Consider the following 576,716-nt stretch of genomic DNA (forward strand, 5'->3'; position numbering starts at 1 on the left):
GCCTAATGAACTCAGTAATTTCCTTCAGCCTTCCTGTCTGCAAAGCTGGTATGCTATGTCAAAAGTCCTGTTGGTTATCCTGACATTAACAATTTTAGAAAGATTTTTTTTTTACTGAATGTTGGATATTCAGTTTTGCTTGCAGACCTGTATAAGGCAATAAGATTATACTGATGCCAGAGATCAGCAGAGTATTTCCACTTTGAGGAGTTCTCATATTTCTAGCAGATGGGTCTGCCTATTTTGGAATTTAATCTGGAAAGCAGTGTGTGGAAAACATGCAAAGGCGACTGCTACCTGACTTGTAAATGAATAACTTGTACGAATTTATGCAATACTGCAAGTTTTGCAAAACTCTATTACAGAATTTCCCGATAAAAGAGTACATTTGCTGAGTACCAAAGCTTTCTGCTTAAGAGGTCCCTCCTGTAATTTCCTCTATCTGTTACCTAAGTGAAAAGACAAAAAACAACATTCGCTGTTAGTTTATTGCTTTGGCTCAGGGATTCTCATATTAGTGTTAACTGCCACTGAGAACAGCAGGTGGTAATTTCCAATGGAAATGAGCAGCTACTAGACCAGACAATCCTCATTCACTTACACCCTGTGCAATGCTTCTCGGGAATATTGTAAACTGTGGGCTCTTTCTCATTTGTCCTTGTTTTAGTTGACATTGTCATTCATGACTATACTGTGAGTGTAAATGATGATCTAATGTCACTTCTATAATTGCTTGGCACCCTGTATAAACTGCAATCCCCCTGGGTCAATAACTGCTCTCAGGTTGACATGCAATAAACAAGGTTTGGAGAATTGCTGTAGTTTTACTTTTTTTTTTTAAGTCCCTCCTGGTGCTTTCAGTGAATGCTATTCAGGAGTAGTTCAGGACCATTAAGAAAAGAATGGAAACAACTGCCCACAGTTCGAGATTGCTGAAGGGGCGCCTCTGATTTTTAACACTTACTAACAAAGACTTCTTACCTGTAGGGTCCAATTTTTGAGAATAACTTCGGGGGGGTGGGTAGTGAGATCCCCCAGTCTGGGAGGCTGCTCTTTGTAGTGTCATGAATCATGGTTTTAAAGGCACATATTACAGGTATTGTGACTGTGTCTGTTGTATCCCTCCTTTATGCCTCAAGATTTTGTCAGAACTTGGTTTTTGTTGTTGTAGCCTTGAATGTAGCTTCACATAATTCAACCCAGGTAGGTGCAACCAAGCCTTTCAGTTATCAAATCAATTGCCTCTGTCATGCACAAGGATGACATGCAACAAGGACAAATCAAGCATTGTTGCAACACTGTCTCTGTTGGTTTCTGCTGTTCCAGCAACTACCTAAAAATTGTTGCTCCATAACTACTCAGGGTCTACTTCTACCCCGACTGCCTACAGGTCACAGTGGTCTTGAGTTTCATTGTCAGTTTTCCTATATCCTTCATTTTCTACAAAATGGAAACAATACCTTGTTTACTTGTACATTATCATGTCCTATCGCATGTACCATTGTCTAAGAAAAACAAACCCAAGTTGTCCTTCTCCTTCTGCCAAACCCAAGAAAGACTTCATTGGGTGGTAGGATTAATCATAAGGCAATTGTAGACAAAGCAGCCACTGCAAGAAATTGCTAATAAACTAAGATTAATAAACAGAAAAGGTAAAGGAATAGGCCAAACCTGTCATAAGGTGAGGGCTGAGAAAAGTAAATCTGGAACTGCTTCGAGGACTTAACCTTTCAAAAGAGCCTTGCAAGACATAGAAATTCAGAGTCATCTGGACTTCTGATCTGTATGTTGTATTTTGAACAAAGAAAAGCAACTCATCTAGAAGGAGTGAAAGGGAGAAAAACTGAAGTGGTCCAGCCATTGTGTACAGAATTGAAAGAAACTGCAAAAAAGTGATCAGAGGAAAGAAGATGGATTTGACAATGGATGGTGCATGATGCCAGAAATTCTTGCAGAGTGGTTTTGTTCAGTCTGAGACCAATATTTTGTGGTTTTGCAAGGGCAGATGGACTCTGAGGACTCTTAAAATAAGCATTTCCTTTTGTAAATCTCTCCTATTTATATTATTTATATTTACTATTTATTATTTTATATAATATTTAGAGGTATGTTTTGCATACAGCTCCAGAAAACTTTGGAGTCACTGTTAAATGTTGATACTGTAAACAGTAAATAGCCAGCTGCATCCCTGCCAGCAAAGCTGTGCCTAACCACTATGAACAAAAACACTACAGCAAATTAATATTTGCCTAATTGAATATATGCGCTTTGATGAGCAATCCTGCACTTCTTGTAAAAAGAAATGTATCAAAATAGTGTATTGGTCCCAGATAGACCATTCATTAATGTGCTGAGAAAGAGGTGAAAGTAATATAGTTGGCACAGAAAGAAGGGCAGGAAAAGAGTGTTGCTTTTCTCGTGTGTGTTCTTAAGTAGCAGAAATACACCCAAGTCTTATGTTGGGGTGTCTGTTGGTCTATAGACAAACATCCTGGACACTTTAGTAGATGCTCTCAGTATTTTTAATAAAAATGCATGTAGATTTTTTCCCAAGATACTTTTCAGTGCCAACATGTGCAATCCACAGAGATTCTTTATATGTGAAATTAGGTAGCGGAGGGACAATAAAAAGTCTTAACACTCTCAGGAATAAAAATTGAAGCCTTAACCACATTATATGCAATAAGTTTCTTAAATTGTTCCCTATAGCTTTAAACTCCTCTTAAACACCATTCCCTGTGGTTGGGAACTAAGATCATCACACAGTAGAAAATCTCTGCACTTAAAAAGTAAAAGGAAGAAAAATACTTTGATCTTCTACGTGTCAGTAAGAGAATCTTTATAGGAGAAAAAGTATGGAGAGGAAATAGAAGTGTAGACATATTTCATCATAATTTTGTCCCCATTGAACAGTCATGTTGCCTTTCTTGATCAGTGTTTTTGTCAGAAACCCTTCACAGCATTCAAAGACTGACTCAGATCAGGGAGTCCAAATGAAAACTTTGAGTGAGCAATGAGGAACAGAGAGAATCCAGCAGTGGAGGGAAAACAGAAGACCTGTGGAAGAAGGAGCGGAGCCTGAAAGAAGCAGAGAGGACAGTCCCCCAGGACACCACAAGTCTTCAAAATTATGCACACAATTGCATAAATTGGCCCAACGTGCCATCCCTTCCAATGCACCACTAGCAGTATTCACTCTTTGTGCTGCTGTACGGGTCATCTAGGACAGTAAACACAACCCATGTAACCCGTATCTTTAACAACTCATTCTGGACATGCAGAGGATAAAATGAAGTATGTCAGTCCTGGGGGCTAGAGCTTCCATAAGTATAAGGATAAAGCCCAGGGAGAATGTCCTGTTTCTTTGTCCATGGAAACATTCAAAGTCAGGTTGGACTCTGAGAAACCTGATCTGGATGCAGGTGTCCCTGCTCATTGCAGGGTGGTTGGACTAACTGGTCCTTAAGTACATTTGAAATGTCGCTTCCAACCCAAACTATTGTGTGATTTTATGATAAACAACTTGCATTCTCTTCACACTGGTTTTATTTTTTTTAATTCCAGGAAAATATTGTTCAGTGTTTTTAAGAATTTTTAACTTTTCAACATACTTTTTTAGCACCATGATAAATCCCTTTTTTGCTTTTCAAAGGTCTTTTATTATGTTAATGAAATGTTTTTCAAATATTTTTTGTTATCTAACAGGTGTGGCACAATTCTATATTTGTTTTTCATAGAATGATTGAGTTTTATGTCTTTTACTTTCCTTTTTGCATGCAATAAAAATGTTAAGGACACAAAATGCATGCAATGTGTTGTATTATGTGTTAAAAAGCTTTCCTCTCAGAGAACTGTCAAAAATACCACATATATGACTAATATTTATCATTCAGGCACAAACAAAAGTATTTTTCTTCATAGCTCACTACTTAGTGATTTTTTAAAGCATATCATAATCTAACAGCTTGACAGCTGACTCTAATAAGTGGTCTTATTAATGATCACTCTGTCTGTGTCCACCTATCATCTCCCTGACAAGGTACCCCTCTAAAGACATTGAAACACAAAGAAATGCCAAGTGTATTGGCCTTCCTGAGATCTAGGCTACCACAAAGTCTTTCCCAAAGAAAGCTCTTTCTGCGTAGGCACCATATTATGGATATCCTGAGAAGAATTTGTTAGAGACTGTGGATTTAAAACCCCCCAAAACCTCAGGATCCAGAAAATGCTTTTTTTATCTGAAGAAAGTAAGCAAGCAAGAATGTAACAGCCAGATTTGCACCATGTAGTGATAAGGTAAGAAGTGTAAGGTGGCAAAACTTGCTGATGTAGATAAAGGCCTAGACAGTAGACACTACCTATGTGTAATTCTTTGGGACACCTACAAAAGCAACAGTTTTTTTGATGTGGAGAGAACAGTCTAAATATCCCTTCTGACAATGTATTTACATCTGATCTACAGCATTGTGTTAGAAGATGCAATGCACTTCTCCCTGGGCTTGTTCTCAGTTTGAGAAGATTCAGTGGGGTCCAGAGAAGCAGGGTCTAATTTTTCATTTTGTCCCTAAAGCTAGTCCCTATAGTCTGATCATGACATACTGCAAATCTGTGTTAGATATCACTGTCTTTGCAACTCTGGAATACCCTGCATGACTTAAACAATCAAAATTATTAAAAATTACTTATGAGTTTTACAATAGCTGTTATTAACAGACAGGACAAAATATGACAGGACAACTTCCTTTGAAAGTGAATAGTGAGACAGCTTGCTTCCTACTTTACATTGAAGGACCCTTGCTCCTTACAACCACATGGTACCATTCTGATGAGCTTATTCCCTAACTGTGCTAACTGCCTTCCTTTCTCATTGTTTTTTCCTAGGATGATACTGCTTTCAGAACAACAAAAAATTCCCTAAACCAAACCAATCCAAACATAAAGTAAACCAAAAACATGACTTTTTTTTTTCTCTAATTGTGTGGCCATTTTATACTGTCCTCTGATTCCTCCATCCTGCTGTGGTACAACCAACTGTTTAGCAAAAAGGTTGCTAAGAGCCTGTGTTTCATATTCCCTAGAGTGCAATCAAAGCTTGAAAAACCAGGGATGTGTTCCCAGCTGCATCACTCATTTTTTGCTCTATGCCTGAAACCAAGGCTGCTCTGAATATCTGTGGTAAGTGCTGAAGCAGCAATGAAGAGAGGCAGAAAACTGAGGTGGGAAAACATCTGTCCAAGTCATGAAATGGTAGAACTTTTCTCCTTTCAGACAATTCACAGACATGGTACCCATATTGGAATAATGAAATAAAGGAGACCAGATATTAAGCATGTTTCCACTGGATTGAAAAGCTCACGCCTAAGCCAGATCTGCTTGGCCCAAAATCTCTCATTGTTTAGCAGTTGTTCAGTGAGTTGTGTAAAGTGAATTGATAAATTAATCTGGTCTTAGGACAAATGTGATTTAAAGATCTTTCTCTGGTTGTCTAAGAAGAGACATTAAAGGTTGGGATAAACCAGGTAACATTTAATTTTATTTTTTAAACAATCAGAAAAATGTCCTTAATTTTTTGCATATAAATTTCCAACTCAATTAAAATTATTAGCACTTCATCTTATTTACTCATTTGCCTGATTTAGATGCAAAATCTCCTTTGGGATATTGGAAATAAATATCTTGCCCATCATTTTCTTAGATGGTCAGTTCTGGGTTATACATTGTTCTCTAATAAAAAAAAAAAAAAAAAAACCCAAAAAAACCCCAAAAAAAATTAAATAAATACACAGACAGGAAGGTGAACAAGGTGCCTGAAACGAGAGATTCTGAGAGTTTGGACAGGATTACATACATTTTTTGTTTCTTTTTTTCTTTTTTCTTTTTTAATTTTTATTTTATTTTATATTATATTTTATGTTGAAGAAAATAAAAAGCTCATGTAATACCCTTGAAAAAAAGGCAGTTCATACTTACCTTCTTTCACTGAACATCTTGAGCCACAGGTTCTATATGTGGGTACCAACACCCTGGTCACAGAGGCACTTACAGACCTCTGTTCAATGGGGAAAGTGGTTCCAAAAATAAAATTCAAAGGGGAAGGTTTATATTTTCCTTGGTATCAAACAAGAAAAGTCACTGTATCCTTTTATTGTAACTTTTATTATATTTTAAAATTTAAGTCATTGGTCACTTTCTCTTCCTTTTCTTGTCAACTTTTTACTGCAGCTAATGACCAATTTCTGCTCCAACATACAGAAAGCTTTGTACCTTTGATAAATTACAGCATTTGTCAAAAGGCTGTCACTGCTTTAATGATGCCCCTGTCTTGAGATGTCTCACTTGTGTTTTGCTTGCCTAGAGAAAACTTATACCATGTGCTTGGAAGTACAGTCCTTTTACATTTCTCTACCTATGAGAGTCTAATGAAACACTTCCAATTACAGTAATTTCAAGCTGCTTTATTTAGACCATATAGAATCAGAATATTGTGTCTTTGCAGGTGCACATTACTGATTTTTCCTTGTGCGCTATCCCTCCATTCCAGTAAGGGAAATACTTTCCTTGCACCATATAATATCAGGTTGCTTATATGACTAAAATCCATAACATATCTTTAAGAAAATAGTACCACTCAATATGCAGCTTTATACAGAAAGAACATGCACTGTTTTTGAAAACCACCAGGCCTTGACTGACAATAAGTGCAGTTTTTAAGAACTTATGGCCAGTTTTTGTCAGAAAAAATCCCCAACTAAACAAAACCAAACAAGACAGCCATCTGCAATAGCACCATCTGCTGGTCCTCAAAATTTGGTACAAATTGTCAGCCTCTGACTGAAAACCATATCGCCCATCATGGACACAGTTTATGAGCACTTACTTGTAGGGAACTGCCAGTGTAAGTGGAAAATTTTGCAGTAAAAAGCCGCTCATTCTAGTCCATAATGATTTTCTTTTTGTAGAGTGGTCAAGAGTTGGCAAGAGTTCTTGTTTCTTTTGATAGTAGTCTGTAGTCTTTAAAATGGAAATTACTGCCTCCTGTTTGCATTTTACCTGAAATTAAGATTAAAAATAAGGAGTGTAAGGAATTGTGATTAATGCATAAAATTTTAATAGGAGAGGAATTTGTACCACCTAACTTCTTTTCAAAATGTTTTTTCTTGAAATGGGAGATACATATCATAAAAATAGAGATGGGTTCACAATTGTGGTTTAGTTTCCATTCATTAAATTAAAAATATTTTTTTAAGACTGGGTAAAGAAAGACAGAATCAGACTAACTGAGTATAAAGCATAATAGAGAAGAAAATTTTATTAATGGAAAGAAAAAGAATGAGGTGAAATCTTAGTGTTACCAACTATCAGCATCCTTTAAAACAATCCAAAAAGGATGCTGGGTTGTCTTCAGATCAATTGCATTTTTTCTCAAGTACTTATAAAGTTAAAAGAGGTTGCTAAACAGAGAATGTCTACATTTCAAAAATAAAAGATAGTATAGAAAGAATTTGTAAAGTAAAATAGTTTGTAAATTCACCTTGGGTTAGCCAATATCAATCACTTCAGTCATCCAAGCAGTCCTTCTTCAGGACTCTATTCACTTCTTTGCAATAAAGAATCAAAAAACAATCAGTTAGCATTGGATATTCTGCCAATACTCAGAGTGCTTGTTTCTAGAATTTTTTAATTTTTTTATCCAATCAAAAGAGTTTATCCTGACAACTTACAGTAGTTCCCAGTCTGTGTCAGATGAACCCCAGAACAGTTTCTTCTTACTGAATTTTGGATTCTTACAGAGAAACAAATCAGAATGGACCTGAGTGATGTATTTCAGACAGTTATTTATTCACCAGAAATGTGTCTGCCAAAGTGGAGGGCTTCAGAGAGCGCCGTGTCTAAAGCTACATCCTACAAGGTTTGCACAAAATATACATAAAAAAAAAAGTGGCAGATATGGTGCAGGATTGTTTCAGAACTTCTGAGGTTTTTGTTTTTCACATACAACTAACAAAATGCAAGGAAATTAAGGATTAAATATGTAAAATTAGTATTATTGATGACAACATGAACATGAAACTCAACAAGGCCAAGTGCAAGGTCCTAAACCTGGGCCAGGACAATCCCAAGCATGGATACAGAATGAGGAAGGGGGTTGGATGTAGAGCAGCCCTGAGGTGAAGGAAGTGTGCTGTGGGTTGATGAGAAGCTGAATAAGACCTGGCAATGTGCATTTGCAGATCAGAAAGCCAGCTGTGTCCTGGTTGCATCAAAAGAAGCATGGCCAGCAGCACTAGGGAGGTGATTCAGCCTTTCTACTCTGCCCTCATCACATCTCAGCTGCACCCAACTCTGGGGCCCCCAACACTGGTGAGGCACTGGCATAGGTGGCACAGAAAAGTTGTCCCATCCCTGGAAATGTTTAAGGAAATGTTGGCTGTAGCTTTGAGCAACCTGATCTAATGGAAGCTACCCATTCTATGGCAGAATATTTTGGAAATAGATCACAGAATAATCAAAGTTGAAAGAGATCTTCTAGGTCATGTAGTAAAACTGTCAACCCAGCAGAACCATAACAGCCCCCAAACCATATCCCCAGGTATCTTATCCTCATATCCAGGTGTCATTCGGACACTTCTAGAGATAGTAACTCCATGCTGCCCACCCCCACCCCGGGCAACTTATTCCAACCACTCATTCAGTGATTTTTTTTTTTCCTAATATCCAACCTTATCTTGTTCTTTCACTTGAGACATGCCAGAAGAGCTGATCATTAAGGTCCCTTTGAACCCAGATAATTCTATGATTCACAAAGAGTGAGGAAGTGACCTGCAGAGGGTCTCCAAGGAAACCAGAGACAGAACCAGAAACTTAGGTTCAACCCACAGCGTCATACTCCACTTGCTATAAGTTAGGCTATAAAAAAGATCACTGAATTTCTTCAAGGCTTAAGTGTTTTTTTAATATGGTCTATAAGAAAAAATGTTTGATTCTTATTCATAGGTGTCAAGCTTGTAAGAAAACCCTAGCAAAAAGCACAGAAATATGCTGACCCATGGGAACAAGATATTATTCAATAAAAAGGTTTCCTTTTTTATTTAAAATGATTTGAACTCAGTTACCAGTTTCTCAGAAATTAGAACACCCAAATACATGGAGGAATTTTCCATGCATAGAGGTCCTGCAATTTTTTACATGATTTCATTTGATAAGAACCATCCTTTATTTACTATTAGAATATGCAGCATACTTCTAGCACTTCACCAAAGTTTTTTAAAGACCACTAACACAAGAGGAATGTTTCTTGCCAAAACAACTTGAAAATAATGTGTTCTATTTAAAAAGTCATACTGGAATTTCATCTTTTCCAAGAACCGTGTAGTTTTGTTCGAAATGCTGAAAGTAAGTATTTTATTTTATCTTTGCCTTCCTTTTGAACATATTCAGGCAGAAATTTTAGCCAAAATGCAGTAAACAAGCTTGAGTAGTCAGAATTGCCCTCAAGATTGTAATTTGTGAGATACATATTCAAGTTTATCCAGTTACTATTAATCAAATATTTTTCTAGCCCAGACAAAACAGAAGTAAATATACCATTTCATTAACATCCTGTTCTTAACCACTGAATAATAGGGCCTAGTGCACTACATGATCATACAGAGTGGAATAGCTGGCATAGTGCAAGTTGAAGAGACAAACTGAAGTCTCATTCTGGAGGTAAGTAGGATGCTCTAGTGCATTCCAGTAAATCTGTAGCATCCATATTCTTCCTCATATTTTTTTCCAGAAAGACATAAGGAAAGTTCACTTAAATGGAAATCAGAATAAAGCCTGTGTCACAAACAAAGCATAATTTAGTACACAATTATTTTTCCCTGCCATCTTGATTTTATGCACTACTTAGAGTAAAATAGTACTTTCATAAACAGAGGGATGCACATGTAAATTTGATAACACTTTTTTGTTCTGTTTTCTCCATTTCTCTCAACAGTCCAAAAAAGATTTCTCTCTTCTTTCCTAAGATCTCTATGTAGATTGGACCTACTGACATCCCTAGTCATTGAACACCAGAAATCCTCTCTGACTTTCTTGAAATTCTGAAGTGATCGCTGTTTAAAACAGAAAGATTCATTGAAATGAAGAGGGTGACTTGTCCCTCCATGATTCATGCTAGGTGTGTTTTGTACTATTTGTGCCATAGATGGATCATTTATAGAGGAAATTATTTAAATAAGTGATGATGCATGTAAGTGGAGCTATCACTCCAAAAACACACACAGACATAGAAATCTTACAAATGCTGAAATAATACACATGTAAGTTTGTTGACTTTTTTGTTCAGTTTTCTACATTTCTCTTAACTTTTAGAAAAGATTTCCTGGTCCATGTTGTTTTTCTTGCAACACAAAACACCTTCGAGAAGAAAAGTATGAATAGCTATATGAAAATTACTCATGGCATAGCCTATATTTTGTGATATGTTTAGACCAGCTTAGAGTAAGCCTTAATAGTTTAAATCATTTAGCTATAACTCAACGTGCTACGCATTGCCAGACAAACAGACAAGAATGTGTTAAATAACACACTGGACAATATAATATCATTTTGATATTTCTGCCATGAGTATAAAGAAACACTTTACTCCTTTATTCAGTGATCCTGCGTGGTTTATTTTTTGTGACACAGATTTCATTTTACGTAAACTAGTTACAACACTGCCTGCAAAAGAAATCAATCTCATCAGTGCAGAGGGGGCAATTTTTTCATCTCCAGTTTGACAGGAAAGGGTACTGCAAAATGAATGACTGGAGAAAAGATGTGAAGATTACTTCTAAGTACTTGCTGACACGTTCCTCCCAGATATCTTTTGGCACAGTTTGACTGAGAACTGACTCAAGCTTTTCAGAAAAATGTGTTTACAGAGGACCCACGGTTAGTATAATAGATTTTTTCAGAGTAACCTGAACCAAATCTGATCTTGCTATATTCACTAGTTTAGTCTGCCTATGGGTGCTTCATGAGTAATGGAGTCAGGAGAGTGTAACCCTTTCTTTCATGAATGAAGTTATTTAAATATGGGATTTCAGTCCTTTTTTGTTTGATTGAAACAAAGGAAGTTTATGACTGTTGTTAGGTGGTTATGATGCTGAGATGAGGATGTGGGGGATAGTTACAAATGCTAATGATCAATCTTCAGAGTGAAAAGAACATTGATCCACAGGGGACTTAAAAAATTTCCAAAATTCATACTCTTCATGTGAAATACATGTCACTCCCTGTAGTATGCCTGTCTCTTTTGCCCATGTTGCAGTTGAAGAAAAAGGTCTATGGTAACTCTCTACTGCTATTTTGTACATTATTTCTTCCTCACTATGTGGATTTCTTCTGTGACTGACATAGGAGACAAAAAAGTCTTCCTTCTTTCACGTATGAATGTACATACATGTGCAAACGTATACATTTCCATTTCTTACATGATTCATCAAAACCTCTGCATTCTATGTGTATGTGAAATGCTCTATTATAATTTATGAGAGCATTAGGGAAAGTCTTTAAGCTTCATATCATTTAATAGAAATTTTTATGTGTTCCGTTTATATTGTTTTATCTAGTTTATTTCACTAATTCATGAGGGAGAGTTCTGTTGTTAGGATTACTAACACAGGGCGTGAGAGAGAAATACCCCTGAGTAAAAAGCTTATTAACAGCTATTCAGTGAATTTAATTCTTCCTGGAATACTGCCACCAATCACTTTTGGCATGCTGACTTACACAAGTTTCACAGTATCTTATACCAGCAGTTGCCATGAGTACACACCATCACAATTACCGCAATTGGCTGAGTATTTTGAAAGTTTCAGTCTGGCATGACCTGAGCTCACATAGACTAGAAAAATGAGAAGGGAAAACAAAAAGAAGCAAAACTTGATGTTGACGTACACTAAGCCTGTCAACTCTTCCTGAACTGTAAAGATTTTGGTTTCCTTCCTTCTCTGCCATGTTTTAACCTAAGAGATTCCCATTTAATTATGAATAAAATTAAATTTCAAGGAAAAGAGGAGGCTCATCATGGGATGTTCTTAATGTTCTTCTATTGAATGATCCAGTGGCCTGGTTTTGGCCAGGACAGAGTTAATTTTTCTCAGTAGCTTTGCAGAGGAGGGGTTGAGAGTCCTGTGAAAATGTCTAGATAGTTATTCATACCACCTCAGATCATCATTGCAGTGAGAAGACGGGTAGGGTGGTGTAGGGAACAGTTGTGCATTGTTGCCAGGAGTCAGTAGTGAGAACTTCTGTACGTGAGTTCTCTTTTTGCATACTTTTGGTGTTAATATTTTTACTGTTCATTTTCTTAACTCACTCCTCTTTCCAGTAAATTGTTTCTTATCTCCATCCATGCTTATCATCTTTTTGTGCTTCCTGTTTTCAAGTCCATCCCCAAAATGAGAAGGGGAAGGGCTAAGGGAGAGGAAGGGAGCAAATAAGTGGCTTCTGATTTAGGATAGTCTTGGTGGGGCATGGGACACTGAACTGGGGAGTTCCCCTAAATCATGATGTTCAGCACAAGCAGAATTCATGTAGAAGGACTGAAAGGCATTTTGCAGATTTTAGACATGAAGTACTCATTTTAGGTGAGTAAGGATTTATTTGGCTGCATCCTGAAGGTAGTGGTCAACAGCTTAGAATCCTGATGGACATCAGATGAGTTGTGTCCCTCAGGAATTTGTACTGGGATTGGTGTTAATTATTATCTTATTTAATGGCATAGATGAAGGGATTGAGTGCACCCTCAGCAAATTGTAGATATCAGCATGCTGAAAAGTGTGGTTGCCACACTTGAAGGGCGGAATGTCATCTAGACATTCTAGAGGCACCTGGACAAGCTCAAGTGGGCCCATGGAAATCTCATGGAATCTGATAAGACCAAGACAAGGTGCTGTACCTGATTTGAAGCAACCCCCAGTAATAATCAGGGCTGGGGGATGAAAAGATCGAAAGTCCCCTGTGAGAGGAACTTGGAGGTGTTGGTGGATAAGAGGCTGGACATGAGCCAGTAATGTGCAGTTGCAGCCAAAAAGCCAATTGTTTCCTGGGCTAAATCGTAAGAAGCATGGTCAGCCATTTGAAAGGCATAATTCTGCCCCTCCATTTTGGTGAGATCCCATCTGGAGTACTGCCTCTACCTCTGGGGTCCCCAGCACATGAAGGACAAGGATCTGTTGGAATGAGTCTAATGAAGGAACGCCAAGATGATTAGTGGGATAGAGCACCTCTCCTATAAGGGAAGGCTGAGAGAATTGCAATCATTCAAGATGGAAAAGAGAAGGCTTGAAGGTGACCTTAGTATTGCCTTTCAGTGCCTGGAGGGAGCCTAAATGAAAGATAAAGAGTGACTTTTCACAAGGGCATCTAGTGATAGGACAAGGGGGTGTAGAAGAGACTAGATTTAGACTAGATACAAGGAAGAAGGGTGATACAAGGAGGTGATACAAGGAGGAGGGTGACAGGTTGGCCAGAAAAGCGGTGGATGCTCCATCCCTGGAAGCATTCAAGGCCAGGTAGGATAGTGCCCTGAGCAGCCTCATTTTAGGAAAGATAAACCTGTCTATGGCATGGGGATTGATACTAAATGATCTTTAAGTTCTTTTTTAATCCAAACCCTTTCATAATTCTGTGATTTCATACATGAATAAGTATTTTCATGACTCTTAATAAAATTAAGAACATTTTCATCTGGAGGGAGAACTTCCGAAATAATTCTTAGTCCAGGCCAGAAGTGAAACTTTTGAGTCCAGTCACCTGAGGTTTTTTCTGACAAGAACACATTTCATATATACGACAAGAACTACGTAATGTGTGATTGTGGACTGACATGGAAGAAGTTTTTCTTTATTCTACATTTCTAATGACAGTTTATAATTTTGTCACATTGACTTTGTGACTTTCCTATTGTAAGCACAGTTATTCTTGTTGTCCATGAATACATAAGGATGATTTGAATCCTATTGAACTTTGACCTAAAATACAAGTTGTTGAATAATTATCTCAAGCTAATTGTGAATTGTGTATATATTTATTTCCTTTCTATTCATTTGGAATGGGTTGCCATCTAGTTCTATGAACTGTCACATGTAGTTAATAGAAGAGATGATTTTATTTGCTGTCCCTAAATCATGCATTATTTTGAACGCTTCTATAATTTCCTTTTTATTGTCTTCTCTCTAATCCTATAAAATAAACTGTTTTTCTTAAATGCTGGGTTTTTTTGTTGTTATATATATATATAGATTCATATATATACATGTATATGTATATGAATGTATATTGTGCACATTCAGGAGTAGACGAAACATTGAGATCCATATGTCACTTAAATGACATAAAAACAAGAAAATTATTTAAAGTCAAAATAGTTTTCTTTCTCATTAAGATTATTGTAATTACTTTTATAACCTCTAATTTCTGAAAAAATGTTTATGTATGTGAGTCTTAGGTTTAAGTATACCAAATGCTCATTGCAAACAGAAATATTAATCATAAATTCTCTCTCAGTTTTCAAGGTCCATTGTTGCTGAGTTGAATTGATTTCAACAATAAAAATTATTTCTGTTGCTTTCCAATGTTAAATTTACCTATCTTCCCCAGGTATGAAGGACATTAAAAAATTAAGACTACACAGTATTTTGTGAAAATATCAATTAACTGCATTTATTTATATCAATGGTCAGTAAATAAAAACGAGAAAATTCCATGCCTTCTCCATTCTGAGTACCAGAGCATGAAGTGAAGGTTTCCAAGTAAATCAGCTGCAGGTATACAACTCTTACACAATTTGCATTTTCTTTATAAAGGTTTCATGTATCGCTTAATATCTAGAATGCCATGGGTCTAAAAAACAATACACTCTCAAGCACTAAATGCAGAGTGAAAAACAACCCTTACTTCAAAATGCTCAGAAACTAAGGGGGTTCACAATTGAAATGTTTTGGTTGAGAAACCAAAGTAAAGATGCTGGTGTACTAATGGAATAAAAAATTTTCTCATTCAATCAGATGAAAGGGAAAGAATTTGAGAGAAAGCCCACTGGAGAAAAAGAAAACCACTACAAAACAATACTGACTAGAAGAAATTTAAAATTCAGACATGCATAAGCTATACCCACTGTTCTCACTGAGAGCTGTCTGCCTATAGCAGAGAGCTGAGTTTATCTTTAGCAGTTTAGGCACAGCTCCTAAGTGATGCTCTGTATGTTCTACAAAGCTTACATTATTCCTAGGTTGACAAAAATAACAGACAAGATTCTCCCCTACGCTCCTTGGTTTTTTGCCATTATACCCATTAGTGAAACAAATTGTCCGGTGCTTGTTATAAGGATGAGGTCATGTCTCATGAGGAGTTTTGGGGCTAATTTCCCGAGTGAATCAGGAATGTATAGCTCATTTAAGACACATTCCAAAATCCAGCAAAATCAGGAGGGCTGTGTATTAAATGTTGGATTGAGCCAGGTATCTTTTACCAGTTAAAAAGAAAGATGTGATCTTTCTGACTCGTTATTAAAAGCAGCATCAAATGTATTACCCATTGAGTTATTGCATGTTGAGAATATAAGATAATACATAAGGACAACAGAAAATACTTGCTAATTTTGTGATAGGGATGACAATATCAATTTTTTAATGAGTCTCTCTGTACTTTGCTAGCATTTAAAATAATGAAACGCATTCATATTGAAGATAAATTAAAAATAAAGCCTCTGGGAAACTAAACTTTTGAATATAAACGAAGGCTTGAAAGCCTTATTAAAATATCCATACTCAGCTGATAATATATTTTTTACTTTCTGTTTCATCAAAAGGAAAAGCTTTCTGTCTTACAGACAATACTAAAGAGACATCAAATATATAAAATTTTATGCAACAGTAAATTCAGTAAAACAACTTGCTAATGGTCAGAAATTTACCTTATGTTCCTAAAAAGGTACAAACAATGGTAAATAACAAACTCAAAGAGGTCGTCTCAGAGAGAGTTATTAAAAAAGATTCTCAGGAAAACTTGTAAGATGATTATTTGAACTGAGAACCCGAGAACTGAGTCAGAAGCTCAAATGTATGGAAATATTTGTATTCCAATTCTGATGTTTTTTATCTATGTTTGCACTGACAAAGATAAAGTTCTTAGTGGAAAAAACATGGCTGGTTTGTTGAGCCTGTGTATTTTCTATTTTCAATGTCTCATCTACAAGACAGCAAATAAACAATACATGACACCTACCTTCAGCGTAGATGTGAGTCCAGCATTTCATAACAAGAACAAATTCAGCTGAAAACTCTGTCAAACACTTTGGTCAAGACTAAAGCTGACTGAAGGTTGAAAACACATTTTTAAGGCAAAAGAAAGGAAACTCAAAGGTTCACTCCACTTTAATAGACAGAAATCATAACTTTTTTCCCCCTAAATTTCAAATATCACAGGAAAAACTTAATTTGAAAGACAGCAAATAATATATTTATAATATTCATATATGTATGTAGGTGCATCCATATACATATCCATGAATATTTATGTGTGAATTTATAGAAATTTATTTTCTTTTTCTTACTCACATCCAATATATGATAGTGAAAGAAATAGCCCTACATATAAATGAGGATGGGAACCTATGTTTTTTCAGAGGCAGAGTGTGTATCGCTACCTCGATGTAACATTTGACACACTGGACAAGTTGAAATGCACAAGAGTGCACAATTAAACTTTTCTTTTAGGAAGAAGGAGTTGTCATGCGAAGAGATTTCCTCAACCCCTAGTGTTTGATTGGTCTGTCAGTGCCCCAGGAAAGGAGATCCTTGTACCTGACCAGTCTGTCAGAGCCCCTTTAGGGGAACCCTTCACCGAGCAATGTTGCTGAACTGGAATGCACTTTGACTTATTCAGGGATGCACACCAACAGCACAGTGGAAGCCCCTCAGCAGGTCTTCCCTCTTTATGACCCCTCAGTGGGTGTTGCACTTTACGGAAGAATGTTACCCACTGCCAGTGACTGCCAGCACCCGTGAAGGATTTACCAACACTTAACTACAGCATAACACTCTTTATTAATATCCTTTTGTGGCAGGTTAAGCTTCGAGGATTACCAGTGACAGTATCTGATTGCAAACACATGTTCAAATCACTATCTTGAATCCCCAACAAAAGTAGTCAGCATGCACAGAGTTTAGTTCTTACCCAACAGGCATCCCTATGAGGGAGAAAGAAGGTTCAGCCTGTTGACTGATCCCAGCAATAATGATGGTGTCTTCTCTAACTCTTCCTCTGTTCTTGACCTATTTTTATATGGTTTCTTTATGTTTAGGTGGAGCTCAGATGTTTCTAGTCCTGCCTCCCATCGTTACTGGTTGGTGTAAAATTCTCTTGTTTCACTTTTAAAGATACTGGTAAAAAAGCATAGCACACGTGCCCAGTGAGGGATGGTTGTACTGTGGAGGTGGGCAAATTTGGGACGGATAAGTGCATTAATCTTAAAATTAGGCTGTAATGAAATGAGTTCGTCCAAAGAGAGAGATTTCATCAGCTTTTGGCTCAACAGCAGGACATCTCCCTCCACTGGTTGACAGGTGCTATGTGGTTTCTCAGCTGCAAAGTACTACTGAGTTCCCTTCCATGAAAGTATTTCCACAGCCTGGACACAACATGGTGTCTCCACTCTGCTCCACCCTCCTTTCTGTCCCCCTTAGCAGGTGCTTACTGTTGGGAAATCGTCATGGAGTATACCAACTGTGCTCCATCCAGGGAGTACCAACTGCATTTTACCCTATAATTACCAGGGCATTTTACCCTATAATTTCTGTACCATTACAACTTATGTTAGGATGTGAATATAACTTCGTTTCATCTGATTTTACGCCCAACCATTTTCCATATGCAGCACAAAGTTCCAATCTCACTTTAGATCAAAATCCCTAGTCTACACGGACAATTAAAGCTCTGCTCTTTCTATGACTCTGTTTTGCACTTGTACTCCAGGCAGAATTTATACGAATATGACAGAGTCCTTCAAAGGTTCTGGCTTGCTTTTAAGGTTTCTATCCTTTGGCATTCTTTCTTAAACAATATAACACTGAAAACAATCTCTCTTCCAGATAAAAAGATGAAATGCTTTTTTGGTGGTTTAAAAACAAAAATAAAATCAATTCCATATAGAAGTAGCAAGTAAAAAGTCTTGAACTTCAGAGGCTTTATTCCACTTCATCATTCTGCTGAAAATATTTACTTATGAATTTTTGCAAGGTACAATGGCATTTGGGTAAAGACCATTACTGACTTCTGGTCTATAAAGTACTGTGTTGGATTTAAGAAAAGACCTAGAGAATCTCATCTGCAAAGTCCTGTAAGATCTTCTAGAATGTCACATTGTGAAATAAAACCTGACTGAGTACTTTCAATTTAAAGTCAATTTAAGCCTCAGGTGCTGTCAAACTGTGCTCAACACAAGAAAACAAAGTCATAGAGCCACAGAAGTGTTGGTGTTGGAAGGGACTTCCATAGGTTACCTAATCCAATCCCTCTGCTGGAGCAGATTGGTGAAGATCAGGTTGCAGAGGTTCACATCTGGGTAGGTTTTGAATATCTCTAGGGAAGAGGACACCCTCACTTATCTGGAAAGCTATTTCAGTGCTCTACCACCTTCACAGTAAGTTAGTTCCTCTGTATATTCTGAAGATATTCAGATCTATTCATGTTTGGATAACTGAAACTCGCATAACAAATTGTATTTCAGTTTGTGCATGTTACCTCTTATCCTGTCAATGAGCACCACTGAAAAGAACATGGTCCAGGCCCCCGCATTTGCCTTTGTTTCATTTCTTTTGGCTCCTCTCTACCAACTCTCTGACCTGTCCAGGTCTCATGGAATGTCAGCACAGGTTGCTGGTATGTCAGACATGATTGTTGTGAGAAGTTAATGATTCTCTTTTGAACTGGAATAGGCATGCCAGGGTGATCTATTTATGCCATACTATTTGCATTACAATGACACTTGAAATTCTCCATGATACACGAGCAACATTTAAAATTCTGATGTGATATGAGAAGATTCCCAATACCACCTTTACTACCTGGAGTGCATTCCAAATAAAGTCTGCCAAATATGTCTACCTAAATAGAATAGAAAAATGATGTATTTTTTTAAGAGAAGCATTTAATGTGAATCTATCCAAGTTCAATAAATTTCAAGGTGTGTGAGTTCAGAACCATCAGTAATAATACCAAAAATTCTTAAGTGATTTAATAGAAACAGTCATATCCAGCAACAATCTTCTGTAATCTTAGGTTTCAGTCACAATGTTAAAAGTAGCACTAGAAATTACTTTCCAAGCTTGAAAGAGAAATTGTTACAACTTTCCTGTGAAGAAACTAAAGAACAGTGTATGCTACTATATATAATTGTGATTAATTCAAAGTGTGATAGTGTCCTGATTTGCTAGTAATAAACTGGTGTGCAAAAAGGTAAAATTTTCTCTTTATTTATAAAACATCACCTTCTGAGTGTACCATCTAATACAAATAAACACATGTTTTCTCAGTTTCAAAGTTTCTTTAAAATTCACTCTCAGGTTAAGTCATCAACCTTTCTAGGCAAAAATCAGGTTTCTGAAGTACTGAGAATATTTAAAGACTAAGTTATTTTTAATTTAAAACATCTTTTCTATCTAACTTACTTTCAATGTCTAGGGAGAGTCTTCATTTTAGACAATATTTTCTAATTGTGAATAATTCAGATGTAGCTTATTGGTAGCTGACTTCAAGTGAGCACTCAAATGTGTGTGCATGTATAGCGTACACATATGTATTCATTATAAACAAATGTTACAAAATGAAAATATGTTCTTATATGTGCTTGATCATTAAAAAAATTAAACTTTTCTTTTTCTCTCCATAAAGAAATCCATATTTTCTCACACATACTGAGCGCCACAATTCTGATATCTAGGAGTGTTGTAACCCAATACCCTACTGTTTTGGGGATGGTATGTCCCTTTAGCCCTGTGACCCCTGCAGGACCGGTGGACTGGCTCCTGCAGTGGGATTGGCCAGAGGCCAAGGCTGACCCCTCCCCTTTCCTGACCCAGAGAAAAACCCTGAGCCCACGTGTGGGCTCTCTCTTTATCCCCATCTCTCGCTCTGACCACATGGAAGCCTAAGAATAAAGCAGAATACCAACCCTGGGAGATAGAGCCTCTAATGTCCTTCTGTTCTACATGAAACAGCATCCAAGGCCAGCTCTGCAAGGTAATTGGGGAGCAGGCAGGCAACAGGGTGCTGTTTCATAGGAGTAGAAACTGACAGAAAATAATTTTCACATTAATTTTCAGAATAATTCAGAAAGAATAATTTCTACTTTGCAATTGTTTGTTAATGTACATTTTGGCATGCCAGCAAAACATTAGATCAGAGAGAGCAGTAGGAAATTTATTGAAATTTAAGATGACTTCATGATCCTTTTCTTTTTATACACTGAAGACACTTGGAAGTAACACTAACGCAACAGTGGGAATTAAACAAAAACAATTTAAAATTCTCTGGAGCTAAACCTATACTTGCATAGGTAATAGTTGGCATAATGACACTATTGAAAAGTTATGTGAGACTTCTGAGGTTATCTTTAAAAAATGCTCTGATCATCTGTCCATGTTTCATCTGAATATAAAGTATTAATTCTGCTATTCACTTAAAAATAAGATCAATTTCTAAAGTCTCAGCAGAAATATACATAGTATATATTACTTGCAAGATACATAAAAGTCCCTTAGAAATTATTTGCTTTCAGTTTGACTTGAATATTTTAGATACAATAAGAAATCCTTATATTTTAATTTTTCTCAGCATGTATTGGTTACTATTTCTAACAGTACTTTAATATTAAGTAGTCTGGATCCATTCTATTTGTGACTGACACATTTTATTGATGAGGATTTTGATAGTGCTTTTAAGTTTACCCCTAAAAAGAAAGATGAAGACTAATTAATGTTCACATTAGTACAATAGAGAAGAAATATCCATCACAAAGTTCTGAGATTCATTGCCAGAAAAATATTTTCCTAATCCCTTATTGTTAAAGTCCTTCTTATATTATGAAACAAGTAGATTTTATCCTTTCTAAAATTCTCTTTTTCAGTCTGGATCTCACACCATTGAAGTTGTAGGAAACCCATTCAATCCAATTGGTGCAGGGTCAAACACTTAATCCTACTGATACGGGTTTGTATATTATTGTTATCTGTATAAATGTCGAATCCTGTTTTCAACCCTGATAAGCTCTTGGCCTTCAGGCAATTTGTTTCCGAAGGTGCTTGTGTGAGAATGTTTTTTCTTTTATCAGCCATAAAGTTGCAGCATTTCGGTTTTTCTGGATGTCTAGTCCTGTGAGAGAAGGTGGACACATCTCTTCTAAGTTTTCTTTATACTATACTAATTTTTCCATTTCTAACTTTGCCAGCCCTGTTTCTTCAGTAAACAGTTCAGCTCTTTTCAGTTATAGGGAGGCAGGATTAGGAGTGTCTTTCTGCTGAAAGTAATGCTGAACAAGTTTGTTCTTGGTTTAATTGAACTTTAACTCTCACGACTGCTACTTCCACATTCTGATCTACAACTTTTTTTATTTTATTTTTTTTTTTATGTCTAATTTAATTTTAAAATAAGTGTTAATTTAACTATTTTGGGAAAGATGTTAAATGATTTTGACATATGGGAAATGTTTTCCAGCAGCTAGGCTTCCTAAAATATATGTGAAAGAAATTATCTTGAAAAAACAATTCAGAATATAGAAGCAGACAAATAAATCAGAAGGAATTTTGGATTTATTTATACATTTAATGTATTTTAATTACACTGGCACTTTCATTTTTCGGTAATTGCACCTTAATTGCATATATTTTTCTAAATTTAAAAAAGTAGTTAAAATGGCATTGTACTAGATGAAATAATTTCAGGCACTTACTGCAGCTGTTTTAAACAATCCATGTGTGGAATAATTTCAAAGTCTTATATAAGGCATTTAAAAACCGCACTTGAGTAATTCTGCCTGCAATCAACAACAGTACTACAATATCATTTTTCAGTCATCAAAAAAGAAAAAAAGCTGAAACCTGTGAAAAGAATTTTCCTTTAGCCTTCTGGAAGGCTTCTTGAGGGTCCAAAGTTTTGAAAATAATTTAACTTAGGTGCCACTGTCTCAGTTTCGGGCACTGTTTTGGTTTAGCCCCAGCTAAGCTCCTTGCAGCTGTTCATTCACACTTCCCTGGTGGGATGGGGGAGCGAATCAGAAGGGTAGAAGTGAGAAAACTTATGGGTTGAGAAAAAGACAGTTTAACAGGGAAAGCAAAAGCCACGAACACAAAGTAAAACAAGGAATTAATTCACTGCTTCCCATAGGCAGACAGGTGTTAAGTCATACCTAGGAAAGCAGGGCTCCATCACATGATGGTCACTTGGGAAGACAAACACCATTGCTCTGGACATCCCCCCTCTTTATTCTCTCCCAGCTTTATGTGCTATGTGTGACACTCTACAGTCTGAAATATCCCTTTGGTCAGTTGGGGTCAACTGTCTCAACTGTGTTTCCTCCCAGCTTACCATGCATCCCCCACTTCCTTGACAGCAGGGCATTGTGAGGTGTTGCAGTTAGTGAGTTAGGGATGTCTCTGAATTTTCCAGAGAGAAATTAAAGTGCACGAATTAAATTAAAAATTTTAGATGAATTAAAGTATGTTAAGTCACTCACACCTAAAGTAAAAATATAAGTTTGAGTTTTAGGATAATTAAGTTTTCATTTAATTCTTGCATTTTAATTTCTCTCTGAAAAATTCGGAGACGCCTCTGACTCACTAACTCCAACAGTGAGGTGCAGAAAAGGCTTTGGCTTTGTGCAAGCACTGCTCGGCAATAACAAAAACATCCCTGTATTATCAGCACTGTTTTCAATACAAATCCAAACACAGTCCCTTACCAGATACTAGGAAGAAATTTTTCCTTTCTGTAACTGAAACTAGAACAAAGACAAATTCAAGGAAGTTTCCTTACAGATATGGCTCTTACTGTTTATTACTTTTTGATGCATTTTTATATTGTGCCTGTCTGAATATTAAGGCTACAAACCCAAAATTTATGCCAGATTTCTGTATGTGGCTGGTGCTTTGGATTTTCTTATGAGAAACACCTTACAACACATACTTCTTGGAAAGGTAGGACTTTATTTGAATACCACTCACGTGTGCAATGTGTGTCCTGTTTGACAGAGACCACAGTCAGTTTGTGGAATCCAAGATCACATTTCAGTTTAGAAGATTTCAGCCTTTGAATTGTAGATAATTGCAATTATCTAGCAGGTTGCTAACACTGCAGCAATTAATATTGCAATTAATATCATTTTAGTGCCCAGGCACCATACTGAAGGTGAAGACTCATTTTGTGCAAGGCATTAACATATTCTACAATTATCTTTGAAGGATTTGTTATTGAATCTAAAACTAAGGGCAAATGTAGCCATGACGGACAATCTGAAAAAAGTAGAGACCAGCAAATAGCACCTTTGCCAGAAATCTGTTGCTATATGTCTACGGATTTCATTACACCTTAAATGTTTATGCTAAAGCTCTCAGCTAATTCCTCGGGAGTTCTGTTTAAAAGTAAGACATTTCATTGTGGCTCTTCATGTTGGATGTTTGCTATTTTTACTGCCATGTATTTTGCTTTTCATAGTCGAGAGTGTGATTAAGAGTATGTAGTCTATTTCCTCTGGTCCTGCGATATTATTTATACAGATTCAGTATTGGTGAACCAATAAACTGTTTATAGGCAATTGCTAATGAGAAAAAATTATTTGTAATTTTAGATTTTGAGATGTTTATAGAGACATCATAATAAAGTTTATGAAACCATTAAGTTTCTCATAACCCAGTGATGTACACCATTAGCAACTGGCACAAAGGTACTGAAAACAAAAAGCAGACAATTACAGCTGGATGAAGTATGAAAACTAGAAAATGAACAGAGAAACTTTCCTGATTCAATACATACATACAACAGTGAAATGAATTTGCCATCTTTGTTCTGTTTCCACCCAGGTAAAACTCTCCCTTGGCTTTAATAATGGAAACAGATGGTAGGGCATAGAGCAAATGTTCCAAATACCTACATTATCAAATATGAGTTATCTATACATTTCCCTTTCCAAGCATAAACATAAAAAAGTAATGTGCAGTTTACTCTAGCTTAATATATAATAAATAATAACAGCAATACCATTTAGGAATTTTATAGCACTTTTCATCTGGAAATCTCAAAGCAGCTTACACAAGGGGGATAGCAGAGTAGCTCTGGCATCAAAGAGCCTTTCAAACTCACACATCATCCTTTTGAGGAGTGCAGAGAACACAAAGTCTGAGTAGTACATTCCTCCCATAGGCAAAGTTACAACTAAATCTTGCATTAGTGTTATGCTTGAGTTTATTTTAGCAACAGTCTAAAAGAGGTAGAATTGCAGCACTAAAGCTGTGAAGCTACACGGAGACCTAAAGCTTGGTATCCAAACTTCCCCCAAAAGATAGAAAGTGCATTCCAGGCCACTAAAATCCATGTCACAATGCTCTGACATCAGCCACAGAGGTATCTCCCCCTCACTGGGGAATGAGAATGGTGCTACAACTTAAATTCTACCAGTTCTAACTCTATGTGAAAGAAGTAGACAAGGAGTAAGTCCACCAAATTATCACAGATCTTTACAGATAACTAGCTTTCATATGGACAACCAAAGAAAGAAGAAAAAAGCTAAAAAAAGTCAGTAGAATTTTTTGCAACAATAAGTCTTAACAAAGTAAGTTACACTTACAGTAAAAATATATTATTTTAACATTTTGGGGGAAGAGACAGTTTTGTTAAAAAGAGCAATTCTCATTTCTACAATTCTCCTTTTTCTTCATTTTTTCTTGCCTCATCTCTTTTCTCAACCTTTTGTACTCAAATAATTGGAAAGAGTGAATTTAAAGGGTAAATGTAGAAGGAAAATAAGGGAAATTCAAAATATTTTGCACCCTTTTTTTCCCATAATATTTATCGAAAATATTACCTGAAAATCAAAATTTTTCACTCTTCTAAGTAAAATTCTTCAGAAATAAGGTCATATAGACCACACTTTGTATCTAGTATATTGTTTTGAATACCAAGGAAGACAAACAATAATTTGATATTTCTGACACAAATGCTTTATAAACTTTGTATTCATGGTGTTTCTTCTTCATGTAATTTAATGCTCTATTTGATACCTACGAAATTGTGTGATAACAGGAAGCAGTCAGGAAAGATCACGAGAAATTTCCTGGTTTCTTTGAAAAGCAAAAGAAAAAAATAAAAGGGGGAGCTACATTCTAGCAACTTTTGGCATGTTTTTCTATAATTTTCAGTTGATTTTTATCTTGAAGTATTGCTAGACAGACAGCAGGTTACATATCACTGATTCTTTGATCTCCTACATTAACTGGGGACACCAACAAGATCTTTCATGTTTAGAGGCCAGAAATGAGTAAAAAGCAATGTTTCATGTAAAGACTGACAAATTGTCTTTCCTACTTTTTCTTTTCCCCCTTTTTTTTCCTCTTTGTTGTCTTAAAATTGTCAAGTTCTGTCTCAGAGATTTAAAAAAAATGAGATTAATATGAAAAGCAGAACTGTCATTCCTAGAGTACGGTGACTAGCCTGAATCTCTACTGCTTTTCCTGATGAAAGCTGGGAGATGTGCTAGTCTGTCTGTGAACTGAACTCACTCCACCTAACGTAAAAGTAATGCATTTCATTGGTATGGTGAAATGATACCTATTTCACAATTCTACCTCCACATAAAATGAAATGCATTTTAAGAAAACTTATTGCTAGGAAGGCACGACTCTTTACACCAAAGATTTATAAAGAACCAATGCAATGGAAAGGAAGGTTTTTCCTGTGCTAATGGCCTGTACACAAGTCTGTACCTAACCATCCTTGGTTTTGTTTAAAGATGAAATCAGAACAGGTTTCTGACATGAATAAAAAAAAAAGGCATTTAAATTAAAATCCACCTGATAAAGTAAGATATTAATAACCTTTTAGGATTATATTGTCTTGTATCCTTTGGACTTTTACTAATGCATAAGAGAAATTAAGGACCTAGTTCTTGTTCTCTGTATTTAGATCTTGGTATTGAATCAGGATGTTTTATACAGTGTTACATCCTAACACCAAATGAATAAACAAGATTGTGTATCTAAAACTTACAGTAGTTTCACGAATACAAGCCACACAGATTATAAGCCGCACCCCCGGTGCCTCGACAATGTTGCTGTCTTTGTCAATAGATAAGCCGCACCCCGAATATTAGCCGCACTTTCGTTCGTCGCGAGAATCCGTGCGCAGCTTTCACAAATTGGCCAATTAGTAACAGGATCGCGGCATAGTGGGCTTTACTGGCTCGGGGCGGGGCCAGGAAGGCTCGGCCCGCTCATGGTTGCTGACGGGGCCGGCCGGGTGGTGCTGCAGCCGCCGCCGGGCTCACTGGCCCCCCTCTCCCGTCAGCACCGCCTCGCCGCTACGTTTACGTAGTCGCCCTGCCGGCGGGCCAGCCACTGCCGCCGCTGGCAGGCATGCCGGCCGCCTCGCCGCTGCGTTGTTTACGTAGTCGCCCTGCCGGCGGACCAGCCGCTGCCGCCGCTGGCAGGCATGCCGGCCGCCTCGCCGCTGCGTTGTTTACGTAGTCGCCCTGCCGGCGGACCAGCCACTGCCGCCGCTGGCAGGCATGCCGACCGCCTTGCCGCTGCGTTGTTTACGTAGTCGCCCTGCCGGCGGACCAGCCACTGCCGCCGCTGGCAGGCATACCGGCCGCCTCGCCGCTGCGCTGTTTACGTAGTCGCCCTGCCGGCGGGCCAGCCACTGCCACCGCCGCCGGGCTCGCTGGCCCCCCTCTCCCGTCAGCACCGCCCCGCTGCCGCGTTCCCTAGCCCTACCAGCGGGCTGCCGCCGCCCGGCTCGCCGGCCGCGCCGCGTTCCCTAGCGCTGCCGGCGGGCCAGGCACTACCGCCGCCGCCGGGCTCGCTGGCCCCCCTCTCCCGTCAGCACCGCCCCGCTGCCGCGTTCCCTAGCCCTGCCGGCGGGCTGCCGCCGCCCGGCTCGCCGGCCGCGCCGCGTTCCCTAGCCCTGCCGGCAGGCTGCCGCCGCCGCCGCCCGGCTCGCCGGCCACGCCGCGCCGCGTTCCCTAGCCCTGCTGGCGGGCTGCCGCCGCCCGGCTCGCCGGCCGGGCCGCGTTCCCCAGCCCTGCCGGCGGGCTGCCGCCGCCCGGCTCGCCGGCCGCGCCGCGCCGTGTTCCCTAGCCCTGCCGGCGGGCTGCCGCCGCCGGGCTCACCGGCCGCCCCCTCCCGTCTGCACCGCCGCCGCGTTTCCTCGCCCTGGCCGGCACTGCAGGCCCCCGCACCGCCGGGCTCCCCCATGCTGCTGGCCCCGATTCTGCTGGGCTTCCCCCGCTGCCAGGCAGCCCCACCCACCGGCCTTCCTGCTTCTGCCATGCTCCCCTGCACTGCTAGCCCCAGTTCTCCCAGGCTCCCCCGCCCTACTGACCCGGCTCTGCCACCCCCCTGCCCCGCCCTGCTGGCTCAGGCTCTGCCGCCCGCCCCCCACACTGCTGGCCCTGCCTCTGCCAGGCTTTCCCACCTCTGCCGGGGCCGGCCGGGCTCCAGCTTGGCTTGGGGCTGCCGCGGGCTCTCACTTCCGTGTTGGCAGCTTTTAGAATTTTGTTAATGTATTAGCCGCCCCGGAATATTAGCCGCACTTCCGGGTTTCCACCAAAATTTTGGTCAAATTGGTGCGGCTTGTATTCGTGAAATTACTGTACATGAATAATCCTCATGTGAAGCAGATGGAACCTTGTTGCATACAGAGGTAATGGTGAAACCTCCCCACCCCAGGATAAATGGTATAGTTGCTTCTTGATTGTGACCTTTTTCACTTGTGCAACAATTCTCGGCATTTTGACAGAGATTCTAAAAGATTTCTAAAGTGAAGGCCATATCTTTTAACGAGGGTCACTGGTTGACTAGGTAATTAGCAATGTCTATTTCTATTTGAGCTCCAAATACTGCTGTGCAATTATTTTGGCTGCATTGGATTGCTCTCCTAGCATTGAAGCACAAACTACAGAATTCATTCTTCAAAACAGCTTTTTAAAACAAGGAACAACAGAAAAAGATCTGTAATCTCCTCCTTTGGTACGAACTATAGTTGAACAAGCACGATGACCACATTCTGTTCAGGCAGAATTTAACTACTGAAGCTAAGTGGTGCTGATTAAGCCATTGTTCCTGCTAAAGCAAAAGGCTTCAGTGGTTAAGTGGGCTTTTTGAAAACTGACCTTTTTTATCATCAAATCTGATTGATGGCTTTTCTTTACAACTTACGTATTGCTAATAGGCTTCTTTGTGTCTGTCTTTTCAGAAAGATTGCATCCTTAAAGCAGGTTAATTTAAAAGGTCACCTTATCAAACATTTTGCTATTGACTAAAATTTGTAGTCAGCCAATTATGCTTCATTTATGTGGCTGCCTACCAGATGTCCTGTGATTGCCCATAAACTTTTTTCTGAAACATCTGATTGCTTTTAGAAAGGTGACAGTATTTAAATATACACAATCTTGAATATCTTTGCTCCTTGACTTCAGTCCATAGGAGTCTGGTGGGGTTTCATTTATTTTCAAATGTAATGGGTGAAATTTTAGTCCGACCACAGTTAAAAAAACTAAAAGGATGAAATTCAGTAAGGCCAAATGTCCACTTGCAAATTCAATTTATAGTAAGAAAACAGTCAAACCATCACTTATAGCTATTTGATCTAGCATTAATGAAGTCAACTAGGAAAACTATCACTGACTTCAAACCAGACATGGATTAGTTCCAAAAGGATTTCATTTGACTGACTGCAGATTCTCCAGCCTTTCGATTTCACTTCAGGAACAGTGAATGCTAAATCTAAATGACTAAAGAAAAAAATTATTGCCATTTCTCTCTTTTTTTTTTTTTGTTTGTTTTTGTTTTGTGGCTGGATGGAGGTCACTGTATGAATATGAAAAATTCATGCTACCATGTCCACACTGTAAGCATTCTCTAACATAAGTGATTCATGTGCACTAGATTGTCTGAGTTTTAACAGCGTATTGGGAGACAAAAGGTGAGATAGAGCCACATGTAATTCAACCCATTGCTGAGACAAGCATGGAAATTCTTCCCCTCTACTCAGCACTGGTGAGGCCACACCTTGAGTGCTGTGTCCAGTTCTGGCCCCTCAGTTTAGAAGGACCTTGAGACGCTTGATGACGTCCAGAGGAGGCAACAAGGCTGAACATAAACCCTGTGAGGAATGGCTGAGGGAGCTGGGGTTGTTTAGCCTGGAGAAAAGGAGACTCAGAGGTGACCTTATCACTCTCTATAACTCCCTGAAAGGTGGCTGTGGTCAGCTGGGGGGTTGGTCTCTTTCACCAGGCAGCAACTAACAGAACAAGAGCACACAGTCTTAAGCTGTACCAAGGGAAGTATAGGTGGGATATAAGGAAAAAGTTTTTTATGGAAAGAGTGATAAAATACTGGAATAGTCTACCCAGGGAGGTGGTGGAGTCACCATCTCTGGATGTGTTTGAAAAAAGACTGGATGTGGCACTCAGTGCCATGGTTTAGCTGAGATGTTAGGGCATGGGCTGGACTTGCTGATCTTGAAGGCGTCTTCTGACGTAGTGGTTCTGTGATAAAACTGTCTGAGAAAGCATTGCAACACTTCATAACAAATTAGCATGAGCTGTAATGTAGGACTTTCTCCGCTATCTAAATATGCAAATTTAATCACCTGAGATTATTTTTTTGTGTGTGTTTGATAACAGAACTGAAATCTGATTTCTCTGACTAACTTCTTTGAAAAACTTTCAAAACTCTGGAAGCAGTTCATCAGGCTTTGGGGAATATAGTCCAGCTTGTTTAATCATAGAAGAAGGCACAGATGCCAGAAATATTCCTCCTCATATACACTACACACATTTTTCCTAAAGCATGATTTATCACCTTGAATGAAATAAGAAGCATTCAATGTATTTTCATGTAACCAAGTAAAGAATTAGAGCTATAGCATGAAATTCAATTGCAATATTAAATTTCCTTATTTTCTATGAGTTTGTCATTGCTAAGAAGATTGATGATGATGATGATGATGATGATGATGATGATGATGATGATGATGACATAACCAACTAAAATTTAGGAAAAAGCCAAGCACAATGTCCTTGGACAAATCTTTCTCGGCTAATGAAAATATCTGGTACAAATTTACTATAGATTATATTGCAGATAAAAAATTTGGAAAGTTGTCAATATCATTAGGTCTTACAGTCAGTTCAAGGAAAGACTGAAAATTGCAAAACCTCACCTCCCAGCCTCCTCAGCTGACATTTTAACAAAAGTTCCCCAGTTTTAAGTGTCTGTCTGTCTTGCCCATTCTTCTAAAAAGAGCACATGCAAAATAAATCAACATGGTTGAAAATTTATCCTTACTAGTCACTGTATTGCTTCACAAAAGTAATTGTCAAAATATTTTTACATACTTTCATGAGAAAAGATTTTTGTTTTAAAATTGTTTGTGTAATTTAGTAGTTCCTAATACCACTGCAATTGTCAAGCTCTTAATTACTTCTGGAGGAAAACAAAATAATTCTAGATTAATTGATCAATCAAAAAATTAGCTGCTGACCACAATTCTCATTCTAACATTAAAAAAAGTGGCAAATTCAGCTTCCAAAATTAGCAAACAATGCGTCTTTTAGAAAGAGTTTGCTTATGTCTCTAAACAGCAATGGAAAAATTGATCTGAAAACTCCTAATTTTCTATAATAATCTGTAAGACTGAGATTATAAGAGAGAAGAAATCCCATTTTTTACTTCTGGAAATATATAACCACTATGTAGTTTACAGGATGAATTTAAAAGCACTTTTCCCAATTGCTACCTTCATGGCACAATTTGTAATTATAAGAAGTAAAGGTTATAAAATTTTAACTGTTGTTAGTGACTGCTGCTAAGAAATGCTATCCAACAATTGAAACAATTTAGACGGCAGAGAAAGTGTATAAAGGAAAAGAAGTAAATTATAACATTTTGTCAGAGAAATTTGACAGAGTAAAAAACTTTAACTGAACACATCAGTAACTGGAGAGAAATTGGTAAGAGAGGTAATTGAGAGTAAATTAGCAATTGCATGAGAAATTCCTTTACTATTCCCAATTTTAAAATTATTAAATAAATAGATAAATATGCACCAAACCCTAAAAGAATAAAATAAATTTCTCTTGACACTTAGAGAATAAAATATTTTCATAGGAGTTCTTTTTTTTCAAAGAAACCTGACAGAAAAAAATATTCCATTTAGTGAGTGTTCTCAAACTGACACTAATGAAGCAAAAAACTATTTCACAAACATTTGAGTCAAAAAGAGGGCACTAAATAATTTTAAACAATGATACAAGTAAATTTGCATTTTATCTTGTTTTAGATGGTACAGTTTTTGTTGATGACACTGCTTCACTTTCTTCATCTCAAAAGAAAACTTTATGTAACCTGAAAATAGTGCTGGGAAAAATACTCAACTCTACATTCCCTGATGAGCCACGCTGCTGTTCTAAGTTTGAAAATACGGACATCCCTTGCACAAATTCGGAATTTATTTCATAGACTAAGAACAAAAAGAGACTTTCTATTTCTGTTTTTGTTCAGCTAATTTGAAAATTTTTTCTCCTGCTACTTAGTAGATTTATGTACTATTGCAAGGTTATGTACAATAATAAAAAAGAAAACACAAAAAAAAAAATCCGAAACCAAACAGGCCAGACTGGGTATGCTGCCCATCTGATCCAGCAGGAAAGCTCTTACACTTCAGGGAATCAGAACTCCTCATGTGGTCAGGCTTTTGAGTTCTCACATTGAATAACATTTATTATTACATCAGAAATCCTTTTTGGGGTATGGTTGGTCAAGTTTTTGCATATGTAGTTTATATCATGCCTTCTTACATGGTTCTCAAGTGTTAAACACGATGAAACACTTTTTGGAGGTAGAATCCAAACGTAATTACCGGAAATAAAGTTGTATTTCTGAGCCTTTTTGCTGTAAAATCTAATAAATTTAAAAAACACATTTTTTTTCTCTGAGTCCTTCTGGTCAGTGTGCTGATGCAGTGTATTTAATGCAGAAAACAGAAATCCCTGAATAGATTAAGCACAAAGAATGAGCCTGTGAGCCATATCGAAGGCTGTATCTTGATGACCTTTTTCAAGACTCTTAGAAAGAAAATTCTTTATCAGCTGTTAGTTAATTGGTAATTTATGTCTCAAACAGCAGGCCATGACACAGAAATTATTCTAGATACTTTTCAGTTATCATTGCTAATAAATACATAAATATATACGCACCCCTATGTTTACATATTTTTTCAAACCTCAAATACGTTGATATGGTGATAGTTGGCTAGAAAGAGAGGATTCAGAGCTGTTAAAATTTATGTGCTTTTTAAAAACCTCCTGAAATTTGAGAGAAATATGGATAAGCAAACTTTTCTCTTTGTTCCTCATGTCTGCAACACACACCAAGGACTGAGCTCTCAGCTGGGATGGTTAGTAGAGATCTGAATTCCTGTCACTCAGACCTTATTACGATAATTTATAGATTGTGATACTAAGAATTTAGGGTGCTTCACCTTTTTACCAGAAAGACTCTCAAGGACTTGACAAAAGTTCATCAAAACAAAAACTTGAGCTTCTCACTGATATCATGATACCTTTTCATATTTAGTGAAGTGCAGGCACTATTACAGGAAGAAACTTGAAAATAATCAATCACACAAATACATTAAAATTTCGACCTAATGTACTATCTGAATGTGCTTCCAAGCAAAAGCTGATATGGCTTGGGGACAGCTAAGAAGAAGATCTAGATGGATGACATTCTGAAACATAAGCAGCAATTAAACCAGATGTTATGAGTTTCATGAGGAAAGCAGTGTGGCTTATCATGATCTGAACTACACAGGAGATCTTAGTGACTTGACTGATTTCATTGTAGGATGCATTATATTGCATGATCATGTGAATTAAAATGTATTGCTCAAATATCTCTGTACTAGAAAAGTCTGTTGGAATAACAATGTAGGTTGCTTACTGACTGGAGCAAAGCTATGACAAAGCTTAATTATGCATTTGATTTGGTGCTATTACTATCTTTATGAGCTCAGGTTCCAAAAGTAACACTTTGAATTTTGTCATAGTGATACTCACTACACACGTTCTCTCCTCTTGGTTGTCACACCTGGACCACCTTAGTTCTTTCTGCTAAAACTATTGGCATGTTTATTAGTTGTATGACATGAGAACTCACATTGATGTTTCTCTCTGCCTTGCTCTGCTTGGTTGTCAGTCTTTTTGGTTGTGTTAAGTCTGAGTCTGGTTCTGCTTCTGCTTCTGATGAGTGTGATTGTTCATTGCATTATATTAAATTCACTGTGGATGGCTGGGTAGCAAGTAGACAAGCCATAAGCTGGAGCCATAGGATTACTGTCAACACTGCAGTAAGCTAGTGTTATATCATCAGAAATCAAAGAGTACTTAAATGATACTGGCTCTAGTTATGGTCATAATTTATTGGCCTCAAATGACTACTTGCTGTATGGTGTCCTGCCTTTCTTCCTCTGAATTTCTGTTTTGCTGTAGTTGGCACTATAAAATCTCAGTTCTATTGGACAAGATCTTTACATCTATAATATAAGAGAAGGCAAGAAAGGATATGCAGCAGAGAGGTGGGGAGGCTAATAATACATTGAGACATTGTGGAGTAACTCCTCGGTCAATGTTGAATGAATATGCCCATCTTTCCTGACATCTCTTCCTTCTTAATGTTTTTTCTAAAAGGTTTTTGCTAAACAAGCCATTTTATTGCATCTGCATTTCAGTCCTACATTTTGAAAGAAACTACATGGTTTTCCTAAGCATTCCTAAAATTGGTCAAAAATTCATTGTTTTTACAAAGTTCAAACTGTCTTAATTTCATTTAGGCTTTCCTTCCCCATTTCTCTTGGTTTGTGAAAAAGCACCAATTTTTAATTTGAAATATTTCTTTCCCTAGAAATTTAATTACTTTTTAAAAAATAAAATCCTTCCCAAAAATTATTATATTTTCTCAAAAATTAACTGTTCTTTGGGCTCAAGTTAATGCCTAGGGATTAAATAATCAGCAAGAGCCTTTGTAAGGCGCTATGAACATGACATGACCTGACATAGTTCTGCCTCCAAAAACATTAGTTTCTAAAAGTAATAGTGGGATAATGTCATGAATGTGTTTTGTTTCTGCTAAATTATTTTCAGTTGCTTTGCCTTGCTCTGCTGTTGACAACATAAACAAGCATCAAAATATTGCAATGATGACCCTTTTCAAATGTCAACTATATGAATGACTGAGATGAAAGGACATCTCTCGGTACTTCACCTGTCATCATTGCCTTCTCAACCTTTCAAGAGAAGTAAGACATCATAACAAAAAGGAGATGATGAAACCCATCTCCATTTAAATTAATGCAGCTAGGAGTTTAGCATAGAAACAGCTTGGGTTTTAGTGCCCGTTGGAGAAGGTCTGAATAGCTTGTTCAGGCTTGTCAATGATTTAGTTGTTATCAATTCTTTATTCTTAAATTTTCTGACCATATTAGCCATGAAGCAGGTTGTTGGTAGGCATCTTTACTCCGTGGGTTCCCAGGGAGCTTTGCTGGAGTAAGTTATCCCATTTCCTCTGAGATGATCCCCAGCATCCTTGCGTCACAGCTGAATTGAGACCAATATCCCACAAGTCCTATTGTATGAGGACCTGCCTGGGGAGCTTTCAGCTTCAGGGTGTCTGTCCTCATGCACCGAGTGGAGAAAACTATTCTTAATTCACCCACACATCTATGTCTAGCCTATCACTTGCCTTGGTACTCCTCTTAGCTTATCATGTCATGTGAACAAAATAATCATGTTAGTCTCACTTTTTCTGCCTTCTCAAATCTATTCATGTTTTGTCATTGCATTTTTCAGCACAGGAAATTACCTTTTCTGGCCCTTTTCCTTCTACTGGCCTTTACTGTCCCTTACTGTCAACAACTGTCAAACAGAAAGGGAAAGAGAAAGTTGTTTTTCAGTTGGTGTAGTTTTCTAAATAATGTTATTTAATTGATTCTTTTGCAGTTGTTTTTATGCCCACACTTGTGTACAGTTTCAGCTACTGCGATTATTGTTTAACTTCAGAATAGAGGTGACCACAGCTTAGTCGGTCCCATAATGACATGCTATTATATTTTCATCACAGATTGCTTATCAGTTTTCCCCCCTCCCCTTTCTTTTCTATTATAGCCTTTTCCTGGAATTAGTTTTTGAGTTTCCGGTTTCCTGGAGAGGGGAATCAAGAGACTTTGCAATTTGACACAATATCATATTTTCCAGGGTGTCTAGATATATTACATACATATATTCTATATGTATCTCTGAAAATCAATTTGATAGATGTTTCCATTTACCAGAAATTTTGGAGGATTACTGTATGTAAAGAAAAATAGCTCTTGAATATGCCTGGAGCCTGCAAGATCAAGTTCTTAGTTTTAATACTCTCTTTTGCATACTGAGAATAAATCTCATGCTTGATCAATTATGCCATTTTTCAAGATTTCTATGGAAATAGCATGATAAAAGTTCTACATGAAATTCTAACCTTGAGAAGTCAGTAGCAGTATTATATTAGTGGTGGTCAGAGAGAGGTTCTAGCCATATCTACAGTTTAAGGCTTCTGTCAGATAATTTCTACTATTCTTCTCAGCTGTCTGGCATAATTCTGTCAGAAGAATGCTAAAGCAGTATACTAATAGTCTAAAACTGGTCCCTAGCAGTGTCACAGATTTAGTGTGTGACATGACAAAAGGCGTGTAAGTTTTTGGGTTTTTTTTCCCTCAAATATAAAGTCTCAATTAATTCTAATACTTGAGGCTAATGGAACATCATTGTTCCTTTAAATTTTGCATTCCCCGGAACACAACCTTCTTATTGCTATATGGATTTAGTTGAGTGTTTCTTAAATATCAATAAATAGTGAAATCCTACTAGCTTTTTCAAGAACCAAAAGAAAATTTATATTTTCTTGTTTAGATAATTCTATAGAATTAGACCTGAGAAAAAAATCCGCTTCCCAACCACCCACAGTGTTCCAAGAACAAAATGAATATTTCTACAGCTGCAGCCTGTAGCAAATACTTCATCAAGAATTACAGTAATCTCATGACTATAAGGTGCACCCTTTTGACTAAAATTTTCCCCCGAACCCAGAAGTGGGCCTTATAGTCTGGTGCGCCTTATATAATGGACAAAGTTCAGAAATTTGTCAACACAGAAGTGCGAGCCCGCAACAGTCCCGAGCCGAGCAGAGCCCGCCTGGCGGTGGCATTGGGGCAGCACCGGCGCGGGGGAAAAGCTGGCGGCGGTGGAGCAGCCCGGGTGTGGGGGGAAAGCCATCAGCATCGGGGCAGCGCCAGCGTGGGGGGAAAGCTGCCGGCATCGGGGCACCCGGAGCGCCTGGGCAGCACAGGGCTCCTGGAGCGCCAGGGGGGCACGGGGCTCCCAGAGTGCCAGGGGGCTGCAGGAGCACCGGGGCAGCGCGGGGAGGAAGGGAGCAGGCTGCTGCAGAAGCCACGAGCTGCGGCAGTGGCCCCAAAGCGCCGTGAGAAGTCGCCGCCCCAAGCCCCGCCTTGCCAGCCGGGGGCGGGCAGGAGTGCCAGGCCCCACGCACAGGGAGGGCACTTGGGGCTGTGTTTAAAGGCTACACCAATCTGTGAAAAATGTTTGCAAATTGAGCACCTGCCAGTAAACTCCACGATCGCGGGATTCCGTTACTAATTAGTTACTTTGTTACGCGCAGCACGGATCTTCACGACAAAAAAAAAAAAAGTGCGCCTTATATAATGTACAAAGTTGTGAAATTTGCCGACTCCCGGAGGTGCGTCTTATAGTCCGGTGTGTCTTATGGTCATGAAATTACTGTATAGAAAATGATACACAACTGATTACTGCAAAAATATTAAATACAGTAATTTCACGAATACAAGCCGCACCAATTTGACCAAAATTTTAGTGGAAACCCGGAAGTGCGGCTAATATTCCGGGGCGGCTAATCTATTAACAAAATTCTAAAAGCTGCCAACACGGAAGTGAGAGCCCGCGGCAGCCCCAAGCCAAGCTGGAGCCCGGCCGGCCCCGGCAGAGGTGGGAAAGCCTGGCAGAGGCGGGGCCAGCAGTGTGGGGGCGGGCGGCAGAGCCTGAGCCAGGAGGGCGGGGCAGGGAGGGCGGCAGAGCCTGAGCCAGCATGGCGGGGGAGCCCGGGAGAACTGGGGCTAGCAGTGCAGGGGAGCATGGCAGAAGCAGGAAGGCCGGCGGGTGGGGCTGCCTGGCAGCGGGGGAAGCCCAGCAGAATCGGGGCCAGCAGCATGGGGGAGCCCGGCGGTGCGGGGGCCTGCAGTGCCGGCCAGGGCGAGGAAACGCGGCGGCGGTGCAGACGGGAGGGGGCGGCCGGCGAGCCTGGTGGCGGCGGCGGCAGCCCTGCCGGCGGGGCGAGCGAAAGCGGCGCTCGCGAAAGCGCCGCTCGGCGAGCGAAAGCGGCGCTCGCGAAAGCGCCTCTCGGCGAGCGAAAGCGCCGCCGCTCGCCGCGAAAGCGTCGCCGCGAAAGCGCCGCCGCTCGCCGCGAAAGCGCCGCTCGGCGAGCGAAAGCGCCGCCGCTCGCCGCGAGAGCGCCGCCGCTCGTCGCGAAAGCGCCGCTCGGCGAGCGAAAGCGCCGCTCGGCGGGGCGGGCGCGGCGCTCGCGAGGCGCGGCGCAGGGCGAGTGAAAGCGGCAGCGGGGCGAGCGAAAGCGGCAGCGGGGCGGGCGGCGAGCCCGGCGGCGGCAGCCCTGCCAGCCGGGCTAGCGAACGCGGCAGCGGGGCGGTGCTGACGGGAGAGGGGGGCCAGCGAGCCCGGCGGCGGCGGCAGCACCACCCGGCCAGCCCTGCCGAGCCGTGGCGCTGAGCTGGGCCACCCGGCCCCGTCGGCAACCATGAGCGGGCCGAGCCTTCCTGGCCCCGCCCCGAGCCAGTAAAGCCCGCTATGCCGCGATCCTGTTACTAATTGGCCAATTTGTGAAAGTTGCGCACGGATTCTCGCGACGAACGAAAGTGCGGCTAATATTCGGGGTGCGGCTTATCTATTGACAAAGACAGCAACATTGTCGAGGCACCGGGGGTGCGGCTTATAATCCGTGCGGCTTGTATTCGTGAAACTACTGTATCTATTGAAAACACTCTTTTTGTCACTTTCTCCACGGCAAGGACACTGTTCCAAGAGCTTAAAAACTGTCTATTTGAGAGTCTTGTGTTCTGTTATTGTGATGTTGCATTTTAAATGAACCCATTAGACTAAGGATTTAAACTTTAAATATTGAAGTTTCAACCAAAGACGAAGTAAAGCTACTGAACTTGTTCAGCACTTTACCCCCACACTAACTGATTTTAAATTAAACATCAGTATGTTTAATTTTAAAAAATTTTTCTTAGATGAATATTCAATCTTTGGGGGGAAAAAAATAAATAAGCAAAAAAAAGAAAACAAAAAGAAGGCATTTGATATTATAAAAAAATCCTAACCAACTACATTTTTTTAGAATTACATTAAAGAACTTGGTTGTTCAACTAATATAAATCTGTTTGCAAAAAGCCCAATAACCTTCAGAACCAGGGCTTGATAATAATAAACCTCCTACATGAGAAGCTCACATATTGTTCTCATGACAACATTTTAATTTGGATAACCTGATGAACCTGAAAAATCATGGATCTTTCTAGAGGAAGGAAGGTTGGAACAGATGTTGTTGGGAAGAGCAGCTACCGAAGACAGGATATCATTACTCTTTAATATAATTAAAGATAAAAAGATAAATGCAGAATTTCTCATCTTCTGCAATAATTGTCAAGACTATATCATATTTGAACAAATATGAAGTTAAAGTAATCGTCTAGGTAGTTTCAGTATAAATGAAGAACTGAGTACTCCCATTTCTAGAACTTCATTAATTTTTTTCTCAGCCTTCCTTACCCATTTGGTTGCCTGGCAGCTTGCCTACTAAAACTTCTCTTTCAAGTCTTTCTCTTTAAAGTTTTATAGAGTGTAAACTAAGTTTTTTGCTAAACTCCATCTAGATAATTGTAGGAGAATATAACATATGAAGACATTGCAAGGAGATTCACAAAATGGGTAAGGTTGGAAAGGATCTCAGCGGATCACAGCTGGTGGAAATCCATCCATTTAAAAGCCAAAGTATGCCTGATTGCTCCTAATTGGTTTTTCATCTTTCAGTGACCTTAACTAGGCAAATATTCCTAATAAGTTCAGCATGGAACAGGACTTAGTATAGGCAAAGACAGCAAAAAAAGGAACACATTCTTGCCTCACCAACTGTTTCCTACCTCCTGAGCTGGCCAAGATAAATCTTAAATTTTACATATACAATTTCCAGTGAAAATAGCTTTCAATTTTCTGCACATTTTCAGCATCTGTCCAACATATACACAGATTTTTTTGCAGTCTTGGAGAATGTGAAGGAAAATAACAGCAAGAAAATTTGTGCCAGCCTTTTCCTGCAGCAGTTCTAGAGCTCAAGCCCAGGGTATATATTCTGATGTGTTCTGCTTGGAGGCTGGTGATTACATGTCCAAGATGAAAAGCTCCTCTGCATTATGAACCTTTTAGTTACAAATGAGCATTTCTTGATGCGTATTAAACTTGACACATCAACTCCTGGATGAATTGCTTACAAAGGGAGCTGCTTAAGACTATTAAGATATATACAGTGAAATCCTAGGTGCTAAGTAGAGTTAACATTATTCCAAAGTGTATTTCTTTTTAAAGTGTCTGGTTTAGCTTAAGTTTCTCTCTTTAATCATGCATAGTGCCCCAGGCTGCCAAAAAGGCAGCCATCAGCATCGCTTAGTGAAGGCAGCTTAGTGCTGTCAGCCATCTTATCTTCCCTGCTGCATGGGCCATAGCTTTTATCTGTGAGTATAAACATTAAAATGGAACTGTAATCCCACCTTAGTCCTACAGAAGATTTCCAACTGTTTCTCAGATATGGAGAAACTCCTCCTGTTACAGACAGGAATGTGTGTCTCCATGCTTTTTTGTGCATATATATGCTTGGACAGTAAAAATCATAATCAACTGGAATTTGGGAAAAATTAAATTCTACTATAGGAACTTTTTTTGGAAAAGCTATCTAAGCCAAGGAAACAGTTTTGTATGACAGTCTCAATCTAACATAAGTAATGCAATTTAAAATATTAAGTGTGACATATATAATGTCATGTTATAATGTGACACCATGGCCAGGAGTTTTAAAACTGCATTCTCTTTAATGAACCATTAATTTTTTTCTTTCAGGGTTTTTCTCAGTTTAATTATGGAAATAAAAGACAGAAAAGCCACCAGTATATGATATCCTAAACATAAGTTTGTTTCAGCATTATTTATGAAACAGAAAACAAATGTACTCAATATCTTAAGATAATTTTTTCATTTCTTCCTTCTCAGTCATCAGTTGAACGCAGTAACATTTTCCAAAGCATGTTAAGTATGCAAATCTAGAAAAAAAACCTTTTTTTGTTGTTGTTGTTGTTTTTTTTAATCAGTAAAAAACATGCAGGATTGTTTAGAGTTATATTGTCTCATCATTCTGTTAATATATTATTCTGTCCTCTTGTCACTGTCCCTGCCTGCAGCCACTTCATTATTAGATCCTTTGTGCTATAGAATTGCCATTTGGAGCAACCTCCCTGCATCGTTTTTACTGCAATAACACTTCTATTTTTTCTGACCATAAATTATTAATTTCTTACTCTTAGTTGCTTTCCTCTCCTGTTAATGTTGTATGAAACTTAACTTCGGGAATACAAGAAATGTTTCTGGTTGAGCTGGGTTGACAGGAAAGAGGAAGAGATGGATGGTATTGGGCTGTCTTTCTTTTGCTTTTACACTGTTTCCTCAAAATGGAGTGTGAATCAGACCAGAGAATACAGAGTGTGAAGATCAAGACAGAAAATTCCCATTTTCCCACCTGACCAGTGATTTCCATTGAAGACTCCTACTTCATTCTGAATTAAACCCCAAATTGGATGCAAATGATGATAAAGGTTATGTTTAACTTAAAGAGTATAAGTAATTGTCATAATGTCAATTCACATGCTTGAAGTAGAATTCTTCTCTAAACATTTATAGGAGTCCTTAAAATATTTGTGTTGGGTTATCAAAGCCATACAAAGGGTTTTGATTCCCAATTATCATTAGAAATTAATTGAAACAGGGTATTGAAATCCCTTACGTACAGTTCTGAATATGCAACTCATATAATGTGGGTAAGTAGAAATTAGTAGGAAATTACTGCCCCCAATGCACTAAAAGCCTTGGTTTTGGTTTCAGTTATATTGAAAATAAATTTTTTTTGTATATTTTTGAGATTCTAACAATTCTCTTAGAATTTTATTCCCTAGCACTAAAATGACAATGAAAAACTCCGCAAAAAATATAGAAATTTAAATTGTCACATTTTAGAATCTCAAATGTATATTTATAGAACAGATAGTTACAAAAAGTATAACCTCTGTTAATTTAACAAGACAGAACCACATTTCTGCGAAAAATGTACACAGAAGAGCATTATTGTGTTTAATAGAATCTCTATGTTCTTTCTTTCTTCTCACTTAATATCTTTCAAGGACTTTTGATTGCAACTGGTTTTAAGCCTCTGTGGAAGCATTTGACATTCTTACCCTGGGATTTGATCCAGGAATGTGTCCTCAAATCAAGACAAGTCTCATCAGACTGGGATTATTACTGTCCTCTCTCACTAAAATCAATAGTTTATACCAGCTAGACTGGAACAGACTGGATATATAAACCGTTCCTTGTCATTGCTAACTGCACAAAAGTAAATGCTTTAAACTAAATGAATTTTAAAAAGCCTTGACCATTTCCATTTGGAATATACCCTCTCGATGAAAAAAAACCCTAAAAAAATCCACTTTATTTTCACTGAATACTTTATATACATGATCACAAAACCAGAATTATAAAAATATTCTTGCTTTTATTAAAATTGGAAGAAAAAAATTCCTTTCTCATTCTGAAGATCAGGATCAAGCCCCTTACAAGCAGCTCCAGTAAAAACAGTGAAATTGCTTACAACAAAATTTGACCAGAACTTAGCAAATTGAATTAGGAAAATAAAAGGTGGAACTTGAAAAAAAAAAAAAAAATCTGTTTTTGATGAAGCTCAGAGGTTTTTTTTTAATGTAAATTTTTATCTTGTGATTATTAAAATGGAACAAATTGGTAAAATACTTCCCAACTTCCTAGTCATACTGAATGAGGGGAAAATTTTTCACTGAATAGATAATTGACATATTTAGTTAATCTTTTATTAATGTAACACAATTGTAACATACATCTTGTCTCAGAAAAGTCAACATGGAAATTTTTATGTCATTATGCTGTGGCTCCACTTTTTAATAATTCTCTGTAGATTCAATTTTTTGCAACAAAAATGAGACTTTTCATTTTTATGTGTACTGTATACTCCACAGTTTTCTTCAGTGAAGAAAGACCAGGTTCTTTTCATTGCCAAATCTTTATACTTCTATTGTGGAAACTATGTAAAAATTTTAGTTATACATTTTAATCTAAGAAAAAATAGTCATTTCTCTTTATGCTTTTGATATCTAGCATTTTATACAAAATCATGCTTTATGGAATGTGTAAAAAAATACATTCTCAATCACAAAATGTCACCTGATTAACAAGAGGTTTGTGACATCTCAAAAAGCTGTGCAGAAAGGTATCAATTATAAATCTTCAGTACATTAATGTGAAATGTTTGACTCCTAATTTTGCAATCAGTATTTCAAATAAAAGACATTTCTCCAAAAGTACAGAAATTCAAGCTATAAATTAATGATAGATATATATACTTGAAAAACTGTCACTAGACATAAAGAATAGGCAAGAATTCCGTATTGATGGAAGGACAAAACTATTGTCATCCACCAAAGTTTAAAGAGAGTGATAGTATTTAATATTCTTGAGTGTCCATTCCAGTGGTGTGGTGAGCTAGAAAGTTCGTTCAGAAGACATCGTTATGCACGAGGAGTTAGGCCCCGCCCTCTCCATGGCGTTAGCCAATCACAGCTGTATCGAAGTTACTTAAGCCCGTGTTTGCCGAGAAATAAACGCATTTCACCGTCGACTGTATCAGTGTAGTGAGTGATTTGTCTGGCGACTGGGATTGTAAAAGTGTGTGTGTGTGTGTTCGCCGTGGCCCGCTCTAACCAGGTCGCCACTTGCCTTCGTTTCCCCCCAACGAAGGCAGCATAGTGGTGCCGAAACCCGGGATCGACCTCAGGTGTTCGGGTGAGGGAATAGCCCCCGATACACGCGGCTGAGGGCGGTCCGGGTGACGGGAGTCGCGCTGGAAGAGGTGGGCGGTCGAGGCAGCTGGATCTGACCCCGACGGTGAGGACGCTCACGTACCGCCAAGAAATGGATGCGCTTGGCAAGGTAGTTCCCCAATTGCATAGGCAATGTGGCATCCAATGCAAATTAAGGGATTTTGATTACGTAATCATGCAGTTGTTAAAATTGAGTGCGATAGACCGTACCACAGACACCCTGCATTCAGGGTGCTGGAGGGAGTGTACTAACGCCTGCGCTAACAACGTGATTGTCTCCAGCTCTGGTAAACGTTTGGAGAGCTGGGGAGCAGTTGTGAGGGCTCTGGAGGGAGCATTGTTGAAACGGGAAACTTGGAGAGCGGCCCGAGACTGTTTAAAAATCACACCGAAAGTGGAGGTGGCCACCACTCAGTCTGCGTCTGGTGATCGTGCTGGGTCGAAAACTGACAACCGCTCGCGGCCCCAGTCCCTTATCTCAACCCCCAATCCAGCTACTAATCGGTCGCCAGACTGTAAGAAAATATGTGAGCCTCAGGGCATTTTTAAAGAGGTAAACCCTGAAGAAGTCTTAAAAAAAAAAAAAAAACAAACCCTGCTCTACGCGTCACAAGATAGCGCCGAGCCTGAGGGCGAGGGGCGGGGCCAACAGCTTTCTCGCGCCTCACACACGGGCAGTGACGAACATGAGGGGCCACGCCGGGGCCGCGGGTGGAGGCTGCGGAAGCGCTGCTGCGGGAGCTGCTGAGGGAAGAGGCGCCGTCCCGCATTGCCGCCTTCGCTGAGGAGCTGTTCCAGGCGGCGGAGGGCATCTCTGAAGAGGATGGGAAGGTGGCGGAGGGAGAGCCCCCCGCTCCCAGCCTGTCGGGAGGAACGGGGGATGTCTCACACCCCACAACCCTGGCCCAGGTTGGTGCCGCAGCTCCGTAAACACGAACTGCTGCTGCTTCCCACCCTTCGCGGTGAAGCCAAACCTGTAGCACTACTGAAACGTAAAGAAAAGAATTAATTTCTTCATCGTTCGCCCCAATAGCGTGGAAGTTGAAAATAAAGTGGGCAATGTTATTTTTAAAAGTCAAAAAAAAAAAAAAAAACCAAAAAAACCAAAAAACACAGGGAAAAGAAGCGGGGAGAAAGACAGGAGATTTACCCCAAGGCATCTGGGCATCGAACCAGCCAGTCACAGAAGAAGAACATCTAGCTCCCATCCACGCAACAGTCCCTCCATCAGCTTCTTCTCGCACCAGGACTGCGGGCGCTCCTCCTGGAGGGGCACCGGGTCCCCATCCAGCAGTCCGGGCAGGAGCGTGCCCACACATGTGAGAATTCCTCTGCCAGTGCCCTGGTGCGAGGGCTCAGCTGCAGGTAACAAGCAAGAGAAGACATGGCAGAAACAGCTGAAGAACATTCTGATATTCCAGCTGTTGTTCCTTTATCGGAGTATGAAGCAGCAGAACAGGAAAAGACGGAAGCCCAATGAGTGAAAGATGTTGAAGCAATGAGAGAACAAACCTCAGAGGAAGAGAGAGCAGAAAAGTTAGAGGAGACCCTGAGGATGGAGTAAGGATCTGAAGGGCTGGTACATGCAGTTGCTGTTACCATTGTGGAAGAAGAAAGGGTGGTGAGCAGCATTGAGGAGAGATCACCATCATGGATATCTGCTGCTTGACAGAGTGCATTGAGCAGGCAAGAGAAGAGAAAGAAATTCAGAAAGCAGCCGAACTGGGTGTTACTGTGGAGGATGCACTGCTAAGACAGTGCCAGAGACTAGAAAGAATGTAAGTGATGACACCACAGCAAGTGAACTGGAGCTAACCTCTGAAGCAGTGACTGCTCTGGAGACAGCAGAAGCTTCCTGCGCTAAAGAAACAATGGAAGCTAGTTGTAACGGGCAGAGAGTACGCGGCAGTAAAAAAAATGATGATGTCATCAAGTGGTGCCCGTTAAAATCCATAAAACCCATGCTGTCTAACAAAACCGATGAAACTAACGAGATCTCTGAGTTTCTTTTGACAGGTTCGCTGCTGTGATCCATCTCATCAGCCTCGTGTTCCATCTTCGTACTTCGGTGTCCTGTTGTTGCCAAACCCGCTTCATCGGCAAAGCAAAGAACTCGAAGACAAGTTCCAACGTCATGGCCAAAAGCTCCGGCAATGAAATCAGTTCAACTCCCCTGTTTACCCAACAGCCCTGTTTACCACCCATGTGTTCACCCTAGTGGGACTAGTTGCAGTTGTTGTACCCGTGTTAATGTTCGGTTCCCTTTTCATTGTTGGACTGGATAAGTTATAACCAAGTTGCGATTGCATTTAGACGTTTAAAATAGTTCACGTGTTGTTACTAATATGTTTCACGAGTTGTTACTAACATCAGTTTAGCACAGCTGCGAAGGCTTAATCGGTCATGGAGAGGGGGGAAATGTGGTGAGCTAGAAAGTTCGTTCAGAAGACATCGTTATGCACGAGGAGTTAGGCCCCGCCCTCTCCATGGCGTTAGCCAATCACAGCTGTATCGAAGTTACTTAAGCCCGTGTTTGCCGAGAAATAAACGCATTTCACTGTTGACTGTATCAGTGTAGCGAGTGATTTGTCCGGCGACTGGGATTGTAAAAGTGTGTGTGTGTGTGTTCGCCGTGGCCCGCTCTAACCAGGTCGCCACTTGCCTTCGTTTCCCCCCAACGAAGGCAGCACAGTGGTTTAGGAGGAATGCAAACAACTGAAAGGGAAATAGTGTTAACAGGATTCATTTCATATTTTAAATGTGGCCACCTAGGACAGAATTTGGTGAATCTTGTTAGTGCTACATGAATACTTACACTAGAAAGATACTATCAATAACATCAATACCATTGCACTTCTGCACTGATTTTTTACTATCTGGATTGTAATACTCGCATTAATTGGGGTACAAATTTTCCAAAGGTTTGAGCACCAGGAAGGATACCTCATCTAGGAACAACAAATGTAATGGTGGATAGCATTGGTCTTAATAATTAGGTATTATGTGAATGAAATTAGGTTTTTAGAATCACAGGAAACTTAAGGCTAGAGGAGGACCCCTGAGGTCATGTAGTCTAAACCTGTACTCCAAGTAGAGTCATAATATTGCAGATGAAGTTGCATGAATGCTGAGTAGAGGGAAAGGATCCCATGGCCTGCTTGCTACTATTCTGCTCATGCAGCCCAGGATGTGAACAGCCTTATTATCTCCAAGGCACATTGCTGACTCTTCTCCAATTTGCTGTTTCCTAATCAGCCAATCCCCATCTTGTGCTGTTGAGCAGGATTATTCTACCCTAGCTGTATGAAATAGAACTTGCTTTGTTCCCTCCTGTTAAATCCCCATCAGCCCATCTTTCCAAGCTTGTCCAGATCATGGTGGCAACCCTGCTCTCCAGCATAATGACCATGAACCGTGACCCAGTATTTACTGAATTTCTACGGGTAGATTCAATTTTATTCCATGTCATTAATAAAGTCATTCAAAAGTTCTGATGCAAGAATCAATTCATAAAGAATATCACTAAATGAGCAGCTGCCAGAAATTCCTCCAAATTTCCATTACTTTGTAGTCCTCTTAATGTGTTCCTATCTCATTGATTTGCCCATAATGACACCATGGTAGATGGGGTCAGGAGCCTTGCTGAAGTCAAGGAAAACCACATCTGCTCTCCTTGTTCACAGAGTTGGCCTCTTCAACACAATTTAACCGAAATATTTGCCCTTAGTAAATTAATGAGAGCTGCTCCGGATCATTGTCTTGTTATCCATACATTTGTAAATGGTTTCTGTTGGATTTCCTCCATAACATTGTCATAGACCAAGGTGAGGCTGAGTAGTTTGCAGATTCCTAGTTCCTCCCTCTTGCTTTTTTGATGATGACTGGAATGTCTGTCTTTTCAAACACCAGCAAGTTCCTTGAGTGGTATGACCTTTCCATTAGGGTAAAGGCCTTGCAGTGGCATTTTCAGTTCCCTCAGTACCTCTGCATGCAATCCCACCACAACCCTTTAATTTCTGTATGTCTAATTGACCCAGGTACTCTCTAATGTATTTTTCTCTAGTGTGGTTACTGTTTCACTTGCAAAGACCGCAAACAGTACAAGGAGCTAAATCATGTAAGAGAAGACTCCAACAATTTTGGAAAAAGAAAAGCAAAAAGGCATAGAGAATATTGGCCTTTTCTGTACCCTGTATCAACAGATTCTTTACCCTACTGAATAGTGAATCCACCTTTTTCTTAGTCTTTTTGCTGCTGCTGTATTTATACTACTCAATATCTACTAAAAGTACACTAGAAGAGCAAATAATTTTCTATTGTTTTTATTTTCTTTACAAGATAGAGGGGAAAACAAATTTCAACCAACTCTATTTGTGATCAGAAACTAGAGGTGAGGGAGAACTACACAAAAAAATTGTACTTTTCTATGTTACTGATGTTAAAATACTAGCAAATAACCAGTCAGCTTTTTTCCACTAAGCTGAAGCCTATATTCAACAAAAATAATACTTATTGAATATCTATAAATAAAAAAGTTGCACAAGATATCACCATGGCTGACATGCATTTTTTTGTTAAGCATTCTAAACTGTTTACTTTTCTTGTGCAACTTGAAATAATTCTAGAGCAGCACAAACAGATTTAAATTGGACTACAGCAGTTTCCCACTTCCTCCCTCTTCTTTTGTAGCAGCTCCAGCTTTCACTTGGCCTACCAATGAATCAATTCAACTTACTGAGCTTGCAGGAATCTATTCTATTTTTTTTTTTGAGTTAGTTTTCTGCTGAGTCTGCAAGTGAACTGACACATCAGAGAGCCAAGATAAGCAAATGTGCCAGAGCAAAGGGTGCACTGACACTTAGACTTCCTTAATCTCTCATGAAACTTCACCCTGAACTAGTATCCAAAATAAAATGCTTGTCTAGATATTTGAAATTCTACGTTTTTCTATACATTTTGTTTGTTCTTTCTATTTATTATTACAGTAGCAGCTAGAAGTAAGTAAAAATTGCCTGTGAGTTATTGTTCAAGTACAGGGTAAGAAAAAATCATCATCTAACGGCCATGGCAAAGGAAAGCCAGAGAAACAGAAGAACAGAATCCTCTCCAAATAGTGTCAGTATCTTAACTGAAAGCAGAGCTGAAGCCTTCTTAATTCAATTTTAATGCCTGTCTGCTAGAGAGAAAACAGGATTATGAGTGCATTTCCCGCTCAGAAAAAGTCTGCTCCCTGCATATGAATATTGGTCTCGTTCTCTTCCCTGGCTGGGAAATATGTTCTAAATACTGATAAGGTTTGACAGTCCTCCACAAAGTCAATGGCAAAACTAGTAATTCACTTTTTTATTTTATTAAAACAATATCTGCTGAAGTTTGGACTGCAAACAGATAGGTCTTCCAGTGAATGACTATCAGTGCAAAGGAAAGGCTAAAAGCCAAGGAATAATAAAACACCCTCCATTTTATAGACATGACTCAATTTACAGAGAATTCTGATGAAAATATTTATTTCATCACAAACAGTAATTATGGCATCTTTCTAGTTTGTGGTTTATTTTTGTTTGTTTGATTGATTTCTTTTCTTTCCATTAGCCTTATTTGTTCAATAAATTACAAAACTTAAGGAAATGCTATTTGGGTATTTTGAAATCCTGGTTGCACAAAACCCTTGTATCAAGAGAACAATGCATTAACAAAGCTATGTGTAGTTAATTTTAATACTGGAACCGTATTTTACTATGTCTCCTGGAGGAGCAATAACGAAAAGCATTGAAATCCATGAAAATGTTCATTATGTGGCAAGATGTGGGTTCTGCCAGGGCTGCAGCCATTGTTACAAATTGGTGTAAGTTAGTTATTAAATAAATTGGCACTATGGAACATATAAGTTCTCCAGCAGATGTTGTAACCTATAGTTTTTTCTCATTCTCTGAAAGATTGAAGATGGTTGGAGAAACAGAAATAATAAATGGCATTAGAAATTTAGAGCTCCTCTTTTGTGTTTGCTTTGCTATTCAAAACTGAATGTAATCAGCTATAAAGTCAATGGGACATAAAACCATTTTTAATTTATTGATTGATAGGAATGCTTTTAAGTATATACTTAAGAGATTAAGCATATACTTAAGAGATTAAACCTTCGCTGCTGAATTACAGCCCTTTTGGGATGTTATGGCAGTAGTAGCACCATTGATCTTTGACAGGGATACACATGGTTAATTAATGTCTTAGAAGAATGGGAAAGATTTTCAAGCCCAAGTGCTTTTTTAGCACTTTCCCTAATTATTTAGATCTGAAATGAGAGTACATTTTATTATATAAGATCTCTGAGAAGTACATCTATAAAGAAGATATCCAATCTAACCACGCGAGCATTAAAAGTGGCTCTCCTTAACAATACCACTGTGATTTTCCAAATCAGCTTGCTAGTGATCTTGAAAAAATTAGAGCTACATCAGTGATGTATCCTCCTACAAACTTCAAAAGTCTTTTTCAGGAGTATGCCCTTGGCCCATTAAGCCAACAGAAAAATGTACAGTAATTTGGAAGTGGTTTAGATTTCAGCTAGAAATCATTGTTATAAATAGAAAATTTCCATCTGAAAAATGAAGATTTTGCTTTAGAAGTCTGTCTTTCTTCTGAGGAAGGAAAGTTGATCTGGATGGCTGCTTTTGGAGAAAGAAACATAGAGACAAGTGCTAGAGAGTGTAGAATCATAGCTGTTGTCTGAAGCTTATTTGAGCATTACAGTAATATAGTGATAAATAGAAAGCAAATACTATCTGAACTTTAAAATTGAGGTCAGATGTCTTTCTTAAGCATATGTTCTAATACCACGGGTTATTTGTTATGGTGCAGGAAGTGGGAAATATAGCTTTTGAGGCTGAACAATGTCCAAAGGTCAGACTGGTTCATTGCATTGTTTTTAACAGCATGTAAAATCTATGAGGGTATGAGCTTTGGAGCTGAACCTTGCATACCAAAGTATTTGTTCTCCTATATATAAAAATGACCTCCTTTATGTGCGAGGCATGACATACTGGAATAAAGTGCATCAACCCACTTTCTGAAATATTATGTATCAGAACCATTGTGAGAAAATTACCCTTTATGTATCTGGGGGTATACACATTACATAAATTGACAGGTTTTGCAAAAATTTCTCTGCTGTTCTTTACTATAATATAGGTTGCTGTTTAAAAGATACTGCGCTATTTCCTCTCTACAGCACTGAATTTTAGTATGTACTAAGATTTGAGTTGCAATGATGTTTAACACTTTTGTATTTTGCAGTTGTTGCTCCTGATTTGTACTTAACATATTTTATTAGCTACTGGTTTTGTTGTTCAGTACTTGCGAGGTACTAGGAACAGTTTCACTGTATTTGATTACACAGTTAGATAGTACAGTTTAGTACAATATAGTGCAATTAGAACTACTCAAAAAATCTACTTAGCCTTCATCTTGTAAAATCACAAGTGGTCTAAATATACAACGTGCCCTTTTCATATAGACCTTTTGCAGGAATCTGCATAAACAGGGTTTTTATTTTATTCTTTCCTGCTGCAAAGAGAGAGTAAACTGAAATAACATGATAAATCCTGTGTGAATATTCCCTCTGTGACTTTCAAGAAACATAAAAAGAAACCTGATTAATTTCTGGTCTAAAGCATAAAGAGTGATAGAAGTCAGAGAAGAAGGACTGGAGCAAAAAATTGAAAAGATTCAAGTAGATCTCTGTTTGGAGGTATTTCAGGGACATTAATTAAAAACTTGTATGCTCTTTGGGATTAGAATAGAACTGGTTTGTTTTGGAATCTGTTTCTTTCTCAGTCCTTACTTTTAGCTAAAGGATCAGAACATGTGATTTTATGTTCTAATGACCACAAAAATCAACAGGTCACCTGAGATGTGAAAAAATACTAAACAATTGTTGATTACAGTAATTTCACGACTATAAGGCACACCCTTTAGACTAAAATTTTGGCCCAAAACAGGAAGTGCACCTTATAGTCCAGTACACCTTATATAATGTACAAAGTTCAGAAATTTGCCAACCTGGAAGTGAGAGCCGCGAGGGGGGTGGGGCCACGGGAGCGCCGAGTAGCAATGGGGGGGCGGCTGCGGGCTGCTCCAGGCGCCGGGAGCAGTGGGGGCAGGGACGTGGGAGGGCAGCCCCAGGCACTGGGAGCAGCGCTGGTAGGGATGCGGGGGGTGGCCCCAGGCACCGGGAGCAGCACTGGCAGGGAGGTAGGGGGTGGATCCGTGTGGCCCCAGGCACCGGGCGCAGTGTGGGCAGGGAGGTGTTACTACTTTGTTAGTTTCTTGCTCGCGGCACGGATCCTTGCTGCAAAAAAAAGGCGCGCCTTATAGTCCGGTGTCCCTTATCTGATCTACAAAGTTGCGAAATTTGCCGATTCCTGGAGGTGCACCTTATAGTCCGGTGCACCTTATGGTCGTGAAATTACTGAACTTGATTAGTTTGAAGAGATAGCTAAAAGGATGAACAAGTCTGATCCATATTAATAAATCACCAGACGGTTAAAATACTTATGGAGAAATAACCAAGTCAAGTGTCCGTCTTCCTAAGTCAAGACTATCCTTAACAGGATTTTTTGGTATTTTCACTTCTGCAGAGTTAATCTCTAAAATCTTCAAAATCTCACTCTTGTCACACTCACAAAGAACTGGAAAAGCATTTTGGCCTTAAAAATGTACAAAGGCACAGGAGACATTTTCAACACAGCTCTAATGACCCGGATAACAGGAAAAAGAACTCATGTAGTGCTGGACTGGAATCCCTGATGCTACCATCACATAAGTCCTAACAAACTTTCAAAGTCACAATGCTTGTCATTATCAACAATTTTTTGCACTGGTGGTCTGAACTTTCTCTTTATATGTTTATCTCAGTTTCTTTAATCTATCTAACAGTTTTTAAAATGTTATTGTCATTTCCTAGTTATTAATAGATCTAAAATATAGGGGGATCATAGTTTTCAAACACTTTATTTCCAGATTTTTGCTCTTGATCTCAGGAAATAAAGGAAATTAAGTGCAAAATGATTGCACCAGTCTTTAAAAACTTCAGCTTAATTTTGAAGATTCAAAACAATTTCAACCTTAGAATATTTTTTGCTCCTTTTACAAGTATTTCAGCATATATTTACACAGCTTTCAGGCTACTGTAAGAGTAACCTACATACTAACTCTGTTGTTAGCACCAAGTAAAACCCTGCTACATTTAAAACCTTTTATTTTTTCATCTCCTTCATGAGAAAGATTATAGTATGGATGAAAAGGTGACTTTTGAAAGGTACATCACAGTATAACTCTTAAAGCTGATGATCACTAATGGTGATATTTGCTACTGTTACTCAAGGTCAGATAATCACTAGATTAAGCAGGTGACAATCCTCAACCTTGTCTCAAACACAAATTCATGTGAAATAAATGTTGTTTGAATTTTAGCTGGTTTGTGTTTTACCAACTCATGAAGGCTCATTCATGAACTCCATGTAACTGAGTCCTTACTGTTTCTCATAATTTTAGAAGAAATTACAGAAAATATTATTGACAGTGCATTTTACATAGAAGTGTTAATGGCCTTTTCAGTCTGTCTCTAACCTAGAGCTATAAGTACAGGCTAACTTGGGAAGCTGTCAGTTTTTCTGTAGTTTCACTGGCATAACTATGTCAGCAGTGCTTCAGAGCAGGCAATGTGTACACAAGCAGAAAGAATTTCTCCCTCAGTAGTTTTACTACCTGCATGCAAAATAAGCTGGCAAACCTATTCTGGTAGAAAAACTGCATTTATATGAGGGAAAAAGAATTATTTCAGCTGGAGTATGGATTTCTCACATTATACTGACAATACTAGCGTAGCAAAACTTGTGGATCAAGCTTAGGTATTTGTCATTGCTTTCTTGGTCCAGTTCCATCCACACGCCATCTTCCTGCCCATCCAATCTCAGCTCAAGTACCCTAATTTAAACAATAAAAAAAGAAATTATACCTAGGTATGGTTAGGCCTTAAGATAGCTGAATGCTATGAATTTCCTTAATTGTATTTCCAGTCAAGGAGTTTCTCTTCTTTCCATACATTAAACTATGCATATTGGTGCTTTCAAATATGCTTCCTAAACAGTATATCATGAAAACAATATTCCCCCATATCTGTAATTCATAGACCAGTAAAGGCTACAATTCACGTGAGGGGAAAAAAATAAACAAAGCAAAACAAAACAAAACAAAACAAAAAGGAGGAAGAAATAATAGAAATAATCTCTTTGCATTTCTTGGAGCACAAAGCTCTGTAACAACAGTAAAGTCAAAACATAGTATAATTGGTGAATGCAGATAATGTGATCCTTAGCTGAATTACAAAAGCACTGAAACACTGAAATATAGTCTTTGCTGTATTTTCTTGACACTAGTATAAAGAGAAAGAGTATTTCACACAAAAAAATAATGAAAATCTTCATGCCTTTCAAGAACCTCTCTGTCTTTATATATCTATATATATTTAAAATATAAAACCAAATGTAGCTAGTTAGTTTGTGTAGCAGACTGATATTGTGTGATTTCCAGTGCCTACTGCAATATTCCAGCTGCGACATGTTGGCATTTTTGTTGGTATTTTTGTTTATGTGCCCATATTTTCAGAAAATTAACTCTCTGGTATAACACTTCTCAGAATGGCCTACTGCACAAAGTCTGAGAAGTTTGGGCAGTTCCAACCTCAAGTGCCTCTTAAGTATCTTGTAATTTGTCTTTGATACATTATTAGAGTTCTCATTTTGTGATATTAAGCCATTTCCTCAGGCACAGGATGCCTTTTTTCCAGACTTGCTCCTTTGAGATCTGGGCAGCAAATTTGGGTTTAATCCACTTCCATCTTCATTGCAGTTTTACTAGAAGCAGCTGTTACCCCTTCTTTAACAGTTTGCTGGCTGTCAGGCAGCCTGAGGGATCCACCATATGACATCCGTCCTGGGTTCTAAATATACACCTGCATGATGTGTTTTCTCAGGGCAAGAGTAGAGCAAAGGGATTATTGCTTCCTTTTGCACAAATGCGTTTTCATCTCTTGACTGAAAAACTTTTATTTATTCCCTGTATTTATACTTAGAAACTTTTCATCTTTTGAATAGAAGGGTTAATTATACTTTTTGTACTGTCTGAAAATGTAGTACAGCTTCATTGCCTGCTTTGCTAGACATAAATATCAACACTACAAAATGTAAATGTGTTGCCCATTAAATCCCATTGCAGCTTTATGTAGAACATTTAGGCAAATTTTGGTTAAGAGAATGAGAGCCCATGGACATATCCCATGAGGTTTGACTTAATGATCATATTATTAGAAGTAGGCTCAGTAAAGATGTGCGTAAAATGGCAATAGTTTTGCTAAACAGAAGATAACAGTAAGATTAAGCATGATAGCCTATGTATCAGCCATAAATATAAAAATGTCAAAAAGTGAAAGGATATTCTCCAGCATGATAGGGACTAAAAAGACGGTAACAATACAGAAAACTTTTATTGCATTTTTCGTTTCCTGGAATGTATGACAGACTGATGGGTCATAGTAATGGAATCAAAAGTGAATGCTAGAGAACAACCCTTCATTGAAAGAAAAAAAGAAAATTAAAGAAAAGTCTAGAATAATAGTACTTGTCAGATAAATGATAATTCTAAATAGATGTGATACATATTACTTCTTGCAAAGTTTAACAGTGAATTTATAACTACAGTAAATTCACGAATACAAGCCAGACTGTGTATAAGCCACATCTACGGGTATTGGCAAATATTTCGTTCTTTGTCCATAAATAAGCCGCACCTGAATATAAACCGCTCTGTGGTTCACAACGAGGACCCACGTGCAACAAAGTTGCCAAATACTAACAGAACCGCGGCATGGCGGGGGGTTTACTGGTTCAACTAAGGCTGTGCAGGCTCAGCTCGCTAGGGGCTGCTGATGGGGCCAGGTGGCCCAGCCTGGCACTGCCACTTGGGGCTGGCCGCTGCCTCTGGGTTCGCTTGCCCCGGCCCCGCTCCCGGCGCAGCGCCGGCCGGGCACGGAGGGAACGACCCGCTCGCGGCGCCGGCCGGGCACGGAGAGAGCGCTCCGCTCGCGGCGCGGCACGGTGCCAGCCGGGCACGGAGCCCCCCCTGCTCCCGCCACGGCGGCGGAGGGCGGGGGCAGAGCCCCCCTTCCCCCTCCCCGGGCCATGGCAATGGCGGCGCGGGCTCCCCCCGTCTCTCACCTGGGCTGCGGCAGAGGAGGGAAGAAGAGAGCTCTCCCGTCTCTCTCCCCGTCCCCCGTGCTGCCTGCAGGGCACCAGGGCAACAGAGTAACACTGTAACAATCGCGGAGTGCCAGCTTTTACTGGCAGGTGCTTGGCTTGGCGCCCTGGCTGGCACGTCTGGGGTTGTAAATGTCAGAAAATTATTCACATATTAGCTACCCCCGAGTATTAGCTGCACTTCTGGGTTTCCACCAAAATTTTTGTCAAATTGCTGCGGCTTGTATTCGTGAAATTACTGTATTTTGTTTTAAATATATAGCTATTTTGTATAAGGTTGTCTCAGTCTTAAAGACACTCAAGTACATAAAGTGCAAAAAAATATATTAAAATAGTATTTTAAAGAGGAGGGGGAAATTTATGCAGTATCTTAATGAAAAAAAAGCAGTAGAAATCTCAAATTAGCTAACTTTGTACTAGTTTATAAATAATGTTCTTGAGTGCTGTTATTGGGGAAATGCATATTTATAAGATGATGATATTAGATATTGGAGATAGAAATGACCAAAATTATTAAACAGACTATTCTGTTCTTCATGCCTGTGTTTTCAATTGTCATATGTAGACAGAATAAAATTTACACATTGAGATTATTTTTTTCAACCTTGTCTTTCATGCTAGAACATGTTAGAACATTTATTACAACCAAGAACCTCTTTTCTCAGATAACAGTAAATAATAATTTGACTCTTATAAACTCATTTTTGGCGAGTATATCCATAAACTATCCTGGTTATTTCTAAAGATTGTATATCAGTAGCAAAACTCTCAAAAATGCTGCCAATATCTTCTATTTATAAGATTGTGGGGAGGAAAGGATTTATATAGCTAACTAGAAATCTCATTTGCATTGTTCCTCTTGTTTACAAATACTGTAATCCAGTCACTGAGCAGCAGCAGTAACAAATGACATATGGCTTAGATGATGCCATGTAAGTAGTCAAAGACAAAGATAAAGATGAGGCAAATAAGTGTGAACTGTTTAAACAAGATACATTAAGCACCAGCATAGGTTAGGCCTGGATCATTGCTCTATTTTCAGGACCAGGCTGAGACACTTACATAGCATAAATAGTATGAGAACTCTCTAAAAAGTAGCTCAAAGCATCTTAAGCTCTGAGAACCTCCATCCACACTTCTTATTTTCTAGTGGAAATCCACTGTGATTTCTGAGATCCTGAAGGCACAGAGCAGGTGTTACCCTCCTTTTGAAAGCTGATCAAGAGCATGTTAGATGCTATAAACAACAATAATGAAACAAAAAGTAAGTTGAGCACACCCAATGCTATCTGGCTGGTATTTTAAATGCTAAATCCCAAACAATACACCCTTCTCAAAAGTAAATTAATGAAACCAAAAGATCCATAAAGGAACTAAATGGATTGCTATAGTCTACAAACAGGTCTAATTAAATGGACAAATTAGCCAGTGAAAACAGCAGTTGCTGCATTGGTGATGCAAAATGAACATAACGATACACTGTTCTGCAGGTGTTTTACATTGGAGGAATGATATAAAAAAATATTTGATGGGGACTAAATGTTTGCATACAGGAAATATTTCCACATATGCTTTGAAATCCTGCTAAGTTGTATCCAAGAAAATCCTGTTTCACTATTCAATAGATTTTCAAGAATATTGAGGAATTCTCTGTTTTTAGCACCTATTTCACTAAAGAGTATGTGGTTTTTAGAAGATTTGAAACTTTTAACTTCCTCTAGAAGTTCAAGTGCGCAATAAAAAGCAGAAGTATCAGTTATCTGCAGTAATTCTTAAAGTGGAGCACAACACAGAAATGAGTGAAAGTAGAAGTGCATGTTGTTGAAATATTTCAGGCCTAGAGTCAGATTTCAAGATGAACAAATGAGAGGAGCAGAACTCTGAGGAGCTGGAGTCACACTTCTAATTTGAATTTGTGAACCTACATGGTGGGCTGAGGCTGTGGTCTGGAATTTTTCCACAGTTCAGTTCATCTTTTCATTTGGGCTGACTGCTAGCAGAAATAGGAATGCTACAACTGGCTAAATTAATCGCCATTTTCTTGTTTGCCAATACTGTTAGCTTTAATGATCTAGTCTATTTTCAAGACCTAGCAACAGTATATTCATGTACTTTTCATCTCCTTACCTCAGTCTAAGACTTTCAGTCAATTTGCCCTACCATACGTCACATACATAGCTACACTATTTATTGATTCCTCACTTCCACCCAAAAATGGCCTATAAAACCTCTCAAAACAAAGGGTATGATTTACAAGACAATCTCAGCAAGGAACAGCAAATGGTCTCATACATTTAAATGCCCCTGTAAGATTAAGTGAACACACTGGGCAAAATATAAGTTGTTCTGCACAAATCTGAAGTGTGCTTCAGGCACTTTTTTTATGTGTTGAGATCATGAGGTGACCTTCTCTTAGATGTAAAGATATTTATTATAAGGGACCAAGCTAACAGTAATGAGTGTTTCTTATTTCCCCATAAAAAGTAATGCAAGGGAAATATATGATTGGTAAACTGAGCTTAGTCTCAGGAAGGGTCTGTTTCCCGCAGAAGTCATCGTGCTCCATATTCCAGGTGCCCAAATTACTTGGCACAAAACACTCTACCACATATAGCATGAAAGAGGCATGTTTAAATTGTGGCATTTCAAGCAACGATTCAGTCCCTATACATTTGGAGACAGATTAGTGGAGTTGATAATGGAGTTGTAACGCACTATAAGAAACAAAAGTACAGTAATTTCACAATTATAAGCCCCACCATTTTGACTAAAATTTTGGTCCGAACCCGAAGTGTGGCTCATAATCAGGTGTGGCTTGTATATGGACAAAGAACGAGAAGTTGCTGTTTTAGTTTGGAGGACAGGTGTCTGCTGAGAAAGGCAGGAGCTTCTCTTTGAAATGGAGAATGTAAACAGGCTCCCATAAAATTATTATAATTTTGAAATCAAGGGCTTTTCAGGCAAAGATATGGGAACTAGGAATAACAGTTCTTTTCTAGGGAAATTAAAATAGAAAAACAATACTACAAAGAAACAAACCCCAAACCCTGACAGAGTCAGAGTACAACCTCCCCGTCAGGCAGGGTGTTGGTAGCAGTTTAATTAAATGGTGGCTGCATCCTCCTGCAGTGACAGATGTGATTCAGTTGGAGCAGTGCTCCTGCAGAAGGTGCAGTTTCCCTCCAGAGGTCCAGTGGTGATGTGGAGAAGTCTGGTTTTCCTCTGGAGTCCAGTGGAGAAATGGCTACCATAGTATCCCAAAACCTCTGTTTTTAACTTGGTAAGAAATGTTGGGCTCTTCCCCCTGGCTGGAAGAACTTCCAATGGGATGCAGTAATTTTATCAGTCACACAGTGGGACTCAATGGGCCATTAGCAGAAAATGACTCGCTGGAGGAAGGATGGGTTGTGAAAAGGTAAAGAACAATGCCCCACCTGGTTTCAATGGATGGCCCATTAGCAGAATATCTGCCGTTGAGATAAGGATCACTGCCCCCACCCTCAACAGATGGTGATAGAATAGATACCTTTTATCACACTCTGTATTGTAACCCAAGACAGTTGCTGACACCCAAACATGCGGCTTATAATCAGCTGTGTCTTATATAGGGACAAAGAATGAAAAGTTGTCGACACCTGGAGGTGCAGCTTATAATCGTGAAATTAGCTTTCTGTTGTGACCCTGGATAGGTGGCAACAATGAATATGAAATGAGAAATCTTCAACAACTCGGCAGTAGTACTCCTAAGGAAAATTTTTCACTGTAATACTTTTCTTGGCCTCATAATATTACTTTCAAGGTCAGCCTATGGCTCCATATAAAAACAGGGAATTATTACACTAAAAACTGTACAATTTTTCTCATTGTGAAAACTTATCCTATCACATCTTTTTCTATAAAATGAGAAAAGTAAGTGAAGCTTGCTGTATTCAACAAGCAATATGTCCTGCATAGTCATATGTAATACAACATTCAGTATTATAAGAAAATGTTAAATGTGCTTGTGATCATGTATCCAGAATTTTAAAGAGCAAGAGCCTGAACTAAAGTTCTTAAATGCATGTTTAAGCATCCAATAAAAGCCTTTTGCTGGTTTTGGCTGGCTTAATGCTCTTTATAGTAAAATATAGCAAGGGGCTATGTTTTGGATCTGTGCTGGAAACAGTATAGAAAACAAAGATATTTTAGATACTGCTGAGCAGGGCTTGGGCAGAGTTGAAATCTTTTCTGCTCGTCACACTGTCCTACCAGAAAGGAAGTTGGGAATATACAAGGAATTGGGGAAAACACATCTGGGACAGCTTATCCCAAAGGGATATTCTGGACCATATGGTATCGTGCTCAACATAGAAAGCTGAGAACAAAGAAGGAGGAAGAGGATGTTCAGTGTGATGGTGCTTGTCTTCTCAAGTCACTGTTAGGCATGATGGAGTCTGGCTTTCCTGGAAGTGGCTGCCTGTGGGAAGTGATGTGTGGAGTCTCCTTGTTTTGCTTTGCTTGTGTATGTGGTTTTCCCTTCCCTCTTAAACTGTCTTTATCTTAACCCATGAGTTCTTTCACTTTTACCTTTCCAATTTTCACTCTCATCCCACCAGGGAAGGAGTGAGTGAGTGGCTGCGTGGGGCTTGGTTGCCAGCTGGGTTTACACTATGACAGGCCTATTGTTTTAAGATGATAAAATATGTAGCTTTCTGTCACTGAACTGGACTTTTGTATTCTTTTGCAAAAAAAATGTTATGTTCCAAAAAGTATTTCAGTGTCAAATCTCTAAAAAGAGATTTAATAACATGCTACAGTGGAATTCTAATTAGCACAATGCAGCTTATTTGAATCAAGATATTAATTCCTACGAATCAAGATATTAAACAATTCAGGCTAGGTGTGTAAATAATGTACTTGCTAGCAATAAGTTTATTTGGTCCTGAGAATAGCTGGTTTAAAGTAGTGGAATAGTGCCAAAAGGTGAAAATAAACTGCAGAGGAAACATAATGAAAAAGGATGTGAAAAAAAAATGAAGAAAAATAGATATATTAATGTATCATTAAAATTTTCAGTGCGGTAAATAAAGCATGTTAAATATCAACCTATAAATGTGTAAAATTACATAGCTTAATTTTACTCAAGGGATTGAAGAATATTTTCAGATTTTCGTTCCTAAATAGCAAATATGTTTGGGGTTTTTTTAATGTCAGGTTTGATCCTGAATGATACCATTCAGGAATCTGACAATACAGCAAGATACATTCAGTCATGACTATGATACCCCAATGTCTAAATGTGGTATATAGACAAACATATGCTGTATTCATTTTTTATTTCTTGTGGGTAGAATTTAGTGCTTTTGCTTTCAACACTAAACAGCAAAATAAATAAAGCAACTGTATACAGGGTTACATGTGGATGAAGAGTTACAATTCCATTTATTTTTGTATTTTAAGGATATAAAGGGATAAAAATCAAAGGAAACTTCTCAATACTGGTATTATCAGATGATGAAATTTTTTTGAGAGAGATTACAAATGATTTATAAAGGTCACACCAAGTAGAATATCAGGGAGGTCTTAACATTAATCAACTTTCTTAAAACTTTTTGGAGGTATAAAAAATATATATTATTTTTACCAGCTATTCCCTCTTGCTGAGTCCATAGTTTACTAACTGTACTATATGATTGCCACTTTGAATTAAACACCTTTTCACACCATTTACTGTGCAGATGGTAAAGTGCTCTGAGAATGACAGAGTTGAAACCCCAGGAGCTCCAAGCAGGGCACTGGAAATACATCACAATAAGCAGATACCTATTATCTACTCTTGACTTGACTGTAATCTCCTCCTCCAAATCCTTGTCTATCTGCTCTTCCCTTTGACTTTTTTCTCAAAATACACTATCTCTGCACTTTTTTTAGAAAGCCTTGGAGAGGAGATTTCTGTCAAAGTCTAGACCACCCTCTGAAGAGTTCAACAGTTTGACAATTTGCACCTCTCACTGCCTGGCAGCAGCAGTGGGTATCATCTCTTCTGTGCTCTTAGCTGTGAACATGTTTGTCAGTGGTGTGAGAGAAAGAGCTGCTTAAAGCAGCTGTGGAGCAAGTCCTGTGGTGTTGCCTATGCCCCTGGGCCATCCAGACTCTGTCAGTTGCTGCTCTGGAAGATGAGTACAAGAGCAGGGACAATGCATCACCTCTCCTTGTATCCTCCTGATTCTGTGGCTTTCACATCTCCTTTACATTTGCACTCATCTCTTTCTTAACTTTCATGTCTTGCTTTCAGCTTAAACTTAAATTTGTACCAGATTTCCAAATGGCCATTTCCTAGCCAGATCTCAAGAATTTTTGTCTATCACCTTGCTCATTCTGCCCATGGAGGATCCTTGACAGTTGACCAGATTTTTCTCCACAAGATATTCTCTGTATTACATTGACTTCAGAGCTTATACCCCTTCCTGTGTCTCCTCCTAGGTTTTTATCAACAACTCTTTACTTAGTGTGTCTTTTAAGGGACTTTTTCTTCTTCAAATTCCTATATTTCTGGAATTCAGTCACATATCTTTATTTTCCATATTTCCTTAGGTTAACTTCAATCATGGATTCATATTTAACTCTTAACATTTTGCAAGTAATGTATTGTTTTAATTCCATACTCCTAAAGAATATCTTAAATTCTAATCTTGTCTCTCTAACGTAAACAACTAATACTTCAGCCTTCCTTCTTTCTCCCAATCCATTTTCTATCCCTCACCTCACTTCATGCTTCAACACTTTGATATCATTGGGTTTTGACATATTTCATCATCCACAAATCAAGGTTAAGTTAGATATGTACAGATTTGCTGTATACTGCTTTCAACTTTAGCTTTTGATAAAATGGCAGCTTGCCATCTCCTTGCAACACCTTTCACAGGTATGAGAACAGAATAATTTTCAACTGTCCTCCTTCAGAATGCCATTTATGAAATTTAATCCCTGCTTCCCTTTTGTCCATTTCTCTACTTGTTTTGTCTTCATTTCTCAAGCATACTATTTGTTTTCATTCTCAGGTCTCTCCAAGTACGTCTCTCTGATTTCTTTAATAGGAAAACTTCTATTTTCCATTTACAGAATAATTTTCTATTATATCTTCTTATTATTGAAATAGTCTATAAACATCTGGTTTTATCATACTTTAAGACCATCTTAAAAGTCCTTCTATTTAAAGATAACTCTAATGAACAAGAGAATTTTTATTAAAAAGATAGAGACAAACTTTTCAGTAGGGCCAAAGGATAATGGTTTTAAAAGACATGGCTTCATATTAGAGATAAGGAAGATATTTTTACAATGAAGGTAGGGGAACAGGTGAGAGTAGTGGAAGTTGGAACAGTTTCCCAGGGGGGTGGAAGATGTTGCATCCCTGCAAACATTCAAGGTCAGGCTGGATGGGGCTCCTAACAACTTGATCTAGGTCATGATGTTCCCGGTCAGTGCAGGGGGTTTGGACTTAGAAGACCTTTAAAGGTCCCTTCCAACCCAAACCATGCTATGATTCTATACTATGTAAATTTTATGCTTCTGTTGTACCAAGACATTTCATTCTCTTGTACTCTTCAAATTGACTGTCTCACACTGTTACTTCTTGTTATATTCTATAGGCCCTTTGCACCTTGGATGACCTTTCAATTTTGTTTTGGGTCAGTACGTTCCCGGTTCATTACAATATTTTTGCCCTGTCATGAATTGGCTCCCAAAATTGCTCTTTTTACTGAGGCATTGTTCCAGAAAAAAAAGCATAAAATGTTTAGATTTATTACTCAGATAAGTTATTATCATGCTATCACAAAGAACAGGAGGTCAACATTTAAATGCATGATGGACCTATTTATGTCTGGATTTCAGAGCAGAACTGGAAGCTGATCTGGCTTACTGGGGAGTTTTCAGAGACAGATCATACAATTAAGTGACTGTTTAGGTGCACTTTATGCAACAGTGGAATACTCTGCTTTGTCCTGCAGAAGAGAAAGAACTCAAACAATGTGCTAAGGGAGAGGGAGAACTGAAGTAAAAAATACCCTGTTACATTTTTTTTGCTAAGAGAGAAAAGAAAATAACAATTAACACTGCTGAAGAAAAAAAAAAATCCTATTTAAAGAGCTCTGAAAAGGAAATCGACCTGAGTCCAACTATATCTATGGACAAAAGCAGTAACTCAAGCTTGTTACTGTGGAATAACTGAACAAAATTATAAAATGAAAAAAAAAAAAATCTTACTATCTGTCCTAGTTTGGAGGACAGGTGTCTGCTAAGAAAGGCAGGAGCCTCTCTTTGAAGTGGAGAATGTAAACCCCCTCCTTCCAAATTATTATAATTTTGAAATCAAGCGACTCTCAGGCAAAGATATGGGAATTAGGAATAACAGTTTTTTACTAGGGAAATTAAAATAGAAATACAGAACTACAAAAGAACAAACCCCATACCCTGACAAAGTCAGAGTACAACCTGACACCCCGTCAGGCAGGGTGTTGGTAGTAGTTTGATTAAATGGTGGTTACAGTCCTCCTGCAGTGACAGATGGGCTACCATAGTATCCCAAAACCTCTGTTTTTATCTTGGTAAGAAATGTTGGGCTCTTCCCCCTGACTGGAGCAACTTCCAATGGGATGAAGTAATTTTATCAGTGAAAAAGATAAAGAACAATGCCCTGCCTGGTTTCAATGGATGGCCCATTAGCAGAGTATCTGCCGTAGAGATAAGGATCACTGCCCCCACCCTCAACAGATGGGGATAGAATAGATACCTTTTATCACATTCTGTATTTTAACCCCAGACACTATCACATCTAAAAATTGACATAAAAAACACTTTCAGAAACAGTCTTTTTTGTAGGCACTTACAATTAATAATGCATTCTACTTTTCCAAGAAATCTTTTTGGCAAACGTGGAATGGGATATGAATATAACATATTGTCCTCTCCTCACCCAGCATAAATACATATTCTAAGAAAATGAATCATTATAAGCACTCTTCTGACCTGGCACCTCATGCCCTGGGAAACACTAGATCTCTTTCTCCAGCAATCAAACAGATAGGCAACCCATAAGTCCTCCTCTCAGAGTCCAGAAATGGTGTAGCAGAGGTTAAATAATGTATGCAGTGTGGGTATGAAATCACACACCAGTCTTAAACTCCTTACTTTAGAATGTTAGCAGTAATCTGAAAAATACTGCAAGTTTTCATGTGAGATGTGCTATTTTTCTTGCTGAAATAAAACCATTTTGATGTCAACGAAGAAAAATAGTATATGATTTATCTGTACCTAGATGTCTACTATAGCATGACATTAATTATTTTCTGGAAGCATTTATTTCTCTTTAATGACTATGGAGAAAGACCCTAGGGTGATTCAAATGTAGAACTGCAGATAATAAATATACAATAATTTCATGACCATAAGGCGCACCAGAATATAAGGCGCACCCCCCAGGAGTCGGCAACTTTCACAACTTTGTAGATCATATAAGGCACACCGGACTATAAGGTGCACTATTTTTTTGCAGTGAGGAGCCGCGCGGCGCGCAACAAAGTAACAAATTACTGGCAGGTGCTCAATTTGCAAACATTTTTCAAAGATCAGTGTAGCCTTTAAACCCAGCCCCAGGTGCCCTCCCCATGCAGCGGGCCCTGGCACTCCCACCCACCCCTAGCACCGGCTGGCACTGCTCATGGCCCCCGGTTCCCACCGCTGCATCCTGGCTTCCCCCCAGCCAGCGGCGGCGGCACTGCTTCTCAGTGCTTTCCCTCGGTGCTTTTTCGTTGTTTTTTTACGGTGCTTTTTTGCCACTTTTTCATGGCTTTTTGCCACTTCCCAGTGCTTTCCTGCAGCACTTTTTTGCGGCTCTTTCCCATGGTACTTTTTCATTGATTTTTCGGCTCTTTTTTGTGGCCCTTTATCACCTCTTTTCAGCGCTTTCCTGCGGCGGTTTTTAGCCACTTTTTGGTGCTTTCCCGCAGCACTTTTTTGCCGCTTTTTGCAATTTTTTCACTGCTTTTCGGCGCCTTCCTGCAGCACTTTTTTGCTGCTTTTCAGTGCTTTCCCACAGCACTTTTTCACCGCTTTTTTGCCCCTTTCCCACTGTACTTTTTTGCTGCTTCTCAGTGCTTTTCTGCGGCGCTTTTTCGCCACTTCTCGGCGCTTTCCCGTGGCGCCTCTTGGCCCTTCCCTGCGGCCATGCTGCTTCCCCCTGCTTCTCCCCGGCTGGTGGCCACGCTGGTTCCCGTTTTCCCCTGCACGGCGGTAGGTCCCGCGAGTCCCGACTCAGCTCGCAGATCGCACTTCCCGGTTTGCAAATTTCCGAACTTTGTACATCAGTCCGGCGCACTGGACTATAAGGTGCATTTCCAGGTTCAGGGCAAAATTTTAGTCAAAAGGGTGCACCTTATAGTAGTGAAATTACTGTACTTGGATTAGTGAATGTCAGATCTGCATGGCACTCAACTCCATGTGTTTAGCTGCAGCTCACCTGAGAAAAGACCCTTAAATCAGATTTACCATAACTCACAAGCTGGTTTAGCACTGCTTTACTTGTGTTCATTCAGCTTTCACACCTGTGGAAGTATCAGTAAGAAAAAAACTAAAAATAAATGCTAGCCCAAAACTGAGTTGTAATCAAGATCTCTGCATTGCAGCTGGACACAATCAAATCCCTTACCTGGATTCTGCATCAAAGAGCAATTGCTTTTCTGTTATGCCCAGCTCTAGAGTGGGATGGCATCCAGCATTAATGGCCAGATATGCAGGAAACCCTCCTCTTTCCTCACATTGGGATGAGCCATTTCAAAGGATGAAAGTATCATAGATCTTCTTCCTATGCAGAACCTAGGTATCTATCTGGGGAGTAGAAGGGTCTCATTGTTAATTTAATCATTAATTTTATCATGAGTGGTGGTAAGTTTATTAGTCAGTGGTTCAGTGTTTAACAGCATGAACTCAAGATCAGCATCCCCATCTGTCAGTACCTTGTATTACTGAGATTGAGCAGATGGCAAAGCTAATGGAGTTGAAATTAGACCCCTCAGCCTAGGTTTACACCTAACTGCATCACCTTTTACTGTCTTATGATTGGCTGCAGAGGGGTAAAAACTTAAGATTCTTTATTTGTAGAATACCTGAATACAGGCAATGGGAAGGAATGCTACTGCATTGCTAAGGCCCAAGAGAAGAACTGTGCTCCTGAGAAGTTGCCCAACATCACTGATGAGTTCTCAGATTTTATTGAAGCATGAGCTTTTTTTTCTCTGAGCATGAATATGCTGAAATACAAAGTTATGTTTCTAACTCAGCTAAGCCAGGCTCAGGTGCAAAAAGGATAGACACTTTCACCCATTCCTACAATTACAGCCCTATCATTTTAAAATGATTGATTTTTCATTAACACTAAACTTGATTGCAGGCAACTTTAAAACAAAATAAATGTCTTTTAAATTGGAATTAAGTTATATAAAAGGAAAATAAAGCTGTTTCTTTACAAAAATTTAATTAGTTACTTAGTATGTTTTACTCCGAAGAAAACACCAGGTGTATGCATTATATTTTCAACTTCCAGCAGCCTGAAGAGACAAAGTTTAGTTAATAACTTCTATCATAAAAACTTAAATGTTATATGCAAAGGATCCCCATCTTTCTAATTCTTAAAAGTGTACATAGATGAAAAACTGAATTGTGCCATAGAGATAAGTTATGTGAATTTTGACTGCGATAGTTCTTACCTTGCAGTGGCACTAGACTTTTCTTTACAGAAACAGAACTCAGCACTGAAGTTCAATGTTTGAAAAGTTTTGGAATATTTTACCTGTAATACAGTCATCTCTTCAATATTTTTAGCACCACATAAACTTAAGCAAATAGCACAATATAATCTTCAATTTTTTACAGATTTTCAATTGTGACAGAACAGGAGGTTTTTTTACAGGTGTAGTTCAGTATAGGGTAGCATTGTGTGACAGAAATGTCACTGCATCTGGTAACTATAAAAATGTACATGATCTTCCTTGAAAATCTACTTTTTGGAAATTAGTTAATGCAGATCTGTATTTTGGTTTAGTTTGTTTGTTTGTTTCTTTAATAGTTTGTTGAGGTTTTTTTGTCTTCCTTGATCACAAGGAATTTATATTAAAATTTTCAGCACATTAAACGTACTAGAAGTACTTGGATTTTTTTACTTCTGTCACTCTTTAAATGAGAAATTACAGTTCCTTCTTTACCTTCTCCTTTCAACGAAATTAAGGAGAGTTGTGAAAAAAAAGAAGCAAGTCAGTAAACTTCAGCATGTGGTTTTATCATTGTTTGTTTGGTTTTTGATAGATAATTCATTCTTACATCATTGGATCATTAATCTATGTAAGTCCATCATTTTTGTAATTACTGCAGTAGCCTCTGAAATAAAATATTCTTCCCCATAAAAATATACTAAGGCTTTTTTCTCATATTTCTTCACTTTACCAAATTGAGTGGTTTAAAAGTTACATTTCTTGCCTGAGTAATTGAGATTCCTCCATTTGTCAAGTCTCAAGATTATTATCTCCAGGCAAAAAGAAGCTTTGAAGACTAAAATGGTATAAACTGCTAATTTTGGAATGCCTAAAGTTGGGGGGCAGGAATCCCATCTGGACTCATAATGTTTTTTAAAATCATAGTTTTATCATGACTTAGAACTTAATGTTTTTCTAACCCAACATCTAAGTACACTCTGGATGCTACACAAGAAGGATTATGCAGTATGGTGGATTTAATTGAAACATATTATGACTTAAAATTTCTAGTGATTATACAAAGGAAAGTATCCAAAATGAATAAAGCATCTTTCCATATTAATCTCTTACACTTCTACACTACTTTTGAGTGCTTTTTGTGTTTCATCTAATTTCTGAATGAAACATGAACAATATTTCACCAAGAAAAATTAAAAAAAAAGAAAAAAAAAAGAAAAAAAAAGAAAAAAAAGGAAAATCTATTGTGATGAGAAGTTAAAATGCATTTTGTGTTGTAAATACTTCAAGATATCTGAAAATATTAATTTATTTTAATTTTATTGTTGTTTTTGTTTTTATCATCTGTTTTGATACATAGTAAAAAAAGAGGTTTTTAATCCTTCTGGAATAGTGGTTCCTCAGACTTTCTAACTGCGTTAAAACTCTTAGGGGGTCCTGTTTGGAATTGCAGTGAGAGGGTGCGTATGGCTTTTCCCTTCCTCCTGATGGAATGGTTAGAAATGGGGAAGCTTCTGATTGCTTTTACCTTTACTGAGACTGAATCACTATACTGTTCCAGGATTATGTTTGTCTTGCTCATATTCCTTACTTTTTAACTACCATAAAATCATTTCCCCTTCCCCCTGATAAAGTTTATCCTGATTTTGTGCCTAATTTTGGAATAAGCTGTTGGTATGCTACCACCTTTTTATAATTTATCTTCCTCACAATTTGTTTATCCATCAGATACTGCAGAAAGGAAAGACAGAAGCTTTTTTCTTTATGAACAGAGGTTTTTTTCTTTATGGGCTTTCTGCTCTCACTTCAGTCTTCTTGCTTAAAGGAAAAAAATAAGTGGTGACTTAGAGGTGACTGTTCTCTCAAGCATTGGGACAACTCTGCTGTCTCACAGCAATGGAGCAGCACCATAGCCGTGACACCTGACCAAATGCTAGAGCCCTAGTTTTTAACTTGGAGGTCAAGTCAGGGGCGAAAGCCACAGTAGCCTGAACCGATTACCAGCTTGGGGAAAAGTAACCTCCAAGAAAACACACACAAGTAAACCCCTTGAAAATGCAGTGATGGTTTTACATAAGTATCCGTCTTACTGATCTCTCTCTACCACAGAGCAGAGAGAGTCGGTGCAGATATGGAAGAGATAACCCAGGGTGAAAGGCCCAGCAAGGGGAATCTCTGGTGCCAAAAAGGCTCAGGTCCCAGCTAAGAATCAACATCTTAGTCTGGGAAGAGATAAAATAAATATCTTTGACTGAGAGACATTGTTTTACAAACTATAAAAAACACATGAGCTATCAAAGAGGAAGAAGCCTCTTACACCCTAACAAGTGTTTGAGCCTTCTTCCCAGAGTTTGGACACAGATTCTGCAGTAACTCTCCTGGTAATTGAGGGAAAGGATCTTGATCTGTCCCAGCAACAATTGAATGGTAAAATACATTTAATCCTAAATTACAGTAATTACAAGCTGTACCTGATTATGAGCCACAGCTCCAGGTGTCGGCAATGTTTAGGTATTTGACCATATATAACCCGCACTGGATTATTAGCCGCACTTTTGTTCACAGCAAGGATCTGTGTGCAACTTTCACAAAGTTGCCAATTAGTAATAGAATCGTGGGGTTTACCGATTCAGCCCCACTCGGGGCGGCCTCCAGGGAGTGGCCCTGGCCCCGCTTGCCGCTGCCACCGGGAAGCAGAGGAGCGGCATGCCCGATCGCTGCCGCCGGGAAGAGGGAGAGCAGCGTGTCCGGCTACTGCCGCCAGGAAGCGGGGGTGCGGCATCCTCGGCCTCTGCCACGAGGAAGAGGGAGAGGGGCATACCTGGCCACTGCTGCCAGGATGAGGGAGAGCAGTGTGCCCGGCTACTGCTGTTGGGAAGAGGGAGAATGGCATGCCCAGCTGCTGCCGCTGGGAAGCGGAGGTGCGGCGTGCCCAGCCGCTGCCACCGCCGTGCTTCCTGGGGCCAGGCAGCTCTGCCGTGCCTCCAGGGTCGGACAGGCTCCGGCTCAGCTTGGGGCTGCTCCGGCTCGGATTTCCGGGTTGGGAAATTTCCAAACTTTGTGCATATATTGGCCACTCCTGAATGTAAACTGCACTTCTGGTTTGGGAGCAAAATTTTAGTCAAAATGGTGTGGCTTATAATCTTGAAATTACTGTATTTCTTTATCAGTTGTAAAATTAGTGGTACCTTTAACCTCAAGTTGAATATACCTACTAGTATATCTTTTTGTCCTTATTCCTGTGTAGTACATCATTCAAGTCTTAAGCTTGTTAGTTTTGAGTCTATAAAATAAATAATTCATTATTTAATAGACCAAATCAGGCATTATTAAGCAGTTTGTGTATCAAAGTGGGTTTTGGGGTGCTGGCCACCTCAGTAAAGCTGCGGCCTGCTGCTGGAGACCTGGGCAAAAGGCAGGGACTTATCTAAACTCTCACATCTATTTGTAATAATTGTGACTGTTCATGATTTGACCTAAAAGCAAAGAGAACGAAGTTAATGCTACCAACATGTAAAGAACTGTTGTATTGGAAACAAAAGTACACACCATAGTAAAACTACAGGAAAGTACTCTGGAGTTTTAGCTCGCTTGATTATACAATAACGTTAAAGTATGTATCTGTATTTGCTATTTATAGTGATGTCCATGTCCCACTCTCAAGAGGACCAGGGAGATTGTAATGATTCCTGTGGAAAAATTAGACACAAATGAGGTCAATGTTACACCCACAAACAGTGTATTAATAAAGAAACTAACCCTAGAAGAAGTGACAGGAAAAATACAGATAAAGAAAGGAGAAGAAACAATATTTCAGAGAGCTGAGAGTTACCACCACGGATCCAACAGTGTCCTGTCGATCTAATTTGATCAGTCAGTGGGTGGCTGGTGCACTAGCAGGGGCAGAAGGCTGATAGGAGATGCACCTCATAATTCCTTATATACAGCATAGCCCTTCCCACTGTCCGATTGTCTGAAGAAATGATTGGTTCTCAAGGGGATTGCCTGAAGAAATAATCCTAACAGCAGAGCCTCCCTCTGCCCTCAAAGGGGCTGTCCAAAGAAATCTTCCTAGGAGCAGAGCCACCCAGCAACAGAACCTCTCGCTGTCCTCTTTCCCCTGCCAACCATGGATCCCAGAACACTCCTTTTCATGTCTGCTGCCATAGGTCAAATGCTGCTTCTTCAGTACTTTTCTGAATACAGAAGTGGAAACTAAACCACTTAATATTACTCCTTGCAGTAAAACAGATTTCTAAGCAACAGTTCAAAATAAAGTTCAAACAATATTGAGATATTTTCATCTTAACATTCATCAGTCCCTCAAAAGTTGCCATAGCAATAAATGTTTATGCTGCTGTATGTTTTTTATGAAGTCTATGGTTATTCTTTTATTTTGCGGTTTTCTGAATATTCAGGTATTCATTGTGCAGCGTCTGAACAGGAACCACAAGTTCACATTGTTAGGCTTTGCTTCAGAGGAGGACTAGTCAGAATCACAACTGCTTCAGAGAAATCTCAGAAAAACTTTTGTCACATAAAATATTACATGCACTAGAACCAAGAGGAACACAGACATCAAGATAGGTCTTGTTCTTCTTCAAGACTGAAATAGAGACGTAACCCCTGCTCTTCATCCACTGTGCAGAGAATGAGACGTGTCCGTCCCTGTATGACAGCTGACTTTTCATACCTGCGGACTGTGCTGGCTCTCTCTTGACTCCCAAGGACCTAGAAGGAGCTAAAACTTCTTTCAATCCTAAATAGATTTACACAAAGAAAATTCAAAAGGATTCATCCAAGAATGATGGCTCACTCGGTCTCCCTCTCTCTGTCTAATACCTCTTTTGCACACTGTAATATTCTGGTGTTATTAGGAACAAAGCTTATAAACTTTCCAGGGGTAGAGAATTGTCAAGTTGCTGTAAACATTCCACCACATTGCATTGACACTCTCTAGGAAACTTCAGTAGTTCTGTTTATTGAAAAAGCCTGGAATAATCAATTAAAATAATAAAAAAAACCAACTCTACCATGTATGTCTATATTTGAATAAAGGAATGTATAATTTATATTTTAAAATTTATGTAGGTTGAATTATATATATCTTATAATTTCCAATAATTGCACAATAAGGTTACAGGTGCAAGAATTATGTGAATTCAATGCTAAATATTTTCAACAGATTTTTTTCCTCTTCATTAGTAGGGTATCAGTTAGACTTGTTTCTGCATAACTACTAAATATATTTGTAGGGTTGGTCCTTACACGTTTTACTTAGCATGAAGTCTTTTTCTCAAAAAATATCATCCTTCCTAATATCCAATCCTACCACTTTGATATATCCATTCCACAGAGTTACCCAGATTACTAAGAATTATTTTCTTACTTATTTTGTAAATGGTTCTGCATTTCCCTAAAAATCAACTTCCTCCTCTGCAAAAAAACCCATGAAAATATCAAAACTCAAACAAACCACCAAACAAACAAATAAAATAGAAACTCAAAACAATTCAACAATATCTTCTTCTGCTTCTGAGTCTCATTCAGGAGAAGGGTGAAAAGATTTTAAAATGGGTTTGGGAATAAAAGTTTTGATATTAGATATGAGAGAATAAACTTAAGACCAAGTTGGATAGAGCTTTGAGCAACCTTGTATAGTGGAAGGCGTCTTTAACCCCGACAGGGAGGGTTAGAACTAGGTGATGTTTAGGGTCACTTTCAACTTAGGTCATTCTACAATTCTCTGAAAAATAGACAGTTTTTCAAGATGGGTAAGGTATTTTATTGCTATATAAGTTTTCAGAATCAAACGTTGCACCCTTTAACTAATAGATTAAAAATCCCTTTGACTTTCAGAAGTCTGGAGTGCTGAAATCTCATTGACTTACCAACAGGAAGAATACTGGTGTTGTGAAAGGTGAAAAAGTGAAAAATTTGGGCTACCTTTCTAAAAGGCCATGTTTTAATACTGATGTGGTTTTCCTGATTTAAAAAAGAAAACCAAAATTTATAATGCTAGTCTACTGTATAAATGGTGCCTATATTTTTTGAACTCTGGATTTTCAGACGTGCCTTGCAATTAAACTACATTTTATTATTCTAGGAAAAACTGAGAGGAGAATGAAAATGCTATCAAAAAACTAAATAGTTCCTGGAATGTGCAGTCTGGTATTGCTATGAATCCTGAAATAAGCATATTTGTTTCCTCTGACTACTCCTTTTTTAGTGGGAAGGAGGGCATCATATATTTAAAATCTGTCGAAAAGTCAGATCAAGCAAACCTGGTTACCTCTGTACACATACACAAACAACTGGAAACAATCCATTTGGAGGAGGAAAACACATGGAAAAGAAAGACTGTAATGATCTTGCATTGAAATAACAATTCTATGCAGCTTAGAGAACTAAAAAGCTTCCTTGGAACAGGTTAATTTCTTGGGCTTGAACTTTATAGTTGGTAGTTTTTTTACAGGGTTAGATAATTTTATTTCATCTTTCTGTGTTGTTTTTTATTCTTGTATTCATTAAACCTAACATTTTGATAAAATGACCCAGAAAATGGGAAAAAGGGTAGAAAAAAATTCCTTGGAACCAGACTACTTCATAAATTTGGGAGAGTACAATTAATTTCTCAAGCAAGTATTTATTTCATATTTCATGAAAGGCGTGAAAAGATACTTTCTCTCATTTTTTTAAATGATGTTTAGTGTACAAATGAAAAATAATTGAAAGAATTAATTTACCTCACATCTAGATCTGAAAGCAGAAAAGGCAGATGCTTCTGTTATTGACTTCTGAACTTGTTTTTGTATCTGTCCATTAGCTCCATGGAGATGTGAGCAACCGATGACCCGTTTTAGCAGGAAATTGAGGTTAAAGGCCACATTTCTGTTCCCAGTCCCCCATCACAAAGTTTAAGTAAAGTTTGTCTTGTTCCAGCCTTGCTTTTGAAGTTCCTCCTGCTTTATTCATGTCTCTGAAGCCAAGCTTGAGGCAATAGCTGATGTTCAGTAAGCAAAGTGGTAAAAAAAGCATCTGTTATTACACTCTACTGTCCTGATTAGCAGAACAGGAGCTGCTTTATTTTCCAAAAGGGGAACTGGATTATTTGAAATATACATCTTTTTTTTTTTTTCCTCCTCTCTGATGAGGATTCAATCATCCAGGAAATTTTGCCGAGAAACTGATTTAACAAAATACAGAAAGTTGCTAACAGAAACTGGGTGGCAGCCAACTGGTTGACATCTAGATATGACAAAAAGTGAAAGCAACATGTAATTCAAATACTAGAAAAGGGCAGAGAAATTTGTTCTATCAGAGGTGGTTGTTCTTCAAGGAGAACTTGTCATGAATGTTCATCTTCTTGTCATGAGCAATCTTCATCTTGAACATCACTGCTGTTCAAAATTTAAAGTTTATAATGGTTTTTCAGACATGTCAGTGTCTTAAAAAATGCTTCTGATCACTAAATATTCATGCTACTAGAGAACAGAATGATTAATGGAAATGCTTAAGAGTAAGAAAAAAGTAGTTCTCATTTGTGATATCCTCTATTATTACCACAGTGGAAAATGAACTCTGAAAAAATCCAAATCCAAACAAAATCAAATTTTCAAATGAGGTTGTGGAAACTGAACATGGTTCTTCAGTTAGCTGTCTATTCAGAGATAAAAATATACACCTAGGAACATTTAATTAATATTTTTAGCTTTGAAACTAAATTTTATTTTTTCGTGCAGTTCTGATAATAAAATATCAATAGCACTGACGTATGGCAAGATGACAAGTAGTAGAACTCAGTAGGTATAGCTCTTCCTAGGAAAATGGTTTCATTTAGAAGAAATTTACCTTCTGCTTTGAGACTTTTGAAACTATCTGCCAACTGTGGAGTCATGTGGAGCTATGACTTCTGAGATGCAGGGTTTAGATATTTTGCTGGATCCTGAGCCATAAGGTTTATATTCAAACTGTGGAACATCAGTGCATGATTTCATGCCAGGGCAAGGTCTGGAAGCATTCCAAATGCCTGCCTCTTGCCTCCCCCAATTGGATTCCCATCAAAAGGCAGAGTAAAGGCCCAGGGCATTAGGAAGCTGGACACGGTTTGGACAGGTCTAGAGGAGTCCGTCATCATGCCAGGGTATCCAATGACCTGCAAACTAGTTGCAGCATAAAAGTCTGCCAGTTTCACCTTATCAAGAAATACTTTACTGATATCAAGGCTATTCAAAAGCAAAGGAGTCATATTCTATACAGAAGGCTGCCCATCTTCTTTGCAATTTGGAAATAATATGAGCAAGCAGGAGAGTTGTTCTAAAATATATTGTCAGGGTTGCCTTGTCCTTACAGGCTGAACCAAAGCATCTATTGCAATCCTTCCTGGTCTTTTCTTCTAGTTCTGGTGTGATATTTATATAAACTGTTTGGAGCTGCCCATAGTTACCCAAAACACATTATTTGCAATTGGAACTGTTACTTGCAACTTTGTGGTAGCTCATGGTCACTATTTTCTGATTGCTTGAGAGTAGAGAAATAGAATCCCCAAATGTATTTTTCACCCACCAGCACAGACTGCTCGCTCAAGTGCAATGACAGTCAAAGCAATTGCATGAAACTGACTCAGCTGGTTGTGTCCTTACCTGCTTATTCTAAAATGTATAAAAGTGTAGACACGGTGAGACACAGCACACATTAAAACAAAATGGTGTTAGATGGCAAGCAAAAACGTAGTAAAGACAGAAAAGGATGAAAACTGTCTAAAATTTTCATTGCTATGTTTTGGTGCCTTTTTTCCCCCTTCAGAGTAATGTCTGCATACATCTCTACATTTACAAAATTATTTTAATTGAGCACAATTTCTTCCTAACCAAAGGATAATGTAATCAGTACAGATAGTGGAATGGATTCTTCTGTATTACTATCTCAGTTGTCCTGCCACAATAATCAAATTTGAATAAGCTATTCCAGCACAAATGTTTTTACACCAGTTCACCTATACACATCCTAGAGCTGGTAGTTTATACGGTGAAAGTCGTGCAAACATCGCATGTAAACAAACCTGTTACATTCCATAGGTGAAATTGTGTTTTACCAACTTCAGGGTGTCCGGGAATACCCAGCTGTGCAGATTTCCCATTAATCAGATTGGATTAACAATGTTTGCTTACCTCATAGCAGTTCAGGGAAGACCATAACAGTTCAGGGAAGATTATTATATTTTCACTCTTTTTGGGATGCAAAGTGCTACACAGATAGTAACCACTGCAAAAAAACCTGTGATGACCTACAGAGCAAGGTACTTCTTAGCTATGCCATGCTTTCCACTGGAACTGCCTCTTCACAGGCATTAATCTCTTCCAGAAATCTAGCAAGTGAATGCTTTCCAGAGTTAGGATTTTCAGGTCTGAGCAAAAGCAACTGCAATGCTTTGCAGTGTGCAGTGAGTGAAAAAATCCAAATTTATGAAATAATTAATTGTGTCTCTTCCAAGCTGAAACAGTAATTTTGTGAAAAGACAAAGTTGCATTTTTGGCCCGAAGCAAATTCCTGGGGCTGCCCCAACCACCTACATTTGTTACCTCACATTGGGCAGGACTTCATCTTTCCATTATGAAGCTATAGGCACTTCCCCTATGATTTACAGCAAGAAATATTAACCTCACAGATGTCCTAGGTTTTACACAGTACTGCCACCATAAAAATGTAAAAAAATTACTCTATAGTATTGTAAATAATCAGTTTCATTTTCTCTGATGTTTTACAATTAACAGCCCTAAGAATTGCATGTGCTGCAGATCTGGCCTTGAAAATGCCATTATACATGAACACGCTTGATGCTATAATAACAAAGTGCAAAGGATACAGATAGAAAAATACTGAATTAGTACCTGTGTCCGAAGAAAAGCAAAGAGCTTATAGCTGTATTTGTTTCTTAATTTTCTGTAATCTTTGAAAAGTGAAGAGGAAAGCAGGAGTGGCAAGATGTGATGTTTTCCATGAAACTAAAGAACTAGATCACTCAAACAACTGTAACATAAAGGGAAAAAATGCTGCTGCAGAACAGTTTACAGAAGAAACAACTTTGTGTTGTTTGACTCTTTCTTTTGCTAAGGAGGAAATTTTTGCTGACACTTAGATTTATAGTTCACTGTTGATTATTTAAATTATACTTCTTTGTCTTCAAGAAAAGACTATTGCTATTTGAGAGATAAAACAAATTTTGAATTTATTCTTATTATTTTATTATGTTACTAATCAGTGGAAAAATATGCAAATATTTTTTGTAGCATGCTTTTAATAACCATTTCATGAAGAAGTAATATTCTTTAAGTTTTCATTTAAAACTACTTTTATTGCTAAGCTCTGCTGCCATTATATTACATAGGGATTTAATCACTATTCTTAGTGTGCACACAATTTCTATTAATGCCAATTAATAAGCACTGATTGAAAAAAGAAATATATAATTGTTTCTAATTTTTATATTTCACAGGAATTGTTTCAGCAAAGTATTTTTTACTTTTATAGTGACATAAATGCATTTCCATTAAAACAGTAGAAGTCAACAGTAGAAGATTTATATATATTTTTTTCCTTTTGCTTACAATTTGAATATATAAAACATATTGTGAATTTAATAATGTGAATTTCTGTGAATTTAATGGAAATTTTAAAAATTCAATGAGGTTGGATCATGTATTTTCCTGACATCAGGGAAGGATGAATTATATCTATTAGATCTGAAATTGTAGAGAAAGGTGTAATATTCATGATTTGTCATTTTCTCACAGAAGCAAGACTAAAGTTCTAGTGGAATTTCAATTCCCTTGAATTTTGTGGGAAAGTTTGGGGAAGACAGACCTGGATTTCAAAATGCCTTTTCAGAAGCATTCTTCTCACATGTGATACTAACTCACTGTGAAAATACGTGTCAAACAAAAAAAAAAAAGGCTTCTAAAAACAGACAGCATAGCCAGTTCTGGTGTATGATTTTTGATACCTGTATAGAGACAGTTAATTTTTGATTCAAATTCAAATAGCCTCTGTTTGGAGTCACCAGAGCAGTAGAAATCAAGAGCTGCTTGCACAGAGAACTTCCTGTACTGCTCTCCTGCATGTGCTTTTAAATATATTTATAAATAAGTGCACTGAAAGATATTAAAAATTTCATCTGTTTCTCACAGTTTTACCTTCATATTGCTACAAAGTTTAAATTTTCTCCTATCTCTGCAAAAATAGATTTTAAGACAATCAAAATTTATCAGAAATTTTTTAATATGTTATAATTTCTTGTCATATACATATACATATATATATATATATAAGAGTTCCAGCAAGGGAACAGTTAAAGATCACCTGAATGTTGATTTTTAGTGTTAAGTCGAAGTTGCAATTTTCTCCTTTGAATGTCATTAGCCACAAGTAATATTAATTACAGTAATTTCATGAGTATAAGCCGTGCTGGAGTATAAGCTGCACTTCCGGTGTCGGCAAGTTTTTGTACTTTATCCATATATAAGGCGCACTGGCATATAAGCAGCACTTTTGTTCGCGGCAAGGATGCTCATGCAACAAAGTAACCAATTTGTAACAATCATGTGATTGCGGGTTTTATTGGCAGGTTCTCAATTCGCGAGCTTTGCTCCCTTGCGGTGCCAGCGGAAGCCCGCTTTCCCCTGCACTGCGGTGCCAGAGAGAGGGAGCCCCCATCTTTCCCCGCACTGCCAGCAGGAGCCCACTCCCCCAGCTGCGCAACAGAGTAACCAATTTGTAACAATTGTGCGATCGTGGGTTTTACTGGTAAGTTCTTAATTCACGAGCTTGGCTCTGCCCGTGGCTGGAACTTCCAGGTTGGCAAATTTCCGAACTTTTTCCATATATTGGACACTTCGGAGTATAAGTCGCACTTCTCGGTTGGGACCAAAATTTTAGTCAAAAGGGTGCGCCTTATACGTGTGAAATTACTGCAATTTTTTTTTTTAGAGGAACTTGCTACTCTCTTCTAAACAAATAGAAACAACTATGTTCTGAATCTGATTATCTTACAATAATTTATTGACATGTGCAGGTATCCACCGTAAATATCACATATTACTTCACAAATGTACACATATGTTCCACCTGTATCCTGAATGTTCCTTCTTGCAATTTTTTACATTTCTACTGATTTTTTAAAATAAGTTTTTATGGGTGGAATAACCCATTTATATTGGAAGAGTATTTGTCTCTAATATATATACATAAGTTTAAAATCTGATGTTTTGGTAGGCAGCATCGGTTTTTTTTCCCACCCCCAAAATAAGAATGTTTGGTGACAAAGAAAATTGGTGTAATTTACTCTTTTGTCAATAAGAAATTAAATAGAAAATGCAAGACTAGTATATTATCAACCTGTGACTGTTTATAATTGTGGACATCAATCCTAGTTTTCAGGATAGGTTGTTTTCCTTTTTTGTTTCAAAAGGCTCGATAAATAATCTATACAGATTTATTGCAAAGTACAAAAAGTTTGGCTACTAAACACTATGGTAGGGGGGCTGATTTATCTTAAAAATGCACAGAATTAAGGATACTGCTGACTCTAATCACACATTTCTCTAAAACTCATTTGAGTGTGTTTTTTCAACAGAGCAGAAGCTGAAAATCTGTCTCAAGTGGAGCGTCAAATGTATCAGTATGCCAGAGTGGCTCAAGGCAGGAGTGACTCAAGTGTTATAGTATCAATACATACATACTTTCACAGCTTTTCTCAAGTTTGCAGCACTATTTGGGTTGAAATATATGTATACACATACTTCATAATGCCATACCAATTATTTTTAATAAATCTACTGAGAAAAAAGTGCATTATTCAACAAGAATTTTTAAATATTATAATGTTAAATAAATTTAATTAAAATAAAAAATTTCAACATATTGCTGTGTTAAAATATAATATAATAATAGATGAATTGTACCATACAGGCATGGTAGACTGTTGTGAAAATTGAAAATCAGTTCTTAACATACTCCACTTCCCTCATCATAATTTCTGCTTTCTAGATGTTCATTGAATTTTACTAAAATGCAATCTTATTAAACTAAAGCTTATACGCAGGGTTTAGTTTGGTTGGGATTTTTTAGTTGGTTGGGGTTTTTTTGTTGTTGTTTTTTATTTGTTGGTTTTGTTGTTATGTTTATACAGTGAAAAAGCATTTGGATTCCTTAAAACACAGTTTTTTAGCTTTCATTATGCTACTGTTTTGGTTTAAAATATGTGTAACAATAAGATAATGTATTAAAAGCACACTGTAAGCTGGATCTCAACCGAAGAAAGAGAGACCAGTGTTCTGTTCCTAACTGATCTGTCTCCCCTCAAAACAAGCTACAAACTACACGACTTTTATCTTTCCATCTGGCTGAAAAACCAAAAACAGTGGGAAGAAACTAAACAAACGGATCTATAACTGTTCATAGAATCCATTAAATTGTCTGGAGTAGGTATTTTTGAACAGAGAATTGCAATGTGTGTACAAAAATGGGGGTTTTGTTTATTCATACCAGCCATAAGATTATACAGGTATGTTTTAATAATTTTCCTCTACCACAGTTTGTTTCTGTAAAAGTATATAGACTACAATTAAGAGTATGTATATTGGTTTCTTTCTGTATTATTTATACTAAGTTTTGTTTTGGAAAATAAAAGAAGTATCTGTAAACAATGTATGAAAATAAAACACCTTTTAAGAGAGGATTTTAAAGAAAAAGGAGATTTCCAATTGTTTTGTGGACCTTAAAATATACATTTTCCAATTAAAAGATGAAATTAAAAACCCTCTTTGTAGTCAACCAAAAAAAAAAAAATTTTTTTAAAGTGACTCTTGCTTTTTAACAACATAATGAAATTTCTATTCATGTTCTCGAATCCATATGTTCCATATACTTATTCAAACATATTTTTACTCAGAATTCACAAAATTTGCTGTTCTAACTCTAACCACTTTCAGAAAATGCAATTATAAATATTTACACCATTTTGGTAACTATTTCACATGCATTTCAAGAGCCAAATTGCATGAATTTCACATCTTCCAATTAACTGAAGAAGTTCAGTAATAGCCAGTTTAAGAGTTTTTTTCCCTTCTTCTTCTCAAGTGAAACCACCTGGCAGCTATTCAGCTATTACTCTTCAATTTTTTTTTTTTTTTTCTTTTCGGTCATTATTTGTAAATCAGTATTTGGAAAGAAGCATGCTAGTAAGGAGAGCAACATGAAAAATATTAGACTGAGGAAGATAATACCTAAATATATTCAGAATAAATCTGTGTCAAAGAAAGCTATCACATTATTAAGAAAATATAGCATATTCAGGAATCATCAATGAGAAACTATTTATATTCCTTAGATTTCATTTTTTCACTTGAAATAATGAGTTTCATTGCCCTGTAGTTATTGGTTGCTTATTTGAAAATCAGAGCAAAAGAAAAGCCAGATTCATGTCAAAAAGATGACTTCCAAAGCATCTCTTCATCTTCATGGATGAAGAAAATACACAAGAGCCCAGGCAAGTGTATTTCTATTGTCTGAAAACCTGAACAGCTGAACAGGATGTTAGGTAAGGCTTTGTGTCTAACAGAAGACCTTTTTGTCTTCTACCTTATTCAACTTATTTCTGATTTCACACTTCATTTCTGCAATAGTTTTGGGAGGCTTTTTGGGATGTTTTTTTTCCTCTTGTTAACTTTCCAAAGTCTTATTTTTGGAGGATTGGAACAGAAAAGAAGTCAGGAAAACCTTTAAGGTTATCTAACCAAGATGGTTGGACAGAAAAAGAGGTGCAAATAATTAAATTAATTTCAAAATGGCATAACCAAATTTTGCATATAAGGTTAACACATAACAGTGCAATATGAATACAAATGTGTGTGTGCAGGGCAGGGTACCAGAAACCTCTCCTTACTATATTTTATCAGAGAATATGAACAAGTCAGGGCTTATGCACAGAGAAGTGCACGTGCCTTGTACATATATGGAGCTGGATCTGCTTTCCCCAAACCCTGAAACCTCCTGCAAATCTCTTGATATTTTTTGCAACAGGTATTACTTCAGTTGCAGCTCTCAGTTTGTTGTCAGCTTTCTGAAAACACCAACCAGAGTAGGCCCAGCCCATGGTGGAACTAAGCTCTGAGATTTGGTTAAGATATTCCTAAATTTAGACTCCTGCTGTTGCAAACTCTCAAAATGAATCATTACAAATGCAGATCTAAAAACCCCTAGCTGGTTTCCTTTATCTGACTGAAAACCATACATAGCTCTGGAATAAACAGAACAGCAATGACTGACTCATCCAGCCCATCAGGTTTCTGTGATTCCTTTCGAAACCCACATTTGGAAACATGGGCAACTTCACCTCTATGACAAAAAAAAAAATTTCCTCTCCTCCCAAATCAATATAGTGAGGCACATATTTTTAAATTTAGAAAATAAACATTGGCCTTCAATTGTAGCATCCCCACGTTTGCAAGTGTCTGATAGAAGATGGAAATTGTGTGACAGATGACTTCAGGGATGCAGCCATAAAAATGACTGAAGTCTTAGAGATGCTGAGATGCTGAAATTAGAAAGGACACACCCTAGAGAGAACTACAGAACCAGGAAACTCATGGTTATAGGACAAATGGTACAACTCTCATTGTTCCTTTTTCCTACCCTCATTCTGTAATGTCCCCCAGAGAAACTGTTTCTTTTTAGCTGTATAGGATTTCAAATCACTAAAAGATGGAAAGCAGAGAAAGATGAAAAAAATGTATTTTCAAGATTCAAATTAAGTATTCTATCTCCAAAGCTAAATTTACTGTAGTCTTTCTTCTGACCAATTATTCATAAAAGGACAAAACCAACAATAAAAGCCCCCACTATCAAACTTTCATTCATGGCCAACTGAGGATATTAACTTTCAGAACCTTTTTAAAGGTTTTTCTAACTTCATGGAAAAGTGCGTGGCATGCACTGCATAGTCCTAGTCTAATCAAAAATTATTTCATTAAAAAATTGCTGCATAGGTGTTTTTTTCCAGTAGACTACACACAGCATTTTAAGTTATCTATTACTTTTTCCCTTTGGAGTTTACCGCTTACAAATGGAGTTTCATGCTTCATGAAACAAAGACTTTCAGGTGCTTAGGCAACCACAAGCAACAGGATAGGAAGATGACATCTGAGTCAGAATCTGAAATGCCAGGCAAAAGCACATCAGACTGGCAGTGGTTTTACAACACCTCTGGTGCCCACCCCACAGGAGAGAGGAATGGCAACTTCTGTGATTTCAGTGAGGTTTTTTACAGTTCTACAAATCACTGTCTCTGTGCATCACGTGACCCAGCTCCTAGAGTAATAATATTTTAGAAAAGATTGTCTGTTTCACACTCGTTTAAGGTACCCTATTATTTTTGGAACAAGTGTTGCTATTCTTGTTTTTGGCAGAACAGTACTCATCTAGCTGTATAGTCCTGTCCCCAGTGATTCCCAGGGATGACTCCCTTTGAGAGGATAACAAAGAGGGCTGCTAAGAATAACATGAATGAAAAAATTATTTCTGCCCCAATGAGCAGAGCATTGCATACCCTGAGGGCAGTGCACAATTGCTGTGTTGACTCACTGAAAAGCAAGAGAATTCATACTGTCTTGAGGGAATGAACCTCTGGTATCCCAACATGCACATAACACATGCTTGTTACTTTCCTATTCAATCCAGTTCACTGCCTCATTTTTTCCTGGAATGAATACTGAGTAGCAACTGGATTCACATGCTTTGTTTCCTGTTAAACAAAAATAATAATAAAAAATCCTGTAAACGTATTCAGATAGAGGAGAAATATAAATTCCTCACACAGAAACAAAAAGTCTTGAGTTAATGTTATTCTTTAAATATGCAACTGTGTTTTACAGTCAAGCATTCTCTATACTACTGAATTGCTTGATGTTGCATTAGAGTGGTGCTATGGAGATAGTTGAATCCATGCACTTTTAAGCTCATGTGGGACCACCCTGGAGCAAACCTAACAGGATAAATCAGAAATTACTTCAAGATGAGGAGTAATTAAATTCATAGGGCTGGATAATATAAGAGAAGGAACTAAGCAATTAAGCAGACAGAGCAAAAAAAATTGTTCATACAAATGCAAAGCATAGCAAATTAACTTGAAGATACTCAAGAAAAACCCTAATATCACACCAAAGTTAGAGATACATGTTTGACATTGCATGGGGTTGTTTTATACATTGCTGTGAAGGTTTCTGTACAAACAATTTACTGTGGGTGTACAGTGGGTCCCACATTTTACAGTGAATAGTCTTGATGGTGGTTTTTTTTTTCTCAGCCAATCTGACCTAATGTGTGGTCTCTGGAAAACAGCTCATAGCTTCACATTGCTGAGGATGAAACAGGGAGCAGGCACTACCTGGACTGTTCTTCACAGTATCTCTATTGGCTGCACCCTGCCAGCACACCCCCCACCAAGTAACCAGATTCTGTTGTAAGCACAGGCATTTTTATATATAGAGACTGCAATGTGAAAAGAACCAGACTAAACTCTTTCCCAAAGGGACACCTTATGTCTGTATTCCTGTAGGAGTTATGCCTGTCCTTAGAGGTCTCACACTCCATTGAACCCATATGATTGAAATTGCTCTCTCCACAAAGATTTTGAGAACCCTTTTTAGCAGTCATATTTACAAGTTTTTACTTCTATCACTGTTTTACAGGTGGCTTAAACTGATCTGTGGACAGCTTCTCCATGACCCTGTATTGTCTCCTCGTCTGTGCTGAAACTTAGGACCACCATAGCAATGGCAGTCACACAATCTGGACCATGTGGCAAAGAAAGCCAAGGCACAGGACTCACAGCAACACTCCCCTCAAGTGACATGATTGACCTTGGTCATAACTGTGACATTTGGGCATGTCACTGCTGGTAGTTTAATAAATTTTAAGGATATAAATAAAATAATCAAATGATAATCACAGTTTTTCTATTTAAATATCCCCGTGTCTATTTCAGCACACTACAAATCCTGGGTATTAGAAGGATTTTCATGCACTTTTTTTCTGAGAAAATAGATATTCTTTCCTGTGCCCAGAAAAAAAAAAAGTTAGACTTTCACAAACTGCAGTTCAAATCTTGCATTAAACGTGACTGATTTTCTGTCTTACTTCAATGGTAGAGATTTCTGGAGATTTCAGTAGGAGTTTGCAGCACACATCAAAACATACGTATCTATTTGTCTGGATTCCCACAGACTCACTTAATTCCCATTGAATGACTAGAAATATTCTGGTTGACTTAAACAGTTTTTTGATCCATACCAGTTTCCTTTGGAGTAGCCAGATTCTGTTGAATGAGAACTAGCCCCCTAAGAGTTATCACAGTATGCATCTATATCCTTGTTTCATTAAACTTTTTCTTCCCCGCTAACACCATTAACTTCTCGAAATTGTACCAAGGGTTCTTTTGCTAATCATAAACCTTAATGCTAAATTCTCTCTACAGTCATCTAATTCCAGATACAAAGAGATTTTGATTAACATGATAAAAGACACTTTGCATCATCAAAATCCATTAGAAAAAATATTACACATTCACAAATTCCTGGTATCCTTTAGTCAACATTATTTTTCTTAATATTAATAGCTTTATTTCCTGTCTTTTTAAAGTATTGACTTTGCCTATATATTTCTCTCAAATGGAACAAAACATTAGATTACAAAGACTAATGGCCACCTGTGTACTACTTCCACGAGCAAATGCAGAATAAATTGACCAAAATCAGTCTGTACACTGCTCTGTGCTTGCAAGATGAAAATTTATAAATTTGGACCCTTTCTACTTACAAGAAGTACTCAAAAAATCTATTGCTGGCACTTGGCTGTAAGAAAGTATTACAATCAGAAATAGGCAAGAAAATTAGTTTCTGTACTGGACACAGTTCCACATTTATATTTAGTTTAGTCTACTTTTTCTGAGCAGAAATTTTCCAAATTTTGGCCATTACATAGTCTTTCATGACATGGAAAGCAATAGACAATTTTCTTCTATCAGATGCTAGCAAAAAAAAAGAACTCTAAAATATTATCATTAGTCTTGTAATCCCTAAACCAATCTTTCACATTTCAAATAATACAATAATCATATTCAATAATGTGTTAATATTTCAGCCTTAAAACTTTTAAGTGCTCAGGATTATCTCCCCTTCTAACAACTCATTTTATAAGTCTAACACAGTTTATTCACTTTCTAAGGTCTTTGACCCTAGAATCCTTTAAATAACAAGATGAATATATTTTAATTTAAAAACTTCAGAAAATTGAAGCATTCTATAATTGTTGATAATCTACTCTGTCTAGGCCACAGTGATGTCACAGTGGTGTCATATTGGATGATATAGCTGTTTTTCATGCAGGATTCTGCATCTCCTCCAAAGATGCACCTTTCATATCATGACAATATGAACTTTGTTACCAGTCCAATTATAATAATTTTGTTATTTTTTTCCTTTTATAAATTCACTATGAATTTGCAGCTTACTGCATGCAGAATTTTTTCATTCTTACTTTTCCTCTGGTTAAACTGTGTTATTCCTCTGTTAAATTGTGGTTTTTAGTACTTGTAAATAACTGCATTGTATTTGGAATTTCAAGGCTCTGCTCACAAAATAGTTGTAAAGGGATGGGAGAAGTTTTCAGCTCTCCCGCAAACATGCAGATGAACATGATGTTCCACCTGCACAAAATGCAGCAACTCCCACCCAAGGAAAATAATTCTTTATTGGAACCTCTAGCAGATCCATGCACCAGCCCATATCCAGACTAGAGGCTTAAATGCTAATCCCTAAGATACGCTGAAGTTTTCCATGTGAAAAAGTCATTTATGAAATTGTATGCATTTCTATTTAGGCTGTTTGAAATGAGCATTTCATTTTCAATAATATTTTTAGAACATAATACAATACTTTTCAATTGCAAATGAAAAAAAAATTCTTTTATTTAGAGTTCAGTTTTATAATTTATCTTCTTTTTCTTCATTTGACTGAGTAAAAAAAACCAAAAATACCCAAGTGTGAAAAAAATTTTGTCATGTAACATTTTTATATTTTTTAAAAAACCCTGCTTTCTGGGTTATCCTAGTTGGAAGCCAAAAAGTATGGAAAGTAGCTCTTTTTAAATTTTCTCCTTTGTCTTGCTTCCTTCAATACACTTAATTAATTGATGGTGGCTGGTTTTTCCAAAAGAATTAAAGTGGCAGGGGGCAAAGGGGCAGGAGAAGGTCATATCTGTAATGTGGATAGTTGTAACAAGGCCCAGGACCTCTTACCACAGCATTTTAGACCGGAAAAGAACAGAAAACCTGATAATGCTCAATATTCGTTGCCATTCCTGCCTGAAAGTAGATTATCTGCCTGAAAGCTAAACACCTGGTAGAAGTTGCCATGCATCATCTATAATCAAGCATATGACTGTGATATTCTGCTAAATTCTATTTATGTGTACTTAATCATATAGAGAAACGCCATTGTTATGAGTACACGAGGTAGCTCCAGGTAGATTAGCACTGCCCTTTTTTTTCTTTTTTTTTGGGAATAAAAAAATATAATGGACATTTTAGGTGAATTTGGTCCATCAAATGAGAAAGATGGGAAAGCTTAAACTTAAACCCTGCTTTCATCTCCCAATTAAAAAAAAAATGTTAAGTGCAAAGTTTTATTTGTTGAGATTATTAAATGTTGATCAAGAATAAGGCAAGGGAAACTACAGGCACAGTTGCTTCCACCAAATCACAAATGTGTGTCTCAATATGCCAAAGTATGATGAGCCATGCTTTCAGAATAAAATATATAATCACAGAACAATTGCAACCTGTGGTACACGGATCAATGCATTGCAGCTGAGCTACCTACTACACCTATGAGCAAATGTGTATCAGTCCCCTGGGCTCTGCCAGAGTATGGAAAAGAAAGCCAAAACCCTGTAGTCTATTAGGACTACAAATTCAATATATTTTTCCTAATTACTTTTTAATTTCCATCTCATTTATGTATAGTAGCTACAGAAGGAAAAAGAGTGCTATTCCTTATTCTGCTGCTGTCTTACATATTTGACCTTAGTCATATTACAATTACTCTGTTGCTTAATTGATTCTTCTGCATCATATGCATAATTAAAACTGCTTGTCTTGTAGGTGTTAAGTGGACCTAAGATTACCTTTTACACTGTGAGAGAAATGTTGTAAAGGAGAAGCTCAAATGAATATTTTTATTTTAAATTCAAATCGTTACTTTAGAGTCCTGAGCTCAAAATTAATTTACTAAATTATTTAGCTTTGTCCATGAGCTACATATTGCTTTAAAATGTTCAATGCTAATGCAATTTAACTGAAACCTTCCTTTTAGAACTAGAAATATCTTTTATTTTTTTGTTCAACTATTGAGCAAAAAGGAACCCGCGGACTAGGAAAAATGTTTTTTTGTCTTTTTTAATACTGATCTGTAGGATATTGTCCTGACTATTGAAAGAAAGGCCTCTTTTCAAAGTTTTATATAAGGCAAGTAGGATTGCAGAGTACAGATCAAAGTGTGTAGATTCTTCCTGGAAATTAAGACAATGGAAATCAATGACCATTATAGGAGTAATTTTTATAGAGAAATAATTGGTTTTTTTCCCCCTAGATTGGATCTTACTTTATTAAATGTACTTATTGACTTGTGTGATCATCTATACACTAAGGAAATAATGCCATGGGATTTTATTGTTCCTTATTGTGCAGTCTCATTCCAAATAGAGGCAACCAAAATATCTAAGACTGCCTGGGATATGAGAAAAAGCAAGCAAATACAATAGGCAAAGAGGTTGAATATAGTATATTATGACTAGATAATAAATATAGAATATAAAAATTTTGGTATATTGTGTGTTCTGTAATGAATGGTAAGACAGATGAGTGATTAGCACAGTTATTGTTACTTCACTCAACACTTGCATTAAATTTTATTTTGAAATGCTGACCCTGCCATTTTTCTTATGGATAAAATATACCTCATTGTCAGTTCTATGCTTGAAGCAGTCTTCAAAAGAAAATATAATTCTAGATGCACTGTATGTAGAACAAGACGTAAATCAAATCTTCTCTCTTGATCCTCTTGTTTTTCTTCCTTGTGGTCCTCTGCAAATCAGCAGTATCTCTTGTCATGATAAGTCACCTCTGTCACTCAGCCTTCGTCTTTGTGATAGCAGTCCAAAATATCCAAAACTGAAATGCAGAAGACGCTTCTGCAGACAGAATACAATATCAGTGCTGTATTTTCCTGTTCCTACTTATCAACTGAATTTACTAAATGCAGAATATGCTGTGTATGAAATAAAATACATCCAGGAAAATAGTGCATGCCAATTGGTAAAAAATGAGAATTAATGCAAGTCTTAATGGGTATTTCACAGATATATGATTAAACCTATGACCACCATGATATTATAAGAAAATTTATACAGAAAGACTAGAATATATCTATTTTTAATAATTTGAAATATTATGTGAGAGGATATTGCTCAAAACTCTCCTATGAAGAATGGACATGGCTCACATGATTTAAAGTTATTCTCTGAGTTGTGCTGGAACATCCATCTGGAACTGGAGGTAAATGCCTTGCACCTTGATAACAAAACAAAGGCATGTGTTCTGCAAATGAGCCACAAATTGAAAATATCATTTCAGCCTATTAGGATAAAAAATCTTCCAACATATAAATTTGCAAAAATTTAGGACGATTTTTAAATACTTATTCTTTCTGCTGAGAGAAGTACTTAACCTACTTTTAATGTATGGCTGTTGTCAAAGCAAATCAACAAATTTCAGTCATAACTGTGTATATTGTGCTTTCTTTAAGATTCAGAGCATTGTAAAGACCAGAATCTCATGCAACAACCTTGTTGGATCTCTCAAATTTTTGAAGTAAAACAGAGTTCTTTTAACTATTGATGCAGAGATCGTAGTTATAGTACTGGTTCTATCTCATTGAAGTGAATGGAAAATATCAGTATAAAACAGGGTAGGTTTGTCGCTATACCACAGGCAGAACACTTACAGCAAACAGTGAGGTGACATAAGAATTCTGAGGGCTTAATTTAAACATGAATTATTTAACACTACAAGCCTTAAATTTGCGTTGCTAGGGACTTTATGGTAAAACTCATGCTCACTCTGATTTGAGCTGCTTGAGCGTGCTAAAGTGATAAAGTTGATCTTGCTTACAAATTAAATTTTTAAAGCTGGTAGATTAGTATGACCATACTTGATCCATACAAAGTACTGAAGCTTTCTAGATTCACATGGGATTAGGAGACAAGCCTCAAGAAAAACCTTTCTCTAACTGAGACTTGTATAGACACTCAAAACCCAATTAGGCTGTGCTGCTTGAAGGTGTGAGTTCTATTGCCAGCATTGCTTCTATCAGATAAGTTTCTTAACCTCACTACATGTCGTTTCTATATTCTATAGAAAAAGGATATAATCGTCTCCCATATTGTTGAAAGGTTTTCAGATAAAAGACTTTATGTAGTCAAAAAGCAGTGGTAAATAATGGTTATCAATACATGAGTTTAATTTAAGCAAAGTGGAATATCACTCTGTGTTCCATTGTATCATTGTATGCCTGCCAAAACTGTTATATGATCTGTTCTCATGATAACTTGAGATGTCTTGTGACACAGGTTGAAAACATGAAAAAACTCACGTTATAATGCATACTGCGGAATTCATTTTCTCATCACTTTTATCTAACATAGCCTCATAAAATACCCTTTATCTAAAATAGCTTATATGTTCAAGAATATGGTCAAGCCTGGATGCAGACAAATCCATCTATTAAATTTTTCTGGTGTTGGAAATCAAAGGGAGTTATTGAATGAGGGAGATAAAAGGATAATAAAAACCCCAAAACTCCAAATTACCATCATCCTTATGCAGTCCATTCTTATGTGGTCCATGCCACTGACTACTTGCTGGATGCATGTCCATGCAAAGTTTGTGGTGCATCCTGAAGGTTGTGAGACAAATTTTCTAAAGCTTTTTACTCTCCTTATCTACAAAAAAAAAAAAAAAAAAAAAAAAGACAGAAACCTAAGATTAGTATTTTCCAACTTTTACAAACTGAAAATTCATTAGGGAGCTGTGATGCAAAAGTTGGTTTGTCTGTGTGGATATCTGAGGCATGACACATGGCTGCCTGTTATACCAGTGCTTACCTGCATTAAAAGTCTTGTGGTGTCTTTCCAGACAACTGCTCCCAGAACATCACATACTCCATCCCTGCATAGAACTAAGTCAGCTTGTCTACCAACAGATTGGGATGGACCCCAACACAGTGTGACAGATGCTTTCAGACATGTCAACAACTGCCTTCTAGGCAAACATTGATCCACAATTTCATTAATAGTTTAACAGTCCTTGTCAAAAAAAAAGAAAAATTGGATCACTAACTTGCAATATGACCATTTGATCCCCTCTTTTTTTTTTCTGCGCCAGTATGGATACTCTGTTAGTTACATGATGCTGATATACTGGAGAGACATAAATTGTCATGCATGTTCATCCTTTTTTTTCTCAAATTATCTGCCCACTTCTCTTCTATATGTCTTCTAAAAACCCACATGATTCCACAATTAAGTGTTGTGGATTCTTGCCCTTAATAGCCATGAAACTGTCTTTAGGGAGAGTCTGTTTTAGCTTGTATCAAACAGTAGAGACTTTATCAACTCTTAGTGTAAGAGTGACCAGGAGAATGACCTGACTTGGGTCAGTCACAGTGACACGGCTTTAGTGGTGAACTGATAGATGCCTTGTGCATATGATCACAAGAGTGGTCCCAAAAACTGTGGCTTCCACACTGGGAAATCTGTCAAATCTTTGTGCCAGCTTCATGAACCTTCTTTTCACTCACCTTGAGTCAAAAAATACGAGCTATGAATGTAGCACCAAAACAGGTGAGGATGCTGAAGGGCTGCGTAGTGATACTGACACAGGCTGCCAGGGACTGCTTTGGCCCACAGCAGAACAAGGTGGGATCCTGGTTATTGGTAGCATTATATTGGCTGAAGTGCAGTATGAATGTTACAGATCCCACAGTTGAAATACAGGGATGTACATGGCAGAATGTGGGTCAGGCAGCCCAGGATTGCTGTCATGAAGACTACTCTCAAAAGCAGCCTGTAGCAATTACACCTCTGTGATAGCCTCCACGCAGAGCCAGAGAGGATCCTTGGCACATGAAAATCTAAAATTATTAATTTGTTCCTCCCTTTTTGTAACAAAGGCAAGTTGTATCACACTGTCAAACTATTTTGGCAAGTGCTGCATAAAAGCTGGTGGAGCGTAACTTGCATGTTTACCTTAACTTTTCTCCTTGTTTTATCCATTTTTAGCAGGTCCCACTGGGATGTCAGAAATGGAATTTAGGCCTGGAGGTAGTAGAAACATCAGCAGAAGATAACGAGAAGGGCTGCACCTTTACTGTTGCTTTCTGCGGACAATGTACAACAACTGCTTTTGTAACCACTGGAAGGAAATAAGTAGCATAATAAAAACATATGTTATAGTGTTGCATCAAAAACTTTTCAGCAAATGAGGCCTTGGTCTTCAAATATCAAGAGGACTAAATATATTGGAAAGGATTCTTTCTAGATGAAATCTAGTTGGCTATAAACAGTGAGATAAATGTCATTTCAGGTAAGCCCCTGACTTCTCTAGTAATTTTGTTACATGCTAGTCACCTCACTTATTCTTTGGCCAGCAGATACTCAGAGTAACAGGAGAAGCAGAGCAAAACACAGAACACAAAGGAGATGCAATTCACTCTCTCTTATTTAGCTGACAATATTCTGTAGTTTCTGATAAGTTTGAGGGATAAGTGAGAAAAGTAGCAAAACTAATTTATTAATATAGGGATTTATTAAATTTATAAATAAAACATACCTATCCTTCAATTTATTGAACCTTGTATTCTTTAATTTTGTCTTTCCCATTAACAGACATCACCAACATAGGATTCTCCTGTTTACTTACTTATAAAAGCTGTGAAAAACTAGAGACATTTTCCTTTTCCCTATTTCCTTATCATAACACTGAATCCCTCTAAAGTAATGTAAAACCCATAATATCCCCAACACAATGGTAAAAATACATTTTCATTTGAAAAGCACCATGCTTGAAATCCTCTTTGTGTTTATAGAATCACAGAATCAGTTAGGATGTAAGAGGTCATTGAGTCTGACCATAAAGTTAACACTGACAATTCTACCATTAAACCATGTCCCTAAGTTCCACATCTACAGTGCCACATCTCTAGTCCCATGTCTTTCTAATTCCTCCAGAGATTGTAACTCAAGCACTTCCCTGGGCAGCCTGTTCCAGTGCTTGACAGCCCTTTGGGTGAAGAAATTTTTCCTAGTATCCAAAATAAAACTTCCCTGGTGCCCCTTTAGGCCACTTCTTATCAAGTGGCTTGTTACTTGGGAGAAGAGACTGGGAGCCACTGCACTGCAGCCTTCTTTCAGGTAGTTGTACAGGGGAGTTTGTCAAAGAAATTAGTCAAAGAAGCTACTTCAAGGATTAACATTTATTTACTCACTAAACCACATTTATAATTTAAATTATGAATTATATCTTTAGTACTATTAGAACATGAAAAGGCATCCACAAATATGACAACAAACATAGGTAGTAGACAGTTTCTAACAGCCAATGTATTTCCCCCTGTCTTCTGATTTTAAATAACTTCAAGTTCAACTAATATTAACAAGAGACACCTTTAAAACCCTGTGCTTAAAATTTCCATATACAAAACTGCCCACTCTCATTAAAATGACTAGAAAAACATTAAAGAGCATTAAATAGCAAATGAGGTCAGGTAATTTGGGATGTTCATTTCAATGCATTAAGCTGTCCTATGTTGTTACAGGCTTTTGGAGATGGAGCTAAATAGTACCAAGTGAAGAATTGCTTTTTGATTTTTTTTTTCTTAAAGGTAGAATGATTGAGCCATCCAGATTATAGTCCAGGATGATTGAACAGTATAAGGAGGAGATGGCAAAACGTGCGTCACAAGTTGGCCTCACAACAATGATGAGTAAGAAGGTCCCTAGAGATCTATCAGCATCAGGGGATGGTTGCAGGATACAGCACCTTTTCATTTCTGTGGCATGGGCTCCACAGAACATCAAGCTGAGCACATGGGGCAGGCCAGGATGGCTGTAGTCATGCTGGACTTTCTCCATCTGCCACCCATACCTACTCATCAGCACCTCCAGATGAATGGGCAGCCACCACCAGGATAAGTCTTACATCTACTTTCTGACTGCCACATCCTCATGCATTCTTGTTCCTATGGAACAATAACCATGTCAAGAAAAACTATTTCAACTTGCTGCCTACTGTCTGCAGAATCCCTATATGGTTTCTTTCCTCAGGGCAAATGAGGTCCTACAAACAGTCACAGACACTGAAAGGAATGACACTAATGATCACAGGAACCTTTGCCAGGGACAAATCATAGCAATTGGTTACTGTCAAATCTTCTCTTCTCCTTGTTTAACTGAACATTAGAGAATTGTCAAATGTTTTTACCTTCAGACTAATGCCAAAGCGAGAGCAATAGGTTGGTAGTTTTGCCTATACATTTCTTCTCAATGTCAATAATTAAATTTAAAAAATAGAATTCTGTATTTTTTTCCTCTGAAATTATCAAATACCATTTAAAATCTATATATATTATCATCTTGAAGTTCTTGACCATGATATATTTTGTTTGGAAAAAAAATATCTCTAAACCACTTCAAAGTTAAAAAGAAAAACGCTTCTGAAAAAGATCACAAATGTAAACATCACATGAAATAAGCAGATAGGTAGGCACAAAAAAATAAAGGAAAAAAAGATTAAAAAATGGCATGCGACAGACAGATATTCCATGCAAATAAGTACTAGTTAATGTCTTTTAGCAAATCTGATTCTATTTCCATCCCAAAATATCCCTGTTCAAGAGAAAATGTAAGAGAGATCAGTCGAAGAAAGCTTTGGATTTTCATAGTATTTGTTCTTATGAAGGTAAAAAAAAGAAAAAAGGTTAAATTTATTCTCTTTGGAAAAGGAAAGACTTTGAGGTGACCTACTTAACTTCAGTGGTCTTTGTTACTTGGCAACATATGAAATAAGATGGCAAACAGAATAAATGTGTTTAAGAGTCAGGAAAGACATTTTTATAGACAAAGGGGCTAAATTATATAGTTACAAACCAGAGAGGTGAGGTTAAAATAAATCTAAAGGATGCAATGTTACCGAGGCATGTGGCCTTTTCCTGACCAACAATCTTTTATGTCCTTATGATAGGTTTATTATTCGAAATAAAATACAAAGTTTTACATGATCTGGCTCCAGTGCAGTAAGTGAAATGGTAGGTGTAAGAAAGAAAAATATGAATTTCATGAAGCATTTTTCTCATTAATGTCTACATTTTGTTTTCAGAAGTGACCACATACTGTTCACTGATAGGAGGTGTTTAGGGAGGCATCTTTAAATCTATTAGGACTGACAAGTATATGACTATTTGAAACAATGCTTTTTTTCCCATTCCAGATCTCCCTTGTCCCCAAATGTCACTATTCTAATCTAAGTACTGTTCTTCAGTGACTGCTCAAGTCATCTAGACACAGAATCATGCTTTGGACTTTTAAAATATCTCAAAAATGTGTTAAAAGACTTTTTAATCCTGTGAGAAAAAAACAAAGAAAATTAAAAGGATTAAACAACAACAAAGACTTTTAAGGTGGAAGACCAGAAGAGGCTACTCCAATCCTGCTTGACATCTATCTCCCACATTTTGGTGGGTTTTACAGTATTTAATTCAATTAATTGCTATCTCTGATTATCTGCATAGCATCACTTTAGTAAACCAGCTCAAGATCAACCTTAGTACATTGTATGAAAACAGCTATTTTGAAACATTTCCAGTGGGAGGGTTGAGGTAAGAAGAAAGGAGTTAATTCTGGAGGCAGGATCTATTAGTGACTGTGGGCAATTCCATAAAATTGGATTTCTGTGTACAGGAACCAGGAAGATACTGCCCTTGGCAAGGTCAGGAGGGCTTTTGGATGCTTTCTTGGGGAATATTCAGCAGAAGGCGACATCAGAGAGCAGATGGTGCAACCCAGAAACTCATGGTTGTTGCCTGCGATTTAGGCACCTCTGACAAGTGTTTGGCTGCTGCCCAATCTCCCTCATTTCCTCATATCTGCTCTGAAAATAATTACCCTGGGCCCCCCCTGGCACAGTTCCTGGGGAAGGCAGGAAGGGCAAGATCCATATAGACAAGATAGGTTCCTCATGAGTTTGGAAGATCCAGACTCATACAGGAGAACAGGAAAGTTTGTGACGAGGTAAATTTGTTCTCTCTATGTACAAAATGGTATATATATCTGTATGCATGTATATGCAATATATTTTGAACTTCTCAGAACTAGTGAAAATTATCTCTTTTTACCTGCAAGGAAGCTTCACCCACTCATAATCTTAAACAACTGTAACTAGATTTTAGGAAAAGATATTCTTATATTGTAACTTCCTAATAGAAGAAGAGATAATTGAAACTACAGTTCATTGTAAGCATTCAGGTTTTTAGATGAAATTTGATCCAATTAAGCAAATTAAAAGCCATCACAACATTTAAATTTAGCAGAAAATTACATTAAAATTGCAGTTACATGATTTGTTAAGTTCTAATGCATTTACAAGTATCTGCTGAGGTGAGCTGTTACCTTGGAAAAATACTACTAGAGAATAATATGAAACAACATGGAGAGATGCTACATCATTGCTATAAAATGCCAGTAGAAAAACTAAATAATCAAATTTTATCAGTCATCCCCTTTTACCTGCAAATCATACCAGATTGGTCTGTGATTTTGTGACTGTTTAATGTTTATTGTCACAGAAGGAAATGTGAGGAGTGTGCAATACTCCGTTGTCCTGTCTCAAGAGAACAGAGAACCAGGAAATCCCAGTCCAAAAGATGAGAGAAATAATGAAGCTCAATGTTTTTCAAACAGGCTCAACACAACTTGGAGATAAATGCTAATCTCAATTGTTTTAGTTTTGATTATCCAATAGTCAACTTGTTGAAAGTTGAACATATTGTTCAACTCCTATTTCAAAACTCAAATAGAAACACATTTTGCTTACAATGAACTTTAATTGCCTGAATTTTTCAAAGTACCCTTGAGTCAGCTAGATAATAAGGTTTTAGCACTATTCAGCAGATATAAGCAGAAAATACATGTCCATAGAGCAGCATGATGCAGTTGTTGCCGACTTGGACAACAGCAATGCTTTCTAAATATGTAAGATTTTACTCCATGAGGGACTTGAACTCAATCTCCTCATTGAAACAGGAGAAATTAGATACTGAGATGAAGAAAATCATCATATTTTCATGGCTTTTAATGAACGCTATATACATTAGTTAAGAATCTCTATTCCTTATAGCAATAATCTGTGCTTCAAGAAAATCTTTCTCCATCAAAGTCCATCTTAATGGTTGATTACCTTTTGTAATATGGTAACAATGTTCACTTACAATCAATTGCATTACGTGCAAATTTTAGGTTGAGTGTTAGTGATTTTTCCCCTGTAATTCATTTTTAGCACACCATTTATGATAAATATATGGACTTTTATCTATTGAAGCAGAGATTGTGTTTGAACCCCAAACATGATAATATTTATGATAATAATGTGAAAAGGACAAAATGCTGAGGTGGATCTTAGGTCCCCTAAAGGGCTATTTCATAGATTAGTAGCAGAAAAATATTGATACTCCTATGAACTGATACAGCTATGCTGAAAATCTGTCAGATTTGACTCATGTTGTGTACTTACTAGCATATCTAAATTTAAATATCAAGAAAGACTTTTATGTTTGCATGATGTATCTTCACCTTAAAACACTAGAAACGCGTCTTCAAGTTTACAGGACTCACGGTTAGAAGTGAGCATAGTTTATGCCTCTCCTGTCATGAATTTATCGACTAAGAGGAATGACATTTTCTTGTGCATTGTAAGTTTGTCTGTTTCCGTTTATGTATAGGTACATAAATGTTTTCCAAAAAACAGTAACAACAGTAATAAAAACCAATACCACAAGAAAAGCACCACCCAATCCCACCCTCCCATGAAAACCCTCTTTGCAACTTGCTAGGAATACTTACCTGTACCTAATCTTGTCTATGAAAAAGGGTAGTGATGTGATTAGTGCAAACTCCTGACCTAAGCAAGACACCATTTCCTTCCTGTTCTCCATTTTCTCCCAACACCTGCCACTGCTCCTTCACATTGCTTCATTTATAATAGTTCCTCCTTACTGCCAAACTGCTCAGTACTTCAGAATCACATCAGCCTTTGGCCCAGAGATCTAGCTCAAGCCAAGAAACATGGCAGAATTTCTCTCCTCCCCAAACTTTTCTTTTTTTGAGCAATTGAACATGTAATAGCAAAATAAATTTTGTAAATAAATTGTCAGCAAAAAGTGTAATTCTAGTAGGATATTTGCATTCCTAATCAACATCACTTCTCTGTAAGGAGTAGTGGGCAAGTAAAGGCAAGGAAAAAGTTGGCTTTATATTGTGATGTTGTCAACCATGCCTTTGCAGGTGCATGGGTTTCTCTTTTCAGATAAAGGGATATATATTGGTGATAGCTACAGGGATCTGTGGGTCATATTCCTTATAGAGACATAAATTTGAAGATTTACCAAATGTATACAGAATATTTCTATCACTGATGGTGGAAACAGTGATTATTTGCAGGAAAAACCTTTTTTAAAAAGCGTGGAAATAAACCTAATGCCCTCACAGATTTATAGTACACGAGACATAAGCTATTCACTTAATACAAGTTTTTTATTTGTAATATGAAAAGAAAGCGTTATTCAATAGAATGCATCTTGAGAAAATCCTAAACCCTGTCGGACAGAGAAGTCTCAAGAAGAATCATAGCTATGAATATTAAAGTCTTCTACAAACCCAAGCAGGAAAACAGAATCCAGAGATTTTTAATAGGAAATGACAAGTGAATTGTCATCTGAAAGGATTAAGTTAAATCTTTAATCTCCCCATTTCTCTATATGGAAAACACCATCCAAACAATTTCTCTCAAAAAATGATGAAACACCATTGCAATGTTTTTCACAGAGGCTAGTCATTTTCATCAAAAGGTTGTTTTTATGGTTCCATCATCTTTATTCCACATGCATTACTTGTTTAAATCTGTTGCAACATGATGGAGGAATGGATAAGGTTTACTTTTTTTAAAGACTTGCTTTTTTACTACATTCTCAGTTCTTGTTGTACTGTCACAATACCAAGAGTAAACAAAGCAAAAATTACCAAAAGCCCTGCACCTCCATCTTTCAGAAGGAACTTGGAGCTGTATCCACTACTAATATAATTCCAATTCTGCTGCAGATAGTGTCTGGCAGGTGCATGCCAGTGGAGTAAAAACATTTGGCCAAGAAACTACACTTCAAAATGAGATGATTTTTCTGTACACTGTTTAGGTCTCTCATGTTAAAAGATATACAAAATCTGTTTTAACCATCATACAAGATTTACATAGAACACATGGTGGGTTGGAAATTTGTGAAATGAAAATCTCATACCTTTGTTCCTACATGTCTTAAACAATTTCTTGTAATTCTTGTCTATTCTTAAAAAATGTCCACTGATGAAAATGTCCAAATACTGATGTATTTGCTCCAAGGCTCTTCTCAATTTTTGGTGACAAGGCAGGAGAGATATTTCTTCCATCTTTGTATCATTCTTGAACATTGAGGATTACTGTATTGACCTTGAATTTGCCCAGTTTCTGAAGGGCTCACTGCTTTGTTTTTTCCAGGTTTGTTACATGTCTAAATTTTCTATGCAGTTCTTCCACATCCAACTTATCCTGATTCAGAGCAATGGCCATAAAATAATTATTAATAAACATCACACATATAAATTGATGCAAATATTTTGCAAACAAATTTAAGAACTCTGCCATGGTTTGCACAAATGCTCATTACAAATTATCTGTACTTTCAGCTGCTTAAGATTCAGTAGTTTATGTGAGGTATTACAGCTAGATCATTAGACCAGGGCATCTGATTTTCTCTCTCTACCAGCAATATTTCAGTAGACACCTTATTTCAGACCTGTACTTTCATATATACATATATATAGGTATTTTCTATTCTCCATTTAAAATTGGATTAAGATCTGTAGCTGAAAATGGATCATTTTCCTAACCAAAAGATGAGGTCATTTTACATGCATGGTTGTTTTTAGAAAGAAGCTATGTGATTATTTGCTTCACTGCAACTGTGATTGTATTATCCTTGGTGGCTTTACTTGACTTCACACTTGAGTTTCCAGAGCCATGTGTTCCAGGAATTTGTATCTACAAAACTTGTGAGGCACAGTTTGAGTGTGAGGCTGCCCTCTTCTTAGCCTGCAGAGCTATCTGGCTTTGGGCAGAGTATTCACTGGAATATGCTATATGAATAGCCAAGTATTATGAAATGATAACTCATGGAAAATTTATTTATGACATTTGGACAACCAAACCTGTTCAGTGTAGTGCTGACTTAGATTAACACCCTCATCAAATTGATAAAGCTTTGGGCAGTTATTCCTTTCCCTCCTTCCCTCCAGTAATTTATGCAGCAGAAGACCTTGATAGGTCACAGTCAGACAGGACTAGACAGGGATGAGTGAAGGAAAAAGAGCGGGTATGTATTTCAACAAAACTATTTCATACAGTTCAGACATTAAATTAATCTCACGAAATGGTAATAGGAAAGATGAAACATTGTTTCTGTTCACTTGTGGAGAGCCAGGACAAATTGCAAATCTTCTTACCTTACTGAGCAGTTCCTGATACTGTCATTACAAGTGAATCCTTCATCTCCTTTACCCTCAAGGACATTTGAACATTTTAGTGATTCCAGTATCCCTTAAACCTGTGAGAATTCTTGCCTAATTTCTAGGCAACACTGGTTCTTATTAGTACAGCTAAAGCTTCAGGTAGACACCTGACTTAAAAACAGCTGAAGCCTTCAAATGTCCTGGAGTACTTAAATGCTACAAGTGTTGCTGCTAGGAGCAGCCACTGTTAACACTTTCAGAAAATCAACAGCTGATAAATATGACATTCACATCCCAAGTCATATGAATTATTCTTGAAGAAACTTTACTATTTATACTTAAAATATGAAGTGTCTATTTGCAGAGTTAAGAAGATTGAGGGGAGAAGAATGAAAAAACAATCCTAAAACTCATGCAATCTACACTTGCTGTGTAAGGGAAAAAATATTAAATTAAATTCTAAGATTTTGAAAACTGTAGTCCAAGTAATACGTCAATGTTACATGAAGACCACAGAATACTGTCTACAAAAATAAAACTATAAAAAGGAGGGGAAATTAAGCAATCTCCAAGTCCTGAAGAGAGCATTTTTAAGTAAACCAATAGCTACTATTCTTATTCTTATTCTTATTCTTATTCTTATTCTTATTCTTATTCTTATTCTTATTCTTATTCTTATTCTTATTCTTATTCTTATTCTTATTCTATTCTTATTCTTATATTGTTGATGTTGCTTTTGTTTTATTTTAGTTTTTATTTCTCTTCCTATTTCTACTATGCCACTAAATCTAGAGTACTTTTCTACAGAAAAACAACAACAAAAAAAAAGGAATCTAATTTTACACTGATATGTTTCTTCTGCAGTAAGCATCATTACAGTTAATTGCAAGCACTAAATGGAACACAAGAGTGAGTCTGTTTTGCAATTTTGACTACTGCATTAGCATTTATATTTGATTCAATGTAAATGATTTTTTATTTTGAATATATGCTCCTCACTTTTTATCTACATGTGTATTGCCAATGAATCAAGATGTGAACTAAGTGCCAAAGGTAAACTGCAATATCTCAAGAGGTTATAGCCTATTTTCATCTCTGATCAAAAGTCTGGGTAGCTTGTTCATGTAATGAGATTTTGTTTCATTCAAGTTCAGAAAATCCTGGCCTACCTGGTTAACTTTTCACTGGCAAAATTCAAATTTAAGTCTCGACTTTAAAGAAAGCAAGCTGAGCACTGAAATCTCAGTCTACCAGGAGCACAAATCCCTGGTGATCACCTGAGCTACTGAGTCTTCTACTTCGTCTTTCTGTGAGAGCCATTTCACTGTTTAAAAGCGATCAATCTTTAGAGCAGGGACAGAAGTAATTAGTGGTTCTTAGGAACAGAATTTTGTCTTACTCATGTCCAGCCACATCCCTTCTTCGCTTCAGAGCTTTGACCTCTCTGGTGTTATATATGAGCCGTCTCCATGGATGTATATATGGAGAAAATTAAATCTCAGGGCTCTTGAATAGTGAGGGTAGCTATAGTGCCTCACAGTATCTGTACTAAGGAGAGGCTGTCACTCTTCCAGTGTGTATTTATAATGCTGCCGGTGGTGGTGTGTATGACCTTTCTCATGTCAAGACAGCATAAGTGACCCGTGGAGGAAATATATACTTTCATAGCCATTTGCAGATGGCTTACTCGAAATACAGAACCTGAGTTCCTCTGATATTTTCAATATGCAGGCTCTGACTTTAGATCTTCAATTTGCTCAGTGGTTTACAAACATTGCTGATTTTGACTTTCAGGATTTGGTTCTGAATAAATGTTCTTAACTCTAAAGCCATAATTTCTTCTTTCAGTACATATCAATTCTTACTAAGCCTGCAGGTCTAAGTTAAATGCAACAATGCCTTACTTGTAGAAGTTATCTTCTGTTTTAAAGAATACTAGATGAGGAGGGCAAACAAGTTCCCATTTCTCTCAGGTGCTTCTGAATCTAGATATCCTTGGTAATAGCTACTAATTATGTGTTACTGCCTAATCCAACAAGCTGCCGTCATAAGCGCTTCTGGCAGTAGCTCTGCTATTAATTTATATGTTAATTTTCCAGTGATGTTGAAAATTGTAGCCAAAATTTCTTACAATACATTTCCTTGAGCAATCTTCTAATTTTAGATACCATGACTTCATTAAACTTGCATTTTACAGTAATCCTGTATAAGGCTTGATCCAAAGCCATGAAAGTCAATGCATACCTTAATTTTAGCATATACAAGCACACACAGACTTTCATATAAGAATTTTGGTGTTGATGCTAAGAGATAAGTATAACAGAAAGTTTTTGCAAGTGTTAGTACTTTTCCTGTAACTAACATTTGTCTCAAATTTGAGATTCCTAACCCTTTTTTTTACTTATTTCTGATATTTCAAGTCCATTCAGAAAAATATTTAATGAGAAATAAATAGAAAAAAAAATAAAATTAACTAAAAGTTCAGTACTGCCAAGCTTGCTATTTAGTTCAATATTGAAGTTTATATTTTGAAGTTTTATTAAATTTATTCAACTTCGCATTTGAACTTTGACTTCTTAATTAAAATGTAGGCGTTCACATGGGAGTTTAGAAAGAAAACAAAAGGCAGGCAAAAACATATAAACACATTAATTATGGTGATGATGTCAAATATAATTGTTTGGGCCGAGTAGACAATTACAGTGCAAATTTAGACAAACTTAAGACTACTTTCTACTTTTTGAATACTAAGACCCGATTAATTTTGTCATGTCAGGCATTTTCTACAGGAAGTTCTTTGATAATATAGAGCCAATCACTAGTAGATGTTTGTTCTTCCACACTAAATCTAGATGTGCTTGATGCAGCATTTTCATTATTTCACTTAAAATGCCATTTCTCTATGTCAGCTCTCGGCATTTATTAAGAAGGTTTATAATTATGAATAACTTTTAAATCCATTTAAATGTAGCATTAAAATATAGTATATGGAATTCAATGACTAACATTTTATTGTGAAATTTCAAAATATCTGTCTAACCACAGTATTTAAAGGCCCATATAGTGATATCAGTGGGCGCAAAAATATCTCAGAATATAAAATACAAGCACCTATTTCTGAGCACACATATAATAGTGCTGTAATATTTTTCCTGTTAAATTATACAGACTTTTTAATATCCATGTGTAATACAAAGATGATTTCAATGTGGCATCAGAAAACAAAATATGAGAATCTAACTTTTAACTGGAAGCTCTGGCTTTGGAGTGCAGAGGTTTTTCCTTTAAGCAATACAGAAGTCAACCACAGACACTTTGAGGAAATGTGATGGTGAACCAACTATCCACTTGGGCCTGCAAAATTTCTAAAATATCACCTGGAAAAAAAATATGAAAACAAATAATTATCATACTCAGATCCAACCCAATGGAAAACTGACAGTCTAGGAAGCTTAAAAAATATTTGTGCTTCCGTCTCTGGCAGAAACTGCCTTTGACCAACATGCTAAGAGGTACCTTTGTGTTATATCCTGACCACAGTAAGCCTTGCCCCACAGAAATTTAGAGCTCTTCTGCTCTGCCTTCTATTCCAGCTTTCAGCACACCTAACTCTCTACAGAAAGAAAAAGAAGAGATTAAAGCTTTCATCCTCAATTCTGAGGAGGTCTCTCTTATATTTGAAAGAGTCTGACGCTTTGGAATTTAATATGTTGAGTCTGTCTCCATCATTTATCTACCTGTCATAGTTGAGGCTTGGGTATTTTCTTTTTTTTTTCTATTTTTTTTCAAGTGCCTTTTCTTTACCCATATTTGATTGTAAGAAAGTATTTAGTAATAAAGTGCATAGACAACCATGAATCAATGTCCCTGGGCAAAAGCTTATTATATTAAATATTAGAAACTGTGCAGAAAAGACAGTTAATAAACAATATCTTGCATAAGATCATAAAAAACAGATATCTGAAAGAACAATACAATACCAAAAGTGTTAACAGAAAAATAGTCATTTATCTGGAAATGAAGTAGTATCTTTTTTTGTGTGGCACCTCCTTCTTTCACTCAGTGCAGCGTGCTCAGTATTTACATTAGGGTTCCATGAGGAGCTAGTATCTGCTGTCAAAGCAGTAGTTACATAATTCTGTTCCCATCTCCACAGAGCCTTCTGCTATAGATTTCTGGTTGTACATGAGAGAAGGAGAGGGAAGAGTAACAGCTGAAAAAAAGGGGTGGTGGGAAATGGCTTAGCATAAAAGCAAAACCGTAAAAACTCCCTCTACAGCGGTTCCCCAAAACAGTGTTCGAAGGGTGAATCAAATTAAGAATATCAGAATATCAGGAACATTAGTTGAACCTGGGCTGAGCAATGGTTAATAGACATCACTTTAGACACAGCTATTTTCATTTTATATGTTTTGTATTCACCTCTTGTCTGCTGGCTCACCAGGAGAGAAGACCTGTACTTATATAAAATAAATATGAAATACGCTGAATATCATGGCTTTCAAAATCACCATCATCATTGTATTTTCTAGCAAGAAGTGAGTAGTGAATGAGCTGTGAAATAGTTTAGCTTGGTTCTTGTTTCCCATGAAGTATTCACCAGTTTCTCTCTCTGCATTACTGCCACAGTTGTAGGGCTGGCTGGCAGCAAGGAAGCTGACAAAGTGACGGGAATCCTCTCTGCTGCTTACCCTGAGGGTGTGTGCAGAGCAAAACAAAAATGAGGGCTTTGACCTCACTGTTTGACTTACTTGTTCGGAGCAGGTTGAAATTACAGGCCACATATCATTTCTCCGTACTCAAAAATACAGAACACAAGTGCAAATGCAGTTAATGAGAGCTTAGAAACAGATTTTGTCTTTTCCCAGCTAAATACAGTGATAGAGGTAACACTAAGAGATCCTTATTTTCATGCTAGGGCTGCATAGCATATTCTTTATGGACTTGTGTTTCTGTCAGAGGTATCCATGCCAGGGAAATTAAAGTATTACAAAGGTTAAATTACAATAAGAAACAGAGGCAGCTCATCTTTCAGGTGATGGCCATAAAAAGTAGTTTCTGATCCAGAATACAGTGACTTATGCTGGACCAACTTTTCTCCTTAGCAGCTTATTACAGGGGTAGATGAGTCTTTCTCAGGTGTGAGTGTCTAGCATGTTACCACTTAATAGATGAAGTCAAGCTTAGCATTCTGTACTACTAATAAGGACTGGGATTGCAGTACCTGGATTGAACAGGGTCAGAAGTAAATGGTCTTTAAGGTCCCTTTCAACCCAAATCATGTTATGATTATCATGCTGTGATTCTATGATTATATGTACTGGTGCACTGGTATAACCAAACTAAAATATACAGTAAATTCACGAATACAAGCCGCACTGATTATAAGCCGCATCTCTGGGTCTTGGCAAATATTTCGGTTTTTGTCCATAGATAAGCCGCACCTGAATATAAGCCACTTTGTCGTTCGCAGCGAGGACCCGCGTGCAATTAGTAACAGAACCGCGGGAGGGCGGGGTTTACTGGCTGAGCTAAGGCTGTGCAGGCTCGGCCCGCTAGGGGCCGCTGACGGGGCCAGGTGGGCCAGCACGGTGCTGCAGCTCGGGGCCGGCCGCCGCTGCCACTGGGCTTGGTCACCCCGGGTCGGCGCTGCCCTGCGGTGGCAGGCAGGGACGGAGCTTCCCCCGCTCCTACGGCAGCGGCGGCGGGCGGGGACAGAGCTTTCCCACGCCCGTGGCGCCGGCGGTGGGCAGGGACGGAGTTTCCCCGCTCCTGCCGCGGTGGCGGCGGGCGGGGACAAAGCACCCCGTCGGCTCCCCGAGCCGCGGCAATGGTTGCGCGGGGCTCCCGTCGGCTCCCCGGGCCACAGCAATGGCGGCGTGGGGCTCCCGTCGGCTCCCCGGGCCACAGCAATGGCTTGCGCAGGGCTCCTGTCGGCTCCCCGAGCCGCAGCAATGGCTGCGCGGGGCTCCCGTCGGCTCCCCGAGCCGCAGCAATGGCTGCGCGGGGCTCCCGTCAGCTCCCCGGGCCACAGCAATGGCTGCGCGGGGCTCCTGTCGGCTCCCCGGGCCACAGCAATGGCTTGCGCGGGGCTCCTGTTGGCTCCCCGAGCCGCACCAATGGCGGCGCGCGCTTCCCCCCCCTCCCTGGGCCGCAGCAATGGCTGCGCGGGGCTCCCGTCGGCTCCCTGGGCCGCAGCAATGGCGGCGCGTGCTTCTCCCCCCCTCCCCGGGCCGCGGTAGGGGCGGTCCGGGTCCCCCCTCTCCTCCCCGGGCCACGGCAATGGCTGCGCGGGCTTCCCCCCACCCCTCCCCGGGCCGCGGTAGGGGCGGCCCGGGTCCCCCCTCCCCTCCCCGGGCCGCAGCAATGGCGGCGCGGGCTTCCCCCCACCTCCCCGGGCCGCGGTAGGGGCGGCCCGTGTCCCCCCTCTCCTCCCCGAGCTGCAGCAATGGCGGCGCCGGGGCCCCCCCGTCTCTCCCCTGGGCTGTGGCAGAGGAGGAAAGAGAGCTCTCCCGCCTCTCTCCCCGCCCCCCGTGCTGCCTGCAGGGAGCCAGGCTCCACCCACGGTGCAACAGAGTAGCGATTTGTAACAATCGCAAAATGCCGACTTTGCAACTGCTCGGCTCAGCACTCTGGCAGGCACTTCTGAGGTTGTATTAGCTGCTTCTGATTATTAGCCGCATTTCCGGTTTAGGAGCAAAATCTTAGTCAAATTGGTGCGGCTTGTATTCGTGAAATTACTGTATTCAGCTTTTACCAAAGAATTTAAGATATTTTTCTATTCATAGAAGGAAAAAAGAATAATATACCAAAATAAAGGACAAACAATTTCAACAGCAATTTTTTTCTCAGAACTGGTATTTAGGCATGCAGACTCATGATAGAGAATTTTCTTTTTCAATTGGCCTTTAAGATATGAAGATAATCCATGTCTGGCTAGAGTCAGATATTCTAGGGTTTCTAGTAAATCAATTTTCCTAATGCATTTGAGGGTTTTTGTTAGACATATTTTCCTTTTTATTGGGGAAATATATATTAAAAATGTATTTTAAAAATAATAAAGTAACGAAGTTTCCAAATTGCAGGAAATTACAAAAGCTAAGTGATCCATGCAATTTTGACATTTTCGATACTCCACATGGCAATCTCTAATTACATGTTGTTATTTCCACGGGACATAATGCCTCCGTGGGGGAACTGAACAAATGGAGACAAATTGAAAAATTGCGTAATTACAGAATTCTGAATTTCAAATAAATTTTGAAAAAACAAGGTCTATGTATCACTATCAATATAAGGTACACTATAGATTTAGAGACAAGGCAGTTTCAGAAATCTCCCTTGTGGAGGGCACATGAGTACATGAGTAACATATTTGATCTTTACATGTAATCCTTTCTCAAATGAGAGCACATTCTGCAGCTGTTGAGAACAGAATTGGTGTTTACACAGAGAGCAAGATACTTACATAAGAATAGATCAGCAACAGAATAAAAGTATGTACAAGCAAAATCCAGCTATAGTGGGGTCCTGGGTACAGTAGACAGCTAGTGGGGGGAAGGAAGGAGGGAAGGAAGGAAGGAAGGAAGGAAGGAAGGAAGGAAGGAAGGAAGGAAGGAAGGAAGGAAGGAAGGAAGGAAGGAAGGAAGGAAGGAAGGAAGGAAGGAAGGAAGGAAGGAAGGAAGGAAGGAAGGAAGGAAGGAAGGAAGGAAGGAAGGAAGGAAGGAAGGAGAAAGAAAGACCATTAAAAGCTGAATTCATCTTTCTGAGCTGCAAAACACAATAATCTTTGCATATTTTCTAAACTGCAGAAATGATAAGTCCAATATCCTTCCCTTTACATGAAAAAAATATTAGCTAACTAGAATTTTCTGGTATATCTCAGGTTCTCAATGGCAATTTTTTGGTGTTCAATTTGATTGCAAGAAAAAATTGTAAAGCAGAAGTAGGAACACTGGTCCACTTCAGAAGGAGCTCTGCTTCCTGAAGAGGGAGTAAACTGTAAGTGGCAAATGCAATCCTCATAGTGTGCTGTTGCTGAGAAACACGCACCAAGGCACTACTGTAGATGTCAGAAAGATGAGGAAAAAAAGCCAAAATATAACCCACACATGTACTCTCCAAAAATAATTCCAGAGAACAAACTACCTTTTGCACATCAGGTGTGAACTATAAGCATCAGTCCAAGGGTATTGCAAGTCTGTAATTTCACCACAAACCAGGATGCAGGAAGGAACTCCCTGATGCTCCCAGTACCTGCTGAAGATGCTTCATTCATTGTGCACAGCACAGTGCAGAAGGTGCTCAGTTTTGGCTGACCCCCTCTCTAGTGCATGCAGGATTCAGTATCTGTGAGTGCAGTTGGGCTTGCTCTCCATGATGCAAGATGTGCCTGTCTGTGTGCAGTGTGTGGGCACTTACCCTGCAAGTACCAGGCACTAGGGCAGAAAAATGTGTGGGCAGGAGGCAGAGGCCAGCTGGGCTCATACTCTGGAGACTGCTCTTCCAGAGCTGTGTACAAAGCTGGCAGACCCTGCCTTATGTGTGTGATTACCATAGCACACCACTAATGTACTTCCTTTTCTTTCTGTCTTCCCATCAGTGACCTTCTTCCTTAATGTCTCCATCTCTCTACTTAAATGTCTTCCACAATCACCTTCCTCTTTCTGATATTTCCCTTTCTTAATATATAAATACAATATAAATATTCACAAATAAAGCAAATGTACTGTCATTATTTTTTGTTTCCAATTTATTCAAAAGACAAATTTATTGGAAGTCAATGTGGTATATTGGAAATAAATCATTCAGGCAACATGGCAAGCTCAGGAAAACAGGTCTCTTGGTAATTGAAAAGCTAACTGAGCAGGTTGCATTGTAATTGATCACATAGGTAGCTTAAACAATAGATTAATTCTATTTTACTGTCTATAGCTTTTTTTCTTCCTAGTCTGGATGCCACAGAAAGTATTTTACATGCATCCCTAAATACATTTCCAATTTTCATTCACAAGATATTATAAAAAAATAAGGTTCTGTTTTCAAAGATTATGCGGAGTTTATTTCTATTCTCCTTCTTCATGCTCTTTTTCGTCATGCAGTAGTTTACATGCAATGCTTGTAACTTTATTACTGTGGTTAGTTTCATCTCCCCTTACATGACCTGTCAAAGCTTAGGTCTACTTAGCAAATGTAAATAAAAATAAAACTGCAAAACAGGAATTGCTGAAGTACACCTTTCTGGTCATGGACAGGAAGATTTCTGTTTTCTGTAACCTTTTTTATTCATTCTGGGCAGATTTTCATTTTCCTCTGCAGTAATGCTTGAGTGGATTGCAACCTTGTTCCTCATTCTGACCAATGTTCTCTTACAATCCCTTCTTGCTTTGAAACATCATCCATGGGTCATCCATCATGCCAGATAGGAGGATTAGTATTTCTTTAATCCTATTAACTTTAATATCAATAGGTTATTTTCACAGAGGCATCTTTTGCTAAGTCCTTTCCTGTGCGATGTTTAAAGTTATTCCTTGGCTGTTTGCTTAGTGTGTTGCCTGATGCGTGGGCAATCTCCTCAGAGGTGGGAGAAGACTGATCAGACATACTTTCAACTTGATTTGAAGCAGTGACAGGAAACTAAATCTCTGACCTTCCAGAAAGGTACTGTCTGCATCCAACTGCAGAATCCAGTCTCTTAAATAAGCCATTCAGCTTTCGAACACTCCTAATCAAATAGAGGTGCATGGGCAGAACTGAGACCAACCTTTGCTCAGCTCAGCAAATAGTCTGGCAATTGAGGCAGGAGGAGTGGAAAGGTTAAAGAGGAATGTGGAGAGTTTCTGTCATCTCAAGCAGAAGAGAAAATCCTCACTGACTCTGTTACATCATGGATAATGTAAAAATAATGGAAAAATTCCTCCTCTTACTGAAATGTTGCATTTTGTTTCATTATCCTTTATTACACTTACTTTCCTGTTTCATCATTTAAAAATGTTATTTGCGTAAAACAGACTTCTGTTTTTAAAAATGTCATTGAAATACAAGAATGTATTTACATTCCATTTAAATTGTTTTTTATTAATATAATACCTATTGAATAAAAATATTAATCAGTTCTTCTGCTTCATTTATAACACCCATATAGAAAATCTCCCCAGAATCCAAAGCTGATAGTACCTGAAGAAAAATACAACTTTTTCACAAGCAGCTTCAGTATGTACCTCATTGGAGATCTGTATGTTACTCATGCCAGGAGCAGATGGTGGCCATTAGTTCTTTCAATAATTCTTTCTTTTGATTTCATTTCAGATGTGATACAGATAATTTCTTTCTCAAAACTGAAAACACCATACAACCATTATATATTTTTCTTTGGCATGCAGTCTAATCTGAGTAATGACTTAGATTTTTAAACCAGAGAGTTTTACTTTACTTGTATTAGCTCTATCATACCTGATACCCTGGAATTTTACTTGTTTCTTGAGATAATTTTATACCTCAGTAAACATTGATTGTAAAACAAGCAAGATATTAGCCAAGATTAACTTATGTGCATTTCTCTAACAGTACAGCCAACACAATTCTTAATCAATTTATATTCTGGCACTAATATGTAAAAAGATAGGACGATGGTATACATTCTGAAATCAGATGTTTAATTCAAAACTAAGATGCTCCATACATAACTCTAATTTAGCATACTTAAGAAATCCATTAGAGATGCAATCTATTATGTGTAAGACAGAGTGCAAGAAAAACAATGCAGAGAAATAAAAAACCCAAACCAGCTCTCCTTGCCTCCCTAATATCTGAGATTATATGAGATGAAGGAAGATTTTGCCATTGACAGGAAAATGAAGTACTATCAATTTCTAAAGTCTAAAGAAAGGCAGAAGGAATATGAAATTTCAAACTGTGAAAAGACACTTTCAGCAGGTTTGGGGTCAGGAATTGTATTCAATTTTGTGTGTCCCATTTGTTTCTAAGTTTTCTATTCTCTTCTCTTTCTGGCTCAGATCTCCTCTCTCTGTGGCTCAGGACATTAATCATTATAGTTCTAAACCAAAGATTTTAGCTAGATCTGCACAAAACTTTTGTAATGAAACTGGAAAACTTCAGACTAACCTGCTTTGGGGTTTTACTCCTGCAAGCAGCAAAGAGAAATTCAGAAAAAAAATTGTCAAAAGAAAAGTGAGCTAGATGTTTAATTTCTGAATTTATGAAAAAAAAATAAAATCAAAAGTTCAATATGTGTTCATTTAAAAAATGACTTGTTAAATTTAATTTAATACTGTTTTTTACCACTTTCTACTGGTAGTCACTGCCCTTATGGCAACAGGGCTGTAGACCTGGAACAGAGGAGCATGTCCTTTCCCAGTCAGCACACTGCCAGCCAATTTGATCTGGAGCCACCTATAGATTGCCATGTGAACCAGTTGAAATGAAGCTGTCTCAGCCTCCAGTTGTGGGACATAACCTCACATTTCTCTGCAGTGTTGTGTTCACCTCTCCAGAGAAAGACATTTTATCACGTCTTCACTCGTGCAGGTTTGGTAACCAAAAACGTGGAAAGGCACAATCCTCTGCTGGGCCTGCTGACACGTGCAGATACTGCATGGAGCTTTCACAATGCAAGAAGCCAAATTTCATGAAGGAAAACCCTAAACAGAGATAAAATGAGGAACAGCTCTGTTGGAAGTAGTGACCAAATGAAAAGTGACAGGTTTTGGCAGAGTCCTGCCTTTCTGCAGCTGGTCACATTGTTTCGAGTCAGAACCATGTTCTTGGAAATTATCTGACATTACAATTACAATGAAGTTTTCATGGTCAACATTGTAAAACATAATTGGAGTGTAAGCTTCATCACTCTGCATTTGTATTGTAGCAGAACATGAGGAAAACAAAAGTTCATTGCAATTCAAATTATAGAGATAATCTTTTAGCTAAACTAGTTCATGAGGCAAATAAACTCTCAAGTAAGGGAACTAAGGGAACAACTCTGCTTTTTTTTTTTTTTTTTTTAAGTTTACATTCCCTCTAGTATATAGTAAAAATACACAAATGTATATATTATATGTATTAGAAATATAACACATACTAATATAATAGATATACAAATATAATTAATATGCTGGTATAATAAAACAAATACCACTGGTATTAAGCAATTAGTGAACTTCAGAAAAAATACTAAGACTAAGAAATTGAAATAAAATCCTGTCAGGTATGGGAAAACAGCTGATGGATTCAACAATTCTCTGTGGTGGGATCCTTGTGGAGTTGGTTGGTTGCGCTGGTCTCTCTTGTCACAGAGGCTACCCCTGCAGGCACATCACATCAACCCCAAACCCCACCACTGTCCCTCCACCAATACCGACAAACAAGTCAGTAGAGACAAACAGGAAGGTTTTAAGGTGAACTTCATTTTATATGTTGTCTGAGATGATCTGCACTGGAGAGGAATGTGTTTCGCGTCCCTGCCTTTACAGAGAGACCAAGCAATTTGATCAGATGTAGATTTTTATATGGAGATTATCTGAAACTAGGCGAGAATGTCATCAAATAAGAACAAAATTAACATCTCCATACAAACATTCTAGAAGATGAAAATCATCAAGACTTATACCTGGGGGCTGATAATACTTATAGACATTATTTGTGACAGAAAATAAAATTATTTGTACCAGAAGTAGATCTATGTTTCAAGAAGAAACTAAAGTGGCTTAATTTTGATTTAATTTTTGTGGCAGTATGCTTCATTCAGATGATAATTTGGTATGCTAAAGGATATGTTCATTTCTCATAATATTCTGAAAAAATACATTATCATTATGAAATAAAATCTAATTATTTCAAATAATTTATAGGTGATAATTTTCACTTCAAGGGAAATTTCAGAAAAATTGATATTCTATTCTGATAAATTTTCTGCTCCCCCAATATCCCCACAAGAACTGGCACACCCAGCTAGCTTAACTCAAAGTAACACAAAAGGAAGCCTGGAGCACCAAGCAAAAAGTATTTGACAGATCTGAAAACTCATTTACTGTTGTTTGCATACATACTAAGACACATTCCAAATTATTTATCTGTATGGAAGAAGACGTTTGAATGCATACAAAAATTTATTTAATCATACTTAAAAAGAATATTTTATCACACATATGTATGCATTGCTGTTTTGCAATCAATATCTTTAAATGTTGCTGTATTGAGATTGCCTCTGCTACATAATTTCACATTCTTCTTTTTAAATTCCCATTTATTAATAACATCTGTTAATGGAACCAGCATTCCTACTTGGAATGTATTGACTGAACTCTCAGCTGTTGTTAGCCAAATTAGGCTACACAGTTGAAAAGTCTTAAATAAATAAATAAATAAATATTTTGCTGTGTTTAAAAAAAAATTACAGTAATTTCACGAATACAAGCCGCACCAATTTGACCAAAATTTTGGTGGAAACCCGGAAGTGCGGCTAATATTCCGGGGCGGCTAATCTATTAACAAAATTCTAAAAGCTGCCAACACGGAAGTGAGAGCCCGCGGCAGCCCCAAGCCAAGCTGGAGCCCGGCCGGCCCCGGCAGAGGTGGGAAAGCCTGGCAGAGGCGGGGCCAGCAGTGTGGGGGCGGGCGGCAGAGCCTGAGCCAGCAGGGCGGGGGAGCCCGGGAGAACTGGGGCTAGCAGTGCAGGGGAGCATGGCAGAAGCAGGAAGGCCGGCGGGTGGGGCTGCCTGGCAGCGGGGGAAGCCCAGCAGAATCAGGGCCAGCAGCATGGGGGAGCCCGGCGGTGCGGGGGCCTGCAGTGCCGGCCAGGGCGAGGAAACGCGGCGGCGGTGCAGACGGGAGGGGGCGACCGGCGAGCCTGGCGGCGGCGGCGGCAGCCCTGCCGGCGGGGCGAGCGAAAGCGGCGCTCGCGAAAGCGCCGCTCGCGAAAGCGCCGCTTGGCGAGCGAAAGCGCCGCCGCTCGCCGCGAAAGCGCCGCTCGGCGAGCGAAAGCGGCAGCGGGGCGAGCGAAAGCGGCAGCCGGGTTGGCGGCGAGCCCGGCGGTGGCAGCCCTGCCAGCCGGGCGAGCGAACGCGGCAGCGGGGCGGTGCTGACGAGAGAGGGGGGCCAGCGAGCCCGGCGGCGGCGGTAGCACCACCCGGCCAGCCCCGCCGAGCCGTGGCGCTGAGCTGGGCCACCCGGCCCCGTCGGCAACCATGAGCGGGCCGAGCCTTCCTGGCCCCGCCCCGAGCCAGTAAAGCCCGCTATGCCGCGATCCTGTTACTAATTGGCCAATTTGTGAAAGCTGCGCACGGATTCTCGCGATGAACGAAAGTGCGGCTAATATTCGGGGTGCGGTTTATCTATTGACAAAGACAGCAACATTGTCGAGGCACCGGGGGTGCAGCTTATAATCCGTGCGGCTTGTATTCGTGAAACTACTGTAAATGGTTTTTCTAATAAAGTTAGGTAATTTATCTGAAATCTAAACAAATTATAATTTTGTGGTGACAAATGTGCCTAAGGAAAAAAGACACAACAATGAGGTATATTCTGTCCAAACTGTCTGTCCTAAGACATAATTCACATTTTATTTTTGTGCAATTCTGAAATTTAAAAGCTTCCTTGTTGACACTCTGACATTAGCAGTGTGTAAAAAATATCCCAGGAATAGGATCCCTCAGCAGTCGCACACACACTTTCCCAGACATGCCAGTTTCTGTACACTTTCCAGGCTGATCAAGCATTATGGAAACTTGATGTCAGCTATGTCAAAGTGCTCTGCTTTAACTGCAAGTGACATTGTCATTTATGCAAAAGGTTAAGGGGGAAAAAGGAAAAAAAAATCCAAACCAACTCAGTGCAAGATTTGAAATAACAGGGAAAATGTTGTTATTCTCCTTTGCAAATCATTTCACATTTCATCCTGTTCCAGCAACATTGATTTGAAGCAGTGTCAAAGCATGGACAGTTACCCTAATGACAACACTAAGAAACAAAAGTCCTAAGACCAGACAAAGAGCTTTAGTATTTATGTGGACATCACTGAACTTCCAGAGGACATCAATATGGCCCAAATAGCCTTCCCTCCATCTGATATTTCTTGTAAGGAGAAAATGGAGAAACGGTCACTAAAGCTTTTAGCTTTAATTAGTGAAAACTCTTCATTTTAATGTATATGCTCCAGAATGGATGATGGTTGCTTCTTTTTTATACATTTTTTCTTTTTTTAAGAAGCAAAGATTTAAGATTTTTGCATAACATATCTAATATACAGATGTGCAAAAGATGTGAGTATGGGTTCTTATCTTCAGCTTCTCCAGTTTTAATAGTCTTATTTCATTCTCTTTTCAACTTCAATGCCCAAAGCTTTTCCCTAAGCAGAAGAAGGACTTTTCAATTTGTGGTTTGGTGCTCCAAGTACTGTATAGGTCTGTCACTTCAGAAGATGCTTACATAAAAGTAAATGCTTGCTTTAACCTTAACTCTGTCCACCCTGTCCCTAATCTTAAGACCCTTTTTCTTACATGTCAGCATTGCTAATGCATTTACTGTTTCCCATATTCATAGCTCTGAAGAGAAGATGTTGTTTCATTTTTTGTCTTTTTCACTGACAACACATTTTACTATTTTAGAAATAATTTCATTAAGAAATCAATTCTGTCATTGAAAACCAAGGAAGTGGATGAAATAACTGTGAAGAAATTCTTCAGCCCAAAATTATTAACTAAAACCTATGTAGAGAGTAGGCTGTTTATGTGGTTAAAACCAGGATCTAATGCTTGCTGTCACTGTTTTCCAAGGTTAAAACAGATGTTATTCATGGACATGCAAAATATTTAATCAATAGTGTCGACAACAGTGACTTTTCATTATTAATTTGCTGCATACACAAATTTACCTTTCCTTTTTGCATTCTTAGCCCGTCAGTTTTCATCAAGACCTTCTTTTAGTAAATTTTTTCATCTTTCCATTTCTGTTACTATATTTTATAAATATATATTTTTTATGTGGTTATTCAAAATGCATATTGATAGGAGTTGAAAATACCTAGTGCATTTATATAAATGTATCTGTAGGCTTCGTGGTTTTGTACTACCTACATGAAGGTGCCTGACAACAAATACACAGAGTACATCCATTCCCTCAACACACCTAAACCTGAATCTGTTTGATGCAATTTCTTTTGGTCATATGTATCATGCAAAACAACAATTTCTTGCAGCCAGTTTAACAGTTATTAGATAAACAAACTGTTCTCTCTAATTTCATATTTTAGACACAGCTAATTAGAGTATTTCATCACTTGTAACAGGTTAACTTATTTTATTTGGTTAAATCTTCATTGTAATGAATTTACTTGTGAGCAGATCGTAAATAATCGTAAATAACCACTACAGAAAACACCTTCATTTTAGTATTTGACATGAACAGGATACTTAAACAGTTCCTGATGCCGGCAAGTGATGCTTTATACAAATACATATATACGCATCAACCACTCTGCTAATGCATGAGGATAAGTGTTTGCTTGTATTTTCCTATTGTTCAATGCCAGGATTCCACTTTCTGGGCCTTCTTGTTAGCTTTTTCCCCATGTGAAGCTCTGGAATTCTCTGTATAAACACTCCTATGCATTTTGGTCAGATGAAGTATGCTGCAGCTCGCTGCAGTTCAATAAAAATTCCATCTAATTTTAAGCATGTATGTAGCTTCTTAGCAACCTACAGCCTACAGAGTACCCTTTTCAACCTTTATTAACAGTAAACCTAAAACATCTAAGATAAAATATGAGATATATAAAGAGAGAAATTAAGTCAGTTTAAAAAGAAAAGAGGGACAAAAACGTTATTTTCTCAGTTATTGCAATGTGTCTTCCCCCGTTTTGGCCAAAACTTTCCCGTGTCTCGGTCGGGCCATTTGACGTCGCAACGGGCAATTTGGCAGCAAAAAAGGCCAATTTAGGACTGCCTCCACTCCAGCCAATGTCATAACAGCATTTTTACACTTTTTAACAACACAGAAATAAGTAAAGATTAGATGACCTTTGTAGAAGTCAGAGAGTTTGACGAAAGATGTAACCTCATGAAGAGTGGAACTTCCAGAAGTCTTATATAGGACTGCAACAAATTAGAAGCCTTTAACCATTTTTTTTTGTACTGACTTGAAATTCAGAAGCCAGAAATACAGCTACAGTATTTTGACATCAGACATCAGATGGTGATTCAAGAATCCATGGAAATAGAGGAGGCTGATGAAACATAGGATCTTGAACTTGGAACTATCAGGATGCATCACATTATAAAAGTACAGTAAATCCACGAATACAAGCTGCACTGAGTATAAGCCACATCCCTGGGTGTTGGCAAATATTTCGTTTTTTGTCCATAAATAAGCTGCACTCGAGTATAAGCCGCTCTGTCGTTCGCAGCGAGGACCCGGGTGCAACAAAGTTGCCAATTAGTAACAGAACCGCAGCATGGCGGGGTTTACTGGTTTGGCTCGGGCTGTGCAGGCTCGGCCCGCTCAGGGCTGCTAACAGGGCGAGGTGGCCCAACCCGGCACTGCCGCTCGGTGGGGTCGCTGGGGGCCAGTCGCCGCTGCCACTAGGCTCGGTCACCACGGCCCGGCACTGCCCCACTGCGGTGGCGGCGGCGGGCGGGGATGGAGCACCCTGCCTCCTCCCCGAGCCACGGCAATGGCGGCGCGGGGCCCTCCCATCTCTCCCCTGGGTTGCGGCAGAGGAGAGAAGGAGAGAGCTCTCCCTCCTCTCTCCCCGCCCCCCGCACTGCCTACAGGGAGCCAGGCTCCACCCGCGGCGCAACAGAGTAACAATTTGTAACAATCGTGAAATGCTGGCTTTGTAGCTGCTCAACTCGGCACTCTGGCTGGCACTTCTGAGGTTGTAAATGTCAGAAAATTATTCACATATTAGCCGTTCCTGAGTATTAGCCACATTTCCAGCTTGGGAGAAAAATCTTAGTCAAAACGGTGCAGCTTGTATTCATGAAATTACTGTAATCAGGACAGAAACCTGGGAAGGTAGATCAGAGGTAGCTATATGTAAGCTGCAGATCAGGAGGTGAAGAAACTGCTAAATAGTCAATACTTAAGTGAACCTTCAGGAAAAGCTTACACAGACCCAGGCAAAGCCCAGAGACTGGAAACATCCATACGCACAAAACAAACTTCTTACCTCATGAATTTAAAGGAATGGTGTGAGACATTAGTGCCAAACATGTTTGGAATATCTCTTTGAAGTTATTTTAAGGATGCGATGAGAAAAGTCAAGAGTTAATCTGAGATTCAAGACAGTGTAGAAAGATCAAAATGAAAGGAAAAAAAAGGTAGGCTAGCTCCATGCAGCAATAAAGCCAAGATACAACAGGAAATGCAGTAGCCATGAGCAACTAGAAAGAAGGTCCAAAAACCTCTGAACAGATTTGCTTTCAAAATATATTTTGGAGAAATGTTGAAATTTCTGAGTTCCAGTCATGTCTGGAGCATTGCCACCATCAAAGCTCATAAATGAAAACTATTTTACAGCAAGCAATCATTGAGTTCTGCAGTTCATAGCCCTGCTGGATATCCAATCCTACCTCTGGCACATATTTTTTTCCCTTTTTGCAGTTTTCGTTTGCTCATCTCTTCACAAGGCCAGAGTTTCAAGGCTTCACTGTTACTGAAATTTCAAGAGAAGAATGAGAATAAACCTCTTGAAAATTTACCTTGCTTTGCTATATAAACTTTAGTGGCAGTGAAAATGTGACAAATAAGGGTAGTCAAAGTCAAGTGTTTTATGATTTTTCTTTAAAATTCTACCAAAATATTTAAGTACTGGCCAATATCACTCTTTTCTGCCTTGCAATATTGCCTGTAGCACTCCCTATGGAACTACTCAGAGATCACAAGAACAAAAGGAAGCTACGTGGAGACTTTCAGTTTTATTTCATGAGAGAACTAGCTGCATGTTGAGTCCTGATGATCTTCGGAAGTGAAAGCTAAAGTATTGAGCCAGTACAGCATTCCAATATGCAGAGCACCAGTTTATGATAATTACTTTTGCATCTGCATTTAGAGAACCACATGTAATTACTGAAGTGTATACTTTTCTCTCAGCAATGGTATGCAATTTCCATTAGTGGTCTTGGCAGTCATGCACATGCATTATAAGACCTCTAAGTAATCTGTAGCCCCTTGTAATTAAATGCAAAAAAATTACAGCCAGTAGAACATGGTGAATAATTCACAAGCAATAACTTGCCTGATGAATTTAACCTATTTTTATGTGACAAAACACAATCACGTATTCCATTTCTTCTTATGCATTAAGTTACTCATTTATTACTTCATTCATCTGTGGTCCTTTTGCAACTTTGTGCAAAATATTTCAAAAATAATATTGGAATGATACTGATTGTTTACATATTTCTTTGCTAAAGTTTTGCACTAGGGATTTGAAAAAAGATACTGAAACTTTGAAATATGAGGCTATTCTCTTTACCTGGTTAAAAATTCTTTCTTCTGTTAAAGAGCAAATGGTTCAAACCCTATATTGAAACAGTTTTCACTAGAATTATTAAAAAGCATATCTTCCACTCAGCAGTAGTCTTATAGTTTGAAATTCAAGCAGTACACAATTGGAAGAAGCCTCCTAGGTTTTTGAATCTTTTCACTCACATTGAGGGTTACCATATTATCTCTTTAAAAACTAAAATTGTACCTTCTTAAACACCAGCTACATTATTTTCCTTACTACAGTTTCCTCATACACTTTTGTACAGGTTCAATATACAAAAGTTTCCCATCTGACAAATCAGTATTTTATGAAGTAGCTCTTCTTATTCTTTTATGAACACAAAGCAGATGCATTTGCAAACACTAGTAATTTTTCTTTCAAAATTTATTTTGCTAGGTTTAAAGAAAAAAAGAAATATACTCTCCTCATTTCATCTGGAAGATTCATCTTTTTATCTAACTAGTTATTTCTGTATGTATGTATCTTCTCTGGACTTCTTATACTCTGCATTCATACTGCTCCTCAAGTAGGAACGACTAGAATATTACATGGTATTTTAAATGATGTTAGACGTGTGTTTAAACCAAAAACACTATAGACTATAAAACACCATGGAAGTAAATATTTCATAAGATCCATTTTGAAATAGAACAACATAGTAACTCCTATGCACACTATAATACTGAATTCTATCAAGAAATTTCATCAACAGAATGGAGCAGATGAGAAGAACATGGATTACAGCACAAGAGAAATTCTGCAACTGCACAGAAAATTTCAGAGCCAAAAAACTTCTTGGTAGACAGCAAAGCATTCTACAGAATTGAACAGTACCTTGAACCCCATTTAAACCAAGTGTTGTAAAGTGAATTACCCTAAGAAAGATAACAGAAAGGCCAGGAATACATATTTTTAAGCCAAACACTGTGTTTTATGCACCATACTATTAATCTCTTTTCTTTTTTTTTTTTTATTATTATGAAAAGTTTTTAGTCAATGTTTTTTACAGAAAATTTCCATTTTTAGGTCTGATTTTCTAATCTAACGTTGTCACTAATAAATAAAGTGTATTACACCTAGATTACACATATTTAATTATTTTTAGAACATACTTAGAGTTCTGTAAAAACCTTGTGCTATGAAATTATTAAAATAATTTATGAAAATTAATAGTGAAACTTTTTAAAAGATGTTTCAATATTACTATAAATAATTATTAGGATTGATAATATTAAATTAGCAGTATATTAAGATAGATTAAATTTATTTGTTTCAATTCCATTGCCCCTGTTGAATAAACAATGACTCATAATAGTGAAAAGGCAAAATAGTAAATCAATGAAAGTTTGCTAAGTTATTTTTCCTTTTCTCTTAACAAAAATATTTATGTGCACCTGTCTACAGATTTTTTTGGGTTCTGTGCTTTGGTTTGACCTCATTGTTTGGGTTTTTTTTTAATGTGAGGCTATTGGTTCTAAGTCTCTTTCCAATTAAAAGGCTTCTGAGTGGAGTCTTGTCTAGAAAGAATCTCTTTCCTAATCATGACCAAATGGGAATTTTAAATTCAAGTTTCATCTCCTATACTATTTACTGTAAATATGCTACAATATATGGAATCAAAATCTGTGTTTGTCTGATATAAATTTTTAAAAAATGCTATTTTAAAACATCAAAACATTCTATTCTCTGTCACTGTTTTGAAAGAAACATCTGTTTAACAGGAATTGAACTGATTTTGTTTGTGCTCTGGGATGAATAAAAAGGAAAATTTGCAAGCCATATACAGCAAGGAATCAATTGGGTGTTCTATGTTCATGGTCTTTCATAAATAATTTTGTTTTCCTTAGACAAAATAAAAAACAAGTTATGAAGTTAAGGAGTTCTTTTCCATCAGCATCAAGGCATTTCAAATATGCCCAGTACAATTGCTAAATGGAGTAGAACTCACAGTTTGTATGATTACACACTAACTCAAGAGAACAGAAGAAATGCTTGTCCTTAACTACAAGTAATTCCTTTAAAAGTCGTATTTTAATTCAAGGGAAAAGAAATCATAAGTGCTTTGTTAGAGCAAGATTTTATCAGACACCCAGAAGGAAGTCATGAGTGCATATCCTCAAACGAGTATTTAAAGTTACACAGAGTGATGCAGATTATGATTTTCAAGGTCTTGTTTCATTTTCCTCTTTTACTTTTTTCTTTTGTTAATTCAGTATGTCTGAAATCAGCCTTGGGAGTCTTTCTAATTTATAATTAATTTCTATTATTAGTAAGTCATTTCAGCTTGTCTCAAAAATGGAATTTGATTCTACACTTGCTGAAACAAACTCCTAGGGTAAGAATTCTCTTCTCATGTCCCTCAAACATCACAGGGAAGGGAACATCAAAAAGACCATTATTACCATCATTTTCCTCATTTTAGGATTCCATTTAGTTCATTTTGGGATTCCATTATTTCATTTTAAGAGGGCACAGACAACTAGATAGGAAAGATGGGAATCCAAATGGAAGGTGGAAACTATACAGAGGCATGGATTGTACTACTTTAAGACTTTAGATGTAAAGCATTAAGTTTAAATCCTAGCAAAGTCTACTGCCTTTTGCAGTAAAAAAGTAATTTCACGATTATAAACCACAGCATTTTGACTAAAATTTTGCTCCCAAACCGGAAATGAGGTTTACACTCAGGAGTGGTTAATATATGAAAAATGTTCTGAAATTTCCAAACCCGAAAGTGGAAGCCGAGGTGCCGAGCTGAGCACCTGCCAGTAAAACCAGGGATTTCGCGATTGTTACAAATTGGTTACTCTGTTGTGCTGTGGGCGGAGGCGGGTTCTGTGCCAACAGCGCTAGGGGGGATACGGGGGGGGGGGGCTCCCTCCTGCCGGCCCTGTGGCCTGCAGGAGAGGTGGGGGTTCCATGCCTCCCGCTGCCACCGCAGGTGAAGGTAGTCTCTGTGCCTCCCTCCCGCTGCTGCCATGGGTGCTAGCGGGCTGTGCCTCCCTCCTCCTCCCACCGACACCACGGAGCAGCACCGGGCCAGGGTAAGCGATCCCGCGATCATTACTAATTTGTTACTTTGTTGCACGCAGGTCCTCCCTGCGAACGAAAATGCAGCTTATATTCCAGTGCAGCTTATATCTGGACAAAGACCTAAATGTTGCTGGCAGCTGGACATGCAGCTTATAATCAGGTGCGGCTTGTAATCGTGAAATTACTGTAAATTAATTGTAAACCTTTTTCTTACTCCGAAGAACAGACAAAGAGCCCATACACTGAAATACCACTCAAATTAGCCTATTCATTTATCCCTCCTTCCATCTTTTCATTCTATGCATCATTTGCACATACACAAATGCACAACCAGAGATTAAATATAGTTGCATGTAATTATGAACAAGAATCTTTTACTTCCATAAAAATAAGTTACAAGTGAAAAAAAAGAAAAAAAAGATAAATCCCTGGGGGTATTCCACTCACTTTTATACTTTCCTGGAAGAAACAACAAAGCATTTGGGTTAGGTATCATCACCTCACTCCACAATATCCCAGGACATTTCAACCACTGAATGCTTAACCATATCTAAATGAATTATGACTTGCCTTTAATTGCTTTCAGAACAGATACAAAAATGTTATGTAAATTTTATATGGACTGAATATGTAAGTGTGTATGCACAAGTATATTATATGCATTCTACCTCTTACACATGATAGTTACCTAGGCCAGGAATGCAACAAACACAGTTGTATACTAAGGTGTTATTTTAAGACAGTAAAATATTGACATATCTATTCTTTAAAAACAAACCACCCAAGTAATTGATAAAAGCATATGTTTAATTGCTCTGCTTAAAAAAAAAAAAGAAAAAGAGATAATAAAAGTCAGCTTCTACTTAAGAAAAATAAAAATCTTATACACACTACTTCGTTTCTTATGACACAAGTGGAAGTAGTTATACTAATTCCTTTAGAACCTCTACAGGAGTCAAATACTCCCACTGGCTGTGCATTGAATTATTATTTTAAAAATAATCGGTTCAACACCCTTGCAAAGTACATGAAATAAGTTTGAAATCAACAAATTATTTGCCTGATCTGCATAGTTATCACAAACTCTGTTTTCGATAAACTTTGTAAACAATATATAGAAATATAATCATCTTTATGGAGCTTCTTGGTGAAATAATATAGAAAAAGCAATTATTTTGAAAGATATATAAAAAATGAATCTATAACAATTTATTAACTTTGGAAAAATGCAATGATTAATCAGTTATTTGATTATGAGACAAACTAATTATATTACTAAGATGTCTAGTGGAAACCCATTAGTAACTGAATAAATCTATTGTCTTTAGGGAATTTATCAATTGCAACTACATACATATGTATAGACTTTCATTTTGGCAGAATGGTTAAAGTAATTAGGATCATGAAAAGATGAACATTTCAGATTTTCCAAATGACGAATTATATGCCAAAAAGATTACCTGTGACAAATAGAGATTGTAATAATATATAAATTTTCAAGGCAAAATCTGCCAGTCTCTATTCAATACATGGTCACAGAACGAAGACTCTGTTCTCAGCAAACTACGATTGAAAAAAAAAAAACCCAAAAAACCCCCAAAAAAACAAAAAAAAAAAGCTGCAGACAGCTGTAGAAATTGTGGGGTTTTTTACTCTCCTGGAATAACTTTTTACTTTCAAAACTAAACTTGACCAAAAACCTGCTGAAGCTAATAGAGCCTTTTCAGCTTTGGAAGAGACTTTGAAGAATATTCTTGTGCTGGTTTTGGTTAAGAATACTCCTTTCCTGGTTTTGACTGGGTAGAGTTCACTTTCTTCCAAGTGACTAGTGTGGGTTTACACTTTGGAATTCTGCTGAAAACAGAGCATGGTTTACACGAAGGCAAGGCTTTTCTGCATTACACGGTGTGGAGACTGGGAGTGCCTGGGATGTTGTCAGGAGACAGAGAAGGTACAGGTGACTCAAAGTGACTAAAGGGATATTCCAGACCATAAGTTATCATGCTCAGTATATAAATTTCAGGGAAGAAGGAGGGGGAGGGGGGAAGTTTGGAATGATGCTCTTTGCCTTTACAAGTCACTGTTACATGTGATGGGGCCCTGCTGTCCTGGTAATGACCAAACTCTTCCCAGCCATGGGAAACATTATTTTGCTTGTTTGCCTGAGTGGCTTTTGCTTACCCTATGAAACTGTCTTTATCTCAACCCATGAGTTTTGTTCCTTTTACCGTTCCAACTCTCTCTCTGACCCCACTGGTGGGGGAGTGAGAGAGTGACTGTGTGGGACTTGGTTGCTGACTGCGGTTTGACCTCGACAGCCCTTTTTGGTACTCAGTGTGGGGCATAAAGGGTTTGAGACAAAAACAAATTTGACTGGGATGTGCAAGATAGAATTAATGGCTGTTAGTGTTCTTGTGCTTGCCATGGGGCTCACTTTCCTCACTGTATATTTGCAGCCAGTGCTCACTATAGTCCTCACAGAGGGGACAGAGCAATTCTGTAAACTTTTCTGAATGAAAAAAATATTTGCCTTGAATTGTTGCTTGAAGTATAATCATGGTGAATACTCCTTTTCAAGCAGACAAAGTCTGGATTAAAAATATTTCCCTAAACATACCTTCCAACTCTATTCAAAGGCAAAACTGTAAAATATGGAGGAAAATTGGGCTAAAATCATCTCAGATGGATGTCACTCAGAACTATTTCTACAACTAAAATGCAAATTAGAAGCGTGATAGAGTTAATACAAGAACTTTATTAACCACAGACATAAAAAGGGTACAAATATAATTTCTACATGCCACAGAGGAGAAAAGCATTTAGCATTGGGCTAAGTCACACTTCTGACAATATGCATTTCCGTGTATTTGAGTGAAATGAAATGCATGCATTATGAAGTTTTCTAAAGTGCCTCTGGTTTAGAGTCAGTAAATACCTTACTGGGTGTCTACATTCCAGATCCATGAAGATATATGATTATCCTTCACTAGTAAACCACAGAATTAAGAGTCAATTTTCTATTATTTTTAATAATACAAAAGGATTGTATTTAGGATTTAGGCTTGAATAATTTTAACCACAAAAAACTGCTCATAAACTTTAATAAAAAATACTAATTTCCTGAGGGGATGATGAGAAATATTTTTAATTTTATTTCTTCTTCCTGTTCTGAAGGGGTTAAATTATTTCTTAGTCTTCTGTTCTTATGAATCCTTGTTGTTTAAAAAAAATGTTTATTTCAGCTGGCAAACTGGAAAGCTTGATTTTATTAAAGAGTATTCACACTGTCTGATACAATGTGTTTGATAGCCAGACCATTTAAATATTTAGGTGGACTGTTAAATAGTGCATGGTAAAAAAAAATGCATCTAATCATATTTGTTTGTCATGTTACTGTGCTACTTTTTCAATTTCCAATAAAAATACTAGTAGGGAGCCCAATGAAATGTGGTTAAGTGCATGAAGAACTAGAGCTTGCCTAAGAATTTGTGGTATTTTGTTTACCCTAGTAAGCATGCCAGAAGAAAAACAGATTTCATGTTTCAATCATTTTAGTTTGTTCAAATGAGTAGACTTACATAAGGTATACTCCTAGGTATAATTATTCTCCACAGATATCAGTTTCTTTTTTGCCTCACAAGAATGAATTGCTAATTTTAAGAAGTAATTCACCCACGTCTTCTTTCTCAGGTAAACATAATTTATGGCTGAAGATCAAACTAAATTTTTAGATTGTGTTAAATTTGTGAACTATTTCTGCAAGTAGTTATATCATCATATACGTATCAAGAAATGTATTTTAATTGCCACATTGATAAGTTTCTGCTCACAAGAATAGAGCTATGGAGAGCTGTGAATAGATCAATATTTTTTTTTTTTAGAATTGAAAATTTATTAAATCTAGATCATTCTGACCTTACTTAAATCTAACAAGCTTTTATATCTCAGAAAAAAAAAATAACAATGTTTACTATTAGGTCTGCCAAATACTGGACTAAGAATTCTTAAGCTCTCAAAAAAAATCTGGAATAAACAAAAAGAATAAATAAGCAATTGGTAAATAATCAGGAAATTTTTCAAAAAGGTATGTTTTGCAGAGTTTCTGCATTGAGTTTCCCTGCTGCTCTTAGTGGCATTTCAGGGGATAAATCCCTATTCTCTGCTTGTGTGTGTACTGCTATGACGAGCATTCATCCCAAGACAGTGTGCATTCTTCTGAAACGTGACCCTCTCTAGGCAGCAGACAGTGTGAAAATGTCAGCATGCAAGTCCATGTTTCCTTCACCCTAAAATAAGTAAGCAAATGCTGCAGAAAAACAGAAATAATATTTTCATGTGAGATTACTGCCCATCATAAATCTATGAATTCCACTCTGTAAATCAAACCATCAATTAGACTAACGCCAGGATGTTTCTATTTCACACCCTTGTGGAGTGACCTCAACAAGCCTTCCTGAACTGATTAATACAGTGGTGTTGAGAGTGAATTTATTTTCCTGGACTTAACTACTCCAGCTGTCTGCCACTGGCGATAGATATGGATGACCATCATTCAACTAATTAACTAAAAGTTTCTAAGTCATTAATGAATCTTGCATTCTAAAAGGAAAGTAAAATTAATCTTCAAGGATTAACTGATTGGATGTTTTTGCTAAGGAATCAAGCTAGCAGTTGGGGATATGTTGTAGGTTACATCATGATTTACTGCAAAATTTCATTTAAAGAATTATAAGAAAGCTCTAGACCTATTACTGAAGAGTGGAAGACGGAAAAGATGAAAAAAAAAATTAAAAGATGTTTGAATCATAGTAAAGTATGAACAGAACCATAGCTGAACAGGCAGGTCAAACTACCTATAGATTTATAGTGCAGTCTTCCCTTAGATCCCAGGCTAGTAGGACCATTCAAGTAAATGCTTAACCCTCTGTTTATAACTAAATAGCACAGATTTCTGGGGTCCTGAGAGCCTTAATTAACTGTTTTTTCACAAGGAAGGGGCTTAAACTAATGTTTAAAAGTTGAACTCATCCTTAAGCCCTTTGCTTAATGCAAGCCTAGGTCAGGGTTTGACAGAAAAGTTAACAATCATTCTGATATTCTTTTTTTTTTGTCTTCAGAAACCCTATCTTGTAGCATTAGGTAACAAATAATGCAATGTCCTGTTTCTGTATTCACTTGCTGTGTCCTAATGCAGGCAGTCAGTGAGCATTGTTTATACAGGGATGTTAACAATTACAATTAGATGATAGATAGAAAATTTGTGTGCAGCACATACATATACCTCACATGTGTCCTTATTGATTTAAAACTTCTTTATCTATAGCCTTCTGGGAAAAGCAGTATGGAAATAATAGAATTAATATTAGCTAAAATAAACGCAATAACTTGATTGCCTTCAAGATGTGAATTAGTCCAATGATGCATTCTTTTCACGTTAATAAATTAATCGCATCTCTTTAGTTGAACTATCTTCCTTTTTAAATTACAATTCTATATTCATGGAGAAATATTTGAGCTTCACAGGCCATTCTTACATATTAGTTAATTTCCAGTGTAAAAGGAACATACTTCAGAGTCCACCAGGGTTACTGAGATCTTATCAGCTATCTATAAACCTAAAGAAGTTCTTTCTAGCAGCAACGAATAGATGTGTAGACAAATTAAAATTGAACTGATGGTAACTGAAAGAAGAAATAGGAAGAAAAATTATCTGAAGTGTGTGACCTAAATTAAGAATTAAAACAAACAGTTCCTCCCTAAAAATTAACACATTTAGCAGGTTTTTAGAGTTTGTACTTGTATTTTTAAAATTAACTGAAAAAGTCTAGTGTAGTTTGACGTCACTAAGTAGATCTCAGAGAACTTAATATAAGTAGATTTTTGGGGTTTTTTAAATGAAAATAAATTATTTTAAAAATAAATGTATGATGCTGATTTCAGTTGAATTATACATTTTACATGGACTTAACAAACCAAGTAGCTTCTGGCTGCCAACACCTCTAGATTTATATATTGCAAAATGATACATGCTACTTCATATCTAACTCATTAAATACTTGCCTTGTAGTATAGTGCATGATTATATTTTCATTAAGTGATTTCTATGATTCTGCATAGAAATAGTTCCTATTAGTTTTGTGGGAGTCATCTGCTTTCACAAGAGGAAAAAATCAGTGCAGTGCAGCGTTGCAGTTGAAATTTAAATAGTGCTACAGGTTTATTTTGCAACTTTATAAACAGGATCATTTTTCAAGGTATATGACAATTCAAGTAAAATGTGCGGACATGTAATGTGAAAATATGGGTCCTCAAGAATAAACAAAATCTCCTAATAGTAAAGAATGTGTACATTTCTTCAGCTTTGGGGAATGTTCTCAACATTGGCCACATTGCTGGTGAGTTATTGAGCCTTTTATATACATGGGAGGAAAAAAAAGAGAGATAATGGGTACAATAATCATCCTAATAATACCACAAGCTGAATTTCAACTTCCAAACCTCTCTTCAAAGGTAAAAGTTAGCTTCCAAAGCTTTTTAAGAGGCTGCTGCCCTTTTCAAACCACATTTCAGGTGCATCATTCTTGCTGATTTATGCATGCTAAATTCTGTGTGACCTATTCTTCCTGCTCAAAACCAAAGAAGACTGTGTAATTTCATTCTGCACCCTGGCAACCTCATTCACTTCAGACTGGTTGAAAAGTTCTAAGGCTAATTACATGAATTTTGGCTATGGACTGAACTGGGGATAGATAGGACCTATATGTCTGACACACACATACGAGTTACAGGCAGACCAGTTCTTCCTCTACAAAACAGTTGCGATTCTTCCCCCTTCAATCAGAAGTACTGAGATAATACAGCAGCGGAAAGTCATAGTAAGGGGAATAATGATAAAAATCTAGGACAGCATTTCAGACAGTGTGAAGTCTCATAAGCAGAAGCATCTTTCTTGTTGGTTTTGTATTTTTCTTTTTAAAGAGCGAATTAAAACCCTTTGATGACTCTGAATTATACATTAGGCATCCAGGCCAGAAGTAATTTTCACTTGACAGAAATATGCATAAAGCCATGTTATTACCTATACATGAACACCATAATAGGATCTATGGCTAAGAGAAAGATGAAATTGCTTATATCATAACAAGAAACTGGGGGAAAAATACTAATAAATTATTAGACTCTTCAGTGGTCAATACTATGGCTATATATCCATCATCAGTTTACAAAGAGTGAGATTGTGAGATTTCTGGGAAATATGAGCTTTGCTTAAACTCTGTTCCTTCTATTATGTGCTCATCAGAATCTGTTATCACATTTGTCAGTGTTATGATCACTTCAGGTTAAAGCCCAACTGAAGATCAAATTGAAAGGAAACAACCCTAGTTCTTTCTGTTCACAGTTGCAATACTGTAATCTGATGATACTGGAAATCTTCTGTGGAATTATTGAAAAAAATGCAGGTAAACTTATCAAGACACTACCCATCAGTTAATCAATATAAGTAGGGATTTAAAAAATAAGTATCGTTAAGGTAGATGCGTGTGATACTGTTTTCCTGATTCAGTCTCAGATTTGCTATGACTTTTTGTACAGCGGTTCTGATATTAAAAAAAAATCCCAAAACAACCCAACACAAACAACAAAAACTGTACTCTCAGTATTTTCTAATGGACAACTTCCAGTCATGTCATAATGGAAGAATTAGCAACAAAGAGAATAGCAGAACACTGGACCTACTGCTGGTCTTTTTACTTAGGAAATTTATGATTTCCTGATTTGTTGCATATTTTTTATCTCTAACTCTCAATCTATAGTCGGTTCTCCTGGTCTAGAAGTCAGACTGGTTAGGGGCATGGAGCTAGATGCTGCTGCTGGTTCTGCTACTAGTCTGCTAGATGATTTTGGACAAGTTAAATTTCTCTCCATTTTCTCTCTGAACTACTGACTCTCTCAAGTGTCTTTGTAATCAATTTTTGCCTGTTTTGGACCATATATGAACAAGTAATGCCTACCTAAAGAGATGGTTGTATTTTTTAAGTTTATTTGTTGGTTTCTGGGTCGGTTTTTAAAATAATTATTTGGTTTGTTTGGCCTTTTTTTGATTTAGTTTTTTGTGTTCTGTTAGTTTTCTTGGGTTTTGTTGTTGTGTCAGGTTTTTTTGTTGTTTTGGTTGGTTGGTTGGTTGGTTGGTTGGTTGATTGGTTGGTTGGTTCATTTTGCATTTGGTTTTGGTCTTAAATGTAATGTAAGAACTTTTTTGTTTGAAATTATCCTAACTACAAACATTTTGATGCCTAGAAAGAGTCTGAGCACTTGGAAGCTCCAAGAGTCATTACTTGCAGTGTCCTAAGAAATCTTTTGATTTTTATATGAAACTGAAGAAGTGACAGCAGTGACTGCAATAAGGCATTAACAGTGTTGCCTAAAGCAAATGTTGCTGTTTGTACAGATGAAGAGGAATCTGCAAGCACTTGATGGACTGAATCATTGCTCTGTGTGTCTGAGGAGAGGATCACTTTAGGTATTTTTGTGCAAAGATATTCAGCTGCAGAGCCAGTAGCTTCTCAGTGCTGAACATTTTTCCTGCAGACACTAATGAAAATCACACTGGAAGTTAAGCCAAAGGGACCCTTTGGAAACAAAGGAAACAAAAACTAGGAAGACAGCTACAAAATGGGAATCTCTGTACAGTGATCTCTGTATATTCTATGAAAATGTCCCAATGTGACACTATCCAGGAGGTTTGAACAAAATGGGACATGTATTACACTCTGCAATCAGCTTCCAGTCTCCTTTCATATACAAGTAAGGGAAGCTTGTAAATGCCAGTATCTAACTGCTCAAAAACTAGAGTTGAAAATTTTTGCATACAAGAAACACAATAGTGTCAATACTCATTAGAGTCTCCAGTCATTTCTAGAAAAACCCTCAGTTCTATTTTGTTTGGCTTGATTGTAATTTTCAAACTCATGGAAAGCAAGTCTAAAAGAGGAAGAAAAAAAGGACTATTTTGGTTGTTTTCTAGTATTAAATTTTTACAAAGCAGCTTCCCTCTAGAAATGATCTAGCTGTTATTTAAACATCACTGGGAGTTCTAATAAACTTGCTCTCAAATATCAATTTAAGCCACCTACACTCTAAGTAAAAGAAATTAATTATGTACAGGAAAGAGAGGAAAAGTTGTTATAAATACACTGTTGCCCCCATCAGAGAAAGAAAGGGTAGATACTTTTCTACTCTGTAGTGCACAGCACTAAGGATTTGGAGAAATGACAAAATGATCCTAACCTAACATACATCCTTAGATACAAAACAAAGTATTAGTAGCATGAACTTCTCTACTTCCATGGGCTCTGGGTCAGGGCATAAGATTTCACAACATGAGCAAAGAACTTTAGAGAAAGGCAGTGAGAGCTGACCTAAAGCACAAGAGGAGAGAAAGTTAAAGTTCCCCCCTCTCCATGCCAGCCCTGTACAATTTTCTTTCATGTATAAATAATAGCCATACTGCATAAAAGGTGCAAGAGAGTTCATCTTTAATGGCTTAAAACGGCAGTAAAAATAGAATCTTGGGAATTTTTTTTTTTTAAGTCCTTTTAGCACATTCTAGGACAAAGCCCTTGTCAGGAGAAATAGACATTTTTGGACAAGCCAGCACATTTGTTCCCATAACCTCAAATGGAAATTCCCAACCATCCGTGAAATCAAAGGGAAGACAGGTTCCTCCTACAAGAAGACATTTGTAATTATACTGTTAGGGATCAGCATTCTCTCTCCCTCTTTTATACTCCTACTCCTCCTATTCTTTCTTGAGATCTCTAACCAGGTCTCATTAGAAGAGAAAATCAGAGCGAGGAAAATAGACACAAAATATGCAACACTTACTTAAACTGACTTAGAATATGAGAAGTCTTTTAGTTGCACAGACAAGAGAGTTAATGCGCACATACTGAAAAAATAATTTTTTAAAACCCCAAAATATAAATACTAAAAACCAATTTCTATATGCACCAATTAATACAGAAACCTTATAACATGAAACAATACATAAGTCCTATATCCTCTAGACAGTTGCAGCCTGTACATATTCTAATTTAAGCAGATCTCTTTTTCAGTTTAACTTCAGGAGATGTATATGAAGGAGTCTTCCCTGCAGTTGAAAACTGAATTTACTGAATGTTGATGAGAGTTTTACTGTTGATTGTGCTTGATACACCAAAGGCCTTTAACCTTACCTGTCAGATTAATTGCACTCTGAAAAGGCAAATTGAAGGGACTTCTATGCTGTGTTTTATATCACCAGGATGGTTTGGGGCAAGCTGTGCTTATCTCTAGTCAGTGACACACAGAAGACATGGCTTCCCTGCATTCACGGAAAAGTGCATTGTGCTACTGCCTACAGGAAGAATAAAATATCACCTGATGAAAGCTGGGTAAAATTCAGAAGTGAAGAGCATCAACAAATTTTATAAAGAACATAAATCACCTGTGCATGAGCTGGCTGAGGAGGAAGTGAGCAACACTGGAAAGAAAAAGCAATGGGAGTACTCAGAATGGAATGAGGACACATTTAGATTAAAGGTAGAAAAGTAGCTATTACCCTGTATTTGCCCTTCCCACCTGTGTGTGTATGGAATTATGCATGCTACCTTGTGAATGCCAGCATCCATGTGATGGAAAATATCTCAGAAAGGCTATAAGCTCTTTCAAGTTTGTGATCCAGTGTATGGCAAAGGCAAGGTAACTGTACCATTAGTGGGATCTGAGTGTCCTTGCAAACCCCTGGATATGTGATAAGGTTTGGAGGGCATGTCTTGTACATTTTTCACAGAAAGTTATGCAGAATTGTCAGGTTCTGCATGATTAGACTCAAGAATTTCCAGAAAGCATCCTAAATTAATAGCTTTGAAAAGAGTAAATGCAGACTCAAGATATTTGTCATCCTGTGAATCATGGGTAAACTACTTCAGACAACTCTGGACACAGGAAAACTTTCTTACCTTTTCAAAGCCACAGCCTACTCAACAGAACATGAAATAAGGGCTACTAGGCATTTCAGAGAGTGTACATGCTCCTTTCTTTTCACTTTTCCCTTCACCTTCCCTCCTGCAGTCCTCCCAGATTTTATTTTTTTCTTTTATCATAAGCACAGCTCTGTCAATCTGTTTCAGCTAATCCCTGGATCAGTACAGCTATACTAGTTCAGTACAGCTGAATCTAACAAGGTGTTTACTTCTGAAGTATTTGCAGATAATTCCCATTGCCTATGGACTGCCCCAGGAAAGACAGATACTCTTTATTTCCTGGCTTTCAGAAATCAGCATCTTGGAAAGCCAGAAAATACACAAGAAAACCTTCCATCTGCTAAAGTTTTTGGCTTTCTTTCATTTGATATGTAAGATGAATAAACAGGCTTAACATGGAATCAAGTTAAAATACTAACATCAAACACAGAAGAGGACGTTACTTGTCCAAATGGGCAAAAAAGACACCAGAAGGTTTGTACAGAGCCAATAGTAAAGTGCATGGTCTAGCAAAGATAGGCAATCAGAACAGACAAACCATGTCTGCTCAGCTGTTTGGAAATTCTTTTTCTCTCCACAGATAAAATGCGGGCATGAGAATGTTTCTTCATATTTTTATGATAGGAATACTAAAAGTTCTGAAGGACATAAGAGCTTTACTGTCCTTCCTTTACACCCGTGTAGCCCAATTAGACAAGAAATAGGTAATTATTATCATTTTATAGATGTAGAACAGTGTACAGTGACAAAATCATTGATTTTTCTGAAAACCTGCAGCAGAGGTAAGGCAAAGAACAGACATGCCTTGAATCACAGAACATAATGCGTTGCTATCTTCCCCTGCTCTTACAGGAAAAAGAGTAGGCGATTCTATTTGATGTTTCATCCTTCTGTTTCTTCATACAACAAAATTAATTCCCACAATGAATTTCTGTGTTGATACGCCTACTTCAGGTCTGATATTGTTTCAGTTTAATAATTTCTCCTCTATGTGTGTTTTATTAGCTGAAGGTGATTGTGAAATATCATCTGATTTTCTAGTGTAAATGCATTCAGGATTCAAAGATCACCCCTTTGTCTTTCCTTTGTCTTTGTGCTATCAACTAACTTCAGGATACAATTTGAATATGGATGCTGTGATTAAATTTTGTGGCATGATGAAGGACTAAGTTTTTTAAATTGTTAAACGACTTCTCTTTGGGGCTCAGATAACTTAAATCTTTCACTGTGTTATGAAAACATATCTTCCTTTGACAGAAAGATTTGTTTAATATACATAAAAGCTTATGGAGTCCTGAAGATTTGGATTCTTACAGCCATACATGCTATTAAGCAGGCTTTATGTGATAAGTAAAAGTATTTGTGAGAGACAGAGTTTTCCAGTTTTATGCAGAACAGACATTCTTATGATTTCCAGTACCTTTATGAACTGGTGGAAAATCAAAGAACAAAGTTCAACGAGATTAAAGTACATGGATTTACTTCCTCTTTCTCAAAGACAGAAAATCTGTAATTCTGGAGCTATTCATCCCCTGGATCAACTTTCTTTGTACCCTCCACAGATACCAGGATTAGATCATCTGTCATGAAGATGGTCCACTTATATCCAGGTTGCTTTGTAGGGTGTGGAAAGAATTATCTTATTTAAGGCAAATACAGAATAATTCCACTGAAGTTAATGTGATTTCTCTGATTTTTCCTTCCACTAGGAATGAAAGAAGAATATATCTCAGTTAAGTAAATTCTGAATCCCAGCCTTCTAAGGAGAGCTGAAATGGAAAATTTAAAGGTGAGAGACTTAATGTATCCATGTCTAATAGTCTGTAATACTATGAGTGCATGTTCTTCTAGCTATTTGTATTAATCTTACATATTTTTAAAATTTCTATCACTTATATGATTTAACCAACTGAAAATGCAGTTGAGCTGAAATCTGGGTGACAACAAAACAATTTGAAGCAGAGCACTCATTTTCTCTGGGGACAGCAGTCCTCTCTTTCCACCCTAAAATTTTTAGTACATCTTAGAGACAGACCTGACTCACCAGTTAACACTGTGTAGCAGGGATAGAGAAGAAATCGCGGTAAGATTGAGTTTTCCAGGTTTTATGAGACAGAGCACTTGCATAAGTAATTCTATTTATTTAATTGTGCTGCTGTGTGTAATATTTTAACCTCTTAAAATGGGTAGGCTGGGTATTGGCAATAATCAACTCAGCTGTATTGCTTTCTACCTGGAACAGGGAAGCATAAACCTTTGTGTCTAATACAAAATTTTATTTAGTTTGTATGGCATGTTATAAAGTGTGTGTACCTCTGACCAGTGGCGCCTTCCTCTCCAAAATGCAAGTGTAGATGACTAGGAGAGGAGCTGTTTCATTGGACTTTTTATTTGCAGAGTACAGTAGTTTCACGAATACAAGCCGCACGGAGTATAAGCCGCACTTCCGGTGCGTCGACAATGTTGATGTCTTTGTCAATAAATAAGCCACACCCGAATATTAGCCGCACTTTCATTCATAGCGAGAATCCATGTGCAGTTTTCACAAATTTGCCAATTAGTAACAGAATCGCGGCATAGCGGGGTTTCCTGGCTCGGGGCGGGGCCAGGCAGGCTCGGCCCACTCATGGTTGCCGACGGGGCCAGGTGGCCGAGCTCGGCGTTACTGCTCGGCGGGGCCGCTCGGGGCCGGCCAGGCGGTGCTGGCACTGCCGCCGCCGCCAGATTTGCTGGCCCCCCGCTCCTGTCTGCACCGCCGCCGCCGCGTTTGCTCGCCCTGGCCGGCACTGCAGGCCCCCGCACCGCCGGGCTCCCCCACGCTGCTGGCCCCGGTTCTCCTGGGCTCCAGTGGACTGCTAGCCCCGGTTCTGCTGGGCTTCCCCCTGCCACCGGGCAGCCCCGCCCGCTGGGTTTTCTGCTTCTGCCATCCTCCCCTGCGCAGCCGGGCTCCCCTGCACTGCTAGCCCCGCTTCTGCTAGGCTCCCTAGCCCTGCTGGCCCGGGCTCTGCCACCCGCCCCCCGCACTGCTGGCCCTGCCTCTGCCAGGCTTTCCCACCTCTGCCGGGGCTGGCCGGGCTCCAGCTTGGCTTGGGGCTGCCGCGGGCTCTCACTTCCGTGTTGGCAGCTTTTAGAATATTGTTCATATATTAACCGCCCCCAAGTATTAGCCGCACTTCCAGGTTTCCACCAAAATTTTGGTCAAATTGCTGCGGCTTGTATTCATGAAATTACTGTAATAATTGTTTTCTCCAACCCAGAAATGAAGATCATAAGGAATTATTCACAATTTTTTCTAGGAATGTTGCCAAAGTATGTGATATAGTATTAAAAAAAATAATATTCTGTCTCTAAGTTTTCTTTTGCCTATGGTTGACTTTCTGAGACTCTAAAAGCAAATTTCTGATATTCCCATGGTAAAAGAATATCCCCCTTATGCAAACTCTTTGTCATTCCAGTAACCCACAGTCATTAATAGTCACCTTGATTTTGATGGGATGCAAAACATTAGCAAGGTAAAAAAAACATCTTCACTTGAATGCAACCGGATTCTTGCTGAGCTGTACTTTAACCCATAAATAGTCCCAGTGAAGTCAAGAGGAACAATTATTGTGTAAAGAACTCCCAATAAGCATAGGTATCAGAGCTGGGCTTACCCAAATAAGTCCCAGCCCTTTAATGAATTTTATGCAATTGCTATTCTACAACCACGTACAGCCCCATTAGCTTCAACCAGGATCCATCAGAGACTCATTGCAAAACTAGGTCTTAAAGGCAGGTTGCCAAGAACGAACGGTTTAACTTCAGGGATGATGTTAAAATGATTTAGATTGACAGTCAAATTAAGTGAAACTACCTGTGTAGACACATACCAGTTTAGTATGCCCCTGTAATTTACAGTTTAAAACCCCAGGAGCACCCACACACCACCTCAAAGGGACTTAATACTGCAACATAACAGACTTTGTTTGCTAACAGCACTCAAGAGGCACATTCTATCTGACAATTTCTCCCTGCTTTGTGAATCAAGAAGTCTGAAGCATGACCTATGCCTAATGATGTGCTTCTTTTCTTTACCAGGATGCTTTACCCTTCTGTCTTGCCCTGCCTGCTCCTTCACTCTCTGATCACCTTGCACATCTATGTAGGGGATGGGCTGTTCATTTCTGACCATGTTTACTCTTTTCATTATCCCATTTGGTCTGTAAGAAATAAGTGAGCCTGTGAGTGCTGTCTCTTTAAAACTCATCAGAGATATTTTAACAGAAAATATACTTTTAAATCTTGCATCAATTAAATAAGAGATCTTTTCCTGGCCTATAAATCTTGTGCTGCATTCAGTAAATAGTCTTCCATCACTTGATACAGTATAATATGAAAACTACATGGAGATACCAGCATTTACTCCAATCCCTGCCCCAGTGATTTTATTGAGCTGTGAGTAAGACCCAATAGCAGATAATTTATTGGAGATGTAATGCAATAAACTATTTTTCAAATATTCCTGTTCTCTGGTTTCTTCTTCTGAATTTGGGAATAAATTGCTGGTCCTCGATCTTGTAGTCCTTTATCCGTCATAAGCCTGTGCCAGCTTTACACAATATCCCTAAAGAAACACTATGGTGTGGCAGGTAGCTAGTAATATTTATAACTTGTAAACTAACTTGGGTCAGGTTTTTTTGTTTGTTTGTTTGGTTGGTTGGCTTTTGTTTGTTTGTTTGTTTGTTTGTTTATTTTATTTGGTTAGGTGTGTTTTTTTTCCACTGCAAAAAAGGTTGGGTATTTTTGTGTTGTACTCTCTATTGAGTAGAAGAAAATAGTGTGGGCTAGACAAGGGGTTTTGTTTGCTTTCTTTTCTTTCACCTCTCCTTACCCCCCAAAAAAACACTTACAAACATTTTATGACATATTTCATGTTGATTAAAATAAATATTTAAAATTATTTCGAAGTGTGAAGATAGGACACAAAAATTCAGTATTTTGTACTGAACTCTGTTCACTCCTTCAGTGGTATGCACCTAAACTGTTTGGACTCACGGTAAGAGTTTGGACTAACTAGAAGTGTCAGCAAACATGTTTTTAGAAAACAAAACAAATTAAATAAACCTCAAAACACAGAGAAATTGATGGATATGTTTTTTATTTTTTTAATGTAGATACACAAGGCCAGGTTGGATGGAGCTCTGAGCAATCTGATCTAATGGAAGGTGCCCCTGTTCATGGCAGTGAGGATGGAACTAGATAGTCTTTAAGGTCCATTTCAACTCAATCCATCTTATGGTTCTATGATGTGATTATTTTCCATTATTTTTATCTCTTACTTCTCAATGTCTCTTGTTTTCTTTGATCTTCCATGTGTACAATACCACCTCCAGAATAATCCTCCCCCAGAAATTCTCAGGTAAACTGTCCTATGCAGAATGTCATAAAAAATCCACTACCTCCAAACTGTACACATCCCTCCATGAAAAACTGAACCCTGACATAAAGGCTGAAACCTGTGGCTAAAGATGAGTTTTTCCCAGAAAAACTCGGTAAAAATTCATTTCAGAATTACAATTGGCTCTAATATGTCTCTAATGGAAGAACATGACTAAGATAAATGAAAACTGTGTTAATTAAATTCTGTTAGTATTCAGTATTCAATTTTCATCCATTTATTTCTCTTAGGAATAGAGATCTGTGATCTTCACATTTGCCATAAACACTTCTCAAGATTTTGTTCTCTCTAGCTGCTCTTGAAAGTCCCAACTTAAGGGACTATTTGCAGGTTCTCTGAGCTATATTAGTAGGCCTGGAATCTAAAATCTATAAATTAAATATATATTTAAGAACTTCCCTGAAAGGGAGTCAAAATTCCTGAACTTGGCAACAGTTTTTAAGTCAACAGTAACTAAACATTGTAGAGTCCATGAAAGTTTTTTAAAACATATATATATATATATATAATAGAAATAGAAGAATAAATATAAAGGAATAGAAATTAATATATATAATAGAAAAAGAAAAAAATTACATGCTAAATTAAGAAACCATACAAAGAAGAAGAAAATATATATACATGTACATATAAAAGCTTCTATACTCCCTATAGGAAGCAAATCTTTTGGGAGTATGAAAATCTGTGCAATCAAGAAAGGAAAGAAAAGCTGTTTTTAATCCAAATGCTTTATGCATTTTTAGTACTTATTGAATCAGCTTAGAAAAGCCCAGCAAATAATTCGTGGTGTATAATTTATAGTAAGGGATCAAAGATCTTATGTTCTAAGCCTGTCTAATTTCAAATTTTTATTGACAGGAAAAGTACACAATGTTTATGTGTTGTATTCTTTCAGGAAAAAAAAAGGAAAGAGAAGCATCACTCTAAACCCACTCACATCTCATCAGATGTAACCTGCATGAATGATAATAGGTATTCCAAGCTCTCTAGTTCTACGTGACAATTCTAATAATGCAGGGCCAGATGTTTAAAATGTCTGCAATACCCAGAGGTTGCAGTGAGGTGACCTCCGTGGTGTTCCATTCAGTGGAACTGGTTGGTAAATCAAAACATAATTGCAGCGCAATCCGTTTCTAACAGGCATGATTGCAACATAGCATAGAAAAAAACAACTTAAAAAGCTAAATATGTTAAATGAAATGTATTGTTTTCTCACTACAATAGATACTCTTTGGGAGTCTATTATTACTACCTCCTATGAAGAGAACAGGGAAGGCACTCTGAGCATGTTTGAGAGATGGAAGAACATCAAGAAATGTAACCTTTGTGCTTTCATTCCCACAAGCTGTGTAAACCACTGAGTTAAAACAAGTATTTCTGAAAAACAAAACCTTTATTTTTTTCTGCTAAGCCTCTTCAACAGCACATTGAGCATGTTCTTACTGTCCAGAGTCCTTGGCAGACAGCTGGAAGAGCAGCATTCTCCTTATCATATTTTACCAGCAAACTTGCTGTAATAATACTATATCCTCGCTTTCAAAATTAATTTATCAAGCATGTAGAATTAATGCACAGCCTTTTTCAAGACCCAAAGACTGACCCAAATCAAAGGAGAAAATCCTCTTTATTCTTGAGGCTAAAAATTTGGGTAAAATAAATAAACAGAGCACTCATTGGCCTGTGTAAGGGGTTATCAAAGTATTTTAAGTTACATTAGTTACACAACCAGTGTCTGTGAAATGACGACGTGAGAGCCGTCTGTTGCAAACTGGAATGGTTTGTAATGACCATCAGGTTGCTGTAGTTAGCTGTTTTGTCTGTGAAAGAGTAAATGCTGTGTCTATTGCTATCACACTGTTGTTATTAGTGGGATATGAAAAGATATTACAGGGCAGAACCGAAGAGGGTCTCTTTGGGTTCAATACTCATCACACAGAAAAGCAAGTGACAGTGCATGATGGCATTTCAGCCACTCCTACAGCCTGAACAAAGCACAGATGAGGGGTCCCTCAGAGGAAGCAATACATTTGTGTAAAACAGAGTAAGCTGGTAGATAAGGAGGTGAGGGCTGGTATTGCCTAAACTGATTCTTCTTATCCTCCCTTTTCTCCAGAGAAATACAGTAGATAATGAGGAGTTCTGACCAAGTCTGCCCTCTCCCGTGTGGAATGCAAAGGGTGAATTTAATCTGGTGAAGTTTTACTTAAATCCTGGTAACAAAGTTCCCATGACCACACTTCTGAAACGCCGCTCTTCCATTTTTTAAGGGCTCATAATGCCTTTCACTCTATGATTTTCATTTCAGTCCTAGCCAAGAACAGTGTTCAGACCTTCCTCTTTCTCCCTAATTTATTTATATTTTAAATATCATGACCAGAGTGGCTCAGGAGAAACCTCTCCCACCTCCACTGTCTGCCTTATTGCACAAAGCAATCACAGATGACCACGAAGCCTCTGTCTTCCAGACCATGATGAGGTTTCACTGAGCTGCCTTCCCCAGCTCACCATCCTTTCTCAGTGACAACTAAGCCAGCCCCAGAGTTCTCAGAGCTGCCTTCACATACAATTTGGCTGGGGTGGGAGAAGCATTTTGCCTCTTTCTGCTGCTCAGAGGTATCTGAAGCGTCCACTCTCTTGAATGCAGAGTCAGTGACTTATCCCTTCTCACTGCAAAGCCATTTGATATTGGGACACTTCTCCAGGCACCAAATTCTGCTGTTTTCACCTAGAAACCTGGCTCTGATTGAGTTTTCTACCACAGGAGAAAATTAAACCCTCATTCTGTAGAAACTTTCCAAAAAGTACAAATGCTTCATGCTTCTCAACCATCCCTTTTAGGGTCAGGGCCTCATTTATCATGTTCTCCTATTTCCAGAGATAATAATTTTGGCATGGATAGCTGCCCACATGGGTTCAGGGACAAGTTCACAAGTTCATAAAAACCCCTAATCATGGAGAAACCAGTTTTGAGACACTTGTTGTGTAGATAAGATATTTTTAACACAATGTGTGACTCACTCTAAAGGCAAATAATTTCACTTTGTGGAGTTACAAATATTCATGTAATAAATTTGAAGCTATAAAATATGAAACAATGTTGTTTTTGCAGCATTGAACTATTTTGGAAAGCTAAAGTTTGATGAAAAAATGTGTTGGCTTGGATTTTTCTGTTTTGTTGTTGTTTTCTTTCCCCGAATACATCAATAATATTCCATTTAATTTATATAGCCACAGCTGTCAGCTACCTCCAAACCCTCTTAGTGCAGTGATATGGAAACATTTTTGCTGAAAACTTCTTAGGAATACCTTAGAGAGCTCACATTCATATCTAAGTCAGCAGATGAATGGAATCTACCTAACCTAATTGGGGCAAAGCAAAAAAATCAATAAAGCAAGTTTTCTTCTTATCAGTTTGTATCCCATTTCTTGTTGGCTACTGTTTGCACTGTGGCTTATTTGGAGGAAATCTTTGTCCAGAGTTTAATTTGTGCTGCTCATTCCATGGTCATATCCCTTGGATATAAAGTTCTCTCTCTTTCTCTCTCTCTTTCCCTCTCTGTCTCTCTAATAACTAAGGAGTAGTACATGGAAATAAAAGTTTATGAAATACATCCACCTGGGAAACATAGCTTCATTAAGTGTTTTTTCATAATGGGAAAAATGTTAACATTTATATTTAGTTAATTAAAGCACATCAGAGAAAATTCAACATACTGTCATACAATAAGTGTTTGGGGTTTTTTTCAATATCAATACTAAATATATCTTCCTTTTTCTTATCCTGCCTAGTGCACCACATCTGCCTAGCGGCATTCAGAGAGTCAATGAAGGCTCACAGAAGCAATTAGGACTCATCATCCCAGGAGGCCACATTTTACACAAGGATACATGACACGAGAAAGTGTCTTAGCTTTGGTTTTGGATAGCAATGGTTCCCTGTGTTATAAAGTTTCTGGAATAATTCGACTAGATACAAGTTACCTCACCCTGCACCAAAAGGCAGGGATTTAGCTCCCTAAAGTTTGCATTGGATCTGAAAGAGACCATCAGCTTCTGTGCTACTACCTAGCTTCTCCAGCTTTCTCCTGACATTATTATTCTGGATCCTGTACAAATCACACTGCTACAGCATCTTCTTTTGACGCATTGCCTTTGTGAGTCTCCCTGAATGAAGGTAGAAGTAATATAAATGGCAATATGAAATAATTGTATGAAGTATCCCAGTTTTGAGTGATCCTGCCATTCTTCAGAGCATGTAACAAGAATCTCATCAGCTTCAACTATAGCAAGGGAAAGGAAAATATTGCACTTGAACTTGCAGATCAAATTCTAAGATAATGACAGAAAAAGTAGAAAGAACAGTATTCATCACCTCTTGCTTCCCAAGCCAATCTGTGATTCAGTGAGGGAAAAAAAAAAAAAATCAGGGGGCTCAAAGAACACAATCTTTGATCATCACAGTCTTACAGTCACAGGTGTTGCAATGTGCAACACAATATAATGTTGTTACTTCGAGGAAATATCTGTTAGATTCAGGAAAGTAGTGTGCCAGTGATGACACAAAATGTGTCTGGTTTGTTATTTTGAGCTAGACTTCTGGGACCAGGCTGGTGTTATGCTTGCTGTTGTAGATACTAGTTCCCAGGAAAACAAGGACAGCAGGATAAATCACAGCAGGTCATTCTCTAAATGCCCTCGGTTTCCTCTCTCACAGTGGAGCGCCCAAGCTTTGGTGCCTTTTTATTGCTGGAGAAAATAAAATTAAATTGTGTAAAAAAACCCCCAAAATAAAATATCTCTGTTCTTGTACGGGGTTGAGGAAAAAAAACTTGGCTAAATGGCTTTTAGGTTGTGGTGCTATCAATTTTATGAATGAAGTTGAACAATCTTTTTCCTTAGACATATTGCACATTTAATTACAAACACATTTATAGGCTTATTTCCATCTTCAACAAAGGGAATATTACATCCATTTAAAGGTTTACAAAAAAAGCTATAAAACTGATATAATAATAATAAAAATAATAATCCCTTGTGTTCCTATTAGGAGAAAGTCTGATGAGTAATTGTCTAATTTATCCCCTAATGTGTTGCCATGATACTGTCCTTATCTCCACCTTTTTTTTTTTTTATAATTTAAATGCATAAGAAATTGTAAAGAATGAGTTACAATTCAGTTTTTACAATGATAGTTCCTACATTTGAAGAAAAGGCCCACTCTGCTTGATTTGTATATGATTTTTTTCTATCTCTTGTTGCTAGGAAAAATCATATAGGCACTTAAGAAAGGAAATCATAGAATAAAATGATCAATACTGTAAATCTTACAGACTTTCTTCCTAATTTAGAAAATGGGTATATTACAAACTGTAATTTATTTCTATGCCTATTGTTAAGAAAGCTCATAGCTCACCATACTTTCCAGGGCAGGAGAGTTAAAAGGACCTAAAGATAATATGACACATGAGATTTCTGATAGAGCTGCACTGAATTCCCATGGGCAGCTGCTTAGAGACTATTTGAAATTACTTGCTTTTATAACAATTTCATTGTTTTTATGCTGGTCTGGATTCTGCACCTTCATGGCATCAGACTTCATGACACTGTTAACACTGCTAATTCTTCTGAAGATTTGTCTGCTTAAAATTACTTGTTCATGCTATCTGTATAACGAATTGTCCTCTTCAAGGTGATAAATTATTTATTAGTCTAATGAACAAATCAATCACTAGAGCTGGATAACTGGGACACACAGCTTTTGGCAAAGTAAGGTCTGCATGTTTACATCTATCACAGAAAAGCCTTGACTTTGATGCAGACCTTTCAGAGGTGTTTATTAATCATGATCTCATTACAGTTTTGGTAGACTAATAGCTTTTAATTTGTCAGAATGGGTTCTGATGATGTAGTGCTGTTATCCTAAAAATACAGATCTATTTACACTATTTAACCTTCTATAAAATTGTTCAAAGGTAGCTTATTTCTAACATTGTGCTTTATATTAAAACAAATCAAGATTAATAACTTAAGTCAGAGGGATTTCAGAGCTGCTGTCTGTGAAATGTCATGGTTCTCAGGTACAGAACTTGGAAGCAGCTCATGGGTCAGCTGAACACACTGTAGTGACTCACAGCAGACTTGAAAGTATTACTCTGGTCTCAGAGTAATATTCTAATACTTTTGGAATATGGTATAACTGCAGAAACATACATATTGAGCACATTAAGCATATTTTAGGGTTTATTAGTGATAGATATGGGATTTAGATCAGAATGTGGTCTGAAACTAACCTAAATGCACACCTTCTGAAGGGTGAAATGGCATGTGCTGTACCTCATCAAAATAAGAAGTGTGAAGTAGTTCCTGAACCACAGCTCTAGAACTTATTCACATCATATTTGGCAGGAACTTGTTAAAAGAGCATATAATGAAATGAGTAAATTCAGACCAATGTAAGAATTTAGCCACAATTGCTATTAAATCACTTAGTGTTTGATAGAAAAACTTCTAGCTGTTTAACTCTGCAACCAATGAGTTCCATGTTTCTTTCTACTTGTTTTTTGGTTTTTTTGAGGTTTTTTTTGTGAAAAAAATTACTGTAAAATGCCAGTTTTTACTGCTATGGCAGAAGGTGATCAGAAAAGCAAAATATATTGGGGGAAATGTTCTAATGTCAAACTTTTAATCTGCTTTAGAGCAAATATTCAGCAAAAAACAGTTGTAGCATGAAATTAAATTATCAGACTGGTTAACTGTGATACCATATATTAGACAAGTGAAACTAGTCATGTTAACAGACACAACTTTTCTAGTGTTTGTATTTAGCAGTAAAATAGCTTGGTTTAGCAAAATTGCCTTAGCAAATAAACTGAGATGCACTTAACTGTACATACAATTAATTGCAAACATTATTATTAGTGATTAGAAACTGCAACCTTCAGCATCAATTCATCTTGGCGGCACATGTTATTGATGATGAAATGCTGTTGATAAATACCTAGTTTTGACCTGTACTTAGATTAATATATGGAGCAGTCTGTTTCCTTCATGGGATCTCACTGCTGGGTGTTGAAATCAAATTGAAGTTTTAAACTGGAATCAGGACATCTAATGAGAGTTCATGGGCGAAGTTCTATCAACATGAGGAATGTGGGCAAAAAGCATTGATCAATGAACTATTCCCTCTTGAAAAACTAAATGCTTTAATCCTGAGGCAGAATATGCACTTTGTGTTGGTCTCATGCATATAAATAGCCACTTTTGAGTCCCAGTTTAATCTGAGTGAAAACGCCTCCACATAACTCTAAATGTGAAAATTTCCCACCACTCCCTTCCCCACTTCAGCGTGATCAATGGGGAATTGACTTGAGCGGCAGAAGGGTCTGACCTACAAATTCAATTAAACACATTCTTGGTTGCTTGGTATCAGGCACAAGATACCATTTTTATATTATTTTTATCTTAACCTAGTGGTCTAACTGAACATGTAAACACATTTCTGCAACCTTTGAGCACTGAAGTAAAAGAGGACTAAATCCTTATATCCGTTGGAAATTTAAGGATAGGGTATAAGTGGGATTTCACTTCTCTCAAGACTTTTACTCTCTCTTTTACCTGATGCTTCTGGGCAAATGTATATCTTTGTCTGACTTCCAGTAAATTCTTCATTTTGGTGCAGCTTCCCTCAAAGTTACAAAGTATGCAACACTTATCATCACTGCTGTGTTGCAAGTGCTGGTGAAGTGAATAATGACTTGTGGATTTTCTTGATTGATGTGCAAAGGTGTTTTAAAAAAATGAAAGGTCTCATTTATAGCACCTTGGATAACCACATAAAATAGTCTTGGACTGGAAGAGCTCACTTTCATGTGGACGTATAGTGGAAGAGAAACAGCAGGGAAATTATTTGTGTGGTTTTGTTTTTTGAGGTTTTTTAACAGGGAATCTGTGTTAACTTGCCTGACTCACAGAGAGTTTTTGTCAGATATGACAAAGTAAACACCTTTACTTGAATCTCTGTGTCATTTTTAAATTGCATGCTTTTGTGTCATTTGGTTTTTCAGCTACTCGTAGTTTCCATTCGCTCTAGCTGAAAGTGGTTGAAGTAGTGATGCCTTCTGAGAATCCAACACCACCAAAAATCAGGTTGACAGTATAGAATTGCAGACTGCAGCATTAGCATTTTATTTTCCAGTACCTGTGCACCACAGTTCATATTCACTTTAGGTAGTGACAGCACCTTTGAAATCCTCACACAAGGCACCATACTGCACTTTAGCCTTTTATCTCATGCTGCAGTCACTTTTTCCATTTAACATGTTTACTCTGTGCAGGGTACATGATCCTTGTGGGTCCCTTCCAACTCAGGATAATCTACAATTTTATGGCTCTATGGGGACAAAAAGAATTAAATAAGGGGACACAGGAAGGGAGGGAAAAGAACCAGCCATATTTTCACACCACCCAAATTTGGGGATTCATAATTCTTGGTTCCAAATAATATAGATGTAATAAATGCTAGTTTATACTATAAAATACAATGCTTCCTGATACTTATTCTGCTTTACTTTTTTTTTCTTTCTACTCTTTCAATAAAACACTCTGATTTTCATACTGCTGAGGCTCTCAATCTGCTTATACAGCAGAAGTGAATAAAATGGGCTTTTAAGGACTTGCTTTCCCCCTCTCAGCCTCCACCATCTTTGCAGTATCATTGTGGGTTTTTCCTGAATAATGAGTAGTTACTTTTTCTCTGGTGCTGATAACTCTCTTAGTAGTTCTCTCATGCTTAAATTTGATGCCTACACAAACACTTTCTCCTGTTCTCCTTTCCCTGAAGCGCTTTGGAATATCGAATATAACCTGATCTGAAGTAGGAGAATATCTACTGAAATATAACTCAAAATAATGGATACTGAAGTGTTCTAAGATACCAGTTAGTTTGAATTTTATTAAAGAACATGTTACATTTTTACATTAATATCTGAGCCCATTTTGGAGAAAGGCAAGTATAGAGTACTCACTTCACAAATGGAGAACCTGAGACAGTGACATCTCTTTTTCAACGTAGCAAAGAAAGCACAGTTCCTCAGTTTCTCCATTCATACCTTAGTGCTCTGGTCACAGAGCAACACTGAAAAGTCAGTTCAGTCCTTCTGGATGTGAACCATCCTGAAGATTTAAAAAAAGTCTTAAAAGTATTTTCTTAAGAAAGAAAAAAATATTATGTCCTCACTAAGAGCCTCATCTATGTAGTGACTTAGCTGAAATTAAATAAACTGGCAACAACTCATCCAATCATGAAATGCAACCAGTGTTTCAATCAAACATGAACTTCCTTTAACCATACAACAAAAACATTTTGACGTGTGGTTACAAAGATGGACAAACAGCTGGTTGACAGGGAAAGGCATGTTATTGAGTTACTGCTTTTTGGAGGTGGAAGAGGAAAGGAGAGTATAGAAGAGAACTGGTCTTTTCTGTGATTCTACTGCATTAGTTGGCTGCAATGTTGCTTCGAAATGCTGACACTATAGAGGTAGGTTCATGACTCCAATGAAAATGTATATGAGGTGCCTGTAATTTAATCAGACATCTGTTAAGCAATGGTATTGAACTACATATAAACCAATATATGCACTGCCATAATTCTGCTTAAGTATTATCCTGTCAAAAGTACTGAGCAATTAAGAAGCTACTAACCTCAAACTGGGAAAAAAACAAAACCAAAAAACAACCAGCATATTTTTTATAAGGTTGTTATTATTAAAGTTGTAAACTGGAAGACTAAAAATTACAAAAGTGCATGAATATTTGTTGGCTCAAATCATAATACATAATGATTTAGATATTCTATGTTGCAATGGAATATCACAGATGCTTATCTATGCACATATTATTATAATCAATATTTTGCTAAAAATTGCATACTGTTAGAATAATCAGAATTAAGCCTAATCTCTGCTGGTCCATTGGGTTATTTCTCCCCAAGTGGAGATCTTGGCAATTTCATTTGAAATTCATGAGGTTCCCGTCGACCCATTTTTCCACCTTACTTGCATTTTCATTTCAGCTCTGCCCTTTGATGATCAACCAGTTTTGTGTCTGGAAACATGTAGAGTGTCATTTATTGCATCATCCAGTTTTTAACTAAAAAAAACATTACACAGAATTGGCCTCAGTATCCTCTGGAAAGAGCACCACTAAGTAACCAGGTGATAGTAGAATTTTCTATGGCTGTTCACCACAGTTTGACCACAGAGATACAGTAAATTTTCAACTCCTTTTTTATCTCACAAACCTGACTCTAAAAAATGTTGGAAGCTATGCTGAAAACATTTCTTAAGCAAGTTGCTTAAGCATACTGGAGAGGGCCAACTCCAATCCAAGATCCAATGAGTGTGATAGAAATGTGGGTGGGAGTCTGAACAACCTGATGTAGCCAATGGTAGCCCTGACCATGGCAGCATGGCTGGAGCTACATGATCTTTAAGGTCTCTTCTAACCCAAACCATTCTCTGATTCTAGGACTGCCTCTGGGTGGAAGATGTCAAAAGACAGGAAAGCACAGATTTACTGGGGTAGATGTCTAACACCAAAGACTAAGCTTCTAAGACCATATAAGAGTAAAAATCTGCAAAACCTGTTGAGAAAAGAAAGAGTAAAATGGCCAGTTTATTTTTGAGGAAAAGGAGAAACAAGGGAATATTGAAAGGTAAATAATTTGACTGGTTAGGTTGTTAGGGAGAAGCAAGGTTGGTTATTCTCCAGGTGGGAAGGAGAACTGGGAGTTGAAACAACAAAACTGTCAGGGCTGTGCCCTCACTAACAATGGCAGTCCCACAGTAACTGAACAAGAATAGTAAAGCAGAACAGAGGATGGTAATCAGGAAAGTGTCCAGAACACTAGGAATTTCTAGGGTGACAAGGGAGATCTGAGGTCAAGCTGTAAAGTCAAGTCTATGGGTCAGGTTCAGAATGAGCAGGGTATATGATCAGGCACAGCTACATCAAAAGTGTAGCTTGGACGAAAAACCTTCAGCACTGCTCCAAACAAAGGGAGGCCAGAACCTTGCTTCATCCAAAACTCTGACATTCACATCTTCCCCGGAAACTGGATCCAAGATTCCACAGCTGCATTAAATTAGAGTTGGCCTTGAGCACTGGAAGCAAAACCCTGGGAAGGAGGGGTGAAGGAAGACCTTGCAGACCGCATTGATGAACCTGACTGGTCTGGCAGCTGTAGGGCAATAATGCTGTACCAACTGTACCCCATGAGTGCAATTTGCTTCCCTGGCTGTGGGACCTAGTGCCAAAAGGGATAGACCAGATACCCCTAACACAAGATAAACAGTAGTCAGTGCTTTCCTCATCTACATAGTCAGCCACATCTAAAAAGAACTAAATCAGAAAAAGTATGCCTCATGTATGTTTAAAAACCCCTATAGAAAAATATCCCAAAATTTCCCACATCAAATAAAATTCGTTTTCCTTTTGCATTCCTCCTCTCTTCCAAAACTCTCATAGATATCCATATACTTCTTCCTCTGTTACGAGGATATTGGTATCTCAAATTTTTTACAAGTGTATGAAGAAACCTGTTATCCAAGGACTTACTTTCAAGTACTGCTTTTTTTTAAGAATCAGCTTTCATACACTTTTTTATGCATAGAAAGCAGGATAATTTTATTCTTAACTCACAGGAAGTGTATTATAATTTTAATATATTGACCTGAGAATGTCAGTGTTGGGAATGTCAATACTACAGATAAGCTGTGAGTCTTCAATAATATTTGCATTATAACCTAATCAGAAGAGATAATGATATTAGAAGAGCACAGTAAGTCTTTCTCTTCACATCAATCCAGTCTACCCAGCAGTTTTAGGTGTAAATACTATTCTACAAGTAAGCTCCACAACATGTCCTTCACACCTGTCAGTCTACAAAAAAGGGACATCAGTAATGTGTTCTCAGGACATCAGTAACAAACTTCCAGAGGAGACTGTTGAATCTATACTTTGATTTAATTTTTCTCTTCCTTTAGTGTGAAGAAAAGCACAGTTTCTGAACTTGAATGTGCATATTCTCTGAAAGCACACTTCCTACAAGCAACACAAATTTTTATTGTCACCCTAAGTATACAGATGACTGCTTCCTTCAAGCACCTTCCTTGAACTACCATCAATTATATGCCAATATCTATGTAGATTAGTATATATTTAGGTATATATCTTTGATACTGGGATTTCTTAAAAGTTAAAGATGTAAGGTACATGTGTTATACAAACCACTACATAATGTCAGTTCTTCCAAACTCCACTATTATAAACTTTATCCCATCACCTCTACTCTTACACCAAAAATAAACACAAAACCTATAAACACAAAGCTTTGAGATTCAAAGTGCCCAAAGAAGTTCAGCTGAAGAGAAGTATGGTCTATGCACAGCCCTATTGGTATTAACATTTTTCCAGAAAAATCCCAGAGAACCATGAAAAATTAGGTCTATTTTTTGGGTTCCAAGTCAATAAGGTTTGCTGGAACTACACAGTTACAGCCATTCCTCAAGCTGTAATTTGTTCACCTGGGCATACATAAGATTTTATGTAAGTATGGCCCATTTTGGAAAGGTTGGTCTCATCACCTAATTTTTTCAGGTGTTAAGCACGATATTCTAGGCAAATGACAGGCCAGTCTCATTTAAGATTACTCTTTCTCAGATCCTGAGCTGCACAAATCAAATAGAAACACAGAATCAAAATGGTTTTGGTTGGAAGGGACCTCAAAAATCTCTAGCTCCAACAGATCCCTCCTCTCACCCCACTCCTCTGTGAGCAGGGACACTTTCATTAGATCAGGTTTCTCAGAGTCCCATCCAGCCTGTCCTTGAACGCCTCCAAAAACAGGGCATCCATCACTTCACTGGACAACCTGTGCCACTGTCTCGTAACCCTCATAGAAAAAGAGCTCTCCCTTACCCCTCACCATAGCCTAGGATACAGAGGTGAATAAACAGGGTTGCAAAGAACTCTGTGGAGAGCCTTCCTATGCTGAGACAGAATTTTGTGTGAATAGGGAAAAAAAAGAGAGCAGAAGGAAGAAACAAGAAGGTGAGTGACACAAGATAATATAACAAGCCCTATTCAATCAGCTCTTAATTGGTCAAGTAATCTTAATGAAAACACTGGAAAGGGTGGCATGAATCAAGGTCATCCGTGTCAGGACTACACTTGGATGATGAAAAGTGATGAAAGCAGTGATTCAGAGCACAAGACCTTTAAAATATACGAAGAAGGGAAATTAAAAGAGACCTTAATCTGCCATAAATTTACTCTTAATTACGTGTGATTTTGAAAAATCATATTGTCTGATTTAAAGGTCTCTGGACTCAAGCCCTGATTTAGACTAAATATCAAAGTATTTGGGATATGGGAAAAATAAATTAAATGAACTATGAATTTTTATTTATCTTTTAATCCAACCAGGAAGCACCATCCCTAGAGAAATTATGTCCTGCAAACAACCTACTTCATTTTAACCTGCAGTGCACAGAAAGCAAACAGTGCTACCCTTCATTAAAGTGTTGAACCAGTATTTGAAGAGCAGACAGCTGTGGTCTTGTAAGCCTCTGGATTTTTTTTCATCTCAGTGTGCTTAAGTAAACAGAAGAAAACTGTTTGCTTTGTATAAGAAATAGAAGGATTGTAAAAATGCTGTAACTAGGCTTGGAATTCATCCAAACTAAAGAAATTAAGTTTCTGTCTGTAGCAAAACTGGCATTCCTCCTTCTTTGACCCATCACCCTCCCTCATGAAATCTTAAAATGTCAGCTTGAGCTGCCCACCCCTACTCTTTGGAATTTTATTAAGTTATTTATCAAAACTGCCTTCATTTATATCTGCTAGATAATTCCTATGAAGAAGGAGAGGAACATATGCAGCAGTCTCCTGAGCTGCCATTCACAAGAGATGATGTGCATTTTATATAAGAAATGATGTTCCTTGCACTCCCACAACTTGAAGTATGGTGCTTTGATTTTTTTTTTCTTATTACAAACATGTTGTTGCTTCTTTTCAAGCTTTTGTTACCCATGGGAACACTATAGGTTTGGGATTTCTTTTTTTTTTTTTTTTTTTTTTTTTTTTTTGCTACAGGGCATTGAAGTAGGAGATCAAACAGAAGCAGCAGGAATAGAACAGTCATTCATTTATCTTCTCTATTTTAAAATACAAAACCCAAAACTAAACAAATAACGTTTCTTAGAGTTTCAAGAATATATTTTTAGAGTAAATAAATAAAAAGGACCACACAAATAAGTTCAGTTTTCAAAATTTCTTTAACTGTAATTCTATTGTGTTTGAAGGGAGCCTACTATGAATCCCAATGCTTTTCAAATTCCTCTGAAGGTGAAGTTAGTTGAATTCTCCTGTAAAATATACAAGAAAATACCACTGATCTGTATAAACAATGCCACTCTTTTTCCTTAATTGTCCATTCATTTCACAAAGCTGATCTTGGAGGAGCCCTGACATGACACCATTAGAGAGAAGAAATCTGCTCTGCACAAGCATATGTACATTAACACAAGTTTCCTTTCAACATGCAAAAGTGTAGGAGGTTGTCAATGTGTAATACTTTACCTGTGCCACCTGGAACAATTGAGATAATAAAATGGAAGATATAACATTTTCTTCCACACTGGATCTTTATATGGTGAAGGACAAGCAAGTGTGCAAAGAAACCAGAGGGAGACATTGATTGATTCAGTCTTAGCCTTTTGAAGCTTAGAGTTTCAAAGTCAGGCTGCTGTGAGCTGTGCTGTACTTCTGAGCTGGTTTCGTGTTCTGTCATCAACAGAGCAGGAACAGTAAGAGACTGTGCTGTACAAAAAAAACAAAACCAAAAACAAACAAACAAATAAAAAAAAAACAAACCAGGAAAACCAAGAAACCTTAAGTAATAACCACTGAAATGCACGTCTCATCCTTTCAAGATGTTATTTTCTTCGTTTTGGTTTAAAACAACTGAATGCTCTCAATCTTCCCTGTCTTTATTCATATCATCATTTACATCCTTTGTACAGCAAAGGTTATATCAGATCTTTCTTTTTTAAACTATTGCTAATGTTTAAATAGTCAGCCTAGAAAATTCATTTTAGGCAAGGTTTTTGCATAAATGATCTTAGCTTAGCTTAGAAGGTTAAAATCAGTTACCTAATTGATGCCTCCTCCTCCTCCCCAGGATATTCAGCCACACGCACTTAGCTGATAGAAAGGTTTACTGCTTTTTCATATTTTACAGATATAAGAGGAGAAAAAATAAAAACAATGTTGAACATAGGAACTGCAACTCTCCCTTCTATATTTTATGTTTAGCTTCTTTTAATCTTTCCAATCAAAATATGGTAGGGACTATTTTTATTTTTTTTTAATGTCTGTTTAATATAACCTCAATCATTCAGCTGAGTATCTGATAACTGCTATACATGCCCCACAGCACTGGCATCTGTTCTTCTCCAGAATTTTTGCACTGCTTTATATTCTGCAGTATATCTTGGTAGCTAAATAATTTCAGCATTTAAACTACTTCAGTGCCTGTGCAACTTTCTTGCTTAAGAGGAAGAAGGACATGTCTGAAAGGAAGTATTAGTAAGTTGTTCCTTTGTCTGAATTCTTCCTCACCTGACACATAGCATAAACAGCAGTGTCAAAACTATTTTTGCCATGATGTTCTAACCATGCTCTGCAGAACGGGTAGTAAACTATTTCTCAGCCTGTTAAATAAGACTGCTCACTCAAGTAATTTGTGTTTGGGTTTCACATGCCTTTCAGAAAGGGTTGCCTGTCTAAGAAAAGGTAAACTGTGCTCATTACATCACTTCGGAGTTTACATTCCAGGAGAAAATAATGAAATACTTTTCTAAATAAGTTCCTGACTACAACAAAATCTGCAACCTGTTAGCAAATTTATTTCTTTATTCTCAGATTGTTATCAGCAGAGTGTTGATAGACACCCCAGGATGGACACAGTGATGCTGCTGAGGAAGACAGGGAAGACAAATGCCCCTCTGGAAGAAAACTTTCTAGTTTTGAGAGGTATTGAACAGGAAGAAAATCTAATCTGGTACCTTTAGACAGGCACCTTGGCAAAGGGATCAGAGCTGCAGCTTGGAGGGAATGAAAAGAGGTTTTTTTCTGCAGGTGGATATCACTCAGAAGGTTTGCTGTAATCTGGGAATTTTTGTGTATTAAGTCTGAAAGTAAGATCAAGACTTGGAAAAAGAAAGCATTAAGAAAAATAGTGGTTTACAAGTTTTCTATTTCAAATTTTCTGCTCTCCCTCACCTACATGTTTTGATTATTCTCAGTGTAAGAATTTAATTATTTTATCTTATATCTTGACGAAACCTTATTTATTTACAGCTCTTTACTGTTCTTTCACAAAATTCTTCTAAGGAGAAAAGTGAGGAGGATAAATTACAAAGTCAAGTAAATCTTCTGAAACAATCTCTGTTCATCAGTACTTATTCTTAAGTTATGTAGAACATATCTTACCATATTTTACCAATCTATACATGTATACATTCAAAATATTTAATTTGCACCCATGGTCTCTAAAACAATTAGGCAAGTTCTGTGTGAACACCCTGGCAGGTCTTGGTCTGGAAAGAAGATCGTAAAATTTTCTATTAGAAACCTTTGCTTTCTCTATTTTAAGTATTCCCTTGTACACATTTGTTCACATTGCACATTTGCTCAGCACTCAATATGACACGTTCCAAATTTGGACTCTTAAACTATTTATATACTGAAGTGACAATAAGTATTTTGTTGAAGTTAAACAAAAATGGAGTTTAATAAATATTCTTATTTGTTTATCATTATTATAACTTATGCTGATGAAAAAACAGACTTCTGCTATATTTGGAAATAAAAGGAAGTCATTGTGGGGTTTCTCAACAGGTCCACACCTAACAAATATTTCATATCTTTTCCAAATTAATAGGATAGAACAGTGTCATAGAACAGAGAAGTATCTTTTAATATTTCCAACCTTACTATCAAACACAGTCTATCCATATTAAAATGCTTTCCTTCCTTCACCACATAAATTCTTTGAACAGGACTAAGGACACTTCATGACAAAATTGTATAAAACCGAATGGATTGATCAATAATTGCAAGTCCCTGAACTTGAGCTTATGAATAGTCGAGGTTACACTGGTACACTGGTAAATATGGGTTAGATTGCCCATAAGTCACTGTGAAAAGGCAGTGGATGTATAGTACTTCATTTTTTTATTCAAATAAGCACAGACATAATCATGTCCTTACGTCTGCTCTTGTTTGACCACTTTGATATTATTCATAGAACAGTAGAAATGCCTGCAAAAGGTCAGGAAATCAGCCAGATTCACCACTACACTAAAAACATCTACAGGACCTGCTCAGTTTGTATGAGCAAAATGTTTCAGGCTCATAGCTTCAATTAAATCATCCTGAGTTTGATATCAGCTTCTGCTTCAAACTGTCCAAAAGCACTATGTAGCAAAATTTTCACTAATTTGAAATACCTAACCTAAATTAGTGAGGAGACAAACATAGGAAAATCTCTTTTTCTTTGCCACTATTTTTCCTGAACGCATTCTGTTCATATGTGATATAAAATTTAGAGGTTAATTTTGGCTCAATCCTTTTGAAGAAGGTACAAGTCTAAAATTACCTGATTAAAAATTATTGTGTCTGGTGAAGAACATGGCAACAACTATCCTTTATTCAATTCTCCTCTGTCCTTTCCCATATTCAAGAACGCAAGCAAAAGTTAGTTCAGATCAAGGAAAAGGGTGGAGGGAAGGGAAAAACACACACTCTAAGCACAAGAACATTAAAAGAAAAAATGTCAGCTGTAACTGTTCTCTGACTTTGGACAGCTTTACACAAAGCTAATTCCTTTATTTATTCAAGGATATGAGTTGATTCCAAGTAAATTAATTGGGCAGTGTGTAGTTCAAAAATTTAACCTATTTTCAGCTTTTCTTTCCTATCCCAAAAGGATTCTAGAAATTCCCTTTCTGCTCTGATGATTTCCAGAAGGAGAGGAATCTTTTGCTCCTTATTTAGCTGGTCTTTTACCTCCTCTCTGTTCCTGACCTTTCTGTGTGCGATGATTTATGGAGCAGAGAGAGGGTAAGAAAAGAATGCCAAGCACTACTCAAACACCAGACACAAACTTCAGCTGACCTTTCCTGTAGTTGGGCGATGTGAGGATGGCTCCCTTCTTTCAATTCACATACAAGAAAATTGGTAAAATCTAATTTTTTAATAATCCGTCATTTCCACCATGAAAAGCCTGAAATTTAGATAGCATTTTAAGACAGTGCAAATAACCTCTCTGTCTCTGCAGGTAACGGATTTCATAGCTACATAAAATGTAGTCATATAATGTAACAGAACTTCCTTACTTTGTCAAATGCAAAAGGCGAACATATTCTCCACTGCCTCAGATCAGTGTATCACCTGAAATGAAAAGCATCACTACGTGTCTTGTCCAGCTATAGCATTCCTATCTGTTGAGGTCTTACCTTTGCATAAGGAAGCTGAAGTCATCAGCATCCATTACTATAGTGAATGAGATGACATTTATCTCCACCAAAACTTTCGGGCTTTAAACCATTGAAGAGATTTGATAGGCTAAGTTATGCTGGGGTTTGACAGTGGCCATGTGTCCTGGTGAAGAAAATGGATCTTTGGGCATAAACTGTCAGGACAGATCCCTAAAGTGGGCTTTAAACTAGACACACTGGGGGAAGGGGATACCAACAGGGCTGCAGCAGGTAACCCAGGGTTGGCAGCACTATGCTTGGATGTGTCAATGCTAGTTGGAACATCTACAATGCTCTTAGGAGCACTGAGGTCTCAGAAGCATTTCTGAAGTGCTTGCACACTGATGCAGGCAGTATGGGGAAAATTAGGATGAACTGTAATTGTCAGTAAGCTCCCAGAGCTACAACACATTAGGTCTAAGTGAGACTTGGTGGAATGAGGATTGGAGAGGTGAGATGGAGGACCATGAACTCTTCAGGAGGGATAGGCAGAGCAGACAAGGTGGAGGTGCCACATTATACTTAAGGGAGAGGTTTGAGTACACTGCCGTTATGGTTAGTGGTGAAATGCTTGAGATGCCCTTGGTGAGGATTAGGAGGATGGAAAACAAAGGAGATACTGCAGTGAGTGTCTACTACTGATTGTCCACGCAGGATGTAAGCAGTTATTAGGTGTATTTTAGGCAACTGAAAACCAAATGCATTTCTGCTGAGGCCTGAATAAATGAAAATGCACCCTCTTTTCCTCCATATTCTTTTAAAAATGAGTTGGCAATGGTAGTAGTTGCTGCAATATGCAAAGGAGTAGATGATCTTTGTAGGTCCTTTTCAATTGAAACTGTCTACTCTATTTTAACTTTTCTGTTGATATTTACCTGAAAATATTTTGCCTGCAGTAGTTATTCCTAACCCCTTCCCTCTAATTCAGTATCCCTCTGACTGTATTCCCCAGTGTTCTTTTAGTGAACACACTGCAGAGTGGATTATAGGCACCACTAACATATTATCAGAGCAATTCATGTTCATCTCTTTCCTCACTTTCACCTTTCCAGCAATAAAGATGGGTTTCATTGCTACAAGTGGATATTGTTCCTACTTTTGCTCTCCTAAACACAGACATTCTAGGAAAATAACCTCAGAAAATACGCAATTTCCAAGCAAGTAACAAAGGAAAATCAAGGAACCAAATGGGGAAATGGAATGAAGACATTGAAAGTTCTCGGAAAAACTTTAACTTAATGATTTGTGTTTACTGTAATAGGCAAGAGAAAGCTATGGAAACAGATGGACTGGTTTTGCTCTGTTTTCTACTGTTACAAAGTAGGAGCAATGTGGGTGGTCATAGGTTTGCAGAAGAATGTTCAGAGTAGCTACAGAATTTATCATTACCTACCAAGATGTAACGAGTCAACCAGTCTTTCTCCCTATCATTGACTCTGATAAGAGCTGTGGGGTATTTTTTCATTTTCAGTTCTCAGATACATCAAGAAATGTATCTGCTACATGTGCTAGGTCATTACTCTGTTAATTTTGTAATGAGGAAACAAGAGAACAGGCGGAATAATTTGCTCAGATCCATTTCTCTTAATTTGCATACCTTGACCAATGCATCTGTTTGGATCCACATTCAATTAGCCAAATTTCTCACACCGAATATTACTATTTGGTCTCCAAACTTTAAAAAAATTATACTTGAAATATACAGTTTGCAACTAATTTTTCCTGTTTCTTATTCTATTATAAAAGATTTAATTCTGCAACAAAACCTTAAAAATAAACTACAGTAATTTCACGACTATAAGGCGCATCCTTTTGACTAAAATTTTGGCCCTAACCCAGAAGTGCACCTTATAGTCCGGTGTGCTTTATATATGGACAAAGTTCGAAAAATTGCCAAACCGGAGTGTGAACCACGAGCCACGGGGGGAGCCGGCAGGGCTATGGCTGCCAGGTGGAGGCGGGGCCGTAGCTGTCGGGTGGAGACGGGGCCGTGGGGCCACTCCTACTGAGTACAGGCAGGCCTGGGGACCCGTGGCTGCCGGATGCAGGCGGGCCCAGGGGCCCGTGGTGCCACTCCTGACGCGTATAGGCGGGCCAGGCGCCCCGCTTGCATGGGGGTCCGGGGGCCCATGGTTGCAAGGTGGGAGCTGGGGGCAGATCCTCACTGCAAAAAAAAAGTACACCTTATAGTCTGGTGCATATTATATATCAGCAAAAGTGCGGAAATTTGCTGACACCCGGATGCACACCTTATAATCCGGTGGGCCTTATGGTCGTGAAATTACTGCAAATATCACTCACTGAAATAATTGGTATTATATTGCACAATACAAAAAATAGTAGAATTTATTCTGGAAAGAAAACCTGGTAATATATTTGTGAGCCATTTGTGAGGTAAATGACAAACACAAATGTGAAAATCTGATTTTAATCAATAGCCATACTTACAATAAACATCGACTTCATATCTGAATTTGCTGAGTGCTATCACAGAAGACTTATTTCCTTGCCTCATATAAAATTTAATGAATTTGTTCTGATGGAAAATTTCAAGCTTAATATCTTAAATAAACACTGGTTCTTTATTTTACAGATGCCATGTGAAGTTTTACATTACGCTTAAAAATTTACAAAGTATGCTTAAAAATTCCAGCAGATTTTAGAAACCATTAGACATTCAAAGAGAACACCCAATTTTAAACTTATAAATGAGAGGGACTATGACTCTGAAACTGCTTGACATTTTCTAGTCACCCCAACTTCTCTCTGGGGGAGGTGCAAGGTATCATGCCTCTCTCATGGATCTGAGAACCTTTCCTGAAGTATCTATCTATCTATATATATATATATATATATATATGCATATATATTCCGCCCTCCCCCCCATATTGTTCCTGTTTAACCTGTCATTTAAGGTGGAGACAATGAATCAGCTCAGAAAGCATGAAGGAGTAGGAAATTCTTTCCCAAAGTTATCATATTATCTTTTTGGCCACCTGGCCCAAAATTCAGACAGAACAGTATTTTAAAGCTAACCCCACTGTTACTTCAAGATAATGTAAGACAGTTCTTGACTTTTGGGAGGAGAAAAAGTGGAAATTCATGATAGTTAAAACTAAAGACAGCCTTACTCTGACCTTGAGTATACATTTCATTAGCCATGAATTATTTTCAGTTCAAATGCATTTTCATATCAAAGTAGCAGTTGATAATGTTTCTTCCTCCCTTCTTTGCCCTGGGGGAGAAAAAAAAAGAAAAAAAAAAGAAAAGAAAAGTTACACTTGTTTTTTCTTGCTAACTGCAACTTTAGGGAATAATTTTTTACATGGAAGTAGATTAAGAGTAAACATTTAGTTTAATAAGTGAAGAAAAAGGACTTAAACTCCTCTAAATTCTTGCTTTGATAAATTGTAGCTTTGCCATGAGAAACATGAAACTATGATTGTTTAATTACACATTACATGGTGTTACTGTAGCTTTAGTTTGGTTGAAAAGACTTCAGTAGCATTCATATTGATTTCCCCACTGTAGAGCAAGGAGAATAGTTCTATAATTATGTTATTTCTTAGTTGGATTTGGGATTTGGGGAGGGGGTTAATTTCTTCCAAATTCAAATTAAGGCAGAATTATATTACCTTCCTCTGTGCCTAGATGAGTAAAATGTTATATTTTAATGTTTTATAAGAGTCTAAGCTGATATCTGTTGTAGTGTAGAAAATGGAAATTAAAGAATGTAAAAAAAAAGGTAGTTTTAATAATCTTGATGACTTTTAAATAAGTCTTCATTAAAATGATATTATCAGAACCATATAGGATAAATGACAATCTATGAATGTTCCTTATTTTCTGAAAAACATAGACCCTCATATTTTCTGTCTTTTGTCATGAAAACTAAAAATGAGCATGCAAGGAATGTAAGTGTCAATTCCTTATGAATTACATATATATGTGCATACGTCTATAGCTCAGTATAGACCTAAAAATATCTGTTTTTCTATTGAAATAATGCATTAAAAAAAAAAATTGGCACTAAAATGTATGGTGATAAAAAGATGTATTGATTCAATACTGTTGTAACTGCACACACAACTTACTGGAAAAGAATTATTCAAAATACTGATGAGGTATATAATGAAAGATGAAAGAAATAAAGAAATATTGGGTTGTGGTATGCTTTTAAGGTACTTAGCAGAATCAGATAGAATATTTGCAGAATCAGATAGATTATTCAGGGTTCAGGTAAAAGTATTAACTATCTTAACAAATGGTTTATTTAATTTGGATTACTTTTGATAAGATAAATGTAACTAGCTAACTGCCAAGAGAGAAATATGGAGTGGGAGATCTGCTTGTTTGCTTCTTGTATATTCAAACACTATTGCTTGTAATTGTGAAAAAAAAGTACTGACCCACTACATTTTTTACCAGTGAAATCCACAAAGAAGCATCAGGATATGAACCCAACTGGAAAATTTTCATTTTGCACCATGAAAGTCAAATAGAAGAAAAAAGGGTATAGGCTAAGCAATACCTCCTTGGCAAGATTAATCAACAATTCTGTACTTTGCTGTCCTTTGATTTGAATATACATTACTTTCTTTTATTTTTAGAACACTAGAGGAGGCTCAGGAGTCAGGATTGTTTCTTTTTTTATCAGAATGAACAAATTAGAAAAGCAATGACTGAATAGTATACTTAAAAGAGTGTGTTTATTGTTTCTTGATGCAACTTTAGGGCCTTCAGCTAAACTACATCAAGATTAATTCTGATCTTAGAGGAATTTGCTTATTTACCTAAAAACAGGCTCTGTAACAAATTTCATTCTTATGAAAAATACACTCCTTGGCTTTTTCTCTTTTTGCCCCAGAAGGCTTAGGACATGTTTGGCATCGGTTTAGGTTTATTTTAATTTATCTTCTATAGTTTAGTTTAAAGCTTTTGGTTATGACAATGTATTTTATATTCTTTCATCACCCTTGTTCCTTGCTATGGCTGCTGCTTGCAATTTTTAATTTTTTTTAGTAAAACATTGCTTAAGACTAGACTGGTATAGGTTTTTTTTGTTTGGTTGGTTTTTTTTCTTCTTTCTTTTCTAATTTTTAAATTTCTTTGTATTCTGTTTATAGTAAAGTCTTATTTAAAAAATCACATAATATATTCTATACAGTCACTAGTTTCTAAATGGTCAGCATTCTGAAAGAGTTTAGCAGAGCTTAATGTCAAAGATTTAATGCCATCTAGGGATCTAAGTTTTAAAATTATGCATTCTGTTCAAGAGAATCATGACATATTTTCTATTATTTCTGTTAAATATAGAGTAGATCAATTCCATAACAGAGTTAAAGTAAATCTACATCTTTGTCACTAAGAGCACAATTCCCAACATGACTGCTTTCCAGAAACATAAAATTTGTCTTAAGCATTTCTGCAGAATCATAGTAAAACGTAAGTTGGAAGGGGTCTCCAGAGACCCCTCAGCTTCTTTTCACCCAAGGCTGATGTGAAAACACTATCAGATTGCTCAGGTTAGTGTTCAGCTGAGTTTAATTATCTCCAAGAAACCCTACTGATTCTTAAGGCTCCTGTTCTGCATGATTGACCACTGTCACATGAAAATATTTTTCTTGTACCTAGTAAGAATTTCCCCATGTTCCAACTTGCGTCCATTGCTTCTCCTGCCTGCACTGTACTCTACTACTTTACTTCCGAGAACAGTCTGGTGTCATCTTTCTATATTGTCCCAGTGGCAACTCTATGTTTTTGTACTGCAAATGCCCAAGCTGTATTCAGTACTTCATATCTGATCTGACAAGAACTGAGTGGGGCACAAAATCCACTGCTTGAACTGTTGGCTATTCCATTGCTAATCCAGCCAAGCATTTGGATGGCCTTCATCGCTGCAAGGGTGCACTGATGACTCCTCCAGTTCAACTGGTTTTCCACACAGAAACCCAAGTCCTGCATTCTGTGAAACTGCATTCTAGCCAGGCAACACCAAGATTGTAGTCCTGCATTAATTTAGTCCATCCCAGGTGCAGAAGTCTGTATTTATCAAAGCTGAACTTCATTCAGTTCTTGTCATTTCCTTTGTCTGTTTGTGGGGTCCCTTGAAGAGCAACCCCATCCTCCAGCCTTTCTTCATGCCACTGTTGTCCAGAAAGGTATGGGAAGTGCACTTTGTAAGCATCCAGTTTGTTACAAAGGATTTCCCAGGAGGTGGGGCTGATAAGCCTGTAGTTTTGTACATCTTCTTCTTTCTCATCTTCAAGATGGTGGTATTGTTTCCTTTTTCTAAATTATCAGCAGCTAACAAAGACAGCAGTTAACTTGCCCAATACCCTTGTCTGCATTCTGTCTGTTCCCTTCATCTTCAGTTTCTCTATGTGGTTTAACTGCATCTTCACTTGATCTTACTTCTATCGTTGCTAATGTTTTCTCCCACCGACTCTGTTAATAAATCCGAAGATCTAGGAGGCACATGGGCGAAGCTAGCCAGTGGAAAAAAAAAAAAAAATAGGTAAACCAATATTGGGTACTTCGGCTCTCTTCATATCATTTGTAACTATCTTTCCATCTCCACTGGGAAGCAATCCCATATTGGTTTAGCCTTCCTTTGGTGTCAGTGTGCTCATAGAAGCCTTTCTGGCTGTCATTCACATCCCTCACAAGTTTCAGTTCCAGTTGAACTTTGGCTGTCCTAGTTACACCTCTGCATGTTTGGGCAGTGCTTCTGTATTGCTACTCTGTCCCTGCTTCCAGTTTCTGTGTTCTTCCTTTATGTGGTTGAGCTCAATCAGGAGTTCCTTGGTGATCCATATTGGCCTTCTGCCATGCTTGCTATGATAGTTCTTGAAATATAAGCTCTCACATTGGACTGGATTCTCTGCAATTTTGTGAAAGTTTAGGTCTAGATATTAGTCCATTTTTTAAAATTTATATTTCAGCTAATTTAATTTAGCTACCACGTTAGCTACAGGGAAACCAATAGTTACACAACTATGAAGCAGGAGTAAAACTGGAACAAGTTGTCTTCGTACCAGTTCTTATAATTGCCTGGCACTTTTCAGGGTCTTCTGCTAGTAAAAGAGAACTTTGCCAAACTGCCAATGTTTCAACTTCTGGTGAAAGTTTTGAATATACTTCACTTGTCTATTTCTAAGAATAAGGCTAAGGAGAGATGCCAAATACCAAAATCAAAACCCCAACTTTTCCTTTAAAGGAAATCAATGCAAACTTCCCTTTGAAAAGCTTAGCACCAGTGTGGTTATATATACAATTGGTTTATCAGATGTCAGTTTTACTGCTTGTCCCAAATCCATTCAGATACTGGGAAGAGTGACAAAAAACAATTGTCAGTCACTGAGAGGTATATACTGGAACTCATCATTCAGGTTGTCCCTTCCTTTGTTAATACCTAGCAAAAGCTAAGAAATAAAGACAAGGGAAAGCTGGAGGGAGGTATGTTTCCAAACATGTGGGTATTAGAATCTAGCACGTTTCACAGAAGCCAGATATAGCTACCCAGCATCACCTTCTGCAAAGAAAGGGCCTATGAAAGAGCAGTTCCCTCTGGCTAATTGCCCTGTGGGTGAGATGTGAGCTACCAAATCTAGCAATGATGCATCAGGATCTGTTTCTCACAGGTTCTGCTTGCCAACTGAATGGGTCATTCTGCAGCGCCTGGTGGATCTCAAGGGAAGAAATTGTTTTCCCCTTTGTGAAGCTGAGGATCTGGTCTTTAAGAGAATTAATAGTTGGGTATAATATTAATATTAAAATACCTGAGGTATTTCATTGCAGCATGCTTGAACCATGGTTCAGCATAAACACACACAGATGCCTGACTTGAACACATCACGGCTTATTAGCAGCATTAGTGAGGCATTGTTAGACTACTTCACCACGCAGGTGGAGGGTGTAATTTTGAGGGCTACTGAGCACTGTGAATCTCCCAATGTATCACAATTACAGAAACACCTGTGTTAAATAACGTTGCTCTTATTCCCTATGAAAATGCATGTTTTTCAATAGTCCTTAGAATTAAATGCCTTGCCAACAAGCCACAGGTGTACACCACAGGAGCACATGATAATGTAATTGTGAAGGATGTAATGACAGCTCTCCATCCATAATACCACCTTACCAAGATGCACTCATGCATCTACTTTATATTTAGGGATTTTCTAACTAACTTCAGTCATCTAAGCAAGAGTATCAATTCCAAAAGTAGCACTAACTATGAAAGAAAAAACAAACCCCCAAAAAAACCAAAAACTCAGCCCCCCACATAATCCAGGTTTAAAACTGATTGAATCCAGTGTAGAAAGGGAAAAAATGCAACCACTGCCTACTCACCCCCAAAAGACCCCCACAAAAAAATACATGCTAATACTTCAAATAGATAGAATAACTTTGATCCTGCAAAAATTGAGGGCCTGCCAAAAGCCTTCCTTACAGGAATTGTTACTACAGAAACTACTGATAAGAGATGTACTTTAAATCTGTTGAAATCTTTATAGAAATTTTATTAATCCTGTAAAATCTAGCTAACACAGGCTAGTTTTAAAATTCTATGCCCATTGTACATTTCTATTGCACAAAAAATGGACTGATTTTTAAACAAATGTATTTGGATTCTGCAGACCCTGACTAATGTTAGTCTCTATGAAATAGAATTTGTGCAAGGACTAAGAACCACTGAAAAATTTGTGAGGCATTAAATGATGTGAAAATTCCAGAAACATTTGGACATTTTGATTGGACATCTGTGAGAATTCTGAAGAAAATAATCAAGCACAGCTAGTAGGGAAACTTCTTCCAAATAATTTCACAAATGTAAAAAAAAAAAAGAAAAAAAGTATATATTATATATGAGGGTTTCTGATCAGTAAACATCTCAGAAACTTAGTGTCCTAAAAGATTCTATAAAATTATAAAACTATCAGTGGCAATTTGCAAAGCAGTGATCGATCCATATTCACAAATGAGTTCTGCTTTTTGTTTATTGTTCTTTGTGGAGAACATGGTCTAAAAGTTCAGTCAGGAAGATTTAATTTTCTCATGATTACAGTACAGGGATCCTGAACTGCCAGAGTGAATGACTGGATGAAAGCAGTCTCTGTAACTATGCATGACTGGGAAATAGATGCGAGCTTGCTAGACATGAGCTCTAGTAAGAGGAAAAGAGAACCAAGATGGACTGTGTCCTCTTGCTCCTCTCTGCTTTTGGTGTCACTTTTGGTTTGAATCTTTTCCACAGGCTTAGTCAGATCATGGTTATGCTTACCATGTACAGAAATTTGCATAGCAGCAGAACTGTAAAAAACCTCATGTTTTTATTATTTTATTATGTTTTTACATATTAGCTCATGTGTTTTTACTTCGTTTTAATTGAGAGTAGCCTCATCCCAAGTAGCTACAAATTTGTGAAAAGTGCAGTGCAAGATCTTGTCATTACAGTTGAAACTGTAGGAGGACACTTTAGTGTTCTCCCTTGGATCTGCCTATTTTCAGTAAGGATGACATTCACTCACATTTTACCCACAGCCTAATTATTAAAAAGATCAGTAGAAATTCTGTGGGGAAAAGAATGAGCAAATCTGTCATCCCCCAAACTGCAAATATGCTAAAAGAATGAATCATAGAATCACAGAAGAAACTTTTCCCATTCACAATAGCCACTGTGTGTCAGATTAGTGTCCTTTAATTACCATAAATATGAGTCAGTAAATTCTTCTATTAACTTGTATCTAATTGTTCATTGAATTCTGGTGCAAAATCTTTCCTCAAAGTGCTGAATACTGAGTAGGGACAATAATTTCCCTCACATTACTGCACTGTAAATGCCTCCCCTTCTGCTTTTCTCTCTCATATATAAAGGACAGTTAGAGACTGAATCCTTTTCAACTGCCCACTTTCATTTTCTCTCTCTCTCTCTCTCTCAGGTTTGGGGGTGGATGTGATGTGTATCTTCTCAACAACAGAATCCAGAATGAGCTTTAGAAAGTAGCATCTATTATGCCACAGTCTTTAACAGCTATGATTTTAACAGCTATCAATATGATTGATGATTGATATCAGTGCTCAGCAGTGGAAAACTTCAGGGGATTAAACTATGAGACTGAAGCTGAAAATCCATGGTCTCTAGTAAAACTACACTAAAAGTAACTCTCTTTGGCTACAGTGTGAGCAGATAGCACACACTGACCAATGGACTGTGCGATACTCTCCTGATTTCTATGTATTAGTTGATTTGTTCAGAAAATTCAATACACACAAAATATATTTTCCCTTATATTCAGCTCCTCACAACGTTGATTCTTTATCTCTTCCTTGGATAAACAAAAATGAATTGATGCCTGTGCCCTCAGGGCAGTGTAAATGGAGTTAAATCCAGATTGTGGCTGGTCGTAAGTGGGATTTCCCAGGATTCCGTATTGGGGTCAGTCCTGTTCAACAGCTTCACTAATGATCTGGATGATGGGATTGAGAACATCTCCAGTAACAGACAATACCAACTTGGGTGGGGGTGTGTTCTGCTGGAGAGTGGAAAAGCTACAGAGGACTCTGGGCAGGCTGAATTCCTGGGCTGAGGCCAGTGGGATGAGATTCACTAAGGCCCAGTGCCAAGTGCTGCACTTGGGTCACAACAAACCCATGTGATGCTACAGGCTGGGGGAAGAGTGGCTGAAAAGATGCCCATTGGAAAAGAAGGTGTTGGCAGGAGGTGTTGGTCAACAGGCAGCTGAACATGAACCAGCTGTGCCCAGCTGGCCAGGAAGGCCAATGACACAATGACATCCTGGCCTTTATCAGCAACAATGTGGTCAACAGGACCAGGGTAGGGATTTTCCCCCTGTACACAGCACTGGTGGGGCTGCGCCTCAAATCCTGTGTCTAGTTTTGTGCTTCTCACTACAGGAAAAAGATTGAGATGCTGGAGTGTGTCCAGGGAAGAGAAATGGAGCCAGTGAAGGATCTGGACCACAAGTTATACTGAGAGCAGTTGAGGGAGTTTGGGTCATTTAACCTGGAAAAGAGGCTCAGGGAAGTACTTTTTACTCTCTTCAACTGCCTGAAAAGAGAACGCAGCCAGGTGAAGGTCAGTCTATTCTCCCAGGTAACAAGTGACAGGAAGAGAGAAAAAGGACACCAGTTTGGTCAGGGCAGGTTTAGGTCATATATCAGGAAATATTTCTTCACAGAAAGATTGTCAAGCATTGGAACAGTCTGTCAAAGGGAAGTTGTGGAGTCACCATCCCTGGAAGTAATTGAAAGACACGTAGATGTGGGATATGGCTTTCAGGAGCAGGGTTTACTAGGATTGGTAGATCTGGTACTGCTGGTTAATGTTTACACTTAATGATCCTAAAGGTGTTGTTTTTTTTTTTTTTTCAAACTAAACAAGTCTATGATTTTCCTATTACCTGCTCTTTGCTTTTGCAATGTTGATATTTTCATGTAATATACTATATTTCTCAATCCAGCTTCTCTTCCTGCTCAAACTTGTAGTCAAACCTCAGTCCTGCTCTTTTGAACATCACAGTCTAAGGTACAGTAATTTCACGAATACAAGCCGCACCAATTTGACCAAAAGTTTGGTGGAAACCCGGAAGTGCGGCTAATATTCGAGGGCGGCTAATACATGAACAAAATTCTAAAAGCTGCCAACACGGAAGTGAGAGCCCGCAGCAGCCCCAAGCCAAGCTGGAGCCCGGCCGGCCCCGGCTGAGGTGGGAAAGCCTGGCAGAGGCGGGGCGTGCAGTGTGGGGGTGGGCGGCAGAGCCTGAGCCAGCAGGGCAGGGCAGGGGGGGCGACAGAGCCCGGGCCAGCAGGGCGGGGGAGCCCAGGAGAACTGGGGCTAGCAGTGCAGGGGAGCATGGCAGAAGCAGGAAGGCCGGCGGGTGGGGCTCCCTGGCAGTGGGGGAAGCCCAGCAGAATCGGGGCCAGCAGCGTGGGAGAGCCCGGCGGTGCGGGGGCCTGCAGTGCCAGCCAGGGTGAGCAAACGCGGCGGCGGTGCAGACGGGAGGGGGCGGCCGGCGAGCCTGGCGGCGGCGGCAGCCCTGCCGACCGGGCGAGCAAACATGGCGTGGGGCGGCCGGTGTGCCTGGCAGCAGCGGCAGCGGCTGGCCCGCCGGCAGGGCGAGTAAACTCAGCGGCGGGGCGGCCGGCGTGCCTTGCAGTGGCGGCGGCGTCTGGCGTGCCTCGCAGCGGCGGCAGCGGCTGGCCCGCCGGCAGGGCGAGTAAACTCTGTGGCGGGGCGGCCGGCGTGCCTCGCAGCGGCGGCAGCGGCTGGCCCGCCGGCAGGGCGAGTAAACTCAGCGGCGGGGCGGCCGGCGTGCCTCGCAGTGGCGGCAGTGGCTGGCGTGCCTCGCAGCGGCGGCGGCGGCTGGCCCGCTGGCAGGGCGAGTAAACTCAGCGGCGGGGTGGCCGGCGTGCCTCGCAGTGGCGGCAGCGGCTGGCGTGCCTCGCAGCGGCGGCGGCGGCTGGCCCGCCGGCAGGGCGAGTAAACTCAGCGGCGGGGTGGCCGGCGTGCCTCGCAGTGGCGGCAGCGGCTGGCCCGCCGGCAGGACGAGCAAACACGGCAGCAAGGTGGTGCTGACGGGAGAGGGGGGCCAGTGAGCCCGGCGGCGGCTGCAGCACCACCCGGCCGGCCCCATCGGCAACCATGAGCGGGCCGAGCCTTCCTGGCCCCGCCCCGAGCCAGTAAAGCCCGCTATGCCGCGATCCTGTTACTAATTGGCCAATTTGTAAAAGCTGCGCACGGATTCTCGCTACAAACGAAAGTGCGGCTAATATTCGGGGTGCGGCTTATCTATTGACAAAGACAGCAACATTGTCGAGGCACTGGAAGTGTGGCTTATACTCCGTGCGGCTTGTATTCGTGAAACTACTGTAATTTAGTATTATGAATTCCTTTTCAAGTCACAGAAGAGGTAACACAGGTCATGAAGAAGCAAATCTTTTCTGATGAGTGAATAACTTTGATAACCTAATTACCAGGCATGACAAAAATCAAAATATGTGGAAATTTAATAAACTAAGTAATATTTCATTCATTGTTTACATGCTTCTGATTAGTGCTTTCATAAGGTTATAGTATAATAGACCAAAGTTTCTGTCCCAGACCAGATTTAAAATCAAAGCCTAAATAGAGACACAAAAAAATCCTATTTAAATATATGTGTGTTGTAGTCCCACATATTTGAAAGTCCATGGTCATAAAGGAGACAGCTAAGCATATACCTCCTTAGAGGATCAGAGTGGTAAAGATTTTTAGAGGAATAATATGCCCCATCCTCTGAAAATTTCAATGGTTACCACCTATCCTGGGAAAAAACCTCTCCATTGTGTATCTAGTTAAGATACATTGAAGAATACAACATATAATCAGGAATACAGATGGTACAGAATTAAGCATACACTTTAAACATATATGAGAACCTTATTTTGGTAAAATTATTGAGGTGTTTAGTTTTTGGACGTATAGAAGCTAACAGAATATAACACCTCAATGGTGATGAGGTAATTCAGTCTTCAAGCTAATCAACTTTTTAAAACAAAGTTGATTTCTTAGTGTTCATAATTTTAAGTTCCATGCATGTGCATGCATGCATGCATCCATTCATCCCTTCACAGACCCACATTTTGTCCCACTTGCTGTGGCAGAACAGTGGGCACAAATTACTGTTAAAATGTAAAGGCATTTCCCTTTTCCTCAAGCAGATGAAAAATAAGTAGAAATATGGAGACTCACACACAAAGGTTTTTAAAGATTTTTAAAAATTATTTTCCACTTCACATGACTATGAAAGAATCATCAATATAAAGAGTCTTTTGTGTTGCCTCCTTCTTAAAGCCATTTTTGTCTGTATTCTTTCTTCATTTAATCAAATGCTGTTTGGTTACAAAAGTTTACTGGTCATTGTTTTCATGGATGTTCATAGGCCTCTGCATATGAGTAAGTACAGCAGATATTCATGAGCCATGTTTAAGACAATTTCCAGGTTAGGTCTGGTAAAAGCCTAAAAAATGGTATCTCAGTGGATGCACTTAATAGAGACCAAAAGGACAACAGTTGTGCAGCTAGATCTGTAATCATGGTAAGAGTTAAAAATTAATTCATACTGTTTACATTCCTGAAATTCATTTCATATCCAGGGACAACAGTGTTAAATGACTTTCATAAGATGGTTGCATATTGTACTGTTGAATCATTTTAGGAAGAGACTTATCTTAAAAGTAGACGAACAGTTTTGGTAATTTCTCCTGTGTATAGAAAGATAAAAGTAACTCAGATTGCAGTCTGTAGTTCATTCAACACTATATCAACTACTTTGATATTTTCTGAAATATTAGCTGCATAAAATTATTGCTGTTTTCACATTTCCATTAATCTAAGGCTACATGCAGCTGTTTCTTGGAGGAAAAAACCATAAGCACTGCACTGGTGCAAAGGCTCTAAATACCTTCATATTGGCAGCATGGCCAATTTCTATCACTAATACCCAAAGCAGGGCTTATCATGATCTTCCTTCTTATCTGCTTTCCAAATAAGTTTATGAATGCTGATATATAAAAAAAAGAAAGCTGTATGAGTACAAGAATACACACACACTCTGGAGAATGTTAAACAGAAGATAAAAACATCAGCTGTTACATTCTGGATATCCATGTCCAGTTTCTGCTAGTGAAAATAAGTTTGATGGTTTCCTTTTAGTCTTAGTTGCAAAAAAGTATCACAAAATATTCATGCTATTCGCTGATTCCCTTTAACAAGAGCATCTTGTGCAGATCAGGATGGAGGTATGCATGTAGAACTGTGCAAAAAACTTCTTTCATGAACACTAGCCCAGTGTAAAATAACTTAAAATGTCAAATCTCAATGAAGAAAAAAAATTCTTTCTGCTGCATCTACAGGCAGGTCTATATTCTTGTTCTCATAAAAACATGTTAACTACACAAGAACGATGGAAGGAAATCTGTAGGAATTCCTCCATCTTCCGTAAGAAATTCTCTGCACTTTAACTTACAATTATAACATTGGAGGAAAACGTAGGTTTGCTCCACTTGTGAATGTGCCTCAACACTAAACTATTTTTTGCTTATGGAACCTATCAGAGAATGGCTATCAGTGAAGTAGGAAGGCTAGCTGTTTAATTGAGACCCATCCAACTTCCCACCATACCCAATATACCTTGTGTCATCTGCTTTGAACCCCCAAGATTATATGTAAATTTATAAGTAAAGTGAAAGCCCAGACATGCAATTTCCCACCCCTCTACTTCTGTATCCCTGTGCCTTGATGGAAAGCCTATCCATCAGGACTGAAAGGGAAAAGCAATGTGCTCTGACAGCTTCCCACTATTGATTCTGTAGGAATCAAGGTTCTCGCATGGGCCATGGTACACATCTGGTACTCAGCATAAACTTAATTTTTCTGTAGCTAGGCAACGATGTGCAGATGGTAATACTTGCTGAAGACAGAATTATCAACGACTGTGGAGTGTTCCAGCACCACAATAGTGCAATATTTGAGCAATTGGACTCACTGCGAAACACTTCTGTTTTCTAATGGTGCATCCAAATTTAGGTAAAGTAGCTCAATGTGCAGCCTAGCTGCCATTTTGTGATGGCAAGCACCACAGAACATTACAGAGAGTGATGCAAGAGATTTTCCTTTTCCTCTTTGTTGTCTTTGTTGTTTTTGTTAGTGTAGAAGAAAAGCCGTTCAAAAAAAAACATATACACCTGCCTCTGTCTGTGTGTTTTTGTGTGTGCATGTTCATAGAAAATGATATTATGAACTTTGGTAAACTTAATGCAATCATTGCATGCTGTAGGATTTTCATGCTGATCTTGCAATTGTTTGCTTTTATGTCTTGCTGTTTTTCTTTGGGAGCAAATATCCCATGACCGCTAAAACCCAGAGCTGATGGCACTGGATTATCTCTTAACCATTTTCCAGGTTAACTTGGGACCAGATATCTGTGCATACCAAATTAATTCCTAGGACATTACACCTAAACATGTACAGTTATGTATGGTAACCTCAAGTTACAGGTCTCTAACATTACCAAATACTGAAAGACAAACAACCCTTGCGGACTGGAAAAAGCCCATCAGGTTAAGGGTACAACTCAAGTTTTCATGAGACAGACTAAACAGAAGACATAAGGATGTTCTACTATAAACTGAAGTGTAGAGTAGACATGCTAATCCACTGTCATAGCTAATATTTACAGTGCTAAATCTGATACATAACCAGAGAACTAAAACACTATTTATTTTGGAAAAACAAGAAGGAATTTGTTCTCAGTGTTTCATAGCTTCTGGACACCTCCTTTTCATCACATTACTAAAAAAGGATACTGCCTATTATATCCGATAGCAGCTTGGGACAATGATATAATAGTGAGTGGAAGTTGCAGGGTTTTTAAGTCACTTACAAAATTATTTGAAAAAGTGTTCCAAAGACATTTCACTTCTGAGGCCTCATGTGACCACTGACAAAGAAAGGACAGACAATTTAATACGAAAGTAGCAGTAGAAGTAGACAAAACAAAACAAATCCGGGAAGAAGAACCAACATGGCAGGTGAGTATACCCTGGCAGGTGAAGGGTGAAAAAATACTGAATGGCATTTTTAGGAGCCTGAAAGTTAGTTGAAGAGCCTAGGAAGTGACAAAAAGAGGCAACAAAAAATGTTGCATGAGAAACATCAAAAAGAGAAGTTAGGAAAAAAAATGCAGTTTGAAAAATGTTTTCTTTGTTAATTATTCTCTAATTATTGTTGGTTCTTGAACTTTTTCCTGCTTTAAACAAGTTGGAGGTAGACATTTGCTATATAAGAATAAGATATAAGCAGTTGTTTTTTGTAGGTCACACAGACTTTTTTTTACTATTGACAAGCACTAGATAACATTTAAAAGGCTCTCTGAGAGCCTGATCCAGCACCACTTGAGTCAACAAAAGTTTGTCTAGTGACCTCGAAAGCAATGAATGAATGAAATGTCTTCCTTGTGTGTGCCAAAAATAATAAACCCATCCCATCCCCTGTGAGCACATCTGATCCAGTATCCTCCCCCTCCCCAAAAGACAAAGTGAAGTGAAAGAGATGATAAGTATACATCTGCAGCTGTGACATCTTAATGGATCTCATGTCAGAAGGTAATACAAAGCTGTTAAAATCTCCCAGCATAAATCACTTGCTATGAAAGGAAACCAAACATCACTGATTATATTTTCACAAAATACTGCAAATAATAATCTTGACTATGTTTCACGTCTGTCCATTTCTGGGTACTAGAATTACAATCTTAGGAGCAGGAAAAAGAAAACATAATCAACAGGTAAATGTTTATTAAGTGGAAAACAGGAGACAAGTGCAAAACACCCTTCTGAGGTAACTGCCATATGACTGCCAAATTTGAAGGAGACAATTTGGCTAGTTCCTAGAGTTGGCAACTCTGTAAGCTTGTATGAACCAGCATAAGTTCTTTTGTTCATTTTTGCACATGATATTTGTATTGCAGATGGAAAACAATATTTTGATCTTTTATGACTATAAACAGATACAGAATTATTATTCTGTATTTGTACATTTCTAATTCTATCTTACTTTGGTCAGGGCTATAGTATTTTAATTTTACTTAACTTTTATGTTTAAATTTAAACACTACTTTTATCTATATAAACCTCATTCTGGCCACATACCAAATTCTGAGTAATACAGCTGAAAAACTGCTAATGCTTCATGAATGTAATCTTCCTAGATGCTACACTGTTTTACAGTTTTTAGGAAGCCCTTAAACTGAGAAATTCCTCAGTAGACCCAGGCTGCAGGCAGAGGGTCTACACAGGGGTGCATGTGGAGGAGTGAATATCACTCACTGCTTTCTCTCCGGTATAGCCTTAATAGCCTTACCCTTTCTGTCTTTATTGTTAACTTTCTACATAGAAGCTTCCTTGCAGGATTCTGTTTAAACAGTGTGTCAGGGGAAAGACCTGCAGAAATTGTATAAGAAGAATAAATTTTCAGTGGTGAAATCTAGAGTTCATGAACTAGTCCTGAGTTGCTTTAAAAGTTCATATATAAATTTTAAAACTTAGGCCAGTGAAAAACTGAGAGGGGCAATGGATCACATAAGGGGATGTGACTTCATAGATAGTGATCCAAAAAATATGTAAGATACGAAAAATAAAGTAAAATAAAATATATTGAAGACAAAATGCACATATACCTGCATATTATCATCTAAACATAAACACACATATTTTCAGGCACAAAATACATTGTTTTGTTAGAACACTCCAGACACTTCTGCCCTAACCACTTGTGTGTGCAGCAGTCAGATCAAAGCATCAAAATGTCACGCACTTCATGCCTGAAGTCTCCAACATGTTTTTCTCTGCTGAGGGTAAACAGGCCAAGGAAGATGATATGCTAGTCAGCTTGATAAAAAAGGAAAAAGAAAAAAGCTTTCTTTATTCACAGAACCATTGAACTGACACTGCAGTAATTAAAGAAGACAGGACTACAAAGCATATCCTTGGTCTGTACCCCCTGACTCAGACTGAGTCCTTGCACGTTAAGAAAGTTTTGCATGAAAGGTCAGAGTTTGACTTGCTTTTTGTTAGTCATTTACTTCAATCTGCTGTTTATGACTATCTCTCCATGATTGCTTTGGAAGCTGAAAATATTATAGGGATTTTCATGGCCTTTGTTTTGCTGTACTTTTCCCACCGCTTTGATTGTAGACAGAGAGAAGTTAGTTATTCTAGAATTTTTTATCTAAAACAGACATTGCTATTTCGTTTCCATTTTACTATTTAAATATTACTGAGGAGGAAAACAATACGAAGACCAACTACTTTTCAATAAAGGTGAACGTAAGAAAATGCAGCCCCTGTACAGTTGCTACAGCAGGAACATGGGAATGCATGGGTTCTGAAAAACTCACCAAAGAAGCTCTTTTTTGCTTACATTTCTACTATGTCTGTGACTGCCATCCAAAAGGACCTGGACAGGCTGGAGAGCTGGACCTGTGCAAATCTCATGAGGTTCAACAAAGCCAAGTGCAGGGTCCTGCACATGGGCCATGGTAATCCCAGGAACACCCACAGGTTGGGCAGAGAAGTGACTGGGAGCAGGACAAGGAGATGATTGTCCCCCTCTACTCTGCACCTGGAGTGCTGCATCCAGCTCCAGGGTCCTCAGCATAAAAGGACATTGAACTGTTGGAGTAAGAACAGAAGAAAAACATAAAGTTGATGAGAAGACTGGAGCACTTCCCCTACAAACAGGTTGAGATAGGTCTGTTCAGCCTGGAGCAACTTTCCAGTATCTCACTAGGACCTACCAGGAAGATGGAGTCCTTGTCAGTAGCTGTTGTGACAGGACAAAGAGTAATGGAAATAAATTGAAAGAAAGAAAATTTAGTTTAGCTATTAGGAAGAAAATCTTTACTGTGAACATGGTGAGACACTGGAACAATTTGCCCAGGGAGGCTGTGGTTGCCCCAACCCTGTCAATGTTCAAGGTCAGGCTGGACAATGCCTTAATCAACCCAGTCTAGTGGGAAGTGTCCCTGTCCGTGGCAGGGGGGCTGGGAATAGATAGTCATTAAGGTCCCTTCCAATGCTTAACATTCTATGATTTCATGTTTGTGTTCACATTAGAGATAGATGCCTCTAAGGCTGTGAACTAGAACTTGACTGATTGCTAACATCTTCTGCACAGACTAAAGAATTAAAAAAGGTGTCTGATACTAAAATCAACACTTGTAAAAACTCCCCCAAATAGTCAACATCCTGCTGGAAGAAGTGATTATAACTCCAAAAGTAAGCAGAGTACTTGATCCCCGGTCTTTCATGAAAATAAGTGCTTACTTTTACCATAGTAAATCATTTTTAATACAGATGTGAGTCGAGCTGTGTTGGATGACGTTTTAGGCTTTCAATAGAAAATAATCCAGTCCAATTTTGAGGCCTTAAAGATCCTTAAAGAAACTGAATTTTGCAGTTTTTATCCAGCTCCCTAGTTGATAGAATACTGTATCTCAAAGCTTCATACATAATCGACAAAAAAATTTCTGTCAAGCTCAATTCTGCAGACTGAATTATCTCTCTCTCAAAGAGAAAAGACAATCCCTATAGATCAGGTTTGAATCATGGGTAGGATAGAGATGTTCTCAACCTCCCTGCCATTTCTAGTAAGCCCAAGGATAAATATAAGGTTTCAATGTCCAGTGCTTTTATAATACCAAGAATTTTGCTCTATTCTTTAGAAAAGAGTAAATCCCCTTTAAAATAAAGATGGAAAATGTGTGGCAAGGCCTTGGGTGTTAAAAGGAGTATGCTATGGAATGAAACAGTTTGCATAAAAGATAAAATTACTTTTGGAAGTGTAATAACATTACTTAAACTGGAATAAGTCTTCCTGAATCTGAAGGAAACTGGTTCACTCTAGGATAATCTCAATCACTGGCAAAGGCACAGGGAGAGCTTTTGCTCCTGCACAGTTTCCTCTCTATCACAGCCATTTTAATTCATACAGCAGTATAGGGTCCTTATCTAATGTAAGCCAGCACATGTTATTTTGTATAATCAGACTGATATATCATCAGGACCCAGGAATGAAAAGACCCCAGGGAGAATTGCTTATAGTGCCTCACAGTTTTTGGTTTAGGGATTGGATATACTCAATATACCTCTTCTACACATACACATGGGACCACAAATGTTCCTACCTTGTCTCCCAAACCTCTACAAGAAGTAATAGGAAGATCATTATGGAGGTGCAAACATATCATCTACTGTCAAACATTATTTTACTAGCATACTAACTTCCTATCTAGTATAGTAGTTTATCATCCTTCGTCCTTAACACATCATAATTTCAAATCATTTAATATTTTTATCTAAGGCAGTGAAATTAGAGAACGGTATTTTTAGAATTCAATATAATGAAAAGAAAGTTCAGAATTAATGAGAAGAGCAAAGTGAGATATGGGAAGCAACTAAAAGCAGCTATGTAGAAAGGGCAAAAAAACCCCAACAAAATGAAATTAATTGTGATCCAAGACACAGGAGGACAGTTGTTAATAGGAACATGGCAAAGAGACATCAGAAAAAATGTTTTAAAAATATATGTAAAACCTTTTTAGAAACTTTTAAATGCCTAAAGTAAGAGGAATTGCAGCACCAGGGTAAGTTTCAAGAATATTGCAGATGGCCATTTTTCCACCTAACTAAAACCATACAAATACAGAGGGGACAGAAAGAAAACAAAGAAAACAGAAAGAACAACAAAGCTACCAGGCAGAACAAATGTCAGAAGTAAATGCACAGAAGATAAAATAAAAACCTGGACAACAGTAAAGGTCAAAGAGATAATATATTTCTTTACAGAGAGAAACTTGAGGGAGAAATAAATATTGAGACATAGATCAGCACAAAATTGTATATCTAAGAAATATTGTCTTGTAATGCATTAAAGGAATTTAGTGTATTGAAACTGTATTAAAAGAAATAATGTCATTCCTGTTAGACTAACAAGAAGTAAGAAATGTGAAAGATTCACCTGATTACAGAATTGGCATAGCCAGAAGGAAAGAAAGTCAATATGTTTATCACCCATAAACAGATGATTTCCTGTGTTAGCTTCAAAACAATCAAAAAAACCCATGAAAATGACATGGTCTTTTGACTTTTTGCTTACATTCTCTATGGGAGTGAAATGTTTTTGCTAGTTATAAAACCATAGCCAGAGAATCTAATGCCATGGAAATATGGTGCTTGATTTTATAAATTTATTTTTAAAATTATATTAAGAAATATTAGCATGTCTTAAATTTAATTACTGAGGGAAACTTCAAATACCATTTTGGGTATTCCATTTTTTGACAAGACACTTGTTTATTTTCATTGTAGTAGCTCAGCTGAAAGATCACTTACAGTGGTGGTGATGGCATTAATCTTTTCCTACCCCTTCTGGTATGACAGAAGCACTGCCTGGAGAAGTGGAATCAAACCTGGTTTTCAGCCGACTTTGTGTCTACTGTTTTTTTCTGCTGGCATGAGCTCAATACAGATAACTTTGAATATGCAGAGGGGCTTGACATTACAGCTGTAAACGGCAGCACAGCACAACAGCTCTGTGCAGACTCCGTGTGACTACAAGGAGTCATGGGAGGTGAGAAAGCTACCCCGACTTTAATGTTGCAATCACCTAGGAAGAAAATCAACATTGCATTTCTCAGTTCACACCCACTTAACATCACACTGATTCCACATGTTCTAACAAGGTGGCTACAAATCTTAAGCCTTTTGTCAAATGGTGAAAATTATTGTTGTTCCTTACAGTTACGTATAATAGCTTATGGATATTGGTCCCTCTAGCTAGCATATTTTTCAAAGTCTACATCTGTCAAAATTTCCAAAACAGTCAAATATGGGCTACATTTAGTCACAATTTGTCTAATGACAAGACACAGCTGTCTTGCCTCTGCTGCTAGGGAGGAACTTCTTCTAGTCTGTTCCAAGTACGTGGGGAGCACGTGCACAATTTACACAAAGTAGTGCACAGTTTTCCCTCTTCTAGGATATCTTCTAAGAGACACACCATTAAGAAAAATATGAGAGAGCAAATAAGGGTTAGAGCACTCTGATTTCTCCTCTCCGCTCCATAATCCTTCTCAATCTCCTATTCCCAGAAAAGACAGAGGAAACAATTTGTCTACAGGCTCCATAAGCACAACATGTCTGGGAGAGGCAACCTGGCTAACCAGGTTTCATCTTTCTAAATAATGGCTGATGAGTTTGGATCTTGAGTTGGCTTGCATTCATCTGCATTGGAAAGCACATGTATCATGTACCAGTGCACAAAGAACTGTGCAGATATACCTTTCTTTCTCATTGTCTGTTGGTTTTTAAAAACATTAATTACTAGAATGACAAAAACATTTTTGAGGCTGAAAAAAAGCCTTAAAATTCTAATGTACTGACTTCACAGACTGTATCTGAATAATAGATTTGCTGGTTGGGTACTGTTGAACATGCAAAATTTTTAGTTAATTACTGACAGCAGAATAAATCTTACCCTCCCCTACATGCTCCTGTGACAATATTTCCTTTCAGTTTTCTCTCATTGACTTGTTGATCATTGCTGAAGTTAACTTTGTTTAACTTCATCTTGAAGTTAAAATGAAAGGATTTTCCTAAGGGAGTTTAACTGTTGTAATTATAATATGAGGTTCAGATAGTGTAATTATAGCTTAGTTTTAAAGAAAGAAATGTCCATTTCACTTGTGGTACATTTCATGTATGTTGGTTTCAGCAGAGAGGTTGAAGTGAGCCATAAATCAAAAGTGCAATTGGAATGATACACAGCAGCTACTCCCTTTTCCTTCTTCTTCATTTAAAGCATCTATTGCTGACTGGGTTACTGCTGAGAGAGACATTAATTTTTCACTGTTGCTTCAATAACATGAAGCAAGTTGCTTCCCACAGGCCAAGATATTCTCATCCTTAAGTGCTGCTTGTGTGCTTCTACAACTTGACACAGTCTTGAAGGAACCGTTTAATACTCAAGATTTATTACATGAAAGTGCTTTTTTTTATCACCTTGATTAAATATTTTATTGGAAAGTCTCCAAATGAATAATTGCAAATTTTTTTTTTGCTTATTGCCAAATTAATTGTGTTAATTCTACTGTTTAGATTATACTTTGAATTTTCTTCTAATAAAAGTCTAATATATTTAATATACAATGCTGTATAAATATATAGAAAATTTAAGCATCACACAAATGAAAACTCCTTATGCCTTCAGCAAAAATATTTCTGAACTTTTAATAGAATTTCCCAAATCCTGCCTTTTCATTCCAGTTCATAATGAAAAATGCATTTTGAAATTCTGAAAAGACTGAAAAACATCAACAGCTAAATGGCTGTACTTCACTGACAGTTATTTTTTGCAATTTCTGGTTTTCTCCTTGAACATCTATCAAGTGCCTGACCAGTTCTAATAAGCAGTGAGAGAAAGATCTCTGAAGTCTCAGAATTTCAGTGATGTTTCTGTGAGGAACTAAAGCAATACATTTATTTGTTTCTTCCAAGAAATCCAATTTATCCAATGAAATATTAAAGGAGTAAGCATATTATATGTTTTGGTTGTGTTTGTATAGTCAGGTAGACTATAAGTAGCCGAAATACTAGGATATCTTTTTGAATACTGGGATATAAAATGATCAAAATTTATTAACTGTTGGAAGATATTTTTCCTGTTTTATCTAAACCAGTTTACTTGCTCTTGGTTGTGGTCTGATTTTTAGGAACTCAGCAAACTTTTAGTAAACTTAGAAGCTTTCTTCATAATGAAATTTAACAAAATTTTAAAGAAAATTAATTGTAAGTAACATTTAGTCATTTCCCCAGTCAAAATTAGCACAAATTAAACACCAGAGCACTAAATTAATACCAACCTTAATGAGCTCTCACTTGTAATGCACATGGCACCTTAAGCTAGAGAAAAGTATTACATGTAAATGTACAGAATTTAAGTTTGATTTTTTGTTTGTTTTTGGCTCCATTTTCAAAAATTCTCAGGCAGGGGACATCTACAGATGCTTTCTTGGAGACACACTTGCTTTGAGCTCCTGAAAATTAAATCCACAGTGCATCAATGTAAACTTATTGCCCAAAAATGTGGCACAGTAGGGAATCATGCTCCATCTTTGATCCTTTTAATTTTTTTTTATTTTTCTTTTTTTTTATCCTCTATGTGTTTTATAATTTGCTTATATGATACATTTCTGAGGAAAAGAAAACCAGTGACCTCAGGATTTCTTCTGACAGGATAGGCCAAGTTTAATAGCTAAAACAAAATACACACATTTGTTCCAGATATTTACTAGGTCTCCAAGTCTGCTACAGCAGTGCCAGCACAGCACCCAGTGGGATACTCCCTGCCTGCACAGACTGAGCTCAGGCAAAACCACAGGCTTTTATTTTGTCCTTTCAGATGGAGCTTGAGAAGCAAAGACAGGGTTATCTCCTGAAAGGCACAGATCCTGATAGCACAGGCTGCACTCAAAGGAACAAACATACACTTTTTTTATGTTGCCCTTTCCTTGAGTTCAGCTAAAAAGGCCCTCCCAATGTTAAAAGCGTCCACAGAGTAAGATGAAATGGAAGAGTCAAAAGGACTGTGAGTTGTATTTTACTAACAGACTCCAGTGAAAGACAGCGAAAAAAGACAAAGTGCAGATCTCCAAAACCTCAGTGTTTTGTCATTAAATATAATCATCTGAAATTTGAGGTACTTATCCCAAGTATGTTGTCAGACAAGGTCGATTTTCAACTTTTTTTGGAGTCTGTGTGGTGGCAGCAGTGCCAGGCCTGTGCCGGGGCTGCCCAGCCTGGCCACAGCCAGTGCCAGCAGCTGCATCCACATTCTTTCTCTGTTTCAGTGTTTCCTAGCTGTGGGATTTACTCCTAAGAGGTTTAGATAAAAAAAAAAGCACTAATGCTATGTATTTAGGCTGCCTAAGAAAAGAAGAAAAGGTTCTTGAAGGTTCATCCCTTCAAAAAATGAGAGCTGCTTCCATGTCCTGTGACAATTTCATTCAATTTATACCACATTATGACCTGCTTTAAGAATTAAGAATTTCTCAGACGATGTTTTACCAGCTCCAGTACAGGTCACACTGCCCTAGTTTTTGCTGATGTCAATCTATTTCCCTTGCTGATGTCCATGAGGTCATTTAGTTGTGGAAAGATTAAATCCAACGATAATATGAACTAGTCAAATGGCTGGTAGGGCTGTTAAGTAGGTTTGTATGGCCTGTCTACAGAGATTTCAGGATCCAGTTAAATTAGGATAAATTTTCATTTTAATGAATCAGTAACCAGGCCCTGTTCATGATTATTAACTATTGATATTACAGCTCCATAGGTCCTAGCTAATAAGAGAGTTTCATTGTGTGGTATAACTACACCTGTCACGAGACACTCCTCCTAAGCCTTACAGTTCAAATGGAAAGAGAGCTAAAGGCTAAGAAAAAAGAAAGGGAAAAAAAGCCACCACTCAGGTATGAAAGTAGTTACACAAGACCATGCCCCAAGATCAATGGCAGAAGAAGGGAGAGAAGCAGTTTTTTTAAGTCTGAACCACGTGGTGTTCACACTGAGACCAAATGTCTTGGCCGCACATGAATAAAAGTGGGAACAGAGATCCCTTACTGCCTGAACCATTAGCTGTATTCTGACCCTGAAAATCCAAAGGCTTCAAAATGTGCTCAAAGCTTCTTTGATTTGCTCCCACTTCCTCTGCTAATTCCAAGTCATTATGCTGCTGATGGATTTTTCCAGTAAGACAGTATTATCCTTCACATAAAACAAGACAGGCAAAAGAAAATTTTATCCCATGGAGGAAACTGCTCTGAAGTTATACACTGAATCTGTTGCCTTCTAGAGTCAGAGTTTTGCCACTGACTTTTGTAGAAACTGGATCTGGTGGGAAGGATGACTTAGCAGATAACACAATGAATAGCTTTTAACTAGATACTTTCCATTTTAATAAAGAGTCTGTGCAATATTTCTAAGTTGACGAGAGCAAACCCTGTTAGGATTGAATTTTTAATTAAAATTGTTACTGCCTCTTTCCCCTTTTGGTGTCAAATAGATCATTTACATATTCAACATAATTTCCTTTAATATCTAAATAAATGTTCCATTAATGAAAGCATTTAAGCAACTTTTAAATGAAACAGTGAAATATAATATATAGGGCTGAGATTAATTTTCTTGAATTTTAACATACACATGGAGCACGTTATGAACTAAGAAAAATATTTTGAACCTGATGGGCTGTAAATTACAACCCTTGGTGTATATTCTTTTTTAATTAATTTTCTTAGTCATCCTCCATAATCCTAAGAGCTGGCTAAAAAAAACTGTAGGTGCCTTGGGGTGGGCAGGGAGGGGGCTGAGGGGGGACTGTACATTAATATTTCTGAGATGTTTAATAAAAGCTTCATAGCTTTCAATGGTACACTCAATAGAAAGCCTGTTCAGATTTTACTTTTACGTTAAGTAAATGTCATTTTTTTCCCCTCCATGAAAACAGTTATAGATTTATTTTTTCTTAACATCTTAAATCAGTAAAGAAATGTGCATTACTTGGTTGCATTTCTTGTTTAAAAAGCCTATGTTTAAGAAATATCACTGCAGTGATTAGAGAGAGAATACATCATCCTCCTAAACAGGCATATTAACCATAAGAAGAGTGGCTTAGATATTTTAAATTATTTACATAACAAACCACAATTAGGCATAATTCAACTCTTTCTTTTTCTGCTCAAAAATTCTACATCTACCAGAGTCTATTTAAGCTCTAAAGAGGCATACTACATAGGTGCCTGATTTCTGAAGAAATCAATAGTTTTTGTTTTTCTTGTGGGTTTTTTTTTCCATCAATGGTGGAGTCATCTTCATCAGACTGAATGTTTTTAATAGATGTTTTTGTTTAATTACAAACACTGTCTTTTTAGAATTTTATTCTAAGATATTTTATTGTTTATAACAAAAATAGCTTGTGAAAGAAGGACTTTTTTTTCCATCAAAGGATATATAGCATACAAACATTCCTAACAGACAGCTTTGTAAGTTAGTCCCTGTATAGTACAATTTAATGTGATACATGTCTTCCAATGATATTATTTTAGTGATCCAAAAGTTGCTAGCTAGAGTCCACAACATGTACAGTAATTTCATGAATACAAGCCGCAGTAATTAGACAAAAATTTTGGTGGAAACCTGGAAGTGCGGCTAATATTTGGGTGCGTCTAATTTATGAACAAAAATGTGATATCTGCCCTTACCTAGTACCATACAAGTCCAGTCCCGAGCCGAAACAGTTTGAAATCCATGGTTTCCCGGTGTTCCGACGATGAACCAATCAGAGAACAGCTTATTGCCTGCCTGTGGATGGCGGCTTTACTGAGGGGCGGGGGTTGTTATCGGGGTGAGTTACCTCGGTGAGTTACCTCGGCAGTTCGATAAAAGTGTGTGATAGTTCTCTGTACTTTTTAAAGTGTTTTCAGTCTTGTGCGGCTGCGGGGCTGGCTGGGCTCGCAGGGAGAGGGCTGGGGGAGCCACTCGGCTCGCAGGGAGAGGGATGAAGCGGCCGCTCGGCTCGCAGGGAGAGGGCTGGGGGAGCCGCTTGGCTCGCAGGGAGAGGGATGAAGCGGCTGCTCAACTCGCAGGGAGAGGGCTGGGGGAGTCGCTCGGCCTGCAGGGAGAGGGGCAGAGCGGCCGCTTAGCTCGCAGGGAGAGGGGTAGAGCAGCCGCTCGCCCCGCAGGGAGAGGGGTGGGGGGGGCCGCTCAGCTCGCAGGGAGAGGGGTAGAGCGGCCGCTCGCCCCGCTGGGAGAGGGGTGGGGGGGGCCGCTCAGCTCGCAGGGAGAGGGGTAGAGCGGCCACTCAGTTCACAGGGAGAAGGGTAGAGCGGCCGCTCGCCCCGCAGGGAGAGGGTTAGGGGGGGCCGCTCGCCCCACTGGGAGAGGGGTAGAGCAGTCGCTCGCCCCGCTGGGAGAGGGGTGAGGGGGGCCGCTCGCCCGCGGGGCTGACCGGGCTGGCTGTGCCAGCACAAGGATGTGGCTCCGCTCAGAGCTCAGCTACCTGCCCGCGCGGCTGAGCGACTGTTTAAAGGCAATGCGGATCCATTGGGAATGCTCGCAAAATGACCACACTATTGTTCGTGTCTTTTTCGGCTTGTAAATAAAGGGTGCTGCCTCAGCTGTTGTCTGTGTCTTTTTTCACTTGGAAACAATGTTTCCGAGGTCGGCAGTAAGCCAGTAAGCCCTGGCGATCCCGCGATTGTGTTACTAAACGACAACTTTGTGAAAGTTCGCTGCGAACTAAAGTGCGGCTAATATTCCGGGTGCGGCTTATTTATTGACAAAGACATCAATGTTACCAACACACCGGATATGCGGCTTATACTCCGTGCAGCTTGTATTTGTGAATTTACTGTACTTTTCACCTAGCTTTTCAGTTTCACTTCACACAAATATGATTCCAGACGAACTGCAGTGCAAACAAGTTCCACTTCATCTTGATTAATGCAAGATCACCTAGGGACCAATTAAATTGACCTTTATGTGGTACGACTAAGACCAGAGTTTCCTTTTCCTTTGACTGTAAAATAAAGATGTGAGTGAGTAGTCAAGAATCTTATTGCCATAAAACTGCATCCTTTGGGCATATACAGGAGCTGTATGCATAATAACTTCAGTAACCAACAACATCCAAGACTTAAAAGACCCAAATTTTTTCTGAATTTTAATACACCTTTGTATTGTGCAATATGAAAAAGTGAGTTTTTTTGGTTTTTTTCCTAAACATCATAAGCAGAGACAACTGTTCAGTTACTCACCCTGTGGTCAAGAGCAAAGAAGTTTGCTCAGCTCACCTCCAAGTGCAAAATCTTGTGTCTTTAACTTAACAGACGTTACCAGCCTGACTTCTGCACAAATTTAGCCTTTGTTGCAAGAAATCTGCAGGATGGTTTAGAGCCTTATGTTTCTTGACACCCAATTGTGCAAGACTGACTAGCGACTATTTTTAGAGAATAAAACACCCTATGGATGGTATTTACATTCTGAGAATGTTTTTGAAAGGTTAGAGAAATGATCTTGGATGTTACAAACTTCTTTATTGAGTATCCAGAACTACAGAACAAATGTTGAAAGAAAGAATCAGTAAATGACAAGCAGAACAAAAAGCAAACATGGTTTTAGCGTGTGTAGGTTGTGACATTTATCTGATATCTTTCTTTGAAAAAAAATCAAGGACATTTCTTTAATAAGGATTTGCCAGACTAGGAAAACCTATTTACCTTAGGAAGGCAACAAACTAAATGAGAGACAACAATAACCACATTAAAATTTGGCATATCAAGTTCAAATGCAGTTACAAATAAACTTTTTGAATGTTGATGTTAAGTTCTGGCTTAAACATTCTCATTGAGGATCCTGGTACTACATTCAGCCTGATAATTCTGTTGATTATGTAAAGTAGAGGTACTGTCAGCACAAGAAAAGATCAGAATCTTACTCTAAGGAAAGCAAAAAACCTTGAGGACCGAAACAAGAAAATGGCATGAGATTTCATAGAAAAGTGCAAGGTCATGCATTTGAGGATTAATAACAAGAATTTCCTCCTTCACATGAAAAGTCATTACTTGGAAATGTCAGAGGAAGAGCAAGATCTAGGTGTATTAGTCAATTATAAGATTACTATGAACCATCTCTGTGAAGCAGCCATGAAAATGTCAAAAGCAATCCTAGAATTTTTCAGGCAAGGTATTTCACAAAGAAATATGGAAGTATTAATGTCATTGGAGCAGGCATTCCTAATATATCACCTGGAATGTTGCACATAATACAGGTCCATCATGTTGTAGGAAGATGTATTGAATGTCAGGTACATTTCCACTGAATGTTAAGCCTGAGCTCACTGCTAGCAAGCCTACTTAGCACTGCAGTGAAGTCCTCAGTCAGGAGGCACTGATATGAGCTGAGAGGTTGAGTTTGTTATTCTCAGATCCTCCTCCTCTTTTTCATTTAAGGACATGATCTGATTGTAGTGCTGTTAACTGTAGGCAATGTTTGCAAAATGCTGCATGAGCACAACCTGGGAGAGGAGCAAAGAGCCATACTGATGATCACTGGAGTAGAGAATTTCTCTTGCGAGAGAAGCCTGAAAGATCATGGATCAAATTACCTAGAAAACCTAGTGAAGTGCTGTGATGGGTTATGTTAATTCAGCTCATTCATTCATTCATTCATTCATTCATTCATTCAAAATAATGAAATTACTATACTTAGGGAAGAAAACAAAGTACATTTCAGTATCATTGGAGGAGGGAGATAAGCAAGTTTTAAATCTGAAAGTGGTCTATAGAATTTGAGATTTCTGTTTTCAACACCTTCTTGGTATATTTATTGCCCCCTTTCCCACCCCATGCACACAGCCCAAGAGCACAGACACCAGGGTTCACTGTAATTTTTAATTTTAAATTTTGACATTTATAAAGCTTTGAATTGTACACTTTACTCAATGAAGTATGGTAAAAGCTACATTTCCCAACTGGAGTTATCAATACTGCACTGCAAAACAGTTAGCATTAAATTGTCACTGCTGTTTTCTTTATTTAGTGTCTTCTTCCATCTTAAGTCTACTCAAACACTCACAAAACAGGTAATTGTAAGTGTAAAATAAAAACAGGTAAATGTAAGTGTAAAATAAGTCTAAGTGTAAAACTCAGATTTTATTTTTGCACATATTATCTCAAGGGAATAACAGCTTCCGCATTGAAGGAATTTGCAGAGTGAAAATATAATATTATATTAACTTAAAATGTTTGACTTCTGGAAAAATACCCACCAACCAAAACATTTGTCACAACTGGAGAGGTGGATGATTTTAGCTAGAAGTCTGATCTTCACCACAATATAGGCATGGGCTGAATGAAATATTTGGGACTTGTGTCAATGTATTTCAGGGAGGATTTAAATGAAATTACTTAGTATTTGCTAACAGCAGGAGCTAAATTTGAATAATTTGAAGCAATTTAAATAAAAGTTATGAGTCTTCAAGTGAGATCCTTGTGAATTGTTCTGCTTTAGTATATCTGCGACACTGATTAGTCTCTCAAGATTTTCTACTTGATTTTGCACAAGGCATTAAAAAAAAAAACTTGGGCGAACAGTTTCAGGAGCACTTTTTAATTGCCTCTTAAGTCCTAAGCTGGAATTGGGAAGAAATCGCTTCAGGCTTGCTGATAATCCTGATGGAGGCCAGTGCAATAACTGATGCTGACAGGTCCTTATGACTCAACACCTGAAAGTTCCTAGACCTCAAAGTCTAGAACAATTTTTTTCCCATGTGCTTCGCTTCATGAGAATGAACTGGAAAGACAAGCTAATGCTGAACTGAAAATTAATGGCGTTTTCCATGTGGTCTTTAGACTTCCTGAAGAAAATGAGGGTCACTTCCTTTTACAGGCCCCAAACTTCTGTTCTTTGGTATGGCTGCACAATACATTGCAGCACAAGACTTCCAAGAAGTAAAAATCACGACTTTCATTTGCAGTGTATTCTCATTCTTTATGGAAAAAATGCACAGAAAAAAAGAGTTTCACAGAAGTTTAGGGAAGAAAAGGATGAAAAAGAAACAAGATCCTCTGAGGCAGAAGGGGTCTGCACACTGTTTTACCACATAGTCCTATTACACTTGGTGCTTATTCTTGCAGCTCCTCAAGTTGGACATATGTGTAGGGCACAAGTGCACATGCAATAGGAGACTACCTCACCACTAGGCTTGGAAATCTAGCTGGGTCAGCTGTCACTGACATTGCTTTTAATGGGCCTAAGAAGTGATTATGCATGTAAGGACAATTTTACTCTTCCTCAGTACAGATATATAATTACCTGAAATCCCTTCCATTAATGACTCACGTCAAAGCATTTAGCAATATATTCAATTCTTAATTGCTATTTAATAAAATCTCCTCTGATTTCTTCAGTAAACCATTCTGTGATCCTTCAAACCTCTTCCACTCTTAATACTTCTACATTCTCCAACTGCTGATATTTACTTCTGATATTAAAAGAGAAAAAGGTAATAAGATGTCTAATAGAAGAGTGAAGTTAGATTAGTTAACTTTCTCATTGATTTTTTCCTGTTAAAATTCAAGGAATACTGAAAGCTGTAATAAATAGTTTACACTGTGTAATTAGGTTTAGAATTTGCTATGGGAATATTAGATGAAAGAGGGTAGGAATGCTTTCCATAATTCAGCTTGTTCCATTGTCACAGAACAGAAATGCAGAATCTTCACCAGTGTGCTCCATGCAGACTAGGAGGGTTTTGTACATAATCTCTGCTTCAACTCATTAAAGAATGGTATCAATAAGAAGGTCTCAACTATTAGTGTTTTCAGTATTTTGTTTGAATTTATGTAACATCTTAGTCTCATTAAATGATAGGCCCTCTCCAAGATTAAATTATTTCTTTTTAGGACAGAGACAGATCTTTTTAAAAATACCTAGTGGGATTTTGAGTGAAAAAAAATGTGCATAAAGAAATAGCACTCTGATTCTGTTACCTAATCATACTGCATGCAAAACGTATTTCTGTAGACTCTTAGTCTGGTCTGTTGTCAGTCAATCAACAAAATAATGAAGACTGATAAAAATAGTTCCTACTTTTTTATTTAAATTATACAACCAGACCAGCATGTTTTAATGTATCAAATGCTTTGAAAAGAAAGCATGAAAAGAAAATCATCAAAGCACAGAGTACCTACATCAAAGGTGCTAAGATTACAGCAAAGCAAAATGAGGATAAAAAAAAATGCAACTAAATCAAACCTCCAAACAACAAATTAAAAAATAGCTTTTAATTCACAGTTTATTCTAGTTACAGTTTGACTGTCTTTGTCAAGATTACTGTTGTAATAGGAGATGTGCAAAGCAAGGAGGATTTCATTTTGAAGTGTACTGTTAACAGTTAATTTCACTTGAGCTCACATAAGCTTCATCTAGCCACTTTGGAAGATTTCTATTAAATGTCATGCATAATTACATAAAACTTGTAGAAATTTATAATGATCATACTTTTGGATGCTTTCAAGATTCTGGAGAACCTCTCAAGCAGTACTAGTCTGATACTCAGCTTTGCTGTTAAGCAGCCAGCTGCCTTGAAATTCAATTTACAGAATGCTTTTCATTCATTTTCCAAGTAACCAGTTTAAACTTGAACAAAAATATTGATTTGACTGTAAAGAAATGTGGTTGTTACATTCCTCAATAAAATATGGTAATTTGGCATGGCCTTCTATTTGAGGTTGTTTTCCTTTAATATCATACTTCAGAATTTCCATTTGAGAACAAGTTTCTTGGATTTATTTTCCTTCTGTAGGAGCAAGAAATCCATTTATCTGATTATTAAGGAAAAAAATATTATTTTCAGAAAAAAAAATCACCAAATTACCAAAATTGTGATCAATGTCATCATAGTGTTGCCTCTCAATGGCTGTCTTACAAAACAGTTAGCCCAGATTTCTCCTCTGTCCAGACTGAGCAATGGCTAGCTCCTCTGACATATAATTAAGAAGCTGTATGTATGAATCCCATTTACATTGCTGAATAAAGGGTGATTAACCTACATCTCAAAAGAAGTGTAAGGCTCAATACAACTGGACAAAAATATAGCACAGGCTAAAAGTACTATTTTTCCTCAAAACAGTTCATCAGGTTCCAAAAGAGTTAATATGATAAAGAGTAATAAGAAGTCTCTATAAATTAAGAATACCAAAAAACTTCTTAAGTTAGTTGAAGTTTTGTTTCAACCTGAGTAAAAACCACTTTGTATTCAACACAAGTGACTATATGCTTGCCTGAAGCAGTGACCCCCATCAGTGACAGGACATCTACATTTCTGATACTTAAATAATATGTAAATTATTAGTTCTGCAAATATACTAAAACCTAAAAATAGAATGTCTTTTGGATGTTACAGGGTGAACAGGGTCCCAATTTTGAGAGTTCTTTATTTTTGTGTATAGGTCTCTAGAGTATTTTCCATATTTTAATATGTTTATTTTATTAATAAACTATACTTTTACACTTCTTTTTTTATGTTGTGCTATACTTTCTTGCCATAATACACAAGGTGACCCAGTATTAGTCTGAGAGAACACACTCACATTGCATGTGGGAGTTCTTTGTCTTCACTCTTCCTCCTCCATTTTATCTCTCAGTGGTCTGCTACAGACTTTTGCAGGTGACTTATCATTAGCATCCATTAGGAAGAATGAGAATGCATACTACTCCCAATATGGAGATTTTCACATTATCTCACATACTATGAGGTCAGATCTGGATAGGAAAACACTGTAAGAAGCACTACCTCAAGTTTTTAAGTAGTTAATTGCAATAGCAAACAGAGCTTTGTTTCATATGGGTAAGTTTTTAAACTGAAGTCTGCTACAGTTTAGCTCTATTCATGAAAAGCCTTGGATTTCATTAATTAGTGAGAAATTGTATTTCTCACTGCAGTTTTTAAAATTAAAACAAGCTCAATAGCCTAACACAAGAAGGCTGTCAGAGTCAAGACCAGAGCCAGCTTGGGAGGTTACTGGGGAAAATGAGGTTTCTGTCTCTATAGTACAGGGCTCTATCCTAACTGCAGGCCAGGACTTTCCTCAGCAGTCACCTCTAAAAGCCACTGCAGGATGGGGCTGCACCGCAGCCTTCTGAGTGCCTGAAGAGAAGTCATGTAACCAGGACTGGGACTGAGCTCAGAAAAAGATCACACATCACAGTCCCTTGTTTGAGCAATTCTGGGCTCTCTGCTGCTGCCACCTAAGATCATCCTGAAATATGTGTCAAAACATTTTGCCATGTTTTCATTTTTCTGGGTCTACATGTGCTATACTACTTAACCAATTCCCTGGTGTTTGTTTGCCTTGGTCATTGCCCTGTCAAGGTGCTGGACAGTGATGCACACAGCAGTGTTCCTTCTGTGCTAAGCATATCATGTTGGATTCCAGGGGGCTGACAATTTCAAAATCCTTAAACTATCTGGTCAGAATCAATTCTGACTTCTGTTTCACCAGAATGCCATCCTTGACTACAGGATGCAGTCAAGGCAAAAGTGCAAAACCTGATCTTCTGTTTTATTATAATGTATTATCCGGTGCATAAAAAACAGTACAAATGAAAAAAGTAAAAGTGTGGGATGAGAGTGGCCTGAGCTGTGTTAGATAGATATTGCTATGACTTTGCTGTCCCAAGGACTCATTGCTCTTCTCCTTTTGCACTCTGATATAAAGTGCAGCTATTCCATGGATTTGTCTTAATGTTGTGGCAATCCATTGTCTGATTCCGATTATGGAAAGTTCCTGGTAAGGAATTGTTACACAGGGAAAAACAGCATTCCAGCTAGCAATGTGCTTTTCAGGAGGAAAAAGGATCCTAAATGTCCTGCTAGTCCTAGCAGAGAAACAAGGATACCTGAACACCTCCCCGCACACTTGTTTTTTGCCCCAGCATGTACAACAGAACCTAATTATCATAAATTATCACCTTATTTGGAGAGGTATAATACATCAGCAAGCAAATGCAATGTGTTCCAAAGCCTGATGTTATGCAGTGATTGGCAGCTTGCAATCAAGCTGTATGACTGAATTTCCTGTATGATGTTATTATACATAACTATGGACATACTCCATGATGTCAGCTACAACATACAGAGAACTGCAGGTCCCTTTGAACATCTGCTGAAAACTAAAATATTGAATCGAATTCAAAGCACTGACTGTTGGGGGTTGGAGCTATTCAAACAAATCAAGTGCAGATTGAATAATTATCTCTCCTTTCAATATTCATATGGGAAGGAAAGGAGGGAGGGCAAAGGGAGGGAGGATTGATGTAGATTTGTAGATTCAAGCTCTTTATTATTTTTTTTAATTTCATTTTTTTAACCAAAATATTATTCTTCCTGAAATGATCTCCCAAGTCACCCAAGTGTTGTTCGGAGATGTCAAAAAAATTATTACAATTTCTTTTCCAATAAATATTTCATCCTCTACCCGAAACCTTGATTTTCCACTTACTTATGAAGAAGGTGGGGTTTCTTTGTTTTGTGTCAGAGGCAGCTCAGCAGTAGTGCATAAGGAATAAAACTTCCTACAAATCCTGAATGACTCTCGATGCATCCAGGAAAAAACGGCCTAGGTGTTTCATTCTCCTTTCCATATGATGAGAATGTTCTCTACCACGATTTGATTTTGCACATATTGCTTCTCAAAGTTTCATTCCTATCTGTTGTGTTATTTGAATACAATTTTAAATGTAGATACTAAAGGTATAGTGGGCATAAGGCAACAGACCAAAGAATAAATACTGAGCTCTTCACTTTAAAAACCCAGGGCTGAAGGTACTTACATAACCTAGATAACAAGCTACAAACTATAAATAGATAAAATTGCTCCACTGACAATACTTCTCAATTGAAAATTGACAAAACTGGTTGCTGGAAGACTATTTTCACAAAATGTGCTGATTCAAAATAAAACTCAGCAATGACAACAATCAAGCATATTTTATAGAGGTATTATAACAGTTTGTTTTGCTAACTCTTAGAAGTTTAATTGCACTTGTATAAATTTTATTATTTGCATTTGATTATATTTTAAATTAAATATATTCTTACATATTGTAAAAGGCAGAAATTTAAAGATTTTATTGGGTCAAAATGCTGTGACACAGGTAAAATATCCCAATGCCAGTATTATTTCATTACTGGTGTTTCCAAATCATGTGTGCAGACTTTCTTCTAGTTGATAGAGCTTAGAAGACTGAATACTGCTATTTGCAGATTTAGCAAGTAGACGTACTAATTACCTCAAAACTTGCTTAGATACATCAGTTTCAACACAGAAATAGAACCCAAATCTCCACAAAATGGTGCACTGAAATTCTAGTGTGAGAGGATATAATTAATCTTTATATTAAATGGCACAAGATTTAAATCTGTTCCCAAAATTTGAGAACTATCAATCTTACACAATCATAGAGATTGTAACTAGACGTGTACACTACCTTGCATCCAAAATTTCAACTTAAACCCAAAAAATACTAATATCTTTAATATTTGGCACTGGAGCTTCCTAAAGTTTTCTCTTTCAGCCGACTTTCTTTTTCATCTGCTTCATCATGACTGTTGACTATTACTAAGGCTTTCTGTGTAAAAAAGTATGTGCTTTATACCTTTATGCATTGAAACATGAAAAAATAAAAACCTAAAAAATCTCAGAAGAACCAGCATTAAAACTGAAGATTATCTTACAGTTCCAGGATTACTAGGTTTAGATAATCATGGTGAGAATATTCAAGTATGAGCATGTTTAAATATGACCACTGAGCTGTAATGTCCATGAACTAGAGTGTGGCCATGTTTCTTAAACCTTTTGTGCCATTTCATCTGCCTGAGCTGTTCTCCAAAGATTTCCCCTGACAGAGTGCAACAAAAGAAACAATGGTCTTTCCCTGAATAAAAGAGGATGCATCTTTGGGCAGTCTGCCTTTACAAGAACCAACAACATTTCTTTCAAAGGCACCTGCTGTTGCACATCAACCCTGGCCTGCAAAGGACAGCAACAATGACAGCATACTTTTTTTCCACTCTGAAAAACTGGAAACTTGAGCCATGAATCGTATACTGATGGCTTTAATTTATGGCATGCAAACAAGGCTGGGTTTCTTTAACCATCAAAATCATGTATCATAAACATTTCCTAAGAGATTAAGAAGAAAAAAACCTCACAGAGCATTTGCTTTAGAAATGTTGACTGCTTTTTCAGTGTATATAACTGAGTTTGAGCAGCAGGTTAGATTCCCACAGACAAAAAGCATAGATTAGCAGGCATTAATATCTCTCCTGCTTTAGTAATTGTCCAGAACCATTGAGTTTGCTTTTATGTAGGGATGAACCTGATGTGATGGTTGCAGGAGAAAAAGTACCATCACAACACCCTCATTTTTACAATGCCAGTTCCTATGACAGTATGTCTGAAAAGAGACTCTTGGTGAGAACACAAGGATTCATCATCACTATGCTGGCAGAGTCAGGATTATTACTGGAGTTGTCAGAGATACTTTCAAGATTTTCTTTGTTCAGAAAGCCTGTCATAATGGAATCTACCCTCCTATTTTATTATCTCCCCCCTCCGCTTATCTTTTTTTTTCTTTTTCTTTTTACAAAAAAACCTTTTTGCAAATAGAATTTTCTAAATAAGTCTTTTTTCCAATGACAAATGAGGAATGACTTTAAATTTTGATTGTCATTGTGGTTCTCATCAACTTCGTCCTATGTTAGAAATGACCAGAAACCTGTATCCAGAGTTATGAGTATCCTCATAACCATGGTCTTCCTAACAGGGTTACTGAGGCGCACCATCTGAAAAAAAACTATCCAAGAATGTTGAGTAACTAAGACCAGAAGAGCAAAGTATTCCAAACTGAAAAGTGTGACATCTAAAGGTCTGAATTTCTGTTTCCCCAGTATCAGCCTCCAATGCCTGCATCCTTAGCATAAGCTGAAGGACACTGAGGAGCGGCAGTTGGTTAGAGGATGATGGTTTTGATATCTGGGACTGCAGCGAGATCCGTAAGTTAGGAGAGTGTTGTTTGGACATCTGAATTTCTACATAGATTTTCTTATTCTCATTTCTTTGTTGATTTTGAGTGCTGTATGTATTAGCCTGGTTTTTAATAGACTCCTAATTTCTCATGGCAGATATTACTTAGATTCCTATTTCATTTGAAACACAATTGGTTTAAATTTTTGGTCCTCATTAATACTCATACTGCTTACAGAGGAAGCATGTGCATCAGTCTCAAGAAGTCAAAGACTTTCTGTTCTTTGTTTTTGGGAAACTCAGGAAAGCTGTCTCCTAAAGCAAGAATATATTCCAGAAGAGATCTTAGAAGGCACTCTACTTGCCATGAAAAAAAAAAAAAAGGAGAAAACAAAAAATCATGAATGCCTAAGCAAAATGTTAAGTGATTTTGATTTCAGAGCTGAACAAGTTACTGATTAGATCACTGGATTAAGGAGTTTCTTCAAGGGTCACAATACTTTTCAACAGTTAAGATGTCAGAGAGGCAGAGCAGAGAAGGGAGAGCAAAGAAACCATTATCACTCTTTTTCTTATTGTGGTGCTAAGCATCATGGCTGAGGTAGCCATTACATAAACATTGGGATTGTTAGACCAGAACAAACAGTGGTCCATGAAAGTTAGTAAAATATTTCTGGTAGTATACAACACCATAAAGCATAACCTCCACATAATACATGTGGTGTTCTATTGACAGTAATTACCTCTTGATCCCAGTCCCCAATGAATTTATTCTTTGAAACAATAAACTGTTATTAATTATAAAGAACAATCACGGTGTTAATCAGTCTTTATTTTCATACTTTAGATGTGTTTTGCATTCATCTGTACTCTTATGTGTGTATATGCAAAGAGAAGTTGATGGATTCACTGCTCACTCATCTTTTGTATTTCAATGGTAATAATCTACCTTAATAGTTTTAATTTTCAATCTTTCACAACATCTAACTTAAATCATTTACACTTCTAATTTATTTCTTTAGCATTTTTAAGCTGTCTAGTTTCTTCTTAGCAATACGTATGAGAGTATTAGTAAAATATAATATCTAAATAACAGACGCATGTGTAGAAATGCCCATCTTGGAAAGGTTGACATATTCTTTAAAAACATGTTTAATCAGAAACATATCTCACCAGATAATGGACCTGCACACTTTTTTTCCTCCCCATCTGTGCTAATAAATAATGTAACTGAAATTCAGTGGATTACTTGCATTTGTTTACTTTCACTTTCTGGTTAGTCTGTTTTCAGGAGAAAAGCACAAAGATAAAAGCATAGGTCTTGCCTGTTTGACTAAAGCCTTAAAGAAAACTTGTTCCCAGGCAGATGTTTCAGCATGATTACAAATGAGCACAGAAATACACATGTTGAAATAGAGGGAAGTTTTTCTTTCTAGAGATAGTGCTGAAAAAAACTAAATTTAATCTGTAAAAACAAGCATCTCAATAATGTGTTTCATTGACCTAATTTTAAAAGGCCTGGAACTTAAAGGGAATATTTTTGTTTTCTTTGGTAAAAAGAATATGTAGTTACAAGACAGTAGATATTCAAAGAATTTTGAATTATATAATTTATTTCATGCAGGTATAAATACACTGGTTCACAATAGCACATCAGCAACACAGGGGTTGGATTTAATGTTTGAAATCCAGACTGTGTGCCTGCATATAAAATAAGATGTATTACCTGGAAAGTCGTCTTCATAGCTTTGAGTATAACATAAAGGGGCTTTTGCTAAGACACGTCTGTATTTTTAAAGAAAGTATGATTTCTGCCTAAATATCATTATCCTCTGGAAAAAAAATATTATAATTTCATTTCTTTTATTTATGAATGAATTATTTTTTAAGGAGATCATTCTTGCACTGGAATTTTTTTTTTCCAAATCAATGTAAAAATATTTTAGTAATAAAAGAGAAAATGTTATATAAACCACATTCAATGTTTAGAATGTTCTGGTATTATAAAAGGCTGAAATACAAATCTTCAAAGTACTCAGGGGATGAATTTCAGTAGTGGATCATTTTACTGTACCAAAGAACAAATAACTTATTCATTACAAATTTAGAAACACATCTAATTGTGTTCATGAACATATCTAACGGTTATTAATTGAATTTCTCACTTGAGAAAAAAAACAAAACTATTCAAGTATGGGCTGAAGTGTTTTCTTACATACTTACATCTCTTTGAAGTCACTGAAATATAAGCAGGTGCTTTCATAAGCAGAAATATTATCTTGGCTAGTGAAAATTATTCTTCAAAAGATTGACAAGTGAATAACTAGAATATTCAGGGTTAAGTATATTTTTAAATATGAAGAATTCAACAAGGAAAAAAGTCTGTGCAATTTATTTTGACTTGTATATCACAACCATTGCCTAGACCTGAATATTCCTATGCTTAGAGTGTTCAAGTTGGAATCTAAATCAAATTCATCTGAGTCAGAAACTTTTCATTCATTTTTCATTGTTAATGTAACCTCACAGTCCAGCATTAGGAAAAGATTATATGTGCCACCAGAGACATCAGAGGAAAAATTAGCTGTTACACACTGGAGATATTTGTGTGTTTCCATTTGGTTCCTAATTCTTCAGTTTCAGCCAGATCATCTCTGTGTTGCTCTGCCTTGGCTGTGCCACCACAGCTTCTGAGGATCTACAAAGTAAACACATCTACAGAACTGATCTTTGCTAAGAATAACTCGGGTGTGTTGGCTCACTGATCCAGTCTGCTGCCCATCCAATAAGGGGGAACATTCATGCAGCACAGGTGTCAGGAGCTCTTTAATCTATCTTGTCTCTGAGACACTTCCATCACTCATGCCTGAAGGATTTATGCACTGTTCAGTCTGTCACCATTTTACTTCTATGTACTTTGAAGTATATATTAAGAGATATAAAATTGAGGATGAAGTGATCAAAAGGGGCATTTTCCTTTAAGTTATGGACCACAATCTGTGTTTACCTGGGGTTGTGGGTTGATTGCAGTTGAATTAGGAGGGATACAAGCTGCAGCAGAATTTGCTATCATGCCATAGAGCAAAGCCCAGCAAGTTGTTCACTTTACATGTGATAGTTCTGCATCCCTTCGTTTTTGGTTTTAGCTGTGGGATATAAAAATTTAGTCATTTGCACAAAGCCTCAGAGGGACACTGATCACAGAATAGCATGAATTTTATCGAGTCCAAAACAACAAAACAAAGAATTCTTCCAGGAAGCATAGGTTAAAAAAAAAATAAAAAGGAGAAAGGAGAAACAAAAAAAACAACATAATGAAATGTGTGTTTGGGAAGGACTTCAAAACATAATAAATCAATGACATTGCTGTCATGCTCTGGCAATCTAATTTGACTGAAATAGCATTCACAATCAAGATAATTAAACAAACTTGAAGCCTTTCTTCTGCTATCTGAATTCTCATGTATAAATGTTTCTGGTTTAGCCTAGAGGACAAAATAGAAGTGGAAATACCATTGATTACAAAAATTGTAAAACCTGCCATATTTTCTACCTTTCAATATTGGCAACATGACTTTTAACCAAATTTGTAATGCTTAAGAATTATCCAACAGTCTGCATTTGCTGGATGACAACTGAGAAAAAAATAGAAGACAGATGAATCCAGCCCTTGACTTTAAAATATGTTACCATTTGATATAGAAAATACTTGCAGCACTTTGAAGTGTTTTGGCAAAACTTTGTAATAGGCAAGGCTCCCAGGCTGCATCTGAGCTGGCAGAAGTACATCATTTATAAAACCGAACAGAGCACTGACATTTGCATGACAGGATATTTTATAGTGGCTCAGGAATTCTACTGTATTTTATCTCTGGCATTGCAACTTTTTCATTTAGACAACAAACTGCTATGGTGGACATTATAACTTGTGTATTTTAGTGTTCACTTACTCAGGAATTGTTTTTCAGCACTTACAGAAGACTCCAGGAACACTTCATCCATTACCTCCTCTGTCACAAAAGCACTCCTTCTTTCCTCCCTGCCAAGGTTGTGCAGTACTCAGAAGAGCACTGCTGCAAAATCTTTATGCACTTGTAATAAGGCTCTTATGCACCATGTGTGAAGGGAAATATTTACAGTCTATTTCTCTAACTATGAATGTGCTGAATCGGTGAAGAACAAGACAACTTTTATTTCTTTTCATATAGAATTTACAAATTTTTTTTTAGCTATACCATGCTGAATAGCTACGCCAGTGTGGCCCCTTGCTCTTCACTGACCTGCTGCTAGATGTTATCTCCTGATACATACACACACACACACACACACACACACACATATATACATACATATGCCAACAACATGTTAAAGAACAGATTTAAAGGCAATTTGGAATTCTCCCTTGTAAAAATAAAACTGGGAAAATAAAAAAGGAAACCTTAAGTAGTGTGTGTTTAATTATAGTGATCAGTTATTTATTTAAGGTCCACAGAGTGCAACAGTCCTTTTTAATTTAACCAGGTAGGAGGCATCACTTTAATGGAAGAAAAAGGGCTTAAAACCACAAAAAGTGCTACAGTGAAATGCAAGGAGATATGACCAGATAAATAAATATACCTCCCTGGAAAGAACACTATTGATTTTTATGGTGTTTGTTCTGCAGGGAATCTTTATTCAACCCTGGCAGACTTTCAAAATCTGCATTTAAACAAAATTTTTTAAAGTGAGGCTCTTGATCCATTTACTCAATGTCAAGAAATGAAAGCGTACTCTTAATGAAAAAGGCACTCTAGATATAAAATATTTAAAAGCTTCATGCTAAAATACTTGCTGGTTTAAAAAAATGGGACAGGGGTGCAGAGGACACTTAATTCTTACTTTTTTATGCCAGCACCAACAAGCAATTCAGCCAAGAGAAGACTTAAAATCAGTGCCCCATCTCCATTCATCAGGCCCACACCTTTCATTGCAAATGATGCTTGAAAATTATTGATGACTCAAGGTGCAAAGACCATTTCAAGCTTCCAGTTTCCAGCTCACACAATGAGAAAGCCACCACAAAGATGTCTGTTCATCGATTTCCTTCTGCTGCTGCTTGCTTCCCCCTCCTTCCCCAAGAGCAATTTACCTGCTAGTGGTCTTTCTGTATGTCATGTACTGAACAAGTGATGATGCCAGGTGGTTTTAACTGTAGAACCTTATTGTTAAGAATAATTCTTTCTCTCCTAGACAAATGTATACGCACTGCAACAACTTTTCTAAGTGTTTCAATGTTCAGTTTACACCAAAGAAGAAAGGGAACAAAACAAAATCTTTCATGCTCTCATGGTTCCCTTCTTTCTCCCTCATTTTCTCCCTCCCTTTCTGGATATATTCGGCACATGTTTGGTAAGAAAACTACAATAGTGAGATTTCCATTGTTTGCTTGTCTGTTGGCCAGTTTAGCAAGAGTTTTGAAATTCAGGATCACATCACAGTTGTCCATACATTTCAAACAGGTACACTTACCTCCCCAGATCACACTGTAAATGGGATTGTGCTGATGAAGATAAGGAAACCTTTTCCAAGAGCAGTAGTCTCTGCACTGTTACATTTATAGCTTCCCCCTTCCCTTCCCGGAACTTCCCTTCCCTTCCCGGAACTTCCCTTCCCGGAACTTCCCTTCCCTTCCCTTGCACTCAGGAACAGAAGGCAAAAGAGGACAAGGCTGACATTTAAATCACCTCTTGAAATCACCTTCAGACCACTGAAGGAGTTGCAAGCTGCCATTAGGAACCTAGGAAGCAGAGGGTGGGTGAATAAACAAACTAAAAAAGACTTACCAGGCTGTTAAATTCTCCAAAAGCCTCCTGATTTTCACTCCTTCCTCACAACCTCTGCCAATTTTCTTTCTCCATTTTTCTCAACTACTTACCCTCTTGCCCTACTAGCCTGAAAATCTCCACTCATTCCCTTGGCACTATAGGGCACTGCTGTTAAATTGGTTTTATACATACTGTTCAATGCCCTGAGCTGCCTCTCTAGGGACCTACCATGGAGAGAGGACTTTAACTTCTGTGTTTGCCGCCATCTATTGTCAGTGCAAGAGGGAGCACATTAAGGGATCACGTTACTTTCCTCATTTCCTTCCCTAGCACTCCTGTAATTATCAGCTTTCATTTAGTCTCACTAATCTGAATACTGGAGTGCTGTATAAACATCTCTGTATGTGGAAAAGGGAGAATGAGTTATGCCACGCTGAAAAAAACAAGAAAACAGCCATAACTAACATTTTATCAAAATCAAGCCCACTTCCATGTAAATGAGTTAGTGAAGGAACCGAACACACCATGAGTTTTTTTTTTTTTTGCCTGTTAGGAATTTGTATATGTGGAGATACATTTATATTTTTTGAGCTGAATTCCACTGAAATTGTGAGATGGGGAAGTGACACAAAATGGAACAAAGAAAAAGAGTTCCCACAAGATAGGAGGGTCATGTTGTTGAGTCAAATCTACCTTGCAATGACAATTGGCCCTTTAAAATACTCTCTCAGGAGTTTAAAGACTTAAAAAATCTTCAGGTTGAAATACACTATAACATCCAATCAAACTACACTAAAAACCAATCCATACTGTAAAATGTTACAAAAAATAGCAGCAACTATAACAAGAAAACAAAAGATTGTACCTTTGTTAGAGTTATCTATATTTAAAAAATAATTTAAGATATATTTCTCATTATATTATGGATTAATATGATACTAGAAATCTCACTGGGGAGTGGGCTTTTGCTGTATGAATAAAATGAAATGAAATATATAAGGTTTTTTTCAGCATCTTTATGATGTCTAAATACAGGTTTGTGCGGCTCTAATTGTATGAAATTAGAAAACAATTCAAGTTGCAATTAACAGTGGATGGGGAGATATATACAGGAAGGACTTAGGACTGTATTAGCTTATTTTTTTCCTTGAGTAAGGATTCAGGGCTTTTCTATATTAAGTTAAAAAAGGGATGCATTAGCAGATATTAATGTACACAATTTGACAATAGAGATAAAATTCTTATTTCATAATAGCAAAATACTGTCAAATTATGCACATCTTTCCTTGGGAGACTTAGAATTGTAAAGAAATGGTGAAGAAGAGAATTATTCATGGCATATTTTACAGAACACATTCTTAAGCCTGACAGCAAACTACAGTCATTTTATTTTCCTTGAATGTCTTCCTGGAGTACAGCACAGTAGGAGATAGGACCTAAATTGTTCAGTGTCTCTTTGGCAGACAGTGCTGACAACGTGATCTTCCTCAGTGGACAGTGATTTTTATGCTATGTAATCTAATAGCGACAGCAGGGACAGTAACAGCAGGTTTTCTCTCTGGCACAAGGCAACACAAGACAGTCTGTACTGGGGATGTCTGAACTAGTCCATTAGGTCATTAAAATGGAAGAGTAAAAGCATGCTAAAAAAAATAATAAAATAAAAAAAAAGAAATCCAGACACCAAATAATGGCATAGTCTTTAAACTGGTTAGTGAGGATAGGAGCAACAGGTAACATTGTAGACTTGTATTATTAGAGAGATTCTAAAGAGCCACAGAATTGAAATCACAGTAATTGCCCGTGTAAATATAACAAAAAGATGGCTCACTGTTGCAAGCAGTTCAAAGACTATAGTCTACATCTATAATAATGCTTTCTGAGAAAGAGCTTTGAGAATATATGTGCTAAACAGTAAGCTTAAATCAAACCTGGAATTAAGGAGCTAAATTTTCTAAGTAATTCAGTAATACCTAGAGTTATTCTCTGAGTTCCTCCCTGAAAAAAATGTTATGAATTTAAAAATGAATCACATCAAGTGCATAAGCCTCATATTATAAAAAATGCAGATGATGTAGGATGCCGAAGTAGCAGCAATGAACTATGAGAATTAAAATACTGAGTGTTATCAAAATTTGTTAAATCTGGTTAGGACTTTATTTAGCACCTATCGCCTTTCTTGTTAACAGGACCTTTGACGAGTGCACTTACTGAGTTATTTCCCTCGTGCTCTGGACTACAAATCCAGGTGAAGGAGATTTTGCCAAACTTACTCAGTGGTACCTCACTGGGTTTGCTAATTAGTTGAAATCACCTGGATGTGCTACCTCACAGATTAAAGTGCCTCAGTGTCTGTAAAATACAAAGCAAAGAAGCATACCTTTTATTTTAAGTAAAGTTAATAAAGTCACAAAAGGCTTTTTCAGTCTCCCAGCTGGAAGTTTCTCCTTGAGGTGAAACGTTGGAAGCAACTGAGTATAGATAACGTCCAAATATTAAAGACAGTTTGGTTCCACTATTTCCAAGGGGAAATAGAGGGTTCTAGAGCCACTGAAATAGTCCTGATTATGCTTCTTCTTTGAAGGTTAAGGTGCGTCAAGGGAACATAGCTGGTGACTTTGCCGTATGTATTCTTTTGGCCAACGAGTACCTCGTAAAAAGGTGAGGAATTCCAAAAATAGTTTTTAAATTAAGATGTACTGTCTGCTATGTGACTATGGCATTCTTAGAACTTTTTAGTACTTTTGAAGCATTAAAGAACAAACAAGTAAGTTCTAAAGCTCAGGTTTTGGCTCGCATTTCAATGACAAGCTGGGAAACACTGGGACAGCACTGGGAAATAATGAATTTTCACAATAGAATAAACACAGACCTTAATGATGGGGGGGGAAATCACATAAAAAATATATGTCCTTATCAGAGAACTGAAACACATAAAAAATATATAAATTGAGGTTATTAAGGAATCATGATTCATTTTAGTCTTTGAGTGATACTAGTCCAGATTGCACTGAGTAATTGTCCTTTGAATAAGACAGATTTCCTTTTAATTTTACATTCATTTTTAGGTCAGCTAATCTGAAAGCACTGGAATGATACCATAGAAAAAAGGCTACGAACACTACATTTGTACAACTAACTATAAGTTAATTATTCTGTTACTGATAGTCCAAAAGTTAAAAATAATTCTGTAGGACTTTTTGGATTGTTAATGGGTAGACAAATGTTTCAAACATGATTTCTTCCTTCTGTCAGCATTAACAGACAGGAAAATGTCCAGGAAGTGCACTTTGATCCTTGCATTAAAGGATTCTCCAAGGCAGTGCTTAATAGGAAATGAATCTTTATGCTTTTTAATATGTTAGTCTTAAACAACCATAATTGAAATCTTCTGTCTGGAATACAAACAGCCTGTGTTTTACTTCAGTAAGCAGACATGATTACTGCTGCTCTGTCGAAGCCCTGTTGCTTAACTGTCTCGGGCTTTCAAATCAAATTATACATCCTCTCCCTCCACTGCATTGAAAGATGATAAAATAAACAAGGCAGTTACAAAACATTTTCGTTTTCCCCCCATTGGTCTAGTAGAATCCAAAAGAGAATGAGGTTGAAAAAGAGAGCAGATAAATCCCCTCTGGACCCTCTGCATTAGATAAAGCAGGCTAACAGAGAGAGATGAACTAACAGCAGAGATTAACTTCTCACAGGAAGTTTGATAAATTGACATCATTCCAGGCAATTTGAGGTAATACAATCTTCATGTCTGAGCAGTGTAATTACTAGATATGTTTCCAGCATTTGAAAACACTCAGTATCAATCACCACAAACAATTTAAGCAACAATTTCTTCCACTGGGAAAAAAAGAAAAATAAAAAGAAGAGAGGAAAATCAAAAAAAGACAGGTGAAAAAAAAAAGTTGAACACTAATTTAGATATTTCTAAAGGTAAACAAAATATTAGAGCTGGAGGAAACCTATGCCACCTCAGTTTGAGGCAAAGAAGTGACGACCTGATGCAAGTGAGATGGTCTTAGAAGAAAGGTAGCCTCTCTGATGCCACGTAGATGGCTGTGTTCTAGAAAAATCTAACCTCATTCCCTCAGTGAACTTGCAGCAACTTTGATGCTGTCAGTATAATCCTGGACTAATTTTCCTATAAATCTCTGTATATCCTAGGATTGACATGTAAGCATTTTGCCCCTTGATGTGTGATGTATCAATAGTGTCCCATTTTCAAGGGAAGTGTAACAATACAAAAAGAGCAGAACAACACAGAAACAGTAGGTGAAATAAATCCATTGTGTGTATACATCACAAACTGAGTATGAGAAAGTCATTTCTGACACCTACTCCAGAGCGAGAAAAGGCTGTTTATGGGGTGGAACTTAACTACTTAACTTACTACTGGGCTCTTTTCCCTCCTAAAGGAAATGTTTGACCCATTGACATGCTAGATTAATTCCCAGCAGCATTTTTTCATGTAAGTCTTCTTTACTCAGTTTCATGTGGGGCGCATGGAGGTTAATTTTTCAAGCTACATGTAAGATTGCAATTAGTAATTTTTAATTTATAATGGCAGTTATAAAAGTGGTGAGAACCACTAATAAAACATGTACTAACTGATTTTCTTTTATTTGTAATGTCAGATAAGAGGCAAGCAACAAAAAACGAATGTCTATATCATACAGGCCATGAAGAATGTATTTTTATGAAGATGATTGATTGTAATTGCTCTGAATATTATACTGATTAGCCATGAATACATTCTGAACAGATGTTCAAAAACATTGTCTGGACTATGCTCCAGCTGTTTTAAATTCTTAACATACGGTCTAAAGGTTCTGTTCCTTCCTGTTGCATTCACAATACTCCACTCTGTGCAGCCTGCTACCATATTATTTGATGTGTGTTATATGATGCATTGTGTATTATATAATGAGGCTGGAGTTTGCCTTGAGTATATCCTTAGTTTACAAGAAAAAAAAAAAACCTTTACAAAATTAATCACTTTTGAAGATAAAGGTACATCGTCATGTGAGAGCAATTCTTTGCTACATTGAAATTGACAGGTATTTTTCACTAATATTACTCCTAAAAGAAAGTTATTTTGCTTACAAAAAAAACCAGAAATCCATGTCTTGACAAGTATGTCTTATCTCTCCATTAATAACAGATGTGTAGCTCAGTTCTGGGTTGAGTGTGAAATTCCAACATTTGCACTTAAACAGCTGTGTATCATAGTCTCTGAACAGCATATTACAAAACTGAGATCCAGTGCCCAAGTTAGTATTTTTTTTTTTAAAACTTGTATCTGGTAACTATGAAAACTTTATGTCCTCAACAGTAAAGTGAATGGTACTTCTGATTTCAGGGCAGGTATCGTCAGTCTTACTGAAAATAATATATAAGTGTCTATAGCCAACTAGAACAAGTGGACTGTCGGGACCCGGGAAGGGGGGTGCCGCAGGCCCCCTAGCCCGCCTTCATCCGGCAGCCGTGGGCTCCCGGGACTGCCTGGACCCCGAAGGCGGGTGCCGCGGGCCCCCTGGGCGGCATTCACCTGGCAGCCGTGGGCTCCCGGGACTGCCTGGACCCCGAAGGCGGGTGCCGCGGGCCCCCTGGGCGGCATTCACCTGGCAGCCATGGGCTCCCAGGACTTCCTGAACCCGGGAAGGCGGGTGCTGCGGGCCCCCTGGCCCGCCTCCACCCGGCAGGGGTGGTGCCGCGGGCCTCCGGGCCTGCCCCCAGCCGGCTGCCATGGCACTTCCAGCTCCCCCCACGGCTCACAGCTCACACTTCCGGTTTGGCAAATTTCGCAACTTTGTACGTCAGATAAGACGCACTGGGCTATAAGGCGCACTTCCGGTTTCCAGGGAAAATTTTAGTCAAAAGGGTGCGCCTTATAGTCGTGAAATTACTGTATATTCTTCTAGTGCAAACTAGTCTAAACTTTACTCAGTAAAATGATCATATGTTCTTATAAATTAAAAATTGAATATAAATTCATTCTTTATTTCAGTCGTAAACTTATTACCCAAATGGAATTTATTTATGCTGGTTACACAAATACAGAAACAAAGAAGCCTAAAGTTGTGGGTAAGAATAAAAGATGACAGGGGCTGAAGATACAGGAAGCAGAATTTTGTCTACATGACAGGAGAGGAAGCATTGCTTCATTAAAACGTTTAATCAGGAATAGAAGAAAAGAAGAAAAGATACATAGAAGAAAGAGGCAAAAGTAGACAGAAGATTCCAGGAAGGAGAAAGTGTCTATGGCTTCAAATATTCACTGGTCTGCAAGTTTTCACAGGGCTGCTGTCCAGCTTCTCAGTACCCAGTCTGTACATACATTATAGATTTCATACTTCATAGACCTAATATTTATTTCACCTCAACAGTATATTTTCTGAAAAGGATGAATAAATTTCTGGTTATTCTATAACATAAAGTTGCATGTGATTAAACTATGGAGTCTCTGTAAATCCTTGAGCATTATCTTAAGTATGAATGTGTTATTTCCCAAGATACTTAGAATATGTGAAGGAGCAGCATTTCAAGAAAAAGAAATTAAGGGAGAAAAACATTTATGTGTAAGAAAAAAGGATAAAGCCTCAATGCCTATAATATTAAAATCCATAGAACCACATTTTTATGTATTTATATCTATATGGTATGTATGTATATTTGTATATGTGGATTTACATGTATGTATGCACATGTACACATTTATAAAAAATGAGTATTTTTATATATGCACAAAAACATGCAAATGCATATATATAGTATTTGTATACAAAACCATAGAAACTTGCATTTTGTTTGTGTTGTGTGTCTTGATGTGACATGCACATACACTGCTGAAATACTCTTGCCAAAACACATAACAAGAATATCAAAAAAGTGACACAAATAGAAACCTCTATCAATGGAAACAAAAATAGTTAAACACATGAGGTCACCCTAGCAGAATGAGGATATCAGTAGGAACAGAAGTGGAAGGTGACAAAAATTTGGCTGCACCGTAATAAAAGGTGCTAAAACTCAACAATTGTCAATGTTTCCCTTTTCTTGTAATTCCAGGAAGTAACTACAAAACAAAACCAGAGTTACATGCACAATGAGAGAAATCTCTTTGACATCACAAATAAACAGTAATAACCCTTGCCATGGATGTTACATTTAGATTGAAGAACTGGTGAAATAAATTAACAGTAAGAAAAGCTGAGCAATTATATGACCAGAATAACTCCAGTTAAGGTCTGCTAACCATCAGGGCAAGAATCCTGTATGGGTATAGAAATCCATATACTATAGGTAAACATTTCTATAATAACTCTTCTATAAAGTGTTATTACATTTGGTGATTCTGATTTTTCAAGAGTACATTGCAAGTTACTCCTTTTCTATTTCTTTTAATGGTAAGGACACATAGAGAATAATAAAACTAATGAGTTTGACTGTGAGACTGGGTTGGAAGGGACCTGGAAGATCAACAAGTTCCAATGCTCCCAACCATGGGAAGGGACATCTTCTACTAAATATAATTGTTCAAAGCCACATCCAGCCTGGCCTTGAAGATTTCCAGGGATGGGCCTCCAGCTTCTCTGGGCGACATGTTCCAGTGTTTCACCATCCTCACAGGAAGAGTTTCCCCCGTATATCTAATCTAAACCAACTCTCTTTCACTTTAAAACTATTCCCTCTTGTCCTATCTCTATATGCCCTTCTAAAAAGTCCCTCTCCAGCCCTCTTGTAGGCTCTTGGTTAGGTACTGGAAGGAGCTTTCTCTTCTCCAGGCTGAACAGCTTCAGCTCTTTTAGCCTGTCTTTACAGAAGAGATGCTCTGATCATTTTCCAAGCCCTTCCCTAGACTCATTCCAACAGGTCCAAGTTCTTCTTAAGCAGAGGGCCCCAGAGCTGGATGCAGCACTCCAGGTGAGAAGGGAAGAAAAAGGGAAGGGAAGAAAAGCACCTCCCTTGACCGGCTGGCCATGCATCTTTTGGCACAGCCAACAATATGTTTGGCTTTCTGGGCTACAAATGCGCCTTGCTGTGTGGTCACGTCCCAGCTTCTTGTCCACAAAGACCCCTGACTCCTTGTCCTTAGGGCTTTGCTAAATTAATTTTCCATCAGACTGTACTTGTGCTTGGGATTGCCTGGCCCATGTGCAGAACTTGGCCCTGCTGAACTTTGTGAGGCTCACATGGCCCTACCTCTCAAGTCTATCGAGGTTTATTATTGTTCCAAGCTAGGAATACAAAGAATTTCCCACTTTTATCTGAGTTTGAAAACATGCATATCAATGGAATTCCATTTAATTTTTGAAGACTGTATATAATCATCTGGTGAAATAGCCTGAGATTGCAAATTAACTTGGAACACCATTTTTTCCTCAGCTGCCTCTTTCACCTAAGGAGCTAATGACTAGAAGCTATCAGGGCAATGGTATTATTACTCCTGATTTTTTAAAAGTCCTTCTGATTTCTTAAAATTCATGCTCAAGTTATGACAGCACAGACCTACTAGTAGCACTGCTAGATTCTGTAATTTGCTTGCAGTTTGCACTGTCTTAATAACTGAATCTGCATCTTGCGTGGCCGAGGAGTGAACGATTCACATACACAATCCATCAAGCTGCAGACACCCTCAAGATTTACTCAAACATGGTTTCCTGTTATTGCACTGTGATCAAAAGATGAGCATACTGAAGCCCAATTAAAGCACACAGCAATTAACTGGAAGCATATAGAAATAAAACTTCAAAAATAAATCATCTGAAGTTGAAAAGACGAGTGAGTGTAGCAGCTGTTGCAATCTACAGTATTATTACACCCTTTAGCACTGAGAGTTTATCAAGATGGCAATGAGATACATAAGATATACTACTTAGCTTTAATAAACATTTTAAGCATCCAAGCAGTTACAAACAGGACATTTTCACATCTACCAAGAATTCTTTCAAGTTATTTAAAATACTATATTCTGATTATGGAAAAATATAATTTATTTATACTGCATTTTATTTTTTTCTCTGAAATATTTACCGATTCCCTCCGTTTGAATGTATACTCTTTCCATAAGCCATTCAAAAAAATGGAGAATATGGACAGGGCTTTGTAAATTCCTGGTACTATGTTTCGGTGCACACTTGTGTGCGTGTTTGTGTCTGCGTCTGCATGTAAGTGGTTGGAGGAGCCAGACAAAGCAGGAACATTTACAGCAATTCACTATTTCTGGAGATGCTAAAGTTATAACCATTGAAAAGCTACCCAGGAAGAAAAATGAACCTTTCTCTGCCTACATCATCCAGCACTGAATTTTCATTCTTTTTCCTCACCCCCACCCTTCTAGAATATAGGAAATATTTCTTAACCCTACAGCTGTATGTAACTCACTGAGAAAGTGACAGACACAGCTATTGCCATCCCCTCTTACATTTTTTTTCTTTTTTTTTTTTTAGGTAAAGGAAAATAATATAATAGTTACAAATATTTTAAATACTCCTACACTAGGTACATTATTATGTTGTAGAGCCCTCCTTTCTTATTTTTTCCTTTGTAACCATACAGTGCAATAAGCTACCCCAAAAATATACCATACTATATATCTGCTTTTTATCTCATGCTCCTTTCCATTGAGGAAGAACTGAATCAATAATGTAGATCAAACATTTAAAAAATATTCTTAAACATAGTCTATTAGTGTCAAACAATTTCCAACCTTCCCATGAACATTTGCCATTCATAAAAATATATCTAAATATAGAAGTTGGATTCACACCAAATCATGAAGATTTATCTTTAATTTGCACAAAAGTCCATCTTTGTATGCTAAATGAATTGATTGTGTAATTTTTCTAATAAAATACTCTCAACAGAATGTTGACAAAGAAAAGCAGACAATGGCAGTTAACAAAACAAAAATCTTCTAATGTAGCTATTAAGAGTTACACATTTATATTTAAAACCAGCCCAAGCAATTTTGTTCTTCAGAAGGAATCACTGTGTGATAATTATTTTGACTTTCTATGGAGGCAAAGGGAAAATTTCTTCTTGTAACAGCTCTAAACCCAGCAGGTCTATAGAACATCAGTGGACCGTGGGTTTCAGTTTGATTAAAGTTTCAAACCCATACTGCGTGGGATTCACTAACGATAAGACTTGCAAAATGTCTATGCATGTAAAATGAAAGCAGTGTGACTTGTCTGGAGGCAAATCAGCTTTCACAAGTAAAATGACGAAAGAGCAGTTTTACTCCATTAAAAGTTCATACTTACTTTTTTTTTAATGTACATATATACCCATAATTGCTAAAATGTTCAAAAATATATAAAGAAGTTGTTCAGTATTAAGCAATTATTTCCAGTTTTAAGGCATTGCTACTATCATATGCCTAAGGCAAAAATCTGTGCATTCATGAATATTGGAAAGAGTAAGTCATAAATCTATAACCTGAACATAAACATTTTTCAAGCTCCCTGAAGTCTAGAGGTTTTTTACTTGTAGTAACATACATTTCATTTAAGATTGCTGGTTTTCTTAGCCCTTCCCCAATTTCACAGTTTGTACAGTATTTTTACCTGCAAACATCCATCTACCCAATAATTTCTAAATTACAGTAATTTCACGAATACAAGCCGCACCAATTTGACCAAAATTTTGGTGGAAACCCGCAAGTGCGGCCAATATTCCGGGGCGGCTAATACATTAACAAAATTCTAAAAGCTGCCAACACGGAAGTGAGAGCCCGTGGCAGCCCCAAGCCAAGCTGGAGCCCGGCCGGCCCCGGCAGAGGTGGGAAAGCCTGGCAGAGGTGGGGCCAGCAGTGTGGGGGGCGGGCGGCAGAGCCTGAGCCAGCAGGGCGGGGCAGGGAGGGCGGCAGAGCCCGGGCCAGCAGGGCGGGGGAGCCCGGGAGAACTGGGGCTAGCAGTGCAGGGGAGCATGGCAGAAGCAGGAAGGCCGACGGGTGGGGCTGCCTGGCAGCGGGGGAAGCCCAGCAGAATCGGGGCCAGCAGCGTGGGGGAGCCCGGCGGTGCGGGGGCCTGCAGTGCCGGTCAGGGCGAGGAAACACGGCGGCGGTGCAGACGGGAGGGGGCGGCCGGCGACCCTGGCAGCGGCGGCAGCAGCCCTGCCGGCGGGGCGAGCGAACGTGGCGCGGCGCTCGTGAAAGCGGCGCTCGCGAAAGCGGCGCGGCACTCGCGAACGCAGCGCTCGGGAAAGTGGCGCTCGCGAAAGCGGCGCGGCGCTCGCGAACGCGGCGCTCGCGAAAGCGGCACTCGCGAAAGTGGTGCGGGGCGAGCGCGGCGCGGGGCGAACAAAAGCGGCGCGAGCGAAAGCGGGGCGAGCGAGGCGCGGCGCAGGGCGAGCGAAAGCGGCGCGAGCGAAAGCGGGGTGGGGCAGGGCGAACGCGGCGCGGGGCGAGCGGCGAGCCCGGCGGCGGCGGCGGTGGCAGCCCGCCGGCCGGGCGAGCGAACGTGGCAGCGGGGCGGTGCTGACGGGAGAGGGGGGCCAGCGAGCCCGGCGGCGGCGGCAGCACCACCCGGCCAGCCCCGCCGAGCCGTGGCGCTGAGCTGGGCCACCCGGCCCCGTCGGCAACCATGAGCGGGCCGAGCCTGCCTGGCCCCGCCCCGAGCCAGTAAAGCCCACTATGCCGCGATCCTGTTACTAATTGGCCAATTTGTGAAAGCTGCGCACGGATTCTCGCGACGAATGAAAGTGCGGCTAATATTCGGGGTGCGGCTTATCTATTGACAAAGACAGCAACATTGTCGAGGCACCGGGGGTGCGGCTTATAATCCGTGCGGCTTGTATTCGTGAAACTACTGTAATAAAGGTTGCCAAGGAATGAAAAAAGACAATGACACTGTGTGTCCAATCTCTACCTTCGGTGATACAGCTGCAATGAAGCTTTCAAAAGCATGCATGGTACAAACCATGTTTTTGGCTGCATTGAGCAAGAACTTACTAGAAGAATGAAAGTTTCTATACCATTTTAGCAATTTAAGTTTGTCAAACAGAGGTAATATTACACAAACTTATCCAAGCAATGCCATCCCTGACACAAATAACAAATCCTAGAGCCCTAGTTTGCATTGGTTTGCGTTATGCTCTTCCAGAAGAACACAGAGCTGACTTTCTCTCAAGCAAATTAATTCTTACAGGTACTCCTTCTTTAGCCAGTGTTCGGGAGATGTGTCTAGATAATATAAATGGATGGACTTTCTTACAGCTCACTGTTGATACCAAGTATTTTGTCTTTTGTCTTTCCTTAAATATTAATGGTTAATGGAAAAGGAAGAAGGAAAGGAAGGAGGGAACAAACAGACCAGACAGCACCAACCACTTAACCTTTATTTTTATGAGGGAACATTCTTTTCCTCAGAGAAAATGAAGCCCAGGACAGGAAGCTACCGGCAACAGAGGGGAATCCACCATGCTTCCAACTGGGAGTCACTGTCAAGGCCACATGCAATGCAATACATGTCCTAGTTCGGTAAATAATACTGTCAAACAGAGAGCAATTGCAGTGTTTTTCTTATGCTTCTCTCTGGATAGTGACACCATGAAAAGAGAGGTGCTTGTGAAGTTGTCTTCTGCTCCAAAAGCACTCAGTTCATGGGAAACTCAAACAAGAAAATTGATTCATTTGATTTTTGCAGTTATCCATTGTCCTGACAGTCTTCCTTCCCTAATTTTTAAGACAACCCACCCATTTTCTCAGGTTACTGGAACCTATATACATACAAATAAATGCTCAAATAAACCAGTCAAGGTGAAAATTAAATATTTCCTCATTCTTCCTGAAACACAGGAAAAAGAGGGAGAAAACGAACCATGAACTTCTTTGAAACCACATCTGCTCATATTTAAATACTTATTCCCTTGTGCACAATTATTTTCACAGGCAGGGCTTGAATGTCATGTCCATCATAATTGCCAAATTTGCTCTTGAGTAACTGTTTTGTGATTCCTGTTATAACATTTAAGAGTTTTCAATTCTATATCCGTAGGGAAACTTGAAACAGAAGAAGCTGCATCCAACCTAGAGTAAATTATTTTTGATTCTTTATTTGCTCTTCTAATCACCTTCAAGTAGCCACTGAGGGTCAAGAATCATGTGTAAGGAAAAGCAGAAGCACATATGATGAGTTCAAGTTAAACAGAGAAATAACACAACATGTGTGAGGCAGCCCACAATGCCATGGATTTAATATCAGCATGGAACATGTATCCAAAGGAGGTGGGGCATTATGAGAAATTAAATTCATAAGTGTAACATTAGAGAGCTGTTTTAGCAAAGTTCAAAAAGAAAGCTAGGTGATTTCAATAGGATTTGAAAAATAAATCTTACTAAGTAGATTAAATGATTGAATCTATTTTACAGATAAGTACAGTTAATTGGTAGATGGTTTCAAAGGATTTGCTATGGATGCATTTTTCAGACATAGGGGTGACAGAAGAGTGAAAAAATAAAATTTTAATAACATGCTAGGATATAAGGGTAGCCAGGGTGGTATGGCTTGAAAGGAGGATAATATTTAGAAACCTGTGAAAAATATAAAGTGACATAAAAGATAATGTAATCAGATTGGAGTGTAAAGAAAACACAGATGATGTGGGGTAATATCTGCCTTCAAAAAGCAGTCAAATGCCTATTAGGGACACATAAATAAAACCTCCTGCTGAAGAGTTGCATTCTCAAATACACGAGTTTAAATATCTCAGAATGGAACTAAAAGCTGGCAGCATCTGTCATTATAACCATTGTTTATTACCTGTATTATAGTAGTGCCTGAGGCCCCAATTAAAGTTCACTCCCCATTATGAAAAATACCTACAAATACATGATAAAAACAAGAATCCAAAGGCTACTGAAGGAATTAGATGAATGGAAGGAAAACTGAGATCTCTCTTGTATGCTTAAGGATTGAAAATGCAGAGGTTAACTGTTCACTCTCCTGTAAAGGAGGATTTAGATGCCTAAATTACAGGTGCTTAAAAAAAACTTTACCTGTGATTGCAAATGAGGAAACAACAAAATACAGGGGAAAAATTATTCACTGTGATTTATTTCCTAACTGTTGAGGCTGCTTTAATACAGTAGCTGGATTTTTCAGTTAAGAGAGCAAGATTATTAAGTATTTCCCTACTGATTGTGAACTATTTCACAAAAGGAAGAAGGGGTCAGGTTTAAAATAGCTCTATGCATGGGGTATAGAAATAAGGATATTAACTTCGTGTATGACAAGAATTCCAGGTGCACAAGAGGCAAACTTGCAATAAGACTCTTAGGGACTCTCTAAGAAATGTGAGGAAAAGTGTAATTTAATGACAAGTAAGTACAGCTATAAGAGATTTGTGGAGGCCAACTTGGATAAATTTTAGAAGCCAGATAGTCTTTACTTACTGCTTATCACAACGAATTATTATGCAGAGTAACAGGTGATATAGAAGAGCCCCACCAAGTCAGGTAGCAACTAGAAATCATCAAGAATTTATCCAAAACTCTGCTATTATTTGAAAGCAGTTGATGAAAGAAAAATTTTTTAAAGAAGCATCCCATCAGTTCTGGAAGGGGGAGATTTTTGTAGAAGTAGTAAAGAGGAAAAATTCATTTAGGAGAAAAAAAAAAAGTTTACATTTTCTAAAGCATTACTTTTCATTTTTGGAAGCGTTTAAGTGTTTTTGAAATGCCAAGGCACTTTATTAAGCAAAAACGTGTTGATAATTGGAAGCCTAAAACCTCTTTTAAATGAGGACCAAGTTCCCAACACATGGACTGCTGAAGATCACTGGACACTAACTGAGATTTTTGATGTACTATGTCTCCTAATTTGATCAGGGGCAGCTATAGCTTAAATATAAACATATTCACTGCTCTCTGCTCTTCTAAGAAGCAAGGCAGATATTTCAGATCCATTAAAGGAAAAAAAATGCATTGATTATGCTTTTTCTTTTTCTTTCAGTGAAATGAGCTCATGAATGCCTCAGTACAATGTAATATGAACAGGTACATTGGTGCCCAGTAGTAGGATTCACAGTGATCAGCATCCTTAACAGTGAAATAAATGCACGGGTGAGCCAACAAAAAAAATTACGGATAATCTATGATATTGCCTCCCTCTTCCAAGTGCCTAAATGCAGCTCAAATTATGTGCTTATGTGAAAGTGGGATTCACAACCTGGAATCCCACCTTCACTTAAACTCCTTTGATTATGGAAAATTGATTCACTCTTTTCACTTAAAACCTGTCTGTCAAAGTAGAAGGAGGAGAAACTAATGTTAAAATAGACTAGAGATTACAGCAGTTTCTAAGGAAACCAAAGTCAATGCCCTCCTCATGCAAAATGAGCTGAAATTCATACCTCTCACCTCCCACAGGAGTGCCCCCTCCACTACTCACCCAGGGCTAGGCCTAGGGCTGACACACATCAAATACAGCATGTACAAAGCAGATGCTGTATGGTAAAAGTCCAGGTACATACCCTCTAATCCCATTATAAAATCCTTTGAAGCTATAATCCTACAGTTCTGAGGTAATCATTTGATAAAAAGCTGTATCTGCTACTATTGTAGCACTCATTTCCAAATTAAAGAAAAGATTAGGGAAAGGCTAACACCACAGAGAAATTGATCAAACAGCAGGGAAAAAGTGGGAATGCTGCATACCCCTAATAAAATCACTTCACTAGCATGGGAGCAGGAAGCGTAACATTAGTCTTAGAAGATCATGCAGATTAAAAAATGGGGGGAAAAAAAGAAGTAAGAAAAGTTAAAGAAAACAGAACCGTGTCAAATAAGAATAATATTTTTGCCAGTAACAAATATGCAGAACTACAGATATTTGTGACCCTCTTTTAGAACAAGAATATATGCTGATTGAGTTTTTAACTGATTAACCAATAACAGAGAAACTGGAGCTGGAACAATGCTGGAAAACCCTACATTCTACTTTAGGCATGCGACACATTCTTTTATCAGAAAACTGTGAATTTAATATGGAAAATCAGTTTTTGAAATAGTTGAAATGAACAGCATTTGCTTTTAAAACAGCACTTCTGTTACAACTGCACATACCCTAGGTAAGTTTAAACAAAATTTTAGAGCAGAAGCAAAAGAAGCAAACGTCCAAGTTAAGTAGGCAAAACAAGAAGAGGTACTCCAAGATACTGGGCATACAAAGAAATAGGAAGCTGAGAGGGGGACCATGAGGGTGCAGAAAGTACCAAAATCTAAAACAGAAATAACATAAAGTATGAGAGCAATACAGGGGGAAACTGTGGAAACAGAATCCTTAAAGTTAAATCTGATGATAACTAACAGGCCTTTATTATTGAAGGTAAATGTCACATCCCTAAGAGTATTATTAGCTCTGCATTAATAATTGCTGTTCCCAAAATGCAGGTAAAATGCTAAACACTAACATCTAAAATAAATGTAGCAAAAATGAAAAGCTTCAGCCTGAATGAAACCTAAATGATTTGCAATATCTTGAGGGAAGAGATGGAGACTGCAGGGCCTGAGGAAGGCACTCAGTCTCCATTCATTGACCCAAAATGAGAGCTGCACTTCTTTACATGGCTGCAGCAAGCGCTGGTTTTATTTCCCAGGCATGGAGTGTTTGTGTGTTTAACATGGAACCCAGTAGCTGAAACAGAATTTGCTGCAAGACAGGATTGCTGAGATGTAAGTAATGTCACCACTTCTGTAGCAGTCAGTTTGGACTAGAACGTACTGAAATTCACTGGACTTCTCCTTGCTTTTACATGTCTTTCATGCTATTTACTGCAGTATGTCAGCCCCAGGTCTATTCTGTTACTGCCTTAGAAATTTTCTTATATTCCTTGGAAAGCAACCTACTTCTTTAAAAAGCCAGCTTATCAGGGCATGTCTCTGTAATGACAAGGTACTTACACACAAAACTACCAGGGACTGTAAATAGCACCTGCCAGTCACTGAGTGGTAAGATGCTGCATAAAAAGCAAAGTAAAGTTCGATGGGAATATGTTCCGAGAGTCAGGAAGTACATTTTTTAGCAAGAAAGAAGCATCATTTTCTATTTTCCTAGTATTTGGCACCCGATCTGCATTTTCTTAGAATGTGTTGAAGTATGTCAAACTGCCTTATCGAAACAGCCACACACAAAAAACCTTCAGTAATTGTAACATGCAAAATTGTGCCTAGAAACTTCTGATTAATAATCACATTTTGTTTTCATAGTTAATTTGCCAGCATTTTTGTACTTGCTGTACATTGTTGATGCTGGTTGCATGGTTAATCTGTGTCATGGTAACCTGAAACATCTGAAAACACCCTGACAGTGCTTGTACTGATACCCATCAACTACTTTGCATGTGCAGGGCTCTGTAATAACCAAGAAAACAAAATTCAATGTCACTACTATTACAGCTACAGAAACTAAAGAGAAGAAATAAAAATTAATGTTTCATAAGCAAAGAAGGCTTCCATGAATAGTATAGTGAAATACAAGCAAAGGTTCACTCTAATAGTATATGAAGGTAGGTAATATTGTTAAATATTATACTTAGCTTAATATATTAGCAAATCTCTGCCTTATTATCCACTATGGGTGTCTGAGTTTTGAGAATGTTTAGTTTAGCATCTTTGAGATTAAGGAAGCCTAGGGGTGGTATCTGATATTTCTAACAAAGAAGCATGTACAAGGTGTACAAGATCTGCATGAATGTATTTGCTCATACAGATGTAGCAAAGGATAAGTGATCTCCACCTCCACTCTCAGCATGCTAGACATGAGGTATAATCAGGCTGTGCCAAATATTGTTTGGTATCCTGCCAGTCTGTGTCCTGGCAGTTTGAATCCTTGCTTCAAAGTGGACCAGAGCTCTCCTTGCTTCTAGCAGAACAAGCATTACCCTGGGGACACTGAGATCCTCCCTCACCCGACTCAAAAAGAACAATTTTTTTCTGGTGTGCTTAGAAATATTTAGTAACCCAAATGTTATACAATGTTGTTTACAGCAAAAAAACTGCAAGAAGCTACTCATTAAATATAAATGTTCATTGTAACCGGGCAGATCTCTCTAGACCTTTATCCCATTGTCTCCATCCTCAATTTATGTGCTTTAAATTTATTTAATACTAGCAATAGATAAGAAATCATTGAAGCAGAAGAAAGATCTTATATTGAAGAACAAATAATAGATGAGTCTACTAAAAGATCAAAATAAAGGAGCAAATCAGACACTGAATGTGCAAGTTTAAAGCCATCACTTCTTAAAAATGCTAATGTTGCTGATGAAGCTTCTAAGGTCACAGTAATGAACACATATTGAGAAACTCCATCTGTTTCAAAATGTTATATGTTACTGTGCAGTATAGAGAGACTAAGATCTAGCTGAATAACTATCAGAAAAAAAGCCAGTTTATAAAGACAAAAAAATTAAAAATTGCAAAATCCTTGGCAAAAAATAAGACATTAAACAGAAGTCTTTAGTTTCAAAGAAGAAATACAAAAAATAGTTAAAATATTGCATTGAAAGGTGGCTAAGATATTAACTATCCAACCTTTCTTTTGTGAATTACTAATTATTCTTAGTAAAACCTTTTTGAAGAATAATTTATTAAAAAACAAAAAAAACCAAAAAAACATATCAAGAAAAGTTTCAAGTCCACATTACAGAATTTCCACAAAAAGTTTAACAATCCAAACTCATGGATTGTCAGTCATGTTTTTCAACTAGAATATTCGAAACCTTATATGCATGGAACCCACAAATATTTACATCTACCTCTTCCACTCACAGTAAAATTTCTGAAACCACAACTGTTATTTCAGAGAGAGCTATTTTTCTGACAAAATATTTCTAAGGCTTTCTCCAAGTGAGGAGGACAAGAAAAAAACTAAAAAGAAAAAAAAAAAAACAACCCTAAAAAACTAAAATCTGATATGTAAAGCAGTTTTTATCCAATACTAATTGCAACAATAGACACTTTCATTTGGCTTCTTGATTCCCCCCCCCCCCCCCAGATAGTTAAGAGGTGTATCTGTTCTGTTGAACAGAAACATACTAAATTTTTTTTTAAACTCTCATTTCCCTCAGATGGAATCTAGAAACAACCTCCTCCTCTTATGCTGCCCAGTTCTACTTGATGCAGTGTTTTCTATATAGAAAATTTTTAATAAAAAAGTCACAAAAAATGTCTGGAGTGCTGCCTATGAAATGCTGATATTCCCTCCCTCTAGACTATTCCAGCTTTTTATCCTATGAAATTGTTTTACTTACATTGCACGTAATTATAGGTCCTAGAGAGCAGAGCTTTGCTTTGCAGGAATTAGTATCCAGAGGTACCTTGTTTTCTCAGGCAGTTGAAAAGTCAAAATTCTGAATTACACACCTGTCCTTACACACTGCTTCTATAGCATGCTCTGTGCTCTCTCTCCACCTTTTGACCTTCCCTAGTCTTGGGTAGATGAGGGGTCCTGTAAAAATGATGGATTAGCCTGCCTCTGAAAGCTGTTGCAGTAGTATCTTAGAGATTCATGTCCTGATATATCTGCATAGCAGCTTCCCATTCTGTTTTGAGAGGACAAAGCATAGTAAGTTTTCTGCAGCTTTCCTGACCTTCTCTGTCCATTCCTTCTGTTCAAACAGTGCATCTTCTTCAGCGCAGTCTGCAAGTAGAACTCCATCTAGCCAGTAGAGTTGTGTCACAGATTTCCCTGGTTTCCCTGGCTGTCTACCCCTTTGCTCTTTTCGCTGTGCTGTCACAGCACAGAAACTATTCTGCAGTATAATGTGGTACAATGGCATAATCTGTGAAGAAAGGTACAAACTATGTAGGAATAAAAAAAAAAAAAAGAAGATAGAGTGTTTGTATGTAGATTTGAGGAGGGGAAACCCTCACTGGAAAATATAAAAAGCCAATATATGCTCTCATTTCTGTGTTCTGCAGATTAAATGTTTTGCTATACCCCAAATTATTTTGTAGGATGGATTGTTACAATCTCTGAAATAATTTTATAAGTTTGTATGTCTTGTCAGTTTTTCAAAGGATTATAAAACCTTTTCTTTCAACAAAACTCTATCACCTTATTTGTGCAGTATGGCATAATAGCCTTTGGTGAAATGTCCTGCACAAAAAAAAGACAGAAGACCTTTAGGGAAAGTGTATTAGTTACATAAGATGTAACAGGTCGTTGAATTTCAGACCAAATCAACTCTCAGTGTAAAGAGGAAGAGACTGCAAGAGCTATGCCAATACTGCTAGGGCTCAGTACTGCTCCCCTTGTATCACAGTTCATCCCTACAGCACACAGGGTGACAAGTAGAGGCTCAAAGAGGGCAGGAGGATCAGCATGGCAAAGCTGCAGCCAACAGCACGGATCCAAAGCACAGTGTCATACTGTAATATGACACGGCCCACTGGAGCCCAGGTTAGCTCTAGGAAGTTCTCTGGCACTGCACCAGGAGTGGAAACTGCCGCAGTCAGGGGCTGGATGACAGCAGAACCTTCAGAGCCGCTGGTTCTATGGTGTATAGCCACAACCCAGGATCAGGTAAAGGAAGAGAGAAAGACTCTTTCACTGAGGTTCCAACTGCAGGTTTACGCAGGTTGAACACGTCACAAGCAAAGAACTCCAAGCACTGCTCTGTCCAGGATTAAATACATGGACACATTGCTGGGTGGATACAATCAACCAACAGGGAATCCTTAAAGGAGGAGTGAAGGGCAGGGTCGTACAAAGTACAAACTAATGAGGGAAGCGATTGGAAGAGAATTGGTCACATGGGCCAATGGGGCATTGAGGATTAGGGGATTTCCAAAGGGATGGAACAACCAGAGATTGGATTGACAGGCAAGGTTCGAGAACAAGGGGTAGGATTACAATGATAGGCAGGGAAGGAACTGGAACAAAGGGTGGGGAATACCATAAAGGGCAGCTTCAGGGGTGGATACAATTTAGGGATAAACCAATTTGGGGAAAACACGGGGGTGAACTGGAACAAACTATTGTAACTTTAAAAATTAACTTAATAAAAGAAATACATGCTGCAACAGTAACAGACTGGCAGCAGTCAGGTGCAGTACCCCATCAGTCAGCATCAGACTGGACAAAACATCACCACAGCAAGGTCCCAGATGTTAGGAACAAGCTCCTAAGTTTGTTCTGTTTTCATGTTAATTGTTAATGTTAAATTCCAAGCCTTACCTTGTTCTGATTCCTAATTAATGTTAGTTGTTAATGTTAAATTATTGGTCTCATTCTGTTTCAGTTCCCAACAGTCTCACCTATATGCCCCTATCCCTTCCATTGGGTAATGCTGCTGCTGCTCCTCTGAAATGGTGCCTGTGAGGAGGGCGACATCCTTGATCCATATGCAAATGAAAGGAGTGCAAAGGACCTGGGACACTATTCAGAGTTAAAAATCCGTTAAAACAATGAGCCCAAATGACATCTGGAACTGAGGATAGTGTTCCCAGGTTGGGAAAACAGCACAGAACATGAATTTATCACCCTGAGCTGCTTTGATTCCATTGCCATGACCTGTACAGCGCCCTACCAACATGACACCCCTGGACTATGAGCCAAAATTGCCTTCCTTGGGATTCTCATGAGGACGGAAGCCCCTGCTCTGCCTAAGAAGACAAGGCTGCACTTTTCTTCTGGATTGTCCATCGGGAGCAGCGGCGGCGTGCGCGACTACTCAAGCTCCGCACCCAAGCTGATTTTTCAATAAAGACCTTACAAAGGAGCTGGTCTCCTGGCCCAATTTATTTCACCAGACAGTACAAGACAGGAAGAAACAGCTAGCAGCACTTGCTAAATTCAGGAACAGTGGATTAATTAAAATGACTAAGGAATGAATCACTATCCATTAAATCCTCCTGGTGATTTTTAAGATTGGAAAAGCAAAACAACAACAATGAACAACAACAATGAGCACCCACATTAATTCAATATCTTAACCATTGACATTTTGCAGACAAATTTAAGCAGTTTTCAAGCTGATGTAAAATGTAAATAATTTTTCCCCCATGTAATTTACACTTATATGAAGATTTATAAGATCCTATCTGTTCTTTTAATGATATGTCTAAATTAGGTAAAAGTCTAATTTTATTTTTTGAGAATCAAAAAACATGAAGATACTGGACAGTCAAATGGGTAAGCATAAACGTGGCTGTAAATGAAGGATAAACACTAGGACAGCAATTTTATTAAAAAGTTAACATGAGTAAAATTGTCAATAAAATTCAAGAGACAGACATCAGAAATTCCTCATTTCATGACCATAACCACTGTGAAGGGTACATATATTCTTCAGAGGAATTACATTGTGTCTGTGTCAACACTCCATCTTCTCCCTGCTCTCCCAAGTGCCACCCACAGGGTCTTCCCAGGACAGCTGGTTGTAGAACATAGAGTACTCCTCAAATACAATTAGTGAAACAATTTCGTGGAATTCTCAGACACAAAAACATATTACCAAAACCATATTCTTGTAGATTTAACTTGGTTCATTTCAATGATTTGCTTTGCAGAACAGCCTTACAAACATGCTATATGCAGAAAAAACAGGGGGATGAGTAACTATAGATGTGTCAGGAAAGAATTAGTCCTGAATCTGTATCAGGGTAGGGACTTTTTTTAAAGGATTTTTTAACCCAAGTTTACTACCAAAGAAAATATAGTGTATAATAGCATTTTGAGAATGAATGCTTTTAATTATGTAACAATCAGTTATACTAGTGGGAAAATTCACCCACTGTATCAGGCCATGAAGTGCAACATTCAAAAAGGTGCTTGAAATAAGGACTTACGCATTCAAAGAACTCCTTTCGTTTCTCCATCTTACACTCTATTTAGCGACTTGTGCAGCTAGAAGTGCATTATTGTTATCTTTTGAAATATTTTCAACACTGAATCTTAAAATGCTTAAACATTTGTTTAACGTTATGTGCTGTGAAAAAAGCTCAGTTAATATCTATGTAGGTAGAGGTTAATATAGAGGCTAAAATACAATTGAAAGAAAATGTCTTCATTAAAGCCTTTCTAAACACACGATCAATCTGTGGGGTGAGTCCTCAACCCCTGTCAGTTAACTTCGATCAAAGGACCAGAGCAATGTGCAGTTTTCTGCTGTATGTTAAGGAAGACTCCCTGATAAAGGAATTGTTTATTTAGCTGGAAGGGCTCCTCTGTAAATCCTTATGCAGCATATGTACTGTGGGTGGTCCCATGTCACATAACACTAAAAAGGTGCAAGGTTGTGTCAATTCACCAGCTCAGCCTAAAGGGAATGGTATCGTTCAGAATGCCTTTCTGGACATCTATGTCATACTTCTGCCCCCAAGCCATGGACCCCATTCACCAGTATTAAAAGGGATCAAAATTATTTTGATTCCTATATATTTGAACCCTTTCTGCAGAAAATGGGAAATAAAGGCAAAGGGAAAGTGTAATCCCATTTAAAGTAACACTGTCAAATAGATCTTCAAACACATTTATTTACATACCAGACAGATCCCTATTACTAGGTCCAACTGCCTGACCCAGCCCTGACAATCATGGGATTACAGAAATAGCAGGTTTTATCTATGTCATTCACCAGATATAGCCAACATAACACTGTTAGTGTCCTGGATCTACAGCTGTACCAAGAAGTGTGGTTCAGCTGAAATGGAAGGCATAAACAGAAACACAAATTTGTAAATTACTAAAACGTAATGATTGCAAGACTTTATGGATATATTAAATATTCGCTGAATCTTGAAAGTGTTAAGAATTACTTCAGTTATTCTCTGCAATTTTCTTTAACCGTAATGTCACGTAATAAACGTAGGTTTCTTTGGTTTTTCTTCCCCCCCAGTTATATATTACAGGTATAGTTCAAACTATTAAAGAAACATATCTTTTCTTTCATAAACCTTTAATGTCTTCATGAGGGGAACTGAAAGGGGCAGGTACTGATCCTTTCACTCTCCTGACCAGTGACAGGACTCAGGGGTATGTCATGAAGTTGTGTCAGAGGAGTTTTGGGTTCAATATAAGGAAAAGGTTCTTCACCTAGAGGGTGACTGAGCACTAGAAAGGCTCCCTGGGGAAGTGGTCACAGCACCAAGCCTGTCAGAGTTCAAGAAGCATTTGGACAATGCTCTCAGGCACATGGTGTGACTCTTGGGGTGTTCTGTGCGTGGCCAAGACTTGGAATCAATGATCCTGATAGGTCCCTTCACACTCTGCTTACTCTGTGATTCTATTCTGCAAGTGGACTATCATTATCTTGGAGCTTTGACACCATAAAGTATTTTTAATTGATCAAACATTTTAATCCTTCATATGTGCTACTGCAAGCACAGTTTATTAAGGCAATCCAACTGGAAGTAAGATATTCAATGAATTATTATAATTACATCTCTTTCTTGAAATTTTTTTGTTCTCTTTGTGTAAATATTAGCATGAGATGTTTGCTGTATCACCATCCTCAACTACAAAAAGGTATTTGGGATATAAGTAAAGTGAAAGAAACCTATCCACGAGCAATGAGTTAGGAAGAATATGGAAATACATGTGTCTCTTTTATAGGGCAAGTGGATAATTTATAGATAACTCATTAGAAAACAGAAAAGAGTATAAAATAGACCGAGAAAGAACCAATTAAATGCCCATTTCTGATAGGAAATTTTTAACATGACTAGTTCTGCTTTTAAGGTTGTTCTTTCTCAACAGGTTGTATTTTCTCAACATAGTCACTTTCAACATTTCTGGTCTTTAATATAAATATTGGAGGATAGCATAAATATTTTTTCAAAAGTAAAAAAAATTGATACACAATAAATGAATGTATGCACTGCATGTGTGCAACTGTAAAATACATGCCTATTTACATTTAAAAATCAATAGAAATAAGAGTTTTGTCTGTAGATTCAGCTGTTTAACATCTATCATAAATCAATTTGAACAGAAAGACATTCTAATTTCATGCCTTTTTTTTTTTTTTCCCCTTTAATGACACATAATGCATTTGTGGAGTATTTGATTTGTAAATACAACTATCTAATTTTGTCTTATTCTCTGTAAAACTAATTACATTCTAATTCCAGAGAAAAATGGAAGAAACTTTTTTATATGTCTTTTCACTTTCTGTCCATCTTCAGAACTAGATCTAATGCACCTGTGTGTCATAGCAGAAGATAATGAGAAACTCACTATCAAATTTTTGTTTCTTAAAAATTCCAAAAGATACTGGACTCTCAAGCATTCAGTAAAATACTGCCCTCTTTTAATGACCCACACCTTCCTGAAGTGAGACTAGGTGTTTATATGGAAAAGAACAAAACCTTTTCCATATAAGTTTGGCATTGTCCCTTACATTTTTCTTGTACTTTTCTCATCCTTTCTTTTTTTCCTTTGCTTTTTAGTTCAGCCTAGGCTGACCTGCCTTTAAAATTGTATGAACCAACTCCAGCTGGAGATAGCCAACTGCAGTTTCTAACTTGACAATCAGCATTTCTTCTTAAAATAGGAGCTATTGGATTGTTCCCACATAAAGTGAGGTTAGTAGACTAAATATTTTGTTTTATTGTAAGGACAGAGTCTTGATGTAATGATAATATTTGACTGCATATTTTGAGTATAAACCAGACCTCAATCCATCAAGTCCTTAAGCATGCATTCAGGCGCCTTCCCTTATCCCACTGCTGTCCAGTTATAGTTCATTAACTATAGCCATTAACTATAGCTATGTTTATTTAAACATTATTGAAATACTTTTCATGGGTGCCAAATTCAATTTGTCAGGATACTTCATCAATCTCTTTTCATGTTTTGGGGGCTTTTGGTTGTTTTTGTATTTTGGTTCAGTTTTTTTTTTTTAATTTTTGCAAGTTCTAGAAACTTTCTTCTTTTTCAAGGCCTCTCATTACCTGAAGACTTTCTGATATTCCAAAAGATTACTTTCCAGGCAACTTCTTTGTAAAGAATTCTGTAAAATTGTGGAAAATTTTTCAAAGTTTTTTACATAAGTTTTCACAGCTCCTAAAACATGATATAAATTATTAAAAAGTGTAAGAATATGCATGCTGTACTTGAGAAAAAATAATTAAAGCAGCTTCAATAAAAATGTGAATTACCTGAACTTGATGAGAGTTTCCTTGATGCTTCAAAAAGCTAGGGTCATTTTTTGCTTTTTCCTTTTGCATAAGATTTAAGTTGTATTTTCCTCTATAATTTCAGATCCAAGTGGAATAGAAATATCAAATATAATGACAAAGTGTTACAATGGTATCTCTGACCTCTGAGAAGAAAAGCCCCAGGAATTTCATTAACCTCTCTGTTCCTGTGAGATTTAAATTCTACATCAAGAGGTAGATAGTTTGGATTGGATAATCATCTTGTTCTCAAGGTGATATTCGTACTGAAATTCCTACCACTTTGAAGATTACTTTTCACAGTGTACTGGGGAAAAAAAAAGTTAGTTTGAGATCTAAATGACTGCATATACAAGCTCTTTGTTATTTATATATTTTCCTGCATTACTTCATCCTTTGAGGAAACAATATATCTTTTATGGAGCTGTGGAGCTGCAAAAACAGGTTCAATAGCAAACAAATTAAAGTTCAACAGTTAGAAGAAAACTGCTATGGAATAGCTGACCAAAGGCGTACTGAAGATGTATGCAGGCCCCATATCTTGTAACATCTCTGCTTATCAATGGGAGGATTTCTTGGGAGTCTGTAGGGGAAGGAGGTGGTAGTGATTTTTGTTGCTGTAGTTGTCATCATTGTTTTTGTTGTTTTCCAGTAAGTCTGTTTCAGTCTTTGAGGGAAAAATACTAAGAAAAAGAAAAGAAACTATTGCAATGTTTTAACTCTTCTTGAAAATCCGCAGTTTGCAAAACCAAATTACCTTTTAAATTGTCCTCTAGATTATATTTTGATGCGCATAATCCTTTTCTTTTACAAGTGAAATCAGCAATCTGTCATTATGAATATCTTCCATGTTCTAACCAATATTTCACTTTCAATTATTCATATATTTACAGAGGAAATTATCTAAATTCTAACGATACTATTTTTATTACCTGTATGTAATACTTGGTTCATAATTCCGCAATAACTGCTACATGGATGTAGCTGTAAACTGGATCTGGACCCTACCTTACCATACTCTTCCAAACTAACTGCTTTCAAGATCAGGAGGCAACATAAGCTCTATTCTCCTAAAAACCAAAAACAGCCAAGCAACCTAAAATACCATCTTACGTTAACATGGTAAAATGCATATTGCAAAGAAAAGGGAGTTTCCTTGGTTTACTCTTTTTTTTTTTTTCTTCAACACATGGAATACGAGCTTCGCAGAAAACACAACAAATAAAAGCAGTGTACTTACCAAAAACAAGGCATAGCTAGTATTTGATTGTTGAGTTGGACATGTACTGTCTCAAGAAATCTGTTCAGTTTTTTTATACCAGAAACTTAGGGGATATGGAAGAGAGCACTTTTTGTAGGTTCCTGTAATGCTCTATGTCTGATTCAGCTCACAGCTACATGAATTTGATTTGCATTGGATTAAAGCCATATGAATTTTTAAATTGGTATGAAATTATTTAAAACTCATGAAATCTGTATGAGAAACCTGTTACCTTTTTCTATGTTATTTAATTTCTTTGTTTTTGTTTTTTTAAAATGTTTTTCTTCTCTGTTCCTACCCTCTGAAACATCAGAATGCTAGGTTTTCACTCCCCAGCTTCAGTATTCTAGAGACCAATAGGCCTTTCCATCTTCACCATGAACTAAACTGCAAGAATTTCTAATTTGTTTCCCAGGAATTTCAAAAGTCTATTTCATTATGGAGTCCCAAGGAGATTAAATCCCCAATATAGTAGTCTTGCATCAGCAAGAAGTATTTTAACTACCTTCTGTGAAATCCTACACCCTTTAGAACTCACCTTAAGGAGAATAACCTGTCTCTTCCTTTGATTAGTTAGAACTGATCTGAAAATATTTCTGGAATATATCAAAAGCCTGAAATTAACCTTAATGATATTATGATGTCTAATAGGAAATGAAGGACTTATAATTTAGGAATTTTCCAAATACCTGGGTATTATACTCTACTTGATAACCTAGTGGAAGTGCAAGTGATTCCTTTTATACATATAAAAAAACTTTTTAAAAAGCAACAGATGTTTTTAATGCTTTTAAACTGAGTGTTAATGCCCCTATAAGAGAAGAAAGCAAAGCAGCTGATACTTCAGTTGCTACACAGAAGAGCAAGATATTGATAGCTATCCAAGTAGAGACTGTCTACCAAATAGAACACTGACTAGGGAGATGTTTTCCATTCTAGGAAACATAGGAAGAATGTCCTATGAATGTCTTAATAGGAAGAAGACAGAATGGTTTATTCCCTCCCCTATCCCTACAGTGAATTAAAGATTATAATAAAGATTATAAAGATTCCTTGTATCTTTTGGATACTGTGCAAAAGCTGAGTTTTAGATTTGCTTGCAGCATTTAAGTTATTAATCCATGCTTCTTGGCTGCATGCATGCTGCTGCCCCCATCACTTCCCTGTTTTATAAAATTGCAGGTAAAGACCAAGTATAATTTGCGATACTGAAGTCATAAACACCCAAGCTATAGCAGATTTAGTGCCATATTACTTCTAGCACATATATTAAGTTAGCTTAGGCCAAAACTATGAAGTAGACAGAATTGTAAAGGCATTGCAAAAAAATATAAACTCAGTTCAGATTATTAACTACTACTTCATTTAGACCAGACTTCTCAGTCTCATTTATGTTAACAAGATAAGTACTGGGGCTTCCTTACACAATGCATAGTATCTCTCTGTTTCGAGTAGACAAAGAGTGTGAGAAAAATCCTGTAATTCAAGAAGTTTTCTCTATATCAGGCTTGGTTAGTCTTTAATTAATCCTCTAGGCAAACACAAATTTAGAGAATAGCGCTGCTTTACTATAGAGGAAAATCATAATCTATTTTATTTTGTGAAAACTTGTCAAACAGTATATTTTGGAGTTAATGGGGCTACTATTTGCCCTTTTGGCCATTTTTTCTGAATTGTTAGGAGCCAGAGCCTAGAGAAAGGTGACAGAACTTTGCAGAGGGATGAGAAATGTACATTAATCATGGGGGAGAACAGAAAAACAAATGCATTTATTTTTTTAGAACTTGCAGATGAGAATTTGCAAATATCTGTTTTGATGGACTTACAAGATGAAAATCAATTAGTAAAACAAGCCTACAATATAGGTGAAAGAAACCTGAGACAGAGTTGCGAGAAACAGTTGTGAAACCCTGCCTGGAAACAGTGAAGAGTATCTGAATGAGTGACACCCATTCTGTGTGATACAGAAGAATTTTCTCCTTGTACTGAAATAAAAAATAAACCAAACCAAACCAAAATAAACCCCAGAGCAGCAGTTAACACAAGAATAAGCTGATGAGCTGATGTTCATTGTTTTAAATTACTATTCTAATATTCTTGTACATGCGGGATTTAAAATATTGTAAAAGAAAGTGAAAAGAAGCAATCTCAATCTACCCAAATTTGGAAATGGTCAGATTTATGACTGACATGTGCTAAATGATTACTTTAAAATTTGGAATGTTATGCTAGAGGTAATTACCTGTAACAATAATTTTACCTAAACAGAATTGTATTTTAATGCTTGTTTACTTGAAGATTAAATTAAAAACACTGAATCAGCAAAATCAAAAGAAACTAAAATCCAGTCTAATTGTTATCTACTTGGAACCAACTGTTCAGAACAGATGGAAGCAAGCCTTATATGAGGGATATTCTGAAATGGGGAATTAGGAAAAAACTTTAAAGTTTTTCTGTAGCAAAATATTCTATCTATAATTACCCAAATATTTCATATAGAAATTGTGCAAAATTTTTATTAATGATTGATAGCTATCTGGCAAGACAAAACAGCATTGTTAATTCCCGTAAGTGTGGCAATCATAGGAAATTGATTTGCAGGACTGGAATTGAAAAGCTTTCTTTAGGATGCCAGACAAGTTCTCAGGTTTCTAATTTTTTCATGAGTTTCTGCCTGAAACAGACTAGTTTTGGTGCACACCTCAGTATAATGTAACTCATTCTTTAACTGAGGCGGGCATGAATGTTTCACTGTCACTCACATGGCTTGGCGAACAAGCACAACCATACTTGGTATCTGATGCCATGGGTGTCATTCTGGTTTTGCAATGCTCAAGTCTCTGTGGATAAAAGTAATAATCCATTCCCTCTATTTCAAAAGAAAATTTGATACACCATGGAGATATTTGTCCCCAGTGCAAACCCTACCCTCTTGGTGACCTCACCTACATAATCCTACATCCTTTCTCAGAGTGAAAACATATGAACAACAGTGGAAATAGAACATAGAATCAGAAAATGATTCACCATATTTTCCTTACTATCTTCCCAATTTTTAAGCTATATACTCTGTCAAAAGTCTTCACCCTAGGAATCATGTATAATAGTGTTATACTGTTAGGAAGAAAAAAAACCAAAGACAAACAAACAAAAACCTAAAAAAAAACCAACCAACCAACCAAAAAAAACCACAAAAAAACCCCAAACAAACAAGCAAAAACCCACAAAACAAAACAATCCCAAGATACTATTTTATAGGAAATTTTGTAATTCTGATGTTGGAAGTACAACATAGCTGTTTTTTTTTTCCCTCTAGATCAGTCAGAACTTAAAAAGTCAAAGCAATATTGTATACTAAATTATAATTGATGGAATAAAAAGTGTTCCAGTCAAAAATCTCTTTGAAGTCCCTTAACACAAATCCCAAAGTTAATGTATTAAAGAATTAAATAATAATTCTCATTCAAATTTTTATTTTTTGGCAGGAAATGTTAACACTCGAAATTGTTATCTCAAAAAAAACCAATTTCTTTTGACCAACCAACTTTTTTTCTAATGATTCAAATGTTTTTGATTTTAATGTCTTACCTGCAGTAGATAAAAGAGGTAATTACAACAGGGTCAGTTACTGTTGTTTCAATTGATACTTCCTTTTTTCAGTTGTCACAAATATCTATTACACTAAATGTCTAGCTATGGCAGCTACCCCATGTCATCACCCTGTTTTCCTTGGTCATTACAGGTTCCTACTAATAAAAAAAGGTCAAGTAGAACATTTGCCATCATAGAGGGCTTAAAATATGAAAAGAATTACAGGCATGATCATTGCAAAACTGCTTGAGGGAAACTGTGAACTGTCAAGAAGCATATGTATGCAATGCAGTTGTATTTATTTATTAATCGGTCAAGTCATTTGGAAGCCAGGTCATTCTTGGTTAGTTTGATAATTAATTACCTTAACCATCAGTATACCTCCTATAAATACCACATAGTCTTATCTGTACATCTCTTCTTTTTTCTGCTAGCGTCCTTATCTTCTACAAAACTTACAACTTCCATAAGCATGTATTTTGATCCATGTGGAAAACATAATCATATAGTTGGTTTTATTTTTCACCTGCAGGGCTCTCAAAACACTTTACTTACAATTTTCAAGTTTTGAAATGTAGTTACTCCACTACTATGGGACAGACATCAAAAGCCAAGCAATGATTTTGAGCTACCCAACTGTCTACAACAATAAAAATCTACTAAGGCCTTAAAGTATTAGAAAGCTATGGCATCATAATGCTTTTTCACATTATTTCTATTATGTATTTATTTATACTAAAAAAAAAAAACAACAAACTGAGCTTTCAGATGCAAAACTAACCCTTTATCTCTGCCTGTGAACGCATTAATCAAGTGTTAGGATGCACACATGAATACACACAAAGATATATGCACTAATGAAATAATTGATTGATTGAAAAAAGGGCAAAAGATCAGAAAACCTCCTAGAGCTGTTGAGTACTATTAATTTTTCATTTATCAGTGTAAATACAATTTTCTGAAAGTGAATGTTTTGTAGCTGTTGGATTGATCTCAGTTGCTATATAGTGGAGTTTGCACAGCTAAAAATACAAAATGATATTAAAAACTGCACAACTCTTTTTGCTCTGTTGAATAAATTATGTAACTGTTAGAAAATGTCCAGGTTTCACATATAATAGTTCATGAAATTCATATTAATTGTCAATGTGCATCTAATGACAAATAATTCACAGCACATTTCATTCTTAATATATGGATTTTTGTTCTCAAATATTAAAATGTGCATGGTAGCAATATAATCTACAAATAGGGTATCAGTATGGGTAGTCATATATATTGGTCATCTTTGTCCAATTTATCTTGTTCTTCTTTTGAATTCTGGTCATAAATTAGCCAGTTTAATGAAACTATGTTTCCAATATTGAGGCAAATAATTCCCTCTCTTGCTTGTTTGTGACTTTCATAGCTGACTGGTAATAAACAGCAGACCTCTCTTAATAACGTCATCATTATTTTATCATATAGATAAAATTTGCTTTATTATTGCCTCTATCCCACTGGAAAACACACACAAAGTTCTGAAACTACCCTTATTGTCATATATAATGGGTACCAGAAATAGATACTTTAGTCGTTAGTTTTTTACTATATAAATCTAGGAAAAAAAGAATATATCTAATTTTTTCCCCACAAATAAAGAGAATAGTGGGATGAAAATTGTTCAGTGATTTCACCAAGGACAATGAAACAAGAAGGAAAGAAAAAATTACAAAGTCTCTTTTGCACAGTTTTGAATTATCATTTATCAAAGCTGACCATCAAGAACTGTAAAGGTTTTCTATCCTTAGAAATGAGATGACTGAGAAATAAAATCACAAATAAGATTCAGGGCTGATAGGTTTTAACGCATAAGAAAAATAAATCATTTTGTATTATGTGACTGTAGTTAACTCCTGACTAAAGATCTTAGAGAGATCTGTGGAAACAGGTTCCAAAAGTTTAAGTGACATGTAGGAATTTAGAAGGAAAAATAAGTAAACTATGGGATACCATTGTGTAGAGTACTAATATACATTTGTTTTGAATATTACATAAGATATGATTGCTGTATGAGAAAGAAGTAAACAGAAATGGAAAAAGAACTAGAGAAAGGGTAAAAAGGACAGTCTAAAATGTGGAACAAATACATATAAAGAAAGAGTAAATTCACTGAAATTTTTTTTAGAAAATACGTGGGAATGACATAGATCTCCCAAATCATGGATGAATGGGAGAATGTACATAGGAGAAGACATTTGAATAATTCTAACCCAAGTGTATTAGAAGAGACAGTAAAACAAGCAAACCAACATAATACTTGCTTACTATTTCATAAACACTTGTTTTCAAAGTTTTTACTGTGCGGCTTCTTTCCAACTCCCTGAAATTCAGAGAGGAGTGTCTCAGCCTACTTTGTCTTAACTTATTTTTGAAATAATCCTTATTTTCAAGTATCTTCTTATGTCAGAGCTCCGATTCTTTCATCTTTCATTTTTAAAATGTTTTCATTTTGAAGTGCTTTCTTTTTAGTTTAGTTTGTTCATTTTTTAGTTGTTATTTTGGTTTGGGTTGCTTTGGGGGGTTTTTTTGTTGGTTTTTTTTGTTTATTTTTGTTTTGGGGTTTTTTTTGTTGGTTTTTTTTGGTTTTTTTTTTTCTTCCTGAGGTTTTTTTGGTTGTGGGTTTGTTAGGATTTATTTTTTCCATATAGGGAAGAAATGAGAATTACCAAAAATATTCAAGATATGAAAAAATAATACTGTGTTCTGTTTTGCTTTCTGTCAGTACATTAATAATTCCTAAAATGCTCTATTTGTTCACTTTCTTGTACTCTTTTCTCAAGCATCTTCCAGTGAGCAGAGAAGCACTCCATCTAATTGATAGAGAGAGGGTATAGAGCAGGATGAGCCTTTGATCTGGTACAGCATATTATGCACACTGAGACAGTGAAAATATAAATTATTAGTAGCTATTTAAAATAGCTGAGATCACTGAGAAATAGTGGCATAGATAAATGCTGTGAGCCTATAAGAAATCCTTCACTTCAATTGCAGCATTGACGAAGGGGAAATAAGCATCTACATGGAGCAAGTTTGCTCCAGAAAAAAAAAAAATGTTTATTGTGCTGAATATTTAAAAAGTGGGTCAGTAAACTTGTAAACAGAGAAAACTTGCATATAATTTTACAGTTTTATCCATGGAAACATGGGTCATCAGTAGAATGCTTGAAACAAAACAAGGAGGTTTTTTGCTTTATTAATTAAGCTTATGATCCAAAGAATTCCCCAAACTAAGACTGTCTAAATTGATGCAAGAAGTAAATTGTGAAAAATAGGAAAATTAAAGGAATCAATCATCTTCTGTGTATATTAATTGTGCTATGCAAGTAGAAGTCTTACCTCTATTCCTTCTTATAGTAATGGAAAGGTGTTGGAGGGAGAAGATAGGTGAGGTGATAAGTGGTACGTGAAACCTTAAATATGTAAACCACAGTTTTTGCCACTAAATAAAAGTGTTCTTTATTCCTTTCTGAGATTAACAGAAACTCAGGATGCACATAAGTCATGTGTTCATAGAAATCATGGGCAGATACCCATTTAGCATAGAATATGCCATTCTAAGAACCACATCTTATAATAGAGAACATTATTCCCGTATCACTTGTTGAGTTGTAATGGGATGGAAAACTACTGTCCGATAACCAAACTACATTATCAGATTTATGATTTCAGGTAACTGAACTGTGTCATTGTTAAAACTCAGTTTGTCAAGATCTACAATTTTGGTTCTGGATAGTACTTAATTTTGCACTGCCTTAAAGGCAATACTCTTTTGTACTCTGTTGCCAAGTTATCAAAAACCAGGCAGTCATGTTGTCCTATAAAGATGCCACATCCATTTGAGAAAACTTTCCATGATCAGACACCCTAAGGCATAGCAATTCATGTTGCATAAGAACATTTAATCTTCATCTATAAAATTATTTCTATTTTGGGTTTTGGTTAGGGTTTTGTTGGTTTTTTTTTTTTCAAATTTTAAGTGTTCTGTATTTGGACCACTGTTAATCTTGCAAACAGTCATGTTGAGTTCGCATATCCTAAAAAGCTGAGGTCCTCACCATGTTTCTGTGCTATGAGCTCAAACAAAGTTGTTTTCAGGAAAAGTGAATGTAAAAATAGGTTGTTTTAAGAACCTGTGCAAAGTAAGCTGATTTACAAAACTGCTAAGTACATACTAGTTCCTACCTTGGTTGTTGTGGGTTTCTTTATCTATAGAAATATTTAGAGAATGTTTGTAGACACCTGAAAGGAGATGTAAGAAAACAAGCCCTCTCACTACTGAATAATCATTACTTCAGAAGGTCCACAAGAAATTAGATTTAAAGGTGAAATATGATATTTATTTATCTATTAACTTTGGCAACACATAATTTGTCAAGTATCCTTTTTAAAAGGCAGTGAACTTCCTACTGCAAAACCTTTGATTTTATTCATAGAATCATTTCGATAGGAAAAGACTGACATTGAGTCCTACTATAAACCGAGCGCTGCCAATTCTACCACTGAATCATGTCCCTAAATGCAACATAGACACATCTTTTAAATACCACTAGGAATGGTGACTCCACCACTTCTTTGGGTAGCATGTTCTATTGCTTGACAACCCTTTCCGTGAAGAATTTTTTTCCTGTTTTTTACTAATCTAAACCTCCCCTGGAGCAACTTGTGGTCATTTCCTCTCATCCTGTCACTTGTTACATGTGAGGAGAGACCTACCATTTCAGGCAGTTGTAGAGAGTGATAAGGCCCCCCTGGAACCTTCTTTTCTTCCAGCCTAAACAACCTGAGCTCTCTCAGCTGCTCCTCATCAGACTTGTGCTCCAGACCCTTCCCCAGCTCCACTGCCTTTCTCTGGACTTGCTCCAGCACCTCAATGTCCTTCTTGTAGTGAGGGGCCCAGAACTGGACACAGGATTCGAGGTGCAGCCTCACCAGTTCTGAGTACAGAGGAGCAATCACTGCCCTGCTCCTGCTGGCCACACCACTGCAGATATAGGCCAAGATGCCATTGACCACCTGGGCATACATCTGGCTCATGTTCTACCAGCACTGAAATTGCAATGTACTGAAGTAATAAATTTTTCACCTTCTATACTGTGTTCACATCAAGGATCATAATTTCCTAAGAGCACCTAGCAAAATATATTTAAGCATACCACATCCCTTTTGAAAACAGTTTTCCTCTCCTTCATCCTCTAGTCCTTTTCTTAGGCATGATGCCTGCAACAGTGTAGGAATTTTCAATGTTTTTCTGTGAACCCTGAGAAATAATCTGGGATTTGTGAAGATAAAAGTGGGCTAGTTTTTTAAAAAAGCTTTCTCTGTAGGTTTAGAATTCTACCGTTTTCTCTCATCTGTAGCTTTTACTGGCAATCATTTTATTTATACTTCCAAACTATTAACAAAAATAACATGCTGAAAATGGATTTATGATTAGCCTACCAGGATGTTCTGGCTGAATGATGGTTCCCTACATGCTTCTATTTTCAGATCTATTTATTAGATTAGAAAGTAACTATTAAACATATATATCATTTTATGGTGATTATGCACATTGTTTTTAATCAGAATGCTGCATAGTGCTTGACTAAATACTTCATAAGCCAAATAAAGTACACAGAAACATTGAAGAAAAGAAATTGTAATTCAGTCAAGCAAAACATCAAATTTGTCCTCTATGCTTAAAAATGTGGCGACTGACATTGTGGAACATTATTTTTTAATTCCCTCTGAAAATCAACTTATATTGGTTTTTCATTGCCTCAATATCAGGCACATAGATTCCAGTTAAGGTAAATTATACTATTAATTGTTTCCCTAGTATTTTTCAGCTGATCAGATTCATGTCTCAATCCCTACATTTGTAAAAAATAATATTTACCTGATTTTAATATCTGTGGACGAGGAACATTTATTTTAACTGTTATAGTAAAAGTTCATTAAGAGAAAGATGAGCTTCTGATGTTTAGGGGAAAGATTTAATATTTACTGGACTGTGTAGTTATTATTGCTATGTACACATAATTACTTTTACAAGTCTTTTCTGGAGGATGCTGAATATGAAGCAGATTCATCTGGTTTGCTGCTCACTAACCTCTGTATGGAAACACAGATATTTATTATTCAGCATACCTCACGAACATTTAGCTCTTGCATCCAGTGCTGTGCTGAGCCCCTAGAAATCAGCTGTCTACCCCTTCCTATGGAAATCTGTCTTCCAGCAGGCTGAGCACCCTCTCCCTGACAGAAGCTGTGTGCTAATCAGCTTGTCATTACAAAGGGCACAGAGGTTACAGCGCAATTCTCTGCCATAGTTAACATGAGGAAACGCTGCTGGGAAAGGCACTTGTCCCAGGTAGTCGCAGTACAGTGCCTGACAGAAAAGGCACAGCAGTTTAAGATGCTGGACAGAAGAAGATCACACTGATACAGCCATTTAACATAAAAAGAGAACTGGATGAAAAATGACTGACTGGATAGACTCCTTTTCAGATGAAAAGCAGAGAATGTGTCAAATGTCTCACCAGCATCACTGAAAATATTGCAAGGGCTCCTTCGGTAGCTGTTGGAGCAACTGCAGAAACTGGAATTATCTCTGCAAGCTCTTATCAGTGAGAAGTTAGGGGCCTGTATGGATGTTACAAAATAGCTGAGCACACAGAAATATGTTCAATTTCTTTATAATTTTTGTAGGAAATTGGGAAACAAAGGGGAATGTATAGGGCAAAACATAGTAATGTATTAAAAAATAGGTTAGCTACTACCTCTGAATTGAGCACCATATATTTTATTTATAACCTTGGCTATTTAATGCTGTTTAATATTTTCATGTATTCTTAGTAAGCCTTCATATCTGTGATATTTTGGGGTGGCTGAAGTAGTTAAAATTATATTCTATATTCATTATTTTTTCAGTCACCAGGACTCAAGACTTGGTTTTAATTTGGATATGAATCCTACGACAGCATCTAAAAATTGCTCCTTGATGCAGATTTACCTTTTCCCACAGCAAAATTGGAGTATTCTGCTACTTTCACATGGTCCTGTTTTGACACTAAAAGGAAGAAAATCATTAATAGGAAACAAGAAGTTAAAAAAAAAAAAAAAAACAACCAAAAGTTGTTATTTGACATAGTTTTCTGTAAGGCAGTCCATTAGGAGACTTCTTTTTTCATGGTTTTAGTGTAGTATAACTTGAAATGTGTCTTGATGGTCAATTCTAAACTTAGCTAATAGCAGATGATTCCTTTGCTTGTTTATACTTTCACAGGTTCATTGGCTGTCGAAGCATTGGTCAAGGTTCAACTTTTTTGCAGCTAGACCTCCAGAGTAATAAATCTTCAAGAAAAGTTCTATCTATCAGCATAGGGAATGTTCTCATCTCTCACATAAAATGAGTTACTGTTTTAAAACACCTCTGAAGTTTTGTATATAAAAGCTGGTTTTCTGCTTTGTTGTAGCTGGTGTATGTTTGCATGAGCTTATGCAGTAATTGAAGACATTTACTTGGAGAACCTGTGGTCATTGAAACTAAATGGGTATGTAGAGCAAGTGAAAACAAAAACGTGTGTAGTTATTTTTAATATGGATTATTCAAAGAATTTGGGGCTTTCCTTTGGTGAAAAAGGAGACATATTTCCAGTTTCCTCCTATTGCATTACTAGTTGAGTAGCACTGTGAGCTAAAATTGGGCAGAGGAAGTGATGGGGACATGGGAGAGTTTTCCTTTCATTTGATCTCTGAGAGAGAACAGATACAACCAGGGTTTCAATTTTGTTTGTTTGCTTGCTTTACATACTTCAGAAGCAAAAAAAACCATATTAACTTTTTGATGTTAAGCACTAAATTTGAAATCACCAAAAAAGAAAAAAAATACTGATTAGGACTTTACACAGCCAAGTGAATATATTGCTTCAAGCATAACTATGAGTGAACAATTACATGTCTGTTACCATTCTTTTCATTTGGCATTTCGTGTACCACTCTCTGAGAAATGATTAGAAACAAAGAGCATATAAACCATAAATACATACTCTAATATAACTTCATTTCCTGTGCCAAAGGAACAGGAGAAATTACTCCTCTTTTGTACATTACATGCATTATAGATGGTAATATAACGGATAAAATATTCCAGTTTTAACATAGTATACAAACCCAAACACTGACATCCAGAGGCTAGAAGTGCTTTAGAAAGATAGACAGAATTTTATTTCCATTTTGATCACAAGTGAGAAAAGATCAAATATATTAAGCAGTACATGTAACGTACATAAATCAGTCACAGTCTGGGTTTGTGACTTCTAAACACTCACTGATTCATTAGTGCATGGATTTCTTGTCAGTGTCTTGAGCTTACATTCATCCTTTCCCTACCACTCTACACCTCCAATTTTTATGCTGTAATCCTATCAATTTTCTTGATCCTACAGTGTGGCATTTCAACTTTCGGATTAGGAGTCTTTTAATACAGGATTATGAAGTGGTTCTTGCTGATTTAGCTCTTTTCTGCTCTTATTAGACCAGTGGTTTTATTAAAAATATATGCTTGCAATAAATCTTTCTTCTCATAGCTATGATTGTTCTTTACACTCTGTCCTTATCTGTGCTAGATTGCTGCTGAGTTACTCTGTTTCAGAGATGACTGTTTCTCAAACGCTGACTCTATATTTATAGAAAGTTTAGCAATCTTTCAATATGCAACTTTTACAAGTTACATCTGAGAGGGGTATTATTTCTCAAAGGTAGAGTCATTTCAGCAGAGAATTTTAAAAACTCTTGTAACTTGTTTATTCTTTATTTTATTATTTATTCCAAATGAATGTTACCTTTCTCATATCTAAAGTCCAAGAACAACCAAAAACTCTAAAGATCATAAAATTTTTAATTATAGTTTTCATCAAATAGTTTGTATAAAAAAAAGGTTGTCATGAATAAAATGTCTGTGAGGCTGTACACATTTTCAGAAGAGCAAAAAGAAGTAACAGTTAGCAGGAAGTGTTTTTAAACAGAAAGGAGATACAGAACACAGGAAGGCAAAGAAAAAAAAATCTTTTTTTATTAAAAATTCAGTGAATTACATTAAACGTAACTAAGTTTATCTTTTTAAATTAAACTTATGATAATTTTTTTATCAAGAAAAATGTTAGCAAAATGAAATAGCTTTTTCAGTGCATTTTTAAAAAGGAATGTAAATATTATGAATCAGTACATTAATTATGACTGGAACAGAAAAAGTATTTCAAAATAAAGATATTAGCATCCATTACAAGGAGATTCACTACATTTTTTTTTTTAATTATTAGAAAATATATGGCATTGCCTGGCTATTGGACTTACAATGAAATGCTGGGCCTACCCTTTGGTATTATGGACACGTAGAAGCAGCAGTGTTTATAAGATAGGGTCAGATACATAACTGATCATGATGAAAACTGTTAATCATGACAACTTCTGCACTTTCAGAACCATTTAAAAAGAAATTAAAATATAATCAATAAACCAACATAGAATGGAGGGTCTAGTGCTCTTGTGCAGAATTGCTGAACCATTGACAGCTTCTATAACACTTCTAATGTGAAGTAGAGCCTGAACAGGATACAAACTCTAAAAATGTGGAATGGAATCCTTAATGTAATGCATCCTTGAGAAGCGATCTTAAATTCCATAGTAATTGTCACTAAAGTGGGCCAACATTCAGTAACTAATTGTAGTGTCTTTCAATATTTCTGTATCCATATCTACTGACCTTTATTCTTTGTTATGAGGTAAATTTAGGACTCTTTTAAAGCCTTCTGTGTATTTAAAACAAATAAATTTTGAAAAAAGAAAGGGTTATACACTGGCAGTTAGAAACTAATCCTGCAAACTAGGCTGTAGGTATGGTTATTATTCTTACTAGTGAAGAAAGGATGTAGAATTTCACTGCGTTAATTCACTTCAGTAATAGACATTTTTTAAGATGCATTTCCTAATGTTTAGAACTTATATATCATATTCCTTTGAAAGCAGTTTTAGTTATGAATCTTCATAGTATTGAAATGCTTTTTATGTTCACATATTCTAAGTGCCCTGGGTAGGTAGACATTGGGATTTAACATACCATGTCTCAAAACAAGATCACAACTGAAGTAAATTTTCCAGGGCGAGTCTGAAGAGACACCTGGATGACTGTGAAAAAGTAGAGCAATGATTACTTCATTCCTTTGCATAATGCAAAATCATTAATTGAATAAAATCAGGGAATTACCAGCTGCTGATATTACTGACTAATACCTCTTACTGTGGTATATAATGAAGATCCATCAGGGTTAACGATCTCTATAGAGCTCACTTATTGGAGTTTGGAGAATTTCCTCTTAGAAAACATTACCTATTGACAATCACAGAGTCACTCTGGATTAGTGAAGAACAAAGACAAGGACCCATTTACATGCTCCCACTGGTCTTTCCTGTCTGACATGTCCCTGAAGGAGGCTTCATTATCCATTGTTCAAGCCTCTGTTTTCCTGAATGGGCTCTAACTAACCTATGGTTTTTGCCAGAATGACATGCAGGGTCACTGAGCAGACAGTGAACCCAAGGAAGGATTATTCTGTCTGTTACAGAACAAACACCCTGTGAGAATGCAGCAGCAGAGAGTAGAAACTGGCATCATATACAGTACCGAAGGTTTGGTACCATCTTTGCTCCAACATATTAAAGCAAAAAACTTCAAGTTAGTTTTCAACCTTGTACTGAGAACAAAATTCTTTTTGTAATCAAGGGTTCAACTAAGTAGGAGAGTTTTGTTCACAATGTCACGTATATATCTCCATATATACACCCATAAGTATCTACAAATGATTAGAGCAGAAATCTCCTACTGTTTCACATTTTTCAAATTTCTTTACACTAAGGGTTGATATAAAGCATTCAGACTGGTTTCTTAAACTATCTAAAATTTCCAAATTTCACTGTTAATACCACCTTGCTTTTACCATGAACCAGCAGAAATCACCTTGGATTATGAACTACACACTCAAGCACGCTGAATAGTGAATCTGTATTCCAAACAGAATTCTGATGAGCTGCATAGATTTATCATTTTATGCAGCATAAAGTATTAATATAAATAAATTATAAACAGTTGCAAATTCTAAATGCTTGCCGTACATAGGTTCAAGTCTTCTCTGACTTGAAAAATGCTAAAAAGAGCAAACTTGATAACTTCATGCAGAAAATGGACTTGGAACTTCAAATGTAAGAAAGTGACTGAATAACAGCACGTGGACTCAGGACAAAATAGAAAGAGGAGTTGGGGTGGGATGATTCATTTGCTGAAAGGTCAGTCATTAATTTCAGCTTTATCTTATGTATTAAAATTATTATTTGCTATTAAATCTAAATAGTTTACTATTGAAAGTATGGCAAATTTTTTAAAGCATGGCTTGATGAACATGGACACAGTGTGTCTGGGATGTGTACTTCAAGAGTCACCTATTTCCAAAAACAGCGATAGAAATGTTTGTTTCCATAAGCTAAAACAGTGTCATATATTCCTTTTATTTACCAAAATGTGAAAACTGTCCTATTTCACTTTATGATTTCTCCAAGGAGTAAAGCAACAATCCCTAACTCCTCCTTAGTATGTAAGATGTCAGGTACATCTGAGGAATTTAGGGGAACAAATTCTGAAGCAGTCCAGCAGAATTTATGATGCTGAGTTAGATGTTCACTGAGAGTCTAATCTCAGACTCTAATTATGAAAGATGGAAGAGTTGAAAGAGAAAGAAAATTGACCTCTTAAAGGTGCTGTAACCTGTCTGGACCAAACACAACTGAACTAATGGCAGCAAAAAACTGTACCTATTGGAGGTTTAAAAATAGTAAAATACAGATGCCTAAATGTCACACATTGAAGACAAAAAAGAAGCATGCAAAGGTAATGACTTCCTCATTTCAAATGATATGGACAAACCTAGGATCTAAAAAGTCACCCTGTATTTAACATCCTTAAAGGAAGGGGACTGAAAATTGCTCTGTCCGAAAAGAAAAAGAATGACATCAGTATAAGAGCAAAGACTCATTTGTCTCTTTTGACACCCTACCTTGGTTTGTTATCCCTAAAACCAAACTAATGAAAAAACTGAAACCCTACTGTCATCAACAAAGCAAAAAAGAAATTAAATAGGAATTGTGTCTGTTCTTGTCTTAAAGGCATGTCTACTAAAATAAGTCAATTTTTTCTAATCTTAAATAACAAGAAGTCTCAGTCACTACACTAAATACAAATTTTGTACTTCCCAATAGTGGATCCAGAGGAGGAGAAAGGAAGAGGATCACTAGTAACCACCAATTATCCATCTTCTTCAGCAAATAAAATAACTTCCAAAAAAAAGCAAATAATCATCAAACACCATTGTTGTAATGCTGCAGACATTCAAGATATATCCTTAACTTCATTATGTCAATGGAATGTTCCTAAATTTGTTGATAATTGCAGGCTTGTAATGCACTTTGCAATGCAATGGAAGAAATAGGATGAAGTAAGACTAGGGCACTGTCTCTATCTCAATTACTATCTAGCTGAGAATACAGAACTCTAGTATAGTAAAGAAAAGTCACCACATCCATCAGTGTGGGAGACAAAATAAGATCATCTAGACCCCTTGGAGAGGGGAGAATTCATATCTATCTCCATTCCAACATTGGATAAACACGTCAAGAGTGTGCAAAAGGCAGCTTGACTCCAATTCATACACAAGAGACGTATTGTATTCCATCAGTCTTCTCTCACATTATTGTTTGCTAACCTGGATAAAATTACCACCCTAATTAAAGGACTGCCTGACTCATTGAAGGTTTTGTAATCCAGTTACAAAATAGACTTCAAGCTGCTTGTGTGGGGGGGGTGGCAAGCTAGACCTCATCTCACCTTGGGGGAAACAGCAGAGGAGCTACCAATTTATGGCTGACAGATGGGATTTGTTGTAAGTGAAGTGAAGAATTACACTGCTGTCCAAAGGGTGGAACTCAGAGAAAATGCTTCTTGGTTCAGAGATTGGAACCAGGCAGTTGAATCCTCAAGGTGCCACCTATGGAAGGAGGGATTGGAGAAGGGAACTGGTGGATAACCACTCCAGGATTTACAAATTCTGGTGAAAATGTGGGAAAAAATGGATAGGAGTGCCAAGAAGAGAGACTGTCCTTCCTAAAAACCCCACAGCCATTAGGTGGTCCCTGCAGCCCCATTATTGAAGCTGTATGTAGCTGGTTCTGAGATACTGGGAAACTCTCAATGCTCTCCTCAGTAGGTGAGCCAGAGTACAGGCAGTGGACAGATCTTAGAAGACTCACTGAAAATAAAGATGGGGATACACTGGAAACTTTTCTCCTTGGTTCCTTTGGATCCCAGTCTACATTTTTAGTAGCTACAGTAGCCTTCCTCTGCCCTGAATGAGGAAGTAGGGTAGTTCCTCAAAAAACACATACATTTTACTGATGTGTTTGGGTGCTCTAAGCCACAGCAGATGGCTCAAGTAAAATGTTGCTTGCCTGGTGATAACCCCACTGAGGCTGTGATGGTATTGGTTTCTTTCCCTTTGAATATTACGGGATTGGGTCTCCTGAAGGGCAAAGCCTGGGTGTATCCTTAGGCAAAGGAGTAGAATTTCAATTCCCCTGTGCTCTCAGTAAGGCTTTTACAAACTGTTCCTGCAATACCACTGTCAAGGTACTGAATGTAAAGCCTTATCCTCTGCCACTAGGGACCAGAAATGGAATTTCTGAAGAAATTTGAGAGTTAAAGGAGGGGAGAAATACATTGATGATGTATTGATTGGGGGTGCTGATATCACTGAGGTGGGACAGGCAAAGTAGGAAAAATAATTTGCCATGTGGAAACAATAAATCTGCGGGGTATCAAGAGGATGGATGCAGACTCTTTTTAGTGGTGCCACATAATAGGACAAGAGGCAATGGATAGAAACTGGGACACAGGAAGTTTCACCTAACATGAGGAACAGCTTCTTTAGTTTGGGTGGACTGAGCACTGGAACAGATTGCCTAGAGAGGCTATGGAGTGAATATCTCTTTTCCTGGAGATATTCAAAAGCTGTCTGGACACAATCCCAAGTAGCAAGCTCTTTGTTTAGCAGGAGGATTGAACCTCTAGTGGTGTTTTCCAGATAGTTTTGATCCAGCAAGATCTATTGGACTAATAGCTTTCAAAGTTTTCATCACTTCCCCCTTCACTTCCACAGTGATAATTATATAACACAGTAATTACAAAGAAAATGGAGAGAATTTTGGGTTTTGGAGTAAATATTTTATTACAAAATTGCCATATATATGCATAAATAATATTTACACCTAAATATAAATTAGTGCACATATACGCAAATATTCATAAAAGGATTAAGAAAAATCTTTCATTTGCATTTTACAAAGTTCAGAAATTTCTATTTTGTTTGGTCTCTCTGCCCCTCTCTAAAATGTTACTTCTTAAACAAGCCATAACACTGCTAAAAAGGTGGGTGGAAGGAAAACTTTTGCAAAAAACATTCAAACAAGGTCCCTTGAACAAGTACCAGACAGGAAAGAGATAATGGAGGACTTTGGGAATACATGGCAGTACTTAACCTTGAAATAAAATGTGGAATTTTACTATATTTGGGGCTAGAGAATTTTTGAAAATATTTCATGCCTCATTTGCTTTGAGTTATTTAGTCTCAATGAAGTGTCAAAGATTAAATCATAATGATTTTATGGCAAATTGCCAGAATAATTTTATTTAACTACTTTGCATCTGGTTATTTGTCCTTTTGAGGTTGATTACTTTTGTAATGACTATCCAGCCATGTTTGGAGCTGCAGGTATTTGAGTAACAGTGTACTCTGATTAAAACAACTTTCCTGCTTTACTGGCCAATGACTTTTCAGACATGGCAGATTCACAGCCCCCTGCCAGATGATAGCTTCAGAACAATTGGCCTAGTTGTGATTGATAGATGAGTTTGTTGAAATTTAGGTATTCAAACTGAAGAATATATGCCTTAGATTCCTCATAAAACCTGACTTCTTAAACCATTATGTTCAGTTGTTTTATTTCATAGATTCTTGAAGAGGCAAGAAATACAAAATTAGAAATGAAAAGTTGCACTTTAGAAAAGCCCAACTTTGATGCGAGGCCTTAGAGCATAAATAAACCCTGTAGGTGAGTGTGGGGAAACAATAGTATGTTCTACACCAATTGTGTAAATCATAACCCAAAAAAAACATAAGTTCATCACATACAAGGCAGCATTTTCAGAAATATCTGTCTTGTAAAATCACATGAGCTCTCTTTTTTTTTTTTTTTTGGTAATAATTTTATTTTTCCCTTGAATGGCTGTATCTATCCTTATTTCCTTCTTTGCTAAAAAAATAATAAAAAAAAAGAACTAATACCTTAATATCTATATATGTATATAAAAAGAAATTAATATAGACTGAACGAAATTAAGCACAGAGTTTTTTAGAGGGTAATTTTTGAAAGACTGCCAAAATTAATATAATATAAGCTATATTTGCACAATTAACATGCTTGGTAAGTTTATAGCACCTTCCACTTTTAAAAAAGTAGATGATGTGCTAATTCTACTGATTTGAAGTCTAGAGACTGCCCTGTTTAAACTATGCAAATTACCAACCTAAAGCAATTACTCCATCATATTGTCATCTCATCACTAATTCTTTACAGGCTAAACAAATTTGGATTAATATTTGCAACTTCCACGTTGCATCATCAGCTCCTTCAGTATATTAAGACAAATTAATTAAGACAAAATAGAATTATGCATTTTTGAGAAGAAAAAGAGCTTCTGATATTGCTACTGAGTTATAATATACTGCAAAAGATATTAATGTATATCTCAGATATTTCAAGTCATTAATTTTAGGCTGATAACATCCATACTAAAAATACAGGTTACAAAACATCCAAAGCCATATGATTACATCAGGAGTGTCTCCTAGACTTACACATTCCTAGATTTTGCATACTTATTTAGAATTTTCTGTCCATGTATAACCTAATATATAAAAGCATCGATATGGATCATGTTTGTTACAATTCAATCTATTTATTTGATAGAAATATGATCCAAAATGTTGAAAGAAGACAAATGTTGTAAGATTGCAGTGAGAATGGGATCTTTTGACTAATGATCTGGCAGAGTATTTCTTCTCTCTGTTCACCTGTAGAAGCTGCACGTCACTTCATTTATTCATATTCTCTTCTATTCTCTTCACCTCCTCACATCTATCTCCCAAAGAGTCTGGATACTGTTTAGCTAAAATAATAATAATTCATTTTGAAGAAATGGGATTGGAGAAAGCTGTAACTTTTGACAGAGAAGCAGTGACAAGCCATCAAGCCATGCCAGGTGGGCTAAAGTCCGTGATATGTCAGGTGATAATGTGATTGCCTGAAGAAGACATTGAACCAAAATTTAAGAGCACATGAGCTTCAGAGCAGAGGGAACTATCTGGATAGTAATTTCTGGACAAGAGGAAAACACCACAGCCTTGCCTCACTCTGTAATACTGCAGTGCAACCCACAGATGAGCACTATTCAAGTACAAGACATTAGAAGCGTGACGGAAGGATGTGAATTTACTTCCTGTCCCACTCATGTTTTTAAAATGTGAGCAAATTAATAGTATAATAGATCTACTTGGATAACTTGTACCACACTGTACTATCTATTGGTATTCTTTCTTGTCCTCTCTCTTGAAATACAGAGCATGCATTTTAATTTATAAACTATCATTGGAAAAAATTATACAGGACTGGTTTTTAACTTTTGTGGTTTTTTATATTTCTCCTGTACTCCGTCATCACCCATTCAATTTGCAACAATGCTTCTAAAATTTCATTTAAAATCAGATTTTATACTAACATTTTCACAGATAAAATATCTTTCTAAATTTCTAATGTAACATTGGCTTTGCTAAACTGAGTTCATAAGAATATAATTTCTCAATATAATGAGGAGCTTTAGAGAAAATACATGACATTTCAACACAGATGTTTTACAGAATTTGTTTGTACTGGTGACACCTCTTTTGGGTAATGTAACCACAGCTGCTCTGGCTTAGGACATTGATGTTTCTCCAATAAAATCTTTTTATCCTCATGTCAAGTAAAAAAGCAATTCCACAGACAGAAACCAGTCCATTCCCTATATTCTTTCTATCTACATATGACATTTTCCAGGTTAATAAATGGAAGCAGAAAATGCATATTTTATGATACAGTGTAAAAATAAACTAAAAGCGATGTTGGGAGTCCTCAGAAATCCACTTAGTTCCTAGATGAAGGGAAAAAAGTGGCTTGTTGAGTTAGATGCTGCTTCTGAGATGAGAAAATGAAGGAATCTTGTAGTTATCTGTGAGATCACCAAAACAAAACATAGCAGAAATTCTTAATGTTAGTCTGAAATGTCACTGAGTGCTCACTTCATCCTTGTAGCATGATATTTTATATTCATTTTTATCCTCTGTCACGCACAATTTATATCATTTCACATTGTAAAAAGTAATTTAAAGGTGCAGCAGCAATTTAACACAAAAAAATACACTTCCTTAACTGGGGGTCACTTCACATAGTTAAACCTTCATTATAGAAACTTTGCCTGTGGCCAACATAAATAACAAGGTTCATCCAGACCTGCTGATCCAGTGAATAACAAATGGCAAAATAGAACAATCAGAGTGCTTTATGACTGAGCATTCCCATAATTTCAGATTTCCCTTCCCCAGAAAGGAAAAGGTTTAAATATTTAAGTAGCATTAAAACAGGCGATGATGTTGTCCCCTCACTCCCTTTCCTTTTTAATCCTATTTTTGATATTATCTAGACTGCAAAGTTGGAGACAGAAAGACAAATAATTTGGCATGCTTTCATCTGCTAAAATGAGGAGCATTATAAATTTTTTTTCAGCCATTCACTGTGTAAATGCACTGGAAATTAGACAATATGAATATAAATTTAAAACCTTCAGAGGTTATAAGACAACTATTCAGTCACTTTACCATTGCAACTTTTTTAAACTACTTAAAGCACATTTCAGTATGTTGTATGTAAGCTGTTTTGAGGTTTGCATACCATATATCCCTGCAAATATTTTCCAAGCTGACCCAACAAAGATGCATTTAGAGAGGATGTTTTATTTGTGCTTCCTTTAGGACTTGTTTCTATCCCAGATTTTTGAAAAATCCTAGACTGGAGTCTGATCTTAATCAACTCAGTGCAAATTTAGTAGCACTGGTGACCCTACTCAAAAAATATTTTTAACAAAACTGTAAACCAGCTTATTTCAATTGTTGTGACAGAGTCAAGACCTTTAATTCAAGTAATGTCTAAATAAGGGTTTGAGATTAGGATGAATCATTTAGAATTTAAGTTTGGTCAGTTACATCCCCATAAAAGGACATCAGTACTTGCAAAATGAGCACTCCGTTATTGAAACTCCCTGCATTTAATTTCAAATTCCTACAAGGACTGTAAAATGGAAACATTTCTTATTCATACTTTCAATTCAAAAATAGAATTTGTCCCAGGGCAATAAGCAAATTTTTAAAGTTCTTCAGATAAAGTTAACATTCCATTGCACATAGAAAGTAAATGCACAAATAATTTTTGAAAATCTGTTCAAATACATTAAATGTTTTTCTAGAGCGTTACTATTTTATTCCATGACAAACCTGAGACACAATCGAAGTGACAGAACAAGTATTTTACAATGTTACTGATCTTTTGAGATTTTTTTTTTTGGTTCATAGAACCATGCTTATGATGCCATGGCTTTTTAAATAGCATTTTAACTGGGTGAGGTATGAATTTCAGATAATAAGTTAGCAACAACATATGTTTCTAGAAATCTCTTTAGATATTTTTTCAGACATATAACAGGCATAAAAGGCATATGAAATCATAAATACATGATCATTCACCATCCAGCTGTATATTTTTGCAAAAATTTACCCTAACAATGAAGCAAAACCCCTTTTTCATTTCTCCTTCTACTCTTAGTTAATTCCACAATTGGCGAAATAAGAAATGTACCTATTTTAATTGGGGAGCTAATGTCAAAAGTGCAATCAAATTAAAAGTAGAATGCAGGTGGAACATAAAAACTCTCTTCAACCACCCACTGATCAAATAATTACTAGGCAAGTGCTGTTATTATCGTTGTTAGGTGGGGATTTTTAATAAAATAAAAGCCTAAAACTTCAGGTGATTATTAAATTCTTACTTCTACAAGCCCTGTAACAGACACAAGACAGATAATATTTCTGATCCATTTTTGTTACTCTTTAGGTTACTAATTTCTCTTAGTCTCTACAACTTTATAAATTGAGGGGGAGTAGTGTTAAGATATTTAATATTTTCCCTGGGAAAGGACATTGTTTCAAAGAAATGAATCTATCTTTATTCAAATGGAAGAATATGTTTCAAAACATTCAGATGAGAGAATCAATTAAGGAAACACAATAAATACCAAACCACTTTGTCCTCCCATTCACTTAATTTCCCAGCAGTACAATCCCATCATCTTTCATAGAACTTTTCCCAATTTACCATTGTCATAAGTAATGTGGTGAATATCAATAAGGTATTACAGTTCAGGCAGAATTATAATACCAAAAGAATGGAATGATGAATCAAACTGAAGTGATTCACAAAAGCATCACCAATAGAGAGAAACACTGTTCTTACCATATTTTCTTGAAATTCTCACTGTCAAACACCATTGCAGTTAGGTGACAGTTACATTCAAAAAAATTGCGGCAGCACTAGTTAGAGAAAGTAGGTTTTAAATTTAATCCAAAACCAACTCTCTGTTTCTTTTTATGCAGTCTTTGTTGATATCTATAAGCAGAAGAAAGTTAGTGGTAGTTTTCCTATTTAACTTATTTCCAAAAGTATGCCACTATCAACAATAAATATATTGTATGGACTATTCCTTATATAATAGCAGGCCTTTATGACCACAGAACATATTCTAGCACTGCTTTAGTTGACCTGAAATTGATGGAGGGTCTGACCATAAAGAATATTTGTCCAAGAAATCCAACTCACAACTGTGAGGAGGAAGTACTTAGATTCCACAGTCTGTACCTGAGAAACATTACATCTGAAACCTACATAGATTTGGATTATTCAAGCAAAATATGAACAGACAGAGAAGTTCCTAGTTGTTTACTGTTTAACAATACTCTTTTTTGTTTTCTTGGAATAAAAATTTGTAGAGAGTAGATGTCTGCTGTGATTTAAGCCCAACCAGAAGCCAAGCACCAAACAGTCATTTACCCTGTCCCCCAGCAGTGAGACTGGGGAGGGAATCAGAAGAGTAGAAGATAGAAAAATCGTGGGATGAGACAAAGATGGAAAAAGTCATCCACACAGGCTAAGAAAAACAAGTAAATTATTCATTGTTTCCCAAGGGCAAGCATCTTCATGAGAGTAGGACCCTATCATGTACAAAAGTGACTTGGGAAGACAAACATTATCACTCCAAATATCCCCCATTTCCTCCTTCTTCCCCCTACCCCCAGATTTATATGCTCTTCCAGCATATGTAAATTTTTCAGGATAAATTTATTAATGAATTTTGCCACATTGATGCATATCCCATCCATAGTATAACTAAATGTGTTTAAATACAAAAAACTGGACACTTGGGTGTGTTACATCTTCTTCACCAACTTCTTAGAATTAACCCTATAGAGAGATTCTTTATCTACACAGTCTCTATATGAGGAAAAGAGCAAATAGGAAAATAATATGAAAAGCTGTGAATAGCACAGTTATTTTACATCCTTCTTTATGTTTGCACTTTAGAAGCTGCACAGGACAGGAATCTTCATGGGCTTTGTAGGTACTTCTGAGCTGCTTATAAATAAAAGATGTGCAACTCCTATTGGAGACCAAATCATAGTAAGGGCTATCATGAAGGTCACTGTGTACTTTCTCAAGCAATGTCTCTCTTATTACAAGATCCTTACTCAGAATACATTCCCCAAAACACTAGTTAAAAAATGGTAAGGAAAACTTCCACAAATTAAAGAATTGCTACTCTCTTTTCATGCAGAATCCCACTGTGAGATATCTCATTTATTCTGGTTTGTCTGTCTTAATTTCCTTACTTGCAAAACAGAGATAACATTAGCCTCCCCAGGTGCATGAGGAGAGAATATGGTGATAGATAGACAGTTAGTTAACATTCCTGAAACACTATCTATGTGTTACAATATTCTATGATAAATGGAAATAAATGGAAGAAGATGTCAATTTTCATAACTGAAAAATATCATGGTTTTGAACCCAGAGTTGAATCTATTTGTTTACACTATGTACTGTAGGATATACAGCAATGTTGCAACATTTGATACTGAGACCACTCTTTTAAATTAGTGAAGTCCAGAGGAACCAAGCAATATTATGACATTTGTCAGTACACTGCAGATTAGAATTGTGCAAGTCAAGTCACATTGTGAAAATTTGCATGAGTCACGTACCCTGTTGAGTTTTAGATTCACTCTCTCTACTCAGGCAAAAGTCTTGACATTGTCACTGCAAGTTAGCACACAAAAAAAAATTAATAATGCTGAAATAGCCGTAGTAGAAATAACATAAAAAGGGTAAACTGGGTGAAGAGATAGACAGAAAATAATGGGAAATATTTTGTTGACAAGATATTAGACTCCCCCAGATATTATTGTGTTGCGTTCTATAACTTCATCTCAAAGTGAAATACTGCAGAAGTTTGGAGGATGCAGTCAGATTTGGAAATATCTCCAGAGGTAAGTAAAAAATAATTTAGAAATTAATCAAATTAGGAGCGGCGTTATAACCTGACTCAGTGCAGAGCCATATGAAAGATTAATAGAATTTAATGAATGTCAAAGAAAGCAGATCCAGGCCCATCCACCATATTCATTCAGAAAAATAAGCTCAGTAAAGCCTGAATAGAAAGAAATGTGAAACTTATAAATGTAAATATTTTATAAAATGCCATTATGAAAGGCAGAGTTTTTTTCCAAATACTGGTTTCCTTGTCTTATTACAACCTTCTTTGCTCTCTCATGCTCTTTCAAAAAATGAAAGGAAAAAATATACTACCCATAGTGATTTGCTTTTCACTGTAAAAATCTTCTGATGCTTTCTAAATAAGGAACCTTTAGGAGACATTCTTAGAGGTGCACTTCGTACATCTCCATCCTAGCCCCACTTTTACAGGGGACTGTATTGGGAGTGTGTTCTGAGAGGTTAATAGTGAATAAAGACCCACATTCACCCCAGGCTTACTTCCTATTGGTTTCCATATAATCATTCCCACTGGAGTGATTACAGGCACTATCTGCCTGGGAATACCCAAAATAAGACTGTGCAGAGCCACTGTTTTAGTAAGCATAATGCTTGTGGCCAAACCCCACAAGAGGCAGCAACTTGGCCCCCCAGGCCCCAGGAATCTCTGTGGGGAAGCACTACTGACATCTGGTAGACAGGAGCAGCTATGACTAATGGCATTATGGGAAAGATCAAAACCATGACAAATTGTGTGTAAGGGTTTTATCATGTTTAGAAAATGTGTCACAAAGCAAAAGGAAGTATGGTTTGGGGATCCTGGAAAAGATTGTGTTGCTATAAAAAGCAACAGGAGTCACAGGAGTCAGTCCAAAGTACCAACCACCTAAAAAAAAAAAAAAAGGAAATTGATTCGAACCCCATAATTTGAGATTTAAAGGTTTGGAGGCAATTTTAAAACCTAAAAAAAAAAAAAAAAAAAAAAAAAAAAGATTGTTTTAAAACATATTTAGGGTTTTTTTTCTCCTCAGTGCAAGAGGAGAGTATGGTGCTTAAAAAAAAATCTGTGATAATATATAAGAAACCTGCATACTATGTATACTGTTGCAAGCAATGGAATAAGTAAATAGAGCAAGGTCTTCACACAGGCCCCATAGTGACCTATAGCATTGTCAAAGGACATATAGTGATAGAACAGGCAAGCAAAACCTTCAACAGGCAGTGCAGAGCAAAAGGAGCTCGCATCACAAGATCAGCAACCCAAGAGAACAGGGGACAGTACTTGGGCAGCATCTGTAAAAAACAACCTAGAACTGAGGTGCCGCAGCAGGAGGTGTCTGACACCCTCCTTACAAAATACAAGATGACACTAAAGGAATAAATGCTATGGGGCAGTAAGTGGGTATGAGCTGTCAGTGCTGATAGATAAAGTGTTCTTTTCCTTTCATGGAGCAGAGGAGGTGAGGGCTGTGAATACCAGTGCTGAGCAGGATGATGTAGAGCAAATGTAATCAAACCTCTCCTGGCTGGATTTGAAGGTCCCCAGCAGACTTGTTCTTCCTGCAGATCAAGGGCTTCCATTGCCAGGCAAGCTGCAGTCAGGGAACTCTGCTCTTTCCATTCTGATCTATGAACAAACTCAGAACTCGGCCACTTTGAGTCATGCAGCTGCCCACTCAGTCTGGATCTGTGTCAGAGATCTACAGTAAGGGAATTTGTTGAGGGTGCCATAATCTCGCAGTCTAAGAATGGACTTCTCTTTTAGCTACCAGGACCAAATGCATTTTTACAGAGTGGTAACTTTCCTAGTCAGCTCCAAGTGAATCCATTGAGCCACTTCTGTGAGTTACTGATACTTATTTTAAAGAGCTATTTTAAAATCCTCATACTTTAGCATAAGTGTAGAGTACAGAAACTTAAATTACAATAAGGGAAAAGACTGCAGTAAAATGGAAAGAAAGAAAATAGTACAATTAACCTGAACATGAGGAGAGAATTTTGCCCCAGGGGAACTGCTGCAAAAAATTGAGATGGAAAGGTGATTATTCCTTTTAATTATATATTAACAAAGGGATATACAGATAACTCAAGGGGAAAAAAATGCTCTGGGGTAAAGAAGAAGTATTTTTTGGTTTATTGTGAGCTTCCCCCACTTCTGATTTCAATTCCAGACTCATGCTTCACTCCCCACCAAAACCAAATAAAATAAAAGATGCACATATAGTCACATTAATGACTTAAAATTGCTTTTGGTAATATAAACTAAATATTCTGCTGAGTTAAATGAAGACATTAGATCTTCCTCAGATACCATAGCTCACTTTCAGAACATTTATATATGGAATATCAATAATTATTTGAATAATACTTTAGACTAAAAAAGAGTCAAAATTCCTAAGCAGTCAATATAATCTCATAGAGTCTATAGTCAAATAAAATTCTACTGTAAATTAACTAAACTAAATTAGAATTATTATTAAATTATATTCTTATCATTAAAATTATGCTGGTACAAGCACTAAGTTGTAGAATTCTGCTTCCATCTTCTAGACATTATTACTGTTCAAGTAAAACAAGAATATTCATTCCCATGAAAGATAAACCTTTAGAGCACAAAATTGAACAATTCTGACTTAAATTACACAATGTGAAGTACATAGAATATAGACGATGTCCTGCTCCTAAAAAAAACCACCATTATTTTCTTCTATTCATTTGCCTGTGCTTATAGCATTACAACTCTTTTACAAATCATTTCGGTACTTCTCTCTCTAAATTTTTCACATAAAACATGAAAATAAGGAGCTTGTACTTTAAATGTCTTAACAATATGCTTGTCAGCTCAAAAGAAAGATCTAAGTGAATGGTTTCTTTTGATATCTCTTGGAATTGTGTCACATCTAACGGTGTGAAAAAGAAAGTAAATACAAGTTGCATTTTAAGGGGATAAAAAAGATTTCTGGTACAGAATAAAATAAAGTATGACATTTTGACTTAGTAATTTTTGGGGAAAAATTAATTATTAGATACCAAATTGACTTCCACCGAAAAAAAATCTATCCTTTCTGGTTAGGAAAGCTTCTTTTTCACTTTTTTTTTCCTTCCTATGAGAACTAAAAAGGTTTTAGGATGACTGAAACTGAAATCAGTAGGTCAGCAATCAAAAAAATAATAAAAACCCCCCAACACCATTCCAGAAACCTATCACAATACAGCACTTTGGCATGACTATGTCCAGAGTGCCTGATTTTTAATCTCTTGATACTGGAAGCAAGCTGTTTGTTTACAATCAATTTTGTTCTAAAGTTTCAGATATCCCAAGATCATTTAAGAGTAGAAATCTTTATTTTTCTGTTTTTGAGACAGCTGTACTGAGAACTCTTCAATAGGAATGCAGTTATTTTATTAAAATACTGTTTTTATACAGTGTATTTTGTGTGTTAAGTAAACAGAGCTTCAAATTTTTGGGGAAGCAACAGGTAATGACATTTTTTCACTCAAATGAAATGGGTTTGGGTTGATTTATTCTGCATAGAAACACTGCTCAATTACATAACTTTATAAGGTTGCTGGAGTTCGGGATTAAACGTATTGAATTGAATCACTTTCTTCCTTGTTAGAAAGCTCCTCTCATTAAAAACAACCTCCACAAGAAATGACCAATCTGGATTTATTTAGGAATACTGAAAGTCCTTGTGATGTCAGGAATTACTCCAGGGTTAAGGGCTGCATCCATGCTTCTATCATTACAATACCTTATTGCCTACTTTGTTAATTTTTTTTGCTGAAGAATTAATCTGAAGAGGAGTAATGTAACTTCCTCACCTAATTCACTTCCATAATCACATTTCTGTCAAAGAAATAACCTACAAATTAGAACTTAATAATGCAACTATTTTTGAATTACCGTACAGGGTAACTGTTGTTCTGTCCAGCCTAGAACCTCTGAAGGAAACCATTACCAGATACTTAAGGAAAAAACAATAAAAATGCAGATATATAATAATATCCCATGGTAGAACTACATTAATAAAGACTACAGAATTAGAAAAAGAGAGGGATAGAAAACTGTTAATTGGAAATTACCTTTCTTTCATGAAAACTTTTTTTGTAAACAATCCCATCAAAAAAACTTGAAGTGTTGACACAAAAGCATGGATAATTTTTTTTTAGAAATGAGAAAGTACCTTAAGACCTTAAAAAAGACATTCTGTCTGATGACAGTGCCTCTCATAATTGATGATAAGGCTAAATTTATTGCAATTTTTTACAGATGAATAAAGCTGATTTAACTTCTGACTTCCCAGTGATAAGCATATGACAAAAAAAAAGAAAAAATTCATGGACACAAAAATCTGAATCTATCTAAAAATCCAATTAAGTGCATTGGTATTTGAAAATAAAACAACTCCCATAAAACCTCCTCCCCTACACCACAATTATTTTTTCTCCTGAAAACTATTAATTGGGAACATTCATTAGTATGAACAAGATAAACAGGATTTGTTTTCTAATTCTAAGTCAACACAGATTTGGCATATGAACATGATAAGTACTGTGGTGGAGGAATAATATGAGTAAAATATACATTTCTGCTGCTGTGAGTCACTGGGAATTGCTCAAAGAAAAGGCAATTTATATATAGAAAATGGTTATAGGGGCAGAATCTAAAGATATCTCTGAACTTTACATATACTTGTTAACGCAAAGAATATATGTCCCAGCCCACATGTATGCACCAGGTAAATTATTAATTAATATTTATCAACAAAAACCACTGTATACAAGTGTGATGTGAAATATTTTTCTTCTTTGTGTCTTTGTTGTTTTCATCATTTAAGCATTTTGCCATTTCCAGTTAAAGACGCAAAGAGATAAATTATAAGAAGGGGGCTTGTTTTATTTTCTTTTGGCTAAAATTGCTTTTAATATAGTATTCAGAGCTAAAACTAATCAGGAAGCTCCTTTCATACCATCATTCTTTACCATCCATTGAAACTTTGAGATAGAGTTCACTAGGTCATGAAGTCATAATTTGAAAACTATTGAAAACAATATCCACACAATTCTAAATCATGTCAGCTTTTCAGAAACAGATTTTTTTTTATTTTGAAAGTTAAATGCTTCACAAGCTTCTCTAATGAAGATGTGCAACATTTTATAAAAAATCTTTCTAAAAGTTTATAATTGCAAGTACTTTTGAAGTGGTAAATGAACTTATAGATGCATACCATGAAATATGTAATTTTGATTATCTGAAAGATTTGTTCATTACTTTGGATGGAAAGAGTTGAATACAAAAAATCCATAAAAAATTACAAGTTACAATTTTGATGGATACGCAGTCTGGAAACAAACAGCCGATCCAAAATCCCATCGCATAGCTGGCAAGTCTTACATGGAATGCTGTTATACTACATATGTAAATGGAAGAAAATATTTTATTAGATTGGCAACATAATCTCTGATATTAAAAAAAAAAAAAATTAAGGTAGGAATTTTACTTTCATTAATCATAATGTAACAAGCAGCAGTTTCCCTTTTGAAGAGCAAGAGAGAGGGAGATGGGAAATGAGTAGTTAGTAGCTCTTAATGACGCACCTTCAGCTATTACGCTATTACAGTTAATTTGTTCCAAACCATTCCTCACACCAACACAAAATTTTCTGGATCAGATATTAACTTTTCCAGTATCAGAAAAGGTTTATTTAAGGCAGAAGTTCAAAACAGATGGGGTTGCCAACCTGCACTCTCATCCCATGCAATGCGGTTCGCACTGGGTTGTGGTAGAAGTCAAGCTGGAAACCAAACTGAAACATATGGAATGAGTTCAGGGAAATGACTTGGACACAGTGACTAAACAAGGTCGTAGGTGACCTGGGAAACAGAGCAACAATCCCAACATACATGTAAGGACCTCCTTCCCTTTTCTTCACCCTTCCTCAACAGTTTGTAAAGAATTTTTGAACCATCTAGTAGAGCAGATGCCAACAAAGTATGTAATTAATTCCATTTAATGAAATGAAGCTTACATTGATAAATAGATTTAGATAATGTAACCTATTCACATGAAATTTTAAGGTTAAAAGGTAAGACTGATTAATCAGTGCTCATAATTTTATTAAATTTAAATGAACAATAGAATTTTAAAAAAATATTGAAGATATCAAGAATTTTTGCTTGGTATCTTTAATTCCAGACTATTAAGACAACCCAAGCTTCAAGATAGGAATTTTAATTGCCCAGTCACAGTAGGACAGAAACAAAGAATCAGTTTTGTTCAAATAATTTCCAGCATTACCTTGAGCAGATAATATACTAGGAAGCACCAACTGCTCCTCATGGTATAGGAGATACACAGGACAAAACAGAAAATTAAACTGTCTCCTCCTCCTTCTCCTTCAGGATTTTTGTATCTTTTTTGGCTCCTGAAATTCTCACACTTTCCTAAATAGTGATCTACAGAGCAGGGGCAAAGCAACTCCAGTGATCTCATTAAATCCTCCTTTACCCAAGTCATGACAGATCAGCACAATATCTAAATCACTTTAATTCTCCCTACTGAGAGTCTGATAATAGAAAAGTTTGCTCATCTGCAAATTTCCTATACAGATGGAGACACACTGTAATTGACCGTGTGACCTCTGAAAAATTATGCTATTTCCACCTATTACTTGTGACCCTCCCAAGTATCTATAATCTACAGAGCTGTGTCAGCATAAAATGCATGAAACTGTATTTTAAAAGTGTGACAACTTTCAGGCTTCCCTATGTGTTTTACAGAATATTTTTAAAATAAGAATGTACTAAAGTAAAGATATTCTCATAGACTCAAGATTTTCCACGTACACATAGAAAAGTACATACACACCCCCATGCAAGATCTCAAATTACTTTACTGGGAAAAGAAAAGCAATTTCCTGGCATAGTAATTTTCCTAGGAAAGTGAATTTGTCCCAATAAGAATGATTCCACCTGAGATGTGTTGATCACTGAAAAACTTAAAGTGCTTAAAGACAGTTCAAGAATTGATCTGAAGAAAATAGAAACATAGGTCTTTTGTTCCTATATTACAGCCAATCATTCAGGTTCATTATCCATTTAACACTAATGCCCAAAGCAAGTTGTGAAATTGTTGGCCAGTGCTGTTCTATAAATCTTTTAAGAAAGTGAAAAAAAACCAAGCATATAAATAACTTTGATTTTAACAAAACACAAAAAACCACAAAAACAACCAAAAAAACTCCTAGAAACCTCAACCAAAGGAAAACCTTTAGGAAATGGCAAAAATACATCTTACTCTAGCTAAATAAAGAATAGAATAATTTGTATCAGTGAAGTCTGTAGATTCAAAAATCTCTCTCTGCCCTGGTGAAAATCTCATTCAAGGATTTTAACTGATCACTTGAATCTCATAGGAGTTGAGGGGAGGAACCATTTTTGACAGACATTTTCACAACCTACCTAGAAAATATGAGTGCCCCTCAGCCTAATTCTTGGATCAGAAACCGTTATTGTAGAAATGCTTGGTGTTGGACAATATCTTTTCCTGACCCTCAAGTGGTTTTGTGGGGCAACGGATGACCTTATGCTGAAATTACTAATATAGCAATTATTTATGGAATAAGATTAGAATGACTCACAGAAAACAGATTCAGCTACCAATTTTGGATAGTGTCTTATATTTAACTTGTCAAGTAGTAATAATATCAATCGAGATTTTCATGAGAAATTAAATTAAGGCATTCAACACTTTACTGGATGACAGGGAAAGAGCCCTGATTGAGCATCTATATCATGCTGTGGCTCTAATCTAAAACAAAACCCAAACCAAACCAAACCAAACCAAACAAACAAAACCCAAAAAAACCCAAAATCCACCAAAAACCAAAACAACCCCAAAAGCTACTTGCATCTTTTTTAGATTTGATCAAAATTTGGGTCTGAATATGCTTCTTAAACAGATATATTAAATGGGGGGGCACTAGAAAGGTAGAATTTAGTCCCGAAAAAGCTGACATTCATGATTTATAGAATTTGTCACACTTATAAGAATACAACTTTGTAGAAGCACTATGCAGCTGAACCAGAACCAATGTACTCACTGTGTTGTAAAAAAATAGGTTTAGTTTCTTTAAATGTAGCAATAGGAAGAGCAAACAGTGCTCAGAAAATGAAGAAAAATAATAAAAGAAGAAAAACACTCCCACTACTCAAAAAAAAAAAAACAAAAAAACAAAACAAAATAAAAAAAAAAAAAAAAAAACAAAACAAGGAAAGGAAAAGGTCTGTAAGCCCCTAGAGGAGCATTTTGTACAAACAAAATCACATCTCTCCTGTTTTTAACAATTTCTATGTTCCCATTAATAACTCAAGCAAAATTCTACAATGGATACACCCTCAAACGTGTTAAAACCACCACTTTCACAGCTATAGTCTACAAGAGACTTGGAAGACAATTCTTTAGAACTGGAAGCTATAAATATATAGAAAAATAATCATTAGACTCAATTTTCATCCCTAATTTTCCTGAAAAATCTGACATCTACTCTGATAATAGGAAATATCTAATAAAAATATATGACTCATTACTTCCTGTACATTTTAATATTTTCAATAATTTAGGAACTAAAATCCTGCATGTTCTTTCATAATATATTTCAAAGTAAAGCAAAAATGAAGTAAATTTTTATACATGTTTTCCTAGTAAGAAATTCTTGGCCTCTCTCCAAGAACACACCTGGGTGTGACTATGGGATATGTGAACACTGATATTTTCTGGACATTTTGTGTGTCAAAACTATTGAGCTTTTCCTCCTGAAGACCAACCCAGAAAAAACATTGAAGCTTAAGTAACCTGAAAAATTCTGAATCCAAATCCTTGAATTTGTTAAGATTTCCAAACATTTTTCATGCCATATGAAGGGTGTTTATGTGCGTTCCTCTAGATCAGAGCAGCAATGGCCTGCTCATTATAACTTCAAGCTATACTTTCCAAACTGAGACGATCACTTCAAGACTGTTCTCATTTATTTGAGCAGTGTTGGGAGAGGGTGGTGTATTTCCCCCTCCAGAACTCCTTTACATAAGGGAGGACTAACCACAATCCAGAACAAAACAACAGCTTTCTATATTTTGAAATCATTAGGCTGTTTAATCACGAATTTCAAGATCTGTAACTAATGATTATTTATTATACTGTACAAAAGAATGTTTACCAGAATTTCAAACTGCAATAAATAAAGCCCTAAAGGTCACAAGTTTAATGATGTTTGCCTATGCAGCTCGCTTTTCATCATGAGCTTTAAATTGCCAAATAGTTTTCTGATGAATAGGAAGCCAGGCAAAAACAGCTGAACAGGGATAAAAAGCCCCAAAAGGTGACAAACAAACCATAAGCCTTAGACATGATCAGAGCTGACTCAGGATGAGATTCAAGAGCTACTGAAACATGAGTTAATAAAAGCAACAGGACTAATGCACTTTGTGATGTACATAGGCTGAAATTAAGACCAGAGTGGGAGGAAGGGAATTAACTGAGCTCAAACACAAGGCTCTTCACTTTCCCTTTGGGAAAAATATAATTTGAAAGATTAGAACAGGAGGAGAGACGAAGAGAGGGAAGCAGTAGGGAAAAACAATTTTGCAAAAAGAGTGAAAAATATATCCCTTCTCAATAAGAATCAAGACTAGCCAAAAAAATAGAATTCTTTCTAATTCAGTTTAGTGCCAAAAGAGTGCATAAAGACAGCATTTGAATTATGAATAACCTATGAATAACATCAGTAGCCTGAAAGTGAATTTTCTTGTCTTTTCAAAAAACCCTCAAGAGACATCATACATATTTTGTAATATTACCCCGAATGGCAACGACTTGTGGACTCAGTAGATGTGCACAGCTTGATCAGGCACATGATACCTCTGGAAAAAGCAGTGGTAAAAATGGAGAAAAAGAAAACAGGTACAGGCATCCAGACAGGCAACCAGCACGGACATCAAGCAGCCTAATACTTGCAACACAAACAATGAAAAAGTAAGAACTTCCCAGCTCAAAGTATCTTCTTTAGTGTAGGACCACATTTCTTTTTTTTGAATTTTCAACTAAAAAGAAAATTTCATGTCTACATGAAAATCACATCACATTAAATTAGCAAACAATTTTTACAAGCACCTAAAATCAGAATAACAGTCAGTAACTTTTTCTTTCCAGATGAAATAAAGTTATCTAGTTCACTCTAGTCAGGTAATGTTGAGTGTTATGAGAATATAACTACTTGGACCTCTGAATTCTATTTTAAAAATTAAAGTGAATCTTTAATTAAAAATATAAGGAAATAAAGAACACACATTGACTAATCAAAGAATCCCAGAATGGCAGAATGATTAGGGTTGGAAGGGACTTCTGGAGATCACCTGGTCCATCCCCTCTGACAAGGCAGAGTCACTTAAATGACAGATCCTGGAACAGAGCTGCCCAAACCATGTGCAAGACCAGAAGCATAAGGAGTGTTCACAGCACCTCCAGGGCTGGACACTCACTTCAGCTTGTGAATAACTTGGAGAGGCCCATTTGCAGCTGGTGAAGCACTGGGCTGGACCAGAGCTATTAGGCCCTCTTCACAGTTCTTTTGATATACAGTCTTGAGCAAAGGATTTGATTCCCCTATGAATTTTATTCCCTATTTATGCTGCCTCAAGCACACCGACTAAACTCTTCCAGGACTTGTGGTATATTCTGTGTACTGACAGAGTCACATGAGCACAGTCTTGGTTAAAAAGTTGCAATTCAGAATTAACAATTTTGAGCACAGGATGCTTTCTGAGCAGGGTAGAGAGAGAAGCATGCAGCATCTAGAGGACCATATGTGAAGGTTAGGGGCCTCCTGAATTATGGCTCAGAGGGATGCAGGAAGAAAGAGGACAAAGGATTCACAGAAGAAAGACAGACCCTTAGCAGTAACATCTTGCCTATGAGCACTTATATGTAGGGCCCCCAGGGAATTTAACACAGAATGCTTAAACCTGCACTTTGGGAAATGAAAATATAAACCAGCACGCAACTTTTGAAAATTTCCAGTATCTGCTTGAAGTGATTTCCACAACGTAAATAAATAACACTCTTTCCCTGCTTCTTTTGATTCCAGGTTCTTTTTATTCCCCTTAAAACAAATCAAGGATTTGATTATTTAAGGAAATTCCAATAGCAATTTTATGCACTTCCCTTCTATCTCCAGTGAAGCACACCATGTCCGATATTAACACAGCCTTCTGTACAATAAAACATTACAAAAATTATGTATCTTTCCCCTTAGTAAAACTGCTACCATCATCAGCAGCCTTGAATCTGCCAATTGTAATTACAACTATAGGATTTTATTGTCAAACACATTCCCCAGATAAATCATTCTTGCCTTTTCAGTGATTCTGACTGATTGCTGAGTGTGGAGTCATCTTTTAAAAGCTGGCATGTATGGGGTAATGCAGATTCTCTTGCCTTTTTACAGGCTATACAAAGCTTTTTTGCAAATGCATTTTTATTTTTAGTGCTTGTTTCTTATCTGTGTGGCTTATTTTACATGAATCTGTACTGCTTTGCAGCAAATCAGATTCAAGTATATCATTTGTGAGCTACATACAAAGGCAACAGTAAAAGCATTAATCTGTCCTTTTCATCAGACTAGGTCTCAAGAAGCTCCTACAATCTAACATTAACAAGCTATTTATTTCATTTACCTCCTAATGACTGAAGAAAAAAAAAAAAAAAAAGAAAATTGTGATTGCATGTTTGTTAATGAAAGGGTGCTGTGGTTAACCACCGGAAAAACTATTAAGCATCGTAAAATTGTCCTTGGAATTTGACACTTTTAATATCTCTGATGTGCCATACTAGCAATGCAATAGAAATAGAAAGATCAATAAAGGTTTTCACCTAAATCCCAATTAGATGATTTCATGGATTTGAGAAAGAAAATAAAAGTTAACTTGAAAAGATAGAAATCTAAATATTAAAACATTTCAGATTATTGAGCAGTGAAAGGTTACATGGGTTGAGTTTTGCTATTTTATGATCATAATTCAGATGCCTTATAAAAACATGGACCTACTTATTTTTTGCATGTATTGCCTATGATTTCGTCCACTGAGGAAACTTACAGATCCTTGAAGGTCCTTGATAGATTACCAATTATCTTCACAAAAATGGAAAACAAAAGAAAGATTTTTTAATAGATTTTTATATTTTCCTTGCTCTTTGTATTGGGAGCCTTGGAGAAGACACTGTGCTGAGGAGCTGCTGACCTTGAAGAGTCCCTGTCTCCTCTATTTGTACTCTGGGCTGGAGCAGGCTGTATGCAGCATGAGCAGCCACTGCAGGAGAACCTGCTGGCGTGCCCTATGCCAGCCTGTGCTGCAACAGTAGGTGGTAGGGCAGAGGGAACATTCCAACCTGTCAGGAAACTGATGGCTGAACAGTTTCCCGATATAACCTGCAAGTTTTCATATGCTTGGGAACAGGAGGGTCTATGCAGGTCAAGGGGTGCAGTGAAGTGACTCTGACTGGGGCGCTGCTGTACCTCAAGGAGTTGGTGATCCCCATCACAGTTGACCTGAGGTCAGTGTTGTGCTGGGCCTCCTGTCTAGTGTGGCTTCAGGATATGTGGTGTTGCTTGAACACCTTGGCTGCAGGACAAACTCAGCCAGCTCATCATGACAGAAGAGCATGCAGGCAGTTGCCCCTTGGTGCTGCAATTACACCACCTGTATAACCTCACCTTGAACTAGTGCTGTATGAAGCCTTTATGAGAATATCGTTTATGAATGGAGATGTTTGCTCGTAAGGGAATTATATATATAGCTCAAAGGATCAGAAGGCAGAAACCTCTCTCCTTGGACAGGATCTCTACAGCCTACCACGGATATCAGTTGTGGTCCCTCTGATGATACATGAACAGGAGGTTCCCAGATTTGGAAGGGACACCAGATTTATTAGAATAGTCTTCTACAGAGGGCAGATTAAGAAAAACAAAATAAGTTAGTCCTATATTATTAAGAAGGCTATTTTATTTAATCTACTACTTGTTGGCTCATCTCTCTCTCTCTCAAAAAATACCTCAGTGACCAAGGCTTAGAACTTCAACACAATATTTTTTGCAAGGCTGCCAATAAAAAGAACAAGGAAAATCTCAAAATCTAAAAAAAAAATTGTAAGAACTTTGCCAGCAGATCACTACAAGTAGATTACATTTCCTTCTGACTATGGATGTCACTATCTTTCCCCAGATTTCCTCCTGCCCCAAAAATCTTGGTTAAATTTTGACTACTCAATTCTCCACTGGTGAACTCTGCAGTTAGCATTGGAAGCTCAGTCCTGCAAAGAACAAGGGGCGAAGCTATAATATAAATTATTGTCACATCTGACATGAAGGTGTTTGGAGCCAAAGGGGGATGCACCAGGTAAGAATTGTGGTTTTGAATAAGTACTTCAAAAGAGCACCAATGCTGGTAGTTGGTCAGATGTAACCTGATTTAGCTATGGAAAATGATCGGGAAAGCGGGAACTCTTGACTGACATCCCTTTCCCAGGCTTGGTCTCCATGTTTTGTAATACCTACAAACACTTTGGCACGTAAAAATATCAGTGCTGAACTTGCTGTTTCGCAAGTAGACAGGCCTGGGGCACAGCAGACAATTAGTTTCTTTCTTTCCAGATAAAGCCACAGGAGGGTAGAGAGTAAGTGAATAAATAGATTTTGAAAAAAATCTTGGTTTTGTGCATGAGATTGAAGCCAAACTTCTGGACAGCATTGGGATTAAGATGCTACAGAGAAAGAAAACTTCAATTATAGATATGACTAAGGATGTAAGAAAGCTCATAGGTTTTAAGTATTTGGCACAATTCTGAACATCCAAATTCTGGATTTCAATAAAATGAAAGAATCTAAAATTCAGTTTAAAAAAACAACTCCTGTCACAGATTTAAGCATTAATATATAGAAAGAAAAGACCAGATGTGTTGAAAGTACTTTAGGATATCTCTGTGTGGATTACAGGTGCTGAGAATCTTTTATGCGTTTATATGTTATGTGTGAGTAGACTGAAAATAGAAATCTTATGAAGTCTGCATACATTGTTTCCTAGAGTAAACAGTAAGATCTATGATTATGATCACTGATTTCTCTGAGGAAGCTGACATACTAAAAACAGCAAAGCTAATTAATGGAAATAGATATTGAAATTTATAGATGAAACAGTATAAGTTGGAATATTGGTATATTTTGGGAGTTTATGAAGTTTATACACTGCCAATCTACTATATGGGTTTATGTTTTCTGTAAGCACTTCATTTCATGGCTCTCAATTTTTGCAGGGTATTCTGGAAAGCAAATATCAGTACTTATATCTGAGGAAACTCATGAAAAGTAGGCAAGAGATGAAAATGTAACCATAAAATTACAGTAATTTCATGATTATAAGCCGCACTTCCGGGTGCCAGCAACTTTTCATTCTTTGTCCATACATAAGTTGCACTAGATTATAAGTCGCGCGTTAAAATATAGAGTGTGAAAAAAAGGTATCTATTCTATCACCATCTGTTGAGAGTGGAGGCAGTGATCCTTATCTCAACAGACGATATTCTGCTAATGGGCCATCCATTGAAATCAGGTGGGGCATTGTTCTTTATCTTTTCACAACCCATCCTTCCTCCAGTGAGTCATTTTCTGCTAATGGCCCATTGAGTCCCACTGTGGGACTGATAAAATTACTTCATCCCATTGGAAGTTGCTCCAACCAGGGGTAAGACCCCAACATTTCTTACCAAGATAAAAACAGAGGTGTGGGGGACACTAAGGTAGCCCCTTTCTCCACTGGACTCTAGAGGAAAACCGGATTTCTCCACATCACCACTGGATCTCTGGAGGGAAACTGCACCTTCTACAGGGGCACTGCACCAACTGAACCACATCTGTCACTGCAGGAGGATGCAGCCACCATTTAATGGGACTGCTACCAACACCCTGCCTGATGGGGTGTCAGGTTGTACTCTGACTTTGTCAGGGTTTGGAGTTTGTTTCTTTGTAGTACTGTATTTCTATTTTAATTCCCCTAGAAAAGAACTGTTATTCCTAATTCCCATATTTTTGCCTGAAAGCCCCTTGATTTCAAAATTACAATAATTTGGAGGGAGGGGATTTACATTCTCCATTTCAAAGACAAGTTCCTGCCTTTCTCAGCAGACACCTGTCCTCCAAACTAAAACAGCAACTTTTTGTTCTTTGTCCATATATAAGCCGCACCTGATTATAAGCTGCACTTTGGGTTTGGACCAAAATTTTAGTCAAAATGGTGCGGCTTATAATCTTGAAATTACTGTACTTTTGGCGCTATCCATATTGTCATCCTGGCCTCTCAATTAGGGTTTGTTAGGGGCTTTTTTCCACCTTTGAGGTAAGAGAATGTTTATACAAGATATATAAAAATAAGCAGACATAAAATCTTCCCTTTGCATTTCTTGAGTAACATTCAAGCCCTTGAAAAGGAACTGGAGATTGTGTTATGAAGGATGCTACAGAACTGAAAAGAAATTCTTGAAGAGATGGGAAACATCATTTAGGAAACTTTGAAGTTCATTACAATTTCAAATCCAGAAATCCCTGCAAACTAGCATTCATTATTTTCAAAATATTTCCATTGCATATATCAACTTTATTCTGGTATAAGACTAGCTTTTAGAAGAAAAAAAACACTTATTGGTGGAAAAAGCATCTATTATTTGCCTTATCTATTTCAGATAAAAGTTGATTTCTAGACACTTACATAGTTCAGCAAACATTTCAGCCTATGGGCCTTTGCTCGGATGAGAAGGGTTGGTACTGATTTTATTACCAAAAGAAACAAAAGATTGTGGCAATGGGAAAAAAAACCCTGGGTGACTACGGAAAAAGAGGGACTGAACAGAAGAATGTTTAGATCCTCCACAAAATCCTTCCTTAGTAGAAGAGCCAGACATAAGTGTAGATAGGACTGAAAATTTTAATCCAGTATATAATATCGAATTAAAATCTGGTCTCCAACTAGATTAGGATTTACATCAATCTTTATTGATATAAACAAAAAGACAACATATACTGGTCAGGTCTCCAATCAGTTATAACAAAATACTAAATTTGAATTAAAACATACGCTGTAGAGATATTAGATACACGTAGAACACATGATCTAATAGAACAAAAATGTAATATAAAATAATACCCCAATAAGTATAATCTTCCTTTGATAAAATAAACAGATTAATCAATAAATACATTTCTAGTCTCCAGAAAAAACTATTCAAAATATGAAATATTACTTTCATTCTTTGCCACTGTCTGTATAAGCTGTCCTTACAAATGGGGCCTAGACTTCATTCATTCTTTGTCCAAACTAAAACAAAACTGCATTTGAATTATGGATGGTAGAAGGAGGATTGCATGATATCCAGAAATGTAACTCGGGGAAGTCCCTTTTTTAACAATTCTCTATGATTTATTTTATCAATTGCACATATTGATTGTAAAGCATCACTTAAGCATATGTATGACCATACCAGGTGTGATTCTATTGGTCTCAAATCACTTTGTTAGAATTGCATCAGAACATTCTATTACTTGTTATAACATTTATTGTTACCAATCTGTCTTAACCTTACTCTTTATTACAAACAAAAAGTAATTGTAGCTTATGACTCTGCATTAACAGCAATGTCCCACCTGTAATTTAATTTTTGAACAAGGTCACTATAACCTTTCACATTTAGTTTGCTGTGTTGTCAACAATGCAATTTGTTTATGCCATGCAAGCTGCCTAAGTTTTTACTGCTTACATTTCTGCACAGTTAAGGCACTTGAACATAATCAGCCCTTCCTTATTCTAGGCCTCAATAGATCCTAATACTTTAAAAAAGCCTTCCAAAGGGTACAAATATTTCACCATTCATTTGCACCAGTGCCAGAATTAAAAGGCAACAGTATATCTCAAAGAGAGTAAGAGGGTGTCTCCTCAAAATAATCCCACTGAAACATATGAAACATGTAGATAAAATAAAAACAACAGTAGAGCAGCTGATAAGGGCTGCAGCTCCATGAATTGCATCTATCTTGGGGCTTTAAAGGAGACCCACAATCTACAACTGAGTGCAATGAAAGACAAAAGATCAAAGAAGTAGGAGCTTTTTTAATGGGGCTTTGCTGTTGTGACAGAACTCATGGTGATAAAGTCAGGAAAGTAGTGGGCAGAGAATGTGAGGTGTTGAATAGCAAGAAGGAGTCATCTGGGGGCAACATGATGGATCCCAACTCAAAAGCACAAGAGGAAGGAGGCAGTAGTGTAACAGGTTGAAGTAACAGAAGACAAATTGATTACCTGCAGCAGTCTTTCAAAGATGACATGGTATCTTCTCAAATAAAATTATCTTCATTAGGTATCAAGAAAAAGCTTCAAAAATGTGTCAAAACAGAGGGTTTTTTTGGTTTTTTTTTAATATGTTAATAACAACTCTATTAACTGCTTGCCTTAAAGAGTGAGAATGGTACCCACAGGACAATACTGAAAGTAGAGCATCACTGTAGTGTAAAAGAAAAAAGTGGCTTAGAAAAAGTCAGTCCCATTTAACTCCTGAATTCTGAAAAAATACTTTTCTAAAGATGTAGTGCTTCATCTCACTACATACCTCCACTCCTTCATTTTGGAGACTCTCTACTTTTACTCAAGAAGTTTTTCAAAAGTCAGGGAGCAGTATCAATGTTTCTAAATGCACAAACAAGAAAAGTATTAAACGTTGTTTTGAAGGGAAGAAACTATACAGTCACTGCAATGAGAAGAGACTCCTTCAGCTATACACTTCAGGGACTTTCATCATGTTAATAGTCTCTTAATAACATGCTTGGATTCAGGCACCTTTCTGAAATGTGTGAACATTAGGGAAGAAAAGTAACAAGGATTGCCCGTTTCTACCCTTTTAGAGGTGCATGTAGGATTTCAAAACTTGTGGGAGGAAAACTTTTCTGAGAGGAATGTGGTTAAACTACCATAAAGAGGTTTTAATTTTTAACAGCAGTTTCCAGTGCATATAAAATCACAGTAATTTCACGAATACAAGCCGCACGGAGTATAAGCCGCACTTCCGGTGCGTCGACAACTTTGATGTCTTTGTCAATAAAAAAACCGCACCTGAATATTAGCCGCACTTTCGTTCGTAGCGAGGATCCGTGTGCAACTTTCACAAATTTACCAATTAGTAACAGAATCGTGGCATAGCAGGGTTTACTGGCTCGGGGCGGGGCCAGGCAGGCTCGGCCGGCTCATGGTTGCCGATGGGGCTGGGTGGCCCAGCTCGGCGCTACGGCTCAGCAGGGCCACTCGGTGCCGGCCGGGAGATGCTGCCGCTGCCGCTGCCAGGCTCACTTACCCCCTCCCCTTGTCTACACCGCCACCACCACATTTGCTCACCCTGGCCGGCACTGCTGCCCCCATGCCACTGGGCTCCCCCATGCTGCTGGCCCCACTTCTGCTGGGCTCCCCTGCGCTGCTGGCCCCGGTTCTGCTGGGCTCCCCCACGCTGCTAGCCCCAGTTCTGCTGGGCTTCCCCGTGCTGCTGGGCTCCCCCACGCTGCTGGTCCCAGTTCTGCTGGGCTTCCCCGCACTGTTGGGTTTCCCTCTTCTGCCATGCTCCCCTGTGCCGTCGGGCTTCCCCGCGCTGTTGGTTTGGGCTCTGCCACCCGCCCCCCACACTGCTGGCCCTGCCTCTGCCAGGCTTTCCAACCTCTGCCGGGGCTGGCCGGGCTCCAGCTTGGCTTGGGGCTGCTGCGGGCTCTCACTTCCATGTTGGTAGCTTTTAGAATATTGTTAATATATTAGCCGCCCCAGAGTACTAGCCACACTTCCGGGTTTCCACCAAAATTTTGGTCAAAATAGTGTGGTTTGTACTTGTGAAATTACTGTAGATATGTTCGAGTAACCCTCTGTGCTGCCTTTATTTCTTAAGTAATATAATAATACAATATCCTGTCTAAAATCAGAAAGGGAATAATTCTTTAGACAGAACCACAGAGAAAATGGAATTTTCCTTCAGAGATGTCAGCAAAAATTAAAAAATAAAAGTTTATGACAATAAGAATATTATTCTGGTTCTGAGCAAGACCCTTGTTTACAAATAAAATTGAGGGGAAAAAAAATAAAGTAACTGCGAATACTGCAATATCATGATAAAAAAATAATTTCCATAAAAACCTATCACAGCTATAGCAAAGACTTAAAGAGAAAGTAACAGACCTTTTTTTTCTTATTTTTCTATTAAGTACACAGTAGATATTAAACTGATAATTCATAATAAACTTAATAGCTAGTCTCTATTTATGTGAAAATAAAACAGCAGGAAATAGGAAATTATGCATTAAATAATATTATCTAAGCCTCCCACTGCATCTGGATTTTTTACCTAGATTGTATAGCATACTGTCGAAGGTATTGTGGGCCCCTGGGCAATTTGCACTGAACCTAACTAGGCTTCATCAACTACCATAAGGATATAAATTTTACCTCTTGTCTATTTATTTTTCCCCACTACTTAGCAAGGGAATAGCATTAAAGCTGAGTGTGGTGTTGCAACTGTGTTGCAAAATGCCACTGAAATATTTTGTTTGTAAAGCAACCAGACTGCCAGCCAGCTTCATTGTCGCTGCTCCTGTTGTGTGTGTGACTCCAGGCACCATGGCATGCTTTGTCCAACTGTGCTTACCTACCCTGCCCCTCCTTCACACTATGAGGGATCCACGGAGGGTTCAGCCTTGTGTGATTGCTTCATCCTTAATTTAGTACATGAGGTGTTGACCTTGGCTGGCTGCCCAACACCAACTCAGACATTTTCTCACTCTGTCCTACACAGGACAAGGAGGAAATGGGCTTCCTCCCAGTCATTCTCAGACCTCAATGTTTATAGGGTTGTTCCCCTTCTTCACTCTTGTCTGTGAAATGTCAAAAAGCCATTCAGGCTTTGCAGACTTCTTGGTTTTCTGCTTTAAATAGTACCAATCTCTCTTCCAAAATTTCATCTGTCATAATTTTCCAATCTGGCTTCTTGCCTCTCCCCACCACCAGCACCCTTCTCCCCTTTTCTCCACCCAGTTCTTGTGCTTTCTACTTAATTCTTCACATTCAGAAGATACATGAAGTACAAAAGGCTTATATCAAGGGATGCTGTCAATTATATATTTACATCTAGGAACAGAGTTTGGTGATTGTTGCAAAAACATGCCATTCAAGTGTAACCTCATTTCTTACATAAAAATAACTCAGCAATTTAAGTACCATTTGTTCACTTAGTCCTTTCTGTGTTTAAGGCTCTCCTTTTCAAAGAAGCCTTCAATATTTCTTGTCTATTACTGAAATTATTTTCTGAAATTTGGTTCAGGTTTAGACATCAAAGGTTTACTACCTCACATGGCATGTGTCAAAGATTTTTGAAAGCACTTAAAAACTACTCTTTACAATTCTTTTCTCCTGGAAAAAAATCAGCTTTATAAATGCCACTTCATGCAGGAAATACTGGAAGATTACCACTGTTCTAATCTTTCAGTGTTAAACATATTTTGCAACACAGCCAAGTATGTTCCAAGTCAATGATGTCTTTCATTTTGTCCTGTAAGCTGGACATGACATACATCATTTAAAGTCATGGATGAGATAGTGAATTCCAGAAATCACACTATGTGTATAGCATTGAATAATCCTGAATTTGTAAGTCATACATGGGTCCCCAATGTCTCAGCATTAGAGACTCTGAAGTCTGAAGAGAGCCATGGGGCATTCATGTGCACATTAGAAATCACGGCGAGTAAAACTGTTTGCTGAATTTTCAAAAGAAGTGTGTCAAAATCAGCAGTCTTGAAATTGGAACTGATGCTTTCCCACATTAATAATAGCCGCTGTTCTAAATCCTGACCATAATTTCACGATTATAAACCGCACCTGACACCTGATTATAAGCCGCATGTCTGGGTGTTAGCAATTGTCTTGGGTTACAATACAGAGTGTGATAAAAGGTATCTATTCTATCACCATCTGTTGAGGGTGGGGGCAGTGATCCCTATCTCCACGGCAGATATTCTGCTAATGGACCATTCACTGAAACCAGGCGGGGCATTGTTCTTTATCTTTTCACAACCCATCCTTCCTCCAGTGAGTCATTTTCTGCTAATGGCCCATCGAGTCCCACTGTGTGACTGATAAAATTACTGCATCCCATTGGAAGTTGCTCCAACCGGGGGGAAGAACCCAACATTTCTTACCAAGATAAAAACAGAGATTTTGGGACACTAAGGTAACCCCTTTTTTCCACTGGACTCCAGAGGAAAACCGGATTTCTCCAAATCATCACTGGATCTCTGGAGGGAAACTGCACCGTCTGCAGGAGCACGGCTTCAACTGAATCACATCTGTCACAGCAGGAGGATGCAGCCACCATTTAATGGGACTGTTACCAACACCCTGCCTGACGGGGTGTCAAGTTGTACTTTATCAGGGTTTGGACTTCGTTTCTTTGTAGTACTGTATTTCTATTTTAATTCCCCTAGTAAAGAACTGTTATTCCTAATTCCCATATTTTTGCCTGAAAGCCCCTTGATTTCAAAATTATAATAATTTGGAGGGAGGGGATTTACATTCTCCATTTCAAAGAGAAGTTCCTGCCTTTCTCAGCAGACACCTGTCCTCCAAACTAAAACAGCAACTTTTTGTTCTTTGTCCATATATAAGCCGCACCTGATTATAAGTCGCACTTCCAGGTTTGGACCAAAATTTTAGTCAAAATGGTGCAGCTTATAATCGTGAAATTACTGTACAAAAACTTAACTATGATTATTTCTGTATTGAAGAAATTTACAAAGCCTAGAAGTTAACCAAAAACATTACTAACTGTTCACTGTCTCAGCATTTGGATTTTTTTCCGCTTTGACATATCTTGATATTCCACCTACAGAATTTCTGAATGTTCAGTTTGTTTTGACCTATTCCCAAACTGAACAAATTTGTTGTTTATCAGTTTTACAATAATTTCCCAACTATTCTGATTATCAATATAAGTATACAGTTTAGCTTTAAAGGTTTCTTCAAAGAGGAATGGCAAGCTAGAGGTGAAAAAAGCTGATTCTGTGCAATTACAGTAACACTTTGCTTTGCTTTGGACAGCTGAAAATAACATCCTGTTGCAAGCATATGCTGATGGATCAGAGGTTCATTGGCAAGTAAGTCAGAGAAGACAGACAGCTTTGAGAAAACAAATATGTTTTCTCTGATAGGGGCATGATCCTTTGACTGCCAGTGTATCAGAAACAAGTATGAAGCTGAAGAGATGGGAAGAAGAAAAAAAAAAATTCAAGCTTAGACAATAATTTCAGCAGAAATAATTCCATATGAAAATTCTAGGAAAACCCAAAATCTTCTTGCTACCTCTAATGTCCGCATTTGTATTAAATGAGAAAAATAAATTCAGAAATAGTACTAAAAGCCAGCTATAATAGCCTTATTTGTGCCAGAATTTAGATCTTCACCAGAGATGACATAAAAGCATGAATCCCTGACTTGAAGTCCTCTTAGTATGTATTCCAGTATCCTTAGTTAATACTTAAAGACATTACCCTTTCCTGTTTAAATACAACTTTAAAAAAATCTTCTCCTTTTAGAAAGCATATGCATAATCTCTCTCAACCAGCCATTTTAATTTTGAATTCCTAAGGAGGTTGGACAATGAAATTTAGCATGTGGACTATGCCAAGGAAAAAAGGACAGTTTTGCATCGTTCTCACATTGCAGTACTGCTGTATCTGAGATCACAGCAGCACAAAGCAATTGTAGGGAACAAAAGAAATATATAAATAATGCAAATAATGTGCACAAGATTTGCAAAGGTTAAAATAAATTTAACCTATGACAACATCTAAAACTTCAAATCTTACAAAGTAGATCCACCTATTTCTTGGTTTCTCTCATAATGATAAGGTCTCTGTTCATCAAACAAAAAGAATTTAGTAGGATTCAATTGTTGGTCAGTTCAGTAGAGCAGTAATAAGATTCTATATATTCTATATCAACAGCTTGTACTTTGCTTCCTCCTTTCTCCCTTGTTAAATAAGCCTTTGTGAAAAATCAGTATGATTTATGAAAATCCTCTGATGTCTGCTGATTAGTCACAGCTAATTTTTACCTCCATGTAGCACTATTACCTTTGTTTAAGATGAAAGCTTATGTTAACTTATGCTATTCACTCACTGCATTTTGCCCTCTCGAGTTAAGAAATGTAAGTCACGCAGGATGCAGTTTTAAGAGGTTCTGCTCAGACAGTCTTAGTACAAATAGCAACTCCACATTTAGAGACAGTTATTAGAAATTTTGCCCAACTTCCTCCTAGGCTATAGTTAGGTAAAATTAATGAATTCTGTCTTGTTCAAATTAGTTCTTTAAGTTAAAGACTAGGGGGAAAAGCTAAGGTTAAGGGCAACGTACATTGCACTTTGTTATACACAGAACAAGCAGCTTTCCTATTCCTGTCTCTGGTGCTTTGGGCAAGATTCACCACATTCCACATTAAACAAAACAATGGATTGCAGTTCAAGTCCTTCAGGTTTCCTGTTACTAATTAGGGTTTTAAACAACCTTTTAGAAGCATAAATGGATAAAATTTATAACAAAGCATCCTGGAGGCACAAACAGATTTAATTCCTTTCCTGCTGGTAATCTCTCTCTGTCCTACATATGCCATAGAACAACTCACTTCATTCTGGCGGCTGCTTCACCTCAAAGGTCTGACCCTCGCTGGGGTGGCACTGGGCAAGACATTTACTTACAGCACCACTAAATTCCCTGCCGTTTTTGGCTTTAAATCTTTGTCTTCAGCCATGCATTTTTTCCTCCCAGCACTGTATTGCAGAAAGTAGTCATTCAGCACTTTCTAAACATAAATGGAAAAAAAAACCAAAACGTGTCACACAAAACAATATAATTCTATATTCCCCTGGGAAACATCACCTCTTTTGTTAACTTTATGTCTCTTCCTCTCTTACAGCATCCAAATGTGGTTGGGATGACATGACCTGGTTTAATGGGATCTTTCTCAAGCAATCTGTTACAAAAATCATAGATTCATAGAATGGTTTAGATTGGAAAAAAATCTTAAATATCAATTAGTTGCAATGTTCCCACCATTTAGAGGAAAAGTTACTACGAGTCCAGTGTGCTCAGTGTGCCCATCTACCCTGGTCTTGAGCACTGCCAGGGATGGAACATCCACAAATACTCTGGGTAACCTGTGCCAGTGTCTCACCACATTTACAGTAAAGAGTTTCTTCCTAATGTCCAATTTATCTACCCTCTTTCAGTTTAAAGCTGTTTCCCCATGTTCTGTCACTACATACTCTTGTTAAAAGTCCCTCTCTAGATATCTTGTAGGACTCCTTCATGCACTGGAATGTGCTATATGGTCTCCCCAGAACCTTCTCTTCTCCAGGCTGAGCAGCCACATCTCTCTCAGCCTTTCTGTAAAACAGAGGTACTCCAGTCCTCTGGTCATCTTCCATTCTCTCCTGTGGACTCACTCCACCTGATCCATGTCCCTCTTATGCGGGGTGCCCCAGAGCTGGACACAGCACTCCAAGGGGAGTCTCAAGAAAGCATAGGAGAATTCTCTCCCTTGCCCTGCTTACCACTCTTTTTTGATATCACCAAGGAGGCAGTTGGCTTTCTGGGATGAAGGTGCACAATACTTGTTCATGATGAACTACGTGTCAACCAAAAAGTTATACAGAATAATTTTATCAGATGCTAAAACAGAGAAACATAATACCTCATTATGATATGCAGTATAAGGAATAAAATACTTATTCACTATTTGATAACTCATTGGAAAATTATTTTCTGTGGCTTAGATACCCTTTTTTCTTTTTTTTTTTTTTTTTTTGGTTATATGTTACCTAAAAAACAGGAACTTAAGTTCTCAGAAGAAGCTCAGAATGCTGGAATATATCATGACTCACTATGGTACTCTCTAAAAGTGCCTCTAGTTTGCCCCTGACCCAACCTGCAAGCAAAAAGAAACCCTGTAGATCCCAATCACACAATGACCTAACTTTGTGGCTCTGCAAAAATGTAAAAATTTATTGATAGAGAATTGAAATGTTTGGCTGCATCACTGAGCTCTCTGTCTCCAAACAGAAGACTTTTCCTACTAAAAAAAAAAAACACCAAAAACAAACAAACAAAACCACCAAAACCCCAGGAGTTTTATGATAGCCATAAAACATTCTTGATAAACATCTCCAAATATTCACTGCCCACCTCACTTACCTCTCCCCCCGAAAACTTAGGAAAGAGGAAAGCAGTTGATCACTTATTTCCCACGGAGGGATGCAGACACCAGGAAGCACTGAGCCTCTACTATCTGAGCATTTGTTTTTCACTATGCAATCTAGGAAAGGTGCACAGAAAGGGCTGCTAGTTGCTGCACTCTCACCATTTTAAGGAGCTGTGCACCCTCCTGATGTAATAGGACACATCAAATATGTTAACCTCAGGTCTTTGGGATGACAATACACAGAAGTTTTGGTCTCCCCAAGCAGATAGTATCCCTCACTAGATGACATCCTTCAGCCCTTAGGCCAAAAGTTCAATTCAAGACCTCTTGATTTATCTGAACCTTTATAAATGTAAGGTACAAAAATGCAGATATTATGGATAGTCACAAATCAATTTATAGGGGAAAAAATTCTCTTCATTCTGCTTTAAAACCTATCTTTTACTTAAACAAGAACAATACTATACAGTTTTAGATATAGAGAGCTTAATTCCTACCAATCCTGATTAAATATTAATTCCAGTGCAATTTTAGCTTCTCAAAAAATATATTCATAATCCTTTGTTTAGATATTTAGCTTGATTTTTTCACTTCTGTCCTGTTTGGGTTGAAATGGTGGTACTTTCTCTCCTTTGGATTTGTATTTTCCCACTAAGTGAGAGCATACGTGTGGCTGGATGCCTGCAGCTGGGAGAGATTAGACTCTATAATCATTCAGATCCCTGTAGTCCAATGTTCTGTCTTCTTGTTACTGCACATACCATTAGTTCAACTGCAAGGAAAGCTTACAAATGAATATTGGTAAATTTGTTGCTCACTGGACAAAACAAAACCCCTGAAGACTAGTATACATCACCAGGACAAGGGCTTTTGCCTTGAAATCCAAAGCTATCAACATTATTCCACAAGACTCTTTTCAACATTGTATCTTAAAAATATATGTATGCTTCTTGGAAAGGTTCCTAAGGGATAGGGAGATGAGGAGTTTCTCGCTTTCTGATGTCCTTTACTTGACAAGGAGCCTAACTCAAATATAGTCTAGAAGCAGATTATCGTGTCAAGCCATTACCTTAAATAACTTTCAGAAAATGTTATCAGTTGTCAAGAAGTCTGTGAAGCTCATAATTTACCATTCCCTTGCCCATTATAAACTCTTCAGGTTTGGAACTGAATATGGTAACAATTTTTTTCTAAACTGGTTAGCTAGTCTTGCTGCATGAATATGGCAAACATTTACAGTAATTTCACGACCATAAGGCACATCGGACTATAAGGCGCACCCACTGGGAGTCAGCAAAATTCGCAATATTGTAGATCATATAAGGTGTACCGGACTATAAGGTATCCTTTTTTTTTGCAGCGAGGATCTGCCCCCAGCTCCCCCCGCACGGTTGCTGGCTGAGGCCCCGCCTCAATCTGGCAGCCATGGGCCCCCGGCCCCGCCTGCACCTGGCGGGGCCAGGCTATGCCTGCCACTGCTTGACCCTGCCTCCCCGGGGCCAGGTTATGCCCGCCGCTGCTCTGTGCAGCCTTCCTGGGGCCAGAGCATGCCCGTCGCTGCTCGGCCCCGCCTCCCCGGGCCCCCGGGTCCTGCCGTACCCGGCCGGAGGGGCGCCACAGGCCCCTGGCCCCACCTTCACCCGGTAGACATGGGGCCCTGGACCCACCTGTACCTGGCAGGAGGGGCGCCGTGGGCCCCTGGCCCCACCTCCACCCAGCAGCCATGGGGCCCCGGGCCCAGCTGTACCCGGCAGGAGGGGCACTGCTGGTCCCTGGGCCCGCCTCCACCTGGCTGCCACAGCCCTGCAGGCTCCCCCCACAGCTCATAGCTCACGCTTCCATGTCGGCAAATTTCAGAGCTTTGTACATTATATAAGGTGCACCGGACTATAAGGCGCACTTCTGCGTTTGGGACAAAATTTTAGTCCGAAGGGTTCGCCTTATAGTCGTGAAATTACTGTATTCCTCCACTTTTGTTTTTTCTTCCTGATTTAATTGCAGATATACATGTTTTCAGATCCACACCTTTATCTCATGTTCCAGCTTTCCAAAACCTCATAATATTATTGTCTGGTAAAATAAAATGTTTTACACAGACACCAGGCACACCTGGCATAATAAGGCAGTGATTTAAAATAAAGTCTGCCATAACAGGTACAAAAACTGCAGAAAATCTCAAAATAAGCATTCTCAGGGGAGCAGTGAGCTCTGTGAGTGAAATTTAAATCTGACAGAGGTAAAAAATATAGCAATTTTTAAATGCCTGATTATCATAGGTTCCCTTATTACAGTCTACCATGTAGAGCACATCTGGTCTTGTCTGTGATGAAGCATGCTATTGAATCCAGAAAGACAGAGCTCTAGAATACTCTGTGTGGCTGTGCTGTTATGAATCTCACATTTACAACTGCTCAAAATGCTCTAAATTCACCTTAGAAAAAGTACCATCTGGCTATTACTGGCTGCAAATTACCAGCTGTGAAATATTACTATATTAAGAATGTCAGCCAAAACAACAGCTGACCTTTTGTGCAATAGAAATACTGTGTATAAGCCTTGCAACATTTTGATCCAGATTTCAACTTACAAACAAAATTTATGTTAATTTTGCCTTTTCACAGAAGGGTGTATTTTCTTCAGTATTTTAGAGATTAAAAAAAAAAATCAAAATACTAAATTCCTAAAAGGTTTAGCTCTGATATTTTATCATTGAAATTAATGGAGGATTTGTCTGAATTTGTCTTCATCATAGATGTGAAGATAGATACTGTATTGTAATTCAGGGAAATTTTTCAATATTCATTCCTCTATATTGTCTTTCTTTTCAGAAAACTTTATAATTTATGCCTTATCAAGAACGAGGTATGCTCTTAATTTTTGGGGGTATTTTTGTTTTGTTTTGTTTGTTTGTTTTTGTCTGTTTTTTGTTTGTTTGTTTTTAAATTAAACTAATATTTGTATGAGGTGGAAATAATTTTTCAGGGAACAAAATGTTTTGAATTGGTAATCCTGTGGATTTGAAGGGGTAGGGTGTACTGTGTTTTGTTTTTTTTCTCCATCCCTTCACTGACTACTTCATACAATTATAGATAAAAAACTTTGAGGGAATAGTGTTGTAAGTCTAATATGATTTTTAATGGCAGGAAGAACTGCTATACGTAAAAGCTTCTTTTCTTTTTTTTCTCCAGATTGTATTAACTGGTCCAATAGAAGATAAAACCCTTCCCTGGCTTTGCCCCAATATATCCTAGACCTTGAGGAAAGCAGCAACGTTAATGACATAAATGCAAGAAAAAATGTGTTGTTGTGCAGAATAGCAGACAGGGAAACCCTTGACTATTTGTCTCTATGGAGAGGTTATGAATAGCTGTTTAGGATGTTTTGAAAAAACTTTTGCTTTTATCAGGCTGTTTATCTACTCTAAGATTAATTCTGCCACGTATTGTTCTTCTTAGGCAGGGTATATTATGAAAAATAGATGAAAAAACATGATGTTGAATTAATGAAGTTGAAATGATGAAAAAACCCCATGCTATACTGCACATTTCCTTCTCTGTTCCATAAGTGTTAATTAACAATGAATATTAATGAAATATCACAAAGATTATTAATCCAGAGAAGCAGCTTGGTACTGAGGGTTTAGTACACAACAGAGTAGCCACTCATTAATTCAACTGCAATAACTGGAAAATATGCATGCTCTTTGCCCAAGGAGGTGTACAAATGATCTTTTATTTAGATTTAAATTAGTACATTCAGAATTGACTAGAAACATTTGGCTAATCATTATGCTTCAGATAACAAATGGGAACACATTTCACACAGTGATAAAACAAGTGATGATTGCTCACATTTTGTGCTGGTGTTTCTAAACCTGAAAATGTCATATTATCTGCAGGGCTTTTAGTTCTGTTGTAGCAACCATGTTCATCGAAGACATGAAGAGACATGATTGCACTGTCTGGACTTTGGAACTGCACAAAGAGACTACCAGCAACTGGTGCTCACTATCTGGATGCAATCAAAGACATGGTAAACACAGGCACATCTTAGCAAGAACCTAGCTCAGCTTCTGTCTTCAAAACATATACTAATCAGAAAGACCATTCAGGCCTAGACATTTTCTGTCATCCTATCTCTTCCCTCAAGCTACCCTGGTATTGAAAATTGTTACAGGAATGGTAAACAGCGCATCAAACCAAATATTTCACAGAACTGTCAATCCAAACTTATTGGAGCTTCTGGTTTTGTGTTTTGCACAATTTGCTTTAGTTTGGCTTCTCAGAGGTTAAGTTGCCTATATTAATGGTGTATGTGAAAGTTCATTTAAAGCAGCTTTTTTGTCCCTGTTTCATAAGGCTGTTTTAGACTACCATTGAGGTAAGGAAGTACATTTAGATTACTTCAAGGGTGAATGCTTATTATCTGTAAGCTTGGAAGTTTTCCTCTTCTTTGTATTTTCTAGGACACTATTGAGGTTAAATAAAGTCAATATCATCATCGATCACAGGACTGGTTCTCACTCCTCCTCCTCCTCCTTTACCCTGAAAACTGATTTCTAAGCCCTATCCTTCCTTCCCCTGCTCTAACTTTCAATACAAGAAAAGCCTTCCCCTAAAACCACATCAGTATTCAACATACAAGTTCTTTTAGATATCCTGTGAATGGAATGGATAATATTTAATGTAAAAAAATTTTTTTGGAGCTGTTTGATGCCAGTCAGGGTTTCTCATTTAGAAGAGTCATAATATATTGAAAACACAAGCAAATTTCACTTCATTAAATACAGCAATTGCAATATACAGTTCAATCCCATTAACAGTCCTGTCTCTAAGACCTTCTGCCTGTGACAACACTGGGTTTCCCACTTTACCAGGAAGTAATGCGTGGGTTGAAAGCAGCTCAGCATTGTTTCTCTCTTCCAAATACTGTTGCTAGATTTTAGACTCTATGTTGGGCTGAGCCATGAATACACTCCCCCCATTCTGGTTTGACTAACTCAGGGAGATATGTACACCTCCAGTTAAGCCACTTAACTGCTGTCAATTTAAAACAAATCCCACTCTCTGCTCTCCTTCGAGTGAAGGCAGAAGTCACTTTCTTTGCATCTGAGCATACTCTGGGCTTCATGAGCACATCACTGTTGCAGTTTATTCTTCTTCTATCACAGGGGTTCATTCATTGGGTTACATTACACCCCTTGGGTTTTAGTCAATCGCATCATGGTAATTTATTTTCTTTTATCTCCACTGGATTTACTTTATGAACGATACCCCATTCACAGAACAGTTACACAGATCGTTAGTGAGGCAGGACCTCCCTCTGCAGAAGCTGTATTGAATCCCAGAAAACATTAATCCATGTGTTTGTTATTACAGTTTCTGCTGTCTTATCAGAGGTATACACCAGCTTCATTGGTCTGCAGCTAACAGGATGTCCTCCAGAGCTCTTTTGCAGGTAAGATCGCAGCAGCAATACCCCACTCCTTCTGTACAGCTCCTATTTGTAATGTTGTGTTGCAGACCAAGGTCCTAATTTCACATCGGAATTCCTTCAGAGTCCTCTGGTGAATATCACCCTAGACTTACCACATGCAACTTGTCTATCAGATCTAATATAATACTGAAAATTGAGCTAGTGTTTCTGTTCTGTCTCTTAAAAAGCATGGGTCACTGGGAATCTCTCCAACACCTACAGCAGCAAAGGCCAATGCTAAGAACTCACTTTATTTCCCTGCTGCTTCTCTGGGTCTTTTGTCACCAAGCAAAAGTACCAACTACCTCCCTGTTTCCTCAGTTTTGAACTATTTAAAACGTTTCTTTATATGAGCTCAAGCATGACACCTGCCATATTTTGTGGGTTTTCCTGTTCTTGCTTTCATTCCTACAAACTTTTTATTTTTATTTTTTTTAAGGCTGACCATTCATTCTTCTTTGTTTTCTGTTTGCACTCAACTTATTTGGTCACCTAGTAAATGGATTTTTAACTGACTCTAGACTGCTTCCATTTTCATGCAGTGCTGCTTTAAGCAGGTGTTTAGTTTTAATAAATTCTTTCATTTTCATACACTTCCAACTCTTAAAGTTGAATGTGCATGCACTGTATTTGTTTTGCCTATTGGCTTCTGCTACAACATTAAACCTGATTATACTATGGTAACTACTACAGAGCAGCTGTACGATGTTGACCAGCACTCCGTGTAAACCAGAAAGGCAAATTTTCCTGTTGTTACAGAAGCAGCCAATTAATGCATCTAGAAATGGAATTGATATGTACATAGTAGCTTTAATTTCCCACTCTTCTACCTGCCATAAATTTGCAATTTGACTGATTTTTTTTAACACTCTGTTCATTATTTTTCCTAACTATGGTATAAACAATATAATTAAGAAAATCTTACTATTACAGTCTGGGAATTCTGGCCATAAAGGTTTCATAGCGCTTACCTTTTCCTTTAAAACCTGTCCTGTTATGCCTTTCACCCTCCCATCAGTGAAAATAATTTAATTCCTGTGAAGTTGGTAGCCCGGTAAAATTATGTCCCGTTGGATTTCCTGCTTCTGAAATGGCTGTTTGCAAGAACCACATGTAGTTTAATTTTTTACTTTTTTTCTCCACCCCAGAATTTAGGCTGATGTAAAAATACTTCTAAGTTTTATACTCGGTCCATCACTTAAAGCTGCACATATGAATCAACAGGCATTATAGGTGAACTAATTTGCCTCCTTTAATTTTTACCTCCTTTAATTTTTGTATGCCATTTATTTCTTTCAGACTGTTCAGGACTGCACTGAACATTCTTCACATCAGTCATCAGTATAAACCTGGTGATCATCTATGATTCCAAGCTTTCTCTCAATTTCTAAATTTCAATATTGCTCTGTAACCCTTCTAATTCAGTTATCATCAACTTGACTCCAGTGTGATAAAGCTGCAGCTCATCCTTCCTATACAGTTTCCTCAGTTCAAATATAAGTAAATCTCATCTTTACAATATCTACTCATCTTTATGACATTATAATTTATTATTTTCATTTATATCTCATCCACGCATTGAGACTTCAAATCTCTGAATGGCACTAGAGATAAAAAACACTGATGGACCTAGGGAGGTCCTGGACTCTGGTTATTATCCTAAACACCTTTCTTACGTCTTTGTGATTACTTTGTTGCTGGCTCCAACACAGACATCTGCATTCCTGAATAGACATCCCTCATACTCATTGCTTTTTTTGCCTGGCATAAAAGTTCCCGTTACCATCCTACTGGATGTCCAAAAAAGCCCCATGTTTCTATGTATCACTGAATTTCCACTTACTACCGCCTGCTTGCTCCTACTTGAGGCCATCCTTCTGCTGTACCCGCACAAGAAGACATGGATCTCAGCTGGAAAGTGAATCTTGCTCAAAAACCTTCTTGTTAGTAGTGTTCCCCATCTTTAAAACTTGGTACTCTTCTGTAGTGTTGGGAAGGCAGCAACAGAGGTGAGGCTATAATTATGTCTTCCTATCAGCCACATGAGAAAAAAAGAAAAGGTTTCCCTAATTTGCTTAATTCAGCAGTCCCAAACTAAACAGCACATACCTGTTCACTTGGTATTGGTGGATCCTTTCATTGTGTTGACAAATACAAAAATCTGCACCGTAGATCGGTCATAACATATGCTGCATTTGGAACAAATTGGTAAGCCCTGCTCTGCTGAGGGTATCTTGCATTTGTAATTTATTTTATTTTTTTTTAATATTTGTGGACTAATACTTTCACCTTTCTTTTTCTGTTTCTATGGGTTGATTATTGTTTCTTTCTTGAGATAACCACCAAGAGGTGAGAGATATACAAGAGCACATAAAGAAGACATAATTTAAGGAAGTTATGAACTACATTTCTTTCCTATCCAACGAGGATAGATGCTAAAAAAAATTGTAAATTTTGCTCTCTTCCTTACATTTTGGGAGATTGGCTTTATGGACTTTAACTAACCTTAGCTGGGTATCTCAACATAACAAGTTTCACATTAAGAGTTGAGCAGTAACCTGTGCCCTCCATTGAATATTTATGAGGAACCTACTGACCAAAACAGTCACAGCATCCTGTATCTTGTGATGTTAACATAGATTTTCTGTATTTGCAGGTACTAGAGAAAAACAAATAAGTCAACTCAAGTGCCCTGACTCCTAGCTCATATCAACTTAAATATACACATACACACAGCATACTGAAGCAGGTTTAGCTATGTCAGTAATTGGACCACACAGAGTGTGCCTCCAACACTTTGGTCCTGGGCCTGATTCAGAGCTTTCACACATAAGCATCCCTACCTTCTGCTCTAGTGTGCAAATTACCAAGTGTCTGTGAACAGTAACCTCAGCTGGAGATGGCAAATGACAATGCAGTAGCAATAAGAAACAGCTTGTTCAGTCATCCATTAGTTGTATCTGACTGGGTGAACACTTGTTTACTCCAGCAGCGGTTAACTTACAATTCAATGAAAGCATTTGTAACAGCAATTTTTATGGAAAAGGAGCAGCAGAGAGACTATTCAAGATGGTACTTTTACTCAAATGTTTCTTATTGCACTCAGAAATCCATTTCTGCCTCACAGTCCAGTGCTGAATTAGACACCAAGCGCATTAGGTGGGACAGATTTTTCATATTTTACTGTTTCCAAAGAATGAAATTTAATACCGCCTAGGCTTACTGGCTTAGCAATATAGCTAGTCAATAATTCAACCATACTGACATGTACATAAAAAATTAAATAATTAGTACATGTCCGACCCTGTAGCTTTCTTTCAAGAAAAAGGCATATAGATTTTAACTTCCAGAATTCCACTGATTAAGTTACCTTGTTACTTCCTAAAGGCAGCTTCAATTAGAATTCTTCAGAAGTATAAAATGTGGGGCAGATATGAAGTGTGCATCCTGATTCTCTTCTGCTCTTGTGAAACCCCACCTGGAGTGCTGCATCCAACTCTGGGGTTCCCAGCACAGGAAAGACATTGACTTGTTGGAGTGAGTCCAGAGAGGGACATCAAGATGATTACAGAGATCGAGCACCTTTTCTTTGGGAAAGGCTGAGAGAATTGAGATTGTTGAGCCTTGAGAAGAGAAGGCTTTGGGGTGACCCAGTTGTGGCCTTCCAGTACTTGAAGGAAACCGATAAGAGGGAAAGGGACTTTTACAAGGGCATGTAGTGACAGGACAAGGGAGAGGGGATTCAGACTGAGAGACAGTAGGTTTAGGTCAGGTAGTAGGGAAAAAATCTTTGCTGTGAATTTAGTGAGGCACTGGAACAAGTTGCCAAGAAAAGTTTAGGCTGCCCCACTCCTTGAAGTTTTCAAGACCAGGCAGAATGGGTCACTGAGCAACCTAGTCTAGTGAAAGGTCCCTGATCATAGGTCATTGCAGAGGGGTTGGAGCTATATGATCTTCAGGTTCTTCTCAAAAAAAAAAAACCCCAAAAAAACCAACATTCTATGATTCTCCATAGAGATTTTGAAGGAGTTGGCTAAAAAGAAGTACAGTGGAAGGGAAAGGGAAGTCATTAATAATTAAGATTTCAAAGTCAATTAATAAACTTGAAGCAAATCTACTTTTCAGTCTACTCTTTTAGTCTCCATATTATTTGATTGCTTTCATTACTTAAAAGAGAAAATAAAAAAAGGAAAACAAAAACCACCACATTTTTATTAACATTTTCTGAACTAATTTTGTTAACATAATTCTTCTCTAGAAACCTGTCTTTAGTAGTAAGAAGTTTTTATCCAGACAAACAGATTTATAGTTCCTCTATCATCCTACCTAAAATCTTTAAATAAAATAAAACTGAAAGTTTTTGTTTTGATAATACTACCTTTGAAAAGAGCTCTATTTTAACAAGGAAGCAAAAAAGTGTTGATCATTGTAGTTTTGTCACTACTTACCAGAAGATGAGAAACCTGTCTGTAATGAAATCAATAAAAAGGGGCCGATATGTACTCAGTATTTTAAAATAGTCAAGTGCTACACAGACACTTACAAACATCCTCTCTTTTGTGGGTCAGTTTCATGATGTCTATCTTTCATTAGTAGACATTGCTGGAACATATATAGGTTATAATTTTTGAAAAGTTTGAATTCTCTACAGTTTCTACCAAAAGTTAACAAAAATTCATATATAGTAATTTCACGATTACAAGCCGCACTGACTATAAGCCGCATCTCTGGGTGTCGGCAACATTTCGTTCTTTGTCCATACATAAGCCGTACCTGATTATAAGCCGCTCTGTCGTTCGCAGCAAGGACCCGCGTGCAACAAATTTGTCAGTTAGTAACAGAATCGTGGGATCGCAGGGTTTACTGGCTCGGTTTGGGCCGTGCGGGCTCGGCCCGCTCAGGGCTGCTGACAGGGCCAGGTGACCCAGTTCGGCGCTGCCACTCAGCAGGGCCGCTCAGGGCTGGCCGCCGCTGCGGTCGCTCACCTTGGCCTGGCACGCCCCACAGTGGCAGGCAGGGATGGAGCCTGCCTGCTCCTGCAATGGCGGTGGCAGGCGGGGGCCAGCAGGAGGGAACCCCCCACCTCCCCTCCGAGCCGCGGGGATGGCAATACGGAGCCCCCCGTCTCTCTCCCGGGTTGCGTTGCCTGAAGGAGGGAGCCCCCTTCCTCCCACTCCGTGCTGCTGGCATGAAGCCCGCCTCCACCCACCGCGCAACAGAGTAACCAATTTGTAACAATCGTGCAATCCCGGGTTTTACTGGCTGGTGCTCGGCTCGGCACCTCGGCTGCACTTCTGGGGTTGGAAATTTCAGAAAATTTTTCACATATTAGCCACTCCTGAGTGTAGGCCACATTTCTGGGGTGGGGGCAAAATTTTAGTCAAAATGGTGCGGTTTATAATCATGAAATTACTGTACTCCCTTTTCTGTTTTATACTAAGAGATCTGACTAGTTGCTCTGTATCTCGACTTAAAAAGAACAGACACAAAGTTTTGCTTTATTAACCAGGTTCTTTTGCAGAGACAAAATCAGGACCTATAAGCACTTGCATTGAAAAGTCCTTGAAATACATCTTTGTAGCACTAAGAATTGAGCACTGCAGCAGGTATTCAAACCAGCAGTCTTCTCTATAAGCAACAAACATTCATGAGCAATCTGATCTTTTTTTCATGTACCTGATTCTTTTCTCATTACTGTCTCTATTTGGTACCCATTCCCAATGTTCATTCCTACTTTTAGGCTATTAACAAAGCCAGTGAGACAGGCTGTAAAGTGAAAGCCCCTGCTCTTCCACAGTACACAGTCCTTGCCCCATCCATTGCAGCTTGGTTTTCTGAGCACTGCTCACTCCAGAGAAATGCCAACCAATTCATTGACTTGATTTACCTAGTTGTCAGGATCCAGAAATTACAGTAATTTCATGAATACAAGCCGCGTTGAGTATAAGCCTCATTTCTGGGTGTTGGCAAACATTTCGTTCTTTGTCCATACATAAGCCGTACCTGATTATAAGCCGCTCTGTCGTTCGCAGCAAGGACCCGCGTGCAACAAATTTGTCAGTTAGTAACAGAATCGTGGGATCGCAGGGTTTACTGGCTCGGTTTGGGCCGTGCGGGCTCGGCCCGCTCAGGGCTGCTGACAGGGCCAGGTGGCCCAGTTCGGCGCTGCCACTCAGCAGGGCCGCTCAGGGCTGGCCGCCGCTGCGGTCGCTCACCTTGGCCTGGCACTGCCCCACAGTGGCAGGCAAGGATGGAGCCCTCCCCGCTCCCGCGGCAGCGGAGGCAGGTGGGGACGGAGCACCCTGCCCCCTCCCCGAGCCGCGGCAATGGCGGCACAGGGCCCCCCTGTCTCTCCCCGGGCTGCGGCAGAGGAGGAAAGGAGAGAGCTCTCCCTCCTCTCTCCCCTCCCCCCGTGCTGCCTGCAGGGAGCCTGGATCCACCTGCAGTGCAACAGAGTAACAAGTTGTAACAATCGCGAAATGTCGGCTTTTGCTGGCAGGTGCACGGCTCGGCACCCTGGTTGGCACTTCTGAGACTGTAAATGTCAGAAAATTATTCACGTATTAGCTGCTCCTGAGTATTAGCTGCATTTCCAGTTTGGGAGCAAAATCTTAGTCAAAATGGTGCAGCTTGTATTCGTGAAATTACTGTACTGTACACTCACTTTTTTATCTTTCCTCCAGTTTGTACTTGTTAACTTTTCTTCCCCATGAAAATCTGTTGCAACTTGCTACAATTCCTGTTATACCTCTCCCTGTACCTATTTCCCTGCTATGCCTTTCTGTTCTAGGCTAACTGCTGTCTCCCATAGTTTTTCACTGTAAAAAAAAAAAGTTGCAGTTCAAACAGTTGTTATGATATGTGTATCAAACTAGAGATGACATATTTTACCTCATTTAACTTTCATAAGTAGAAACAGAAAAATGTTAGCGTGGTTATTGAAAATGCTCTGCTATTGGTGACATCTCCGATATAAGTTCACATATTCCTCCGGTTCCTGTATGAATTCTTTGAGTTACAGGATAATTAGCACACTTCTGGGGTTTTTTGTCTTCTTTGCAAGGAGCATGAAGAAATATCACAGATGTTTTCTAATCCAATATTTTCAGGATTTGAAAAAAATTAAGATCAGAACAGGTTGCAGACAAAGTTTCTCCTTCAAGATGTTTCTTAAACAGATGAGATTTGAAACAATTTTGAAAGAGAACGAAACAGTAACTGCTCTAAGCCTTCAATATTTTGCCTTCAGACTTTCAAGTTTTTGTTGCTTTTTGCAGGCCTTTAGAGACACTAGGAATGCAGTTTCCTCTAGACAGGAAGAGGATTCCACTAAAAATTAGGGATTTTACCAGTGATAAAGAGGTTCCTATTAGATTCCCTTTTAGGGGATAACTAATTCAAAGTTCTTCCTAAAATTAAATGCTCAGTCTGGACTTGGAAGAGGGGAGCAGACTAAAGTATATTTTATGGGGTAAAAATATTCAGTAGTGTCACTCTAAGGCCTAGAGCCATGTTGCTTTGTTGGGGTTTTATTTGTTTGTTCATTGTTTTGTTTGTTGGATTTTTTCCCATGATTTTTGTTGATTTTTTTTTTTAGGTGCAGTGATGGACTTGTATCAGTGACACAGCTAGAAGCCAAAATTCTCCCATTTCAAGACTCCTTGTTCCCTTTCTGGCCAGCAGACACTCCTGCTCATTTACGCATTCCAGTGCCTAAAGCCCCATAACCTATTGATATAAAATAGCAAAAGACAACATTGCTCCCATTTCAGTCATGCTTGCAAACAAACCTAATCCAACACAACATGTTTGTTTCAAGAGAATACTATGTCCTAATTAAATTCTTGCAAAGATATAATTATGCAAAAAGTCTCAGTGCATTTCATGTTAGCACTTATTTTATCTTAAGTACAGCTATGATTAAAATTTAATTATCAGCTATCAATTGACCCATCCCTGAACATTTTGTAATACTTAAAAAGCGTCAACCCTCCTCCAATTCTTCCTCTTCTCTTGGGTTTCATAAACTGCAGTGTGTCTATTTATAACTGGAATACCTACTGGGAGTCATTAAAACTTTAACAAATCAAACATTAGCAAAAACCACGAAACAATCAAAAAAGCAACAAACCTCCTCCCTACTCCTTTTTTATATAGCTTCCTTTTAAACTCAATAGCAAAGCTGGGACACATACAGGAAATCAATTAATGTGCTACTGTCTCTTTGCAGGGATTCATTAGCAGGTAAAGGAAAAGTAGCAGCAGGTATGGGATATGCAATTGCTGTTTGAATCTCTAACCAGAGGAATTTGAGCTGACAAAGAAAAATCAGATTCTAACTGGGCTTTCCTATAGGGTTTATATTCTTGCCTAGTTAACTTTAATAATAGGTAACCAATAGGAAAATAAAGTAGCAGGAGAGGGTATTCCTGAGTCAGTTCAATCTCCACTGAAGTGATAGTCACTGCCTACCTAAATCCCAGACACCACATTTTTCTGGGACTGGGTGGGGGGGGAAAAAAATTAGAAGACTTAAAAAAAAATCCAAGCTATATAGCATATCTAAAAAGTTAGTAATCTCTAATCTCTTCTGTTGCTGAAGCATAGGTAACATCCTACAACCAAAGTAACTTCCATAAACATGAGTTCTGATTATTTTAAATTTCATTCTTTCATTCTTTAAAGACAATCTTCAGGCTCTTAAATCTCTGCAAAACAGAGGAATGTGAGTGTACTTCAGCTGATTCAATCAGCTTCCTCAATGACTCCTAGATAGCTCAAGTCTCCTGTGACTTTTCCTTAGAATCTGACATAACAAGTATCTATTTTGGAGTATGAGATTGATGTTTGAAATTGAGTTTTTTAAAGAAAGAGCGAAAGAAAAGAAAGAAAGAAAAGAAAGAAAAAGAAACAAAGAAAGAAAGAAAAAGAAAATCAACTTCCCCTTAAAATGATCATCATAGCACACAGAATACTTACACAGAATAAATAGCACACAGTCTTTTTACCTTTGGATTAAAGATTGTAGAAAAAAAACCACAAAAGAAACTGTTCTCTTGGAAATAGAAATCTGACTGGATACATAAAAGGAAACAAAAGTATCAGACTTAAGACTTATTCAAAATTAGTAAACACTGGCTTAAAAACATATTCTTCCAAAGTTGCTCAAAAATTTATAGTTACACTGACACTGGCAATATTCATATTGCTGGTAAGGGAGGGGACTTTGAGATGAAATAAGGATATCTGCTCTGCTACAGGAAAGAGATAGATCTTGGCTAGAAAAAAACTTAAGATACCAAATATCCTGCTTTACTATCCAGCAAGCAACAACTGGCATTATTTCTTCTAAGCTCTTCTCTTTCATGCAAAGAAGTACAAACAGTGATGGATTATGTGCTATTTAAAATCAAACTGTGCATCTGGATTCAGATTAAAATTCTTTTCTTCCTTGCCTATGAGCCTCTATAATATTTTGGGTGGTATAGAACCAAGTGACTGACTATTATTCAGCCTAAAAAGATAGGTTATTTCTTTAATATAGTATTTTGTGGCAGCTCCCTACTTCAACTCTGCATTTCAATTGCATGATTCTCTTCACAAAAAATATGTTGCTTTACTAGTGTTGTTAGGTTATCCAGGAAGGATAGTTGAGGTAAAGTTGCTCCTTATTGGAATTTATGTTTAGGAAACCTCACAGAATGAATAGAAAGGAATGCAGTTTCTGAAGAAGGAACCAGCTCTTTTCTACATATCCATCCTAGAGTACTGTGTATTTTGTAAGTAGTAATGACTAAATGACACTGGAGAGGTCTCATCAGTTAAAAAATCTTCACTGAAACAATCTGCTCATAATTCGTGCTTGGTTTAATCCAGATAGAAACTAGTTATTGCACTACCTTTGTCTCCTGCAGTTAGTTTCATTGCAGTGACTATATCTGCATTTCTGTTTCCAATACATGCAGCTAGCATCTGTGCTATCTGTCCTCTTAATGAGGTTCACTAGACAATATTGGTATCCCATTTTCAATTGCTTTTCTGGTTAAATTTGTGGTGAAATTTTCCATATTGGCAATAGGCTTCAGGTAAGATATTACAGGAAGCGTAAGACACAAATCAATCAATCATGCCTAACAACGAAAATGGGTGCCACTATTTTTCTCATTTAGAAAGTCAAGTCTGTTGAAGTGTGCAGTTTATAGCCTTTAGCATCTCTGCACATCTGTGCAGACTATAAAAATCTCACCAATGGAAAAATAGAGTCCAACAACTCTAGCTGTGATATTATCATAGATTGTATCAAAATATATACACATAACAAGAGAGAATTATTATTATTTGCATAATGCAACATCACTTTTTAGAGTTTTATGGCCTTTTATTGCTTGGGTTGAGAACTTTACTGTTTTGAGCATACTGGGTTATCTTTTTTTCTAGTAATTACCCCAGTACAAAAAAATGATAAGGTTTTGATGTAGCTCGATTTGGACTTGAAACTTGGAAGAAAATTAATAGGGTGAATCTCAGATTTATTTACAGGGCGAATCTCAGTAAATTTATTTACAGACGTATTCTCAAAGTTCCATTTCTCTACATAACAGTACAAACATGCAGAATTACTGCACTAACAAGAGCCCCACACCAACGTTTTCCTCCTCAGCAAGGTACACAGTTTTCTGCCTCTTGGTCTAAATTCCTTAAAACCAACAAAAAATTCATAGTATTCCATATTTTCCTCTTCTATATAGTTTATTGGATTGAAAATCACTCTCTAGTCACTTTATGCTGTATATACACAACCTATTTTGGAAACGGTAAGATCATAATTTGTAGATCTTACAAGTGTAAGATTTAACTGTTGTTTTAATAATTTTATTAAAGTTATTGAAAACCAAGATAGCAATTTGAAGTGTTTAGTTGAAAATGTGTGAATTGTCACTGTATACACAAGAAGCTTACTTTGAAAATAGGGTTTCTTAAGATGTCTCAGACTAAGCCTTGTAATTAGCCTATTATTTTGAAAGAGCTTGCCTGCACACAATAGCATTCAAAGTCTTTCTTATAGCATTAATGTTGACACAGTTTTGGAAATTTAGAATGCAGTGAGTTGCAGCAGTGGAAGACCCAGAAAAACTTGTTGTAAATCTAGAGATGTTTCTCAGACATGATATGCCCTCACCTTTGTGGGTGGCTTACATGAAGATTAACTAGAAAACATGTTTTTCCATCTCAGAGAGTAGCAGGGGGTAGAATAATAGTTAAAACAAGATCAGATGTGTTTTTAGAAGGGGAGATGATAACTGAATAGTACTTCAAGAAGCAGAAACAAGAGATTTAGCAACAAGTTAGTTGATCAAATTAATTTACCTGCCCAAAGAATAAAATGGAAAATAACACTCTAAGTATTTAAATAAATCAAGTTTCCCTGTTAAAATACATATCTAGAAAAATACCCAATTAAATTATTAATTTATGTTAAATAGGTCTCTTTTTTTGCCCCTACTGCTCTCACATTTATTTTGTGAGTTTGGAAACATTTTCATATGTGCAGTTAATGCAGAAAGATAACGCATTTGATATGAAGTAATATTTGAAAACTCATCACTGGAAACTAAGGCCAAGAACACTTTTGAATGCCAGGATACAGGACAGAGTGAATTTTAGAGAGCCTCTAGCAGTATGCATATATCTATAATATCTGCAAGTTAGATATCAGCTCCATGCTTTTCCTATTATAAGGTCAATTATAGCAACCAAGTAAATGGCTCAGTATGTTTATTTATGGGAGTATTTGACAAAAGAAATAGACCATTAAGTCTGTATTGCAACGCACATATATACAAATCTACCTCAAGTATTTCAAAGGCTGTTAAAAGGCTATACAAAGAAGCCTTGCCAAGGCACCCAGCTCGAGCTGAACAGTTGTGCTTTTGTTGACACAGACAGACATGAGTGAACTCCTAGCAGCAGATTACTCATGTTACCCATCAGTCAGTCACTTTCCATGAGTTTGAACAAAGGCACCTGGTCTTGTTGTTGTCACAACATTATTCCACTCTGTCAAACTGTGCTTTCCTGACTGCTTTCAGATTCAAGAACTATGCAGCAGGGCAATATGGAACTGCAATGATGAGGATATTCTTTGCAAAAATTACTTTCTTGATGCAAACAGATCTGTAATTCAAGCCATATGCAGTATCCATCTTCCTCTTCCCAGAGGATTTAACTTCTAATTTTATTTTCCTACTGCAGCATATCACTTAAATGCAGAAGTAAATTATTATTTCTAATCCCACACATTCTCCATAAAAGACACAGAATCACAAAGAGAAGTGTTCAGAACTTCAACAACATCAGATACCTTTTAATCCTTGTTTCCCTTCAACATGTACATTATGATTCAATGTTTAATTACAAGTAACTTATTTTCCACAAGATCCCTATTTAAATCAAACTCAGAAAGGACAGTAAATGTTTCCTGGTTGACTAGTCAATATTTTCCTTCCTATTCACCTGTCATTTTGTGACCTCAAATTTTATTTACTACCTGCTGTTCAGGCCCTGCCATGAAGACAGAATTGTTAATTCCCTTAATAGACTTTGCCATAGCCCTCATTATTCTGGCATCCAAGTACTTCACAAAAACAAAAACACCCAAACAAAAAATGCCCAAAAACCAAACCAAAACAACAACAACAACAAAAAACCACAATAGCAACAACAAAAGAACCCAAACAAACAAGCAAAAAATAAAACAAAAAACAAAAGAGCAATGGCTACAAAATCTCATGAGATGAAAATATATCTGTCCCATTTACAGACCTGAAACTGAGGAAAAAAAAAGTAAGATGTGTGGGACCTCAGAGTAACCAAATTCAGGTAGGTGTGCATATTTTCATAGACCGCTGCACCTTGCCTCTCCATAGAGTCACTTTGAGTAGCTTTATCTCCAGGCCTTGAAACAGTGCTATCATTACATGAAGCTTTATTATTCCAACAGACTTTCTGTACAGCAAAATAATTGCACCTGATCATGTCTGATTCTTATGGTTATTTTCTCAGTAAGGTTTTGAGTACAGTAATTTCATGAATACAAGCCACACCAATTTGACTAAGATTTTGCTCCTAAGCCAGAAATGCGGCTAATATTCAGGAGCGGCTAATATGTGAATAATTTTCTGACATTTACAACCTCAGAAGTGCCAGTCAGAGTGCCGAGCCGAGCTGCTGCAAAGTCGACATTTTGCAATTGTTACAAAATGCTACTCTGTTGCACCGTGGGTGGAGCCTGGCTGCCTGCAGGCAGGACGGGGGGCGGGGAGAGAGGTGGGAGAGCTCCCTACCACAGCCCGGGGGAGAGACGGGGGGGCCCCGCGCCGCCATTGCCGCGGCTCTGGGAGGCGGCGGGGCACCCGTGCCGCCACTGCCGTGGCTCTGGGAGGCGGCGGGGGACCAGGGCCGCCACCACCGCGGCTCTGGGAGGTGGCGGGGGGCTCCGTCCCCACCTGCCGCCGCCGCAGGAGCGAGGAGGGCTCCGTCCCTGCTTGCCACCACAGGGCAGCGCCGGGCCGGGGTGACCGAGCCCAGTGGCAGCGGCGGCTGGCCCCCAGCGGCCCCGCCGAGCGACAGCGCCGGGCTGGCTACCTGACCCCGTCAGTAGCCCCTAGTGGGCCGAGTCTGCACAGCCTTAGCTCAGCCAGTAAACCCCCCACCATGCCGCGGTTCTGTTACTATTTGGCAACTTTGTTGCACACGGGTCCTCGCTGCAAACGACAGAGCGGTTTATATTCAGGTGCGGTTTATTTATGGAAAAAAAAATGAAATATTTGCCAACACCCAGAGATGTGGCTTATACTCAGTGCGGCTTGTATTCGTGAATTTACTGTAATTAGAGTCTGACCTTACGGTAAAACCTCTCACTGGAAGCACTAGTTATGATTTCCATCCTAAACTGTGTCATTCACCTGCCTCACCAAAGACTTTAAAAGCAGTAAAAGATCCATCCTGATGGGAAGTTTTTCCTGAATGTTCTAGTAAAAAAAAAATCGATTTTCAAAATCCAATAAGTACCTTGATGAAAAAAAAAAAACCAACTTTGTTAGTTTGAGGTGTTCACCCCTCTTTTTCAGCCCTCTGAAGAAAATGACCATAAAAGATGGAAGCTAAGTATAGCATAACGAGTTCAGAAGCAACTAAGCATTACTGCTGAATGGCAGGCAGAATCAACACACCATTTAACAATCTCACCAAAGGATTACTCTTATTCTCAAAAAGGAGCAGCCAAAGGCTCTTCTATAGTAATATATTATCCCTCTCTGCTTACTCCTAAACAAAGCACATTTGAGAACAAGTGAGTTCCATTGAGCCTTTTGCCGTCTCTGCACAGACAGAAGTCAGAGATGGCACAGGCTAGCTAGATTCTTTCACCAGCTTCCTTCATTTTACAGATATTTTTAGTTCCTCAGTTGCAGTACATACGTAGATGCCTTACACCCAATTCATAGATTCATTATCTGTAAATAAGGTATCTCACTTCAATTGTTTGTATACAATCAAGAGCTATCAGACTCAAACACCTTATTCAAGACGGGATGAGTCAGCATTTGGAACTATATATTAATTAACTACACAACATTTATAGCTAAGCTTCACACTCCATCCAAGCTCTGAAGACAGAAAAGATGACTGTGTCAGTTTACTTTCAAAGCATGAGTAATCAGGTCATAGCCAAATCTAAAATATCAGCATCTATATTTCTGGGAAAAAAAGCCTATCTAAAAGATGCCAGCATATTCAGCACTACAAAATAAAGCAGCCCTCTCCCATACATCCAATTTCAGGAAAAAATGTATTATTCCTAGTCAAATTTTAAAAAATCTTTTAAAAAACAGTGCTCTTGAGCATTAACCTAGTCACAAACAATTCATTGAACCCATCTTTTAGGTTAAAACCCCTTTGCTTCTGTTTGTCAAGTCACGCCTCTCTATTGTCCTTGAAATATAGGATAGAAATACCAATAACAGTAGATAAATCCTCTAGCCACTGCAGCAACAGCAAATATATTAATATCTAGGAGCCTGGACTAAGCAAAAGCCTCTTAAAAACAGGAGAACAGAACAGGTGTGGTAGTAGCACAGCTAATGAGCAGTGCGTTTTCAGTTAAAACCCTTAATTTAAAGCCTCTTCTAAGCCAGGAAAAATCTGGGGAATGGAGATAACAGGTAATCAATGACTCTGTCAGCTAAAAAATCAAGATTGGAACTCAGTTTTTTTGCAAGTGTATTGTTAGGTCAGTACTTACTGAGTGTTTTTTATTTATTCCATGGAGAAAAAGAGATGTTTTTATAGTCACATCATCTAGAACGAATTTCCAAGAGAAATAACAGTTGAAGAAAAGCTTTGAATGGTTGCATACAGACAGAGTGCTTTACCTTGTACTATATCTTGCTAGCATATTTTACCTAGAGGCTAAGAACAGAATTAGTGCAATAGAGACTGAATAAAATTTTTCTTGTATATGCCTATTAATTGTCCTATCTTGGGTTTAACCTGTGTCATTAAATTTCATGCCAAAATGATTAAAAGCCTATTCATGTGATCAGAAGAGGTTTGGTCTTGTTCCACTGTTGTACAGACAGCTAAAAGTCCATCAGAATTCTGCACTCTCACACTGCAGCTTCTGATAATGAAGGGAAAGCATGTGGGCAACCCACTCTGACAGGGAACTTTAGACAGTAATTAATAGGCAATTGCTTCCAGCTTCTTCTGTTTCGTCCTCTTAGAGATGGAGAAGAAAGGATGGAGATTCATGTAGAAACAGGAAAATGTGGAGACAATAAAAAAAAAACAAAAAAAAACCCCAAAAAACAAAAAACAAAAAAGGGACAAATAAAATGTGAGAGCTCTCCATAGGAGGAGGAATCTAAAGAGATGATATATCTACTTGTCTAAAGTATCTCTGCCCTTTCCTGAGGGTTCTGACAGAAAAGATTTTAAAATCTTTTCCTAAGGATGCCACCATTGCTTCTACAAAGGAAAGGGAGATTTTGGAAGACAACCTTTTCATGATGAAAGGAGCATTTTACACCTGAAAACATCTTTATACCTTCTTACTCCTAGGTTCCCTCACTATTACCAAGTGGAAAGATCTGCAAAAGTTGTATTGCACCATTACATTGTCAAAACCTATGCTGAGTTTAAAGAGAGGCCTCAGGGAAAGCTCTGCTGAGACACCCTTGGCTGGGGTCACCCAGTTTGGCTGCACAGACCTGCTCTGGCTCTGCAGGCATTTATTGCCTCCTGCTGCCCAGCAGTTGTGATGGTTTCCTAATTTATGGAAGGGTGGCTAATTTCCATGGTAAATAGGGAGAAATTTAGCTTCTAGTGTCAAAGAGGATCACAAATTACAGAAATTAACACACAAGTCATTATAGTTACATAGCCAAACATTGAATATGATGGTAGAAGAGGTCAAACTGATGCTGGAATGAGTTTCTGGAATGTGGATTCTGCTCGAATGAAGGCTACAGATATATGAAGGGATTATCTCTCCAGCCCCTGGATGCTCAACACTGAAGACATCCCTTTACATGTCATGATGTCTCTATGACTGCGTTAACTTTATTAACATTAATAAACTAGGCAGAGATCTTGGCAGGTCTGCACTTTGTTTCATCAGATAACCCATTCTTCCTCACTTAAAGCCCATATTTAAAGCCCATAAAATTTATTTGCATTTCTGGATCAGAGAAATTCAGGTGACAAGCTGATGAGAAGCTTATGTCTCATAAATATTTTTAAATATTTAGTAGATTCTAAAGCTCCTAAATAAGCAAAGATTTCATTTTCATCAATATTCTGTTGACAAATATGTAGTTGTTCCTTGATTACAGTCTGAATTCTTTTTCTCTTCTCATAATAATTTCATTAGAAATAGACTTGGGAGAATCCCCTGGGGTTGTTTGGTCTGGTCCATAAAAATAAATTGCTTTTGTAAAATGGGGTAGAGACGACTCTGTCTTGCAAGTGTGGGAAATTATTTCTCTAGTTTTAATTTTTACATAAACATGATTTTAGAAAGATGGATTGCTTCTTATAGGATAGCTTCTAAATATATTAAATGCCATAAATCTTTGTCTGTAGAGATCATATTCAGGAGAGATAGATTCTAAATTAGTAGATTTTATTAATGCAGAGAAGTTGAAAACATTCATGACAAAAGATCTTTTAGAAGTGGCAACAAATGAAATGTTTGTGCTAAACTTTTCTTTTGACCCCCTTACCACATACCCAAACCTTATTCAATCCCACTTATCAAAAATTGAAAGGTTTGCTTTATCCAAAATAAGGCATTTTTTAACTATTCAACTTTATTGTAGAGTATTAGATTTTTGGTTTATCTCATCTGGATATTTGCCAGAATACTTAGTGCATGTGTTTCTCTAGCTAGATAAATAGATAATGAACAATGACTTCAGCTATCAGCCTGAAGATCAATGTTCTTAAAAAGCCGTCAGGTAAACAATGAAACTCTGTAGACATTTGTTTTCATTGTCTACTAATGTAAGAATGACTAGTGCATAAATCCTACATACAAGCAAATAATAAATATTATAGCCATGGACTCTAATAAACAAAGATAGTGACAACTATAAGGCTTAGTAATTTCAGTCCTGTACACTTTTATTTGATTCTCTCAATGGTGACCTAACTCAGACCATTTTCTTTACCACAATTGCTGGAGGGAATTATAAAATGTGGGAACATGCAATTCTGTCTGTTTCAGCACCAGGCTCACAATGAAACTCGTGGATGCTGATACCTCAAAAGTTACTTGTGTATGAGATGAAAAGTGTTCCCTTGGTTTTCTGGCATAGTAGTGTTAGGTATATGCACACAAAATTCTTTGGACATAAAAAAATAAGCTATTGGTTCCTCGGTTAAAGATAAGTCCTGCAAAAACTTCTCTCAGCAGAATCTACCTTGCATTTCTCTGAGACTACATGTGGAGGCCAACATAAGTTTCTACAGAGTAAAAGAGTGCAAGGAATTTTCTTGATTAAAATAAAAATAAATAACTTTTCTAGCAACTACAGATAAAGGATATAAAATTTTTTTTCACTTCTAGTAACTTCTCCAGGGTCTTCAAAACAATTCTTTCTTAACAAATTTATTTGTTCTATTTAGTGTGTCTACCAGGTTATCCAATTTTTTATTTTGCATTTTTATTATTTATTATTATTTATTATGTTGTGGTTTCAAAATTGCTTTTTTTAATGCATTAATTGCATTTAAAGCAATATTATCAGTTAGCCATGGCAGGATGTGCTGCTCTGTTTTTAATAATTAATTATTATCTGTTAGGTTCTGCAAATGTGTGAATTTCAGAATAAATTTTACTTTCCCCTAAGGGTATCTCTAATATTACCTTAGATTTAAGGTATGATTTCAACATCAACCTCTGTATTTGAAATAAATAATTTTTGCTCTCACTACTACTACTATTACCACTATTAAAATTCCATGGGCCTTACTTTAACTTGTCAGTGCAGCATATTGAGTCTGATCTGTATTTGTTCTGCCATGAGCTGGTGTTAGCTGCAATAACAATCATCTAAAGGTTAAGGCACTATTGTCTAAAGATTTTCAGCTTTACTCTGTGTATATCACACATAGTTAAGATTTAAGAAACTGAAACACTAGTAGGTTTTGTGAATGGGGGCAAGTAAAAGCTGCAGTGGAACTCTCATACTTCAGCTGTAAACTAATTAACAGAAAATAGCCTTTGGTACCAAAATTGAAAGAATAACAGCGCACTGGCACCACTAGCATGGAACTGCACTTGCTGAAGGGCCTAGAAGGCTGATCCTTTATGCTTAAGACAGATGCTGTACACTTTTGGACCCAAAAGCAATCAGCAGTCAGATTGCATCTACCACCAAGCAGTAATACTCATGATCAACAGAGGCAGGGAGGTGGACGTCAAGGAGATAGGATGCAAGACCACACTTAGCAGGGCAAAATAATTTTGAAATGAGTTTAAGCCCACATCTGAAATTTCAGTATTTGTGACTTCTCCAAGTGGTTTTATATAAACAGCATGCTGTCGTGAAAATTAATGGAACCTCAAGAGTGAGTTAATCATAGCAAAACAGGAATCCTTCCCTTACAAGTACTTCTGCCTCAAAAGACTGGCATGGAAACTGGACCAACATCAGGCAACCACAAGAGTCACTTGCTCACCCTCCCCTACCATAGCTGGGTAAAGAGGGGAAAAAAAAAATATTAACAAAGGGCTCATGAGTTGAGATAGGGACTGGGAGAAATACCCCAGGGGCAAAACAGGCTCAATTTAAGGTTCCAGATCAGAGGACAACAATTAAAAGTAAAATAAGTAGAAACTCCTTTTCCCCCAAGCCCCTCCCTCCTTCCCACTGACAGCGCAGGGAGGCAGGGCATGGTGGGGAAGTCCTTCCCCTGTGAGGCCATGGGGTCCCTCCCATGGGAGACAGTTCTCCATGAACTTCTCCAGCGTGAGTCCATTCTCACAAGCAGCAGTTAAACTGCACCTGCTGCAATGTGAGTCCCTTCCCGGGGCACAGAGTCCTCCCAAAACTGCTGTGGTGTGGGTCACTCTTCCAGGGGTGCAGTCCTCCAAGGACAGGCTGCTCCAGCCTTGAAGCAGGGCCTCTTTCTCCACTAGGTCTCCCACTGGATCACAGCCTCCTCCAGGCATCCACCTGCTCTGGCATGGGCTATGGGTGGATTGCTGCATCCCCCACGGATCTCCATGGGCTGTGGGTGGATCTCTGCATTCCCCATGGATCCCCAAGGGCCGTGGGTGGATCTCTGCATCCCCCATGGATCCCCAAGGGCTGTGTGTGGATCTCTGCATCCCCCATGGATTCCCACGGGCTGCAGGCCACAGCTACTTCACCATGGTCTCACCACAGCCTGCAGAGGAACCTCAGCTCCAGCACCTGGAGCAGCTTCTGCCCTCCTTCTCCTCCGACCTTGGTGTCCCTCACATGTTCTCACCTCCTCTTATTCTCTGGAAAAACTGGAGCGCCACCCCCCCACCCCCCACCCCCCCAATATTTTCTTCTCAAATATGTTATCACATATATCATATATAGAGGTAACTCTTGGACATGATGGAAGCTTCCAGCAGCTTCTCACAGGAGCCACCTCTGTGGCCCTCCTGCTACCAAAAACCAAGCCATGCAAAACCAATACATTAGGAAAGAAAGGGGAGACAATGATTTTAATTTAACATTGATGTAAAAAAATACTAATAATGTATCTGTTGTGTTCTTCAAATAAATCACATGGAGATACTGCTAATGGCTACTGAAGTTATATACTAGAGGATAATGCTTTGGGATCAGAATTTCAGAAAGGGATAATTTTTCAGTCTTTCTACTTACTGAAAATCAGAGATTGAGTTTGTTTTCCCAGTCCCAGTGATGAAGAAGACTCCAGTTTGATGGAAATGATACCACCTGCTGACATGTACATTTGAATTTACTTCTCAAGGGAGCTGTGAAAAACAAGAAGAGAAGTAGGGTAATTCTGGTGTTTTCCTCTACTTTACCCTAAGTCCATGATATGACCAGGAAACATACCTGAACCTGGTCATTAGGAAAAGCTCTCTCTGTCCTCAGTTCACACAGAAATTTTAAGCTAGCTGTTTCTACATGATTTCATTATCTCAGGGCTTCAGGGAGCAAGGAAGCAACATGAACATTTGCAGGAGTGAACAGACCAGCAGCGGAGCAGAAGTGTGGAGGTGTACTAGGGACGTACAGAAACACACAGTATTTTTCCTAAATCTTATGAAGTGTTGACATGATTTCCTATAACACACATGGACTGATTTCACAGTTCATTTATAATGTGACTGTAGGCCCAATTTATAAAGCACTTTAAATAAACTTCACAATAAGATGAACTCACCAGTCCATTCTCAAAGATAAACTTACCAGTTCTGACTTCAGATTAGAGTTCCTGGTAGTGACAAATGTTAGTAGCTTTCTTAGTGAAAAGAAAGAGAATTTGAACTCAGAAAAAGAAAAATATTTGAAATGTTTTTCACATCCTTCCACAAAAAACCCACTAATCCATAACTGTTGTTCTACAAAAAGAGTAAATTAATATTAGTGACGATATCCACTTGTGTATTTAGATTCCAGCAAAGGAGATATAATTGTTCCAATCCTTGTTGCAATGTTATAGGCAAAGTTCACACAGTGATTTGGAAATATTTAAAAATAAAAGCCACATAAAGACCAACATTATTACTACTATTATGTCTTGTTTGGGATGTTTGAGGTCTCTTTTTATCCCATTGTTTATTAAAAACCTCAATTGCATGTATATATAGCACTAAAAAGGTACCAAACAATGCATTTATTATCTGTTATTTATTATCAAGGAAAAAAATAGATACCACCTATTTGAGAAAATAATTAGTTACCTTAAATAACAGTATGACTAACATCTATTCAGAAAAGCCAGTAAAACCACAAAATTCTGAATAATTTTTCTTTTAAATGCAATCAGAATTAAGCTTTTGTATTACAGACAAAAGTACCATTATTACCTGACCTTCTAAGTGGCAAGCTTTGTACATTATACCATAATTATGATTCTGGGATGCAAGTGGCGTGCAATGTTTTCATAGTAAAGGTGATTTTAAAAAACTTACAATTAATAATTTCAAAAATGTTCTTCAATAAGTACATAAAAATTTTTATTATGGGCTATGCCAAGGAATGATATTGCTGAATTGAAACGACCCCCCTAAAACCAAGAATTACAGTCAATACTTACAGTCAAACTCATATCAATGTATGTCAATGCAGATAGACCACTTGAATGTGAGTTAATTCACATGTTTTATAGACAGAAAGGAAGTTTCACTGAGATGACAATGTTTTACTTCCAACATAATATTTTCCAATGTTTCTCCTAAATAATCTTAATGTGGATTAGGATACTTTGTTCTGAAGTGTGTTCGTGTGGAAATCAGGGTAAAAAACTATATGTATAAAATTACAGGTTTTTAAAAATTTTATTTACAGACATCATTAGTAATATAAGCGGAATTTCTCTGCACCTACATGTAGGCAGCAGCTGCAATTTTTCTCCTTTTTAAGTGCAGAAACCAAATGAATAAACCCACTCAATTTAGCATATAGTTTAAATGCTTCAACCCCCCTTCAACCATGCAGTTTAGTACATGCTAAAATTGATATTCAACAACGCATTTAAATATACATTAATCACCAAGGAAACAAAGAAATTTGAGCATAATTCCTAAACCTGTGTTTGAACACTGCCCTTGAGAAGATATTTAGATGCCAAAATATTAATATAATCACCTCCCCAGATTTTCAAAAATTACTATCTTGGAAAATTAATTCCCAATTAAATTCTGGAAGTAATTTGCCCCTGAGTCATAACTAAATTAATTACTAGACAATTTGCATGTTACAAAGCTAAACCAAAGGATCAAAATATAGACCCTTGACTCTTAGTTTTGGTAAATTATTATTGTCCTTGTAAAAATCTGAGTATTTAGTTTAAATAACAGTATTCTGTATACAACAGATATACAATTTTAATGCCATGAATCTAACTTCGTGGGGAAGACTATTGTTTGGCTGTAGCTGATGAGTTTCTTTAGCAAACTTTTATAGAAGAGAGTGATGGAGCTCAGATTTTAAGTTCTACAACCCAAGTTGAAAGTTAAGATGTCCTCAGGGGAAAATTTAAGCAAAGAGGGGGTTAATGAATTAGGAAGTGGCAGCTTTGTTAGGTTTAGTTACATTCTGTCAGTAGAATATAAACCTCTCATAATTTAGGAAGGTTTTCCTTTGTTGTAACACCTGTAATTAAACACAAAGTGTTCCTTAGTTCTTGTAATGTCCGAGAAGATTCAGTCTTCCATATTCTCAGGTCAAAAAATCAGCACAATATACATGGTGTGGACATAGTAGGAATCTAGAAGTACAGTAATTTCAGGCATATAAGGCGCACCCTTTTGACTAAAATTTTGGTCCCAACCCAGAAGTGCGCCTTATATATGGACAAAGTTTGGAAATTTGCCAACCTGGAAGTGAGAGCTGTGAGCCAAACCACACAGGGCTGCGGGGCTTGGTGGGGTTTGGCACGTGTCCTGGTTTGGAGGACAGGTGACCGCTAAGAAAGGCAGGAATCTCTCCTTGAAATGGAAAATGTAAACCCCCTCCCTCCAAATTAATATAATTTTGAAATTAAGGGGTTCTCAGGCAAAAATATGGGAATTAGGAATAACAGTTCTTTACTAGGAAAATTAAGATAGAAATACAGTACTACAAAGTATCAAACCCCAAACACTGACAAAGTGTCTTGGGTTACAATACAGGATGGGATCAAAGTATCCTATCACTATCTGCTGTGCCTAGGTGGGGCAGTGATCTTTATCTCTTTGGGAGATACTCTGCTAATGGGCCATCCATTGAAACAGTAGGGTATTGTTCGTTATCTTTGCACCCGCCATCCTTTCTTCCAGGGAGTTATCTTCTGCTAAGTCCCACTGAGTCCCACTGTGTGACTGATAAAATTACTTTATCCCATTGAGAGTTGTTCCATCCAGGGGGGAGAGCCAAGCCTTTCTTACCTAGATAAAAACGGAAATTCTAGGACACCAAGTAGCCCTTTCTCTACTGGACTCTAGAAAAAAACGAGATTTGTCCACATCACTACTAGATGTCTAGAAGGAAACTGCACCTTCTACAAAACCACTGCTTCAACTGAACCACATCTGTCATTGCAAGAAGACTGCAGCCACTATTTAATCAAACTACTACCACCAACACCCTGCCTGACAGGGTGTCAGATTGTACTCTGACTTTGTCAGGGTTTGGAGTTTGTTTCTTTGTAGTACTGTATTTCTATTTTAATTTCCCTAGTAAAAAACCTGGTATTCCTAATTCCCATATCTTTGCCTGAAAGCCCCTTGATTTCAAAATTACAGTAATTTCACGAATACAAGCCGCACCATTTTGACCAAAATTTTGCTCCCATACCGGAAATGCAGTTAATACTCAGGAGTGGCCAATATGTGAATAATTTTCTGACATTTTCAACCCCGGGAGTGCAAACCAAGTCAGTGCAAACTCCAAAGTCGAACTCCTGCCAGTAAAACCCTGCATTTACGCGGTTGTTACAAATTGGTTACTCTGTTGCGCGGCGGGTGGAGCTACTCTGTGCAGGCAGCACAGGGAGTGGGGAAGCAGGGGCAGCTCCCTCCTGCTTGGTCCTGCAGCTCGGGGGAAGCAGGGACAGCTCTTTTCTGCTTAGCCCCGCGGCTTGGGGGAAGCAGGGGCAACTCTCTCTGCTTGGCTCTGCAGCTCGGGGGGCTCCCGTCCCCGCATGCCGCTGCCGCAGGAGCAGGTGCGTTCCATCCCCGTCTCCCATTGCTGCCGCAGGTGCTGGCGGGATCTGTGCCCCCCCTGCCACCGCGGGGCAGCGCCGGGCCGTGGTGACCAAGCCCAGTGGTGGTGACGGCCAGCTCCGAGCGGCCCCGCCGAGTGGCAGTGCCGAGCTGGGCCACCCAACCCTGTCAGCAGCCCCGAGCCCTCATGGCCCGAGCCGAGCCAGTAAACCCTGCCCTGCCACGATTCTGTTACTATTTGGCAATTTTGTTGCACGTGGGTCCTCGCTGCGAATGACAGAGCGGCCTATACTCAGGTGCGGCTTATTTATGGACAAAAAACAAAATGTTTGCCAACACCCGGTGATGCAGCTTATACTCAGTGCGACTTGTATTCATGAATTTACTGTATAATAATTTGGAGAGAGGGGGTTTACATTCTCCATTTCAAAGAGAGACTCCTGCCTTTCTTAGCAGACACCTGTCCTCCAAACTAAGACACAAAATCAGAGCACAACCTGACACCCCGTCAGGGTGACACCCATCAGTCAAGGTGTTGGTAGCAATCCCATTAAATGGTGGCTACAGTGCCCCTGCAGTGACAGATGTGGTTCAGTTGAAGCAGTGGTCTTGTGGAAGGGTGCAGCCTCCCTCCAAAGGTCCAGCGATGATATGGAAAAAAATTGCGGTTTTCCTTTGGAGTCCAGGGAAAAGAGGATGACTTGGCATCCCAGAATTTCAGTTCTTATCTAGGTAGGAAAGGCTGGACTCTCCCCCCTGGCTGGAGCAACTCCCAATGGGATGAAGCAATTTTATCAGTCACACAGTGGGACTCAGTAGGCCTTTAGCAGAAGATAACTCCCTGGAGGAAGGATGGGGGGGTGCAAAGATAAAGAGCAATGCCCTACTGGTTTCAATGGATGGCCCATTAGCAGAGTATCTCCCACGGAGATAAGGATCACTGCCCCACCTAGTCACAACATATGGTGATAGAATAGATACTTTGATGCCATCCCTTTTGTAACCCAAGACAGTACAGCTGGTGCGATTGTTACTAATTGCTTACTTTGTTGTGTGCAGATGATCACTGCAAAAAAAAAAGTGCACCTTATACTTCGGTGCGCCTTATGTATGGACAAACTTCGGAAATTTTCCGATACCCAGAATTGCGCTCTATACTCGTGAAATTACTGTAATTCTAAAGAGTAGCTTGTCAAAATTCCTTTTAAGGGGCAAACTGTTCTAAAAATTGTAGACAGTAATAACTGTCCTAGGGAAATCTGTTGAAAAATATACTATCATTTTCATAAACTTAAAAAAAAAAAAAAGTAAAAGGACGGTGAGGGGAAATAGGAAAATTAAATTTACAATTGAAAATTAGTAAGTGTATTCTTCTAGCATTTATTACAAGAAGATGATTAGTCCTTACAGAAACTAAATTTTACAGAAAGTGAATTTCCTACCTCCTTTCATCATATCTAGGTTTTCTTACTTGTATTCCTTTTCTGAATACTTAGATACATCAATTTGTAGAAAGGTTAGAATTTGTACCAACCACACAGATGCAACAAATACATTTTAATAGTACCTTGAATAAAAAAATGTCAAGAAGAAAACATTGGAGAAACATCTTAAAAGACTAGAAATATTTAAAAGTGAAAAAGAGTAAAATGATTCAAGAGAAAATTGTGACGATTTCAAATACAAGACAATCTATATGAAAACAGGAACATGAAGGAAGAGGAGAAAGAGTTATCCATTAAGAGTATTAGGAATAATTAGAAAATAATACTGGTTAAAAAAAAAAAAAAGTTTGCTGGGAAATAAATTGAGAGGTTGAGAGTTGAGGATAACTAAAAGGCAAAAAAAAGTAAATAAACAAACAAACAAAAACCCCCATAAAAATCCAAGAAGAAGAGAAAACAAACAAACACAAAAAAAGCTCTGAAACACCTTAAGAAAAGCTTGCAGCATAAAAAAGGTTCAATGGAAAATGCAGAATATTTAGTAGAGTAAATAACTGTATAACAGGAAGAAAAAGTAAATCTCAAAGAAACCTGTGAACAATTTGTTATTCTGCTTCCCATTTTCGACCAAGGTTTAGTTTAAACTTGCATCCTTTCTCAAAAGCCCAGCTAACAATCTGTTTTATGCAAGCAAAACAGATCTTCATTATTCCCTATAAAAAGACTACAATACACCTGCCAGGTGTTGTGTGCAGTGGTTTTCAGAAATCAGTTCTCGGGAATGCTTGTGAGCAAAGAAGTATCTAAATTTTTTTGGCATTTCTGTTTTTCAAAAACCACTGAATAATGCAATCAGATTCCAACAGAGGCTCAGAAGTCAATAAGAACACAAGTTGAAAAAGGCACCAACAAAATCAGAATTCATTTTTTGTACATCTTGTTGTTGCTCCTATGTTTACTATGTTTGCTTTTGAAGAAGAAGAAAAAAAAGCTTAAATTATGGCTTAGGAGTGTTTTCTTCATAGCATGATGTGTCTGCCGCAGGAATTGTGCGTGAAAAAGACAGAAGTGAGGTTTGAGAAAATGACGTTTTATACACATTATGTCCAGCAAGAACCACTGGATTGGAACATCAGGAAACATCAGGAGGTTATTTTACCTTGCATTGCACAGGCCATGGATTACCAGGGTAAGCTACATTACTTGAAATGAATCCATCAAACTCTAGTGAATGGAATTAGACACCTGTCAGTGGTTCTTTAAAAAATCTCAGTCTGAAAATTAAATACTATTTAACTGTTATAAATTAAGTGAAGTACCCCAATAAGTGCCCATAATTAAAACTGCTTAAAATAATAGTAACATAAATTTTAAAACTTTTTGTTTGCATTTTAATATTGTTTGCATTTTTTTTGTTTTCAATTCTAGTACTTCTTGTTCTTTTTTTGTCCTTCTTATTTCCTTCATGCCTTTAGTGTCTCAAGCCCAAAAAATCACAGATAAGATCTACTGACTTTGGCCAAGACACTTTTACAGATGGCCACATTCCACTAGGCACTGAGTATGCATGTAATAAATGTCTATTTCTATATTAAGTAGCTTAACATTCAATATCTACTGAAATTCTACTTACACTAAAATGTTCAGAAATCAACTCAGACTACATGCTTAGAAAAATGAAGGTACCAAACATATTGCATTTTTCTTTTAAAGTGGTAAATGCTCTCAACTTGCACTTTATTTCCTACACCTGGGAAGGTATATGTCCATTGGCTATCAATTCCTATGAAATTTTCTCTGATACAGTGCTTTAAAAGAATGGTCACCTACTATGATTTGTGTTTAGTATTGCATCTGTTTTATTCTTCTAGTTGGACTCAGGGGTTACAGAGAATAATTCTGTTTGGATTAGTACACCTTTCAAAAGCAGCATGAGTGGAATTAACAGGAATTATAAGATTTTTTTCTGTAGATATTAACTCTGCAAAACAATCCATATGTTATAAACCCTTAATGATTCGTTGCAGCTATTCTGGAAGCTAGGAACTGCCTGCACAGAAGAGTTTACACCATTGGGGCCCCACATTTACCCAGGGTCTGCAACATTTCCTACATTTGTCCTTTTTTCCAAGTCATTTTCTTCTTTTGGGACTACCTTGTACTACCTGCAATAACATTCATTGAGAATGAGTAACATTAGCCCCAAAAATCAGACTAAAATGAGAATCTGATTAGTGCAATTTTAAAAATTTTATTTCATTTTATAATATTCATCTAGATTTCCATTGTACTGGAATAGTAGTGCCTATTAGGAAGCATGAATTAGAAGTTACAGACGTTATTAGCAGGCAGTTAATTAGCACATCAACATTAAAGCTGATTTATTCTGTGAGGACGTTTCCATTTTGACAGCTTCATAGGTCTCAAAATGGAAACATTCCTACAGAATAAATCAGATTATTCCCTTGCTGTGGTAACACAGTTGTATAGATGAAAACAGGTTATCATTCAACTAGTTAGCTAAAGTGCTTTACAGCAGTATGGACATAACAGGGAACTCATTAAGAGCTGTTTAACTTGCTAGTGCACACTACACATTCTCCTAATCTTGCTGCTAGCAGGATTTGAAATTGTCCAGGTTTGTCTCCCATCAGCTATGTTGGAACATCTGTGTAGTTGTACCTTACCTGAAGAAATGTATTTTTTTTTTTTTTGCTTCTATAATGAATTCAATATCTTTTGGAGAACACATGTGTAGTAAATAAATGAATATTAGGTTTTTTTGGATTTTGATTCTAGTCTCGCTTCCTACAAATGTAATTTTTGAAAAAGGAATGATTTCCAACATAAGTTTGAAACTCAAAGCATAACTATACAGTAAAAAGGATGAACTAATCTTCTAATGACAGAAGAGTAACATTGTCTGGAGACTGATGAGACAGAGCTCATTGCATAGATGCAAAAAGCCAATTTATTGATTCTACAAATCAGTTTTATCTACTATAGCTAAAAAAAGCAGCAGTCACACAATTGGTGTTTCTACCTCACATGACTCAATCAGAGCCCTGCACAGGTCTGCACAAGCATGTACAGTCTTGCATAATTTATCTTACACATAGCATACCAAGTACACATTTACTTTCTCCTTCAAGATTTTGCTTTTTGTGGCCATGGCTTGTGGCCTACCACAGTTAGCATGTCTGTGTCAGTGACCAGCTGAGCAGTTCTCTCAGTCTTGCTTTTTAGTTGTATTCCCCCTATAACATTAGCAGATAGAACAGAAAGCGCTTTGGTTACTTAGACTCTTAGTCATCAACATTTTATAAATTCAAGCACCAGGCATCACAGTGATTCTGCATTACAAATTCCCCAGTTTGGGACAACAAACAAAAATATTGGCCTGGTCTTTGTGTTCATGTTCAGCAAGGTCATCATCTTTAAAGGGCGTCTGAATATTTATGAATTCTGTGGAGTCCTTAACAGCATCATCTCTTGCTAGCCCCTCACTAAGCAAAGAGATACTGCTTACAGGACATTTTTCAACGGTGTGGGCCTGAGATGCTTTCAGAAGATGTCATTAAAGGAATTTTGTGTTTGTACATTGTTTTCAAGGCAGAGGAGAATTATTTGATTGAAATAAAAAGAGTATTAGTGACAACTGTGGTTCTAAACTTCACCCTCAAGAAGATTTTACAATAGATGATGTATCACACTGGGGTGTGGTGGATTGAGAGGGTGGCAATGAAGCATTGAGGGTGGCATTTCACTAAAAGACACAAGTTTTTTATCTAATAGAAAAATATTTCCATGCAAGACTGAAAGAGACTGAAATTTTGGAGAAAATTTCCCTGTCCAAGGGACACAGTCAAACAATTTTTTTGCTACAAAATGACATCTGCAAAAGGCCCTTGGCAATCAGGGCTAAAAAACATACTTAGGCACTTGCAGGTGTCTCACTACCAACTCAGTCCATGAAGAATAATACAAAACCTGAAGCTACATTCATGGGTTTACTGTATAGTGTGTGTAAAGGATTTGGACTCTTTGCAGAACAATCTCAGAAACACTGAAGAAAGTAACCAGATAGTAAACAGGAAATTCTCTTAGGTGCCTAAATCAGGATTGCACAGATGTATTTTTTTTTTCAATTTAGGATGTCAAGTAATGGAACATAGCTTGAATTTTTTTTTTATCTGTTCCAAAATATGGCTGCTAAAAGAACCATTCTGTCAATGCTCATGGCACCTACATTTTACATAATAGTTCAGAAGTTTTGAACACCCTCAGGAAGCTGGAAATACAAGATCTAGCCTGTTTTCAGCCTAAGAAGTTTCCAAGCCATATTTCCTATTTTCAAGTTTAGCTTCTACTAAGAAAGTGAGCATCACAGAACTACTTTCCCCATGGCTTCTATCTTTTGATTGTTTGATGTGAAAATTATAAACTATAATGGGAACAGGACTTTTGATTTGTCCCACTTTTTATTATTATGTGCTTTTTAAAAATAAAGCCCTGTGACTTCTTGTGGCGTAGTATGTAAATTTTAAAGGAAGTTTCTTATCTGTGTTTTTTTTACTTGTAGCTTTGTCTGAAAAATGCAAACAGCCAAGGCTCAAAAACTTTCAGCTGTATATGTCTAACCCATACTTGCAAAATCCTTTCCTTTATAAAAAATCAGCAGGGAAAGAAGTCAATCTAAAGGCTACTAATGGACAAGTTTATCAGTTTGTATAAGCACAACAACAGGTGAGAAATCTCTGTTGTGAGTTAAAGTGATTGAAAATGAAAAACAAAAATGCAAGCCAGGTAGTAATGGGAAAATTTTCATTAAAATAGTTACAGCGTGAAGAATCAGGGTTTCTACTTTATAAAAAACAAAACCAAAAAGAAAACCAAAAACAAGTGTGCATTTAATTTATAAGTTATACTCTGAAATTAAAAGAAACTTTATAAAGAATTTCGCTATTCATTTTATAGCTACCTGTTTAAAAATAAGAAAGATTATGTTGTAAACCCTCTATCAAGATATTTGCAAAAAAAAATAGATAAAAAAAATATGGTGAAAGATGATATGTTTTTCTTCTTATCATGGACTATTTTGTGGTAAAATATTTCCTAACTGTCATGTTTCTTTTAGTTATTTATTTAGAATGGTTTAGGAATATTAATTTGAAATGCACTTCCATTTATGAAATGTAGTTTTCTACTAATCCTACTAATTATTTTGAGTGTTTGTGCACTCTATTTACTTATTAATTTTATATTATAGAACAAAATGTTATATCACAGTGCTAGCAAGACATATGGATTTGGTAGTTCATGAGAAAATAGAATATATTTTAGGGTGTCCTAAATTTCTCCACTGAAATTCTAGGGAAAAACCTTATTAAAAACTTCCTAATTTGATGTAAAGGAAGAGTAAGATTAAAGTCTTTAGTTCTAAAGCCTTACTTGGGTATTATTTTAAAATAAACCCCGGAAAGATGGATTTATATTCACCAAAAATACACATAATTCTGTGTTTAAATTTCAACCATATAATTCTGCAATCATTAAACTATAGCAGAACTAATCATGAGCTGAAAGTGATGCAAAGGATTAAGCACCTCAGTGAATCTGATTTAGGAAGGAGTCTTGTCTCTTTTTTTGGAATTATAGTCTCTTTTTAAGCTTTAAATCAACTTTTCTACAATTTATTTTAGAGTGAGTGTTCAGGTAAAACTTTTTTTTTTGTCTTCAGAAATGAACCAAATATTTTTATGAATTAATTATTTTAATAACTTTTTCTTTTTGATATTCAGCTCTAACATTTTCTATATTTTCATTTTCACACATTTTAATTTGAAATACCATTCAAGTGCTGAACCATGTTTATGTGCACAAAAGTTCTTATTAATCTTGCTACTTATATTGATATCTATCTATTTTTGGGGTTTCTTTGTTCATTCAGAAAGTCCATCCCTTAAATGTAGTTTGACTATGCAACTAAAAAAGACATGAGCCAAAATGAATTTAACACCTGAACAAATTCCTGTAGATCATGGCACTGAATCAGTGAATCTAATGAGGCTTCAAAGTAAATTAGTAAACACTTTCATTGTACAATACACCCCTATAAGTACTGAGGCATCAACTCATTAGAATCACACCAAAATTGAGTTCAAATCTTATTAAATCCTTGGCAGATGCCACATCTAATGTCTTTACTCCTGCCAAAACATGCACAGAAAACAAGTTGGGTCTGGACCATAAAAGCATAAAATACTACACTTAATCCATTATCATTGGAGTTAATAGAAAAATTAAATGGATCAATATGCACAGTAATGACACAAAAAATGTTTTTTGAAATGTTAGTGGTGACATCCATTTGACAGAAGCAAAGTAGAGATTTTGGGAAAAATAAAGGTAAGAGATCTTCCAAAAAAAATTGATATTAAAACATATACGTTCCATACTCTTAAAAAGAAATTACAGACTATCTAGAAGAATTGACAGGAAATAGCAATTTGTTTTATCAAATATGATTAGAAGTAAATTGTTTTTTTCCATGACAAGAGTTTTACAAGTATTAAATTTCCTAGGTTAGCACTTGGTGAGCATAATTTATTATCTTGTACTAATGAACATTCTCAGTTTGTTCTCCTGTACTACCACTAATGCTTGTAAAGTTTCTTCCTCTTGGAAAATTAGAAATGCCAAGGCAGTAGTGTTCTACAGTCAGTTGTAGAACAAACCCAGTAGAAAAACTAATCTCAAATGTGGGTTAAATGTATCTAATATGCCTAAAGTACTGAATTTCAGTTTAAGAAATTATATATGTGTGTCTGTATAAGAAAACCATGGTAAATTTCATAGATCCTTGTTTGGATTCAGGGTTTATATACATTTTTAATCTATTCATTTATTTACATTAAACCAGGAATTTAAAATACTAAGAAAATCTCATGGTTGAGTATTTAACTAGATAAAAGACTTGGTGCTATTGTCTGGATAGAAAGTCTCTAAGCAGTTGTGTAATTTTCTTCTACTGTAAAGATAGTGGTGATCTATGGAAAATTATGTACACTGTAAAAATAAAACTGCTGAAGTTAATCCCGGCTCCAAATGAAAAAAGCTCTGTGGTACCACCTATGGTGAAAGTAGGAAATATTCAAAGGAAAAACTAATTTCTCCTCTGTCGCCAAAACATGACATCACATATTACAGACCAAATACTTCAAAAGAGTTCAATTCAAAAGTTTCTGAGATCCCTGTGCTGATTGCACTGTGTTTTGGATTGTGCCTTTAGTGTGCTCATCGTGGTGTGGATGCTCTACTGTGGACTATATATCACACTGTCAGATTTACTCATGCAATTTCCAGTTACTCAGCAGCAGTGCAGGTGAAAGCACTTCAGAACAGAAATAGAAAGCAATCCTGTAATTGATTGAATACGTTATATGGGTAACAGGCTCAAGCCCCAATGATTTTGTTTGTGACTTTGTAGTTCCTTTTACTGGTTTTCACATTGATATTTACACTGGAGGGTTTTTTAATATATATGTGTATGAAATATATATAGTATCTCAAAACTGTATATATTTATATAATGAAATATATATTACATATTGCATGCTACTTATATTCTATGCATATATAAATGTGACTAAACTGCTGACATTTTAATGAAGTAAGGAGGTTCCTTTTATGTAAGATCAGCATAGTAACTTTTATTTAACTGATATAACTGCCAGTTGAATTAATTTTGCTTTTGTAGAGAAAATAAAACAAAGGTGCTAGATTAATAACTTTGGAATAGTATTGTAAAACCATAACATCCTCATTAACAACCTGATAAAGAACAGACTAGATGACTGGACAATGAGGTGGAACAAAATCTAGCTGAATCGATAAACTCAAATGGTTGTGAGCACCAAGTCCAACTGGAGGCTGGTCACTAGTGATGTATTTCAGCGGTTCATACTGGGGCAAATACTGCTTCATTAGCAACCAGGATACCAGGATACCGAGTACTCAGAAAATTGGCAGAGAACACAAAACTGAGAGGGGAGATTGTTAATGCCATATGGTTATGCTGCTACTCAGAATGACATGGTCATGCTGAAGAAATGAGCAGATGGGAGCCTCATCAAGTTCAACAAAGTATAAAACAAAATCCTACACCATGGATGAATAACCCTATGGCTGGAAAGTCTCTCTTAAAAGGACTTGGGGTCACCATAACCCGTTTACTAGAAATATATAAAAGAAGGCCAACAGCATACTGAGCTTCATTAGGAAGATGAATGTCACAAGAAGGTGGAGGAAGGTGATCCTTGCTGTCTACCCAGCACTGATCAGATCAGCAGTGTGTCCAGTTCTGGGTTCCTCCATGCAAGAAAGATATGCTCATATCTGAGCAAGTCCAGGGAAGGTCTATGACAATGAAAAGGGTTTGGAGCATCTGTCATCTGAGAAGTGACTGAAAAAGTTTGAACATTTTAGTTGGAAGACTTGGGAGTACCACATCAATGTGTATGAATATCTTAGCAGGAAAAATGTCAGACACTGAAACAGGCTGACCAGAGAGGCCAGCTCTCTGTCCTTGGAGATATTAAAAAGCACAACAAGACCAACCTGCTCTAGGTCACTCTCCTTTGCCCAGGACAGCTGTGATAGAAGATCTCCTGTGAAACCTTCCAACCCCAATCTTCCTGTGATTCTGTGGACTTGCTAAGATCAGAAATAGTTTGAACCAAGCCTTGGTGATTTGTGTCCAGATTCTTGAACCAAAAGTTCATTGAAGGGACGGGGCAGGAGAGACCCAGCAGGGATGGGCCCGCAGCCAGGAGAGACCCCGGCGGGACAGGGAAATCCCTGCAGGTACCGCCAATGTTCCACGCTGGAGCAGGGAAAACTGTGAGAAGGAAGAAATAGCAGAGGGGAGCTGCTATGGACGGACCGCTGCCCCCCCGTCCCCCATCCCTCTGCTCCAGTTTGCTCAGGCCTAAGGAGGGAAGTCAGAGATGAAGGGGTGAAATTGAGCCTGGAAAAAGTGATGGGGAATGGAAAAGCATTTTAGTTCATGTCTGGTTTTCACCATTCAACTTTATTTTTAACTGGCAATAAGTTAAATTAATAATCATTAGCCTGAGGTTTTTTGGCCATGATGGTAACTGCTAAATGGTCTCCCTGTTTTCAGCTTCTCCCAGGAGTGTTCCAGTATTAAATTCTCCCCCTTTCCTGAGAAGGAGTGACATAACATCTGTCTTGACATCTGGCTACCAGCAAATATCAACCCACAACAAGCATTAAAATTACATTTTGAATAAAACTGTGCAGATAAGTAGGTTTGACTGGGGTAGAGTTACAGTAATTTCACGGCTAAAAGGCGCACCCTTTTGACTGAAATTTTGGCCCAAACCCGGAAGTGCACCTTATAATCCAGTGTGCCTTATATATGGACAAAGTTCAGAAATTTGCCAACCTGGAAGTGCAAGCTGCGAGCCGAGTCGGGACCTGTGGGAGCTGCAGCTGCACAGGGGGAGGCGGGAACTGTGGGAGCCACGGTTACCAGGTGGGGGGACACCGGGGGGATGGGATGGGATGCTGTGCAGGCGCCGGCCAGAGAGAAGCTGGGGGGACGGGATGGGATGGGATGTGACGCAGGCACCAGTCAGGGAGAAGCTGGAGGGACAGGATGAGATGGGACGCTGCGCAGGCGCCAGTCAGGGAGAAGCCAGGGAGACGGGACGGGACGTGGCGCAGCCACTGGACGGGGGGAAGCTGGGACCCACCGTGGCCGCTGGGCGGGGGTTGCCAGGACACAGTGTGGCAGCTCTGTGGGAGCTGGGAGCCACAAACTGTACCAGCCGGCGCCAGGGGTGGGTGGGAGTGCAGGGGCCCACCCACGCACGGGGAGGGCACCTGGGGCTGCGTTTAAAGGCTACACCAATCTGTTAAAATGTTTCCAATTTGAGCACCTACCAGTAAACCTGCAATGGCGTGATTCTGTTACGAATTCATTACTTTGTTGCACGTGGCGCGGATCTTCGTTGCAAAAAAATAGTGCACCTTATAGTCCAATGCACCTTATATAATGTACAAAGTTGCAAAATTTGCCAACTCCCAGAGGTGCGACTTATAGTCTGGTGCACCTTATGGTCATGAAATTACTGTAATTTTCTTCAGAGTGTCTGGTGTGAGTCTGTGTCTTGGATTTGTGCTGAACACTGGGTTGATAATACAGACATGTTTTTGTTATTGCTGAGCAGGGCTCACACAGAGTCAAGGTCTTTTCTGCTTTCCACAGTGTCAGGTTGGTGAGGAGACTAAGAGTGCTTGGGAGACTGGAAGGAGACTCAACCTGACCAAAACTGACCAAAGGAATATTTCAGACCATATGGCACCATGCTCTGTAAATAAAGTGAGGGAAAGGAGGAATGGGAGGACATTTGGAGTGATGGCGTTTGTCTTCCCAAGTTACTGTTACACGTCAGGCTCTGCTTTCCTGGAGATGGCTGAGCACCTGGCTGCCTGTGGGAAGAAGTGAATTGTTCTGCTTCATGTGCATGCACAGCTTTTGCTTTTAAACTGCTCAACCAGCATCTATTGAGGTAACAAAGGAGTGAATCTTGCTATTTCTCTTTCGTCCCTTAACAAATCCGTAACATCCCTCAGCAAATTGTGTTGTGAAAATTAAGCAATATCAGCCCAAAATTACTTAGCACAACTTTTCTTGAAAAGATCATCTTTATTCACCAAAGAATTTTTCAGCAAAAACATATATATGAAAGTCAGTCTACAGCTTAACCTCAGAACTGAAATGATGTCTTAGTCTAATCTGCCAGCACAGGCAGATAACAGAAGGATAACAGAATTAAAGAGCATGTCTAGTTCGAGGGTACTCCCCACCAGCAGAATGGGTAGATGCAGAAAAACAAAATAGCCTGAAGTCTTTCAATACTTCAATAAAACTTGTGTCCTAGTTGAGTCTTCTCATCTCACCAAAGAACAAGAAGATTCAATTAAACTTCTTGCTTTTTGTAAAGGAAACCTTCTGAAACAGGCCATAATATAAAAATAGCTGTTAAATACCTAGTGAGTGCTTTAAAATGGAGATAGGAGACATATAATACCTTGTAAAGATGCTTCTTGAAACGTTCAACTTTTTGAAAGAAGTTTAAAAAGAATAGTTTAGAAATATAAAGATGCAAGATATGATTAAAACAAACAAAAAATTGTTTGAAGTTTAAAAAGGTTTTTGTGGGGTTTTTTCTGTCCTCCAGGGCCAGAGTTTAACATTTTCTAGTTCCTGAGAAGACATGCAAAATCGTCCCTTGCTTTCAAAGCTTGCTCCCTCTATTATGAAGCAATCTATTGGCTCAAATATGTGAGTTGAAGGCAGGACAATTGTTTTTAGCAACTGTAACTTATCCATTGACCATCTTTATCTAGCAGTGTTTACTGTGAACTGTTGATTGAATTTCGTTTATACCAAGTGAAAAGATTTTCTGTTGTAAAATGTTTTTACAAACATGAAAACAGACTAGCAAAGACTCTTAGGGATTTTTTTTAGGAGTTTTGGGGGGGTTTGTGTGTTTTTTCTTTTTAAATGTGGTTACGTGGTTATTTACAAAGACAGAATTTGATCGTTTCCATAGTAACGTTTTGGGATGGCCAACCAAGCACGAAGGCCATGTTCACCCACCTATGCTTTTAACACAATTCTACCTTCCAAAACACTGGTACAGAATATATACAGATACAGACATGTGAAATGAAGATAAATATCTTTGAAAAGAAAAAAAATACAAACCCACAAATAAACCAAGCCAAAACCAAAGCAATAAAACCCAAACTCAACCAACTCTGTCACAGCTAGATACAAATGATAGGTATCCTGTTGGGAAAAAAATGTCAAGTAAGCAGAATTATTTTCTAGGTAATACATATTCACCTATCATTTAATAATTGAAAATTGGAAGCATTTTATTTCATAATTATTGGTAACATAGACTCATCCCCAGGGAAAGAAAAGATGCAAAGAGAATGTTGATTTTAATCAGCATTTAAGTTCTTGCCTTTGGTTATACTTCATGTTAACACTGGGCAGAAGCTAGCTAGAGGTTCTGTGCTTGTATTGGCTTTTTCAAAGTCTCACTTTCAAATGTCTGCTTGTAGCAGAAAGTAGGAGCTAATATTTAAGGCAGATTTCTTTCTGTACTCTAGCTGCCAGAGTCAAACAGAACCTTTAATGCTGATATCAGACTTGCTTCTGAGATTTCCAAATTGATTTCAGACATCCAAAATGGTTTTTTTGACTGATTACCTCAGTAAAAACAAAAGCATCTCCAGTTTTACAGTTTCATTTGCATTGCTTTGAATGATAAAAATACCTAAAAATAAGAAATAAAAGTGGTGAATTTATTTTGATGAAAAGAGAGGTTACACTCTTGTTTATTAAATAGAAAACAAAGAGGCAAAGTAAAGTCACACACCAAATGAAGTATTTCCATGGACAATTGTACAGCACCCAGCTCTAAAGTGGTTGAGTATTAGATTTTAGTTTTGTTGTTACCTTTAGTAATTTAGTCTAATAACTTGTTAGCATATAATAGTAAGTTAATTAAATAATATCTTCTTCAATATCCTTTTCAAAACCTGGGAAGAAAATACTGAGACTGGAAAGAAGGAGCTGAAATGGAAGGCAATATGGTTTAAAAGTAATCTGAGATATGGGAAAAAACTCATATATTTTCAGATACATTCGCAAAATTGCAGTATAAATCAAATTTCCAGAAATAAAAAAAAAAAAAAAAAATAAACAAAAGGGAAACTGTCTGCTTTGGAAAGTACATTGCTGTTCGTAGGGTCTTTCTCCATAATAGCTTTTAAAGTTGCACAGTATTTTGTAAGGTTCTGCTTTGGGAACAAAGGGTGAAATGTTTTAAAATCTTGTAGGCTTTCTAATTGGAGTTCCGCATTGCTCATCCAAGCATTGTTTTCATTGTTTTTGATTTCACAATGGTAAGATTTCATTGGATTTTTTGGTTCTGTAGGCTTGTACCATTCACCTTCTGAACTGTGGATTTCTGTTGTTAGAGTGGACTTCTCTGTGGGATGCAATAAAGAGAACTTATGATGTTTATTTTCTTCTTTAATACTATTTTGCACCAAAAAACAAACAAACAAACAAACAAACAAACAAAAAAGGCAGGATATGTATCATTTTTTTACTTCATGCACATACATAGTTCACCAAATCTGAATCTACCCAGGCTTTTTGAAGATCTACACTCACACTTAAATTGTATCTATGCTTGTTATTGTAGAACATGAAGAGTGCTCAATCACCTCTATAAACTCATACTCCAGCTATAGAGTGAACACCTCTCTCAGCACTTTTCTAAACTTAGTTTCACTTGGATCAACAAAACCAAAAACATAGTGTGACTAAGAATAATTTATTTCTATCTCAGAGATGATTATCCTTGTAAGAAAAATAAAATTAAAAATGAACAAAAAACAAAGAAAAAAAAAAAGAAGAAAAAAGAGTGAGAAACTATGCAAGGAAGCTTTCTGTCTGGCCACAGCATTTTTATGAGCTATTGACTGTACACTAATTTTTCAGGTGAAAGATGTTAAACCCGAGTGCCTTGAGCCAACTAATTTTCAACAAATTCTCTAGAAAATGTTCCTAATTACATATAGAGGTAACGGTTCAAAGATGACTTACTTTTTTCTTCATGAATGTGAGCATTATGCCTATGCGGTGAATCAGAGGACAATTTTTTCCTATCAGAAAATTTTCTAAAGTACCATGGACAGACACAGTATTTGCCAGTATTTGAAATTTAAATTTTCAATGCTCATTAAAGAATTATATTTTAAAATCTTATCACTTTTAAAATATTTTATCTTTTAATTTATATTTTATCTAAACACTGTAGTTGTAGGCCAAATTATGTTCTGTATTACCATATAATAGGCAGTGTATTCTATCTCTGTGTATAAATAGATAAGGACGGAGACATATTCAGCAACACAAAACCCCACATGATTAACTGTCAAGATTCATTACCTACTGCTGATAAAGTGCAGCCTTCAGGAGAAGTTTCACTGCTCCTTTATTGCATATTTTTAAACAATCAAACAGGTCTTCACAACCGACAGTGGTTGAAAAGCAAAACTGCAATAAGCTTCCAGTCCAGGAAGAATGTACATGGTCAGAACTTAAAATAAAAACATATGGTCTGTTTCAGAAAATTCCTAATATTTTTTTTTCATGATAACAGTTTTCATGAGCTACCAGAACAAGTCTTTTCCTCATCATCTGGGATAAGCACTTGTGCACCAGGTCTTTGGATGTATTTACATGATTTCTAACTGATTCTAAAACATTTTGCAATTATAAATTTCTGACTTCTTTCTGGAAGTATTAGAAATTATGTTGATGAAGGAATTCAAAATGTTCTCAAACAGTGCTAATATCACCTAACCAAAAAAGCTTATTTCATCTCAGAGAATGCAGCTGTAAAACTCCCATGAGCTCCATGTCTCCCATGGAGACAATGCATAAGATTGTTGTTATTCAGCATAATTTTAGACAGAATCACTTTGTTTATCTCAGGAGATAAAAACCTGAACTTACAATATTTTTGTAAGAAAATCTTTGCCATCTCATGAACTACCCATGTCACTCATCCTTTTCCCTTATTTGAAATTTAAAATAATTTTACATTTTTTTCTGAGTTCCTTTTCTGATCTGCTCGCTTATAATCACAACTTTGATAGTCCCTTCTAGAAAAAGAAACTTCTGTACTTTGTAATTCTTGATTTCAAATTGCCTCTTACTTGCACTGATATGGCAAAAGTTTGGTTGCAGGATTTATAGTCCAAAAAAGGGAGCAAATAGCCTGTTCTGGGTTTTATAGGACAGAGTTCATTTTCTTCAGAGTATGGAGTTATATTTTAGACTTGTGCTGAAAACAGTGTTGGTAACATGAGTGTTTTAATTGGAGCAGTAATTGCATAGATTGAAGGCCTTTTCTGTTTCTCAAACCATCCCACCAGCTAGGGGTGCACAATAAGTTGTGAGGAGATGCAGCTGAGACAGCTGACCCCAATGACCAAAGGGATATCCCATACTGTGTGGTGTCATGCTCAGTATACAAAGAGGGGGAAAGAAGGAAGAGGGGGAATGTTCAAAGTGATTCTAATTGTCTTCCAAAGTAACCATGCATGATGGAACTCAACTTTTCTGGAGATGGCTGCATACCTGCCTGCCCATGGGAAGTGGTGAATGAATTCCCTGGTTTGCTTTACTTTCACTATTAAATTGATGGTATCTCAGCTTGTGTGTTCTCTCACTTTTACCCTTTCTATTCTTTCCCATGTCCCACCAAAGGAGTGTGAGCAAACAGCTGTGCGGTACTCTGTTAGGGGTTAAACCACGGCAAGAACCTTCAACAAGATTCTCCAGCACATAAAGGATGTATATGTGAAGTACTGAAAAATTCTTCAGAGTTCTAATCTGAAGGACTGGATACTATACAAAGAACATTACAGTAAAATCATTCCCCTCCAAAATAAACTCCAACTCCCAAACAGAAGGTAATATTGGAAAATGTTCTCCTAAAATGAAAAATAATAACCCTGGAACATTTAAAGCCCCATTACATAGAGCAACATGCACTAAGAAGGTCTCTACTACAGCTAATATATATGCAAGCACAACTTCTAAGCTGAGTGTCTGGCATAAATTTCAATAAATAACCAGTTGCTGTAAGTAACTGTGCTTTTGAAACATTTTCTTTACATTCATGAGGAGAATTCTTTGGGACCCTGGGATTAGCACACTTCAAACTGTTTGCTAACACTAATATAGTTACGGAGAGCAAATATGTTTCTTTTACAAATCTATATAGATATCTTTATTTGTCCATCTCTAGGAGTGTCCTTCAGAATTTCATAGAAGATTGGTAGTAGAAAATTAGTCTCTCTTTACATTATCCAAAATATGTAGCTGAACATGACTACTACAATAAATCTCATCTGTTTGCTGAACTGATCAGAATTATATCCTCTTTTGAGTGAAAGGGAAACCTGCCTTTTAAAATAAACACTGTTACAAAATCACTGAAATAACTTTGATTTATATGAGACAACTCATGTGCTTAAGTGAATTAGGCATCATCTATATATGGCATCTTCCTGACACCTACTGAGTTGGGAACAATTTCACCTGGACTTGTATCAAGCAACTGGTTAGGGAGGTTTTCTTTTGACAAAGGAAATTTTATATTTTCACTTAGTTTATAAAGAAAGGATGTTTCTTAGGACGCATGAAATAAAAAAAAAAAAAAATATTTCTTCTTCTCACATCATGAACAATTACATTTTTATTTCTGTAGTTAATGGTAATTACCAAATTGATGTTGTTTTCAGGACAATTTTAGAATTTTTAATTTTTGCTGTTTTCCATACACATTTTTCATCTGTGTTTTGATCTATCTCTTTCCTCAGTGGAAGGAAACATTCATGTCATTACTGGACCCTTCTCTTCTTTCACAACTAGACTCTTATGGTTGTGGTCCTGTCCTGGACTTTAAAAGATGTAGTTAGAATATACTTGGAGACATGGACATTTAAATGCTTATTTCCTATAAAATCTCCCTAACAACTGCACTGTTTTATAAAAGTTAAGAATCAAACACTTCTCTAACAGTGCCTAAAAATTAAGACATATTTAAAACATTTTTATGAGGAAATCAATCATGTCAGTTTATATTAGAAGTGATTTATTAGCATCTAATACAGATAGAGCCCCAAAACAGACAAAAAAATTAATGGAATTGTATTTTTGTATCTCAGTGTATAAAACTGATGTGAATGTCATTTTAGTATTGTTCAGGCTGTGACTGTTCTGAGCATGTTTCTAAAGCAGTACCAGATGTTCTCTGAAAAAAGAACCTAACTATGACAAACAAGATAGTATAAAATTGTATTGAAATAGTTTGTGAGGTCATAGCTTGAATATCAAGTACTTGAATCATGTCTCAATCTCACTTTAAGCACTAAAAATCTTTACAAATATTGCAGAAACTACCTCGGTCCAATAATTGTTCATAATTTAGTTATTTAAATTCTTCCGGTCTTTTGGGGTGCCTTAAATTTGACTTTTTAGCTACAGTCACACTGCTGGTCTTCTAATTGGAGCATATTGTCTGAAGTAAGGAATGAAGGTCTACTTTAATTAGGTTGAAAAGATTATAAAAACTCGGTTTCTTTTCCATAGTAAATGCACTGAGAACCTAATTAAAATGAAAATAATCTGTTTTCAGGATAAAATAGAGAATGTCTTGTGAACCAAAAACATCATTTAGTTAAAATGCAGATTACAAGAGTATGATTTTAAAGATATAATGCTTTTTATTTCTAGAGACCAAAGGTAGAGATTAGATCACATTAAATTGCATAAAAATGTTACAGTGTTCAGTGCTTTCTCCTGTGTTCAGTCTTTTAATCTGCTCTTAGCCTTAAAGATAGTAATAATGAGAAATGTGATAATCATAAAACTTACTGTTAAAAATTATACCTTCTTATTCAGTGCACTACTTCTGGGATTATAGCTACTCATTTTAATGACAAAAATAAGCTTTTACTGCTTTTTACTCTTTTTAGCATTGAAAAGTTAGAACAGAAAAGAGAAATTTAATCTTGTTCTAGAATAGTTATCATAAAAACTGTAAACTGAACTTTAGTCATAAGATTTGCTTTACCAGTTGCCATACTCCCATCAGGAATGGAGAGAAACATGATACTTGTAAAGTTGACTAAATTGTTTTGATAAAACTAAAGTCAATCAGGGACCTTCTTTTTATTAAAATACAGCTCATGAAATACCAAGTATCTTCAGATTCTTCCAAATATACTCCCCATGTATCACAGAAGAGTATTTTTCACAACACTGTGTACTTTAAGAATATAATGTAAAATCTTTCATGATTTGAAGATGTAGTGACAGTCAGCAAAAAACCCATGCTGTATAGAAGGCTATTGAATAATGTTAAGGAAAAAAAATAAAGCAGCATTCCTCTGGTAAATTTTGCACTTCAATCTAAAAGCTTATAAAAACTTAAAGCACCTTATTCCTCTCCAGTAAAATGTGTCATTGGTCATGAAAGAAGGAAAAAATAACAATGAGTAAAAATCTGTATCTTTAGCCAGAATAAAAAAAATCTAACATTATGTCATATAATTTCCTTTTCAGATGGGACTTTGTATAGGTAGTGATTATTTTTTAAAGTGTTCTGAAATATATACAAAATTAACCATTTTCATGTAAAAATATTACATTGGTCAGCATTTAGTCTTGTGCAGCATCACAAGTGACTCAACTAGGGGTATTTTATCTCTAAAAGCATAAGCCTGGAAATTTACCATGAAAATAACCAGTTACTTATCTATGTTACTTATACTTACTGAGTTTGAGGCAAATATAATACTAAAAAGCCTTAATTTCTCATTATTCAGAAAGATTTCAAAAGCTTTTATAATCTAGCTGGCTAGCTATATCTCTATAACTCTGTATCTCTATATCATCTATCTCTATATCATCTGTATGTATATCATCTATATTTGTCTGTCTCTTGTGTATTTCTCACAATGTTATCCAAGTGCTCAAAAGCATTTAAAACTGTCAAATTAACCTGTTTGTGTCTTGTCTCTTGAAGTGGTCTTGATTCATCAGTCTTACTCAAGAATGTTTTTGCTTTGATTTATCTACAAATTCTCTTTGAAATATAGGCAGTGATTCACTAGGAGCTGTTGGTTCCTATCCTTCACTTAATCAGGGAGGTGCTATTAAGCCAGTCAAGGAAGAGTGATGGCAAGCCTGTTTTCAAAGAGGCATTTTCATAGAGAAGATTTGATGGAGAAAGACTGAAGTAAAAAAACAAAACCAGAAGCAACAACAACAAAACACACCCACATAAAAACACAAAAAACCTTGGGGAACTCCAAAAAAGAGATGGAATGCACAAATTATCTAAAAGACATTCTTTGAAAAGTGGAGCCAATGAAGCTGAAGACCCTAGGCAGCTGGGCAGGGAAAATTCTGACGTGAATCAGCTAAGTAGGAAAAGAGTTACTTATTTTAATATAAACAGTGCAAGTTTTGCTTTCCTTTTTTTCCCCCTCATCCATACCTTATCAAGTAAATGTCTACGCATAGAACAGACTGTTGTGTTTTACATCTAGATATCACATGCATTCATATTCTTACACAGATGTATCTATGCATTGTCTGTATATGTGCAATATAATCATTCCCTCCCATCAGCACAAGAGTCTAAAAGCAGGGCACTCTGACTTTTTGGCCATCTTCTCTGATTCTTTTCTCTGTATACCATCATAGGAGCTTCATGAACTTGAACAGAGATGTTACTGCTGGGCCAAGGGGATGAAATGTCTTCCACTGTGAGGGTAAATCCAAAAGCTCTCTCACAAGCTTCAGGGTAGTGCAGAGCAAACCTATAAACCCCAAAACTCCCAAAGGAATGTATGTTTCTTGCTTTACAGGTACATAAGTCTTTTAATATATGCCTTTGGAAAACAAGTTTATTTATCTAGGAAGGAGGCAACTGACTGTTCTTTAATACTTGTTAGGCCTTTAAAATTAGAATATTTTCACCTTCTGAAGTTAAAGAGTGATGAAGTATTGACCTTATACCTAAAGAAAGATTGTCAGTAACAAAACCACTCCTCCTGACCTTAATTTTCCTCTTCATGCAGATCACCCAGTGCTATCATGGTCCAATTATGCTTCACTTCTAAGATCTGACAGAATTACAGCATTTGATGACAAGATTAGAGTCTGTATTTTTTCCTCTAATTAGCATGTATCAAAGTATCCAGAGTCCTTTTGATTTCATACTTTGACTGATGATAAGACTGTATTTGTCTCTTATATACCTTACTGAGGATGTGCACTTCTTAGCCAGGATGTCAGGTTGCTCACTGTAGCCACAAGGTTAGTAGTTTCTCCTACAATGCTGATTGACTGCTATCCCTTCTGTCCTTGTTTACAATGAGAGTGATTAGGCTGAAGACTTAAACAACTCCAGTTACCTTCAGAAGATGAACAAAATGGCTTTCTATTTTGTTCAAAGATTGTAGACCATCACTTTCTTCAGGTATGACTGGATAGCAATCTTTAATTTTTGTGTTGTATCTATGAAATAAAGGATGAAATAGCACAAGTCCTCATTTCGAAATTCCATTAACAGAGCAGAAGTATCTTCTGATAGTTTACCTTTTTTAAACCAGATGGCAATTTAAAAAAAAAAAAAATCAATCATTCTCCCTTACCTTCCTGATTTTTCATAAACTTGAAAATATTAAACAACACTTCAAACAGGAATGTTAAGAACAACATGGTCCTATGATCAGTTATAGAACACTCAATATTTATAAAGGATAGGGTCAAAAACAGAACTAACTTTATCTTCTTATGCCTGTGCATATGCCAAAATAATTGTAACTGAGACAATCCAAAATCACTTACTTGCATTCTTCTGTAAGACTGGTCTTCTTCTGTAGATAAAGGAATTAAAAAAAAAGAAAGTGGACGGTCAGTGGAAGCAAGGCTGGGCAATTTGGGAGGACTATGGAGATGCTGCTCACCGTTGTAGGGAGAAATTTTGTGTGGTCAAAGTTCAGTTAGATTTGAAGCAGTACCAAAGAAGCCAACAGAAAGGGCTTTTGAAAATGTCATAATAGCAAAAGGCAGACCAGAAATAACATTGGTGATTGGCCCCATTCTGTTACTTGACGAAGATGGCCACCTCACAAACAGGGACATAGACTAAGCAGAGATGTTTAATGCTTTCTTCCCCTCAGTCTTAAATACTCGAGATAGCCTATGGGACCCCTGGAGCCCTAAGCTGGAAGATGATGATAGCAAGAATGATAAACTCCCAGTCAGTCCTGAGTTTTGTGTGTGATTTTCTGCTCCAGTCTAAGTTTAAGTTACCTGATGGGAGTCATCCCAGAGTACTCAAAAACCTGGTTGAAGTCATTGGAAGAGCTCTCTCGATGATTTTTCAGTGGTCTGGGGAATTTGAAGAGATTCCAGTGACTGGAAACTGGTATATGTCCCAATTTTAAAGAGGGGCAAGAAGTTTGATCCTGGTAACTCCAAGCCTGTCAGTTTCCCTTCAGCGACCAATAAAATCACGGATAATATTATTCTGGGTGATACTGAAAAACAGTGCAGTCATTGGTCACAGCCAGAACATGGGGGAACAGTCCTGCTCAATAACCTTCATTTCTTCTTATGATAATGTCACCAATCTAGTTGATGAAGGGCAGACAGTTAATGTAATTTTTTTGGTGTTCCTTCTGAATAAAATGTCCAAGATACAAAGGGAAAAACATACCATGAGATGGATTCTGTTGTCTTCACTTAAAGGCCGGTGCTCTTCAATGTCACATAAATGAGTTGAATGCAGGACCCAAAGATACATTAAGTTTGCCAATGACAATAAGTTGGAAGAAGCTTTAAACTCCCTGGAAGGTGGAGAGGCTCTACAGGGAGACCTGAACAAATTAGAGGGCTGATCAATCAAAAAGTGCTGGATTCTGCACCTGGGATGGGGTCAGCCTGGATGTCTGTACAGAGTTGGGTGAGAGGACCTGATGAGCAGCACTGCAGAGAGGGAGTGCTGTGAGTCCTGATCATTGACAAATTGAATGTGAGTCAGCAGTGTCCTGGCAGCCAGGAGGGTCAACAGTGCATAAGGCTGTCATGGTTGGCCTGAGGGAGGTACTGTCCCTTTCTACTCTCCCTGGTGCAGCCACATTCAAAGTACAGATTTGGATGTTGCAATATGAGAAAGATATAAAGCTGCTGGAGAATGTACAAAGGGTGGCTATGAATATGGTGCAAGGGCTAGAGGGGAAGCCTTGGGAGAAGTGGCTGGGGTTCAGTCTGGAGAAGAGAAGATTGAGGAGAGAACACGTTTCAGTCTACAATTTCCTCGTGAGGGGAAAAGGAGGGGCAGAAACTGGTCTTTTCATTCTGGTGAGCAGTGAAAGAACCCAAAGGAATAGCCTGAAGTTGTGTCTAGGCAGGTTTAAGTTGGACATTTGGAAAAGGTTTCTTCACCCAGAGGATGTTTGGGCGCTGGAACAGGTTCCTCAGGGAAGTCATCACAACACCAAGCCTGAAGGAGTTCAAGAAACTTTTGGACAATGTTCCTAGGTACAGGGTGTGACTCTTGGGATTGTCCTGTGTAGGTCTGGGAGTTAACTACAGTGATTCTTATGGTTTTCTACCAACTCTAAATATTCTATGACTCTTTGATTGAAAATGGAATGTTTTCTTTCTTTTTTACATCCTTTAACTCCTTTCTTTTACTTTTCTTTTGATTAATAAAATAGATTTCAGGGAAGATTAAAAGTTCAACACTGAATATGAAAGGACAGCTCATTTCAAGACACATTTCAAAATATGTTGTGCAGTGTATGATTGACATTGCAAAATTTCCAATTTTAATGAATAGAGGGAAAGCTATGACAGTTTTCACAGTGGGATTTACTACTCTCTGTTACACCACAATGAAGAAGGTAGATAAGGCCATTTGAAAGTAGCTATTAGAATCATCCAGCATCCATAAATTTTGAGTTCTTCATTGAGTTTAAGCCTAAGTAGACATACAGAAAATGAAAATTAATTGAGGTTACCAATCACACACAAAAATCTCCACCATTAAAACCCACCACCGTACTGACCATTAACTTGTGAGCACAGAGTAAAAAACAGTTTACAGGTTTTGTTCATTTATGAGACTCTGTGGAGGATGAGTACTTTCTCAAATACTATAGAATTAAAAAATTAGTTAGGGAGATGCAAAGATAAGAACAAAGATTTTGTAGAATTATAATCCAGAGAACAAAATTGCTATGCTTAGAAAAATAGAAGCAAAATCTCTTTCTGAAAATAGCTTTTAAATAAAAAAATATACTAGATGAAATCAATATGGGTATCTAAAATAATTCAGGTCACAATAATATACCTTCATTTTACAATACCATAATATGATGGGGTTTTTTTAGACATGAAAGATGCCATATATCTTGACTTTAATTAGTATTTGTCACTGCCTCAGATACATTCTCATAAGCAGTTATTGGACGCTTCAAGAACAAGCTAGACAAACATCAATCAGCAGGGACACAAGTATGGATCCTTCTAGTTTGATCAAGGACTCTTCCTTTGAAGCCACATTCTAGTATGTGATTTGAAGTAACATTGGGTTCCCATATTATTTTCTATTTACTTTTACTCCACTAGATTCTTACATTATTTATTAATTAATCATATGCATTTGAACATCATTACTTCAGCTCAAAAATCCTGATATTTAAAGTCCTTGTAAAGACAAAAGTAAATTTTTTTAATGGTCTTTAATTGCTGAGCCATAGCAATCAAGAAAGCCGGAGTTGAGGTTTTTCTTGTTTGGGGTTTTTTTCTTTGTTTTTTTTCTTTAAATTGGCATTGAAAATATTATCTCTTGATATGAGACTTTAAAAAACACCTACATCAAAAGGGGTACTTGAAATTAGAAAGAAATATTCTTACGCATTAATGAAACATCAAGAAAATATGCTGCATTGATAACATCCAAGTTTCATACTCTTAAAAAAAAGGGACAGGACTTCAAAAAATTCAGCCATATGTTTAAAACAGAAATCTAAAGTTGTGAGGGAAAGGAAAATGAGAAATCAGGCAGCCGACTTGTCAAATAACATTCATGTCAAAGACAGAATTATATGATTTTTCATAAAAAATATAAGCTACTTGAAAAAACTTGTTGAAAGAGTTTACCTCTTTTGGGGGGAGTGATAAATTTATTGTTTTTCCAAGCATGGGAGGACTTAGAAACTATTCAAATCACTCATTTTGACCTTTACTAACAGGAGGACTTTTTGATCACGGAGATGAAATACCTCCTCTTTTGAATGTATTTTACTACTGATGAGAGGGCCGTAGCTAAAAGACGTAAGTGATGCTTGCAAAAAATTTACTTTTAAACCTGATTTGCTTTTCCAAGAATTCTTTTTATGTTGAAAAGCAGTTTCTTATTTACATCTGTTGTGTGCAACACCTGTAGCTGCCACACAGAATCAAAAGGCACTTCTGCTTGTCCTGCCTGTGTCTTACCTTCTTCAAGGAAGATTTGAAATAAAGGCCATTAGAACCTTTCAAGAATATTCTCATTGTCAGATTGACTTTCATTGTTTGGTTACTACAGAAAGACAGAATATTTATCTGCTTTCTCATTACTAGGACATAATTATAAGTGAATATCTGCAAGGAGTATGACTTTAAATGAGGTAAAAGTAGAGAAAATCACTCTTTTCTGTGTTTATTGGGATTGACAACCTGTATGATATTACAAGTTGCATATACTGTATTGCCCAGACTAACAGGACAAATAGCTATACACAAAGGTCTTAAACTAAAGTGAGAAGAACATTTCTGAAGTCCATTTTGGACATTCAAAAGACAGTTCTGCTATGTTAGTACTGCCAAACTCATATTTTAATTGAGATTGATGTTAAACAAAGGGCTTTTCAAAGGAAAAAAACCTCCTGGCCTTGATCTGAACACTTTACTAATGTAAAAACTGGAGAAAACATGGAGAAATCCTGATCTCCTTACCCAACGGTACACTGGCAGGGTAGCTCAGACAAGAAGCACACACCCTGCCAGGTTGTTTTGGGAGAGGGTTGAAGGGCACCAGCAGCCCATGCCCTCTGGATGGAATACAGTGCTTGCCAGCAGAGACATATGCTTGTGGTGGTTGGCTCAGATCAAAACTGAGGGGTGACAGGCACTGGTGTGCCAACAGGCAGTGTCATGAGCTGCCTTCGAGACTAAGAGCCAACATGTCCTTGCTGTCCTCTAATCTGAGTATAGGAAGTACTGGGCCAAGATGCTTGCAGAGCCAAGAGTAAGGATTTTGACCAATAAGTAACATCATTTTTTCTCTCCACATGGGCCCAAGCTATCAATCGTCATGTATTATTTCAGGGAGATGAAAAAAAAAAAAGGAAAGAAGGAAGAAAACAAGTCTTTCATTTGTGTCTTGAAAGTTTTTATTCTTTGTATTTTATTTTTCTAATAATAATTTTGAAGAATATGAATGTAAAACTGGCTGAAGCTTTGCATTTACTAGTTCAATGCAGATTGTTGCTTTTTCATTCGTCTTCCTCACTACACAGTTTTGTCAGTGCACAGATATTTGAAAGTGTCAGTTCTTTTCTCTTGCAATGTTGGACTATTTCAAACCAAAGCCTCCACATAAATAGAAGCTTGTAACAGAACTTGAACTAATGAGCACCAAACTTACATGTCACTTCTAGAATGCGAAGAAACACAAAGAAGCTAAAAATGCTTTCACTGGAAGCTAAAAATGACTATTCTTCTATGTCTGTTCCTAAGTAGCTAGTCACTGGCAGAGCAGAAAAGGCTGGAGTATTGAATGTGGGACAAGACAGCTTATGACTTCTGAAGAGTTTTCACTTTTAACACAGCAATAACTATTTCAGCTTTCTCTCAAAAAATGTTTAAGAAGGAAAAAAGCCCAAAAGAACCACCAAATAAAAACTGTCTGAAGTAAACTAGATAGCTAGGGATTACCTAGATTTAAAGTTGCTAAGTGTCTGCAGTGCAATCCTGTACACAAAGTAAATTTTAATAAATAACAAGAGATTTCAAAATCTAAGACATTCACAAAATTAGTTCCTGACCAAATAAAGAAATAAGTCTGATCATTTCAAAGATCTGGATGGAATTTTTTTGAGTGTATGTGTGTGTATTTGTTTTTTTAGGAGAAAAGAATATAAGTGCTACAGAGCATAAATCAGAGTGTTAATTCAGCTGTTTTCCACTGGATTCTGTTTTTCTACTCCCCAGCTTTTTGCTACTGGCTGTTTTTTAAGTGCAGTAATAGTACAAGGCTTGCAAACACGTGGAGGTATGATCACTAACCCTAATATTTGAAATGGAAATAACTGACACACTAATTTTTGTAAAGTTTCTTTTGGATTAAATGACAGAAAAAATGTTTTTTGTAAAGGCAAAGAGTGAAAAATAAATAGAAAATATTTTTTAATCCATTTGTCGGGTAAAAAATAGGACTCTGCAGTAGTAAATCAGTTTTTTCTTTAAATCTCGGGTGAAAGATTTGGAAGGCATTATTTGATATCTCATGATAGTTGAGAAAATGTGATTGATTTCAGCAAATGCCATTGGCATGGAGAAGGCCTTTTGTGATGAAGCAGTAGATCAATGAAAGCATAAATCAGAACTTTAAAGGAAAAAACCAACGAATTTTAATCCAGATATTTTGCAAATGTTATACTGGAAATATTTTGGAGAATGACACAAATACTGGAAACCTTGTAGATAAATATACTGAAGTTTCCTAAAATTATATTCATGCTAAGCTTTGTTACTAAAGCAAAAATGTCAGCCTATACTTTGGGCTTTACCAAACATCTGCACTTATTTGTTGTACGTGAAAAATCAATACAACAGCAGTCAACACAAATATGTATTTTTAAGGATAAACTTTGCTGCACAAACATTATAAATGTCCTAATATGATCAAAATTTCATGTCTGTCCTTGTATTATCACTATTTGTCACTGCTGCAAAGCCCCAGAAATACTGCTGTTAGTGCTTGCTACCTATGTTAAATTGAGCCATCCAAACCTGGCTGAAACACAAATTATGAGTGACCACTTACAAGCTATTTAATTTTTTTGTAATTCAAAGGGAAAGTTTCTATAAATTCTCTCTGGGCTAGGGAAATTCTCATCAGTCACTAGAAGACACAGAGCAATTTCCCGAATCAATAAATTTTATGGAAAGTAGATTTCAAATGTACTATGTTTAGAATTGGCCCGATCAATCCATAAAATCACTGCTCAAGTGCAGGCATTCATGGCAGTGAAAGTCAGTTCCCAGTCTATCACACCCTTTCTCTACATATGTTTATCCATATAGGCATGCATACCTTTCTTTTAATTCTATATGACATATTCTAGGATTTTTTTCTCAGTTTCGTGCATCAAGAAGCAGCTTGTCCTCCACTCTTTTTGTCCTGCTGAAAAGGTACTGAAAACTGACAGCACATATCTGATCAAACCTGCTGTCTTTTAATTTGTTCACTGCTCAAATGAACTTAACTGCAGCTTTTAGTAAACTAAACAGGTGCCTCTAATTCCAGATTACGGTTTGGCTCTGTACAGAGAGGAATAACAAAGAATAAAAGTTGTTTAAAAAAATGCAGAGACACACAAAATCAACAAAGAAAACTGTTCACACTACATTCATTAATATGTGCAGAGTACACATTGTGTAAACACAGATACTTTTTGAAGTTGACTTGGCATGTTTCCTTAAATTTTGTCTTGTTTCCACTCTCTTGGTGAGGGAAAACTCAAACATTGTTTTGTTCTTTTCTTGTTTGTACCTCTGCTAAAGTAAATTTGGAAAGCATATATCTCACTGGAGTTCCACAGGTGCTAATCAGGCCTTCTAAAACTATTCTGAATCACTTCTATTCAGTTCTGATATTCTACACTGCTTAAATGAAAAGTTAGACAACAGAATCATCAATAGCATGCATCTGAAAGCATGAGGGAAAATAATGTCAGGTAAACAATCCTTTAATATACTTAATAGAAGATTTAAAGTTTTGGGGATGAGTTCTGCAAAATATTTAAAAGGATTTTTTTAAAATTAAAGATGGAGAATAAAAAGATTACATTCTTTTTTCAGTATCTCCCAGACTTCTCAACATTCTGTGCACTTGTTCTTAGAATGAAAAGTGCTTGAAATTACTGGGCATTTATGCAGGTTTTCAAACATTATTTGTATTCAAAGCTCAGCTTTCTTTTTTCAAGACAAGAAACAGAAGCATCTGAAGAAAGTCAGTTACCACAAACATTCCTTTTACAGTATAACCTAACAACTGTGGACCATGACCTAAGTGCACTTGAGAGTCATCTCTTTGATATACTGACATTTGTTAAAGTGAACAAAGGTTGATGCATTTTGTCTACCCCTGATAACACATCTTTGATTTCAAATTCAATGATTCCCAAAAGAAATTGCAAAAAGCATTTATTACCTATCAAAATATAACTTGAATACTAGGAAATAATTTGGCAAGGTAGTACTCCCTAATGTTAAACAGTGTTACAATTAAATGTTTATTTACATTGGTAATAAAATATTAACTTTAACAACTATTTTCCCAGTACTTTATTATTTTCTCCTAGCAACAGTCCTTATTACCTTCTTTACGCAGCTAAAATAAACATGATATAAAAGTAGCAGTCTTCAGCCTTTCAAAACTCCAAGCACTCAGGTATATCTCATTCACAACTTGTACACTTCCTTTTAGAAATAGTCAAAGTATCGAAAAGAACCTGAAAAGACCTACCAAGACATTCTAATTATGTGGGGAGCCTATGTAGTCATTTTGCCATTTTCTGTTTCTTTGTCTATAAATATTCTACTATGTCCTTTTCAAGTTTTGGGTTTTTTTGTTTATTTGTTTTTGTTTTTTTGGTTTTTTTTAAGATCTTAGAAAATTAGTTATACATATGATAGATCCTTTTGTTGTCTGTTCTCATTGCAATAAAATGAAGGAAGCATAAAATTTTCTAATGATTAAAAAAGGTGAGAAAACATTAATTTATGATTGAACTGCACAGTGATTCAACTAAAACACTTACCATCTATATAATTCAGGTAGCCTGCTAAAGGGGACAACAAGCAAGGGTTGTGTCTTTTTTTTGTACTTGTCTGCACAGAATGCAATTTTTGCCTCATCACCTCCATGAAGTTAAAACTGGCATAGTGGTAAACTCTAACAAGATCTTTTAGGAACAACAGGAATGAAGATTCTCAAAGCAGTGTAAGAGAAGTAAATATGAGTTTATACAGGTGGATTAAACTTGTGAAGTGACTTGTGGTTGATGTAACACACCACCAAAGTAAACAAAAGAAAATGGAAGAAAAGAATGCTAAGATATGTAATTTTGCATATCTCATTTTCCTGAGCAAGTCAAGTTCCATCATCAGAAACTGTATTGACTGGGAAAAAAGTTTTTATCCTAGAATACATAAATTTGTTCATTAATCTACAGAATTTTAATTTGCAGACAGTTTAAGTGTGAATTAATAGCGACCTTCTAATTTAATCCAAGTTTGTTAGAAATACAAATCATAAACAACCCAGAAAGGAAATTCATTGCTCAAAGAACTATGTGAGAAAAATAGAGATTAATTTCTCCTTTGCTTTACATGTCAATGATCATTATTTTCAAATTTACACTACCTTCAAATTAATTGACAGGAATATAATTTCAAAATCACAGAATTTTGCACCTTCTTGTAGAGGTCAATGATTTCAATGTGTGAAACTGCTTTCTTTTATGAGACTTCTAAGACCCAACTCTTTCAATATATAAATATGCTGCCTTTTGTGAAAAACTTACACTTAGCAAGAAAACAGCCTGAGGCACAAATTTTGTTTGCAGTGTTATTCTGATAGCTTGGTCACAACAGAAACTAGAGGGGGTTAAAAGTCCCCAGGGAATGTCATCCCTCACCTATGGAAACTTGTAATAGCAATACATGTTCTCTGTGTAGTATAATCTTGACTGGAAACTTACAGAGAAAACAAAGAGTTTTTTCTTCTACTGAGGTAGTTAACAAAGCAAGGAGTGAAGATATATATTCCTGTTTAAACAATAACTCTGAAAAATTGTTCTGCAGTTATTCTTAAAAAAAACCCACCAATTAACCACAATAAAAAAATCACGAAATCCTGCTCAGTAGCAATTCTGAAAGGATGTGACTTGAGTCTTCAGTTGCTGGCTTCCTATTTACTCTTTCAAACCTGTTTCAGATAGACTATCAGGTGCATAAGCTACATGCTTTCTTCAGCCCAGTTCTGGATCTGTATATGATTAAGAAACCAAATTAGGAACTGAATTACTGAGAGTCTAAAACGGGCTTTTGTTCTTCTTAAAGAAACCAGCTGAATGAATGATATATATAAATCTGAACCAGTTTAAAGAATTTGCCTGGAACTAAGAAGTCAGTGCAGTAATGATTTTAGTCTGTATTTGTGATTAATCTCCCCAGAGCAAAATATTTGACTATAAATACATAAGAAAGATGAGTTGCAAAATTTTCTTTAACTTCTGTTTATTTGCTATCATCAATGACATGTTTGCAAATATAATTATTTAAGGTCTTACCTAAGTAAGAAGTTGAACTTGATTTCAGAAAGCAAAAATTGTCAAAGCATAGTTGATACTAGATTTTTATATATTCACGTAAACCATACTTCTAAAATATTGCTTAGGCATAATTTTAATGAATGGATTTCAAATTATCATAAAATATTGAAAATTTCTGAGTCCATCATCTAATTTACTCTCCTGAACGTAAAGCCTTCTCATTATTGATGATGATGATAACCCATTCCATACTTACACCGCAAATGCTCTGTTCCCTTTGAACACACTACTGTTCTGCATATATCCCTCTATTTTAAATTCTGGTGTGAATTTGTGATTATGTTAAGACATGCAGTGGGATATTAGAAATATTATTCCTCATAAATCCAAGCACAAATTAATAAGACATATGAGTAGCACCCAGAAGTCTCTGAAATATCCATAGGGAAATTGCAAACTCTCTTATATGTAATGATTTATTTATTTTTTAAAGGGTATAAATGAAATTAAAACAAAGAATAACTCATGAAAATTTAGCTTCAGATATAATATAAAATATGCTATTAGGTGCTATATGTTCTAAGACTTGTACAACAATTTGTTCTAAATTAATTTACTTGGTGGCAAATTATAAAATGGAGTAAATCTTAATGTCGTAAAAAAATAAGTGTTTCATTGAGGTTTTTAAATTAATGTAAAAAACACAAAATGATTTATCAACACACTTCTAGTAAAGGGCAAAAAGTTTTATATTGAAAGAATCCAACAGTAGAGAGACAGGGCATTGCACATTAGGTGGAAAAATGACATTTATGGATGAAGAACAAATGCCATCTGATTTAGATCCACATCCATTAGTTCAACTAGGATGGATCAGGCATCATCCAGAAAAATCCCTATGTTAGAAGTACGACAAATGCTTGTTTCTTAAAATTATTGTTTCCCTGTGTCTTATTAAGGGGAAGAAAAAGAAAAGAGTACCTTGAACAGGTTGCGTGGAGCACAGTTCGTTGCAATTTGATATGCATTCTTATGATTAAAGTTCAAAATAAAACCAATGCAAGAGACGAGATGAATGTTGGCAGATTGACTAGTATTTGTATCAATAGAAAATCTCAATGATTATTCAAAAGCTGATTTATAAATGCCAAAACTGAATAATTAGGAGAAATCTATTCTCATCAACACACATTGCATAAATAGGAAAAAATCCTATCTGAATTCCCCGTGAGAGCTTTTCCATTGACCAAATAATTTCTTGGAGATATCATCCTTAATGCACCCTCTAAAATGTTATCCTCCCTGTGTTATACATTGCCAACTCTTGCAATATGTTCAAAAGCCCCACAGTGATGTAATTTCTCCTTTTTAATATCAGTAACTGGATTCAAGGGAAGAAATACATGAGAATATTCAGTTACAATTATTGGGGCAGTGGGGAGGAAGGGGACGGAGTTAAGGAGTGAGACATGAAAGTATTACTTTTTGCCTGCAGAACTTTTCAGAAAAACCCCAAAAATATCAGCAGCAGACATTCAAAAACATTGCAAAATATGTCAGTCGAAAAAGGAACACAGACCCTTTATGCAAAAAATAATAATAAATCTGGCAACTTCACAACTCTGTGTAGGTAAACACATGATTTTTCTCACCATTCTAGATAGACAGTGTAACAATGGATTTAGTGAGACTGATAAGAAAAGACTCTCGTGGATTACATGAGATATCTGTGAGTTTGGAAAGGGAACCCTTCTTTTATGCAGTAGAAAGGATAAAATACAATTTCTCTAAATAACATGCCAGGTGACCTCTTGCTCATACTCTTGAGCCAGAGTATGTGTTCTGCTACATTTGGGTGTGGAGGATGAGGTGCCCCTGCTGTGCAGCTGGATCATCCCTGTGACAAGGAGGCACAGAGTCCCCTCTGTGCCACTGTTGAACAAGAGATGTGTGAGGGCCCACAAGCAGCAATGGCCACCAACTAAACTGGCCAGAGAGCTCCCCCAGAGAGCAGCAGTAGGGAGCTGCTCTGTCTCAGCTCCACAAGGAAGGGGGTAGCAGAGGGGAGTGGGTAGTAGCACAGCTGCAGGAAGGGACCAGGTCACTCAGGAAAAGTCTGCAGCCTCCAGTGGGACATGACCTGGGGCAACCCCCTTAGCTCCAACTCTGAGGACCTCCCATCCTATGGCACCTGGGTGCCCCATTCTCATCTGGCTTCAAGATTTCTTCTGTCTTTCTGAAAGGTGGTGAACAACTAGTTTGAAACTAGTTGAGATAGATTTTCACTGTAAGCAATTACTGAACTTTGGTAATCGATAAAATCTGATGCAAGGTTTTGTGTCACAATTTTCCTACAAATAAAGAATCATTATGGAAATATTGAATCCTTTGATGCTGTAGGCCAAGTTTTGCTTCCATCCTGATTCATACCATTTCAAAAATATATCAGTTACTTTACTGAGTGTGGAATTTTGCTCTGGGTTGTTCAAACACCATGCTTCAGATTATGGTTTCTTAGCCATTCTTCCAATTAAGATACAGAAAGGAGACAGACACTGTCCTTCCATCCTTTCATAAGCACTTAGAGACATAAAATCCATATGCCTTTCACTCACTCTGCTGTTATACAAGTTTTACACTTCTTTTTACAGTTCCTTTTATACCCAGAACAACCATTTCACTGTGTGTAAAAGCTTGTGGTGTATGTAATAGCATGATAAACAATTACAGACTGTGAATGACATATTGTACAAAAGGAGAGAAGAAGCACAGCCCAAATGACTGTGCAGACTAAAGGGAGTGATAACAGAGGGGGTTTAGAGAGGTAAAGGAGGCAAAAGCAGGGGTTAGATTTGTTTGGCAGTCTATTTTCTAAATAGAGTGAACTGACAGAATAAATTGACAACACAATATTCTCTTTTGCTTACTTAAAGCCTGCCTAATGATAGAGAGGATAGTCTACCGTGGCTTAAATCAGACATGCATACCCGGAATCTCAAAAGTATCCATACATCCAATTTCCTTTGAAATAACTGTTAGATTTTAGTCTCCTTAAGCTTGAGTTCATAAACTGTGTAACAGGGAGAAAATATGAGCCATGAAAAATTTCAGTGATCAGTGTTGCATCACTATGATAGGCAAACTGAACATTTATGTTAATAGATAGTGAGCGTAGAGGGGAGTCTGCCTAGTCCCTGAAGGGAGCAACTAATACCGAGCTCAAACGGAATTGGCAGGGCTGAACAAAGGCCAGCCAAGGCAAGAAACCAATATGTCTGTCACAATATATTCCTTCTAGGTCCATGACTTCCAGCATCCACTTTTTTGGCAGGATAGGATCCACACAATCTCATGATAGAAAATCCTGTTAGGAAAAAGATAGGCTTGCTTTCTTTCAAGATTGTTTACTTCTTGTTTACTCTTAAATAAGTCCCAGGGTTGGCTACATTCCACTGAGGTGGAATCTAGACAAATATTATAATTTCTTACTTTTTTTTTTTTTTTCAAATTTTCCTAGTGACAAGGACAAAACCAAACTCTATCCCTCTGCTTTGCAAATGTAGGAAGCAAGATAATTATTACATCATTATTATAGTACGTATGTAGCCTGGTTTCCTAAGAAAAGAATTCTCTCAGTTTCTCCCTGAAATCCTTAGAACTTGGTCAATTTTGATCATGTCTAACAGAGATGTAGGTGATTTGGTAAGCATCATAAAAGTAGAAAACTGTATGTGGATGATACAATTTCTCCAAAGCCATCTTCCCCTGGCCCTTGGAACTTGCTGTAATGGATAAGGTATCCTAGATACCAAGGCTGACCCAGATTCCTTAAGAATTTGGTCACTCTCCTAGCACTTCGGAACATAATTGGTTAGAAATTAAGATGTTTAATTGGTCAGTTTCTGTTCTTTGTATAAACTTCTATTGGTTGTAGTTGGATCCTTCCTGAACCTATAAATATAGGTGTCTGCCCTTTGTTCTTTGAGAGAATCCCGCTTGACCCCCTTTCGCATGAAATAAACTCGTGTGGAAATCGTCAAGCGTGGCCTCCGGTCTTTCTCAGCTGATGAAATATGGGTTTCTGAGAGATAGCTACGTGTTAGCACTCTCCGGTCCCGTTGAAATCCACCAGGGACCGAAAAGGACAGAAACCTATAACTGTATATAGAGAGACTTTTAATAAAACTTTCAATGAAGGGAAGAAAGATGAGTAAAACTAGCTGTATCCAAGGGACCTTTTTAAAACACATATTTCAAGCATCACTGGTTCTCTATAAACAAACTCTTGACAAACTCTTTCTGTGCCCTATTTTCCATACAGGAATTGTCTCATATTAAGCAGACTCAAATCTTTTTAAACCTTAGAGATCAACATGGGAGAAAGCTATTATAAATGTTCAAACCACAGGAAAATTTTAATATAAGTTCACTCTTGTATGCACAACCATGAATCAAACTACATGACATGAATATTAAATGAATCAAGCTTCATAACTTCTGCTCAGTTGGAATTACTTTTCTGATTGTATCTTACTGGTATTTGGTAGTCCTCATCATGGCCTAAGCATTATAGAAGGCACTACGCAAACACAGAACAAAAATCTGTTCCCTTGCCAGAAAACTCAATACCCTGAGTAAATGCCTGGGTTTGTCTGAGGTACACAGGAAAGGGAGTGGGAGAAAGAATGGAAAAGAGAGGAAATGTTGCACACTACTCTGTTTTTTTGCCAATATATAAATGTTTTCTTAATCTTATTATCTTTTAGCAGTTTTAAGATGATTAATATATTTCATTACAATCAGTGGATTTTCATCTAGTTGTAAAAAAAAAAAAAAAAAAGGAACATTAGGATTTTGACTCCTTGCTCCTTGGAACAAATTTAGATTGAAATATAATTGTTCCTCTAAAGATGCCACTGAGTAAAGTGCCAAGAATTATCAACATTTACCCAAGCACACACAATCATCCCATTGCTTTTGAGAACAACTCCAGAGTCATACAATAGGATTTACGTTTACATCATATTGAAAGACATTAATTTTCATACAAAGAGAAGGAAAAGCTAAAATTTCAGATGAAATAATTATAATTATTTGATTTGATGAAGTTAGCAGCCTCAAAGCTATGTCATTGTGACTTTGTTGTCTCTATCCATGCATTTTTTGCAGCGCCCTAAAGAGATTTCAATTAATAGTTCTAGTTCTGGCTACATTAAAGATAATATAGAAGTCTTTGAATCAAGATGACAGTTGTAGTCCTTTAGGACAATAAATATTATAAAACTCAGGAAGAAGAACTTTACAATTGGGAAAAAGAAATCTCAGTGGGAAGGCAGAGATCTAGCTATGCAGTGTCTTTCAAGAGTTTATTAAATAAATCCAGAATGTATGATTTCAATGGGGTTTGACCATTCAATGGGAATGACCTTCAAATCACTCACCAATTTGTATTTGGCTCTCCATTGTTCTTTCTTCCAACAAAACAGTTAAGAATTAAAAAAAAAAGAAGAGGCCACAAATGAAGCAAAATATTTAGTCCTGCTCCTTACTCTAGCCTCTGATAGAACTCTCCTTAGCAGGACAAAATACAGGAGCCTGGTAATGTTTATATATATTATTATACACTGTGATGATGAAATAGATATATAGGTAAATTGATGGTCAAACAGCAATTTTTACCAAAAACATTTAAAATGCTTTTTCTAAAAACTAAAATTGAATAGTTCAGCTATTTCTTTAAAATGTTTTGGATAGTTTCAGGGTTTTTCTTAATATTTAAAATAATAAAATTCAAAGCATGAACTCAGGATGGCAGAACTCAGGATGGCAGAACTCAGAATGGCAGTTTTTCTTCTGTAGCACATGCTCCTAGAAAGTTATACTGATTTTTATGAGTAAGCAAAGGTCTCAGAAAAATGTTGACAGGTGACTGAAAATGATATTTTTCAAAGCTACTTCATTAAACCTGTGTCAATAAAAATCACAATTTTTTCACTGAAGATTATTGATCCAAAATTCTATACCACCATTCCTGTGCTAATGAAAGTGTGATACGTACAACAATAAGTGGCAGTGAAATCACACAGTAAGTTTAGAGAAGCAGTGCTTCAAGCACATTGACACTGGATCTGCTTTTCATTGTATGGAAATGAATAAGCTGCTATGAAAATTCTCAAATGAAACTTAGAGTATTATTTTTCTGTGTGTCTCTCATTTGCTGCTTAAAAAATTTATTCCTCCTGAAATAATTAAAACAATAATTTTACTTAAACCTTAGCCTTGAAACCTTAGCCTTGAAGTATAGACCAGAAGTTATATTATTTGGAAGTTGCAATAAAAGAAAATTTTCTGCCTAATTCCATGAATTCTGCTTCAGGATAGAACCAGTATCAGTTAAATTAGAAATGTATATTGTTAAGGAGCAAATCCCAATGGTGTCTTACATGACATTTTATGTACATTAATAATTATAGTGGCATAATTTTTTACAAATTGCTGTGGTTGGGGGATTTTAGTAATTTCATCTTTTGCATATAATTCTTCCCATTTAATGTTCAGAAAAATATTATTTTAGCCAGGTACAAGTTAAACATTGAAAAAAAATTAATTCTGTCCATGAAAGACCATGTTGTCTTATATTTCTTGTCATGTTGAATGGAAATGAAAGCCAAATTTTTGTGATGCACAAAATATTTGTAACACATTCCTTTACAAGGTAATGGAAATATTTTGCTTTTTACCCTTATAAGTCTATGTGCTACTGCACAGATGTTATTCCAGTAATTTTGCAGGAGGATTTTAGATGAAACTGGTTCTTGAAAAATTTTTAGTCAAACTAGAATTTTCGATGGGACGTTTATAAGCACGTATTTCAAGCATCACTTGTTCCACAGAAAAGCTTGACAAAGGTCTTTCCGTACTCTATTTTCCATATGGGAATTGTTTCATACATGAAGCAGAATCACAGATTTCTGTAGAGCTGTGTCGTTTTGCGTTAAGCAGCTCCTTCCTCACAGCCATCACAAATGTGCACGCATCCCCCTGTAGATGCGGGTCTGCTTTGTAGGAGGTATACTTCTAATGCAGAGATTTTGATGGAGGTGGTACATACAACATCAATTTCATCTCAAGTTTCAGTTTGAAGGATTTTAAAGCCTGCATATTACATTAAAGCTGTCAGAAAGCTGTTTCTTCTGCGCCCACAGGTGAGCTAGCAGGTATAGATAAGCAAATAGCAATGAGACATTAGTTCTGAGCCCTTCTGTATGGTCCAAGATTATTCACTCTGATCACTCTGCTTTTTTTTTGTATGATGCAGTTTCCTGCGGGGATTTTGAGATGCAGGTCAAAGTGAGAAAAATCTTTGAAGTATTCAATTTATATGGATGAACCACAGCCAACCAAAATGATTCCTTGACAAGCTGTGTGCAGAATTCATCCTGAAGTGCAAATCATTCCAGAGGGGATGGATGGATAAACCACTAAATTTTCTTCTCAATAAAAAAAAAAATACAGGGAAAAGGGAGAGACATCACATTTTAATATAATATTCTCTACCCTGATTTCCTATAAAAACTGGCTATCAACACCAAAACCCTGTAGTGGATCTCATAGAATCTACGTGTTTATGAGAACAACACAGTAATTTCACTACCACAAGGCACACCGGACTATAAGGCGCACCCCATGGGAGTCGGCAAAATTCGCAACTTTGTAGATCAGATGAGGCGCACCGGACTACAGGGCGCACTTTTTCTTTGCAGCGAGGCTCCGCCCCCAACTCCCTCCGCACAGTTGCTGGACAAGGCCCCACCTCAAGCCGGCAGCCATTGGTCCCCGGGCCCGCCTGTACCCGGCAGGGGTGGTGCCGCCGGCCCCCAGGCCCGCCTGTATCCGGCGGGGCTGGGGCATGGCTGCCACCCCTCGGTGCTGTCTCACCGGGGCCAGGCTGTGGCTGCCGCCCCTCCGTACCACCTCCACAGGGCCAGGGCGTGCCTGTGTAGGGGCCGTGCCACTTCCACGGGGCCGGGGGGTGCCTCTGGAGGGGCCGTACCGCCTCCATGGGGCCAGGGCGTGCCTCTAGTAGGACCGTGCTGCCTCCAGGGGGCCAGGGGGTGCCTGTAGAGGGGCCGTGCCGCCTCCACGCGGCCAGGGCGTGCCTCTGGAGGAGCGGCTCTGCCTCCACAAGGCCACAGCGTGCCTCTGGAGGGGTGGCTCCGCCTCCACGAGGCCGGGGCATGTCTGTGGAGGGGCCGTGCTGCCTCCACGGGGCCGGGGGGTTGCCTGCCGCCACTCCGCCCCACCTCCACCTGGCAGCCATGGCCCTACTGGCTCCCCCCATGGCTCACAACTCTCACTTCCAGGTAGGCAAATTTTTTGAACTTTGTCCATCAGATAAGGCGCACCGGACTATAAGGCGCACTTCTGGGTTCCGGGGAAAATTTTAGTCAAATGGGTGTACCTTATAGTCGTGAAATTACTGTACATCCTTATTATGAAACAAAACCAGTATGAGATCAGCAATGAAATGAAAGAAAACAACTCAGGGCAAATAAATAAATTTGAAATGCACTCAAACTTTTTCATCTTCAACATCAATACTAGCATAAGTAAAAACACCTAAAAAGTGACCTGTGGTAATCACATACATACCTAGAATATCCTTGTTTGGTTGGTTTTTTTTCCTTCTTAAAATAAGGATTTTTTGTCTTAATGACACAGTAGAACCTCGTTATTTACCTTATGAGCATTCCTGAGCAGCACTGAGGACTACAGAGTGCTGAAAAACTTAAAACACAAATTGGCCATCAGTGCAGAGATGATTTATAACATTTTTAATAGATTTTTCAACTATTTCCAGTAATTCAGATTAATGGAAGAAAAAAGTATAGATATGAAGTCAGGATGATAAGGGCTCCCCCTTCTTCTGTGGAATTGGAAACCAGAGAGGTGCTCCAAACAACATGTTTTATTAAACATATAAGTATAAGAAATTGTTATATTTTAATAAAAATATTTATTTACATTTTCGTAAACTCAATAAATTAATTAAAAGAGAAAAGTGATTGGTAGGACATGGAGAAATTAGAGTTCAAATTGCACTAATGAACTGTTCGCATCATTCATTCAGAGATGCCATTGATACCAAATATTTTTAAATTAGAATATTTTCACAATTATAAACCGCATCTGATTATAAGCCGCACTTCTGGGTGTCAACAACTTTTCATCCTTTGTCCATATTAAGCTGCACCTGATTATAAGCTACATGTCCAGGTGTCAGCAACTGTCTTGGGTTGCAACACAGAATGTGATAAAAGGTAACTATTCTATCACCATCTGTTGAGGGTGGGGGCAGTGATCCTTATCTCTGTGGGAGATGTTCTGCTAATGGGCCATCCATTGAAACCAGACAGGGCATTGTTCTTTATCTTTTCACAACCCATCCTTCCTCCAGGGAATCATTTTCTGCTAATGGCCCATTGAGTCCCACTGTGGGACTGATAAAATTACTTCATCCCATTGGAAGTTGCTCCAGCCAGGGGGAAGAGCCCAACATTTCTTACCAAAATAAAAACAGATATTTTGGGACACTAAGGAACCCCTTTCTCCCCTGGACTCCAGAGGGAAAACAGATTTCTCCACATCGCCATTGGGCCTCCGGAGGGAAACTGCACCTTCTACAGGACCACTGCTTCAACTGAATCACATCTGTCACTGTAAGAGGACTGCAACCACTATTTAATCAAAATGCTACCAACACCCTGCCTGACGGGGTGTCAGGTTGTACTCTGACTTTGTCAGGGCTTGGGGTTTGTTTCTTTGTAGTACTGTATTTCTATTTTAATTTCTCTAGTAAAGAACTGTTATTCTTAATTCCCATATCTTTGCCTGAAAACTCCTTGATTTCAAAATTGCAATAATTTGGAGGGAGTGGGTTTATATTCTCCATTTCAAAGAGAAGTTCCTGCCTTTCTCAGCAGACACCTGTCCTCCAAACTAAAACAGCAACTTTTTGTTCTTTGTCCATATATAAGCCACACCTGATTATAAGCCGCACTTCTGGGTTCAGACCAAAATTTTAGTCAAAATGATGTGGCTTATAATTGTGAAATTACTGTAATTGCTTCCATTTATTTGGTGACATCCAGTGCCTCTCTGACAAAAAATGGTGACTGATTAAGATTAGATGCCATCCTTGAAAAATTACCTTAGGGAACTCTTATTTTGTAGACTGATCCTAAGGTGTCAGTGAATCACTGTGTCTCAGGTATATTTAATTTTTAAAAATATTTAATTTATTTAATATTTTAATATTATAAATATACATATGTTTATATTATAAACAAGAGACAATGTTTTCTGGAAATAGAAATGGTTACAGTAATTTCACAACCATAAGGCGCACCAGATTATAAGGCACACCCACCGGGAGTTGGCAAATTTCGCAACTTTGTAGATTATATAAGGTGCACCGTTCTATAAGGCACACTTTTTTTTTGCAGCGAGGATCCGCGTCCAGCTCCCCCCACACGGTTGCTGGCCGAGGCCCCGCCTCAACCTGACCGTCATGGGCCCCCGGGCCCGCCTGTACCCGGTAGGGCAGGGCTATGCCTGCTGCTGCTTGGCCCCGCCTCCCTGGGGCCTGGGCATGCCTACCGCTGCTCCGTGCAGCCTCTCTGGGGCCGGGATATGCCCGCTACTGCTCGACCCCACCTCCTTGGGGCTAGGGCATGCCCGCCGCCGCTCCGTGCTGCCTCCACGGGGCTGGGGCATGCCTACCAGGGTGCCGCGGGCCCTTGGTCCCACTTGTACTATGCAGGAGGGGTTCCACGGTCCCCTGAGCACCCCTGCACCCGGCAACCCTGGCCCCACGGCCCCATCTCTACCCGGCAGCTGCGTCCACATGACCCCGCATCCACCCGGCAGTCACGGCCCTGCTGGCTCCCCCCACGACTCACGGCTCACACTTCCGGGTTGGCAAATCTCCGAACTTTTGCCCATATATAAGGCGCACTGGACTATAAGGCTCACTTCCAGGTTCGGGCGAAAATTTTAGTCAAAAGGGTGCACCTTCTAGTCGTGAAATTACTGTATTTCAAATTGAAATTATTGCAGGGAGAGGGAAAGAGTCCCTCTCTAGTGGAACAGAGAAATAATCTTTCTTTCTTTGCAGCTAACCAAAGCTTTGAGGAATACACACTAAATACTGATTTCTGTTTTTTTCTTTTTTTTTTCTTTTTAATTAAGACTTTGGGGCTGATGTTGAAGTGCTTTTATCTTCTGTTCCATTCCAATGAACAATGACTGAACAATGTCAAGTTTCTTCTGAGCTCAGACAGTGAACCATTCTTCCTGTTACCTGTGAGTAAAACTGTAGAGTTCCTTATTTTCAGATATGTAAAGAATTAAAAATGTACAGTGTGATTTAGACAACAGAATCTGACTGTGAATTAAATATACCTTTGAAAATAGAGTTCATTAATGCATATTCATATATTTAAACTTTTAGGATGACTGGAAGAAATACAGATAATTCATAAAATACTATTTTAATGTCGTGTTAGTTTCCCAAATCCAATTTCTATTTGAGAGTTGATTACTTTTTGATTGTAATAAATCTTGCATTTACTTCAAAAACATAGCTATAAAAATTGGTATTGATCAATCTCCACTGCTAGCAACCAACAGTGAGAATCTCAGCCTAAATAAGTAACCATTCCCTTAGAAATTAGAGAACGAGTGGGCAAGGCAGAATAGAACAAACTACTGGGCTCTTAAAGACACCATTTTAAATGTCATTGCTGAGGTTAGCCTTGGCTTCATCCTTTGACTTCTATGAAAAACAAATATTGTATTAAAAAACATAATAAGAATGTTAGGAATCCTGGACTTGGGTAAAATTTTGATGTCCATTGAGTCAATAGCACCTACTTAATTTTAAGTTATGTTAATAATTTTAATTTATATAAATATTCCTAACTACCTACAACAAAAGGATGTCTATTGATAACTGTCAAAGATAGACAGTCAAATACAGTTTTCAAAAGCATTCAGCTTCTCAGAACTGCTATTAGTTGAAAAAACCCAATCAAATAAGCAAAACAAACAAAAAATCCCAATTCTAAAACTCCTCCACAAAAAAAAATGTTCTGACATATCTCTCCCTTTAATGAATACTACTGAATTCTTGAAGGTAACATTGATTGAGTTTGATGATCATGGCATAAATCTGCAGCAAAAATTCACTGAGTTATTGATCCAGAACTGGTATTCATTGTTTTTTTGTTAATATGAACAATAAAGAGCATTATCAACAATCTTAACAAACATTTGTTCTGTCTAGTTTTTTTTGGTGCTAACACTGTAAGTTTAAAAGAAGGGAAACTGGATATTTTCTGTTTGCCCAAAATAATGTATTCTGTCAGAAAATATCAATATATTGAAATAAGTAATTTAAATCCTGTGTCTAGAATTTTTTTTTAAAAAAAACCTCTTAAATAGCTCAATAAGGTTACAAAATCATTGCATTGTGTTCTTCATATTAAAAATGTTTAAAATATTAAGTAATGTTTTGAAGCATAACCCAGTAATTAAAAACATATTCTAAACAGATTTAAAAAATTATTTCAATGGCATTTATTTTCTCTTAACTGATGATGCAGATAAAATCATAATGAAGTTCAATATTTTGATTTATATGTCCACTAAAGTTAGGGTACTTGAAATTTCAGAAAAATAAGTTCAGAGGAGTGAAAAACTATTTTTGTAAATGCAATTCTATCCGTAAATTTAAAATTCTAATTACAGTAAATTCACGAATACAAGCCGCACTGAGTATAAGCCGCATCTCTGGGTGTTGGCAAATATTTCGTTTTTTGTCCGTAAATAAGTTGCACCCGAGTATAAGCCGCTCTGTCGTTCGCAGCGAGGACCCGCCTGCAACAAAGTTGCCAAATACTAACAGAACGGCGACAGGGTTTGGTTTACTGGCTCGGCTCAGGCTGTGCAGGCTCGGCCCACTCGGGGCTGCCGACAGGGCCAGGTGGCCCAGCCCGGCACTGCCACTCGGCGGGGCTGCTCGGGGTCAGCCGCCGCTGCCACTGGGCTCGGTCACCACGGCCTGGCGCTGCCCCGTGGTGGCAGACAGGGATGGAGCCCTCCTTACTCCCACGGTGGTGGCGGCGGGCGGGGACGGAGCACCCCACCGCCTCCCCGAGCCGTGGCAATGGCGGCACGGGGTCCCCCCGTCTCTCCCCCGGGCTGAGGCAGAGGAGGGAAGGAGAAAGCTCTCCCTCCTCTCTCCCCGCCCCCCGTGCTGCCTGCAGGGAGCCAGGCTCCACCTGCGGCGCAACAGGGTAACAAATTTGTAACAATCGCGAAATGCCGGCTTTGCAGCTACTCGGCTCGGCACTCTGGCTGGCACTTCTGAGGTTGTAAATGTCAGAAAATTATTCACATATTAGCCACTCCTGAGTATTAGCCACATTTCCGGCTTGGGAGCAAAATTTTAGTCAAAATGGTGCGGCTTGTATTCGTGAAATTACTATAATTCAGTTTTGAAAGCTCAAATTCTAAACATCTTTTTGTATTGCTGGTCAGATTCTTAGCATTCACAAAGACTCAACAGTACAAGTTGTGTCAAGGTTATATTTCACATCCCCCGTCACTTTAAGACTTTTCCTCTGAAGTTTATACACACTTCTGAACACAGTAGAAAAAGCAAAAGAGCGCCACTTCCTTACCCTGGAATTTAAACTTGTTACTATGGAAAACACATATGATAAACAGTTACCTCCACTGCTCCATTTATTTCCCACTCCAATACTCAGTGCCAGCAACTGAGGGGAATAATGGTCAAAAGTTGGGGAAAATTATGAAAGCAAATGTTTTTTTTCCCCTTTTTGAAAGCAAGTAAACAGCCTCCGTAAGACAACAGACAGTAGAAAATTGAACTTCCCTTGTCTCCAGAGCTCTCTTCTACTCCATGATTTTCCCAACTTCAATGAATATTCAAATACCGAACATTTCCAATGTTCTGTAATTTTACAGCAGAAGTGAAATTTGAAAACCCCTGTCTTTTCTCTCATTTCAACGCAAACCTTCCTTAATCTGTTGTCCCTCCATGTACAGTCTATAAGGAGGTCATGGAAAGCCATTAAAGGTTTTTAAAAGCCAGTTGAGAAGTATTAGTCATTGAAACTTTTAATATAATGTGAGGGGAAGAATACATCCTGACTTTCCACATTTTGTGTCAACATCTGTCAAGCTATTAAACTACACAAATGCATGTAGAAAAATTACATAAATGCTTATGATTAACAGATACACATCTTTACTCCTACTTTAACTGAAAGTGTAATAGCACTAACAAGCTATCTCCAACCCAAGTTAAAGATTATCACTTGATTTATTCAGAACATCAAACTAACCTATTCAATTTCCTGTCGGTGTTAAAAAAATCATAAAATATGTAATTTAAAATTGTAGCTTATTAAAAAATACATGGTACTGGATCTCTAACTACTCAAACAAGCCCACTTAGAAACTACGTTTTGGTAGTATATATATATATATGCATTAGTAGATTATTTAAGTCATTTATTCAGTCCAAAAAGGGGAGGGCATAGAGACATGTTTTCTTGTTCAATGGATCTTAGTCACAAATCTTTACATTTAAGAATAGCAATATTCTGAGGAAAAGGCCCTTTTTATATTACAGTAATTTCACGAATACAAGCCACAGCAATTTGACAAAAATTTTGGTGGAAACCCGGAAGTGTGGCTAATACTCGGGGGTGGCTAATATGTGAATAATTTTCTGACATTTACAACCCCAGACGTGCCAGCCAGGGCGCCGAGCCAAGCACCTGCCAGTAAAAACCAGCATTTCGCGATTGTTACAAAGTGTTACTCTATTGCCCTGGCTCCCTGCAGGCAGCACGGGGGGCGGGGAAAGAGGCAGGAGAACTCTCTTCTTCCCTCCTCTGCCGCAGCCCGGGGGAGAGACGGGGGACCCCGCGCTGCCATTGCCACGGCTCGGGGAGGAGGGGGAGAGCCTGCGCCACCATTGCCGCGGCTCGGGGAGGAGGGGGGGGGGGCGCTCTGCCCCCGCCCTCTGCCGCCATGGCGGGAGTAAGGGGTGCTCTGTGCCCGGCCGGCACCGCGACGTGAGCGGGGCGTGCTCTCCGTACCCGGCCAGCGCTGTGGTGGGAGCGGGGCCGGGGCGAGCGAACCCAGAGGTGGCAGCCAGCCCCGAACAGCACCACCGAGCTGGGCCACCTGGCCCCGTCAGCAGCCCCTAGCGGACCGAGCCTGCACAGCCTTAGTTGAGCCAGTAAACCCCCAGCCACGCTGCGGTTCTGTTAATATTTGGCAACTTTGTTGCACGCGGGTCCTCGCTGCGAACGACAGAGCGGCTTATATTCTGGTGCGGCTTATTTATGGACAAAGAACGAAATATTTGCCAACACCCAGAGATGTGGCTTATACACAGTCCGGCTTGTATTCGTGAATTTACTGTACTTTGATTTTCTAAATTAAAGATAATTTGTATGAATTATGGAAGTCCTTGAAATTTCATTCTTCTCATGGCAGTAGTCACACAACTTCAAAAACAAAGTTGATTTCATTGATCATAAAATGATAAAGATTCAAAGTTGCCACCAAAGTTTTTTAGTTGGAACTATTTGAATGATTTTGGGTTAACAGCAACCGAAAATACCTCAACTACCTTTCACAGAGGCCATTGGGGCTAAATAATATCTGACTACAACATCTTGCATCCTCAGTACTCTTTAGCCTTTACCCATCAGACACACTCTAAAATCCAGAGCATACATTTTCATATCTATTGAACATCTGGTAAAGTGTTTTTCACTAAGCAAATGCAGTTTTTACTAGCTGGAACTTATGCTGCTACTGCCCTAAGAAAGCAGTAGACTGCTGCTCATCACATGACCAAGATACTTCTGTAAGAAAAGCTCTATAAAACAGCTGGTGGTGTAATTTCATTGGTTATTCATTTTTCAGTGTATGATATATTCTTTTTACAAGCAAACAAACTAGATAACTCAACAGTAATTAAAACTGTGTTAATTATATTTACCAGCAACCTGGCCACCTTCAAATCTTTCCTCAAACACTAGTGAGTCAGAGAATGGAAGAGGTTGGAAGGGACCTCTGTAGATAATCTGTTTCAACTTGCCTGCTCAAGCAGGGTCACCAAGACCCAGTTGTCCAGGACCGTGTCCAGACAGCTACTGAGGTCCAGAAAGAATTAGAATATTTCTAGTTCCACAGGTAGCAGAAAAAGAACCCATGAAATGTGGGTGTTGCCAAGGATGGAAAGAAATCATTGAATAATGTGATGGTTTTGTGCCATAGTTTATGTTCTCATACAAAGATTAAATAATTAAAGTACTATAGTAGTAGATGAGGAGAGAAAATCTGAGTCTAATAGGGTTAACCTTCTCTGCAAATTTAAGATTTAATTTAAGAGAAAGCCATCACAAAAGCTTCTATGATATTTCTTATCTGCTAGGCTAACAAAACAAAGGTTCAAATCATGAATATATTCCCTAGATCAAACCATAAATATATTTCCTATTTTCCAGTTTTACTACTAACTGTAGCCAAATCAGCCCCTCATGTAATGTTATACAAGGTCTTCACTTAAAACATCAGATTTTCTTGCATATGAAAAGAATGTTCTTTCCTTGCTATGTGTACAGATACAAACTGGATGGAAAATCCACCGAAACCTATGGTGTAACACAGAGTTCATTGAATTGTTTGGAGTTGTAATTCACAACACATTTGTAGGTAAGTCACTCCTGGAAGGCTGGCTGCTTACTGCTCTTCTCTTTGTTTCCCTACATCAAAACCTATGGAGTGCTCCCCTCCTCCTTACTGCTATCACCTTTACTCCACCAAAACTATAATTGGTTCTGAGACCAATTATGTAATATTTAAAATAAGATTTGAATCAAAGCCATATCAAAATGATATACAGCTAAAATGAGTGATGCCTGTGCATATTTAATTCAAAATGTTGAAATTTTAAATTGCCAATTTAAGACATTAGTGAAAGTCAATAAAGAATTATTTTAATGACTCCAAGATAATCCCAGAGCAATCAATTTAGATCAGAATGAGTTTATTGTGAAGTGCCAAAGGTGGGGGAAAAAATGCTTCCTTAGCACTACAAAGTAACGATCTCTCAAATGAATAATGCCTGTTCAGAATTTAACTAGATAATTACTGCATTTGCATTTGCTAAGGTGATAAGAGGAATGAAAAGACAGCTCAGAGGGAGATGATGTAAGTGTTAAAAGATCACATGCAAAAGACAGTGTTACTGTCTGGCCTACTGTCTGGCCTACAGTTCCGGCCTACCAACTGAGTCCATTTTAAAAGAAACACACCTATTAACACAAGCATCCTGATAGAAAAGAGATAAAGCAGAAAAAAAAATGTAATAGAAAAATACCTTACATCACAAGAATCTCTGACATGCAGTTCAGAGTGACTGGAGGCTAAACCAATCAGATATATTTCCATTCTTGTTTGTATATAATGAATTTGAAGACTGACTAATAGAACACAAAACTTCTAAGATCTATTTCCATATCTGTTATTGTAGTTTTGCAGAACAGAAATAGTGTTAATCATGGTCACACCTGCAGAAATGATATTAATTTGAAGCAAGAAAAATAATTTCAAACATTTGTAGTTGTCTTGGAATGACCCTTTCTTTTATCAAAGGTGAAGATTCCCTCAGTTTTTCAGCTTTTGCGTGTCACACTTAGTGTTTGAAAAGAAGATTAAGCACCTGTTCTTCTTCAAGTGTAGAAACTAGAATCTTTGAAATATGTGAAATTGTGTATATGCTTTGATCACTTTCACATCTAAAGCTTTCTAGCTGGTGGTGCATATCCACAAGCACAGTATACTTTTTCTGGTGTTATGTGCTTTATACCGGTACTTTGTGGAACCTGGGATCCATCCTTGCATTGTATGTGAGGGAAATTAGATTGTCTTGAGGATGAGAGTTTTGGTGAATCTGAACCTCATAATTTTTATGTCAAGAGCCTTCCCTGGTTGCAATATTTACAGAGTTGTACTTATGTTTAAATACGCAAACAGAAAGTGCTAATGAGAACTTTGGTTTCAGTTAGGTTTTGCAGAACTGATCATTTAAAACTGTTAGTTTTCACTTGGTTTAATAGAACTTTAGGTTTCGGTTAATACTACAACTTTTGTATTGTTCTGGCATATTTCATATTATAAAACTAGGACAAATTTTTATGCTCTAGGATGCCTGTAAATATTTTGACATTGTAAAATATTTCTCCTTTACAGCTGGAACAATTTACCATCCATGTTGTGTTCAGCAGCATTAGTAAGAGTTGAAGTTCTGACTCCTTTCTGAAAGAGGGCACCAGCATATGGAAATGAAAAGGTTTTGAGAGAAAACTCCCAAAAAGCTCTTGATTTTCCATGTGAACAAACAGATACTCCTGAAATGCATTCCACTGCTCACTTTCATCCCACGCTCCCAAGCCTTCCTCCTATGTCTGCCATGATCATTTAAACATCATTTAAATAATGATTAAGACAATTTTTTACTTTTATGCTGCTTCTTGTTCTTCGCTTCCCCAAGCTCATATTATATTTTAGAAAAGGTATGGCATTTCTTCTCTTCACATACTCCATTTCTTTTAATATGAGATCGTATTCCATTCTTGTTAGTCAAATCATAACCATAGTTTATTATTGACATTGTTATTATCATTGTCTCAAAATAAAAAAACAGTTCTTAAATGCTAGAAAACTATTGATGTACTCATTAAAGCAAGGTATTTCTGTTTTGTTTGGTTTATTTTTTTCTTTTTCAGACAGAGGATAGGAAAAAGTAAAGAATTATATATAGTTAAGTAAAATATTAATATTATTTCTTTGAAGAATTCTCTCTACAGTCATAGGATATATTTCTAAATCCTTCAACCTCATGGTGAAAATTTATTTTCTCTCAGGTGTGTATCTCAGAAGGTACTGGAGCTTTTTTGTTCCATTTACTGTGTAAGAAACTCTGAATAGTTACCTTCTATATCCATTTAGATGCCAAAGAGATATTCATGAAGTGTATTAGTTAAAGTGACAATTTTGTCATCTGTTTTATTTTTGAGTTAAATCTGTAAGCAGGATAAGCAAGAACATTACTCTGAGCATGATGAGGAAAGATCTCTAACTGTTCTACACATGATGTGCCTACTGGTCTTTAATAAGCCAAGATTATATGGCCTGAATGAATAGCAACTTGGAAGGCTGGTAATTTCTGCCTCATTTCTGAGTCACTTTTACATTATTCCAGAGCATTCAAATTAAACATTCTCTGCAGGTAATTAAGGAGGCAAAAGAATATTTTGTTTTTTTGAGGAGAAGGGGAGGCAAAAAACCTTTTTTTCTACCAAAGTGGAATAAAGAAGATTCAAAAACTATTCTTAAGGTCACAAAGGTAGTGGGTTTTGGTTTTGTTGTTTTGAGTTGTGGTTTTTTTTGTTTTGTTTGGTTTGGTTTTTGGTTGGTTGGTTTGTTTGTTTGTTTGTTTGTTTGCGGTTTTTTCATGTTTTGAGGTTTTTTGGGTTTTTTTGGGGGGGAGAGTATTGTATTTTTGGTATTTTTTTTTTTTTTAAGAAAGGAAACTCATCTAAGACTTATTAGAATCAATAATGAATTTCAAAGTAATGAAAAAAAAAATCAAGCTGCAAGAAACAATAATGTGAAAGACGAGAAGATGACTAACACAGTTGAAAGCTAGCCTGGTGGAGAGTGAGACTCATATTGCTCTGTACTGATCAGAAAAGGAAAGCCAAAGGCATAGCATGTCCTATCAGAAAGTGACACCATCTGCACATAAAAAGAATATGTTGCAGTGCTTCTTTCTGCAAGACCCTTTTCTGCAATAATGGTTCAATTTCAGTGTAACAATATTACCAAATATATGGATTTGCAATGTTTATTAAAATGCTGTGATAACGAGATGTTACAGCAAAGAGGAGTCATGGAAGCAACCTGGTTACAGTACACATATACCCATTTCTTTAAATTAAATTGTCTGGTCATGAGAACTTCCCATTTTTTATTTTGTACTACTGGATGCTATCTGATATATAGTTATATATTGTGCTGAGAGTTGCTGCATATAATTTGTAATGTTCTTAGGTGTTGACATGTTGACAACTGGAAAATCAAAAACTGGATTGGTTTCTGTTTTCTAACACCCTTTGCTAGGGAAGCACAATGTTGAAGCTTTCTATTTCCTTAATCTAGGTTTCGCTTGAGCTCATTTGTCTAAATTTACCAGCAAGTTCTGACCTTACTTTTTATTTATTGATATGCAGTTCCACTTTAGACCCCCATTTACTATCTAAGCAAGGTAGTGAGGGTGTATTACATGAGACTCTGAAACAGTTTATGGCTTATTTACATGAGAAAGCTCACAAACAGAAAGGATGTGATAATGGATTTTCCCTTAGGCCCTTTTATCTTTGTGGTAGACACAGGACACTCAAATCAACACTTGATGGATTTTTCCTTCTTTTTAATAATTGGTCTGTAGTGGGCCAGATTTTCAATTTTGTCTTTATAGGAACCTGGCAACAGAGGAGATAGAGCTGTGTGGAACTATTGAACTTTCAATTGCCATCAAATTGCCTGTATTAACAGTTTATTAACATTTGTTATTTGGTTATGTTTTCATTGGGAGAACAAATATTAGTCAAATCATTTTACAGCATTAATTTGATTTTTGGCAACTTTATTTTGTCCTTTTACTGGGAAAAAAAAATATATGGGAAACGCTTTTGCTTTTATTATAGGGGTATATAGTTTTGTCTCAGCCAAATTTAGCCTGGGAGTGTGCAAAAATTCCCCAATAACCCAGGACCCCCATGCTAAATTCACCAAATTTTGAGTGGGCCTGGACAGTGAAGCAAATCCTTGTCTCTACAAGAGGGAGTGGTAGAATGGGAAGTGGAGTAATTGGACTGTAAGAACCACCAACTGAAACTACCTAATGGAGAGACAGTGTGCTGGAAAGTGAGGATCCATAGAGATAAATTAGAAACTGTCGTTTTGAAGTGTTCCCATATAATAAAATAAACTACAGGAGCAGCTGAACCTAAAAAACCTGGTACATCTCAGAGCTGAGAATGTTTATTTGGGACATATGTACCTGTTATCCAAAATATAGCTGTCTAACCTAATGTCTGATGCAATAGGTCTTATGAAAAAGTTAGAGATGATGGTGTCCTATGGTATTCCCATCACCCATGACCCTGAGCAAAGCAGGGTCTGGAATTCCAGTAAAAAGTTACAGGAAGTTCCCCAGTCTGACCTGCGGATGTTCACAAGTCAATATTCAGCTTTGTGAGGAATGGTAAGCACATGTTCAGATGAGAAAATGTATTCCTGCTAGACCATGTATGATATGACTGGACTCTGATGTGCTACTGAGCTTCGTGCCATGTGACCTGGGAAGATTTTTACCACACAGTAAAAGACCCAGGGAAAGTAATGGGCCCCAAGTGCAACCCAAATGGACTGTGCATGGAGTCTAAGCCTTGTCTGAGACTCAAAATGATAAAAACTGGGTTTCATTATATTGATTATCTGTATGGTTCAGGGTACAACAAAGTCATGGTTGAAACACTTTACTCATATAATAAAAATATAAATACCTAGAGAGGCACAACACTAACTGAAAAGCAGACAGTGGACCACTAAAGAGCCATTTCTACCACCTTTCCCCTTTTCAGAGTAAGTTTGAATAAATACATCTTTTTTAAATGTCAGTGGATCTTGATATCCTGGCAAACCAGAAGGTAACCTGCAAAGTAAAAATTTGCAATGGACTCAAGGGGAAACCAGCTAGCAAAATTTTTCTCTTATTTGTAAAAAGCACAGGAATTGTTGTATTTCAAAATTTGGTTGGGTGTTTTTTGTTGTTTTTTTGGGGAGGAGGGCTGATTTTAGGGGAGAGGGTGTGTTGGGTGTGAAATCATCTCTACTCCGAAATAAACAGCATCAAATGCACTTTTTTTCCCCAGTGTTTTCCAATAGGAGTTTCCCTCAAAATAAATATAGGGAAGAACCTGTCCATTTTATAAAATTGGTTTGACTGGGAAGTATGTATCATAAATGAGAGTGAAGGTGATGTTGGCAAAATTTACCACAGTTTGCCAATAAATAATTATCTGGGAGAAAAAGCACAATATGTTGGACCCTTATCACACACTTTAATTATAAATTTTAATTGCCTTTTGAATCCTATAAAAGTCAACAGCATACAACTCTTTCATTGTTTTCTTTTCCTATCTGTAGAACTGTGCCAGCATTTGACTAGCTGCTGTGAAACAGTAGAGGACATAGTGTCTTTTACCAGGGGATGAAAAAATATTAAAAATCTATTATTAGCATATCATCTTGAATTTTGTCCTATTAAAAACATCAGGTTGGCAAAAAAGTATCTTTATCTTAGATTTATCACCTAAGGTAAACACAATGAGGATAAGCTAGAAAAAACAAATATATAAAAGACTATATAAAAAAGCATATGCAGCTCTCCTTCTAATATTTATTTATCAGTAATGGAAAAAAAAAAAACCAAAACAAAATAACACAAGCAACAAAAACACTTCTTTATAGCTGTAAAGAAAAGAAATTGAAGATCTTTATTATTTGATAGACTATTGGTACTGCAAGTCCAATGGCCCCTAAAATTATTTTCCATTATTTAAAGGATCTTTGATTTTTCAAAGATCTAGGGAGTTAATTTTTTGATGTCAAAGAGCCAAATTAAACTGTGACACTTCAATGATCCTCCAGGGTCCCCCAATTTTGCTATGGAATAATTTGTTATTCCTTATATGGATGAAATACAGTAAAATTTTCTCTGTTTAATTAAAAATAAAATAAATAAATAAAAGCACGCTTGTGTTTATATTAATTTATCTGTATGGTTTAGATTAAGTTTTCCAAAAGCTGATTGAAAATGTTCAGAGGGTTTGTCCACAATTCATTCAATAACTTACAATTCAATTTAGTAAGTCTTCCATGAAATGTTATCACTCATATCTGAAGTTTAGTTGCTGCCCTTTAGTAGCTTGGTCTAACACAGATCTTCAGTGCTGACCCTCAGTTCTTTCTTTCTTCTGAAGTTACCAGCTGTGCTTCTTATCTGCATGTGTCAAATATTCAACCTGCATTACTGGAGTAGATGTTATTCATAAAAGGAGTTGTTAACTGTGCTGATGAGGTCAAACTGTCTTCACGAGGTCGTTGAAATTGGAGGAAAGGAATAGATGAAATAACTGAAGGACAGGCTGGAAATAACTCTCCAGGCTACAAGAGCTGGGGTTTTTAGGTCTTGAAAAGAGAAGGCTCTGGGGAGATCTTAGAGCATTTTCCCATGCCTAAGAGGGCCTTCAAAAAAGCTGGAGAGGGGGTCTCTACAAGAGCATGCAATGAAAGGGGTTATGGCTTCTAACTGAAAGAGGGTACATTTAGCACAGGTATTAGGAAGAAATTCTTTATTGTGCAGATGGTGAGGCACTGGAACAGGCTGTCAAGAAAAAACATCCCTGGAAGTGTTCAAAGCCAGGTTGAATAACACTTTGAGCAACTTGGTCTAGTGGAAGGTATCCCCCTGTACCTGTGGCATGGGGATTAGAACTAGATAGTTTTTATCATCCCTTTCAACCCAAACCATTCTGTGGTTTCATGGTTCTGCAATATTAAAAAAAATTGATAATTGTATGCAACTCTGTCAAAGTGCATTCATCTTTATTAAAAACAAACAAATAAACAAAAAAACAATCACCAACCCTCTAGAAAAAGTTAACATAAAAAAGTCTTTTTCATGACCCATCTTTGAATTGAAATACTTCAAATTTACTTGAAATTCCTGTTGAAGGTACAAAAGAAGATAGATTACTGGGATCTGCAATAGTCCAAGCTGGTCTAGAGGATGAGCAGTATTTACAACAATAATCCAGTAACAGAATGGTAAAAACTTTCTGTACTTTTAAAAGTTTAAGTTTCAGTACTTGTCTTGCAGAGAAAACCTATCGCTCAAATATTTCCTGACCTCCACTGTATGCAAAGGTGAAAGCAAATCTATAACCATAGCCAAAACCCTTATGTTTATTCATAACTAAACTACTCACAGAATGTTCATTAATTGCAGCCATTACATATTAGGATGTGATCCCTGGCTCCAGGTTGCAAAGTACGTCTTACCTTCCCCCATCTTGTTTTAATTAAACTTAGGAAAACATTATAATTTTTTTAATGTGCTTAAAGTTGAGTAACTGAGAGCATTTCTGAGTCTTGTCACCACTGAAAAAACATACCCAGTTTTGTCAATTACTGTCTGCTAGTATGTTACAAGGAAACCAGCTGCCCCTGAGAACCACAACCTTCTGTCCCCAAAGTGTCTGAGATGTTCTGTAAGCCAAGTGGTCTTAAACCCTGTCATGGATGTATTTACAGTAATTTCATGCTTATAAGCCGCACTGAGTATAAGCTGCACTTCCGGGTGTCAGCAACTTTTCATTCTTTGTCCATACATAAACCGCACATTACAATACAGAGTGTGATAAAAGGTATCTATTCTATCACCATCTGTTCAGGGTGGGGGCAGCGATCCTTATCTCCACGGCAGATATTCTGCTAATGGGCCATCCATTGAAACCAGGCAGGGCATTGTTCTTTATCTTTTCACAACCCATCCTTCCTCCAGCGAGTCATTTTCTGCTAATGGCCCATTGAGTCCCACTGTGTGACTGATAAAATTACTGCATCCCATTGGAAGTTGCTCCAGCCAGGAGGAAGAGCCCAACTTTTCTTACCAAGATAAAAACAGATATTTTGGGACACTAAGGGAACCCCTTTCTCCACTGGACTCCAGAGGAAAACTGGATTTCTCCACATCACCACTGGATCTCTGGAGGGAAACTGCACCTTCTACAGGAGCACTGCTTCAACTGAATCACATCTGTCACTGCAGGAGGATGCAGCCACCATTTAATGGGACTGCTACCAACACCCTGCCTGACAGGAAGGTTGTACTCTGACTTTGTCAGGGCTTGGGGTTTGTTTCTTTGTAGTACTGTATTTCTATTTTAATTTCCCTAGAAAAGAACTTTTATTCCTAATTCCCATATTTTTACCTGAAAGCCCCTTGATTTCAAAATTATAATAATCTGGAGGGAGGGGGTTTACATTCTCCATTTCAAAGAGAAGTTCCTGCCTTTCTCAGCAGATACCTGTACTCCAAACTAAAACAGCAACTTTTTGTTCTTTGTCCATATACAAGCTGCACCTGATTATAAGCCGCACTTCTGGGTTCAGACCAAAATTTTAGCCAAAATGGTGCGGCTTATAATCGTGAAATTACTGTACATAAAGTCATAGGCTGTCACTACAGAGAACACAGGAGCAGCTTGCATTTATATTTGCTACCTGCACCTTTAGTTTATATCATCTCTTATTTGAGAATGTCTTTTTCTGCAGTGCACCTTAGATCATGTACAAGCAGATGTTAATTAGAGGGGTTCTTGTCTCTGCTGTCAGGTCTAGGCAATCCTATCTGGCCTTGGAAAGAGGGGCAACTGGGTCAGGTCCATATCCTTCCCACCAGCACCATGATAGATCATCTTCTAGCAGAGCAAATGGGATTTATAGATGGCTCGAGTTAAGCTTTATGCTGGCAGCCTGCAGTGGAGTCACCGAGCCAAAAGACATGCCAGATCATGAACACAGTTCTTGGTTTACTGTGTCAGAGAACACAACAGCGATTAACCTCAGAGCTGTTTTACCTACAAGGATCAGGATCACAGCTGGTAACACACAAGATATGGAATTAATGCAGAAACAACACACAGAAGCTGCATACCTAAACAGCTTTTCTGGTTAGGGACATTAAAACTAAATCATTACTTGAAGGAAGAGAAGTGCATGTTAGCAACACTGGCTTGACTAGAGAGATGCATTGCAAGAGCCTTGATGGAGTCCTGTCATTCTGTACAACAAAGAATTGTGTTTTGCACAGTTACAGCTCAGCTTCTCCGTTTCATCCTTTTCTGATAGTATTTCATCCTTTCTGGTAGTATTTTGAAGAAAAATAGATTTCTTGTTTGCTTGCTTGTTTTGAAAGTGACTGTCAAAATATTCTGAACAGTGTAAAAGGGTTCCCTAAATTGCCCATCCACAGGATGGTTCCTACTCAAAAGCAGGTCATAACTACTCATAAGTGTTTATGCAATAAAATGCATCATAATGATCTATCATTCTGATGTTTTATTTATTAATTCAATATTGACATATTTTTAAAAATAAATTGACATCTCTAAGGTATAAATCAATAATTTATTTGATTGGTTGGCTTTGTTTTTTGTTTTTTTTAGCTGTGCCAACGAAATTAAGATATTCAAAGATTTTCCTAGAGCTTACGTATGATACACAGGAATGTATTAGATACTAATTAGATACAGTAAAATAAAAACCTAGTCTTTTTCTTATGTGTGATTTTCACACAGGATCACATAGATACTTTTCATTTTTAAAATGTTTATAGGTCTTAATTACCTAAACAGAAACACACCCAATGATATGTCATTGTGTTAGTTTATCCCCAATATTTGTGATAACTAGGAGAATACATAGGAAAAAAAATTAGAGTAGTGGAGTGTATTCATGACAGATATAAATTTAAAAAAATATATATTTATTGAGGAGTGTTGATGTCCTTAGCAAGGCATTATCTGATGTTAATGGATATGGTGGAAAGTGTTCAAGAATAAGAAAATACAAATATTTTTACTCTTAGAATGTTTCATCTGTCTTCTGCATATGGAATATTGCTTTTCTAATACTGCATTCACTGGTGCATTAAATAGTTTCCTATTTCCAGGTAATTTCCTATTACTCTGTTCTGGGGAGCGGCACAGATACACCAAATGAAAACTAAATGTTCCATTTTGTTAATTTCTTAATGCTGTCTCTGTGCCTTTTTCCTCATTGCATTTCTTCTTAAACTCTTTCTACAAATACGAGATCACAAGAGAAGATTTTTTTATATGCTACTTGTTTGCTTAGTCATTATTTATTCTAGTTAAAGGTGTTCTTAGTGTGCATCTCCTGCAGTAGATTTTTTTTTTTTTAATGCATGTCTGTATGCTGTCCTTCTGTTAACTATTTATCTGGTTTCATTATCCCACTGAAAGATCAAAAGCAAAATTTTATATGCAAGGAGTGTGTTGCAGAAACATGTTTATCTCACCTCAAGATCACGCCTACCTACTAAAACAGAAAGACACTGGATCCAAATCTGCTGTTTTTAACCTCTTCACATACTACTATTCAGACAAGAAAACGAACTATTTTCCTTTCTTAATTCTGAAAACTCACTTTGGTTTTCCTGGTGTTCATGAAAAATGAACCAACATTTGGAAGACCAATCTATCATAAACTCAAAATACGAGTCCTGAGTGTAGAGTGAAGAACCCATCCAAGAATATCGAAGATTGCATATTTCCATATCCATGGTTTTCATTTTTCTACATTAAGCTGCATCTGCAGTTCTACCACTGAGGTTGCGCAACTGGCCTTCACCTTTAGCACTCTGTAGTATCTGCTGGTAACAACAAACTTCATCATCTGACTATTTCTTTGATATTGAGCAGAGAACCTCCCGGGCATAATCCTGTCGTCTTCACTTGAAAAAAAACCAAAAAAACCATAATTTCTTTCAGTGCTTTGTTTCTTATCTTTTAATAAGTTATTTATCCATTTGGAGACTGGCTCTCTTATCTCTTGGCAGCTTAGTTTCTTTAAGAGCCTTTGCTGAGGGATTGTGCTGATTGCCTTTGGAATCAAAGGATGGCATATCCTTTGTGCACAGGCTCATTGCTTCCTTCAAAGAACTCCCATAGATTTGTGAGTTCTGTCTCTAAAGAAGACACTACTTCTATTTTTTACACTCCTACCAGTTCTAGCAGAAGAAGCTAAGGTGAGCACCATTTTTGTGGTATGTAGGTGGACACTGGCATCTGCTCCATAATGCTTTCAAAAATTGGTGACATATTTATCTATCTTCAAGAGGCTGGAAATCACAATCAGTAACTCACCTGCCACTAATGTCAGTGCCTTCAGGTCTGACAGGAGAACATTTATTGGTCTTTATTTACCAATATTTAACAAGACAGGGAGTCAAGAGTCAATTACTTGTAGATATTTTTAGGCCATTTCACAGACAGATTGAGTGGAGATGTACCTGTCAGTAGGTTAGATGATAACTACACCATTCAGTATAGTTTCTGGGAACTTCTGGAAAAATCAAACACATATCAGATTTAAATGTTTTTAAAAGGTTCATTTTTAAAAGTAACTGGTTTGTATAGTAGACTTTCATGAAAAACTACCTAATCCTGCATAACAGGTTGAATTAAATTAACATCATATAGTATCAGTGGAAAGCTTATATAGAATTTTAAAAGTAGTTTAATGCTAGATCACAGTGGTAATTCTAATGAAAAACAAGGATAATATTAATAGAGTTCCACGGGAATCTATTCCTGGTCTCACGTTATTTTTGTCTACAGTTTAAGTAAAAATTTGTAGAATAATAATAATTCTTTAATACTGCCCAAAATGTGAGCTCAGATATCTAGGAAGAAAATCACACTCCAATAGGTAAAGGTGAAAAACCGCATTACACAGCATCAATGAAAAGACTTTCAAAACTAGCTGATGGTGTTACACTTCAGGTTAACAGGTGAACACAATGTCCAAATAGTCACATCTGAAAGTGGAGCTACTTCCTGTGGAAATTCTGTGACAAACCCAAAAATGTACTGATTAAATTATTTCAAGTTTAACATCAATCATAAAAAAAAAGGGCCTGGATAATTGGAATTTATTAAATAATGGCCAAGATGTAAAAAATAATATGAGAGAGAGAAAAATTGCCTTCTAGAGAAAAACTTGGCCAATTCTACTTTCATAGCTTACCCATGAGAAGGTTAAGAGGTTTTTTTAATCTTAGCCTTGAGGTACCAGACCAGGGAACTTATTTCTGAAAGCAGGTGACTTTAATTTGGATGCAGGAAAAGAAAATATAGTGAAGCACAATAACTGGAGGCTGAACATAGTCAGACTAGAAAAAAAAAAGACATATTTTCATAAGACCTATTAATTAATTTTTCATGATTCAAAGGTACTGGATTAAGATCAAATGCCTTTCTTTAGCTTAGAATCTATGAAATTCAGACAATTAGTACTGTCTTACGCAGAGGTTCATATGGTCCAATTTAGTTTTGAAATGTATACATTTCCAGATACACTGTTTACTTGAATAAGAAAATATAGCATATGGAATCAGAAGCCTTTAAAGTCATAAATTATACAACTCTAGCAATTATTTTCAATTTTTTTTTCTATTTTCTTTTCCTGGTTTCATACTAGGAAAAAAAAAGTAAACTAAATCAGTATTGTTTCACTGGAATGTTATTAAGGAAATAAGTAAAATATATATTCTGAATAAATAGAATATCATGTGTTAAAATTCAGATGAAATGCTTAACATAAGCAAATCTAGTCCTATTTTTCTTGCCTTCTCTACAATTATTTCTGTTTATGTTATGCAATTGTCAAATGATCCAAACAGGAGCAAAGTGTCATTAGGCCACCAAAGAGATGAAAATTAACCCATAAAGAATATAAAGCACAAACCTGTGGCTGCTTTTTATTTGTCTACATTCTTAGCAGTGGTTAATAGTTCTTAGGAGCCCTGCCTCAGAAAGAAAAATGTTTTCAGACATTGGAATATTTAGGGAAGTTGAAGGAGATGAAGAAGTTTATTGATAACAGGAATTTTAATGAAAAATGCACACCCCTATAGTTCATATTACTTTATCCAGGGATGTCTGGTTCAAGAATATATATTTTTTTTTCTCTATCATTAATTTCTATGCATATTTAAAACCTTCCCAAAAAGTTGCATGGAAAATAAGTTACAGGGATAGAGACAAAAAATAATTTTTTTTTAATAAATCTGTGGTTGTTTCATCCTACACCAGTGTAAAAGGTTTTTAAAATGCAAGCTGCACTGGTCTCTGTTGTGCATGTATGTATGTTTCAAGACTGGATCAACTAGCAACGCTGTACAGGACAATGACAGGCTTTAATGTTGATAGCCGTTACATACCATGATATAAAGAATCCAAAACTCTAAAGTTGATGTTATTCCTTTCCTGAGGAATGCTCTGACAATGTCATTCATGATAAGATGTCACAGCAGCTGTTCAGGATAAGCACCAGGCAAAACCACATAACAGCAATATAGACCAATAAATAACAGCTTCCCACTTAGTAATATCCTCAAACTGGAATGATACCTTTTAATGAAAATCTTGCATCTTCTTATTTTCCACAGTCTAAAGAAAGTAGCTTTTCACATCCATAACCAGTTTCTCTATTAGTGACACACCAGAACAATTGTTTTTTTGACTTTCTGGAGCAAACACTTATAGGAAAAAAATCTGTCAACAATAAACATCAACTTTAAAAATTGGAAACTTCACTGCAACTCCACCCCTAAAGAATAGGAAACATTGGAGAAAAAAGAATTAGCAACATCGTTAGTGTGCTCCAATATTTTCAGTTTAGTTCAAGTTTTTATTTAAAAAAAAGAACAAAAACAACAACAAAAAGAACCACTAAGCTTTTCTGTTGTGGGTGTTTTTTGTTTGTTTGTTTCTTTTTTTTTTGTCTTTTTTTTAACACAGATTTGAGTATTTCCACATGTTAGGTTGTGGAAGGTAATTATGTAAATACATTCAATGAATATTGGGATATGGGGTAAGTGACTTCAGAATTGAATAACAATAAAGGATCAGATATAAAGAAAAAATAAGAAAAGTTAATGATCAATGAGAGTTTGTTACAAAAGGCTATGAAAATAGAAATCTGAAAAATCTTGAAATGCACCATTTATTGTATAAATGTTCTGGACACGAGCACAGAAATGGCAGATGTTTTGTGTTGTGGTCTGATAAGTTCTAAACTATGATATCCTTTGGAGTTGCAATAAAAAGCAAGAGGCAATGGAAAACAAGATCTCTTGAACAAAACCAGATCTTTGAGAAAAGCATAAATTACGAACCCTATGATACCTCACTTTTATATCAGTCTGTGCTGCAGTTTCTATTTTCACGAGCTCAAAAACTTGTGCTCCTTTGCTCCTTTTTGTACTTTTCTTGCTTGGAAAATTGATAAGGAAACAGCTGCAAGGTTTATATCCAAAATGATAACTATGAGTTTGTATCTTTCACTCTTTAATCTGATAGTTTTCTTTCTGTCAATTGTGCTACAAGACCTCTTTCTAAGAACAGTACAAATATAATTTTGGGTTTTCACCAGGTGTCATGGCCTGTAACTACTCAAAGCATTGGAATTGCTTCAGTTCAATTTAGTGCTGGGCAAATGGAGAACATGTAAAGCTCTCTACATTTGATGCTGCACAGCACCCTTCACATTTTGCATTCTGGCATAAAATGTTAACCAGCCAACAAATGTACTTAGCTTTTAATTCAAAACTGGTGATCAGATTTGCAATTCTATATACATTGGACTGGCTTTATGTTACAGTATGCTTAAACATACATTTAGATTCTGCTAAAACTAATAATTCATATCAACAGCAAACTGTTGGAATATATGGTTAAATATGACCCACCATATATTCCAAATTCAACAGAAATTAAATTAAAAGATGGAAATTAAATACAGCTTGGGTATTCCTTTTTTTTTATGATCCAGGACTATCTGCATTAACTTTGGAGACATCCCATAGACTTGATTTAAATTAAACACCCAGTTTTCACATAACGCAGTACAGGCAAGACAAATCATGGCCTCTATTGCACTATTTGTAAAACATTAGAATACTTCTCTAACTTGCAGGCTTAAAACAGTAAGACTAATTTAGATCTTGGTGCTCCAATATTAAGACAACACAAACCAGAAAAATGTTTGAATATGAATTTGCAATGTAAAAAAAATATTTTTATCTTTCTTTTCAGAAAGAAATATCTTTATTACATTGCTTTTCCAGTTCCAATGAAGAATTCAATATTAAATGACAGACATGTTTAGCATAACTTTCAAGATTTAGACTCTTGTTTCTGTATTTTTGTGACTAAAATCTATCCTTGCTAAAATTCAACTCAGGCGTGTGTTTGTACACAGTTCACAAAAATAAACAAGTATAAAAACGTGTATTCTAATTGTTCCCTCAGCATGTAGGGTTAGGGCTAGATAATAAAATTTCATTTGCAATATAAGGTGCAGCAAGTGTAAGCAACACAGATAACTGCAATAGTAATTTAAACAAAGTCTGCAGTACTCTAAGCAACTATGGAGTGAACACATTAACAACTGCCTCAAGTGAAAGAAACATTGAGTACTGGAAATGCTGAGAGACTGGCACTATACATTATGTCTGAAAAGTGCTAAGGGAAAGTTTAGAAATTAACAAATGAATCCATTTTAAGGGAAATCGGAGCCTATCTATTTCCCTTCAAATGTAGTAATTTAATGGTTTTATAGGATTCTTGCATGCATGAGATAGAGAAAGGGAAGGAAAATGTGATCCTTTTAGGGGACTAGGACTTGAAGGATAACAGAGAGGTCTGTACATTAGCTGCAGTTTATCCTCCAAACAAATTTTTATAACTGTAAACAAAGAGTTCCACTTATCTAGTCAGGAAGAAGAAAATACATGTAATAAAATGGTAATTAATAGATACAATATAATTTGTGTTTCATCAAAAATGGAGCATCTAAATCAATATTTTTTATATTGTAGGAGGTCTACCTCTAATTTCTGGATAACAGCATAATTTTTATTTGTGCAAGAAGGCTCTTTAATGTGTGCATCTTGCCATTTCCTGATTTTCTGACTTTTTGTTTGCATTTCTTGGTGAAACAAGTAGAAAATAAAACCAGTACAAAATTAGAGATATGATTTTGGAAATTAATGTATATTATGCAAATTAATAGAAAATAATTAAGGGGGAATTTAATTTGCTTTTCATCGTGAAAATGGGCCTAATTCATGAGAAGCCTTCTGAGAAATTATTACCTTTTATACCAAGCCAACAATTTTTTTCTAATATGACTGACGTCAGAGAAGTAGCCAAAAGCTTTCTTCAACTGAAATGGAAGGAGTCCACATACAGATACAAGGAATTGAAAAACCCTACAGCAGCCAAAATAAAGTGACTTGAGTCAATTCTTTGCCCACCTAAAACTTATATAAAGCCCCCTAAATGTGATGAGCTATTCATGTTAAAAAAGATTTAATATATCTTAGGAGAAGACTGTTCTCGCTGTCTGAATAAAATCCTGTCTTGTATTCTCTATAACAGTGTTTGGATATATAAGGATTCCGTTAGGTTTTGATTTGTTTCTTTCCCATTTTCCATGCAGAGCAGAAGGGATTTGGAGGTCTGGAAGAGCTTCCGAATGATACCAAACATGTTTATGTCATGTAGTGGTTTTGACTGGAATAGAGTTAATTTTCTCTGTAGCAGCCCTAAATTTCAGGTTTGTGACCAAAACATGGTTCACAACATCCCAATGTTTTAGCTATTGCTGAACAGAGCTTACACAGCATCAAGGTTTTCTCAGTTTCCCACTCTTTCCCCAACAGTGAGAAACTGGGGAAGATAAAAGGCTGAGAGGGAACAGAACTGGGACAGTTAACATAAATTAACCAAAGGATTAGTCCAGCAATAAAACCAGAGCTGGCATTTATTAGGGATTGACAATGCTCAGTGACTGGCTGGGTATTCATGAGCTACTTATGAGTAATTGTTTCTACATCAGTTGGTTTTCTTTCTTTCACTTTGTTTAGTATTTTAAAATAATTATAATAACAATAATATTGATAACAACTACAAAAGTCTATAACAGTGGATTTATTTAGAGATCATGAAGTAAGACAGTGAGGAAATATAATAAGGATATTGGACTCATAAAACCTTTCCTTTTGTGGGGAAGGTGCAGATGCACAGACTAGTATAAGATGAAGATGAACTTGGCTGAACTCTTTCAACACTTCTAGAATACTACTACTGTTATGAAAAGAGGAAAAAGATGCATATCTAATTTGCTGAATTTATGTACAGCTGTCAGTAAATCATTAGACAATGGGTCAAAATTACAGGCATCAGAGCAGTTCCTTTATTTCAGTTGCTGCACAAGTAATTTAAATATGTGTCTGGTAGGACTAGGAAGTTGGTGGGTTTTATAATGACTAATATCAGTAGATGTTAGACAGACTAGGACTGGATAGAGCATTTTCCTTTGTGATCTAGCTTATCTGGAGCCATTTGCTGTAATTATCTTATGGACGCCCAGCCAGAAAGACCTGATATTGTCTCAGAAATAATTTCAGTGAACACATGCATCATCAGCTGCTTAACCATGTCCTGGTTAGTGACCCTGCACATGAACTGGTAGTAGGACATGGCAGATTCCAGCTGTGCCTGTACCTGACAGCTCTAAATAGGAAATCTGCCATGCATATCAAGTTAGCTAGTGATTGCTTGCAAGCAAGTGATTAAATTGCAGATTATTTTTATTTAGCAAGAGGAAGAGTAATGAGTCAAAAGTGTTTCTGAGGGCTGAGAGAAGTGCAAGCTGGCATATTGTTTCTGATGCAATACAAAGTCACAGGAGCATGATTTAAAGGCAGAATGGGCTGGAATAATTAAACTCCATTTAGAAAAAATAGCTTGCTGCTGAAGACTTGAGGAAAATCTCACCTGCCAAAAGGAGGCGTGTGCTATTTGTGCTTTATCTGCCTGCTTTAAAATGTATCCACTAGGCTTCATAGTCTCAAAACACAGATATTCACTATTCATGCCCTCAAAAGCAGAGTTTGCAGTGAGATATATTGTAATGCCTAGTCTTGAATTGTAACTTTTTTAAATGAAGACAAAAAATTATTACTTTAAGGAAGGATTTTTCCCTTCAGTTTTGTAATGAGAAGCAGGGAAGGGAATTGGAAGAAATTTATTAAGTTAGTATGTGGACCTAGACAAAAATGTTGATCAAATAAGATTATTATCTAATGGAAATTACTTTGTTTCATTACATTTCTCTTTCTGAATATGTTCAAATAGGAATGCTTGATGCAACAGTGGACTCCCATCTAACATTTTTATGAAATGTCATTATAAAACCAGGAAACATAACTAGTCAGCAAATGAATAGCAAAGATCAAATCAGTACAAATCAGAACAAATCAATTACTTGGCTTTCTAATGACAATATCTCAGCAATGTCAATGATGTGCATATGAGATGCTCACCATGAACGTGACATGTTTTTGTAGCTTTCTTCAAATCCCACTATACAAATCTACCAGTTATGGTAGCTACGTACTACTTATGACCTAGTTTCCTACTAAATAAAGATTTATCAGGTCAAACATAGTTTTCCAATCTCAAAATTCTTTTAAGAAACTATTTAGTGGGATGAAAACCCACAGGTACCCATAGTCACAGCGAAATGTACATCAACTGACTATTACTTTTTGCCTAACTTCAAAATAAAAACATACAGTAATTTCACGATTATAAGTCGCACCTGATTATAAGCCGTACTTCCAGGTGTCGGCAACTTTTTGTTCTTTGTCCATATATAAGCTGCATCTGATGATAAGCTACACTCCGGGTTCAGACCAAAATTTTAGTCAAAATGATGCAGCTTATACTCGTGAATTTACTGTACTTGAAATAAAAAATTATAATAATTTTAAAAAATCTTTGTCTTCCAGTCCAAATTTTAAAATAGACAATGTGTGAAAAAAAGGCATTTGTTTACAACCCTTACCTGAGTTCCAAAGTATTAAGGATTATAAAAGTAATCTAATATATCACATGCTGTGAATTATTTATTAGTTTACAAAAATATATTGTAGTATGGACTGGAAATATTTGAAAAGTCTATGTAGCATACATAATATATATTATACACCTATACATATCTCTTTCTTTTGTTCTCCCAGAAGGAATTTGATTTCTGTTCCTTTATGACTAACTAAAAGGGATTTCATTGTTTGCCAATGGTAACTGTTTTGAAATGACCACATAAAATTATTTTTTTGGCAGCAAAAATGCCCAAAGTAGTTTCCTTTCTCTCTGCAGTCACTAACACCACACACTGCACACAAGAAGGTACACAATGCATTTGTGGGCATATTTGTTTCCAAATAAAGACATAATTTGTAATTCAACTAAAGGACTTACGGGAATTTGAGCATAATCCAATATGACAGAACAAATATAAAAGTGTATTCACTTTTATATGTTGGCAACAATCCCTGTTAGTGGATGACTACAAGACTGACTTTCATTTTAAAACACCTCCTTACTCATACCTGTATAGATGCTACTATTATAGTTATGTGGAATTAAGCTATTTTAAAATTTCATTCAAAACTATTGAGAGTGATCTACATAAAAGTCTGTCATGCTTTTACCAATTATTTACACATGCTGCATTGTGAGTATGTGAATAATCTCCAAGACATTAGTGAGTCTGAAATTTCATGTTGAGCTGGCTGGCTGTAGTGCACTTTTCTTTTTCTTTCCTTTCTACATGCAAGCATCTTTGCTAGTTGGGATATCTGCAACATTTAGGGAATGGTGCAGCTGAATGTAATGATGGTATTAACATTATCTTGAATGACACATGATAATCCAGGAGTCATGCTCAAGAAATAAGATCTATCTTTCATGACACTATCTTATGGTTTTTTTCTAGCAACATGTTTTGGCACATCACACCCATACAAATATTTTTTCTTCTTCAAACACTTGCTGAAGGAGATCTACTAGCTATGTCACATTTTACTGCCTCCTAGGAAGTCATGCTTATATGTGAAATATTTGGAAAGTAGTCATGGCAAAACCCTAATTTTCCTTCAAGATTGTCAAACCAGTAATGAAAATTCAAAAAGAGAATTAGTATTGGCAAAACCCCAGACTCTTCACAAGCTGATATTTTGTCTTTTCCAGAGAAAACATTCTAGAGTGCTCATTCTCCCACAGAATAAGCATTTGGGAAACAAGACAAAACAACAGCAGCAACAACAAAAACCAACCAAGCAAAATAAAAAAGAAAAACCAAACAAAAAAACAAACCAATCAACAAAAAGAAACCTAAAAAAACCAAACCAGACCAAACCAAAAAAACCCCCCACCTAAACAAAAAAAAAAAAAAAAAAAAAAAGAAAAACAAAACCAAAACCGAAAACCACACAACATTTAGTTAATCTGACATTAATTAACAATATTTTGTCAATCTGAACTGAAATGCAGCCCATTATATCTGGATACAGAGAAACATAAGGAGAGTTTCAAGCATGCATTAACAATACTTGGACTGCCATGTTTCCAGAAAAACATATTAAGTAGAAATATGTGTTTGGAAATATATACAGGTTCTGATGGGTAAAAGAAAAAACAATTCCCATATACACAAATCCAGCAGTGAAACAGGTTGCCCAGAGTGACTGTGTAGTTTTCATTCTTGAAGGTTTACGAGACCCAAAAGGATAAAACCCTGAACAATCTGGACTGAAATCAATGTTGATGCAGCACTGAGCAGGAGACAAAGTGACAGCCTCACAAAATCCCTTCTCTGAATAAATCTATGCTTTCTGACACAGAAAATGAAAGGAGAGAGACACAAAACTTCCATATACAGGCCTGTATTTCTTTAACTCAGGAATGGCGGTTGTAATTTAAATGATCAGTCTATGTTATGGGATGCTCTCTTCTAGCACCATTAAGTCAATAATCTAGAGAAGTACTAGGAAAAAGTTTAAAACTCTTCTTACAAAATATTTTTTCCTGAAATGTTCATATGATAAAAATTTACATATCTCAACTAAACATGTGTAAAGTAATTACATATATGTACAATAGCTACATATATTGTTGTACATACTTAATATAATTTTTGCATACATGCAAACTATGTGTGCTAGTTAGACTTAATATAAACCTAATATGCCCTAAAAGTGCCTGCCTCAGCGCCAGCACACACCCATACAAATTTAGGCTTGATGTTTATATTTTTGTCTGCTCAGTGCTGGAAGAAATATTAAAGTCATTCATGCTCTGAAAAGCATAACAGGTTGGATGAAAGAGGAGATGGAGATCATGCAGCTAAGTTAGAGCATGAATATTAAAGTAGATCCTGTTTGAAAAATTGTGAAAGAACTTATTAATTTGACTTGAGATTAATGTTTTGGAGAGAACTAACTGTCAGGAACAGGATCCAACATGAGACTTGATCTTTTATACATCATTACAAAGAACTTCAGAGGTGTTAGGGACACCTTTAGGTGAGAGTACCTGCTGAGTATATCAAAGTTCTACCTATAGACATGTATATGTATATGTATATGTATATGTATATGTATATGTATATGTATATGTATATGTAATTTTCTACCTATAAAATGTATACGACATTTCAGGTCATATACGCAGTTTCATTACAGTAATTTCACGAATACAAGCCGCAGTAATTAGACAAAAATTTTGGTGGAAACCCGGAAGTGCGGCTAATATTTGGGTGCGGCTAATCTATGAACAAAAATGTGATATCTGCCCTTACCTAGTATCATACCAGTCCAGTCCCAAGCCGAAACAGTTTGAAATCCATGGTTTCCCGTTGTTCCGATGATGAACCAATCAGAGAACAGCTTATTGCCTGCCTGTGGATGGCGGTGTTACTGAGGGGCGGGGGTTGTTATTGTGGTGAGTTACCTCGGCAGTTCGATAAAAGTGTGTGATATTTCTCTGTACTTTTTAAAGTGTTTTCAGTCTTGTGTGGCTACGGGGCTGGCTGGGCTCGCAGGGAGAGGGCTGGGGGAGCCTCTCTCCCCGCAGGGAGAGGGATGAAGTGGGCGATCGGCTCGCAGGGAGAGGGCCTGGGGAGCCGCTCAGCCCGCAGGGAGAGGGGTAGAACGGCCACTCGGCTCGCAGGGAGAGGGCTACAACAGCCGCTCCCCCCGCGGGGCCGCAAGGGCTACAGCGGCCGCTCGCCCCGCGGGACTGCGAGGGCTAAAACGGCCGCTCACCCCGCGGGCCGCGAGGGCTACAACAGCCGCTCCCCCCACGGGACTGCGAGGGCTAAAACGGCCGCTCGCCCCGCGGGGCTGCGAGGGCCAGAGCGGCCGCTCCTGTGCCAGCACGGAGATGTGGCTCCGCTCGGAGCTCAGTTGCCTGCCCGCGCAGCTGAGCGGTTGTTTAAAGGCAATGCGGATCCATTGGGAATGCTCGCAAAATGACCATACTATTGTTCCTGTCTTTTTCGGCTTGTAAATAAAGGGTGTGTCTTTTTTCACTTGGAAACAATGTTTCCGAGGTCGGCAGTAAACCAGTAAGCCCCGGCGATCCCACGATTGTGTTACTAAATGACGACTTTGTGAAAGTTCGCGGCGAACTAAAGTGCGGCTAATATTCCGGGTGCGGCTTATTTATTGACAAAGACATCAATGTTGCCAACACACCGGATATGCGGCTTGTACTCCGTGCGGCTTGTATTCGTGAATTTACTGTATTATGTATTCAGAAGCTGGCAGAAATTCTCGATATATGAGTTTAATTCCAGTTGGAAGAAACTCAGACAAAGGCAAATGATCTACTTCATAAATAGTTGATATTTTTTATGTTGCTTTTTCCTTTTTTTTTCTTTTTTTTTTTTTTTAATTTTTTTAATTTTGTAGTGTAAAACCTACTCACATCCTTATGTTTCTCTCAGAGGAGGCTCTCACAGAAGGTTCTTGTTGATTCAACTGACCATGATTCTGCAGATAAATGAGAGGCATATGATCTTTCTCTCTTTAAAAGGGTGATTCAAACTAATAGCATTGATATTTCCATGTGAAGGCCACAAAAATGGAATTTAATGTGGTTAATTGCAGAATAAGCTCACTGCGCAGGTGCAGTTATGAGAATAATAGTATACTGTCTTATATTTTATCTGACATTGTGGTTATAGTTGTACCATTGCACAAGGAACTAGCATGATATTTAAGATATTCTGTAATTTAAAAAAATAAAAAAAAAAAAAAAAGAGATTGCAGGAATTGTTAGTTACAAGATTGAAGAGAAGAATAAGTACTCTTAAAAGAGGAAAAACGTTGTACCATTACATATTAATATCTGGATACATGATGTGGAACATCTATGCCATTAAATTTTTCATATGTATGGTAAATAATGCTAAAAAAACAAATCAGTTTTAAAAAACTTGAAGAGAATGTGTTTTACTTGGTAATGTACTTGGTAATCAACTGATCTTAGCTGATCTAAAAGTATTTTTGAAAACTAAGAATGAAAATGACACTCACCAGCTAGGCCAGCTGTAGTTTGGAGAGCAGAAAGTATGAAAAGGTCTTTGGAGGAATGACATGTATGTTTGAATCAAGATGAGCAGCTGGTGCAGCAAAATGTTATGGTAATAAGGAATGCTGTGAAAGCACAGAGATGTATAGAGGAGGAAATATTCGATGAAAATGAGGACTAGGTTTTTCACAAAGGTCACAGATGACAAATATATAGGACACATTTTATGACTCTTGAGAGTGTTTTGGCTGCATGAACTCCTTTCCTGCCCTTATGGCTGCTCCAAGAAGCAGTGTCTCAGAAAATTCTCTTTTTGACCACTTGTGACAAACCAGCAGAATTCACTATGCTTAGTGCATATGTATCCTTGTATCACAAGTATCTGTAAAAACAGCTGATTTAAGTGATGAAGAAAACGCATATTGGATACTAGCTTTAAATTCAAAGAGGGAACACGGATCACTACATTCTGCGTATGCAGCACAGCACAGTATCCCAGGTACATGTTTTTTTACATGAGACTAATGGCTGAAGACCTGGGGTTTCCTGCCCACTCTGTGATTTATGCACACTGTGCTGACAGCACATCTTGTTTCCCAAACAAACTTTATAACACTTGAGTCCTCTTGGATTCTAGACTTAACTTTGTAAATAATCAGCCACATGTAAAATATCCCAAGCTGTATATAACTATTTTCTCTTTTATGGGTGCAAACACTCTAGACTAGTTTGCAGATGTTTGTTCCATGTGTAATGTATTTACTGTTTTTTGTTCATTATATCTGAGCAACCACCTTTGGTTTAACTCCTGGCAGTGGGACTAATATAAAATAGATACATATAGAGACTACTGTACTCTCCTCCACCCCCCCTCCCATTCTCCCCTCTAATATTCTGATATTAAAGATCACGTTTTTTTGGTGTTCACAATGTTTAAAACTACAGACAAACAGAAAATTTCAGTTAAAATAACCTACCACCTGAACAACCTGACTTTGGAAAAAGGTGTTTTGCAGAGTTTCTGGCCTATCCAGGGAAAGGGTAAGAGGTGACTTGATTACAGGCTACAATTATTTACAATGAGAAGATTTCTGATTGCAAATAGCCCTTTAATTTAACAAATGAGGCATAACGAGATCCAATATTTGAAGATGGAAACTAGATGATTGATATTAGACTAGGTGCGTATTTTTATCAGTGAGTCTAATCAACTATTTGGACTATTTACCTAGGGAAGCACTTGGTTTGTCATCACTGAGAACTTTAAATGGAAATTGTATGTTCCAGAAAGATATATAATAACTCAAGTAGAAATTATGGACTTATGCAGGAAACACTTGAAGGAATTCTGTCTTGTTTTATGCTGTAGTTCTCACTAGTCTCTTCCAGTCCTAAAAGTCGAGTGAAATTTAGTTCCATTAAAATCAATGTGAATTTTGTCACTGACTGGAATCAGGATTTTTCTATCTGAGTTATACTAGATCACTTTACAGTCTCACTAACACAATAAAAACACTTTTGAGTATGCAGAAATTTAATGATATTTAATTGTCTTCAACATTCATAGGGTGATGAACAAAAACCTTAAATGTAATACAAATTAGACATTCCTAACAACTATAAATTAATACTTTTAGAAATGGGTTGAAAGATTGTGTTTAGTTAAACTAGTCTCCTACCATGAAGTTTGAAGCACATACTTAAACTTACCAGTTGTAAAGTGCTGCGGATAATAAGGCTGATATAACTGTGAATCAATAGAAGGAAGCAACTGGTCCTTCTTTCTCATGATTATAAAACCTGTTGTCTCCCTTGGACAATAAAGAAATCTTTTTGTAGTAGTAAATTATTCTTTCTTAATTTATAATAAAACAGTCACTTAGCTATTGTGTCAGAAAGTTGTCATAAAATGTATGTGGTAGAGCAACATTAATAATTAGGTGTATTAAGAAATTTCAATACAATTGAAAGATATAGATTTAGGATTTTCATTACTGCAAGCATGAAATAAAACAGTTAGGGAGAAAAAAGATATCAGGGATATAGACAAGCCAATCTGAGTTATACTACATCCCTTCTCTTTTGGTAAGAAAATAAAAGTATGTGCAGTAGACTGAAGAGAAAAGCCACAAATAATTGATTTCTTAGAGTTATTATATAAAGAAAAATTAAAAAGGCAAACAACTTGTCATTAATAGCATTAGGTATTCTATCTAGTTTGTGTATCTAGATTTTCAGTAAAGGGGAGAGGGAGCTTAAAATTTTTAAAGTTTTATGTTGCTAGTTTTACATTGACTAAATATCACTGCTAGTGTGGAGCTGGAGCATCAGGTTTATCCATGCAACTGTTGACAGGGTAGAGCTATTACCTCCCATTCTGGAGGTGGGGACTCATGAGAAGAGCCACAAAATCAAATACCCCAAGGGTTTCCAGTCTTGGCTACCAACTTGATCAAGGTACATCCAGAAGCATCTGTCAGAATGCCAATAGTGTTACAAATCCAAAAACGGAGCAAGCAACTCTGCCATAGAGACTGAGATGTCAAATGCTGTAATTGTTCTGTGTCAGTACTTGCTGAATACGACTGTCCTTAGAAAACAGCATGAATGTCTCACCTCAGCTGCAGGCATCCTAGAGGCAGCAGTGTTGACTCCTGGAGTGCAGGATAAAGAACATGTGATTTAGCCCTCCCTTCTTTTCTGGCCTGGTAGAAGTATAGAGACACAGACAAAGTGGTAATGTATCTGCCTCCTGTTAAAGGGATGGAGAGCACTGTGAGTATCACAGCGATGCATTCTTCAGATGGATTAATGACCAAATTAATCAGAGAAAAAACAGCTCCCTTATCCACCTCAAAGGCCATTAGAAGCTCAGCTATTGAATGGATGTGAAATGCAGAAGGAGGAGGCGTATTTTGTGAGAGAAGCAAGGTGTGTGTGCCTCTATCTGATAGATTCCAGAAACAGACATCCTGTGTGGGATGAGGGTCCTGGAATCTGGGTAAGGTACCATGAGTAAGAACACATCAATGAGGCATTTCCAGCTGCCTGTGTACCACCCTGTACAAAGCAAATCATCCTGCCTGCAACCTCTCCTGTGGCTGCATTCACTTAATCAACAGAGGAAATTATACTTTATGTTCAGTCTCCTTTTACCTGTCTCTTTGGTGCAAAGTTCATAAATCTTTGTCACAGCAAGAGTATAAGTGCAGATGTACTAAATCTGAGGCAGGCACTCCAGCATCCCAACTCATGAAATTTAAATCTTCTTTACAGGCAAAAATAACAACTTTCATCATGTCCTTTAGGAACAGATTACATGCTAACAGTCCACTGTGAGATTTCTTGTATTGAATTCCCTAATACTGGAAGCACTTTGGTCAAGAAGATAGCAGAGTAGTCTTTTGTCTCTTTGTGAAGATAAGTCGAATTTTAAAATATAAATAACTTAAGGACATTTGTAGGTATAATCCACATATCATTCTTAATGTTACATTATTAAAAACCCCTCAGGTAGGAGAGATTAAAAAGTCCTACCAAGCTATTGTAATGAATATGACTTTTATTTATTATTAAATGGATATTAATGGACTAAAGAGTTGGTAAACACATTTTACATAAGAAATCATTTAGTCCTAATAAAACAAATGGAAAGATGACATGCTAATTTCTAACTTGAAAAATTTTTCCTTTCACATCTTAGCTGCTTCGCTTCCTTTTGTATTGATTTTGGGTTTCCAGACAATGAGATTATATTTTGAAGCATTCACAGAGGAGAGTATAAGGACAAGGCTATAACAAAACAATTAGATTCATATAAATGAGTCTCAATAGACTTGAGTAAAGCATTATTCTTTGCTCAGAAAATTATCAAATTTCTTCTTTCAGCCATTCATCACATTAGGTGGTGTGAAACAGTTTTAAGACAGCAGATATAATTTTAGTCCACCAGACAAGAAATAATTCACACTTCTGATGACTCCATACTGAAACACCTTGTTAAAAAGGGAAAAAGTTTCAGGGATGCTGTCAAACAATTCTTAGACAACTTTGTCATGAAGTTGCTTCTGTTGACAACAAAAGATAGAGGAGGTAACATTAACATAGCAGCAACCTCAATAACAATTTCAAGACTCATGACAAACATTTGTGTCAGGATTTCCCATACTTCCCTACTTATGTACTTGAGCAATAGAAAATGCAGCTGGAATATAAACTTCACAAACTTCACATAGGAACTCATATGGATAAAAATGAGATCCTGAGTTTTTGCACACAAAACTGGACCGTGCAGACTGAGGTATTTTTATACAAAACCTAATTTGTCATTGAAGACAGAAAATTTATTGTAGCTCTGTTTTTCCTTGTTCTCTCCTAGACACATTAAGTAGCAAAGATGGGGTGGGCAGAGGAAGCTAAGAGGGAAGCGTAAAGTGACTGCAGAGACTAGCCTGAACTACAGTATTTCATATATACAGGAAATGCATCTTCCTGAAGAAGATGCCTCAGTGGAGTTTTTTGGGGTTTAGTTTGGGTTTGGTTTTTTTTTTTTTTTTTTTTTTTTTTGCCGATTTACAGCCATAGGTTTCTATACAAACAAATAAGATCAAATTATAATTTCAAAATTTTGGATTTTTTTTTTATTTTCCTCATTGGAGTATTTTACTGCAGTCAAATAGGTTTGTGTTGTTTATTACAATAATAATTACAGTAATTCCACGACCATAAGGTACACCCTTTTGACTGAAAGTTTCCCCTGAACCTGGAAGTATGCCTTATAGTCTGGTGTGCCGTATATAATGGGCAAAGTTGCGAAATTTACCAACCTGGAAGTGCGAGTCTGCAACAGTCCCGAGCCAAGCAGAGCTTGCCCGGCGGTAGCATTGGGCCAGCACGGGGCCGGGGTGAGCCTGGCAGCATCGGGGTAGCACCGGCGTGGGGGAAAAGCTGGTGGCGGCGGAGTAGCCCAGGTGCGGGGAGGAAAGCCCGGCAATGCCGCGAGCCGCGGGTGTTCCGAGCCGCTGCGAGCCGCCGCAAGCCCCGGACACTCTGAACCACAGTAAGCTGCTGTGAGCCGTGCCCTCCCCGTAGCCGCCACAGCCCCAGCACTGCAGGAGCCCCGTGCCACAAGGGGGAGGCAGCACCATGGCACCGCGGAGCTGCAAAGGGAACAGCATAGTGGTACCACAGAGCCGCAAGGGGGAATGGCATGGCGGGAGCATCAAGCTGAGTGAGGGACAGGTGGCACGGCAGGAGCGCTGAGTCGAGCGAGTGAACGGCACAGCATGTCGGCAGAGCCGCGAGGGGGTACAGCACCGCGGCAAGGGGGAGGCAGCCCCGCGGCTGTGCTGAGCAGCACCAGCCAACACCGGGGGCAGGCAGGATTGCCAGGGCCCACTGCACGGGGAGGGTGCCTGGGGCTGCCTTTGAAAGCCTATGCCAATCTGTGAAAAATGTTTGCAAATTGAGCATCTGCCAGCAAACTCCAAGATTGCACAATTTAGTTACTAATTCATTATTTTGTTACGCGGGGTGCGACTCCTCACTGTAAAAAAAAAGTGCACCTTATAGTCTGGTGCGCCTTATATAATGCACAAAGTTGCGAAATTTGCCGACTCCCGGAGGCGCGCCTTATAATCCTGTGCGTCTTATGGTCGTGAAATTACTGTAAATATATTGGTTGAATGGCATTCAGAGGGCACAGAAATGGTAAGAAGGGACATGTAAAACATATTTCCTTATTTTTTCTCTCAGGTGATTGGGTATGTTTATGGTGAGGAAACAATACATAAGAAATAGGATCTCAACAATTGTATCATCTACCTGAACTCCCAAAAGGCAGAAAGCACAGAAGTTGAAAAGTGGGCATGCAGTTGTACCAGGAATATCCACTGAAGTATAGTCTTATTCCTAAGTTACATGAAAAATTTATGTGAAAATTCCATCTCTAATTGAATGGAACTGATCAGAAGTCTGATACTTTGTCTTGCACAGATGCTTGGGACAAGTGCACTGAGATATATATCAGGTATTTTCATGTGTTTTTAAAAGTCCCAAATCAAATGCTTCAAGGTGGATAGGTTGTAGAATACTTTCTTTTGGACCTTGTTATTGCCTAGGAATAAAATAGGTAGAAAGATATATAATACTGGCACAATCAAGGCAACCCAGGACATGTGTAGGAGCAGAAATGCTGGTGTTGGAAATTATTTGATGTAAAAAACCCAAGAGGTATTCATTGTTCTCAGACATTTATAGGACTGCTGAATAAGTGCATGGGGACTTGAGAAGCTGGAGAAGGATGCCAGAATTCAGTAGTAGGCTTTAATTACGTTTTCATTCCAGTTTGCTAATTTTTCTTTCTATATCTCCACTTCAATAACTGCAAAAGTAGATGGAGGGACATGACTTGCACTCCCTGATCAAAGAATCTTTGTGTGAGTAGGGCTCATTTATTATAATTACCTCTGCATCACTCTGCCATTTGGTCTTCTATCTGGGGAAATGTTGGCTGCTTAGCACCAATTTTTGCTTCAGTTTTCTGCTGTATCCCAGCACCACCATTACACTGTGCAACAACCAGTTTTGATATGTAAGCCAACATATGGCCATTAAACTATTGGCTTCAATTACAAACATAAGGACTCAGAACTGTGACTTATTAGCATGAAATTATTAAGTTCCTCTTAGAAATGTGGTCTCATCTTTTCAGTCAAACAAAAATGCACACAAAACTAGGCTTAAAAGATTTAATTTTCTCAGATGATACTGTTTTATTTCATACATTGCCATATTATGGGCACAGTTAAAAACCCTTTGTTTAATAAAAATATTATCAAATTTAGATTATTTGATCCTCACATTCCTGAGTCTCCCTTTTGATAAATCATCATATAGTCATATCTTGGTATTTTCTAATTAAAAAAACCAAACAAACTTGAAAATCACAGATTCTGAATCTTCCTATGAAGATGAAGTTTCATGACAATGTAAAGAAAAAAAATCCTTTAGAAAGTCCTAACTATTTACCTATAAACATTACTCTCAAGAAAGGTAATTTGGAAGTACTTTTACTCCTTGTTGTGGTGAAAACTCACCCAAAGTTTTTTTTTTTTAATTGCATGCTTAATGGTGATATACCAAGAATTTTTTTCCTGTAAACTCTCGTCATTCTTTTTGTAGTATGTGTAATGAATCTTTCCTGTCAAGTTTACTATTTCCCTTTGGTATTCTCATTAACATCAGTCATTAAAACAAGATTGGGGCATTCTACCAGAGTAGTTTAAAACGCTGCAGTTATTTTCCTGCCAGCTTCAGTGTTTTAGATTTTTAAAATAGATTTTTTCAGTATTTGGAGAAAACAATGTATTTCAAAAATAATGGGAAAAGTTCCACAGCACTTCAGGTAGCCCTTGAAGTTCAATTCTAGGTTCTTAAAATCATAGGCAATAGAATGGGGGAGACCAAAACATCACCTAACTCCTCTGTGTCTCCAAAACAGTGCTAGCTGTGATTACATATTTCTGATAGATGTTGTCCAATCTTTGTATGTCTTTGAAAATATTTGTTATCTTCTCCCAGAAAAAAAAAATTACAATCCAAAAATTACAATAAAAAGATGGTAATCCAAAAATTAAATCTTTCTTTATATGAAATATTGTTTTTATTTTGGCTTGTAGTTAGTCCTAATCTCTTCCTCAGCTCATGCATCAAGGAAAATAATTACCTGTTCCCTTTTCACAGGACACAATGAATTCACATGATGAAGAGCATTCTAACAAAGATAGTTTGGTGGAAGAGGTAAAAGTTGGGAGCAACTTAGCGTGGTGCTTTGAAAACAAAAAGAGGAAGAAAAATATCTTTTATATTTTTATTTTCTAGTTTTCTAAGACAACATTTGCATAGAGTGTGACTGAACAAACACTAAAAAATGGGGTTTGGCATTAATTTTACAGTACCATGTATTTATGATAAACTGATTCAAAATAAATTATAAGCAGAAAAATCAGTTATTTTGATACTAGCAAATTCCAAACACTTCAGAATAACTTCTGTCTCATAGCAAGACATTTCCTTCTGTTTAAGAAATACTTCCCTGAATTAATAATTTTCAATAATGTATCACTAAGAATAGAGGGTTAGTCATACATATGAATGGAAGATGTTTTGTATTGGAAAGAAAATTAAGTGCTGCTTACTTTGCCAGAAATAACTGCCTCTGCCTTCGCCTCTCCTCAGAAGCAGATTTATCATTGCCATTATTCATTCCTGTATGTAGTCTTAGGGAACACTTTTATGTGGAAATGTCACTTATTTTCAGATGCCAGTAACTTGAATTGCTTTACAGTTTCATTAAAAGCCACCATTGCTGCTGGCTGCTCAGTAGACATCTCAGCTAGTAAGCTCTAATGTGTTTTTTACAACTAAGTTGAGAGGCAGTTTTAACTTGTACTTTCCATTTGCCCTATAAATAAAACACTTTTAAGGGCTAAACAGTCCTGTCGTCTCTTCTTCATTACCAGGTAAAGAATACCTGCCATTTTCAGAGCACTGCAGGACTAAGCACCTTTCCTGACTCTTATATTTGTAAGCCCCAGTCTGACAGACTGTGGCCGTGAGCCTGCACCGTGCTCACTTAGGCTTGATGTGTCTTCAGCTCCCCCCAGGCCAGGCAGGACACTATGGGACACAGAGCACTTTTCCATTCTGCTATGCCACTGTAAGGCGTTATTTTTTGTCTGTGTTTTAGTGAAGAGAATGACCAGAAATGCTTTTGACAGATAGCTTGGTATCTGACTGGTTTCCTATGCTAAAATTTATATTAAAATAGAAACATGCTGATTTGGGTTTCAACCGTAATAAAGGTTTTCTTTTTGGTTTATAATCACCATTCTGGAAAGACAAAGATTGTTTACCCATTTCCAGATGTAACCCGATATTACATATTCAAGAGTTAGGTTAGACTTCATCCCTAGCTCTACTCAAATAAATATTTTAGATTATTAATTCATATACTATTGATTTACAGAAAAGGGTATTGACCAAGAGAGAAGAAGCCCTCAGGACTACCCTGTATTAATTCCTGTTAGAAATGAAATTGCATTCTTGATGGATTGAAGTTTGGTATGATAGACAAATTAAGCACATCTATTTCTAGATGATGAGGGATACAGGCGAACAACCCTGTCAGGAAAAATTACCTGAGCAAAAGGCTGAGATGCTAAACTCAAGCAGTAGGTTCTTACTTTGATTCCTAAAAGCCTCAGAGTACAGACATACAGGCAAACATGAGACAGTGTGTTTTGTTTGTTTACTTGTACATTTTCTTTATCACAATTGCTTTAAATAGTGGATTTAAAGGGGTGCAGAGCTTTGGGATTCTTTTTTTTTTTTCTCTCTACGAAGTTCTGTCAACAATTCTATTTTGAAAACCAAAAAGTCACATAACCAGGAAAAAAAATATATTTCCAGATGAAATGATGCAAGATGGAAACTTTTTGCAATAAAAGCATTTCAACTGTTCTTGCACCTGACAGAGATGAAATCAACTGAGCCTGTGAATCAGCAAACTCTTTCTGTGCAGAGACATTGTATGACTTTGTTGGTCTTCTCTCCATCTGCTAGCTGGTTAAAAGCCTACTAAGCAGCTTGAGTAGTACAAATAAAAAAGGAATCCAGAGTGTTAGCAAAAAACCTTTATCAGCGGCATACAGCTTGCATTCAGAATATATACGCAATGAACAAAACTGTTGCATATGTTCATCATACCATAAATTTAATGTATTTGCTTTCTCGAGTTATATAAAGAGTGTGGTGGTAGATACTCAATGGAAGTGGTAAAGTAACATCAGTCATTTTCCAGTAAATATTATGCCACACTGTATCATCCTGGTCTTTCAAAGTGTATGGTAAATGGGATACAGTGAGAAAAAAAAAAAAAAAACTAACAGAGATGAAGACAGTGTTACTGGGAACAGAACCTACCAAAATGCCGTTGACATCCCTTCTTAAGCTGAAATGTAGTTATATTTTTTTCATGTTGAATTCTTCCTACCTACATGCACATTTTTTAAAAAAAACCCCGGCCTCTCTCCACGTCTTTTAGTGCAGTTTCTTAGCACCTGCCATTTTTATAGTTCTGTACAAGTTAAGGATTTTCTTTGTTCATTTGTGTTTGTACAGTGCAGATAAATATCACTTTACAGTCAGAATTAAAAAATGAGCATGATTATCTTTGTCTTATTGGGTACTTCTTTAAGTAAATAAAACCTACATGAAATAATTGACCCATTTTTCCTCAAGCATATCAGAGCAGACTAGAAACAGCTACTCATGAAACAATGGTAACATAAAAGGATAATGAACATGGATGCAGAACAAACTTTGATTTTGAAGCTATTCCACAATGGTTAATAGTAGAAAAGAGGCTCCCTTTAGATGCTTCTCCAAAGCCAATATACTCAGTAGATACCATTAAAGGGAAACAACTTTGATTGATACAGAAACCTAATAATGGTACTTTCTGGTGATTATATGTCAAAACAAACAAATATGGTATCATATCTTCAATACAATCCAGCTATAAATCAGAAAGGATGTTTGGCTATAGAGAACCTAAACAACATAATCAGCCATAACAACTTTTTTTTTAATTTAAAATAGTAATTGTAGATTTGCTAAAAGATTAGGCAAATGATGGAACTTGAGTGTTGGTATCTATAATACTGTATGATAGCACAAATGTGATAGAGAAATGCGGTTAATATAAGGCATCTTGCCCCAATTAAAAAAAAAAAAAACCCTCTCTAGTATTCCTGTGTGAATTCCTGTGGATATAATATTAAAGAGAGTCTAACATGTAGTAGACTTTTAATCTATGATTATCCAGATAGAAAATATTAAGAGTCAAGAAAAGACTCTGAATGTTTGTTCTCTGACTTAAATGAGCCTGAGATTCTATGAGTAGTACTAGGAAAAGAAGTACCTTTATCCTTCACAGTGTTAGTCAAAGAACATGTGATGTGCATGACGATCTATATCAAAGAGAATGGGTACAGAAAGCTGATAACTGTTTTAAATCTCCTCAGATTGCTACTACAGTGCTTAACAATTTCAAGACTAACAAAAATTATCATCAACAGGCAAAAGTTATAATTCTTAAAACTCCAGTTAAAGAGGAAATATTCCCACAGCTATAGATGTCGTTCCACAATATGTGATAATTTATTTTGTAGTAAAATATCAACAAAGAAGATGGGAAGAAGACTGCTTTCATTTAGAAGTAGATCACATGACAGAAAAAAGAAGCAAGACTTGTACAAAAAAGCTATGCAGCAATTTTCTCACTGTTAAAGACTTAAGGGATGGAGAATGTTAGTGACTGTGTTCAACAGAATTTCCATTTTAATTGTGGAAAGTCAGTAAGTGGCTTAAACAGCAACCTGACTTAAACTTCTGGCAACAGCTGACCTACAGTGGAAATTTTTGCCTATAGGACTAAGAAAACTTTTTACACTCCTTTTTCTTAGATTAAAGAAAGAAAGAAAACATAAACAGTATCAAAACAAAACCCAAACCAAAAGACCAGAAAAGTCAATCTGAGATGGTTAAGTAGAAATAATGGACAGGAAAATTTCAGCATCATTTCTATTAAAAAAAAAAAAATCATGACAATTTTCCTCTAGAAGCTTTTAGTTTTTGTGATACCAGAAGGGTGTTGTTTATCATAATGATTTCTGTAAGTACAGTAAATTCACAAATACAAGCCGCGCTGGGTATAAGCTGCATCTCTGGCTCTTGGTAAATATTTCGTTCTTTGTCCGTAAATAAGCCGCACCTGAATATAAACCGCTCTGCTGTTTGCAACGAGGACCCGCGTGCAACAAAGCTACCAAATACTAACAGAACCGCGGCATGGCGGGGGGTTTACTGGTTCAACTAAAGCTGTGCAGGCTCGGCCCGCTAGGGGCTGCTGACGGGGCCAGGTGGCCCAACTAGACGCTGCCGCTCGGGGCTGGTCGCCGTCTCTGGGTTCGCTTGCCCCGGCCCTGCTCCTGCTGCAGCGCCGGCCGGGCACGGAGCACCCCCTGCTCCCTGCTCCCGTCACGGTGGCGGAGGGCGGGAGCAGAGCCCCCCCCCCCCCCCCCCCCCGAACCGCAGCAATGGCGGTGCGAGCTCTCCCTCTCCTCCCCGAGCCGTGGCAGATGAGGGAAGAGAGCTCTCCCGCCTCTCTCCCCGCCCCCTGTGCTGCCTGTAGGGAGCCAGGGCAATAGAGTAACACTTTGTAACAATTGCGAAATGCTGGCTTTTACTCGCAGGTGCTTGGCTCGGTGCCCTGGCTGGCACGTCTGGGGTTGTAAATGTCAGAAAATTACAGTAGTTTCACGAATACAAGCCGCACGGATTATAAGCCGCACCCCCGGTGCCTCGACAATGTTGCTGTCTTTGTCAATAGATAAGCCGCACCCCGAATATTAGCCGCACTTTCGTTCCTCGCGAGAATCCGTGCACAGCTTTCACAAATTGGCCAATTAGTAACAGGATCGCGGCATAGCGGGCTTTACTGGCTCGGGGCGGGGCCAGGCAGGCTCGGCCCGCTCATGGTTGCTGATGGGGCCGGCCGGGTGGTGCTGCAGCCGCCGCCGGGCTCACTGGCCCCCCTCTCCCGTCAGCACCGCCCCGTCGCTGCGTTTACGTAGTTGCCCTGCCGGCGGGCCAGACACTGCCGCCGCTGGCAGGCATGCCGGCCGCATCGCCGCTGCGTTAACGTAGTCGCCCTGCCGGCGGGCCAGGTGCTGCCGCCGCTGGCAGGCATGCCGGCCGTGTCGCCGCTGCGTTAACGTAGTCGCCCTGCCGGCGGGCCAGGCGCTGCCGCCGCTGGCAGGCATGCCGGCCGCGTCGCCGCTGCGTTAACGTAGTCGCCCTGCCGGCGGGTCAGGCGCTGCCGCCGCTGGCAGGCATGCCGGCCACGTCGCCGCTGCGTTAACGTAGTCGCCCTGCCGGCGGGCCAGGCGCTGCCGCCGCTGGCAGGCATGCCGGCCGTGTCGCCGCTGCGTTAACGTAGTCGCCCTGCCGGCGGGCCAGGCGCTGCCGCCGCTGGCAGGCATGCCGGCCGCCCCCTCCCATCTGCACTGCCGCCGCGTTTCCTCGCCCTGGCCGGCACTGCAGGCCCCCGCACCGCCGGGCTCCCCCACGCTGCTGGCCCCGATTCTGCTGGGCTTCCCCCGCTGCCAGGCAGCCCCACCCGCCGGCCTTCCTGCTTCTGCCATGCTCCCCTGCACTGCTAGCCCCAGTTCTCCCGGGCTCCCCCGCCCTGCTGGCTCAGGCTCTGCCGCCCCCCCTGCCCCACCCTGCTGGCTCAGGCTCAGCCGCCCGCCCCCCACACTGCTGGCCCCGCCTCTGCCAGGCTTTCCCACCTCTGCCGGGGCCGGCCGGGCTCCAGCTTGGCTTGGGGCTGCCGCGGGCTCTCACTTCCGTGTTGGCAGCTTTTAGAATTTTGTTAATGTATTAGCCGCCCCGGAATATTGGCCGCACTTCCGGGTTTCCACCAAAATTTTGGTCAAATTGGTGCGGCTTGTATTCGTGAAATTACTGTATTCACATATTAGCCACCCCCGAGTATTAGCAGCACTTCCGGCTTTCCACCAAAATTTTTGTCAAATTGCTGCGGCTTGTATTTGTGAAATTACAGTAATATAGAAAGGTATTTTGTAGTGTGTTCCCTTTTTTTTTTTTTTTTTTTTTTTTTCTTTTTAAGCAAGGAAACTTCTGTTTCTTTTCTATTGAAATGAATCCTCAAAACAGACCCAGTTCATACCGTGCTAATTATGAAACAAATTAAGAAAGGACATTGCGATTATGTGAATATAGAGCAAGGGAAACAATTTGTAATGCCTTCCTCACAAATTTACCTCTCCTCTCGGAGGAGATTGATATCTCACATTCCAGGGATGTGTGGCTCCCCTGGCTGCCAGGCAGTGTTTTGCCTTCCCTTGCCCAGGCTTTCCCTGGCACAGCCCCGACACTGCCAACACCACCTGGGCACCTTGACCCCTACAGGTGCAAAAGCATGAAATAAAGACACATTTATGGTCCTGTTCTGCAGGAGGTACACATTTTTGTAAATGACAAAATACACCTGTAAACAGACTCTCAGAAGAAACATCTTAGACCTATTAAAAAAAAAATTTAAATAAATTTTCTGCCTTCAGAATTGCAAAACTATATTTAGTTCTTACTTTTAAAGGTAACAATTTTCTTATTATTTATTGCTCTTATTTCATTAAATTACGTTATTTTCTCTGTAGAATAACAAAGGCAATGAAGAGACCACATGAAAGAGGAAATCAATAAAGATGCTAATCATAAAATCTGTAAATAAAACAAAGTTGTGGTGAAAATATCCCTGCTTGAAGAACAAACACATGCAGCCAGAAACAAAAACAATAGATTCATTAGGATCAACAATACTCCTGCTTGCAATCAATATGCAAATGCAATTTCTATGCTCAAACAGAAATACTGTGTGGAGCAGAATACTTATGAACTCACATGATAAGGCATAGCATGTGAAAAGTTGACCACTTTCATTGCAGGAATTATGAAATGACAACAGGATTCGTGCAAGATCCATGTTTGTCTCTTAAATCCAAAACATTATATACATTAAATTAAGCTGAAATTTCAAGAAGTCAGACTCTGATATTCAAACACCATTACTGATACTCACCTCAAAAGTAATTTTATCCTCTTCCAATCCATTTGTTTCTAATGCAATAATACAGTTTTTATTTTCTCCTTTTTTTTTTCTTCTTTTACCTGGTGCTTTATTATGGTCAGTATGTATCGGGGCTGAACTTTGCTCTGCAGGCATGAGGCCTAAAAGCTTTCATTAGGAATTAAAGAAAAAACAAAGTGAAAAAAGGCTGAGATTATTCCTCATCACAGTACTTGGGAATTTAAGATAAGTGTAGAATATCATGATGCTTCTAGGAAAGCTGTGAGGGTTTAGAGCTTAATATCTTTGAACTGACTTAAATAATACACTTACTAAAGGAAGAAAAGGAAAACAACAGATTCTGATTTTCCTTCTGAGAATGTATTTCTGTCAGCTGCAACATAAGATTTAAAACGTCATGTCATGTCAGTGATATCCACTTCACCTTCTGTTTCCACAAGGCTTTTTTCTCAGGCTTCAGCTAGTGTTTCACATGAAACACACAAAATTATTTTTTATCTGTCTGGCACTGACAAGAGGCCGTTCAACCTAAGATGTCCAGAGCAGAAATTACAGGGTAGAAAACAAATAGAGCATTTAGAATATTGTGGTTTTTTCTGGGAACTATAGAAAACCTGCCTAAAACTGAAGGCTATCTGCACATTTTTGTAAACTCATTCAACTCAGACAATTTAATCAACTGATGAGCACTTGCCAAGCTAGGAAAACACATTTGATATTCCTTTTGTGATGTCTTTGACAGTGCAATCTCTTTTTCCTTTATACCAAGACAGTCCATTGCTCTCTGCGATATTAGGGTCTTCTTCAGTTCTGCATTCATTCCTCTCTGTTTTCTGATGTGTTTGCAGTTTTACTGTTGTGTAAATATTATCTTGAAATCCACTCAAGCAGAAAGCACAGCATGCAAAGCCTGTAATAATACCATGGCACTGTAACCTTACAATTCCCATAATCATACCTATGTACTTCCCTCAGCCTAAGGAAAGAATTGTAAAGAAACAAATGCACAAGAGGAATTTATTAATGATTTTTTTGAATGAAAGACAGTTTAAGAAATAGAGAAATATAAGTTTCTGCCTTTAAAGAAAATAATAGCAGCTGTAAATTTTTAATTCCAAAGAGTTCCATTAAGAAAGGTAGTTCATTGCTCTGTTTTCAATAATGGCATTAATTATAGCACATCCTAAATGTTCTGGGAACTCTGAGTCAGGAACTTAGTACTTACAAAATAAAATATAACTAAAAGGCATATATTTTATGTTTATGACACAGTTATAAATAATGCTTAAAAAATTCTAGCAGTATTTTCTTTTTTGTAGAGTTATTTAAATACCTGCTTAGAAAAAATATATAGGAAACAAATATGATAGTTTGGTGTAATTTTCATACCTCTTTCTAACTGTTTCTATATTATACCTAATTTGTAATTTTTAAAGTAGATCCCAATATTTAACATAAAAATATAAAAACACTTTGTGGAAATACAGGAGAAATATGTGTGTTTTGGAGAGCATCTTCATTGCCAGTTGTCACAGGACAATTAATGTGTTTGTATGTAAATTATTATTCTTGTACACATCAGGTCACTGTTGTTCAATAGATATTTAGTTTCTGTGTTCCTGAAGTGAAAAGGTAGCTTAGTGTGGCCAGACAGTTTCCTTGAAGTTTTTTGACTGATGTATGGATGCAAATGAATCACCAGAGATCCCAGAGAATAGGCTGTCTCTCCATCTCCACTATAATTTATTAAAAAAAAAAAAAAAAAAAAAAAAGTGATATAGGGAGGATAGTAAGAAGAAATTTCAAAAAACAGTGTTTAGATCTGGAAAAGAGGATTTGGGCATTGAAATCTATTGATTACATCCAATGAAATACAGATTTTCTATCTAAAATTATTTATATTTCTAACCCCAAACTGTGATTTCTGATAATTAGTAATTTTAGGTCCTATGTCACAAGAACATAACAGAACAGAACTGCATTTCCAACCTGTCAAAACTGTGGAATTTTATTGTACCTCAAAGGAATAAGTAAGATTGTATTGCAATTAGAGCTAGAAAGGTTCTCACTTTTTTAAAGTCGAGTGTCTTTGCAGAATATAAAACCCCATACAGTCGACCTGGTAGCCTGTGAATATATGCAGGACACATTGACTGGGCTCTCTGGCTTAGAGGCAGAGTTCAGCTGTGACCCTGTCTTCTCTCATGCCCTCCTACTGACAATAAGAGGCTAAATTATTTTTATGACATTGGCCCAACAGCTCCAGTCTTTAAGCAGACAAAGTAGACGATGGTCAGGACACATTTCTAGGAGTAGGATCTTAGTTATAGCTATTCTGGTTTTAAAAGTCATGCCTATTTCAAATTGCGGTTTTTACTTTTGTTAGGTTGTAAGAATTGCAGATCACATACACTGGACTGTGAACTATTTCTTAAATCTATAGTGGGTTTAGATGTTGATAATTTTTATTGTCAATTGATCAATCCTATATTAAGAATAAAGGCCCTATGGCACTAGGTATGATAACGGAAAAAAAAACCAAAATCTCTTTATTTCCCTATTTCCCTAATGAACTTTTTACAGCAATGACTATACTACATGATGAAAATTTACACTGCAGCACCCTGAGAGAAAAGGAACTTAAAATATTTAGAGGACTTGTAGTCTTTTATAGAGTAAAACCATAAAATCAGAGCTGCATTAATGAATAATGTGTAAACTCACCTCCTTTTGTATAACATACACGCAAACTCTATTTGTATTGTAAACCTATGTTCTTGAATTACATCAGAGATTAAAACCATTACAAAAGCATAGGCAGATTTGCACTGTCTCAGCCTAGGATTACAAACATCTCTTCCGTGGCAATTTTCTTCCTTCTCAGTATCCACCAGAAAATAATGTATACAGACCTGTACTACCTAACATTTCCTTACACTTTGTTATAACCTGCAACACTGATCTGTGCTTGTCCAAGAACTAAAATCCTGCTTTTAACTCAAAAATTTAGAATGTACAGTAATTTCACGAATACAAGCCGCACCAATTTGACCAAAATTTTGGTGGAAACCCGGAAGTGCGGCCAATATTCCGGGGCGGCTAATACATTAACAAAATTCTAAAAGCTGCCAACACGGAAGTGAGAGCCCGCGGCAGCCCCAAGCCAAGCTGGAGCCCGGCCGGCCCCGGCAGAGGTGGGAAAGCCTGGCAGAGGCGGGGCCAGCAGTGTGGGGGGCGGGCGGCAGAGCCTGAGCCAGCAGGGTGGGGCAGGGGGGGAGGCAGAGCCTGAGCCAGCAGGGCGGGGGAGCCCGGGAGAACTGGGGCTAGCAGTGCAGGGGAGCATGGCAGAAGCAGGAAGGCCGGCGGGTGGGGCTGCCTGGCAGCGGGGGAAGCCCAGCAGAATCGGGGCCAGCAGCGTGGGGGAGCCCGGCGGTGCGGGGGCCTGCAGTGCCGGTCAGGGCGAGGAAACGCGGCGGCGGTGCAGACGGGAGGGGGCGGCCGGCGAGCCTGGTAGCGGCGGCAGCCCTGCAGGCAGGGCTAGCAAACGCGGCGCGGGGCGAGCGCGGCGCAGGGCGAACGCGGCGCGGCCGGCGAGCCGGGCGGCGGCGGGCAGGGCTAGGGAACGCGGCGCGGCGCGGCCGACGAGCCGGACGGCGGCGGCGGCAGCCCACCGGCAGGGCTAGGGAACGCGGCAGCGGGGCGGTGCTGACGGGAGAGGGGGGCCAGCGAGCCCGGCGGTGGCGGCAGCACCACCCGGCCAGCCCCGCCGAGCCGTGGCGCTGAGCTGGGCCACCCGGCCCCGTTGGCAACCATGAGCGGGCCGAGCCTTCCTGGCCCCGCCCCGAGCCAGTAAAGCCCGCTATGCCGCGATCCTGTTACTAATTGGCCAATTTGTGAAAGCTGCGCACGGATTCTCGCGAGGAACGAAAGTGCGACTAATATTCGGGGTGCGGCTTATCTATTGACAAAGACAGCAACATTGTCGAGGCACCGGGGGTGCGGCTTATAATCCGTGCGGCTTGTATTCGTGAAACTACTGTATGCTCCTCTTGAGGCATTGCACACTGCATGTGTTATTACTTCTTGCTGGAGTACAAGGAGCTCTAAAACTCACCATTTTTACATCTTTTTTTCCTTTTTTTTTTTGTTTTATTAAACACAAAATTAAATTACACTTTAGAATAAACAAGTTAGAGTTCATTTTTGTAAATATTTGTATGTTTTATGACCATGCATATTTCATGATCTCAACTAGCAGCTGTTTCCACAATACTTGAATGTCTACAAGGTAAAAGACTGGTTTGGAGCAGCAAGGCACTGTGTCACATGGTTGCTCTGTGAGGACAAGGAACAGTAAGTCTTCTACCTGCCAACTTGCTTTCAAAGTAAAATCCCGCTGGGAAAGAGGTTAGTGGGGGACATCCCCTACTGCCACAGGAGGCAAGCACTTAATTCGGTGTCATACAGTCATCTGCTGATAATAGGCACAGGAAGGTGGGTGAAAAAAAGCAGGGCCTTGCAAACCTGTAGTTTTGGATGTCAGAGAGATTTTCAACTCCTTTTTATCCTCGTAATATAAAATATGTGAGGTTTATATTTGAGTTAATTTCCTAGCATCCAATTAAATTACTTTTATCTATCCCTGTCTTGTAAAGTTCACTACAATTAATACTACCATATGTGGCAATCCACATTACTACCAACCATGTAAATTACCTGATAACCGCAAAAGAAATGAATGGTGTGCTGCAATTAAAAAAAAAAAGGACTTTCCAAAATCAGAAAATAATGACAATACTTCTCCAAATTCTAATTCTTCACGAAAGCATTCAAATGTTATTAAAATTGCTTTCATTATATGAGGGCTACTGCAGCATTTATTCCAGTCAACTTAAACATCCTGAAATTTCTGAAAGAAATTTTCTATTTTTATTATTTTATTCTCAGAATAAGGAAAATATTATGTACAAAATTACCATAGTAATTGGCACAAAATTATCTAGGTCCTTTAGAAGCCTGAATTTCCACTGACTTTGGGGAAAGAATGTACATACTTTTGAAAACACTGACTAAAATTTTTTTTCCAAAGTCACACAAGATGTCAGTGACAGAACTAAGGCCTCTGGAGTGCCAGCACAGTATCTTAACAAGACCATCACATCACTACAAGAACAATCATAATTGCAAACAGAGTGCGATTCAGTTAATTACAAAATAAAGGTTTGACAAAGGAATTGAATTGCAATCAAGTCTACAACAATCAATTGAGAAAAATGTCACGTGTTTGTATAGAAGTGGAATTTCCCCTTTCAACAGAACACGTTATCATTGCCAACTATGTACTGTAGCCAAAACTGTTGAAGGATTTACATAAAATAACAAAAAAACCTGAAAAATATGTAACGTTTAAGTGTAAATTAACTTACTGTGTCAAGCACAAAGACACTAATAATGATGAATTATCTACACATAATACTATTCCTCAGGTTTAGGAGATGGAACACTGAAGCATGAGAAAATTTTCTCTTCTAAATCAAGTTTAAAGTTATTAAGAAATAAGTCAAAAGCTTTTAAGTTGTAGGTGACTCCCTTCTGAGGGGAACTGAGGGACCTGTATGCCAATCAGATCTGTTCCACAGGCAAGTAAGAGATATTCTTGGACTGATTTGGCTCTCTGATTATAACCCACTTCTGGGTGCCCAGGTAGGCAGTGACAATGTTGAAAAGTCCTAGGACAATCAAAAAGAACTTCAGGGCACTGTGACAACTTGTTGAAGGTACAGAAACACAGGTGGTGTGTTTCCTCAATCCCTTACAGTAGCAGGAAAGAATGATAAAAGAAACAGAAGAAACCACCTGAGGGACATGTGACTGAAAGACTGGTGTCATCAATAGCATTTTGGCTTTTTTAATCATGGGGTGCTTTTTACAGCACCAGGTCTACTGTATAAACAGATGGGGTTTACCTGTCTAAAGGAAGGAAAAGGATTTTATTCCATGAATTGGTAGGGTTGACTGATAAGGCTTTAAACCAGGTTTGAAGGAGGAAGGAGATAAGACCAGGTGCACTAGAAATGGGTGGCATTTCAGAGTTGGAGGTGAAATTGACAGCCCAACTGAAGTGCATCTACGCCAATGCACACAGCATGGATAACAAATAAGAGGAGTTGGAAGCCGTGGTGCAACAGGAAAAATATAACATAGACATCGTCTTGGAAATGTGGTGGAATTATTCACATGATTGGACACTGCAATAGACAGCTACAAGCTCTTCAGAAGGCACAGACAAGGAAGGACAGGCAGTGGGGTGGCTCTGTGGATTGGGGTGTAGTTTGAGGTATCTCAAGTGTAGTGAAAATAAGCTTGAGTGGAGATGGATAAGAATCAGAGGGAAGACCATCAAGGCAGCAGCCTAGTAATAGTCTGTCATAGACCACCCAAGCAGGATGAAGAGGAAAATGAAGTCTTCTAGGGGTGCCTGGTTGCAGTTTCACAATTGCCAACCATTGCTTTTGTGAGACAATTGAACTTGCTGAACGTCAATTGGAAACTCAACACAGTTGAGATGTCGCAGTTCTGGGCAGTTCCTGGAGTGTGTGGAGCTTCCCGACACAGTTGGTGAGTGACCTTACCTGGGGGAGTGCCCTGCTAGACCTGCTGGTGGAAAACAGAGAAGCGTTGGTTGGAGATGTGGTAGTTGGAGGACATAGCAACCACAAAATGATTGAGTTTTCAAGCCTTGGTGAAATAAGGAAGAGGGTCAACAAAACTTCTGCCTTGGACTTCTGGAGGATGAACTTTGGCCTGTTCACGGCACAGGTTCAGAAAGTCCCTTGGGAAATAATTTCTAATAACAGAAGGGTCTAGCATGGGTGGGCACGCATTAAGAGGTAAATCTTAAAAGTGCAGGAACAGGCTCTTGTGCGGCAAAAGATGAGCCTGCAGGGAAGAAAACTGACCTGGTTGAACAGGGAGCTTTTGCTAGAACTCAGCAGAAAAAAAAAAGAGTTTATGACTTTTGGAAAAAGTGATAGGCAGCTCCAGAATACTACAGTGGTGTCTTTAGGTCATGTAGAGAGGTAGATAAAAAAGTTTAAAATTCAGCTAGGACTCAATCTGGCCACTACTGTGAAATATAATCATGAGTGGTTCTATAAATACATCAACAACAAAAGGAGGATCAGGAAAAATCTCTATCCTTTATAGGATGATGGATGAAACCTTGTCACCAAAGATGAGGAAAAGGCTGAGGTGCTTAATGCCTTCTTTACCTCACTCTTCAACAGAAAGTCCAGTTTTCCTCCAGGCAACCAGCCCCTAAACTGGTAGACAGGGACCAGAACTGAACCTCTGTAATCCAGAAGGAAGCATTTGGTGATCTGCTGAGCCCCTTTGACACTCACAAAGTTTGTGGGATTGGAGGCAGTTCATCTCATGATAGTGATGGAGCTGATGAAAGAGCTCATCAAACCACTCTCCATAATTTATCATCAGTCCTGGCTAACCAGGGAGGACAGAGAAGACTGGAGGTTGGCTGATATGGTCCCCTCCTATAGGAAGGGTTGGAAGTGGGATCTGAAGAACTACTGACCTGAAAACTTGACCTCACTGCCCAGAAAGGTTATGAGCAGGTCATCTTTAGTATGATCATGTGGCAAATTCAGGACAACCAGGGGATCAGCTGTCATGGATTTAGAAAAATTGGTTCCTATTTGACCAACCTGATCTTTTATGACCAGGTGACATAGTTAGATAGATTATGATAGTGTTTATTAGTTCAGTAGTTTAAAAATAACTTTGTTTTAAAATATTCTCCCTACTAAGAATTTTACTCAAAAAAAAAAAAGAAATAAATTATACATTTTTTACTAATCATGAGGGAGGGGGGAAATGTGGAGAGTTAGGGATAGGCGTGCAGAAGATATCGGGCTGTACGGTTAGATAGGACCCCTCCCCTCTGCAGTCAAGCCTCTGCTCAGCAGCTGACCACACCCAGTGGGACATGAGTAGAAGGAAATGACGCTGACTGCCCAAGTAATAAAATCCCCTGTAACCTTTTAATAAACGCCATTTGCCGTCCTCCACACTGGTGTCCGTGAGCACATGGACCAAGTGGCCCTGGGGTAGGGTCACCGTGCCGTTCCTGAACCAGGTAGCTATGCCTAGAGAAGGCAACAGAAAACTACTTCTTCCTCAAAACACACGTATTCCTTTTGTGCATGTGGAGTTATATGCACTTTTTTAAACTGTATTTTATTTCTCATCATTGCACAGTGAACACAATTCACTTTCCACCTAAGGTTATGTTTTATGTATTAAAGGATAAAAATTGTTAGCTAGATTAATCAGTCCTATCACATAGATTTAGAAACAGTACGGTAGAAGATGGCAATTTTAAAACTACATGGTTGACAGAAAAGTTGGATTAATGACTAAAATTCTATTGTGACAGTACATAACATGAAAAGAAATATAACTAGTTGAGAAAACATTTTTTCGTTTTAGAACAATCTTAGTTTCCAGTAACATTCTAAGATTGGTCAATCAAAACTTTACATTGACCTGTAAATAATTTTTTTGCTGATATTCCTATGTATTTGTCCTTCAAACTGAAAACAAAACAAAGTCACCTGTGCCCCCATCCCCTCAGCTAAAACAAATACCCCTAAAATATCCTAAATAATTATTTTCACTTCTTTCATTGTTTCAATTGGTCCATTCCTATAAATACTTTATGTTTCAGTGACCTGTTACATCCTGACATTCTCATATTTTAAATGCATGGTTACAGATATTTAACATCTGGATAGAAAACTGCATATATGGAATCAATAAACAGTGGCACTTCCTGCCCAAAACTAATTTTATCATGTAACACTGAAATATGCTGATATAATAAAGATTGAAACTGAGGGATGAGTGCAGGTCAAATAAAGGTACAACATAAAATATGCTAAAAAAATGTTCATTGATTTTATAATATACACAGACAAAAGAAAAAAAACCAAACAAACCCGTATCTGTGAGTTCATCAAAGCTATCGTCTACCAAAAGGTATCAACCAAGATATGGTACCAATCAACATGTAGTTTGGACTAAATGCTTACTCAAACACACAGACACAAGTTTTAGACTACCTGGGTCACAGGTTACAAACACAGGCAGAACCATTTTCAGGTCAGTTCTGGCAGAGTAGCTGTCACATCAGATGAAATATCCAGGAGGGAAGGATGACCTTTTCCATTTCAGATTTCCAAGCAGTAGATTGAACCAAGTGACCTGGTAGCTATGGTCTTGCTTTCTGGTTTGTATGTATATAAAGCCAGACCTACTTTTATACACAGACAGAAACCAGGGAGCATACGGGAAAATTATAGAAAAATCCAATTTTAGAGGGAAGAAGAAAATTTGGTATCAGCCAGAAGCAGCAGATGGTATGATGGCTTAAGATACATATATTTTTTTAAAAATTCTCCCTGACTTGCTTTTATCCCCTGTTGTTTCTCCATCTATCTCATATCAGGACAACCAAGTTTGCATCCTTCATACTTGTGGTAGTGACAATTCAATTTTCTTTTAATGAAAAACACCTCTTGAGACAGATTTGACTACATAAAGGCTTAACCCGTACTTGGAATAGGTGAGGAGCAAAAGGAGAGACTATGCTTGGCTCTTTTGAGTCTAGAATAATTGATTCAGCTGGGAGGAAGAAATAGGTCACATACTTGGATTTGACAGTTATCAGTTGTATACATTGTTATTATGAAAGTTGCTGTTTATTTGTCAGTAAAAAAGATATTTTGTCTCTGGTTTTCATGCCTTCCCTTGGCTTGTGCTTTGTGTAAAACACTGTCTCCTTTTGAAGACTCCAGGCAGAGATTCAATAGAGTATTATGGGTTTATGTTTGTGCCATTTCCGCTTTGTGAGGATCCCTTCCTCCACATAGAGAATGTAAAAGAGCCTAATTTTGAAAAGAAGAAGGTAGAAAATTATAGAAACACTTCCCTATTGCAAAGCAGTGAATTTATCAGTGACTCAAATACAGTCACAGTAGTCTTTTATTTTTGTTATTTTTTTCTTGGTCACCACGAGCCTCACACCCTTCTCCGTACACAAAATATCAGTGTCTGCTTCTTTGACTGTCCATTGAGCATTTGGATAATGTCACCCTAGGACAGATTGATAAGCATTAATCTGACTCTCTGCATGGATTCAAAGTTAGGATTGTAATGCAGCAATCATCTACATGGAGTCAATTATTTTAATATTCTACTCAAGAAAGCTGATAATGGAACCTTTTTTATTTATGTATTTTGAGCAGGACATTTTAGTTTAAGTAACCAAGAAAGATGCCATTGTTAATATTAACCAGAGGCATTTTTATTTTATTAAATTTTTGAATCATATTTGCTAGTTCTAATTAGCTGCTTTTATCGTCATAATTTTTAAGGATTTCTATTAGTTCAGGGAGGGAATTTAATTAGAATATGACATTATTTGATACTGCAGGGAGACTTTAGATTCAGTAGTTAAAATTAAATAATGTAGCCCTAGCCTCTGCAATGTTTTTCAAATTATTTAATTAGTCAATTACAGCTTATTTAAGATGTACATGTTATTTACCTTGACACACAATTCCCATTGTGGTTTGATTCAGCTGTTAGGTTCAAGGTTTGTTCAGACAGTATTTGGACTTCGTTACTTTGGCAGTCTTCATTGTTAATCTGGTTTAATAATCTGAATAACAGTACCATTGGTTTTGTGTATATCCCTGTACTTGAGATTAAATTAAAAGTTTCATATGGTTTCCATAAACATTCTTTCTATTCTGCAATAAAACTTATCTGTTGTCTACCCAACTTGTTTTACTTTCAATCCATCCATTCTTAAGAGAAATTTCCAAGATCACAGAAAAAATAAATAAAAACAAAATTTGGGGTTTTACAGTCCTACTTCAGTGAACAATTTAGTGTGCTTTAAAGAGATTGCATCAACTCTCAGCAATATAAAAGCCCTTAACCACAAAAACATGTCTATATTTTTCCTAAAGCATTCAACTGTAGCTCAGTTAAGCAACAAAAGCCCGATGAAAAGCCAGAATCGCTCAGAGAGGCAGAAGTCTTTGCTTGCTTTGTACAGATAGCAACAGGCTACAGTCTTTCACCCTTTAAACATTCAGAGAATGCACACGTCACCGAGCCCTTATGATAGTTACTCTTTTGTCCTGAAAGGTTTATGAATATACTGCTTTGTTGTAGAGGGAATGCTGTATTGCTTTCCAGTTTCTTCAGGAATGACACCTCACTCAAGTATAGTTATAGTATCCCTGCAATTCAAAAAAACCCGGTGGCCTTTCACAGTAGGCTGAGACCTTGTCCTATGGTTAAATGAGCAAGATAACCTGCAAGAGAAGGCAAGTATCTCTCTCCCTGCTCTTACTGAAAAGGTGAGCAAAAGCTGCAGTTGATGAAGGCTGCTGCTGAAGGTGGGCACTGGGGCCTGCAGCCTTAACTTCCCTCAACCTACAGCGAGGAACTGCAGCCTGAGGATGCCATTTCATGTTATTTATAGTTAAACCTAACTTGCAGTTTGGTGGTAACCAAAAAGGGGGATCCCACAGCCATTTCTGGCTTAAAAATTACAGCGCTGAGTGAGTGCTCTTTACCTGCTAACTGTTCCTTATCCCACCTTGGAAGAGTCATCCCCTCAGTGAGCTGTGGGGCTGTCTCTGTATGCCATGCTCCTAACACCAGACTGTGTCTGACACCTTCCCACAGGGCAATGTCCCAGCCTGGTTGGACCTGTCCCCAGGGAGGGGCCTGATGCCAGGACCTGGATCTGCCTTGGTGACCCCTGGCTACCCTGCTCCTGGCTGGGGCACTGGGACAGTCCCTGGCTAGTGAGGTCTGTTATGTAGGCAGAAAAATCTCTTCTCTATGAAAATATTTCAGGATGATTATAAAGGTCTGTTCTGAAATATCAATTAGTGCAGATCAAGGAGAGGTAGAGGCAAAATGATGAAAATAGGGACTACCTTCAAGAGATCTAAAAAGAGCACATAAAAAGTTCTAAAATGAGAGAAAATACAAGGTTTATGAATGTTACTGAGAAAGAAAACGAGGAATTCCTAAGAAAATTTGTGTTTCAGACAGTACTCTGAAAAACATTAAATTCAAATTAATTTTAAAAATGCAGGCTATAGACGTAACACCAAGACAAGGTTTCTCATTGTTTCGAGGTTTGATGTAATAATGAGATCATTCTCATATTTTTGACCTTTGAACAAAATGAATCTTTCAGTTTTACTTTCTCAGGTCACTCCATTTTGGTGAAAGAAGCAAATTACTACAACCTGTAAAATGCAGCTCAAGAACTCCTCATCCTCCTCCTTTATATAAGGATACCATAAACATTATAGGGTGTAAAATGTTAGTAACAGCAGCACAAAGTCTGGACTTCCACAGGCAAGTTTCTTAAAACCCTCCAGTTTTGTGAATATTCCATATTGTTTACTGCCAAGGTAAAGCAGAAAGAAATGTTTTCTTGTGTACCTTGCAGTCACACATGCGATGCTAACCTGCAGTGATATTTGCACTGACCTGTAAGGGCATCGCACACACAGTGCAACCGTCTTTGTGCATGATAACAGCCCAGAGAAACCATGACACATAGCTGAAGCTGTACATCTGGTGCTTCACTGACATCAATGGCGGGTTTATGTGCCTGACACACTCCAGAATCACAGTAGAATTTCTGAATTTATTTATTTCCTCCCCACCAACTCAGTAAAGGAATAAACAAGAAAAACAGGGAGGAGCTGAGCTTAAAGACCATGCTTTAACTTGCTCTTTATTACAAAGATCTGAAGCAAATAAATGACAAGGTTTTCCCAGATATAGCGCTGCAATGTGCCTTATCCTTGGGGTTGTACTTAAGGCTGGAGTCATAATACAAAGATTTTGCCCTTATAAATTTCTCAAAATGGGGGAATGCCTCTCTCATGAGGGAAGATGCAGGAGATTTTTGTTGAAGGGCTGTGTAATCTATGGATTGGTTTGCAACAGGAGAGCATACTAACTACATTTTGTGGAGAGAGTGTTTGTAGGATGTGTTTCAGTGCCTTTCTTAAAGAAGTCAAAAGAATGAGGTCCTTCTAAACTTCAAAAAATAAAAATAGTTAGATGAACATGGTAAGCCATATAAAAAATATTGACTACATGTAAATACACATGCACAAAATATATGTTGGATATAAGTTTTTCAACCCTGCAGAATGCTTCAGAACTGGTAGCAACAGCACTAAGTACCTTTTTACTTTTACCTTTCAGGTAAAACGCAAGTTGGAGTTTCTCTATAAAGAAGTAAATACATCCATTTCTTGAGTTGATTGCAGATTGACTTATGCTCTGCAAAAGGGCACCGGTTTTCTTACAGAAGGCAATTGAGAATTTCTTTATTTCTTTCAGATTTCATTGAAAGTGCTCTGAAAAAAAGAAAAACTCAGTTACAAGTTTGCCCATCTGTATAAATGAATGAACTCGGGTTTTGTGTATATTATTAACTTCTATTTTATTTTACTGAGTTTTAAAAAAGTAAAACGAACATTTATGAACCCACCAAGAAAGGGAAATGTAGAAGGAAGTTACATTATACATTATGAATAACTGCAGCTAGGAGGGGTTAATGATTTAGAACTAGATCTAATAGTCTGTATAAATGCCTACATAGAGGAGGAAATTTTTCATGATTTCTAAGAAATTAGATATGCAGTAAAATGAATTGTACATTAATTTAAACACCTGCCTTTGACATACTTCTGAGATCGATGTTCTGCTTACTGGTCTTTCCAAACTTCTTTGAAAAGCTAGAACTCAAGTAAAATAATTTCAAGCAGAAATCTTTTGCCTCAAGAACTCAGTAAAACATCTTAACAACATAACTTGCTTTATAAAAATTCTGCATAAAAAAATCTATGACATTTTGGAGTGGTGGACCACATTATACAGGACAAACCTTTATGAACTGATCTTTTTTTTTATTATTCACACCATGTGGAATTTGCTTCTTATTTGCAATTCTGTGAGATTATTATGACAATGACACCAGTTGCAAATGTGGAACAGTGATCTGAGGATAGCAGTCCTGCAGCACGTCAGGTTAGCCCACTTCTCTCATGTGAGTTGTACATTGACCTTCTCTCCAGAACTCCAAGTCAACTGCAACTCAAATTTTGATCCAAGATCTTTGGTGCAGGAAGGCAAAGGCAGCACCCTCCCACCTGCAGGAGAGGTAGCATCTAGAAGCAGAGGTAATTCCCACTCTTTCCTCTATGCTTGCCATGAGAAAGCTGACTGTTTCCCAAACTCTCTCCTTTTTTTTCAAGACAAAAGAAGAATATTATTTTCACATTTCACAGGCTTTAATAGACTATTTTTCCCCAGCATTCAAGACAACAGAGCAGACAGAAGTATTTCAGCTCAAGACTGGAATTCATGCTATGATTGAAACCACAGAAAAACTTATAGCAACATTAAGGACTCAAAGCAGTGTTTTGTAGTACTAAAATGTTAGAAAATGCTTAATGACTTTATTTCCTTTGATATTTCAAGCATATTTAAACAACACAATGCCAAATCCTGGTGTGTTGCATTATTTGAAATCAAACTATTAAATTTCTGAGCTATCTTTGTAGATTTTTATGAGGAAGAATTTAAACCAGAGTTTATTATATTTATAATTGCAGAACCACAGAATGAGCTGAGTTGGAAGGGACCTGTCAGGATCACTGAGTCCAACTCCTGCCCAGCATATCACCATCTGCAAGAATCACACCATGTACCTGGGGATACAACCCAAGCAGTTCTTGAACTCTACCAGGCTTGGTGCTGTGACCACTTCCTTGGGGACTCTGTTCTAGTGCCCAAAGTTGCATTATTATCTCAAAGTTCAACTTCTAGATTTAGTGGAAATCATCTGAAGGTGTGAGTATGAGCATATGGATGCCAAGAAACTGGACAGACCAGAAACTGAGAAGAAAGGAATACATTATAACAAACAGTTCTTTTCCTGCATTTTCTAATCTGTGAAAATGAAAGTCTTCTGTGGGGTCACACATCCCTTAGCAGCTGTCTGCTGGAAAACAGACCATGATAAAACGGATTGCACTGGGCTTCTGCATGGCTACCTGTGAGTGCGGCTGTGCAAGGTCCTGGCTTGGTGGCTCTGCTGTGAGCTGCTGCAGAGACCCATTGACCTGGGAGCCTAAAGCCTCAGTTTTCTGCCTTTCCTTCTTGTCTAGCAGTTTCTCAGCTGTCTGGATTTCCACAGATTGTGAGAAACTCTGGTTCCTGGGAAAGAGCGATACAGTGTGATTAATTCTCCCTCTCAAAGAATTACAGCATTTGGAAGGTTTCTTGCAAAGTGGAGTAGAATCAATTTGTTATAATCTCTTTTTATAATCTCTAATAAATATTTCACCTTTTTATTCTGGAGCAGAAACGTGCTGTAAAAATGCACAGCCACAATGAACTATATTTTGATGTGAATATATATGAGTCTCTAAGATCTAATTTTTTCTATTACTTGTTAGGCACAAATACCTTCCTAAAGTTAATGAGTACAAACATTTTATTACACCTAGAGGGTTTTGGGGGTTTTTGCTTGTTTTTTTTTTTTTTTTTTTTGTTATAGAACAAATAAGATTGAAGGTTGGCTCTAGATTCCATATTCTGATTGGAGTTGGAGATGATTAATAATTCTATATTTTGTTACATATCATTTTCTTTATTCTCAAACCCCAGGCAAGCTTGACGTGCAAACAGCAAAAAAGGAGAATTGCATTTCTCACTTTACTATGCATACAGAAACACACTCACATTATATTTGGATTCTTTTTCTTCCCTTTCATGAGTATTTTAAGAGCTTGCATTTTGAAAGAAAAAAAAAGAAATTTGGTTTTGTGCAGAACAATACATCTGTTGTACCCCAGTCCAGAAAAAAAAATCCCACATTGCAGCCTAACGTGATGTCATGTTTGTTACTGAATTCAGAGTCATGTCTATTTCCACAAGAATGAGAAAACAGGCAAACAAGGTGGTCATAGGACAACCACATAATGAGTTGTTTCCTATTCGTGCTTTTGTTCAACGCTGTTATGGCAGTAATACACTGATTCTGCTTCTGGAAGGAGCTGCAATTCATATTAAAAATTGTATCATTTCATATATAATTTTCAATGACATTATGGGCAGTAGTGTCAGAGAAAGGTTTTAGTCTGATCCTAAGAGAAGAAAGACTTTATGATCAGATTAAAACTTGTATTCTGTGTTTCTATCAACATTAAAATGGATTACAGCATAGTTGCAAAGACTGAATCTGTTTCAGGCTCAGAATAAGCTCCTTGGTTAGGAAGTAACACTTGTTTCAACACAAAATTATCTCTCCATGGTAATTGATTTCATTATAGTGATTTATCATTGATATTGCTTTTGTCTCACCTTGATGGTTGCAAAGACATTATTCACAATCAGACATGGTGCCTTTTGTCCAATTTTCTAAATGTCACTACTAAAAGAAACTATGCAAAACATTTTAATTAATGTGGAATACAATCAAAGTGAAGAGAAAAATGTTCATTGTACTGCTTCAGAAAAAAACCTGCCCATATATAATAAAAAAAAATATCACCTTGCTCCCATTTGTAGCATAACAGTGAACTGTAGTGGTTAGTCAACGAGGGCAATTCCATTTTCATCATTTAGCAGTACCTAATTTTATAAATTTTTTACACTATTTTCTGGTCTTTATGATCTAAGTATATAAGTTGTGCTTATTTTTTTGTAAGTTCCATATTTTAGAAGAAAAGTTGAAGGGAAGCTATAGTATAGAGAGGGAGTATGAGGGAAAATACAGAAAGATAGTTATGCTATGAATTTTTGAATTACAGTGCTAATAAAGTATTATTGAAATGCCAGTATTGTGATAGAGACCTTCATTGTCGTAATTTTCAGTTCATCTACTATAAATTTTACATAAAGATGCTGCTAGAACTGTTTATTTTTGGTCAGATTATTTTATCTAGACATTTGTTTGCTAGATTTTCTAGTAATTTATCTGACAGCTCTGGCATTTATGACTTTACCTGGGGAAGAATTTCAACATAAGTTTCCCACTATACCAGTGCCAAATTATTTTTTTGATATAACTTTTGATGTTTAGTTCCTTTATCCAAACCTATGCTTCTCACTAGAAAATTTTCAGGGCTACGACTTGAAATTACCCAAATTTATTGTATAAATACACTGAAATTAAAAACCTTGAAGTCTTGCATCCAGTAATTAGAAGGTAATATTTTCCTCCAGTCTGTTGAGAGCCTTCATCTTTATTCTCTTCACATTTGTGAAATGGAATTGTAAAGTATATTGCAACCTTGCAACTTTCTCAAAAAATCTTATGTGGAATTTCAGAATCTGCAGATATAGTAATTATTTTTATTGTCATTATTTGTTCCCCATATGAGAAGAAGTACCTCTTCTAAATGTGTATCAATCTTGCATACTAGTGCATAAACTAAAGGTATGATTTCTTCTTCCTCCTTTTCTTTTTAGTTTTGTTTTGTTTTATTGGGTTTTTTTTTTTTTTTTACAGTTCCACCTTAGAAACAAGCCCAATGGAGAACCTGTTTAGAAAACAACTCATTTCTTCAAATCGTGTTTAAAATTTTCAGAGAAATTTGAAAGTATTTTAGAGGAGGATAGACCAAGTAAATATTCACCTTGTATGAACTTGTGAAGATTGTGCCTTCATAGTGCTTCACTGAATGTTGAACATGCATAAAACTGTCTCAAAATGAGAAAAGGTGCAAATATTGTCCTTACCTACACCTTCTGCAAATGATAATGGTGGAGATTTTAGAAACACAAAAACCTGATCCTTTAAAACAAACAAAAAAAAGAAAAGCCTGGAGGTTAACTTTAAAGGTTAAGTAGTCTTTCTTTCTACTTGCTTCATCCTTTGACATTGTCAGCTTCTTTATTTATTCAATTTGGCTTCCAACCTGCTCAGCTGGTGGACGAAGCCTCTTAGTGTAGTAAGGATATATGCCTTCATTCCTTCTTGTAAAAAAGAAATATCCATTAATAAATGAAAATTATCTCTCTGCTGCCATGTCAGTCTCCAAAGACTTCTTATTTGAGAACTGGTACCTGTTTGACAGTGGTACAAAAGTTATATTTATTAAAGAGTTTCATAATTTCTACTTGGGAATTCCATATTTTCTCTACACTGCAGGTCAGTCCTTTTCTGTCTTAGAGTAAATCACCTCTGCATACAAGAGAAAACCATTCACTTCATAATAAATTTTGTCTGTGGAGGAAGACTAAGTCTCAAGCACAATTTAGACTTCTAAGTTATGTTTCTATATGTTTACATATTGCAACTGGTATACAAAATTACAGTAATTTCACGAATACAAGCCGCAGCAATTTGACAAAAATTTTGGTGGAAACCCAGAAGTGCGGCTAATACTCCGGGGTGGCTAATATGTGAATAATTTTCTGACATTTACAATCCCAGATGTGCCAGTCAGGGCGCCGAGCCAAACACCTGCCAGTAAAAGCCGGTATTTCGCGATTGTTACAAATTGTTACTCTGTTGCCCTGGCTCCCTGTGGGCAGCACCGGGCTGGGCCACCTGGCCCCGTCAGCAGCCCCTAGCGGGCCGAGTCTGCACAACCTTAGTTGAGCCAGTAAACTCCCCGCCATGCAGCGGTTCTGTTAGTATTTGGCAACTTTGTTGCACGCGGGTCCTCGCTGCGAACGACAGAGTGGCTTATATTCAGGTGTGGTTTATTTATGGACAAAGAATGAAATATTTGCCAACACCCAGAGATGCGACTTATACTCAGTGTGGCTTGTATTCGTGAATTTACTGTACTTAAAAAAAAGCTCTTGACATTGAGAGGTTTTAAAACTTTAGATATGAATTTAATACAGAGAGAATGTCTAGGATAATAAAGATCAACTGAATCTGGGCAGATAATGTGACTTGGAGATACACAGAGAAAAATAACTTGGAGTAACTAGGTGGTCTCAGCCCACAGAGAGAAGGCTGTTGCCTATCAAACTGAAGTGACAAAGAAAGGAGCAAGGTAAAACAGTGGACATGGAAGGACTGAACTTGTGAGATCCCTCCAGCACACAACTTTCCCTGTTAGGAAATGTGAGTTGGGTGCATAAATGGACTGTATGACAAACCCCAAATAGGTAAAGCTGTGATAATGAAATTTTTTTGTTTATATTGACTTTATCAAACAGCTGGGGCTCATGGGCAAAATGGGTTTGTACATTCAGAACAGCAGTTGCAGCCTGAAAGGGGAAATATTGTTGAGCCATAAACTCAGGACCACAATGAAGATGCTGAGTACCAGGTGCAGAGACAGGCAGTGGAAGTGAAGGGAAGTCACTGCTAATTATTTTGCGAGACTCTGTTGAACTGATGACAATTTTCTTTTGTTGAGAAGGAACTCACCAGAGTTATCTCAGGGCTTTTAGTAAGCCTTATAAAGTTTCACTCCTGCTATTTTAGATCCTTAGAGTGTGTACTCTGAAATACAGTCTAGACTTCATGTTAAAGCATGTACTACACAGAAAAACAATCAATTATTTTTATGCCAATAATTTGCTAAGTAGGATTAGGAGTAGCCAGTTAAAGATATGATATTCACAGACATAAGGCTCTGTGTATTCACTGGGAATTGAAACATGTTACGGATGGTCAACACAGTGACTTTCACCTGCCTAACTAAAAATCAGACTAAATGTTAAGGAAAGAAGTTAGCTTAAAAAAATAAAAAATACTAATTTAAAATAGGAACAGAATCTAGTAAAAACCAGCGTTCATATATTTTAAATGTTCACTAAAACATCAATAAAGGAAGATTTTACTTGAATATAGATTATAGGAAGTTTTATTTTAAAATTGCATCTTTTCTTCTTTTGAATTAAAAGAAAGTCAGTAGTATTCATTACTTATATTTCAGACCAATGTATGAAATATCCGCATATTATTTTGGTCTACCAGGTAGTGTTAGAAATGCAAAAATGACTTTATGTTCAATATATCATATAGTTTCACATATGAAGAAGTTTTTGTATGCGTATATAAAACATTCACTCAGTGAGAAAAGAAAATACATTCTGCTATATTTTGGAACGAAAGTATTTTAACCTTATTTTCCAATTCAATAAATCATGCCACAGGAAAAAAAAATGTTGTACTATTATATGGATTTTCAAAGAGTTAGTGAGGAATAGACAAGGCACAAATAGTTGAGAACAACAACATGACAATGAGTTTTGGGAAGGTTTATAGTGGTGTCTAGTTTTAGGCGTTTATTGCAGTGGAGATAAACTCAGCTTATACCTTTAGGGTGTCAATTGCAATACAGTTGGCCAGAATGTTCCCAGATACCTGATTTAATAAGAACTGGTAAAGATAAAAACAGACAAAGGAATGAAACTGAAGTTTGAAGGCTAGAGGCATAGAACATGACTGAAACACCACTTGATATTTGTTCAATATTTGTTTGATTGTTATGACAAATGAGATTAAAATTGGTGCTTTGCTGTTAAGTGACAGTAATATGAGGGAAAAAAACAAAACAAAACCAAAATAAAAAATAACTGTTTCAAAGGAAATATTTGCTATGGTAGACAATAGCCGGAAAAATTAATTCTACCTAGGCAAAAGGAGAAAAGAGCACACACATAGTGTCATGGAAATTAGTAATGTGCATCAGAAATTATATTCTTGTGAATTGAATCATTACCTATTTAGGTTTTTTAATCAAAAATTCTTCTTTAATAATATCCTAGAATCTTTCACAAATTGTTATTATTCTATTCAATAGTTAAACAAGCAATTTCAGGAGAAGCATTTTGAGTATGTTTTTAGACAAATATGTGTTTCTGGATAACCTGACAACTGAACTCAATGATATACCGGAGACCATAGGTCTTCTTTTAAAGTAAAACTCAACTTGCAAAAGAACACAGCAAACAGCAAAACTCCCACTAAATTTCTTTCAGAAAAATGCATCTCAGATTCTTTTGGTGGCAGAGTGAGGAAAGATGCAACACTGCGGTTTCATCTTTACTATTATAAAGCCTGTCCAAGATACTCTGAAGGTGCTCCAACCGGAAATTATGTATTAGATTCTCAACAAAAAAGAATTTTTATGGGTCTATTAATTAGTTGATTTAAAGCCTTGATAAATTAAATGCCCAAATAACATGAAGTTTTTGTATGCTTATCTCTGTGGGTGGTGTTTAAACATTATAACCTCTATGGACATAAACACCTTTTTCTAATGTTGAAGTTCACATTTAGCAGTATTTTATGTATGGGCAGTTTCAACAACTTTGTGCAGAGTAATGTTCTTTCCAAGAGGAAGGTGGAAAGATCTGGTTCTTTTTCAGTGAAAATAAGAGCGTGGACTAGTCTATGGTAACATTTTGATGTTCTGCATAAAATTCCTTTACAATGTCCTAGCTTTGCCTTGCTGAACCTGGAGTACATGCAATAATCAGTACCCTTCCTAGTCTGTTTGGGTTGTTTTATTTTGACTGGTTTTTTTTTTTTTATTTCTTATTTTTTAATTATGAAAAAGCAATATTTAGGAATTAATTTCTGCACTCTTGTGTAATCTTTCACAGAAAAATATATGTAAAATTATGTAAAACACTTGTTTGCATGTAGAGTAAAAACCAAGAAAATTTCACGTTTCAGGCTGTAGCAGAGAAGAAAACCCCAAAATGGTAGAGTGGTATCAACTGCAATATAAGCAATTTGAGAATAGAAATAATAATAATGATAAATTATCTAGAATCTTGGCTTTTACCCAGAAAAATAGCAATAAGTGCATTTAGTTGATATTAAATACTGAATATAATGTATCTAAAATCCTTTACACATCTTTTTTTTATTTAATTGACTCATTTATTTACACTGCAACAAAACAAAGCAGGTTTTCTTTGTTTTTTGGTTTTTTTTTTTTTTTTTTTTTTTTTTTGTCTTTTGTATCTAAAGGTAAAAGGAAAGAAATTAACAGAATATTACAGATTTCTGTGAGTTTGCCTAGGGACTGAATTTGACATTGTGTCTTTAGAACTATTTGTGACTCAAAAAAACCCTGCTGACTTTGAGACACCTTCATTTTTTGAAAACTGTTCTATACAGTTGATCAGAAGTTTCCCTCCAGCATGTTAGTTTTTCAAGAAGCTGTTTACACGTCTTCCTTTACACCACACTGGCAACACAGAGGGGATTTAAAATGAAAGTAATTTACCTGCAGGTCTATAACAGATACACGACAGCTCATAAGCCTCTACTCAAGATTCATGAAACCTCAGGATCAGTATCCATTACCCATCAGGTTTTTTCAAATTGTACCTAAAGGTATGTTATGATCTGGTTATTAAAATTATTAGAGAGATGCCTCTGCCCCAATTAAGGTGCAAATGAGACCATATGCCAAAGTCAAGAGTATGTATTTTATTTAACAGTAAATTTGAGGCAGAGAGAGAGATAGAAAGAAATTAATAAAAAGGGTGGGTGAGAAAGAGAGTGACAGAGAGACAGACTAAGTAGAAAACATCACTACACTGTGGATCCTGAAGGCATCCCATGTATCCTCTTCTTCCAATCTTCTTGGTGGGGAGGGTCCCTCAAAAACATAGAGTCTGTTGGATTAATTCAAACCTAGGTATTATAGGAATGTCCAGATACTTCCCTGGAAGTGTGTGTGGGGCAAGTTCAGCACTGTCTCTTGCAAAAGACTGTATCTGTTGCAACACTTTGCTTCACACGAGTGCTCTCGCACGAGGCTTCAGGAATGAGTGTGGTGAGCACTTTTTGGGGTCTTTGATGGCTTATGACACTTCCTGTGCTGCGCCTCACATGGATGTCCCATGGATGTGGCCCTCCTGGGGTAGGGGATTCAATAGCTGAGTTTGTTTGTGTAAAGGAGGATAGGTGTTCACTGCCTCTGACCAGAGGTCACACGCCCAAAACTCTCCTGCTCACCACTTGGTTTGTGGGGGAGTGTCTGCAAACCTGGCCTCAGCAGATGAGTCTATGGGGTTGGGGTCCCCTAGTCCAAACTCAGTCAGGGTTGACCATCAGGACAGCTTCTGGGTTTGGCTTTCTTGTGGATACATTCTTCTCCCCCTCTTTTCCCTAGACCCAAGATAACTGGACAGTAGCATCACCTTTATCTTGTCTCAAGTTACCTTAAAGTGCTTAATTCACAGTCCAAAGTTCCACTCAGGAGGCATATTCCCCTGAATATAAGGGATGGGTGTTGGTGGTCACAGCTTCTTTATACAGGTTTGCCATAATGGGTAAAAGTCCTTTATAACAATGTCTAAGCCATGAACCATAACATTTCACTTTCACAGGCTATCAGGAAACACAAGGATAATGAGAAAAGTGCAATTCCGTATAGCACAGTCTTTACCTCAATTCATAAGTGCTCTAGCTTTTATCTTCTGATTCTCCCCCTGATCCCACTGGTGAGAGAGTGAAGGAGTGGTTGAGTGGGTCTTGGTGGCTGACTGGGGATAAAGTACAATAAAAGCTCAGAAATTTTACATGAGCATACAACTGACTTGTAGCTTTGAGACAACAAACAAACAAACAACTCCCCCAAAACCAAAACAAAACTAAAGAAAAAGAAAAAAACAAACCCCCCCCTAACTTCTACCACAAAATACAAAATTGCATTGATCAAGATACTATGTTTTAGTACAGTTCTTCCTTTTCCTTACTGAAGTATCCAGTATTATAACCTATTTCCTATATGATTATTTATTTTGATTGCTCCTGAAGTTTCAGAAATTGTGTTTCTTTGATAGCTTTCTTCTTTATTTACTGATATCTTACTTGGGAGATGGAAGCACTTGATGAAAAGCTGTTCATTGCTCATATAAACATAAAGAATAACATACTAGCAAAACAATGCATCCTAATTTGTCGCAAAAATGTTAATGCTAAATATACTGGACATTATTATAATGATCACAGTTAATTGCCACCCACATTTGCAAATGAAAGAGAATGGAAAAGTTGTTGACTTGTTAAGTTAGATAATATTCCAGTAAGGGATGGGCAGTTTGCAAGGGGTTAATGTGTTCTTAGCATTTTGAAGTCTAAATTACTTTTAGAAAGTAATATCCATATGGTACCTTGAAGGAAGGCCTAAGCAGTAAACTTTAACTGCTGCCTGAGTTGGCAATCATTTCATAGAGACAAGACAGTGCACAAAAAATTGCTCTATAAATAAGATCCCTTACAGAAGAATTAAAATGAAATTCATATTATTGGTTTTCACTAGGAGCCATAAAAAACACAGGACAGCCAGGAAGTGGCACATGTTTCAAATCACTGTTAGAAGCACCTGAAGGACACCCCTAAAGTCAGCTTGATCAATGATGATGAATGCATTGGTCAAGCTTTCTGTGCAACTGTAATGCATTTGGAAGCCTTGAGGGAATTCATCTACCAAAAAGAAATAGGACAGATATGAGATATTCCTACTGCAGAGATTTTCCTATGACCATTAATCCAGATATGTGCCCTACTTTACCAAGCAAAGTATCTCTAGACTCTTCCCTGTGTCATATCCAAATTTTTCAGGATCTCCACTGTTCTCATCTCCTTAACGACAAGATCTTGACAAGATGTCTGAAGAGTGACCTGCTTTTTGAGTTTGAAGGCAGATGGGTGGTCATACTTATGAGACTTATGATCCCAACTGTCAAATTATGCCTTTTGCTAGCAGTGACAGGAAAGAGACACTTGTATGATGTTTGCATTGGATCTCTCCTGTGCCTGGATGCTGATATTCTGTGAGTATTTACACAAGGCTGTCAGTACTGAAAAATGTCACATGAAAGTTTAAAGGTTTGACCAGTAAATCTGATGGGGATGATGGTTGCAGGTAGGTGGAGGTGGGAAGGAAAGAAATTGAAAATTGTGTGTCACCTATTTGAATGAAGGCTTCTTTATATCATAGAAGAGTCAGGCAGAAAAGAAATAAAATTGCTGGAACCAATGTCAGAAGCCTAAAGTATCCAAACCAGAAAGCAAGAAATGATATACGATTGCCTAAACTGAATTGGATTAGTGGAGCCTTTCCATGAAAGTCATGATTTGTTCTCCTTTATAATTTAGTTTTTTCTTCAGCCACTACAAACCATGAGCAAAATATTCTGAACTCGAATACTCATATGAAGGGGAGTGATAGATATTCTGGAAGTAGTAGTGACCTTGATGGAAATGAATAGCAAAAGAAACCTTAAAATATTTGAAATTTGTTTGAAATAAAACTTATTTTTGGTTGCTGTTATTTTGAAAATTATTTTCAGTCAGCTTCATGCTATTGAAAAATGACAGATTAATGTCATCAGGACTATCAATCTGCTATTATTACACACAACAGATATGTGTCTGTCAGCTGCCATAGCTGTGAACTTTAACCACATTTTTTAAGGGTGATAAGACAGCATCCAAATTGCTTAAACCCTTTGATACCTGAAGAATATGTTGGGAGATGTATTGAGAATACAATATCTGATAAAGTGGACACCAATAATTTTATTAGAAGCAGTGTCTGTCTATTTTTCTGTTTTCTGATTATTAGAGAGCACAGCAATAAGTCACAATAGCTCAAACAATTTAAATATGTGTTCAAAGATGTTTAATTGAATATTGTTTTGATTTGCTGTTTTCTAGTAAGTAAAAATATATTGTAAGACATTCTGTGAGTTAAGCATGTAAACGTTATGTTCACTGGTTTTATATCTTTCTGCCTGATTTCTTTTTTTCTCCTCAAGTCCTTAATTTGAATTTGAATTCATTGAATCATAGAAGGCTTTTAGTAGGAAGGGGTCTTAAAGTTTATCTAGTTCCAATTCTTCTACCATGGGCAATTCAGGTTCCAGAAGAACTCTAAAATTCTACACATAAACCTTTGCTCACAGAAGCAAAACCATGGAATTCAGTATCCTATGTCTTCCCTGTACTGCAGGTAAAACCAAATGCGATGAGAAGTCAATTAAATGTTAACATATTACTCAATTATAAATTGTCCTGGATAGAATTTAATCATATTCTTTAAAGTTTTGTTAAATTAGGACCTAAAAGAATTTCATCTTAGTATTAAATCTGTTCATAAAAACATAAATTAGTGACATTAATTTTGACAATGTAGTCCCTGAAAACTGCTTCATAATTCAAATTCTGGAAGAATGACAGACAGATCAGACAGAAATAATTTTCAGTTTCTTTTACCCTGTAGCCTGCTTCTGTACTCTCACACAGACTACTGCAAGGTGCTTACTGTTGTGTATTAGTCTTGAATCAATAGGTTGGATTTGAACTGACAGCTATGCTGTATATTTCTCCATTAGCTGAGGCTGATTTTAACAGATACATGTACAAGAAAAGAAAGCTAAAATATTGGAATGCTGCAATTTTATGCCCCGTTGAAACACAAAAAAAAAGAATTATTGTTTACTTAAGGCTTTATAATGTTGGAATTAAATGTCATTAATGCAACTATATTTCCTTCACTGATGACACATTAGGACAAGATAGTATCTAAGATTCAAACAAATAACTTAATGATTCAGGGAAAATTTAGTGATTTATAATGCAAGAGTCAAGCTCATTCATGTTCTGAACATTCCTGCAAGAGCATTTAATTTCTTGAGAAGAAAACTTTGGCATGAATGACAGAGTAGTTAGGATCAAGTATAGATCTCATCATCATGCTTCATTACTTTAAGACTGGTAAGTACTGTATGAGGTTTCCAAATCTGGTTTATTTTGCACATTAGTCACAACCATGCTCTTTTCGATATGACAATTAAATAGTCCATTAGTCATTTTATAGGGCATTTATTCACCAGCCAAGAGGAAATTGTTATTCTACTCTGAGATAAGCTAGGTAATTCCTGACAGATAAAATCAGAAACCTTTTCCACAAATGTGTGCATATCCAGATGCCCACCTTCAATTAATTCCAGCAGCACGGTTTATTACCCTGTCCTTATAGAGTGCTTAAGTACCTGCACAGTAAAGTTCCTTTCAACTCAGTAGCAAATTAGTAGCTGGATCACAGAACTTGCCTCTCAGAAAAGGCAGTACAATGTCTAAGGTCAATTAAGTTTGGTTTTGGCATAGCTTATAAGTTCACTTTTTAGGTCGCCTAAAATGACACCAATTCACAAAATCAATTCTGATATCTTTAAAGTACTTTTTGAAAGATGCCTGGCATACTTGAAGAGAGGTAAAATATTCAAGGTCCTAAAATTTTTGTCTTCTTTGACCAAGGCAAGCCCAGCTTTCTATTTGCAAGGTCATAGATAGTAGATCACAATAATTTAAGCAAACCGCTCTGTTGGGGTCTGGAGCATATCTCTTATGAGGACAGACTGCAGGAGCTGAGTCTGTTTAATCTGGAGAAGAGAGGAATGAGAGGGGATATCATCAATGAGTATAAATACCTCAAAGGCTTTTGTCAAGAGTATGGTATCAGATAATTTTCAGTAGTGCCCACTATCAGGATGAGGAACAATGGCCATAAAGTAAACCACAAGGAATTCCACCCCAACATGAGGAAGAATTTATTTATATTGGGAGTGGCAGAACACTGGAACAGACTGCTCAGGGAGGTCATGGAGTCTCCCTTTCTGGAGACACACAGAGTCAACCACCTGGACACATGCCTGTGTAAAGTGCTCAAGTTGACCCTTCCTTGGCATGGGAGTTGTCCCCAGAGCTCCCTTCCAATCCTAACTGATTTATGATTCTGTGATTTTGTATCAAATATCCATTCATAGAGGTAAATCTCACTGAGGAAAAGTGTTCCAACCTGGTAGCACACAATAACAAGTATAGTGTCCTATTGCTACTTCTTTTGCATGGAAAACCTGTACTTTACTCCATGACACTACTGTAACATCAAACATGTTAAGTCACATGTTTCAATTGTGACTAATGTGTCAGTTTAAACAGTATTGATCTGAGAGGATGGGAATAAGGAGAAATAAAGGGACTCTTGTGGGAAAATGAACACAAAAACTTTACAGATAGACAGTGCTCCAGTGGCTTGAATCTTGCATGATGCAATGAGGACAGATAAAATAATTCTTTATGATGGGTTGATCTTGGCTGGCTGGCAGGTGCCTCCTCAACCACTCTCTCACTCCTACTCCTCAACATGAAGGGAGAACATTATATGGAAAAACTCATGGGTAAGGATAAAGACAAAGGCACTAACCAGGTACTGTCATGGGCAAAACAGACTTAACACAAAGAAAATTAGTTTGACATATTGCCAAACAAAATAGAGTAGAATGATGAGAAAAGAATGATTAAAACGAAAACACCTTTCTCCTCATACCCTTCCCATAAACTTTTTCTTCACAAGTTCAACTTCACTCTTCCATCCCTGATTCTTCGACATGTTTTCCTGAGAGAACTGGAGCAGAGGGATGGAGAAAGGAATCTTTAGGTCAGACCACAGAAGCCCCTCTCTGCTGTTCCTTCCTTCTAACACTTTTTGGAAAAATCCAAGTGGATGGATCGGTAATTGACTGTAGCTTATGTGATGTGTTGATGTATGCAACAGAGATGAATAAAACCTGGGGGAAGGCTATTTTACCTGGTGATGAGTTGTCTCTGCTTTGTTTATCTAGGACAATTATTTATGTAAAGTTCAGAGAAATACTGGAATAAATGCACTTCTCAACAATGGAAACATTTTGTCCAGTGTTTAAAGGCTGGTCAAGCATTAGAAAAACTGCCCATAGAATTGGTTAAGTCACAATATCTGAAGGTATTTAAAAGACGTAAATGTGGCATTTAAGGGTATGGTTTAGTGTCGGACTTGGCAGTACCGGATTAGTGGTTGGACTCAATTACCTTTGCCACTTTTTCCAACATATATATTTGTATGATTTTATGATTAAGAAAGTAGAACAATGTACCTCACCTTAGGCAGGATTCAAAGGTATTTCCAGTTTTGTAAACAGGTTATGCCCTTGACAGTTGTGATAGAACTTCCAAAATGAAACTTAGGATGTGTTTGATAGTAGGATCCAACTTCTGTTTTTCCCAGTTGAGAATACAGATAACATATACAGTAGTTTCACGAATACAAACCGCACGGATTATAAGCCGCACCCCCGGTGCCTCGACAATGTTGCTGTCTTTGTCAATAGATAAGCCGCACCCCGAATATTAGCCGCACTTTCGTTCGTAGCGAGAATCCGTGCGCAGCTTTCACAAATTGGCCAATTAGTAACAGGATCGCGGCATAGCGGGCTTTACTGGCTCGGGGCGGGGCCAGGCAGGCTCGGCCCGCTCATGGTTGCCGACGGGGTCGGGTGGCCCAGCTCAGCGCCACGGCTCGGCGGGGCTGGCCGGGTGGTACTGCCGCCGCCGCCGGGCTCGCTGGCCCCCCTCTCCCGTCAGCACCGCCCCGCTGCCGCGTTCCCTAGCCCCGCCGCCGGGTTCGCCGGCCGCGGCGCGTTCCCTAGCCCCGCCACCGGGTTCGTCGGCCGCGGCGCGTTCCCTAGCCCCGCCGGCGGGCTCGCCGGTCGCGGCGTACCGCCTTCCCTAGCCCCGCCGGCGGGCTCGCCGGCCGCGGCGCGGCGCGTTCCCTAGCCCCGCCGCCGGGTTCGCCGGCCGCGGCGCGCCGCGTTCCCTAGCCCCGCCGCCGGGTTCGCCAGCCGCGGCGCGTTCCCTAGCCCCACCGGCGGGCTCGCCGGCTGCGGCGCGCCGCCTTCCCTAGCCCCGCCAGCGGGCTCGCCGGCCGCGGCGCGCCGCGTTCCCTAGCCCCGCCGCTGGGTTCGCCGGCCGCGGCGCGTTCCCTAGCCCCGCCGGCGGGCTCGCCGGCCGCGGCGCGCCGCGTTCCCTAGCCCCGCCGGCGGGCTCGCCGGCCGCCCCCTCCCATCTGCACCGCCGCCAGGTTTCCTCGCCCTGGCCAGCACTGCAGGCCCCCGCACCGCCAGGCTCCCCCACGCTGCTGGCCCCAATTCTGCTGGGCTTCCCCCGCTGCCAGGCAGCCCCACCCGTCGGCCTTCCTGCTTCTGCCATGCTCCCCTGCACTGCTAGCCCCAGTTCTCCCGGGCTCCCCCGCCCTGCTGGCTCAGGCTCTGCCGCCCCCCCTGCCCCGTCCTGCTGGCTCAGGCTCAGCCGCCCGCCCCCCACACTGCTGGCCCCGCCTCTGCCAGGCTTTCCCACCTCAGCCGGGGCCGGCCGGGCTCCAGCTTGGCTTGGGGCTGCCGCGGGCTCTCACTTCCGTGTTGGTAGCTTTTAGAATTTTGTTAATAGATTAGCCGCCCCGGAATATTAGCCGCACTTCCGGGTTTCCACCAAAATTTTGGTCAAATTGGTGCGGCTTGTATTCGTGAAATTACTGTATTCGTGTTTGTGATGTCTGTAGATCCTCATTAAGCCCCTTCTTACCTCCAGGTCTGAACCTGACACAGAAACCTCATCATGTGAACGTTTTCTTATGTTGCTTAACTGTAGACCAGACACACCACCATCCTCCATGACAGAAGATACCTTAATCTGATTTTGATATGCTGGTTGGCTGAATTTCTGCCTAGTCACCAGAGGGCTAGTTCAAAAAGCTAAAAACTCCAATGCCACTGCTGGAACTGGTGGCAGTCAGCACCTTTATTTGGAGCCCATGAAAACTGCTATGCTACAGAAGAAATTCAAGAGGACCCTGTAATCCCTTCTACTTGTAGAGTGCTCCAAATAGCAGAAACAATACTCAGGAACGTAAAGAAGTTTTGATAATTTGAGATACTGGTTTCAGCCCTCCAGAAAAGTTAAGACAGCAGGTGGTATAAAACAACACACCATGCCAGACAGATGCAATATCCCTGAGAACCTTCAATCCACCAATGCACTTATATGAGTGAAAACCAGAAGAATAAATCACACCACTAAAACAAAATTATGAATATATGATTTGTACTTAATGTTAATTTAGTGAATATGGCCCTTTTAAACATGCATATTTAATTTGTCTGACTCATTAACCCTAAAATAAATTTTTGAACTATAATCTCTTAACAAGTTTAAATATCAGCCATGCTTTATTAGAAGGATGCTCTGTTTCTGAATTAACAGTCCTCTCTTCTTCAAGGTACTAGAAATATCAAGCTGAATTTTTGCTTTGAAATGATCTACAGTAGTTCATATTCATGTTGTGAGAAAATTATTAAATAATTCCACTAACAATCACAGAAATTAATCCTCAAAATTTCATCTTACTGACATGAAATTCTATCCTCATGAGTCCTCTATGTTCCTTGCAGCATTTCATAGATAATTATTCTTGATCTACTTACATGACCTACCGAGTTTCATTCCGTTAACATTTTGTTGGTTTTTTTTTCCTTATACTATCTGACTCTCTCCCCATATTTGCTGCTCTTTGTGTCCTTCTGTCAATCTTCATTTCATATTTTGCATGAACTGTATACACAAGCTGATCAACAGAGTTTAGAAAAACCTAAAAACACATTCAGGACCTTCACATTACTGCTTTGTCCTTGTGAGATTAAAGGGCAACATTTGAGAACAGAAACTATAAACAAAGTCATGGGGAGGGTCTGCCAAATTGATAATGATGTTTTAGCAATGATGTCTGTATCCAAATCCTTTAACAAAATATCAAGCCTAAGCTCTTTATTTTCATCAATGCACCAGTGAAATCATTGATGAATACACCCATTGCAGCTTGTCCTATAGCCAAACCTGTTTGTTTGAATCAGATGGAGAGTCAGGTTCCCTGAACTCTGGTCATGCCATGTTGTGGAATCACTGTGTTAGTTTTGGCTTCATCCTTTAGGGACCATCAGAACAACTATTATGTTAAACAGTGCTCCATTCTTGGGCTAGTCTCTTTAATTATATTAACTGATTTTAGATGCCAACAATAACGGCAGAATTGAAGACAAATAGATTTTCCAGCACGGTTCATTAAAATGCAGTTCATTCAAGTATCTTGCAAGGATGTCAAATAGGTGAAAATATGTAATATAGGCAAATCAAAACTGATTATAAAAGTTGCTGAAGAAATCAGAGTAAGATAAAAGTTGACATGAAAGGTTAATTTAAGCAGTGAGATTGCTTTAAGTCCATTGGTTTAAAATTGTTGTGTAAGTCCTCGGTGCTAAAATAACCTAATAACTGTTTTTCAGCTTGTTACATTCTGGCCTCTAGCTTGTGCAGACATTATGAAAATTACTTTCAGGTAGCATGGATACCAATCAAAATACCTCTTTATCTCAGAATGGATCACAAAGACATTTCATAAACTGTCTAAAAATGGTGCAGTTAAGCCACGATGATATCCGGTGTGCATGCAGCCACACTGAACAGAATCAGAGAGACTGGAGTTTGGGATTACAGTAGAGTCGCCAAGAAATGTCTCCTTCTTTCCTTGTAGATAAGCCTTAGTGGCAGAAGGCACAACCACTTCATGAGGTGGGCACAGAGGGCACCTGAGAGTGACGTTGCACTACTTAGGAAGTATATCCTCCTTGAGGTGCTACTTGATTACTTAGGTGAGCTACTACTACTCCTGCTTAGGTGAACTAAGGTCTTCTAAATCTGACAGAACTTCTAGCGCTATCAGGATACTGACATGGACAAACTAATCAATATATTATCTCGCTAGCATAAATGTAGTTTTGTTATTTCCATACTGTACTGTGGACATACCCTTATTTATTCAGTGGTGACAACAGTAGAAAAAGTTTTAAGTTTGTAAAGTTCCTCTCACAGACCCACTACCGTAGAACTTTTTGTTAAGGGAATTGTGAAGTGGTTGTTTTTTGTGTTTTGGGTTTGTTTTTTCACTCCAAAGTTTATTGATATTTTAATGTGTTTTTCTTTAAGAATGTAGTCTTATCGTATGGCTTTGTTACAGGTAGAAGATGTGGAATGGATGTTAGATATTAACTTGTCAAAAAGTTATTTTGCTGCGATGGTCAGAGACCAGAGAATGTTCTGTTTTAAGCAATTTACTTGATTTGAGGCAAGAAACTGTGCTTTATTATATTAATAGCAGTGTTATTACTAGGTTGGACCCACATTGCCTTGACTAATATCCATGTGATACTAATTATAAGTAACAAGTCTATAATTACTGGTATCACTAACACTGACTCAAGAGTTTAAACTATACAATAACACTGATACAACTAATAGAAGATGGAATCTGTTTTTTCAGAGTACAAATACAGTAACAGATCTTTAATCCAAAGAATTTAGTCTAACTAGTTATGAAAAAATGTTGTCCTTATATGTTGTGACACATTTCTACTTTAAATACTAAGGCTGAAGGAAAAATCGTATTCCTTAAGCACACAATCTAAGAAAAGTACTTTCTTAAATCTGTATTTATTATGAAACCCATATTCATTTGAGTTCAGTAGCAAAGCCCCGCCCCTCCCACCCCAGATTTCAGTGGATCCAGAACTTCATTCATACTTTGCTTGCCCATTCCTTTTGAAAATTATCAATTCCAGAAGTCTTCCTAAAATTCAAAGTTTATATGTGTTCTCTCTTCACTTTCCTCTATAGTGTCACCATTTAAGTGTTGATGTGTGGTACAGAATGAATGTCAAGTAGCCTCCATTTACAAGGGGTAGATATCTGAAGTGCTAATATGCCAGCTATTGACATTTCTAAAGAATACTGCAGATTGATATTCTGCAACCCATAAGCATCTTTTAAACACTAGAGCAAAGGGTATACATCAACAGTAGCAGTACTCAAACATAACAGTCTGACAGCATGGGATAACAGAGACTATTTCTCCTTCAAGTCATGGAAAATACAGTTTTAAACCTAAGGGCACATGAGACCTCTGAAGAGTTACCTTCTCAGATTTTAATTTCTCTCACACTGTCCTTTTTTCTACCTGCAGGCAAACATTTTCAGCACTGTACGATTTCTGCTGCAGTTATATTGACCCCTAGTATTCTTTATTTGCTAATCTATTGATATTTTCTTTAAATACTTTCTGAATAACTGTTTTGTCAACCCTGTCCTTAAAGGCGTACAAAATCCAAACAAATAATCAAATCCAATCAGCAGAGCTATGGATTATAACAAAGGGAATACACCTGACTCCAGCTAGTTTATTCTTGCTGCTAGACTGAGAAGACTGTCACTGCTCCACACCTCCTAACCACAGAACACATATCTGAGAATTGCAGACAAGATTATTGTAATGATTTCTTCCTAATCGTGTTTTCTTTGTTCCTATGATGAACTGCCTGGATGCACCACCTGTCATCACATACAACCATGTCATATAATCCCTTTCATAAACTTAATCAAGTAATTTAAAAAGTATTTCAGCCTCTTGATCTTGCTATTACTATTTTACTAAAAACCATCACAGATCTTTTTATTAGAATTTGTCTTATTTTTCTGATCCTCACTTGGTTCAAAGCCATTTTTTTACCCATTTGATCTCTTGCTCAACATTGTATACTGGTAAATAAGATGAAATTATAAGCATGAAGTAGGAAAATAAGTTCTTTTAACTAAGAACAGACAGAGCCATTCTATTCATACTACATTATACTAAAGCCTGCTCCTTGAAAACCTGCTGGGTGGTGTATCCTCTCTGTTTACAGAGTCTTGAGACTACCTACATATATATCTCTGTCCCACATGGATTTTTAAAGTGTAACCTGTAGAAACACACATGGAGCAAGAATCACACAAACTATATACAGTAATTTCATGATTATAAGTCGCACCATTTTGACTAAAATTTTGGTCCGAACCCGAAGTGCGGCTTGTAATCAGGCGCGGCTTATATATGGACAAAGAATAAAAAGTTGTTGTTTTAGTTTGGAGGACAGGTGTCTGCTAAGAAAGGCAGGAACTTCCCTTTGAAATGGAAAATGTAAACCCCCTCCCTCCAAATTATTATAATTTTGAAATCAAGGGGCTTTCAGGCAAAAATAGAGGAATAGGAATAACAGCTCTTTACTAGGGAAATTAAAATAGAAATGGTACTTCAAAGAAACAAACTCCAAACCCTGACAAAGTCAGAGTATAGCCTAACACCCCGTCAGGCAGGGTGTTGGTAGCAGTCCCATTAAATGGTGGTTGCAGTCCTCCTGCAGTGACAGATGTGGTTCAGTTGGTGCGGTGCTCCTGTAGAAGGTGCAGTTTCCCTCAGGAGGTCCAGTGGTGATGTGGAGAAATCCAGTTTTCCTCTGGAGTCCAGTGGAGAAAGGGGTTCCCTTAGTGTCCCAAAACCTCTGTTTTTTATCTTGGTAAGAAATGTTGGGTTCTTTCCCCTGGTTGGAGCAACTTCCAATGGGATGAAGTAATTTTATCAGTTACCCAGTGGGACTCAATGGGCCATTAGCAGAAAATGACATGCTGGAGGAAGGATGGGTTGTGAAAAGATAAAGAACAATGCCCTGCCTGGTTTCAATGGATGGTCCATTAGCAGAATATCTTCCGTGGAGATAAGGATCACTGCCCCCACCCTCAACAGATGGTGATAGAATAGATACCTTTTATCACACTCTGTATTGGAACGTGCGGCTTATAATCAGGTGCAGCTTATATATGGACAAAGAAGGGAAAGTTACCAACACCTGTAAGTGCGGCTTATAATCATGAAATTACTGTACTAATTCAGCTTAGTGCCTTCTGAAGTAGAAATATTTCCTCTTGTTCTAAAGGAATAACTACACTAGATTTTCTTGAATCATATCTTACATTTTCATTGCATTTTTGTATAACCATCCTATAAGAAAATAATAAATACATATTAATTGAGAATAACTATCTTTCATTAGAATGTTTGTTTTCTTGTTTTTAAGTACATAAAAATATAAATGCATGTTTCATTTATACAGTTGAACATATATTAACATACAATGTATGTTTCATTTATACAGTTGACTTTGATCTCTTTTCTATTATTCACCTCTTTGAGATTCTCTGTTAACATCATCACCCTGAGTTGATGCTTACATTCAGTAAAACCTGTTGCAATCTTTTTTTTCTCTCTCTTCTTTATAAGATTCACCTATCCCTGTCGTTGTTTAAAAATAACTTTTTATTCATCCTCCTGCTGAAGGCTCTATGAAAATTCTAACAGAGAAGGCGACTGTGAAACAGTGTATCTTCTCTTAGAAAGACGTGAGGTCAATCTAATAATATTTTGCTAATGCCTATCATACACATATCAAGGTTCTTTCATTTGATTCAATTCCTATAATAATTATTTCCTTTAAGATTTATTTTAATTGAATAGCCCAAGTAATTTTGAAAGTCGTGCAGCTGCCTAAGTAATTTTCTTTCATTTCCACTCAAGCAATATGACTACTGTATCTATACTTTTTTTTTTTTCAAGACTTTATTTGTTCCATACTGGCTTGTCAAAATAAAACAAAACAAAACAAAACAAAACAATCACTATTTTCTTAAAGTAGAATAGAATAGAATAGAATAGAATAGAATAGAATAGAATAGAATAGAATAGAATAGAATAGAATAGAATAGAATAGAATAGAATAGAATAATTTAGTTTGAAAAATACCTCTAAAATAATTGAGCTAAATCATTAACCCAGCACCGCCAAGTCTGCCACTAAACTGTGTCCCTACATGCTATGTCTACACTTCTTTTAATACCTCCAGAGTTGGTGACTCCAGCACTTCCATAGGCAACTGGTTCTAATGTCTGATCATCCTTTCCATGAAGTAATTTTTCCTAACATCTAAAGTAAACTCCTCCTGGAGGAACACAAGGTTGTTTCCCTTTTTTCTTTCATTTACTATATGGGTGAAAAGGCCAACCCCCACCTGGCTACAATATAAGTCGTTGTAGAGGGCACTCAAGTGTCCCCTCAGTCTGTATTCTCCAGGCTAAATACCCCCAGCTCCCTCAGCTGCTCCTCACAGGACTTGAGCTCAAGATCCTTCACCAACTGCATTGCCTTCTCTGGACACGCTCTAGCACCTCAACGTCCCTCTCATAGTGAGATCCCCAGAACCCAGCACAGGATTCGAGAATGGCCTCACAAGTGCCAAAAACAGGGGGATGATAACTCCCCTTGTCCTGCTGACCACACTGTTTCTGATCCAATCCAAGATGCCATTTGCCTTGGCCACCTGGGGACACATTGGCTCGTATTCTGCTAAGATGATGCTGAAGATGAACTGTTCCATAAGGTCAGGCTGACAAACTTTTTCTAGATGGGGACCACATTTGTCAACTTTCAGTCAACTGGAATTTTCCAGTTAGGCAAGGCTGCAAGAAAATTCTGGTAAGTGGCTCAGTGATCACTTCTGTCAGCTCCCTTGGATGGATCCCATTCATCCCCCTTATACTTGTGCATGTCTACATGGTGCAGCAGGTTGCTGACCTTTTCTGCTTTGAATATAGAGGCTTCATTGTACTCCCTATCTCTGTCTTCTAGCTCAAGGGGCAGGATAACCTGAGAAAAAATTTTCTGACTGTTAAAGACTAGACAAAGTACTAAGTACCTCAGTCTTTTCCTCATCCCTTGTCACTATTTCCCTCTCCGTTCAATAAAGGATAAAGATTCCCCATGGCCCTCCTTTGCTTCCTGAGATATTTGCAGGAAAAATTTTGTCTGTTATAACAGTAACCTGATTAGGTTCTAGTTGAGCTTTCACTCTTCTAATTTTCTCACTACAAAACTTCACAAGATCCTTATGAATAGTCCTTCTGAATTCCCTTCCTCCAAAAGTCATAAACTAACCTTCCTCTCTTTCTGAATTCAAGACAAAGCTCTCTGCTAAGCCCAGAAAACCTTCTTTACCACCAACTCCTTTTCCAGCACATGTGTCTTTAAGGTTTGCTTCTTGAAAAAGATCCAGCCTGGGTGGATTCCTTTGCCCTTTACGATGCTTTTCAGGGAATTCTGTCAACCAGGCTCCTTAACAGGCCAAAGTCTGCTCTCATGAAATCCAAGGTGGCAGTTCTGCTGACTCCTGCCCTTTCTTCTCAAAGAACCAAAAAACTACCATTTCATAATCACTATGCTCAAGACAGCCTCCAACCATCCCATCGCCTGCAAGTCTTTTCCTGTTCATAAAACACCTGTATACTAGGTCACCTTCCCTAGCTGGCTTACTCCACTGTTGTGTTGGATGTTTTCCCTTCTCTTGAAACATAAATTCCTCTAACCTTTAGTAGTTCTGATTTGGAGAAATTCAGGCGTCTTTTACAATAAAGTTGTTAATATCTAGTCAAGACGATTTCATGATAGTTATACACACATAATTCTACCAGGGTAAACTTTAATCTGTAGGATAGGGTAGGAATGCTATAAATGGTTATCTTACTTAAAAAATAAATTAAAAAAAAAAAAAGAGTTACAACCACTTACTCTTCTACTTGATCTGGTTGTAAAGTTGTCCTATATTTTTTTCCTGCACCCACTGTTTTATTAAAGTTTTCAAGAAGAACTGAATTAATTTTGATGACCAAGAATATTCAGAGGCCACTCTTTCTAGCACTTTTTTATCAGCTATATACATTGCAGAAATAATTACCAATATTGTTGCAATTTCTAGTAGCATTAATCTCTTTAGTAAAATACAGAAGTCTGTATTTATCTTCAACCCTTGAGGCTTGTGGAGAACTCTCAGAAGACCAACAAAATAAAACTGCTTCTCTAATCTTTCCCCGAAGTAGCTTTGATAAAAATAAGTTTCTCTTTGCTCCATGCTGTCTGATTTTATTTCTTTACAATTTATCATTTCATTAACCAACAATATGATCCTACCTTCCCAGCTTCATTATTCATTCCTGGGTATCAGATAGCTTTAAATAAGGATGTTGAAGTCATGTTATTAGATACTGTAGCATCAGTAAAAGTACATAAATCAATGTTAAGTGCATACAGAATGGAAGCTTAGTGGTCAGAACTGGTCAAAATTAATAAAAGTACAAAGGAGTTGAAAGAAACTAGAGTTCAGGGATGGGAAGGTAAGCATAATCACAAGAAAATAGCAATTCAACAAATAAAAAATTGATGGTCATAAAAGGATCGCTCAAGTACAGACTGTACAATCTATTAAGTAGAAGAAATTCAAAAATTATTTCTGTATTGATATGCAGCAGTAGTTTTACACTTGTAGTTGGTTGCGGCTCATAGACTTTTCCTTAAATCTACCCTCAAATATATTTCAGCCTGGAGTTTATAAAAAGAAGTTAAGAAATTAATGGAATTCACCTGACAATATAAAGCTTCTTTGTCATAATTTAGGCAGGAATTAATTATTGTTTACCACCAAATCATATTTTAACTCAGAACTTCCAGGATTAAAGCAGGAATCACTTAATCAAATGCATTTATTTCTGTGATGCTTAGACTAATTACCCTAAGAACCCACCGATTATCTACAGCATCAGTGTCCCCCAGGGCCTTGGATGTCTCTTCTGACACTTGGCGTCATTTCAGACCACAAATACAGCCCAGACACACATAATTTTCAAAGTAGATGCTATCAACATTGCATCATCTAATTGTTTAACACCAATAATTTAACCCTCAGTCTGAGTTTCCATAACTAAGCTCAGAGCTCGCATTTCCAGGTTCAACTCCTCAATTCTGTTGCTGCCTGCTCTTGACAAGTGTGTTTCTGTCATGCTTCTGCAGCCTGGCATCTCACATGGCCTCCTGAACTAATGAGGAAGGCTAGGGGACAAGGCTACCCCAGCTGATTTCACCTAGGCTCTGGACTAAGTTTTTTGAAGCATAAGTGCTGCTTTATCCATTATGCTGCCAATACCAAAATGTTCACTTCAAGTCACCAAGTATTTTCCTCTAGCTAACTTACTGGATGCTCAGAATGTGCTAATGGATGTTGCATCATACCTGGTCTAAAATCAACAGCCCAGCAAGAATTTGAAGGGCTTTTTGGACTGTACAATTTATGATGTATAGTCTGAACACACTGTCTTCACCTGCTTTGTGGAGGCACTCTTGCTAAAAAACTAACCCAGCACAGGTTATCCCCTCTCCATAGGACACAAGTACAATGGACAGTATCTTAATTTTATGCACTTTATAATTCTTAGAATAATCCCCTAATATTCAAAAGATACTGCTTTGAGGAAAATACAGTAAATTCACAAATACAAGCCGCACTGAGTATAAGCCGCATCTCTGGGTGTTGGCAAATATTTTGGTTTTTGTCCATAGATAAGCCGCACACGAATATAAGCCGCTCTGTCGTTCGCAGCGAGGACCCGCGTGCAATTAGTAACAGAACCGCGGGAGGGCGGGGTTTACTGGCTGAGCTAAGGCTGTGCAGGCTCGGCCCGCTAGGGGCCGCTGACGGGGCCAGGTGGCCCAGCCCGGTGCTGCCGCTCGGGGCCGGCCGCCGCTGCCCCTGGGCTCGGTCACCCCTGGTCGGCGTTGCCCCGCGGTGGCAGGCAGGGACGGAGCTTCCCCCGCTCCTACGGCAGCGGTGGCGGGCGGGGACGGAGCTTTCCCGCGCCCTTGGCGCCGGCGGCGGGCGCGGACAAAGCACCCCGCCTCCTCCCCGAGCCGCGGCAATGGCAGCGCGGACTTCCCGCCCCCCCCCAGGCCGCGGCAATGGCGGCACGGGGCTCCCGCCGGCTCCCCGAGATGCGGCAATGGCGGTGCGCACTTCCCCCCCCCTCCCCGGGCCGCGGCAATAGCTGCGCAGGGCTCCCGTCGGCTCCCGGAGCCGCGGCAATGGCGGCGCCCCCCCCCCCCCCGTCGGCTCCCAGGGCCACGGCAATGGCGGCGCGGCCCCCCCCGAGCCACGGCAATGGCAGTGCCCCCCCCCGTCGGCTCCCCGGGCCGCGGCAATGGCGGCGCGGCCCCCCCCGCGTCCTTCCCGAGCCGCGGCAATGGCGGCGCCCCCCCCCCCCCCTCCTCCTCCTCCCCGGGCCGTGGCAATGGCGGCCCCCCCCCCCCCTCCTCCCCTGGGCTGTGGCAGAGGAGGGAAGAAGAGAGCTCTCCCGCCTCTCTCCCCGTCCCCCGTGCTGCCTGCAGGGAGCCAGGGCAACACGGTAACACTGTAACAATTGCGAAATGCCAGCTTTTACTGACCGGTGCTTGGCTCGGCACTCTGGTTGGCACGTCTGGGGTTGTAAATGTCAGAAAATTATCAATATATTAGCCGCACCCGACTATTAGCCACACTTCCGGGTTTCCACCAAAATTTTTGTCAAATTGCTGCGTCTTGTATTCGTGAAATTACTGTACCTTAAAACCTGTATGACATTACTTTAAATACAAAGTTCATGTAGCTCTAAGGCTAATAATTCTATACCTATATAAATAACTTTATGTTATTAAAATAATAGTTTGAATACGGGAAAAAATAGGTTAAATACAGGAAGGTACTGGAGTTTTCCTTTTCACACAAATAAATCAAGATTACATAAAATGTTTCTGCAATCTTAGAACCAGAGTAATCTTGCATGAAATAATAGTATATAATGTTATAGATCTGTGGGCTAAAACCATTGCATGAAAAGAAATGGTAGTAGTGACATTGTGGCTGAAAAGCAGAATGCATCAAATATATTATCACAAACTAGATTATTAACATGTGAATTGGTGTGAGTAGTGAGCAGTGCATAGTAGTGATGTCCCTGGATATCAAAGAGAAAATAGGAAAGAGATAATACACCCCCCAACCCCGATCATACTTCTTGTTCCATGGAAGAAATAAACTGAAACATTCTTTCTCTCTCTCCTAAAAAAAACCCTAGGTTTTAAATGCCAACAGAGGTTTCCTCCTTTTGTTCAAGGACATACAAATAAGGCCCTTAATTTTCCCATTAAGTGATTAGCAAGGGCCATTATCTGAATTTGTACAGAGTATACATTCTTTTTTCTAATATGGTTAAATTTTTCTTCTCAGTCATTGGAGCTGCATTTGCAAAGTAAAAGAAAGTAATTTCAAAAGGAATGAGAAAACACAAGCTTTCTCCTCTCACTTCTAAGATCACTTACAGCTTAACTATACTACGCTAGAAAAAATGTCAGAATGACATTTCATCTATGCAGTACCAATTGTGAACTGATATCTTCTCTGCCAGGAAGTATGCATACATTTAGGGACACAGGAATTTTACTGTATTAAATTAGGCATACAGTAATTTCCCAATTATAAGCCGCACCATTTTGACTAAAATTTTGCTCCCACCCTGGAAATGCAGCTTACACTCAGGAGTGGCTAATATGTGAAAAATTTTCTGAAATTTCCAACCCCGGAAGTGCAGCCGAGGTGCTGAGCCGAACACCTGCCTGTAAAACCCGGGATTGTGCGACTGTTACAAATTGGTTACTCTGTTGCACCGCGGGTGCAGGCAGGCTCCGTGCAGGCAGTGCCGGGGGGGAGGAAGGTGGGGGCTCTGGGCTCCCTCCTTCAGGCAGTGCAGCCCAGGGGAGAGGCGGTGGCTTCGTGCTACCATCCCCGCGGTTCGAGGGGGAGGCAGGGGCTCCGTCCTGCTGGCCCCGCAGCCCGTGGCAGAGACGGGGGGCTCCATGTTGCCATCCCTGCGGACTGGGGGGGGGAAATGGGGGACTTCCATCCCCGCCTGCCTCTGCCGCTGTGGGTGCCGGTGGGCTCCGTTGACAGCCCCAAACGGGCCGAGCCTGCATGACCTGAGTTGAGCCAATAAACTCCCCGATCCCGGGATTCTGTTACTGTTTGGTAACTTTGTTGCACGCAGGTCCTCGCTGTGAATGACAGAGCGGCTTATAGTCAGGTGCGGCTTATGTATGGACAAAGAACGAAATGTTGCCGGAGATGCGGCTTATAGTCAGTGCGGCTTGTAATCGTGAAATTACTGTACTCATAAATTTTAGAAGGAGAAGGCCATATATTTGAGGAATGAAAAACTATGAGTAATTCAGGAAATACAATATCACTTAGTCTTATTATATTTTTTTCATTTAATGATTAGCTTAGACAGCAGGCTTACACTTTGGTCAGATTATGTTTGTGTTAATTTGGAAGATTTGTAATTGTCTAGCTGGCTTGAGAACTCAGTACTACAGTGGGAGACGAAAGTCCTTTTCCTTCAGTTTGCATTTGGCAGGAAATTATATAGTTTGTGGTTTGTTTATTTTTTTTAATTCTTCATATTAATTTATATGTTACATTTACAGAAATCTTCAGAATGTCGCTGAATTATATTTGTGTCAGGTTTTAATACTAATCATTTAAATAGAAGTTATTATCTAAATTATGTTAATCTTAAGCACTTCTTGTGACACTTTTCTCACGTGGGGAAAAATATGGCTGAACATATAACTGAACATATAACTGCTTTCTTAGAGCGGGAAAGGCACTTTAAAAAGAGTGTGCAGTGAGTCTTCACACACTTATGATTGACACCATTTAGTGGGTACTTAGTGCCACATATCCTTTTAAAGTCACATCCTTCCACAGAATTAATAACATATTCAAAGACTATTGTAAACTCGTTTTATTGCTTAAATAAAGCAATGGTGCCAAAAGTACATTTGGCTTGCTCATGCTATAGAGTTATAAGATGAATATGACACTTCAGTCATGTTTAAATCTACGCTCTAACCATAAAAGCATGTTAGTTTTGCAAGATGGTGAATTCTACATCTGACTCTCCTTTTTATGTCATCAGTCCTTTTTCCTTTTTTCATACTTGTTCTTTGCAAAAAGGTTAATTGATATTTCTTATATAAATTAGTATTTATTATATAAATGGAGGACCCACCCTAAAACACTTTTTCATTGGAAAACAAGCAACAATAACCATGAACAGTAAAAGCTTTATGAAACAAAACCTCCTTTACAAAGGATTTTTTGTGGTTTTTTTCCTTTTTTTTTCCCTATGTGCCATTCAAACCGTAGCCTGATATCTTAAGCCCCAATTTATACACGTTGAATTTTTGAAGTTCCTAAACATTGTATTTTTGTATTTATGTATCACATGAGCATTCCTGTGTTGGCCTTCCTTTCCTGATAAATTCTCTCTCTCTCTCTCTCTCTCTCTCATTCATATCTATACGTTTTTACAAATGCCACCAGAGGTCTTTAGAATATCACCAAAATCCTCTCGTTTCATCTATTCTTGTTCACCACATAGATAACATTTGCAGATATAAATGGATTCAAGTGTAATTCCAGATGCAATTTAATATTTGTCATTAATTTAGTATAATAGACTCATCTATTCTTAAATTTTATGGTCATTTTATCATTCAGATTCTGGTTTAAGTTAGTGCAACTCTAGAACAACTGATAAAAGTTTTAATATTTCCTTTATATTTAAAATAAGAACAATAAAACTTTCATGTTAATAATACAATACATGGCCAAAGAGTATTACTAAGTGGCCTGGCAAAATATTTTATTCCTTCATTTTCTGTAATTTAAATGTGGTTTTTTGGCATTTCCTCTAGGTCAATTATTATTTATCTTCTGAAGTGCTTCTGCAACCTTTTCTCCCTGCACGGTTGATATAATTGTTCAGGTTACCTCACAAGTTTTTGGCACCTTTCTCAAATTATCTTAATCCATTACTTTATCAAAATAATTATTTTTTAAATTTAATTGAAATTTAATTACAGTAACTTCATGACTATAAGGCACGCTGGATTATAAGGCACACTTCCGGGTGTCTGCAAATTTCCGAACTTTGTCCATATATAAGGCTTACCGGACTATAAGGCGCACTTTTTTTTTGCAGCGAGGATCCGCGCACAAAAAGTAAACAACTAGTAACGGAATCGTGTGATCTCGGGGTTTACTGGCAGGTGCTCAATTTGCAAACATTTTTCACAGATTGACGTAACCTTTAAACACAGCCCCAGGCACCCTCCCCATGCCACAGGGCCTGGCACTCCTGCCTGCCCCCAGCACCAGCTGGTGCAGCTGCTACAGCTCTCGTGGCTGCCGTGGCTAAGGGCTGCCTGCGGCCCAGCTGTGGCTCACGGTTCGGCACTGCTGTGGCACCACCCCCCCTCGCGGCTCAGCGCTGCCACAGTGCTGCCCCTCGTGGCTCGGCTCACAGCTCGCACTTCCAAGTTGGCAAATTTCTGAACTTTGTCCATTTAGAAGGCGCACCGGATTATACGGCACACTTCCGGGTTTCGATCAAAATTTTAGTCAAAAGAGTGCGTCTTATAGTTGTGAAATTACTGTAATAATTTCTTTATAATATGGTATGCTCACTTCTAGTATAAGTGAATTCATAGATTTCTCATAGTAGCTAGTAAAAGTATATTTATCCTTCTTCAGTGATTAAATTTATCACTGTCTGCATCTTTTTTCTTCTCCTGAACATTATCCTGTGCCAGGGTAACATTATTCCAGCTCATAGCTGGCTGTATCTTCACACATCTCCAATAAAGGTGTTTCTAGTGTGCAGTTTATTCACCTAGCCTTGTCAAAGCTCCAAGATCCTTTTACTCTGTGTTTCTACAAATTCCTGCGTATGAGGGTAGATCACTTTAATGCTCTGAGAACATTGTCCTTGAAGATCAGAAAGCTGTCATGGGCTATAATGCCCTTAAGAATGAAATCCCTGGGAGGACAAACCACTCAGGGGAAGTTGCTGGCCAGTTCCCAAGTCTGCTACCCTGAAAGATCTTTTTCTCCTCCTTACCTTTTCTGTTTACCTCAGAATTTAAAACTGTCCAATGGCATTTTCACAGCAGCAAAGGCTGTAATCGATCTTAAAATCCATGAACACTTTTCTTTTGCATGAACAGTAGATGCAGGGCACTTTCTCTAGTTTGACCATCCAAAACCTGTATCAAAGTTTGATCCTGACAAACTCCAGAAATCTGACCCTGTCCTTTCAACAAATGTCAGGAAAAGACCTCGATGAGATTCAGGATGTGTTATTGTGAGGCTATTTAAAGGAGTCTTTGTTGCTCTGTTCTCAAGTGGCAGTCTGTTGCAAATGTTCACACCCATTAACCCCTTTTGGCCTCCACTCTCATCGCATTACACGAGCTCCCAAATTATCTGTTGTCAGCAGGGTTCTCTACATTTATGTTGGGTTGACTCTAGCCAGCAGGTCAGTCCCCACCCAATCACTCACTCGCTCACTGTCGGTAGGATACGCGAGAGGATCAGAAGGATAAAAGCCAGAAAAACTGGTGGGTTGAGATAAAAAGCAAAACTGTACATTCAAGAAAAACATAACAAGGAATTAATTCATTACTTCCCATTGGCAGAAAGATGTACAGTTATTTCCTAGCTGGGAAGATCAACAACATAACCATAAATGTCTCACTTTTCTTCTCCATTCCTTGAGCTTTTACTACTGAGTATGACATCACATGGTATGGAATACCATTTTACACAGTTCAGGTCATTTCTGATGACATCTTGTGTCAAAATTCTCACGTATTCCCAGTCTACCCACTAGGGGAAAGTGAATAAAAGCCTTGGTGTTGTGAAACTGATGTTTAGAAACAGGTAAAAGATTGGCAGGTTATCAACATATCAATCAGATCCAGTACAACATTTGAGATGACATGAACTGTGTAACCAGATTTCTCAGATTGCAACTGTATGGCTCAGCACCAACATCTTTTTTCTCTTTGCTTCCCATGCTGCATAGTTTCTGCACTGACATTTGAGGTATGACTCCAAACATAAATTGAGGGACGAATTATGGGAATCTGCCCATCTCCCTCTGCTCATAAGTAGACTAGTTTCTGACGATCTTCTCAGTCCACTTTGCCAGAAGGATCCCAATATAATCCAGTAGCACAGATTCCAATGTCAGGCAGATATTGATGTGCAGGATGCATCCATTCCTACCTGGAAAACACAACCTGGATCCTAATGCTTTCATTGTGGCACATCTCTCCCCATGTCTATGTTCCACTCAAGGTCTTCCTTATAATGTTCCCATGGATGAGCAACAAAACATTGTTTATAATTATTACATCACGTTAAGATAATGTATGTGAACTCCAGTTGTGGCTATTGTGCTCGTCAGTGTATATAAAAAGTTCAAAGCTGAAGGACTGGTTTAAGAGAAGAAAATATCAGTAAAGATAGATGGGGAAATAGAAAGAAAAATAGAGAGCAATTATTCACCATAATACAGTTTGATCCCTGCACATAGAGCAGCTTGAAACATTACAAACTATATATTTCTTTGTGTGATTTTAGAAGTTATGAGAAAAAAAAAATAAAGACAATAATACAAAAAAGGCATAGATGGAGCAGCATCTTGAAAGTGGAGGGTGGTATGCATGATAAAAGGAAAGAATTTTCATGGTTGCAATATAGGCATACTGGAACAAGGATTCCTTTCCATGGCTGAAAGGGGACTGACAGAGAGATGGGCAAAAAAGACACTAAGCAAGGAAGAATAAAATTGAAGTTTAACTGATTACAGATGACATATCATTGAATGGTCCCAGTAGAAGTTTTAAAATGCCCAGAGTAAAATATCAAGGAAAAAAAATGTTTGCAACAACATTCTGAGTGAAAAAGCATGGACAAATTTTTTATTTGCTATCGTTGTAGGAACGTAAAAAAACAAGACACAATCAGAAGGAACAGTATGAACAAAAATTTTACTTATATGTGTGAAGACAAAAGCCTTAAGTGAAGCAATATCACCTTTCTCATCACTATCAAATACACTAAAACTGCAAACCTGTCATTGAGGTGAAACAACTGCAACCTGAAGAGACAGCAATATTTTTTTAAGAGATCTGTCGATGTTACATTATCACTAGGTAACTCTGGTTGTAGGATGGCAAAACTATAATTCATGCACAAAAAGTATTTTTAATCACTCTGTGTATTAATATTATGTATTTTATTGATGTCTGACAATCATATGATTTCCAGCATTTTAAGATATAGTGTAAGATTTTAAAAAAACTTGGTGGAATAAATACATAAAGTAACCGTGTTTTTTGTGCATAAAAATGCAATCTTTTCAACTTTTAATTATTTTCAATAAATATTTTGCCAAAACGTCTATAACCAACTATGTTTTAAAATATTTTTCAGTATTTCTAAGTTTTAGTATCAAGGGTTGTTTTTTTGGGCCAAACACTATGTAACCGCTTGCAAACTATTACATTTTCACTGCAGTATTAAAAATTAGCATAATTGTCCTTCAAATGAAGTAGGTACATAGTCCTGGGTTCTTCCAAGAGAAATATTTTTTTATGTTAAAATTTTTGCTATTATAACTCATTAATAGTAAATGCTATTATCACCATAACAAAACCTGGGAAATGACAGTGTTTCAAAAGGTTTTGCACAAAAATGCCTAGCTACCTATTGGAGGTAGTCACAAGGGCTTACTCCTTTCCATACATTATGATCAACTTCCAGTGTCTTGCACAGCAGAGCATTTATTTTATTTTTGTAACAATGATCGTTGCAATAATGATGAGAGCAGAAGTTCCAGTGTGACTTCTACCTTTTGTATATGTACAGGCTGCTATGGAAACCCATCCATCAGCAGTCAAGACTTTTGACTCTTCCAACCCAGCAATCAACAAACTCCGAATAAGAGGTAACAAACCCCCACAGAGTGCTATATGGAATAGAAAGACTTAATAACGTCTCTGTAGACTCTTAAAACCATGGCTATGTGAGCAGTGATTTAGAAGCAACCTACCTAAAGAAAACAGAAAATATCCAAGGAAAGTCCAAACTCTCAGCTTCCCAGAAGTCAGTGAACCAGTAAGTATTAGACCTTTGTGAAAAGGGACCTGCACTTATCTGCAGAAATGTAATTTGAAATACTTGTTTTGGTGTGCTTTATCACATTGATGGTGTTTTCAGTAACAGTACCATGTTTATGATCCCTCATGTGACAAGATACAGAATAGCAAAGGAAGATGAGGTCTTGGCAACCTAATTCAGAATTTCTGGAGAGTACGAAAACAACATAAAACCTCTATTCTAAAGATGATGATTATTTCTGCATTCACATGTATGGATTTGAATTTAGCTAGCTGGGCAAATACATTCTGTGCGAATTCCGTATTAATGTGTTTTCAATTTAACTTGGGCAGCATCCAGGTGTTGCTACATTTAAAGAAGACCTGTAAAATATGCTTGTGTGTACAAAATTTTTATTAGTCTGTTGGTGAATAGTGTATAGTCACTTTCAGCGGCTTCAGAGGCACCATACAGAAATGTAATGGTAGTTCTCGCTGAATTAAATTTAGCATTTATAGACCCTAAAGAACAACCCCTTAGCATATTTAATGTATGTCAGTGGAGTTTTGGGGAGGATTTTTAATGGTTTTAAAGTTTAAGACATTGTAATATGCTAATACTGGAACATAATGACAAATTATGCCTGTAGCAGCTGCTTTCCTCAGCAGTCATTCTGAGATATGGAGATTATCCTGACAAAGATCAACTCTGCATCCTGATTTCCACACCCTAGACTACAAAAACTGTTAGGTGTATATTTGACAATCAGCATCTGCTCATGTCCTGCTGATTTAACTTGAAAGATCTCTCTGTGAAAGCTGTAGCAAGGATATGATCTGCTTAAGTAACAGTACAAACAGAAATGTTTGGTTTGCCCCTGTCTCTGAGTACAGATCAATGGTTTTGAAAGTTTCATGCAGTAATCTGTGAGCCACATCTTGGTGGCTCCTGACACCAAAGCTATGTAAATTAAAGCTACAGTGATTTTTCCTATATGAGCTGAAAGAAGACTTTTATTTATCTTAATTCAAAGGTGAACTGAGTATAAAATAGTCCTTTTCTGAGGTGGGACTGATAAAGTACAGACTTCAGAATTAAAAATAGAGAAATGACACAGACTTCTCCAGGACACTGTAAGAGAAGTGATTATTTGAATTTTGCAAGAACCACCTTATAAGGATAATCATGATTTTACCATTGTACATTGGTTTTGATAACGAGTTATTAAATGGAAAATTTGTCATATGGGTGCCATCATCAGACTGTAGCTGGACCACTGCTGCTGCTAGTCATTGAAGGGATGTGACTCTCATCCAATCTTGACCCTCTTGATTCTGTCATTCTGTGGTCTCTGAATAACAGACAAATAGCCAACAAAGGCCACACAGATCCAGCCTTGGTTGCCAGTATTGGAAATTAACCAGGGCAGCACATACTATGTAGTCAAAGGAGCACCTTTATCTTGCAGTGGGATTTTCATAGCTACACTGGATATATATGGCATATGAAACATCTTAAATAAAGTGAAATATCTACTCCATTCAATTTATTCAGAAACTCAATGCTCCAAAATTTATTAAATTGTTAGCTTGCATAAGAGAGGGTAACAAAAAAATAAATGTGGAAAAGTACACTTAGTAAGAAACTTCCAGCCTTAAAGTTACTCCATAGTATTACAAAATCTAGAAATACTCTCAGTGGTATAAAAAAATTATGTCTGGCTAGTCTAGAAGCAATTTATTTTTTTCTATTTTGTAGTAAGAATATATTTGCTAATACTGAATCAATCCAGTATTGCACTCTGATGCAGTAAAATATGAGCTTTCCCAGGGATGATATGAAAAACCTTATCATGAATGCACAACTTGCTCATTGGTATAGCCTTGTCCTTTCAGAAAGGAGCTAATTATTGCTCTTCCAATCACTTCCACAACTTAGGTAAAATATTCAGCAGTCCACTGTATAAGGTTGTAACAATTTTGCTACCAGTGTCTACAAATTGATTATCATAGATATTTAACATCTGCCCAAATGTGATAGTTCATAATACTAAATCTACACTACAGTAAAGAGAAGAATGAAATTACTGACTCAAAAATGTATCTTCAAGAAATCGAGAGGGTCAAAGTCAGATTACAGTAATTTCACGATTATAAGCCGCACCATTTTGACTAAAATTTTGGTCCAAACCCAAAGTGCGGCTTATAATCAGGTGCGGTTTATATACGGACAAAGAACAAAAAGTTGTTGTTTTAGTTTGGAGGGCAAGTGTCTGCTGAGAAAGGCAAGAACTTCTCTTTGAAATGGAGAATGTAAACCCCCTCCCTCCAAATTATTATAATTTTGAAATCAAGGGGCTTTCAGGCAAAAATATGGGAATTAGGAATAACAGTTTTTTTCTAGGGAAATTAAAATAGAAATACAGTACTACAAAGAAACAAACTTCAAACCCTGACAGAGTACAAACTGACACCCCGTCAGGCAGGGTATTGGTAGCAGTCCCATTAAATGGTGGCTGCATCCTCCTGCAGTGACAGATGTGGTTCAGTTGAAGCAGTGCTCCTGCGGAAGGTGCAGTTTCCCTCTAAAGGTCCAGTGGTGATGTGGAGAAATCCAGTTTTCCTCTGGAGTCCAGTGGAGAAAGGGGCTCCCTTAGTGTCCCAAAACCTCTGTTTTTATCTTGATAAGAAATGTTGGGCTCTTCCCCCTGGCTGGAGCAACTTCCAATGGGATGCAGTAATTTTATCAGTCACACAGTGGGACTCAATGGGCCATTAGCAGAAAATGACATGCTGGAGGAAGGATGGGTTGTGAAAAGATAAAGAACAATGCCCTGTCTGGTTTCAGTGGATGGCCCATTAGCAGAATATCTGCTGTTGAGATAAGGATCACTACCCCCACCCTGAACAGATGGTGATAGAATAGATACCTTTTATCACACCCTGTATTGTAACATGTGGTTTATAATCAGGTGCGGTTTATATATGGAAAAAGAATGAAAAGTTGCTGAAACCCAGAAGTGCAGTTTATACTCAGTGTGGCTTATAATCGTGAAATTACTGTAGTATTTAATATTCAAATTTGATGTCATGAGCATCAATATGTAAACATTGTTAATAAATTTGCGTATTTCATTTCAAGTGGTGATGTAAGGTATAACATACTTGATAATTATTTTTTAAAGTACTGCTTAAAATATTATTGCTACTGTGGGGGAAAACACCATCAGATTGGGTTTCTTTCTTCAAATTGACTAACAGTTTTGAAAAATCTCAGTCATCATATAGTTGTAGGCATTCAAGTATATGCAGGACTAGTAAAGGCCTGCCTTGCAATTACGGAGGTTTTTTAATAAATACCTTCTTAAAAAGACATGTTTTGAAAAATAACTATTTAGTGTACCAATAAAAGAAGTTCAGTAAATACATACTTGCATATAATAGATAAACTTTTGTCAAAAACAGATCCCTGCATGTGATAACATTTGGTGCTGTGAATTAACAGGCATGAACCAGAATTCAATGAAAAGGAAACTGTTGATACATATTTAAAAGTCTCATTTGATCTGCACACTATATTGTTACATTGAGGAGGTAGAGCTCTTTTCTGGTCAGAATAAAACCTTCAGACTACAGCTATCATCATTCTTTGGGCGTATACAACCAAAGAAATCATTACGAGCTGATAAGGTAGATAAAACTTTTATTGTGAAGGAGAGAGTAGAACTGCGGCAATCTAATAAAATTTATCCAAATAATGCAATTCTCCAAATACAGGTCACCTTCATATTCTGAACGCAAACCTAATCAAATGGTAGTGACTGCTCAATACTCGAATATTTAACTAAAGCCCATTTAGATCTGTGTAAAGGAAAAAGGAGACAATATAATTTTGTTCAACTTGAGCTACCTCACTCTTATCCTCTTAACAAAAATACTTCAAGTCTTAGCAGAGAAATATCACCGCATTTAAAAGTAAAGGATAACAATGGCACAGCTGTGCAGAGAATACACAATGGTTTTAACTAATGATCAAATTGAAAATCAAAAGTATATGACCATTCATAATTTTGCTAGTCCTGGTGCTGTAAACTGTTGTTATTATAGTTGAGTAATTCTTGTCTTTGACAGGAAATTAGCTATACACAATGAACGGCAGATGGACAACAGATCTGAAATGCTGTTGTTGGAAATGGGAAAATAAATTCAACCATGATGTACTGATATCAAAGTCATTGTTTTGGAAATTAAATGTTAATTATTCATTACATGGACAAACTGACATGAAAAGTTTATTAATTCAAAATTATTTTAGCATTTATACCATCAAATATATTAAGGAGACACGAACAAAAGTAATGTTCTTTGGTCAGATAGCTTTGAGCAACCAGGAAAGATCAACTGGACAGAGGGAGACTACTATATTAGTTCTGTTTAATCTTAAGATTTCTTTATCTTTTTAATAAAACTTAATGATTTGTTTCCTCTTCTTCTGAAAAATATTTTTTCAGTGTGGAAGAGACAAGCAGTGGATACTAATGCATGTGTTATAGTGATGTATAACACAGAAAATCAAAAATTAGTGATAACTGCTTAGATTTTACTAAACAAGACTTCACTAAACAAGACTTCAAATAAATGCATAGTTCCATGTGATTTTCTCAAACTGTAGCAAGGTAAAATAAAATTTGAAATCTCCTACCCCACTGCATTGTTTAAATATTTTTAAAAGTGTAGTTTTACCATAAAACTTTACTATGTTGCTACTAGTACAATTTTCATAAGGTGTGAAATAAAATAAGTTTGAATAAAAATATAAAAGTGATAAGAACAAAGATGAATCACCCAGAATGGCAGGGATATGTTAAACCAGATTTTAATGCCAGAAAGTCTGTACGTTTTATGTAGAGATCAAGGAAGAAAATGCCAACTGGGGATGATTTTATGTGTAGACATCACCTGGTTACCAGTTCCACTCCTATAAGTGATGAATCATAAGACAAAACCAAACAGAAGTTTTGTGGTAAACTGTGGGGATTCTGTTAAAGGCTAAGGGGGCACTGATGCAGAAAAACAGGAAGAAGTTGTTTGCAGAGGTACAGAAGGAGACATCCCAGCAAGTCATCCCTGTATGGAGACCTGGGGCTCTGGGCTCCTAGGGAAATCTACGTGAGCCAAGAGGATCCTGTGAAGCAGGAAGAGCAGTGAAGCAAGAAAATGTTCATGGCATTTATTACTCTATATATTTTAGCTATGCCAAAGGTGACATTTTGGCTGTACAAAGACTTTAAAAGAGCATGGATACCTGCTTTCTTTTCTGTATATTTTTTGTATACTCCCAGTGATCAGCTTCCTAGTGTCAGGGAAGCAAGGTGAGGCATAAACCAAATATAAAATCAAACTTCTTAGGCCACAAGGTTTTATTTGTCTTGATGGAATAAGAGAAACGTTTTCTCTATCTAGGATATATATTTGGCTACAGAGGACAAAAAAAGTTCTGAAATATATGCAGATGTCTCTCACAAGTGGGATATTGTGGGATTCAAGACACGCAATCTAATGAACCTCCACAGTGGGACCTTTGGCATAACAAATAGATTACTGAGGATGCTGTCATGGATGTCTACACTGACATGAATCTTTGGAAATATATGTGATAGCAATCAACTAAAAGCAACATCTACATCTACATTTCACTGCAAGACATCTAAATGAATTAGGTTTTCAAAACTGTGCCTTTTTAAAGGTAGAGAATGCTCAAGAAGGATTCAAGAGAGACGAAAATCATGCTAGCATAAGAAGTTGGAAAATTTGACTTTACACTGTTCTTCAAATAAAAAGTTAAATGCTAAATTGCATCCTATAAGTATGAGGAATTAGTTGTAGGCATTACCAGGGTCATGAAGAAATTTGTCCGCTTTTGATGGTTCCATTTTATTATGCCTGAAAGTAAATTCAACTACCAAGGAAAGAATGTGAACATCAAATAATAAATAAAGTATTTACAATATTATAATTTCTAGTCTTTTAAATTGCTTCTGTTTTTACCAGATAAGGAATTTGGCTTTTGGCAATACCAGGTGCAGATAAGTAAAAATCGCATTCAAAGATTATATTGCAGTTTTGCTTTCCAGTAGATCAAAGTTCTCAAAATCTGAGCGATCCATCAGCTACAGTGAAAAGAAAAAATATTAACATGGGTCCAGGAAATTTTTGTACCCTTTATGCTTCAAGACAGTATAGAAAATTGAATTTAAGCTAAGTTGAAGATAATGGTAGAGTGAATCAACCAGTTTAACATTCCAGTCCAGTGCAAGCAATGCTGCATTGAATCATGTGGCAAGAGAAATTCACAGGTCAGACTGCATGTCATGCACAGGTTCCTGCAGAATAGGGAGTGTGGTGGGAAACAGGAATCATGACATGGCATGAGCCAAGGTTCTCTCTGGAGACTACATACTCTGCTAGCTGCTGCCCATTGCTTCCCTTTCATGCATTACATAAAATTTCTCAGTTGGTCTACATTCTATGTCTGGAATAGAAGAGGAATTATAACTGTACTGGAAAAGAATTACCTGCAAATCTTGAAGCTCAGCAATATGACAGAAGAACAGATAGGTGAATTTTACATAATGCTGAAGTTAGATCTGAAAATAGGGTATAGACAAAAAAAAAATCTTGTGTCTTCTGTTTTTCCAGTCTATGCTACCAAATATTTTTGACCATTACATTCTCAACAAGTCATCTTTGGGGTGCAAGGAACTTCATTGTTTGTTAACAATGGTGCAGGTCAGAGAAAATCTACCTAAAATTGTAACAATACAGATAGTAAAGGGAAATAGGGACCTAGTCTAGTTTAATTTAAATTGTCATAAAACTTGCTCCTACCAGATTTGTTATAGTTAGAAGATATTGTATGTTTTGTGCACACTGAGACTGTGGTTCTGTTTGGAGCATTACTTCTAGGAAATCTTGGGCATCCTTCTGGATTTACAGTTTCTATAAATATGCCCAAGCCACTTTCTCATTTTGCAAAATGCTGGCTGATAAAGTAGTTTTCACAGAGACTTGAAGTATCAGACCTGTGCAAAACTGATTCAAAAACTAAAGAAAAATTAACAATAATTCAAGGAAAACTTAAAATATATTTTTAGCCTTTACATACAACTGGAACTTTATAGTTCATAGCCCCTAAATTGTGTTGACCTTTCTATAACAGAAAATTTTGTTTTGTTTTGTTTTTTTTATGAAAAGCATACAGTTAAATAGAAAATGACCATGAGGAGTTCTTAACTTTTTTTTTTTCCCTTTCCTTGCTGGGTCAAAGAAAATGTATTGCAGCAGCGCTTGAAAAAGAAGGTAAATTATTTTTATAATAGTTTTCTTTCTACTTGAGAAAAAAAAGAAACAACTGGTTAGTAAAGGAAGCAATACAGAACTGTCCTCTTTTGTTATTGGTCAAATATCCAAATTTTTTTAGGGAATATTGAGAAGAAAAACACCTAAATAAATAGAGGTGCTTTTATTTTGTTTGTTTGTTTGTTTGTTTGTTTTTGTTTTTGTTTTTCCAGATATGGCTAAATCCCCAGTGCCCATAATGGATGCTTTATTTTCTGCATTTAGGAGTTAAGCATGCTATTGAGGATCTGAGTGCCACCATTTCAGTGTACTTAGTGTTTGTGTATAGGGACAACTGAAGATTGACATATTTTCCTGCAGGTTCCTCCCTGGATCAGTCAAACTCCAGTGTAGAAACATCATTGTGTTTGCAGGCACAGGCCCTGATAAAATGCAGGAAAGGCACAATGGCACTTGCCTTCAAATGAAGAAAGAGAAGGGCCTGTCTGCTCCCTATTGAAATATACAGTAATTTCACGAATACAAGCCGCACTGATTATAAGCCGCATCTCTGGGTGTTGGCAAATATTTCGGTTTTTGTCCATAAATAAGCCGCACCCAAATATAAGCCGCTCTGTCGTTCGCAGTGAGGACCCATGTGCAATTAGTGACAGAACCGCGGGAGGGCGGGGTTTACTGGCTGAGCTAAGGCAGTGCAGGCTTGGCCCGCTAGGGGTTGCTGACGGGGCCAGGTGGCCCAGCCCGGCGCTGCCGCTCGGGGCTGGCCGCCGCTGCCACTGGGCTCGGTCACCCCGGGTCGGCGCTGCCCCGCGGTGGCAGGCAGGGACGGAGCTTCCCCCGCTCCTACGGCAGCGGCGGCAGGTGGGGACGGAGCTTTGCCGTGCCCATGGCGCTGGCAGCGGGCAGGGATGGAGCTTTCCCGTGCCCTTGGTGCCGGCGGCGGGTGCGGACAAAGCACCCCGCCTCCTCCCCGAGCCGAGGCAATGGCGGCGCGGGGCTCCCGTCGGCTCCCCGAGGCGCAGCAATGGCGGTACCCCCCCCCGTCCTCCCCGGGCCGCGGTAATGGCGGTGCAGGGCCCCCGTCGGCTCCCCGAGCCGCGGCAATGGCGGCGCTCCCCCCCCCGTCCTCCCCTGGGCTGTGGCAGAGGAGGGAAGAAGAGAACTCTCCCGCCTCTCTCCCCGCCCCCCGTGCTGCCTGCAGGGAGCCAGGGCAACACAGTAACACTGTAACAATTGCCGAATGCCGGCTTTTACTGGCAGGTGCTTGGCTCGGCGCCCTGGCTGGCACATCTGGGGTTGTAAATGTCAGAAAATTATTCACATATTAGCCGCCCCCGAGTATTAGCCGCACTTCCGGGTTTCCACCAAAATTTTTGTCAAATTGCTGCGTCTTGTATTCGTGAAATTACTGTATTCTTAATGAGCTACTCCAAACTTGTTATCTAGAAATTCAGCATACATACAAGACTTTAGTGACAGAGACTACATAACAGATTCAGTGCTCTTGCCATTCTGCTGCTCCTGCAGATATAATCCTGCAGTGTGGCTCATAGTGAGAAAGGACTTTCAGATGCTCATTGAAGGCTCTGACTCATAGAATAGCTCATTTTGTCCTTGTTCCTTGGTTCTGGTTCCTAGAGCCTGCTACTCAGCTGATGCTGAAACAGAGGGATATGTCTCTGCTAACTACAAGTGTTGATATTTGTACCATTATCTGACAATGGGACTTTGGCTGATGTGAGAGACTAGCTTTGGAACAGGTCACAGCTGAAAATCAAAGTTCAAGAAGGAAAAATTCAAGGAAAAGCAGTATTTTCACTTCACTTTCCTCTGTCATTTTACAGTATAACCATTAACTGAGCAGAAATTGCAAATGTCTGAAAATGTCCCGAGACCTGTCCTGTCCTGAACTTCTGGGTACAATGAGTACATGTATTTCTTATTGGATGCTTTAGTTAGGTAGTCTTCGCACATCTGCAGAATTGTTGGTCATTAATGCCTTGAGTATCTGATTGAACTGCCAGCTACTTTCACCCAGAATACTGCAGAAAAATCATTTAACAAAATTTTTGAGGATGTCTCCTGGTGGGAACTTCAGAGAATCCCAGGGATTCTCCTATCAAAACTCACTGCTAGGTAGTACATGGATGTTTCAGTGTACACCTCAATTACCAGCCTGGGTGGAATATCTTCCCATCCCAGACATCCCTCTATGCAGTTCTACATGCAGTTTGCCATATAAGTTACAAATAAAACTAGAATTTCACCTGTATAGACAAGGGTTTGCTGGACGTTGATTACTGTTTTTCCTTAAGGAACATTTCAACCATTCAGATGCCTTACTGACTTACTGTGGAAGCTTCATTTTTTTGGTGAAAGAAGTGTAATTTAGAATATATGCTATTTATAACTTATGTTGTGTGAAGTAAACACAGTCTATTTGTAAATTTATGCATCTTAAGGAGTTTGATTTTTGTTATGCCTTCTCCAGAACCTTCTGTTGCAAAATAATTAAAAATAATTTAAAAAAGGAGACAGCATTTATTGCATTTTTACATAGAACATGTCATTTCTTATTCTGAGATTTGACATTTAAACATTTTAAAAATCAATAGCTATGTAGAAAAATAGTGGCTTCTGTGCCAATTTTTACTTGAATGAATTGACAGAGATGCCAGAGGATAGGAAAGTTTATGAATTTTTTTTTTTATGCTACAGGATGTGTCTTGAAAATTTCGCAAAAATTGTGCCATCTGGTTATCCGTTTGCCCATTATCAACTGTAAAGTAAGTAAGGCTGAATAAATGTGGTTTATTCAGCCTCACTGAATTCAAACAAAATTGAAAACTAAATTTTTTTGATCTAGTATAGCAAGATTTGTCTGTTGGGATTGATTAAAGTGAAAATACTGAGTGCCACAATCCTGGAGTATATTTCAACATCAAAGGTGTTTCATTTAGTTCTTTGAATACAATATGAAGATAACAGATAAAACCATTCTGTAATGCTAAATCCCTAGGACCAAAAATGCCTGTAAATTAATTTACACACATAATAATAATTCCAGCACACTGGAGTGTCATGGTCTGACAGATTTAGGAATTTTTATTTGAAATCATTAATAAAATAATGTCCATCATGCAAAACATACTTTTCAACATATTTTATATTAGTACCATAGAATTACAGTACCTATCACCCATGACTGACAGAGAGTATCTGTTGGAAAAATTATAGCTTAATTGCGCAGCAGATATTAATTTCTATAATGCGACTTTAAGTGAAGCAGCTACAGCATAACCATTGAAAATCTCATCCATGTCTATCTTTGACATATCAAATTTTTTTATTTCAAATGTCAAATTCATAGCATTGGAATGCTTTCTTCAGATGAACAGCTTTTCAGAGCTGGAACTTTCTGAAGTAGTTAGGCCTTTAAAAAACTGAATTAAATGGTTCTCAAATATATCTTTGGAAAGCGTATGTTGGTTAGGATGATATTCACCTCACAAACACATAACCACTCAAAAGCTAATATTGCAGCTTGGCTAGAAATATTTAAAAAAACATGCAAAAGAAACCCCGAAAATCCACCTACAAAATAAAAATGTGGATTATTATTTTGGATACCTTGAAAATGTTGACCCAACTATTTTTGTTTTGTTTCATTTTTTGTTTTTGCTTTTGTTTTTGGTTTTTTTATCAGAGAATCAAATGTATTAACTATGATTGTGAAAACATTATTTACCTCCTTTTCCTTTTAGTACTTGAGGGGATATGTACAACTTGAGTATCAAAACCTGAGGGTCTAATTTTTCTTGTGTTTAATTTAAAGAGAGAACAATAAACTCCTGAAACTTATTTCTTCCAGCTATCAGAGGAGTTTCTGTAGGTTGGACTCTGGGTTATAATTCTGAAGAATCTGCATTATTTTTTGTTTCAACAATTTTGAAATATTGTGAAATCTATAAAATCTCTTCACAGAAAGTGGGGGGAAAAAAAATATTTCACTATATCACATCTTTGTGGAAAACCGTGAAGTGCATAAGGCTAAATATGTGTTTAACACCTAGTGCTTATTTCTTGCATCTGTTTTAGGCTTGAAGTTGGGATGGTAACTATGACAGTTCTGTAGAAAACAGGAACTGGTGACTACGTCCTTATATTACTCTCAACAAATCAAATAAGTTTCCAGACTGCATGAAACACTACTTTTGATACATAAACAGTCCATCCTTCTGTGCAGCAAAACAAGCTGGTGGGGAAGAAGACTAGTCTGTCTGAACAGAGACCTTTGACTGGAAAAGGAGAGTTTTTTCCTTTGGAAGAATAGTTATTGCAATGATGAATTTTCATCTTTTGTGTGGTATAGAGGAAAACACAGTGACAAAGGATGAGGAAAAGGCTGAAGTACTTAATGACTTTGACTCAGTCTTCAAGAGTAAGTTGTTGTCAGGGTACCCAGCTCCTTGAGCTGCCATTCATCCTAGAGAAGAGGGAAAGGGTGAGGTACAAAAGTCCCACAGTTCAAGGGAAAATGGTCAGCAACATACTACACAAGTTAGACATAAATCTAGGAACCAAATGCAATACACACATGGCTACTCAGAGAACTGGAAAAAGTGCTCAATGAACTGGTTTCCATAATTTATCAGAAATCTTGTCTAACTGGAGAAGACACCGGAGTTGATTAGAGGCTGGAAAATATTTTTCCCATCTAGAAGAAGGACTGGAGGGAAGTTTTAGGAAACTACAGGTCTTTCAGTCTGGCCTTGGCTCTGGGTAATGTCACAGAGAAGATCACCTGGAGTGCTATGACACAGCATGCACAGGACAAATAGGAGTTCAGGCCCAGCCAGCATGGATTTATGAAAGGTTTGTCCTGCCTGTGGATATTGTTGACCTGGACTTTAGTAAAGCTTTAGACAATATTTTCTCCTGGAGAAACTGGGTGCTAAAGGCTAATAGTATACATTTTGCTGGGTGAAACCTTGCCTGGATGACAAAGCCCAGAGAGTGGTGGTGAATGGACTGGAAGACAACTGGTGGCATCACTAGTGGGCTTCTCCAGGGCTCAGTGTTAGGGCCAGTTGTATGCAATATCTTTACAAGTTAACTTAGCAAGGAGATCAAGAACACCCTCAGTGAGCTTGCAGTCAACACCACATTGGGCAGGAGTGTTGATCTGCTGGAGGATATGAAGTCTCTGCAGAGGGATATGGACAGTATAGATCTATGGACCAATCCCAGCTCTATGAGGTTAAACAAGGTGAAGTACCAGGTGAAGGATCTCCATTTGGGTCACAACCACCCCATAGAGCCCTCCAGGTTAGGGACAGAGCGGTTGGAAAGTGGTCCAGAAGGATCTGTGGGTGGTGTTTGGCGGCTGTTTGAACATGAGCCAGCATGTGCTCCAGTGGCCAAGAAGGCCAGCAGCATCCTGGCCTGAATCAGCAAAAGGGATCCCAGCAGAATCAGGGTAGGGATTGTCCGCCTTTACTCAGCATTTGTGAAGAACTGGAGGGTGTCTAGAGAAGGGTAACAGAGCTGGGGAAAGGTCTGGAGCACAAGTCTGATGAGCAGCACCTGAGGGAACTGGGGGTTGTAGGTGGTGGTGGTGGGGGAGTTGGCTTCTTCTCCCAAGCAGTAAGTGAAAAAGAAAAGGAAATGGCCTCAAGTTATTCCAGGAGATTGGATATTAAGAGAAATTTCTTCATTGAAAGGGTGGTCAGATGTTGGAAAAAGCTTCCTAGGGGTGTGGTTGTATTACCATTGCTGAAGGTATTTTAAAGACATGTAGATCTGATACTTAGGGACATGATTAAATGATAGACTTGGCAGTATTATGTTTATGGTTGGGCTTGATGATCTTAAGGGTCTTTTGCAACCTAAATTATTATGTGATCCTATGTGAATATTTTTGTATGCCACTGCTTTCTGAAAGCTGCACTTAAGAAAAACTGCAGAGAAATGTTCCAAGTTTTGGAAAAAAAAGTATTTACTGAGTTTTTTAGTTGTGTAGTGTAATTGTGGTAACTACACTACTTAATTAGTGGCTCATCTTAATTTTCTTCTGTCTTCACCCTGAGTCAGGATTAAAAACACGAAGGAGATGAATTTTCCCACGTACGGACTTGGTTTTTTATTAAATCTTATCTTATGCACCAACACTTCTAGCTACAATCTAAAAGTGAGCAAAATGGAGGTTTGAATCTAGCTAGTTGCAAGATCTCTTAAAGCTAAACAGTCCAATAAAGAACTAACACCTATACTATTTATGCGTTTGACCTAATAACCAAACTCTTGTGACCTGCAGTGCAGCACTAATTATCTAATCAGAAGCGACTACCTGAAATCATGAAGAAGAAGGAAGAAGACAAAATCCTCCATCTTGTCCCATACCTATTACTATATTATAAAACTTTCAAATTAAAAACCAAGTGAAATCACACACTTCTATTCTAACTGCACACCCGAACTCTAACTCCATTACTCAAATTTGGAAACCTTCTTCAGGGCCTCAGGTCAAAAGCCGTGTTCTCCAGGAGTCAGTGTCAGAAAGCACAGAAAGCTCAAAAATCCCAGATTTCTGGGTTCCAACAATCTAGGAGAAGAGATGCATTTTGATTATAATAAATTCCAATTTTCTATTAAATAGCATGTATGTTAGCCATGAGACATAAACACCACTGTTTTTTAATATGAAAATATTGAAATACAATTTTAGGGAGGCACCCTTAATAAATATGGGAAATATGTTAATTATGCCTGCGATTGGTTACATTTGAAACTAGTAAAACTGTGACCTATTATAGAGGTCTTGTCTCTGATTATAAGTATTCTCTGCCAGTAAGGACAAGAGAACATAGTTTTACATCACGCCAGGCGAGGTTCAAGTTGGACCTTAGGAGGAATGTCTTCACAGAAAGGGTGATTGGGCATTGGACTGGGCTGCCCATAGAGGTGGTAGAGCCACTGACTCTGAATGTTTTCAAGAAAAGACTGGATGTAGCAGTCAGTGCCATGGGACAGGTGACATTGTGATGTCTGGTCACAGGTTAGACTGGATGACTTCAGAGGTCTTTTCCTCAACTTAATTGACTCTGTGCTTCTGTGAACACTCACCTAGCACTGAGCCAACACAGATAGCATGTTTGTACCAACCTGACCTACAATCTGATTTACATAGTTTATGTCAAATCCTATTTTCAGACTAATCCTTGCCTTTCATGGTGTTGTGCTATTTCACAAAGACAATATCATTTTTGAATTTGTTGGTCTTAAGAGATCAAACCTTTCTTTCCACACTCTCTCCTGTTTAAATGAAAATAAATTCAAGTGATACTGATTTTATCCTGCGTCAGTGGCTGAGGAAAGGAACAGTTTGCTGTCTCTTGAATTTATTTAAGACACGAAAGAAATATCCTTGCATGCCATTAGCAGTATATCTCTATAAGAATTATTCATCTGAATAGTTTCTTATGGAGAAGTATGCTTTTACATTTTACAGAAACAGTAATAAAATGATACATCTTTTGTTTTTTACGCCATCTCTCAGAACTTGTAAAATATTTTAATCTAAAATGAACCAACCAACTCTAAACAAACAAGCAAATGAAATTACTCACAAGAGAAGAAAATGTTCAAGGTTATTTAAAAATATGTGTTTTACTTATGCTATTCTATATTTAACTTTCTAGGCTTATGATCAGAGCAGGGTTGTCAGTTCTGCTGTCTGACATGAAATGGTTTGTATTTGGGGGTTTGAATATGTTGCTTGGATGTTTTGTGAGACACAGCCTAATAAGGGACAAAGCAAACACCAGTGCTTCACAGATCAGTGTGTTGTGTTGTAACTACTTGTTAATGCCCTATAAGAGTAGGTACATCTTGTTCCAAAGGGAAACAGCTGAGGCATCATCTGGAAGACAAAGCAGCATAGATGTTGAAGATATTGATGAAGGCATCCTGGCTAAGGCAGACCTGACCTTGAAAACTTTTCAGTGACCCGTACTGCAGGTGTTAAATAACCTGAAAATGTTACCCATAAGCCAAATCTTCCTCCATAAACTGGGCAGCTGCAGTCTTGTATGTACAGATGCTGACAATGCTGTTGAAGGCCGTACTTCCTTCTGGCACCTGCTACTTACCAACATCAGCAGCTATTTTTTTTTGCTGCCATGCTTGTTACCTTTTTAAAGGGGCTCTTCTCCTTCCTCACAACTTGAGATGACTACAGCTCCCAGTTGAATGATCTTCATTGATATACCACAGAAAAATCACATGTGAGTGGGGCTGCTCATTTTTCTCCTTATCTTTCAGCTTGACAGTGAGGATTTTCTGGACTCTTCTTGCACCAAAGGGTTACAAGTCTTGCTGAAGTCTCACTGACTTCAGTATCAAGACAGAGGTTCTCTTTGTGACACTAACTCATGAAGAAAGAAAAGATTAAGCCACTGAGAAATGTCGTGAGTAAGCTAACCCACTATAAATACAAAATTCCTATAATGGTAGAAAAAATTTCAATTTTACAGAATTCTCCATAGCCTGAAGTACAAAATTTTCATTCTCATCAAAGCATATTCACTGGAAAAAATTACCAAGTTCATTAGAATTTATCTTAATATACTTTCATGACTCTTTTTAGCAAGATGAAGTGGGTAAATGTGACAGGCAACTAGAAGTGTTACCTATTTGAATGTTGTTTTGCTATGTACACATCAATTCCCTTTAACCACACGGTTCTGAGCCCCCACCACAACAGTTTGGATCTCAACATGTGGTGGCAAAAGACAAATAAGTAAATAACAGAAGCTAACAATTTTTTTTCTAAACTTTGATATATTTAAAAATTATAATCAGAAACAACAGGGACCATATCTGGATATGCAACTGATTTTCTTGAATACCAAACTAAGTCATATCAGGTGTACTGTATAATGCAGCAAATGTCTCGCTCCTTTAGTATAAACAGAGAAATCCCTGTGACTGTTTCCTATTTGGACTGGAATTCCCAACATGATCTATTGCTAAATAGTTCTATATTAGCTAAAAGAGTTCATATACATGATATGAGGTTTATTTGAAGATCAATGTCCAAGAAAAACATTATCTTCTCCAAGGGTTAAAGAAAACAATAAAAAAATTACAAAATTCTGTTTGTAAGTTAATAAGCAAATTAAAGAAAAAGAAAAAGGAAAAAACACCACAGTAAAAGATTGTGACCGCTAAAATTTGGACATTGTGTCTGTGTAATACCATAAATGCTAAGCAGATATTATGCATCTTAAATTAAAAAAATTGCCATGACAGTAAAAAAACAGACTTCCATGCATATGTAATAGGAAACTGCCTTTCATTAAGAACTGTAATAAACAAGCATAGCAATGATCCACACCACAGTCATCATATAAAGGCTTGTCTCATAACATTCCTCATTAGCAAAGACTTTTCATTCACAATTAAAAAAATATAAGAAGCCTTATTTGTGCTGAATTTACTACCATTCTACTATTTTAGTACCAGAGTCGATAAAGCAGTCTAATATAAAAAAGAAAAAGAAAGCTGTCAAAGGAATATTTTTTCCTTTTACCAGATGGTGCATACCTTGCATATTTAGTGATTTGAATTTAAATAAAGCCTACTACCTGTAGGCTTCAGATTTCTAAAACATATTTGATTTAATATTAATACAGTATGTTTTGGCAGATGATTTATTTGATGTACTAAGTAATTTATTTAATCCAGTATCTCACACACAATACATGACATACCTCCTGTGACAGACAATACATCTAATTCAGTAAGGCAAAAGTTTAATTTTATAGCTTCTTTGTTCTTCTGAATCTTCTGAATAAAGATGTATTTTATTGGAGTACTGAGTATTAGTTTCAGTTTAAACAATTTCAAATCCAATATTATGCATATTAAGAAAAAGTAAACCTGTCTCAAGAGTGAAGAGAAAAAAGAGAACATAACAGTCTTGTAAATGTGCTTGCATACAAACCACTTGGCTTCAATATGCTACTCTTGATAAGTGATATTTGTAATTAGTAATATTTCAACAACTGCTTGCATTCATGAAAATATCAGTAATTTTAAAAGTGCTTTGAATTTACATTCTTATTCTATTATTGGTCCTTAGTTAAAAGTAATGTCATGAAGCTGAGGAACAGAAACATTACTGTGCATCCTTTCACAGGCACTGAACTGGCAAAGATATTTGTTATTTACCTGTAATCTGAAAATTGTCACCCATAAATAAGTGATCCGTCTATAGACATCAGAGTTTATGTAAAAAGACAAACAAAAGGTTCCAGTTGCTTTTCAGTGAGATTTTATCAATATATCCATGTTCTTTGGTGCATTACTTTAAGCAATGTTGCATGGAATGGCATATTTGGAAAGAATTTGTAATCTTTATATTTCTTTCTGAATAACAAAAATTTGATAACAAAATTTTTGAAAAAAATGAGCCAGAAAGGTCGAGAAACATTAATTTAGAGCATGAAAAACATTCAAGGCAGTAGGAAAAGGACAACAAAGAAATTATAACTGGGATTAGAAAGTTCAGTTTCGATAAAGCACATTTTCCTTTACTGGGGTAGCAAAAATAAAGCTCACTTCTTTTTTTAAATGAGTTTTACTTCAGCCATTGTGTATTGTCCTGAAATATGGTAACAATACCTTTATGTGTAATTGAGAAAATTGCATCTCAGAATTTTTCAATCACAATTTATCCATCAGAACAACAGTACAGTAATTCAAACATAGTGTCAAATCCACTCTCCATATAACTGTAAAAAGAATTGGGATTAAATGGAATGCAAGCTCTTGGATCAATAAACTCATTCTACATCCACAATTGGATACATGACATTTACGGTATTTTACTTGTGGAACCACTGCATTCAAACTCTAGAGTATTTCTGAATGTATTTAATTCTTCAACTTGATGCCGCTAAAAGAGAGGTACATGGAAAGCCTAAGCTTCAATCTCCATTGATCAGGGCTTACAGATGGAGAACACTCCTTAGGTTGGGTTTGTTGAGGAGCTCTTGTTATGCCGTCATATTAATATCTATGTATGTTATACCTAGTTATGAGACCAAGTATTGAATGATACACACAAAGAAGCAAGATTCAAATCCCTCACCTGTATTCTGTAGAACAAAAACCGAATGAAATTTTATTCATCATTTATAAGTCAGAGAACTTTTATTAATCTTATAATAAGTTCAAAATAAACGATTTACATAGAAGTCAGGATCTCTCCTGCTAAAGTTGTGTCAAATGATTAAAAAAAAAGGTAAAATCTAGTGCTGAAAGGGGCTCTGATAAAAGGGGGTCTGAATGTCTGTCATGCTGCTAAGGAAGCTTTCCTAGAAATGGTAAGTCTTGACTGCCAGTCACTCTTTTCATTCCAGCACATATATTGCACTTACAGTAATTTCACGATTACAAGCCACACCGACTATAAGCGGCACCTCTGGGTGTTGGCAAACATTTTGTTCTTTGTCCATACACAAACTGCACCCAATTACAAGCAGCTCTGTCGTTCGCAGTGAGGACTCACGTGCAACAAAATTGCCAAATAGTAACAGAATCGTGGGATGGCGGGGTTTACTGGCTTGACTCGGGCCGTGAGGGCTCGGGGCTGCCGATGGGGCCAGGTGGCCCAGCTCGGTGCTGCCACTCGGCAGGGTCGCTCGGGGCCAGCCACCACTGCCGCTGGGCTCACTCGCCCCAACCTGGTTCTGCGCCACAGTGGCAGGGGGCCACGGAGCCCAGTGGTAGGGGTGGGAGGTGGGGATGGAGCGCCCCAGCTCCTGCGGCAGTGGCACATGGGGACGGGAGCCCCCTGCCTCCCCCCAGGCCATAGGGTCAGCAGGAGGGAGTCCCCCGTCTCCCCCGGGCCGCGGGGCCAGCAGGAGAGAGCCCCTGCCTCCCCCTGGGCTGCGGGGCCAGCAGGAGGGAGTTCCCCCACCTCTTCCCCACTCCCTGTGCTGCCTGCAGGGAGCAGCTCCACCCACCGCGCAACACAGTAACCAATTTGTAACAATCGCATAAACGCCGGGTTTTACTGGCAGGTGCTCGACTTGGCAGTTTGCGCTGACTCGGTTTGCACTTCCGGGGTTGGAAATGTCAGAAAATTATTCACATATTAGCCACTCCTGAGTGTAAACCGGATTTCTGGCATGGGAGCAAAATTTTGGTCAAAATGATGCGGCTTGTAATCGTGAAATTACTGTATTCTGTAATTACTAGACCAAATCCTCTCAAGGGACAAAAGGAACAGTCAGATTTTCCTAATGGCTGAATGAGTAATTAAATCACTGTATAGAAGGGGAAGGAAAATGACAAATGTACCATTGTACTCTTTCTGGATTTGCTTGCAGGAGTATTTAAATACTGACACATTTTAGGCATAAGGTAATACATTGGCTACTCAATAAAAAACTATTCTGGAGGATGACCATGGAAACCTGAGAAAATTTGGTGATGAAAATGACATATATAAAATCAAGCAGTCTTTCTCAATGGTTATTGGGCGAAGCCTTTTTTATATCTTAATTATGGGCACAAGTAATTGAATTGAATTGTTATAAAAAATATTGCTTAAGCTTTTTTGGAGTTTTTTTTGGTTTCTTCATTAGACCTTATAAAAGAAAGTGATGCAATCAGGCAGCAGCATCTTCTGGTTCATTTAAATATAACAGTAGAAATACTTCTTTAAAACCACTTAGAAAAGGCAGGAAAGCCTCACATATAACAGCTTTTGAAAAATGGTGCTTTCTACAGACCAGTGGGTTAGCCTGCCAATTGCAGTTTCCATCTCATTTAAGTGTTATATATTCTTCATGCAACCCTTAATCACAGGCAATTCCACCCAGGCACAGAAACCATTCAATACTGAAAAAGAATAACATATCCTGCTGAACAGGTTTACAAAATTCCCAGATGATACTCTTAAAAACTTCAGACTTTCTAGTAACAATTTTCAAGATTTCAGAAGACTAATGAATGCTTTGAATGTTTGAGCAACACCTGCTTGACAATTAATGTTACTGAGCTTCCATTTAGTAAGTGAATGATAGTTTTATTTACTTTTATTTCTTACAACAAAGGAACTAAAACCCTTCAATTATTTTGGACAGTACGAACACAAATGACACATATCTTCTCACTATGCTTTATTCAAAAAACCTGACAATCCGTTTTTCCTCCTTTCAACTAAAAGGGACTATCTGAATTCAAAAATCTGTTCACTAAACATTTGCAAATTGGATGTTCCTATGGACTAATATCAATGAAATAATCCTTTTTACTGTGTAATCGTATTTGATAGGTTATACTTCACACAGATTTTTCTGTCCTTTAAGCAGTGACTTATGCTGTAGAGTTGTTATACTGAAATCAATGACTATATGTAGCACAAAATAATACTTAGCACTAGTAAAGCTTGAAAAAGCTAGCACATAATGACCAATATATTTATTTCTATGCCAATGCCTTTCTGGAATTAATACATTAAAAATTAAACTTTTTAAATAATAGATACATCAATTTGAAATAAATGTACTCTGTCTGCTTACTGCTCCTGAGAAAAAGGCACTCCTCATTTCTTTATTTGTATTTTAAGTGCTGCACATTTCTGATGTGGTCTAAGAATTATTTTTTCTCTACTGAGAGACAGAGACTGCAGCCTCTAGCTATATAAACTTTTACATTAGTGATGTTAATATTCTGCTACCAAAGCAACTAAGAGAGGATATGCTTTCATTGACATTTCCCTTTGAAGTGAAATCCTAAAGCTTTAATTTTTATTAATGCAAATCCCTGCTAAAAAATACCTTATCCGTGGTCACATATGAGGCTCTGTAAGATCTAAAGACATCTTTGCTTTCAGACTTCAGTATTAAACAGCTTTTGCCTGCAATCACACCACCTTAGGCTCTGATAATGTTGGCTTTTATAATACAGAATAGGCAGGGACTAACTGCTACTTGAAAAGGAGACTTCCAAATAAAATCCTAAACTTCTGGAAGTTGGTGAAAGAATAGGAACCTGCAAAGCACTTAAATTCCAGGAAATGGTCAGAAAAAAAAAAAATAAATTATGATGGTTGGGATACTGCAAGGTTGACAGAAGAAGATAGGGAAATGGTGGTTTCCCAATGAATACATTACTTTCAGACTCACTATTACATGTCAGAAAATTGTCATGTGTCCTGACTGTTTTTTACTGCAATAAAATAAAAAAGATCCTTATGGTTTTCATAATGGTTAAAAGCAAAGGTCAAAGACCGACAGCTAAATCAACATTATGTAAAGACACAATACAGTTGTAAAAAGTTACATTTTGTAGAATAGGTTATAGACACACTTTGTACCAGATTCTGCCTGCAATTCTATTTCATCTGATATAAAAACTTGCGATTGTTCAGGGCATCTTACCAACAACTTGCAAGAGCCTCCTACCTGCTCCCTAATGAGAATTGCTGTTGTCACACTGTTTCTCCACATTTGCCAGTCTAACCTAGATGCTTTCTACTTCTCTGTGACTTTTCAAATATTTTAAAATATGAACTATCATATACATGCAAAACAACAAAGGTAGATTGAATTTTGGACTCTGGAAATTAATTTTTCTTACAATTTTATTATTTCAGCTGGATTCTGCAATCACCTCTCAGCTGATGTAGACCACATTAATCCACAGAAGTTTTGCACCCTAAAGGGTGTTTGTATGCAACTGGTAGCAGCCTACCATGTACTTTTAAGTCTGCTTGGAATATGGACAGACCAAACATTTTCCTGGTTATAAAGAACAAAATTGATAAGCCAGTATTTATCCTTCTAATGAAGACTTTCCTCTAGTATGACTATTATCAACTCTGTACTGGAAGCAAATAAAACTACCACTCACTTGCTCAACAGGAAGTTCAGTATCATAATGACAAATCTATGCCAGCAAATACTTGTTTAAGTAAATTATGGCTGTAAACCACTAAACCTTTATTCAAAGGATCAGATACATTCAGGCCCTCTGAGAGGGCAGGGTCTGTCTCTGATGGAATAACCATGTTTTATTGTAAGTTGTTGCACACATATATGTCTTTAGTGTTTTACTGAGCTACAGTTATTCTACATGAAGAAAAGAGAACAATATGCTTTTTATCCTCTCAAGTGTTCTTAGAAGGACATTTCCCAGTAACTACTAGCTTTCCCACAGGTGTTGCAGCATTTTGTTCCTCTGTGATATACTTCTATACAGTACTTCGCAAATGAGAACTTGTATCTTACAGTCTCTGACAGAAGCAAGGTATTTTGATGTACTTGCTCATGATCTCGTGAGTGGAAACACACTGATCAATATTTCTTTTGTAGCATTTACAATGTATGCTAAAACTATCTTTGAAGGAATTGTAACAAATTCAGAATTTTGACCAAAAAAATCCTCAAGTGTCATAGTACATACTATTTCATGTATTACTATTGTTTCTTTTCTCTTTTTTCGTTTTTTTACATATTAATGGAACATGCCTCTTAAAGAGTATTAGCTTGAGTTTTTCTTTGTAAAATATGAAGAACTTTAATTAGTGTTGTATCAGAAATGATTGATCAAATTCTAATTTTTTTTTCAAGAAGAAAAATAAAAGTTAATTTAATTTATGTTATGGACAGGCAGAGATGTAAAATTCAACAACCAAAAAACCCCCCAAAAAATTTAAAAAACCCACTCCCCCACACCTCGAAAGGAGATATAGTAAAGTGTGGTCAGTAAGCATTTCCTGAGATGTTGCATATAAGGAGAAAAACCCAAAACATTGCCACCACTAGAAGTTACAAGTGCCCAACCATACCTGTAAGTGAAGAGATTCAGACACTTCAAATGATCACTCACATGGGTAGTTCTGCCTTGGCATATTGTCCCAGACTTTTGTGAGACTAAGTTTCTGTAGTTTCAGCTTCAGAAATATTCTGTAATGATGCTAGTTACAAATTAATCTGAAAAAGTGGTTAACAAGAATAGTACTCCTCATTTCTTCCTAAATTAAAAAAGAAAATAAAAATTCACACACTTGAAAGATTAAGTCAAACTCATTCAAAAGAAAGATATCAATGTCACACCAGATTTATTAAAAAAAGAGTGAACAGAAAAGACTTTCCATCCTTGTTTTAACAGCTATTTGTGGTGCAGCACTTATTTTGCCACTTCAATTCCTGTCTTGCTAACATGTTGCCTAGCTCTAAGTGTACAGATGTATAGCTGTTCCTTAAAGACCTGTGCCACTACAAACATTTTCAAATATGGTTTTAGGAGAGAGATTTGACCTTAACACACTTTACCAGTATCATCCATAGTTCAGAGCTGAAGACTAGTTAACCTTCCAGTAACACATGCTGTTCTCACTTCTGGCAATGCATTACAGCCCTGGCTTGGTGAACAGTAAATTTTATAAGTGCTATTCAAGAGTTGGATATATTTAGCATGCTACTGGGAGCTCTGTCCAAATGATACATTGAGTCATTGGAATAAGCATTACAGAAGCTGATTTAGTAGTAAATATAAGTTAACAGTGCAAATACTCCCCAGAAAGACAGAGTTACTTTCTACATTTTTTTCCTAAGATTTCTTTGCAACTCGTACCTGTAGTTCAGAGGTCTAAGTGTCTTTGCACAACATATATGTTATGTATGTAAAAAGCTTTAACCAGGAAAATACTTGCTGAATTGACTGCAGTATCTGAAGTGATACCACTCTATTCACTGATAAAGTGCCACTCTCAAATATGCAGAAAAGCTCTAGGATAGCAGTTACTTTGTTAAAGTCAGTTTAATTTAAATATACACATTCCTGACATGTGAGCTTTGAAATGTGAAAGATACTAATTGTTGTATTATTACTAATTAATATAGTGGAGGTGTTGATTGATGAGAAACTCAACATGAGACAGCAACATGAACTTGCAGAAAGGCAGCTGCATGAGTCCTGGGCTGCATCCAAAGCAACGTGGGCAGCAGGGCCAGGGAGGAAATTCTGCCCCTCTGCTCTCCTCTGTGAGATCCCACCTACAGGGTTGCATCCAGCTCTGAGGGTTCCCAGCACAGAAAAGATTTGTGGGAGCAAGTCCTCCTGAGAAGAATCATGAAGATGATCAGAGGGCTGGAGCACCTTTCCAATGAGAGAGTTGTGGCTGTTCCGCAGAGAGAAGGGAAGAGTCCATGGAGAATTTACAGTAACCTTCCTGTCTAAAGGGGAATGTACAAGGAAACTGAAGGGGGAATTTTCACAAAGGTATGTAATAATGGACAAGGGACTATAGTTTAAACTAAAAGAGAACATAATTAGATTACAATTAGGAAGAAATTTACTGTATGAGGATGGTGAGGCTCCGGAACAGGTTGGTCAGACAAACTGTGGTTGCCTCAGGCCAGGCTGGGTGGGCTTTTGAGCAGGTTTGTCTAGTGGAAGACGCCCCTGCCCATGGCAGAAGAGTTGAAATAAGATGATCTTTAAAGTCCCATTGAACCTAAATCATTCTGTGATTCCATGATCTAACACAACAAGTGAGGTACCAGGTGGGCTGTTCAACCCAAACAGAAACTTTCAAAAATATCTTTGCATGCCAACCTGCTTCATGTTGTTATCTTATGTTAATATCTTTTAAAATACTACTGATGAGTTATGAGTGTGCATTTTCTACAGAAATGGGAATTTCACCATTTAGGCATTTACAATATTGCTTCTGCAATTTGGAAATGGGTATGAGTGTGTCATATGCAGTTTGTCCTTATATAGGAAGAAAATATGATTAAATATCCTTTCCTAGTGTTCAATTAAAAAAAAAAAATTCCACCTTTGATGACTTGATGTTTTGGAATTACAAAAAAATCTTTTTAATCCTCTTTTATAGGGAAATAAATTTGGTTCCTGTGGGTTTTTTAAAATCTTTTTTTCCAGATTTAGTGTTATCAACAAACAAACAACGAAATTCAAATGAATATAGACATTAATTATCAAATTTACATTAATTACTCTCAGCTGACAAAGATAATTTTGCTCACATCTATGCTGAACACTTATGAAGAAACTTAGGAGATTGACAGGAAAGACAGAAAGCAAGAATGTAACCAATCATTTTTATAGCCTGAGTTATTTTGCTACTACAAAGAACAGATATATATCTTCACTTGTGTTTGAATATGCAAAATTTTTCTGCATAGATTAGAAAATTAGGACTACAAAATTCACTTTTTTTACCCCTTTATGATTTCATGCTTGATTGTTTAATTCTAAGTAGAAATTTAAAAATAAAATCATAGCTCATTGATAAGTCTACATTACTTTCATGGTTTTATTTGTGTTCCTTAAAAATAAGCAAGAAAATGTTTGAGGAATTTTTGTTTAATTTTATAAGAATTAGCTTGTGTGTTTTCTTTAAGATTTTCTTTCTATTGATGAGACATTGCTTGTGAACAGAAAATCAAATTGTTAAGTCAGTTTCCCTCTATCCTTACTAAGTATTTTGACTATTTAAAGTCAACTTCCTGAAAACCTGCACGAATCTGAGTAACTACAAATTAATTAAATTTTTTGCAGATAATATTTGGCTAGTGAAAAAAAATAATGACTAGATAATGACCCTCATGACAGACTGACTTTACAGTGATAAGTATTGACTTACCATGGTCCCAGATTCTATGTGTTTGGTTTTTATTTGATATGCGTTGCAAGCATTTTTTGTTAGTTTTCTAAACTCATTTTTTAGTATAGACAATACTCCTTTAGCTATTAAATCCACAGTTTTAAGGTCAAGTTTGAAATTTTACTTGGAGAATTTGCTTATTTTTTACAGGCCAACTTTGTGCTTTAATCATCATTAGCATGTATTAAAAAAGAAATTAAGAGGTCTGTGAAGAAATAAAGTATACTGCTAAAATAATTTGCTAGATGTTCGCCAGAAACTTCAAAAAAACCCCAAACAACTGAACAATTACAGCTGAGTGTAGTCAGACTTTTGGATCAAATTAGTAATTTCATGGAAGTTGAAAGAACTAGGGTGCTTTAACACTAAATCATTGCTTTCCTAATTAAATTTAAATCAGGAAAAGGAATGCAGATTCCTCTCTTCTCAGGCAAATGTCCAACAAACCAGACTGCTCTGATGTTATCCCTCTCATTTAATAGTATATCTGTAACATTAGGCTGCTTAGAATGTGCTTTGATTCAACAAATTTTCATTCCTTGGTAAAGAATTTTGTCTATAAAACATCATCCATCTCACTCAAAGTACTTCCTAACATATTATGGAATTGCACCCAATTGATGGTTTCAGTTTCCCTTTCATCTTACCTGGTCCAAGAGCCAAGTCATCAAAACCGAAGGTCTATTTTCTTGCATTACTGAGAATTTTACTGAATTGATTTGCATCTGATATTTTTTCCCTGTTGATTCCATGGTCACATTATCTCTCCAGATCTTATATTTTCTAGTGATGTACAATCATAAAACTCCCCATGTTTCTCTCTGAAATTTTGATTTATGTCTTCTTATGAAGTGTGCTATGAAGTTTTGTTTTGTTCTAGTTTATTCTTAAACTCTAACATTTTAGTGTCATAGAAGACTAATGATGGTTGTATCTGTGTTTGAGCCCTTGTAAAATGTCAGTTGCTTAGTCAACTGAATGTTTTGGGTTTTTATTGATTTGCCATCCATAAGACATGCTAAAATACTTTCCAAAGGCTTCTTGATAGCTGATCATGCCTCTTAGAACTCAATACTGCACAAAATACATTAACTAATATTCCCATCATATTTTCTCTTTTATGTCAGTATTAAAAGTGATCCTTCAAAATTAAAAGTGTTTTGAGATTTAAAAAATTAACTGTTAACAATGTAATTAGAAGTTAAAGAACTTTAAACATATTATTAATGACTAATATTTCATAGAAGCAAACATTACAACCAAGTATTTACTTTTCCTTTATTAGATCAGTCATCAGAATTTTGTTTACATCATATTCTAACATGCAGGTTATACGTAGGAATATTGATGTTAAGTTTTAATCACACTTAGCACATTACTAAGGCTGGATATCATTGAAAGCAGTGAGATTGTAAAAAAGACAAGAATACTTTGGATAGCCAGTCTTCAGTTTCAATTTTAATTCCCACTCAGGTAAGAACTTAGATCCACGTCTTTAAACAAGCCAGGGAGGTCATTAGTTTCTTTGGTATTTGTCTTAGTTTCATTGATATCAATAGATCCTAAAGATGTTGTATATCAGCTCCAAAACTCCCTTGATGTTTGGTCCCATTGATTCCAGAGGAGGGGTCAAATCTTTGGGAAACTTGCACTTTATTGGTAGGATGCTAAAGATAAATACTCTTTCATTGATTGAGATTAATCATACAGAAGCTTTATGGATTTTTCTGTCTTTTTCAATTATACATAACACTTTGAGATCGCCTTAAAACTAGGAGAATCCTACTGTAATCACCTACTTATCACTAGCATTTAAACAAACACAAAACAATTCACAAAGCTCAAAATGTTCTGTGGATTTCCTTTCAGGGGTGTAATGAGAATAGTAAAATACTTTTGTGATTTACATTGTACTTAAACTCTATCTTCACTGCTGTATATAAATCCACTTTAGAACACATATTCCAGATTAATCTTTAAGGGATTTTAAAAATTCTTCCCTGTGGAGATGACAGTTACAGTCAGAACTAGACCTGGGTAAAAATATTTAATAAATGCGGGCAAATCTACCAGGTATAGCCCTTTCCAACAATTACGGATTTTATAAATTTGTTTACATGCAATATTTTGTTTATGTTAATAAGTCAATCAAATAAAAATGAATGTCAAAAGGGAATTGGCTCAATTCAATATATCAGAAAAATCTTGTTTTCTTGTTTAGCTGGTCACTGTATTGACGTATCTTTTAATTAGAATGTGACAACCAAACGAATATTTCATCAAACCATTTAAAACACAAATGATATCAATGTTTAATGCATTTTGTTTGCATACAACCTAAAATTATTTTTAAATGATCTCTTTCCTGAGATATGTTAACTGCTAACAAATCACAAATCATATTTCTTGCCCACTTCTCAGTTTAAAGGTATGACTTGTCCCAAGTCTGACTGAAGGCAGTAAACAATGATCTCTGACAGGCAGCAACTATAGTCTATGAAATGGTTTCAATGCTAAAGTAAAATAAAATAATATAGTTATTTATCACTTTTTGGTTAATTTTTTTTTTTAATGTAATTTCTGACAAACCAAAAGAAGCATTCTAAAATATTTTCTTGTTGGAGCCAGAAGCTGAAGAGCAAAAGAGCTGCATAGAGCTAAAAATGACTAAAACTGATAATGGAAAATTAAAATCTATTTCCTGAAATCCAGTGAAAATAAAATTGCTCTTATATGGACAAAAGATAATTTTAGACTACAGCATGAATATTTAAGTAAAAAAGATTGGGCATTCCTGTCCATAATTTCACAGCTGGTAACTTATTTTCATACATGAATTTGTCATTTTATGACACCTACTTATAGAATATGACTTACCACAACACAGAATATACTCAGAAATGTATTTTACCAGAGTTTCATACCTTAAAATCAAAGAAAAATATTTTGACCATAAAGCTTTTGGTAGGGCAGAGAATTCTTACCTGGGTCATTCTATATGACGATAATTTCCATATAAAAGCAAAGAAATCACTATTATCTAAATTACCATTTTGTCTATATTCAATTGCTTCCTCTGCCTTTAAAAAGTAGAAGGATGTACTAATTTTTAGCACCTTTTAAAAGTTAAATTCACCAGCTGTGATAAGAGCATGACTGCAGATTTTTTGCAGATCACTGAAGCATTTAACAGGTATTCCACTAACCTTTCTACTCCATCTGAACCTGAACAACCTTCGCACAGTGCAATCAATGAAATGAGCCTGCCCATTCCTAATGACTGCTGCAGGGATGCAAAGTTTTGAGTCCTGCAGTACTACAAACCCTACAATATGTCAAGTTTCAGCAGATATCTTTGAAGACATTTGTGGTATGCCATCATCTGAGATTTTGCACTTCTACCTGGCAAATTTTTTGCCACAAAAAAGTATGGAGAATTAATGCTAAGTAATTAAATTGTTACTAAAATCACGCACTAAATAGATCAAGCATAAGCTTCAACATTTTAGATTTTATGATCTTAAAAAAAAAATGGAGCCTAAAATTGTTGTAGAAAATCTTTTGAATCTTTTGGATAGGAATTCTTCATATCATTCCATTGATAGCAAGCTCAAAACATTTGTAACTAAAACGTCACTAAATTTTTTATTGTATGCATAAAAAGGCAATTTTTTATACCTTCAGTTATACTTACTTCTCTTCAATTATGATTTTTCCATGCATACAGTTATTCAGGTGTCCTTGAGGTTGATGATATAATTTTGTAGGGTTCAAGAGAAAGAGAACTAGGCCATTTTACGAAACAAAGCAAGAATGAAGTAGAAGAATGAAGAATGTGCTTTCGTATCATTTGATGAAGTACTAGTCATGAAATAGTAAACACCACTGGTTAAAGATGACTGCATCTACATCAGGTTTCACAATCAATAGGATCATGCAGAGTGAGTCCAGAGGAGGTCCATGAAGATTAGCAGATGGCAGGAGCATCTCTCCTGTGTAGACAGGTTGAGAGCTGGGGTTGTTAAACCAGGAGAAGGGAAGAGTCCAGGGAGACCTGACAGCAGTCTCCCTGTGCCTGAAAGCAAGCCAACAAGAAAGCCAGAGAGGGACTTTTTACAAAGGCATATAGTAACAGGAAAATAGGTGAGAGCTTTAGATTGAGAGTAAGTTTACAGTAATTTCACAACCATAAGGCGCACCGGACTATAAGGTGCACCTCCAGGAGTCAGCAAATTTCGCAACTTTGTACGTTATATAAGGCGCACCGGACTATAAGGTGCACTTTTTTTTTGCAGCAAGGAGCCGCGTCGTGCGCAACAAAGTAACTAATTAGTAACAGAATCCTGTGATCGTGGAGTTCACTGGCAGGTGCTCAATTTGCAAACATTTCTTAGAGATTGGCATAGGCTTTCAAAGGCAGCCCCAGGCGCCCTCCCCGTGCAGTGGGCCCTGGCACTCCTGCCCGCCCCCGGTGACGATGATGCGGCTCAGTACAGCCGTGAGGCCACCTCCCCCCTGCGGCTCTGTGCTACCGTGGTACTGTTCCCCGTCGCGGCTCCACGGAGCTGCCGTGCCGTTCCCTCACTCGTCTCGATGCTCCTGCCGTACCGCCTGTCCCTCGCTTGGTTCGGCGATCCCACCGTGCTGCCTGTCCCTCACTCAGCTTGGTGCTCCTGCCGTGCCGTTCCCCCTCGTGACTCCATTGTGCCGCCATTCTGTTCCCCCTCGTGGATCCACAGAGCCGCCCTGCTGCCTGTCGCTCGCTTGGCTCAGCGCTCCTACCATGTCGTTCCCCGTCGTGGTTCTGTGGTGCCGCCATGCTGTTCCCCCTCACGGCTCCATGGAGCTGCAGTGCTGTTCCTTAGTGCAGTTCGGCGCTGCCACTGTGCCTCCCTGTCCCTCACTTGGCTCGGTGTTCCTGCTGTGCTGCCTGTCCCCTGCAGCTTGGCGCTGCCACCGTGCCGTTCCCCCTCACAGCTCTGTGGTGCCGTGGTGCCGCGGTGCCGGCTCCCCCTCGTGGCATGGGCTCCCGCGGTGCCAGGGCTGCGGTGGCTCAGGGGGGACTGCAGCTTGCAGCTGCTTGGAGGGGCCGAGGCTCCTGGCTTCTGCGGCAACCCGCTCCCTCCCTCCCCGCACCACCCCAGCACTCCAGCATCCTCATGCAGCTCCGGGAGCCCCGCACCCCCTTGGCACTCCAGGAGCCCTGCCCCCTCCCAGGCTTTTCCCATGCATCGGCACAGCCCCAATGCTGGCAGGCTCACTCCGTACTGACTCTGCCCCAATGCCAGCAGGCTCGCACCGCGCCACCACTGCCCTGATGCCACCGGCTTCCCCCCCACGCCCGGGTTGCTCCGCTGCTGCCAGTTTTGCCCCACGCCGGCACTACCCCGATGCCGTTGGGCTCATCCCGGCCCGGCATTGGCCCGATGCCACCGGGCTCGCCCCAACGCGTCGCTGCCCTGATGTTACCAGGCTCGCCCTGGCCCAGCACTGCCTCGATGCCGGCGCCAGGTGGGCTCTGCTTGGCTCGGGACTGTTGCAGGCTCGCAGTTCTGGATTGGCAAATTTCGCAACTTTGTCCATCATATAAGGTGCACCTGACTATAAGGTGCACTTCCGGGTTCAGACCAAAATTTTAGTCAAAAGGGTGCGTCTTATAGTCGTGAAATTACTAGGAAGACATTTTTTACTATGAGAGTGGGTGGGCCTCTGAAAGTTCTCAGAACAGACTGCCCAGAGAAGTTGTTAGTCGTTGCTCTCCCATCCCTGGAAGTGTTCAATGTCATTTTGGATAGGACTTTGGGCAACCTGGTCAAACTTGGTCATCGAAGATGTACCCACCTGTGCCAAGGAGATAGGAGCTAGATGATTTTTAAAGTCCCTTTGAACTCAAACCATTCTGTGATTCTATAATTTAACACCGAGACTGATACTTTGCACTGATTAATCCACACCAGCCTGGGTGATAGATATAATACAGAAAGATATGCAGTAACAGGAGTAGAAAACGATTTACATAAAATTTATTCCTTAGATACTAAAGAGGAAAATTTAGTACAGAAAAATTGAGCTACATCTTTCTAGTAATTTTTTAATTTGTTTTATATTTCATAAAAGTCCTGGACTCTTAAAATTTTACATGTTTATTTTTGCACCTTTAAAAATTGTGCTATTGACATTTTTGAATAGGAATGAAGTTACTAGGCATAGCAATACTCACAAACATTAAAACACCAACACAAGCAACAAAAAATAAAGAAAAACTAATGAATACCTGATGTTAAACCATTACATAATTTTTATCAATTTTTTCAAGGGTAGCTAAATTAATTGTCAAGTTAAATACAGTCAGTATGACTTTGTTTCTCAATGATTAGTCACTTTTAAAAATGGAGTTTCCACCAATTATGAATAATTGAACATGTTCCAGAAATTAATCACAATATCTTAGCATTCAAAAGAATCAGCAGATCACTTAGCCCAGCTATTTTCACACAACTTGATGTCAGAATTACTGAGGTAAATTATTTCTGCATGTGTTTTTAGGTTTTTAAAGCATTAGACCATTTTTCACTGTCTCCATCATATCTTGGTTTCTGACCACTGTTACCTTACACAATGTTCCCACAGGATCTATGACCTAGTTCACAGCTTGAAAGAGCCCAAATAAACACAGGAACTCCTCAAAATTGGGACAGTTCTTACTTAGAGCATCACACAATATGTCTGCACCACTGGACTTATGCACGCACAGAGAACAAAGATTTATAAGTGCAAGTTGTGCTCAGGACCTTCAATAGAAGGTCACTTGTGACATTTATTTACTGTTCCCAGCTCTGCCCCACTTCTGTTTGTAGAAGCAGCAGCCACAGGTGAGCTCCGTGATCCAAAAGAAAGATAAATTAATGTCTCTGAGAGTTTGGCACACATGAGCCAAAATTTCCGAAAGGAAAACATTGTAGCCAATTCTTCATTCTTACTTTGAGTATGTATCATATTCTTAAAAAAACAGGAAAAAAAAAAAAAGAGTCATATTATGAATGCTATTTTGCTTTTTGTCTGGTACTTAGTGCACAAGCCAGTAATCTAATAAATACCAATCTTCCTGATGTGTTCTGATATACCACTGTGGTATTTTTTAGTTATGTAACTTCTTGGCTTGACTATCTTTGCAAACTCCCATCTACATGTTTGCTAAGTAGCATTCACTCTTATGCCCTTGAGTTAAAATTCAAAACATAAGAAAGACAATTTTATATTATTTTTTTATATTTTAAAAATAAATTATTTGGGATTGGGAAGAAAAGGACACAACAATAAGAAGTTGGCAACATTTCTAAGAGGGGAGCCAGTGGTCATACATTTGTGCAACTGCACCAGGTTTGAGAAGGTGGATTTTTATTACACAGATTAATTATTACATGGATAATTTGGAAGGGGCGGGAATAGACTATGTTTTCCAAGTGTGAGCAGCTCTAGCAGAGGTTGTGGCACTGCATGAGCTAAGCCTTTTCAGTGTAAGCTGAAACATCTCAGTGCAGAGCTAACATCAAGTCCAGCGTGAATTTATCCTGTCCGCTATCCACTGCTCCAACAAATTAAACTTGTGTTTTAATACAATGTGCATTATCTATTTCCTCAGTAGAACTGAAAGTGTTTTTTGTCTCCTACGCGTTTTATGCTACATGCCACTCTGTTGAACACATACAGGTTCGCAAATGAATATTGCCTCATCCTTTTTATTCTTTTTACAATTTCTCTTTAATTCCTGGTTTTAACTTTGTTTTTAGCTTCCTAAAAGAACTGCTAGCTCAAAAATTCTTGAAGAGCAATAATCACAGTCTAGCCCAATCCTCTGCAACAGAAGAGAATTACCTACAATCTAACTTCCAAACTTGCCTCTTATTCCAAAGTTTCACTTTGAACAAGTTTCACTGCATCTTTCAGAGCACTATGCTTTATAGTTTTTATTTGAATATTTAACCTAATTTTACTTCTGATCCATCACTTCATTCATTACTTATATAACTTCTGTTCTAGCTATTAATTATACTCTATTGTTATTCTTAACACAAATCCATGTTTTCATTTGATATTTACACCTTCCTAATAAATGAACACTTATATCAGTCTAAATCACTATTTTGTGAAGATATAAGTACATTTTTTTCTTGATAATTCTTCATTTGTCTGTCCTTAAAACACTTCAATAATTTTTTTGTGCTCTTTAATTTCCCTGTAATTTACAAGAATAGTATTGAATTGTACATATTTATCTCCCTGTGCTTTGCTGGTCCATCGCTTTTATTAATATCAGGATAATAGTTGCTATTCTAAAGTATAAACTGAAATTTAAAAGGTAAATCAAATTTTTGCATGCACAGTTGTAAATATTTTCTCTATACATCAGACTTCTCAGTTTCCCAACCAAGTAACAGTCCAGCACATTTGTACTTAGAAATATCAAACAACAAATATGTCTTTTACTCTGGGAACAGTGGGCTTCATCACCACCATTTACGTTTTGAAAATACTTTCTTTTTGTTCCATCTTAATAAAGGCATACCATGACCTACATTTGCAAGAAAGTGGAGTGCAGCAGTAGCATATTTCCATGTACATATATTTTTCTTCAAACACATTGACAAACTGTTTATTTGTGGTTTATTTGTAGCCTGCAGAGAAGCCTGCAGTAGGTTTTCACTGAATAATCTCAGTCTTGCAGAAAAAAACCAAAACATGGCATTACCTGGAATGAGGATGGAAAGGGGAATATGACAACTATGAATGCCTCTAAGAGGTAGTGACCACTTTACCTGTTTTTTCCAAATTTTAACATCTAAATTGTCCTCTGTACATGGATTTGACTAGAATTAGATTTAAGAGGCAAGAAAGCCCAGGGCAAAACTGGAGTAGAGCTGTAAACAGTCTCTCAAGGGAAATGAAGGGGTATAAAAATTCTCTGTGCTGAGGATTTCTAGTGGTGAAGAGATGCGTTCCTTGACTGTGAGTTATTTTTGAATTAAGGCTGAGAAACAAAATTTTAGAGCTGTTTTCATAGGCGTCTGGGAAACATTTTCCCAGGCCAGTCAGGACTGATATTTAGATTATTCTCTGAGGAATAATTTATCTCTGGAGAAAGTGGGTACCCTGACCTGTGGCTCAGCCAAGCTTTATAGGCAGGGCTGAGTTGGACAGTTTGGAGTTATGGCAGGAAGGGGCTGGGACGAGTCTTCCAAAGCAATCTAAGGTTTGATGCTTGCGTCTGGGCTGAAGGTTTGGCTCTTGCCTTGAGGATCAAGGGATTTATCACCAGAAATTTAATCACTTCATCCCTGTCTTCCCTTGTGACTCTCTCCTAAAGGTGACATCCAGCAGCTGCATTATCGAATGGCTGGAACTGTTAGAGTGAGGTGCAGGTTACAGCTTGGTGTACCATGTACAACTTTTAACTTACAGTAATTTCACGATTATAAGCCGCACCATTTTGACTAAACTTTTGCTCCCACTCTAGAAATGCGGCTTACACTCAGGAGCGGCTAATATGTGAAAAATTTTCTGAAATTTCCAAACCTGGAAGTGCAGCTGAGGTGCCGAGCAGAGCACTGGCCAATAAAACCTGGCATTGCACAATTGTTACAAATTGGTTACTCTGTTGCAAGGCGGGTGGAGGCAGGCTCCGTGCCAACAGTGCAGGGGCAGCAGGGAGGTGGAGGGCTCCCTCCTTCAGGCAGCACGGCCCAGGGCAGAGGCGGGGAGCTCCGTGCTGCCATCCCTGTGGTTTGGGAGGGAGGCAGGGGGCTCCCTCCTGCAGGTCCCGCAGCCCGGGGGAAGAGGCGTGGGGCTTCCGCCCCCGCCTGCCGCCGCAGGAGCAGGGGTGCTCCTTCCCCTCCTGCTGCCGCTGCCGTGGGTGCCAACGGGCTCCGTCCCTGCTTGCCACCGCGGGGCAGCACCGGGCCGGGGCGAGCAAGCCCGGCAACAGCAGCGGCGGAGGGCCCCAGGCGGCCCCGCCAAGCGGCAGCCCCGAACTGGGCCACCTGGCCCCATCGGCAGCCCCGAGCAGACTGAGCCCACACGGCCCGAGCCGAGCCAGTAAACCCCACCATGCCGCGATTCTGTTATTAAAAGACAATTTTGTTGCATGTGGGTCCTTGCTGCGAATGGCAGAGCGGCTTATAATCAGGTGAGGCTTATGTATGGACAAAGAACGAAATGTTACCGACACCCGGAGATGCAGTTTATAGTCAGTGTGGCTTGTAATCGTGAAATTACTGTACATATTTTTACTCACACTTAAAGACATAGCAGACATCTTGTCCATTCATGGACCTCTATGGGAACCCTCAACTCAGATTTTGCTTGATGTGCTTAAGTTCCAGCTTGGGCTGACCCTGAAAATGAGCAAGAAGTTATCAGCAATAAGGCCCTTTAAAAGGTTGTAGCCTTCCCCCCCCCCCCATTTTTCTAGTATACAATGACTAGAATTCATTTTGTTGGTAGTATCCTGATAATAAACAACTTCAATTCTTCTTTTATGTTTCAGTCTTCTTTTTATATTCCTTTATATCTTCTTTATATTATAAGAGAGTGTATACATATGAATACACAAACATCTACCACCAAAATATTCTCAACCTAAGATTGAAAATTAAAATTAAAACTGTCAATAGATATTTTAATTCTTCCATACTTGAGCTCAGATTCTTTCAGTGAGCTGAAACTGTGAAGAACATTTTTCTTTTGATGTTGTTAAATATAACAGAAATTTAAAGATAACTAAGTCGTGCTCTGTAGTACTTCATAGCAAAATACGGTGAAATATTTTTCTTCTCTTTCTGAAATGTCAGAAGTAACAGTCATGACAGTTATAAGAAGAGTTCAGTAAATTAATTGTTTCTGTAGTATAACATGAATCCTAAGAGGGCAAAAATATTTAACCTTAGCTTCGACTGGAACAGTTACTTTATATTGCTTTTTTGTTCTTGTTGAGATTTTTGTTTGTTTGTGGTTTTGGTTTTTTGTTTTAAGATATTTAGATAAGCTGGAGTAACATTCTCAAAATGAAAGTTTGTTTCTAAAGGAACCAGAACTTATTCACTCTTTGCTCCTAATCAATTCTCAAAGGTTAAAGGGCTTTCTAACATGATGAAAGAAAATGAAAAGCAAGCACAAATCTATCAGTCCTGCTAAATGTTGTATTTATAGGTGCTAATGAATTTATTTTTTTTCCCCTGCATAAAATGCATCTTTTTAGAGTTTGGTTATGATTCTTTAATTAAGAATTCACAAATGTACCATGTAAACGTACATAATTTATTCCTATCATATTGAAGGTCTGGGAATTTTGCCAGTGAATGAAACATTGTATTCCACAGGAACAACGAAATGAATACTTCCATGTCTGATATGAGAGATTAATTCCTAAAACTGACATAGTCATAAATCTAAATTAGAGCAAACTGTGCAGTCAGGTTAATATCTAATCAGTCTTTCAGCTTGGGACTTAAGAGGCTTGAAATGTTGATTACTTAATAAAGCAAAGAAATGCCAAACCTTTAAAGGCAGATATGAATAAGCTTTGTTGTCAACCTACTTTCCTCTTCGGAAAACAGAAGCTGGTGTTGCCACTAATCTCTGCTTTTTTATGTGTTCCAGAAGGCAAGTTTGGGACTTTGATGACTTAAGGGGGTTTTTGTCACATTAGAGCTGCCAGCAGCTGCCTTAGTGCAGAGCCAGGGAATGAGGCAGACGTACGACCAGATGGAAGAGCAATCTCAAGGGGATTGACCTTACAAGAAAAAAAAAAAGAGAAAAAAGGGAAAAAAAAAAGGTGTCTCAATATCTCTGGCTTCTGGCAGTATGACCAGAGCATCATGAACCTCTGTCCTTCCAAAAAATCCCATCAAGGTTCCACATGCACTTCAACAGCAATAAGCCCATGTCACAGGCTGTATTCATTTCTACCTGGAGAATGACAGTATGTCACTCTCCTTTATTTAATGGTGACAGAAAAAGCAGTCAGAGTATAATCTGGAGTTCTGACTTCTCACACTTCTCCCTTCTTCTGTTTCACATATGCTGTAACAAATTGGCTTTCTGTGTATGCCCCAAGCGCCTAATTTAAAATAGAATCAAACTTGACAAACTGAATAGGAGACACTGATGTCACTCTCAGGGGCTTGTATTTACAATTATCTTAGTATTTGTGACCTCCTTAAAACTGAAGATGTTCTTGTATGAACTCTAGATACCAAGCAGTTAACAGTATGAAATTCTGGCTTTAATCTGGCAGGGAATGCAAACATATCAGAGATACATTAAAATTTGTCCTGATGACTACAATTTTAAATAAACACATGCTTCCACTGCTGATCTTCCCAGTATGTAATAATTTACCTTTAAAGCTTTCACTATCTTCCCTCTGCAATAAGTCCATGGATATAAAACTAACAGCATGGTTTTGTTGGATAAATTAGTGCACGTATCATGACATTGAAGCATGTAATGAAATCCATAGAAAAAGATGCATCTTTCCTTTTTTTTAACTCTTTTTTTTTTTCCCTGAGGGAGAATATATTTGATATTCTGAGATATTTAAAAACATTTTAAAGAAAAAGCATTAAAAATGAAGAGAAGGAAAGGCCTTCCCCCCCTCTTAGAATCTGAAAGTTCAAGGTAGACTTTTCAACCATTTCTTTCTGATTAACGTAGTCTACCTTAGATTTAATTAACTTTAGTTCTAAAACATACTCTCCCTTGCAAATATTTAGGAATTTTGAAATTCATAGAAAATACATTGGTATCCCTGGAAGTGTTCAAGAAAGAACTGGACATGGTCTTTAGTGCTGTGGTTCAGTTGTCATGATGGCATTTGGTCAAAGGTTGAACTCAATGATCTTGGAGGTCTTGTCCAATCTTAATGATTCTGTGATTCTATATGCTAATCCTTGGGATAAAATTCTAAGTCAGTCATGACAAAGCAAATAATCAATCTCTGCTCGAAAATTCAAAGTATATGTTATTACATCCATGATTTGCCTGTTCTGAAATGAATTCTACTTTTAGAAACCAATTCTCTTAGAGGAATCTGAGTGGAACAGTGCAACAATACCTCTTAGTTACGAACACTCAGTGAGAAACTGTCACAAAATAAAGCATATCTTTCCCAAGAACCTCAGGTTCTCTGTGATAACTCAGAAGAATACATCTGAAATGAGTGAGGACTACACAAAGAAGTTAATCATCTTGAATCTCTTCTAGTTTTACAACTTTTGTTTTTGTTGTTTTTTAAAGTAAATTCTCCTTAAATGTGAATAGAGAGTTTGTTTTTTTCATCAACGAAATGGTAATTGCAGCAAGGACTGCACAGGGAGTGCTGTGAATTAGTAGAAGTGTGCAGAATTTTTGCATTGGTAGAAATGTACAGTTCTCTTGCTGTAGAGCTGTTTGGCAAGACTGCCAACATTGGTCAAGAAAGATGGAGAAATCATCTCATTTTAGATTTCAAGTCTATGTTTCTGCACACTGGGGCAGATCACTGGTCCATTGAGAGGGGACAGTGAATTAGGAGCAACCCCCCTTTCTGTTACTGGAAGAGAGTGGGGAAACCTCTCTCAGCAACCCTGCTGTGTAAAGGTGGGGATTTTAGAAGGAGAGAGAAAGATGAGGTTTCTCAGCCATGGGAAGGAATAATTAAGTCTTCTGACTGAAAATAAGAAATTTAGCTTAATGTTATCTTAGCACATAATACAGAGATTCATTTCAAAATCTCTGGTACACACCTGACTTTTTTTTTAAGAAAAAGTAAAATTTATCAAATCTACATTTTACTAGAATACCTGAACTTTTTGGTTTTGGTTTTGTTTTGTTTTGTTTTGTTTTTCACATCATAGAGATACTTTTGACATACCTGACATCTTTTACTTCAACTTGCCCTTTTGGTTCTTGGGTTGATTAAATTCTATGCATTTTTCATCTTAAAAAGGAATAATGCTACATCCAGTCACCATTTGAAAATATGAGTTCAAAGCCCAGTGGATATGATATGACGATTTCTTCCACCTAGTCTGGTGGTATTTAAAATTTATTTTGACAGTTCCAAAATATTCCAGCTAATTGAAATGTCACCCTCTGCTAGATGGTGCACAGTATTTAGCAGTGGTTATTTTTCCAGTGAACTTACATCTAAAGAGAATTATAGAAGTAAATGGGATTTTAAAAAATGAAAAAAAAAGAAAAATCTGATCATAGTAAGAGAGAAAGAGAAAGAGTGGAAAAAAAAATAAAACCGTGCAATTCTATTTGGTCTTTTATATGTTTCTTTTTCCTCTCTGTTTGTTTCAAATCACTAATCACAACCACTTCCATACCTGTAGGCCAGAAGAGGAATTTAGTTGTTGGACTGTATCTTGAACATCTTGAGATAGATGGTGGTGGAGAAATTAGTAGGAACCATGATCAGGCACCACTCACCTCCCACAACACAAAGGAGCTGCCAACAGCCCCAGTGTGCCCGAGGACAGAGTTTGTTGATGATGGAGTCAAGACCCTACATGAGGTCAGCATTGCAATCTCGGACAGAACCAATGCAGATCCAACATGGAAGATCCATACTAGAAGGAATTGTGTCATTTCCAAACCACCAGATAGAGGCTGCTGGTGTTTAAAAACCCAGCTCAACATAATGCAACAATACAACTGTGATTCAACAAAGTCAGGGATGTAGGAAACTACCAGAAGTGTAGTAAATGTCCTGAAAGGCAAAAATGAAAAAAACCCCAAAACATGGGTAATGACTGTCAATAACTGTAAACGAAATAACAGCGGCTTGATAAATACCTTGTAAACCTAATATTCCAACAGTTCAGGAGAATGATTTTATGCTCTGTATTCACTGCGCCTGATACAGACTTTCTTCTCTCAGCCAAAGAGAGCAGACAAAGCTGTAAGAGAATTCAAATGGCTCTCCTTGCATAAGTACAAATGTTTTTTGATATCCAGGTTTTCCTCAGTTGCTGCTAATTTTGATCTTAATTGGACATGTTTTTAAATCACTTGATTTTTTGAAACTTCTACCATTTAAAAATACATTATGAAAAGGAATGCATAATTACCAATCTAGTATTTATCAAAATTTACAATTAAAAAGTTTATAAATAAAAATAAAAATGGAATAAATAAAATAAACAATAAAAATTGCATTGCATCTCATCACTTGATATAAAAAACAGTATCTGTGAAACAAAAATGTAGGAATCACTTTATTGGTTTCCATAGGAGTGAGCCATATATTTAAATCTCTTTTATTTCTAGATTAGATTTCTAGTCTAATGAACAAATAAAATGTTAAAAAACTAAAATAGAAAGTGTACTTATTATCAAACTGACATAACTATTTATATATTCTGTTCTGACTCCAGTAGATTAACTGATGTCACTGCAGTAGAATAAATATAAATTATTGTAATCTGAGAAGGTTTATAAATGAAACATCCCAGAGTTGTAAAAATGCCATGGTATCTGTGTGATCTGTTTGTGCACAAATATTTTGGATGCTACAATATTAATATGTCTCAGAGACCCCTCTTGTCAAAAAAATCAGATATGTCGTACTGTCTGGTGAAAAGCCAGTAAAAAGATTGTTTATGTTTTCCTATTTAATTGCTTGTAATACTGAATCAATATTAATCAAACTAGCTGGCAAATAGGTAAGTGAAATCAAGAAAGTCTACAGTAGAAACAGCAATACAGCGTTAAATTCATAGAGCTGCAAGCTTGACAGCCGCGACTGTATATTTGAAAATCCATTTTGCTTCCTTGCATATGCATATGGTTACAGCTTGCTTTTCAAATAAATCTGATCAACATTTTGTGGTATTTGAACATTTTCCCATCTGGTGGATTGTTCATAAAACTCATTTTCCCTGATTTAGTGAGGCAAGGAACACACCAGACTGAATGGTTTTAAATTTGTATTTGGAACTTCTGGGTTTTTGCAATCCCTCATATGTCCCACAATACATTTCTAATTTTCCAACAGATTAATTTATGTTTTAAAGCTAATAAGCCAGGTGTCATGGTACTTAGCTATTCTTTGCTGTATTATGATATTTTATTGTGAAGGCTCATGTTCACTGGGTCTCTGTGTATTTTATATGAAAAGAATAAATTAATGTAACTTTCAGAGGTTTTTTACTTCTTTACCATAATGCTCAATCTTCCAAAATGAATCTGACTATCCCCAGAAGTATTAATTAGTCCACATGTAGTTCTTGCTTGCATGGCACAAAGTACTGCATGTGACTTTAATGATCCAAATTAAGGGTTTTTTTCGTTTTGTTTTTGTTTTTTTTAATAAAATTAAGGCATGAGAATTTTCTGCACTGATTTTTACTTTAATAGTCTCATGGTTTAATGACACCCAAAAGCTGGCACAGTGCAGTAATTAAGGCAACATGGAAATCTTAGTATATATCTCAACAACACACCTGTGATAGGTTGCAAACACCCCTCTTTCTGATCACTGGAAAGTATGGTAACACTGTGTGTAGAAACCAGATATTTAATGCTCAGTTCAACCCTAAATCTGTCCCCTAGTTCATAGAAAAGAGACAAAAAATGAAACTCATCATCTTGAAATATCCACATTTACATGGTACATGTTTCTTCTTCTGAAGCTTGATCCCAAACATTTTCTTTAGTCTGCAACTGGTCAACCTGAGCTGACAAAATATTTCCTGTCATTGCTTTTGTCCTCAGTAATGTACTCTCCACGAAAGTGGTACATTGCTGAATTTCTTCTTTGCTTGACACTGCCCAAGACTGACAGTGCTGTCCATGCTGCCAGCCTCCCACATGGCACTCAGTGATAGAGCCGATCCAAACAGATAACAGTGTTCCTCATTGGATGACCTACACTAGGTGCCACCTTTGCATTATTACAACATCAATCATGGTAGAACCCTGGTGAAGCAAATGAAGTAAAATGAACTTCTCTGTTAAACCAATAGAAAACACGCTAAGTTTTGGTATGCTCCTGCTGCTTCTCGGCTATCACTTATCTCCTTTACAGAATTTAAAGTGCTTTCCTTATTATGTTATGCAGTATTTAAAACCATCTTCCAATAATGCTGGTAATATTTTCTTTAAAGAACAGTCAGGCATTTCCAGCTGCTGTACATCAGTTCTGTGTAAAAGACTTCACATTTTAATAGGAAAAATCTCCCTCATATTTCTTGTAAATGTTCTCTAAGTTACTTATTTCTCTCCAGATTAATTAATATTGCTGGTTTTCCATATTTTCACTGGGCATGCATTTGACTTTGTTTATGCAATAGGCCCTAGTAGGTTGGATGTAGGGTACAGAGCCCCATGGAATGATAAATGCTTTTGAATTAAAGTTTCTTGCTCAATTGAAAGCTGCTGGATATATTATTTTGTGGGTTTTGATAAGAAATATGACCCACCTTTTTAAATTAAAGTGATAATGGCAACTATGTCCTCTGTTAATCTGATTGTTGATGGGTTGCATAAAACGCGGTGTGAACATAAAACAGATTGAGCTCCACAGATATTGCAGCTGGGAGAGAGACATAACAAGTATATTACATACAAGCTGCTGTGTCAGACATTGTTTCTCAGATCAAGCAACCTGGACATGAACTCCACAAGAATTTTAAATACCTTGGGAATTTAAAGGATTAAAGCATTGATGCGTATGGATACCCTGAAGACTAAGCTGTGAGGCAGGCTTTGAACTAGTCTTTTGTGTCACTTGAGCACATGCATGTAAGTAATGCTTTAGATATCAAGAGCATGTGTTGTGGTGAGCTAGAAAGTTCATTCAGAAGACATCGTTATGCACGAGGAGTTAGGCCCCGCCCTCTCCATGGCATTGGCCAATCACAGCTGTATCGAAGTTACTTAAGCCCGTGTTTGCCGAGAAATAAACGCATTTCACCGTCGACTGCATCAGTGTAGCGAGTGATTTGTCCGGCGACTGGGATTGTAAAAATGTGTGTGTGTGTTCGCCGTGGCCCGCTCTAACCAGGTCGCCACTTGCCTTCGTTTCCCCCCAGCGAAGGCAACATAGTGGCGCCGAAACCCGGGATCACCCCCAGGTGTTCGGGTGAGGGAATAGCCCCCGATACACGCGGTTGAGGACGATCCGGGTGACGGGACTCGCGCTGGAAGAGGTGGGCGGTCGAGGCAGCTGGATCTGACCCCGACGGTGAGGACGCTCACGTACCGCCAAGAAATGGATGTGCTTGGCAAGGTAGTTTCCCAATTGCATAGGCAATGTGGCATCCAATGCAAATCAAGGAATTTTGATTACGTAATCATGCAGTTGTTAAAATTGAGGGCGATAGACCGTACCACAGACACCCTGCATTCAGGGTGCTGGAGGGAGTGTACTAACGCCTGTGCTAACAACGTGATTGTCTCCAGCTCTGGTAAACGCTTGGAGAGCTGGGGAGGAGTTGTGAGGGCTCTGGAGGGAGCATTGTTGAAACAGGAAACTTGGAGAGTGGCCCGAGACTGTTTAAAAATCACACCGAAAGTGGAGGTGGCCGCCACTCAGTCTGCGTCTGGTGATCGTGCGGGGTCGAAAACTGACAACCGCTCATGGCCCCAGTCCCTTATCTCAACCCCCGATCCAGCTACTAATCGGTCACCAGACTGCAAGAAAATATGCGAGCCTCAGGGCATCTTTAAAGAGGCGAGCCCTAAAGAAGTTTAAAAAAAAAAAAAAAACCGCTGCTCTACGCGTCACAAGATGGCACCGAGCCTGAGGGCGAGGGGAGGGGCCAAGAGCTTTCTCGCGCCTCACACACGGGCAGTGACGAACATGAGGGGCCATGGCGGGGCCTTGGGTGGAGGTTGTGGAAGCGCTGCTGCGGGAGCTGCTGAGGGAAGAGGCACCGTCCCGCATTGCCGCCCTCGCCGAGGAGCTGTTCCAGGCGGCGGAGGGCATCTCTGAAGAGGATGGGAAGGTGGTGGAGGGAGAGTCCCCCACTCCCAGCCCTTCGGGAGGAATGGGGGGTGCCTCACACCCCACAGCCCTGGCCCAGGTTGGTGCCGCAGCTCCGTAAACACGAGCTGCTACTGCTTCCCACCCTTCGTGGTGAAGCCAAACCTGTAGCACTACTGAAATGTAAAGAAAAGAATTAATTTCTTCATCGTTCGCCCCAATAGCGTGGAAGTTCAAAATAAAGTGGGCAATGTTATTTTTAAAAGTAAAAAAAAAAAAAAAAAAAAAAAAAAAAACAAACCAAAAAACACAGGGAAAAGAAGCGGGGAGAAAGACAGGAGATTTGCCTCAAGGCATCTGGGCATCGAACCAGCCAGTCACAGAAGAAGAACATCTAGCTCCCATCCACGCAGCAGTCCCTCCATCAGCTTCTTCTCGCGCCAGGACTGCAGGCGCTCCTCCTGGAGGGGCACTGGGTCCCTGTCCAGCAATCTAGGCGGGAGCGCGCCCACATATGCGAGAATTCCTCTACCAGTGCCCTGGTGCGTGGGCTCAGCTGCAGGTAACAAGCAAGAGAAGACATGGCAGAAACAGCTGAAGAACATTCTGATATTCCAGTTGTTGTTCCTTTATCGGAGTATGAAGCAGCAGAACAGGAAAAGACGGAAGCCAATGAGTGAAAGATGCTGAAGCAATGAGAGAACAAACCTCAGAGGAAGAGAGAGCAGAAAAGTTAGAGGAGACCCTGAGGATGGAGTAAGGATCTGAAGGGCTGGTACATGCAGTTGCTCTTACTGTTGTGGAAGGAGAAAGGTTGGTGAGCAGCATTGAGGAGAGATCACCATCATGGATATCTGCTGCTCTGACAGAGTACATTGAGCAGGCAAGAGAAGAGGAAGAGAAAGAAATTCAGAAAGCAGCCGAACTGGGTGTTACTGTGGAGGATGCACTGCTAAGACAGTGCCAAAGACTAGAAAGAATATAAGTGATGACACCACAGCAAGTGAACTGGAGCTAACCTCTAAAGCAGTGACTGCTCTGGAGACAACAGAAGCTTCCTGTGCTAAAGAAATGATGGAAGCTAGTTGTAACGGGCAGAGAGTACGCTGCAGTAAAAAATTGATTATGTCATCAAGTGGTGCCCATTAAAATCCATAAAGTCCATGCTGTCTAACAAAACCAATGAAACTAACGAGATCTCTGAGTTTCTTTTGACAGGTTCACTGCCGTGATCCATCTCATCAGCCTCGTGTTCCATCTTCGTGCTTCAGTGTCCTGTTGTTGCCAAACCTGCTTCATCAGCCAAGCGAACAACTCGAAGACAAGTTCCAACATCACGGCCAAATGCTCCGACAATGAAATCAGTTCAATTCCCCTGTTTACCCAACAGCCCTGTTTACCACCCATGTGTTCACCCTAGTAGGACCAGTTGCAGTTGTTGTACCCGTGTTAATGTTCAGTCCCTGTTTCATTGTTAGCCTAGATAAGTTATAACCAAGTTGCGATAGCATTTAGACGTTTAAAATAGTTCACGTGTTGTTACTAATATGTTTCACGAGTTGTTACTAACATCAGTTTAGCACAGCTGCGAAGGCTTAATCAGTCATAGAGAGGGGGGAAATGTGGTGAGCTAGAAAGTTCGTTCAGAAGACATCGTTATGCACGAGGAGTTAGGCCCCGCCCTCTCCATGGCGTTGGCCAATCACAGCTGTATCGAAGTTACTTAAACCCGTGTTTGCCGAGAAATAAACGCATTTCACCGTCGACTGCATCAGTGTAGCAAGTGATTTGTACGGCGACTGGGATTGTAAAAGTGTGTGTGTGTGTTCGCCGTGGCCCGCTCTAACCAGGTCACCACTTGCCTTCGTTTCCCCCCAACGAAGGCAACAATGTGTCTACCCCAAAATCTGATTTTTGAGGCAATTTAAGCATCTAGAAACTGTTAATTTGAAAATCCTAATCTATTGTGTCATTCATTTCATTTCATGGCAATTCTGTGCTCTATTTAAGCACCATTTTATTTTTCCAAACTTTAATAGGTTAGTGATTGTAGGAAATGTTTTGCAGGAGAACAGTTGAAGGACAGCTACCCTTACATCTTAAATCTTGCTTATGAGGCAAGATAAAGCTTTAAAGAAGAGAAATAAATCCAAAAAAAAGGCAATAAAGGTAATTTAATTAGAGACCTGGCAACAAAAGTATGGTTTTTATAGCATCGTCTCTTGATAAGTACTCTTTCACCTTTCTCTGCATCAGACCTTGCCTGTTTTACTTCCAAGAATTTCTTGACATCTCTGAGCAAAAACCTCGCACATTTAACATAGACCAAGGATGTAGGTAGTTTAGCAAGATAAAGTATTAGCACATCAAAACCACTTGGAGTATATTTCTTCCATTCATAAAGCAAATTAATGCAGGTAGTCATTATAGAAACAGGTATATTAAAACAGAATCAAGGCCATACATCAAACTTCACTGCAAATCTCAAGGAACATGCCTTTGCAATAATATATCACTCGACTTTCAGCTCCAAATATCCATTAGACATTTCTAGCTGCCATTCATTCCAAATTGGTAAAGTATACAAAGTGATTTACCCTTGTGAATTTACATGCTCTGGATCATCACCAAAAACATATGACTATTTCAATGAGTGTCTAATCCACTTTTCCTTGGTAATTATTTCTTGTATTCAGTTTTCACATTATCTTTTCCAAGATTTCCACAAAGTACTTTGAAGTACTTCCTCTCTACACAGAGGGAAAGGTTAGTTTTCACTTGAGAGATACTGTACATACAAATTAGATAGGCAGTTAGGTTCTACTGATGAAAGCTATTTTTTTCTTAAGATATTTTTAGAAGTTCTTCTAGCCTATGACCAAGGGAGTTTGTGCAAGTAGTATAAGCTATGAAATTCTTTCAAAGTAGCTGGTGATAGGTAGATGTCTGGTGAGGAATGAATGCACCCTGTTCACTTCACCACCATTTGCCTCACCAGGTATTTAGAAGAAAACTCTTACCTTATTTTAGGGAGTTAAAGCCTCAAATCCCCAATTAAATGGATTTGTTTTGAACATGGGGGATTTTTTGGAAGCTAAAAAAGCAACATCCAATTCTTCCAAAGGAATGTTGTTTTCATACACTTAGAAATGAAGCATAGATTGTGTCTAATAGTTCTGTAGGATAAAAACAAATGCTTAGAGCAGACAGGTATGTCTGTTCTTTCCCCCATGATCCAGAAATCCTTTGGTTTTAATCAGTGCTGGTAGTGATCCCAGTCTCTTCCCCTTCTCAGCCCTCCTTATAGCCACACATCCTAACACCCCTATTATAGTTCTTTTTTTGGCGCTTTTTCCACTTGCAATTAATAAAAAAAAAATGTTATTATCAAATCAATAGTGTTGAACGTGGCCATATTCACTTTGAAGTTGGCCAATAGCTGAGAAGACCAATTACCTCATTCATTGTCAACATTCAATAACTGTGAAAAAACTGTTCAAAGTTCTTGCCCACAAGTTCTTTGAAAAGAAATCATAACATTTTTTATCGATTTCATATTACATGCGACTCTTATTCTTCATTTTAATGACACTCAAAGGCTTCTAATTTCTGAAAAAGTCAGTTATCTAATTGCTGTCTTAATGACACAAGAGATTCCTTTCTTGCTAGTTTAGGACTGAACCCATGGGAATATAAATCTCAATCATAATAATAAAGCAACTATAAAGTGTTCAGTACTGTACTGTTTTAAGAGGTAGACCAAAACTGACATTCTTCATGTCCTTCTGGATGTTTATCTCTCTAGAGCAAAAGTATTCCATGTCTCCACGGTATGAGAGCAAGAATATGTATCTGTGGACACGTAGGGTAAGTATAGAGACATTATCATTAATTACTTCTGAACAGCAGTGAAAGTACTTCAAGGTTGTTTGCTGCCTGCAAACTTGTCAATTTCTCCATGCAATGTATCACAAGGGAGATATTTTTGAAGAAATACCAGCATTCAAAAAAAAAAAAAAATCAATATGATGTATGACTATAATCTCTGCTTTGCAGATGTCAATGTTTTTGTTTTTGACAGTAAAAGAAAAAAAAGAGAAAGGATAGCAAAAGAAGGCAAATCTGGTCAGTTCATAGTGCAAAGGCAATAAAATATGAGTTAAAGAAAAAGTGTTACGTAACTTGAGCAGATGGAGTGCTTTACACACCCCATCCAACCCCACCCTACTTCCACCCCCCAAAACAGATATTGCAAATCTGAAAATTTTCACATTAAGTAAAATCTTTTTTAGGTTTCTGCACATAGTCCAAGAGTTTTGTCATATGTGATACTTCAAAAATGCTAAATACAATAAAAGTGCCTTCCATAAAATACTAGATGCAATACTACCCTCTGAGGATATAATTTCAGTTTATGCCCATCAGAAGTAAGCCTGCACTAATAACGCAATGATTTTGAAATCTGCATATATAAAGAAATACAGTAATTTCACAACTATAAGGTGCACCAGATTATAAGGCACACCTCCAAGAGTCGGCAAATTTCGCAACTTTGTACATTATATAAGGCACACTGGACTACAAGGCGCACTTTTTTTTTGCAGCGAGGATCCGTGTCACGTGCAACAAAGTAACGAATTAGTAACGGAATCAGGATCTCAGGGTTTACTGGCAGGTACTCAATTTGCAAACATTTTTCACAGATTGGCGCAGCCTTTAAATGCAGTCCCAAGTGCCCTCCCTGTACGCAGGCCCCGGTACTCCTGTCCACCCCCAGTGCCAGCTGGTGAGGTGTGGTTCGGGGTGGCTGCAGCTCGGGGTGGCTCGGGGCTGTTGTGGCATGACCATGGCTTGGGGCTTCTGTGGCCACCCGTTCCCTCCCTCCTTGTGCTACCCCTGCGCTCCGGGATCCCTGTGCCGCTCTGGGAGCTCTGTGCCACCCTGGTGCTCGGGAAGCCCCATGCCACTCCGGGAACCCCGTGCCACTCCTGCACTCTGGGAGTTCAGTGCCACTCTGGGAACCCTGTGCCGCCCCCGTTCTCCGGGAACCCCGTACCACTCTGTGAGCCCTGCGTCGCCCCTGCACCACAGGACCCCTGGTCACCCCGAGCCAACCCGGAAGTGGGAGTTGTAGTTTTTGGGGTGGTCGCATCTCACTTCCAGGTTGGCAAATTTCTGAACTTTGTCCATATATAAGGCACATCCAGATTATAAGGCGCACTTCCGGGTTTGGACCAAAATTTTAGTCAAAAGGGTGTGCCTTATAGTAGCGAAATTACTGTGCATTTTGAATTATATAAATAATTTGGGGGTGTCTTTATTTTAGAATACAAATGTCTAGCTCTTTTGTTTTGTTCATTGTTTTAAACAAGTCATGAACGTGTACATGTGCCAATATGAATATATGCTGCAGTGAAGTGAGACCACATGTGTTTTTCAAAGTGTTACAAAACGGGAGGGCAAAGTTCTATCCCCTGTCTTTAACTGGGTCAAGATCTCCACTGTGGAAAAGGAAATAAAATGCAAAGGATATAATAAATACATTTAAAACGACAAATCACTATAGTGACTACTTACGTAAAATGGAAAATGACAGACTACTAATGTTCTTTCTGAAGGAAAACGTTAAAGAGGAAATACAACACATGCATTGAGTAAGCAGGCAGAATGAAAAGTCTCTGTCCTTTTGTTAAATGTCTGGAATAAGAAAAAACAAAATAATTCTATCTTCATGCACTACTAGACACCTTTTTATTTTTTCTTTCCCTTTGTTATTTTTCTTTTCCCAATCCCAGCTTTTATAGAGGCTGAATTATATGTGTACGTATATCAAATGTGGGTAGTTGTTTGACTTACTTTTCATGTTGAATGAATCTTCACTGTGAGAAAATTTTTCCACCTACTCAATCCCAAGTTGAAAGCATCTCATCATGTGGACAAATACTCAGTGGACACTCAAATCCCCAAGTATGTAAAATGCAGAAGTTGAGTTGGATTTCAATGCTTAGCACATTTTGGAAATATTGTACACACCTTCGACATCTCTCTTAGTATCATTCCAGAGGTGATTTACAAAACAAATAACTTTATTGTTGAAAATATGGTTGAAAGATAAAACTGTAATTTAAGGCCTACAAAAATTGGGCTTTGCTAATTTTCTACTGATAAGGAATCTGTGCTCAGCAGTTAATATTTCAAATTATATATTATAAAATTACATTTAGCTTCTCTATCAAATTGTACTCTAACATCCTTTAAAATATTGTGAGCACTTTCCATCCATGTAACAGACATGGAAACCATTGTCTGTCTGAGTACTTGTTAGAGATTTTTTAATTTATTTTTTAGCCTTGCAAAGGGTATACAGACATTGGTAATGTGAAATGGACCCCTTTATGTTACCAGAACCTAGACAATCATTAAAAAGGATTTAGCATAGCTCTTCTTTTATACAAACTCCTCATCTTTGCCTAGCTGATTTTCTTTGTTTCTGCTTTTAACTATATCAAACACAGGGGAAAAAAAGATTTTGCCAGATTGAGTAACTTTGCAAGAAGCCAGGGTGTTACTGTTAAAGCTTAAAGAGGATGGAAAGTGAATAAGGGTAAAGGCAACTACAAAGAATTTACACACTAAATAAACCTTACTACAACAGCTTGTGCTTTACACACATAGTTTAGTGCCAAAAAAATCGTGTGTGCATGCTGCAGGTACAGGTACAGCCAGACACTCCAAAGTATGAGGGTATTTCTGAACATGACAGCAATACTGCTACCCCACAACAGATTTCCACATTTTGATGCACCTTCCTACTCCTCTTCAGGAAGGTAAAAACTTCACAGTTTGCACATGGAATCAGAATCAGAATTCAGTCGCCAGAAAACAGAAAATTGTTGTAGCGCAAGAGGCTTCATTCCAGTAGAGCTACAAACTTCCTAGGGAGTTTGTGCAGCAGTGAAGGTCCACGTTCAATCCCACTTAATTTTGGGTTGCTGACTGCAGGGTTGTGTAACTGAAGGCTGCTGTTATTGTCAGCAAAGGGAAACAGGCAGCTAAAGACTGAGATTACAGCTGTTGCTCTGTCGCGGTTTAACCCCAACCAGCAGCCAAGCCCCACACAGTTGCTTACTCACTCCCACACCATCAGGATCAGGAAAAGAATCAGAAGGCCAAATGATTAGAAACCTTGTGGATTGAGATAAAAACAGTTTAAGAGAGAAAGCAAAAGTCACATGTACAAGCAAAGCAAAACAAGGAATTAATTTTCTTCTTCCCATGGGCAGGCAGGTGTTCAACCATCTCCAAGTGAGCAGAGCCCTCTCACATGGTTAACTTTACCTCAGACAAAACCAGCACAGTTTTTAACGTAGGTGAAGATGTATCTATGCCTTAAAACTCAATCACCTCACTGGTGAGTTTTTGGACCACATTAAGCTCCAAACTTTCCAGTGGAATGCAGAAGTTCTGTCAGAGAGTCACAAAAATATTAATGGTTTTTGAGTGGAGATGCACAACATCCCACATGTTGGAAAAAGAAGGCTGATAAAGCAGGACACAGGAAACACCTCACACATGCATGTGACCTGAAATAAATTAATTTTATTCCTTCCTTATCTTATCAACTTACAAGGGCTTCAGAGGAGTGCTTCCTACTCGTACTGTAAATATTTTGGATCCTCCCATAAATTTAAACTAGGTTTTCTGTTGTGAAAGTTAGAAAGACCCTTTTCTTTTATTTCAAAACATACCTAAAATAGAACAAAGCGTGACTATATGTCCCTCTGTATTTAGTAGTTTTGTAATTATATTACTCCACCAAGATATGAAAACCTAGAAGTCACATTTTCCATTTCCTGGAACGAGGATTTAAATTTCAGTCTCTGTCTCTAAAAGAAAGTTCCTAAATCAAGTGCAATCTCTGTTGCTTGGGAAAAAAGATCACACAAAGTAATTTAACTTTTGCTATGAAGCTGATCCACATTCACTGGATTATTTAGACACTTGGAGAGAAAGAGTGACAAAGCTAGAACAAGAAATAATGTGATTCTTTAGCCTGATGGACATACAACCCTCTTGAGACAGTGGAACTGCAGATTATGGTCCCAGCTCTTACATAACAAGTTATTGGAGCATGCCACATTTCAGCTAGCAAAATCACAAAGGCAGTAGGACATTTTATTAGGAAGGAGAAAAAAAATCAAGTTTAATCTCTCAAAGTGCAACATGTGCTGACTATTGCTTATATTTTCTGATGTTGGATTAATATCATCACACATTCAATATGGGTGCATTTGAGCTGTAATCTAATTAGATACTGAAAGTATTCTAGTGTGACTTAGCCAAAATACCAAAATATTGGTTTTGTTTGCAGTCATAAGCTGCTGTGTTTACTGATATTGTGTCGTTGTACCAATCTTTCCTTCACCAAGGTCCCATCATCCTGCAGTAAGCAGCAGAAGGGTACTAATCCTCTGCAACAGCACTTCAATTTTCTCATTGTAAAAATTGGCTCCATTTTCCTGGCGTAGGCAAACCCAGTGTCACTCAGACCTTGGGGGCCACAGATTGGGAGCAGAAGAGTAGAAGAAGTGCCAACTGCAACAGCAGATAGATATTTTAGCAACAGCTGTCTGGTTGTGTATGTTCCTTCTGGATATCAGTTTAAATGCTCCAGCTCAGCCAGCATGAGGTGTTTGTCCCTCTACACATTACAGAGCCAAGTAAGAATAGGATGATCTTTAGAATGAAGGAACAAGCAATGTCATAACAACTCAGCAGATTGTTAGCATCTTCATATATTCTCAAAAGCACTGAAAGAGCAATCAGAGTAGCAATGTAGGTGCAAAATTATAAACCAAAATCATCATAAGATCACACCTTTTAGTTGTACCGAGGCTTTTTTACAGTGCATGTCACTGTTTTTAAGTTTCATAGCATATCAGAGAGGAAAGCAAGTTTCACTAGCCTGACTGTGGCAACAAGAAAACTGAAACAGAGAAGTACACCTTTCATGAGCAATTAAATGGCACAAAGGGAAAGAGCTGCAAAGTCTCTTAATTTACAAATTTGTGCTCTAACCACTGGTCTATTCAAGGAACTGAATGAGTAATTTATTCCTTAAGTTATACAACTTTATTTATTCCACTTAAGTGTTCGCATGCAGCTTTGTGTACAGAAAGAAATTAAAACCAAGAATTCCTACTAAATTGCTTATTAAATTTGTGTATGTCTAGGGAGGTACAGGGCTCCCTCCACCTTGAGCCTGAGCACATTGAATCCCATAATCACAGAATGGGTTGGGTTGGAAAGGGGCTTTAAAGGCATCCAGCCTAGCTTCCCTGCAATGACCAGGGACATCTTCAACAAGAGCAGATTGCTCAGAGTCCCATCCAACTTGACCTTGAATATTCCCAGGATGGGATATCTATGACATCTTTCGCAATCTTTCATAGCATTGGATCAACACTCTCATTATAAAAAAAAAAAAACCCTACAAATTTCCTTATATTGAATCTAAATTGTGTCCTCTTTGAGTTTAAAACCATTACCCCTCATCCTGTTGCAACACACCCTGACAAAAAATTTGTGCTCCTCTTTTCTTAAAGGTCCCCCTTGGACTACTAAAGGGCTGCAATAGCATCTCCTCAGAGACTCCTATGGGCTGAATAATCCCACTTGTTTCAGCCTTTCCTCACAGAAGCGTTTTGTCTGTCTAGTCAGCTTTGTGGCCCTCCTCTGAGCCCGCCTTGACAGGACTCTGTGGTTTTTTAGTAATAATAATGTGTAATGGTGATGCAGCAATGCTTCAGTTAATCATCCATTAGCTTAGATAATTCTATTTCATTTCCCTTGGTATCCTCTAAACCTGCAAAATAGGATTTGAATTAGTAAGAATGATTAATATTTCTGCTTTAGAATGAAAATTGACAATATATAAAAATAACAATATATATGTCCCTTTTAATAAAGAAAAAAAATCACAATACTGTTATTTGTTGTCTTGTAATGGCTGTTGGTTTTACCTATGCTTAGTTGCTAGTCTCTGGTCTAGAGACTAAATCTCTGGTCTATCTGTGGAAATTCTTAAAGGTTTCACATGGAATCAATGTCAAATTTAGTAACTTTTGCAAGGTTTAATGTTGAAGTATCAGCTTTCTCCACTAATTTATAACTGGAACATAAGTATTCATTATAATCAATTTCACCTCTTCAGAAAAATGTTGCTTCTTAATCCTTTTTTTTCCAAAGTTCTACAAATAACTGTGTTTAAGTTCTTCAGGAACAGCATAACAGTTGAGCTGTAACAATTGGTACCTAATAAAATTTTCCACAATTTCTGGATAGGTAAAATTAATCAAATGTCTTGGAATTTGTCCAAGGTCGAACATTAACACTCTCCTTTCATAAAGGCACCAAGAGCAGTGTTTCTGAATTTCAGTTTTATGTCCACTTTCAAGCATGTGGTCCCAATAAATTAAAATTATGAACTATCACTGATTCTTGAAGTTGGTCCACGCAACAGAGATTCTCTGACACTAATTTCTTCATGAACTTAGCAGTGTTCTTGCCAGAGTTCTCAGTTAGAGTTACTCCTGGCATTTAAAAAAAAACCAAAAACAAAAACGAAGAAAAATGAAAAAGTTGATGCTACAAGAATCTGTGGGAAAAAATTGTCTAGCAATATAATTGATGTAAGCCAGGAAACTGTGGTACTTACAGTACTTTATAGTCTCTCAGACAAATCATGTTTAATGTGACTGTCATGCAATGCTTATAGAAAAATTTTGAGGTTTTTTTAAACGTGCAAGTTTGATTTCCCACGACCTCTAATCCCCAACCCCCCAAATTAAGAATCCTTAAATTACACCAATCCACTTACTCTTTTTCCATGTTATCTATAGTACAGTAATTTCACGATTATAAGCCGCACTGAGTATAAGCCGCACTTCTGGGTTTCAGCAACTTTTTGGTTTTTTGTCCATACATAAGCCGCACCTGATTATAAGCCGCATGTTACAACACAGAGTGTGATAAAAGGTATCTGTTCTATCACCATCTGTTGAGGGTGGGGACAGTGATCCTTATCTCAATGGTAGATAATCTGCTAATGGGCCATCCATTGAAACCAGGCGGGGCATTGTTCTTTATCTTTTCACACCCCATCCTTCCTCCAGCGAGTCATTGTCCGCTAACGGCCATTGAGTCCCACTGTGTGACTGATAAAATTACTGCATCCCATTGAAAGTTGCTCCAGCCAGGGGAAAGAGCCCAACATTTCTTGCCAAGATAAAAACAGAGGCTTTGGGACACTAAGGTAGCCCCTTTCTCCACTGGACTCCAGAGGAAAACCGGATTTCTCCACATCACCACTGGACCTCCAGAGGGAAACTGCACCTGGTACAGGAGTACTGCTCCAACTGAATCACATCTGTCACTGCAGGAGGATGCAGTCACCATTTAATGGAACTGCTACCAACACCCTGCCTGACAGGGTGTCAGGTTGTACTCTGACTTTGTCACTGTTTGGAGTTTGTTCCTTTGTAGTACTGTATTTCTATTTTAATTTCCCTAGAAAAGAACTGTTATTCCTAATTTCCATATTTTTGCCTGAAAGCCCCTTGATTTCAAAATTATAATAATTTGGAGAGAGGGGGTTTACATTCTCCATTTCAAAGAGAAGTTCCTGCCTTTCTCAGCAGACACCTGTCCTCCAAACTAAAACAGCAACTTTTTGTTCTTTGTCCATATATAAGCCGCACCTGATTATAAGCCGCACTTTGGGTTCGGACCAAAATTTTAGTCAAAATGGTGCGGCTTATAATCATGAAATTACTGTATATTTTAAACTGTGAAAAAAGGAGCAAAAAACCCACCAGTAAATGTGAATCAAATTTTGATCTCTGAAAGAGTATCTACTGACTCTCCCCTGATCCAAATGGACTTAATAAAGGCTGTGTCTTTAAAGAAGAAAACCAAGGGAGAAGTATATTTATTACTTTTGGGTTAATTATAAATTTTCAGGAATGTTGTGGATTTAGAGGCCAATAGAAGAGAATTCCATGGGAAGTGTGAAGAGTGTGTTTAACCACTTGATCAAATCAAATTTAAGAAAAACAACAAAATAACTTTTATTTTCAGAAGTATATTTCAAGGCTGTTTCTATTAGCAAAAACTTATTTACAGGAATTCTGCTTTGATGAAAATATTTTCAGAACAGAAACCAAAGCCCTTGGGGCTAAGAACAATAGATCTGCACAAAGACATGAAGCTTTCTGATTGAATGTCTTGAATTTTTTAATTTTACCCTTTCCTGTTTAATGGAAGAGATTGGTGACCAATCCCAGTTGATTAACTAAGACTTCAAAATCATTCTGAAATCACAATATCATCATGAAACAGCTCACAAATAACACCTTTTCTGAAACATAGTCATATTAAAACTTTTTAAGGTATACCAAGTAACAATTATGGCTTATTATAAAGTTTGTCTGATGATAATTTCTTAGCTAAAAACATGACCCAGAGCTGCTTTTGAATAGTTATTAATTATAGGATTTCTTCAAAAATCAAAAGCTAGCATATAGCTCTCTGGATTCACTCAGAAACACTGATATAAAATTATTTTTTCATCTATATCACTAATGGGATTTTCTTATGCTGCCCTGGGTTCATTTGAATGGCTGTTTAAATTCCAAGCCAGTCCCATCTCATTAACATAAGTGAAGTCATACCACCGCAGAGGTGCAGAACCAGAAAATCTTTATGCATAAAACCCTTACATCTGATACCTCTCTTCTGCCTATCCACCATGGAGTTCTTAACAGGTTATGGTGATAACACATCCCAGCTAAGGTACTGTCCTTTTCAGATTTGACAAATGAAATTAGCCCTGTCCATATGTAACCAAGACCATAAATGTGTGAGTGAAAATGTATCATCACCCATTTAGTATCCAAGATAATGCTTTTATCTAGTCATGTCCCAAGAAGCCACTTTCTAAGCCAGACAGTTTTCCTAATGCTGCCCCAGAAAGCACTTCCTGTATGGGCTCCTAAACCCACATTTGCCTTTTTTGCACCAAAAAAAAAAAAAAAAAAAAAAAAAAAAATTAGAACACAGAATTGCTGAAGTGGGGGGAAATTTCTTTCACCTGTCCTGTTCTTCAATGTATTTTGACTGCATTGATAAATATTTGAGGTAATAAGCCAGAAGGAGGACAAGAAGATATATGCAAATAGCATATGACATGGCACTGAACCTGTACCATTAGGAGTCAGAGATGCCATTCCAACATAGCTAAGTATTAAAAATACCTGAGACATCTTTACACTTCCCAGTGTGCTTTCAGTCGCAAGCCTCTCATTCTCACTTTGTCATTAAAGTGATATGTCCTTCCTGAAATGACAGTAGTAATGGCACCAATACATAATGTTTATAGGCTAATTTTGTGGAATTAGGAAGCTTGCTCTCACATGTGCCAGGATGTTTTACAGAGACACTTCTGTATTCTCTCCCTGTTGGAGGGTGTGATACTGGTGTATGATGGCTGCTGCTGTGTCACTCTCCACCAGGATCAGCCAAGCTAGAGACATGCAGGTTCTTCTGTGCGTCTCACATGTTGTCATGGAAAATGCACCGTGCAGGCAACCTAAAAGAGCAACACAACAAAGCAAAGTAATATTGCTCAGGAAAGTGTTTGAAAATACTGGTACAGTTGGCAGACAGTTAGGCAGGACATTCCGTATTGATCCACAACAGCACATCTGTCAATTTAACATGCACATACTGAAAGGCAACCAAAACTTAAACTAATTAGAAACAAACTCAGAGAGCTGACTAGGATTAGATTATTGGTTGTTAGTAGGGACTGATGTGCTTTGCACCTCAGGCCAAATGATAACAATGTGTTTCAGAAATTAATAATATCTGAGAATGTCTCCTGTCAACTGAATTAATTTCTGTAAGTCAACTGAGCCTACCAATGAGAGTAGACAGGGAAATAAAAAATTACCAGAAAACTTTTCTGATTTTTCTCTAGTTCAAATGATGAGGAAACCATTCGACAATTTTGGTTTCTGTGCCACTATGTTTATTTAAAGAAACAGAACACTGCTTAATTATGTATGTGAATACTTGGCATGTATAATTACTACCCAACAGGCAAACTCTGCTTGGGTTTGCTGGAATGCCAATGGGCTTTTATTAGTTCAGCCCATCATTCTGTTGTGAAATAGAAATGAAAAGTGGAAAATATGTTTTCCTTCTCTAGGGATCACTTCAGCTCCTTTTTCTCTTTATTTTATCAGACTTCTTATTGCTATGGGGGTCTTGAAGGCCTATTATTAAAACACCCTACAGTCCTAAGGGAAGAAAAGCAAGCTGGTACTGCAGATGGAAACAGTGTGAATGGAATAAACTATAAGCATCAAAAATATTCCAATAAATGCAGCAAAATTTTTGCATTACTCTCTTTTGTTTCCAAAGTTCATCTAGAGTTTTCATCTTTTACCTTTCAATTATTTCTGAATATCAGATAATTCATAGTATCATTCAAATAAAAAAGCACAAAAGAAAAAAACAAGTTAGTTGTGCTGGCTCTTCTTGGGTCTCCTGTTGCACACAGCAAGTTAAATTAAAGTTAATCTACTTCATACAGATATTCAACCTGGAGCAGGAATGGAATTAATATCAAATACACATAGTAGAAATGATATCTCCATAACTCTTTCAGAAAAAGAAAGGAAAAGATTCAAGATACACCTACTTGGCAGCTATGTACTAGTTAATCTACAAGTTAAGTCTATTGAAAACCCACATGACATTAGTTTTTACAATCATTTAATAATTATACTAAAAAATAAAATCTGGAAAATTAGTAAGAAAGTCACCAGGGTCGTTTTGTAATTATTTTTGTAAGAATGAAAAGTGATAGAGGTTACATGTAAGCTTTCTATATCTTAATTGCAACTGAGAGTATGAGTACTGAGCATATTTTATTATAAATTTTCTTTTCTTTAGATGTATATGATAAAATTTTGACATGGTCAAAGAATATACATGGACACTGAATAAGATGGTGGTATTGCATTTCAAGTGAGTCAAATAGCCTTATAAAAACTGTGTAAAAGTCAGCTTTTACAAACTGAACACATCAGAAGCAGCAAAGACATTTCATGTATTTCTTCTGACAGCATCTGCACGAACACAGAGTCAAAGATTATTTTGTAATGACCAAATTATTCCTGACCAACTGTAGACCTAATAATGTCACATTTCTGAAGACCGGGAAAGAAAGCTATAACATAAATTTGATTTTCTCTGGAAGAGAAGGAGCATATTTTGCATGACGGTTTTTGGTTTTTTTGTTTTCTTTTTTTTTCGCATCACTTGTTTTAATTTCAAGACATACTAGTATAGGCTAGCTTTATCTTGGAAAATCCCCTTCCCTTCCCTTCCCTTCCCTTCCCTTCCCTTCCCTTCCCTTCCCTTCCCTTCCCTTCCCTTCCCTTCCCTTCCCTTCCCTTCCCTTCCCTTCCCTTCCCTTCCCTTCCCTTCCCTTCCCTTCCCTTCCCTTCCCTTCCCTTCCCTTCCCTTCCCTTCCCTTCCCTTCCCTTCCCTTCCCTTCCCTTCCCTTCCCTTCCCTTCCCTTCCCGTCCCAGAAGTTCCCTTTTTATTATTTTTTATTTCCTTTGAGGAACTTAGAAGCTAGTTTTAATTTATCTCAGTCTTCTGCTAAGAGACAATACCTAAAATGCATTCACTGCCCTTAGTTGTGTTGGCTCCCTGTAATAAAGTTCAGAAAAATTGAGGAATTTTCCAGAACAATGATACAAATTCATGCACATGTATAAACCTAAGCACAGGACTTTGAAGGCACTTCATTATGCATCAACAGAGGCAGCACTAATTTGCAATACATGCCTCCATTGACTTAATTTTTGAGAACATTCAACTTGAAAGGCAGAATAAGCAGAGCTTTGCAAGGCCTCTCCTCCAAATTCTTGAAATATGGGTGGCCATCAGGACTATGAAAACAACAAAAATTATGCTATTGCAGCTGACCTAAAAGACTGGAAGAAGAAAATTACAAGTAATTTGTGTCTGACCATAATGAATAGCCTGTCAGGATTTTTTTTTGGTGATTTTTGCTTTTTGAGGGAAACACAGACATTGGTAAAATAATACAATAGTGGCTACACAACTACTTACTCACAGTTCCATTCAAACAGAGGCTTCAGCATTAGGTACAATACTTCCCATCTACCCACCACAATCCTCATGTACTTTATTCATTATCTCCTGAAATGGAAATGTATTACAGATTTTGTTACAAAGTACCTTATGCACATTTATAAGTGAGCTTGCTCCACTCTGCCCTGACCTACAGAGACCTAAATATTTACAGAATAGTTTTTGGGGTTTATTAAATATAAGAACATAAATAGCTGCAAAATGCTGCAATCAAAATATTGTTCAACTTTTTCCCACAGGCACTGTCCAGTTCTGAAACCTTCTGTGAAGGAAAACTCTTTCCTGGCTGACTGACAAGTACTCAACATGAAATTGCTTCATGAGAGTCGTAAATGCAGTAATCTTGCCCCAGAGCCTCATACATTATTCTCACTCTACATACCTGTCATTATATGGCACTAAATGCATCAGAATGAACTGATTTCATTAACTTTCCTGGATCTGAATTGGAATGGATAAAATACTCTTAAGCCTTTAACACCAAAGAAATGGTCTTGAAAGCTAATGTTTACATTATAGCTTCATGATATCAGTACAAGACTCAGGAGCTCCCTAATTAATTATTAATTTGCTCAGAAGTAATTAACACTTGTTTTAATCTAATTCTAACATAGCTTAAGAGAAAATATTAATGTTTTAAAAAAAATGTTATTCAAGAAAGTAGGGGTGGTGTTGAGAGAAGGTTAGTATAAGGGTCTTAAAGGGTTGTAAGCACCAAAATTTTTGCATAATTCTAACTTAAGGCTGAAGAAAATCCAAAAATTTCTGCAAGTCTGTTGAAAGAAGAGTGTTCCAAATATAATTGTAGAACAGTAGCAAGTCTGGACAAGGTATTACATCATTTATTATCTTACCATTTTGGACACTTTGACAGTAAGGCAGAATTAAAAAGGTCAATAGTAGTAGAAGCATAGGTTATTTCATTCAAATCTGAATTTATAATAAAGGTAAACTCTCTCTCTGGGTGACATGAATCAGTGATTCTGCTGAAGTTGTTTCAACTCCTGTCACGAAATACCTTCTTTTTCAAACTTGTGAGAATATCTGACTGAGTAGAAATTGCAAATTGTCCTAAAATGGTTGACTCTTTCAGTAGTGTGGCTACTAATATGTGCAAAAGAAATATCACTTTATATTAATGCTTCACATCTTGTTCTGGAGCAGGGATACTATAGTTATTATTCCTTTCTGGGAAATACTTCAAATGCCATAAACTTAAGGGAAAATCATATATTATTCAGATTAATGAAGTGACATTTTATGTTTACATACAAAGCCATTACTACTTTTTCTTAGCATTAGTGAAATTAAATAGAAATATAAAGAAATAAATGATAAACCTCATAATTTTTTAAATATTATTTTGACATCTCAAAATTCAAAAACAACCCGAAAAGAATGATACAAATTTAAGGAGCTCTTCATGATACAAGTTTATTTACAGTGGTAATAACAGATAACAGGTAGTCACTTCAGAACTGGAGCTGGTCAAAAAGTTTTAATATCCATCTGGCAGTGTCTACTTTCAAAAGGTGTTCTATTTGTCTCTATATGCACCTTACAAAGCTTTTTCAGCAGAAAAGAGAAAAATATACCAGAAGCTTACACACAGGTGTTTGCAAGGGAAAGAGGGACAAGTTTAAGTTTTTAAATACTAAGCTTACATTTCAAATTGATACACTATCCAGTATGTTATTGAGAATACTGATATGCCTTTTGTCACCTAAGAAATTATCCTGAAGATAGTTTCCTCAAAATCAAGTTTGTCTGCCAACAGGTAACACATTTTGTTGATAATTCCCAATGCATACTTCCCAAATAGTAATTTCACGATTATAAGCTGCACCTGATTATAAACCACATGTTACAATACAGAGTGTGATAGAAGGTATCTATTCTATCACCATCAGTTGAGGGTGGGGGCAGTGATCCTTATCTCAATGGGAGATATTCTGCTAATAAGCCATCCATTGAAACCAGGTGGGGTATTGTTCTTTATCTTTTCACAACTCACCCTTCCTCCAGCGAGTCATTTTCTGCTAATGGCCCACTGAGTCCCACTGTGTGACTGATACAATTATTTCATCCCATTGGAAGTTGCTCTAGCCAGGAGGAAGAGCCCAACATTTCTTACTAAGATAAAAACCTCTTACTAAGAGGTTTTGGGACACTAAGGGAGCCCCTTTCTCCACTGGACTCCAGAGAAAAATTGGATTTCTCCACATCACCACTGGACCTCCGGAGGGAAACTGCACCTTCTACAGGAGCACTGCTTCAACTGAACCACATCTGTCACTGCAGGAGGATGCAGCCACCATTTAATGGGACTGTTACCAACACCCTGCCTGACAGGATGTCAGGTTGTACTCTGACTTTGTCAGGGTTTGGAGTTTGTTTCTTTGTAGTACTGTATTTCTATTTTAATTTCCCTAGAAAAGAACTGTTATTCCTAGTTCCCATATCTTTTTCAGAAAGCCCCTTGCTTTCAAAATTATAATAATTTGGAGGGAGGGGGTTTACATTCTCCATTTCAAAGAGAAGTTCCTGCCTTTCTCAGCAGACACCTTTCCTCCAAACTAAACCAGCAACTTCTCGTTCTTTGTCCATATATAAGCCGCACCTGATTAAAAGTAGCACTTTTGGGTTCGGACCAAAATTTTAGTCAAAATGGTGCGGCTTATAATCGTGAAATTACTGTAATGTTAAACTTTCCTTGAACTATCATATTGTTAACATATTAACAAAAGAAATCAGAAACAAGAGTTTTCATTCAAAAGGAAATTCTATATTTCAAAACATGCTCCCATCATGATTTCAAAGAAAAAGGTCAAACTTAAACACTTATATTAATATGTGAAGTACAGTTTAGACAGACTGCAGTTCAATTCTTTTACTTATGTTAAAAGACCATAGATAGGAAACCAAAATAAAACTCAAATATTTTTCATTAAAATAGGAAATTTCAGCAATATTGAAACAATTCAAACAATCCACTTTGAAGATTTTAATTATAATTTTATTTGCAATTAATATTTTTCTGTGAAATATTTTTTTATATGGAAAAAATACTTTTGTCAAAAAAAAAAAAAAAAAAGACAGCTGTGCCATTTTTTTCTAGCAATTTTCAAGTTTTACTCCTGATTAAAAAATTTATGGCACATTACAAGTTTTATGGGAGCAATATTCGAACTCATAGAATTGACATCCAGTATTCAGCAGAAGATGTAATGAGTAAATTGAAAAGGATGCCTGCTTTTTTTTATTTTTCATCAGTGCTTTAAAAACAACCATTTCATATTTGCTTATTTGTATTTCATCCTTGCACTTTTCACTAAAAATATAGGTTAATATGATGGTGAGTGTTCTTAGGGGATAGTAATTTCTCTTAGCTGAGTAGATTTGGTGACATCACAAATGTATGTGCACAGGAGGTCAAAAGGACTCATAGTTTCATGTGTAGGTCGATGGTTTCAAAGTAGAAAATCAGAAAGTAAGGTGACAATCCCATAGAGCAGGTGACCAGAAAACAGAAATAAGAAATTTATGTGTTGCACACCTGCTGATCAAACAAAGTAAACAAGATAAAAAAAAAAAAATCAAATGCCTTTATTATTTACTTAATTTAATATTAAAAAAACTGAGAAACTAAAACTTAAATATAGCTATTTAGAACAGTTATGATTCTACAGGAAGTATGGGCTTCATTTCAGATTAATTTAATGATGCAGCTCTTTTTTTTTTTTTTCTGATTGGCAGCGCAAAGTAGAAACTCTTTATTGTGCCAATACAGATGCCTTTCATTATTCCACTTTTATCCTGCCTAGCACAGTAAAACACAATTTTATCTTTAGGATATTTGTTTCTGTTGATAAAGATGAGAATAATCTTTAGTCTCTTAATAAACTGCTCTACTATTCCTTACATTCTGGTACTGTGCTTCAATAATGCTCTTTCTCTTTGCTTAATTTCTGAATCTTACAGGTAAATACATAAAGCTTCTAAGAGCTGCGTGATGATCCCTGTAAGGAAATAAAGTTCTTTGTACCAAAACTTTTGAAATGAACACTTAAAATGTTTCGGGCTGTTGGCCTTCTTTATCAATGACCTAAGTATCAATTTGAATGGATTTATGACTATCATTTGAATCATTATCAGTCTCAGTAGTAGTGTATTTATGAGCTAGTTGTACTGCATTCTAACCACTGACTAATAAAAAATGACACTCATTAGCAAGATTCAAAAAAGAAAGAAAAACATTTTTCTTTTTTTTCTTTTCCTACTCTTTTATTAAGAAAAGAGAAAAAATAACCTGTTGTTGTTTGGGTTTTTTTTTTTTTTTTACATTTCAGTATCTTACTGTGACAGTTGCTGATTTCATGTAACCCTAGTTTTTATTTTTTATTTCTTCTAATTTTGCTATAACTAAATTTCATTAACACTTTAGGAAATATGAACATTTTAATTCCATCTGCTAAATGGCTTTTAAAACCCATTTACTTTGATTTAGCAAACCTGGAAACAGCTGGCAAAAATGATTTTTATTAAGTTCCCCAGTTTCATATTTACAAGATATGTGACTTTCGTATTCTTTCTTAAGTTCTGTAATTGGTTTCTATTTCTCAACTGTACAATTTCTTTCTAAATACTAATCAACCAGGTGGTCAGATGTTTAGTTATCATTCTGCACATTAACCAGTTTAATGTGTCTCAGTTTAAATGTCTAGAGCTGATGATGCAAACAATGTGCATAAAAACTGTAAGAATGGTTACAGTAAATTCACAAATACAAGCCGCACAGAGTATACGCCGCACTTCCGATGCATCGGCAATGTTGATGTCTTTGTCAATAAATAAACCGCACCCCGAATATTAGCTGCACTTTCGTTCACGGCGAAAGGTGCACAAAGTCATCATTCAGTAACACGATCGCAGATTGCCGGGGCTTATTGGCTTACTGCCGACCTCGGAAACATTGTTTCCAAGTGAAAAAAGACACAGACAATAGCTGCGGCACCGTTCCCTGCAAGTTTTATTTACAAGCTGAAAAAGACACGAACAATAGTGTGGTCATTTTGCTAGCATTCCCAACGGATCCGCGTTGCCTTTAAACAGTCACTGAACCACACGGGCAGGCAGTTGAGCACCGAGAGGAGCCACTCCTCCGTGCCAGCATGGCCACCCCGCTCAGCCCCACGAGCAAGCGGCCGAGCTCCGAGCTGAGCTGTATCTCCCCACGCTCATCTGCGCGAGCCCGCCTCTCCTGTGAGCTCAGCGAATGCCGCCCTGCCCCCCGCCCGCTCAGGCCTCCGCCCCTCCACCTCCGCGCGAGCCCAGTCACCCGCGCAGCCGCACAAGGACAGCCAACCACGCAGCCGCAGAAAACTGAAAACACTTAAAAAATACAGAAAAATATCACACTTTTATTAAACTTTTAAACAGCTTCATTTTTCATTCATCAGCCGCTTCATCAGCGGCTTCATCTTCCATGAAACTGTCGAAGTCTTCGTCCTCCGTATTGGAAACCAGCAGTTGGGCAATGGTGGGATCCAGCGAACGTGAGCCGGTATTGCTTGTACCTTCACCGTCAGAGTTATCACTTTGGGTGCTCTCCATGGCATTGTTGGTCAGTCCAGGAATGATGTCAGCTTTGGCGAACCCTCGGCTGATAGTTGTGGTAGTTACCTTACCCCAGGCATCCAGTATCCACTGGTAGACTGTAGCGTAACTTGTCCTGCGCAGCCTCCCGGTGTCGGTGTAGGAATGCTCGCCTTCCAACATCCACTCTTCCCACAGAGATTGCACTTTAGCCTTGAAGGAACGAATAATACCTATGTCCAGAGGCTGCAGTTCTTTGGTCAAGCCACCCGGTATTACAGCAAGCTCCGACTTCTTCATTCTCATGATTTCTGCCACAGGTTTCGTCGTGTGGGCACGCATGGAATCCAAAATTAGCAGTCCCGGTAACTTATTAAAGAACCTATGCAGTGTGCCACCATAAACTTCCGTTAGCCAAATCTTCATTGCCTCTTCATCCATCCAGCCTTTTGAATTAACATGAACCTTTATTCCATTTGGAAATCTGTCTTTAGGGAGGGTTTTTCTTTTAAAAATTACCATAGGGCATAATTTCTGCCTAGCTAGCGAAACGCCGAGGACGACCGTAAATGACGTCTTTTCGTTTCCCCTGGTTCTTACCAGTATGGTCAGTGTTTTGGTGTGCTCCACAGTCCTCGTCAACGGCATATCGAATGTGAGGGGGACTTCATCCATGTTAATTATACAATGCGGCTGTATATTATTTTCAGAGATCTTGTTTTTGCAGTAACTCCGGAACCTGGCTACCTTTTCTTTGTAGTCCGCCGGCAACTGCTGACACACCGTGGTCCGTGTACGAATGGAGAGCTGCTGTCACTTCATAAAATTAAAGCACCAAGACGCTCCTTCTTTAAATTCTTCTATATGCAATTGATTTGCAATTACTTTGGCTTGTATCCGAATGGCGACAGTAGATACACTTCGGCCAACTGCCCTTCGCTCAGAAATCCAGTGGTAAAGTCTGTCTTCCAGCTCTGGCCATCATGCTCTACAGCCACGGAAACTTTTCTTTGTCTTTCTTGTAAGACGAAGTTCGTCCTCCTGCTGTCTCCATCTGCGTACCATGCACTCATTAATGTGGAATGCTCTAGCTGCAGGTCTATTCCCATGTTCTTTTGCATAGTTAATCGCTTTCACTTTAAACTCCACGTCGTACACTACTCTCTTCTCCGCAGCCATGCCGAGGAAAGAAGTCATTGAGGGCAGAACACGCCGAGAGAAGAACACACCGAAAAAGAACAGGCCGCGGGAACTCACCCTGCTAAAATACCCCCCCCCGCCCCTCAGTAATGCCGTCATCCACAGGCAGGCAATAAACTGTTCTCTGATTGGTTCATCATCGAAACACCGGGAAACCATGGATTTCAGACTGTTTTGGCTCGGGACTGGACCGGCATGATACTAGGTAAGGGCAGATATCACTTTTTTGTTCATAAATTAGCCGCACCCAAATATTAGCTGCATTTCCGGGTTTCCACCAAAATTTTAGTCTACTTGCTGTGGCTTGTATTTGTTAAATTACAGTAAATTCATGAATACAAGCCGCACTGAGTATAAGCCGCATCTCTGGGTGTTGGCAAATATTTCGGTTTTTGTCCATAGATAAGCCGCACACGAATATAAGCCGCTCTGTCGTTCGCAGCGAGGACCCGCGTGCAATTAGTAACAGAACCGCGGGAGGGCGGGGTTTACTGGCTGAGCTAAGGCTGTGCAGGCTCGGCCCGCTAGGGGTCGCTGACGGGGCCAGGTGGCCCAGCACGGTGCTGCAGCTCGGGGCCGGCCGCCACTGCCACTGGGCTCGGTCACCCCGGGTCAGCACTGCCCCGCGGTGGCAGGCAGGGACGGAGCTTCCCCCGCTCCTACGGCAGCGGCGGCGGGTGGGGACGGAGCTTTCCCGTGCCCGTGGCGCCGGCGGCGGGCGCGGACAAAGCACCCCGCCTCCTCCCCGAGCCGCGGCAATGGCGGCGCGGGGCTCCCGCCGGCTCCCCGAGACGCGGCAATGGCGGTGCGCACTTCCCCCCTTCTCCCCGGGCCGCGGCAATGGTTGCGCAGGGCTCCCGTCGGCTCCCGGAGCCGCGGCAATGGCGGCGCCCCCCCCTCCTCCCCTGGGCCACGGCAGAGGAGGGAAGAAGAGAGCTCTCCCGCCTCTCTCCCCGCCCCCCGTGCTGCCTGCAGGGAGCCAGGGCAACACGGTAACACTGTAACAATTGCGAAATGCCGGCTTTTACTGGCCGGTGCTTGGCTCGGCACTCTGGCTGGCACGTCTGGGGTTGTAAATGTCAGAAAATTATTAATATATTAGCCACACCCGACTATTAGCCGCACTTCTGGGTTTCCACCAAAATTTTTGTCAAATTGCTGCGGCTTGTATTCGTGAAATTACTGTACTGTATTTAATTTTTAGACATTACTTTCTTTTTCCTTTTTCTAATTCTGGACTTGATTGTGATGATTAAATAACCTAAGAAAATAATGTGAAAAATACGTTCCCTGAACTGGATTCCTGTTTACTAACATGTTGATGTTTTTCAGCCTGTGATGTACCATCAGGGCAAAAGAATGAGTGATAGAAACTGGTTTATGACATTGTCATTAGCTCTTTCTGCTTAGTTTTGGATGTGAGATCCTATATAGATTACTCATTCACTTTTATGGTGTTCCAATTCTACAAGAGGAGGGATTCTGAAGCCAGTAAATGACACTGTCTTGTTTCTGGAGAGACAAGTCCACAATCCTGGTCTTTCAAAGCTGCAGAAGATATGCTCATGAGTGTGACTCCATTAACATAGAAAATGTATCCTTTTGAGATATATTATTGTACCTGATACATCTGCTTAATGTTGTACACTGCCACCAGGATTTAAGGTGCGAAAGCACATTCCCTACAGAATAATAATTAAAAATGATTCCTTAATGTTTAGCTTTTATATTTTTTAGATTCTGTACTGCATGGTGTGTGACTCTGAACTTCATTTGAAGTGTAAGTTCTCCTCTCACTTTAGTTAGACAAAACAATCCTTTCCAGCCTGAGAACCAAGGACACCATTGTGACTTCAGGCCCAAAAAGTTTAAACAACAGCAAATGGAAGAGAGAACTCTGGGAGGATGGGACCTCACAACCTGAAGCTGTAATTGGACAATTAACCCCAATATATAAATGGACCAAAACTTACAAAAGTGTGAAAACTCGTGACGTCATCAATCTCAGGTCCATCTGGAATTCATCTTGGATGTAGCTGTGGCTGGCCTCTTGTACTACCCAAGGTGTGTCCTTTGAAGGCCTTTTAAAAAATACCTGTTTTATTCCTTTAACACTGTCTAGCCTCTGTTCCAGGTCAGCCTCTCAAGGCATCAAAAAAACCACTCAAAACCAAAACCTTTCATAATACTTTCCCACTGAGCTGCACACAGCTGTACTTAAAACAGCATCACTGAGATGTTTTGTATCAAGCCGTACCTGATGGGCTTTTTCAGCACCATGAAGATATATCAAGATGTCATTTTTGGGAATATGCAATTAAGGATCAGATGTCCACAGAGTAGTGCCTGAAGTAAGATACCAAAGATAAAGCTTGAGTCACTGGTATTAAACAAATTTTGTCAGTTCCTTGTTTAGATCTCTGACACTTAAGTAAGGGCTCTCTCTCTCTCTCTATTTTTTTTTATGAAAATATATTTCTTTTATCTTCTTAACAAACTTAATTTGTGATCAGTTTCAAGCAAAACTGAGTTCCAGGGAAAAAAAAAACATACTATAAGCATTATCATTTCAACGAACATATATAAATCAGAAATTTGTCATAAAATTGTGGCAATGGTGTATGCATCATCATCGTGCTCAATCTATTCCCACAGATTCTCTCATTATATTTGGTAGATGCCATTGGCATAAACTGAGTCAAAGACTTCCAACACCTTTGGGAATTCAGACTGCAGAGATAAATCTTCACTGACTTTCTGCAGATGAGGTTAGCTTCTATGAAATGTGGAAACTATCTGTGTTCCAAAACAACCATTGAAAAATGTCACTAGACACTCTGGCACAGAAGGTTGATTAATTTGAGTGATGTTTCCAAATAAAAGAGTGAAAGACTGCGTAATGTCAAGCTCATAGGACAAGTTTTGCAATATTTCTAAATAGAATACTGATAAACAATTGCAAATTTAGCCATTGGAAAAGTTCCACACAGGCACTGAAACCTCCTTTTGCTCCACTGAACATGAATCCTCAGATTCTTATGAAGTTTTCAGACAGTAGAAATAAATCCTGTTGAAACAGTAATTTTGTAACATAAGACAGTAGTATCTTATCATATCTGTGTTTGAATTATGCACACATGATGTATATATTCCACCAGAGTAAGGCCTTAAGTAATTAAACAGTAAGATTCAGTCAGTTACCATGAATTCCTAAACCTTCATGGACACATCTGTCAGCTCATATCCGTATTTTTTGTGTGAGCAATTCTGATACTCTGAAAAGTACCACTTAAAATTTCATGCACACAAAGCTGCACAGTGTAGATTTTTAATAGGTTAAGTTATGAATATTACGCCTTTTATTGTCATAATGAGCTAGAAATACATTTGTCATGAAAAGCTTCATTTAGCATTTAGTTGTTGATTAAATGGCTTCTGATGGTTGAGAAAAGAGTATGTGCATTTCACTGTGCTGTTGTCAGTAAGGCAGTGAGTTTAACCCTGTGCAGTACAAAACAAACCACAGTGATAGAGGATGTAAAGCTGGATTGTTCAGTAGCAGTTTAAAAACAGTTTCAAATTTGCATGCAATCTAGGTAACAAGGGGTAGCTGTTTTTAACAAAGTAAAGAGATGAGTTGTCGGGGGATATTTCTTGAGTACTTTAGAAGTCGTACTTAATTACACTAATCAATTCATACTATCAGTTCTCAAGTTTAGGCTGGCTTTATGGATGTGGCAGAAACCAGTTGAGGATGGCAGAGAAGAGCATATGAAATACAAACCTTCTCACACCTCCAAAATCAGAAAAACTTCCCTGTTCAGGTTTCCCAATATAGGCACTTAGGACAGCAGAGAGCAGGATGTAATCAGAGGCAGTCGCACATCTCTCAGCTTCTCATTCAGGTTCCACTCTCCTCCACAAGCTTCTCTCTGCTTCTGTGAAAAAGTAGGAGTAATAGCAAGAAGTGTGTGATTCTCCATCCAGTGCAGACCAGCACTGGTTCTCCTTTCCACCCCCAACTCCAGCATAAGGAGAGGCATGCTGCTGAGGGCAAAAGTGCCTCACCAAGCTGAGATGTGCCCAGATATGTCTAAGAATCTAAACTGCTCCTGAAATACAATATACAGTAATTTCATGAATACAAGCCGCACCATTTTCACCAAAATTTTGGTGGAAACCCGGAAGTGCGGCTAGTACTCCAGGGCGGCTAATATATTAACAATATTCTAAAAGCTGCCAACATGGAAGTGAGATCCCGTGGCAGCTCCAAGCCAAGCTGGAGCCCGGCCAGCCCCAGCAGAGGTGGGAAAGCCTGGCAGAGGCGGGGCCAGCAGTGTGGGGGGCGGGTGGCTGAGCCCGGGCCAGCAGCATAGGGCGGGGGGGGTGGAAGAGCCTGAGCCGGCAGCGCAGGGGAGCCCGGCAGAATCGGGGCTAGCAGTGCGGGGGAGCCCGGCTGTGCAGGGGAACATGGCAGAAGCCTGAAGCCTGGTGGGCGGGGCTGCCTGGCGGCGTGGGGAAGCCCAGCAGAACCGGGGCCAGCAGTGTGGGAGAACCCGGCAGCACTGGGGCAGCAGTGCCGGTCAGGGCGAGCAAACGCGGCGGCGGCGGTACAGATGGGAGTGGGGGGGCGAGCGAGCCTGGCGGTGGCAGCGGCAGCACCGCCCGGCCGGCCCCAAGCGACCCCGCTGAGCCATGTCGCCGAGCTGGGCTACCTGGCCCCGTCAGCAACCATGAGCGGGCCGAGCCTGCCTGGCCCCGCTCCGAGCCAGTAAACCCTGCTGTGCCGCGATTCTGTTACTAATTGGCAAATTTGTGAAAGTTGCACACGGATCCTCGCTACGAACGAAAGTGCAGCTAATATTCAGGTGTGGCTTTTTTATTGACAAAGACATCAACATTGTCGACGCACTGGAAGTGCGGCTTATACTCCGTGCGGCTTGTATTCGTGAAATTACTGTACTTGGTGAATGTCTAGGTGAATCAAATGTGGGATTATCTCATTAAGTGTTCTAAAAGAATATCACACCTTCCTTTGACATGCATTTTGACAAACAAAGGTAATTTATAAGGTAATTTTTAATTGGAAGGATTCAAACCATTGTCCTACGCATCTTAGCCCCTCTTCATATCTTGAGTGTTATCTCTGGATAAACAGTACCAAAAACACTATTCAGAGCTAATTTCTGCTACTCAGAAACTGGGTACACACCAGCAATCCTCACTCACTGTATATGAGATTCATGAGACGAGATTCAAGAAGTCTGATAATTTGGGGCCAGAAATCCTTCAGTGCTGCCAAAATCAACCACATGCAGTGAATGCATTTATGAATACACCACTTTGTGTGGTTTTAGTTTCAAAAATATAATCTATATTTAGGACTAGATGTGGGATTTTCCTTGCCATGGAAAAAAAGAGACTTTCAGGTTTGGAAACAAAATTGTAATAAAAAAGCCCTAACCAACAAACCTCATATTAAATAAATAAATTAAGATTAAACGGTATTGTTTTAAAGTCTCTACTGTGATCTTTGTGCGCACTATGAATGCCAGTCTCACACAGCTTTACAGAAAAATGAGACAAACCAACAGTCTCTGAGGCAACAAAGGATATAGCAATGTATGTATTCTCTCTGAGTACTGGGAACTCCATGAGCCATAAGGCAGACATTTTCTAGAAAGCTGTCCAAGAGAATAAATGTAGGGCCTTGGAGCATAATTAAGGAAAAACCTATTCTGTTTGACATCTCTCATGAAAGAACGTGTTATGTCTTATGAATTCAAAACATGCAATTAAACAAAACACATTTCCCCTTCTCTTGTTCCCCAAATAAAGTAATTCAGAAACCATCACTTTGAATTGCTGGCTGTGTTAGCTAGCACAGACATCAAATATTCAGCTGGGAGCCCATCTGAATACAAATGCTTTAAGCTGCACTCCAAAAGTCAACTAAACATAAGAAAAAAACCAAAACAAACAAGTCTTCATAACTACTATATATAGGATTATGAATAATTCCCTGGCACTTATTGAAAGAAAATTATGCATCAAATAGCCTTCTTCTCCATATTTTGTATGCTTTTAACTGCAAATAAAGACACCACATTGAGTTTTAGCTGCATTGTAGATGTCTAGTATGCATTTTTTGTGGAAAATACCTTCATCTTAATTTTGTTAATTTTTAAATCCAATGGGACAGATATTTACAAGTTGGTATTTATCCTGCTCTGTTTAAAACGTACTTAGAATTCAAGGGCTGAATATTATCAATATTTCAGCATCACGCTCAAATTAGTTCCCTTATTATTCCTGCTCGAGATTACACCGTACTATATGAACAGAAGACGTATAGTACTTCCACTTCTTACAATGAGAAAATAGTGATTTTTAAAAAAAAAATTTATTTCATTGATGTGTTTGTTTTGCAGAAGAAAAAAAAACCAACAAAACATATAGCATAAGATGGCTACTTTGTCTTCCACCTGCAGTTTGATTCATTGATTATGAAATACGGTAATAAGAATGAGAACAACCTTGGTGAGACACACATTCATAAGGACCTCGTTCGGATTTCTGAATCTCCTAAGAGCAAGATTTAGGGTACCAAGTAAGTGTCTAAGATAGCAAACTTCAGAAGCAGGAGGAATGGGTCATGTTTCTTAACACAGCATTTATGAAAATGTGCCATTCCAAATTTAAATATTTTTATGATTTTATTAATTCCTTCTCTTTTGAACATTCTATTTATTATGAAGAAATTTCTTATTTCTAGTCTTTATCTTCTAATCCGTAATGTGCTTTCACCTTTCAACTAGGCACCAATAATTGTCTTATATATTGTCATAATTTTATTTTACAAAAAGTATATGAAACTTAGATTAGTATTTTTTAAGACAGTACTTAGTATGCAAACTTTCAGTCATCATTTGAAATGTATCTCACTAATGAGACTATAAAATGCTAAAATAATAACTTACAGGAGTAGTCGTGTTCCAAAGAGTTCCTTGATGCAGAAAATTGAAAGACCAGTCACTCAGGGGTAAGAGAATGAGAGGATCCTGGGAAGTAGATTTATTGTGAGTTTCCAGGTTAAATCTAACCCAATCTCTCTTAAAACTATGCTCATGCAGTTTCACAGATAAAACAGATATGTTGACTGAAAGAAGATTTCAACCCATACTGTGCTATTGTTGAAGTAAATTCCTAAATTAAACTTGGAGTTTTGAAACAGAAAAGGTACTTTTGGGAAATTCAAGCTGAAGAGAGAACATTCTGGAGATTAAAATTACTCTATGTCAAGGTTTCTTTACTCTCTTCTCCAAACTCTACAGCATCAGACAGTTTTCTGAATTTGGGACCTTTGTGCAGGCAGCTTCAGCATACAAATCAAATGTAAATTGTAGGATAGTTTGGATTTTCAAGAAGCCTTCAAAAGTTTAACTGAACCTTTTATGTGAAATGATGCCAGTTCTTGACAGAACTGAGATAAAGTAGATTGAATTTCTAGACTATTTGTTTTTCTTTCTGTCTCACAGGAGGGAAATCTTGCATTTTCTAATCAAGGAGTTGTGCATATCCATGAACAAAATCCTCTTTTTTTATCAAGATTATGGTAAATGCAACCTTATTGAAATTTATTGACCTTGGTCTACATGACCTGCTTTTACCATAATCAGTACTGCTGCAACTAAAAATCCTCTCAATAAAACACAGAAACTGATTAGAAGTTATTTTTTGTCCTATCTCAGATTAAATGTCATATGTATTTTCTTAAATTGCCTAATTTTGGAGGCGTTTGGAATACCACCTTGTTGATCATCACATCTCACTTGATATTAATTATTTAAAGAAGAAACATAGATATTTTAAGTTAAATGCTGCTCCAAACACAATATATTCTCATTGTCTCATGATGAAACAAAAGTAATGTATTGAAAGCTCTTCCTCCACCATTATTACATTATTACATTATTGCATTCTTTTTTTAATAGAGACCTCATTTTCAGTAGGCTAGGTATAGACAGTACTTTTCAAAAGAGAAATGTAAGGGAACCGCTCAAAATTAAATGTTTTAAATAAACTACTGAGATTATGGCATTTGTTCACCATATTCCTGCTACTTCAACTGACAGAGAATTTAATTACAATATACTTACTGTTCAAATAGAAAAAAAAGACAAAGTGTCATGTAAGTTGTTTTAGTGAATAATTTGGTCATCTCTCTTTGTATCTAATGAAAAATAAAAGATGATTTTTACTTATATTTGAAATCTTTATTCAATTACATATTTAAAAAAAATCCAGATGTCTCAGGACAATATTTTAGGCATATGTTGAATTGCGTATTTGTTCCTTTTATTTGCTTACTAAATAAACAAAAATGTTGCTGTCCTTTACCTTTTTTTTTTTTTAATGATCACTGAGTATATCAACTAACATCTGATTTACAGCTTACCAACTCACTAAATTCTCTAGCATTCTTAGAGAGGATTCATTTTTTTCTGTTTGCTAGGAGACTTACCTTACCCTCTGTATTTTTATCTGCAGAAGAAAATATAGTGTATTCTACTTCTATTCTCAAAAAATAGCATTTATATGGTCAGTAAAATTGGTGAAATTTAATGGATTGTTCTAGAACTACATTATTTATCTATGTGTACTATTCAACTGCTTGCTTTAATCAAACATACAAGGAAATTATAATATACTTTTGAAGTTACTCTAAAAACAAAGATTATTCTTTACATTAATAATTTATACCAAATATTACACATACACACAAATATGCTTTGCCAATAGCTATGTTACTTAACCTCTCTGTAATTTTTTTAACGCCTCTATAAATTCAGTGTAAATCATTACTGCATAAGAGTGGATTTCGGAATATGTGACAGAGGTAAAAATGCACACAGGTTCTTCTGCTTTTATCTGATGTTTTAATTCTATTGAAAAATGCAGTAAAAATTCACTTCCTTGAGCTTGTATGAATAACCATCTAATTTTGTTTCACTGAAAGTTCTTTTTAATTTTATCTTAACATTAATTTGTTAAATCTTAAAGCTCAGAAACACTTAAAATGATCACATATGTACAGTCTTACAGGAAAATATGTTAAATTTTTACTACTTTATTAAGACTTCAACCTAAATTAATTCCTCAGGAAAGAAGCTTGGTGAAAAATACATGCTTTTCACTCACGTTAAAAACCCCTCTATTGAAAAGTGGTCCTTTCCACAAAGAGGGACTTATATTCCAGAATATTTAATACATATTTTTAAAAATAAAAGGTTCTGAAAAATACATACATATATATTTATGTATACACACACATATGTATACATATATATATCTGCGTTTATACATATATACATATAAACATATATATCTGCAAAGGTTGCTATTAAAATAAATTTGTTTCTATTGAAAAAAGAAATAGCAATTGCAAAACCTGCTATTAAAATCAAAATACAGTGATCCTTTACAGTCATGCTTTTTTCTCATTCATCTCCAAGGTTTTCTTCTGGTCTGAGCTAGTTCTATATCAGCGCTCGCGTACAACTCCTGCCACTTGATGTTGGTGGTAGTGTAACTCTGGTACAAGACTGGGGAAGAACAGGACATGGTTTACACTAAGAAGAAACTGAGTATAACACTGGATGTAGTAATCAGAGTCTAAGTCTGGCGATAATAGAGCAAACCAGCAGATTAAACAGTTACCCAAATCCAAAATAAGTTTTAAACCTACTCTTTCATAAAAGCTAAGCAAATGAATGGATTAGGCTCCTCATACCCTTGAATCTCTAGCACTTGGTTTTTTTTTGGTAGCCTGTTGAAGGATGAAAACAGGGTATAAAAGTAGCCCTGACCTGGTTTGCAAGCATGAAATTTTCTTTGTGGTCTTCAAGTAAAACAGAACTTTCTTAGTCAAGGAATTCCTGCCATTCTGTTTCTCACTTAAATTACATGCTTTAATCTCTTCCTTAGTATTTTTTTAAATCCATTTTACTGTTAAAGATTCTGGCATGCTACAAGGTAAAATCAAATTCTTTTGTCTCGGCATGTAACACATAATATTTTTGCACTTTTCCCATTTCTATTTTTTGGGGGATTACTCCTGTTACTGCTGAACAACTGAATTTTTTGAGTTGTCCTAAGTTAGCTGAAAAATCTCTCAATTTCTGCAGGGTGTTGAACGTACAAAATATCATTGGATTTTTGTATGTTTGGTCTCCTTTTATTCCTTCACAAAAGCTTTCATCTGAAAGTGGCAGAGATAGGAAGCTGCACTTATGAGCCATGGGGCAGCTTGCTGCATCTCTTACTTGCTGTCTTATGACTAACACTGTTATTCCCCTATCATGGAACGGATGATGAAGGGTTATAGTTGTAGCACTTAAGTGGAAAGAGATCATTATGAGAGACAACTAGTGAAAGGTACACCATAACTAGGTACTAAAATTTGGAACCAACTGGAAATATTGAGCATAGTGAAGACAGCCTCAAGCTCACACAAATTCAAACCTTAGAATAAGGGAATCAACTCTAAGAAAAAAGTCCTTGCACTTTTCCCTACACTTCTGTGGTATACTGCTTCAGTAATTTAGATAGCACAAGTTTTCTATTCCATTTCTAAAAGCAATAGATTCTCAAACTTCCAAGCTCCCTGTCTCAGCTTTAATAACAATCTTGGAATGTCAAAGTAGATCTGCATGGATTGTGTGAAAGACAGAGGTGCCTATCTGTTGGTATACACATATGAGGTAAGATTCAACACTAATACAAAGTATTAGTATTTAAAAAAAAATCAGTTTCAGCATTGTTCTCTTCTAGGTTACTAATGGCTGCAAGCAAAAGATGATTTGGAAATAAAATTCTCCACAGAAACTGATGATAGACAAGACCTAAGAGAGGACAAAAAGAAATTTTCAACTCATACATGAAGATAAATTTAAAAATTCCTAATTGAGTGAATTAAAGCAAAAGGGCTTAAGCTGTGAATGTCTTCATTATAATACTAAAAGTTTTACATCTAGAACTAAAGGAAGATTTTCCTAAAAGACTTCTAAAGCAGAAACAATAAATCATATTACAGTAATTTCACGATTACAAGCCGCACCGATTATAAGCCGCACTTCCGGGGTGGTGGCAACATTTCGTTTTTCCTCCATAAATAAGCTGCACCAGATTGTAAGCCGCACTTTCATTCGCAGCAAGGATCCGAGTGCAACTTTCACAAAGTTACCATTTAGTACCAGAATCACGGGATTGCGGGGTTTACTGGCTCGGATCGGGGCCGTGCAGACTCGGATGGGCCCCGCTTTTCCCCTGCAGGGGCTATGGAGATTCGGATAGGTCCCACTTTTCCCCTGCAGGGGCCGGTGAGTTCAGATTGGTCCCGCCTCCCCTCTCTACCCGGGCTGTGCAGGCTCGGATGGGCCCCACTTTTCCCCTGCAGAGACTGGGCGAGCTTGGATGGGTCCCGTTTTTCCCCTGCCGTGGCCGTGAGGGCTCGGATCAGCTCAGGGCCGTGCAGGCTCGTACTTCCGGATTAGTAAATTTCTGAACCTCATCAACATATTAGCCACACCTGATTATAAGCCGCTCTTCGGGTTCAGACCAAAATTTTAGTCAACATGGTGCGGCTTGTAATCGTGAAATTACTGTAATTTGGATTCAAGGCTGACAAATTTAATTCCTAGATGAACATAATGAAACAGTTAGGAAATTTTATGTTGAGCTTCTGATACAAAAGGTACAAATCCCTTCTTACCTTCAGAAGTTGTTTCATTCTCATGTTCATGTGTAAATATAAATCGAGAAATTGATTACTTAATAATGTTAACTCTGATATTCTTTACATGATTCTGTCATACGTTACTGTTATGTCAGAAATCTAGAATGTCTTATCTTTTAAAATTTGTATAGAACCCTGCATCCACCAAAAAGTAAAAAAATAAAAATTAAAAATCTGCTATCCTTCTTTACTGCTGTATAATCAGGTCATGGTGTCATTATTACTACTGCTAAATTTTCTGTACAAAATTATTTCTACTGGATTTTCAGCATTTGTGCCATTTGTGTTGGATAACCTGAAGATGAAATAAAGAGCTTGTGATGCTGTCCTGATGCTGCAAGAAAACTGACAGTGCCAGAAGGAGCCTGTTTGTGAGAAAGCCATCCATGAATATTTTTTAAAATTCTTAAAACAGATAGACCTTTTCATATGGAATCAGCATACAGACCAAGTGGCCTCAGATTTTTCTTTTTTAACTCAGAACTCTGAAGTTTATAGGAAGATTTATGTAGTGTTGAATAATGTTTTCAGATAACTGGCCTATTCAGGAATCGGATGAGAAGTTGGGGTTTAGATCTCATAAAATATTATCTGATCTCAAATTCTCTACTATCTTTAATGGAAAACCAAATCAGCAGCCAAAAGCAAGGAAATAAGCATTAAAATATCTGAATTTTGCAAGTCACTAAACTAAATCTCATGGCCCTGAAAAGGAACTATTTCTTATGCAGAGACTTCTGAAATACTTGTCTGTATACAGCCTCCAACTTCCATCTTTCCTCCGTAAACAGGCCATTCAGCTGATGATGGATAGCAACTGAAGAGTTTAAAGGACAATTCACGTTTAAATGGAATTCAGATCAGACTAATATCTCAGGACTTTAGCAAGTCCAGTCTGAGTGTGTTAAGGACTAGAGATCACACAAACTTGTCACACATCATCTCAGATCCACTGTTCCATGATAGCTACAGCCCAGACTACCATTAATTGCCATATTCCAGTACCTCTTTCCCAGTGAACAGTAGGTCTACCTTTGTCACTCTTGGTCGTGCCAACCAGTGTCTGCGTCATGAAGTCATCCTTGTAACCTTCCAGCAGCTTCTGCCCGCTCCCCACCCGTGCTTCTGCACAAACTGACTCATGTGTTGGGTACTGCTGGGATCTGATACCTAGGCTGGCAGGCAGTGCAGGTGTCTCCCTAGCATCACCTGAATGGGGATTATCACTGACTCTTCAGGAGCCAGCTGAAGAGAGAAGAGTAAAGTATCCTTTGATCACAGTACCTGAAGGACACTACCAGAAACAGGATCTTTGCTAATAGAAGCAAAAACCTCTAGGAGCTCTGTAGCAGCTGCACCAGCACGCACCAGCACACACCACCACCACCAGCATACACCCTGTGGCTCACAGAAGTTCCCAGAAGATCTGGAAGCAGAGTTCCCAAACTGCTGTGCAAACCACTGTGGCTGCTAGCAACATCTGTTTGCATCTCTTATTTACCGAATAAGCTTACAAGAAGGCATAACTAAAGGATGATCAAAATCATCATCTTTTCATTACAACAAACAGTGTGACAAAGAATAAATTCTTTGGTGGAAACATCGTTTTTTTCCAGTGTTTCAAGATCTAAAGGAAATATTTCTTTTATCTTTTTAATTCCACTGATTTTGACTTAACTTTCAGGTCAAACATTCAGGTGAATAAAATACTTTACGTTAATGATTTTATTAAATAGGATTATTAGATATTTTCTCATCAATAAAATGTGCAGCAATCCTGTAAAATATTAACTTACTAATGCTGACCTTTTGACCCATCTTAATTGAATCTTTTATTACTGTTTCTATTTTTTGAATATTTTATCTGTTGGGCATGATTTTGAACAAAAGAACATCTTCAAACACTTACTCTTCCTAAGGAAGTCTTCAAGTAGTGAACTTTCCTAATGACTCTACTACAGAGCATTGATCATCTTCCAAAAGTCCATAACTTGGAGGAAAGGGAGGAAAGAAAGGAAAATACAGAGCATTGTCAGAAGAAATTCTCCAGAAAAATGGATGACAAAACAACATTTGTCTATGTGCAGAAGTTGGTAACTGTACTGCAAAATGATAAATAAGAGCATAGAGTGTTTGAACACAGTTAGTGATCCTTTCAGAAGAGAAAGCAGGGAAATACTATTTTTTAATATTAAAATATAGTTCATCATATTAATGAAAGATACTATTTTAGTTCATCATTTTTGGAAAGGATGTTAAGAACACAATGTGTTTTCATGCTGCAAGAATGTATCCAGAGTGTGGACAGACAATGAAGTAAATAAAAGCAAATCCAGAACTGGTGAAAAACAGTATTTTAAAATAAACTAAATTTGTATAACGTCGTCATTTTAGAAAGGTGTATTGAACTTCCCAGCAATGGTATTTTCAATGATAGAGAATTGAATTATCTCAAAAATTTCTGCCTTACATTCTTTTCTATGTCCTCAATCAGGTTAACAACTGCAGACAAAAAATCTAAAATACAGCAGGAAGTTTGTTCTCCTCAGATAACCTGTGCAGAAATAATATTTCTATACCCTAAAATAATCCCAAGTGACAAAATATGCATTCACATCAGATAATTTACATCATAAAGACTATATCATTTAAGCATTGTTATCCTCTCCAAAGGCTTTCAATTCCACCTTCTTAAAATTTTGTTGAAATTGCCTTTTCTCCCCTAATGCGTTTCACCATTGCAAAAAGTGTTTCTCACACTAGCAACAGATTTTTGCACAAGGAGTTAGAAACAAAACTGTAAAAATGCTGGCTGCATTTTTTCTAAAACAAGATTTGGGTTTGTCGGGGTTTTTTTCTTTCTACATCCACTGCCATTACTCTATATACAACCTTTAACACTGGGTTCTCATATTCATGTTTTCTTCCCAATGTTCCTTTTTATCATTTACCAGAAGTGGTAGATGTCAGGTTATATAATAAAGCAATCTTCAAAAAATATTCCTTTTAAATTGATATCTTGTTCATTTCTTACTGGTATACTTAGTTCTTAAGAAATTCTTTCCTTTACATGACTCAGACATGGACTTAACCCTGGACTTCAGCAGAGGTAATTTTGGCCTGCTTGAAATCAGCTCTGTGGGGAAGGACCTGGGGATTCTGATGGAGAAAGAAGCTGTCCTTGCACCAGTACTGTGCCCTTGTGGCCAGGAAGGTCAGTGGTATTCTGGGGTGCATTAGGAAAGGCATTGCCAGGAGGTCAAGGGAGGGGATCCTGCCCTGTTACTCAGCCCTGGTGAGGTCAGGTCTGGACTTCTGTGTCCAGTTCTGGACTCCTGGAGACACATGGAGCTCCTGGAGAAGGTCAGTGAAGGGCTCAGAGGGTGATTAGAGATCTGGAGCATCTCTCTTATGTGGTTGATGGAGTTGCTTAGCTGGAGTAGAGAAGAGTGAGAGGGGATCTTATCAATGTATACAAATATCTTGAAGGTAGGGAGCAAGAGGATGGGGCCAGGCTCTGCTCAGTGATGCCAACAGCAGGAAAAGGGACAACAGTCACAAAATGAAATAAAGCAAGTTACATCTAAATATGAGGAAAATTTCTTTACTTTGTGGGTGGCAGAGTACCGGAACAGGCATTCCAGGGAAGTTTTTGAGTACCCTTCTCTGGAGGTATTCAAAGCCCTACCTGGACATTATCCTGTGCAATCTGTTGAACCTGCTTCATCAGAGGGGTTGAACTACATGATCTCCAAAGAACTGTTCCAACCTCAACAATTCAGTGAAATAGCTCAGGTTTTTAGCTTGTATATTAATGACAAATATGTATTCTGGAACATCTGTCTTATGAGGAGACACTGCAGGAACTGGGCCTATTTAGTCTGGAGAAGACTGAGAGGTGATCTTCTTAAAGTGTATAAATATCTCAAAGGCATTTGACAAGAAGATGGTGCTGGGCTCTTTTCAGTAGTGCCCAGAGGCAGGATGAGGAACAATGGCGTAAACTAAACACAAGAAGTTCCACTCCAACATGAGGAAAAGCTTCCTTACATTGAGGGTGGCAGAGCACTGGAACAGGCTGCCCAGGGAGGTCATGGAGTCTCCTTCTCTGGAGACATTCACAATCCACCTGAATGTGCTCCTGTATATAATCTGCTCTAGGTGATCCTGTCTTGACAGTGAGTTGGAGCTCCAGGGTCTCCAGAGGTCCCTTCCAACCCTACGAATTCTGTAATTCCACAATATTGACAGATTTTAGCCAGTTCACAACATTGTTAGCAATGGGACTGAACTATTTAATGTCAAGTTTTTCACTAGATGGTTTTGCATATAACTAAACAGATAATTCAAATTTTTGGAATGGTAAAGCAGTTTTATTTTTTTCTCATTATAAGTGGAAATATTTACTACATGTGGAAGGGTCAAGAGTTAATCAAGCAAAATAGCTGCAGGGATTGGACCCCTAATAGTCCCTAAAATATTATCATATTTTTAACATTATAAGTCCTAATTCGAGTCTATAAAATTCAGTTAGATTATACATGTAAACAAACTTGAGGCAGGTTTTTTATTAAACCAAATCTTCTATTCCCACACAGGAATTATACCTTTATTTTCCTTTCCTCCTGATACAACATGGATTTCTAAGTCTACAGGGATTGTTACTCAATCCATTTCTCACCCCAGTATCCTTATATTTTTTAAATTTCTGAGACTAAAACAGCTCTAGTCTCAATGTATCATTTTTTTATGCTTTCGTAAACATAAGAGAAGCTCTGTGATTTTCATATATATTTTGTTCAAGCTCTGAGCTGATTGAATCAATTAGAGTGATTTTCCTAGTTATACATAAATATGTAACAACTCTAATCACTGTTTAATGACATAAATAGTTTATATTTAGTTCTTCTGAAAATACTTGAGAAGGTTATGCTATACATAAATGCTCTATTTCAGTCGTTCTTTCCATATACCTGCATTTGAGATAAAGCTCCACTACTGCTGACAAGTATCACAGACCTGTTTGTACTGGAGAGGGCTGCACACTGTGATGTACCTACATGAAAAGGAAGATCCAGCTCCCAGACAATCTGCAATTTGAACACGAGGCAAGAGACTATATGAGGATATGAAATGACAGCAACATACATCGAAACAGTAGAAAAATAATGACCAGTAAGCTTTGACTGCTTCTTCTAACAGTGTAAGATGCTTCACAGGTTTTCTGTAGAAGTCTGAGAATTTTTTTTATAAGATAGGCTAGCCCTGCAGCAGATTAGGGATGAGGGACATTTTTAAAAGCAGTAAGAGGAGCCTTTATTATAAAAATATTCTAGCTAGTTTAGCTACCTTAGCTTCTTCCACCAATTTTTTAGCAAAGTTCAATTTGTCAAAACTTTTCTGCTTGCAGCTTGCAGATGTAAGCTTAGTGCAGCAGATGCTGGTCAGGGTAGAAACAATATGTATACATTTATGCTGGGGAAGGTCACTGACACTTCTGCAATTTAACACTGTTTGCCTATCCAAAGGACACAGATCTATTACAACAGCTGCTAGAGATGAAGTTGTAATCACTGTAGTTTAGCATTTTCAGTGCTCACTTCTGTTCCCATGCAGATTAACCAAAGATCTTAAGAGAGCAACTAATATGAGCAAATGCTGATGGTCTTCTTTCAGCAAAGTAGTTGTAGATTTAACTTGCAATTATACCCATGCTTAGGTCCCGAATTTTGTCCAGCTAATTTTGTATACACCTCAGTCATACTGATAGGTGATTATGTTTTACCAAACTTCCTTTTTTCCCCCCAGAAGTTTAATGTAACCATTAAAAAAAGAAGATAATCCTGTGTTTAGAAAAATCTTTAGCCACATCTAAATTATTTGCTCATGTATTTTTTAAAAATATTGTACACAGATAATTTGGAGCAAACTTTAATAAAGTTCACTATTTAAATCCATATTCATATACACCTTTTATACAAATCTCTTCTTTGTGTGAACCTAAAGTGGGGAACATGGGGCAGAAATCCATTTTCACTTTTAATTTGCACAGGTAATCCCAAAGGCTTTTGAACTACAAGAGTAGAGGATAAATTTGTGCTGTAGTTTTTGAGTTTATAGATGAAATGCTAAAAGAAATTATCCATTGTCAAGTGGTGAGTAGCATTCTACAGCATAACTTTTTGACCAAAACTGAAATAAAAATGTTTCCAAACAACTTAAACAGTTCATTGAAGAAGTCTATTCTCTGTTACAATTTCTACCAGGGCAATTTTGGAGAAGTTGGAGATTTCCATAGGCAACACCCTGCAAAAAGATACAAAACCCCTGACAGATCACAAAGCACATAGAGGGTCTCTCAAAGTACATATACTTCCAAAAGCAGAAAAAAAGATTGCAAAATCCCTTTCCTTGTCAATAGCAAAGGAGAACCCGAATTGCCAGTCACATTACATATTGGAAAATAACAAAACTTACAAACCTATACTGCAGAACTGAAGGATTTGACATTCATGTTCCCTTAGATATTGGAGAAAGAAGTATTTGCTGCAAAACCCATACTTGTTTCAGGAAGCCCACAATCTTCAGTGGGCTCTACATTTCCTATGCCTCAGGAAAAGCAGACAGAAAATGCTTAAATTTTCCATGGCATTCAGATATTGAAAAACCCCATCCTTCACGCAGTCCACCTAGTTCAAGTCCGTAAATTTCTTCACCTGGATGAGAAGGATCAAATACAGGCATGCTGTTGCTTTCAGACGGCCCTGATACCCAAGGGAGGGATGATCGAGTTAGGTTAAGTTACATAAATTTGTTATCTCAGGTCTATCTACACCTCTTTAGATTTGCTTGTTTTTTGGTTTGAAAAGATTTCTGAAGCTTTAACTTCAGCCAGACTGTTGTGCCACACCTCCATAGTCAAAAATGCTAGGAAAAAAACATTAATTTTGGGAGAAGGACTTTTCTTCTGAACTCTAGTATTATTACATGCCTGTATGTTTTGTCTTCAGTGATTTTGGTTTTGAAATAAGGGAATTGACCTGAAGTCTAAAGAGTTGAGGTTTTAAGGACTCATCTTTTATGACTTTATGATTTGCCTTGACTAATATATACTCAGAAATACTAAATAGGGTCTTCAACCTTTTGTACATCTCAAGATGCATAATGAGGATCACAGTATGTCATCCATAGCAAATGCCCCTTATGAATAGAAAATTTTCAGTCATCATAAAAATTGTATTTATTATTTACCTGCATTTTCAGTTTGAGACAGAGGAAAAGAAGAAAGTAGCTCTCTCTCTCTCTCTCTCACCCTCCCTTTCTACTTGTCCCTTAAAAAAATGTGTTTTTCATCACAGACTAGTATTGTCATATGAAGAGCTCAGAAAAAAAAAGAGATGAATCTAAAGCACACTGAATTCTTAGTAACCTGGACTGATTGTGAGCTGTGTTTTCTAGATTAGAGTAATTTCACAACCATAAGGTGCACCGGACTATAGGGCGCATACCTGGGAGTCGGCAAAATTCGCAACTTTGTAGATCAGATAAGGCGCACCGGACTATAAGGCACACTTTTTTTTGCAGTGAGGCGCCGCCCCCAACTCACCCCGCGCAGCTGCTGGTCGAGGCCCCTCCTCAACCCGGCAGCCATGGGCCCCCGGGACTGCCTGGACCCGAGAGGGACGGTACCGCGGGCCCCCTGGCCCACCTCCACCCAGCAGGGGTCATGCCACGGGCCTCCAGGCCCGCCCCCAGCCAGCTGCCATGGCACTTCCGGTTCCCCCCACGGCTCACAGCTCACACTTCCGGTTTGGCAAATTTCACAACTTTGTACATCAGATAAGGAGCACCGGACTATAAGGCGCACTTCCGGGTTTGAGGGAAAATTTTAGTCAAAAGGGTGCGCCATATAGTCGTGAAATTACTGTACACGTAGCTTCTTTTTAAATAAAAAGGCAACTTAAAAAAAAAAAAAAAAAAAAAGAGTCAAATAATCTGCTAAAATAAAGGTGCAGAGGTGCAGACAACACTTCTTCTCCTTAACCCTCCAAATCTTATGTCTATTTCTAGTTTTTTGTTTTATCATGATAAGGGCTTTAAATTATATACTTCTAACACCTTCCTAATTTAATGGTTTTTTTTCTTTCTAATTTCCTAAAGGCACAACTGGTTTTGAACCTATCCATCTGGTTTATCTCATTATAACTGTCTGATTGGCATTATCTTCCCTGTGGCTTTGCTAAACCCATATATTAGTTTGCCTCTGGGAATCTTCAATGTAGCATCCTCCTTTTATTTTTTTTTTCCTTTTCTTTCTTTTTATTTTTTTTTAATTACCTTATGGAACAGATTTAGGAATGATAAACTGAGAAACTGAAGTTGGCTTTATCATATGTCTCACCGAGATTGCACACAAATGGCATCTTTACAGGCAACAATGAATATAAATAAACTTCTTAAGCACTCAGATCTCCTGCATACTAAAGCAAACAGAACACTGTGTGTTTGTTTGTTTTCTAAGTGAATGAAACATCTATAAAATTGACAGCAAATACATGGAGCAGATTTATGTAATTATGACTTGAATGTCAGACAATAATGTAATCTATATTATTTAAGTTGGATTAGCACTAATGCCAATACATTTATGACTCTTTTCCCTTATAACTTTGTTTAGAAGTTACAGAAGTCAAGGCAAAGAAATTTGTTGATGTCAATGAACTTTGAATTAAGTTCAGACTGTTTACTTGTTTTGTCTGCTCTGGTACCTATGAAAGTACTTTTTTCTTTTTCAAAGCAATAAGTTATTTCCTTCACAGATTCCAATTCTGCGTACTCTAAGCATAAAGACTAAGCAGCTGACAGCATTTCTCAAACCATGATATTATGCTAATTTCTGATGCAACTGAAAGCACATTGTATGAACAGAAGGGTTTGTGTTGTAGATCATCTGTTTGTAAAGACCATTTTTTTCTCAAGTGACCAGTGTACTGAATGATGGCTCTCTTGCTAGAGTTTTGTAAACAGTAAAAGTGGCCAAGACGATCACAAGTGGCAAATATGAGTAAAGTGTTTGTGACAGAGGTATCTGGCCTTTTAGAAATACTAAGTATTCACCTTCTGAAAATCATAGTAGGTTTAAAAGTATCTGTGTTTTGGTCACCAAAAAAACCTAAACACTCAATCCAAAAACAAAGCAATAAAATTCGAGTGTAGATGGGTAAATTATTTTATATTTCTGCAAAAGGCAGAATGACTGTCGCAAGTATTATTTGCCATTCACTATTTACCTTTCCAAGAAACAATGAACAAAGATCCATCATCTGTATATAAAGGACATGTACATGTATTTCCAGAAATGGAAACTACCTGGACAAAATCTTGGAGATATAACTCTTATTTTATGGAGCATATCATTGTATTTGGTTGTTTACAAGATGCAGAATGGCATGACAAATGAGGTGTGACACAGCAAGTCAACTTTAAAATAAAACTCTTCTATTTCTGGATCTGTTATTTTGGATTGTCTCAACAAAACAGATCCATAGGAATGGAATGATAAAATATTCAATGCATTTGAAATGTCAAGGGTTGTGGCAGTTCAGCTAGAGTTAAAGCCAGGTGGAGGTAAGTTTGGTTTTCCAGCTATTGAATGGATTTCAGTTAATTCATAATGCCTAGTAACAGTCTAGTATACCTTCAAGAAGTTAAAATTACAATCATTTATGGAAACATATTTCCAGTCAGATGCTTTCACTGTGTCCTCAGTACTGAAGACTAGGAACTATTCTTGAACATATCCATTTTGCGGAATCAGATTGCATATCAAGAACATTAGAGATGAGAGATATTCAGTTCTTAACTACATAAGTGATATATTACAGCAAAATCATCAGAAACAGGCAACTAATTTTGGATGTTTTAAATAATGTGATAAATGTTGCCTATTATGTTTTTCAAATTCTTATAAAAACCGTGATACAAATGAATTCTACTCCTAAAATAATTTTGCATGAGTATCTGTGATAGTGGCATAAGTAATAAAATTGAAATTATCACTATATTACTGTAAAGTCCGTTTAGAACTACAATCATGTTGTAAAAATCTTAGAGGTATTTCAGGGTAACTCTACTATACTGCATTTCATCTGTGAAGAGTAATCAGGAGTTTTTCTCTGCCTTCTTGTTTTCTTGTATTCATAAAAGCAAATATAGAGTATAACAAAAATGAATATCAAAGTAGAGCACTATTCTTCTAATATGAAAACATCACACCTGAAAACTGCTACTTAATTATTAAAAGTAGATGAATCTCTTTAAAACTTTTTCTCTACCACACTCCTGTGAAAGCTGGCTGGGGGTCCTGACTGCAGGCTATCATACCTTTTTCTCTCAAGAGTACAGTAGTTTCACGAATACAAGCCGCACGGATTATAAGCCGCACCCCCGGTGCCTCGACAATGTTGCTGTCTTTGTCAATAGATAAGCCGCACCCCGAATATTAGCCGCACTTTCGTTCGTCGCGAGAATCCGTGCGCAGTTTTCACAAATTGGCCAATTAGTAACAGGATCGCGGCATAGCGGGCTTTACTGGCTCGGGGCGGGGCCAGGAAGGCTCGGCCCGCTCACGGTTGCCGACGGGGCCGGGTGGCCCAGCTCAGCGCCACGGCTCGGCGGGGCTGGCCGGGTGGTGCTGCCGCCGCCGCCGGGCTCGCTGGCCCCCCTCTCCCGTCAGCACCGCCCCGCTGCCACATTCGCTCGCCCGGTTGGCAGGGCTGCCGCCGTCGGGCTCACCGCCCGCCCCGCTGCCGCTTTCGCTCGCCCTGCTGCCGCTTTTGCTCGCCCCGCTGCCGCTTTCGCTCGCCCTGCGCCGCGCCTCGCGAGCGCCGCGCCCGCCCCGTCCCGCGGCGCTTTCGCGAGCGGCGGCGCTTTCGCGGGCGCCGCTTTCGCTCGCCCCGCGCCGCTTTCGCGAGCGCCGCTTTCGCTCGCCCCGCCGGCAGGGCTGCCGCCGCCGCCACCAGGCTCGCCGGCCGCCCCCTCCCGTCTGCACCGCCGCCGCGTTTCCTCGCCCTGGCCGGCACTGCAGGCCCCTGCACCGCCGGGCTCCCCCACGCTGCTGGCCCCGATTCTGCTGGGCTTCCCCCGCTGCCAGGCAGCCCCACCCGCCGGCCTTCCTGCTTCTGCCATGCTCCCCTGCACTGCTAGCCCCAGTTCTCCCGGGCTCCCCCGCCCTGCTGGCTCAGGCTCTGCCGCCCGCCCCCCACACTGCTGGCCCCGCCTCTGCCAGCCTTTCCCACCTCTGCCGGGGCCGGCCGGGCTCCAGCTTGGCTTGGGGCTGCCGCGGGCTCTCACTTCCGTGTTGGCAGCTTTTAGAATTTTGTTAATAGATTAGCCGCCCCGGAATATTAACCGCACTTCCGGGTTTCCACCAAAATTTTGGTCAAATTGGTGCGGCTTGTATTCGTGAAATTACTGTAATAGGATCCCAGGAAGTGCTTAAACAAAAGGATATATATTGTTAGAGTCATTCTGTTGAGAAGGAAGCTTTGATTTAAGACTGACTCTACTGAGAAACTTGAAAACAGATGCCCAAAAGTGGGCATTGTTTTCTGGATTTCTGAGTTTTGTTTTGAGATTCAGGTAAAGAAAGTGTTATCAGGAGAAAGTCAGATACATATCAAATCTTTGATATCCCTTCAATAAAAATGCATATTACTGGCAACATCAGTATCTTATCTATCAATCCACTTACAAAACATGAAAAGTATTTATAGAGAACATAGGAATTCCTCTTCCACAAGAGTGGACAGTGACAGGAAAAGAGGCAGTGAGCACAAGTTCATTCAGGGAAAATTCTATTTGCATTTAACAAAAAAAAACCATGTTCACCATGAGAACAGTTAAACACTGAGAAGGTAGCTCAGAGATGGGATGCAATCTTCCCTGTTATAAATATCAAAGAGTTGGGTTGACAGAGCCTCGATTAACCTAATCTAGGGCCCTACTTTTAAAGGAAGATTACAGTAATTTCAAGATTATAAGTCGCACCATTTTGACTAAAATTTTAGTCCGAACGCGGAAGTGCGACTTATAATCAGGTGTGGTTTATATACAGACAAAGAACAAAAAGTTGCTGTTTTAGTTTGGAGGACAGGTGTCTGCTGAGAAAGGCAGGAACTTCTCTTTGAAATGGAGAATGTAAAACCCCTCCCTCCAAATTATTATAATCTTGAAATCAAGTGACTTTCAGGCAAAAATATGGGAATTAGGAATAACAGTTCTTTTCTAGGGAAATTAAAATAAAAATACAGAACTACAAACGAACAAACCCCAAACCCTGACAAAGTCAGAGTATAGCCTGACACCCCATCAGGCAGGGTGTTGGTAGCAGTTCGATTAAATGGTGACTGCATCTTCCTGCAATGACAGATGTGATTCAGTTTAAACAGTGGTTCTGTAGAAGATGCAGTTTCCCTCCAGAGGTTCAATGGTGATGTGGAGGAGTCTCGTTTTCCTCTGGAGTCCATTGGAAAAAAGGGGTTACCTTGGTCTCCCAAAACTTCTGTTTTATCTTGGTAAGAAATGTTGGGCTCTTTCTCCTTGCTGGAGCAACTTCCAATGGGATGAAGTAATTTTATCAGTCACACAGTGGGACTCAATGGGCCATTAGCAGACAATTACTCGTTGCAGGAACGATGGGTTGTGAAAAGATAAAGAACAATGCCCTGCCTGGTTTCAATGGATGGCCCATTAGCAGAATATCTGCCACTGAGATAACGATCATTGCCCCCACTCTCAACAGATGGTGATAGAATAGATAACTTTTATCACACTCTGTATTGTAAAGTGCAGCTTATAATCAGGTGCATCTTATATATGGACAAAGAAGGAAAAGTTGCCGACACCTGGAAGTGGGTCTTATAATCAGGTGCGACTTATAATCGTGAAATTACTGTACATGATGTCCAGATGTTCCTTCCAGCTTAAAACTCTCTGTGATGCTGCAAAAGGCGACATTTACTATCATTTGGGTTACCTAAGTTCTTTGTGATGGTGTTTTTGTTTTTATGTTTCAACAGTTGTTAACTACCACAGCTACAAGAAGCTTCAGGAGCAATATAGACCAGAAACCTGTTTTAAGGCAGCATCAACTGTATCCAATATCACACTGACAGTCAACAGCACCGTTGCTTAATCTTAAAAGGCTTCTTTGACCAGCACCTTACAATTATTATTGTAAGGAAACTCTTGTATTCCTTGTACCTATCTTCAAAGTTTCTCACTGCAGTTTAAACCTATAAACTTTTTTTCCAAAAAGTTGTTGATGTAATTATTTTATTTTTCTTAATGAGGTTTGAATGTATTTTGTAAAGTCCTCCCTCTGACTCTTCAAAATAAACAACATCTTAATTCTACCTTTCCTGATAGGTGCTGGCCCTGAATGTTTAAAATAGGAAACTGCACAGTTCTCTCTATGGATACAGTTGTCATAAAAGTTTTGGTGCACAGTGCCGTCCCCCTGCCACCTCTTCACAGAAATAATTGGGAATTAAGCACATAAGTACTGCTGTAGAAATCTGCCCTCAATGTAACAATGGCTCAATGCAATGATTGGATTTCTTTGTTAACTCACCTTTTTGACTCTGGGATATTTGTAAAAGGATGTTTTCCTGTAGCAAAATTTGCTTCTTATTTTTATCTGGGTATAGTTTAGGCAGTGTCAAAGCTGGTTTATGAAGGCTCTGAAATCTGAAATAAATATTTAATGGTAGGGAAACAAAGAGAAACTCAAATGAAAGATTACTTAAGTTTTGTTTCCAAACCCTGACCTTTTAAATAAACTTCACACATTTTTTTCTTCTTTTCCATTCTTTTTGTTGCTTGTGCTTGTGGATAAACGGAAAAAAGCCTCTCCAACTCCAGCTCACAATCATTCATATATATAAAGATTATCTAATGTAGTGTAAGCAAGCTCAGGATAGAAATATTGCCATAAAGTACTAAGGGTTGGAAATGAGTTAATGTGCCATAGAACTGAACTTAAATACAAATGTAAATCCTTGTAGGTTATTCATAGATTTAAGCTTAATAACTATTAAATTTATTTTAGGCATTTTAGTCTGTATATAATTGTAGCCTTGACTCATTTTACTGTGCCATGAAGAAAGGTGCAGAAAGTCTGACCTAGATTGAATAGTTCAAAGAGAAAAACACACAAGGGACATCCTGATGTTACCATCCTAATTAGAAAATGAAACAGTTAAGCAGAGATGAAACATTTTTGTTCCATAATAGACAAAATTGTTCTAAGCATACCTGGCAATGTCATCCATCACTATCTCTTCCAACGAGGAAAAAAAAATAAAATTGGCTTACAGTGTTCAAAAATATCTATGTTTTACCTTACTCAAGCGCAATATTGGGTCATATATATTAATTTTATCAAAGATCAGAAATGGAAGCAAAACAAACTAGACATTAAAATATGATTAAAGGCCTTACTTAAAATGACAAGAGACAAAAAAAACCAGTAAAGAGTGACACTGAATATTTCTATATGCCAATGTAAAACACAAAAAATAAACCCACACAAGAATTGCTTTTTTAATCTAACAAAACCTGACTCGTACTGTATAAAAATATCCTTGATTATGAAAGATTACTAAAATACTTCAGTCATGTAGCAACTATAGAAAAAAACACATTTATTAAACTGCAGAGAGACCGGATATGATTTGCTGTACTTTTATCAAGTAATTTGACATCCTCTAGAACAATTACAGCTTTTCTACAGAAGAATTATCTAATAGGTCTCTACTCTACCTCAGCACATAGCATGCCCTATGTTGAAATGAATATGTTTGAGGTCCATTCCTGCAAACTGATCATATTTAATGTAAGTTGATATGAATCTCAATGGAACTTGAAATATTAATGTATAACAGAAAATATTTTCCTTCTAAAGCTACATTAATTATAGGTGGGAGAATAATTTCCTACTGCCAATTGTGACACAGCAAAACACAGAAGTAGTACATTATAAATATTGAAGTCTATGGTCCACACACAACAGAAGATTAAGCAGAGCAAGAGTTGTAGATCAAATCAGGATAATATTCACAGCTGACTGGTTTGCATTTCTTCTGAGATTGTTGAAATAGGTCAAAATCCTAAAACAACAACATCAAAAAGAGGAGAAAAAATATAAAAGATGGAAAGAAGAGAAAATATTAAATAAAAAATCCTTACAGATTCTTTCCAAGGAGACTACATTGCATTTCACGATTATAAGCCGCACTGAGTATAAGCCGCACTTCAGGGTTTCAGCAACTTTTTGGTTTTTTGTCCATACATAAGCCGCACCTGATTATAAGCCGCATGTTACAACACAGAGTGCGATAAAAGGTATCTGTTCTATCACCATCTGTTGAGGGTGGGGGCAGTGATCCTTATCTCAATGGCAGATAATCTGTTAATGGGCCATCCATTGAAACCAGACAGGGCATTGTTCTTTATCTTTTCACACTCCATCCTTCCTCCAGGAAGTCATTGTCGGCTAATGGCCCATTGAGTCCCACTGTGGGACTGATAAAATTACTGCATCCCATTGAAAGTTGCTCCAGTCAGGGGGAAGAGCCCAACATTTCTTACCAAGATAAAAACAGAGGTTTTGGGACACTAAGGGAGCCCCTTTCTCCACTGGACTTCAGAGGAAAACTGGATTTCTCCTCATCACCACTGGACCTCCGGAGGGAAACTGCACCTTCTACAGGAGCACTGCTTCAACAGAATTACATCTGTCACGGTAGGAGGATGCAGCCACCATTTAATGCGACTGCTACCAACACCCTGCCTGACAGGGTATCAGGTTGTAGTCTGACTTTGTCAGGGTTTGGAGTTTGTTTCTTTGTAGTACTATATTTCTATTTTGATTTCCCTAGAAAAGAACTGTTATTCCGAATTTCCATATTTTTGCCTGAAAGTCCCTTGATTTCCAAATTATAATAATTTGGAGAGAGGGGGTTTACATTCTCCATTTCAGAGAGAAGCTCCTGCTTTTCTCAGCAGACACCTGTCCTCCAAACTAAAACAGCAACTTTTTGTTCTTTGTCCATATATAAGCCACACCTGATTATAAGCCGCACTTTGGGTTTGGACCAAAATTTTAGTCAAAATGGTGCGACTTATAATCGTGAAATTACTGTATTTTTATAGACTTACAAGACCAGTCTGTGTACTTAATGCTTTTCAGAGTCGAAGCAGAAAATAGAGGACATAGAAATGTCTCTAAGGAGATTGTTTTCCATTACAAGACCAGTCTGTGTGCTTAATGCCTTTCAGAGTCGAAGCAGAAAATAGAGGACATAGAAATGTCTCTAAGGAGATTGTTTTTCAAGTCCTCCAAGCCACTAAAAAGTATAGTAATCAGAATAAAAGAATCTTGTTACATTTTTTAAATCATTGAAATACATACCTACATTCAGGCATATACATTGTCCTTCAAGGGATAGTAATTTAAGTGACGGAAATGGCAAAATGTCAAAGAAGAAAATGCAGATCAGGAGAATGCTCAGGAAAAGAAACTGACATTTTTTCTAGAAAAGAAGTACAGTAATTTCACGATTATAAGCCAAACTCAGTATTAGCCACATCTCCGGGTGCCAGCAACTTTTCGTTCTTTGTCCATACATCAGCCGCACCTGATTATAAGCCTCACGTTACAATACAGAGTGTGATAAAAGGTATCTATTCTATCACCATCAGTTGAGGGTGGGGGCAGTGATCCTTATCTCAATGGGAGATATTCTGCTAATGGGTCATCCATTGAAACCAGGCATGGCATTGTTCTTTATCTTTTCACAACCCATCCTTCCTCCAGCGAGTCATTTTCTGCTAATGGCCCATTGAGTCCCACTGTGGGACTGATAAAATTCCGTTGGAAGTTGCTCTAGCCAGGAGGAAGAGCCCAACTTTTCTTACCAAGATAAAAACCTCTTACTAAGAGGTTTTGGGACACTAAGGGGGCCCCTTTCTCCACTGGGCTCCAGAGAAAAACTGGATTTCTCCTCATCACCACTGGACCTCCGGAGGGAAACTGCACCTTCTACAGGAGCACTTCACCAACTGAATCACATCTGTCACAGCAGGAGGATGCAGCCACCATTTAATGGGACTGCTACCAACACCCTGCCTGATGGGGTGTCAGGTTGTACTCTGACTTTGTCAGGGTTTGGAGTTTGTTTCTTTGTAGTACTGTATTTCTATTTTAATTTCCCTAGAAAAGAACTGCTATTCCTAATTCCCATACTTTTGCCTGAAAGCCTCTTGCTTTCAAAATTATAATAATTTGGAGGGAGGGAGTTTACATTCTCCATTTCAAAGAGAAGCTCCTACCTTTTTCAGCAGACACCTGTCCTCCAAACTAAAGCAGCAACTTTTTGTTCTTTTTCCGTATATAAGCCACACCTGATTATAAGCCGCACTTTGGGTTCGGATCAAAATTTTAGTCAAAGTGGTGCGGTTTATAATCGTGAAATTACTATCAATAAATGTCTTTGACTTTTAAGATGTAAAATTAGGAACAAATAGTTTCCATATATTCTCCAACTATCACAGCAAAAGATGTTGGCCAGAAGCAAGCTCCAAAAGGTCTCTGATCAGCCAGTGAGTCACAATACTGCAGACAAAAAAAAAGAACAAATTTGTTCAAATTGTTCAGGAGGGAAAAGAGGTTAGGGACAAGGAAGAAGGAAAATAAGCCAAGAACAAGTAACTAAAATTACAGTAATTTCACGAATACAAGCCGCACCAATTTGACTAAGATTTTGCTCCTAAACTGGAAATGCTGCTAATATTCAGGAGCGGTTAATATGTGAATAATTTTCTGACATTTACAACCTCAGAAGCGCCAGCCAGAGTGCCGAGCCGAGCTGCTGCAAAGTCGGCATTTTGCGATTGTTACAAATTGCTACTCTGTTGCACCGCAGGTGGAGCCTGGCTCCCTACAGGCAGTACAGGGGGCGGGGAGAGAGGCGGGAGATCTCTCCACCACAGCCCGGGGGAGAGACGGGGGGGGGCCCGGCTGCCATTGCCGTGGCTCGGGGAGGAGAGGGGGGACCCGGGTCGCCACTGCCGCGGCTCTGGGAGGTGGCGGAGGACCCGGGCCACCGCCGCCGCAGCTCTGGGAGGTGGCGGGGGGCTCCGTCCCCGCCCACCGCCGCAGGAGCGAGGGGGGCTCCATCCCTGCCTGCCACCACTGGGCAGTGCCGGGCCGTGGTGACCCAGCCTAGTGGCAGCGGCGGCTGGCTCCCAGTGGCCCCGCCAAGCGGCAGCGCCGGGCTGGGCTACCTGGCCCCGTCAGCAGCCCCTAGGGGGCCGAGCCTGCACAACCTTAACTGAGCCAGTAAACCCCGCCCTGCCTCCATTCTGTTACTATTTGGCAACTTTGTTGCGCGCGGGTCCTCGTTGCGAACAACAGAGCGGCTTATATTCAGGTGCGGCTTATTTATGTACAAAAAACGAAATATTTGCCAACACCCAGAGATGCGGCTTATACTCAGTGCGGCTTGTATTCGTGAATTTACTGTACTTATGGGTCCAGCAGTTGCCTCCAGTGAAAATGTTTATTAGACCTCCAAATACCATGCAATTACAAAAGTCTTTAACATCCATTAACAAGGCTCCACAATCTCAATATAATAATCAAATCAGTGATCAAATCTCCCTGAATAGGAAACTTTCTTTATTTCTCAATTTGCCACGGTTTATACATGCACTGAGGAAAAGTAGTTAATCTCTCTCTATTGGGATTCTGTTGTTGTCCAGGAACTGGTGCTTAGAGGTGTGTTGGCAAGTTTCATGGAAAATGCTGTGTACTGGTTTAGAGGACAGTATTGCCAGGGGGGAAAAAAAGGCAAGAACTTTCTTCCAAAATGGAGAGTGAAAATCCCCTCTCTCCCAGTTTACTATAATTTTGGAAATTAAGGGGGCTCTCAGGTAAAAAGTTATGGGTTTAGGAATAACTGTTCTTTACTGATAAATCTATAAGACAATCAAGAACAACATCAACTATGAAAAATCAGCGACAAAACAGAATGAAACTCACTCTCAGTCCTTTTTTCCAGTCAGATGCCCTTCCCCTCCGCACGATCCCAGTGGAGCGGGGTGGCCTCCTCTTAGTTGTAACAGCTGCTGGAGCAGGGGAGGCAGTAGGGCGGTCCCCAGGTGGGAGAAGGGTGAAGTAAAAAATTCTCCTCACCATTTGCATTCTGGTTCTCAGCGCTGTTCTCAGAAGCAGGAAGCTGTAGCAGTGTCGGAGTGCAGGGCAGGTCCCACCGCGGAGAAAAAGAACCTCTCTCCTCTGCATTCAGGCCAAGGAGAGTGAGTGTCCTCTTGAAAAGACAAAGCAATTCGTGGCCATCCATCCCCACCCTCTCTTTTGTCTTGAGCAATCAGATGCCAAAGGAGTTGCCTGGCCAGGTTTCTTTAACATGATAATGGGAAAAAATTCTCCACCCAGGGAAAGAGTAAAAACTCCCCCACCCCCAACATGCTCCTTTTTCATGTGTCAAGAAATTTGTACAGGGTGAAGATAGACAGTGAGAATGAAACAGAATTTCAGCACCTGACAAAGACAATAAGAACACTCCCTAAGCAATGTCTTTTAAGAAGTTTACAGACAAGTATAGGATCTTGGAAGGAGGGATGATAACTATTCCAGTTTTCAAGAAGAAAACAAACAAACAAACAATAATTTTGTATCTTCTACTAATCTTCTGTTTTATGAATCATCCTTTTTGAAAAAGATTAGAATAATAAATCACTATTTTTAAAAACAATCACTGCTTTTAAGACCACCGGGAAAAGAAGGTAAAAATATTTTAATTTTTTTTTGTCTTTCTATCCAAAAATGTTTTAAGTTAAGGAGGTTTGGCTCTATGTTTTGTTAAATTCAGTATTTTACTTTTGAGTTGTATTTCATTGTTTTGAATTATAGTCATATAAGTTTTATCAGTGTAGTATACATACAATAAGCATATAGTATATAAATTAATTATAGATACATTATTAATATTGCATATACACTACTCTAATATTACTCATTGACCTCTTTTATTCAGAGTAAGTCATGGTTGCACTTGTTCCCTTTGTATTATTTAATTGCAAAAGTAAATCATAGCTATTAAGAATATGTCCTACAGTCCAAGTTTACTACTTATTGCAGCTAAATTATCACTGGATAGCTGAATAGACTAAAAATACCACGTTATTAAAGAAATTAGGGCACAAGAGAAGTAATGTTTCCTTTATTCACAGATGAAATTTGATTTGAGATTACTACAAGTTACCTGGACGTAACTTAAGGTAGGTTTTCTCCCTTCTGTGCCTCATCTTCCTCTATCTTGTTCCAAGCACATAAACAAAAATCATACTATTACATCACTAGGAGTAGGTATATAAGTACCAGAATACTACTTTACCTCATGATATCTTATAAACTCACAGCTTCATGGAAATTCCTGGGTGCTTCCTGAAAAACTGGAGAGCTTTCATGTACAAACAAGTTATATTAACAATCAATTAATCAGCATTTCATAGAGGTACAGTAAACACTGAGTTTGTCAGCTGAAATTCAAGGAAAAAGTAGCTATATTTCTGGGCAAAAAAGCCTGGGTACATAACAGCAAATATTGTTCCAGTCCAGAGGTTTCAGAGAAGGCAAAGAAAGAAATAATGTTACAACTTATACATCCATAAAGCCCCCTGAAAAATTTGTTTTCATGGAAAGAGTTAAGAACTTCATCTTTTGTTGAAAATTACTTTTTTTTTTTTTCCAATAGTAAAGCTTTTCTCAGCTTTTATCAAAAATATGTAGTAATTGTATTGTGAACCCCAAATCTCCTTTCTGAAGTGCATTCTAAGGTCTTGTATTAGTCATACTGCATTTAATTTTTTTCTTCTCTGCTCTCATAGATAATATATTTCTATATAAAATTGCACTTAATTCACTATTTCTAATAAGTAGATCACAACTTGTAACCAAATAAATCTGTACCATTCAACCCAACAGAAACACGTGACCTAGATCCAACTGTCAAGAATATCCCCTAAATCTTGTCCAAAAGGACTCTATACAATGTCAGTGGTGTCTTTTCATTTCCCGGGGAATCCTAATGTCAGATAATGACCCTGAGAACCTGAGACAAATCTCATGTCATCAGCTTTTAAGAATAAATTTGCAAATTCATAGTCAAAAGGACCTGCTAAGCAGTATTCCCTGGCCACACACACAGTACATGGACTAGGGTTTGGTGGTCATTTTTGGGGTATGGTGTCAAATACATTTGTCAAACACTGTAGGTTCCAAGAAATTTCAAGTGATTTTTTTTCTTGCTCCCATTTACTAGCATCAGTTTTATTTTTCTTTTCTACTAGTCCAAACAAAACCATCTTCCTCACAATTTTTTTCCTTATTTCAGTACAATCATGTTCAGAGTATGTGATTTGAATAGGAAAACACAATGTCAAAATACCGATAGGTACCTGATTTTTCAGTGAATGTTAAAACAGAAAGTTTAATTACTTTAACTTCATAAATAGAACTAGTTTCTACTTATTTTTAAAGTTACAACTTTTTCTTAAAGAACACCAGTAAAGCAATATTTTAACAAGGCTTCATCACACAAAAACAACACTGAGCACAGAAAATATTATATTACAATAATGAAACCTCTATCCACCCAATATTCTTTTCCTAACCAAAATCAATCACTGATTTATTTTGATTGCTGTATTTATAAATACAAAATGCATATAACTTTTGACCCTGGACATCTAAAAAGCCATTTACTCATGCAATGAGCATGAGCAGCAATGTAAATGACCCTATAATTTAGAAATCATTAAAGATCAGGAGAAAAAACCCAAAACCACGTTTATTATATGAGATGGTTGAATCACTAAGGAGCTGGTAGCTGATGGTTTCCAGCCTTTGTTTAACATGCATGAAGTTAGACACAATGTCGAAACTTTAGCAATCTCAACTAATATAATGAGAAACAAGACTGTCTCATGTTATATTCATGTTATTCTGTCTAATGAAAAAACCTCATACACTAGGAAACAACCTTCAAGTCAGGTAATACTCTCATTTTAGGCTTATTGAGTAGACTGCAGGTAAAGAAGCAATTAGGGACATAAGAGGGCCTATTTTTTCACAATTTGTTTATCCAAAAGATCACATGTTGATGCAGTACACACTGAAAAGAAAAATTAAAAAAATATAACCTGAAATTATTCATAAGCTACAAATGAATTTAAAAAATACAAGAAAAAATATCTGGATGTTCTTCTAAACTAAAATGGATAGGAATAGTTTCCATCAGCCATTTTCTGTTTTCACATAATATTAAATATTTTTAAATAAATGTATATGGTTAATATTTAAGGAATTTGACCCAAGACTTCTATGTACCTAATGCATTATAAAGTTTTTACCAGTACAATGAAAATGTTTCCATTGAAGGTATATCACATAGGTTAAATATGCTAGACATTCCTGAAATCAGAATAGGAAAAAGGATTATTTCTTCTGAAGTTATTTGTCTTCCTTCCTCAAGGTTCTCTGTTCACAAGCAGAACTCATGTGGTATATGCTATGCTTTAATAAAAATGAACTATGGTCTTATTAACAAAAGGAAGAGAACAAATTTTGCTTTAATAAAGAAGGTCATGCATAAGATTTTTCAACAACTGTTTTGGTAATGACACTCTTTATAGTCCTTGCAAAACGAAACCATTTTGGGGATTTATTGTTCTGAAGGGCCTGTTGCTCATGAAAATTAAAAACAATTTCCACTGGTAATAAAATCTCCTATAAAAATACATTAGATGTCACTCATATTTCAAAGTAAGAGCCAACATCCTAGTTCCAGTGCCATCTTACATAAACTTTCTTGCTCCTCCTTCTGCGCCTTCAGATACCATGCAGTTTGAGACAAGAGGCTGAATAACAGACGTATCTTTTATTGTTACCCATTATGGAAACTTGTGTGAGCTTTTATTCCTAAGAAAAACAACAGCAAAACCCCAGACATCCCAATTAATTTAGGAGCATTTTCTTCACCTCCTAAAGGTTGCATTCTTGTTAGAGATAACATTAGTGAGATGCAGTTGCCTGAACACTACCACTCAAGTATTTTTTTAGACATACTAAAGTAAATGAAAATATTCACCTCGAACTGATAATAAATGCGTTTGAAGGAAGAAATATATTTTTTCTTTTTTTCTCTCTTTTTAAAAAAAAAAAAAAAAAGAAACACAGTTAAGTGAAATTCTGTTTCTTGAATTCAGATGTCTAGTATCACTTCAGGGTAACTCACCTGGTCTTCAGTTCTTCCAGAATGGTGCAAAATGACTGCCATATTTGACAGCTCATTCAGATTTCTCAGAAAGCCTATATCTCTATCTCATAATTTTATCTATTTTTTAATGTCTCCATGAAAAGCATATTTTCAAAAATTCTTTGAAGAAAACAGAAAGAATTTTTGAACTATTTGAAATATTAACTAGTCAAACACTAAAATGTAGCAGAAATGTATGTCACAGGAAAGAGAAAAATAAAACCTTAGGGTGTACACTTCCAGTCAACCAAATTTGAGAAATTTTGTTCCTTCTGTTCTGTGTCTCTGTAAGTCAATGGTTTTCTGAGGATGACTTAATATTGTTTCTTCCAAGCTGTACACCTGAAAACAGAATTTTCTGTTAGCATTTCATTGCTTCCTTCTTATTATCCAGGTTTTGGGGTTGGGTTTTTTTTGAGTTTTTTGGTCTCATTAACTTAAATATCAGTACCTTTACAACACCTGTCTACTTACTTCACTAATGTCCAGCTGTAGCACCTACACACACTTCATGTACCTGACTCTCCATACTTCCACCTGGAAATTTTTTCACAACTTTCCTAATCTTTTCATGAAATTAGAAGATTTGTTGTGAAAGTTCTGAATAAGGAAGCCTAATAAGGATGAAAAAAGTTTCCCTTATGGCACTGAATAGGGTGCTATAAAAGATTACAACATGTAAAGATGGGAGATCCCAAAGTAAAGATGGAAGAGAAGCTGAGGATATGGATTTGAAAAATGTGTACTTAAGATTGACAGAGATTACAAAGCTTTATTGTTATTGCAGCTTTATTAATTTCATTGTGGTTACATCAGAGGCTCAGCTATTGTAACACAAAAACCATGCATTTATTGCTTTTTAAATATTTGGGATTTTTTAAAGGTGTCATTATTTTTTAGCCTAGTGTGACTGTCATTTTTGAAAGATGAATCCTTATGGGAATCTACAAGTGATCCATATACACAACATTGCTTCAGCAAGAATCATCCCTAAACTGACAGCTCACACTGCTGTCAAGATTTTAGTGGTTGCTTTTTCACCTTTGGTGGAATGTTCAAGTAACTAAATAAGTGAAGCAATAAAGTGAAGAGATAAAATCTCTCTGCGTCTTTCTCACTTCCAGCAATTTGCAAAAGAAAATACTGATATCAAGATTATCTAAATTCAATACAACATTCCAGGAGCAGCTGAATAGGAGCAAAGTAGACGAAACCTAAGAAAAAACTTTTGATTCTCTATTTCAGTCTCCTGTTTAGGATGACAATGAAAAGGAAGCTGGAAGTCAGTGTAAACACAGGATTCTTCAAAAACTTTCCTGTAAGAAGTAAAAAAAAATAACCCAATAAATTCAGAAACAGAATTTTATCATCTAATGGAAATGTATATGACACATAATTGCAAGACCAATCTCAATACTGTGGACATCCCTATATATGCCACAAGCAGCATTTATTTAAAGCCCCTAGAACAGAAAACAACTATAATCAATTATTGGGTAAGAATGAATAAGTACAATAAAAACTGAAATTTTCTACACCATTCTGCTTTTATCAGTTCAAGGAATGTGTCCTAATTATATATCCACATAGTCTTCTGAAAGTATTACAGTAAAAAATTGCAGGATATACACCATACATACACAGTGGATCTTTTGCAAGTTGTAATTTTTTTCTATGTAGTTCTGTTTGCAGAGGAAAATCTCCATAAATAAATATTTCCTAGAAAAAATTGCATTAAAAAAATATTTAGCTTATTTGAATTCAGAATCTCATCCTAACACTTCAGGTCTGCAGATGTCTAGTTTTGAAAAGAAGCCATTTACCCACATAGTGTAATCAGTTTACATGTGTTGTTACAGTTCGGTCATTGTTTGAGGTGATGTCTGTCATGAATGACTTTCCCCTCTCTGCAGCTTTTTTTTTTTACTATTTATATGATAATATCATCATGACAAGATCATTCACTGCTCATGCAAACCTTTACTTTCATGATGCTTTGAGAAGCATTTGCATCACTTGCATGTTCCTCTTTTATGTGAAGATTGAATATCCAGATGTTACCTAATTAAGTCTGCCACAGGCAAAAATCTGGCTTTATGTACCTGCAGAGAGAATTTCATGGTGTTTTAATGACAAGCTATAGATTGAGCAAAGTGACTCAGGAGGCAATGCAAGCAAACGCTTAGCTCAAATGAGTGCCAGAGCTGTCAATTTCCAATTAAGATACTTGTTTGTCTCTCATGATAGTGAACCACCACAAATTACCTGCTTTAGCTGTGCTGGTTAATCTTTTGCCACCTCACAGATGGAAAATCAGTTGACTTATGTTAATCACTTCCAGGAAGTGATAATATTTAAATTTTGGCACATTTGTGCATCTGTGAGGACAGCATTAGGAGATATCACAACAGCAAGCCATTATTTATAGATAAGGTATCATTTCAAGTGTGTGTGGGGGGCAGGGGTTGGTGGTGAAATGAGTGGCAGGGAACGTGGGGAAAATGAAAGGCATCATTGAGTTTTTTCTCAAAAGCTCTCCCACTATTGTCAGCAAGATCAAGTTGTTATCATACACGCACACACACACACACACACACAAACACACACACACACACATATATATATATATATATATGGATATATATAAGATATGAGTACAGGTCTCCCAAAGAGTTTTATACCCAGCAACGGTATCTGTGGGTAATAATTAAATACACCTTTACTAAAAATAATGAGTATGGCACTACCAAAAAAAACCCTGGGATTAATTCTCTGCAGAAAAATGGATAATAATTTTCTGTATTATAAAAAGGCTAAATAATATTGGAAAAAATATGAAACATCTATTAAGACCTTTGGCATGTAGTTGTAAAAATCCAAGCTGATGACACAAACCTTGAACTACTGCCAGGTAACACCTGACAATGTGAGAGCAAAGTGCACTTCAAAGTAATTTTAATATGATTCCCCGTTTGCTTCTGGCAATTTTCCTATTCTATACAACTGTGTAATATCTTGGAGAATAGCTTGGATTTCCATGGTACCTCATAATTCTCCTAGTGACTGCCCTTTCCACAGGATTAATATTATCAAAATTGCAGCAAATTATTTGATGGATATGGGTTTTTAAACACTTTTCGTTAGTTCAAAATCATATGTGATATCATGTACAGTAATTTAACGATTATAAGCCGCACCATTTTGACTAAAATTTTGGTCCCAACCCAGAAGTGCAGCTTATATTCCGGAGCGGTCAATATGTGGACAAAGTTCTGAACTTTCCCAACCCAGAAGTGTGGGCCGCAGGCTGAGCCAAGCTTGCAAATTGAGCACCTGCCAGTAAAACCCGCGATTGTGCAATTTTTACAAATTGGTTACTCTGTTGCACGGCAGGGGGAGGTGGGTTCTCCCTGCAGCAGGCCGGGCTCCCTCTCCCACTCGCAGCATGGGGGGAGCGGAGCTCATGAATTGAGCACCTGCCAGTAAAACCCACGATCATGTGATTACAAATTGGTTACTTTGTTGAGTGAGCATCTTCACTGTGAACGAAAGTGCAGTTTATAACCCAATGCAGTTTATATATGGACAAAGAACTAAGCGTTGCCTACATCCAAAAGTGTGACTTATAATCAGGTGCAGCTTATAATCGTGAAATTGCTGTAATTTAGGATAAAAGGTAATAAGAACATTATTTAAATTCATTCATAGTTAAAATTCAAACTTCCATAGTTCAGGGCAAGACTTCATTTGGTAAGGAAAAATGCTTCAGGAGGGGAAATACCCTTTTCAGGGAAATGCCATCAGAAGGAGCTAAATATATAAATTTAAAAATATATAAGTATCTATTTATATATTTTTAAATATATAAATTAAAAAATAGTTCTATAACTATAAACCACAGTTTGCTACTTAGATTGTAGTCAAGTAAGCAGGTGTCATTTTACCAGTGATCATTAATTTGGCCATCTAGAGCTCCTGAAGAATGACACAGAATGAAACTGTACCAGCCCCTTGTTACCATCAGCACCTTCCTACCTACTCATATATTTACTCACTCCAGCTCTCTCTCTGATATGAGAAACTGAGCTCCACTTTGTTGAGGTTGCAGGACAGAGGTACTCAGGGGCTGGGTTAAGATTACATGGATATTAACAAACTCAAAACTGCTCCTGAACATTTCTAATTTATTTTGAATCACTAATCTTTCTTACCAGGTTCTCTTTGGAGCAGGTTCTTTCCTGTACTGCATGTCTCTCAATGTTTTTCCATGGACTTCAGAAATCTGTGCATACAAGAAGTATTATCAGGAGTGCTAATTAAAAAGATAGCATTATTTCATTCTGAATTGCATATGAAATTATACTAAGAATTGTTACACTCTCCTCTCCTTCCTCACATTGTTTTCTGACAAAATTTCCCTTCAAAAAGTGTACATTTTACTCTGGCTCAGAAGTCTAACTTGCTTGTTTTCCTTCAATCTATTTTCAGATTCACACCGGGTTAATTATCATTCATGTTTGCAACAGCCAGCACAAATTCCACTTGAATGGATGGAGGAGATTCTGCAGTGTTGTTTAAACAAAATAACAGGCCACAGAAAAACATGGTGCTAAATATCACTTCCCAGGTAATTAACTGTGTCTTGAGTGCTCCCCATCAACCTTCTTTCATGTTCTGTTGATATTTTACTTGCATGCAAAATGTTGTGTCTTTAAAACATAATACACCAAACTTTGTTTTATATTGCTGTTTACTCACAGAAACACACATATTTATAAAAGGCTGTTCTTTGGCTTTCTGCCTACACAGCTGATTTTTTTTTCCTGGCATATAACATATGCAAACTGTAAAAAAATCTCACATTCAGAAAAATCAGTTAGAAGTGAATAGTAAAATTACAAAATAAACTTATTTTATTACCTCATTGGCTTTCAAATTCCAAAAATATCTTTCTGCCATATCTAAACATATACAGTTCATTGTATTCAATCAGTACACATAAAAATATGTAGAATACTACAGTTTGAATATGCTAGAGTTGTTCACCCTAAACACGAAATTCCTCAAGTTGCACTAGTTCTTCAAAATTTCTCTCTCTAAAGTTGAAAGTATTTCATGGTTCAAAGGTGCTATCTTGTGGGTTTTTTTCCCTTCCATGTACTACAAGTCCTGTCTGCTTGGCTATAATTTCCAAAGAAGTGTTGAACTATTACAAACACCCATATCATGTCTATGTTCTTAAATTCCAGCTCCAGTAATACAGAAAACTTAGAAGGAAAGATAATACAAAGATCCACCAATGCTGAGCTTTCAGGTGGGGTCAACAGATGGTACTCTGCTGCATTATATTCAACTTAGAAAGCTGGTATTTTAAAAGTATGTAAGTACAAATCCCAGTGGAAGATCTGATTATTGTGATTCATGAGTAATTGGAAGAAAAAAAAATCACTAAACTGAAAACCTGGAAGTCTGCCAGACTGAAAGCTAGAAAATGACTGAAGTGAAACAAGCAAGTAAATAAAATGAAAATGAAAATACCACCTAATTAACATGAATAATGCCATAATAAATCATAATAAAAGGGGTTTCTCCACTAGAGAAAAAAACAGCTTGGGTATTCCATTTTTTTTTTACACTTTATTAATGCATCTACTTGAATGTCTGATAGCTATATATGCTAATTTTTAAAAGTGAGAATTTTGATTTACATACAACATACTATGAACTTAAGTCATTAGAATATTTATGTCATAGCAAGATATAGAGGAGACAAATGTTCTTTAAAATTTAAAATCATGGAGAAAGCATGGTAATAGGGGAGCTATGATATAATTTCAGCTTGATTTTCTCAAATAATCTTTTCTTGACAAAAAGGAATTAAGTATCTTAGAATGTAAAATTCATCTATAAGTAATTCTTCGTGAGCAGAAGCTAAAAGTTTTAATATTTACAAGCCTAGTAATATATCTAATTCAAAAGGGATTGAAGCTCAGAAAACACTTTAAAAATTATTGTTCATAATGCAATATATTTTTTCTTATACAGAAGTATAGAGAACCATCTGTTAGAAGTAGGAGAAAAAAATATAAAAATATATATTTACAAATGTATAATATAAAAAAGTACTTGAAAAACTAAGTCAAATAAATATGTAATAAATAAATATATAAAGAAATATGAATTTTCCATGATCTACACTCAGTATGCTTTTTTAATCTAGAAAATAAACCTTGAAATAAAGCAACAAATAATTAAAGAAAACAGCAAAATTTGTATTCTCGTATTACATAGGAAATGTAAAGAACACAATAGTAACCACATGAATATACAGTTAGCTCATAGAGTAAGTTTTGGGGGAAAATATGAATAATTTTTAAATGTATTTTAAAATATTTGTTAAATTGTTATCTTAATAGTCATAAAAGTTGAAAACTATCTGAGATACTTGGCCACCGTTTAAGGCAACATACAATTTGATTGTTTTTAATAAGTAGAAATTCACAGAATCTGCATTTCTGGCAGATGCAGGATTTTAGACCAGCTTTGCAGTGAAGAAGGGGAATAGATCATCAGCAAGCTTTTAAATCAGTTCTTTTTTAACATAGCTGCTTCACATTTCATATGAAAGGAATTTAAATTCTGTTATAATTTTGATTTTGACTTTGATGTGACGAGAAGTACAACATTAGTAGAATAGCAGAGATCAGTATTGGGACCTATTCTCATAATTTAATAGTTTTATTTAGAGCAGTGTGGTTTATATGAGGTTAACCTTTTTTTTTTTCCCACAGCCACATTTGAACAAAAACAAACAGAAGATAGCACACCTAACCTATGCATATTTTTGTATTTTGGAGCAGCAAGAAGCCAGACTTCAATGAAATTGGTTTAATATTAAACAAAGAGTAGCTGTACTCCAGGATAAGACAAGTAAACACAGCCCATATAAAAATTCCTAGAAATCAATATATGAAAACAACATGAAAAAATGCCTATGGTATATGAAACTAAGTAAGAAATGTTGTATAATTATGTCCGAATAAATAGTCAGTTAACAAGTAGCTGGAAAAAAGCAGAGAAGAAATATCTTTCTGTATATACAAAATCAGGTGTGGCTTTATTGAAAGTAAATTTTAATCACAAATGAACAAGCATTAAAAATAGAGGTCACTGATTTCTCTTTGTAATAGAGTATAGACAAGTGTAAGATATTAAGACTTTTCATAAATACTTTCAACTATGTACAATTTTTTCAAGGCAATCACAGGGAACCAAGACAGCAAAGCTCATTTAATCTCTGTCCCTCATTCCTAGGACCCATACCAATGCCATTTTAAAAGGAATATTTCTATGATTATCCTAAGAATACTCTGAGAATTCCAAGGTTTGTGTCTCTGGAATCTCCTTCAGCAATCTATTTTGACATTCTGATCTTTAACAATATGATGATTTCCGCTTGTTTCATCTAAAGATTCCTAAGCAAAAATTGGACTCAATGCCTCTTGTCTTATTTGTCTTAGTCACCATAGAAATTCCACCACCTGTTTGCATCAAAACAGTGAAATATTCGTACTTATTTGAAAAACAGGCAGTGGGAGAAAAGAAGAGAGAGAGATGGATGGAGTCTTCCTTACGATAAATAATAGCAATTTATTCAAAGTAGCCCACACTCATGTTTGCATTAGTAAAATAAGTACTTCCATGGATCACTTCTAGGCTGTAAAACACTTGCACAGATACATTTTTAATATAGCTTTCATAGTTTGGTCAATACAAATTTTGCGTTTCCCAAAACAGTTCTGAAGGGCGCAAAGGAACGATGCCTGGTAGGTGCTCTAGATCCAGTTTTAATTTTATGATCTTTTAACGATCTGACATGAGCCATTCTCTGCCAGCTGTTTTTCCTGACTGAGACCCTCTCATGTTTGGTTTACTAGAACACATTTAGCTTGAACACTACTGAGTCACTGCCTTTTTCAAGGCTTACAGTAATTTCACAAATACAAGCCGCACCATTTTGACTAAGATTTTGCTCCTAAACTGGAAATGTGGCTAATACTCAGGATCGGCTAATATGTGAATAATTTTCTGACATTTACAACCTCAGAACTGCCAGCCAGAGTGCCGAGCCAAGCGGCTGCAAAGCCGGCATTTTGCGATTGTTACAAATTGTTACTCTGTTGCACCGCGGGTGGAGCCTGGCACCCTGTAGGCAGCACGGAGGGCGGGGAGAGAGGAGGGAGAGCTCTCACCTTCCCTCCTCTGTTGCAGCCTGGGGGAGAGACGGGGAGCCCCGTGCCGCCATTGCCGCGGCTCGGGGAGGAGGCGGGGGGCTCCGTCCCTGCCTGCCACCACAGGGCAGCGCCAGGCCGTGGTGACCGAGCCCAGTGGCAGCGGTGGCTGGCCCCCAGTGGCCCCACCGAGTGGCAGTGCCGGGTTGGGTCACCTGGCCCCGTCGGCAGCCCTGAGCAGGCCGAGCCTGCACAGCCCGAGCCGAGCCAGTAAACCCCGCCCTGCCGCGGTTCTGTTAGTATTTGGCAACTTTGTTGCACGCGGGTCCTCGCGAACGACAGAGCGGCTTATACTCGGGTGCGGCTTATTTATGGACAAAAAACAAAATATTTGCTAACACCCAGAGATGCGGTTTATACTCAGTGCGGCTTGTATTCGTGAATTTACTGTACTATGGTGAGCTATGCAATTATACAGGCTTTCATATTAATAGAATACATATTTCAGATGATTGTGATCTTTTTAACTTCAGAATCAGAACTTTCTTGTGGGATTCAGAAAATGCAATCTGAAACTTGTAAAATAAAGCAAAATTAAGAAAAGTATTATCTTAAACAGATTCTAATAAATAGAGCATAATTTTAGAGAGATGGAACATAATTTATAAAATTGTTGTTTCTATTTGCATTTTTTTTACATTTTTATATTTTAAATTAAAATTTTCTAGTCAGGCAAGTGAAAAAACAATTGCTTTATATTTTACCACTTGTTTTTTCTCTTAAATAATAATTACTCCACTAGGTAATTTTGTCAATTTCTTCATAATAATTCTCACAATAATTCTCCAAGTTTATCTTCCCCATCAATTATTACAATTTTGTTCACCAGATCTCTCTAAACTCTTCCTACACTAATGCCTTAAACTTTAGTCTCCTTCTAAGTTACTGCAGAAACCAGGAGAGCAATAAAGAAAGAACATTAGAAGTTGCAATCAGGAAAGAGAATATGACTTAATATACATAATAAATTCAAATATTTAAAGGAATCAAGATGTAACAAAAATATCTATCTTTAAACATTTTTTAATTCCATAAGTATATTTCTTTTATGGTTTTGCATATTAGAGTTTTAAATTTATATTGAAGAGAAGTTTTCAATTTGATATGTAAAATAGACATTTGAGTATTATGTAAGATTCACTTTAAAAAAAGGAAATGTTTTATAATTAGGATAAATACGTAAGCAAAGTGATCATTGACATTAAAATTTCTCCATAAGTTGTGAGTGTTTCCTTTTGCAGGAGCACAACATATTTCTTGATGCCAACTTAATTTAATTGGATGCTCTTTGATACTGCAGAGCAACTGAAGTGTTCTTGAAGTGGAAAGCTATATCATAAAAGTACAACCAATATGTTTGAGAAGTTGATTCTAGAAAATATACTTTTATTAAGGGGAGAGAAAAGCAAAAAAAATATCTTTCAGTGTCACTGTACCAGTTTAACAAAATAATAGGAAATGTAGGTAGGCAGAGGTACAGTAATTTCACGATTATAAGCCACACCATTTTGACTAAAATTTTGGTCCGAACCCAAAGTGCGGCTTATAATCAGGTGCGGTTTATATATGGACAAAGAATAAAAAGTTGCTGTTTTAGTTTGGAGGACGGGTGTCTGCTGAGAAAGGCAGGAACTTCTGTTTGAAATGGAGAATGTAAACACCCTCTCTCCAAATTATTATAATTTGGAAATCAAGGGGTTTTCAGGCAAAAATATGGAAATTAGGAATAACAGTTCTTTTCTAGGGAAATCAAAATAGAAATACAGTACTACAAAGAAACAAACTCCAAACCCTGACAAAGTCAGAGTACAATCTGACACCCGTCAGGCAGGGTGTTGGTAGCAGTCCCATTAAATGGTGGCTGCATCCTCCTGCAGTGACAGATGTGATTCAGTTGAAGCAGTGCTCCTGTAGAAGGTGCAGTTTCCCTCCCGAGGTCCAGTTGTGATGTGGAGAAATCCGGTTTTCCTCTAGAGTCCAGTGGAGAAAGGGGCTCCCTTAGTGTCCCAAAACCTCTGTTTTTATCTTGGTAAGAAATGTTGGGCTCTTCCCCCTGGCTGGAGCAACTTTCAATGGGATGCAGTAATTTTATCAGTCACACAGTGGGACTCAATGGGCCATTAGCAGAAAATGACTTGCTGGAGGAAGGATGGGGTGTGAAAAGATAAAGAACAATGCCCTGCCTGGTTTCAATGGATGGCCCATTAGCAGATTATCTGCCATTGAGATAAGGATCACTGTCCCCACCCTCAACAGATGGCGATAGAACAGATACCTTTTATCACACTCTGTATTGTAACATGCTGCTTATAATCAGGTGCGGTTTATATATGGACAAAAAACCAAAAAGTTGCTGAAACCCAGAAGTGCGGCTTATACTCGGTGCAGCTTATAATCGTGAAATTACTGTAATTCAGAATACAAGTAAGTGACCCACAGTAAAGCAATCACGTCTTTATAAGTTTTCAGAAGATTTCTAATGAAAAAATACCATTTGGAAGAGAAAAACCCCAATATCTATATTTTTAAACTATTCTGGATTAATATTTGAAGATATCATTATTATATGGAATTGTGGATACAACTATAATTCAATTCCCAGTGGAATGGAAATGATGGTAACCTTTACTCAAAGAAAAAGTAATAAGCATTAGGAAAACATATCTTTGCCTTTGTCACACACAAAGGAAAACATTCTGGTGTGGTTATGCTTCATTTAGTCAAGACAGTTAAATTTCATATAATATAGAGGTATAGGAGGCAAAATACAAACCCTGTAAACTTTGAAGCTATCACTCAGAATACCGCAAATTTGGATATGTATATTGAATAAATGAAGAATGAAAAATTCAGATTTACCAGCTATTTGAAAAGAGCTCCAGGGAGATTATTTCATGATCTTATGGTGCTGCTGCTGCAGAAGGAAGGAAGTGAAATGTCATTTAGTCTCTGCACAGTCTGAAGGTATCCAGTAAAAGCAGAAGTCTAGTTATGGGAGTGTTTTCACCTGCCAAAAAAATACAGGTGGAATGGATGGAATGATGATGAGGACAAATCTGCATCTTCCAGTCAAATGAGATTCAATAACAAGCATTCATGTCCTCACGTTATCTTCTCAAAATCTGAACTGAAATCTTCAAAGTTTATTCTCAGTTTTGTACTCCTGGATTCTACCCCACTGGAATCAATAATCACAACCAGAGACCTCTGAGTGTACTTTTCACTCCAGTTTGATAAAAAAGTACTAATCTGACATGAAGGGAAACTGTGTATTTGGAGGGAGGGGGGTTATATTCTTTGTATTTTTGTTCAGAGAAGCATTATTATCTTATTGAAAGCTTATGTTCCCTTAACTGATCAGGGGTTCAGCTTTGCAAAATATCCTCAAAAGGAACAGCACAGTGAGTGAGGGACTCTAACTGCTTTTAAGCTCCAATAGTCAGAGCTCATTATAACTCACATTGTCAAGAAAGAACCTTTATTCTTAAAGGCGCAACACATGGTGGAACTGGATAACCCAACAAATTTCAGAGTTGAAGAGAAGTTCTCTGAAAATAATTTGTATGGAACAATTGACACCTTTATTGGGGAAGAGGCTTGGTGCAACCTCAGATAGAAAATATTTCATTTGTAGAAATGAAACTGTCCCCTCGACTGCCAAAAAAATCACGCAAAGAAAGCATCTAATATGCAAAACTTAATTTTTTATCCTTTATGTACAGAAGAATATAGGAGTAGGATGTAAGAAGGGATATTGCTCAATACAAGAGCAGTCATACATTTAACCATGGCCAGGAGACATATGAATAGGAAGTTTCTTTCTTTTTGAAAGCCTATATGTAAGTCTCAACATTAAAAAAGCAGTGAAAGTTGTGGAACTAACCCAATGCTCAATGAATTTAATCAAATGAAATTTGAACTTCTTCAGCTGGACTCTAAAATTATTTAAGTTCATATTCTTCAATTAAACAAATTAACTTGTCATATCTCGACATTGCAAGCCTATCTTGACAGCAACTGCCTGGAATTTTAAGTGAAAGAGGGGACTGTTGCCTTTGGACTTAAAAAAAAAAAGAAAAAAGTGAGGGGTTGGGGGAAGGATAGATGTAACACAATGAGTAAAAAGAAAAAAAGTAAAAAGGTACATATGTAATTTGTTAGAAGTTGCATAAATTACAAGCTTCAGGAAACTCATATTTTATATTCTGTCAGTAGGTTGTGACAAGCACATTATCGGAGAGCTTCTTCCTCCTCCTTATAGTCTTCTCTTGAGTATATAATGTAATGCTCAAGGGCCTCCTTACAGTTATTCTTTGAATTAAACAGTATATTTATATTATAATTCCTGTAAATATAATGTTGTGGATTTGTGGGAGCAAACTATCCGCTCTTTTTTATAAAAAGATAAAACAAAATATATAATATCTTGGATTTTCTTAATTTTCATTTAATTTTTTAACAATTTCACTGTTTCAAGTATATCAAGAAATTAAGGAAGGAATGTTGGAGAGAATTAATATCCTTATTTCATATATTTTCCCAGATTAAAAGCTAAATGTAGGCATATAATTTATATCTTTATTTCAGTCTGTATTATATGAAAGTACAGATATAAAGATTGTGGCAAGAAGTCTCAATTACTTTCAGAATCCTGAATTATATGATTTACTATCATCTCCAAGGCTCTAAGAAGTTTTTTAGGCTTTATCCAAAGTCCTGCTCAAAAATCTCAATTCTAAAAGCAAACAAAAACCATGAGCAAAACAGACAAAAAACCACAACCAAAAATAACCCCTCCAAAGCAGCAAAGTATACATGATTTGTGAAAGCAAAGAATGCATGAATAAGCCTCTCATGTTGATCTTTACAGATATACTAGTATTTGCTGCATTTATTTATTTTTTATATATATATTCTTCCTTACATATATATATATATATATAATCATTCTAAATAGAAAGACTGAGTTCAGTGAGCCTAGTTTGAACATGTAATAACTGTGTATGCAGTATTCTTTTCAAGGAACTTGTATCTAAAACTAGTTGTATTCCAGCTTGTGAAAGCATTTCTGAAAATTGAAGAATTGATATTGACTAGAAGCAGATAATAATTTCTGCATGATAGTCTACAAAGAAACACTTTGTAATGTATTCTTTCAATTTAACAACTAGTAACAGCCTGTTGAAGGAAGACAGACAAAATAAAGGATTTTGAAGAGGTGTGAACATTTTATCAAACTTCAAGCATTGTTTTGATTAATTTTAGTGTGTATGGAAAAATATTTTTCAAGCACAATATTAAAAATAAAAACTCCCCAGAACACTCCATTCTACTTCCCCTTCACACCAATCCACTTTTTTCTAGGCCTTTCAAACAAATATTCTCTGTTTTTTTACACAACACCCTTAAGCACTTTACAACAGGATTTTGTGAGCGGCGAGGGCTGGTTATTGTTTCTATTTTAACAAGTGGAATACCTGTGTACCAGATGAAATAAAGGTAACAGAACAAAATGTATTGTAGGACTATTTTTGCATTTCCTGGTAGTCTAGCCATCATATAAGTGTAAAAATATAAAAGTTGTTATCAAAAATAAGTTCCAGACTTTCCAAAGATTACTTAATCCTACATTTGCTGCTACTGCATGTATCCCCATTTTGGTAAGAAACATTGCTGTCATACCAGAATATGATATGACCTATGTGATATATGCTAAGACCTGTAATTCTATATTATATGACCTTGGACCAGCAAGATCATGGAGCAGATCCTTCTGGAAACAACTTAGACACATGGAAAATAAGAAGGTGATCTGTTACAGCGAACATGGCTTCACTAAAGTCAAATCATGCCGGACAAATCTGGAAGGTTTCTACAACAGGCTTACAACATTACTGAATAAGAGAAGGCCAGCTGGTGTCATCTGCATTGACTAGTAAAAACCATTTGACACCACTCCAAACAGCGTCCTTGTCTCTATACTGAAAAGAGACGATTTTAATGAGTGGGTTACTCAGTGGATAAGAAATTGTCTGGATGCTTGCACTGGAGCACTGGAGTACTGAGGTCAATAGCTCATGTCCAAGTAGAGTCCAGTGACGAGTGGCATTCCTTGGAGATCAGTTGTGCAGATCTCTGCTGTTCAACATCTTATTGGTGACATGAACAGTGGGATCAAGGCCACTCTCAGCAAGTTCACTGATGGCACTGAGCTCTGTGGGGCCATCAACATGATGGCATTCAGAGGGACCTGGACAGGTTGGAAAGGTTTCATGCAAAACTCATAAGGTTCAATGAGGCCAGGCATAAGATCCTGCACTTATTTTGGAGCAATACTGAGCATAAATACAAGCTAGGGGATTAAAGGATTGAGAAGAACCCTTAGAGCAATGTCTTGGGAATGCTGGTGGATGAGAAACTTGACATACATGACCCAGCAATGTGCATTTGCAGCCCAGAAAGCCAACTGTATCCTGGGCTGCATCTAAAGCAGTGAGTTGCAGGGCAAGGGAGGGGATTCTGTATCCCTGCTCTGGTGAGACCCCACCTGAAGTACTGCATCCAAATCTGAGACCTCCAATATAAGAAATACATGGACCTGTTGGAGCAAGCCCAGAGGAGGGCCATAAAGATGATCAGAGGGCTGAAACACCTATTCTATGAAGACAGGCTGAGAGAGCTGGCATTACTCAGCCTGGAGAAGACATTGGGGAGGACTTATAGCTTCCTTCCAGTGCCTCAAGGGTACTTTTTCCAAGGGCATGCATTGATAGGACAAGAGAAATGGCTTTATACTGAAAGGGAAAAAGTCTAGAACAGTCTAGATAGGTGTTTTTTACTGTGTGGGTCTGGCATGGCTGAGCAGGGAAGTTGTGGGTGTCCCATTCCTGGAAATGTTCGAGGCCAGGTTGGGAGGGGCTTTAAGCAATCTGGTTTAGTGAAAGATGTCCCTGCCCATGGCAGGGATTGGAACTAGGTGGTCTTCAAAGAACTCTTCTAAATCCCAAACCATTCTATGATCAAAATAGAGCAATAGAGCAAAATAATCAATAGTAGCATTAAACACTATTAATACCTGAATAAACCTACAGTCATCCATGCATGCTAATTCTCCACTCTTTCTTGAAATTTAAACTACTAATTTTCCTGTTGAATTGTTTTGCTTGGAAATTCTCTTCAAGTGTCACTCTTTTTTAATGCCAACAAATTATTTGTTTTTAAAAGGAACAAGTATTTAACTGCTTACCAGAGTAAAGCAAAACAACTTTTATATATTTGGTCTCATAATTGATAAATAATCCATCTAAACTCAGAACTCTTGGAAAATAAAACAAACCCTCCTTTGGCGCATTTAATTGCAAAATTTTCTCACACACAAAACTCCAGTGTTATGTGCAACTTACAGAAAACTTCGTTGGGAAAACCATACCAAAAATAAGACAGAGGGGCAAGAAATTACAAAAAGGGTGCCACAAAAAAATGTACTTTGTAACAATTTTCAAAAGATTTTGAGAGAAAGTGCCAAAAAATTTCAAAGATTTTTTTTTTACTGTAGTTGACAAAGTAATATTTGTTTTCTGCTGATTTCCTCACAACACTAATGACTGTGCAACTTCTTTCTGTGATACCTTGTGTATACCACGTATATTCATGATTCAGAATTACAGCTCTTTTCATTTTAGTTGTGATTTTTTAATTCAATACCTACTTGGATGATCCCAACTGTAAGTAGCCAAATTTAGTAAATCAGACATAAGAAGAAATTAAACAGTCTATGCTTCAAGCTGCTTCTGCCACATTTTAGCATTGCGTTACAAGCCTACCTCAGAAATGGTGTTAAGAACATGCAGTAATATTGACAAAATAACTATTTTTTCTTATTTCAAATATCTCCAGGAGTTAAATTGGACTCCATAACCAAGCTGGTTAGGATGCTTTCCTGAGTCTCAATAAGAGAATTTGCCTAACAGATATCCAAATAAACTAGCATACTGGCTACTCTCAACTTGTTCTATGCTAAACACATAATTTCTCCAGGTTTAATATATATTCCTAGCCCTACTTTAACAAAGGCATTTTTGGAAGGCTTTTTGAGAAAAGTCAGTAGAAAAAGGTGTTTCTAGATTTAAAAAAAAACACAAAAAACCAAAAAAACCATATATATATATATATATGGCTACATTGCCCAAAACAAGCATAATTGCACTATTAGATGAGTGCTACCTAGGGAAGTGTCCAGCTGTGACCTCAGGGCTGCTATGCTGGCTGTTGACAGGAGCCAAACCTTCATTAAAAGAAGAGATGTTGCTCTGGTGAAATGAAAAATTCCTGGGTTGCAGAGCTGAAATCTTGTGCCCACCTCCTGTGAGACCACCTGGCTGTTCTGCCAGAAGCCTGGGTGTCCTTTCGGTCTGTAAGTCAACTTACCCAACATTGCAGCTGCTCAAATATAGGGCTACTACATCAGCCCCAGAACTGGCAGCTGGATCCAGGCAATGCAGAAAGCATGTGGGGGCACTTCCCCAGAAAGCTTCCAGCAGTCTGGAAAACTTTCTGGAACTTGAATGAAAAAATAGTCCTGAGTTGGTATTTTCTGAGCCAATGCTGATCCCAACACAATACAGGAACCATAAACTGTTTTTATCTGTGATTTTTGTATTAAGATGAGAAATGTATTTCAGTTAGGGTATTCTGAGAGAGATGCTAACAATGGAAATAAAGCTTCCAAATTAAAGAAAGCTCTCTACAAACTTTCTTGAATTTCCACAGCAGAATCACTCTTCCTGTCAAATTGCTACATACACATGAGTTTTTTAAAAAAGCACACGGTGCCTCTTTTAATTGCAGCAATAATATTGCTTTCTGCTCTCTGCTCCCTTCAAGTATTGAATCAACACAGTGTTTGGAGCAAGACTTTCTCTAAAGAAGAACACCAAAAGACATCTGCATTCCCAAATGTAAACACCAGACAAGGTTCAGTGTCATTCTAAACTAATAATTAAGCTAAATGTATATTTCCACATATAGTGTAGGTTTGCTGTTAGACTGGTGGCCTTCTTAATTCAAGATGTGCTATACTATGATTATAACCAATGTTTCTGAGGAACAAAGCTACCCACTTGCATTGGGTGGAAAGTTATTTAATAACAGCCTGCTTTTCAATACCAGCTTCCTGATGACACCAACTTCATGTCTTTTAGAATGAAATTTTTATTTTCTTTTTTTTTCTAAAACCAGAGAGAAATAGGAAAAATAGGCTATAAATGTGAGGCAGAAAGAGGTTTGTATCAGATTATTCCATATTCTTTTCTTATCTTTAACTGAGGAACAATGTTCAATTTGAACTCAAAAATTATAAAACTTGAATATAGATCTTTTATAGGAGGACAGTTGAAAAAAAAAATCATAAGAAGGAAGTTTCTCAAGAGAAGAGGTATCAATCTAGTATGCATGGAACAAAATGGCCCTGAAAAAAAGGTATGTAGCTTAATAAAACATTTCTAACATAATGTATTTCTGGTTAAAAGCTGGTTAAAATAACAGAATGATAAAACCAAACTTAAAACTTTTTAAAAATACCAAAAATAGGGAAAACTACATATAGAAAAAGCATTAAAACTTTCACAGAGTAAAACTATTTTTCTTTATGACTGACATAGAATGATACTGCAGACTGGCTAAATTCATTAGATGGGAATACCATTGTGACCAGTCCCAAATGCTTTAGAACTGAGCATGTAACAATCTGTAATCATACAATGATTGTATGCATTATTGATTGCTAATTGCATAAGGCTTTGCCGTCAAAAAGCCTCTCCAATTCAGCACCAGTAGATTAAGGAACAATCACTATTTCTTATAGCTATTTCTCCACAAGGTCACAATAACATCCTACTGAGGCACATTGTCACCAAACACACAGCTGTGCTTTAGACTACCTTAGCCTGAATTATAGCATTTGCCTTGGAGAGCTTCGCATATCAGTAAGCCAAATTGTACGTGTTATACATTTTGCCTGAAACACATAAAGAGATCTGCACAAATTCATGCAGTTGGTCTGCCCTAGGACTATGGTAAGAATCACAGCATCTTAACTCCAGCTGTGGAGCTTTAACTATCATGCGCTATGTGAGGGATACCTCTCAGCTCTGGCAGGTTTTACATCAAGCCCTAAGGATTGTAGAATGTGGCTGATGACTGTAATTAGAGTTTATTGTTTGTTGTGTACCAACAGCATGCTTGGAGCAAAAAACAAAATTAAGACAATGACTGCTGTAAAGAGAGGAGAGGCAAAAAACCCTAAACATAGCAGATAAAGAAATGAAAACAATTACAGATCTATCACGCTGACTTAGAATCCATGCAGTTACAAAAATAATAAAGTTAAATAATAAAATTGCCTACAGGCAATCTAAAAGGGATTTAATTATTTTTGAATTACCCATATTAAATGAAAAATCATTTCCAGAACCAAGAGAATTAAACATTCTTTTGACCCTGACACGAGCTACATTTTAAAGATTTCTTTTTTAACATGTAGCTTTTATGTGGCACAGTTGTGTATCCCTGATTTGTTTATTAAATGTATAACATTGCATCAATCAGTAATTATATTATGTGAAACATATCGGTAAGTAAAATATGAAGTTGTGATGTATTTAATGATGAATACAATAAACTGTAACCAACCATCTATTTTAGCTGTGGTATATGGTGCTTATACATATATATGAGTGTGTGTGTAGGAAGCCACTGTAAGACTGGTTAAAACTTGGACTAATAAATTCAATTCAGCACTGTGCAGTAGCTGTGTCCTAGGTCTGTCTGTTTTTAAAGATAGCCTCTGATTGATCTCTATCAATGCACACTGTAGTAAATATACACATTGTTTTCTGTTAGGTTCTGAAAGCAGCTACCACTTGCTTCATATATTCCAGATTCAGGTTGCATCTTTCCTTCCTGTAGCTACAACATCCTACCTAGAATCCTAATTTCTTGATCAAGAGTAGAAGTGTTTCCATATCTCTACTTTCTTGTGTAGCAAAGACATACTCAGCCTCCCATCACTGCTCACCTTTGTGCTGATTTCACCCACAATTCTCCACCCACTGACTGATCCAGAACTGATGAGAGTCATCAGCCAGGAAAGGAGGAATTTTAGGGATGTTTTCAAGAACATTTCAAGGAATTTAGTTTATTTTCTAATGAAAAAGAATGCTATTTCAACAAGTCACCACAGCCAGCCTTAGACCCCCTAGAGGGATGCAAACCTTTATAAGTTTTGTATTGCAGAAAAAAAAAAAAAAAAAAAACTTAAAAAGATATTCAGTAAAAATAACCCGTTAATCCATAAAACCAGCCATTTTTTTGTAATGACACAGGAATGCAACTTTAAGACATGTATACAATGTTTTGAGCATATACAGGTATTCTTAGGTTAAATTATCTAAACATCTGCTTAGTTAACTATTAATAAATTATTGGCTTAATTGCTTATAAATCAATGCTTTGAGATGGGACACATCAAGAAAATACTATAGCAGAGTGGTTTCTTCTGATAGTTTTGATATTTTAGTAAAAAAACTTTCTCTGCAAAACATGTCTAACAGTCAATAATTGCACATTAGGAAGAATATACATCTTCACAGAAACGTACAGTAATTTCACGAATACAAGCCGCACCAATTTGACCAAAAGTTTGGTGGAAACCTGGAAGTGCGGCTAATATTCGAGGGCGGCTAATACATGAACAAAATTCTAAAATCTGCCAACACGGAAGTGAGAGCCCGCGGCAGCCCCAAGCCAAGCTGGAGCCCGGCCGGCCCCGGCTGAGGTGGGAAAGCCTGGCAGAGGCAGGGCCTGCAGTGTGGGGGTGGGCGGCTGAGCCTGAGCCAGCAGGGCGGGGCAGGGAGGGCGGCAGAGCCCGGGCCAGCAGGGCGGGGGAGCCCGGCAGAACTGGGGCTAGCAGTGGAGGGGAGCATGGCAGAAGCAGGAAGGCCGGCGGGTGGGGCTGCCTGGCAGCGGGGGAAGCCCAGCAGAATCAGGGCCAGCAGCGTGGGGGAGCCCGGCGGTGTGGGGGCCTGCAGTGCCGGCCAGGGCGAGCAAACGCGGCGGCGGTGCAGACGGGAGGGGGCGGCCGGCGAGCCTGACGGCGGCGGCAGCCCTGCCGGCTGGGCGAGCAAACATGGCGCGGGTGGCCGGCGTGCCTCGCAGCGGCGGCAGCGGCTGGCCTGCCGGCAGGGCGAGTAAACACAGCGGCGGGGCAGTGCTGACGGGAGAGGGGGGCCAGTGAGCCTGGCGGAGGCTGCAGCACCACCCGGCCGGCCCCGTCGGCAACCATGAGCGGGCCGAGCCTTCCTGGCCCCACCCCAAGCCAGTAAAGCCCGCTATGCCGCGATCCTGTTACTAATTGGCCAATTTGTGAAAGCTGCACACGGATTCTCGCTACGAACGAAAGTGCGGCTAATATTCGGGGTGCGGCTTATCTATTGACAAAGACAGCAACATTGTCGAGGCACCGGAAGTGCGGCTTATACTCCGTGCGGCTTGTATTCGTGAAACTACTGTAATTCTTTCAGAGCTGGGCTAAGAATACAGTAACAGTAGCCTTTCATGATGGCTTCTGGATGGAACATGGAAGATGCAAAGATATAAAACTGAAAGGTTATGACAAAAATGCTCCAGTTTTTTTAAAACTTAATTAAAAAAAAATCCTAAACCCTTGGGTGTTAAAGGTGTAAATTAAGTTCAGTTCTGATGTTATTTAATATGATTAATATACCTATGTTAAAACTACTGATAAAGTAATGCTACTTTATTTCAGGAACACAGAAATATTTTTTAAATACTATCTTGAGGAAATTTTAAAGTTGCCTCTGTATCTTATTCACTACAAATATATTACAATACGATAACATAGTTACATTTAATTATAGTGTATAGCTTCACACAAGAGGAATCCAAAAATTTTAAAGATGCATGTCCTCTCTGCCTGCAGTAAATACTCTGCCACTAGACAGCTAAATTGCCTGTCAAATATTCTCATGAAGCTTTGATAGGCACTTCTATTTTATGTTAGTCTTTTTTTTCTTTTTTTCATTTTACCTTCATTAGAAATACCTCAGCAGAACATGAAACTACTTTAATGGTCCCTGTCTTTTACATCACAAAACAATCTGGCATAAAAATTAAGAATTTATACTTCCTGCAAGAATTCTGAAAAAAAACTTTTGTTTGTGCCTTTATTTGGATGAAAGACCTAAATATATATATTTTAAGTTATCTTCAAAAATATGCACGGAAGGCAGGCTTAGAAATGTCTAAAAAGTGTTAAGGCTAAAATTTCCTGTCTGTATTCTCTAACCGAAGTTATTATCCACAACACAGAAAATTGTGACTTGCTCAGAAAGTCCAAGTCTGCTAAACCTAGAAATAAGATTAACAACATTTCTCCCAGTGAGCTGCAGCATCTTCCATGAACCTAATTCAGACAAACAGGAAAAAGCAGAATTTTATGAATAGCCAAAAGCAGACAGCGTAGGGTTCTGTGCCTTTTGACTCTTTCTCCATCAGCCAGATGACAGTTCCAACCGGGAAAACAGTAAACTAGGAAAAGGAACCATCAATGCAATCCAGAAAGAAACCTTTCTAAAACTTGCATTGTCAAACAATCTATACAGACATCTTACCCTTAACTACCTGAAACATTTAAACTTTTGCATTTGAAAGAGTATTACCATCAAGGGGAGATGGGTAAAATTAATACAACCTTCAAAACACTAAGGCATTATTTTTCTAATTTTAGTTGATTCAAAATAAGTTATGTGTAAAAAAAAAAGAAATGTAGTTAATGAGGTATTCTGTTAAAATTATTATAATTTCCTAAGAAAGGAATGTACTGTTCATACATAAATGAGTTTTCTGTTTAATGAGTAAAACAAGTCAATCAAACAAATCTGCAAAGGGAAAAATTATGAATAAAAGATTTTTTTTTGGCTGTTGTTTGTTCTTTAATTTCTGGGGAAAAAAGCATACTATGATTGTGTTATTGCCGAAGGTTTCTATTATATGAAAAATTACTGTAAAAAAAACTAAAATGTAAATAAATGTATCTAGAAGAACACAAATGAAAAGTGTTTTAAAAACTGCATGAAAATAATCAATAACATTTTGTGTAGAATGACTTATCATCTTTGTACCTTAACATACTTATAAAGCACAGAATAATATTTACACTGGAAAATATACTTATGTTTCCTCCATCATCTCAATGACAAGTAGATAAGGAAAAGATTACTTGAAAAATGTGTTGGGGGTGGTGATCTTTTTACTGAACTTGTAATTGAGCAATAATATAAAAATGTTACAATGCAGCCCAATTCTCACTTGATGTGTGATTATAATGCCACTGATAATAAGGGTTAATAACAATTTGTTAAAGCATTTCAAGTAGATTTGCAGCTATTTGCATACCAGAACAATTTTTTCAGAGCTTTAGCAAATGAATACATTCTTTAGGAAATGCAGCAGTAGCTTTTGTATTTTTGTGTATGTCTCTGCAGAATGGCTTTTGCTTTGTTTCTAGAATCAGTCAGAGATACAATAGGAGGCTACTCCTTGGGCTGCAGCTAAACACAACCCATCATTGTTTACAAATCATGCTGAAATACTGCATGAGAAGTCTTAGATTACTTTTTACCAATAGAATGCTGAGCGACAATCTCATGTTCAGCAAAGCACATAAACCTTTCTTTTTAAACATGCAAACCATGTTATTAAGAAGCAGAAGTTTATTGTGTACTGTACTCAGATTCAAAGAGATGCTTGAGGCCCTTAGGGAACAGAAATCAGAATATTTTGTATTTTACAAGACTGAAAAGCCTAGTTTTCAAATTGCAGTGTGGTTAAGTTGAATATCTTCCTTTTGTGCCTATATTAGTATGATAATAGGAATTAAATAGAGAAATAAAATGAGATCAGTATAGTTCTGATGTCTTATCTAGCATAATATATCACCATGTCAAAGGACATCTGACCTTCTTGTTCACGATGAAATTTTCAACTGCTGATTTAATAAAAGAAAATCACCTTCTGGCCTCAGAATGAACATTACGTTGTTCATTCGAAGATTTTCAATTAATATTCAGCTTGTTATCACTGCATATGATCATTACATAGAAATTAACAAATTATTAAACTTTTTTCAGATCTGAACAAAGTAAACATATTTCTACCTAAGATTTGCCTAACAGAAATAGCAAGCCTGACATCCTGAATTAATAATGCATCCTCTGTGCATGCTGACGCAATAAAGCGCATCTGGGAAAAACCTTACCTTCTGTGATAACGTATGAGCCTTAGCAATTTATTATACCTTCCATAAAAGCATGCTTTTTAGCCCTTCACATGATATTTTGCCTACTAGTAATATCCTCAATGCATTCTGTATCCAGTTTCCATGTACAGTAATTTCACAATTATAAGGTATCTATTCTATCACCATCTACAAGACCACTGCTCCAACTGAATCACATCTGTCACTGCAAGAGAACTGCAGCCACCATTTAATCGAACTGTTACCAGCACCCTGCCTGATGGAGTGTCAGGTTGTACTCTGACTTTGTCAGGGTTTGGAGTTTGTTTCTTTGTAGTACTGTATTTCTATTTTAATTTCCCTAGAAAAGAACTGTTATTCCTAATTCCCATATCTTTGCCTGAAAGCCCCTTGATTTCAAAATTATAATAATTTGGAGGGAGGGGGTTTACATTCTCCATTTCAAAGAGAAGCTCCTGCATTTATCAGCAGACACCTGTCCTCCAAAGGAAAACAGTAACTTTGGTTCTTTGTCCATATATAAGCTGTACCTGATTATAAGCCGCACTTCCGGGTTCGGACTAAAATTTTAGTCAAAATAGTGCAGCTTATAATTGTGAAATTATATTAATTTCATAACCATAAGGCACACTGGACTATAAGGCGCAGATTTTTTTTGCAGCGAGGAGCCACATGGCGCACAACAAAGTAATGAATTAGTAACAGAATCACGCAATCGCGGGTTTACTGGCATGTGCTCAAATTGGAAACATTTTAACAGATTCGTGTCGCCTTTAAATGCAGCCCCAAGCTCCCTCCCCATGCACGGGCGGGCCCCGGCACTCCTGCACGCCGCTGATGCTGGCTGGCGCAGCTCGGGACTGCCCGCGGTTTGGGGTGGCTGGGGACTGCCCACGGCCACTAGGTGGGAGCTGGGAGAGAGCTGGGAGAGACCCGACAGAGAGCGGGGATACAGCCCCGACAGAGCGGGGAGGGAGCAGAGGCAGACAGCCGGCAGACAGTGGGGATACAGCCCCGACAGAGCGGGGAGAGAGCAGAGGCAGACAACCGGCAGACAGTGAGGATACAGCCCCGACAAAGCAGGCAGAAAGCAGAGGCAGACAGTCGGCAGACAGCAGGGACACAGCCGAGACCAGCAGGGAGCTGTAGCCGTGGGGAGGGAGCCAGACTGCCCATGGGGAGGGACTGCCCGTGGGGAGGGACTGCGCGTGGAGAGGGACTGCTCGCCAGCAACTGGGATCTGGTGCGGGCCATGTGGAACTCACTCTTGCCGTTAACAACCACCCTCAGTAACGCCTTCACCCACTGGTAGGCAAGAAGCTTTTCTCTGATTGGTTTATTTTTGTCAGAAACATGAGTCCCAGCTTCCCCCTGGGATTGTTTGGGCGTGGAGATTTAGACAAATCCCGCATTTCTGACCACAATAAACCAATCAGAAGAAAAGCTTCTTGCCTACGTGGGGGGTGAAGGCATTACTGAGGGTGAGTGTTACTGGCGAGCGTGAGTTCAGCATGGCTCCACAGAGGAGACTAGTTTACAAGGCAGATTTTAAATTAAAAGTAATCAACCATGCAAAACAACATGGAAATAGAGATGCAGCT

The sequence above is a fragment of the Catharus ustulatus genome, chromosome 1, assembly GCF_009819885.2.
Source record: "Catharus ustulatus isolate bCatUst1 chromosome 1, bCatUst1.pri.v2, whole genome shotgun sequence".
Classification (NCBI taxonomy): domain Eukaryota; kingdom Metazoa; phylum Chordata; class Aves; order Passeriformes; family Turdidae; genus Catharus; species Catharus ustulatus.